The sequence below is a fragment of the Lissotriton vulgaris genome, chromosome 3_1 (assembly GCF_964263255.1).
Source record: "Lissotriton vulgaris chromosome 3_1, aLisVul1.2, whole genome shotgun sequence".
Classification (NCBI taxonomy): domain Eukaryota; kingdom Metazoa; phylum Chordata; class Amphibia; order Caudata; family Salamandridae; genus Lissotriton; species Lissotriton vulgaris.
The window spans coordinates 1,241,312,949-1,241,770,743 of NC_141689.1; the positions used below are offsets into that span (position 1 = coordinate 1,241,312,949).

A 457,795-nucleotide genomic window follows, 5' to 3' on the forward strand; every position below is an offset into this window, starting at 1 on the left:
CTTCCCACGTATTAGGCTTAGGTCAGGTACACCAGGGTAGGCGTATCGAGGAAGCACAAGTTGAGTTTGTTAGTCAATGTTTTTATGTATGTAACTATTTTATCCGTTTTAAAGTATCATATGGCTAAGAAACCATATCAATGCTTTTACAGTATTATTTCATAATACTCCTTTTACTGTACGCACTTTACTTCATGATCAGTATTACAATTGTGGCAATTTATTTCTCTTGCATGAGAAAGAAGACTGCTCAATAAAATAACACCTTTTATTGAAAACGCCCGTCTTTCTATTTCTCTGCACCCTGGTGAAATTATGCATGCACGATTGACTGAGTGAAATAGCTGACGATTGTTTTCACACGACTCTGGAGATACACTCCTTATTCTGGGGGAGCAAAGTTGTCATGTTATATGGTTGTCAGAAGCTAATCCCTTCTTGTCTAAATCAGGGAAGTTAACCCCTCCCTATTCATTCGAGAAAGTTTCTAGTGACCTCTGAGCTAGCTGGCAAAAACTTATTAAGTCTAACATAGTCAGTAGAGACCTAGATGACCTCAGTCCTACGTCTACACTGCTGTTTATGTTATTCCAATGCACAGAGCCTATTGGGAATATAGGAACTACACTACAATTTCTAGAATATGGGGTTCACACCATAAGTCTACAGGTCTGTGACGGGGCGGCGGGTCACCCCAGTAAGAGTCAGGATGAGGAGCCCGTTTTCTGTGACTGGTGGTCAGCTGTTCCTCTTTCGCCCTTTTCCCTCCAGCAGCCTTCGTCTCTTCCTGTGGAGGAGTGGACAAACCCTGACTCTGTGTACACCTGGGGATGCGAGCTAGAAACGGGACAGTGCGCCTTTAAGCCTGACTACCTCGAGAACGAGACTCCGCCCATCTAGAACGTCGACACGTCAAAAGAAGGAAGACGGCGGAAGACTTTCCCCCGGAGGATGAGAGCGGCGTGGAGTGGAGACTGAGTGCGGAGCAGACTACGACCAGACCAGCCGAAGACAACAAGCCAGGAGGCCAACGTTTCCGCGAAGCGCCCCGCCACGCTCCCACGGGAGGAGCGTGGCTTTCCAAGGTACGGGGCAAAGTTGCGGGGTGGGCGGGTTGGAGTGGTTAGACCACTGTGTACATACCGCCTAGTCGATCCCCTGATCCCTTCCCTCACGAGCACCACTGCCGTTCGTTTGTATAATACTGGACACAAGGTTTCCCTCACTCCCGGTCCCTGAACTGAGCGTGCTGAACGTCTCCCTGATACCGTTGTTTTTGTTCCTTTCCTTTTGGTTGGCGCTCTCCCGGACTTCGCCTGGAGGTCGACCGTGACGTCATCACTCTGGCTGCAACACCCCCTGGGCAACGCCGTAACACCCTGGAACTACCGAGTTTCCCTAGAGGCGTCAAAACGGAGCCTGGCGAGATTGCACGCATAAGACTGTCCAATTGTAGAAAAAAGGCTTACTTAAAAATAAAACCCTCTCTAAAAGCACTTTTCCAGCCTACTGACTCCATTACTTCCCCCGTGATCCCCACCCCAGTACAAGTGGTGTCAGAAGTGGGATCTCCATCCAAGTCCATCTGTGATCCCGAGATGGACGCCCTTATCCAGCATCTAATCAAGCAGCAGGAAAAAATGGAGTGGGCCTTAGAGAGGCAATTGACAGCGGCTCAGGCTGACCGAGACCTGTTTAAAAACACCGTCACAGCCCAACTGGAGTGTATGCAAAAGACAGTGACGACCCCCACAGGTGTAGTGCATGTAGAGAGCAGGAGCCATGCGCCTAATCCCTCAGGGATCGCCCTCCAGAAATATGTACATGGCGAAGACCCGGATGCGTTCCTTATGAATTTTGAAAGAGCTGCGAGAGCCCTGGGTTGGCCGGAAGAGAAATGGCCCTTTTTCCTGGCACCTTTGTTAACCCCTTCGATGCTCATGACGAGCTCAGCTCGTCATGAGGCACAGTGGAGCTGTGCTGATGACGAGCTGAGCTCGTCATGAACAATGGCAATGATGAAATATCAGCAGAGGAGGAAAATATCAATAGCAGCGAAGGTGTTAACAGGAGAGGCTCAGTTTGAGTACCAGGTAGTCAATCCTGCAGGAAACGCTCCCTATACCCTCATCGAAAACGTGATCTTGGACCATTTGGGGCTGGACCCCAAAGCGTACCAAGTACGGTTCCGAAAGGAGAAGGGTTCTGCAGGTGAGAACCCCAAGACTCTGTTTTTCAGGCTTAAGATGATGGCCGACAAGTGGCTAAAGCCGGAGACTAGCTCCAAATAAGAAATACTGGCCAAAATCTATTTGGAGCAGTTTATGGAGGCCCTCCCATATGGAGATGGTTGAGGCAACATTCTGGACTGACAGTGGAACAAGCCATTGAAATGGCTGCCAATTATGCCAGAGCACAACCCCGTGGGTCGGGGTGGGAAACAGAGAGACTCCCCAAGCATGTGATACCATCAAAACTCGAGAAGAAAACAAAGATGGCAACGGACCCGGTCAGACCCAGACCAATGAGAATGGAATCCCCAATGACTCGTGGACCACAATGCTTTGAATGTGGCGAATGGGGCCACATTGCCCGGATGTGTCCTCGGAAACATCAGACGGAGGAACCTATGGAAGTGGGCTACCTTCCAAAAACTGTCCTGTACTCCGCCGAGATGGGGACATCTTTCTACGTGAGTATAACCATTAATGACAATGAGGTGAGAGCTCTGTTAGATTCTGGCTGTAGACAGTCTGTGGTTCAAGAACGCCTGGTTCTTCCCAAACAGTACGTCCCCAACACCCTAGTTCACATTCGTTGTGTCCATGGAGACGTCAAGCCGTATCCCTTAGCACAGGTCATCATACGACCAAAAGACAAACCTGCCTGTCTAGTGAAAGTAGGGGTAGTGGACTCCTTCCCCGAGGATGTAATTTTAGGGGTAGACAACCCCGAGTTTCTCGCCCTGTTTAGGAAGAAGCTGAATATCCAGTATCCAGCGCTGGTGGGCCCTCAACCAGCCCTCATAATGCCTGATCCTTGGATCATGGACCGTAATTTCAAGTTTGCACAAACTGAGGATAGAACACTGTACAATGCATGGGAAGCCGCCCATGCTACACAAGATAAACCAGATACTCCGTTTCCCCGGTTTATTATATGAAATGACCTCCTATATCGGGAAGCAGAAGCAGGAAGTACTCCACAACTCCTGGTACCGGTCTCCTTCAGAGAACAAGTGTTATTTTTTGCCCATGCACATTTGACAGCAGGACACGCCAGTAAGGAAAAGACTACCGAAAGTATAATTCGGCATTTTTTTTGGCCAGGTATCTACAAGGATGTCCAGGAATACTGTAAGAAGTGTGACATTTGCCAAAGAAGGAACACTCACAGACCTCCGGCTGCACCATTACAGCCCATGCCCATTGTCGGGGTGCCCTTTGAAAGAGTAGGGATGGACTTAATCGGGCCCCTGCCTAAGTCGTCCAGGGGTCATCAGTACGCCCTAGTGCTGGTCGACTACGCCACCAGGTTCATAGAAGCGTTTCCCTTACGAGCACCTACCACCGCCAATGTCTCAGAAAAATTGGTGGAACTCTTTGCCCGAGTAGGATTTCCAAGAGAGGTCCTTACGGATCAAGGAACTCCTTTTACATCGCGCCTGATGCGGGAAGTGTGTAAGACCTTTAGTATACGGCATATAAAGACATTGGCTTATCATCCCCAGACCGATGGCCTGGTGGAACGATATAACCAAACCTTGAAGTCCACATTGAAGAAAATGTTGTCCACAGAAGGACCCTCGTGGGATCGCTTGCTTCCCTTGGCGCTATATGTGCTTAGAGAGCAAAAGCAGAGTAGTCTAGGTTGTTCCGCTTTCGAACTACTATATGGGCGCCTCCCCAGATCTTTGTTGGAAATCACGAAAGAGACCTGGGAAACCCAGGAGGCCGAAGAACAGAAGACGCTCCTGGAATACACGTCACAGCTAAGAGCTAAGTTGGGGAAACTTAGAGGTCTTGCCGAGACAAATCTGGAACAACAAAGACAGAAACAAAAATGATATTATGATCGAGGAACCAAGTTAAGAACTCTCAAGATCGGAGACTGGGCGCTAGTGCTCCTTCCCACTCTTGCCAACAAAAAGGAGTGGATGGGACCCTATGAAGTGGTGGAAACCATAGGAAACACCACTTACAGATTACGTCTCACGCCTGCAAAAGCACAAAGCTATCACATTAACTTGTTGAAAAAGTGGATAGGACCCATTCCACGGGGCAACAACACGGCGCACCCCCTGAGGTCCGAAGATACATCTACCCTAGGGCTCCTCGTGGTCAACCCCGATCTATCTGAAAAGATGAGAGAGAGCCTCTTGGATGTCCTACGACCCTTATCACCTATCTTTTTGGACCTCCCGGGCAAAACCACGTTGGTGGAGCATTGTATTGAGACGGTTCCGGGTAAAACGGTGAAACAGCGGCCATACCGGATCCCAGCAGCCAGGCGTGCGGATGTGAGGAAAGAGGTCTTGGACATGTTGAACCTGGGTGTGATCCGACCATCGAAAAGTGAGTGGGCCTCTCCAATCGTGATGGTTCCGAAACCCGATGGGTCCAAGAGATTTTGCATGGATTTTAGGGCCCTTAATGCAATATCAACATTTGACGCCTATCCCATACCCAGGGTCGACGAACTGGTAGAAAAGCTGGGCGATGCTGTATTCATCACCACCCTTGACCTCACCAAAGGTTATTGGCAGGTGCCCCTCCGTGAACAAGACCGAAAGAAGACTGCCTTCTGCACAGATGAAGGACTCTATGAGTTTACGGTCCTTCCTTTTGAACTCCACGGCGCCCCTGCCACTTTTCAGAGACTCATGAATTGTGTGTTGAAACCCTATTCGTCATTTAACTCAGCCTATCTAGATGACATTGTTATCTACAGTAAAACCTGGGAGGAGCATCTATAACACATCAGCATCATCTTGGCAGCATTACAGCAAGCCGGCTTACATGTCAACGCAAAAAAGTCCCGGGCGGCTTTTACTCGAGTCAACTACTTGGGATACGTACTGGGATAGGGTACCATCGCGCCGCAAGCAGAGAAGATCAAAGCCATCAAAAACACAGGTTTTCCGAGTAACAAAAGAGAAGTAAGGGCATTCCTCGGTTTGATCGGATATTATAGATGTTTTATACCTAACTTTGCAGAAATCGCGGCCCCCCTCACAGACCTTCTACGTAAGGATGTCAGGCCTAAGGAAATTCAACAATCTTCCCAGGAGGCTCAGGATGCCTTTGAACGGTTAAAACACATCATAACCAGCGCCCCTGTATTGGAATCACCCAACTTCGAGAAGACCTTGATCCTTGCTACAGATGCATCCAATGTGGGCTTAGGGACCGTGCTATCACAACGAGGAGATGACGGTGTGGAACATCCCATACTGTATGCCAGTCGAAAGCTGTTTCCTAGAGAATGTAAATATTCCACAGTGGAACGAGAGTGTCTGGCCATTAAATGGGCCATCGAGAAATTACAGTACTATCTGGAAGGGAAACCCTTCATCCTCCTAACAGACCATGCACCCTTAAAATGGATGTACCAGAACCGGACAGTAAACGCCAGAGTGCTTAGATGGTTCCTCTCCCTCCAGCCCTATTCCTTTGAGGTTCAACATAAACGGGGCAAGGACAATGGCAATGCTGATTATCTCTCACGAGCCTTTCCTCTCCCCGATCGGGAGAATCCAGGGGGCGAGGTGTGTGACGGGGCGGCGGGTCACTCCAGTAAGAGTCAGGATGAGGAGCCTGTTTTCCGTGACTGGTGGTCAGCTGTTCCTCTTTCGCCCTTTTCCCTCCAGCAGCCTTCGTCTCTTCCTGTGGAGGAGTGGACAAACCCGGACTCTGTGGACACCTGGGGATGCGAGGTAGAAACTGGACAGTGCGCCTTTAAGCCTGACTACCTCGAGAACGAGACTCCGCCCATCTCGAACGTCGACACGTCAAAAGAAGGAAGACGGCGGCAGACTTTCCCCCGGAGGACGAGAGCGGCGTGGAGTGGAGACCGAGTGCGGAGCAGACTACGACCAGACCAGCCGATGACAGCAAGCCAGGAGGCCAACGTTTCCGCGAAGCGCCCCGCCACGCTCCCGCGGGACGAGCGTGGCTTTCCAAGGTACGGGGCAAAGTAGCGGGGTGGGCGGGTTGGAGTGGTTAGACCACTGTGTACATACCGCCTAGTCGATCCCCTGATCCCTTCCCTCACGAGCACTACTGCCGTTCGTTTGTATAATACTGGACACAAGGTTTCCCTCACTCCCGGTCCCTGAACTGAGCGTGCTGAACGTCTCCCTGATACCGTTGTTTTTGTTCCTTTCCTTTTTGGTGGCGCTCTCCCGGACTTCGCCTGGAGGTCGACCGTGACGTCATCACTCTGGCTGCAACACCCCCTGGGCAACGCCGTAACACCCTGGAACTACCGAGTTTCCCTAGAGGCGTCAGAACGGAGCCTGACGAGATTGCACGCATAAGACTGTCCAATCGTAGAAAAAAGGCTTACTTAAAAATAAAACCCTCGGGGGGAGGAGCCTGGCTCGCAAACATGATGGCCGCCTGACTCCTTGGCTCCGCTGACCCTCTCGCCATTCTCCCGATTTCCGCTTCATCCTGATCTTTGTTCTTGCACTGCTTGCCGGCAGCGGAATCGGGAGGCGGTCCTGGTCATGCCGATGTGCTTCTTGGGCTGATCCCGGCAGAGGAAGCGCCGAAACGCCCTCACCCTCCTCTCCTGCTTCCCGGATGGGATCGGGTCTTTGTCCTTTGTGAGCGTCCGACCCTGCACGGAATGACGGCGGCCATTACCGGCACTGCAGAGTCGGCTGGCATGGCGTGGCAGCTGTTTTACACCCTCCGCTTCCCACTCCGCCTGATTCCTAGGCTTTGGGCACTCTAGCTGGAAGGGCAACATTGTTTCTCTTTGGCTCGGGAGCGGCTCTGCTGTTACATTGTTTCCCCGAGTGTCGAGGCGGGCGCCATCTTCCCGATTGCTTTCAGCTCCTGCAATCGTCGATCCTGGGCTGCTGCAGCGGACGTCACCTACTGCCCACGCCGCTTCGACACTGAGAAGAATGGATGGGGCTGCCTTAGTACCCTTTGACTTGTTTCGCCATGCAGAACATTGGCGGGGTGCTCGGACGCCTGCAGGGGGTGACGGTAGCCGATCACCGGGGCAGCTCCACATCGAGTTGCCTTGGGTGCAGGATCAAGGTGCGTCCTCTCTCCCTGAGGAGCCACTGCAGCTTAGCGATATTCTGGGCGCCCTAAACACCTTGAAAGCTGCCATGTCTACAGCTGCCTGTGAATTGGGGGATCGGTTGGACGCGATGCTGACTGTAACTTTCCTGCCCTACCACGGATGTCCTCGAAAGCCGGACACTACGCCACACCCTGTCTCTGGCCTTTGTAGTGCCTCCGCCCTGGTTGCTACTGGTAAACTGGGGTTGCCGGACCCCAACATGGCTGCGGTGCCGGCGGGAGCACCTTCACGGAGGTCCAGCGCTTCTGGAGTCACGATATGGCTGGAGGACCATCACTGTGCAGTATTTCCTACGGCTTCTTTGCAGAGTATTGGCGTGACTCATTCCCTTTTCCGAGAACGGCTGCCACTTGCTTGTTTATTAGATTTTGGGGGGACTTGGCCGTGTGTGGCTTTTTCTCCTACCACTGCAGACCACCTGACTATGCGCTGGATGAACCTTAATGGCCGCTCCTTCATCTTGTTGTGGTCCCTCTGCTCCTTCACCTTCTCCAGAACGTCTGTTGTTCAGTTGGACTGTGTCGCTACACCGTATCGTAGGGGACAGGGTTGAGGGCGCCCCTTATCGAGTCAGGACTGTCCTACTAGTACTGCTGGGATGCTGTTGGACTGCTGGGAATGCTTCATGTTGGTATTGTATTGGTGAAGGGGTCGGGGTACGGACGGGCGGCCGGAGTAATACGTGCCGGTAGTTTTTAGGTATAACCGTGTAGCTGTTTTCTATCCAGTGGGACTGAGTCGCTGCATTATACCGTAAGGGGCAAGGTTGAGGGTGTCCTTTCTCAATTCGGAACTGTCTTCCTTGTATTGCTGGGGCGCTGACGGATTGCCGGGGATTTTGCACATTGGCACTGTACTGGTAGTGGGGTTGGGGTAAGGGCGGCCGGAATAATGTATGCTGGTGGTTTTGGATATGTTTGTATGGCCCTCCCCCGGTCTTATGTGATTTATATTTCTTTTCTTCCTTTCTCTATGGAACTCTTTCTCTTTTCTCTCTTTACTTGTTTCTACATTTTGGGTTCTCTTTTTGGGGCGACAGACACACTGCTAGGGGGGGGTAGGCCATAGCCTCTGCATGCGTGTTGGGTGGGGGGTCTTCTTTGGTTCGTTTTTGTTTCTATGGGCCTTATTTTTCTCCTTTTGTTTCTCCTTTTCTTTTTTGCTTCTTCCTGGGTCAGTGGGTTGGTTTGGTGTTAGGAGGGTAGTGGCTGGCGTGCACCACTCTTTGTGTTTCATCATCCTGTTGTGCTAGCTCTGTGCCGCCATTTTGGCTATGTTTATTGCTCGTTGGATTTCACTGAAAGACGTCGCCCGCTTATTATTTAGATGGATGTTCTGTACACTGATCCGTTCTTGCTTCTGTGTCTCCTTATATAAAAAATCATTTAAAAATTAACCTTAACTTCTCCTGACACTCGGTGCACGTGGAATTTAGTGTAACACATGTTGTATGCTTTTATGTACTGCCGTGCTATCGAGTTGACGTATATTTTGCTACAAAGCTTACGAAGTGTCGAGGCCGGCCGGTTGGTTGTAGGCCCGTATTTGTTTTCTGAAAGTGCAAAATAAAGGTTTTCAAAAAAAAAAACCCTCTCTAAAAGCACTTTTCCAGCCTACTGACTCCATTACTTCCCCCGTGATCCCCACCCCAGTACAAGGTCTTTGCTTCATGTAGAGAGAGAGAAACAGCATTAGTGTATTTACCATTGTATGTTTCTTTGTGTTTTTCAGATCTCCCTCCCCGCTGTCCCCTTCCTTTCCCTCCTCCATCCCCACTGTCCCTCGCTTGATCCTTCGAATGTCCTGTGCCCTCACGGCTATCCAGGCATTCGTTAGATCTGGAGGTGGACCATACTAAACTGCAAACTGATTCTGAGGACCGTCTACGTGACGGGGACCCCTATGTCTGCTGAAGGAAGGATGGGAGTTACCTCTCAAAAAGCCTAAACAAGACATAGTGGACTATGTACTTGATCTCCGCTCCAGGATGGCTGAGTATGAAGAAGGCTTCTAAAAACCTCGAGGCTAGCCAAGAACTCCAAAAAGCTTGGCATGACCAAAAGGCTATGCTGACTGTGTACCAGCCAGGACAGAAGGTGTGGGTGCTGGAGCCAGTGGCCCCAGCAGCACTCCAAGACAAATGGTCTGGACATAATTGTTGAGAAAAAGGGAGAGGTCACCTACCTGGTGGACCTTGGAACTCCCAGGAGCCCCCACAGGGTGCTCCATGTCAACAGACTCAAAGCAAATGTTGACAGGGCAGACATGGGCTTGCTCATGGCTACAGATGAGGGGCAGGAGGAAGAGAGTGACCCTCTCCCAGACCTGCTATCTCAGAACCCTGATGATGGTTCAGTTGATGGTGTGGCCTTAGCTGGCAGCCTCACTGGCCAGCAGCAACAGGACTGCAGACAAGTTCCTCAGTCCTTCAGACATATGTTTTCCTTGACACCTAGTCAGACAAACTGGTGCACCCATGAGGTGGACACTGGTGACAGTCTGCCTGTGAAGAGTAAAATCTACAGGCAACCTGACCATGCCAGAGACTGCATAAAGACTGAGGTACAGAAAATGTTGGAACTGGGAGTTATTGAGCCCCCAGAGAGCCCTTGGGCCAGTCCTGTAGTCCTTGTGCCAAAACCTCACACCCAAGATGGTAAGAGAGAGATGAGGTTTTGTGTGGACTATAGAGGTCTCAATGCTGTCACTAGGACAGATGCCCATCCAATTGCCAGGCCAGATGAGCTCATAGACAGACTGGCTTCTGCCAAGTTTTTGAGCACATTTGACCTGACAGCAGGCTACTGGCAGATCAGGCTAGCTGATGATGCAAAAGCCAAAACTGCTTTCTGAACCCCAGGAGGTCATTACCAATTTGTGGTGATGCCCTTTGGCTTGAAGAATGCACCTGCCACTTTCCAAAGGTTGGTGAACCAAGTTCTCTCTGGGTTGGATGACTTTTGTGCAGCTTATCTTGATGATATTGCTGTCTTCAGCTCCACCTGTGAGGATCACCTGATCCACCTGAAGAAAGTTTTGGAGGCAATGCAGAAGGCAGGCCTCACTACCAAGGCCACCAAGTGCCAGATAGGGCAGAGTAAGGTTGTGTACCTGGGCCACCTTGTAGGTGGGGGTCAGGTTAAACCACTGGAGAGTAAGATCCAGACCATCAAGGACTGGGCTCCTCCAACCACCCTGACACAGGTCAGAGCTTTCTTGGGCCTGTCTGGTTACTACAGAAAGTTTGTTAAGAATTATGGGTCTATTGTGACACCACTTAATGACTTGACTTCAAAGAAGATGCCAAAGAAAGTTCAGTGGACAGTAAGCTGTCAAAAGGCATTTGATGACCTGAAGAAGGCCATGTGCTCTGCACCTATCCAGAAGAGTCCTGACTACTCCAAAGAGTTTATTGTCCAGAAAGAGGCTTCTGAGTTGGGGTTGGGAGCTGTACTTTCACAACTGAATGTAGATGGCCAAGACCAGCCCATTGGTTTGATTAGCAGAAGGCTGACCCCTAGAGAGAAACGTTGGTCAGCCATTGAGAGGGAGGCCTTTGCTGTGGTTTGGGCTCTGAAGATGCTGAGGCCGAATTTGTTTGGCACTCACTTCAAGATTCAGACCGCCCATAGGCCCCTCTTGTGGCTAAATAGATGAAGGGTGAAAATCCCAAACTGCTCAGGTGGTCCATTTCCGTACAGGGGATGGACTTTACAGTGGAACATAGGCCTGGGACGGACCATGGTAATGAAGATGGTCTCTCCAGATATTTCCACTTAGAACATGAAGACACAACTGGTCAAGGTTAGTCTAATGTCCCTGCGTTTGGGGGGGAGGGGGTTGTGTAGGAGCGTAGGGTCTGCTTTCCTATGGTCACCCCACTTTTTGATTTTTGCTTTACTGGTTTTCGACTTAATGTGGCTGTGGGCCTGCTAATCAGACCCAAAGCCCAGCTGTGCTCTCTCTAAATTCAATACCATTTACTTTAGGTACATTACCAATTGGATATTGGGTCACCTTTTGAGCCCCTGCACAGTGTACTATAGGTACCCAGGGCATAGGTGCATCCAAGGCCTACCAGGGGCTGCAGCATGTATTATGCCACCCCTGGCTAGCCACTCACATTGACACAAGGGGCTGATCACTCAGCTGGGGCAAGGTCGTGTAATCACCCCTTGCTTAGGTGTAGTATCCCTATACCTACCTTTACATATAGACACATATATACCTATAAGTCACTCCTATGGCAGGCGTTAACAATCCTGGAGGCTTGGTTTTATGTGAGATGAGGCTCTACCATGAGCTGAGCCTGTCTGCAGCTTTCGGAACCATGTCCTTATAGCTGTTCTATGATATAGCCATATCATATACTCTTAAGTGCATTATCATCCTCGCGGTTGAATGCTAACTTTGGTTTGGATTTATCAAAACATGTTGTGTAAGGTGTCATACGCTTTGGAATACTACCCCCTCACCAGTTCTGGTGACGGGGGTAGCATTCCACCCTTCTAGAGGGAGAAGACATGTTGTTCCGACTAATCCTGGTTAAAGTTAACCAGAGCCTCCTGCTGCTGGGAGTCCTTCCAGCGAGGGAGGCTTGGACAATAGGTTTCCTGTCTTGGGAGGTGCTAGCACCACCCCAGACAGGCCATAGTGTATTGGGGCAGGGAGGGCTGAATAAAATGAGACACTGCCTGGGGCACACAAGGTGTCCCATGCATAGCCCGGTTCGAACCAGTTGCTGGGGCCCTCCAGCCCCAGCTCTGGCGCGAAACTGGACAAAGGGAAAGGGGTGTAACCACCCCCTTCCCTGGTCCCACCCATAGGAGGGACCTATCAGGTAATCCAGTCCCTTAGATTAGTATATAGGTAGGAGCTGAGTCTAGAGACTTTAGATTTATCCTGACTGAAACTTGAAACGAAACTCTGGACCTTCGATGTTCTACTTGAAGATAGAAGAATGAAGAATCTCCCTTGTGGTCAAGGAGTGTCCACCCTGTGCAAGCAGGCACCATCAAGCGATCAACGGTTTGCTTTGTCGTCGCTCCCGCCGGAGCCCAAACACAGAGCCTGACAAGACCCGGACTTCCAAACTTCCTTCAGCCCGATCCACAGCCACAGCAAAGCTGAGACCCGTGGAGGCAACGAGAGACATGGGACCAGCCATCTTGGAAAGCCAGCGAATTGCTTTCCGTGCAACTTCTGAGGCACCCTTGAAGGTGTGCATTGGGGACTGAGAAGCCCCAGCCCCGAGCATCATCTGCACCAAAGACCAGCCCTCCACACTCCACGAGTGTTGCGTGGGGCCCTTTTGCATCTTCTTGCTCGACGCGTCTGTCCGGTCACTTACCTGTTGGCTAGTGGCCTCTGTGATGACGAACCTTTGAATTTCCACCGCTGGCCTGGTTGCTCCAGGCTGGCCCTTGCTTCCCTGAGAAGGAGAAACCCATCAGACCTTGCTGGTCTGATCCAGAAGCCATGTTCGATTCATGCGTGGGTTGCCTTAGCCAAGGCTTGTTGACTCCAATCCGGAAGCCGACACCGCCGACAGCGAGATCCTTCGTGGGATAGTCCATATCCAGCTCCTGGTCGTCATCGATACCTCCTGGTCCACGTGGCTGCAGAGACAAGCTTCAGGACATCACCTGATTGCTTCAGGACATCGTCTGGTTCCTTCCTGGTTCCTCTGCTTTCAGGTACTCTTCATCCTCGATCCGCCCTTGGATCCAACCGCACACTTCTCTCCTGGTCGCCTGCAGCATCTTTCTTCAAGGCTCCATACGATTCAGCGACGAAACCCGACACACTTTGACACCTATGCACCCGCTTCCTGTGGGTGAGGTAATGCGAGTACTCCGGTGCTCCTGTGGGTATTAACTATCCTAGTGTCCTAGTTTTCAGTGGCTTTCTCCTAGTCCAACCGGAAGTGTCCTAAAAGAACTAGTTTCCATGTCTTTTGTTCCCATTCTAACTCTATGGTAACTCGCGTGTGTGTAAAGACACTGCACACGCCTCCCGTGGGCCTCCTACTTCCTATCCTATGGTAGTACAGTGTAGCCCCAGTGATTCCCTAGGCCCTAGGCCTATCCTTTGTTGTGACGTGGTTCTTATACCACTATTATAATAAATGGTTTGACGTGCCCCTAGGGTGCTACTGTATATTGTGCAACTTATTGTATGATAATTAAGTATCTTGTTATGTACTTGTGCCTCTGACCTCATAAAGAGTTCAGGGGGGTTGTGTTAGAAATAAATACATATATATTTTATATATAACCTGTGTGGTGTCTTTTCATTTGGTATTAAAGGGGTTACATATGGTAAAACAGCAGGATTCACATGCCTTCTTGAGTTTAGCCTAAGACTGCTTTGTCCATGCTACCACTAGGATAGCTGGTCTATAGGTTGACTTTACAACCATCACCATAAGGGTTGTTTGGACTGACACAGGTTGCCCACTAGAATAGTGGACATCACATATCAGGCCAACTTCTTTAGCTTTATTCTTTTTCACAAGTACCTCATGCTGAAAATATTGTAAAAACTGAACTATCACAGAATGAAGGTGATTATAATCCTTCTTGAAAGGCTTCAGTGGTATTTAGGCTTTTGCTTTCTAGTCCTAAGTGTGCCGGGTATGCCCAGACGTGGGCCCCGGGCTTACTTTGCCACTGGATTCAAGCTAGCCTGGCTTATGAGGGGTGATGCCCTTTAACTGGTCCCAGGATGCTTTATCAGAGTGCTTTACAATATATGTGGCAAGAGGATACATGAAAACAACCAAGAGTAACCAAAGAGAGGGAATCATATACATAAAATATCACAGCAGGAGAAAATAAACGAAGTGATAAAATACACAGTCATAGGTGTCCGAACATCCTCATGACCCTTAAATGTCCAACATGGTAAACACAGCTAAAATTTCACAGTCAAAAGTGATCAAACATTCTCTTGAGCCATAAAATGTCAAGGCTGTAATATACAAAGCGAAAATTCACAGACATGACAAGACCGAGCATTCAAATGGTCCAGGGCGTCGGGCCACGGATCGACGGTTAGGCCAAGGCATCAAATGGCGAGGCCAGACTGAGGTAAGAATTTCTTCATTAGGAGCCTGTTGGCTTCTTTCTTGAAGAGGAACGTGGAAGGATTTGTCTTTAGTTCAAGGGGGGAGGGAGTTCCAGATCCATGGGGCCATACTAGAGAAGGCACGATTGTAGGTCTTTTTTTTCTTGAATTTATGGGGTTTGAGTAATAGGGTGCTGGCACCTCTGGAGGCTCTCGAACCACATGAGGGGACCAATTTCTGCACGAGGTATTGCAGAATCTGGTACTGGATGGCTTTGTGTGCCATGCATGCGATTTTTAAGTGTATCCGGGCTTCATAAGGAAGCCAATTAAGGGCTAACAGGTCCGGATAGATATGGTTGACTTCTTTTGTGCCAGTTATGAGCCTAGCAGCAGAATTGAGGGTAACCCTAAGAGGAGCCGTCTTCACTCTGAGCAAGCCACACAGTCTAGCACTTCCATAGTCCAGCTTTGAAAATACTAGGGCTTGCACTTCAACCTTCAGGTCAGGAGCAGGAAGGTAGGGTTTGAGTTTTCCGAGGATGTTGAGTTGGAAGTTCGCTCCTTTGGTGAGGGAACTGATGTGCTTCTGCATGTTTAGGCTTTTGTCTAAAATGATCCCCAGAGAGGATGCCAAAACCAAGAGGTGAGGTCTACATTTCAAGGCATTAATCTGAGACAGCCATTGGTCCATGTCCAGGGATTTTTTCTGGGGAGAGATTAGGAGGAACTCAGTTTTTTTTTTTTGTTAAAGATATTTTTATTGAGAAGACAGGAAGACAGAAATAACAGAAGAGAGAAGGGATGGAATCACATGGAATGCAATAAAAAAGTGCCCTCGCAGGGGCCAACTCAATAAGGCCAAGTAGCAATAATAGTGATGAAGGGTCATACAGCGTCATCGCTCAGGGCAAGGAAAGGCTCAAAAATCCGCCCGGATCAGCATCAAACCCCCCGAGAAGTCCCGGAGGGGCAAAGGCCCTTACTGGCACCGGGCAAAGCTGTCCAAGTCTGAGGCTTATTCGACCAAGTCCATTTGCGCCTCCAAGCGTCCTGGCCATGAAGAAGACAGTGCGGCAAGGCCGGACATGGAAAAACAAAAATCCCCATCCCCCTCTAGAAAAGAAAAACAACCCCCCCCCCAGAGGCTCCAATCACACAGCTACTTCCCTCCCCCCAGTGGTGGCAGCCTAGCAACAGACATTCGCGCAAGCAGACTTCACACCTGGAACAGATGTAGGGCGCGTATGGTGGGTGGGCAGACCGCTGACGGCAACCCTCGAGAGAGAAAGCGGACCAATGGGCCCCATCTGAAAGTAAAGTTCTTAAAGTTATTTCTGAAAATGTCCGCCATACGCTCCACACTCAGCAACTTCCACAACCTAGCGAACCAAAGGGAAAGGGCAGGGGCACATCAGTTCTTCTTCCATTCTGCAGCCAGGGTCAACTTGGCCGCACCTACGCAGAGCCAAAGGATGTGTTTGTCTACCCTGGTCTGGTGCTCCAAAAGCGAGTCCCGAAGGCCCAGGAGCACGAAGCCTATGGAATCTGGAATCGGGTAGCCCAGGATCTCCCTGATATGAGACAGTATCTCCTCCTAATAGGGGAGTATGATGGGGCAGTCCCACCAGATATGGCGAAAGTCCCCAAGGAGACCACAGCCCCGCCAACACCTATCTGATGCAGAAGGAAACATCTTTTTCAACCGGGTCGGGTACAGATACCAATCTAGCATGGTCTTCATATGGGCCTCCCGAAGATCAATAGAATGGTTAAATCTGTGTAGATCACGCCAGAGGTGAGACCACACCTCGTCGGAGATATCCCGCCCCAGGTGTTCCTCCCACAAACCCATGTATCTAGGGCGAGGTGAGATAGCAGTGGTCAGTAGCAAATCATAGAGGAATGAAATCACCCCCTTCATAGATGATGTGCGAGTGATATAGGATTCGAAATCCGTGGGAGGCCTTGTCGCGGCATCCCGTACCTCAGGTGACATTGCCCAATGCAGCAGCTGGGCGTGCCGGTAGCGCTCAGTAGGTGGCACCCCATAGTCACGCATGCAATTCTGGAAGGTGAGCGGCTCATAACCATGGAACAAATGTGTGAGTGCGTGGCAACCCCCGGCCCTCCACCCATCAAAGGGCCCCTCAACAAGAGCCGGCGGAAACGCTGGGTTAAAGTGAATAGGTGTGAAGGGGGAGGGAAAGGAGGTCCACCGTTCATCACTAGAGACTGAATCCCAGACCTTCAGAGTAGTACTCGTAGGGGTGCTAATGTAGGCGTTGCGTGGCCGATCCCCCTTCGCCTTCCAAACCAGGTCCCATATGGAACGACCCGCCACACTCCTGTCCATATGCAACCAGTGATTTTCCGACTACATTTGGGTCCATTCGGCCAGCACCTGGAGTTGCGTCGCTTTGTAGTAAAGAAGCATGTCCGGAAGGCCAGCCCCGCCCTTCCTCAATGGCCGGCGTAGTGTAAGAAAGGAGAGTCTAGCACGGCCTCCCTGCCAGACGTAACGCAGAATCATAGATTTAAGACGTCGAAAAAAAACCCTTCCAAGGTAATAGGGAGGGCTTGGAACAGATAAAGGAGCTTGGGGAGCATCGTCATCTTGACGGCATGCACGCGTCCCAACCAGGAGATAAACATGGGCTTCCAGCGATTAAGCTCGGCCTGTATCTGGGTCAGCAGAGGAGGGAAGTTGGCCGCATATAGGGCAGCGACGGATGAGGTCAGCCGGACCCCGAGATATTGTATGGAGGAGCTAGACCAGGACAGGGGCGTGAGCGGACGGATGCGAGCTACCTCAGTGGGTGGCAGCGTGAGATTGAGAATGTAGGATTTGCCAGGATTGACCCGAAAACCCGCCACCGTTTCGAACTGGGAAAGCACGTCCTGCACACACGGGAGGGAAGTCCCCGGGTCAGCTAGCGACAGTAGGACATCGTCAGCAAAAAGAGATATTTTGTGCTGTTCCCCCGAAAAGGGGAGACCAACAATATCCGGGTCTTCCCGTACCCAAAGGGCAAGAGGCTCGATGCTGAGCGCAAAAAGTAGAGGAGATAGGGGGCAGCCCTGCCTCGTACCCCGGGAGTGTGCAAAAAAGGGTGAGACATGACCATTCACCATAACCCTCGAGCGTGGACCATGATAATTGGCCCGAAGCATATCTATAAACTTGGGAGAAAAACCGAAGGCCCGCAAGGTACTAAAGAGGAAGTCCCAATCCACCCCATCGAACGCCTTTTCAGCATCAAGGCCTACCAGAACCGCTGGGATCTTAAAGCGATTAGCTTTCTCGATCAGATGGATTAGCCGTCTAGTGTTGTCATGGGTCTGGCGCCCCTTTATGAAGCCCGATTGATCGGGGTGGATGAGGGCCGGCATGAGGTCCTGGAGCCGGGCAGCTAAGATAGAGGAGTACAGTTTAGCGTCTACGTTTAACAGGGCTATGGGCCGGTACGATTCGCATTTAGAGAGGTCCTTCCCCGCTTTGGGAATGATCGAGATCATAGCTTCCGCCATTGTGCCCGTAGTGTGGCCCGCCTCCCTCATGCTGTTGAAAAGAGTCACCAAGTGGTCCCCCAACTCAGACGCAAACGTCTGATAGAAGGAAGCCGTGAAGCCGTCTGGGCCCGGAGCCTTCTGCGGTTTAAGAGACCGAATGGCGGTCAACACCTCCTCCCTAGTAAAGGGGGCCTCCAAAAGTTCGTTCCATTCCTTAGAAACCTGTGGAAGCGACAGGGCTTCTAAGTATTCCCACTGGGCGGCCGGCGCCAGGCGGTCTGCCGAGTACAAGGCGGCATAAAAGTCGCCGAAAAGCTCTGCTTTAACCGCATCCCTGTGTTCCACGACGCCGGAAGGCGTCCGAATGCCACCCACATATTCCCTCTCACGTTTATCACGGAGCTGCCGTGCCAGATGTTTCCCCACTTTGTTGCCCTGAGCGTAAGAAAGGCGCCGTAAGCACAAGAGGGTATATTCAGCCCGATTATTATAGTGCGCCCTAAGCTTCCCCCGCACCGCGGCCAGAGGGCGAAGGGTCTTTCGAGAAGGATTCAGCTTATGCGCAGTTTCCAGTGTCGCCAGTTCCGCTTCCAACGCCTCCCTCTCCTCGCGCCTAAGCTTGTTCAGGGCGGAGTTCAACGCAATGCACGTGCCCCGCGTCGTCGCCTTAAAGGCGTCCAATTGGGTGAAGACGAGGTGTCACCAGCCTTGTTAAGCTAAAAAAACTCACCAATGGCTACCCTAAGCTTCTTGCAGGATTCCTCATCTCGCGTAAAGGATGCAGGGAAATACAATTTGCGGTGAGGGGACGACTCCGGGGCCCAGATCAAGCATGTCGCCAAAAGGCTATGATCGGAGACCGAGAGTGGAAATATTTTGCTGTCCCGCAGGTCACCCTGCAGAGATTGATGCAAAAAAATTTGATCAAGGCGGGAATAAGTGTGGTGGACATGGGAGAAGAATGTGTAGTCACTAGTGCGGGGGTGGAGGGAACGCCAGCTATCAATAAGGCCCAGACTGATCAAAGTGTCCCGCAGTTCCGGGGAGAAGAGACTCGCCTCCGTCCTCTGCTGATGTGAACAATCAAGACATTTGTCCCAAACCAAATTGAAATCCCCCATCACTATCAACGCTCCCTCCCCAAAGTCCCCCACCACCCTCAGAAAGGCCTCAAGGAACCCATTTTGGCCCACATTCGGCGCATAGACAACCACCCACGTGCAAAGCTTACCCATGAGCATCCCCTTTACCATCAACCACCGCCCCTCCTTGTCTCCCCGCACCCCCACAGGTTGAAATTGAAGTGTAGAGCGGAACAAAAGCGCCACTCCTCGGTGCTTAGTAGTGGCAGAGGATTTGTAAATCAGGGGATATTGCCTGTGCTTAAGTCTAGATTCATCCCTACGGGCCAAATGAGTCTCCTGCAGGCCCACCACATCTAACTGATGGTCAAGAATATACTTCCACACTTTCTGGCGCTTTTGAGGAGAATTAAGGCCTTTAACATTCCAGGAGCCTATTGTAACAGGCAACATTGAGTCAAACACCTCCCCCACCGCTCCAATCAGTACACCCCATATCGCCAGAACCAAACCAAACACACTACAGTCATACCAAGTCCCCAACCACCACCACCGGGTCCCTTCCCAAACAACCCTCCCACAATCACAAGGAGCCTCAAAAACAAAACACAAAAAGGAAAGAGTCAGAACTAAAAAGAGAACAATGAAAGTCGGACATGACCTTAAGGGTCGGGGGTAGAAGACCCAGGTAATGCCCCCCTCGAGTTCAGGGTCGGGGTAACCCTCCAGTGGAGTACTGTCCCATAGAGTACCTGAGATGGTAGAGCCCCCCCGGCTCCCAAGGGCCGCCGTCGAGGGAGCCTAGGCCGCTGAGGAGCTGTCCACTCGGCTCGACTCAGTCACCAGGGCCAGTGAGACCAAAACCTCTCCCCTTTCACTCTGGCTCGCCGATGGAGTCGGACCCTCTGCCACACCGTTGCGGCCCACTCTCTGCCATGCTGGGGAGCGGGAACGGCGACGTCTTCTTGGGGAGGCGCTGGCGCCCGCCGACGCGGCTGTTTCCTCCATGCCCAGCAGCTCCCTGGCGGCCGCTAGGGATCTCACTTGCACCAGTCTGTTTTGCCACCTGAAAATGAGCCGAAAGGGGTGACCCCAGGAGTAGGACACCCCGTGCTCCCTCAGGAAGGCCGTGATCGGGCGGAAGTCCCGTCGTTTTTGCAAGGTGGAAGCCGCCAGATCCTGAAAAAGCTGAGGGCTGTGCCCAGGAAAAAGCAAATTATCGGTGTCCCTCGCCTTCCGCAGGATTGTCTCCTTCAATTGAAAATCGTGGACACAAACCAAGATGTCGGGAGGTGACGAGCGCGCGCCACGTGGCAGGCCTACCCGATGTACTCTGTCCATCCGGACCTCTGTGCGATCATCCTCGGCCAGAATTTGCAGAAAGAGAGCTTCCACGTACTCCCGCAGGTTCCCACCGTCTCCGTCCCAGGGCACCGCTCGGATCCGAATGTTATTACGGCGGGACCGGTTTTCCAAATCCTCGCAGTGGGTCTGAAGATCCAGATTTTGCTCGCGTAGCTGGAGCAGGTCCTGCTGTAGCTGATGGACATCCCCGATGAGGCCCAAATCGTGGTCCTCTAGGGTCGCTACCCGTTCGCCGATGCCGTCCACATCTCGGCGGACCTCACGGAGGTCAGAAGCTAGTTGCGATTTCAGTTCCGTGATATCGTCCTTGATGGAGGAAAAAAGCTCTATCAGGAAGGCCTTCGTGACCGGGCCCTCAGTGTCGTCCTTGGCCGGCGACTTGCTAGGGCCGGGGGGCGATCCAGACGCCCCCTTACCAGGACCATCCTTCCCCGGCTTATTCAAGCGATTCCTAGTCGTCATGGTGCGACGCCTCAGCTTAGGTCCAGGCTCCTCACAACCTCCCAGAGCGTCCCGGATAGCCAGCTACGCTCCTCTACACCTTCAGCTATTTCCGCTCCGTAGACACCGGGGGACCGATGCGATCAGAAGGCAGCACTCGCCACGTCGCTCAAAGTCCGTTGGGTCATCCGTTGGGTCGCCCCCAGGGCATAGAGGGTGAGAGGCAAGATGGCACCACCTCTCCTTCCTTTAGCCTACTGCGCTGTCCAGCAGCCGCCAGACAAGTCGGCGCCTCTTCGTCACCTCCGCTCCGGCGTTAACAACCAGTTGATCGCCGGGATCACAGGCAGGTTCGCTACAATGCCAGTGGGGGGGACCTGCAGAGCAAGCGCTTCAGTCGGCAACTTGCTAGAGTTCAGGGTCCCCTCGTGCTAAGAGCCGATGCAACCCAGGCGAAGCTCCGTAGGCCGCTCCGGTACTCGTGCGTCACCACTCCAACACCTCGGCTAAGTCCGCCGTTCTAGGTCGTGGCTCGACGGGAGAAGGATCAAACTGATTCAGGACACCTCAGCGACCCCAGGAGAGTCAAAGCCGGGGCCGAAATCGCCCCAGTGCAGCTAAACAAAGCTATGAAAGGCTCGGGGTGCCGGAGGAGCTCGCAGGAACGTCTTACTCCGTCGCCATCTTGGCCACGCCCCCCGGAACTCAGTTTTTAAAGCATTAGGCTTCACTTGAGTGTCAGCTAGCATTGTGTTTCCAACAGGATTAAGTTGAGGAATTGAATGTCCTCGGCGGAAGCGATCTTCAGGTAAAGTTGAGTATCGTCCGCATACGTGTGATAATGAATGTTGGATGATTTCAAGATTTCTGTCAGAGGCTCAATGAACAAGTTAAAGAGCCTGGGAGATAGTGCTGACCCTTGTGGAACTCCAAGAGTAACCGGGGCAGGTGAGACAGGGATTGGTTCACCTTGAAGCATTGTGCTCTATTGTGAAGGAAAGAGGAGAACCAGTTAAGTGCAGGCCCAGACAACCCCATCCTGTGTTCCAGGAGGTCAGTTAGGTTATCGTGTTTGACCGTATCAATTGCTGACGACCGGTCACGTATGATCAAAAGGCAGGCCTCATTATTGACCAACATTCTAAGTGCATCATCTATGATGTGCGTCAACGCGGACTCTGTACTATGGCCTGCGCGGAAACCAGATTGACAATGTTCCATGAGGTGGAAATGTTAGATGTGGATACAGTATTGGGCGAGCACACATTTCTCAAGGTGCTTTGCCAAGGTGGAGATGTTCGAAATTGGCCGAAAGTTATGAAGATCCGTGGGGTCCGAGGATGATTTCTTTAGAATCGGGGTAACTTGGCCCGCTTTAAGGCAATCAGGACTATCACCTTGACTGAGAGAAGCATTTACGATCCTAGTCCAGAGTGTTTGTAGGGAGGATCTGACTTCCGGGAACAGTTTCGCAGGTAGAGGGTCGTTGTAATGATTAGTAGGTTTCAAAGACAACAGCATTTTGCATATAGTGAGTTCATCAACCTTTTGGAATGAGCTCCATGAAGCATTGTTTTTCGGGATCAATCGGGTGACGGAGGGAGGTCTGTGGACTGTTCGACAGTAAAGGTCTGAAAGTAGATCAACGGGTTTAGAATTAACTTAGACCAGTACACCATGAATTATGATGCCCTTACCCCGTCCTCTATTGTGTGGATCACTTGCAGAAAGGTTGCTGTCATATTCACCATGTATAAAAAGGCGGTGTCTGTGTACGTCAATATTATTATTGTTTTTTAACTCTTTTATCACAGTCATAGCTGAGCAAGTATACTAACAGTACAATTGCAATGCAGAGTGAGTACTACTACTCAGTTCAACCTGTTACGGCAGAAATATAGAGAAAAAAGGTCATAATAATAGTGCCTTAACCTCTGTCTCATTTGGGACACGAAGTGAAAAGAATGGACTGTGAGCAGTTGAGCCGTGACTCATACAGAGTCGGACACTGGCCATGAGTTGGGAAATGCGTGCACGTCTGTGAGTAAAAAACTGGAGCTAAGGGGGAGCTAAACAGTGGTGCAGGTGCATGTATTCGGTGTGTAGGCGGGACCGGGCAGGATGCAGGCACCTGAGCAGGCTGGTGGGTTTGTAGGGGGGCTGCAAGCGGTTGGGTCCATCCCTCGATAATGCAGAGGTGGCATTGTGTCTTAGTGCTCTAATAGGTGGCAGTGACGCATTTAATGTCGCATGCTATGGCAGGTTGGTTTGGTTGTGGGGAGGCATATAGTTTTAGGCTTGATCATCGCAGGGGTGCAGCCACCCACAGTAGTTCCCAGAATTGTGAGAGCATTTAGTCCTGAGCTGTGATTATGAGCTTCTTGCATAGGTGATGTGCCTCTCCTAACGGAGATTAGAACTTTTGCTATCTCCCCAATGCAGCATTGTTGTGTACTATTGGGAGAGTGAAGGTAGCTGGGGGGCTCTCCATCATAGCGTAAGCGTACGTTTCACCAGTAAAAGGGCCAGATTCACAAATCGAGCTCATACCACCTGCGCCTTCCTTTGCTTATATATCCCTAGGGCAGTGGCTGCCCAGTCATTCAAGTGTGGGAGTTCAAAGACTGTTGTGAGGGCTTCAAGGACTGTGCACCAGTGATGCATGAGGGGGTGGGGGAGGGGGGGGTCTTCATCTATTGTGTGCCACTGATGTCGGAGGAGGGGCAACAATTGGCCATAAACTAGGAACTGACCCAGAGGGATACCAGGCTCCTGTTGCAATTGATCGAAGGTTAGTAAGTAATGTTCAAGGAATAGATCTCCTACTGTGTCAAATGACCTGTCGTGCCAGGCAGCTAGGTCCTTGGCCGTGAAAAAACCCAGAAATTGCAGCAGACCTCGAAGGGGAATATTTGGTGCATAGGGTAAAACCTGGTGTGTCATTTGAAGGATTGGACTAAGGCATTTGCGGGCCACCCCGACGTGCGAGGAAATGGCAGAGCGTATCAGGCAATAGTGACACGTCTCCCATACTGGTCTCATGCAAGTCAATTCCAGCTGGGCTGCAAGGTAGTACTACTCAAAGGATGGGGCTCCAAGTCAGCCTTTCCCTACTTGTGGTTGGAGTTCGCCAAGAGTGATGGGGCATCATTTGCCATTCCACTAAAATTCTCCCAGCAATGAGTCCAGCTCACGGAAAAAGACTTGTGGGGGGTTTACAGGTACGTTGGCAAAATAATATAGTAATTTCTGGAAAGATTACCATTTTAGAGGGCGATTTTGCCCATTAGTGCTGAGGGTAAACGCTTTCAGAATTTGGTTTGAGAATTAATGGCTGTGAGCACACGTTGTAAATCCTCTTCAAATAAATTGTTTTGGAAGTAATGTAGGTGAATTCCTAGGTAGGGGGCTGTTTCTTCATCCCAAGCCAGTTAGGTGGTGCCCAGCCTCAGTGCCCCTGGTGGTGCATCATGGCAAAGTGGGAAAATGCATGATTTAATCCAGTTCACTCTCAGGCCAGCAAGCACCTCAAATGCCCATGGAGTGGCAGCTATTGCTTCAGTGCCGACATACAAAAACTCATTCTAGACATCACACAAAAAGGAAATTTAGACAGTTTCCCGATTCAGAAAGAATTCATATTTCTGAACAAACAATTCCCTAGAACAACAGTAATTTACACTCTCCCCAAAATACACAAAGATGTGACTGTACCTCCTGGACGCCCCATTGTGTCGGGTTGCGGCTCAATACTGGAACCCCTTGGCCAATATGTTGACTTCTTAATGAAGAACTTTGTACCTAAGACACTCTATTATATCAAAGACACTATGGGCATGATTCACAAGGTGGAAAAGTCTCCCTTTGATCCCTAACCAAGTATCTTATGTGCATTGGACGTTGAGTGCTGATACACCAATATGCCATAAGATGAGGGCTTAAAGATCATCGAGACAGTCCTTGAGTCAAGGACCCGCCACCATGCAGTTCCAACTTGTTTCATTCTAACACTGCTAGAACTTTGCTTACCCGCAACCTTTTCCAATTCGATGGGGACTTTTTTTCCAACAGATTAAAGGGAATTCTATGGGAGCAGTTTTTGCTCCTAACTTTGCAATACTCTTGCTGGACCATCTAGCAACAGAAGTGATCATGTCCCATTCAAATCCTATCATCCACAAATTAGCCACTGGGGCCGTTACATTAACAACCTCTTCATGACTTGGCTTGGCTATAAGAACACCCTCATTGAATTTGTCGATTGGCTCAATAAGCACTGCTGTGGATTGAAATGTTCACTGTCCCATAGTTGGTGGCACATTGCTTTCCTCGACTTATTGATCTGATCTTCCCCATAGGGGCCTCTACACAAACCTGTTCGGCAAACCAACTGAGAAAAACACCCTCCTTGCTTACACAAGTCATCACCTCCATGCCCTGAGAGATTCATTACTTTTTTCACAATTTCTTCGTCTCCAACAGAACTGTTCCCTCAAACAAGACAAGGACAAGAACTACAAGCAAGGGGTTATCCACATAGGCTGGTGAGACAATCAATCAAGAGGGCTTGGTATTGTCTAGGGAAGCACTCTTAAGACCGAACCCCCAAAAAAACAATGCCTGCATGGTCTGTGTAACTATGTTCTCCCCCGCTGCTAATCAGGTTAAGAACTGCATACTAAAATACTGACCAGTATCAAATGCAGGCAAATTAAACCTGGATAGGCCATTGTCTGCATTCCGTAAAAGCATTAGTATCAAAGATCACTTAATGATGGGCAAGTCTCCCAACAACCAAATCTACACTTACGTGACTAGAAATGTGGGGTTTGGCCCCCGGTTTGGATCATTTCAAATGTGGACATAGTAACGTCTGCCCATTTACAATTGATACAGAACATTTATTGTACAATAACATTAACATTGTAATGAATCAATTTTCTAACTGCAATACCATGAACGTTATATATGCCTTCATTTGCCCTTGTGAGTTGATCTATATAGAGCAAACCACGCAAAAAGTACGTATTCGAATCTGCCAACACAGGACCCCCATATGCTGCGAAGTGAGCAATGCACCACTGGTGGAGCACTTCAAATTCAAAGGCAATACAGAAAATGATTGGGTGGAGGTTTGATGCACAAGTTACTACTTGTGTAACAATATATCTGTAAGAGACATTAGTTAGTGATAGATTCCTTACCTTTGAATATGCCCAGGCGTCAGACTGGATCCGGAAAGTTTTGCTTAGCAGTACCCCTGCACTTCAGTAGGTGGCGTTGTGTGGCTCCGTGTTCATCGCTGGTGTCGTATGCGCTGAGATGATGTCACGGAGACTATTTAGGCGCCACCCATCCGTGCGGATGCCAGTTCTGTACACGACTTTCCGCGCCAAGTCCAGACCACATCTGATGGCATCCTTGCCTTCCGCAATCGCTTGGGAAAGGACAGCCTAGACCTCCTCAGAGCACTGAGGCAGGACCTCTGCTACTGAATCCCGCACTGCGTGGGAGTAACGGCCCAATAAGTAGGCGGTATTAACCAACCGCAACCCCTAGCCGGCTGAGGAGAACAACCTCTTGCCATATTGGTCCAGCTTCTTAGTGTCCTTATCTGGCAGAGCCGCGGTAAAGGCACTCTGCGACGTCGAGGCCTGAATGACCAGGCTCTCCTGCGTGGGCTGAGTGGTTAAGAAGGCAGGATCGCCAGGCGCCGGGCGATGACACCTAGCGACGTTCTTATCCACTGGTGCCCCCGAGGCTGGCCGCAACCAAGTGTCCAAGAGGACTTCGTTAAGGGCCTCATTAAAAGGGAGCAGCGGCTCAGACGACGTAGAGCACCTCCGTAAGGAGGTTAGTCTTAAGGGCCACCGTAGGGAGGTCGAGATGGAGAGCCTCCACGCCCGACGCAGCACCATAGTGTAGGACGAGCCCTCCTCCATAGTAGGCAGAGGGGAGGCAAACCCTGGGTCAGAAGGCACATCAAGCTCACATTATCCTGCTCGGAGTCACACTGCCGCGCAAGGGGGTCCTCGGAGCCGTCCCAGTCCTCGTCCGGCTCCGGAGTAGAAAGAGCTGGCCGCGGTGGCAGGGCCGGAGCCAGAGAGGGGGCGGCACCGGGAACGGTGCCGGCAGGGGCCGAGCCAGAGCCACATGCCAATGCAGATCCCAGGCCGGAACGAAATGGTCCGAGAACTGGGTCTGTGGTGGGATAAACGGCACCCAGTGCAGCGCCTGTGGCGGCGCTGGGGCCGGAGTCAAGGGCAGTTCCGGGGCCAGCAGAGGTTGCTGAGGTACGTGCTCAATCCGGATCCACCCTCTCGGTGTGGAAAAAGAAAGCACGGACGTCAGCTCGCATGGTATTTTCGGTGATGTCATCCCGGCGCATACAACGCCAGCGACGGACGCGGAGCCGCACGACGCCACCTACTGACGCGCAGGGGTACTGTTAAGCAAAACATTCCGGATCCAGTCTGACGCCTGGGGATATTCTAAGGTAAGGAATCTATCACTAACGTGTCTCTTTCAGATCAATGTGATCACTTGCTAACGCAAGAGGCGCTGACCTCACTACTGAATAAAGAAGAACTAAAGTGGACACTGCGAATCAACAGCATACACACCAGTCCAAACTGAGCAAAAGATTTGGCCACCCTGGCTCAAATGTACCTAATATACTACCTCACCTCTGTATACCTGTAATAGACTTTCCTGTGTTCCTTTACATTTCCATTGGTCGGTTGATAATTTCATTAGAGTCATCTCACAATTGCCCCCAATGTTTGACCTATCTTTATATGAACACAGTATTCCTTTTAGCCCTATTTGATATATGCCCAGCATGAGGTCCTTTATGCTTGTGTTGTTTTACTCTCAAAATTGACACCCATGTAATTGTATTTTGTATATATAATGTTCATTAAACTAACAGCTCACTTTGTCCCCCCCTCTTTTTTATCCATAAGCTTTTTATTCATGGTTTTTCTCAAATTCTTTTTTTAATCTTTTCATTTTCAGTTACACATCATTCAATAATGTATTGCAATTATATAGATCTACTTCTTCTTGCCTTCTTATTCTGTCTTCTTTACCATATTGCTTCACCTCACTCAATAATGCAGTGTAGTTGCAGGAAATCATCCCTCTTTATTCTGTCTTTGTCACCTTATTGTGGCATTTCCAATCCAATTTGACAACTCTAAGATGGCCGACCTATTCTTCTTAGTCCCTGCATGTCTGTGCCGACTTGCTGCTCCAATTTAAATCAATTTCACGTCACCTCCAACAGTTAGACTTCATTATAAACATGTGTACTGAGATTACTGGCCAAACCGCAGACGGACCTCTGACGCACTCACTTCGCCCGCATACAAGGCAGCTGTGAAGACCTTCTTGTATTCAATTCTGACCTTAGGTAGGTGCATCAGTTCTTTTTTCGCGCCCTTGTTCCAGCACAAATATGGTTCAAAATTCCTCATGGCTATTTTTTGTTTTATATAGAGCAAACTAGACCCGAAGATATCGGGTATCAGAGCGCTTTACATAGCACCAGTTTCATTACAAGTACACATTCATTTTTGTTAGGCATGGGGAGATTAAGGGATTTGACCAGAATCACAGGATGTTGAGCTTCATACCTGAGATTTGAACCTGGTTCCCCAGCTTTGACGTCAACCAATCTAGCCGTAAGGCTACATCCTCTCCCTCATTTCAGTTCCGTGGCTCTCCCTACCGGGAGACATATATATTCCCCCCCGGGGGCATCGACCATGCCACCGGAATGATAGAAAATGTCTACTCCTTGATTTGGGAACAGCCGGATTCATACGGCCCACTGTATAGAAAAGCAGGGTTTGACGCACCCTTACCAATAATCACCATTTATACTATGCACAATCATGTTTCCTTCACTTCTCCTTTTTCAGATGTATACAATTATCCTTACCTTCTGACCAGTGATCTCACCGTGAAGTATCCTTACCTCACCAATAAGCAGTAAGTTTTCAAAAGGGTATTCCACTATTACTTCTTATTAGGTCCACCCAGATGCTCATTCTTACCCTGGTATTTAATCACTCTAGATTGCCAGGTACAATTCTTGTGCCGCCAGAACTCGGATGATCCCACACAGTTTACACTAGGTCAGTTCAACCCCAATCACCCTTGTCTGGATGTTTTATTATTAGATTATTCTTACTCCTTCTGTTCCACTTAGCGATCACTTCACTTACCTTTACACTGTTATTGCGGCATGTTTTTTTCAACTTTTTTTCATCAGTTTGATGCACAACACTACAACAAGTGTGTGCATTGTATGAGACCTTCTGATCCCAATTTTGGGAGTATTATTAAAAAACCCTTATTTTCTATCCCTTTTTCCTCCACCCACCCCCTCCCCCGTCTTTTTTCCTACCCTACAGGCATTTTTAGTCTAGGGCCCCATTTTGATGAATCCGGTATTTGGAAGAGGGATCATAACATCGTCGACACTAATTATCATAACTATCGAAAATGCTTTGCTTTTATCAATTTAATAGGATTGGTACTCAAATCAATTGTGACTAAAACTTCTCATTGTATTTAGGATCACTACATTAATGTATGAGCTCTTCAGTTGTTCTTTGTTTTCCCCACTCACCCCCTTATCCTTGTTGTTCTTTTGTGTTATATAATTGAATAAATACTTCCAATTTTTCATTCTTTGAATGTGTTGACATACAATGCATTGTTCCTCTATGCTTGCTAATTAGTCCTTAAATTGTACGAAGGGACCACTTGTTCCTTGATAGATAACTGCACCCATGGTCCCTTGCATAACTCTGGGTTCCCTTGTTCACGATAACTCAGTGCCGACAATAGCATCCCAGACGTAAAGTAGCGCATCGTCAGCATATAGTGACACTGCATATGTTGTCTCATCTAGCGGGATCCCCCATTGCCCTCCCTTCTTCCGAAGTCGAATGGCCAGAGGATCAATACGAATTGCAAACAGAATCGGGAAAAGGGGGCACCCTGGCCTATGGGGAAGATAAGGCAGCCAGTTCACATCCTGGAGGATGGATCTGTGTAGAACTATTTCATTTATGCTAGAGGGAGCCTGCCAATGCCAAATCTGCACAGCACTTAAAATAAATACTCCCATGAGAATTAATCAAACGCATTCTCCAAATCAAGGATCAGGCTCTCAGCACGTGGGTGGTATAACGATGCCTGGTCCATCACATGAAAGAATCACCTAAGATAATAGGACATGTTAGGGCCGGGGACGAACCAGTTCTGGTCTGGATGTATGATATTGGGCAGATCTTGGAGGTAGTGTTCTACCAGTATTTTACCTAGTATTTTATAATTGGTACCCAGTATGGTGATGAGCCGGTAGGGAGACAGGCATCTGGGATTCCTATGGGGCTTGAGGAGGGAAAGAAGGGGGGGATTAATGAAGGGTGGAGGGGAGTGTCCCGGTTTCTAGTGCCTCATTGTAGAAGTCAGCCAATTTGGGGGCCAAATAGTGAATCGGTCATAATACTCTACCAACTCAATGTAATATTCCTTGCAAAGTCCTTTATTGCTTTTTTCGTCTCGGCCACTGCGATGGTCTTCAAGTTCCTCACTCTCGAGAGCGGAAATGCTGGGAAGGTGGGTGTCCGCTAACATCTGAATGTGGGGCAGGGTTGGCCTGGTAGAGGTCGGAGTAGTAATCCTAAGATGTGCAGAGGATAGCCTGCTGGGAGCAAGGGTGACTGTGGTCTATGTTTATCTCTGTAATGGGAGGAGCACGTGCATCTTAACATGTCAGCCACACCAAGAGATGGCAGGCTTATTTCCTGTGGAGTGTACGCGCGCCGTATAGGCTGGGAGGTTGTAACAAATGGCGTGCTCTAATAGAGAGGCATGTTGGGTTGTGGTTGTCAAATAACAAAATAGAGAGAAAAAAAGGAGGAAGCTCGTCCATCTCCCATGGTCATAGATACATATAAACAAAGAGAACGAGCTTAGAGCTGCGCTCTAGGAAACCCAATCAGCAGGGTTATTTAAATTAAGCCTCCTTGACAGGGAAACCAGTTGGTTGTTTTAGCAGAACCCTCACCCACCAACCTAGTTGGTGGCATGCTTCATTATCAGGTTTCCACCCAGGAAGCGAGTGCCTCCTAGGAATGCTTTGACGCCTGATTACAGCGGAGCTGTTTTTTTTGGTTGCATTTTGTGAATAGTGGATACCCGGAGAATAGAAGGTTAAAACTACCTCCAGGGTACCCAATACTTTATTATATGGTCCCTGGATTAGGGTAAAAAAAATATAGTTAATTGGACGTGAGACAATGGTTTCGCACATCTCAAAATATGTGAAGAGCGAATTTATGTGAGGTGGTCAACATGTTTTAGCCAAAAGTATAAAATGTAATGGCTTTCTTCAGGACCCGTGGCTCAGAGTGAACCCTGAGCTCAAGTACACCATGCACACATGCTAAGGTGTGCATAGGTTTGTAAGGTGCGTTACTTATGGTTTTCACAGTCAGAATTTCTGTACCTGTAAAGAAAAAAGACAAGGAGGCACAGCGTAATTATAAATTTACAGTAGGTCCCCCATGATCGTGACCCCACATCCATGCATGTGTTTGCACGAGGCATAATATGGACTACTGATAACTCTGTCCATGCATCTAGTGGGCAGTTTGTCAGACATGCAAAGCTTAGGAGTGTGAAAACACTAGTAGATAGAAAGCCCATGCAGTGGCTATCTGAGGATGATCCAAAACTGTGATTGTTAACCATGCGCTGTTAGATTACAGAGATATGTTTGTTATGCGAGCATGATATAAATCAAGAAATATTTACTCCCAACATATATGGGTCAGACTGCAAGGTGTGCATTGACAAATTTGCATGTCACCTACTTCGATCACAAGTACTCCATGTGACATAGATCCCGGCAGAAGGCGACACCTATTGTCACACTCTGTATGTGGCAAAGTAAGTAGACAGAACGAGAAAATTATCAGCATAAGGAAACCTTTTGCGCATGGCGGCTCGAAAGTGTGGTTAGCTGGAGCTCTTACTCACTGCACGTGCAAACTGGTTAGTTCCTCTTTCAGGATCTTGCCGCAGCCGTGTCCTGGCTTCTCAGCGTCTTAAAGGAAGATCCAGGGGGCGTGTCCAAGATGGCGGCGTGATCGGACGCAGGTTTCTGAGTCTCCCTGCCCGATCCCGCCGATCGCCGCACTAAACACTCGAATCTCTCCCTAAACGACGCCAAAAGCACTGGGAGGGGTGTCCGACAACAGAGAAGATCCCCGCGGCGCGCCATTGCTCTGCTCGCTTTGGCGGCATCGAAAGGAGTCGCGGCACTGTCACCCGTAATGGCGGTCGCGCTGCCGAGCTAACACCCTCCAACAGTGCCGGCGAGAGCGATCCATCTGGAGGACAGCTCGGAGGTCGGAGCTGGAGGGCGAGTCGGAGCGGCAGTTCCTACACCGCAAACCCCACTGCAGCGGCGCACAGCCCATGTGGTCCGACCGGGGGTCGAGAGGAGCCAGGCGGGAGACTGCTAATTGAGGCCCCGGCTTCGGGCCTACATCCCGGACATCCGCGGCGCTTGGCGCAGCCGCCTTGATCACCCCGACATACCTGCAAAAGACCCTGCCCGGAGAATGGGAAGCGGCACAACCCCATCACTGCTGAGGTCTGCGCCTGGTGGAGCAAGGACGCCGCAGAGCTTCGAAACGGCCCTGTGGCCTAGCGGCGCCGAACCGCGACCGGCGGTGCGGCCATCGATGAGCAGACGGCCGGACCGGCTCCCTGTGCTCAGAAGACGAAGATGAGGGGAGCCAGGGTTGAGGAGGAGGCGTTGGGCAGCTCAGGGGACATAATCGAGCCCCCGGTGGGGGGCCGCGGGGGGGCCCCCGAGTGAGGACGATCTCTGAGCCCAAAATTGCTTGCCGGGGGGCACTGGGGTTCGAAGCCTGCCGCCCCGCCATACATTACCTAGCTAGGACCTGTGGATCTGCAACAGTTGAACTGACCTCGCCACGCCTCTCGCAGGCCTGCGGGCATTTAATGGCGATCACAATCTTTACATAAAGAGCGAAGGGGGTGAGGTACCTTACGACTGCACGGCGGCCACCCCGGGGACGCGCTAGAGAACTGCAACATCCCCCGGGACACCAGCGACGTGCCATCCGCATTATACAGAGACTAACCATGACATGGGGGCGCAGAGGGGGAAGAGGGGATCCCAAACGCTTCCTGAAATGCTGGCCAAGTCACAATCCAAAGCCAACAAAGACCCCCCCTCCCCGGTGACCACGAAATCGCCGCCAGCCTCAACAGAAGACCAAGTACCTATCACCAAGTCTTTCCTATAAACTTTATTCAACTCACTCAGGGAAGACTTCCGATCCCTGATGCAAGAGGTGGCCGGGGAGGTCCGAGAGCTTCGGCGCGATGTGGAGGGCCTTGGGGAACGCGTGGTTGCCATCGAAGAGGCGGATCACACCAGGAGTAGCGAAATTGAGCAGCTCCAGCAGGAAGTCCTGCGCCTCACTGACCAGCAGCTGGACCTACAGGCCCACGCGGAGGACCTTGAGAACCGTTCCCGCCGCAATAACATACGGGTACGGGGGTCCCTCAAAAATAAGAGGGGGCTGATATCACTAGCTACCTGCAGTCCCTATTCCGGAGCGTACTGGGGGAGCCTACGGAGTTTCTATTCGAATCGACAGGGCCCATAGGGTGGGATTACCTCGCCGGGCTCCGACCCCCCCTCCAGACATTTTGGCATTTCTTCCGGATTTCCCCCTTAAAGAGAGGATTCTCCGAGAGGCTCGGAGAGCCCAGCCCCTTCAATTTCAAGGTCACCCCACCCCCTCTCCCTTCGAAAACTGCCGGGGTGGCGATTTTGATATCTAGAAGCTTCCAGGGGAAGGAGGGGAATAGGGTGGGGGAGGTTAAGGGTCGCCTTTGGTACATACATTTCAGTTAGGTGACACTCACTTTAGGATTGGCTCCCTTTATGCCCCAAACGCGGGACAGGAAGCCTTCATAAAAGGCGCGATCTCGGAGGCGCTCCAGACCCCACACGCACCCCTACTCCTGGGCGGGGATTTCAACATCGTCATGGACGCGCAGGCTGACAGATCGGGACACCGTTACGGAGGGACCGGGGCTCTCTCGCCCAGTGGTCATGAATGGCTGAAGGATAGGGATTTAGTGGACCTCTGGAGGGCCAAACACATCACAGTTCACGTTTTACTCGCATGTGCACCACACATATGCCAGACTTGATCACTTCGTCGGCTCTTCTGAATTAATTAAAAATCTTGAGGAGGTCACCATAGTGCCAGCGGCCGTCACTGATCATGATGCAGTGGAACTGTCACTCACACTTCACGCGGCGCACTGGCCCAGGGGCCCGTGGCGCTTACGCGAAACTCTATTGCAGCGTCCAGACGTCACTAAACGAATCAGCGAACACATCACTGAATATTTTGCCACCAACGACACGCCCGGAATATCCATGACGGCTCTCTGGGGCGCCCTGAAGTCGGTCACTCGAGGTGAACTCATCGCCATAGCTGCGGCTGAGGCCAAAGACCGCAAGAGTAAAAGGGACGACCTCACGGCACACGTGGCAGAGTTGGAACGGGTTCATAGCCGCACTTGCGCTCCACGCGTCTGGAGGCAACTAAAAGCAGCACGGGCCCAGCTTTCCAGCCTTGATACGGACAGGGCGGAATTCGCGGCTCTCCTATTATGTCAGAGGCAATAGAACGGGCCGCTTACTAGTCAGTGCTCTGAAGGCCAAGACCCAACGAGCAAAGATCAATGGTCTCGTGGACGCCAACGGGACAGTACTTGCTGACGATACTCAGATAGCAGAGGCATTCCGTTCCTACTATGCTTCGCTGTACAGTGAAGAGGAGACCTCCTCTGAGGACATCGGGGCCTACTTGGCCACGACAACCCTCACCGAAATCTCCAAAGATAACGCGGAAGCCCTGGATGCCCCTATCCGTCAGGATGAAGTTCTGGCGGCTATAGCCCGTCTGCGTCGACTCAAATCTCCGGGACCTGACGGCTTCTCTGCGGGATTTTATAAAATCTTCAGCCGACAGTTGGCCCAAGTGCTCACCCGCCTTTTTAATTCTTTCGAGGGACAAGGCGCCATCCCTCCGGACATGTTGGCTGCAGAGGTGGTGGTGCTGCCAAAACCCGGTAAGAAACCTACACATTGCTCCGCCTTCCGCCCTATCTTATTATTGAATCTCGACTTAAAGCTTTTCACGGGCATTCTTGCCGCGCGCCTTGGCCCTTGCCTTCCTGGACTTCTAGAACCCGACCAATCTGGCTTTGTGCCCAACCGGCAGTGTAGCGACAACACCAAAAGGGTACTCCATCTCATCGACAAGTCGCATTTCCAAGCCTCGGACTCCGCATTACTCGCTGTAGACGCGGAGAAGGTGTTCGATCGCGTGAATTGGACTTACTTACAACAAGTCCTGCGTCACTTTGGTCTAGGCGACCGCTTCTGCGCTCGAATAGCTAGCTGTTATCCCCACCCGCAAGCTAGGGTCCGCCTGGGAGGTCTGCGCTCGAGTCTATTCGAAATTCAACGTGGCACCAGACAGGGATGTCCCCTTTCCCCCCTTCTTTTTGCCATGTATATTGAGCCGCTGGCCAAGAGAGTCCGGGAAAATCCAAGAATTAAAGGTGTTAACTTCGGGCACGAACCCCATACCATCAGTTTATATGCAGATGACGTCATAGTTGCCCTGGACCAGCCTAATAGCTCTATACCTGTTTTCATGGAGGAACTTGCTTCATTTGGCTCCGTTTCAGGGTTCCGAATCAACGTAGCTAAATCCTTGATACTGCAGTTGGGTAAAAACGCATTCCCACGAGCTCAGGCCATTGGTCAAGGGAGCAGTCTCCAGCTAGCTACCCAGGTACCGTACTTGGGAATTAATCTAACCTCTTCAACGGACCTAACAGTATCGACCAACTATACGACTCTCATCACCCAGATCCGTGCGGATCTGGCGTGATGGTCTAAACAGCCCCTTTCACTGCTGGGGAGGGTAGCAGCAGTGAAAATGTCTATACTGCCTCGTATCCTCTATCTCTTTCAGACCATCCCAGTTATGCCCCCCACTGGCACTTTGAAGGATCTACAAGACACCCTGCTTAACTTTGTCTGGGAGGAGAAACGAGCACGAGTCCACAAACAGCTGGCTTACAAGAGCATGGATGAAGGCGGCCTTGGCGTCCCCAACCTGGTACGCTATTTCCAGGCCTCCCAACTCCGCTACCTAGTAGAATGGTACAGACCTGAGTCGGAGAAGAGATGGCTTTTCCAGGATAGGGCTATGGCACAGATGCCGCTTTGGAGGATCCCATTCCTCGCCCGGCAACACAGACCACGCTACATGTTGAGGTCTCCTATCACACGCACAACCATACAGATATGGGACAGGGTGGCGCTCAAACACGGTTTAACGACCTTTCCCTCCCCCTTCACTCCTATATTAGATAATCCGGATTTTCCTCCAGGCAATAGCGCAGGCTCATTCCTCCAATGGCGAGGCACGACATGTCGTGCCGCGGGCGACCTTTTTGATCCACGGGGATTTCTTCCTTTCACAGATCTCAAACAAGGGTACGACATACAGAACCCTCATCTCTTCCAATATCTTCGACTAAGACATTGGCTCACTGCCCCGGACACCGCAGCACTAGTAGGTCGCCCCATGTCAACCTTTGAAAAATGGTTACTGACTAAGGACTCGGACAAACACCTTATATCAGAACTCTACAAAATGCTCACACCACCACACACTTTGGAAAAAACACCAAGTCAGAAGCGCTGGGAAGCTGAACTGGGAAGAGCCTTGTCATCCAAAGAATGGGGTTACGTCTACTACAGGGCTACACACACCACACGCAACACGAAAGCGAGAGAGACTGCAGTGAAATTGGCTTTGTACTGGCACCTCACCCCAGTTCGCCTGCATAAGGGGAACCCGGCACGTAGCGAGCTTTGCTGGAGGGGGTGTGGGGAAAAGGGTACTCTAACCCACCTCCTATGGGACTGTCCGACACTCGGAGACTACTGGAAGGCGGTCCTGGACGATATTGACTCCACCTTTAAAACTGAAATCCCGAGGTTCCCTGCATACGCCTTATTAGGCCTCCCCAATGCACTAACCTTTCCCATGAAATCATTAAGGGGTCGACAAATGGGCATTGCTATGCAAGCAGCCACGCAACATATACTTTCACTGTGGGGTTCCACAACTAGCCCTACACACACGGGGTGGCTCCACAAACTTTGGTTTACGCTTGGGATGGAGCGCATTCAGGCTACACTCACTGGGTCCGCTGACGCATTTCGGAAAACATGGCTTCCACTATTGACCCTCTTGTCTAAGGAATTTAATGAAGTCACGTGTCCCAAATACCTTAAGGTTTTGCGTCTCACTGCTGCCAACTATGACTCTCAGTGACTTCCCAAACAAGGACTCTAGACCTTTCTGGCCCGTCGACTGACTTTTTTGCACTACAAAGCACACTGGTCGGGTGGGGGAGGGGGGTTTGAGGGGGGTGGGATGGGAGTTATTGGTTGTTATTGTGTTCCTTCTCATGTTATTTTACTGCACCGCAGGTCATTTGCTTCTACGACGTCACACCGTCTCTTTGGCATATTTGTCTAAATTTACTACTTAAGTTTAGGAAGATATGCTGGTCTGTCCCGTCCGCTGTATATGCCTTTTGCCTTTACAATATGCTGAGATGTCTCCGTTTATGCCTGCTGGAAATCCCAATAAAATACATTTGAAACTAAAAGAAGATCCAGTAACAGGTTGTGTTGACGTGCATGCACGTCGCTTGGGCAATGGTGCCTCTGATTGGTTCAGGCAGGCGAGCCCTTTGGCAGAATTTCACTCCTGCCTTGCTGCAAGCATTTGGATCTTGTAGTGGCTTAATTCAGCCCTACTAGATGGTCACGGAATGACGAACGAGGGGCAAGGGCCTGGGCGACGGGGTCCGTGATTGGTTCAGGCTGGCGCGCCCTGAAAAAGATTCTAACCCTTTCCTTACTAATAATCTTGGCATGATTAAGCCCTACGTGAAGGTTAAGAAAAGTTGAACATGGGGCAGCAAAACTAAAGAATGCGATCAGCATTCGGGTGCTGCCATGCAGCAGCTTAAGATATTAGGTGTACATTATGAATATAGTGCAGGAGTAGTTCCTGACTTTTAAATGTTATTCATTATTTTGGAAAATATAAGAGGTCAGTTTGGGAAAAGTTTTAGAAGAGTGGACTTGCATTAGGAACTGGAAGGTCCAAGGATGTTTAATATTTACATTTTTATATGCAATAGAGGGAGTATGGTCTTTGCATCTACTACGTGTTTTTCTTTAGCTGTTAACATGGCATCTAGATCAATCCCTTTCAGTAATTAGACATTCTGGTCAGTTCCTCTGATCTCCTGGGCAGTAAAGTATTCCAGGGTATGCCGCCGTTCAGGCCCTGTCGGTGTGTAGAAAGACGGTAGATCCATCTTGGTTCCTTTTCTAAGAGTGCCCTCTGAGGGTAGTCTAGGTGTCTGTCCAGTTGTTCTATGATCACCCATTTTAAGACATCAACTGTATGGCTGGCTTTCATGAAATAGGAATTCATTTTAGTTGTGTTCTGTTTACATCTGATATTGCTTCGGTGTTCAATAATTCTTGTTTTTATCTTCCTGCTCGTCATTCCTATGTAGCGTAGCCCGCAAGGGCATGTTATCATATATATAACGTTGATGGAATTATAATTGGTATATTTTTTAGGAGCCATGTTTGATTAGGTTCCAGGTCTAGAATTTTAGTCCTGTACGTGGAGTTGCATGCGCTGCAATCGCCACAAGGGTGGTGGCCTGTCACGTCTGGTAAGTCCCAAGCATTACGTCCTGTGTTCTCACATGGTGGTTTTCTCTGGTGTGTGGAGACCAAGTGGTTTTTCAGACTTCTTCCTCTTCTAAAAGAGAAGAGGGTTTTTTTTCCAATTAAGGTTCCCTGTTTGGAGGATCCTCCAATGTCTGTTAATAATGTTTTTCATCTGGTTGGAGATCGTGTTGCAAGTAGTTTTGCATGCCAGAGGTGGATGTGTGATGCTCATTTCAGTGTCTTCTAATAATGCGTCCCTATTTTGATTTCTGGCTCTTTTAAAGTATTGTTGACGATTCTTTCTGGCCAATCTCTGGTCCTCAGTTTTTACGTGAGATCCTTCGCTTGGATTTTTAAGTTCTTTAATCTGCTGCAATTCCTTCTTATTCTTAAAAACTGGTTGTAGGATGTTTTTCCTCAGAGCCCCAGGGAGAACACTGTCAAACTTCAGCAAGGTGTTCTTCGCTGTGAGTTTGTAATGGGTTTTGGTCTGTAAGCTAGGGTCCTCAAGAAAAATGGTTATATCCGAGGAGGTAATGTTGTTTGTTTCAATTGTGTAAGTGAAATTCAAGTTGGTGTTGCAGTTGTTCAGCCAGCCATGGAGCTCCAGGAAAGTGTTTTTTGAACCTTCCAATATCAACAGATGTTAATCGATATACCGCTTCCAGAATCTTATATTTGGCTTGAAGGTATTGTTGATGTTCAAGATGTATCCCCTTTTCAAAATCATGGACGTAATGTCTTACCACACTTGGGACGAAGGTGCTGCCCATCAATGTTCAGTATACTTGAAGGAATGATGTCCCTTCAAACTCAAAGAAAGCCTCTTTGAGAGCCAGCTTGGCACATTCAATTCTGAACTCTTTTGGGGTGTTAAAATCCCAAGTTAAATCATCCAGGGTATTTCTGATCACCAGGATGGTCTTGTCCAGCTGTAGGCTTGTGTAGAGGCTCTTGATGTCTAGGGTAACGAGTAGGTCGATTCCAGGCCTGAAATCCATTTCCCTTAGTAGTTGTAACAGATCCTTCATATCTTTTAGGTAGGTAGATGTTTTTTTAACCAGCAGTTCTGAGAAGAAATCGCAGTAGCTTGATAAAGGTTCCAATAGGGATTTAATCCCGTATATGATTGGACGTCCTGGGGGTGGTATCTTTTTTTTATGAATTTATGTCAGAGTGTAGAAGTTGGGAATCTTAGCTAGTTTTTTGCATGAAAAATGTGCCTCTTTGTTGGCAATGTAGCCGTTCCACTTTGCTTCTTCCACCAGGTGTCCATTCTTATTTTTCAGCGATGGAGAGGGATCCTTGTTGAGTGGTTTATAGTTCTTCTTGTCGTCCAATAATCTTCTGCATTCAGTTGTATAGTCTGTTTTGTTCATCATGACCACTCCTCCTCCTTTGTCTGCTTCTTTGATCACAATAGTATCGTCTTGCCGTAGTTGTTTTAATGCTTGTGATTCAGCTTTGGTCACGTTGTGAAAAGTGTTGGGCGGCTATAACTCTTCAATCTCCCTCATCACTGCCTGTTCAAATCTAAGTAGTTCCCCCGGTTGAGGAAGTTGTAGAGGAAAAGAATGTGATTTATTTCTAAAATTTGTGTTTCCCATAATGTCCGGGGTTTCCCACGGTGTGCAGCCAAAGATAAGATTCTGGAAGCGGAATATCAATGACATTCGGTTGATATGGGAAGGTTCAAAAACCCCTTTTCTGGACTTATGGTAAGTTTTCCCTCAGAGCCCAGGGCTGAAAACTGTCAAACTTCAGCAAGATGTTCTTTGCTGTGGGTTTCGGTCTGTAAGCTAGCATCCTCATAAAAATGGTTATAGCCAAGAAGGTTCTGTTGTTTGTTTCAATTGTGTAAGTGAATTTCAAGTTGGTGTCCCAGTTTTTCAGCCAGCCATTGAACTCCAGGAAAGTGGTTTTTGAACCTTCCCATATCAACAGAATGTCATCGCTATACCACTTCCAGAATCTTATCTTTGGCTTGAAGGGATTGTTGGTGTTCAAGATGTTTCCATTTCCCGAATCATGGAAGTAAAGCCTTGCCACACTTTTGGAACAGAGCTTGAACATCTACATCAAGGAGTGTGAGGTGGTTTTGGCTGAGGGTGTGGCACTGGGGTAGTATGATGGGGTGGTGTGGAATTCTCAACAGTAGCCCTGTTAATCTACTGCTATAATCCATTGATCTGAGGTGATTTCCACTCAGTAAGGATGGAAATCTTATTGTATTGGTCCGATGGGTGTAAAGTTACTGGCAATGAGGGGAGTGCGGAAGGCGGGATTCTTCCCTCCTCCATCTCACCTAATACTCATCTCAAACCTCATCTTACCACTATGCCTCCCAATAAACACTTTCTAGACTCTTCCCTCTTCTTTCCCCCATTATCCTTTTCAATCCAACTTACAGACTCACATATCCACAGCTCGAATTAACTCAAATTTCACTATACTATCGTTTTTGGGTTCCGGAGTAGCGTGCTACTCATCAAAAAGCGTTTCAACGCCTTGTCAGGGGTAGTAAGCGCTCTATCAATGTAATTACAATACATTACAATAACCCTTAAAGAGCTTTAGGGACAATGGTGTTCCCTGCTTTACTTCACACTCAAACCTGTTATATTCTAACAAGCAAGGGCTAGTTTTACTAATTTAGAGCATTTAAGGTGAAAAGAGTGAAACCAGCTATTGGTCTCAGATGAGGTTTTTTACACAGTGGTTAAACTTTGCATCAAGATACAGTGTTCCACACCCAAAGATCAACAGATGTCCAATCTAGACATCTGCTGATTATTGGCATATGTCCTGCTACCTCACCTGTAACTTAAGCCATCTGACTCCAGAAAGCTAAAAAAAGAGGAAGATTTTCCACTCTAATGCAAATATGTGGTTTCACTATACAAATAAGCGAATGCTTGCTTGGCAATATGGTGCAATGGCTGAGTGTACCAGCATTCCCAGACGAAGAATCTTACTCCAATCAACAATGCACTGATGTCCCTGCAAAAAGTGCAAGTTTGATCAACAAGAGTCTTCAGGTCCTGGGCACAGAATGCCCCCTTCCTGAGTTGTCAGACTGGATCCATCCAGAACAAGCATGTGTTACCAGGGGATTCCACCCACTCAGGAGTTTCTATTAATTGTTATTTTTGGTCTTTGAGGGTGACTTCCATGTGGAAACATTTTCAGAAATTCTGTCTTGATTCACTCCTGGCTTGACTCTTCCTCCTTAAAATCAGATCCAATGTCACATACTACCTGGGGCCAACCTTGTTCTGCATATCTGACACATGTTTGTCCGACACCCTGTCATAATGACAGCACTGTTAGATTAGATTAGCCATTTATAGAGCACCTTGTTACTCCAACGGAGTGTCCCCGCACTAAGAATTATTCCTTCACTTAGAGAGAAGCCGACCCCAGTCCATTGCTTTAACACCAATCTGCCTGTGATGACCTGAAGAACCACATTTTCAATTTCCTATGGAACACCACTTCTGATGCATGAATTCTACCTTCCAGCTGCAGTTGGTTCCAATTTTTTGCTGCTAAGAAACCAAACGATCTGCCTCCCAGCCATGCTCTTTTGGAACAATCAGCTTAGCAGCGCCCGCGGACCTAAGATTCCTAGTAAGTCTTTAAATTATAAGTAGAGGAAATAGATAACTTGGGCCCTTCTCATTTACAATTCTGTGACAAAAGCATAAGGCTTTGAAAGTCATTCTGTCCTGCACCAGCAGTCAATGTAGTTCTGCAAGAGCGGCTCCCACCGAGGCTGGTCTAGGAATGTTCAGTAATAAACAAGCTGCAGTATTCTGTACTCTCTGCGGCATTCTCATTCTGCCTTTGGTGACGCATTGGTATAGGACATTGAAGTAGTCCAGGCGAGAGATAATCATCGCCCGGATGATTATTTTTTTGCTGCCAAAGGGTAAATCTAAGATTTTTCCCAACATCCTCAATAAACCAAAACACATGTCGGCCAAGCCTGCTATATGTTCCTCAAAAGATAGTCTGTTATCAAACCACATTCATAATTGTGTGATCTTGGATTTTGGAACCGGGGACGGACCTAGTTCAGATGGCCACCATATATGGGACCAAATAGAGGGTTGGTTGCCAACTATCATATCAGATTTACCTGCATTTATTTGAAGAATGCTAAAATTAATCCAGTGGACCAGATCAATTAGACAAGCTCCAAGTTTAGTTGCTTCATTCTGTTCTAGTTTAATGATCAGTTGAGTGTCATCAGCATAAGACACTAACTTCACTCCCTGTTTTGAGACTAAATCCGCTAGAGGACGCATATAGACTTTGAATAATGTTGGGCTCAGAGCTGAGCCCTGTGGAACCCATTGTGGCAAAGATCGGCTCTCAGATTTGAAAGGCCACTGTAAGACCTGAAAGGACCTATCTTGAAGAAACTTACGGATCCACTTCAGTGTGCCTCCTCTGACCCCACTATCCCACAATTGTTTCAAAAGAAGGCCGTGGAATACAGTGTCAAAAGCAGCACTCGGGACCTGCAGGATCAAAGCTGCCGTCTTACCTTCGTCCGCAGACATTTTCAACAATTCAGAAGCTAAGAGTAGCGTGGATTTGGTGCTATATAAGGATCTGAAACCAGATTGATCCTCATGAAGCACATGGTTTTCTTCACTGAATTTGGCAAATTGGAGATTGAGAAATTGTTCCGCCGTTTTTTAAAAGAATGCAAGCAGGGAAACAGGTCTCAAGTTTTCCCGAAGCGCAGGATCCAGGGAGGGTTTCTTCACCAACAGCACTATCATCGCATGTTCCAGTGACTTGGGCTTTGCACTGAGCAGAAGGAAGACATCATCAGGTTTGTGGGAACTGGTGCGATAGCTCCCTCCCCTCGTAATAGCATATTAGGGGGAACAGTGTCTGTGTGAGAGCCAGATTTAACCACTGAGAGAAGTTGGAGAGTGTCACTCACAATTGGTGCTTGAAAATGAAAGAGCCCTGCGTGGGATGATTCATTTATTGGGGGGACAAATTTTTAATTTCTACTGGCCTTTGGAAAGGTGGCCTAAATGTTCTCGATTTTTCTGGTGAAATAACTAGCCACTTAAGTACAGTACTCTGTGGAGGAAGGCATCAGAGCTGTAAAACACTCAAGGGAGGTGAGCTTTTTTACGATACGAAAGATGTCTTTATGAGCATGCATGGCTGATTCAATTTTATGCACATATAAATCCCTATGTGCTTTCCTAATCTGCTTATGATAATGTTTTAAAGCTTCTAGGTAACTCATCTTGTCCTTGGCTTGATAATTCCTCCTCAAGAGACATTCAAGACGTTTACATTCTTTTTTTAAATTATTAATTCCTCCGTAAATCATTTTGATGATGCAGTATGGTGGGGATTGTTACAAGATTTCAATGGCGCTAAGGAATCTGATGCTTCCATTATCCAGAAAGTAATTTGTTTACTAGATGTCTGTGGACCGGCCTCAAGCCTCCGAGTATTCGATATCAGTTTAGCCATCAGGGCATCTGGAGCTAATTTCCACCACTTCCGGGTCATTTTTGGCACAGTAAGCTGCTTCATCGGACTGGAGCCCCGTCTGCGATTTCATGATCCTAAAAGGAAGAATAGAGTGGTCAGACCATGCCACAGGAACCGGAGGCAACGCTTCTATCCTGGCACTATTCATGAAGATATTATCCAGGGTGTGACTCCTAATGTGCGTGGGGGCGTGCACTAGTTGAGCCAATCCCAAAGCCTCTAATTTAGTTGAAAGCTCTGTGACTTCATGGCTCAGCTTATCCTCAAGATTTAAGTTCAATTCTCCTTTGTACAACCTAAGTCAGATAACGAATAGTATGAGGGGGTAACACCTCTGCCACAGACTTCACAAATGCCATAGCAGGGCCAGGCAGTCTATAGATTGGCAAGCCTGCCACCGACCAATCACTATCAGAAGATAAACTGAAAAAAGCCACTTCACAGCCAGAAATCGGCAATTCAGTTATTTTAACTTGAAACTTCTTCTTGAAGTTTGCTAATGCTCCCCCTCTCTGAAAAGGTCTGTCTATTCTCAAATTGGCGTAATCCTCAGGTAACACCTCCAGTACATCCAGAGCTGACGGCCCGTGGAGCCAGGTTTCTACCAAGAACAGCCCCACTGGCTCTTGGTTAGTAAGTATCACTAAAACGACATACTTACGCTTACTTAGAGACCTACAATTTAATGACTGTTACAGTACAGACAAACAAAGCTGAAAAAGAGAAAAATGGGTAAATAATGAAATGGCAGGAGACCTGAGGTTCAGAATCACCAAACATGAGAGAAGCAGGTTTTAGCCCATACCAAAGGAACGGTAACAGTTAAATTTCAAGAGTGCACAGGGCAAGGATTCATGTTTTCAGTACGCTGCACGTGGCTTTGGTTTTAACAGCTTTGTTAAACTGCTGTTGGCCACAACACTGCATGTCAGTCCCCTGTAGGATCCGAAAAGAAGAAAAAGTGAACTGAGGATAATTTTAATTATTTATAGGCAGAATGGCATTGTAATTTGACCTATAGGCCTGCAAACAAAGTTGTTATTCAAACTTCTTAGTGAAATGTTGCAGTTAGTAGTAATGCAAAAGGAACAAATGATGGATGGAATGCTGAACAATGCAACCATTCACCCCTAGTCACAAAGATCTGGGTTCAATCCATCGTTCTTTTGCTCGCCACACCACCCCGGCTTGGACCTAGCCATATGCAAATCAGTCTTGACCCTGTTCTTTATGGGAACCGTCCAACCCAAACTGCCAGGTCAGGTACTCCCTGGGCTGGAAACAAACATCCTGGGATCAGTTTCGAGCCATCACCCCTCATCAGCAAAGCTAGCTTGAATCCAGTGGTGCAGTGAATACGGTACCCACGTCTGGGGATACCCTTCCTCCTTAGGGCGACAAATGCAAAAGGAACAATGGATAGACGGAATGCTGAACAACGCAAACATTCACCTCCTGCTGAACAATACAAACATTCACACCCTACTGAACAATACAGACATTCATACCCTGCTGAACAATGCAAACATTCACCCCCAAGTGGGGTGGAGTGGTGAGCAAAAGAACGATGGGTTAAACCCAGTTCTTTGTGAGATGGAGTGAATGTTTGCATTGTTCAGCTTTACGTCCATCATTTGTCCCTTTTGCATTTGCAAAATTAAGTGGGAAGGGTATGCCCAGATGTGGGCCCCATGCTCTCTGCGCCACTGGATTCAAGTTAGTCTGGCTGATACTCCAAAACCGGTCCCAGGATGCTCGTTTCCGGTTCAGGGAGAACCTGGCTTGGCAGTTCGGGCTGGACTGTTCCCATGAGGAACAGGTTCAATACTGATTTGCATATGACTGGGTCCAAAATGGGGTGACGTAGTGAGCAAAAAAACAATTGATTAAACCCAGATCTTTGTGACTGGGGGTGAATGTTTGCATTGTTCAGGATTCCGTTCATCATTTGTTCATTTTCCAGTTAGTAGTGATGATTAGGGGAACAGAGACTGCCATTCTGCATTGAATTGCTGCTAGGAGCCTGCGTCCCTACCGGTTTCATCACTCGGGAAGCGCTTGCTGCCGTTCACACCCAGGAGTGAGCCACTGCTGGATTGCAGCCGCTGGGAACTATGCGCCCCACAACCCCTGCAGGCCTCTAAATCATTGACACCTGCAGCATAAAGCACAGCCCGCGCCACGCTCCATGGGACATGTCCGGGCAAGCCTGGGCCAAGGCCAGACCCGTCAAAGCCAGGAAGTGGCTGGGCCCCATCTCTTGGCCCCTCAACCCTTACCTTCTAAGGTACAGTCCTAACGCATACGAATAGTCCTCATTAGAGTGTACAACAAAATTCAAAAGACAAATTGTTTAGCCGCATTTGAACACTTATGTTCCATTGCATATATTTAAATATTAAAGATGGATAATGTTGTAAAGGGCTTTTTTAATGTTTGAGCTACATCATGCTTACGTGCAGCTGTACAAGACTGTCTGATTTATTATTGGCTGAACTTTAATCCATAGAACTTTCTCTTCCTATCTTTTTACGCTATTGCAAAGTTGTTAGACAATACGTGTTTATATGTATAACAATATTTATTTTCTTTCACAATACCTGCGTCGTAGGTAATCATATATTTTGTCTGTTTTGATCAATCAGGAAATTCTGCATCAAAAAAGAGGATGCTAACCTGGAGAACAACATAAGTTAAGGTTTTCATACATTTGGCTGTTGCAATGTTTTAATAAGTCTTTTTTGCACAGCTTTAACCATAAAGGTATGACATCTCTGTCTGGGGTGTATATACATTTCCTTGGATTGCCTTAAACATTTATATATGCAGCTGATAGGCCACTATGCGTCCAGAGTTGTTAAACTAGTTGATTGTACTAAAGGGATTCAACATAGATTTGTGGTTTTGTAGGCGACTGTTAATATGTTTGGGATACTCTTAGAACTGCTTGTGTTTCGCTTAATGGTTATTTTAATATCTCATGTCTTTGAAATCTGGACAAAAACTTATGATTGCTAAAACAGCAGTAAAGGTGCACTTCTTGATTTGGGAAACCATTAGTTTGTTCGTTGCGTTTAGGCCGCTTCACTTTCTTTTTTAAAAACCTTTATTGTACAGTTCAATAAAATTACACGCACGGGCCAACAACCGCAGGGGCCGGCCGCAACACAAGAATAAGATCCACTATATTATCAAATGACACAGCTCTTCAGTCGACAACCCTGAGGTCCGGCAGCGAATCAGGATACACATTGTATTGAACCCGAAAGACGTTACAGGATAAGACGAAGGTTTCATTTTATGTTTAATCCCCCCCCCCCAATCTAAAAAGCAAGGAAAAAGAAACAGACATATCTGATGCCATACATTTAAACACTATAATATAGTGAGCAGGTACAAAAATAGAATAATCACAGATCAATTTAAAGGGAACGACCGAGACGCCTGCGCTAGAACTACAAAAAGTAAAAGAAGAAGAATGGAGGAGGAGAATGTCATACAGATTCCCGGACACCTTTCCCCCCCGCCTGAAACTAACAACCCCTGTCCGAAGACCACCAAGTACTCAATAATATTATAGACAGAGACAGACAGGGGAGACGTTGAACACCGCCCAACCTCCCGCAAGCATTACGTTAGCGAATCCCTAGTCCTCTAAAGCCCCGAAATCAGACCCAGACCAACAGTCTCATCCTTGACCCCTCCGATCTTTCATGCGGACTCTGTCCGGTAACACCATCACCGCCCCAGGAGAGTCAAAGTTCGTAGGAAGTTCAATTAAGATTAATATGAGACCAATCAAACACATTGAGTCTCAGCAAGCATCCGCCACCGGTAAGATCTCCCTCACCGACATGCAGTCCAGATATCCTTTCCTCCGTAGATGTAAAAAGAACCACAAGGGCGGGAAGGGACAGTGGTAACTTTCGGTTTTTGCTAGTCTCAAGGAGTGAAGAACCAGGTAGCTCCACAATAATCGGCTGCGAAGGTGAATCCTACTTCACTTTCTGATTAATTTTTGTCCCTTGGGGTATTTTTTCAAGTCTCAATTCTCCTGCCTATTGCTTCTTAATGTGGTGTGTATTCTGTAGTTCCAAGATTTCTTCTGTATATATCCTCTGGTGTGTAAAGTTGGTCCATCTACAAAAAAAGGTTTTACATTCAAAACAATGAGCAGGCCTTACAAAGAGGCAAACTGAGAGAAATTCTCTGCATACACCTGATGGAGAGTAAACCTTATTCTTGACTAAAGTCATATTAGGATGTTTGGAATTTTAAGATGTAGAACACTAGGTAATTTACCCATGTAATGGTCCACTTTAGAGTGTTCTGTTCAGCTAGCATGCAAGTCATGACTTGTGAACCTTCTTGAAGTGCCTAATAAGCTGTTTCTTCTCTCGGAATCTGGTATCACATTGAGTACAGTGATATGGCCGCTCTCCGGAATGTATTCTCTGATGTATAGTAAGAGTTCCCTTCTGGGTAAAGCTTTTTTCACACTCATCACACTGATACGGCTTATCTCCAGTATGCTTTGTTTGATGCCTAATGAGATTATTTTTCCAGCTGAAGCTTTGATCACAGACATTGCACTGATAAGGTCTGTGTCGTGTATGTATCTTTTGGTTTCTAATGAGATGGCTTGTTCCACTGAGGCTTTTCTGGCTTTCCATACTTTGATAAGGATAGTTTTTTGCACGTGCTTTCAGGTGTCGTATAGAATCGCTTTTGTGATAGAAGTTCAGCTTGCATTGAGCAAATGTATACGTATTCCAGTGTGGTTGTGGCCTTGGTTCACATGCAATCATTTCTGCATTGTCCAGCTCCTTCTGATGCTGCTTGTACATGTCTGAATGTTGTCTCTGTAGGGTCTCTTGATGGAGATTTGTGCTAGGCAAATTACCTAAACCGCTCTCACCTTGAATGTTTATCGTTCCTTCAAGTTCTTGACTCCTTTCGGTTTGCAGGCAGCTTCTAGATTTCTTTACAGTATCTGAATTTTGTGAAAACATTGCTTTTTGTGATGTAGCTTTGCATGGTGTAGTTTCAGTACAATTCATATAACCTTGAATATTCATGTTCCTGTTTATGAGTCTATCCCCTTTTGGAAAAAAAGGAGATTACTTGTGTTAGTGCTCTATATGAAAAGCATCTTTATCACATTTGTTCAAAAGTTATTATAACAAACAAATGGCTTTGAAAAATAAACGGAAAGCACAAACTTTTGTATGACTAGTTACTCAAGTTGATAAAACACTTTTTATACTTATACATTTATATGTAGCAGAGCAAAACACTGGAAATCTCAAGTAGGTTATATAGAGTTATCGCAAAATAAAATGTGATCTTTTCAACTTCGTCAATCAAGGGTATGCTTCTCACAAATTATTTATGGACACAGTACTGCCTTATCTAGATTGTTAAAATAATTGACAATGAGGATGATTAACAGTAGCATCCTCAGCATTTAACAAAACATAGCAGTGTTCTAAACTAGCAGAAACTCTGGAACACAACACTTTAAAGTCTGGGCTAAGCCTTAAAGATGTTAACACGTTAACAAATAGTTTTAGAAATCAGTGAGGCTTCTTCATTCACTATGGCACACTAAGAGATTAGTAATATGCTCCAAAACCATATGCACGTGTCATCTATTGATTTGGGTATGTTAGGCAAGTGGGCAACATTTTTATTCTGAAATGGCAGGAAAATTATATGATAATTTTAGATAGAGCAGCTAAGGAAAGAAGATGGTGTGGCAAAAGAAATGTTGCCCGTTTAGTAACCTCTGTAGTGTCAGTTGCTGTAATCTGTACACTTGCAGCGTGTAAAAACACTACCGACGGATCCTTGCCCTCCTATAACCTTGACTGAAAAATAACACCTGTATTTCAGTCTCATCTGCATTCTCACAAGCTGGGCAAACCAGACTGAGAAAACCTGCCCACTTATTATTAAATGTACGCAGGGTGAGCACCCTGTGTCTGAACTGGAGATATAGCTTCTTGGCAAGGAGCAGCTGGAGGTCATCCAGAACAGATTCTAACCTGAATTGGTCTTTTACTTCGAGTAACCTAAGGGTCAAACGACCAGACATAGACCTCCTTTGTAGTCAGGCAAGTTTATGTTCTCTATAACTCTCATACAGGACCTTTCTAGAGGTCGTGAAGCAGGTTTCTTCTGCATTATTCCACATGTTATCCCTTCCTATGGCCTCACAGATATTCATAATATATGGAAACCATGGGTGTTTTCCTGCACCTTGAAGCCCCTCAACTTCGCTCAGCTCATCCCTATATGGAACGAGTTCAGGAGTGCTCCACAGATGTCGCCAAAATAAAAGAGGTATGAGAGCTACTTCTACTGCAAAAGGTCTAATCTCGAGTTCCATTCTAAGAGGTGTTAATGGGGAGCTAGAAGGAAGACGCATGAGTTGCCTAGCGAAGGAATTCTCAGCATGCAAGACAGCCTGGTGAACAGTGACCCCAAATTTGAGCTTCATACAACACAGCGCCCCTAGCCTGTACTTTGTAAATTTCCACCGCCGGGCCAACCAGATTGTGGGTAAAGCTCCTATATATCTTTGAGATGCCCCCGCTGTCTGGGCCAACTTGCTTTCTTTATTTGTGTGCCCCAGTCAATTTTCTCAGTAAGCGTGATCCCCAGGTACTAAAAAATGGATACCCTCTCTAATGGAATTCCATCTAAACGGGAGATTAGGGCTGGTTCTGTTATTCACATTAAATACCATATACTTTGTTTTTTGGCGATGGATCTCCAAACCCCGATTTCTACAGAAAACAGTAAAGAGTTCAAAGGCCCTCTGAATGCCCATAGGGCATTTCGAAAGCAAGAGGGTGTCATCTGCGAACATCATGGGTGGTATTTAACAGTTCGCTAACCTGAGGGCATCAATGTCCTTCCCAGCAATCAGTGACTCAATTAGGCCGTTGATAAAAGTGATCTCCTTAAGGGAGAACAAAGGGGTGACTAAATGACTTGTCTCTTGGGGATAGGAGTGTTAGCCAATGGCTCATCGTCATCCTCTGCCCTTGTGTATAAGGATTCAAAATGTGCCCTTCATACATCCTCCCCAACATTGGGTTTAATAGCCAATTTACCTTCTAGGGATCCCGAGTTAAGTAGGAACTTGGGGTTCAGACATTGTAGCGAGGTCTTTAGGCTTTTTAAATAGGATACTGATAACGCCCATTGTGTTATCTACCTCGTGCTTTCAATTCTCCATGCGGTGTACTCGCAGAGCTATTCTAAAGAAGAACTTATAGGTCTGCCCAGCTTATTATCATCCATCATGTAAATTGGGCCCTGTACTCGCTCTTTAAAATGAATGAAATCAACTGATTGTCATGTTTATCACTATTTTAACTAACAAGTGCTCAATCAATCGTTGTTTTTATATTGTTTCATTTTAAACTAGCTGTCTGTGTTGAGAATGCTGGCAGGTGTGGGTTCCTTCACAGTTTTAAAATATATTGGCTCTCTTCATAATTGCATTGACCTCTGCACCACCTGAGTTTTGTATACGCATTTTAGAAAGTGAAAAACCTTCATGCTGGTGAAGCTTTGCACGTTCACTTTCTTCTCTCTAGGAACTGTAAGTCAAGTTCGTGGTTCCATTAAGTTATATAGGATTTTCGTAATGGTTATCTCTCTGCCTAGATGAGACCTATGCATTTTATTGACATTTTCTTTTTAAATATTGCAACCGCCACCACGCTGTTCCACGGTTTGCAAATGCACTTTTCAATGAGATCATATTCGAGCAAAGACAACTTCTTGCTAAAGCAACCACACTGTCTATGCACATGCACTTTACCAATTTCTATTGTTTGGTTAATGTAAAGGCTACATGTTGTGTGTATATTGTACAAGCATTTTACGTTTTCTATAATTGTGGTAAGGTTAGTGAGAAGGCAAGTCGATCTCGCCAACCAAAAACCAGACTGGAATTTTATTTTTGTAGTATCTGGTCTTACGTAGCCCAATTGATATCTTCTACAAGCTATACGTAATAAATTGTATTTTTATTTGTACTATTATGGCCCTATAGGCCGAAATAAAGTTTTTTGATGATGATGAAAACACTACCACGTTGTGGGTGTAAGAAAATGTGCTAGACAGAGCTAAGCCAAACAGGGTTGTGTGCCCCATGCCATGCAATTATGGTGACACTGTATTTCTCCTTTGTGTCACATCCATCAGCAGGTGAAAATGTATGTCAAGTGCGCATGGTTTCTTTGTACATTAATAAAAGCCTTATGTGGTGGGTCTCGGAGTGACCCTGAACAAAGCTTGTGATGTGTTTGTTAATGACTGTATCCATTTCACGATCATAGTAACTACTAAGTACCTCCTACCCCTATCTACAGAAGGCATACAGTGCAAGTCTTTAAATTTAATTAATAAGAAAGCAACATATCTGTTGCATACCTCGGTTGCAGTGGCGGACCGTCCATTGGGGGCGTTGGGGCGTTGCCCCCCCGCCCGCACCCGCAGCTCCGTTCCTTGGCGTCTTTGAACTGAAGTAAACTTAAGTTCAAAGACGCCGAGGGACAATGCCTGTCAGTAAGCATGATGCAGGACCGCCCACCCTCTTCAGAGTCTGAAGGGGGTGGGCGGTCCTGTGTCATGTTGACTGACAGGCCAGGCAGGCAGCAGCACACAGGTACGCATGAGTAGGGACGGAGGCACATTTTTCAGCCTTGCCCACGCATGCGCACTTGTGCCTGCGCATGCCCATTAGAAGAGCGATACCTCGCTCTCCTAATGGGCAGTCGGGCAGAAAGCAACCATGCCCTGTGTCCATCCTGGTGTTGCAACGCCAGGATTGGCTGAGGACGGAGGGCGGGGTTTCCGCTCCAGTGAAGGCGCCAAGGACAGGTACGGGAGATGCGGCGCTGACCGGCGATCAGGTAAGTTTTCCTAAATTCTTCTCTTCCTTCTTTATTTTAATTCCCCGGCGGTACAGTGTGTATTGTAGGGTGGGGGGGTGGGAGGGGGGAGGGGGGAGGGGGTCTCACGCTTCGTATCACTGGCCTGGTTCGTAGAGATGCTAACACAAGTTGAAGGCGAAGCCGGTTCTCGAGGGAGTTGACGAGGGAGTTGAACAGAAGCAGAGGGGTGGTGGTCTCAAGAGTGTTTCTCGGGGAGTCTCCGGCTGGTTATCACTCGCCACCTATGTGATCCTCGGCTCCTCTTGGCGCAGCGGCATCGTGAGGCGTGGAGGAGGGTTAACTCAGTCCAGCTACTGGTGACAAAGAATAGGCCGCTGCCGTCTAGATGTGAAGATGGGAAGAGGTGATAGCGCTGGGATATGTCTGTGGTCACAAGGCTGGCAGAGAGCACAGCAGCGCTGGGATCCACTGTCAGCGGTCGGAATTTGCAAATGGTGCCGTCGGGATAATAAAGTGGTTTATTGCTACAACTGAGCATCCCACTGGAACAGGCTACAGAAGCCTGAGGGTCTTTAGGAGAGATACAAATAAGGTTAAGGGTCTTTAAATTGAACCAGAATCCGATAGCGCTACATTTTCTTTTACTTCGCGTTTCTTATAGTTAAGCAGCTGAGTACCTAATTAATATACTTAACTAATTGTCTCATAAGTGACAATTTGAAGTTGTGCATTGACGATAGTCGATGGTTTGAGCGCGTTCTGCACGTGAGAAACTCCACTCCCTTCACAATAAAATGCAGAGCTGTCAGTCGTGCCCTGCTTTGAACACACATCCACAACCTATTGTCACGCAGACACCTAGAGGCCACTTCTGCGCAATTAATACCGACTGTTGCGTGAAAAACAGTGCTATGGAAATGCACTCTGGGAAAAGGAAATAAGCAAAATGCTCATCGCTTGGTAAAATTTGTTTTAGATATTGCACTGTTGCCATCTCCCGAGTGTATGAGGGCTTTGTCTCCTCAGTGCGCCTAGGGCTGTCACAGTGGCCCCTTTTGTTAGTGTGCATGGGGGCAGTGACTGTCCTTACAGTATATGTTGCTCAGCTGTAGGCGGACGATTAAGGCTGGAGGGTACGGACTGAGAGGTATGTGAATGTGTGTTTATGAATAGGTGTGAGTTAGCTTGGTCGGTTGTGTGCATGTGACTTTTGTTAATTGGTTGTGTGTAGGCATGTGCATGATTGTTTTATGAGTCAGAGGGTATGTGGAACTGGCAGGAGATTATCAGCAAGACAGTGAAACCTTTTTAAAGCTATCTGTGGGAGAATACACATATGTGCAAGTTGTCTAATTAGGTTCGAGGGTGTTTACAGGTGCTTTGTGACAAGTGAAGGGACCATGGTATCAGTGGAAACAAAGCCAGCAAGTAGAGAATTCGGTGATGTTTACTCATGTTATGGATGAGGCAGGCCCTAAATGTGATAAATGCTAATGGAGGCCTGGGTAACTCAAATGTGTTGTAAAATGCACCAACTGGCACCTATTTTAAAGTTAGCGTTTCCTCAAAAGCGAAAACACTCCTGGATCCTCTGAAAGTAAGGTGACTTGCACTTTTGCTCGGTCTAATTTGAGGAAGAAAATTACGCCCCACCTCTTTCAAAGTTCAGCAGCCGCCACTGCTCGGTTGTACAGGAACAATACATTATTTTACTGTGGCTATGGACCATTGTGCCTTGTTGGGAGTTTAAATTACCCTTCTTTGAAACACCCACTTGGGGCTCGTCCTGATGTAGCTAAACAAAGCACAGCTGTCTTTCATATATCCAGATCAGTATTGGTAAACATTATTTTTCCTTCACACATTATCGGTGCTCAAAAGACAAACAATGTAACAGACAGATGTAGGGAAAGTAAACAGGGTAAAATTGTTAGCTTAATACTTTTAAGCTAATGCAATCATGGCAACATGTTTTGTTCCTTTTACCATACTGTGTAACCAAGTTGTCACTACATGAACCTACTAATATTGCAGTTGTGGTCTGACAGTGGGAAGCTGCACCGAAAACTGTTTACAGTAGTGCTCTGATAAATATGGCTGAACAGCATAAAAAGTGATCTATGGAATGCTTGAATTAATCTCATGCACTGGTAATTACTCAGGGCCACACTGCAGCCGACCTTATTGTGGCGGACACCCTAAGTGCAATGGGGATGGCCCCATGTTCCCACTGTGCCATAGGACTCAAGCTAGCTGATGAGAAATGTAGGTTGAAACCAGTCTGGGGTGAGGGGTCGGGGAAAACATGGCGGCCGCCGGTTAGGGCAGGTCGCGTCTCTGTGGAGGAGTTCCTGTAAGCCAGAGGAAACGCGGTGATTTTCGGCATGCTACTTGGCTTTTAACCAGCGTGACCGGCTTTACACCCTGAAAAGGTCCCCGCTGAAGCTAATGGCTTTTCTTTCGGCATTTCGGCAATTTTCCAGCTACTGACACTGACATCTGACATCTACATTTTGCACCCGAGGCACCTTTGTGATAGGCGCCGAGGCAGGAGCCGCCGGAGCCGTTCAGAGGGGAGAAGTGCAGCGGAGTAGCGGAGGAGCGGAGCTGGGGAGCTCCGTGTGAGGTAAGGGTGGTTTCCCACTCTACCCGCCGATATCTGCACAGTCATCGGCTGCCGGGAGGTTACTGGGGGTTACTGGAGAGATACTTGTAGGACTCCTAACGTGTTGTGGTTTCGTCCTTTTCGTCCCCCTTTCTCGTGTAAATCACTTGCTGGCAGTGTTCCGCGTCCGACGCCCAAAGCAGCCTGAGACAGGAGCCAAGGCAGGCTCCGCCCTGAGCAAAGCCAGCAAGCAAGCAGCACAAGTGTTTTTTTGAGATAGGCACAAGTGGTCTACTGTAATCGTTTAGCTCCCTGGCTCCCTGACTCCCTGACTCTTTTTTCCCCACAGGAAAAGAAAAGGAAATGAGAATGAATAACTAAAAAAAATAAAAAAAGGGTTCAGAACAGAAAGTAGATAGTGGTAGTACTGGTTTTGCTTTACCCTAATCAGTAACATCCAGCTTGTCGGTGTGTGGATGTGTGGTGGCAAGACCCCGCCTTTTGCCACACTCTCCCGGTGGGCAGAGGCAGCCGTGGAGCTGCGAAGGAGCCGCAGAGCGGCTGCTAGAGGCGATCTTAGCAGCCTTACCACTTTATTAAAGTGCCCCACTCTAATAAAAGGAGCTCAACCGGACACCTTCAGCCTGGACAAAACACAGAGAATCCGCCGCATTAAACTGAAGACCAAGACAAAGACAAAGGCAAGGTCAGGGGCGGAATCAGAGGAAGAAGTTGTTGGGAAAATATTCGTCCAGGCACTGCCATCAAGTAAGGAGCTCGGGAAGAGATGTGTGGTTACTAAAGGGGATAAGGTTGATTATTCCCTCACTGATACCTTTTCTAAGTTGGATCTCAGTCCTGGTGACGCTAAGAAGGGAGTTAAGGAGAGAACAAAGGACGTGGCTATAGATCTAGAATTCGGACCTAAAGGGAGCACTCCGGAACCTTCTGTTTTTGTGTTTTCTGGTACCCACATCACAAAACCCGCAATAACAGTAACTGCGGCCGCTAATCCGCGGCGGCTGGGCTAAAAGGTACTAAAGATTCAACAATTGGAACTAAAATAAGATCTAAAAAAACTAAAGGTAGTGCAGCGAAGCTTACCCCCTCGCTTAGATCTTACTTTAAAGTGTTACCTCAAGTTCTAGAAATCCCCAGTGGACCACTAGAGGATAAGAAGAAGATGGGCGATACAGATGCCACCCAAGATTCCGTCCCGGTGGAGGTGGTAGAAGAGGAGGAGGAAGTAGACTCTGTTGCTGTTCATAACACCCCGGAAGAAGCTGGGCTTCTCACCGTTCAGGACAAGGACAAGGATAAGGCAGGAGAGACCTCGGAGATGAAGGAGAAGATTTCACTGGAGGATTTACTGCACGAAATTAAAGTTGGGTTCGCTGAATCCAAGCGTAACCAGCTTGAGATTAAAGCAGCTTTTGACGCCTTGGATAAGAGAGTGGATCTTCTCTCTGAGAGGACAGATACTCTTGAGAGCACAGTAGATGAACTAAAAGCAAAATTAGAGTCTGCCAATGAAAAGATCTACTATCTAAGGCGAGACGGGAACGCAACGAAAGAGAGAGTGGAGTCTTTGGAGAACTACTCAAGGAGAAACAACATTAGAATTCTAAAAGTTCCAGAGGGGAAAGAGGGGAGTGACATGAAAAAATACGTAGCTTCTCTGCTTAAAGAGTCCCTAAATTTGGAGGAATCCATTGAAGAGCTAGAAAAAGATATTCAGCGAGCTCATAGAGATCCCTTTCGTCTAAAACAGGGACGGTCTAAACCTAGGAAAATTCTAGTTAATTTTCTGACCTATTCGGTAAAAGAGAAGATCCTAAATCTAGCTCTAAAGTCCACTGCTTTAAAAGCTCCAGACTTCTCATATGTTGTCAGATCTGATTTATCCAAGTCTACTCTAGACAGACAATGGGAGTTAGGCCAGAAAATGGAGAAGTTTAGGGCTCTGGGAGTAACTGTCCAAATGAGGTTCCCCGCTTTTTTGCGGGTTATGTACAACAACAAAATGCATAACATTCATTCTCCATTGGAGGCTGACGAACTTCTGACTTCCATCCATGATCATCAACAGGGTAACATCTAGTGTTAGTTCTTAGGGTAATACAGTCATTGCAAACTGAGTCATCGAGTTAAAATAACATGATAAGAATGGAGGTGAAGGGGACATAAGGTCGAGAATAGGGAAGGTAGAGAGGACAAAAAAAAAAAGATATATATATATATATATATATATGTAGGGATGAAAAATGGGGAAAAGAACAGGGAAATAAATAGGGAAAAAGGGGATAAAAAGTTAAAAAAAAAGGGGGAAAACAGGAAGGAAGGAAGGAAAGGGAAAAAAAATAATAGGGGGACGGGTGTAAAAAAAAAAAAAAAAAAAGGAAGATAAAAATTAAAAAAAAAAAAAAAAAAAGAGGAAGAAAAAAAAGTATAATACAAAGGGAAATAAATATATATATGTTTTGAAATTAAAAATATATATAACATTTTTAAAAAGGAGTGAAAAAAAAATATATAAAGGGAAAGCGTATTAGAACAACACTCCAGTTATATGTGATGGTGTGCGTATAACATCTAAATTTACTTAAATTTCCAAACTTAAGAGTTTCCTTTACTTTCAGTTTACATAATTATGATGGAATCAATGCATGCCGGGCCATACTCAATCATGTAAATGACCTGGGCATACGGAACTCCATAGAGGAGGCAAATCTGGCAGCAAGAGCCAGATTAATTAAGGGGGGGTTTTCCAGGGTGGGGTGGGATGGGGGAAGGGGTAAAACCATAAAACATCCTCACTGTTCAGGCACAGTCTCAAACTTACTAGCTCAATCGAGTCTATTTTTATTTATATTTTACTTAAGTCTCACTGGAAGACACAATCCTTTATTGAGTTGGAGTAGGGGGAGGGGTCCGGACACTGGCTGATGGTAATAAAATTTCTGTCCTGGAATGTCAATGGCCTGCGTGTTAAGAATAGGAGACATAGAATACTGCAATACCTGAGGGACTCACCGGCGCAGGTCATAGTCATCCAGGAAACACATCTTCTCCAACACGAAGTGAAGGAAATCATGAGTAAAAACAGATGGGTTGACAGTTATATTAGCACTAATCATAATGCGAATATTCGTGGTATATTAATCATTTTCAAAAAGCAAATCAAAGCCCAGATTCTCGCATATGAGGAAGATTTAAGTGGCAGATGGCTTTACGCTAGAGTCAGTCTAGTTAATAATATATACAATTTGGTAGGCTATTATGGTCCTAACCAGGACGACCCTTCATATCTGTTTAAAATTCAGAACCAGTTATTATCAACACAAGAACCGATAATCTGGATGGGAGATTTTAATCTGGTACTCAACCCAAGGCTGGACAAATCCCCTAATTCAAGGGCAGTAACTTTTAAAAAATCCAGGCAGGTGTTGGGGGATGTTATGTCGACACTCGGATTGGCGGATCCATGGAGGGAGAGAGCGGGTAGGGCACTCGGTGTATCATACCACAATTATAAATATAACCACAAATCAAGGATTGACTATGCCCTTTTTAGTTACTCACTCAGAGACCACCTTAAGGACGTAACGTATTTACCTTCACACTTATCGGACCATTCCGCTATATTTTTTTGTATGCAATCGGGCCAACAACCCTCTCAGGCATTGTGGTCATTTGACAGCACTATTCTTCTAGATGAAGAAGAAACAGACCTTCTCATCCACGAAACAAAACTTTTCATGGACACGAATATTAATTCCACACAGTTAAACACTGTATGGGAAGCCTTTAAAGCTTCTATGAGAGGCTACATAACTAACAGGGCCTCTTACCGAGGGAAAATCTACAGAGCTAAGATCAATAGTATTGAAAGGGACATTGCATTATTGGATCAACATATTGGCACCGGAATCGGAACCAATATGGAGCGAGAGCAACGTAAGGGGTTAAAAGAAAAGCTAGAAAACATCCTTCAAGAAAGAGTCGCCCTAAAATGGGAAGTAAGTAAAATCTCTAATTTTGAATATGGCGAGTCTGCAGGTAAGGTCCTGGCGTGGAAAATTAAATCAGACCAGGCAAAAAAACACATAAAACATATCATGGTAGATGGAGAGGCAAGTGAAAGAACATCTGTTAAAGATATCGGGGAAGCATTTTTGGAGTTTTTTCAAAAAATATACAAGGAAGAAATCTTGGAGGACCCTATTTCAAATCTTAGATGGTTGGAGAAGATTACTCTTCCCACTCTTAGCTCTGAACAAAGAGAGCGTCTTGATAGGCCTATCTCAGAAGAGGAAGTGAAGGAAAGCATTAATAAGGTGAAGAGGGGCAAAGCAACAGGCCCTGATGGCCTCCCTGGCGAGTTATTACGGGTCATAGCCCCGGAAATAATTTCGGTGTTGACAAGACTCTTTAACGATATCCTAATAAATGGTGTGGCTCCCCCGAAGTCCTGGGGAGAGGCGATTATTGTCTTGATTCCAAAACCAGGGAAGGACCCAGCCAAATGCGGCTCATATAGGCCAATCTCACCTTTAAACAGTGATTAAAAGATCTTTGCGGCTGTGCTGGCAAGCAGACTTGGACGGGAGGTCGGGTCAATAATTCATACTGATCAAAAAGGCTTTATAAAGGGTAGACAACTTTCGGACCTAACATACGATTTGATCGGGGCAGTGGACATTGCTTCTACTTTTTCCCTTCCCTTGGCGATTATGACCCTTGACGCAACTAAAGCATTTGACCGGGTAAATTGGACATACCTAGCAGAAACCATGAAGAAATTTGCACTTGGTCCAAATTTCCGAAGATCAATTGGACTCTTATATCAAAATCCCAGTGCAAGTATCATGGTGAATGGTGTGAGTACTCAGCCCTTTCAGATCACTAGGGGGACAAGACAGGGCTGCCCCCTGTCCCCTTTACTTTTTAATATATACATTGAGCCACTAGCACAATCCTTTAGGGACGACTCAAGAATTCCCTCATTTAAATTTGGAGGGTGGGAAAGGAAAGTTGGGCTATATGCCGACGACATCGTAATATACACCAGTGACCCTGCAAATGCTTTCCCCGTAGTGGCCGAAAAAGCCAAAGAATTTGGAGGTATCTCAGGCTACGATATTAACGCTGAAAAGACCGAGTTGATGACATGGAATATTGCCAATCCGGGTGTGGGGGTGACGCCCTCAACACACGCAATACGTTATCTTGGAGTTAAAATCACACAAGAAATAGATGACTTAGCAAAATCAAACCTAGACTTGGTTGCCAAAGAGTGTAGGGCCTTTTTAAGATCCTGGGTAGGTCTTAGATTATCAATTTATGGGAGGGTTAACATTGTAAAAATGTCTATCCTCCCGAAATTCACCTTTATCTTTAATACAATTCCCATTGCATTTGATTCCAAACAACTTCTTAAATGTCAACAAGAAATACATTCTTTCATATGGGGGTACAAAGCAACAAGGTTGGCTTGGAAAAAATTGAGGAGGAGGAGGGAAAAAGGTGGTTTGACCCTCCCAGATATTCAGTACTATTCCTGGGCGTTCCAGCTCTCCCACTCAAGAATGCTTCTGAAGACACCAGATGTCACCTCAAATGGGAAACTATTTAAAGCAATGTTGGTAGGGGCAAACCTCCCATTGGATGGGTTTCTCTTCAAGTTCGGAGAACAAAAGTTCTTCAAGAAGGTGAGGTTAAAGATATTATTAACGCAACTAAAGACGTGGGTACAAATTAAGCGCAGAGTGGGGTTGGCGTATTACTCGAATTATGCACCAATTTGGGACTCTCCCGGGCTTCCACCATGCTTACAGGACTCTCTGGCCACACCTCTAATATCAGCTGGGCTCGCTAGATGGGGGGACCTACTTGATGGTGGCAGCCTGACACCGTGGGAAGCCCACAGGGAAAGAGTAGGGGTGACATTGTCTAAATTTAAATACATACAAATTAGCAGTTGGGCCAGAGAATTGATAAGGAAAGTTCCTAATATCGGGAGAACTAGTCCTCTAGAACAACAGCTAGTTGAAAAACAGATAGGAGGTAAAGAGGTTGCTTGTTGGTATTGGTCGATACATGAGGAGATAGATGGGGAGTTTCATCTGCCAAAACAGTTATGGGGGAGAGAAATTGTGGCAATAGAGGAGGACAGTTGGATAGAATCTTTCACCCTTTTATATAAATTGGTAAAACCCGCTTGGCTTAGACGAAACCATCTGTTCACTTTACATCGGGCTTATCTCACTCCTCTACGCCTGTCTAAATTTCAAGAGGGGAAATGCTGTAACAAATGTAAACTCCCCTCAGCATCTGACACTCATATGTTTTGGGAATGCCCCCAACTAGCTACTTTCTGGACAGAGATTAAAGCAACCCTGGACTCAATTATCCAAACCGATATTTCATTATCTTTATCACTAGTCATCCTTGGTGTACACCAGAACATAACTGGCGCTGCACGATCCTTTTTGTTTTACGCCATATTACTGGCAAGACGGCAGATATGTATGCAATGGGTGGATACCACACCTCCCACCCACTCAGGATGGCTAAACTCATTGTATGAAACCTCAAAGGTTGATCTGAGGAGATCATGTAGAGCTCAGAATCTCTCATTTTGGAAACTTCTGATTGAGTGGAAGTGAAGTCCTATTGGGGTTTTTTTTTCCCCCCAATATCCGATGATTAAGCCCATCCACTCAACAGTTCAGTATCATGGTCAGCCCAGACTCCAACATATATATACTGAAAACTTCGGCACGAAGTTGCTTTGAGACATCATCATAAGATGCACGGTTGTTCCTATCAATTCATATAACTCTTTGCCAAGTAGAGAAGCGGCCCAATCTCCAGGGTCTTGCTTCTAGAGGCAGTGAGATGATTGGATGGTTTCTCCCGCATCTAAGGGACGTGTGTCGGGCAGATGAGGATATAAAAAAAAAAAAAAAAAAGAAAGAAACCAGTCTGGGGTTGCTTATGGCCTTATGTGGAGGGGACCTGGCTTGGCTGTTCGGGATGGACGGTTCCTATTGGCGCAGAAGGAGTAGTTTCTGTTCTGTAACTCCAGTTCTGTAGTAGGGGTATCTCTGTTATAGTCATAAACCAGTGAATAGTCCCGCTCATGAGCGTGGACCCCGGAGCAATCAAAAATAATCTCTTAAGCGGTCTAACAATGCAGTCCTGCACAGACACTTGAGAGAATTTAAAGACATATAATGCAGCCTATATCCACAGGTGTTAGAAATGGGATCCCTGGCTGGCCAGGGCTTTCGCCAAAGTCAGTCAGAGATCACCACTCCTACGTCAGGGCAAGGGAGTTACACGCCAAGATAACCCCTACTCACCCTCTAGGTAACGTGGCGCGAGCAGCAAGGCTAAACTTGGAGGCGATATGAGTTAAGTATTTGCGCACGCACCCCAGCAACAACACCCAAGGCCCACCACAAAGGAAACTCCACACAAGGTTATATATAAAAATAGCCTTTGTATTACACCAAAACACATTAGATAAAACACACACTTTACAATGTGCCAGGGGCACGGGCAGAATTTACAAGGGATATTTACAAGACAGGGCCACCTAGACCACTGTCAGGAATCAGCACTTTTAGAAGTTAGCACTTTTAGCACATAGAATTAAAACTGTAGTACAAAAATAACATATAACCAGTCACTACTGGTACCAGGTGAGCACCACCTATGCAACCCTCACTACCTTAGGAGATTACACTAGGGAACCTGGGCCTCGCTAGTACCACCTGTACTAGCAAGAAGGAAACCACCTAAGTATCGCTATACCTGTAGGGGTCTAAGGAAGGAAACACATGATGCATCACAATACATTCAGCGGTGTAAAAGGACAAAGCACATGACGCATAAAAACACATTCAGAGGTGCAAGGAACAGCAAACACAATAGCGCAAAATCCACATTAGCCACCACCTGTGGCAGTCCCTGTGTCCCAATGTCAGGGCCTAAATGTGGCAGTTGCCCACAAAGTGCTGGGCAACTGGTGCAAAAATGGTTGAGCCTTCCAGGGCTCAAGAACAACAATGGGGCCAATGTGGGAGCCTCGCTGGGCTCTAAACAATGGTGGGGCGAACACGATGTGGGAGCCTCACAGGCTCTGCAGAAACAAAATGTCCCCCTGAGCCTCTCTGGGCTCTTAAAGATACTGGTGGCGCCTGAGCCCCTCGTGGGCTCTCAGTAATCAAAATGCCCCCTTGAGCCTATCTATGTTCCAATACCACTGCTAGGGCGGTGGAGTACCTCTCGGGGGACTCGATAAAGGAATATGGCCCCGGAGCCCTTCTAAGGGCTTCAAATAATCACAAGCGCGAGGTCGCGCTACGGGGGAGGGGCGGACACCGACAATGTGTCCCGACGCCCCTCTCCCTTGTTTGCCACTCACCGGGTGTCTCGCGGCGGCTCGGCTCCTCTGCTGGGGCCGCTCTCGAGGGGCTCCTAGGCTTCCCCAGACCGGGGGAGGCAGAAGGGAGACTCGCCGGTCCTGCCCTCGTCTGGGCGTCTTGTGCCTGTCTTCCGGGTCGCGGCTGCAGCCAATAGCAGCGCGGCCCTGGGAGACTGGAGGCGGGACTTCCGGGTCGCCGTAGGCAGAGCGGCGGCCCGAGGTAAGCTCCTTTTTGAAGTGGCAATCCGGGGGCAATGCCGGGTGGGCACCGGCCTCCAATTAAATTAAGAAGCGAGGTGGGCACTCGCAAATTCAAATAAAGGAGCACAGCCCAAAAAGGGCAACAACAACAGCCACAGGTGCGGCGTGGGAAGCCGCGAACCGGCAGCAACACGCAGGGCGGCCCCTGCTTTCCCCATGCAAAATGCGGGGCGGGGAAGCGCGATCGGCAAATGAACAGGCAAATGCCGGGTGGGCACCGGCCTCCAGCAGACCACGCGCTCCCAAGCGCCAAGGGCATCAATAAAGCGCTCTCAGCGCTAGGAACAGGGTCACAGCGCTCCCAAGTGCTACAAGGAGAAAGTAAAGCGCTCCCAGCGCTATAAGCAAGGAAAAGCGCTCTCAAGCGCTAGAAGGCACTCAGTTCAGCAACAAAGTCCCTGTAGGCAGGCAGGGGGGCAAGGCTGGGCCCAGAGCCAGCACACTGGGTCTCCAGGCAGGGAGACTCTCCAAGTGGCGGTCCTCTGGCCCAGCGACAGCAGCAACAGCCCCCTCAGGATCCTGGCAGAGAACAATTTCAGTGGGGACACAGCCCCATTTTTATACACCAAATCCTTTGTTCTGGCACAGGGTGGGGGCAGACCCAGTCGCAGCTGGTCCTTGAGTACCCTTGATGGCCCAACCACCCCTTCCTTTCACTGGCAGGGCTAGGGTCATCAGTCACACCACAGGGGGGCGGAGCCAGCATTGTCTGGGGAAAACCCAGCCTCATTCAGGCCACAGGTACACTCCTCCCCAGCCATCAGCATGCTAATCTCCCACTCACCACCGGGCAGACCCATCCAGCCTCCTGGAGCCAGGCTCACCAGCCAGCTCCAGCCAATCACACGCCAGGCATATTTTATATTAATATGCCAACTCCTAGAAGTGGCACTTCTACATATGACACACTCATGCAACACACACCATTGCGAAGCATTCACTCTCACGAGTGCGCACATATCAAATTCGAACCTGTACACCCCACGCATCAGGAACTACCAGGGACACATACATTCCCCATGCATTCCTATGGGAGGGCAGGCCTATCTCATCACATGCACTCAGAGTGTGCCCGCACTTTCCACTGGGACACAGTGAAAGTGCACAGAACCCAAAAATCACCATCACCAGGTCACCATTACAAGCAAAAAGTCTAGGGGTGAACCTGCCATAAGGGCCAAGTCCAAAAACAGGCTACACTGTCCAGTACTTCAACTAGACATTCCACCAAAACCACACACAGCACAGCCTGCCAAGTTTTCTTCATATAGAAAAACTTCCCCTTTAACCAACAAAGCCTCTGGAATGATAGAGGAAGGGGAGGACAGACAAGCCCCATAGGCTGCCATTATGTGGCTCAAACAGGGATACCATGCCTTTAGGAAAACTTTCTAGAACTTTCTCAGTATCCCAGAATGCCCAGCAGGTCCCATTTACTTTCAGTTCTATTTGAAGGCATATAACGCTAGACCTGTAGCATTCCGAACATAAACATCTGTCCCCACCGGGGAGGAGGGCGGGCGCTTATGACTATAACATAGATACCCCTACTACAGAACTGGAGTTACAGGACAGAAACTACTCCTTCTGTAGTAGGGGATCTCTGTGTATAGTCATAATCTAGTGAATAGAATGGCAAGTCCATCCCCACACCCAAGCGGCGGTGGAGAGAAAATAAGTACAACACCACTACTGTGCGAACAGATTTCGCAGCGAAGCCTGCCCAACCTGAGCGTCTGCCCTGGAATCAGGGTCCAGACAGTAATGCTTAGCAAAGGTATGGACCGACTTACAAGTGGCCGCCCTGCAGATTTCTGCAATGGGAACATTACGTAACAAAGCAGTCGTGGCAGCTTTGCCCCTAGTGGAATGAGCCTTAGGTTTACCCCCTAAGTTCTTATTAGCCTTTTGATAACATAACTGTATACAGGACACAATCCACCTCGAAATGGACTGTTTTGAGGTAGCAAGACCTGTCCTGACCGATCCATAGTTGATAAACAATTGGTCTGACCTACGAATATCCTTGGTTTCATCCAGATAAAATGTCAACACCCTCCTGACATCCAGGCAATGTAGAGACCAGGATTCTGAAAAAAACGTAGGAAAAGTTATGGTCTGGTTAACATGGAAATCAGAAATAACCTTAGATAGAAATTTAGGGTGAGTATGCATAACAATCGTAGCAGCATGAAATACAGTATACGGTTCTTGGCAACATAACGCCTGAATTTCACTCACCCTGCGGGCCGCTGTAATGGCCACGAGGAACGCCGCCTTTTAGAACAGATGCTGCAACGAAGCCTTATGAATAGGTTCAAAAGGTTCTCTCATCAATCTGGACAGCACCACATTCAATTCCCATGAAGGCGAAGGAAGCAGGACAGGAGGAAACACATTCTTTAAGCCTTCCCAAAAATCCTTGATAACAGGGATCTGGAAGAAGGAGGTCTGTGAAGGGCATTTTCTGTAGGCAGTCAGCGCAGCGAGATGAACCTTAATAGAATGAAAATTAAGGCCAGACTGCGCCAAATGTAAAAGGTACGGAAGGATGACATCTTCCTTACATGTCGTTGGATCATAGTGCTTGGACTTGCACCAGATGCAAAATCTCTTCCACTTGTACACATAAGAAGTCCTAGTGGAAGGTCTCTTGGCTTCCTTCAGTATGTCCATACAATCTGCAGGGAGATTCAAATGGCCATATTGCTCTATTTCAGGAGCCATGCTGCCAAACTCAAAGACGAGAGATTGGGGTGCACCATCTGCCCCCGAACTTCGTGAGAAGGTCCTGCCGGCACGGCAGCCGAATGTGAGGAAGGAGAGACCGGTGAAGCAGGTCCGTGAACCACCACTGCCTGGGCCATTCCGGGGCAATTAGGATCATCTGCGCCCTGGACTGGGCCAGCTTGATGAGCACCGCCGGAATCAGGGGAATGGGTGGAAAAGTGTACCGAAAGCTGCACGACCAGTTGATCCATAACGCAATCCCCAGCGTTCCCTGCTGGTAGTACCTGGATGCGAAGTTTCGGCATTTTCTGTTTTCAGCGGTGGCGAACAGATCCACGTCTGGAGTGCCCCACCTGTCCAAGATGTCTTCGAGCACTTCATCGTTAATGACCAATTCGTGGTTTTCCTGAATCAGTCTGCTCAGTGCGTCTGCCTGAACATTCTGCACACCTGGTAGATGAGTAGCCGTTATCGTCAGTCCCCTGGCAAGAAGCCAGTGCCAGATCGCCTACGCCTCCTGCGAGAGTGCGCGATCGAGCCCCGCTGCTTGTTGAGGTAATACATCGTGGTCGTATTGTCCGTCTGTACAAGCAGAGAGTTGGTCTGGAAGGACGGATGAAAAGCCTTCAGTGCCAAGTGAACAGCTCTGAGTTCCAGAAAATTGATGTGATACGTGGACTCCGTCTAAGACCACGTTCCCTGGATCTGTAACTCCCCGGAATGCGCTTCCCAGCCGTGGAGAGAAGCATCCGTCATGATAGTCTGAGTGGGAATGTCCTTGTAGAAGGGAACCCCCTTGAGGAGATTCTCCCCTGAACACCACCATTTCAGAGACTGTAGATCATGCTGAGACAGTTGTATCTTGTCGTCCCAGTTGCCTCTCCTCTGATCCCACTGTTCTTCCAGACACTCCTACAGCGGTCTCATGTGAAGCCATGCGTGTGGTGTGAGGAAGATACAGGAGGTCATCGACCCCAGTAGAGAAGACACCGTCCTCACTGTCGTAGATGGAGTGGTCATAAGAGCCTGAGTCTTCCGAAGGAGTGATAAACGTCTTTCCTCCGAAGGAGACACGCTTGCAGACAGCGTATTGATGGTGGCTCCCAAGTACTGTAGGCATCGGACCGAGTTGGGACAGACTTAGACATGTTGATGTGCAACCCCAGCTTGTTCAAGAGAGCGGACGTCTTCTGGAAGTGCGCTTGAGCTTCCTAGAAGGAGGATGCCTTGATCAACCAATCGTCCAGGTACGGGACAAACACTTTGTTCTTTCTCAGATGTGCCGCCACCACTGACATGCATTTGGAAAACGTCCGGGGCGCTGACTTCAGCCCGAACGGTAACACTGTGTATTGATAGTGATTGGCGCCGACTTGGAATCGCAGGAACTTCCAGTGTTTCCGTGCAATGGGCACTTGGAAGTACGCATCATGTAGGTCTATCGCGCACAGCCAGTCTCCCCTTTGCAGCTGAGGGTAAATCTGGTGCAAAGACAGCAGGCAAAACTTTTCCCTGCGAATCCACTTGTTTGCTTGTCGCAAATCCAGAATAGGCCTGAACTCATTCTTGTCCTTTTTTCGGACTAGAAAGAACCAAGAGTATAGACCTCTTCCCCTTTGAGACAGAGGGACGTCTTCTATCGCCCGTTTTCTTAACAGGGTATCGGCCTCCGCCTGGAGCTCGCGCAGCTGAAACTGCGAACAAGTGGAAATGCTGGAGGCGGGCTAGTGAACCGAAGACTGTATCCATTGCAAACAATATTCAGCACCCACTTGTCCGGAGTAATTTTTCTCCACTCTGCCAGAAAATATTGAACGCTTCCCCCCCACCGGAGCGGGTAACGGATGACGGGGAAGTAATCGCTCAGGGCCTAGACCCGGCCAGGCCTTTGGTCGCGGTGGCAGACTGCTGACCACCCCTGCCCCTCTGACGTTTCTGGAAGGGCTTCCTCTGGAACTGATGCTGCTGCTGTCCAGACTGTTGACCTCGCCCTCTGCCCTGCGCCCCGTTCCGTCTCTGGAACAGGCGGTAGCTCTTCTTCTGGTCCTTGGGCTTCTCCAAGCCCACCTCCGTCAGAGCCTCCGCCTTCATGCGGGCCATCTCATCATCGGCGTATTTCCCGGATAGGGTCTCACCCGAGAAGGGCAGGTTGGCCACCCTCTGCTGAGCTTCCGGCTTCAGTGATATCAATCTGAGCCAAGCGCGGCGCCTCTGATTCACTCCATGGCAGTACCCGTGGGCTGCCAGGAGCGACGAGTCTGCAGCAGCGCTGATCAGCTGGTTCGACACTGTAGGAGAGTAGGGTCTGCAATCCTATGATCACCCAGATTTTTTGCTTTTGTTTCACTGGTTTACGACTTTCTCTGGCTGTGGGCCTGCCAATCAGACCCACAGCCTGGCTGTTCTCTTTCTAAATTACGATATGTACCTTAGGTGCATATACCAATTGATACTGGGCCACCTTGTCAGACCCCGTAACACAGGGCATAGGTGTACCCAGGGCCGCCAGGGGCTGCAGCATGTATTATGCCACCCCTGGCTGGCCTCCTAAATTTGACACAACTGGCTGCATGACAGCTGGGGCGAAGTCGTGTAATCACCCTTTGCTTTAGATATAGTAGCTCTATATCTAACCATACAATGGACACCCGAGTTCCTATCAGTCACTCCTATGGCAGGCCTTGACAATCCTGAAGGCAGAGTGCATGGGCTCGTGTGAACTGTGTTCTGGCCCGAGCCGAGCCGGTTGCAGCTTGCGGAGAAAAGACCCAATGGCTGTTTCAGGATAACGCGTACCACATCGGTAACTTCGGTGTCGCGTTATCAAGACATGTCGAGTAAGGTGTCATACGAATCGGGGTGCTGCCCTCTCACCAACCCTGGCGACGAGGTTAGCATTCCGCCCTTCTAGAGGGACACGACATGTACGTAACTGTGAACCCCGGTTAAAGTTAACGAAAGCCTCAGCTCCACAAAATGGATGCTGCCACCACAGACACGAGTCTGACCTCCTGCTGCTGGGAGTCCTTCCAGCGAGGAGCACTTGGACAAAGGGTTTCCTGTCGAGGGCGGTGTTCGCACCGTCCCAGACAGGGTTTGTGTATTCTGGGTAGGTAGGGCTTTTGCGAGAAGGTGACTGCGGAGTGGCACCCCGGTGCTCACTACGCATCTGCCGGTTAGAACCAGTTCCAGGGGCGACAGCCCTGGCCTGGGGAAAGTCCGGCAGGGGAGAGGGGTGTAACTACCCCCCTTCCTGGTCCCACCCTTAGGGCAGGACCTAGTCATGTACCCACCCCTTTCTTTAGAATAAAGACCGGAGCGGGGACCCTTCCAGATTGGATCATCTTTGAATCAAGAATACTTTCTACGAAAGGACTTCAAGACTCTTCTCAAGATTTCTCCCTTGTGGCTAAGGAGTAGTCACCCTGCATCAGCGGGCACCATCTAAGAACTCTGCGGGTTGCTGTAAGTCCTTCCTAAAGGAATCCGACGGCCCAGCTCGACGAGAACCGGCTTCCCTGGCACCTCTGACCTCTACCCCCGTCATCAGCTCAGCTGTGATCTGTGGGTGCGACGAGACCTCGAGGGACCGGCCATCATCAGAACCTGCACGCTCTTAAAACCAGCACGACCATCGAGGTAACTCTCTGGTGAGTGCTCTGGGGTCCGAGAAGCCCCGACCCTGAGCCGCTCCAGCTCCGAAGTACAGTCTCCCAGCATCTCCACGATCTGCGTGGGGCCCTTCTGCTCGCTGCTCAGCACGTTGTCTGGTCACTAGCCGCTGGCTTGTGTCCTTCTGTGACGACATCCGAGAATCATCACCGCCGGTCTGGTTGCTCCAGACTGGCCCTTGCTTCCATCTTTTCGAGAAGCACCCCGGACCCTCCTGGTCCACTCAAGACGCCATCTTAGGCCCACCACGTGGCCCTGAGATTTGCCGAGGCTTGTTGCCCCATCCTGGGCCCAGCGACGCCGACAGCATCATCCTTCGTGGGACAGCTCGCACCTCCACCGTGGTCGCCGACAACGCCTCCTGGTCCGTGAGACTGCAGAGCCTAGCGTCGCCCACTCACCTGGTCGAGGTGACGGCCAACCGGTGCCTTCCTGGTACCCTCTGACTACTGGCTAGTAGTACGAACTTGGTCCCCTCTGCTTTCAGGTTTCTTCAATCTCCGATCCAGGCTTGGATCTCTACGAACTATTCAGCACTGGTCGCCGGCCAGCAACTCCTTTTCTTCCGGCTCCTGGCTCGTCAGCGAAGACCCCGACGCCTGTAAGACTTGTGCAGCCGCAGCCCTCGTGGCTAGGTAACTCGGCATTTCGGTGCCTGCATAGCCTCCTTACTCTAGGGTCCCGAGTCCCTCGCTTCCGACTTGCCTTAACCCTTCCGTGTCCTCGGACACTTGTTTAAACGTGCACTTGAAGTATTTGCTAAAGAGATTTGGTTTGTGCTTAGTACCCTGTCCTCATAAAGAGTACAGGGCTGTTGTGATTCTTAATAAATATACTGTTTATTTTCATAACACTTGTGTGGTGTCCTTTCACTGGGTGTTCAAGGGGTACATGTGTGGTAAACAGCTGGCTTAACGCGCCCTCTCGAGTCTTTAGCCTTAGACTGCTCGTATCCACGCTACTAGGATAGCTGGTCTATAGGTTGACTTACAACCAAACACCATAAGGGTCGTTGGAACGATACATAGCGGTCGCTAGAATAGCGAACGTTGCATATCGGGCCAACTTCTCACAGACACCAGCAATCCCTAATTCAGGATCTCCATAAAATCCTCCTCCTTGTCCCGTGGGAGGAGGTCGGCAAACTGTTGGAGAGAATCCCAAAGCGCCCGGTCATAGCGCCCCAACAGCGCAGATGCACTGGCAGCCTTCAAAGAGGTAGCGGCCGTCCCGCACATCTTCCAGCCCGCTGAATCCAACCAGCGACTCTCCTTGTCCGGAGGCACATTGGAGGACGGGGTGGTGGCATGTTTGCTTCCATGCAGCCGTCACAATTACGGAATCCGGAGTTGGATCCAATCGGAGGAAAGCCGGGTCCGCACCAGGAGCCTTGTACTTCTTTTGCAGCCTGGAGGGCGCTGCTTTAGTCACCGCCGGAGTGAGGAAGAGCTCCATGGCGGGCTCCACCAATCCAGGTACTAGAGGCAACAGAGGCCTCGATAGGTGTTTCTTGTGGAGAGGCTTAAATATTACGGAGGTCGTAGGCATGGGTACAGTCAGTTGGATGCCTAGCTTGCTCGCACCCCTCAACAAGACTTCCTGAAAGAGCCCACGTCGTCCACAGGGGATACCCTTGTCCGAGGGGATCCTGATAGAGTTGGCGAATAATCCCTTGCGCTGGATGACTCCGTGCTGTACCTAGATCGACCCCATCTACGGTGTCGTCTTGATCTCGTCGATGAGCGACGGAGACTCCTGGATCTCCCTCTCCGTCCGGAGCAAGATCTAGGTCTCCTAGGCTTTGGACATTCCGCGGGTGCTTGCGGAGGAGCCTGCGGTTTTGCGGGTGCCTGCGGCGGAGCCTGAGGTGGCAGCCTGACCGGGGACCTCAGCCGAGGTGCCCCCTTAGGCGGCGTAGGGAGGAGCGGCAGTGAAACCAATCTCGGAGGCCATGGCGGTGCATGTGGAGGAACAGGAGGAGGTGGTGGCGAAGGAGTGCACGGTGGCGGCTCCTTAGGCAGTGGAGGAGGAGGAGTAGGTGACTTTGGCTTGGGAGGAGAGTATGCCACAGAGTACACCGAACCCGGTGACTCCCTCAACTTATTCCTTGGCGTAGGCGACCGAGAGGCAAGGCCCCCTGTCGGTGACCGATGTCGCCGTCATGCCCCTGAGGATCTGGAAGGGCTCCTGGCTCCAGAACGCCTCCTTGAGGATGATCCCTTCCTCTTCGGCATCGAGCGCCTCTTCGGCGTCGAAGAACGCCTCCTCGACGTCGACGAGCGTCGACCTATGCCTCGACGACGGGCTTCGCCTCCTCGACGCTGAAGGTCTGTGCCATGACGTCGAACGGGTCTTCTCGACGCCGATCGCCGAGTTGACGTCGAGGGCGAATGGCGGCGTCGCCTCAATGGCGAGCGCCGAGCCGACGCCGACTGCGAACGGCGGTGTCGCCTCGACGGCGAGCGCCGACTGGAATCCTTACGACGTCGAAGATGATGACGCCAACGATGATGACGTCTTCGGCGGCAACCTCCACGGCGGTATCGACAGCCCCCTCGACGCCCAACGTCGACGTCGCCTCGACCCAGAGCCCTGGGGAGACGGGGAGCAGACCGCCGTCATGCCTCTCGACGCCGTCGTCGATGGAATCGACGTCGACTGAGAACAGCGACTTTTTCTGGCCTTCTTGACGCTGGGGAGCCCCCCAGAGGCCTCAGCATGGGCAGAGGAAGTAGATCCAGCATGCCCAGACCCACCTTGACTTTGCAGCCTTCTTTCTTCCAGTCCTTGGAGCCTGATCTTCTTTCTGTCTCTCAGGGTCCTGGAGGTGAAGGTCTGGTAAATCTCACTTCTCAGGCAGATGAGTAGAAGGGAGGCACAGGATACACACAGGGTGGGGGTCCGACCTGGCCTTCTTCCTTGAGCACTTCGGCATTTATCAAACAATGCTGGCATTTTAGACAAAAACGGACGGACGGGATCTATTCCAGATCGGCTGCAATCAGAACCAAAATCATGCTGCGCCTCTCAGCAGCACGCTCTAGAAGCTTAGCTGTTTTCATTAAAAGATTCTAAGCAAACACACCTAATAATTTAGCAATTTATATGCAGTGTCACGTAATTTGAAAATAAAACACGGACCCCTCTCAAATAAGTGAAACAATCACAAATGCATGTATTCCAGTTTGTTTTATCATTGTGATATAGATGAGATTTCCTATTGCTTTAACTTTTTTTCCCTCACTAATTCATCTCCAGTCTAATGGTGCATAATTAATAATATATACTGTATACTTTTTAGAAAATAAACAATATAAAAAACAATGTCATTTGCAATGCTAATAGCTGTAAACATGTCACTGCGAGACCTATTGCATTGTAAATGCTTGTTTTTCTGTTAAGTCTGGAATAAACTCAGGTGCCAATGTCCACACTTTAGAGGCCTGTGAATGTTTGCACATGTTCAGACAGCACCAGTAACACTCATACCTGCATAGGAGGTGTATTTCTGATGGCTATTAAATGGTCTTGACAGACAGAGATCACAGCGCAAGCACTCTATAAGGACCACAGAGTGTATTATTGAGATAAAACACGTACTCTACTGGCCAACATCAATGCCATTGCTACTTGGCAGCCAGTGACCGCAGACTGAGCAACACAATCCCTTCCATAAATTAACCATTTTTAGGAGGCTCAAGTATCCAGGATCCTGGGTGTGCTAAATCCCCTACACCCCAATGAAACCTGCAATGTCACACCAATTTAGCAATTATAGTTTTGAACAAGCGGATACCCCCCTAGCCTCCCAAGCATGAACAGATAAACCAACAGCTGAATAATTCAGTCTCCAGGGTGAAGTCCACTAGGAACAGAACGCCCTGGTTAGCAACATAAAGTCTTGGTTCCTATCTTAGGTGAGAGACAGACACCCTCATAACGAATTCAAGGAAGACCTGCTCACCAGAGATGGTGCAATGATTCTATCTAACATCTCAGCAGTGTTCAATACTCCTGAAAATAAATTACTCCTAAGATTCACTATCCACAGACAGTGGAACCATTCAGTGCATCTCTCATGTCCAATATAGTGCGCCTCTCCAACACCTTTGATAGTTCTATCATGAACTACTTTAGGAACATCACCCTCATTTTGATTCACCTTATGGTATCCAACAAACCCTGACCAAAATGGGTGTCAAACTGCTCAGCATACACCCAAAACTTGCAATTATTCATCCTGAACTACAGCAGTGGCATCTTATGATCATGAGACATCCTCTAAACCAGTATAGAGTTCATCACTCCTTCGATTTTGGGCCACAAGACGATTCCATCATTGCATCTAGTCAAATTTGGTGACATAATTTGGGAGCATGCCTTTTGAACCTTGACCAGTCGTTGTTCTTTTTTTAAAGCATGTTAATGAACCATAACGACAAGCAAATTAAACCTAGTGTGTAACTGAAGATATACGTGAATATATAGTGAAACTACAGTAACATGAACAATACATCTATTATACATAACTAATGATATAACACTTACTACACAATAAAATGACCAATAAAAATAAACAATAAGAAAGTTATAAAAGACGTTTAGGATTGGTAAATCAGATGGAATGATGAAATCTTGGTTAAGTGACAAATGTAGCATTAGCTTTTTCCCAGATTTATATTGAACAAGTTCCATATATGATTACTATAGAGTGGAGATTTAGTTAAAATACTCTTTTCCACGTTTCAAATGCTGTAACAATTCACATTCTGTTTCATTTCAGAGTTATACATGCAATCCGATGGAGAAAGGGTTTTATGTGAAGTAAACCTGAAGATAACCGTTTATAGTTTAAGTGGTTAATCAGGGGTAGCAGATTTCTAATAATTTTTCCAACCTTGCCCAAAAATGTGAAATAAACAGATGAGGATAGTTTCAATGGTAAGGATTTTGGAGTTTCTCCACGATGATTAAACCTAATGCAGCCTCATTCACAGCTGGTGAGTACGGATGATGGTTTATCATGATGGCAGGATCTTCATGTCTCAGGATGAGAAGAGGCTAAAAGAACACATATATTATTTGAGACCTTTACTATCCAGGGTCTGCTGTAAACTAAGAATTCTACGCTATTTCACCTCTCAAGATAAGTGAGGTTTTTAAGTTTTAAGTTCTGTATTTAAGAGCCATTTTCATAAATGTAATTATATTATTCATTCAGTTTGCATTTTATGTGCAATACTTTATGCGTAGAATGACATCACTTACTTAAATGCGTACTGTAGACATGCTCATTTTCTCGTGTGCAACCATTTCAAGTGCATTTCATGTATTTTGGGGTGGGATTGTAAACACTAGCTTTAGTTATGTTCAGTGCTTATACGTTTAGCTTTATTGAACTTAAGATCGTGGAGTGGGTGTTGTAAATGAAGCTAGGACCCTAGTGTAAATTTTCCCGATTCATGCCCTTATATAGGTATACATTATCCAATCCTTATATAGGCATAGAAATCAGTACCATATTTGGCCTGAGCCTTGCAGCCCAAATACGGCATGGCTACTTCCACTAAGTTCCGAGAATCAACAACAATTTCTTGGAAAAACCCGCCTTCAGCAGCTAGGGACTTGCCCCTGCTTGACTATTGACTTATCCAAGAACTCCTGAAGTTTTCAAAGAATTGAGTCTTTGAGTGACGTTATTAAGTCCAATCATACGTCAAACTTGGCACCTTCAAAGTATAAATATGCCTATATTTGCCCAGACAAACACACAGTGGTTTGGAGCAGATCGACTAACTACTTGCCCGACGCCCTGCAGTAGCAAGTGCCGAAGGAAGCCGACCCTCCAGCTGATGCACTAAGAGACTCTGTCTTTTCTCCTGCTGAGAAATCCAGCTCCAGTGTTTCCGGCTTACCCTTGCGGGTATCTGGCAAATTGAGTCCTCAGAGAGAGATACAAGACCTCCTTCATTCTAAAACCAAGGTACGGAGCTGATTAGACCCGTAGAGAATTCTTGGAATAGATTCCTGGCAGAGAAGTACTAAACTTAAGCTACTCCTTACTTACTTCTTCCCTTGTACTAGACTTAGGTTAGGTACACCAGCGTAGGTGTAATTTAGAAGCATCAGTTGAGTACTTTTAGTCATTATTTTATCACTGTATGTATTTTATACATTTTAGGCAACTTATGGCTTGGAAACCATATCATGCTTTTACAGTACTACTTTATAATACTGTTTGTATTATATGCCTTGTACTTTATAACCAGTATTACTATTGTAGCAGTACATTTCATATGCTTGAGAAAGAGAACTGTTCAATAAATACTTTTTATTGAAAACGCCCATCTCTCTATTTTCTGAGCACCTCTGGTGAAACGAAGCATGCACGATTGACTGAGTAAAATAGCTATCTATTGTTTCCGCGACTCTAGAGATTGATTTCTTATTCTTGGGAAACAAATTTGTCATGTTTATGCGGTTGTCAGAAACTAATCCCTTCTTGTTTATTCGAGAAAGTTTCTAGTGACCTCTGAGCTAGCTGGCACTCACAATTAAGTTTAATATAGATGATAGAGACCTAGTCGACTTCAGTCCTACGTCTAAACTATAGTATATGTTATTCCAATGCGCAGAGCCTATTGGGAATATAGGAACTACACTACAAGATGTCAAAAACAAATTGACAAAGCCAATAGCTTTACCATAGGCAAGAACTATTAGATATTCCAGTGCCTGCTGTGAATTGGTGTAAATCAATTCAGCCATTTGAGGACTTTAAATTTAAAGGATGTGCTCAGGGTGGTTATGGGGAGGTTAAACAGTTATGCATACCTGGATTGTTGGTCCAAAACCAAACATTAGCTAACAGAGCTTTTTCTTCCAACAGCCATTTAGGTTCCATGGGACTGAGCGATCCGATGGGGTCATCGCAACTGAGACCAAGTTTTTCCCAAATTTTCCTATAGTTTACCAGAGGGAGACCTCCGGCTACATGTGTAAAGTTACTCGTACTAACTTTACACTTGTAAATAGACTCCAGCCCCTGTTTCAGGAGAAGAGACATGCACCTCTAAACGTGTAGTAAATTTATACTTCAAAATGGTGAATAGCCAAAAGTAGTACATCTTCTACAAAGCGTAAGAAACTTTTACTTCTACTACTAAAGAGAGAGTCGAGGGAAGACCAGGCAACCTACTGTACCCAAATATAATACAACAAACACAAAAGAGATAGGTTACCTGTACCAATAAACTGAGCAAAACGATTGTGGTAGGATCTGAAGATTATAGTACTGTAGTTCAAGTATGGTCTAAGGGAAGGCCATCCTTAATGGAAGAGGATGCCTAACACACAGTATTGTGTCATGCTTCTTATTAGGCACCCTCTCCCCACCCAGGTAAGATGGTGCTACCAGGGCGGACTCAACCTCTGAAGTTTTGGCCAAAGGAGGTTCCTTGGCTATCACCTTTATTAGTGAGACCTCAGGTATGGTAAAAACAAATACGTTGATGAAGACTGAAAAACATAATTTCTCCTAGTTCATCTTCTAATAAGCCAACGTTTTTCTGGCCACACTTACAGCCTGGTAGGCGTTCGTCAGGGCTGTCGGATCCCTATGAAATCGCAATCCGGTGTTACCTACATCTAATGCATGCTAAAGTGGGGGGAGTACACCTAAGGTATGCCAAAGTGAATCCTACCTGGGATATTCTTATACTCAAATCATCAAATACCTGCAGAAAGGAAGACAGGTCATAAAATGTATTGGTGGGCACCACACTGTTATTTACACGCACACACTACTGTGAACTACAAGACTATACCCGTTAAGTATCCTTACATGCTGAATACCCCACCTAACAGGTGTGGGCAATCAATATATCTCGTGAGAGTGAATGGGTATAAAACAAGGCAACCCTTCCATGGCATACCAGAGGGGGATGGTGACATTATATGTTATCAAATATGTGTAAGAAAAACACCACAAGTCCATATTGTGACTATTTAACTATAGGGCACCATATGGACTTGTGGTGTTTTTCTTCAAAACAGTTGATAACACTATAATGTGCCCCCCTCAACCCTCTAGCAGTTGTATGAGTGAGTGCTTCTGTAAGTGGCTGTATGAGTGAAAGGGTGTGTGAGTGACAATGGTTGAGGGAGTGGCAGTGGTTGTATCAGTGTGTGAATTGGTGTAGGAGTGGTTGAGTTGGTGTGTGAGCGGTTCTGTGGATGATGGCATCAGTGATGTCATTTGAGATGTCATCAGTGATACTGGCCATGTCATGAGTGATGTAATATGTGAGGTCATAAGCAGTGCATTCACCTCCATGAAGAATTTCAGATTTTTTTTAATATGGAATTGCTAAGAAAACACACTTTTTTTGTTTTTTTAATATGGAATTGCTAAGAAAACACACTTTTTTTGCCTTTACCAAGCCCAGGAGTTAGGATCATATGTCCTTTTCAAAAGTGGAGCTTCAACAGGGGCACCTCCTATGTTTATATTTGTAAGTGCTTACTGCTGAGGTTTAAATTCTGTAAAATGAGAATAGGACTGGGGACCATATCTGCCTGCCACAACTTAAAGGGGGAGGGGGGCCATGTGGCATCCCACTCCAGACCAATTTCAGCCCCAGGGACTTAACCCCCTGAGGCCAGGCCTTCATTGAATAGGGGGAGTGTCCGAATGTGTCTGCGAGTGGGGCTGTGTGTGTGTGTGTATGTGTGTGTCAGTAGCTATGTGAGTGACTAGGCCACAAAGGATCCGCACCTGCCCTTCTATCTAGCAAGAGTGCACAGTTTTTCACAAAATATCTACCCAAGTGGAGTTCTTTTTAGCTCCTTGGGTAAATGTCCAAGCAAATTCTACACTACAGCTGCGTAATGGGGCACAAAGAAATATCACCAGTGACCTTGTGTGCGTTTTGGCAATATGATTGTTCATGGTGCGTCTTCATCCAGAAATATGTGATAACATGAGTCCTTCTATAGAGGAGACAACTAGGCTACCTTAACTATTGAAGTAAGTGCTTCTTTCTTGGGAGGGCATGTCCTCATATTACTCAGCCTCAAGAACTCCTCACCAAAATTGGCAGGTAATGCACTGGGAAGGCTGCTTTTTAAGCTGTCCATCATCTTGGCAAAAGGCAGGAAGCCCTCTGGATACTACAGAGGTAGACAGTGCAACACAAGGAAGCATCCAAGGGATTTGCGTACTCCTTGCAATTTAAAGGGGGAACCATGGACTTTGCTCTCACCAAGACAACACAGAACCCACTGGTCACAGTCACATACAGATTGTGCTACAATAGATCAACAATGCAGTCACCTCCACAAAGAATTTCAGATCGTTTTTCAATATGGAACTGCTGAGAAAGCACACTTGCTTTGCCTTTGCCAAGCCCAGGAGTTGGGATCATTCGTCCTTTACTGAAGTGGAGCTTCAACGGGGGCGCCTGCTAAGTTTGCAAGGGGGAGCGTGGCTTTCCGTGCTGCGGAATGGCCGCTCTGAGAGCGAGCTCCACCGACCAGGACGTAATCCTTGAAAAATCCTGCAAACTGAGGGCTGCTGCGGTGTCTATTGCTGCTTGTAGGGCTGCGGAAAGGCTCAGGACCTTGATGCTGGTTTACCCGAGGATGGGGAGCGCTGTTTGACTGATCGGTGCAGCAGTCTGCTGGGCTGCGGTTGATCTGCCGGTCCTCTGCATTCGCTGCGGCTAGGCCGCCCTCAAAATTTAGCCCTCGCTTGCGGAGCGGCCTTGAGCCCTGTGCTGGCCACGCTGCAGTGGTGCTCCAGCCTGCAATTCATCAGCGGATCTGAGGCTGACTAAAAACCAGTGCTGGTGCAGTGTGCTGCTGTGTACCAGAGAACGGTGAGTCCGTGTTCATGGAGAGCAGTGACACAGTTTTCCGAAAGCCGCAGCCGCCATCTTGAGGGAGTGATATTGGCGCCTGGAGGCGAGAGGGGGCTGATCGGCATGTGTGACTGAGCTGCTCTGTTCCCGCTACTATCATAGGAGAAGCTGTGGAACGGCTGGTGAGAATAACGCTGCAGGCAGCAGATCGGAGGGAGGAGTGCCCTGCACGGTGTGATTCCTGTTGGTGTGGGGGTTCTGGAACCTTATTGCCCACTACCTTGGGCCTATCTCGCCATCTTTGTGTCGCAGCACTGGGGATTAAAGCCTGTGAGCGCCTGACTCTGCTGTGGCCTGCGGGGTGCGCTTCCTAGCAGTATATGAAACGTGGTTGATAACACGTTAACGCCTGGGAGGACACAAATGCGCGGAGCTAGTGTGGCGAACGGTGGCTTGTCGAGACGACATTTTGAGACGCCCCTGATGATCTGTGCGCCCAGGTAACCCATATCCTTGCCCTAAGCGCTGCATAAATAACATTGTGTTTTGCTTGCTACGGAGAGAACGGAGCGGTTGCATATGTGAGGCCTCTGTTGCCCTACCCTTGGTGGATTTGGATGAACATTGGCCGTTGTGGTGCTGGAGTGGTGATTGGTGGTGCCGGGTGCCCGAGTTTCATATCGCCACATTGCATCTGGTTGAGGGCCGTTGAGTGGACTTCGTTTGCTCCGAGTAATTCGCTGGCTGCTGCCGAGATGGGCAAACCAGATGCAAAGCAGCACAAATTGACATTCGAAGATAAGCGTTCCACGAGGCAGACAGACCCTGACAGGGGGGTGGTCACCATGAGCCGTTGGCGGACGACCACCGGGAAGACCTGCGGCCCTTATGTTGGAGATGGCTCCAGCCTGCGCAACATAGACACTAAATTGGACACTCTAACTGTGCAATTGGATTCCGTCAAGGCGCAAGTGGCTACACATGCAACTCTACTAGATGACCTTGAGAATCGGCATACAGAGTTCCATGAATTTCAGGTGGACATTAAAGAGCAACTGCTGCACATGGCTAAACTGTTGAGCATCATCAGGCCCAAGAATGATAATTTAGAGGTGAGGTCTAGAAGGAATAACCTCAGAATTACTGGCATCCCGGAGACCACCGCCATTTCCAAAATGGAGACCTTTGTGACGGATCTCCTTCATGAGCTTTTTGACCCTCATTTGTCGTCAGTATTTGTGGTGGAGAGGGCTCATAGGTCTCTGGGGCTGAGACCTCCCGTGGGTGTGACACCTAGACCAATCCTGACAAATTGTTGAACTATCAGGACAGAGATCTTATTTTGCGCTTGGCTAGGGAAAAGGTCAAATCTCTCATAAAGGTAACCCCATTTCCTTTTATCCTGAGTTCACTCCGGCTGTACTTGCGGCGAGACAGGAATTTCTTACCGCCAAGCGTATTCTCATGCAGGCGCAGATCCCTTACTCCATACTTTATCCAGCCAAGTTGAAGGTTTCGCATGATGGTACTCCTCACTATTTCACTGGTGCGAAGTCTGCTTTGAAGTTCACCAAACATGTAGGTGGTAAAAAAGCAAAAACCACAAGTACTGCTGAGGCAAATTTGACAGGCCATCTAACTGAAAAAAGACTAATCCACTCCCACTCGTTTGCTCAGTATGAAATTATGCAGTGATGGGCTGAGTCGGAGATGATCAGAAATACTTGTTTAACATACTCCTCCTCTTTATTGTTCCTTTGCTTCAAACTGTGGTGTCTTGGGGCCCCGCAGCCTGGGAGTATCTATGCTATTTATTTTTTCTTGCTACTATTAGCTGCCTGCATCTTTGCAGTACTCCCAGCCACCCAGTGCAAACGGGGAAGCTCGCCGGTACTACTTCACCCTCATGGGCAATCTCCCACGACTATTTTGTGTGTTTTCGTATGTAAGTTTTGGGGTGGGAATGCTGCAATCTGATTAGGGGTTGGAGTGGGTAGAGGTTGTTTTACTGTTTGTAGCCAGTATGTTGGTGCATTACAGGTCAGGACAGAGGACTGCTATTGGGTGTCGCCACGCTATCTCAGCCTGCAGTTTTCATGTGAGAACTTTATGCCAGACTACACACTAATACACAAAACTTTCTTACATGGAACATTAGGGGGTTGAATGATAATAGGAAGGCCAGATTGGAGGCATGCTTATCTAGCCAGGCATAAAATTGATATATCTTTTGCAGCAAACCCATTTACAAGTCAAACCATCGCATAGATTGCGACACACTAGGTGGGGAAATGTGTACTCATCTATTTATTCCAACTATGCTCGTGGTGTGGCGGAGCTGATAAAGAGGGGGGTGGACTGGCGGGAGGACCACACATTTGTTGATCCAGACAGGAGTTTTCTCCTCATACATGGCAAACTGGGAGGCGTATCTTTGGTCTTAGTAGCAGTATATGTCCTAATGTGGATTCACCAGTTCTTTCGGGGCATTTGGTCTAAGATCAGATCAACTGGTTGTAGCACGATATTGTGCGGGGGGGATTTCAATGCTGTATTGGATGATGTACTTGACAGACTGGGTGTGGCTCGCTCCTTGCACCCAAATGCTAGTGCCGCTCTAAACGCTATTATGGCTGATGGGGAGCAACTTGATATCTGGCGGAGACGCCACCCATTACTCAGGGAGGGAACGTGCATTTCTAGTCACCACAGTGCATGGTCTAGGCTGGACTTCTGGTTGGTCTCACGAAACACAGCAACCTGGACTTCGGAGGTCCGGCATTTGGCACGCTCTCTATCAGACCATGCCCCCTGTATGCTCAGGTTAAAACTCCCTGACGCACCTTCCCGTGCCTTCTCCTGGCGTTTGCCTCCACACGCCCTTGTGGGCGAGGCTTTTAAGGAAGAAATCCGCTCTGACATCACAGATTATTTTGCTCTCAATGCTGGCTTTGTTGACACTGAGGCCTCACTGTGGTAGGCGTTTAAAGTTGTTATTAGAGGACAGTGCATTGCTAGGCAAGCTGGAGTACTGAAAGCTATCAGGGGTACAATCGCTTCATTAGAAGCCCAAATAAAAGACCTTGACAATCAGTTCAACTCCACGAATGAGCCGGGTACTGCTGCCCTTTTGAAAACTAAACTGCTGGAATTGCCGAGGAGTCCCAACGAGAGGTCAGATTCCTGGGTAAATACGCCGAAGCACGAAGGGATGGCGAGGGTGACAGACCGGGACGCACATTGACTGGTATGATTCGTCCATCTCGATCCACCATGTTTGTACACAAACTCTGTACTGCAGGTGGAGGCTTCATTATGGGACAGACAGAAATATTAGATGCCTTTTCGACATTTTATGCCAATCTTTAGACGGCTAACCAACAGTCATGCCCTGAGGGGACGCAGGAATTTCTGGATTCCATTGCCCTAGTTTTGTTTAATAATGTTCATTGGGAATATATGGATCTCCCCATCATGGTGGAGGACATAGCCCAGGTGATCAAAAGCTTACCACTTGAAAAGGCCCCGGGACCGGATGGCCCGACTACCTAGTTTTTTAAGACATACGCGGAAGAGCTGGCGCCCAGGCTATTGCCAGTTTACGAGGAGGCTCTAGAGGTGGGTGTCTTACCCCAGTCCATGAGAGAAGCAATAATTATAACCCTGTTAAAACCCGGGAAGTCGGAAACAGAGATGGATTCCTACAGGCCACTGTTTTTGATAAACGTGTATGTTAAAATACACGCTAAGCTAATTGCTAATAGACTACAGACTTTGCTTCCCATGATTGCGATCCCGGATCAATCGGGGTTCATTCCCGGGAGGTCGACTGCCCACAATTTGCGGACTTTTTTTCGGTGCTGCACTATCTCCACCTGAAGGTACACACCGCCGCTATATTTTTGGAGGCCACAAAAGCGTTTGATACGCTTGAATGGCCTTATTTATTTACCATAATAACATGAATGAGATTTAGCCCGCTTCTCATAAATCGTATCAGGTTACTATATACTTCGCCGATGGCCCGGATTAGGGTGAACGGCTTGATTTCTGATCCATATCGCGTGGCACTAGACAGGGGTGTCCTCTTTCGACCCTGCTCTTTGCCATTGCCATGGAACCTCTGGCCGCCCGAATCCGACAGCATCACACGGCCCTGGGTATTGGCTTTAGCACTCGGAGCCTACTTATTTCTCTATATGCGGATGATGTGACTCTGTACATTATCAACCCCGAGGAGAATCTGGACCCTGTACTTCAAGAATGTATTCATTTTGGGGGCCTTGCGGGCGTTTCAGTCAACTGGTCCAAATTGGTGGTGTTTCCATTAATGGATGGCACGCCCAAGATGACATCTGAGTTTCCTTTGTGATGGGAAGCGGAGGCCGTTAAATATTTGGGTGTGTTGCTCAGTCGGGACATGCAAGAGATATGGAACCTAAATTTTGGGAGGGCGGTCACTTAGTTGGAGGAGAAGGTCAGGCTCTAGTCCAAACTACCTCTATCCGTGGCTGGGAAAATAGCCCTTGCTAAAATGGTTATCTTACCAAAGTTTCTTTATCTTTTTGTAAACATGCCAATCCCGCTCACGAAACACTTTTTTACCACCCTTAGGGCATAGCTGATTTCCTTGGTTTGGGCTGGAGGGCAGTCCAGAGTTTCCTGGGATCTATTGACTCTCCCGTTGTGGCAGGGGGGCCTGGGAGCATTTATATGCTCTATGTGCTCAGGCCCAATTTTGCACTTCTGGGTCCATCCGACGCCATATCAGCCCCATGTGGCAGTCGAGATAGATGCGGTAGCCCCTGTCTCACTCAAGGTGGTGCTTTATCAGACTTCACAGCTTCCCCGAGGAGACGTGGACACGGCAGGAACTCTGGGTGGGCGTGGGGCGAGCTGCGAAAAAGGGCTGACATCCCGTTGCTTTATGCTCCATCCATTCCACTGCAAAAACAACAAGTGATGGACCGAATGTGGATCAATGTCACACATTCCCCCAGTCAAAACATCTGGGCCCAAATCCATCGTTTTTTTGCACTCCACACCACCCTGGGTTAGACAATGGCGATATGCAAATCAGCTCTGACCCTGTTGCCCCATGGGAACAGTCCAGTCCGAACTACAAAAGCCATGTCCTTCCCAGAACGGAATCAAGCATCCGAGGACCGGACCGGTTTCGAGGTAACACCTCTCATCAGCCCGGCTAGCTTGACTCCAAGTGGTGTGGAGTGCCTGGGACCCACGTCTGGGCATCCCCAGCGCACTTAGGGCGGCAATTGCAAAAACAACAAGTGATGGACCGAATGTGGATCAATGTCACACATTCCCCCAGTCAAAAGATCTGGGCCCAAATCCATCGTTTTTTTGCACTCCACACCACCCTGGGTTAGACAATGGCGATATGCAAATCAGCTCTGACCCTGTTGCCCCATGGGAACAGTCCAGTCCGAACTACAAAAGCCATGTCCTTCCCAGAACGGAATCAAGCATCCGAGGACCGGACCGGTTTCGAGGTAACACCTCTCATCAGCCCGGCTAGCTTGACTCCAAGTGGTGTGGAGTGCCTGGGACCCACGTCTGGGCATCCCCATCGCACTTAGGGCGGCAATTGCAAAAACAACAAGTGATGGACCGAATGTGGATCAATGTCACACATTCCCCCAGTCAAAAGATCTGGGCCCAAATCCATCGTTTTTTTTGCACTCCACACCACCCTGGGTTAGACAATGGCGATATGCAAATCAGCTCTGACCCTGTTGCCCCATGGGAACAGTCCAGTCCGAACTACAAAAGCCATGTCCTTCCCAGAACGGAATCAAGCATCCGAGGACCGGACCGGTTTCGAGGTAACACCTCTCATCAGCCCGGCTAGCTTGACTCCAAATGGTGTGGAGTGCCTGGGACCCACGTCTGGGCATCCCCAGCGCACTTAGGGCGGCAATTGCAAAAAGAACAAGTGATGGACCGAATGTGGATCAATGTCACACATTCCCCCAGTCAAAAGATCTGGGCCCAAATCCATCGTTTTTTTGCACTCCACACCACCCTGGGTTAGACAATGGCGATATGCAAATCAGCTCTGACCCTGTTGCCCCATGGGAACAGTCCAGTCCGAACTACAAAAGCCATGTCCTTCCCAGAACGGAATCAAGCATCCGAGGACCGGACCGGTTTCGAGGTAACACCTCTCATCAGCCCGGCTAGCTTGACTCCAAGTGGTGTGGAGTGCCTGGGACCCACGTCTGGGCATCCCCAGCGCACTTAGGGCGGCAATTGCAAAAACAACAAGTGATGGACCGAATGTGGATCAATGTCACACATTCCCCCAGTCAAAAGATCTGGGCCCAAATCCATCGTTTTTTTGCACTCATCCATTCCACTGGCGCGAAATCTCATGCTTCCCTGTATTCGGGATGGGGCCAGTAGGAATCTAACTCAAAGCATCACCCTGCACACGTTTGAAGATTTGTATCCTGATGACACGTTTAGACCCCCCCCCCCCCCTCCCCCCCGAGGCAGGTGCAGATCAGGTGACGCCATTTGCTGAGCTATAACTTGTATCACAAGTTGCGTACGGCAAGCCGTGCCCTATGGGGCGGTTTTCCTGTGGCTCTCCTTTCACTGCCTGCCTTGGAGAACATATTGAAGTCTTCTTCCTTCCGCAAACATGTCACACGTTTATATACCCAAATGCAAAAGACAAATCAGGTGGTGAAGCCCAAGTCCCTTTAAGGTTGGAACAGCGAGCTCCCCACTCCACTCACAGAGGCCCAATGGGATTTCTGCTGTAGACAGCTCACTGAACTTTCTCCAAACTATAGGCTACGTTTGATTCATTTCAAATGTTTTCACAGATATTATCGGACGCCTGTAGGCCAGCACCGTATGGGGCTTAGGGAGGACGAGGGCTGTTCACGCTGCGGATGCACTCAGGCTTCTTTTCTGCACGTTGCCTGGGAATGCCCACGAATAGCTGAATTCTGGCTGGAGATCTTCGCAGCAGTGAACCAAATTTTTGGTAGGACAGATGCTCCTTTACCGGCCCTGGGACTTCTAGGGTATGCAAAGGACACACCACCCAAGCATCTTAAGCTACACGCACTCCTGTTTATGCAAAAAGGCAGGTTGCGCTTCGCATGGGTAGGAAGAAGGTACCCTCGATTAAAGATTGGTTGAGTGATGTCACGCATGGCCACACACAACTGTGCACTTTTTGGGAACTCATGCCACCGTCTTCGAGGCCCCGTAACATATGGGAGCCATTTCTGGACTAGGCTCGGAACCAATCTGAGCCTCAACTTGCACATACCGAGGATGCTTAGTAGTGATATCTCCTCCTATGTTGTTTGTGCCTGCTTAAGCTATTATATACTTTCTTGGACTCATGATGTCAATATGATAGGGCTGTTTAGACCTCTACTCTATACACACTCTAAGGCTTATACAGCAATAATGTATAATATGTTACAGATTGATGCCTGTAGTTCTGGAATCTTTACACTGTCTGCGGTGATGAATGCGTAGGTCGCTCAATACCATCCACTAATTTTGATGTACTCTATTGCCTTGGACTGATACTTGCTTTGAGCTGATGTACTATTATGCTGGCTATCTGTGCTGTAATTGTCAGTTACTGTTTTCTTACTCGAAAATATAAATAAAGCAATATAAAAAAAGTTTATATTTGCAAGTGCTTACTGTTGAGGTTTGATTTCTGTGAAATGAGCATCATGGCAAGAATGGCCCCGGGTACCCCATCCCCGGGCACATCGTTAAGGGGGAGGGGTGTCATGTGGCCTGCTGGAACCAGAGTGTTTGCTTATGCCTGGCCGAAGCGGTCAAAACTCCTGCCAAGCAAAAGTAAACAGCTATCTCCTGAGGGGCACCCCAGAACACAGCAGGAGCCGGCCCTTTAGTGGTCTACAGGGCTAATAATGGCTACAGGAAGAGGGGCCGAGTGCCCCCCTTTCTTCTCTGTGATCGGGTCAGCCCTAGGGATGTGGTGGTCTTCGGGCAGTAAATGGCCCGGGAGGGGGGCCACGCGGCCCCCCTCTTTAAAGTAGCCCAGGGGAGGGGTAGTCACCGGGGCGGTGCGTGCAGCTCCCCATATAATTTTTAGTATGTAGCCCTGGGGAAGGTGGTGGTCCCAGAGGCCCATGCCGCCCCCACCCCCATTTATTAATAAAATTAGCCCTGGGGAGGTGGCGGTATCCGGGGCATTTTTAAGCCCTTGGAGGGGGGTCCTGTCCACCCTCTTCCATGTTTCATGACAGACCTCATGCCCGCGGGACCTGGTCCACCCAGGGGCTATAATGAAAACAAGCGGGGAGACCGCACTTTTTTTTCACTGCAACATTCCTGAATATTTTGCGGATATCACGGTGAATTACAAAAAAAATACTTTTTTGCCCAGCTGGGGTCAAGGCCAATGTTTGGGGGTCAGGGTATTTGTTCCATGCCCCCTTTTCTTTTTTTACACTTTGTTTTGGGGACTCCCAAGATGGCTGCCAACACTTCTTGGTTGAAGTGTTGTCAGCCAATCAGAGCTCTGCAGACCTCTGCACAAGCTTATTATTAGTAAGGCTTTGTGATAATAGATATACAAACTTGGAGTTCCTTTCATATCTTGCAAACTACAGAAAGGATTTACACCAAATAACTAAAAGCGTGATCTGCGGCACAAATCTACCTTTCTGCTAAATTCAGTGTAATTCTGTCCAGCAATTCGGGCTGTAGTCGTGTTTAAAGCCCCTATGGGAATTAACAGGGGAAAAACACTTTCTTTAACCACCCTTTTTCTCTGCCCCCATTTGATGGATCGCCGCAAAACTTTCCAAGCACAACTAGACCTAAATTGACACTTTTCTTTGGAATATTTCGTAAAAATTCGTCAAACAGCGCCAAAGATATAGGTAGGCAAGTCAAAAAAAGATTTTCCTGTGGAAACATGGTCCTAACTATAAGTACCTACTAAGTCCCCCTAATTCGAAATATAGCACAGTTGATGAAAATAAAATAAGAAGCACTGTTTATTTTAGACGAATGAAAAGAAACACTTCTGTGGTAACTAAGAACTTCGATTGTATTCCAGTCCGTGTTTTATGTGGCAAATTTGGTGTGCTGGCTGAATATGTACAAACGACTTGCGATCATGAATACCCCTCAGTGGTACAAACTATGGTAATTATTTAAAGTTGTTCACGCATGAGTTTACAATAAGTATATTTTAAACTGATCAGTCTTTGCTGAAAAGGGACACATTCATGTTTGATTGATTATGCTTCATCACGTTTTTTCATTGCTACCACAAAAGTGAAGTGCATTATCTATGTCTATAGTTGTATGTGTAAATTGAGCACCAAAATGGCACTGTGTAGATTGACAAAGGCAGTTGTGCTGCTGAAACGTGTCTCTTTTTTTATGTTGCCTGTACAGAGAGACTGGATTGTTTAAAACAGTCATTTTTGGATTGTTTAAAACAGTCATTTTATTCCTACCTACAAGTGCTAATTCTCTAATTACTGAGCTGGAGGAGTTCTGTGGATATATATATATATGCCAAAACCTAAGCTGCAAAATGGTTAAATAAACGCCTGCTGTGACACTCTGCAATTCGTGTGGTGGTCCGTACTTTCTGTGGGTTCAACCTGGAAACAGAATTCGATCCATATATATATATATATATATATATATATATATATATATATATATATATATATATATATATATATATATATATATATAGAGAGAGAGAGAGAGATAGATAGATAGATAGATAGATAGATAGATAGATAGATAGATAGATAGATAGATAGATATCCAGCAAACTCCTCCAGGATGAAGAAGCAGAGGCCACACAGGGATTTCCACGGAAGCTCTTTATTGGTGATCACACGGTATAAGGCCTGGCTGGCCTTCATCAGATGCCCCAATACTCGGAAATGCTCCCACATCCGTGTTTAAATTGTCCTGCATCATTTCCATTGGTAGGAAAGACACTCCGCCCCCGGTCATGTGTTCGTCCACCTCTTGCCGATCATAGGAACTGCAAGTCCCAGAGTTCCATTGTCCAGGTAGGTGTTACGTGGGGGAATGGTATGTTTAAAGTGCTCAATGCATTTTCGGAGGGCAGGGCAGTATACGCTGTAGTTAAAAAAAAACAATGCTCGATTCCTTTCACATTCCGGCGCTTCCTCGGGCCCCCCAACGTTCAAACCTCCAAGAATGCAGTTCACGTAGCTGAGCAGGGGCAGGCATGACAGTGCATCCTTTCCTTCGTGAAGTCACGAACTGCGTGGCAGCTACCCTTTCTGTGTCTGCCTCCGGAGGTGGACCTGGGTCAATCCAATACCTTGGCAGATAAACAACTTGCCGAAGCAAACACCAGTGAAGCCCAGGCCGACTTGCTGAACGGGACCTCTGTATTGTGTCTCTGGCTGACACGAAAATTATATCCAGCAAACTCCTCCAGGATGAAGAAGCAGAGGCCACACAGGGATTTCCACGGAAGCTCTTTATTGGTGATCACACGGCATAATGCATTTTGGCCTGGCTGGCCTTCATCAGATGCCCCAATACTCGGAAATGCTCCCACATCCGTATGTATGTATGTATGTATGTATGTGTATATATATATATATATATATATATATATATATATATATATATATATATATATGTACACACACACAGATATTATATATGAATATATACATACACACACAAAAGTTCCTATAACTTGTGAATTTCAATTTTTTTTTAGGTTTGGTTTTATCTCAATTCAACACTTATCTAAAACGGCATGTTAACCTTTTTTTCAGTGAATTTTTGTGTTTTTTTTATTAACGTAAGTGAAGATCTTATTACCATACCTCATTATAGAGTCACTTTAAACTTAGTTTTTTCAGTGATGAAATATATACTCATATGTAAAGATAGATAGATAGATAGACAGACAGATAGACAGATAGACAGATAGATATAGACTACAAAAGAGCCCAGGAGCTCACAGGAACTGCATAACAAGTTATTTACCTTCTGTAACACTCCTTCTGATAGAGACTATATCCACCTACAAATTCCTCACCATCTGACTACTCCCCAGGCAATAGACTGGATACAAAATCTTTTCAGCAGAGCCTCTGCGCGCTAGAAAGTGGTGCATTGTAGCACTGACCCTGTTCTGCTCCGGAAATGATATGCCCTTAGATGAGTTAAGCCCAGTATAAGACACCAGCAGGGTTCAAAACATTCTGCAGGAAGGATGCCCGTGCCCACAAAACCAGTTGATTTGGGAAGAAAATAGTGTATGGTGGATTGACACAAAGAGTTTGAAGCTCAATCGCTGTGCCGAGGTGATGGCGATAAGGAGCACAGTCTTAATAGCAGGGAGCCATACGGGGCAGCTGCGCAGTGGCTCAAATGGAATTCACAGCAGATAAGCCAGGACCAGATTAAGGTGCTATTGGGAATGACACCGGGAGAAGGTGTAAACATATGTTGTAGCCCTTTTAAAAATCGTATCACAACTGGAGACTTGACCAGTGAGGGCTGATCTGGCAACCGTCAGAAGGCCGAGTGGGCCGAAAGATGATCCTGAACTGTGCCCAAAGCAAGGACAGAACAAACAATAGAAACAGCAGAAAACTTAGTCTGGAGTGGGGTCAAGCTAGAATGTGCCACACAAAGTCACAACTGAGTCCCAATGACAGGGATATACAGTTTTCATCAATAGTCACCTGGCTGCAAAGTTTACATCAGCCACCTCCGGAAGAAGGTTGAAGCATGAAGTTGGAGAGTGCGAAGGCCTGAGTGACAGAAACCTGCCATGTTGCTCCGACAGCAGGTCATCCCAGAGGGGTAGCCTGATCAGAGAAGATATTCTCAGGCCCAGGAGATTTGGATGCCATACTCACTGTGCCCAATCTGGTGCCACTAGGATGCCTTGGGCCCGGTATTTCCTGATATTATTGAGAACTCGGGTAGGAGTAGTATCCGTGGAAAGGTTTAAGATAGTCCGAGTACCACTTGAGGTGGAACATGTCTCTGAGCAAGAGACGCATTGGAAACTCTAACGTTCAAAAGTACTGACATTGCTGTTTTTTGGCAAACTGATCAGATTAAGGTTCCCCCCAATCGCAGAAGAGATCTTGTGTCTCATCCGCAAATGGGGAGCTGGCATAGGTGTTGAGGAACCCAGGACAGTCTTGGGGCTGGAAGGGGAGGGGTTCAACTGTGGAGCCAGAGACAAGACTGGCTTGGAGAGTCAAACTGGCATTGAGGGTGAACCAGTAGGTGGTGCTCTTGATGGGGTGCCTCTCAGCTCCTTTGGGCCTGAAAGCGTGCCTGATAGAGTTGGCAAGGATCTGAGAACGTCTGTGCAGAACTTTTTAACGAAAGCGCTGTGGCTTTTGGCCCTAGAGAGTCGGGTTGTGCCGACTTTGAGAGCGGTATCGGAGTAAGTGTGATGCCGTCAAGTGCCTGCTCAGGCAACAGCGAGTGGTACAAGAGAGCAGAATCCCAATTTGATTTCTTTTGGTTCCTCTTAGATTTACCTGACAACTTGGGGGGCAAAGAAGACCAGGTTCTGGAGCAGCTCCGATGACTCATGTGAACAAGACCAGGAACGACCCTTGGATGTGAACCGCAACTTGGAGGAGGACCGACGTGGAGTCGTCTTATGCTTGGGGATGTACAGTTTAGCCTCGTATTCCCTGATGCACTTCGGGTTCATTGACGCAAAATCACTGCAGGCCTTGGAGCTGTGGCACAACCTCAGGCATCACAAGCACACCAAGTAGGAATCTGTCACAGACATTTGCTTGCGACAGTCCATACAAAACTTGAAACCGGTTTTTTTTTGTTTTGGTGGAATCCCATGCACTCCAAAAATGTGAGGTAAAATGTCTCTGAGAGGCAAGAAGGGAGCTCTGGATCCTAGCCTGGTGGCATGTAAAGAAAGGAGCTGACAATGCGCAGGAGTGACACCTATGCAGGCCCTGCACACCATTTTTAGAGCGTAATGGAATCAGTGCAGAGCCGCAAGGCGCCACTTTCTGGCACACAGAGGTTAAGCTGAAAAGTGTGCAAATCCAGTCTGAACTCTGTGGAGCATGCAAAAGGTGAGGAATCTGCAACTGTAAGAATTTATGAGTAAACAAATAAACTAAATCTTCTATATACATAATTTAATTACAGCAATAATTTTCATGCATCTCTGGGAAAATCTATATCTTGGCAACAGATGTTCTATATATAACTCACAATGGCATTATGTGTCTTTGAGACTTGATTACTTCCTGGTGACTACAGTATATATTAACTAAGTAGAAGCTGGAGAATTTCTCTGGAGCACTTATGTCATACTACACAGGAGTAGCTTACAAGGCGGCAGCCATCTCTGTTTCATTTAACATCTGCAGGTGCCTGTTGATCTGCATGTTTTAAAAAACAAACTGCTACTTGCAGTGATCTCCATCTCAGCAACCTTTTCTTTCGATCAAGTGTGTTTTGGAAATATTTTTACAAATGCAAATATCCATGCACACCCCTCTATAAAGAATTATTTGTAACTGAGTGTCACCAATGCGGGAGCAAGAAAATAAGCCCACTTAGTCGCTAAATCCCCATCTCTTTCTCCCTGCTTACCTCTAGGCCTTATGATGACCATGACAGGATTCCTTCCCCGTAGGCAAAACTGAACTTATGAGCCAGCTTAAATTGCCTTTTCTTCATGGAGTTTGAGAGGATGACTTCTTTTAAGGAGGGTTAAGAGTCACAGCATAGACAGCAAAAGTGAGAGTAAGATTCTAGCCTGATGAACACTTTTCTGACTCAAGGCAAAAAGGGGACCTGATCAGACATCAAGTCAGCAGCCCTAAAGGAGAAAGAAAATGTCCTAAAAGGAGTCCTATCCAAGAAACCGGTCCCAATCAGCGCAAGTAGAATCTATTCTCCAGAAGTGATTGAAGAAGTAAAGAAATCAAGGGCTCAGGGCTCTTCGTCCCCATTTTCTCATCCGAAGGAACAAGACCAATGCAACATTCCACCTGCTGATGAGTAATCATTTAAAGTCTATAAGGGGGAACCATCTGAGATGGGCCCTCTTCAGGTTTCGTTACTAAGGAACGGTAAACATATTTACTTTGCAATACCAAGACTATTTCCATCTGGCATGCTACTTAATTTATGCATATGATCATTTGAATAGACAGCCAAGCAAATTTAATGTGCCCTCGCTTTTCCCTCAATGGCAAAATATGTACAACTCTGGAGATTGAGGCTGGTCTTCATGTGTTCTGGAAGGGACCCACAGAGACACAGCCCACTTCTCATAAAGATGCTGCTGGACTTTATAGGTCATCTTATGAAAATGATGAGCACCTGAGAGGGAGGTGTTTTGGGTGTGTCTTCTTTCAACATACTCGCCTTGGGCAGACAAAGTTGCCAATTACTGAGGAAGCTTATGCTGCCCTTCACTTACAGCATGTTTGCACTATCCTGGTAAGAATTAATGACAAGACTGCAGAGAAGATAACTACAGATCTTAAAAGTGACGCCAAATGGCTCAACTTTCGGACATCTTAAATAATGGGATAGCCAAATACGTGAATGCATTTTTCACCACAGATCACGCTCAATGAACCATAAACAGGGTTTTTTTCAGGTTTCTGTGTACATCATATAGTAAGACTGCGATAAAAGGTGTCAGATATGGTCTCTTATTAATGATAATTAAAAAGGAATGAGATTATTGTGTGAAAAATAAAGTTGTTCTACAAATATATTGTTGCCCTTATAACGTGCACCACAAGACTAAAATGAGAACATATACAGTAAACAAAAGTGAACAAAAATGGGACATGCAATTTGGTTATACTGATTGAAATAACAGATCATGTAAAAACGCATATCTTGTCTTAATAATTAAATATGAATTTATTTACAATTAAAATTGGAGGGAGAAAGGTCAACTTTCTTTACAGTGGACAAGGTATTGTAGCACCATTAAAACAATGCAAATACCAACTTCTGTGAAGAAACTACTAGGTTTATATGTTTTGTTGTCAGATCCATTGTGTTGACAAGCAGAGGTCCGTCTCAGAAATGAACTATCTAATATAGTTCCTGGAATTTTTGAAACTCAGTAGTAAATTTTATGACTGTCACTGCAGCCAAATTTACAGACAATATCCTAATCAATATCGGTACCAAAGAAAGGACATTGGATGTGACTGAGTTAGATGGCCGGCAAGACGGTCCTCACGTATTTTTTTACAAATCAAGTTCCAACCGGATTGGGCTTACACTGATGCTGATGTTTTATCCAGAAAGAACACATCCATCATAATCTGCATTGAAATAGGCTTAAATCTCAGAATAAGGAATCTAAAATATCTGCAATATGTTAACAAATCAACAAGGGACTTGTTGGACTTGGGCCTTTTTCGCAGGTTCACCCCTAAACTTTTTGCCTTTAGCCTTTGGCATAGTAGTAGTGATTTTAGGCCTCTACGGACTTTAGCACTGTGGCCCAGTGTAAAGTGCATGCACACTCGGAGTGCATGTGGTGAGATGGCCTACCCTCCCATAGGAATGCATGGGGGATATGTGTGTCCATGGTAATTCCTGATATGAGAGGAGTGCAGGGGCGAGTTTGGTATGTGCAAACTCGTGAGAATAAATCCTGCACAATGGTGTGCGCAGATTTATTGTGTCTAGTGGGGAAGTGCCACTTTTAGAAGTTGGCATTTCTGTGTTCTGGGAGATGTGAATTGCCTGTCTGGCTTGTGAGTGACAGGGACTGGCTGGTGTGGTTGGCTCCAGGAGCCAGGATGAGTCTGCCCGGTGGTGAATAGGGAGATTTGCATGTAGATGGGAGGGAGGAGTTGCACCTGGGACCTGAATAGGGCTGTGCCTTCCCTCCACAATGCAGGCTCCACCTCCTGTGGTGCGTCTGATGTCCCTGGCCTGTTTTGTGAAAGGGAGCGAGGAGCTGGGCAAAACAAAGTGCTCCTGAACCAGTTGTATCGGGTTCTCCCTTGCCTACATTGTTAGAACAAAGGATTTAGTAGTATAAAAGGAGGGGCTGTGACCCCATGAAAATGTTATTGTTTGTGGACTTGAATCTACCAGGGGCGCGCTGCTGCTGGGGCTCGGGGAAAGCTTGCCTCCCTGGGCTCTACCCTGCCCCTGGATGCCTGGAGGACTTATTTTCCTTGGGCCCTTCTGTCTTGCCTGAGGATGACTGGGGGACTTTTCTTTATAGGGAGCTGTCTGCTCCATTTCCTTGCCCCAGGACTTCTTGTGCTCCCTAGCGCCCTGTGGGCACTCTGCTTTGGTTCCCTAGTTGGCCCTGTAAGAAGGAATCCCCAGCATAGGGATTCCCCAGTGGCCCCTTCATTGCAGGTGCCCACCCTGCTTAATCTTGTTTTTTTCTCGCAGGTGCCCACCCTGCATGATGGCCGCTTGTTTGCGTTTCGTGTGCAGGTGCCCACCCTGTGTCTACGTTTTAACTTTATAATTACTGCGAGTGCCCACCCAGCTTATTAGAGTCTAACGCGGGTGTCCACCCCGCTTCTACAATAATTTTTACTCTTGAAGGAGCCTACCCCTCGTTTTGCAACCAGAAAGATCACCGCTGCGGCACCGAGGTCGAGTTTGAGCCGGAGAAGTGGAGCCGCTGACGTCATCCTAGTGCCGCACTGGGATTGGCCCCAGCCGGCAGAGACTCCCGCAGCATCACTGGTGTGGAACTCAGGGATTGGCTCCGCCTGGAGGGCTTCCCCACGCTCTAAACAGGAAAGCCCCGCGCCGAGGAGGAAGTGCTTTGTATCAGAGAGGCTACCCTGGCGATGGGAGAGCCCCGCAGCCCAAGAAGATTACAAGCACATTGTCGGTGCCTGCCCACCGCCGCACTAGAGGAAGAGGAGCATACCTGAATCAGCCCGGTGAGTGAAGCAGGGCTGGGGGGAGTGCAGTGTAGTCAGCTGATTGTGCCTGATCGAGGCACAGGGCTATTTTCACTTCTGAGAGGCCCGTCTTGCAGCAGACCGCTCCAACAGTGGGCATGCTTTGTTTCTGAGTGCCAGTCCGCTCCAACGCTTTGGCCATTATTTTCAGAGCCTAAATGATTCTACCATGGGCACATTTGTCTAAAGCGCCAGCGCGCTCCACAGTGCTTGGGGGCCAGTTCTTTCACTAGTTGACGCATAGTTATTTTAGGAGCCAGAGTGCTCCAAGGGACATCTTTTATTTCCAGAGCCCGTGGCTCCAATATTTTAAACATTTGTTCTGAGGGCCAGTGAGAGCCCATGCTGCACTTTTACTTCCCACCTGCCCAGCAAGTAGTGGGCACCTGCACCGTTAGGTTTTTCCTTCCTTAGGGGACAGGTGTTGAATCCAGGGATGAGACGGACTCCTTTGCCCCATCTTTGCCTGCACAGCTGCGCAGCACTTGATGCCAGCTGCTATGTTTAGGCCCTGCATTTAAGATTCCCAGCTGCCCAGCAAGTAGTGGGCAGCTGCAACGTTTAGGTTTGCGCCCAGTGCGCACCCTTGACTGTCGCTGCATTAGGCAGCGTGCCCTGACTTTGGACAGAGGGCATTTGAGCCCCTTAGAGAGATTGCCAGTTGGCCCTGGGGACTATTAGATTTATGGGGCGCCACGTTCTAGTGTGTTTTTTATAGGTGCTAGGAAATGTAATGTTTATAGTATGTTTTATGCACCTTGATTTATGCTTATAGATGTGTTTTTATGATTATTAGGTTTTACCTACTGTCTTATGTTCTATTTTGATTCTCTACTGTGGTCTAGGTTTGATTTATTCCCTACTGCAGGTTATGTTATTAAGTTTATTTCCTCATGCAAGTTATGTTTAGGAGATTATGGTCTACTATATATTTAGACTTATGAGGTTGGCGCAGAATAGAGTTCTTGCCTTATGTGATACTGTACATGTTATGATTTATGTTACAGGTTGACGCTGAGTATAGTGTCTGCCAATGATTACTGGCCGTGTTCTAAGTTCATGATATATTCTTACTTTTACTTTTTTACCAAGTAACAATTCTGACAGTGGCCCACGTGGCCCTGTCATGTGTAAATAATCCCCCATAAATATTGCCCGTGCCAGTTGGCACAGTGTATATTGTGCGATTACCATCTAATGTGTTTTATGATAATACAAAGGCTATTTTTAGGTCTCGCCTGTTGTCGATGCGCATGCGCATCGAGCAAGCGAGACTATTGCGAGTTATCCACTCTTTATCCACACTGCAAGGAATCGTGGCGATTCCTTGCAGTGCACGATAAATTTAAGGTCAATGCGCATGCGCATTGAGCTTATGCGCATGCGCATTGCCCTTAAAAGCGCGTGCGCGTGCACGTCCGTCTTTGTTAACCCCTCCGCCCCCTCCCGCCGTGTCGCATTTCTCCTCCCCCTCCCCTCTCTTCCTTCCGTCTTCCTGCCGTGTCGCACCTCTCCCCTCTCCGCCCCCTCCCCTGCCCGCCCCCTCCCCTGCCCTCCGTCTTTGTTAACCCGCTCCGCCCCCTCCCGCCGTGTCGCATTTCTCCTCCCCCTCCCCTCTCTTCCTTCCGTGAATCAAGCGGTATGGTGGAAGTCTGGCTGCGGCCAGACGCAGAGAACTGAAGCCTCTCTTGTCGCCTGCGTCCTGGAAATATTTTATTTCACGGCTACGGTTGGACCCCCATCAAAACTTGGACGAGGTATGAATTCCTTGGCGTTAAACGAGGTGGAAATATGCACAGCCATTTTGTTTGTGTTGGCCATCATAAAGATGGCCCAAACCTCCCAATGCTCTACCGGGAACACTGTCCAATGCAAGGCGCGTGCTACTGACCAGCCAGAAGCAAGCACGCTTAGGTGTCGCATCCACAGACCAGCCGTCATCCGCACTAAATCACTGGAGGGAAATATATTACCCTGACTGACCCTGCTCTGAATCTAGATCCAGGCAAGTGTATCACCTTGCCATTAAAAGGCAAACATTGCATAAACTTATGAGAACTATAGAGCGGGGTAGAGCTAAAACCTGGAAAGCACAGTTCTCAGAGGGAGTCCAGAAGTTTACTCCACAAAAGAGGTCTGTGAATTCTACTGTGAGAAAGAAAACTCACTACTCGCTTAATTCAAACCAAGCCAAACAGTAATGGTCGCAAATTAAATTCTGCAACCGTTTTCCGGGTACAAAGGACTTTGCACCATGGCGAACTTGCTTTTTTAACCTAAAAACCCATAAAACATACATAAAGTGAGGACAATGGTGGGTATTGAATTTCCGTGCAACATTAAAAGCGAAAACAATTCCATAAGTAGTGAGACATTTTTTATAACTGCCCTTCTTGATGGCTTTGCCTCCTTGCTCTGACCTCCCGCCGTGTCGCATTTCTCCTCCCCCTCCCCTCTCTTCCTTCCGTCTTCCTGCCGTGTCGCACCTCTCCCCTCTCCGCCCCCTCCCCTGCCAGCCGTGTTACGGTGAAAGGCTTGTTTAGTTTGCTGCCCCAGAAGTCGAACAGAGTTTGAGATTGCTCTGGTTGGTAAGCCTCCTTGTTTTCCAATTGCATGCTACCTTCATCATAGGGAGTCGCAAGTTTTTCTTTGGTTGTTCGATTGCTATATTTTTGCAGTCGGTGTTGGTAACTATATTTTGAATGTTTTAGAAATTGTGTAAATATCTACTAATACCGTTTCGCGCAGACGGTTGTCTCTAAAGGAAAGCGCTTGTCATTCTCACGCTCTCTTTTGGTAAAAGTTAACAAAAGAGTGAAAGTGTGCTCACCTTCGTAGAAGTGGTTGCAGTGCCAAAGTTTGAATGGGTTACTTGCATTGCTTTTTCCCCAAACCATTTTGTTGTGGTTTTGCACATTCAGGTGATGCTTTAGCTAGTAAATGTTCGTCTTCTATATATCTCTATGGTATATAACAGCATGGGAATTGACAACGACATATACTTTGTAGAACTAAGAACCCTAAACCATTATCCCGCACCGCCCCCCTCCACGGAATGTCCATGACTCGCTAGTACTTTCAATCACTTTTTGACGTAAATGATGCCTTTTTTATGTCTCCTCTTAAATGTTGGTTTTATGAAACCTTAAAAAGAATTAGGAAGACGTTTTACAGTGAACTTGGTTGTATAGTTAAGTGGTGATATTCCCTTGTCGCCTCCTCGTCGAAAAGGTTAAGAACGGATGTATAAAGTTGGGTTAATTCCTATATTCCCCGCGCATTGGATATGTTATTCACTGTATGCCGCCTATATACCGAAACAGTGTTTCCCTCCCCTCCTCACGTCTTTAGATTTAATAAGTAACGTTTTTTATATCAAGGAATAGGGGTAAAATAAAGCAAACTGTGTTTTTTATCTCGCTCTTGGGGCGAGGGGCCCTGACCCCTCTCTCACGGTCTTGTATGTTTTCCTTTGTTTTTCTTCACATATGGCGCTCAAAGGCCTGTTTACATTTCCAAAGTAGATAGTCTAGGTCCCCTGCAAGGCAGAGACATGCAAATCAGTTTCTCGATCTGCTGCAATAATTACTGGCAATTAAGGGCCTGGTTCTCCCTTCTTTGAGGGCAACTCTGCGACACTACGCCGCCCTCAACCCCTCACTCACCCTCACTCACTCACCCTCACTCACTCACCCTCAACCCCTCACCCTCACTCACCCTCACTCACTCACCCTCAACACCTCACCCTCACTCACCCTCAACCCCTCACCCTCACTCACCCTCAACCCCTCACCCTCACTCACCCTCAATCCCTCACCCTCACTCACCCTCAATCCCTCACCCTCAATCCCTCACCCACCCTCAATCCCTCACCCTCACTCACCCTCAATCCCTCACCCTCAATCCCTCACCCACCCTCAACCCCTCACCCTCACTCACCCTCAACCCCTCACCCACACTCACCCCCACTCACCCCCACCCACACTCACCCACACTCACCCACACTCACCCTCACTCACCCTCCCTCACCCTCCCTCACCCTCCCTCACCCTCCCTCACCCTCACTCACCCTCACTCACCCTCACTCACCCTCACTCACTCACCCTCACTCACCCTCACTCACCCTCACTCACTCACCCTCAACACCTCACCCTCACTCACCCTCACTCACCCTCACTCACCCTCAACCCCTCACCCTCACTCACCCTCAACCCCTCACCCTCACTCACCCTCAACCCCTCACCCTCACTCACCCTCAATCCCTCACTCACCCTCAACCCCTCACCCTCACTCACCCTCAATCCCTCACCCTCACTCACCCTCAACCCCTCACCCTCACTCACCCTCAACCCCTCACCCTCACTCACCCTCAACCCCTCACCCACACTCACCCCCACTCACCCCCACTCACACTCACTCACACTCACTCACACTCACCCACACTCACCCACCCTCACCCTCCCTCACCCTCCCTCACCCTCACTCACCCTCACTCACCCTCACTCACCCTCACTCACCCTCACTCACCCTCACTCACCCTCACTCACCCTCACTCACCCTCACTCACTCACCCTCACTCACCCTCACTCACTCACCCTCACTCACCCTCAACCCCTCACCCTCACTCACCCTCAACCCCTCACCCTCACTCACCCTCAATCCCTCACCCTCACTCACCCTCAATCCCTCACTCACCCTCAACCCCTCACCCTCACTCACCCTCAATCCCTCACCCTCACTCACCCTCAACCCCTCACCCTCACTCACCCTCAACCCCTCACCCTCACTCACCCTCAACCCCTCACCCTCACTCACCCTCAACCCCTCACCCTCACTCACCCTCAACCCCTCACCCACACTCACCCCCACTCACCCCCACTCACACTCACCCACACTCACCCACACTCACCCACACTCACCCTCCCTCACCCTCCCTCACCCTCCCTCACCCTCACTCACCCTCACTCACCCTCACTCACCCTCACTCACCCTCACTCACCCTCACTCACCCACCTCACCCTCACTCACCCTCAACCCCTCACCCTCACTCACCCTCAACCCCTCACCCTCACTCACCCTCAATCCCTCACCCTCACTCACCCTCAATCCCTCACCCTCACTCACCCTCAACCCCTCACCCTCACTCACCCTCAATCCCTCACCCTCACTCACCCTCAATCCCTCACTCACTCACCCTCACTCACCCTCACTCACCCTCACTCACCCTCACTCACCCTCACTCACCCTCAACCCCTCACTCACCCTCACTCACCCTCAACCCCTCACTCACCCTCAACCCCTCACTCACCCTCAACCCCTCACTCACCCTCAACCCCTCACCCTCACTCACCCTCAACCCCTCACCCTCACTCACCCTCAACCCCTCACCCTCACTCACCCTCAACCCCTCACCCTCACTCACCCTCACCCTCAACCCCTCAGCCTCACCCTCACCCTCACTCACCCTCAACCCCTCACCCTCAACCTCATGCTAAAGATTTACAAAAAAAACCATTAACAATTCTAAAAGCACTAACTCTAATGCTGCGAGACCTATTGCATTTCTAATGCTTGTTATATTTACCCTTGTGTGGAGTTCCTTTTGTGGTGTGCCTAGTATGTTGTTACTATCAGCCAGATTCATCAATGTCAAATTCTGCGATTTGTAAATTGCGAGAAAAAGCGAATCGCAATTTAGAAATCGCAGAACGGCATTCATGAATATTTGCGAGAAAAAAATGCAATTTGCAATCGGCCGCAATCGGCCATTGTGAGTCCCCAGAAATCGGTAAATATTCGCAGAATCGGCCGATACCCGTGTTGAAATTGCGATCTCGCAATTACCAAAATCGCAAATTGCGATCTCGCTAACTGCAAGATCGCAAAAACGGGAAGTCGCATCCTGAGCACAGTGATGACATCACAACCAGGAAGTAGGCAGTGTCCACCCTCATTCAGCAGTGAGAGGCTGAAGTAGAAGCAGCAATGTCAGAGCTCCCCTCCAGTGTGCCTACAGGAGTAAAGCAGAAGACACCCCAGTGGCAAGCATGTCACAGGATGCAGCAGGTGGATCTACCAGTGGGAGAAAGAGGAAAATAAAATTTTCAGAGCAAGAGCTCGAATACTTAATTGAAGGAGTCTCTAAGGACCACAATCGGCTTTTTGGCAAAGACTCCAGAAGGCTGCCTGAGGCCGATAAAAGGCGCATATGGTTGCACATCCGCGCAAAAGTGAACTCCGTGGGGGTGACCCAGCGCTCCGTGGACGAGCTCAAAAAGCGATGGTATGACCTCAGAGGGCGGGCAAAGGAGAAGATTGCGGAGAGGCTGGGGGTGCGTGTGGCGACAGGTGGAGGGGAGCCCACTGTCCAACCGAACACACCACTGGAGGACCGAGTGGAGGACACCATCAATCCGCAGGCATGCGTGGGTGTGATCCAGTTTGACTCCTCCCGACCCACCCAAGACACACCAGGTAAGTGCTATGCGACTGCGACCCCCTGTCCCCTAACAATGTCCATGACTCCAGTGCATCCCATATCAAACCCCAGTCATGCAGCCAAAGCACACCAATAAAGCGCTATTGCATTGTGGGACATGTAGTCTGACCACAATTACCATCGTGCACCATTAAGCCAGACATGTTCAGAGAGAGTCAATCCTGCAGCGAGTCGGGGAATGGTAGTCTGCATGCATGTAGCAAGCCTAAATGTGTAAGAAACATGTCGCTAATCAACGTCCACTTTACATCACAGGTGGCACTGATGTCCCCAGCACAGACAGCGATGCCCTGGTAATTGAGGACATCACGGAGGACACAGAGGGAGGCACACATCAAACCCCACAGCCCGGACCATCAGGGCAAGCTGCCGCATCAGCGGTCATCCCACCACCTGCCCCTGTGGCCAGTGCCACCCCTGTGCCAACAGGCGCTGCAGTACCACCACGCGTCACACAACCACCAGTGGGGCCTGCAACACCAGCAGCAGTTCGCCAACCAACCCGCCGCCCTGCGGCTGTGAGGAGCCAGACAAGCGGACTGGTGAGCGAGCAGCGCAACAACAATTCCCGCGCTGGCAGCGGCAGAAACGTGCGTCCAGGTGGGCTCTCTATTGAGCGCAGAATGCTACATGTGCATCAAACCCCAGCTGCTCTGGAGGCCAACACACAGGCCATGTTCAGCCAGCGGGATCTCAATCGCTGCAGACACCGCCAGCTGCTGACCCGCCTGTCAGCGTACGCGTGGTCTAACTACATAATTGGGAACGCGACCTCCCAGCTCTTGCGATGCTCCTTGGCCATGCAGGTCCAAATGGTCCAGTGCTGCCAGGACGTCGCGAGAGCTCTGGAGCAGGTGTCAACAGCCGTGCAGGGCATGCAGGCTACCGGCCATGGCCAGGCGTGGGGGGCTAACGACACCAGTGAGGCTACATCCAGCCATAGCAGCCAGTCCGTTCCACCGGTGGTAGCACCCCGCCGCAGCAGCAGGTCCTCTGCTGCCTCACGGCCAAATCAGGAGGAGGACGTTGAAAGGAGGTTGGGGGCAACTACCCGGAGGCGGCACTGAACAGTTGAACATTAGCATGAGAGTACATGCTGCCGCTACAAGCATGCCCTCCAGACGAACAGACATATGACGCAATATGTCATTCATGTACCAGTTAGCAGAATGCCCAGTTTATTGTGCAGTAACAATTACAAAAATTTTGACTAACTTAATCTGACTCATGTCATTATTATTGTTGTCATGGATGAGTTGAGTAATGGGTGTGGGGAGTGGGTGCACTAGAAATAGTTCATGCAGATTTGGTTGCGGCGCCTGTGTCCTTCTGCAGGATTCTCACCGCGTGCGTGACGCACATGTGCAGGTGGTCGGTTGTCCCCTTCCGACTCACTGCCAGAGATGTCTACAGGTATCCTGCGCTTGGTAGCAATGTTGTGGAGGATTGCACACACGGCCACGATGCGGCAGCAGACCTCTGGCTCGTATTTGATGGCCCCATCAGTCTTGTGCAGTATGCAGAATCTGCTCTTCAAAAGGCCAAATGTCCTCTCAATGCAATTTCTTGTGCGTATGTGTGCTGCATTGTAACGCCGTTGCTGTGGTGTTGCAGGGTTGAGGTATGGTGTGAGGAGGTACTCACGGAGAGCATAGCCGCTGTCACCTGAATGATAGGAGCAGAGGGGGAGTGCCTGCGCTGCGCAGCTACATTATCACAGTGTAATATTGTGGGGCATGTGTACTTACCCAGTAGGTGTCCTTCACCAAAGTCTCCCCTGGCCAGTCGTGTGTGAATGCCACTGTGCCGGAATATGAAGGAGTCATGTGTTTTCCCCGGGTACTGTGCCACTATGTCCGTGATGATTGTATTTGCATTGCACACCATCTGGATATTGAGGGAGTGGTAGGACTTGCGGTTGCGATACATGTATTCCGTTTGTGCTGGTGGGCAGATGTGGATGTGGGTACAGTCAATGCATCCTATTATATGTGGGAATTGAGCTACATTGTAAAATTGCAGCTTGGTGTCATTCAAGTCCTGTTGGCTGGTGGGGAATGAGATGTAGTGGTTTAGGTGGGTCAGCATGGCCTCCAGGAAACTCCTTAGGCAGCGGGACATGGTGGGCTGGGATATCCCCCCTGCAACAGCGACTATCCCCTGGAAGCTTCCGGAGGCCAGTAGGTGCAGGCTGCACAATACCTGCACATGGGTGGGTACGGCATTGGTCCTCCTTGTTGGGTGCTGCAGGAGGGGGTCTAGGTGCCGGATCAACTTGATAATCATTGCCCCATTTAGGCGGTACTTGGCATAAATTTGCTCCCTGGTTTGGCCCAGAAGGGTGACCCGCTGATGGAATATCCGCTCCTGTATACGACGTCTGTTCCGTGCTGCTCGCTGTAGTCTTCGCCGCCTGACCACCATGTAGAGTCCTGGCATTGTGAGAGTCCTCAGGCTCCAGCTGCATGTCCGTAAGTGTGTTTGGTCAGGCCTGCACCTGTTGGTAGTTTGCTAAAGTTTTTTTCAAATATTTTTTTTTATCCTTACTGGTTACCACCTGGTTTGGGTTCTCCTTAAATTGCACGTCGCAAAAAGCGATTTTCGGGTTTTTCGCAATCGGCGATTTTTCATGAATGGCGATTGCGATTATTTTGCGAGTTCGTAAATGATTTTGCAGAATCCATGGTTTCTCGCTATTTCAAAATCGCAAATGGGCTTGTTCCAGGATTCTGCAATTTTATTTGCGAACTCGCAAACTTTATTTTGCGATTTCGCAATTTTGCTTTTTTCCCTATCATGAATTGCTTTCATTGAATTTGGGATCGCAATTGCTAATTCGCAGCTATTGCGATCGCAATTTGGCTTCATGAATCTAGCTGTATGTGTGTTGTGCAAATGCTTACACATCGCCACCGGGATAAGCTTAATTGCTCCTGCCAAGCTACCAAGGGGGTGATCAGTGGTTATCTTTGGCGTGTAACTCCATTTCCCTGACTAGAGTGGTGGTCTCTGCCTGGCTTTGGTACAAGCCTTAGCCAACCAGAGATCCCCATTTCTAACAGGACTGAAGTTCAAAACATCTGAAGACCCATTGATTGACACCTCTGGGCATTATATCAAAAGTTTTAACAGATGTCTTATGTATTATTTTAGGTCAATATGTATGGAGCAGCTTATCACCTGTAAGGGTAACTAGATGCTGGAGCAGGAATGTAGGCCGGGCGGTGCTCCTAGTTAAACAACCAGGACTTCAGATTCTTGCAGAAACAGAAAAGTGAAGTATCCTGATGTGATAAGGAAGTTCATTCTAGTTCTTGGCAGTGATGAAGGAGAAGGTGCTTTCTCCTGACTTGCTTCTGCGGATGCAGGGAACCTGTGAGGGAGAGAGAGATAGAGCGGAGCTGTCTGGAGGGTTGGTGGAGCTGAAGCCAGATGCTGTTCTGTTGCTGTTGAGTGTTTTGTAGGTGTGGATGATCAATTTGAATTGGCAGTGTTTCTGGATGGGTAGCAAGTCTAGTTCATTGAGCTAGGGAGTGATGCTTCTGGGGGATGTCTAGGTTGAGGGTAGCGGCAGTGTTTTGGATGGTCTGGAGTCTTTGCGGGAGCTGGGTGGAGATGCCTATGAAGGGTGTTGCCATAGTCGAGTCTCTTGGTTATGAAGGCCTGGGTGACCGTGTGTCTTGTGTGAGTGGGGAGCCATTTGAATATCTTGCAAAGCATTCTGAGGATAAGGCAGCTAGATGTGATAACAGCTTTGACCTGTTTATTCATCAGGAGTTTGTTGTAAAGTATAATGCTGAGGTTTCTGGAGTGGGCAGTGGGAGAGGGACTTAATTGAGGTGTCTACCAGGAGGAGTCCCAAAGGGAGCTCTAGTTTCTGAAAATCAGGATCTCTGTTTTGTCCTTGTTCAATTTTAGGCAGTTCTCTCGCAACCAGTTGGCCACAATGGACATTCAGGAGGTAAAATTGGTCATGGGGGAGTGGTTTGTGCTGGCGAGGAAGAGGATGAGGTTGGTGTCGTTATCATAGGAGACAATGTTGATGCTGTTGGCTCTTATGATGCGGGTGAAGGGTGTCATGAACAGGGTTGGACTGAAGGCGGAGCCCCGGTGGACTCTGCAGACGAACGTCTTGTGTTGGGAGGTGTAAGAGAAAAGTCTGACTCATTGAGTTGTTTTAGAGAGGAAGGAGGCAATACAACTCAGGGTGGGCCCTTGAATTTCTGAGTCTTGGAGTCTGGAAATGAGGATGCCATGGGGGGAAATGAAGTCAAAAGCAGCGCCGAGAGGTCGAGCAGGAAAGCAGTAGTTTCTCTTCTATCCATGATGGACCAGATGTCATCTGTTGCTACCAGGTTGGGGGGGGGGGGGCTCAGCGCTGTGGTTGCTGCGAAACACTTGACTGGTTGGGGTCCAGGAGGTGGTGCTGTCCTAGATGGGTGAAGAAGTGCTTGTTGATCTCTTTTTCCCAGGACATTGGTCTGGAAAAGAAGGAGCGAGATGGGTCTCTAGTTGCTGAATTCTTTCGGGTTAGCACAGGATTTCTTCAGGAGAGCTGTGCCTGCTGCGTGTTTCCAGCTATCTGGGAAGGTTCCATTGGGGAAGGAGGAGTTGACAATGGTGGATAGTTTTTCCCAGGTTGTATAAGTGGTGAGAGCAGGGGTCTGTGATGAACCCTGAATGGATGGTCCGCATAATTCTGGCGAAGTCTTCTGTGGTGAGACGGCTCCAGTTAGTTAGAAGGTGGGCGTTCCTGGTGGTGGTGGGAGGTTGCATAAATGTCTTCTATGGCAGATTAGGCGAGAAGCTGGTGTAGATCTCAAGTTTTTTATTGTGGAAAAAGTCAGAATGGTTGTCACAGAGGTCCAGTGAGGGGATGGTATTGGTGGCTGCTGGTGGATTGGTGAATTCTTTGACGATGTTGAAGAGTTCTTTGCCGGAATTGGAGCAGGATTCTAGTCTGAGCATGAGTGCAGCTTTCCTGGCCTTTTCTGGGCATGGTACTTCCCGAGCACTGATTTATAGGCATCTCTAGAGGTGTTGCTTCAACTGGTTCTCTATCTTCCTTCTAGTGGTTTGCAATAGCACCTGGACTCTTCTTTGTACCAGCATGCTTGTGCAGGAGTTCTTGTATGCCTGATCTTTTTTTATGGGAACTAAGGTGTTGGCACAGTCTGAGATCCAGTACTTGAAGGTGGATAGGTCATTCAGAAGGTTGCCTGTGAGGATAGGCTAGTTGGATGTAAAGGTGTGGTTTCGGTCAACTTCTGTTATGTTGTTCCAGTTGCTGCTGCTGATAGCTGGCTTTGGTTAGTTGGAGTGGGTTGTGTTGATGTAGAAGTGTTCCAAAGGAGTGGTCAGTCCATGTGAGCGGGGTGAAGTGGCTGAAGGTAATCTTGATGCTGGCTGTGAAGACTGGGTCAAGTGGGTGTCCACTGAAGTGGGTTGGGCCCGGTATGAGCTGTGCGATTCTGATGTTGTCAAGGCTGACTAGGAGGGTGATAGCGTTCCGGGCTGTAGGGTCATCGAGATCACTGTTAAGGGCGCCAAACAATAAGAAGACATTGGATCTAAAGGAGATGGAAGTGTGAAGTCGGTGACAATGTTACTGAAAGTGGTGAGGGGTCCTGGTGGTCAATAAGCGAGGGTGCCTAAGATGGTTGTGTGCATAAGTTGACTGTGCATCATGTCATACATGACCGTCGGGCTCTAAAATATTTCCAACGTCACATGGACGTTAAAAGCAGGTTGAAATGTTAGGTCAATCCTAAAGGATGTTAAAGAGTTTTGCCACCTTGTTGAGATCTTCATTTTCCGCACTATCCTTGATAATTTTCCTAGTTATTGGCATCCTGTTGAAAATATTCCAAAGAACGATTTTCACCACTACTTTGTGTCGTAGGTAGAAAACTACACCCTTCCCTTGGTCTTTGCCTTGTTGAGGTGCCTTTGCTGATGAGGCAGTCTTCTAAAAGGGGGAGTGAATCGGTTAAGGACTCTGGAGGCTGGAATCAAAATAACGTCTCTGTGGAAAGGTGACACCCAGGCCATTAATTAGTATGATTCAGAGATAAAGGATTCAACGTATTGTCATTTAAGGTTTTCTTTCTTTAAACTTGTTTTAGTGTCATACTTTTTTAAACAAAATCATATTTTTCAAAAGACCCCAATTTTTACCTTGTTACTTTGCAGTACCACACAGATAATAAAAAAATTTACTCCAGAATTCGTTACCAGGTTTTTTCTTTACCAATTTTTTTGTATTAAACAATTAGTTCTCCGTTGTTGTGTGACAAAGACAAACATTTCTATGTACAAATCACATCATTATGTGAACATTTGGTCTTGACGACTTAAGTGACACAGATTACTTAAGAAAACATATACAACATTAATCATAATTTACTGTGAACAAGTGCATGAACTTGAATAACATATTCTCTACTGACATACAACATAATGATGACAACACTTCGTTGCAAATACACATGAAATGTAAAATCATTGGCCTTTATGTTGACACATGATGCAACACATATCTTTACAACAGATTCCTGCGTCCAGTTTGTTAAATACTGGGACAAACCACCGTTATGTCCTCTAGTGTTTTTATATATAGGTCTTATTCAGCGGTCCTTGTTGTAGGAGAGAAGGGTCTGCTTCCTATGGTTACCCCCTCTTTTTGCTGTGCTTCACTGGTTTTTCGACTTTAGTATGGCTGTGGCCCGGCTAATCAGGCCCACAGCCTAGCTGTTCTCTCTCTAAATTGATACCATGTACTTTAGGTACATACCAGATTGGTTACTGAGGCAACCTTGTGAGCCCCTGTATATGGTACATTAGGTACCCAGGGCATAGAGACCCCAGAGGCCTACCAGGGGCTGCAGCATTTATAGTGCCACCCCTGCTTAACCTTCCAAACTGACACCACATGTCTGCTCCTGCAGCCTGGGTAAGGTGGTGTAAGCACCCCTTACTTATATATAGTATACCTATATCTACATTTACATATAGACACATATTGGCCTTGACAATCCTGGAGACAGAGTGCTTGGTTTTGTGTGAGAGGGTGCCCTAGCATGAGCTGAGCCCCTCTGCAGCTTTCTGAACCATCTCCTTTTTTTTTTTTTGTAAATATATTTTTATTGCAGAATATTACAGTGTATATCTAGTACGATCTACAGTCCTGCGTCCGGCATGTGCAACGCACATGTCTCTGAAGTTGCAGCACACGGCCATTCAGCCCACAACCCGGAGGTCGGGCGGCATGAGTCAGGAAAGTAATGGTAGCTTTAATGCAATATAAATACAATTGTGATCAATCCACAAGATTCCTTGCATCCACTTTTCTTTTTCTCCATTCACCTCAACCTACAAACGCCAACTAATCCTGTGTTAACAAAATTAAGCTATCTCTACAACTACTACTCGTCACATCTGCACTGCTCACTATTGCGTAACTCTACTTACTGCTAAGCTTACGTTATTAATTCAATGCAACATCATACCATCAGAAGAAACCGTTATCATAGCATACCAGATATCCACCCATTCCAAAACTCAACCCTCCCCTCCCTCAACACCCTCCCCCTTTTAGCAAAATCGGTGGTGTGGGCACTGTCAGAATCTCACAGCTTATCACGACGGTGCTCCAAAGGGCTAGCAAAGCTATGTACCATACATACCCATCACATGGATGCTGGGGGCTCATTCCTCCTCTTCTGTTGTTTGATAATCCCTCAACGTCTGAACCAGGGCCACCCACGATCTAGCCACCTCTAGCGCTTTTTCATTGCCTGTGCGGGTAGCCTGTCTGAGCCTCACTACACTTTCGCAGCCCGCCCACTTGCAGAATTCTCTGCGCCATCTCCCACTCGAGGGCCCCTCCTTCGCCTTCCAATGCCAGGTGATTTCACGTTTAGCCAATAAGAGCCCCAGATCAATACATTTGCTGGTTACCTTGTTCCTAGCTGTGTGTGGGAACCAGTGTAACAAACAGGTGCTATATCGTAGTCGAGTTGTCTATCTGTTATTGCATTCATAAGGACCCATATTTCCTCCCAATAACCCTCCATTTGTGGGCATAACCATAGCATGTGTTCTAGTTCGACATCCTCCTCTCGACATCTGGGACATGCCGCGTTTTGGAACCGGAAATATTTACGGATCTTGCCTGGGGTTAGGTAGGCCCTGTGTAGGATGAAATATTGAAATTGTTGGAGCCTAGCTTGCCTATTGCCTTTCCATGCCCTCTTGAGAATGTGGTCCCACGAGGCATCTGGGATCGGGCGGCCTATGCCCTCCTCCCATTTCGCCTTAAGAGCCGTCAAGGGTCTCAAGCCCTCCTGGAGCAGTCGGGAGTGGAAGCACGTCACCGCTCTAACGGTTCCTGCTGCCATCATGGTATACTGGCAAGCAAGTGTCAGCTCAGGTTCCGCTCTCCCTTTTCTCCAGTGCTTTTGAATTGCGGTCGTGAATGCTGCATGGATCAGGAAATCCCCCTCCGGAAGCCCATACATGTCTTGCAATTCAGGAAAGGGCATTAGTTCCCTGTTCTGGTATAAATCTCCCACCATCTGTACACCCAGCTGTTCCCATTCTGCCAACGGAGTCCAGTCCCCCCCATGTGGCAGTGCCGTCAACATGCCCAGCGGGATCTTTGGTGTGTATGGGTGGGTGACCCCTGATATACGTTGGGTTCTATTCCAGCAAAGACGCAAGGTTCACTCCTCCCCAGTCAAATCTTTCAGATCAATCTTTTGTTGCAGAACTATGTAGGCCAGGACGTGGCACTGTATCTCCTGCCCCCGTCTATCTTCCGGTCCCCTGTATTCTCGTGCTATATTTTGCGTTAGGATCTGCAGTTGTGCAGCCAGATAGTAGAGCTCGAAATCGGGCACCGCCAGTCCGCCCTCGAGTCTAGGTCTTAAGCCCAGAGTCAGCGATCTCAGGTCTTTAAATATTTGCGGCGGGATCCAGATCGGTAAAGTACGAAAATAGTACAGTAGTCTGGGAAGTGCTACCATCTTGAGCAATGCTATTCGGCCCATTACCGAGAGGTGGAGCGTCAACCAAAACTCCATACAGCCTTTCAAGGCCCTAATACAGTGCCCTACATTTCCGTCCAACACGTCCCTCTCGTTGTGATAAATCCGCACCCCCAAGTAGGTGAGGCATGTTGGTTCCAGAGCGATCGCTCCCAGGGACGTGGGAGGAGGCAGACCCCGGCGAGTCGGGAAGAGGCATGTCTTATTCCAGTTTACCTGGAGCCCGGAAACCATCCCAAACCGGGAAAGCAGGGACGTAGCCCAACGTAGATCGGTCTCAGCATCTTGGAGGAAGAGAAGTAAATCGTCGGCATACAGCGAAATATAGTGTGGGCTATCCCGGTGCAACAGCCCCCCATACCACAGTCCCGATCGCGCCTGGACCGCAAGAGGTTCAACCTCCAGTGCGAACAGCAGTGGCCACAACGAACAGCCCTGCCTCGTCCCTCTCATGACTGGATATTGTTCAGAGATCACCTCTCCCAGTTTCACCCTGGCCATGGCCGAGGAGTACAGCACCTTTGTCCACTTCTCAAACCGGTCGCCCAGTCCGAAGCGGCTCAGGACTTTATGGAGGAAAGCCCATTCCAGGCTGTCAAACGCTTTTTCTATGTCCACAGAGAGAACCGCTGCGGAGCACAGCTCCCCCTGGTTCTCTGCAATAACTCGTAGGAAGCGACGAATATTCAAGGCTGTGCACCGTGTGGGGATAAACCCCGCTTGGTCCGTGTGAACCAGTGACGTCATGTGCGGTAGGAGTCGGGTCGCCAGTATCCGGCTCAAGATTTTGTAGTCCACTGTTAGCATGGATAGTGGCCTATATGAGGCCACGTCCACATCTGGACACCCTGGTTTCAAGAGGGGGACTATCAGTGCCTCACGCATCGAGCATGGTAGTCGACCCTCCTTCAGCGCCTCCCAATATATCCCTCTAGCAAGCGGGTTGCCAGAGCGTCAACGTATTGGTCGTAAAATTCGATAGGTAACCCATCTGGACCCGGTGTTTTGTTCCGGGCCATGTGCTTAATTGCACCGCGTATTTCAGCTAGTGTCATGTCCTGCCCCAATAATTTAGCGTGTTCCCTATCCAGCTGTGGTAACGGGATTCTCTCTAAGTATTCCTCTATGTCCGCTTCTGTACTCACCTGTCTACTGCTATACAGGGACTTATAATAAGTGGCGAATCGTGACATCACCAGCGGTTGCGAGTGAACCAGCAAGCCAGTGTCCAGTTCTATCCGCATAATCGGGTCACTCCTCGGCACTGGATCAGGCAATCTGGCTAACAGCGTGCCAACTTTATCCCCCTCCACATGAACTTTTGCTAGATACTCTTTTTGGTCAAAACCACGGAGCCTCTCAGTCTCCGCTACTAGTAGCTCCCTAGCTTCCAATAGCTGCCTCTGTAACGTAGGCCGTTCTGGCCTCTGTTGTTCCAGGTCCCTTAGAGCCCTCTCCGCATTCGCGACATCAGTCAGCACCGTCTTCCTGATCCCTGAGTATCTAGTGATGCAGATCCCTCTAATGACCACTTTAAAGGCATCCCACTCTACCGCTCTCGTGGTCGCCGTTCCCTGGTTCTCCCGAAAATAGCTATCGATACCGTCTCTCACCTCCGCTCGAAACACCTGGTCTTCCAAAGTATCAGGTCGCAAGCGCCATGTCGGAACTGCCGATCTCGCTCTTTTCCAGTTTATCGACATCAACAGTGGATTGTGATCGGAAATAGTTCTAGCGAGGTATTCAGTGTACGCCGCCACATGAGCAACCGAGCGGGAACACAGGATGGCATCAATTCGGACATGAAGCTCATGTATGGAGGAAAATAATGAGTAATCCCTATCATAGGGATGCTGTGTTCGCCGTACATCAATCAGCCCCCACTTGTCTTGCCAGTCAGTTCTAGTTTTAGCCAGATTCCGAACCGGGGCAGCCGCCAGAGGAGGATGCGATCTATCCATGTCCACGTCTGCAATGGCGTTGAAATCTCCCCCTATTACAGCTGGTCCAGCCAGGAAGGCCGCCAGCCCGCTCGACAGGGTAGCTAAGAAACGAGCTTGGTCTACATTAGGGGCATATATACTACATAGCACAATGTCCCTGTCATAAAGCCTACCCTCTACCGCTGCATATCTGCCCTCCTGATCCAGTATCTGCCTTGTAACCTGAAAAGGGACTCCTGCCCGTACCATATGCTCACCCCCCTAGCGAACGCAGAATATGCTGTGCTGAAGACCTGGCCCCTCCATCTACGCTGCAGCGCCAGGCCCTCCACCTTAGCAAGATGTGTCTCCTGCAATAGTGCTATATGGATCCCCCTTCTCAGCAAATAGGCGTGTACCTTATGGCGCCTAGTCATTGTATGCAAGCCTCTCACATTCCATGTGATACATTTCAAATCATGTAATGGCCCCATCACAATAACTTCGCATTTTCGCCCATTGCACATCAATTTTGCCCACACCATCGTCTCTTCCCCAACTAACAACTCCCCATGAACCCCCTGCAACCCTCCCCCCCAGAACAGGACCCAATAGTGAGCTATCAGCCCCCATCCAAACTTCACAACAACACACACAACACTATACTGTGGTAGTCACCACAGTTGGCCTTAAGGGCAGTGGAAGTGCGACTTGGTCCAACAGGGAGCAGCGCCCGCCCAAACTGCCCCGCCACAGACCCCAAAGAATACCAGTTGAAGAATATGAATGTTGGGGAGGAGCTTAGCGCGCATCCAAGATGGTCGCGTGAGCTGTGAGCTCCCGGGACCCTCGCTGCCTCCACCGACTATCCTGGCACTAATCCTGTTTTAGACGACGGGTTCTTTTAGCCGCAACTCTCCTGATCTGGAAGACCCTTTTCAGAATTTGATTTGGACGATGGATGCCTGACTAGCTCCTTCCTGGAGCCTAGGGGCCTACATCGTGGCTCATCCCGGACCTTGGGCATTGGGAGCACCCCGAAAGTAGTTGAACAACAACGGCCTGTGGCATGAGACGGTTGCCCGGGGTCTACTTTCGGTTTCGTTTCTCCTTGGTCGCGAGGATTGGAGATAACTGATTTCAAGCCTGCTGGCGACTGTAGCTCCCTGCTTGATCCCCACTGCGCCCTGTGTTTCAACACCTTGTGGAGTTTTCCTTCGAGGGAGCCATTTACACCAGATCTCGAAAGCCCCGGCGGGGCGGGCAATTCACCATGGCGGCTAGGTCTGAGGGTGACAAACGGTCTCTCAAGACTGCAGCTCGTGGTGGCGGAGCCCAAGCTTCCATCATGGACAGATTCGCGCGTACCAAGGGCTCGCCGAGTGGGACAGGTAAAACCTCGGAAGGCATGCGTAGTGGCCCCCCGGAGTCGGAAGAACCAACTCTTCGAGACGTCATGGGTGCCATCGCCAGCATACAATCGTCGATGGGCCAACAATACGAGACCTTGGCGGCTAAGATCGACACAGTGGCGGTGGATGTGGGCCTGATCAGGGCAGATCTGGCTAAAACCAACGAGAGGGTGAAGTCATTGGACGTTAAAACTGCCAGTCTTACCACAGATGTATCCGAGCTGCAGACCGAGGTTCGTACCCTTCGATCCTCTAGCGAACGGTTTGCTCGCCGACTGGAGGATTTCTAAGGTCGTGCTAGGTGTAACAACATACGCATAGTTGGAGTTCCGGAGACATCGGCTGATCAATCAACGGACCTTCTTGTTGAGGACCTGATCGTTAATCATCTTGCCCCTAAAGGCTTGAGCAAGCTATTTGCTGTGGAACGCGCCCATAGGATTCCGGGTGGCAGACGAGCACAGGGGACGGCCCCGCGGCCCATCATTGCAAGGCTCTTCAATTACAGAGACAGAGACGCCATTTTGCAGGCTTCGAGGACCAACGGCACCACCAGGTTTGAGAATACCTCCGTCAACTTCTACCCTGGCTTTACTCCCCTGGTGCAGAAGCAGAGACTGGCGTTCTCCAGAGTGAAACGTAGACTACGAGATTTGGGCATGAAGTATGCCATGCTTTTCCCCGCTCGACTGCGCATTGAACACAATGAGCGGGTGCTCTTCTTCGACATGCCTGAGATGGCCAGTGACTGGTTGGACACTTTATCTACGCGTAGAGACAATGCGGATTGCACTGATGGTGCTGAAGGCAGCCGACGGGACCAGGAGGGGTAGAGGCACCGGCGTATGCTTCTATTGTACTGTGTTACGATGGTTTGTTCTCCTTTTCTGGGTCGATGACTTTTATACTTTGGACCCTGGGGTGGCGGGGTGTTCGGGACTTCTCCTCCTCGGGGGTGTTTTTCCCTTTTCATCTGTAGTTTAGTTTTCGGGGTAGGGCGACAAGCACACTGCTTAATGGGGTGGTTTCTTGGTTCCTCGCAGGGGTGCAGGGTGGGGGGTTGTTGTTCTGGGGTTGGGGGGGGGGCTGGGTTTTCCTTTTTTTGTTTGTACTGCACTTGGGGCTACGTATTGTTGCATTTTCTGTGTTTCCTTCGTGGGGTTTGGTGGACCTGATTACTCACTTCCGGGATGGGGGGTAGGGGGTTACGGGTCTTGAGCTGGAATGTCAATGGCTTGGGGGACAAGATAAAGCGGGGAATTGTACTCCAGTATGTGAAACGTCATTCTCCCGACATTGTACTCCTGCAGGAAACGCACCTGGTTGGGAATACGTTCCATGCTATGAATCGTAGGGGCTACAGGTTGGTGGCACACTCAGGGTTTACTTCGGGCTCCAGAGGAGCTGGTATTATGCTTCGTAGTTTCCTTCCCTTGGAGATTGACGACATGATATTGGATGACAGGGGTCGATACGCTGCAATTGTTGGGAGGTGGGAGGGAAGAACTGTAATTGTCCTCTCGGTCTATGTCCCCCCTGGCCTGCAGGCTACCACATTTGCTGACTTGGGTAAATTGTTGCTGGGGCTTCCTGAGGGGCTTCTAGTGATGGGAGGGGACTTTAACTCGGTGATAGGTGGTTCGCTGGATCGACATCCTCCCAGGGTGCTCACACCATCCCAATCCGGTCTTAGTGGGTTACTGGATAAGTTTGGTATGGTAGATTGTTGGCGAGTGCTTCATCCGGGACAGGCCCAATATAATTTTCACTCTGGGGCACATGGGAGCCTGGCTAGGCTTGATTATCTTCTTGTGCCCGCTGCCCAGGCCACGACGGTGCGAGAGGCCCGACACTTGCCTAGAGGCATTTCGGACCACTCCCGCTGTGGGTTCATATTGATCTTCATTTGAATGCTGGGGGCCGAATCGCCCCTGTTAATCCCTGGCATCTCCAGGCTCCGGAGACTAGAGCAGGGTTGGTTAAAGCTGTGGACCTTTATTTTGCGGAGAATGTGGGATCTGTTTCATCCTCGGTGTCCCTCTGGGAAGCTTTTAAATCTGTGATACGGGGCCAATCGCTATCGCTTATCGCTAGCTCCAAGAGGCGACACAATGAGGAGGTTGAGCGGCTGGAGGACAAGGTGGTAACTCTGGAGAGAGGTCTTGAAACTGGAGTCACGCGGGAGAAGTTGCATGTTCTGCAGTTAAAACAGTCGGACTATAAGGCCTTGGTCACGAATGCTGCGAAAGCAATGAGTCGGGAGAAAATGGGCCGTCTGTATGATGTGGGCGATAAAGCCGGGAAGTTGATAGCGTGGTTGGACAAACGAGAGAGATTGAGTCGTGTGGTGCCTGTGATTGAGCGAGTGGATGGGGTACGTGTGACGGATCCACTGGAGATAGTGGAGGAGTTTGCCTCCCACTTTCGAGCGGTGTATGCTCCGGTCTCGGACCGGCCGGAGGAGGACTCCCATCTTTTGCTTCGGGATATCGCCTTGCCTTGTCTGTCTGAATCTGATAGAGAGCTAATGGAGGCGGATTTTTCCACCGATGAAGTAGCGCTCGCTATTCGCTCCATTCGCTCGGGTAAAGCCACGGGACCAAACGGCCTGCCCATTGAGCTGTACAAGTTGTGCCCAGACAAAATGGCGTTGTATCTTCGCGTGATGTTTTTGGAATCTAGAGAGAGAGGCCAGCTTCCCCGTGATCAACGACTTGCCTCCATTGTGGTGATTCCCAAGGAGGGTAAACCACGTGAGTTCTGTTCTTCGTATAGACCTATTTCTCTCCTAAATGTCGAACCCAAGGTTTTGGCAAAAGTGATGGCCAACCGATTGATAACCGTTATAAGTGATCTGGTGCACCCGGACCAATCCGGTTTTATTCCTGCCCGTAATACTGCGCTGAATCTACGTCGCCTTCATGGCGTGCTGGCGAGGGCGGATACATTGCGTGAGCCGGCCATTTTGGTCTCGTTAGATGCCACCCTGGCGTTTGACACTGTGGAATGGCCATACTTATGGGCGGCTTTGGCTAAGTTTGGCTTTGGACCAGTGTTTATTTGTTGGGTCCGTTTGTTATACGAGGAACCCTTGGCCCAGGTGGTCGTTAACGGTAGAGTGTCGGCTCCCTTCGCTTTGGTCGGGGTACGCAGCAGGGATGCCCCCTTTCCCCGTTGCTTTTTGCGCTGGCTCTGGAGCCTTTGGCGGCCTGGTTGAGATGGGAGCCATCCCCTAAGGGCATCAGGTGGGCCCCCGGATTTGAGGATCGCATCTCGCTCTATGCGGATGATATTCTTCTTTACCTTACCTCCCCTCGGAAGTCCTTGGGAGTACTATTTGATGTCCTTAGCTCCTTTGGCAGGAACTCGGGACTGGTCATTAATTGGGCCAAGTCCTGTGTGTACTCGCTTACGGATGATGTCCCACTAGTACCACGTAATTGTCCGATACAGATTTCGTCCACCGGATTTAAGTATTTAGGCATCCACATCTCACGTGACCCGACGACTAGATATCGACTCAATTTGCTTCCCCCGCTCGCTCGGTTACGAGCAGACGTGAAGGCGTGGAGCAGGCTGCCTCTGTCCCTGGTGGGTAGGGCAGCCTTATTCAAGATGATGTCTCTCCCCAGATTTCTGTATGCTCTGCAGAATACTTTAGATCTAGTGCCCTCCAGCTACTTTCATGAGATAGAAAGCCTGCAAAGGAAACTTGTGTGGGCTGGTCGTCCCTGGATTGCCTTGGCCAAGCTTACGCTACCATGGTACGACGGCGGAATTACGTTACCGGATATCCGACGGTATTATTGGGCCTCTCAATTGAGCCCAGTTAACCATGCGATGTACGGTCCGGCTGCTAATTCGGCCTTCGCTATGGATAAATGGTTGCTTCCGGGAGGAGACTATAATAGGGCACTTTATTCGAAACGGTCTGACGTGGACCGGACTGGTCCTACAAAGGTCGCGGTACGAGTATGGTACAACGCCACCGCTGCCACTGGTTGGTCGGATACCCTTACTCGGGCCACTCCACTCTATGCGTCTGAGAAGTTGGGTAAGCTGTGGACAACTAAGGGGTTCGACAAATGGGACCTTATTGGAATTAGTGTGGTTGGTGATCTCTTGCGGAAGGACGAGATCAAATCTTTTGAGGAGCTGCAACAGGAATTTCAACTCGGCCCTCGCGAACACTTTCGTTATCTGCAAGTTCGACACGCCCTTTCTTCTGTGATGGTGCCTGGGACGCCCGTCCCAGACTCCTCGCCCCTGGAGGATAGAGTACTAGATGGGCATATCCCGGACAGTACGATTTCACTGATATATAAGAAATTAATAAACCATCGGTTGGACCTTCTTTTACAGCTACGCATGTCCTGGACCGGCGATGGAGTGGAGCTTGACGATGAAGACTGGCAGGCGGCGATATCCTCTCCAAAGGAGGTGGCGATCTCGGCTCGTCTGAGATTGGTGCAATTAAAAATCTTACACCGAGTGTACATGACGGGCCCTCGATTGTTGCGGATGGGGTTTGTTTCGGATGCTTTATGTTAACGTGGCTGTGGCACGGTGGGTACATTCCTCCATATCATATGGGAATGTCCTGCGGTTGCATCATTCTGGACTCGTGTGCATGGTGTTATGTCTGAGGTTACGGGTGTTGCACTTCTGCCTGAGGCCCGGAGATGTCTGTTAAATATATGGGAACCCAACGACTATAATGTAGCCCAAACGCAGTGGTCAGTGACAGCTGTGCAGGGGTTTTTTAAGGAGGATTTCAGATACTAGGGGCACTCTGCCTCAATTTCTACGTTAAAGAGTATTGTGTAAATAGGTAAGTAGGTAGTGCGTAAAGAGCGAACGGAAAAAAGCCCTTAACCGTCCAAGAGAAAGTCAAATGACTTTAACAACACATAAAACAGCAATGCTCTCGCGCATACAGCAAGGTCTAAATAGAAATTATCATGTGTAACACAAGCAGGTAAAATAAACACATGCAGATTCTTGGGTATTTTTTCTTTTTAGAGATGATGGTTTAATGAGTCCACACTCGAAGAATAGTCCACAGTCAGCCGACACGTGTTTTGTCGTGTTATGGTGAGTCAACACGACTCTTCAGGGCTTGTGGCTCAACCTCGTTATAGTGGGTTGAGATTAGTTATAGTCTTGTTGGAATGTTCAGTGTGTGGATGTTATTGATATTCAAAAAAGATTTACTGTTATTGGTTCGATTTAACTCCTAGGAACGTGGATATGTTCCTCTCTCAGTGTTCCACCCGCCAAGTAATGCGGGATTTCAAAAGTTCATACTTAATACGTATACGTATTAAGCCGTACCGGGAGGGGATCCAACTCTTGGCACTGCAAAACGGTTGCGTTTCACGTCCGAAAGATTCAGGAGTATGGTATCCCTCCTCTTCTATTTCCCGGTTGCCGTGTTTCGAAAGACGGACCGGGAAATAGAAGAGGAGGGATACCATACCTTCTTTCTCCTTTACCTGTACGTCTGGTTGGACATGGTTTTCTACTTGCCGCCGGGCCCTATGGGTTGTCGGCTGAAGGGCTGTGTATTTTTTATCCTACATTGCATTGAAACGGTTACCAGCCGACCCACAGTGGCTGTATGATTGTTATTGTATCTTCATGTCTTTTTCAATAAAGGTTTTTAAATACAAAAACATTTAAAAAAAAAAAAAGAAGAATATGAATGCACAAGTGCCGCCAGGTTCAGCCGTGCTAGTAAACGGGTCATAGGGACCCACAGTTCACAGGAATCCCGCTCACACCTCACTCGTCCAGCATTCCTTCCGCCGTCCGCGGCGTGACCACCGGCCCTGTAGTGCTGTCTGATTCCGAATGCTCTGCCTCCGATCTCTTTCCGTCATCATCAGAGTCTGTCCCTATTACTGATCCTGTTTTCTGCGATCCCGTGATTTCCACTATTGCAGCCAAAGCACCCTGCTTATCCAACGCCATTTGGGCCATCTGTTGTGTCTGCAGACTCTTTGTTCATTTCCGTATCCGTTGAGACTTGCGCATCCGATAAAGCTTCGGTGGTGCAGCTTGTCCTTGGAGCCGGCGGTCCGTGCCTGCTTTATACGTTTCAAACCACGTCCACGCCTCTTTGGGCGTTTGGAAGAAATGAGTCGTGCCATCCAGGATCACACTCAGCTTCGCTGGGAATATCAGGGAATATTGGATCCCCTCGTCTCGCAGTTCTTTCTTGATCGCCAGATATGATGCCCTGCGTCTCTGAACATCTTGGGTGTAATCCGGGAATATAGTAACTGTGGTGTTGTCAACCTTAAAGGGTCTCGCCGTGCGTGCCTTTTGGTTCAGGATGTCCCTGTTTTTGTAACGTAGCAGCCTAGCCACCACTGGACGTGGAGGTCGGCCCTGCAACGGCGGCCGCGCTGGCACCCTGTGTGCCCTCTCAAGCGTAAAGAAAAAATCAGTCCCTCCGGAGCTACCACCGTTTTAAGCCAGTTCTCCAAATATGCGATCAAATCAGTCCCTTCTGTTTTGTTCCGGCAGACCCACCACGCGTATATTATTGCGCCGGTTTCTACTTTCTGAGTCTTCCGCCCTTTGTTCCAGCACTGTGATGCGCGCAAGAGCATCCCCCAACCTGGCGTCTGTTGTAGTTTGAGCTGGTTTCAGTTCTTGGATGGCCAGTTCGTGTTCCTTTACCCTGTCTGCTAGTTTCGAATGATCTGCGCACAGGAGCCCGAGCCCAGTCGCCACCTACGCAATGTCTTGGTGAAGGGAGTCCTTTGTCGCAGTTATCGCCTCCAATATCATATCCAGGTGCTGGCGCAGCTCTTTCCCCGTTAGCTCTTCCTCAAGTTAATTTCTGGCACCCTGGGAGTCATCTTGTCCCGCAGCTTCCTCTTTCTTGCCTTTTGGTTTCATGGATTACGGTGGTAGTGACACTGTCCTGTATGGGTTATGCTGTCCAGCAATCCCCCCCCCCCCCCGGGGAGCCTCCTGCGAGCCGCAGGTCAGGTATGGACAGTCCCGTGGGATCCCGGGCCTATTGCAGCTTCTCCTGTGTGCAATCAGCTCCGTGGATAGTTACTACTCCCTGGGCCGCATTGAAGATTAGGTCCGGTCTTCCTCACCGCCTGGTGTGTGCTGGGGTCCCCCCAGCAGCGTGAAGCCCAGCAGCGCCCTAGATCGCCTTCCCTCGCTAATGTTGAGCTCCTCAAGCAACCACCAGTCTGGCTGCAAATGCACTACAATGCAGCGCAGGCTTAGTCTCGGTGCTACCGCTTGCCTGCTGTATCCACAGGCCCCTGGGGGTATATCCATTGTGTCCAGAGGGCACCGATGGTAATTCCTGGCTGCTCTGGGTCCTGCATTCTCCGAATTCGGGCTCGCTGCGGCAATCTGGCTCCACTGGGCGCGCGCCCCTATCCCCAGCTCATGCTAGGCCCAAACCTGCTACCCGCCCCACCTCCGTAGTGCCAGATGCAGGTCCGGACCGTCACACTTACCGGGGATCCCAGTAGGGCTTCTCTCGGAGCCGCACACCTCTTCCGCCGGCCAGCGGGGCCCCGAACGCACGATTGCGCCACAGGCGGCGTGCAGAACCTCCAGGAGTCACAGGCGGGGTCGCGCAGCTTCGGGATGTCGCTCCGCTGATCAGCTGACCTCAGTATCTCGTTACCTCAGCGACGGCCAGACCCTCAGTTCGCTGTTCCCAGCTGATCACCCCGTCACACAATGGGATCCCTTTTAGGCTCGGGCTATATGCTATCGTCTTGCCGGATCATGGCCGCCATCTTAATCCCAGGTCTGACGGAGCGCCTCCTGGGGATGCAGCCACCAGCACTCCCCGCCGATCACCCGCTCCAGGGAGTCCGCCCCCAATATGGAACCCACCGCCCCAGGAATGCTCTGTCTGCCCTTGCGACCGCTATGAAGCCGGTGCAGGGCCATCTCCGCTCCGATCCTCGGCCGCCATCTTGCCGTCCTCCACCAGTTGCCGACAGCGATAAACTCCACGCCCAGGACGCCGCTGGGCCACAGGGACCACAGTTTTGGTCTGATTCTTACGAGCTAACCCTCCGACACTGTTCCTGCTAAACTCATCCGGATTCAGGAGATTTTATCAGGATAAATTAGGGGTCGAGCGCGGAGCCGTCAGCTCACGCCGCTTCACCCATCGGTGCTCAAGCCACGCCCCCCTGAACCATCTCCCTATAGCTGTTCTATGATATAGACATACCATATACTCTTAAGTGCATTATAATCCTTACGGTTATTGCTAACTTTGGTTTGGCTTTATCAAAACATGTCGTGTTTGGTGTCAAACACTTTGGAATACCCTCCCCCCCCCCCACCAGTTCTGGTGGTGGAGGTAGCATTCCACCCTTCTAGAGGGAGAAGACATGTACACACTGGTATACCTGATTAAAGTTAAACAGAGCCCCAGCATCACAAAATGGATGCTGCTGCCACAGACTCGAGTCTGCCCTCCTGCTCCTGGACGAAACTCCGGCAGGGGAGGCCTGGACAATAGGTTTCCTATCCAGAGAGGTGCAAGCACCTCCCCAGGCAGGCCTTAGTGTATTGGGGAAGGGTGGGTTGCATTCAGTGAATGCTTTTCAGACACTGCCTGGGGCACACACGGTGCTCCATGCATTTCCCAGTTCAAACCGTTTGTTGGGGCACTCAGCCCCAGCTCTGGCGCAAAACTGGACAAAGGGGAAGAGATGTAACCACCCCCACCCCAGGCCCACCCATAGGAGGGACCTTAGAGTTAGTCCAACCCGTAAATTTACTATAAGTATAGAACCCCACTCCCTAGGACTTTAGTTTACCCTGGACGAAACTCTGCAACATATCTTGGACCTTCGACATTCCATATCCACTGGAAGATGGAAGAAATCTCCCTTGTGGTCAAGGAGTGACCACCCTGTTCAAACAGGCACCAACTGCATCTTTGCCGGTTTGCATTTTCGAGGCTCCCGCCGGACCCCGAAGAATCTGCGACACAGGACATGACTTCCAGACATCTGACGCTGACCTGCGCTCCCAGCACAGCTGAGACCTGTAGTGGACACAAGAGACGTGGGAAAGGAACTACTGGACATCCTGCATCTTTGCAACTGCACCTACTTCCCGAGGTATCCCGAAGTTGTGCATTGGGGTATTTGAAGCCACTGCCCGAGCACCATTTGCAAAGAAGTACAGAGGCCAGCACTCCACCAGTGACCCGTGAGTCCCCTTTCTTCAGCGAAGCTCGAGGCGGTTCCTAGTCCCTTGGCTAGTGAGCCCCCACGAAGGCCAATCCTTTGTTTCTTGAGCTTTCCTATTTGCCCCAGACGTGCTCCCACTCCTCTCCAAAGAAGGAGTCCCTCAGACCTTGCTAGTCTGCACAGAAGCCAATCTTGTCATCTTGCATGGATTCCTGTTGCCAAGGCTTGTTGGGTCCAATCCGGATTCTGACACCGCAGTCAGCTAGATCCTTCGTGGGCAGCTCGAATCCAGCTCCTGGTTGCCGTCGACGCCTCCTGGTCCTCGTGGCTGAAGAGTCAAGCTTCACCTCTTTCACCTAAAATCACATGACATCGGTAGGCATCGACTCCTCGCCATCCTGGTCACTGGCTAGTGACCCAGACTCTGTCTCCTCTGCTTTCAGGTTCTTCACATCTCCGATCCACCCTTGGATCCACCCGGACACTTTCCTCTGGTCGCCTGCAGCATTTCTTCGCAGCTCTCTATAGGAATCGACGACGAAACCAGACACCAAAAGACACCTATGCACCCGGCTTCCCTGGTTGAAGTAACACGAGTACTCCGGTGCTCCTGTGGGTCTTGACTCTCGAAGTGTCCTAGTCTAAAAGGGTACCATCGTAGTTCACCTTGAAGTGCCCTTGATCTTTAAAATTGTAACTTGTTTGTTCTCCATAGAAAGTCAATGGTGATCCGCGGCTGTGTTTAGACACTGCATGCGTCCCCCGTGGGCCTCCTGCATCCTAACTTTTAATGATTCTAGATAGCCCCAGCGGTTCTACAGGCTCTAGGACTGCTTTCTAACTCTAACGTGGTTCTTATACCACTATTTTAGTATATGGTTTGTTAGGCCTCTAGGGCATGACGTATACTGTGAAACTTATCGTATGCTAATTAAGTTCCTTGTATTGTACTTTTACCTCTGACCTAATAAAGAGTCCAGAGGGGTTGTGTTTAGAATAAATACATATATATTTGATATATACCTTGTGTGGTGCGCTTTCATTTTATCATTCAAGAGATTATAATTAGTAAAACAACTAGCTTAACTCGCTTCTAAGGCTTAGCCTGAAGGCTGCTCTCCACAGCTACCTCTAGGATAGCTTTCTATAAGGTTGACTTTACAACCTATCATCAATAAGGGTTGTTTGGACTGGTGCAAGGTGCCCACTAGAATAGTGGACATCATATACCAGGCCAACTTCTCACACTTGTAAGGTCAGAGATACTAGTACATGATTTTTGGGGGTAACACCTTTCCTTGCGCTTACTGCTTAGTGCTTACTGTGCACTTTTTAATCGTTCTACCTACTGGGCTCTTGACCTTTAAAAATAGTATGCCACTCCCGCTGGACCCAGGACTCTTCCTTTTATACAGCACAGACGACATTGGGGGAAATAAGTACAAGCAATTATGGTGTACTTTGAAAATTTTTACTATGAACACCTGTTGTGCCTTACTAAACTGCAACCTTTTCCTAGTGATGTATATTCCTGGACTCGTCTGTTTCGGCTGGTACACTGATTGCGGCCGGCCCTATCAGTGGGTTGTAGGCACACCGCTGTGTATATGTATAATGTGCAATAAAGGTCTACCAAAAAAAAAAAAAAATAAGTACAAGCAACACTTACTGTGTTTAACTGTTTAACTCTCACAATCGCCAAGTGAGATATCGCACAGCTGTGGAAAGGGACATCTCCCCCGACACTAGGCAAACGGAAGATCGAACTGGACAGATGTATGGGGGCCGAAATGGCAATATTTCGAGCTTGTGGCTGCCCCGTTAAACATAGGAAAATTTTGACCCGATGGGCGACGTATGGTGGAATAGAGCTGCTCCCCTGCCACCCACGGACCCCTTATAAGCATATTCCCAATGCTCATAGACCGGACTATACCGCACTGTAGGATAATGGCTCACTCTGTATTTCATATAATCTTGTCTTGGGATCTAGTACTATCTGCATTTTGTTTAAGCTGTACCACCTGCATGTTTGGCAGGTGTTGGAAAATGACCAAATTGTCAGAACTTCAGCGATGTCAATCACACTTTTTCCCCCTACAGGTCATTGTAGGGCTGTTGCCCAACTTTCGAATGAATAACCAAATAAAATCTGTAAAAAAAAAAAATAGTACGCCAACGTGTTTCAACTTTCAAGTTTGGACCTCAAGAAATATTTGTGGAAGGTCTTTTTCAGGACCAGGTGTTCTTTAAAGAGACATGTGTTGTCTTGTAAGCTCACTTTAGGTTTAGGAGCTGCATCATATGTTGTCACATGGGAGAGCGGCGGACATCCTACCAAACCGCTACAAGCAATTGAAAAAGAAAGAAGAGGCGTAAGCCCCTTCAAGATACAACATGGAGGTTTCCCTGCAACAAAAGATACAGCTCCTAAACCTATAGTGAGCTTACAAGACAACACATGTCCCTTTAAAGAACACCTGGCCCTGAAGAAGACCTTCCACAAATATTTCTTGAGGTCCAGACTTGAAGGTCGAAAAGCATCAGCGTACTATTTTTAAAGGTCACAAGCTCAGCAGTACGATTGAAAAGTGCACACTAGACACTATGCAGTAAGCACAAGGAAAGGCGTTGCCCCCAAAAATCACGTACTAGTATCTCTGACCTTTCAAGGACTGCTGAATAAGACCAATATATAAAAACACTAGAGGACATTACGGTGGTTTGTCCCTGTATTTAACAAACTGGCACAGGAATCTGTTGTAAAAATATATTGTGCCAGCATAAAGGCGAATGGTTTACGTTTTATATGTATTTGCAACTAAGTGTTGTCGTCATTATGTTGTAAGTCAGTAGAGAATATGTTATTTAAGTTCATGCACTTGTTCACAGGTAATTGTGATTAATGTTTTATGTTTTCTCAAGTAAAATGTGTCACTTGTCAAGTCGTTCATACTAATTAATGGTCTGGGAGGCACCATTCCACAGAGACTTTTGGTGATGTGGCAGCAGATGAAGTTTTAGTTGCGGATGCACTAAAGGCCACATTAACCTCTGTGGCTTCTGATACAGTTGCAATTTTTTTTTCTTTTTTTAACTCATTGTTTTTTTTAACAGCAACACAACTGATGATGGAAGACCATCAACAACTGACATCATATCTGATAGCTTCAGGTACACCATATTGCCACACGGACAGGGAACAGCCAGCAACCTCATATTGCCATTGCATTCAATCTCTTACCGGGTTCCTCCCAACTGTGTAGACTTTGTTAGTCGATACTATCATTTTCTTCACATAACCAGGCCCCTTTTAATCCCTGCCTCTTCCTTTCCTCAGAGTACCAGATCATCATCTTATATGTCCCTCCATTTGGAATATATCTTATCAAACTTCTTGGGACGCCGTCTAGCCTTGTATACTGTGGATTCCGCCTGCATGCACCATTTCCAACATGGTATTAACGCAATTGGCTGAGCTATGTGCCGTTTTAGCTCCCCCATAGCTGTACAACATCCCTTTTGGCCAAAGCCAAGGCTGTGTTGCAAAACAGTAGATCGTATTTGGATAGTGTGACATCTCCCCACTATTCCAGCAGTTTCAAAGGTGTTGGGAGTGTTATATTATCCTCTACCACCTCTGACATGTAGGATTCCACCCATTTCCAGAATATTCATAATTCAGGGTAGCTCCACAGTGTGTGAACCAAAGTCCCTGGCTCGCTGCCCCCCTGAGATACCAGTCATCAATGGCTCTACCTATTCGGAATAGCATTGTTTTATTTTAATAGGCTCTGTTTAAAGTCTTGAGTTGTACCAGGCGGAACCTACTATTATCGCCATCTCCAGTCATAATGTGAGCCATGGTTTCCAGTGCTCAGCACCAACACTTAATTGTCAACACATGCACTTATGACAGTTTGCAACATGGTGGCACTGTCTGTCTAGTTTAGAGATGAGCACAAGAGTTGTCAATTATTTTTAATGAGACTAATGCCTGTCTCCCAAGTCTTTCTTATAGCTTTGAGGGCCTGGATAGTCTGAATTGCCACAGTATAGTGGTGTTGGTACGGTCATCGTCAACGCTGGAAGGGGCAATGGATGGTGCAAGCTGCAGTGGTCTAACACAGCACTGGTACTTTTTTTTTTTTATACAAATTAGGCACCAACAAACTCCTTTGGGGGGGCGGGGGTAGCGAGACACACCCGCCTAGTCTGCCTTCTCCAAAGCTCCCACATTTAATTCCCACTTGGTTTTCAATTGGCCTAGGGGTGTTGACAATACGTCATGTGTTCAGTAGATGTGAGAGATTGCATGTTTGTGTAAGCGAGCCACAAAGATCCGAAACTCCAATGGAGTCTCTTCTGCTACATAAACCAGTAAGTCTGTGTTGTTTTTTAAAGTCTGCTGTGGTATCTCAGAAATTGGCCATAGGCTAGATCATATCTCAACTGCAGGTCCGCAAATGATACCATCTTGCCCTCTACCTATATGTCCCCTGCTTTGGTCAGGCCTATCCGGTCCAACTGGTGGCACCCTTTCAGGTCCTGGATCTTGCTATTATGTCGGCCTCCCATAGTGGAGCTTCTAGTAGCCTTCATCCACATCCCATTGCTGTTGAGGCTGGTCTCCATACCCTAGGGATCTTGGCTATTGGAGTTGGGAGTTCTTGGGTATCACCCCTTCATAGAGCAGACGGAATTAGCTCACTTTGCCCATTGCCTCTCTGTTGGCCATCAACACCAGCTCTGCCTGATAAGCAAAGGCCTATTTGTTTGCCACCAGCAGCTGATTCACCCAGCAGTAGCAATTCCCCCCACACAGGAACATCGAAGGAAATCCACTTTACACCGGTAAACAAAACGAAAGATTGTGAAACAATATTGTCACAGCGCTGCTCTCTGCCTATCAACTTGATGAAATTAAAAAAACATATTGTTGTTCGCACAAATTTCTTTTATTTACATTCCTTTAGGTGGCAGGTCCTTGTGAACATACTGTATGCTTGAAACTAAAGCTTAAAAAAATACAGTTACCATTAATTCGATTAGCTTCCAAAGTAACGCAGTTATAGTTTTATATATGTTTACCTACAGCTAAATATTTTTTAGTGGAGCTTGGTTAGAAAGGAAATGGTTTCCTTCTTGTGGACATGTAACTCCAACGTTTTCATTCTTTATTCTATCCTCTAACGTATGGATTTTGCTCACCTGCATTTTTCGTTCCATCTCCGTGTTTCTGGAAGCGCATCCTGTCCTTTCGTTTGTTATTCAGAGAATATACAGCAGTGATAACTGGACCAGCTTTTACTAGGAAACAAACAAGACGGTGAAATTATGATTAAGTTCTGTCTGTAAACTATTAGCAAAAATTAGTTAGAAAGAAAACTTGTAATCACGAACGTTTTCGATCCAAAATTTTTGTCTCATTGTGTCATTTAAAAGAGAAAAGCCAGTTTGGGGACTTTATATCAGGACTGGAAGCGAGGGTTATGCTCTACTATCTTCCTCTATTTTACTCCAGCAGATTTCAACATGTCAACTAAACTACCTTTGCCAATGGGAAAGGAAATACAAAAACTTTGAACAAATCAATAGCCTGCCCAGCCCTTCATAAAGATCGTCCTCCACTCTGACTTCCTCTTTCTTTCCTGCTCTAGCAGGCAGATCAGTATTTCTTTAGATTTGGCACATTGTTTCCTCCTCAGAGTGCTATCAGTGCTATTCGCAGCAGGTTTTGGACTACAGGGACCAGCAAGTGAGGTGAGGCGAGCTGCCCACTAGGGGGTGTGCGTTTGTGAAGAAGAGACGCGCATTCCGCGTCTTGTTGCTCCGCAGAGAGAGCGCTCGTTATTACAGTCATCTGACTAGCCCAGCGCCTCCACGGAGCCTGTTCCTCAGATGCAAAAGCCTGGAAGCTCCACAGATGTCCAAAACTAATAAAAACAAAGCAGCAAGACCTCCGAGTGCATCAGGTCTGTATTACTGTGAAAAACTGATCACAGTGCAAGGCCTGTGTTTGCTGCTTTGGGCAGGGCCCAGGTGGTGTACTAACCCTTCCTAGTTAATAGGGTGTGTAGGACCCAGGGCTTCACCCACTTGCGCTGTTTGCCTTTGAGAGACTGAAAAAGGTGTTTCTCTCTCGATCTTTCCCCAGTGATCTTGACGGGAACCTGGCAGAAGCTTAAGGCTCCCTTCCTGATGACTTGGCCTTTGCCCCCTCCTTTCCAGACAGGGACGCCGATTCCCACGGGGGAACGAATGATTAGGCGGGCCCCTCATCTCATCTGAACCCCCTCCGCGCTCACACAATGCCCAGGGGCCGGAAGATCCGTCAAATATTCTGGATCCCGACAAAGTGGTCCAGCCCGCTCTGCGCAATGCTTACCTCTCAACAAAAGTGCCCAAGGATGTCGCAAATCGCCTCAGGAAGACTCCAGAGAAAGAGGTGAGGGGGCATCTCAGAGGTTAGTGCCCACACCTATGTTTGGCGAGGAAAGTAGCCCTAATGTCTGACAGACACTAGAATTGCCACATTTCTGGCACAATATATCTGTGACCCTAAGAAGGGCATAGACCGGTCATGGAGATCATGCCAGGATAAGCTCCTGGAAGTCATTGCCTCCATAACAAAAATCCTAGATTTGGAAGAAGAAGCCAAGACCTCTGGCAATCCAGTCTCCCTTGAGGCCATATCCTGGAGGGCACAACACGCAATGTTATTTCTAAGAAACGCCAACTGTGCGCTGTCTAATGAGAGGCGCTGCTCTCTGTTGATTAAAGTGGACCCCAAGTTGGGGGATTTGGCTTCCACTGAAGTGAGGGCAGTGATCCAAGGGGGGCTGTTCAAGAACCTGTTATAAAGGAGCTGGGAAAAATTATTCCATGTTTACGTCACTCGACAATGCACAGGCTTCCATGAAGAAGATATTTCACCCCTGAATTTTTGTCGGGCCAGCTGTGGCAGAGGGCGCTCGGCCGGCGGATTCTCTGTCCAAGGCTCTCCTCTAGGTCAAGGATACTGTAAAGGGCAGGGCAGGAGAGGCAAGAGAGGTCGAGGCACACAAGGTTCCTCCAGAGGGCAATTCCAACGGTCCCAGTCAGGTGATTGTTTGCCCTTCTTCCTAACAAAGGGTGGGAGGTTGTCTGGCGGTGTTTCTACACAACTGGGAGGTGCTAACTCGGACTAGTAGAAATTCAATTTTTTTAAATCGAGTTTTACAGCTCCCTAGCACAATGCTTTCGTCTATGTTCGTTGATGTTTTTTCAGGGGAGCAAGCTACCTTAATTGAATTAAAATCAAATACATAAAAATATCGGTTTGGGTGTTCTCTATATAGGGTTGGGTGACCAGAGAAAATGAAATATAAAAATTTGATTCACCTAAATATGACATATTGGGTATAGGATGAGATAATTTAGTGGTCCCATTCTTGAATTAATATTGTGCTAGTTGAATCCAAGGCATCATTTTGCTTTATAATAGTTTTGTACAATCCAAGGACTGTTTTACTGGAGGAATATGGTATGCAGCAGAACAATGACTCCACATAATTGTGATAAATTGTAAGTTGATGGCGGGATCCTTTGCCGCCAACGTCTGACCAAAGAGAGAATGAGCTGTTGCGTCCTCCTAAAAATAGACAACATAATCAGCAGTTTGGTATATCAACCACCTTGGGTGGACCAGGTCAAACGTTTTGGTGGACCTAGCCAAGGAATTCTGAATGTTCTGCCTGTTAAGCAATATCTCGGTCACAGCGTACCTCTTGGGAGTCTCCAACGAGGTAGTGAATTGGTGCTCAAGGGAATGGTCGGATATAAACCTGTGGCAACTGGTTCCACAGATTTTCAAGAGGATCAATAATCAGTGGGGACCTTTCACGGTGGATCTTTTCACCTCATGACTGGTTCACCAAGTAGAAAGATACTTCAGCTGGAAGCCAGAACCCCTAGCGGTGCCAACAAATGCCTTTCTAAAGGATTGAGCTAGGAAGTAAGTATACGCGTTTCCCCATTAGCGATGATCATGAGCAACTCAGATAAGGCGACAACGGGTGAGGTTAGTCCTGATCATGTAATTCTGAAGGTAACAAATATGGTTTCCAGTTCTTCTGGAACTTTTTGGGATTCTCTAATCCTTCTACCCCATGCTCCAGATCTTCATGGCGTGTAGGATTACAGTGAAAGAGGTAGAGTCCTGGAACTTTCAAAGGAGGCTGAGGGGGTGTTGGCCACAGTATGGGCTAACAGGACCAACAAGCGATACAGGTCGGCCTAGTTGAGAAGGGTTTATTGGTGTGTACAAAAAGGAGAGAATCCCTTGGGGTCTTATGCTTTCCGATGTAATGAATTCCTTGGCTTTGCTGGCATTGCAGGGTTTGGCCTACATGACAGTGAATACCTATATGTTGGTTATTGCCGCTGGACATGTTGTGATACAGGGTTACCAGGTAGGGGAGCACCGGCTGGTAAGTAAGCGGATGAGAGGAATCCATTGGCCCTGCCCCTGGAGCCTAGATTTTACCCCCTATGGGACATTAATAAGGTCTTACACCTTTCAGATATTGGCAAAGAAACACATTTTTGTCTCGTAAAGAACTCTCAGTGAAACTTAAAATGCTACTCTGTTGAGTTTCCTGTTGCAGGGTTTCAGATGATCAGGCCCTTGATGTCACAGGCAGGGCTTTTACTCCAGAGGGAGTCATTTTCTACATTTCACAAAGAACAGATAGTATCTTACTTGACTTTTGATACATTCCCGAAAGTGTGTGTGATACGGTGCCTGAAGGCATGTGAGAATATGATGTAGTAGTTCCGTCCTCTGGGAGAGAGGAAATTACTAATGTACGTCAAAAACCTTTTAAAGCAGTCTCTACTCTCACCAGATCTTGATGGGTCTGCTGGGTCATGCAAGAAACTAGCATGGATGTGTCGCAATTCGTAGCTACTCAGTGAGAGGGAATATAGCATTTAAGACGTTTCTCTGGCGTAAGGCTCGAAGATATACTTCATGCGGCCGATTGGTCTCGGACTACATGCTTAAAATGTTTTATTTTAGACTGGTTTTGGATATGGTGTCATTGGTGGTGGGCAAGCCATGAACAAGCATTATGCTCGCCTCGGGTTCCAGACATAGAATTAAATATTTCCTAGCGTACGCAATGAAACGTTTCAATTCCATAAGGACATAGAGGCGAGGATTATTCCCATCCAAGGTTTCAGGGAACTCTTTACAGCCCTTACATGAAATAGGAGGGATGAAATCTAACTCAGGGATAATCTTGCTCTGTAAGGTAGATGCACTACTGTCCTTTAATTTGCTGGGACTGTTGGGTTTGGTCTTATGATGTGTTGTAGAATGCACATTTTACCGTTTTTTTATGGATTTTAACATTCTGAGATTGAAGATTTGGGTTCTGGATACCGGCTTCATTGTTCGGTTTGTATTTTGGGTTCTGATACTGCCAAAGGAGAATAAAGAAATCATCTTGGGGCACTCCGGTCGCATAAAAGAAAGAGAAAGTCAGAAAGGAGAACAATCATTATGAAGGACTGGGCACACTATTGATTGGATGAAAGTTTTTTCGACATGTTGAATGAAGTCTGCAGGAATAAAGAAAGAAAGTAGAGCATAATCCTCGCCTAGTTTTCCATAATAGAATTGAAACTTTCCACTATGTATGCTAGGAAATGTTTCATTTGCCTCATCAAAATCCAAGGCCGATTGAAGAAACAGTGTTATGCAAAACAAGGACGGCGTGCATTAGGAGAGACCGGTAAGAGGTTCAATCAGCAGCATGCAGGACCTGCTTATTTACCTCTGGGGCTATTGATATCTCCCCTAGCCACAACATCCTGGTGGTCCTCGCAGTTGGCTTCTTCCTCTTTTTTTATAATGAATGAAATAACATCTTGCCCTGTTGTAAAAAAACAATCCTGATCTAGTAAATCATAACACATACAAATAACGTATGTACAAGTGTGTTTCTATTTCACATAAGGTAGTGTGAAACTTGTACTGGTTGTATTCACATATCTGTTAATAACGTGTTAGGCGTCGGAAAGAACTGGTAAAAGACTTGATTACAAGGTAACCAGATGATCAGAGCTGTATTAGCATCTGAAGGGTCCCGAGGAGCAAGTGGAATGCATAAATAAAGTACATTTATGCAATGATTGAGTTGAGAATGTGACTGTTCGAAATAAGCCCTGAAATGATAAAACTCAATATTTTAACAAATATTTCATCTTTTCAACTTGCCTCGGCTGGGATGGCGGATGTTTTGTGCTGCCTGTGTACTAGACATCGAAAAAGTATTTGACTCTTGCTCCTTTCTCCAACAAACACCATCATTGAGAAGTGGAAACCCTGTTACAAAAAATGAAATTGTATGTAGTTGAATAAAGAGGTGCCTGACAATGGACACTCAACAAGCTCATAAATTGCCACAAAACTACTTCAAGAAACAACGATGCACACCAGCACTTTGACTTACGGCCTGCCTGCTTTTTTTTAACATACTTTATTGAAACACCTCAGCCGTGTAAAAGTAGGGACATTCACAATACATACAGTATTTTGTTTTTGTTGTTCTCATCTTACATATTATACATATTTGCTTAGGGAATAACTACTGGTTTACAAATGTGATTACTGCCTGCCTGCTTGTGTATCCAGGATAGGTTATATAATGGAGAAAGCCTGGCTGCAGAGCCCAGTTTTCACTATTCCACAGACATGTCTTCTTAACATTTTATGTAGCTTTACACCCAAACACATTGCGTTTGTGTAATCCTTTCCATCGTCAAAAACCTTGCCAGAGAAAGTAATCCACAGGTGTCCTGTTCTCTCATTTTTACCCTATCAAATGTAGTGATACCTTCACTGTACCTCCATGGCTCGTTTACTCCAGCTTGGGGATGTCTAAGTGAGTGGGTAAAGAAATAAATGGCTTCCCTAAGGTGTATGTATTTGTAAGGAGGATAAGATACATTTAGACATATAGAGTTCTGGTAAATAAGATAGGAACACATTTCTGCAGAAAGTATGAGTCTGAATCTGAATTTCTAAAAATATCAACCAGTAATTTGTGTGCTCGTTTTTGTATGTGTGAAACCTAATAAATACAGAATGCTTGACACTTTAATTGTATTTAGTTAAAAAAAACCTGTTGCCAAAATTAAAAATCTAAAGTGTGGTAAATTGAATCAGAGAAAAACAGGGACTGTGATAGCACACAGACAACGTAGCACAAACCTTTAAAAAGGTGTGTGCCTTCAGCAATAAAAGTGAGCAATTTGCTTATCCAAATAGAGTGCATTATATTGCCGTCCTGGAATAACGTACGTAAGCAACACTAACCAAATATGATTCTGCCCTGTAAACACTGACTGTCTCAGAAACTAAAGAAAACAAGCACTGGCGTTGCCAATAGGTCTCGCAGTAGGAAAGTTGGATCTATTAAAATTGCAAATAACAATGCCTTTTATTTTTGTTTTCATTTTAAAAACATAAAGGGCTTTGTCATTTACAAAACCAATAGCTCCAACTTTCCTACTGCGAGACCTATTGTGCACTGCACAGTGTGTGTGAAAGTGGCACTGCGTGGGTGTGAGTGGCTTTGAGTGAGTGTCGTTGCGTGAGTGAGTGGCGTTGCATGTGTGAGTGGCGTTGCGTGTGTGAGTGGCGTTGCGTGTGTGATTTGCGTTGCGTGTGTGATTGGCATTGCATGGGTGAGTGTGGCGTTGCGTGTGTGAGAGTGGGCTTGCGTGGGTGTGAGTGGCGTTGTGTGTCTGAAAGTGGTGCTGTGTGGGTAAAAGTGGCACTGCGTGGGTGTGAGTGGCGTTGCGTGTGTGAGTGGTGTTGCGTGTGTGAGTGGCGTTGCGTGTGTGAGAGTGGGCTTGCGTGGGTGTGAGTGGCGTTGTGTGTCTGAAAGTGGCACTGCGTGGGTGTGAGTGGCGTTGCGTGTGTGAGTGGCGTTGCGTGTGTGAGTGGCGTTGCGTGTGTGAGTGGCGTTGCGTGAGTGGTGTGGCGTGCGTGAGTGGCGTTGCGTGCGTGAGTGGCGTTGCGTGCGTGAGTGGCGTTGCGTGCGTGAGTGGCGTTGCATGTGTGAGTGGCGTTGCATGTGTGAGTGGCGTTGCATGTGTGAGTGGCGTTGCATGTGTGAGTGGCGTTGCATGTGTGAGTGGCGTTGCATGTGTGAGTGGCGTTGCATGTGTGAGTGGCGTTGCATGGTTGAGTGGCGTTGCATGGTTGAGTGGCGTTGCGTGGTTGAGTGGCGTTGCGTGGTTGAGTGGCGTTGCGTGGTTCAGTGGCGTTGCGTGGTTGAGTGGCGTTGCGTGGTTGAGTGGCGTTGCGTGGTTGAGTGGCGTTGCATGTGTGAGTGGCGTTGCATGTGTGAGTGGCGTTGCATGTGTGAGTGGCGTTGCATGTGTGAGTGGCGTTGCATGTGTGAGTGGCTAAATGTAGCACAGGGAGACCTCCAGCGGTAAGACAATCAAAAACAACTTGGAAAACATTTCACAGTATGAAAAGATCAAACTCATGAACGAGCGTGATACACCTCAGCTAAACATCATGATAAATAACAACACACATTAGAAGTGAAACTGCAAGTACAGAAGGACCAGCTTTGCTTGTTTAAAACTCAGAGGCAAAAGAAGAGGACATATGTACTTATGACATATGCTCTCCCACTTCAGGCAGATGAGTGTAATGTGTAAAGCGTCTTGTGGAGCAACCATGTCACATGAGCAGATCGTGGAGTCTGAGAATGGCAGCCAAAGCAAATACAAACAAGCAGCAATTGGCCAGGCCTGCCTGCGAGGCTCAAAGTGTTAGAAGGCAGGTCTTGGGCAGAGGCAGAGTACGGACTTAGGAATGACTGTGAGGCGCATTGGTGTGAAGCACATCAAAGGGCTTCTCCTCCCCTAAGCCGTTTCGGGAAACTGAAAGTACGGCCGGCCATGAATAATTAGGGGAGGAGAAGCCCTTTGATGTGCTGGGCTCTGAAAAGATCCATGCCTTCAGAGCAGGATAAGTTGCGGCCAGGCCTCATCGGAGAGCTGTTTGGCAGCAAAGGGCCATCTCCCAGCACTCGTGCTGACGTTGCATACTTGGCGAGGCACAGATTTGCTGGCTCTGTTTTGGGTGGGGAAGGACCCAACCCGGCTGATGACGCATCAAGCTGCAAGAGCCAGAAGATTCCAGCACACAAGAATGAAGTTGGCAAAAATCAATTATCAAAGGAAAAGAGTCTTTCAGTCTTTAAAGCGGTAAATCACACAAATGCGTGGAATAAGTCCAATTACGCACTCCGTAAAAAAAATGAAATAAAATAAAATAACACTCCCTTTTCTGAATGCAGCTCCGCTCAGAAAGACAGCTAGTTCCGCCCTTCACGGGAAACATATTGTTTTCAGGCTTAAAGAGCAATCCAGGAAAAGCATGTGAATTAAAGGTTTACAAGCTCCATGCTCGGTAAACAGTACTTACATCAGGAAGCGCACCCTGATGCTGATGAAGTGAGGGGCTCCGGCAAAAAGTAACGGAAGGGCCGAAACACAGCACCATTTGCACTACTAAGTTACAGAGTGAAAAGACTTGGCAGACTGCTGCATCCTTTCAAACTGTCTTTGAAGCCTCCGTGTACCTAAGCAGTCAACGCTAGTTCTGTAATAGGAAGAACACCATGGCAGGCACACTCATTGCAATCTACGCCGACTTTTTAGAAATATTCAATGACCAGAGAGAAGAACAATAATTACAGACCTATTTACAGGGGAAGCCTGGAATGAGTGCTGCAGGGATAAGAGGAGCAGTAGTGACTGGATGTCTTTAAGCTGCCACGACAAAGATGAGAAAGAAAGGAATAAAACAAGGCTGTGATTGCGTGGAGAGAGAGGGGAGGTGCTGGTGTGGGAGGGGGAGGCTGTGATTGCGTGGAGAGAGAGGGGAGGTGCTGGTGTGGGAGGGGGGAGGTGCTGGTGTGGGAGGGGGAGGCTGTGATTGCGTGGAGAGAGAGGGGAGGTGCTGGTGTGAGAGGGGGGAGGTGCTGGTGTGGGAGGGGTAGGCTGTGATTGCGTGGAGAGAGAGGGGAGGTGCTGGTGTGGGAGGGGTGAGTTGCTGGTGTGGGAGGAGTGCTGCTAGGGGAGGAGAAGCCTGATGCCGGATGGGGGCGGGAGAGGCTGGGCTTGCATGCGATGCGCGTGCATGTTCACGTGAACTTCATGAAAACCGCGGGGCTGAAAGCCCTTTGGTTTGAAGAGAAAATAGCCGACTTGAATTCTCCCCATTTCCCATTCCTGCGGAATGGTAAAGGCGAGACCTAAAAAGCCTCACATTGATGGTCAAGCAGTGGGATGACTAAAACACAGAATGTACAAGATCATAGACACCTATTACGATGATGTAGAAATTATGGGATGAGCCTGAAAGAGGGTCCTGGATGTAGGAGGACAGAAAAAAGATAAGACAGCTTTAAAAATTTTACTCAAATAATGATCCATTGCTGTCTGTCAATCTGGCCTCACACCCCAGTTAGGCTGGATCTGTTGAGCCAAAAACGAATGTAAGAGCAGAGACCTCAGAGTATGGGGTTACTATCAAGTACCGCCAGAATGGATGTTTAGCAGTACATGTTCACCAGTGCAGGCTCCACAGTTGCTTCCCCACTTTTGCTTCAAACCTATACCAACTATGTCCACGGAGGCCCTTAGATTTAGTGGATCCTCTTCTACTGATCACAAGTTTATAAGAAGGCAAAGGATGACAAATGGGTAGAGGAGCAGCAGACTAGGGCAAAGAAAGAGGAATAGAATCCAGTTTAGTTTATGTTCGTAAAAAGCTAAGTTAAAGTATGGTTGGTTACTCTACCCACTATGCAACCCCTCTACAGTTTGAAACCAGCCTTCCCCTTTTCAATGTACCAGAGGAAATTGTAACCTTCTACACCACTGGTGTGAACGAGTTCTCCTGAATGGAAACATTTGAGCTGATGTGTGCTACGAAGCTGCGCTATACTGAGCGGGAGGCTCCTCTACGATCTGTCCTTTCTCTCAGTTGGAATGAAGCCACCCTGGAGGTGAGTGAAATAGAGCATCTAAAGCTTAAGAGCAAGTGTAAAGCGCTGATCTGGTGACAGGCTGACTCCAGCTCAATTCCAAAGCAGCTGTCAAGGTAAGAAAGTTAGAGCCTATTCTGCGAGCTGGCTGAATGTAACAAACTGGTATTACTTGGTGAAAGGCATGAAGGTAACAGAATTCCCTGACCAATATTTTATTGGCTGAGCTACTTAGAGATGATCAGTGTTCTCTTAAGTATTTAGCAGAGTTGAAAAAGACAGATCCCCAGTAGTTCGCTACAGCTGCTGAGAATTGGACTGCCAATAGGGTTGAATATAAGGGGTAGGATACACCTATGCCAGTCCAAGGAGATAAGTATGGCTAGCTGCCTTAGAGGAATGGCAACAGCAGTTCCAAGGTCTTCCAGAAGACCACAGGAAGGAGCCTATTACAAAGGGCTACACATGAAATAGAACACAAACCCCCACCTTTAAGGAAGGTGGTTGGTTAGATGTGGCAAGAAGGGTCACAATACCTGTTTCGACACAGATGCTCTGGTGAGGATAACTAACCTAGTTTCCCATACCAAGGTTCATACCTGTGGCCCAGAAAAGGTGTCAGTGGTTTCTCTGGACTGGTGAGAGTTAGATTCTAAAGTAGTTATATCCCTCCCAACACAGATTTCCCTCCAAACACCCATGGGGATGGGCACAAAGTCACTGCTCTCAGATACTGTAGTGAGCATTGCCACAGTGGAAGAACAGTTTATAGTACCAAGAAAAGTACCAATGTTGTCTGAGCATTGTCAGGAGAGATCTAGCTTATCCACTAGTGCATGTACTACTACAGGCGAAGGACAAGATTGAGAGAGTCCTTACAGTAGTTTGGGAACTACATAAGCATGAACTTACAGCACAAAATTGTACCTGTTTATCAAAAATTACAACTGTTTTCTTAACACCGTTGAATTGATATTGAGACCTCGATGGCTCATAGCTCTCAAACCTAGGAAGTGATTTAGTTTGGCAGATAATTACTCCTTCACAAACACAATAGATATTCCATCAACCTAATTACAAATAGCATAAGATATAATGCACTTTTAATAAAACGGAAAGGATATCCGTCATGGTTGGGATGGCATAATCCATCCCTCAAACTCTTAAACCTGTCCCTTAATTCGTAATTTATTTAACTGATATTCCAGGATATTAGCAGTTTGTTTGAATTAAAAACTGAATGCAGTTCATTCAGGATTGTGCATATGCTGGAATACCATGTTTCCCTTCCCTTCATTAGTGTACACAATCCACAAAAATATACAACACCACAATCTAACATCTACCCCTTCCAGAGTATGGTATGTTGCATTTTGAAAGACATATTACTATAGCTTAGCATTTGCATTTAAAAGCTGGTACCTTCTTGCCATGAATTCATAGGATTGTGACGATGGCCGAAGCCTGGTTGGGTTTATGAGCTGTAACAATGGTAGTATATTTGTGGTTCTACTGTTGTTATAACAGGTGTGTGCTTTTATAAAGAATATTTCTATTTAGTTATATTCAAATAATACTTCAAGACTACCAGCTGTACATAGCAGCTATTGTCAGGCTATTTGATAAGTGTATTAACAAGAGTTAGTAGTGGTGAGGAGGGGCACGATATCTATTTACTGCCCTATCCAGACTTGGGTGCCGATTAGGATTGCGATGAATCCGCGTCCTCCGGGCCGGCGGAAGCCACTGCGGGCCCGGAGGATGTGTATTCACCGCACCAGTGCCTTCAAAGACCCCCCGCCAGATTAGGATGGCTGGGGGGTCATCGGCGGACAGGAAGACCGCCCGCCGCTTTTCCGCTGCGGTTCCCTTCCGACCGTGGCGGAAAAGCTCTAATATGGTTGCGGTGTCTATCAGACACCGCCAGCAATATTAGGATGGGGCAGAAAACATGCTTTTCCGCGGCGGCTTTTCCGCCGTGGAAAAGCATGTGGTCCTTTGTGTTTGGGGGCCCGTTGCGGGCCCCCAGGGGTGTTAGGGTGCACATGGGGGGTACCTATGGTACCCCCCTGCTTTGGCATGCACAGGGTGGCAGGCACCACGGGGTGCCTGCCAAGTTGTGCATGCCAAGGCTACACATGCATATTTTACATTGCGGCGGGTGCTGCTTAAAGCAGCACCCGCCGCAATGTAAAATATACAGGATGTGACCGCCAGGGTGGCGGTCACATCCTAATTCGCACGGAGGGACTGCCGCTTGCCCTGCGTCGGTCCCTCCAACTCGGGGGTGGCGGATGGATGAAAGTGTAGCAGGTTTTCTGTTAAGTACAATGTACTGAATATTTTTATGTGTAGCTTCCAAGTGGTACATGCTGTTGGTATGTTATTCACATTTGTAAAGTGCCAATCATCAATATTATAGCTTAGTAGTGTATTTTCTAACTAGGTGCTCCTTTCTGTGTATCTGGGAAAGTCATTAATTGAAGTGGAATAGCCATAATTTGATAGTGTTGTGACCTAACATATTCCAAGCTTTTGGGCCATACTACAAGTGTACCAGCTTTAATGGGTCTCACTTTCGTCCCAATTACATACAGATACTGCAGAGTGTAACAATACCTGTAGCAAAATACCAATAGGAATCCTAGTTAAGGAGATGAGAATGAAATACAAACTGTAGTATTGTAAATTGTGAAAACTTCTGTTTCTTCCCAAATCACTACTTCACTCTTGCAGTGAGGCTTTGCTATATTGGATTTTTAATATATTCTACCTTGTGTTGCTAGTGTAATATTTTTGTGTAAAGGGATGTTGTGAACATGTTGGAATCCAAGTGTATGGCATATCCGCTTAGTGTTGTATGCCTCTGCAGTATTTTTGCAGCCAAATCAAAATATTTTAAATTGCTAGAACCCATCTTTCCATACTTTGCTAAAATAATTTAAATGACCAGAACCTATCTCTCCATATGTTTCTTCAATTATATTATTCTAGACACAACCAAGGGCGCTGAGGTGTGAAAGGAGATTTTTCTAGGGGATGTTAACAGCAAGTCATGAAATTCAAGACTAAATTCAACTGCATACAGGTTCACAGTTTAAAAGTCTCAGGCTGTTATTATGCTTCAAAGAAGACTACAAAAAAAAGGCATGGCTTGATTCATATTTACCACGGACTACCTTACATTTCAATAACCTTTGGCTCACCTTTGCTGCGATTATGATTAATTCCTGATCCTTCTGAGCTAGACCTATTTCGCCCGTGCAACTCTTCTTGTTGAATTTGAAGGAAAACATCTGAGCGCATGGCAGGATAACAGTCTGTGAAGGGAACATAACAGGATTATGCAATATATTGAGCTTTTCATTCTTAAGAGTAAAAGACTCACAATTGATTGACGGAATCAAATCAAAACATTCACCCCAGTCAAGAAATCTGTGTTAAATCCATCATTCTTTTGCTCACCATGCCACCCCAGTTTAGACCAGGCCACGTGCAAATCAGTCTTGACCCTGTGCCTCATGGGAACAGTCGAGCCCGAACCGCCAAGCCAGGTCCTCCCTGGACCGGAAAGAAGCATCCTAGGACAGTTTTCAGGGTTTCTGGCTGATGGGTCCAAACAAGAATGTCATGGGGAGCAAAGAAAATGATGGATTTGAAGTAGTTTCTCTCCTGTAACTCCAGTTCTGTAGTAGGGGTGTCTCTGTTATAGTCATAATCTAGTGAATAGTCCCGCCCATGTGCGTGGACCCCGGCAATCAAAAATAATCTCTTAAATTGTCAAAAAATGCAGAACTGCAAAGACACTTAAGAGAGAATTTAAAGACAAATAATGCAGCCTATATCCACCGGCTACACTGTCCAGTACTTCAACTAGAAATTCAACCAAAAAAACCACACACACAGCAAAGCCTGCCCAGTTTCCTCCATAGAGAAACTTGCCTCTACCAGTAAAAGCCTCTGGAATGATAGAGAGGAAGGACTGGACAGACAAGCCCCATAGGCTGCCATTATGTGGCTTACATAGGATACTGTGCCTTTAAGAGAACTTTCCAGAACGTCTCCCAGTATCCCAGAATGCACAGCAGGTCCCTTTTACTTTCAGTTCTTTTTGAAGGCGTAACACGCCAGACCTGTAGCATTCCTTACATGAATATCTTTCTCCACCGGGGAGGAGGGCAGGCGCTTATGACTATAACAGAGATACCCCTACTACAGAACTGGAGTTACAGGACAGAAACTACTCCTTCTGTAGAAGGGGATCTCTCTGTATAGTCATAATCTAGTGAATAGAATGGCAAGCCCATCCCCACACCAAAGCGGTGGTGGAGAGAAGAAAATTAACACCACTACTGTATGAACAAATTTCGCAGCGAAGCCTGCCCAACCTGAGCGTCTGCCCCGGCGTCAGTGTCCAGGCAGTAATGCTTAGCAAAGGTATGGACCGACTTCCAAGTGGCCGCCTTGCAGATTTCTGCAATTGGAACGTTACGGAGCAAAGCAGTCGTGGCCGCTTTGCCCCTGGTGGAATGAGCCTTAGGTTTACTCCCTAAGGTCTTATTAGCTTTTTGGTAACACAACTGTATGCAGGACACAATCCACCTAGAGATGGACTGCTTAGAGGTAGCAATACCCGTCCTGACCGATCCATAATTTATAAACAATTGGTCTGACCTACGAATATCTTTGGTTTTATCCAGATAAAATTTCAACACCCTCCTAACATCCAGGGAATGTACAGACCTTTCCGCTGGAGATGAAGGATTCTGAAAAAACTTAGGCAAAGTTATGGTCTGGTTGACATGAAAATCAGAAATAACCTTGGGAAGAAATTTAGGGTGAGTACGCATAATAACCTTAGCAGCATGAAATACAGTGTAAGGTTCTTGGCTACACAACGCCTGAATTTCACTCACCCTGCAGGCCGATGTAATGGCCACGAGGAACGCCGTCTTCCAGGACAGGTGCTGCAACGAAGCCTTATGAATAGGTTCAAAAGGCTCCTTCATCAACCTGGACAGCACCACATTCAATTCCCATGAAGGCGAAGGGAGCCTGACAGGAGGGAATACTTTCTTCAAGCCTTCCAGAAAATCTTTGATCACAGGGATCTGGAAGAAGGAAGTCTGTGAAGGGCATTTCCTTTAGGCAGTCAATGCAGCGAGATGAACCTTAATGAAATGAACATTAAGTCCTGACTGCGCCAAATGTAGAAGGTAAGGACGAGAGGTTGGGGTACAACATCTGCCCCCCCGAACTTCGTGAGAAGGTCCGGCCTGCACGGCAGCCGTATGTGAGGAAGGAGAGACCGGTGAAGCAGGTTCGTGAACCACCACTGCCTGGGCCATTCCGGAGCAATGAGTATCATACGCGCCCTGGACCGGGCCAGCTTGATGAGTACCGCTGGAATCAGGGGAATGGGTGGAAAAGCGTACAGAAAGCTGTTCGACCAGTTGATCCATAGCGCATTCCCCAGTGTCCCCTGCTGGTAGTACCTGGAGGCGAAGTCTCGGCATTTGCTGTTTTCGGCGGTGGCGAACAGATCTACGTCTGGAGTCCCCCACCTTGCGAAGACTTCTCCTAGTACTTCGTCGTTTATGACCCATTCGTGGTTTTCCTGAATCAGTCTGCTCAGTGTGTCTGCCTGAACATTCTGCACACCTGGCAGATGGGTAGCCGTTATAGTCAGTCCTCTGGCCAGAAGCCAGTGCCAGATCGCCTGCGCCTCCTGTGACAGTGCGTGATCTCGAGCCCCCCTGCTTGTTGAGGTAATACATCTTGGTCGTATTGTCTGTCTGTACAAGCAGAGAGTTGGTCTGAAAGGACGGATGAAAAGCCTTCAGTGCCAAGTGAACAGCTCTGAGTTCCAGGAAATTGATGTGATATGTGGCCTTTATCGGGGACCACGTTCCTCGAATCTGTAAGTCTCCGGAGTGCGCCCCCAACCTTGGAGAGAAGCATCCGTCACGACAGTCTGCGTGGGAATGTCCTTGTGGATTGGAACCCCTCTGAGGAGATTCTCCGCTGAACACCACCACTTCAGAGACTGAAGAGCATGTAGAGACAGTCGTATCTTGTCGTCCCAAGATCCTTTCCTCTGATCCCACTGGTCCTCCAAGCACTCTTGCAACGGTGTCATGTGCAGTCGTGCGTGTGGCGTTAGGAAGATACAAGAGGCCATCGATCCCAGTAGAGAAGACAACGTCCTCACTGTTGTAGATGGAGTGGTCATAAGAGCCTGAGCCGTCCAAAGGAGTGATAATCGTCGCTCCTCCGAAGGAGACACGCTTGCTGACAGCGTATTGATGGAGGCTCCCAAGTACTGTATGCATTGGACCGGAGTCGGGACAGACTTGGACATGTTGATGTGCAACCCCAGCTTGTTCAAGAGAACGCACGTCTTCTGGAAGTGTGCTCGAGCTTCCGAGAAGGAGGAAGCCTTGATCAACCAATCGTCCAGGTACGGGTAGACAAACACCTTGTTCTTCCTCAGGTGTGCTGCTACCACCGCCATGCGCTTCGAGAATGTTCTCGGCGCAGACTTTAGTCCGAATGGGAGTACTGTGTACTGATAATGATTGGCGCCGACTTGGAATCGCAGGAACTTCTTGTGTTTGTGTGCAATGGGCACATGGAAGTACGCATCCTGTAGGTCTATAGCACATAACCAGTCTCCCTGTTGCAACTGAGGCTAAATCTGATGCAACGACAGCATGTGAAACTTCTCTCTGCGAATCCACTTGTTTGCCTGTCGCAAGTCCAGAATGGGCCTGAACTCGTTCTTGTCCTTCTTGCGAACCAGGAAGAACCGGGAGTACAGACCTCTTCCTCTCTGAGACAGAGGTACGTCTACTATCGCCCTTTTCCTTAACAGGATATCGTCCTCCGCCTGGAGCTCGCGCAGCTGAAACTGCGAGCTGACCGGTGGAATTGCTGGAGGCGGGCTGGTGAACCGAAGACTGTATCCATTGCAAACAATATTCGACACCCACTTGTCCTGAGTAATTTTTCTCCACTCTGCCAGAAAAAATTGAAAGCTTCCCCCACCGGAGTGGGTAACGGATGCAGGGGAAGTAAGCGCTCAGGGCCTAGACCCGGCCGGGCCTTTGGTCGCTGGTGCCGACTGTTGGCCGCCTCTGCCTTTCTGGCGCTTCTGGAACGGCCTTCGGAACTGCTGCTGTTGTTGCTGCTGCTGTCCCGAAGCTTGGCCACGCCCTCTGCCCTGTCCACCGAACCGTCTCTGGAACGGGCGGTACGATTTCTTTGTCTCTTTGGGCTTTTCCAGACCCACAGCCGTGAGTGTTTCGGCCTCCGCCTTCATGCGGGCCATTTCGTCATCCGCATGTTTCCCAAATAGGGTTTTGCAAGAGAATGGTAGATTGGCAACCCTTTGTTGTGCGTCAGGTTTTAGTGACCTGAGGCGGAGCCAGGCGTGTCGTCGCTGGTTAATCCCATGGCAGAAGCCATGTGCCGCCAAGAGGGAAGAATCGGCTGCAGTGCTGATGACCTGATTCGCCACCAACATCCCCTCATTTAACACCTCCTGGAAATCTTCTCTCTTCTCACGAGGCAGGTGTTCCGCAAACTGCTGGAGGGATTCTCAGAGGGCACGGTCATAGCGTCCCAACAAGGCCGTGGGACTCGCAGCCTTCATGGAGGTCGCCGACGTCCCACACACCTTCCTCCCAGCCGAATCCAGCCATCTAGACTCTTTATCTGGAGGGACTGTGGATGACGGAGTGGTGGCATGCTGTTTACGAGCCGCCGTCACTATCACAGAGCCTGGAGGGGGTTCCACTCTTAGAGAAGCCGGATCAGAATCGGGAGCCCGGTATTTTTTCAGTATTCTCGAGGGGGCCGCCTTAGTCACCGCCGGGGTGAGAAAAAGGTCCATGGCCGGATCCTCCAGGTCCGGTACCAGTGGCAATAAAGGACGAGACAGATGTTTCTGGTGCAGTGTCTCGAAGATTACCGATGTCTTGGGCGTGGGCACCGTCAACGAGATGCCCAATTTTGCTGCACCTCTTAACAGGACATCGTGAAAAGCCACCAGATCGTCAACTGGTGACACCCTTGTCTCCGGTGACCCCGACAAAGTCGGAGAGAAGTCCCTGGTCCCTGAGGCCCTCGTAAGGGAACGAGACCTGCGCCTCCTGTGGCGTCGTCTCAACCGCGTGGATGCCCTGTTGCGTGATCGTTCCCTCCTCCTGGAACGAGAACGCGACCTCCCAGTTCGTGGGCGTTCCGCAGGTTTCCGTGGAGGCGTCTTCCGTGGCCTATCCTGGGGTTTCGGTCTAGGCGTCCCCTTAGGCGGTGTAGGAAGTGGGGGCAGTGACACCGACCTTGGCGGAGGAACAGGAGGTATCTCCGACCGAGGGACGGGCCCATGCGCGGAAGCGGTGGTGGTGGTTGTCCTGAGGGTGGAAGTGGTGGAAGCGGAGGGTTGATGGGAGGATCCTCCTTAGGTACAGGAGGAGGGGGCGACTTCGGCCGAGGTGGTGTATATACCACCGAGTACACCGAGCCCGGTGACTTCTTCGGGGGAGGGGACTGCGAACCAGCCCCTCCAGTAGGTGATCGCCGTCTCCGGCGCCCTCCACCAGACTCAGCGTGACTTCTGGCGCCAGAACTCCTTCTGCGCCGCTTAGGAGAGTTGGAACAACTCCGAGACGCCGACCTCTTCCTTCTCGACGCTGAGGGTCGCTTTTCCGGCGTCGAACGCCGCCTCCTCGACGCCGAACGCCGCCTCCACGATGTCGAACGTTCAGTCTTTGACGATGAGCGTCGACTCCTCCTTGACGCCGACCGCTTTCTTGAGGTCCTCGACGTCGAGGATCCCCTCGACGCCGAATCCTCGACGCCGACTGTCTTCTCGACGGTGACCAGTGGTGTCGCCTCGACGGCGAGCGCTGAGGCCTGTCGCTCCTTCTGGACGCCGATAGCTCGACGCTGACGTCGACGACGAAGACGCCGTCGACGGTGGTCTCGACGGCGGCCTACTCAGGCCCTTCGACGTCGATCCTTCACGCCGTCTCGACCCGGAGCCCCGGGGAGATGGGGAACACACCGTCGTCATCCCTCTCGACGTCATCGTCGATGTAATCGACGGAGACCGGGACCGTTTGCTGGTCTTCCTGCCTCTGGGGAGCCCCCCAGAGGCCTCAGCAGAGGCAGAGGGAACCTTCCCAGCCTGCCCAGACCCACCTGCAGCCTGCAGTCGTCTCTCCTCCAGGCCTTGAAGCCTAATCTTCAGCCTTTCCCTCAGGGTCCTTGCTGAAAGGTTCTGGCAGATGTCACAGTCTTCAGGGACATGTGCTTCAGGGAGACAGATAATGCAGACGTCGTGTGGATCAGTCTTGGACTTCTTCCTTCCACATGCTGGGCACTTGTCGAAAAGAGCAGGCATTTTAGAGCCATAAAAAGCCTGAACAAACACACAGGAGTGAAGGGAAACACCAAGATATAACTGAAAACACTTTTATCCAAAAAGTGCACAAAAGATCCAATAAACCCTTGAAAAAGGGAGAGCTCAATGCCAGGGTCCTGTTAGCAGGAGCCGGAAAAAAGAACTAAAAGTAAAAGGGACCTGCTGTGCATTCTGGGATACTGGGAGAAGTTCTGGAAAGTTCTCTTAAAGGCACAGTATCCTATTTAAGCCACATAATGGCAGCCTATGGGGCTTGTCTGTCCAGTCCTTCCTCTCTATCATTCCAGAGGCTTTTACTGGTAGAGGCAAGTTTCTCTATGGAGGAAACTGGGCAGGCTGTGCTGTGTGTGTGGTTTTTTTGGTGGAATTTCTAGTTGAAGTACTAGACAGTGTAGCCTGTGGATATAGGCTGCATTATTTGTCTTTAAATTCTCTCTTAAGTGTCTTTGCAGTTCTGCATTTTTGACAATTTAAGAGATTATTTTTGATTGCCAGGGTCCACGCACATGGGCGGGACTATTCACTAGATTATGACTATACACAGATATCCCCTACTACAGAAAGGCCCAGATCTCTGTACTGGGGTGAATGTATGACATTGTTCTGCATTCGGTATGTTGGAAAACGAGGCAGCATCTGTGAGGCTTGCACAAATAACATAACTACATTTGTTCTTCACTGGGAACCACGCACCCAATTTTAGGGCCTGACTTTCAGAGGGTAGCGGCTCCTCATGGGAGTGCTGTGGGTGGTGAGGCGGGACGGGGGAGGGGGGAAGAAACTCTGGCTTGTGGACGAATGGAAATAAATAAATAAAATGAATTATATTGCGCGCATTGCCATCGACGATGCAGCATGCGCAATGAAATTTGTTTTCTTTATTCATTTATTTACTTAACTCCATTCGGCCGTAAGCCTGAGTTCACTAGCCCCCCCCCCCCCTCCCCCCGCCACTTCCCTGACTCACAGCGCTCGCACGAGGAGCTGCTACTGCGGGCTGGACTGTTGCCATTGGGCGCAGGGTCAAGACCGATTAGCATATGGCTGGGTCAATACAGGAATGGCATGGGGAGCAAAAAAAATATGGATTTAGACCCAGATCTTTGTACTGGGGCGAATGTATGACATTGTTCTGCATTCTGTCCATCAATTGTTCTTTTTGCTTACTTCTTAAGAGTAACACATATGAATATGGAATTTGATAATAGGCTCTGCAAAGTAATACAATACCTAGGATCTTTTAGAACATGGTATCTTAAGCCGTTATTCAAAGCAGTCCCAATGATCCTTCAGTAAACAGAATTGGATGTTACTGTGATCCTCCTACCCCCATATTCAACATTACACCATAGTCATGATATAAATAATTTATTTAGCATGGGTAAGGTCTACACCAAAGCTTCTAGGCAACAGCACATACCTGAGGGGTGTTCACTGAGATCTGTTCTTCGGTTTGTTTCTTGTTGATCCCATACGTTGACCTCTTCCCTGTTATTAATCCAGCTGGAAGGGCCAGGATCGACAACATGACAACCTATCAGTGTAATGACATAATTGCACAATAGATTAGTGTTATAGGTAATGTGTGTTTAATTTGCTCTCTTTCACATTGGTTTGCTTAATTCAAAGCCTAAAAAATAAGTTTTAAATCAGTATTGAGGAAAAACTGCTCTCACTGCAACAATGGGGATTAGCTGCTCGTGTGTAAGACAACTCAAATTGCAACAAATTGGGATGCTAAATATGAAGTTTAAATTGAAATACATTCAATGGTATGTCTGTGACACAAAATACAAAGTATGAACCAATAGGTGCCTTCCATCTGTTGATTATATTTAAAAAATGGAGCCATATTCAAAATTAAGCAAACTGGTTCTCAGTCAAAAATGTGAAGGATGTCTGGTTGCCAATCACTAAAATGAAATTGTAATACGGAGGGCTTGACACCTGCCATGTTTGTGACAGAGTACCAAGTTTGCCAAACTCTAACTAATGCTCCTTCTCTTACTCAGGAAATCCATAAAGTAGCACTGGCTGAGGTGGCTGATGTATTTACCATACTGTTACATCGTCTGCGATTGTGATTGATACAGTTTCAATGTTTGTTTCACTTGTATTTTATTAGTGGGATGGTTTACTGTGTGCTAAATCCTCTCTGGAAGTACTCCAAATAAAAAGTAACTTGGAAAAAAAAGTGGGCAAGACCATGGGCACCCAGGGGGAAGAGGTCATGAGCTGGTGTCCCCTGGGATTTTTGGAGCTGTGGAACAATCCACGCGGCACGAGAGGTACAGGTAGGTTTGGAGGCGGGCTTTACGGGTAAGTCATAAATAGGTGCGCTTTTGGAGGGAGGGCACGCTTGGAGGCTAGTTAGTGGTTTGTTTCTGTAAGGCTAAGTTTGTTCTAGTCAGCAATATTTTGTCAACTTTTGAGGGGAATTTGTTAAATTGGGAAAATATGGCGGAGGGTGAAGAGGTGCGCGACGCGCTGCGAAATTAGTGCGCGGCGGGACGGGAAGACCTGTTGAGGCACGGGGTGTCTACCGCTGTGGTGGCGGGCGTGGTGCGTCCAAAGAGGAAGGCGGCAAGAGGAGTGGTCGCGGCGGTGGCGGCATGTTTACCGTCGCACGGCCGAGCTCCGCTGCCGCCTGTCAATGTGGGAAGTAAAGCAGCATTCAAACGGAGCCGTGGGCGCTCTCACCGGAGGAGCGGTGGTGATAGGCTTCCAGTGCCGCAGTGTTCCTCAGCTACGGTGCCGGTGGGAGTGTCAGGTCAGTTGGGGGCAATCCTGGCCCCTCGTGTGGGCTGGGCTGGGAGAAGAGCCTCACTGTGGGGTGGGGCTGCCTCCCGCCCACGCTCTGCAGGGAGGGAGCGAGGACGGGGTTTTGCTGGGAGAGAGAGTGTTGCACTGGTTTTACCTGCAAATTACTCCAATACAGTACGGGCAAAAGAGAAAAAGAAGATGCCCATGAAGCGCCCAGGTTTTAATATGGGAAGCGGCTCAAGTAAATTTAGGCAAGCGCTCTGCATTATTGGTAGACTACTCCAGTGATAGGGGGGAAGAGTTTTTAGAGGAACACACAGTTTCCCCTGTACCTTAACAAGCGAGGAATAAGCCGTCTAGGATTTCCAATGTTTCTGGGACAGTGTTGTTGGGTGATAATTCTGTGGTTGTGCAGTCTCCTTTGCCCAGGGATCCCCCTGGTGGAAAATCACAGTTGTCAAGCAGGGTTTCGTTTGCAGCAGGTCAGTTGGAGCACAGAGTCAGCAGTGCATGGTTATGCACTTGAGGAGCCTGAGGTGGTGGAATCGTTTCCTCTCAGTGAGCGTGTTGATACAACGCCTGAACAGTTAAGGGGTTCATATGCGTGTGAATTTATTTTTCCTACACCTAGATCTCCGGTTCAGCCTCATTTTAATTTTGATTCATCATTTGGGCCTTAAGCTGGGCACTGGGTGTGGGTGGGGCATTCTAACACCCAGTTAGTTACGAGTGGCAGCTCGGGACAGGGGTCTGGGGGGAACGTTCTGGAGTTTCCAGCGCCTTCAGGCAGGAGCCGCTTAAAGGTGTCATCATCAGCAGGAGAACAGACAGTGACTGGAGTTCTCAGTCTTTCGAGCACTGAGCAGTTTGCGGCTATTGGTCAGAAATCTGGCACTCAGGGCGGATCAAGTATGGTTTTTCAGTGTACGGCCGGGCATTGGGAGCAGATACCTTTGACCAATTGGAGGTCGTATGATGGGGGGGTGGGGGATGGGGAACTGCCCAGCCACAGCCCATATAGGGGGTGCCACCGGGGGGTGACATGGGGCAGGGGAGGGGCAGGGTGGGGGTTTGTAAAATGCGGGAAACGGACGATTTCAGGTAAGTAATGAAAAAAAAATGAAATTTCCGTTACTTACCTGAAATCGTCTGTTTCCCGCATTTTATACCCCCCACCCTTCCCCTATCCCCGCCCCACGTCACCGCCCGGTGGCACGCCCTATACGGGCCGTGGCTGGAATTGCCTGGTAGTAGTAACCTTGATTTGGATATACATGAGGAACAATTGGATTATGGGGATGATTATGATGATATTGAAGAAGGGGTTTTGGGTGAAGATATTGTGGATGGTAATGTACAATTGCTAATACAGGATAATGTGTTTTCAAAGGGTGGGTCAGGGGCAACCAATGTTATTAGCGTGTTGAAGAAGTCAGGAGCGGACAGTGCAATGGACTAGGAACAGCGACGCGGTCATCGTCAGCGTGATGATCCACAAGAATTTCAGGAACGCTCAGCTCAGTTATCGACAGGTAAGCCACATCCGTGGGCTTCTTGCTCACAACCCTTGGGTGGCAAACAGAATACACGTTCTGTGGGTGAAGTTTCATTGTCGGATGTTGTGGGAGTGTCTCCTGGGGAGGTGGTTGGGGAATGTGACTGCACAGTCTTCAACTGTTGATAGTGCTGATGTGGTAAATAAGGTTTCAAGTCTAGATAAAAAAGTGGATAGAGGAAGTAATTTTTGCGATGTGCAGGTGGGGGAACTTTCTAATATTCATAAGAAGCTTCCTTATATGGGAATAGCTATGCCATTGGGGACGCATCTTTCAGATAAGACAAAAAACAGGATCTGGCAACAAGAGTTTGTTGATGTGTTTAAACTACTCCATAGGGACATTCAAGCTAAAGAACGGTCCAAAGAAAAGGAATGGGAACTTGCTAAACGTCCCAGGGTCCCCAAAACAGAGAATTAGATGTGAGCATTTTTGATCTATGCGAGTGTGTATTGCGAAAGACATCAAGAAAGGGCAGTAGCGATGTTCAAATACATGGACATCACTAGAAAAGCCCAAATGCATTTTGGTTGTTTTGCGTGGATCAGCTACGACGAGGAATTTAGAGCCAGGGTTAGTTTGTTCCACGATAAGCCGGGGGATGTCGATTCCGAGCTTTGGCTCCAGTGGATTTCCTCTGCCTAACCGCCTGCCACAACGCATACAAGTGGCTTACCAATCACATACTGGCCCTTTCAGCCGCACCCTGCCCAAATCGAGGCGGGCTGGTTTGGTAGGGGTCAGTTTCCAGTATCTGGAGCCTGTTGGAATTTTAACTGAGGTGTCTGCAACAGACAGTTTTGTAGATTCAAACATGAATGTTCCCAATGTGGAGGAAAACATGCAATCACACAATGTTTTACCAATCAAAGGTTTGGGGAACAAGGGAGATTTCAAAGGGGACGGGGGATCAGTTTTCCAACCTATCCCGAAGGGCTCATACCCCATTTTGGCTGTTGATTATGGAATCATGGCTGACTGACTACCTAGATTCTGAGGCTGCTTTCAAACTTTATAGGGGTTTCCGGGAGGGATTCAGGATTGGTTAACAGGGGCCAAGGTATAATCGTTGAGCTGATAACTTCAAATCTGCTAAGGAGTCACCACAGGTTGTGCGACAGAAATTGGATGTGGAATTGAGAGCAGGCAGGATAGCTGGTCCATTCTGGCAGTGCCCCCTGGTAAACTTGATTGGATCGCCTTTGGGATCAGTACCCAAGAAAGTGTCTGGGGAATTTCATTTAATTCACCATCTCTTGTGGCCGGATGGCCAATCCATTAATGATTTCATTTCCCCTGCTGATTCCAATGTGTCTTATGCTTCGGTAGATGATGCATTAAAATTGGTAAGGGTGGTGGGGACTGCGGCTGAATTAGCGAAGAGCGATATTCAGTCAGCTTTCCGCTTGCTACCAATACACTCATCAGATTTGGAACTTTTGAGCATTTTTTTTGACAGTGCATTTTACGTAGACAGAGTTCTTCCGATGGGGTGTTCAGTATCCTGTGCTCTTTCTTAAATGTTTAGTACCTTTTTGCAATGGTGCTTTATTAAAGGACGTGGTCATCAATATGTTTGCCACTATTTGGATGACTTTATGTTCATTGGAGCCGCACATTCAGATCAGTGTAGCAAGGTGCTAGGTTTTTTCCAGGATATGGCTAACGAGTTGGGGTCCCACTGGCTTCAGAAAAGACTGAAGGCCCCGGCACCAAACTCACCTTTTTGGGTATAGAAATTGACACACAGGATATGATGGCTCGTTTGCCGAAAGAAAAGGTACAGAAAATCAAGTCCTTTTTGCTGGGTGTAATCGTCAAAGACAAGATTGAGCTCTGACAGGTTCAGCGCTTACTGGGCTATCTAAACTTTGCCTGTCGGGAGGTTAGGGCAGGCAGGACTTTTTGCAGACGTTTGGGGATGGCAATATCAGGGGCGTACCTTCCTCACCACAGGATTAGAATTTCTAAGGCTATCAAGGAAGATCTTTTCATTTGGCTTACGTTTCTGGAAGATTTTAATGGAGTTTCCCTCTTTTTTGTAGAGGACAATATCATCTGGCAGATTCAGCTCTTTTCGGATGCTTCTGGGGCTCATGGATTCGGTCTGTTTTGGGAGGGTCGCTAGTGTGCAGAAAGGTGGCCCCCTCATTGGCTTCAACGGGGTCGCAGTATTGCCTTCCTGGAATTATTCCCTCCGATTGTTGCTTTGCTGGTTTGGGGGAGGGGGGGGGGGGTGAAATTTGGGGATAGATGTGTACTTTTTCACACCAACAATATGTCTGTGGTAGATCTTATTAATAATCAAAAAGCTAAAGATCTACGTGTGTTACGCCTGTTATGGGTTTTTATGTTACAAAGCCTAAGATTTAATATAGTGTTTAAAGCACAACACATTCCAGGCTTCAACAATTCTATAGCAGACGCTTTGTCTCGCTTTATTTGACAGAAATTCCACAACTTGGCGTCAGGGGCAGACACCTTCAAAACTCCAATTCCACAGAGCACCTGGGTGCTGGGGGACTGAGGATCGTCGATTTAGTTGAAAAATCTATATCTCCTTCCACTTGATGAACCTATCAGCAGGCCTGGAACGAATTTTTAAGTTATGTAAACTCAAAAGATTTTGTTGAGAAAGCAGATGGTAACACACGTTCCATTGTACAGTTTGTGTTACATTTGATTAACAAGGGCTTGTCACACACAACCATTTCTGGGAAATTGGCTGGTAGTTCTTTTTATGGCCAATTAAGGTGGGGTCAGGACCCGGTGGAAGATGGTTTTTTTTAAAAATGTTAACCTTTATTCACAGTCAAAATTCTATTACAGAGTTAGTCGCCAGCAGCCCCAGGCGGGTGCCAGCCAATTCCCAGAAAAACATATCACGTACATAGTATATATTTGACACAGCCTGAGAGCCGACATCCCGGAGGTTCGGCGGCGTACAACGTGAGAGTAGAGCATTACAAATCTAGAAGTGGCCAGACAGCATTACCGTGCATACCTTTCAGCGCTCGTGTCAACACTCCACTGGCTGTGTGTAGGACGGGGACATTACCAACCCTGAGGCAAGCAGGCAAGACACAACCCAGCATCGTAACAAGAAAACTAAAAGGGAAGGGCTAACTAACTCCTACCCCAACTACCCCCCCACCCACATATCGCCATCAGTGCTCTTGCCCAGGTTGCAGCACAGCTAATACTTGATTGAACACGGTGTTACTCGAATAAGAAAGGAGGAACTTGAGGACCGCCTAACGGCCTGCTGTCCTTACGAGGCAGGCCGAGCCCTCCAGTGTGGCCCATGGGCAACGCACCGCACATATCCCCTGCATGCGGACTGCACCCCAGTGTCCCTCTACTCGCCATGACCCTACCGCACCTCCCTGTGGACCCCAGTTATGCACCAACCTCGAACCCCCACAAAGGCCCCTACCCGGGTTCCTCATGTATGCTACGCTTGTCAACTTCCCCACCCTGCTCCGTGTCCTCCTCCTCCCCAGTTCCGCTGATGTATGTCTTGTACAATGTCCAGAAGTTTTTGGGCCGGCTCATGGGAGGGAGCAATTCGCTATATACCTCAGACTGTGTGCAGCAGTACAACATATCCTGTGCCCATCTTTTCTTTGTTGGTAACGGGCCTCTCATCCAGCAAGCAGCCACTACTCTTCTGGCTATTAACAAGGCCAAATCTACCAGCCGTCTCAATGCAACCGGCAGGGGCTTCGAGTAACCCAACAGTGCCAGCGCCGGATCAGCCACGATCTCCGCCTCTAGAATTAAGCACAGTTCCGCGAACACTTCCCCCCAGAATTTACTGACGCCCGGACAGGCCCAGGCCATGTGGAGGAAATCAGCTGACGCTGCATGGCAGCGTTCACATTCCGGGGATTGCCGCAAACCGTATCTGTGCAGCCTCTCCGGGGTATAGTAGACGCGCTGTAGGAATTTGAAATGAACCAGCCGATGTCGTCCATTCAAAGATAGCCTCTTTGTGCTGAGGCAACAGTACCTCCACATGTCATCCTCTATCTGCAGTTGAAGATCGCGCTGCCACTCTATTCTAGCTTTGGATGGCTGGGGTGGTTTGTGGCGGGATCCCAATTTGTTTAGGTTAGTCACCAGTTTACGAGAGGAGACTGTTTTAATCACGTAAGTAAGTTCCGGTACCTCAGTTGGTTCCTGCAGGTCCGGTCCCAGGAGTTCCCGCAATGCCCCCCGAACCCTGTGATATTGAAATTGTGATAGGAGCGAGACGTCTGCCTGCTGAGGGGACAATTGCTCCCATGTCTTCAGCACTCCATCCACGAACAGGTCCTCAAGTTTGGACACTCCCGACCTCTGAAATGTTCTTGTGACTCCCTTCTCCCTCAGGAAGGGGATCCACACCGCCCACTCTACCCTTAGGAGCGGGGAATACAGAAGGTCGCAGCCCTGCGCTCGTGCCAACTCATGCCATGCATGATTCGTGGTTTTAATGGAGTCCAGTCTGCCAATACTTCGATCTATCGGCAGGCATACTGTGGCCGGCAGTGGCAGTGGGTCAGCGAAGAGGCGCTCAAGAATGACGTGCGGGATCTGCGGTGATCCGTGAATCCAGGTGTGAAGGTGAGCCGCCTGCGCCACTCTGTAATACCTCTCCATGTCAGGGGCGCCCAGGCCTCCCATTTGATAAGGTAATGTCAAGGTCTGCCACTGTATTCTGGGGTGTTTTCCCCCCCACGCAAAGCGAGTGAGCGCCTTAGTCAACTGTTTGAAAAAGGCCTTAGAGAGTACGACTGGGATGTTGGTGAACAAGAACAGAAACCTAGGCAGCACCACCATTTTCATAATAGAGATCCTGCCCATCAGGGATAGGGGAAGTTTGCACCATTTCTCTATATCATCCAGCAGTCTAGAAAAGGTGGTTCCATAGCTTTCCCGAATCAAGGTTTCGGGATCCATATGCAACCGTATCCCCATGTACCGGACCGGGTCCGAGGACCACTGGAGGGGATAGTCCATCTCAAAAGGTGTGGTGACTGGGGTTAACGGGAACGCTACAGATTTGTTCCAATTGACTTTGAGACCTGATAGCGCCCCAAACCGCACAACCTCTCTGAGCACTGATTGAAGATTTGTCTCCGGTTCACGGACGTATAGGAGAGTGTCATCCGCGTATGTGGATATGCCAATCTTATATGTCGGAAAATTGATGCCCTCTGCGGGATGGTACTCCCTGAACGCGCAGGCTAGGGGTTCAGCTACTAAGGCATACAATAATGGAGATAGAGGGTGTGAGAAGTTGGCCCGATATGCAGCGTTCGCTATTCTAGCGACCACTATGTATCGTTCCAAACGACCCTTATGGTGATTGGTTGTAAGTCAACCTTAGACCAGCTATCCTAGTAGCGTGGATACGAGCAGTCTTCGGGCTAAACTCTAGAGGGCGTGTTAAGCCAGCTGTTATACCATCACATACCCCTTGAACACCAAGTGAAAGGACACCACACAAGTGTTATGAAAATAAACAGTATATTTATTAAGAATCACAACAGCCCTGTACTCTTTATGAGGACAGGGTACTAAGCACAGAACCAAAGCTCTTAGAAAATACTTCAAGTGCACAATTAAAACAAATTCCCGAGGGCACGGAAAGTTCTAATGGTCTCGGGCGGACCCGATAAGGCAAGTCGGAAGCGAGGGACTCAGGACCCTAGAGTAAGGAGGCTATGCAGGCACCGGAGTGCCGAAGTTACCTAGCCACGAGGGCTGCGGCTGCACAAGTCTTACAGGCGTCGGGGTCTTCGCTGACGAGCCAGGAGCCGGAAGAAAAGGAGTTGCTGGCCGGCGACCAGTGCTGAATAGTTCGTAGAGATCCAAGCCTGGATCAGAGATCGTTGATACCTGAAAGCAGAGGGGACCAAGTTCGTACTACTAGCCAGTAGTCAGAGGGTACCAGGAAGGCACCGGATGGCCGTCACCTCGACAAGGTGAGTGGGCGACGTTAGGCTCTGCAGTCTCACGGACCAGGAGGCGTTGTCGGCGACCAGGATGGAGGTGCGAGCTGTCCCACGAAGATTGATGCTGTCGGCGTCGCTGGGCCCAGGATTGGGGCAACAAGCCTTGGCAGATTTCAGGGCCACGAGGTGGGCCTAAAATGGCGTCTTGAGTGGGCCAGGAGGGTCCGGGGTGCTTCTCTCAAAGAAGGAAGCAAAGGCCAGTCTGGAGCAACCAGACCAGCAGCGTTGGTTGTCGGATGTCATCAAAGAAGGGCACAAGCCAGCGGCTAGTGACCAGACAACGTGCTGAGCGGCGAGCAGAAGGGCCCCACGCAGATCGTGGAGATGCTGGGAGGCTGCACTTCGGTGCTGGAGCGGCTCAGGGTCGGGGCTTCTCGGACCCCAGAGCACTCACCAGAGGATTCCTTCGGTGGTCGTGCTGGTTTAAGAAAGCGTGCAGGTTTTGATGATGGTCGGTCCCTCGAGGTCTCGTCGCACCCACAGATCTCAGCTGAGCTGAAGCCGTGGGTAGAGGTCAGAGGTGCCAGGGAAGCCGGTTCTCGTCGAGCTGGGTCGTCGGATTCCTGAGGAAGGACTTGCAGCAAACCGCAGAGTTCTTAGATGGTGCCTGCGGATGCAGAGTGACTACTCCTTAGCCACAAAGGAGAAATCTTGAGAAGAGTCTTGAATGTCCTTTCGTAGAAAGTAGTTCTTGATTCACAGATGATCTGATTTGAAAGGGTCCCCGCTCCGGCCTTTATCCTAAAGAAAGGGGTGGGTACATGACTAGGTCCTGCCCTAAGGGTGGGACCAGGAAGGGGGGGTAGTTACACCCCTCTCCCCCTGCTGGACTTTCCCCAGGTCAGAGGCTGCGCGCCCCTGGAACTGGTTCTAGCCGGCAGATGCGTAGTGAGCACCGGGGTGCCACTCCGCAGTCACCTTCTCGCAAAGCCCTACCTACCCAGAATACACAAACCCTGTCTAGGACGGTGCGAACACCGCCCTTGACAGGAAACCCTTTGTCCGAGCTCTCCTCGCTGGAAGGACTCCCAGCAGCAGGAGGTCAGACTTGTGTCTGTGGTGGCAGCGTCCATCTTGTGGAACTGAGGCTTCAGTTAACTTTAACCGGGGTTCACAGTTACGTACATGTCGTGTCCCTCTAGAAGGGCGGAATGCCAACCTCGTCGCCAGAATTGGTGAGGGGGCAGCATCCCGATTCGTATGACACCTTACTCGACATGTCTTGATAACGCAATACCGAAGTTACCGATATGATACGCGTTATCATGGAACAGCCATTGAGTCTTGGTTCCGCAAGCTGCAACCGGGCTCGGCTCGTGCCAGAGCCCAATTCACACGGGTCCATGCACTCTGCCTTCAGGATTGTCAAGGCCTGCCATAGGAGTGACTGATAGGAACCCGGGTGTCCATTGTGAGGTTAGATATAGGGATACTATACCTAAAGCAACGAACGAGTACGCTACGTTGCCCCAGCTGTCGTGCAGCCAGTTGTGTCAGTTTTAGATGGACATCCAGGGGTGGCATAATACATGCTTCAGCCCCTGGTAGGCCCTGGGTACACCGATGCCCTGAGTTACAGGGTCTGACAGGGTGGCCCAGTTCCAATTGGGTAATGCACCTAAGGTACACACATCAATTTAGTGAGAGAACAGCTAGGCTGTGGGTCTGATTGGCAGGCCCAAAGCCCGAGAAAGTCGTAAACCAGTGAAACAAAAGCAAAAAGTCCGGGTGATCATAGGATTGCAGACCCTACTCTCCTACAGAGGGCACCCCTGCCTCGTCCCCCTGCTAATTTCAAAAGGGTCAGTGACAGAGTTTCCCATGCGCAATCTAGCCGTTGGCTTATAGTACAGTGCTCCCAGCATTTGTAGGAAGGGTTCACCCAGCCCTAGTTTTTGCAGCACTCTTAGCATGAATGGCCATTCTACTGAATCGAATGCTTTTTCCATATCAAGAAATATGGCTATAGCCTTGTTCCCTTGCCGAACATGCTGCATCGTGCCCAGCACTGTCCTGATGTTATAGGTCAGATTACTTTCCGGGACAAAACCGGCTTGCTCCGGCGCCACGAGATCAGGCACAAGGAGCGCCAATCGCGTGGCAAGCACTTTGGCATACAGTTTGGTATCCACATTTAGTAGTGACAATGGCCGATACGAGCCACAAACTTCTGGGGGCTTGCCGGGCTTCAATATCGTTATCAGCAGGGCCTCGCTCATGGTGGGAGACATCGACCCGTCCGCGCAGATCTCATCGAAAAGGGTGATCAGATGAGGCATGAGTTTATCGAGAAAAGTCTTGTAGAAGCCCACAGTAAGACCATCAATTCCGCGGGCACTACCCGCTCTCATCCCCCCTAGAGCGTCCCTTATCTCATCCTCCTGAACCAGAGCCGCCGGTGGAAGATGTTTTATTAAGAAGAATGTTGAAAGGTTTTAGCAGGGAACATACTTATCCTTCGCCTTTACGTGAGCCAGTTACTTTTGATCTGTTGCAACTGTTGTTGTTACAATTACCAGTTTGCTGTTATGATGATTGGGAGGTTTCTCGTTTTAGATTATGCATAATCTGGTTGTTCTTTGGTGCTTTCAGGGTTTCCGAATTATTGGGTTTACAGGATCAGGTAGGTATTCAGAGTAGCGAGGTTCAATTACACGGTGACAAACTGAGGATCTGGTTAAGGAAGTTGAAAACTGACCAACTGGGGAAAGGCATGTGGGTTCATTTAAATGGTAGCAGGTTAATGGATTGCTGTCCTTTGAGGGAGTGGGAGTCTTTCTCTCAATCTGCTATTTCCCGGCCTGGTGTAATTTTTTCTCATAGATCTCGTAAGAGAGGCCATTTACGATATTGCCAGACCAACGAGCAAAAGAGAATATAAAGGATTTACTTTTTTTGCGCGCCCAGACTTTGCACACGCAACGGTGGAACGCCGCTGGAGGATGCAGCAACTCTTTACTCCATTTGAACAAATCGGAGCAACGGTACACCTGCAAAACCCAGCACGCTTAAGAGTCATCTACAAAGGAGTAACCGAAAATTTTACAAGTAAAATCCAAGCGGAAGCTTACTTACAAGAACTCTCAGAGTCAGGAAAACGTGGGAAAAATATGGGAAAACAGGAACAAGCATCAACAAGCATTTGCAATGCAATAGGTCTCGCATTAGGAAAGTTTGAGCCATTGGTATTGTAAATGACACATTTTTTATTTATGTTTTGTTTTTGAAAATAGCGAAATTATAGCTTTGTCATTTACAAAGCCAATAGTTTTAACTTTCGCAAATGTGACACCTATAGCATTTGTAATGCAATATGTGTTGTATGTACGTGACTTGCATGTATTGATATTACAAAGAACAATGGCTTTTAATTTTTTTAAATAATTAATACTTAAATAAAAGTCATAGTAATTTATAATGGCAATAGCTTAAACTTTAGTTAATAACTTTTGTGAAGATTATATTAAGTGTATTTTATTGTGACGAAAATCCAAGAACAGAAGTGAAATATTAACATCTTTTTTGTTATATTTGTAATAACGCTTGAAACAGCAGAGAGAACATATTTGACCCAGTTGTTGTTGAATGGTTGCACAGATTGATGCTGTGGTGGCGCTGAGTGGTGTTGTGATGGCGAACAAGTGATGCAGTGGCGTTCAGTGATGCTGTGGTAGCGCATAGTGATGTTGTGGTGCCCCTGAGTGATGCTGTGGTGGTACTGAGTGATGTTGTATGCTATGCTATGTTTTGTTCTGCTATCCTATGTTTTGTTTTGCTATGCTTTGCAATCCTATGCTTTGATTTGTTATGCTATGCTGTGTTTTGTTATGCTATGTTCTGCTATGCTATGCTATGTTTTGCTATGCTATGCTATGTTATGCTTTGCTATGTTTTGTTATGATATGCTATGTTTTGCTAGGATATGCTATGTTTTGTTATGTTTTGCTATGCTATGTTTTGTTATGCTATGCTATGTTTTGTTTTGTTTGGTATGCTATGCTATGTTTTGCTATGCTATTATATGTTTTGTTTTGCTATGCTATGTTTTGCTATGCTTTGTTATGCTTTGTGCTGTGTTTTGCGATGTTTTGTTATGTTATGCTATGTTTTGTTATGCTATGCTTTGTTGTGTTTTGCTATGTTTTGTTGTGTTTTGCTATGTTTTGTTATGCTTTGTTTTATGTTATGCTGTTTTGTTATCTTATGCTGTTTTTGTTCTGCTGTTTTGTTGTGTTTTTTATGCTTGCTATGTTTTGTTATACTATGCTATGTTTTGTTTTGCTATTCTTTGTTATGTTATGCTATGTTTTGTTATGCTATGTTGTGTTATGCTATGCTATGTTTTGTTATGCTATGCTATGTTATGCTTTGTTTTGTTATGCTATGCTATGTTTTGCTATCCTATGCTGGTGAGGGTGGGTGTGTGAGGGAGGGTGAGGGGATGTGAGAGTGAGGGTGAGTGAGGGGGTGTGAGGGTGATTGAGGGGGGGTGAGGGTGAAGGGGTGTGAGGGTGAGGGGGTGTGAGGGTGAGGGGGTGTGAGGGTGAGGGGGTGTGAGGGTGAGGGAGGGTGAGGGGGTGTGAGGGTGAGGGGGTGTGGGGTGTGAGGGGGTGTGAGGGTGAGGGGTGTGGGGTGTGAGGGGGTGTGAGGGTGAGGGGGTGTGAGGGTGAGGGGGTGAGGGGGTGTGAGGGGGTGTGTGTGATGGTGTGTGAGGGAGGGGGAGGTGATGTGAGGGTGTGTGAGGGTGAGGGTGGGTGAGGGGGTGTGAGGGTGAGGGTGTGTGAGGGTGAGGGGGTGTGGGGGGTGAGGATGTGTGAGGGTGAGGGGTTATGAGAGTTAGCAGGTGTGAGGGTGAGGGGGTGTGGGGGTGAGGGGGTGTGAGGGTGAGGGGATGTGGAGGTAGGGGGTGTGAGGGGTGAGGGGGTGTGAGGGTTTGTGGGGGTGAGGGGGTGTGTGGGTGAGGGGGTGTGAGGGTGAGGTGGGGTGAGTGGGTGTGAGGGTGTGTGAGGGTGTGTGTGTGAGGGGGTGTGAGGGTGGGTGAGGGTGGGTGAGGGTGGGTGAGGGTGTGTGTGAGGGTGTGTGAGGGTGAGGGCGTGTGTGAGGGTGAGGGGGTGTGAGGGTGAGGGGGTGTGAGGGTGAGGGTTGTTGTGAGGGGTTGTGGGGGTGAGGGCGTGTGAGGGGTGAGGGGGTGTAAGGGTGAGGGTGTGTAAGGGTGAGGGTGTGTGAGGGTGAGTGGGTGTGAGGGTGAGTGGGTGTGAGGGTGAAGGTGAGGCGCGTACTTGTGCTGGTTTTCTTCTGGGATTAAGCCTCTCTTCATTCAGATACTGCCTGTGAGCCTGCTTTCAGCCTTGCCTAACTGGAGGGGCCTTGCTGTGTCTGAAGGTGACAATGGTAGTTCTTGAACCCTCAGGAACCCTGTGGGTTTCGAGGTCAACATAATTCAGCACTCGGACCTTTCACCTCACAGACCCCACGCCACACGCATGCTTTTTAAAACGACTCCAGCTAGATGCCCGCCTAGTTCAGTGCCTTAATGCAGGACGAGTTTGCCTTATGTTCGAAATAGACCCTCTCTTGTGCAGAATAACCGCTCACGCTTCTTTAACAAGTGGAGGTTGGTGTGATTCCTTCCCGTAATCACGGGGCGGTCATTGAAAATTGGGTTACTCCCATACAGACAGACCTCGGCAAAGATAAAAATAGGTTTGTCTGGACCCCAAAAGGCGCTTATGTATGATTAAACCAGACTCTTAGAGGTAAAAAATGCGCCTCACACTGCTGTCAAAGTGACAGCAGTCCCCAGAGTGCACAAGCAAACAATAGAAGGACTAACCTGGAGAAGGGCTGCCTCAGAAAACCGGGTGCGAGTGGCCATTTTAGAATGATAAATGTTAAGCAACACTGATTAACTAGATGCTCTTACAAAGTAGAAGGAGGTTAATAGATACATGAATGGCAATTAGTGTTTTTCCCCACTTCCGAAAATAGTCTAAATTACTGCAGTTCATTATTTCTTCAAAGCAATGTTTGTAAGCATCTTAATGTGCGCAAGATCATTTTTTGCTTTGTGCACATATGTTTTCCTAGTTACCCTTCTTGTTGAAAGTGCAACGTTTCTGACAAACAAAATAGCTGTTTCAAGTGAGCTGCGCTGTGATGTCACACCACTGGCTGGCTGTGATCTTGCCAAAAGGGCATCCTTCTATTATGTCTACTTCAGAAACCTTTTTGGAATATGATAAACCGCCCGACTCGGAGTCACGTTTTTTTCTGCAAAGTGGCCTCCCTGCCCTTTTATAGCACCGCCTATGTATGAATATGTAGAAGCACCATAGAGAGCATGATCGGAACTGCGGGCAGCAATATATGTAAGCACCTTAATGTACATGACATTTCTTTGCTTTGCCCACATTATGATTTTCTACTTACCCTTTTTGTTCGAAATGCAACGTTTCTACTAGCATGCTTCTGATATGCTGCTCAGCTGTTTAAAGTGAGCTGTGCTGGTGACATCACACCACTAGCTAGCCCTGCAATCTTGTCAAAAGAGCGTTGTTTTTTTATGTCTACTTCAGCAGCACTACTCGGATTCACGTTTTTTGTTTTCTGCAGAGGCACCTACTTGTCCTTTTATAACCGCGCATATAGCGAAGAGCAAGCAAACATTATAAATAAAACAAGTATTAGTGGAGAGGCTTTGGCGCTGCTGACGCTAGAGTGGGAGATCCCGACTCGAGTCTCGGCTCCGCAACATCTTGTGATTCTGGGAAAATCACGTAATTTCTCCTGGTGATAAGTTGTCAATATACATGTGATGCAAGACAACAAAAGCACGGAATGAGCCGCTTTTATGGACGCTCTATTAAACAAGTGGAGGTAGCGGGAAATCAATGAGGGATTTACAGAATGGCTGCAAAAGAAGCAACAATGAGCGAGGGGACGACACTCAGGGGGAGAGAGGGGTGTCAGGGATGGGGACAGAGAGTGGGAGGAAACAGAGAGAGACAGGCAGAGATAGAAAATGGGAGGGATTGAGAGATGGAGAGAAAAGGAGAGCACAGGCAGAGAGAGACAGAGGAGGTAGGCCGAGGGAGTCTGCGAAAGAGAGAGGCAAAACGAAAAGGAATTAACAAGGGGGAGCGGCATGCATAATCCTGATCTAGGAAGAAGCCTAGGGAAGCTTTGAAGCTCTCGGAGAATGCGAGTCACGGCCTGGCGGCCGTGAAGTGTGAAACAGTGGGCGGGGAAGCACAGGAGCAAATGGAAAGGGGGGGAGAAATGCTGCTAGCAGGAGGAAGGCTCGGGCAAGCTTGTGCACGAGAGCACATGCACTCGTGAAAATCCTCTTTGAGAGAGCTTAGTTTAACTCTTGGTTTCACTGCTATAGACTCGTCCTATTCCATTCCTGCGGAATGGAAATAGGCCGAGACCTAAAAAGTAAAAGATATGCAATGATCTAAGGGGCCCAATCAGGAAAGGTGGTAGGGAAGGAGGATGGGGAAAAGTTAGTATTTTACACTGTTCAAATATAAGTGTACATAGAAAAGTTTAACAAGCTATGGGGAAATAACAAACGAGATTAGTTTCACATCTCACCCATCAGTCTTATCCTATCCACTTCACTTTCATATTCATTGCCAGGCCACTTAGCGAGCTGAGGCGTACAGATCACTCGGACGCCCACACCTGGGTGCCCTATGACCCAGGAAGCCTTAAGTAATGGTGGGGGGAGGGGGTGGGGGGGTTTTAGGGGCAGGGGTGAGGGGGTGGACATACAGGCAAGGAACCAGGGCAGAAGCTATGGGTTGGTTTATAATTAAGAGAGAAGTCCTAGAATACAAGGTAGATCTTATTTGTACTAATGGCTAAGTTGAAAATTTTGACCATCAACATCTGTGGGCTTAACGATGTAAAAAAAAAGACAAAGAATAGCAACAGGTTTCAAATCAATCGGGGCAGACATCGTTTGTCTCCAAGAAACTCATGTTGAGGGGTCCCAAACACATTTATTGAAAACACTTGGATATAGAGTAGTCACAGCCACAACCACAACCACAACCCAGACTAATAAAACAAGAGGGGTGGCTATCCTGGCAAGGGGTGGAGGGGTCCCATTTATGAAATCTGCAGCCGATAAACTTGGCCGATGGGCCATCTCAGAGTGCCAATATGGTAAGGGAAAAAAACGTACGATTTGCTCAGTATATGGGTGTGTTACTGATGATCCCGATCTCCTGAACTTTCTATCAAACGAACTTGTACACTGGCCAGTCCCTATGATTGTCTGTGGCGACATTAATCTAAATCTTCCATCCAATTGGTCATCCGTGCATAACTTTAGCTACCAGGGTATGAAACCAAAAAACATATAGAGCCCTTAAGGAGCTCTGCAATACTCATGGGATATCAGACTGTTGGGAGATGAAATTCCCAACTAACTCTGGCTATACCTTTTTTTCCCACCCTCATCTCAAATTTGCCAGATTGGATTGTATATTTGCATCACATACTATTATATCTAATTGTTCGATAGACCGATTACCGAGGGTTTTATCCGATCACAATCCCCTAATTGTAAGTATAGAAACAGGGAAACTCCAAATAGACCGTAGTTATTGGACGTTTGAAAGGGCTTTATTGATTAATGCACAATACTGTTATCTCATAGAAAACTGGATTCCAGATTTTTTAGAGCACAATTTGGGTAGTGCTCCGCTGGAAGTGGTCTGGGATACACTCAAGGCGGGAATAAGGGGAGAAACTCTTAGATTCTCAATAAAAAATAATCAAGAAGCAAAACAAAAATCAATTAACTTACAGAATAATCTTGCTAGAAAAGAAGAAGATTTGATGATAGCAATTCAGGGCGGTACTAACATAGAAGGGGCTGTAAGAGATGTCGCCATAGCAAGAAATTTAATAACAGAATCCCTTACCACAAAAGCAATATGTAAAGCCACATTGAATAGGGAGAAAGTTTATGAGCTCAGTGAACAGGTAGGACATCAACTGGCAGTACACACAAGACAGCAGAACAGTGACAACACAATTAAAAAGATTAGAGATCCTATCAATGGCCTTACTTGCGACCCCAAAGAGATCAGGGATGCGTTTCAGAAGTATTATGAGGACCTATATACTGAGACAGGTAAGAGTCAGTCTAAAATAGAAGAATATTTGGATCTCGTTGCGGGGGCTCAACTACCTCAAACTGATAAAGATACTCTTGCAGAAGCACCACAATGGGTCGAAATCCTCCTATCTATTAACAGCCTCCCCTCTGGCAAGGCAACCGGTCTAGATGGAATTCCTGTGGAATTTTATGCTAGATTTAATAAACAATTAAAAGAAATTTTAACCAATCTGGTGAATCATGTCTTCCAGGGTGGACGACCACCGGAATCCTGGGCTCGGGCTAAGATCATTGTCTTTCCAAAAAAGAATAAAGATCCAACTGAATTAGGGGCTTATCATCCAATTACATTATTAAATAATGATGCTAAAATATATTCTAAATTACTCGCTAGCAGACTTGCCCCAGTAATTCACAAAATTATTTCAATTAGGCAACATGGATTCGTCCCAGGCAGATCAACCACCGATCACATCCAGAGGGTGATCCCACTCTTTGACATATCAGACGTAACAGGAGACCCTATGGCACTAATACTTCTAGACGCCGAAAAAGCCTTCGATAGGGTCTCCTGGCAATATCTCTGGACTGCTATGTCAATGAGTGGGATCGGGGACTTATTTATCAACGCGGTCCGCATGATGTATGCCAATCCAGAACCAGTGGTCATGATAAATGGGGAAACTTCAGACACCATCAAAGTGACCAGAGGGACCAGGAAACTAATCCATTTATAACGCCAATAAAGACTTCCAATGGAGAAACCAAGTCCCTGGCATACACCAATGATATTGCAATAGTCGCAGCTAATCCAATGAAACAGTCAACGCAATGGAAGAAGAAGCAAAAACTTTTGGCAAAATTTCAGGATACAAATTAAATCAAAACAAAACTCATATTATAATTAACAGCAAATGCAATTATCATGATGAAAGGGTGGCGGATAACGCGATGTATCTAGGCGTTAACATTACCTCAAACCTAAACAATCTGGTCAAACTTAACTTGAACCCACTCTTGAAACAAACGGAAAAAAGCTTAAGAAAGTTGCATAATTTACACTTAACGATTATAGGAAGATGCAATATAATTAAAAATGTTATTCTTTCCTAAATTTTATATTTTTTTCGTACAATTTGCTTAAACTTTGACCCACTGATATTTAAAGAAATAGACAGTATTTTTTCCTGTTTTATTTGGGGGTATGAGAGAACACGCAGAGCTTATAGATTCATCACCCTACCAAAAGATAGAGGAGGTCTCGAGCTTCCTAACTTTAAAGCCTATTGGTGGGCGACAATCCTCAAATACAGCAGATTGCTGTTAACTCCAACTCAAGATGATATCTCAGAGAGGTCGGTTCCAACTCCACAGGAACTTATTCTTGGTAAAGAAGCGGGGGAACATCTGTGGCGATTGACCTAGGATTGTCATTTCAAGAAAGTGCGCTTCAAAACCCTTAAAGGTATCTATATTGCCTGGAATCATGTTCACAAACATTTGGGGATAGGTAGGTTTTCTTATTACACGACCTTTCATAGCAATATTAACCTCCCAGAGATTTTCTCTGACACTTGTATGACACGGTGGATCAGGTCGGGTATTTCCCAAATTGGCTCTCTATGACAACTGGCTTTAGTTAATTTGAATCCTCAAAAAATAAATTTGGTTTAGAATATCGAGACTTTTTTAAATATCTACAAGTTAGGATTTTATAATCACAAGCATTTACAATGCAATGGTCTTGGCAATATTATAGGTAGAGCTATTGGCATTGCTCATTATTATTTTTTTTTTGTATCCCTAAATAAATGGCATTGTCATTTATATTGGCAATAGCTTAATTGCTTGCATATGCGAGATCTATTGCATTAGCAGAGAGAGAGTGAGGTAGTGAGATAGAGAGAGAGTAAGGTAGTGAGAGAGAGAGAGTGAGGTAGATAGAGAGTGAGGTAGTGAGAGACCGAGAGAGTGAGGTAGTGAAACAGTGAGGTAGTGAGGGAGAGGGATGTTCTGAGGTAGTGAGATAGAAACAGAGTGAGGTTGTGATGTAGTGAGAAAGAGAGAGTTAGGTAGTGAAAGAGAGTGAAAGTGAGTCAGTGAGATAGAAAGAGAGAGAGTGAGGTAGTGAGTTAGAGAGAGAGAGTGAAGTTGTGAGGTAGTGAGATAGAGAGTGATTGTGTGTCTTAAAAGAAATCCACCATCATTCGCACGCAAAAGGAGCAGAAAAAGATTTTTTTGTTAATAAAAAAAATGGTAGTCACAAATAGAAATCCACAGACTGCTCAGCGAGTAGAATAGCTTTTTTGTGCAAAGCTTCTCTTTTTATAGCTTTTTTCCTTGCTGTGCTGTTGGTTTGCTTGGGCGTAGTCTGGCTGCTCCGCCTGACGGAATTGTCAGGTTATCTTTTATTCACGGAGGATGAAGGGGAGAAAACACACCGGTCTGTTTAAATCAAGCCAGGCAGGGGGCCTGCCTTTCTCACAGGCAGCGGAAATGCCAGGAATTAGAGACATCAAAAACATGCAACTGCTCGCATTTTTGTTTGGAGTCCTTCCTTCAAAGGCGGCGCGGCTGGATGAACCAGCGTCGTGTTCAACGGTGCTTCCTATGCGGCATCGTTAAGAGCACAAGGAATCCGCGATATGTTCATATTTGCAGACAAATAACCTTCACATAACAATGGGGTGTTATTTACATAGCGCTAAACACCGAGCGGTGCCTTTTCTAAGCGCTAAATAACAATTGGTACTATTTGCTCCAATTTAAAGGTACTGTATTTAACAACCTCCTAAGGGTGGCAGGTCGAGTTTACCAGGGGGAAGGGGGGGGGGGGGGGGGGGTCCGAACTCTTATAGCCGACCCCAGCGGCTCAGCTCAGCTCTAGTGATTCATTCTACACTCAGAAAAAGATTTGTTTTTACGAGGTTCTACGTCTTGCCACACGAAATCTTAACAGAAAAAATACATATTTTAAGCAGTTTCCTACTCTTTATAATGCTGGGCAGTCGCGGTTGGTTTATTGAGACATTTACACCAGCGTGCACTATTCTTCAAACAGCAATGTTCTAGAATGGATCGAACGCTCAGAAATGCAAACTTGGGAATTTAATCGAAGACCATACAAACTGCCTCCGAAAAGTAGGTGGCGAAGATACAACAATCCTGAATAGTTGGATTTCGGGTAGGAAGTAGGGGGAGGGGGTAATTTACCGCGTTTCACTCTTCTGTTCCATGAAAGTGACAAGAGGCCAAATAAAGCGCAGCATTTAACTGCGCAAGCAACTTAATCCGGTTCAAATAAAAAAAACAAGCCCTAGTGTGTCCAGGGGGAAATGAAAAAACACATTTATTTTATAACTAACATCAGCCATTTAAACGTTAAGCTACAAGTGGCACATTCTGCTAGTTATGGATTTTTTATTCACTACAGTTTGCAATTTGGGACTGTTGATCAGTACTTATAATGTTGGATGAAACTTCAAGTCCCAAAATGCAGCAAACCAGATATTCGTATTAGGGGATTTGCTTCCATCATTGTAGACGCGTATTAAAGAAATGCCACCCTCTTAAAAGCGAATAACAACTCTGAAAAAGATGCATTCTGGGGCTTGTAGTTTTGCGTTTAACTGTTAGTTTAGGCAAATAAAAAAACCAACATAAAATGCGTGATGATGCGCTACATTTTCAGAGTATGCTCATGGTCTGCCCTGATGCGGGAGCATTTGGCAACTGAGAGAAAGGACAGGGGCACTTAATTTGTTTGTATACTCGTACCCAGTTTGGACAACCAAAGCTGAAACGTAAGTGATGATCCTAGTTTCCAAAAATACGACGTTTCAAGAAGTGGCCACTTCCAAACAAAACCATGCCGATGTACTTCGCAGAGGAGAGGCAAGTTGCCTCTAACATGTATGTTGCCTCAGGCAACAATGCATGTTAGACGTGCAGGAGGATGGATACCTTTGCACCAGAAAAGCGGACACAAATGCAAACTTGCAGATTTTCGCCCCGTGTAATGGTGCGCGCGCCCCAGCACAGCCACCCAACAAGTTATTTAAATAAAACAGCTAGCACGACAACCGAAACTTCGCCCAATTTAACTCCACTCACAAACCACTTTACCAAAAACAGATGCTTTGCCCCCTCGTTGGAAAGCCAGCTCTTCCAGTGGACGGACATGCTGCTCTCGCCGGGACACCCCTCCTCAGCACGGCACGACCAGCACCAGAGGGTGCCCTTTTCATGGAAGTTCAAAGGTTTCCTCACAGGGAGGCTGGGGACGCCGCGCTGCCTCCGCGGACCCCTTTGATGGTCATGTTTGCATTTTGTCCGTAGTTTTGCAGCGTCCCCTTGAAGCCCGTGCGTGCTGGTGCCCCGCGAGCTCCTTTGTTTAAGAGTGAAGTTGTCCCTGCAGGCAGCGAGAGGCACAGCTGAGTCACAAGAAACGCGGGCATCAACATTATCTAGTTTTCGTTTTTTTAGGCTCTGTATAATACAGCACCTCGAAAAAAACGAAAACTAGATACATTAAAAGTTTCCACGGGTAACATTATGAGATATGAACATAGTAAAATGATTATGATGAGTGAATGAAAGTAAAGCACAAGAAGATGTGGGGAACGAGGACAGCGGGAGCCACGAACAGCGGGAGGGGGCGGGAACGAGGACAGCGGGAACAGCGAACAGCGGGAGGGGGCGGGAACGAGGACAGCGGGAGCAGCGAACAGCGGGAGGGGCGGGAACGAGGACAGCGGGAGCAGGCGGCCTACCTCATCTTTAACGAACAGCAAAATGGCGGCCACAAGCTTCCGACCATTTTCGGATTCGGGGCGTGTTTTGCTGTTTTGAGTGACAGACAACGTCACTGTCTAAAGAACAGCAAAACTTACGCCCCCAAATCCAAAAAAGACGGAGCTTCTTTGGAGGGATGGCTCTCTCCTCCAATGGCTGGCCTCCGTTTAGGAAGCCAGCCAATGAATGAGAGACGAGGACAGAGGCGGGTTTAAGCTGCCACACTAAACAACAATATTTCTCCGGACTTCCGGTCTTGGCCTACGGCCAAGCCCTACGGTCCCTCGACCTAAAAAAAAGGGGGTGGCAGTGTAGTATTCCAGAAAATTCAGTTAATCGAAACAGTGGTTCATAGTAGCAGAGTCAAAATTGGGGAAATTTATAACAATTTAATCACTAGCTATCACGATGACCTGGATAAACATACCCATAATTGGCAGAACAAACTGGGAACCTCTGTTATCACAATTCAGAAAGCATTTCAATTCTCTCAGTCGCTATTAATGTCCTCTAAATTGCAAGCCCAATTTTACAAAACTTTTTTTCAATTGTATTACACCCCCTGTAGGATAGCCAAATGGAGTACTGGTAAAGGGACTCTATGCCCCAGATGTGCGATGCCCGAAGTAGATCTAATACATATGTTCGCAACATGTCGGACACATAGCACCATCAGACGAGATATCTCTACTTTTCTATCAGAAATATTTGAGACACAAATAGGGATCTCAACAGCAGAAATAATATTGGGGGTAGACAGGGATACTCGATCAGACAAAATAAAGGGACTTCTGTTTGTCTCAATGGCAGTGCTCAGAATCTGTCTGGCATCGGTCTGGCTAGACCCAGACCCACCAACATTTCAGCAATGGCGGGCACGATTGCTAGCAACCCATAGCCTGGAAATAGCCATATACAGTAGGAAGGGTATGAACAAGAAAAAGAAGGGACTATAAATTTGGTACCCACTTACGCATTGGATAGAATGTCCAGATCAGTAATGTCTTTAATTACTCTGATGGAAATATCATTATTGTTTTCTTGTAATAGTACTTCATTACGTTTAGTATATCCAATGTATGTTTATATTATTATTATTTAAAATTTCCTGTATGGGGGTGGGTGGGGAGGGTGGGGTGGTCAGAACAAAATGTTAAAAAAAAATTCTTCAATAAAGAATGGTTAAAAAAAATCAATAAATAAATGAATGGGTCCAAGATTTCTAGTCCCCATCTGTTGGCTGTGCTAAGGAAGGCTTTGGTAAAACTTGGCACAGACACTTTCGGTTTTTGGGGCGGCCAAGTTGGGTTGGGATAGGGAGGATATCAAAAGGATTGGGAGGTGAAATCTGCCGGTTGTACTTGATATGTCAGAAAATTAACTTTGTTGCTTTGTTCATTGCTTTTTGCTAATTTTGTTTATCCGTCTAGGTGGCTTGAAAGGTTCAATGTCAACAAAGATGCACACCTGGATAGTGGGACAATCTTTAATTAAATGGGCCACCGTCTTTGCTGAACAGCAGATATATGGCAGAGCACTTGGACTACCAAGCAAAGGGCACGAAGATTTATGGAAAGGAAAAAAGGTGGCATGCGGTGGGCGGGTTTGTTTCCCACGTTAAAGGAGCATTCTTTTGCACGAGGCTTTCCTGACATGTCGATTATACATTTAGGTGAAAATGACCTAGTGCCTTTGTTAGGTCTATCCCTTATTAAGCAGATGAAGTTGGACCTTGCAGTTTTAAAAAACAATTGGTCAGGCACATGTTTGGTGTGGACATGGTTTATTTACCAACAACAGTGGAGGGGGGCACGTAATCACGCTGCAATTGAAAAGGCCAGAAGAAAGCTAAACCAGGCGATGAAAGTTTTTTGCCAGCCTATGGGGATTAAAGTTTTATCATATGGCAATATCGCAGGTGCTTAAGATCATCTTTTCAGAGAGGATGGTGTTCATTTGTCACAGCTGGGTCAAGCATATTACTTATTGGAGGTGAGGGATTAACTGGCAAATTTTTGGAACGAGGATCTATGGTGCAATAAAAGTGTTTGATAAGTCTCTCTTTCCCCAAGAAGTTTTTGTTGGGGCCAGAAAAACTCTGGTTTTCCTGGGTGGTGTTGATGGGGGGGGGGGGGGGGGGGTCAGGGGGGGGGGGGGCTGGATAGTCTCAAGCGGGCTTATCCATACCTCTGGGGTGGGGGGGTCAAGAAGCAAAGGAAGGGAAAGTAATGATGGCATTGTTTGCATTACATGGGGTTTTATGCAAGTTTTGTTGGAACTATTTGGGTTTATTATGATAAGATGTTATGGGTTTGGCTGAAGTATAATGCAAAATGGGTTTTTTAATATGACAAGGAATGTTTATAGTTTTGCATAAGGAAAATATTGTTTTACCTGTCTTAATAAGGTGACCTTTTCTGCTAAGACAATAACGGTGAGTGGATTATTGTTATTAAGCGATGGGGACCCAGGAGGAACAGGGCGTGAGCCAGTGTCCCCCTGGGATTTTTCACGCGGTGGAACAATCCACGCAGCGCGAGAGGACAGGTAGGTTTGGGGGCGGGGTATACGGGTAAGTCATAAATAGGTGCGCTTTTAGCGGGAGGGCACTCTTGGAGGCTAGTTAGCACTTTGTTTCTGTGGCCCACCAACTCACCCTTAAAAAAACGTTTTTCGTTCTATGTCACGATAGGACAGGTAACAGTTTTTCCTTGTTATAATTTTTTCTTTCCTTAGGCGTTTGGGGGGGGGGTCTGCTAAGACAATAACGGTGAATGGATTGTTGTTATTGCGTGATGGAATGGCAGGAGTACTGAACAGAGGAAAGGCAACTTTGGAAAAGGGTGCAGCCTAAGAGAAACGACTGCCAGGGTTTTTGGGTCTTGACACCAGATCACCAAAAGATCTAACTGCGCCGGTTGAAATGGGGGGTGTAGGGGTCTACTTCTGATGGCCTGGGAGGAAACAGGCTTGAACAGTGTGCCTTGCTACACAGCAGATCCAAAGGTCTATTACTTGGATTGCCATGTTCTTTGATCTGGCCTCTCCCAGATTGTTGATATGGCAACTTGATGCAGTTGATTTGGGGGTAGGTGAAGAAAATTCTCATTGCAATCAGTGTTATGGCGGTTTTATCAGCTGAACTCATATTTTTTAGCGGATTTAAAATGTACTAAATTCTCCATGGAAACAATGTAAATGAAACTAAACTACAGGTGTACAAAAGTTATTTTGCAGTTGTAAAGCTGCGAGTCACAAACTCACAGTGTTTGCAACCATTAAATATCTTTGAACAATGTACTAAACCCATTTCAACAGTCGGAACCGTTCTTTCTTACTTCAAAAACTGCTTTTGCCACCCTTTATGAATTCCAAAAGGCAGGGTGTGTGAAAGGGCCACCCAATATTATTTGGGAGTCGCAAAAGTAATGTTTTAATGGTCTGTGAGCTCAATTGCGGTTGCAAATTATTAATCAGTTACTGACACAGAGTAGGGGTGGGGACTGGTTTCAAAGAGGAGGCTATTCATTTTGACCTAGAAGAGCTTTACCTACGGGAATTGTGACGAGTAGCCTCCTGGGGAGTAGGCAGGGCTCCAGAGGATCACTGCCCACTCATCCCTGAAGTCTTTCCCCAAAACATTTTTTTAACCATATTATTTTTATTGATTTTCATAACTGTTAAGCATTGCAGATGCTCACTTTCTTTTCATTCTACCTAACCGATTCCCAACTTCCCTTCTAAAATTAACTGTATTTCAGCCTACAGTATATTCAATGTCTATAACGCTTTCAAATTTGCATCCAGGCAGGGACGAGCCCATTTCTGTAATAAACACAAATACAATACGCTATTTAGTTTCTTAGAAAGGTGTCCGATACTCCTCAGTTTTAATACATAAGAGATTCACAGCAAGTGATCTTGGGAGATAAGATAAGGGTGGTAGTTTTTTCTGATAGGTAAGTTATCAGTCGTGCCCAAACTCCTTCAAAATGTTTGTCATGGTCATGTAGGTCGCCATAACATTTTGATTGCCATGCAGTGCATAATGTAATATAGCAGCTTGTAATAGGAAGGACATCTTTCTTTTTCCAAAAGGAAGCTAACAAGGCTTTCACCACCTACAAGCAATCATTCTGTCCACCTTAGTTTGGTGCTCTAGCTAGTTAGTCCGCAAGCCTAGTATTACAAAATCGAACTTGCATAGTGGCGGGTACCCAAGTAGTGTTTTCATGGCTACAAAGACGTCTTCTCAATAGAGTTTGACATAAGGACAGTCACACAATATATGTTACAGGACTCTCCTTCCAGGTCACAGACCCTTCAGAATAATGCTCTAATTTGTGGGTGCATTTTATTACTTTTTAAGGGGTGGCAGTGACAATCGAAAATCTTAACATTGGCAGTTGAATATCTCTTTTTAGTGCTTCTCCCTGCCAGTTACATAGATATAGCCTCATTGGCCTTTTGTGAATTCTCTTACTACTATTCATTGCCGATAGGACTTTAGGATGTCTGGATTCTTAGATATCCTATATACCAATAAACTATTAAGTGTAGTTCCTATTCATCTAGTGCCCTTCAAATTTCTCTGAAGAAAATGTGGTAATCTGATTGGCTGTCATAGGTGTGTCTCACACTTATAAAGTGGTTCCGGTCGGTGTGCTCGGGTCAGCATTTAGTGGGTGGTCTGTTTTAGGTTTCCATACCAGGTTCCAAACTGTCCTGCCAGTGGTAGTGCTATCTCATGTCAACCATATCTGAAAGCAGGATTGGGAAGGCAAGCCCTACAGATTGTATTGAGGACTAGGCTCCTAACATTACCAATACAGGATTACAGGGCTCCCTGGAAAAATGCACCATCAAGAAGTAGTGGATGTCGACTGTGCCAATATCATATAGAATCTGCTGAGCACGTTATCTGCTGCTGTCCAGTTCCGTTAAGCCAGGGGCACCTATATTTAAGAACTATGTTCATTCAAAATGGCGTAAGATCATGCAAGGAGGCTCTAAAGTTCATCTACACCACTACAGTGCCGATGGAGCAAGCACAAGTTGGGAAGTTCTATGCGGTAGCTGGAATGACTCTGGGATCAACGCAAGAACTGATGACAGCAAAATAATACACGAGCCACAGATCACCAACTGTGGCAGCAACCTTGGCATCACAACTGTGTACTTCGCACTTTTATTCATCATTTAACACTGTATAGATCACTTTGGGAGGTGCACTGTGCCTCAACTTATCCCACATGCCTATTATATAAAAATCACATCCATGCTTCTATGACACTCTTCCGCATGCTCACGCACTCATGCCTCTCAGTCCTATTTGGTGACTTCGCTCCGTCTTCTTTTTACGTCCTTTCATTGTTCTCTCACAGCTCACATATGTTCCATTCCATCGGTCCGCCTGGGCACAAAATAATTACACTTAAGCCTTCATGACATCGTATTGCAGGTCTACGCTCCCATGCCTTTCAGTCTCGCTCCTTTTTTCGGCTGCATTTCTTTTTTAGATGTTCTTATAATTTTTTAGACCTTTTAACCAACCAAATGTACTTATTTATGATGTAACATGTATTGTATTTGTAAATAATTTTAGGTAATCATACAATAAAGAATTACTTACAGTGGTAGTGCGGTCCATATATGTTCAGATGTTATCAGTCTAAAAGACCATCCCATCAAGACTTTCAATTGTATAGCTTTGTAGTGTGATCTAAAGTCCGGAAGTGCCAGGCCACCCTCTATTTTAAGATTTACACAAAGTTCTATCCGCAATCCTGGCCATAATCCCTAGAATATATATTGCAGGGTTGAGGACTTAAGTAACAAACTCTTTATGGACCAAGATGGGTAGGGACCCACTAGAGGATTTGTGGTAGTAAATTTGAATTAATCATATCTATCCATGATGAAGTGGTGTCCACCTACAGAAATTGTCTCACAAGGATGTAAGCAGCACAGGGCAATTCGCTTTTTAGAGATTAGCTGGTTATGGTGAAATGTGCATCTCCAAATATTTGATTACATGTGATGCCCAACAGTATGGAAATTGGGCTTTTATTTCTTCAAGCTCATCTGGTGGCTAGTGCCAGGTTGGGCACTCGCTTAGTTGAGTTTATATACTACTTTTTCATGCTTTTACCCGGGGGTCTACCGGAACACTTCGCCATGTAGCAAGCAGGTGATAGAACAATTCCTGAGCCCACTAGGCATACCGTGCATCCCGGCAGCTGACAGGGAAACCATGAACAAAACGGCTGTGGCCGCAAGTATTTCCCAGGCAATCCGCGCCCTAGCGTGTAATAGCCCCGGGAATGGATGGCGTCCCACTAGAATACTCTGGCACATTCTCGAGCCAACTGATACCCCGGATGGTAGGCATGTACGCGGACGCACTGGAACGGGGCGAATTGCCGGGATCCCTTAGAGAATCCATCTTGGTGATTTTACAAAAACCGAATCGGGACCCGAAGCTCCCGGCCTAGTGCAGACCCATAACACTGCTAAATGCAGACTGTAAAATACTGGGGAAAATACTGGAAGACCGGTTCTCCCAAATCCTTCCGCCACTTATCCACCCGGATCAGTGTGGGCTCGAGCCGGAACGAAACATGTCCCAGAACCTACGCAGAATATTTCATATGCAAGACGGAGCGAGCTCCCAGTTCCCAAGAGCAGCATGTCTGATCCTTGACTTAGAAAAGGCTTACGACACCTTACTATGGCCGTACATGTTCGCAGTCTTCCAAAGGATTAAAGTGGGCCCGACCATACTAGCGTACACACGACTATTATACACAAAACTTACATCGAGTGTACGACTGGGCAAGTGCATCTCAGCCCCATTTCGGATAGAGAGGGGCATGCGACAGGGGTGTCCCCTCTCCCCACTACCACACACACGGATTCCTTCAACCAGAGGAGTTCAGCTCACCACAGGCATGGAGTAAATGCTTTAGCCACCCATTTTTGAACCAGTTCTAATTCAAACTTTCATACTTGTCCAAAGTGTGTGATTCTGGACAAATCACTTTATCCCCAGGGTCCCAAATCCCTTATCTGCAGACACAGTGAGCTGGAGATTGGCAGGACTGGAGACTGCCAAACCGACTGCATTAAGCACACCATAAAGTCGTCCGGACATTTCAAAATACATTTGGCAACAAAGTAGCACTTCAGCATCAGAGCAGCATCACCTCAGCACAGCACCACCTCAGCATCACTCTGCATTACCTGAGCATCACCTCAGCATCCCTGAGCATCACTCAGCACCTCCTGAGTATCATTCAGCATCACCTGAGTATCACCTCCGCACCAACACACCACCACCTCAGCACCACATCAGTCTGCCCTCGAATCTGGCATCAGCTGACTCTCTTATTGCCCGTACGCTGCATGTGTTGTAATTCAGGTACTATTTCCCAACCTTCACCTTCCCGTTGTTTATTTCCCCCTCCCCCATAACAAAAAAAAGCTATAACAAATAAGCATTACAACAGGCAGGAATAAGTTGCCAGCATTGCAAGGACAACAAAAACTAGAAGAAATGTTTTCATGTTCATTCTATTTTTAAGAGGGTCGTTCAATTGTACATAATGTCTTCTTGGTTATATATAAGGTAACAAAAGTCTTATGACACTTTATTAGAACTTTTCAACATGCTGCACAGCAGTAGCTTTACAACATAGCTTAATGATATTGGCAAAGCCAATAACTCTGGCTAAACACTTATAAAATCCTAAAGGAAAGACCTATTGGATATGCCCATGCTGGTTTAAGTACATTTTCATATGATTAAGCTAAAAACATTTTTTGGGTGAACTCTGCAAATTATGCTTCGTGTTGTGGATTAGGTGGCAAATGTATAATTTTGCAAAAAACACACACTGGAAATTGCATGATTCCAGCGACCCTGGCCATAGGTACTGTTCTGCATTGGTATAAAGGGTTTTTAAAAGAATGCCAAGGGAATAACATTTAGGTCAACCCCTGCTACTTTCCCTATCTCAAGATTAGGAATATGGTCAACCAGAGACGTTGGATTTACTCCATGACACCTAATTTACATTCAAGCCCCATAGTGATTCTTTTGGACTGGGATCATTGTGAACCATTGACATAAGGAAAGTCAAGGACAGCATCACACCAATAACTCAATTTTTCCTAATTAATGCATACAAGTACTGTGTCAGTTCAAACATATCAGTCAATGGTTCATCATGAGTGGGCGGGTGGGACAGGTAGCAAGCACTTATAAATGATAATAAGAGCTTCATATCAAACTTGTCCAATTTTTAAGTGAACTAAAATCAAAATGATCATGACTCCCCAGGATTAAATGTAGTGCCCTGCTATTAGAAGGATGGAATTCTGAGCTGGGCTTGCTGGAATTAGCCACAAAGACCTGAAGTCACAGTTTATGTCAGGAGTAAGTGATAAGTCGTAAGCACCATGATGAAATTGTAATCACTTGTAACTCACCTGGGGAATTACTGTCACTCTGCCGTCTCCCAGAATGCTGGCTGTTCACAGAATAAATATCCTCCTTTTCTTTAGCTCTTAATGAAAAGACGGATGTAGCAATAAGAGGGCCTATTTAGAAAAGGAAATAGAAAACACGGATTAATGAGTGGCTTCTATTTTTGCACGCTTATTGATTTGTATTGGTGTAACACGCAAAACCTGTATACGAAAAATTTAGGGAAAAAAGTGGTTTTGTAAGTTCACAACTCATTAGTTCCTGTTTCACCTCAGACACATAGTACGGCAAAACTGGTTATTTCTGTATAAACTGCAGCCTGGGTCATTTCCAACGCACGACTTCTTCTGACCGGTTGTATCGATACATATCGGAAATGTTAGCAGGTAATATTTAGATTTATCCAGACCAGTAATTAATCTTGGCAGGTGTTTGCCTACAGCCAGAACCCTAACTTAAATGCTTTCATCATAATTACACTCGTGTAATTGCCGGGATATTGCGTTTGTGTTAAAGAGCCACTCCTGCCGCGAAGCCTTACTAATTGTGACAGACGCACATTTTTTGGGGTCGAATGGCAGAGACCCAATGGCAATGAGGAAGGGGCCACAGTCGAGCACGAGGCCGCTTCCAGAGCCTGCCACCCTCTAAGCCTGATAGGCTCATCGTTGACTGGGCGGAGTCAGTGTGGGCCAGTGCTGTACTCTGAGCGCGCACTCAGCTGAACCATCAGCAATGTAGGACCAGCTGGCTGCTCTCTCATTGGCAAGATTTAGATTCAGAATCTATGCCTAAACAAACGGGAGCTCCCAAAGTGGCCATGTCAGGCAATTAGTCTTTCCAGTGAAGCTTCTTATTAAATTCTGGTACTTGTTGAACATTTTGCATCTAAAATGCTGGACTCCAAACACCAGAATGCAAAAGAAAAATAGCTCGGAACAATCAATCGCCACATAAATGTGCACTCCAGCTTACTATAAACGAATGGCAAAATTAAATGTGTGATTTTACTGGTATTTCTATAGGGCTGCTCACATTTAGTTGGGTGATAAACAGCGTTGTAGATAGGAGGAGGACTGATATGGGATCTATGTAACTCAAAGGGAAGAGTGTTGCTGAAGGCCCGGTTCTATCGGGTGGGCTGGTGAGCCAGGTGAGCCAGGCCCACCCAAACATGAGCCAGGCCCAGCCAAACTTGAACAGTGGCCCTGACGTCAGGGGGGCATCACCAGCAATGGCCACAACGTTCATCTGAATGTTACTTTTCTAGGAGTTGCGTGATTGGGCCTGGGCTTTTTCTCACAGGCACCCCCAATCACGCATCTCCTTTTAGGAAGGTGGGTTGTGTCCCCGCCCACTTGTGCAGGTGCAGGGGCATGGCGAAGGGGAGAAATCCTCTTTGGCACCGGGTAATGTGTGGGCACTGTCCTACGGCATGGATATTTCAGCCCTGGAGAAAATGAGTTTGTTGATCCAGATTCACCTTTCCTGACCCCTTCAGCGGTTTATGAGATCGGGCTGTGCCACAGTGTTTGAACGGAGCAGTTAAGAGAATGTGTGGCTATTGTTCCGATTTTTTTAATCTGCAAAGGCCCAGCTAGATGTATGCTTCGAGGATGTGTGTATATTATTATTTTTTTTAAACTATGAGGGCCCAGCATGACGCATACTTCGTGTATGCTGTGTATATTTTATATCGTTGTATCGTATGATGGATGCAAGACACAACTACTAAAATGTCCAGATAACTCTGGTGGTTAATGATCCTGCTGGAGAGCAATATTTTGTCTGTTCCTAATCTTTAAATGCAGATAAACTGTATTTATGTGGATAGCTCAGTGGGTTACTTGCAGTACAGAAGTTATAATCCTAAAATAGGACAGTGACCTATGAACTAACATCAAAGAGCTGCATACAAACCTGAATGGTCTAATTAGAACTTATTTTTTTTGGTGTGGCAATATAGATAGAATTTACCCTGTCTTTTATTACTCTAATGTTGGTATACAGAGTTTGTTTTTGCAGATATCCATTTTAATCAGTAAAGCCAACTCTGCAACCACTGGGGTATACTTTAAGTCCTGTGTTTGTGCTTCTCCAGACCAAACCCTCTTAAAACATGCTGCCCACAAGTATGGATGACGTGATACCTACACCTTGTAATCCTCATTGGCTTATGTGACATTCCCTATAGACCGATTTACATACTTGTGTGATTCATGGTCTCTGCATGATGTAAGTACTGTGACACCCTAAGCTATGAGTAGCGCTATACAACAAATGAAATCGAATAGGGGCTACAGAGAGATGAAGGACACTGTTGGAGGGTGACAATTAGGGAATCAGAGGAGGAGATCATGGGGGGCTACGGAAAGATGAAGTGTACTGTTGGAGTGTGGTAGTGAGGAAGTCTGAGTAGGAGGTGATGAGGGGGAGAGGCTATGGAGTTATGAGGGGCACTGGTGGAGGGTGGCAGTGAGGGAATCCAAGGAGTATGTCATGGGAGGCTACGGAGAGATGAAGTGCACTGTTGGAGGGTGGTAGTGAGGGAGTCTGAGGAGGAGAGGCTATGGAGCGATGAGGGGCACTGGTTGAGGGTGTTCCGAGGAGGAGGTCAAAAAGGGGAGAGGCTATGGAGCGATGGGGGGCACTGGTGGAGGGTGGCAATTAGGAAATCCGAGGAGGAGGTCATGGGGGGAGAGGCATTGGAGCAATGAGGGGCACTGGTGGAGGGTGGCAGTGAGGGAATCCAAGGAGTATGTCATGGGGGGGCTACAGAGAGATGAAGTGAACTGTTGGAGGGTGGTAGTGAGGGAGTCTGAGGAGGAGGTTACAAGGGGGAGAGGCTATGGAGCGATATGGGGCACTGGTGGAGGGTGGCAATGAGGGAATCTAAGGAGGAGGTCATAAGGAGGACGGCCTATGGAGAGAGGAGGGTGCAGTTGGAGGGTGGTACTGAGGGGATTCGAGGACGAAGTCATGAGGGGGAGTGGCTTTGGAGAGATGAAGAGCACTGTTGGAGGGTAGCAGTGAGGGAATCTGAGGAAGAGGCCATTGGGGTTGGTGGGAGATACGGAGAGATGAGGGGCACTGGTGGAGGGTGGTAGTGAGGGAGTCTGAGGAGGAGGTCATGAGGGGGAGGGGCTACAGAGAGATGCAGTGCACTGTTGGAGGATGGTAGTAAAGGTATCTACAGAGAAAGAGGTTAGTGGCGGGGCCCCAATAAATAACTCTCCACATGCTCTGTACACACACAGAAGCAATCCTTGTATCTTGGTGACTGTTTGCAAGTAGATATGATGTAATCTATGGCTTGTAGACTACCTCCAGAAGCGACAAATTGGGCCGGTAGTGGCCCACCCAAAAGCACCCTTGGCCCACCCAAATAAAAATTCCTGGAACCGGGCCTGGTTTGCAGTGACTTACACCAATGGCAGATATACATTTCCTTCCCACAAATTAAGCACTGGAACAATCACTTTCATCACTTTACGCTTCTATTCCGTTTGACAAACAAAGTTTCTACCAAAGACTTCGACGCAATATTCGAGGCCTGACTCTGAGTGATGTCCTGTGTGCATAATGTACGGATTGGAAGCATAAAAAGATGAAAGAAAGCTGATCCATGTTCAATACTTATGTCACCTTTGAATAATTGGTAATCTAGTTGCATTGGAACATCCCTCTTGGTAAACCAGCAACATTGAGAAACCCCGTTCTGAATATCACAACCATGTGGGTGTAGGGGTTGCTACAATATACTAGTTCTGATGATGACCCTGGTGCACTTTTTATAGAGGTCGAAATGTTGACAATCTACCCTTTGACTGTAATTAATTATGGAATAAACAAACAGAACTTTCATTAATGGTGTTTTGTTGTACCTAAATAATTCCCTCAAACAGTAAACAGCGTATATGTATATTATTTGTTGGATTTATATCACAAGGGCACTAATAACCACCTTTAGCCTTATTCATGTGCACTGTAGCATAGTTTGTAGCACCTACTTTCCTTGTTATTATCTTACCACTTTTATATCAAAACTGTAGGAATACATTTGTATGAATATAAGTAAACGTCTAGTTTGTTCTTTGGTATTGTGTTTTGCCAAGAAAGCATAGGCCAATAGCGATCTCCAAGGGAATCACACATTTTTCTAAGGGCCTGATTTTGATTTTGGCAGACGTGTGACTCCGTCACAACTGTGACGGATTTCCCATCCGCCGAAATAGAAATCCTATGGGATTTATTATTTCGGCGGATGGGATATCTGTCACCACTGTGACAGAGTAGCCCGTCTAGCAAAATCTAAGTCAGGTCCTATGTCTAGATTACATACTCAGGAACACACGGTTGCCTCTTTTAGGTGTAGTCAGGAGAAGACTGCCTAAAAAAATAATTTCCATCTACTTGTCAAATCAGCCGATAGACCTATCAAGTTTCCTAACCCCCTTTAACTACTGATTATTTCTGCTCAGGTTTACAACAAACTTTTACCTGGTTTGTTCACTTTGTAAATACATTTTGAGGCACAAGGTCACCAAATATTTTTTTATAACAGAATTACCTCATTTGCCTTCCGGGTTCTCTAGATGCTTCTTTTACAACCGTTTCACTTCCGAACCAGACCTCTTCAAAGCTATCACCTCAAATCCATTATGTATATAGATAACATATCTTAGGTCGAGCCTGGGCAGCGCATGCGCTGCTCTGCGGTGCATGCTGTACTTCAATATGGACTTGAAGTCCCGCCCACTCTCCACCCATATTTGTCATTGGTTTGTTTCACTATCCTTCGTAAATGCTGGCTTCAGATTCGTTAATCGGCATATCTGAAAGAAACAGTTAGTTATAGATTCCTTACCTTAGAATTATTCCCAGGCGTCAGACTGGACCCGGAAAGTTTTTCGTCAGCCGTACCCCTGCACATCGGAAGGTGGTGTCGGTCGACTCTGCGTTTGTCGTTGGTGTCAAGGTCGCCGGGATAACGTTGCGGTAGCTACATAGACGGCGCCCTCGCGCGCTGATGTTAGTTCTTTCTTTTTCCGCGCCAGCATGCTCGGATCCGGAATGAGGGGTACCCCCAGTCATTTTTTGACTGAGCTTTTTTCTAGACTTTTATTCGACTTTGTTGTTTTTTGAGTCCATACGACTCCTGGTGCACGAGGGATGCCCGGCTTTAAGGCTTGCGGTTCCTGTCACCGGATCCGAACCGTGTGTGCCTCTACTGTCTGGAGTGCGACCACGACCCCAAGTCGTGCTCCGACTGCGGGACCATGGCCCGAAGTCTTTGGGGGAGCGGTCCAGAAAGCTACTCGAGGCCCGCAGTCGTCTCCGTGCCATCCGAGGTCCCGGTTGCGGAGGATGTCGAGGGACCGGTCGCGGAGCCAACACCATTCTTCCTCAAAGTCTTCGCACTCTGGGTCAGGTAGGTCGAAGCACAAAAAGAAGTCAAAGAAGCATCGTCGATCTTTGACTTTGCCCCGTCCGTCGGGTGACGTGCCGAGGGATGTGGGTGGTGCCCCTCCCGGCGGCTCTGCGTGCGGAGCCCATAGGGTCGGCTCCGGGGTTCCTTCCCTTCCCGGGAGCCACCCCTTCCCAGCTTTGTCAGTTCTACAAGCGATGCACGCCATCTTTGGGAAGCCCGACTCCGCCGGTGCGCCTTTGGGCCCCGTGGACTTGGCTGGGGGCCCTGGGCCTTCGGCCTCAGCCACAGGGTCCCCTTAGAATTAATCGGTGCTGGTCGACCTAGTTACGCCTCCCCCGGCGCCGATTCCACCAGCACTACGTCCGCTACCAGCGTCGGCTGTGTCCCCAGCCAACGTTGATCCCGGCCTCCACCTCGAGGTAGACACGGAGCCGGACCGGGGTCAACTGATGCCAGATCCGTTGCTCGCAGGTACTTTTGTGCCCTGGATCTACCCAGGCTCTTTGAGACCAGATTGGCAGCCAGAGGACTGGGAGGGGTCTGGGGACCCTTTAACCGACCAGTTGGTGTACGAGCAGGACTGGCGCGAGGAACTGGGGGAAGCCAGTGGTCTGGATACCTCACCAGACCGTGGCATGTTGTCTCCTCCTACCGTGGCTACAGGGGAGGGAGCGTCATAAGCAGTGGTGTTGTGTAGGGCAGCTGAGGCTCTCCACCTCGAGTGATCTCTGGTGGCAGTCAGGACTAACCTCCTGACAGAGGACCTTCAACTAGCAGCGGGCCCTTCAGAACCCCAGCTGCCATTTAATGAAGCCCTCACGGACATTATTTTGGGCACGTGGTCCAGGCCCAATACAGGGGCTCCTGTGGACAGGATGATTGCCCGGCCCGAGCGACCTCACTTTCCTCTCCCAACACCCAACCCCTGAGAGCTTGGTGGTTCTAGCCTCCACTTCTAAGGGTGCCTTCCCTACTGCACAACCGGATAGGGAATCCAAAAATCTGGACCACCTTGGGAAGAAAAGGTTTTCTTCCACCAGCTTGGGACTGGGGTCGGTAAAAACTGCATGTCTGTTGGGCTGTTACACCCTGTGGGATATGGTGACGCAAGTGCTGCCTCAGTCCCCGGAGGAGGCCAGGGCCACATTCCCCCGTGCAGTTGCCAGGGGGAGAGGCGAAGCGAAGTTTATCATCCGCTGTGGGCTGCATACCGCTGATGCACTTGGCAGGACAATTTCCACGTCAGTAGCCCTTCGATGCTACGCCTGGTTGCGTTCGACTTGTTTTTCTGGGGATGTCCAATCCACCCTTATGGACATGCCCTTTGATAGCCTTTTTAGCGACAAGGCAGACAACTCGCTAGAGCGCTTTAAGGACTCTCGGGCTACGGCCAGATCCTTGGGCCTCTCCACCACCCGCCCTGAGCAGTCTGCCTATCGCCTCTTTCGTGGCTACGGGAGGAGTTCCCCGCTACATCCCGCCCAGAGCCACAGGCCGGCGCAAGCTGTTCAGCCCCAGCACGGCATTGGACATGGGATCCACCAACATGGTTCTGGGGCAGCGGGGGGGGGGGGGTGTGGCAGTCCACCACAGCCCTCTCTGCAGCAGCCTCCAAACCCCCCTAGTCTGACCTTTCAGGGCCACCGAACGCCAGTGGGCGGTAGAATCCGCCATCACCTACCCCACTGGTGCACCATCATGTTGGGCAGGTGGGTTTTGCAGATAGTCCGACTCCCTCCCCTTCGAGACTACCCCTCCCTCCATGCCACCTCAGTTCCAACTCATGTCGGAGGATCACCTGGCTCTTCTCCAACAGGAAGTTTTGGCACTCTTGGCCGAGGGTGCCATCGAGCACGTTCCTGCCTCAGAAGTAGGTATTGGTTGGTATTCCCACAACTTTCTGGTACCCAAGATGGACAAAGGCCTGGATCTTAGGAACGTCAACAGCTTCCTCTGGAAGAAGAAGTTCAAAATGGCTGTCGTCTCCCACCTCCAGACTATGGCCGACATCCTGTATTCGCTGGGGTTCTCCATTACCTTTCTAGTGGCCATCACCTCTGCACGCAGGGTGAGTGAGCTACAAGCTCTGTCTTCCAAGCCTCCCTTTCTGGCTCCGGACAAGGTCAACCTTAGAACTAGACCTTCTTTTCTTCCCAAGGTGGTTACTTCTTTCCACATCCCTTTGCCCACCTTCTTTCCGCCTCCGCATCCTTCGAAAGAGGAAGAGAGTCTGGATCCAAAATGTGCGCTTTCCTTTTAATTGGATCGCACCAAACAATTCCGGGCGGACGACCAGCTCTTTCTTGGTTCCGTGGGCGCTAAGAAAGGTCGAGCCGTGCACAAACGGACCATCTCCAGGTGGGTTGTTCTGTGCATCAAAGCCTGCTAATCTTTGGCTAAGAAGCAGCCTCCAGTGGGACTGCGTGCCCATTCCACCAGGGAGATGGCAGCTACTACAGCTTAGGGACAAGGAGTCGCCTAAATGACATCTGTCAGGCAGCTACGTGGGAATTGCTGCACAAGTTCACCTATCACTACTACCTGAGCAGCCAAGTCCGGAGAGACGGCTTCTTTGGCCATTCTGTTCTCCAGGACTTTCTGTTGTGAACTTAGTTCTCAGACCACCTCCGGGGTTGGTATTGCTGGGGTATCTATTCTAAGGTAAGGAAGCTATAGCCAACTGTTTCTTTCAGCTGAACAAGGTAACAAAATATCTGTAAGAAACATAGGTTAGTTATAGAATCCTTACCGCCCCAACCATCATCCCTGTTCTGTGAATTGATTTCTAGGGTTAAGGACATCCTTTCAGGGCCCTAATTTTGTTCACCTATGGTCAGTGTCTTGCATGTCTCTGCGTTTCTGGCGAGGAAAGTCGTGTGCAGAACTGACGACAGCGCACAAGGGCGGCGTCTCTGTAGCTACTGTGACGTCATCCCGGCAACCAAGACGCCAACGCTGAACGTGGAGTGGACCAACGCCACCTTCTGACGCGCAGGGGTACTGCTGACGAAAAACTCTGGATCCAGTCTGACGCCTGGGGGTAATTCTAAGGCAAGGAATCTATAACTAACCTACATTTCTTACAGTAGATTGTTACCGAAGGTAAGTAACTTGTTCATTAGTCCCTTCTTAGTATTGCCTTGTCTTCATTTGTAACCTCCCATGAAGACTGGCCCTTTTACATCCGTTACATGCTTTCCTGCAACATTCAGCGCGCCATGCATACTTTCACTTTCCAAGCAGCCCAGAAAAAAGGCGGTTGCTTCTTTGAAATTAAATAGGTCTCACATTTACAAGAGTTTGAGCTATTGGCATTGTAAACAACAATTACTTTTATTTATGTGTTAATTATCAAAACAGATAAATAAAAGGCATTGTCATTTACAATGCCAATAGCTTAAATATATTTTATATTCGATATGAATGTCAGCAGCCCTACATGCCAAGAACAGATGCATACTGGTAAGTAGCATATTCCGTTCGAGACATGTGGGCTGCTGATTTCATATCTGTGCATAGAATAAATAGCAGTTACCTCCTTAGCGGTGGTTGCCCGTGCCAGCTGCAGCAGTCTGAAAAAGAGTTTAGAGAACAGCCTGTCCTACAGCAGCTTGCTGTTTGGTGTGTACATCTACGCAGTAGTGTTTGGTAAATGTATGCATGGTGGACCATGTGGCTGCTCTACATATATCCTCTAGGGGAATGTTACCTAGGAAAGCCATGGATGCCCCTAACTTGCGTGTGGAATGCGCTCTTGGGGGAACTGTTAATGTGCGTTTAGCTTTTTGATAACAGATCTGTATGCACTTAACAATCCATCTGGCTATACCTGCTTTGGAAATGGGGTTGCCTTTGTGTTGTGGGGTGAAGGCAACAAACAGTTGCTTAGTTTTCCTGAAATCCTTTGTCCTGTCAACGTAATACAGGAAAGCTCTTTTAACATCTAAAGGGTGCAGTGCTCGTTCTGCCACTGAATCAGGATTTGGGAAGAAAACGGGTAGCTCTATGATTTGGTTAATGTGGAACTGTGACACCACCTTAGGCATGAAAGTGGGGTTGGTACGCAGCACTACCCTATTAGCATGAACCTGCATGAAAGGCTCTTGAATAGTTAGTGCCTGAAGCTCACTAACTCTTCTTAGCGATGTGATTGCCACTAGAAAGGCCACTTTCCATGTTAGAAACTGTATCTCACAAGAGTGAAGAGGTTCAATGGGTGGTCCCATTAATCTGGTGAGAACCACGTTGAGATTCCAGACAGGAGAAGGAGGGTGTCTGGGAGGAATCACTCTCTTGAGTCCCTCCATAAAAGCTTTAATGGCTGGCACCCTGAAAAGAGAAAGATGCTGTCTGTTTTGAAGATAAGCTGCCATTGCAGCCAAATGTATCCTGATGGAACTATATGCTAGATTGCATCTGTATAGGTGTAGCAAATAACAGATAATGTTTTGCGTGGACGCTTCCAGCGGATTTATGTCATTATTGGAACAGTAAATGACAAATTGCTTCCATTTGGCCGCATAGCATGCCCTGGTAGTAGGTCTCCTTGCCTCCTTGATGATGTTCATACAGTCAGGGGGTAAGTTGAGTTTGCCAAACTCTATGACCTCAGGAGCCATATTGCAAGGCTCAACTGTTGCGGATCTGGGTGCGGAATGTCTCCATGGCTCTGAGTGAGGAGACTGGGAGTGAGGCGCAATCGTTGTTGAGGCACCACTGAAAGTTCTAGGAACGTGGTGTACCACGCTTGCCTTGCCCACGTTGGAGCAACCAGGATGAGCGTCATGGAGTGTTGTCGCAGTCTGTGTGTCACTAGCGGGATGAGCGGTGCAGGAGGAAAAGCGTACGCAAATCTGCTGGACCGGTTCATCCATATCGCATTGCCCTGAGACTGCGGGTGTGGGAACCTGGCGGCGAAGGTTTGGCATTTTGCGTTTTCCTGTGTGGAGAATAGGTCTATCTCTGGATGACCCCACTGCTGGAAATATGGTTGGAGCATCGAGGGGTGTATCTCCCACTCGTGCATCTGATGGCTGTGCCTGCTGAGCAGGTCCACCATCTGGTTGTCCTTGCCCGGGAGATGTTCGGCCAGGAAGAACATGTTCCTCTGAATGGCCCACTTCCACATGCTCTGGGCTAGATGAGACAATTGTGGAGAGTGTGTGCCTCCCTGCTTCTGGATGTAATACATGGCAGTCATGTTGTCCGTCCGGATCAGTAAGACTTTGTTGCACAAATGCTACTTGAATGCCTTTAGTGCCATGAAGATTGCCATCAGCTCCAACAGGTTGATATGCATCTTTTGCTGCTGCGTCGTCCATAGTCTCTGCACGGTATAATGGAGGACCTGCGCTCCCCAGCCCTGGAGAGATGCGTCCGTTGTCAGCACTATTTGTGGGACAGGCTCTTGGAACGGTCGTCCCCTGCAAAGGTTTTGTGTGTTCCACCAATGCAGAGAGTTGTATGCACGACCGGTCACCAACACTAGATCTTTTAGATGTCCATGAGCCTGGTTCCACTGTCGTGCTAAGCACTCTTGAAGGGGACGCATGAGTAGCCTCGCGTGCGGGACTATGAAGATGCAGGAGGCCATCATACCTATCAGCTGCATAAATACCTGCGCTGGGAGTTAGTGCTGGGGCCTGAACTTTTGAATCAGCAATTGCATGCTGTTGACTCTGGCAGCGTTGGGCTGCGCTGTCGCTGTCAGAGTGTTTATTTTTGCACATGTGCGGGTTGAAGGTGTGATTTTGGGTAGTTTAGTGAAAATCCTAGACTGTGTAGGAGGTGAATTGTGCGGGACATGTGGCTGGCACACTGCTGGGCTGACTTCGCTTGGACAAGCCAGTCGTCCAGATAAGGATAGACATGGATGTGTTGTCTCCGAAGGTGCGCAACCACTGTCGCCAAGCACTTGGTGAACACCCTGGGGGCAGTAGTGACCACAAAAGGCAGAACCTTGAAATGGTAATGCTGGTTGTCGACGGTGAACCAGAGATATTTCCTGTGGCCTGGGGGAATGGGAATGTGGAAATATGCATCCTTCAGGTCTAGGGTTGCTAGGAAGTTCCCCTGACTGAGCAATGGCAGAACTTGTTGTAAAGTCAGCATGTGAAAATGTTCTGACAAGATGTACTGGTTCAGGGGTCTGAGGTCTAGAATGGGCCAGAGAGACCCGTCCTTCTTTGGGATTAAGAAGTACAGTGAGTACACCCCTGTACCTTGCTGTTCTAAAGGCACGAGTTCTATGGCCCCTTTTTGCAGCATGCAGAGTACTTCTTTCTGCAATAAGTGCATGTGCTCTGAGGACATAGTACGGTGCCTTGGGGGTATGTTGGGAGGAGTGGAGGTTAGTTCCAGACAATAGCCGTATTGGATAAGTTGTCTCACCCACCTGTCTGTGGTAATGCCTTCCCAGACTGGCAGGAACTGCTGGAGTCTTCCCCCGACCGGTGTTATATGGTCTGGGGGCAGTGACAAGGCGTCACTGTTTATTGGTGGCAGAGGATCTGGCATTATTATTTCCACGTCCTCTGCCTTTGGTGCTGTTCCCACGATATCCACCCCTGTTATTTTTGTTATAGGTGGTCTGCGTGCTCCCCTTGTTGTATTGGGCTTGCTGCGATGCTTGACCTCTAGAGGCTCCCCTGTTACCGGAGCGACAAAAGGAACCGCCCCTGAACTGTTGTGACTGCAGAGCCCCCATGTATTTTGCTGTCTCAGTGTCTTTTTTAATCTTTTCAAGGGTCGTGTCTACATCAGGACCAAAAAGAAAGTCAGGGTTAACTGGCTGATTGAGCAAAGTTGTTTGGATCTCTGGTTTAAAACCAGAGATGCGGAGCCGGGCATGCAGTCTCAGCATCACACTAGTGTTGATGGCCCTAGCTGCAGTGTCTGCCGCATCGAGTGCACACTTGATGGACGCATTTGAAATCAACTTTCCTTCCTGTATCAGCATTTCTGCTCCCTCCTTATAAGCATCAGGCAGGTGTTGTAGGAGCTGCTCTAACGTGTCGTAGTGGGCCCTATCATATCTAGCTAATAGGGCTTGTGTATTTGAGATCCTCCAAATATTAGCCGCTTGAGCCGCTACACGCTTGCCAGAAGCTTCCAAGATTTTGGATCCTTTGTCCGGAGGAGGAGCATCACCACTTGTCTGAGAGTTTGCTCTCTTGCGAGCATTAGCCACTACTAGGGAGTCGAATGGGAGCTGGCCTTTAATGTACGTAGGGTCCACAGGCGCAGGCCGGTATTTCCTTTCAATCCTTGGGTTTACCACCCTTGCCCTTGTGGTCTCCTTGAAAATGTCAGTAGCATGTTTAAGGACACCCTTCAGCATAGGCAATGTCTTTACGGATCTTTCTGAGGTTGAGAAGGTATCAAACAGAAAGTCTTCCTCCACTTGGTCAGCGTGCATTTCCACGTCATGGTTATTGGCTTCCCTTTCAATCAATGCATTAAACGCCGCTGTGTCTTGAGTAGGCGAGGTCTTGACAGTATATAACTGAGTATCAGGCGTGGTGTGTGGCTCATCAGGGTTAACAGGGTCAGTCCAGGGTTGAGGTTCCTCTTGATCTGCGTCAGCAGGATAAGTAAATTCATCCTGATTGTATCCCTCCCCCACATTCTCATTGGTGCGTGTGGGAGAATAGGCATAGTGTTGTGCATATGACTCCACAGGTTCAAAGAGAATAGGTGAGGTGGCAGAATCCCTTTTCCTTTTGAGAGGGATTTTGTAAGACTCCAAAGGATGTTCTGGAGCGATTTTCTTTTTGTGGATGGTGAGTCTGCCAGAATCTGAGTCGATGAAAAGTTTCGACTGATTGTCATATGAGGGAGCCTGGAACACCACCTCCTCCTGAATGGACTGAGACCTGGAAAGGACCGACACCTTGGACGTCTCGGTACTCTTCTGTGGCTGGAACGCTTTTGGTCGAGCGGTTGGGGGCAGTCCGTATTTGATTGGTGGAGGAAGCACCGGAGACGAACCGACCTGTTTCGAGGGGGGCGTTGTCTTCGATCCGACTGACTTCGATGGATCACCAGCTTGCTTGCGGCCTTGCGTCGACTCGAGCTCTTGGTGCGCAGCAGGCACAGTCTTTTGCTTCGACGCGATATGCTCTTTCGGGTCGGGGTTTGTTCTTCGACTCGAAGGCCTTGCTTAACATTGGCTTGAAGGCTGTAAGCTTTGGATCAACAGTCTTTTTAGCCTCGAGTCCCTTGTCAGTGTCGCCATGTTTGGACGTCGACGGCGTCAAAGTGACGTGCTTGACCATGGAGACAGGCTTAGGCGTCTTGCTCTTCGGGCGACGCCCCCTTGTGACCCCGATGGGTCGACGACACTTTTAGACTTGATCGGAGCCAACGAGTCAGAGGCCTTCGATCCGAGAACTGTCTTCAGCAGTTTCGGTTTCGATTTTGCATCTGTCGGTTTCGATTTTTGTGGATCGACCGATGGCTCCTTAGAAGTATTCTTAGCCGGGCCTTGACGCGGGGCTGTAGAATGTGGAGTAAGATCTTGGCTAAGGCCTTCCGGCGATGCCTCGACCTGAACCGTAGAGAGTACAGTGTCAGTTTTGGGGCCCGCGACTGCGGGTGGGCTTTGCTCATCGCTTGAGTCGTCATCGACGGCTCCGATGGCCTCTGCGTCGTCTCCTACCTCGACGACGTCTTCCTCATGGACGTAGTGGTCTTCTTCGTCCAACTCGAAGTTAGAGTCTTGCTCCGACGCAGGGTCAGACTGCTGGTCAGGAACCTCTTCATCGACGCCTTCATCGTCATCAGCCTCGAAGATGTTCTCCGGGTCAGGCGCCGTTTTCTGCGCCGACTGTTGTGCGACGCGTCAAAGTTGAAGCGTCTTCTTAGACCAGAACTTGGAACAGGCCATACAGCTGGCCTCGTCGTGGTCCGGAGATAAACATTTATTGCACAATGGGTGCACATCAATGTGAGGGTACTTGGAGTTGCAGACGGGGCATCTCTTGAACGGGCTCCTTTCCATCGTCGATCGTTGTTGGGGCCTTTGGTGTCGAAAAGGCAAACGGCCTTCGACGTCCTGTTCGAAGAACTGGATCAAGTACAGGCACCGAACGAGAGACAATACCGACGCCCCGAAGGCCTTTTGGCCTTGCCAATATTGTTTTATATCGATTTCGAACTTGAGTCAAGAAAGTACATCCGAACCCAATGGCGGAAAAAAACTATCTGAAGATGGAGAGGATGCCCATGCGCACTGTAGTCCAGGGGAGGAGCCACCTATCTTGTGATACTTCGAAGACTCTTCCAGGACAACAATGTGCAATCATCCGGACCCAACACTAGGCGGCGATCTATGCACAGATATGAATTCAGCAGCCCACATGCCTCGAACATGGATTTACAGAGAAAGGTGGCCGTAAAAAAACAGACATCTGAATACTGCATGTTAAAAATCATTTTCATTGCATCATTTACAGAACGAACTCCATATTTAATAAACATCGGTTTTAAATAAACAATGCGTAAGTTCATGTAAAGATTGCAGGTTAAAAGAAAGTGCATTGTGCTCTGCTTTGATGAACATGCACACGGACAAGGTCCGACTGAGTGTTTTTTAAGGCTGGGCAAAGCCTCCAGGTGATGTACCAGCCCGAATCTGAGCCTGATAAATAAAAATCTGTGTGAGGGGCGGGTCACCTGGGTTAAATATAGTTGGAAACCTTCGGAAACAGTATATTTATTATAGAAAACGGTTGAAGACAACAGTCCTATGATGGCCGCCCGCATCCTAACTCTATACAGTAGAAATGTTGACTTCAGCTCGCTTCTCGGTATATCAGCGGCAGCGTGCGGGTTGGTCAGAATATTTAAACCAAAAATTTCCTGAAAACTATAAATGGCATATTTTAACCAGGGGATCTTTTGATAGTTGTCCAGTGTAAGACAATCCTCTATAACAGATCTATTAAAGGATGTCTCCTCCTTTTGCCAGATGGATCGCCAAATCATTAGTGGCCTTAGGGACGTCAGATCTGACAGGTAGTTGATCCCCAATTCCCGATGTATTAACTCGGTTGGGGCAGAAGTGGGTAGACATAATAGCTTTCTAAGAAAACAATTTTCTTCAATCTGCAGACGACTATCGGGATAATGCCCCCACACCCCTGCCCCATAAGTGGCAATTGAAACACATCTTGCTTGATAGATCTGTGTCATATCCCTGGTTCGTCTATCGCCAACCTTGGCCGCAAATCTAAATACCCCATGGGCGCTTTTAGCCATCTTAGCACGGACATTTGTAAGTTTGTGGGTCCATGAGCTATCTTTATCAAAGGTAATTCCTAGATAGCAGAGTTTGTCTACATGTAGCATTTTCTGGCCATCTATGAAAAAGACGTGAGACTTCTTGCGGCTCAACCCACATGTCATAGTATGAGTTTTCTTTTTATTGATGAGCAGTTTCCTGTCCTTAATAAAAACAGAGAATCTATCCATGAATCGTTGGAGACCAATGGGGGTCCTGGACAGTAGCACAGCATTGTACGCGTACAGCAATACCGGCACTGCAGTCCCTTTAACCTGGGGGGGCATCAGAATTAACAGTTTTTAGGACCTCATCTATTTCATTAATAAATAAAGTGAAAAGAAGGGGGGGGAAGGACACAACCTTGTCTAATACCTCTCTTTACACTAAATCTAGGAGTGCACTCTCCACTTACACCAAATCGTACACTACTTTGCAATTTTTCAGAGGCGGGCTAAAAAAAAAGATTATACCCTCAGGGGCACCGAGCTCCAGCAAGGTCCTCCATAAAATGGCGTGATCAACCAAATCGAACGCACTGCTTAAATCTGCAAAGCAGAGATAGAGAGATCCCTGTTTTGCCTGGGTGTATTTCCCGATCAAAAGATCTAGATTTAAACATTGTTCGAGAGTACCACGACCTTTCCGGAAGCCATACTGGGTGTTTGTCAGAATTCCGTTTGTCTCCGCCCATTCTTCCAATCTAACCAGTAATACTCGACTCATGATTTTAATTGAGGAGTCAAGCAGAGATATAGGCCGGTAGTTTTTAACATCCGACCTATCACCCTTCTTGTGGATTGGAATGATAATCGATTCTGCCCACGTGGGAGGTGCCCCATTACTCACAGCAGCATTAAATACGATTGCCAGTATGGGGCTCCACAGAGACGGGGCGGCCTTATAGACGTCAATAGGGACCCCAACCGGCCCCTGGTCCTCCCCCCTTATTGTTACTAATTCCGTGTTCCACCTCCGCTACACTGCTATCCAGGGGCACGATCGGCAATGGGCCATGATTGGTACCAACTAAATTGTTGGATTTAAAGATTTCCGAGAAATGGGAAACCCAGCACTCACTAGTGACATTTGATGTAAGCTCAGGGATAGAGTCATCTTTAAGAAACGGGGAGTTGATCGTAGTCCAAAAAAAAGCACAATTAGACAATTCCACAGCCTGCGTCCAAGTTTCCCAAGCCTGCTGTTGCAACTCACCCTTTCTGCACTTGAGAGCAAGTTTATAATCTAGTCTCAACTGAATAATCGAATTCTGGTCCCTAGGTTTCGTCGATAAGGCCCGTTTTAACTCAGTCAAAAGTGCCGTACATGTATGGTCAAACCAAGCATTGGGTTTCACTTTGCCAGGCCTAGTAAATATAGCGTCTATAGATTTATTAATACCATTAAAATTATTCAGAACCCGTTCTGACTCAGAATCAAAACGTAGGATATAGTTAATTTTCCCTAGACACTTATTAACAATGGCACTAAGCAATTCCGCACATTTTTCACCTTTCCATCTCAGCCTCACACCATTCGGCCTGTGAGGTTCAAAGTTCCCCACAGTTCTCTCGCAATGAGCTATCCTTCTTGCACCAATAACAATTTCTAAAATAATATAATTATGGTCACTCAGGGAGGTCTCTTCAATCTTAGGGGCCTTACAGTAGAGAACAATGTTGGAGGATACAATAACATGGTCAATTATAGTGTTTGTATTCCTACCCGTGAAAGTGGGGACAATGTTACCATTCGAGTCATTTAAGTATTGCAAAATTCCCAGGTCTTGATCCGCCATAAATTTGTTAAGTGACTCCCCATATTTGTTGTGGCGGAAATGCAAATCGTCCACACCTGCATTGTTTTTAACCCCACAGACCTTCTGAGTAGACGGCACAAATAGGTAAATTAAAATCACCCACCCAGAGAAAATCAAAAACAAGATTAACCTCGGCAATCAGCTTCTCTACTGTGACGAATAGATCAGTCACAACTTGATGGCGTGTATTATCGAATATATTGTTATAAAAATTAAATAAGAGGACATTACGGTCATGCTTCTCATGCAACCATAAGATCTGAACATGCACCCCAACATTTATATACTTTACCACAGTCAAAGGTTAAATAATAGATACCAGTACCAGAAGTCCCCCTTTGGCTCTACCAGATATGGAGCCATGCGTTAATAAATTATAAGAGGCAAAACCATCGTAGCTTACTGGGTCAGTACACCATGTTTCTTGGAAACAGATTATATCATGAGAATTTATAAAATTCACCAGCCCAGTGTATCCACTTTAGATGCCAACCCGGCAACATTCCAGCTAACAATGGATATCCCTCTATTACCCCTGGTACACACATTTGCTTGAGGGGGGTCCCTCGTCAAAATATCCACAGCCATTTGACCATTATTTTGTCCTCCCCTTGCTTCAACAGCATTATCAACATTGCCATTAGGTAGTAATACTGGGTCATCTGATGTTACCCCTTCAGTTTCATTGCAACCTGGGTGGACCATCTCTACATTAATATTACAGTCCTGGGTGAGTCAATCGTTAACATCTAAAGTACTTAATGCTGCAAACCAATTTGAAACTGAGTTTAAGAATAAATCTTGGCATCTTCCTGGCAGAGGGGGACCTCTCGTGGCACTATCATTAAGTACATGAGTTACATGACTATAGAAAAAGCCAAGGGGGCGCAGGGTAATAGCCTGATCAGAATGTGGTAACAAAGAAGCCCTTATCAGGGAAGTTGCAGCATGGTGGGGATTTTTAAAATTAATAATAACACAGTCGCCCTTACTGCTTTTGTTAGAATTATCGATCCAATTAACACTTCTGGTGGTAAGGATCTGGTTAATAAGGGTCACAGGGAACCCACATTGTCTATTCAACCAAAATATCGTTTTATTTTTAAGGGAGTCATGGGATTCCCTCTGATTCTGATGTAAGCCATGTTCCAGTGGTGGCAGGTTTGTTAGAACAGCCACATACGGGGCGCAATCGGGGGGTAAATTAATGGCATGGCAACGCTTAGGTTCAGCAGCAGTCTGAGCACTCCTGAGATCAGGTGCAGCCTTATTCCTCTTGCCGCTAAACAATTGGGAGTTATTCTTGCTTAATGCTACCTTGTCCGCTTCTCCGCTACACTGAACTACAGGATCAGGTATATTAGGAGCATCATTACTTTCCCTGCGTTCTACCGTAGTAGCCGTCACCTTGTTGACTTGTTCTCTCTGGGCAGATAGTTGGCTCCCTAACCTAGTCACCTCGTTAGATAGGATGTCTAATTTGTCAAATAGGGGCTTAATAAGACATTCCACTTTAGCGACGATGAGATTGGTTATATGCTGGAGTTGATCCGCATTCAAAACCACATTATTCGGTTTGCCCAATTGCGCTTCTTTACTGGGTTCATTAGAGGACAAACTTTCTATTCCCTTTTTCTGATTATTAGCGCCCCTCTTAGTTTGGGCTGTTCTACCGCCCCTCCTCGTTTTGGGAACCAGTGTCTTTGGCGTAGAGGTTTTAGATGCATCATCAAGTATGGGTGGTGTTATTGGAGTTTGTATAGCATCCTTCGATAATACAGAACCTGGACCACTGCTCGCCAAGCTAAGTACAACAGAATCTGGTGAAAATGAGAGTGGAACTACTGGCACACTGCATACATCTAAAGAGAGTCTGCATTCAGTTCGGCTTATTTCGTCATGAATTACACGGACTGCTCCCACCAGGTAGTTATCAAGGGTTGCACTAGCATGTTCCGATGGGGTTTTATTTCCCCTCCGCTTTGACATGTTAAATGAATTAGTTACCAAAAATGCACACAGCTAATATGAATATAGTGGTAAAATATTTAAAAGTAAGAGGCTAAAAGAGCCTGTTAGTAATCTAAAAATACAAATATGCAACAAAAATGAATCTAAGCGAACAAAGAGGTGTCTTATTAAGGTCTTACTTCTCTATGCGAAAATGTCCCAAAGTCCAATGGGGGCAAACCAAGGGGTCTGGCCCAGCCCAGTCTCTTCCGTCTCGGATGGTCTCAGCCGGCCCGCCCTTTGCCCGGGCTTAGCCCGGCGAAGCCCGGGCGCGTCCTGTGACACGGGGGCTCTCCTACGATCTTAAGCACCTCCGGCGCGGAATGGGCGGGAGCGGCTTCCTGCCACTGAGACTCCTGGGACGTGTAGTTCCCCCCTAACTGCGGCCGCACCAAGATGTCAGGAGACGTGCGGCGGCAGGGGGAGACCGGCAGCAGTAGCAGGGATCGTTGTAAATGCAGGTAAGTTTTGCCCCAAAGCCTGAGAGACACCCGCTCCACCGGGGCTCTCTTACGATCTTAAGCGCCTCCGGGCGCGGAATGGGCGGGAGCGGCTTCCTGCCGCTGAGACTCCTGGGACGTGTAGTCCCCCCCCTAACTGCGGCCGTGCCAAGATGTCAGGAGACGTGCGGCGGCAGGGGGAGACCAGCAGAAGTGTCCGCGTAAGCTCTTCGTCGAGAGCAGCATCGTGGTTCATCTCACGGGTGGTTTCTAGTTCCTTTAGCTTACGCTCCAGAGTTGCCAACCTAGTACGTATCGACTTGAGGACTCCTGAGTGAGTCAAGATAGGAGCCCCCCTGATGTAGGCCTTAAATGCTTCCCAAACGATCTGGAAAGAGTCCACCGACCCCACATTAGCCTAAAAGAATGTCTCTATGGACACAGCCTGTTCCTCCTTAAATGCATTGTTGAGAAGAGAGTATGGTGGAAAGCGCCACGAGAACGGGGGCAAGCGCGTCTTGGGGGAAGCAAGTGATATTAGTACTGGGGAATGGTCAGCGTAGGTGCGTGGTAGTATCGAACATGCACGGATCTGCTGCAGTAAGTGTCAAGAGGCAAACCAATAATCTATTCTAGTATGGATATTGTATTGTGCAGAGTAGTGTGTGAAACCCCCCATCGTGGATGCCCGTGACACCAGACGTCGCCCATGTCATACCTCAAAAGTGTCGCCTCCACCACCCTTGCAGATACCGAGGGTCGTCTGTCCGGACCATCCGACCTGTCAATCGAGGGATGTCTGGTAAAATTGAAATCCCCACCCCCCCCCAGTACATGATCCTGAGCATATGGCTGCCCGATTGCCGCCAGGTTTCTGTAAAAATCTGCCTGGTCAAAATTAAGTCCGTACACATTTAGAATAATAAGGTCCAATCCCTTCCCTCGACATATGGAGAGAGCATATCTACCCTTCAGGTCCGTCTCTAGTGGCGTCAAGGCTACCGGCGACCTCGGAATCACCCATGTCATGACCCCTTTAGCGTGTGAAGTAAAGCCTGCAGTGTGAACGTTGCCCACAAGACCCCTGGAGCGTAACATTGGACTGTCCGGGTGTACATGTGTCTCTTGCAAGAGAGCAACGTCTACTTTGTGTCTGTAGAAGTAGCTTAAAATCTTGCGAACCTTACGGTGGTCGTTAAGACCGCGTAGGTTCCAGGTGATCAACACCAGAGAATCGGGAGCATTGTCAGAATCAGTCACAATCGTGTCAGTGGCGAGAGGGTATATCGTAGAGAATCAATCAGAAGCTGTGTAGGCTGTCCGTACCGTGTCTAAGCCTGTGCAGCAGAACCCAATATAACAAGCAATAACTTCAAAGGTCCCTCCACCCAGAACCCCCCGTTTATGCAGGAACAGAAGCACATTAGGTCAAGCAATGCAGCCAAGACCATGCAAGACAGTAACCTGCAAATGAGAGCAATAGCAATATGTAAATAACAACTCTTACAAATCGAGCCCCTCCCTGTACCCTCCCACGCCTGCCCATCCCCAACTAGGCTGCGATCCCATCCCTCCCTCCCTACCAGCAACCCCCTCACCCTATCCCAAATAATAAAACACATCCCAGGTGTGGTTCACTCCGAGGTGGATGTAGCTCGCAGTATAGAGAGATAATAACGACCCAGTAGGATCGTACTCCGCAATCCGCCAAACAGAGGTCTACACATCCGCAGAGGAATGCAATAGAGCTAGTGTGAGCCGGGCTCCCCATGACAAAGTCGTGTGCTGCATCCGAACATCACGTTTATCGGCCACATAGCGTACAGCTATAACGCAATGCCAAGTCAGAGTTCCATCATTATTGCTCATATCCCGGGGATGGCCCCTATGACAGACACTATGGTTAGAGACCCTAGATGGACCCATCTCTATATGACAGTGGGCCCTCATCCCACATATGGCGTTGGTAATAAAATCTGTCAGCTGCCCAGGGGGGCTAAGAGTTTAGTTACAGGTACACCAACATACAATCCCCAAGAACCAGACAGATTGGGGAGCAGCCCCCCCCCCCCCTGAACAACTAAGGATACTCAGCAGCCAAGATAAAGAAGCAGCATTCAGTCTTGCTCATCTAGCGGCCCTCCCGCCGCTTCATTCAGGCGGTGTCTTTCCGGGGAGGTGCACTGCTCCTTCACCCATTCCTTCATTGCTCTCTGCAGGGCCTTAGGGTCAGTAAAGATTAACGAATGCCCCTGTCGGTTAACCTTCAACTTAGCAGGGTACAGCATAGCATAGTCCGCTCCAAGGTCATGCAGCTGTCGTTGCATAGAAGCAAATAAATACCTTGCCTCTTGGACTCGTGCAGTGAAGTCCGGAAAGAGCAAAATTGTCGATCCCTCAAACCTCAGCGGCTGCTTCTCACGGGCCAGGCGTAGGGCCACATCCCGATCCCTGTAATTGAGTAATTTCGCAATTATGGGTCTGGGGGGAGCTCCAGGTTTCGGCCTCGGGCCGAGGGAGCGGTGAGCTCTTTCCACAACAAACATGCTAGAAAATGAAGTGTCGCCCAAAAGTGTTTTTAATAATTTCTCAGTGAAGGGCTCCATATTTCCAGTGGGAGTATTTTCGGCCAAGCCCGTGATGCGTAGATTACAGCGCCTGGAGCGAGCCTCCAGGTCCTCCGTCTTGTCCTGCAGTATCTGGAGCACTCTGCCCAACTATTTATGCTCCACGTCCAGGGTAGCTTGGGCCTCCTCCGCCTCGGTTAGCCTACGCTCTGACATGTCCAGTCTTTCAGCGTGCTTGTCTAAGCGTTCGGCCATGCGGTCCATTCTATAGGTAAGAGTGTCCATCTTGGTGCCCAGAGAGGTTATCCCACCCTGTAGATTCTTTTCCATATTTACCAAGAGGGCACGGATATCTTGGCCCGGGTCGTCTGTGGCCCTCTCCCATTCGCCCAGTCCATCCTCAGGGGTGGGTTCCCTAGTCCTAGACTTCCTAGTGTCAAAGGAAGTTTTGGCTGTGACTTGTCTACTCGTCCCATCCTCACGGGGAGTGGAGAGAGTCAAGTAGACAGGTAGGCGTCTGCCAAAATAGCGTCTCCTCACCACGCTTGCGGTATCTGTTCGGCAGACCAGGCCCGCGATGGGTGGGGTCCCAGCGTTCTCTCCCACACTGCGTCCGCCCTGTCTCAAGCTTCACAATCAACAAATTGACGTGCAGCGCCAGAAATCCCAATAGGGGGGGGGGGTCCACCAGCGTGCAGTCCACGTTCTTCAGACTAGGCCCCCCGCAGCTATCACTCGCATGTGGTGGGGGCAGCACAGGATGCTTCAGTGTGATCCCCCGTATAGGGCAATGGAAGCCTCCTGTGTCCACTAAAAATGGGAAGCCATCTGTGTCAGTGTTCCAATATGGGCTTCTGCCAAGTGCTGCCGCTCCTTACAACCAACTCTCCACTTCGCTCGTAGGGCCCACTACTCCAAGCCGCGTGCCAGCGATATCATCTAGGCCCCCGGCTAGGCCGCAGTCAGTCCGGGCCGCACAGACAGTTTCAAGGCCGCAGCCCACTCTAAGCAGCATCCAGCACTAACCTCCCACAAGCAGGGCCAGTTCACAGTGACCCACCTTCAATGTCGGCGGTGCTGCACTGGGCCCCACCACCGCCCGAGTTTGTGTCCCAGTCTGCCGTGTCTCCATGATGTAATCGGCCCCGGGGAGTAGGCCTCAGGATCCCCATCCCCCAATCCAGTCTGCAGGCCATGCATCAGGCGGCGCGTGCCCGTGCCGGAGCAGCCCTCAGCGTCCGGGCCGCCCTCTTCTGCACTCCGGGCCAGAGTTGGAAGCCCAGGGGGAAATCAGAGCGCCCTCCTCCACCGGGTCCTCCAGATGAGCGCGGCCACGGTTCTCTGCCAGGTCCCACCCGGCCAGGCTCTTCCTCTCCAGGCCTTCCGCTCACGCCGCACATCTCCTGTGCGGCGTCACTCCTGCTCCCACGGGGTGAGCAGCGCCCGATCCAGCACCCGCAACACACCAGCACCGAAGGACAGGGAAAGCGTGCCCGTCCTCACCACTTCAGCGGCAGCACCGTCACGAGCCGCTACCGCACCCTCAGACCGCAGGGGAAAGGGAGGCCTCCAAGTCCCTGCGCTTCATCCAGTAGCTCAGACGTCCCCCTTACCGATCGTCGATCTCGGCGTCCGGATCAGGTAGGAGGCTTGTTCGTTCCGACAGAGGCAGCAGAAGGGTACAGAAAGTCGCCCGCTCAGTGATTACAAAAAACAAATTGTGGCAGCTGTAGGATATTTGGCGGATAGTGTGGCAGACTGACAGAGCACTCGGCTGAAGCGGCCATCGTGGTCACCAGCTAGCTCCGTGTGTCTCCCCCCCCCCCCCCATAGCAGGCTATCTTTTTTTTTTTTAAATAAAGTTTTATTAGATGAGTGAAAGGGTTACACAGCTTCATGCCTACAACCAATCACATGGCCGGCAGCACTCAATAATTATACGTGTCCTCAGGATCAGAAAGAACAATCAATGCTTGGTAACACAGCAAGCCGCCTACAACCGCTCAGGGCCGGCCGCGTCTCAATGAAAACAACAGTTGACAATCACACGTGTGCATGATAAAACCCAAACAAAGACAATAAAAATTACATTGTACACAGAAGCTTCCTGTCAAACCCAAGGCTAGGAAGTTACAATCAGCAAGTGATGATCAATAAGTCTTCACACAGTGACCCCCATCAAACAATATGTTTAGGCATACATAGAAATGAACATGGAAAAAGAAGAAGAGGAGCGTCAGGGAGCCTCGACAATGCAAAATATCCCACCAGGGTGTAGCAGAACACTCAAATCAGCCAAGTGGTACTGTGCATGCAAGAAAGGCTCCCAATGTGTCCAATGACATGTGAAGGGTATGCAGCCATCTAGGCATTAGCACTCGGTTGGTCGTCTGCCTCAGCACGAGTCAGTAAATAAGCCGCGAATGGCGCCCATATATCTCTGGGCAGAGAATTGCTAGGTAGAAGCTCAGCATAAATCGCGGATTGTTCCTGGCAGTGAATCATGTCGGCGAGCCAATCCTTAAATTTCGGTGCTCTGCCCCTGCCCGACTTGCAGGCTATGCGGCGTTTGGCCATTAATAAAGCGAGTGCAATGAATCTGCGATGCGCTATCGGGACCTGTTTGACATAACTTAGCCGTGCGATTAGGGGTGTGGACTAAATATGTGTATTGGTTATTTGGTGAAGGGCCCGGAAAACATGGCCCCAATACTCGAATATGGGAGGACATTCCCAGGCTAAGTGCAAAAAATCAGCCTGCAGCGCGCGGCACCTGTTACAGTGATCTGAGTTTCGCAGCTGGTGTCTGTGCATACTAACCGGAGTGCAGTATAACCTATGCAAGTTTTTGTAATGTAATATCCTATATCGACTGCTAGCAGATACACGCTCAGTCTGTGAGCAACAATATTCCCACTGCTCTTCTGTAATGGTGGTACCAAGTTCAGCCTCCCATTTAGTCTGAGACGGCGAGTCTATTGTCATGGGTCTTGTGTGCGTGATTCGATAAATCAGTGAGACCAGTCGTCTAGGTGAGGATTGTTGTAACATAGCGTGCAATGGAGGGAGCACTGGGGGCTCGGCGGGAAAGTCAGCATGCAGCGCCCTCATGCCTTGTTTAAGTCTGATACACAGGAAACTGTCCAGTGGAGTATGGTGTGTGTCCCTAAACATCTCATCCGAATCCTTGAATGTACAATCAGTGTAGAGATGTCCCCAAGTTACAACAAACACGCGCCGCTGCATCTTATGGAAGACAGCCTCCTGTAAAAGTGGCATGTCTGGGTGGTAGACCAGAGGGAGCAACGGCGAATATAACAAGGGGAGATCAAACAGGATCGTTAGTCGTTTCCACACCGTGATAGTGGCGTTAACTGTATATCTGCGTACGCTCACGAGCATTCAGAAGGATATAGACCGCCCCCTCTATTGGAACCGGGTGTAATAGCCAGTGTTCAGCTGCAAGTTGTGGCATGTACTTGGGCTGTCGAATCCAAAAGTATCAATAGTGCGCCTGAGCGCTAAGGTAATAAAGTTCAAAATCAGGAATGCAGAACCACACCGCAGAATAAGGCCTAGTGAGTATTGACCATTTCAATCTAGCACGTTTGCCGCCCCATACTAGCCTGCTCAGTTATGATCAGAGGGATGTAAAGAAGTGTCTCCCAGGGAAATAAGGAATATTGAGGAGCAAGTAGAGTAATTGCGGTAACATTACCATCTTAATCAAGGAGGCTCTACCTGCCATAGAAAGCGGGAGGGTTATCCAGCGGTCAACCCTATCTGGGAGACGTGATATTCCCACTCCATAATTGAGTCTCATGAGCTCCTCCTTGTAGCTAGGGATTTTGATGCCCAGGTATCGCAATTCGCCATCACACCACTCCAATGGATAGTCCAAAGGGAAACGCGTCACTGCGTCGGTTAACGGAAAGAAACAGGACTTACTCCAATTAATCTGAACACCAGACAGACGCCCAAAGGTCACAAATTCTCTCAGCAGGGTGTTTAAGTTGCACTGAGGGTCCCGAACGTACAAAGTAATGTCGTCAGCATCGATGGATATTAATATCTGCCGCATGTTGCAACAAAGGGCCAAATCATTGTGGCGTTGTCGTAGGCGTGCCGCCAAAGGTTCTCTGGCGAGAGCAAACAAGAGCGGGGACAGTGGGCACCCCTGACACGTGCCACTGGTGATCAAACATTTTTGTGAGAGCTTTCCATTGATCAGTATCTTCGCACCAGGCTGATGATACAACAGACGTATCCATGATAAAAACAAAGGGGGGAAGCCCATGCGTTTTAGTATTCCAAAAAGGAACGGCCACTCGAATAAATCAAAAGCTTTCGTTGCGTCCAAAAAAAACGCTGCAAAGGGTAGCTCAGGACCCACATTATGAAGCAACGTGAAGAGGGTCCTCAGGTTATGGGAGGTGGATCTGCCAGGGACGAATCCAGATTGATCTGGTAATATCAGGTGGTCCAGCAACAGACTCATTCGATTGGCGATGAGTTTGGCCAAGATCTTGGTATCGCAATTTAGGAGAGAAAGGGGCCGATATGACCCACATAGATGAGCAGGCTTATCCGGTTTTAGCAATGAAATGATAAGTGCCTCCCTCATAGAGGCAGGGAGCGAACCCACGTCTAGCGATTCCTCATACACTTCACGTAGAATGGGGGCCATCAATTCTATAAAAGTTTAATAAAATTCAACGGGTATGCTATCCATCCCTGTGGCCTTACCCAACTGGAGGCCCATTATGGCCTCACGCATTTCATCTAATTCAAAGGGCGCGCATAGAAACTCCTGATGTACATCACTGAGCCATCCGAGCGCTGTGTCCCCTAGGTACGTATCTAGATCTAGATCTTTGGAACCAGAGGTCGTGTACAGAGTTTCATAGTGGTCAGTAAACTCACCAAGAATGCTCCCGGTGTCACAGTGACGCTCGCCATCTGGTCCCTCTATTTCCAACACAAAACTAGAGTGTCGGGGACACAGGATCACATCCGCCAGGGCCTTGCCAGGGCGCTCCCCCTTACCATAACGGCATGCCTGCCAGTGCTTTCCCCTGAAGCGCGTTTCTCTTTGTGTCTCTTCCATGTATTCATTAAGCGTGGATCGAAATTTTTCCTGCGTTTCACCATCTGGTGTGCGCCTCAAAGTAGCCTCCAATTCCTGTAGCTCCCGCTCTAGTCTAGACAGAGTATTAAGAATATCTTTGAGAATCCCTGCCCCCTTAGCAGGGCTCGACAAATCTGAAAAATTGTACTAGTCCTGCAGGTCTAGTAACTTGGAAAATCCCCTCGACCCAACTGCAACCTACTTGACCTCTGTCTCTGAAAACGGAGCAAAAGTGACAAGTTAACAAAATTTAAAGGCATCTTCATTGCTCAGTCTCTTTGTGAGCAATAAAAATGCCTTTAAATCTTGTTATCTTGTCACTTTTGCTCAGTTTTCAAAGACGGAGAACAAAAATTAGTTTGTCTTCCTACTCGCCAGAAAGGGCGAATAGGAACTAAAAATAGCTCGTCCTCATCCATTCTCCCTCGCAAATGTGAGCGGGCGAGTGGATTTGTGGAGCCCTCCTTAGAGATGCAGTAGCCTCCGATAGTGACCTTGAAAGCTTCCCAGATCGTGTCAACATCTTGAACTGACCCCTTGTTCCTCTCTAAGAAGTCCTGCACTTCTTCGCCCAGTTCCTCCTGGAAGACTATATTGGAAAGCATGCGCGTGTTCAGTCGCCATGAGCTGCGCGGAGGGCTGAAGTCTGCGTATGAAAATGCAAGCCTAACAGGGGGGTGGTCGGAATATGTCCTTGGCAAGTGATGAGCCTGACACAGAGCAGGGCCCAGACCCCTAAAAATAAGCCAAAGATCCAGTCGGGCCCAAGTGGCGGCATAGGCCGTGAAGTGCGTACCCCCCCTTGCCAAGGGATGCATGTGTCGCCAGGCATCTACCAACTGATTATCCGCTATAATGTCCTTAAGCAGCAAACTAGATTTAGTGCGATGGTGCGGGGCAGGATGTGACCTGTCCAGAGCTGGCGCATATGTGACGTTAAAGTCGCCCCCCCATATAATGTGTGTGGACCCTATGCGCCCTATTGCCTCACATAGGGATGAGAAAAAGTCAGGGTTGTCTACATTCGGCCCATAGCAACACACCAACGTAACAGACTCAAGTCCAATACGTCCCCAAAGTATGCAGTACTGACCCTGATCGTCCCTAGCCGAACCCATCAGGTGAAAGGGAAGTTGTTTCTTGATTAGGATCGCGGTGCCCCTAGCGTAAGAGGAGAAGATGCTATGCGCAGCCCATCGGGACGCAAAGGTGGTGGGCCTCAGAGGTGAGAAATGTGTTTCTTGCAGCATGGCTATATGAGTGTGGTGTCTGTCTAAGTATGCCAATATCTGCCTCTTTTTCCTAGGGTCCCAGAGCCCCCTGACATTCCACGTGAGTACATTTAGTTGTGTGCCTGTGTCGTTAGACATGTAACTTCAGGGTATGTGTAAGAGCTAATAGGGTGCATAGTGCAGCACCTGCTCTGCGGAGTTCGAAGTATACCACATGCTTCCGTGTGACAACCGTACTCTTGTATACCATAACAACAACTAGACACAAGCCCACCTTCCCCCATCCCACCCCCCTCCCACTGAAGCAACCCCAACTCGCCAGTATAGAAACCCCTCCCAACCCTCCCTACCCACCCAATCCAGCAAACACAATGAAAAAACCCAGCTCTTGTGGCCAGGCAATTAGGTGGGGAGGAATACCGTTTGGAGGCCATCTAGGCGGCCACACAAACCACCCCGTGCCCTCGGAGCTAGTGTAAAAAAAATAAAACACTTCCAACAAGCAACTGGGGTGCCCGGCGAGTCATCTGCCGGCATCCCCGAGTGGTCCCCACCTTCACTAGCACACAGTTGAATCAGCAGCTGTAACACTGTAAATGGACCATGCCTACAGGAGTCAATGTGCAAAGCAAGTTCAACACAGATCAGAGCACCTTACTGTTCATCCACGCCTGCTCCCTCCATCGGCGAGTGTCGTCCATCCCCATCGCCACCCACAGGATGAGTCGTGTGTCGAAGGTGTTTGAGAAAATCCTCCACCTGCTGCGGTTTTGTGAAAAAACGCTGTTGACCCTGGTGGGTCACTCGAAACCGCACCGGGTACAGGAGAGCATAGTCGATCTGGGCGCTGCGCAGTTTAGCTTTGACTTCCAGGAATTTCCGACGTTCTTCCTGAACCATGGGGGTGCAGTCGGGGAACATGGTAAAGGAGTTTCCCTCGTAGGATAAAGACTGCTTGCCGCAGGCTGTCCGCAAAGCAACGTCTCGGTCCCTGTAGTTCAGAAGCCTGGCTATGATGGGTCTCGGAGTCGCGCCAGGTTTGGGTCTAGGGCCTAGCGATCTGTGCGCTCGCTCAACGATTAACTAGGAGGAGAAGGCCTCAGAGCCCACTGCAGCCAACAGAAGCTTCTCTACATAGTCCTCCATGCGACCGGTGTTTGTGGATTCTGGAATGCCTATGATACGTATGTTGTTTCTTCGACTCCTCGCTTCCAAATCCTTGTTCTTGGAAGCAATAACGCGGACTAGATTGTCCATCCGCGATAGTTGAGAAGTATGCCTGGCCACAACGTCGTCAGAGTCCGATATCCGCCGCTCCGCTTCCGTGATGCGCTCCTCATGAGAATCCATTTTGTGGGCAATATCGTCCATGCGGGAGGACAGCCTGTCGACCTTGTCTGCTATTGTTGCAAACCCCTGGCGTACCTCCCGCAGAATGTCTTGTACCACCGGGGGCTGTACCGTCGCGGCATCCGCCGATTCAGCAGTGGCCAGGGTGGCAGGTGGATCTTGCCCCGTCCGGACATGTCTCTTGGGAGCGTCCAAGTTAATCTTGGGCTGCCTAGCATCCATTTTGCCCAGGACAGCGTGTAGGCAAGCCTGAGGATCAGTGCCTGGCAAGGGCAGGGGCAGAGGCAAGCACGGATTTCCGCCTCAATGGAGGGGAGCGTGGCCTAAGTTCACCAAATGACCAACGTATATCCTAATGTCCAGGATGTGCCTCCTCACCAATACCTCTTGTTAACGACCGATGCGTGGGCATGGGGCACACCACCGAAATCCAATACGTCCTCCAGCCTATTCAAAGCGAGCTAAAAGGTGGCAGCAGGGGACCAGGTGCACAGCACAGTAGCCTCCCCTCAATGTGAGGCCTCCTTCACAGTAGAGAAGGCCCGAGGGTCTCAGCGTGGCAGGTAGACACCCCAGGGGCGATCAGACGGGCAGCCAGGTGTGTGAAAAAACGGCATGCAGCAGGCCCGGCCACAGACGCTTCAGGCAGCCGGTCTGGACGACGGGAGGGGGCCCCACGAGACAACAGGTCAGAAGCTCCTTAATGTCCCTCATTAGCAGTCCCAAATGCCAGCAGCGGTGAGAGGGGGGGGAGGGACTAATGCCCCCGCGTCCAGCGCCCACGATGTTAAGAAGGGTTGGAGCAGTCGCGGGGACGATGGTGGAGATCCCCCCCCCTTACCGCCGGGCTCCGTAGGTCGTTCCGCTTCCCCCAGTGGCACTCCGGGTCCGGTGAGGTCTCCAGCGGGTGTCGCAGCAGCCGTGTGTCCCCGGGTCCCAACGGCTGCAGTCAGGATGATCAAGGCGCGGGGTCAGTCAGCGCGCGGCCTACCACCATGCCGTTCGCCGCGTTCTTGCGTAAGCTTCAGGGCCGACAGGGCCTCAGGGCGAGCTTCACGGCCAGCTGCCGCTCCGGATTGTCGGGCCGATAGTAGGAGTCAGACAGCTCCGATCCGGCTGAAACTCACTCTATAGGTTCCCCTGGTCTCATAAGGGAATCGCCTTTGGTAGGGGCCTTGGGGGTGCCGAATTTAAGGAGATTTAGCGGATAGTTATCGCCGGGCGGCGAGAGCCTCGCTCAATGGCGGCCATTGACCAGTGCGAAACCTAGCGCCCCCATAGCAGGCTATCCTTCCAACAATATACAATCGCTCATATTTATTTAGAAGTAAAACATTATTTTGATTATTTTACTTCTAACAGGCAACCAAAATACGCAGGTAGTAGACTATGCTATAACTCACAAAAACATTTCTTAAGTCCTCCGTCCTCCTGAATCACCTACATGAAAGCCGGAATGGGTTAATGTAATGGCTTGGAAACGTAGTTTGAGTACACTGCAAACATTGATTTAGGTCTTATACATAGTCATGTACTATGTCTTTTTAAAATAAACCTCCTGACTTAAATAAACATCTTCCTCTAGAGTATGGAGAGTACATGTTTTGAATGCATCAACAGGTGTCTGCCCTGGGCTCCCTTGCCACACGTTTCTTCCTGGAAAAAGGCTTTCTACTCTTGTTCTTCTTTACAAACTTTACCATCACTTTCAGACAGTCACACATATCGTCCTTTAAACTCGTGCCGGCATACCAGTGAAAGGCAATCTGAGCAAGGTCCAACTCTCAACTAGCACCAAGTTACTGCACGGTCCAGCTCTCATCTAGGATCAATAATGTTCTGGAAAGAAGTGCGTTTCACCCATGTACATCTGTGGTCTCAGAAACCTGTACTATCTTGCAGGATACACTGCAACTCAGTCTATGTAAGCCTCAGTAGAGAGGGTTTACCCCAGGGTCGGATTGGGTTCACATTTCGGCCCGGGCACACCTTACAGAAGTGACCCACATTCGCGTATTTCACCCTTTTATAAAACAGCATTTGGCTAGTCTCATTGGGCTCATTTTTAGGAAATGTTTGATAAATTACATATTTTAATGCTCATAGAGCCATACACATTGGTGAAAGCTAGAAGCACTAGCTTTTGGCTGGTAGAGTGAGGTGAAATAAAGTGGCCGAAACGCCACAACTCCTGATGCAAACTCTTAAAACTTGGCAAACAGAAGATTCTTTTTTATTGTAGTTTTAGATTAAACTCAGCCCAAGGGCAGTGATTATATGAGCAACAGTCACATTAAAAAAGAAGACCAAATTAAAGTTTGTTTTAGGCCGTCAGTAATTAAGGATCACAGTATGTTGCGCTGAGGCTCGGATTGGAACCTATTTCCAAATTCAGTAGCGCTGGTCCTAACATTACATCCTCTTAATTTTTCTCGCTGAAAGATGCCTCACAGCTAGGCCTATCCAAACATACACCTGTCTGTCTACCGAGACCTGAAAGACAACAGGCCCCCAGCGTTGCCCCTTCACTTACCCTTCAACCTCCCCAGCCAAGTATAGCCTCAGGGCGATGACACAGCAGGGGAGGGGTAAAGTAAAGTACAAAGGTGCTGCTACTCCAGGGAGCCGAGGTGATAATGGCCCATCGGCCGCATAACATGCTCCCAGCCAGGCTCCTCAGTTTAACAGCACAGCATGGAAGTGAGCATCTGTCCTGGCCCCACGGGACAAGCTAAAGTCTGCAGGGGCAAGAATACTGACCGAGCGACATTGCCGCAAGCTACCCCCTCTGATGCTTGCTCCACTTACAGTGGCTGGGCTAGGAAGAGGCAGTAAGGCACTGTGGGCTGGTTGATTGAGATAACAAAGACCGGCACACAGGTGGCCCCTAGGCACCGGCCCATCGGCCAATGCCCGACTGCCAGCCTTCCCAATCCGATGCTGGTTTACCCCCACAAAGGCGCAGTGACATTGGTGCAGGCAACGAAGGGGAGCTAGTGCCAGGTGCCAGTCGGCCCAAAGACTGTCTGGACGGGTGACCGGAGCTGACGGAAGCAGAGTGGGGCATAGATGGAGAGCTATCCTGTTGCGACTTCCCCATACGAAAAGTGGCAAAAACCCTGCGGTGTGGACAGTTGCCTAAGGCAGGCCGTAGCGAGAAGCTGGAGTGCGATGCTCCCATTCATACATGGCGGGCGGTGGAGAGGGGAAAGGACCTTCGGAGAAAGGGCTGGCCTGAGCGATGAGTGAGAGAGAAAGAAACACCAGTGTGAAGCGCCCCATAGCTGGGGGGGAAGCACAGGGCTCTATAGCGACACTGCCATCTTCAAGTAGAGTGGTGTGGCTCACTGGTTAGAGGCGGCAGACCCGGAAGCAGAGGTCGACCCAGGTCCAGGGTTCGATTCCCGACGCGGCAGGGTCTTGGGCCATGGTCAGCGAACTCGATAATTCTCGCCTCGGTGCCTACTCCAACCATGGGTCCCATTCAGCAACTCTCGGCAATAGCTTGCTTATCTCTACTAACGGCCCCATCAGTGCCGGGGATGCTTGTCTTCACCTTGGAGATGCCCAGGAGGGACCATCTCACAGGGAAAGCCAGGATGGGTTCCCCAGCGGTATACAGCGCCGGGACGCCCCTTTGCTGGGGCAGCTGTGCGCTTTACAAGTATACAACATTTAACATTTAAGTAGCATTGACCGCGGACACACAACACTCCTGGGAAACTAAGTGCCACTGCTGGACACTCGCCTATGTCGCATGGCCCGAGACGGTTGCCAGCACTCATTCTTTTACTGTGGGATCAGTGCTTTAAATGGGCTGGTACTCACAGGTACGGAGTACCAGCACTTTTCAGGTCGAGGACCGAAGGCTGCGCTTGCGCAGTCTCCGGTGGGAGATTTAATGATTTGGAGTAAGGGGGCTTGAACCCGCCTCTCTTTTCCATTGGCTGGCTCCCTAAACGGAGGCCAGCCATTGGATGAGAGGGGCATCACTCAGTTCAAGCCCCGTCTCTTTCGGATTCGGGGGCGTGTTTTTTTGAGTTCTTTTGACTGAGGTCATCCGTCACTCAGAACGCCAAAAACACCCCCCCGAATCCGATATTTTCGGAGTTGCGGCCGCATTTTGCGTTTTTCTTGTTTTTTCTCTCCTTGACACAGTGACCGCTCCTGTTCTTACCCTGCATTACACACATGCATACACTCTGAGACTAATTTGAGGCAACTGGATTTGCTCAGAATTACATGGGTTTTTGGTTAAATGCCAAGCTGGGATTAATGTCCTTAATGGAAACTTGAGTACGCAGGAACCGACGAGAGCATATCTCCTCCCAACCAGCAATGACGACATGGTTCCTTTTTGGCCCGTTGCAGACAGTGGGCTCCCCTGTGATATATTGACATTTGTCTGCGTCCACTGGATTCATTTCCGGTCTCCTCCCTCCCAGAGAGGCTGTGAGAGCTCGAGTTTAGGGAAGCTGGGGAGCCCGGAAGTGATTCACCTGAACACGATGCAGTAACTGAAAGGAGGCGTGCGGGGAAACTGGTTAAAATTAGTCAATAATAAACCAGAGCGTCGGGTCACCGCGAAAGCCGTGCGGCGACTTGAGCATTAAGTCACGGGTGAAGCGGGGGGCCGTGACGGAGGAGGGCTGACCTGTCCTAAAAGGACACGGACCCTCCGGGGGACGGTCAGACTGACGTCACATCCGGGGAATTCCCTTCTAAGTTGTCTCTAAAAGGTCCGATAGAAATTCAGACATCCGTGGACGACTAATACATTGGCGATACATTTACCTAAGCAGTTAGCAAGTTTATTGAAGTGTTTGTGACAAACGTCACATGCACAGCGCTCGAGCTGCCTTCAAAAAAAGAAAAGGGGGCAACCCCTCCAGGGGATATATTTTATTGCCACTGACTCTTGTGATTCAAATCGATTCTTGGTGCACAGTTATCGGGGCGCAACTGCATCCTGCACCCTCAAACCGTGCCACCGAGTTCTTGAAACTATTCAAGAGATGGCTCATAGTTATTGCCTCTACGCCCGGTGCAACCTGATGTCACAGGATTGAATGACAGTAGGGCTGGCTCAGACTTTCATCCTCTACCGGACAATAATATGAGAATCATTAAATTTCCGACGCTGCTGCAAAACTATTCGCCTCAAGCGGTATTTAAAACACGCATTATAATGATAAATATGCCCACGATTTGCCTTATCGAACTCTGCGTACCATTTCCACGGATGTGCCTAAAAAAATCAAAATAAATCATGTTGTACCCCAGTTTCTTGCCATACTGCTAAAGGGGCCCAATTCCTGCTGGAGGGGCCTCCTTGAGACTGAAAATCAGGGCGCAAGGCAGCCCCTGTGGGCGCACTCACCCAAGCAGCTGTTAGGGACTGAGAGAGTTTACATTAGATGAAATTCGTGCCTGTAACCCTCCCCGTGGACGTGTTGGTGCACGGAGAGGCCTTCGCTCTGCCTGATGCCACTGCCCGGCAGCTGGTGTACCGGAGGAGGCGAGCATGGCCCGCAGCCAGGCCGTCGGTACTCGGAGCTCTCTCGCTCATAAACAGGCAGGAATGTGTTCATTTACTGCCCTTCACCCCTCCCTACCCTGCAACATTCCTCTGGTGGCTGTGGGGCCTCGGGCGGCACAGACCGGGAGCGCAGGTGAGAGGCCCCTTTCTTTCTTCTTTTAACAACTTTGTTTGATTTGACCAGCTCCGCACCCTACTCTCCTCTCCCGGTCCTTTGCCCCCCACCCCACCCCCGCCCCCACTCCCTCCGTGGAGCTTCCGTCGCCCCCTCCGTAGCCGCCCCCATGTCTGCTCCCTTTATCGGCTGCAGGTCTCGTCTTCTTTCTGCCGTGTGGGCACTTCAGAGCACCAATATGCCTCCCGCAAGGTCACGAAGGTGCAGGCTCACTCTCCACTTGGAGCACTGAGTTGGGCACACAATAAATTCACATCAGAGTTATCCTCCCGCCGCCCTCAGTTCCCAGACATAGGAATCCCTTCGCCCTGCCCTCGGGAGAGGCTGCTGGGGACACTGCCTCCCTGCTGGACGTGGCCTGGCAGACCTGAACCAGCACAGCCCCGGCCAGGCGGGGGCAGGGGATCCCGGCGGACAGATGCGACCTCCCCGTGACCGGTGCAGGGCACCCAGAAGGACTCAACGCCAAGCATAGAAGGGACTGGAGCAACCCGGAGATGCCACAGAAGAAGCACAAGTGCCCCAACCCAGGCTGCGGCAAGGTGTACGGCAAGTCCTCACACCTGAAGGCTCATCTGAGGACGCACACAGGTCAGTCCGGGCACAGCCTCCTGGATGTGCTTCCTTCCCTGCCCCCTCGCTGCGCTTGCTTCCCTGACCCCTCGCTGCGCTTGCTTCCCTGACCCCTCGCTGTGCTTGCTCTCCTGTGTGTGTATGTGTCTCTGGGTGTGTGTGTGTATGTGTCTCTGGGTGTGTGTGTGTGTATGTGTCTCTGGGGGTGTGTGTATGTGTCTCTGGGGATGTGTGTGTGTGGCTCTGGTTGTGTGTGTGTGGCTCTGGGTGTGTGTGTGTGGCTCTGTGGAACAAGTTACTTACCTTCGGTAACGATATATCTGTAAGAAACATTAGTTAGTGTTAGATTCCTTACCTTAGAATATCCCCAGGCGTCAGTCTGGATCCGGAAACTTTTGCGTAGCAGTACCCCTGCGCGTCGGTAGGCGTCGTCTGCAGGCGTCCCCTGCGGCTCCGCGTCCGTCGTCGGCGTCGTGCGCCGTGATGACGTCGCTGGAGTACATAGACGCCGCCTCCGCGCGCTGACGTCAGTTCTTTGCACACAGCTTTTCCGCGCCAGGAGACGCAGAGCCATGAGAGAACCAACACTGGTGCCATGTAAAAACTAGGGCCCTGAAAGGGATGACCTTAACCCTAGGTATCAGTTCGCAGAACGGGGAGGATGGGTGGGTTCGGTAAGGAATCTAACACTAACTAATGTTTCTTACAGATATATCGTTACCGAAGGTAAGTAACTTGTTCATCTGAAAGAAACACGTTAGTGTTAGATTCCTTACCTTAGAATACATACCCCAGCAATACCAACCCCGGTGGTGGGTCTGCGAACCAATACAAAACTACACCAGAAAGTCCTGGAGGACAGAACGGCCAAAGAAGCCATCCCTCCGGACTTGACTGTCCAGGCAGTAGTGCCTCGCAAAGGTGTGCAGCGAGGCCCACGTAGCCGCCTGGCAAATGTCCTGCAAGGGGACTCCCCGGCCCAGTGCAGTAGTAGCCGCCGTGGCCCGAGTGGAATGGGCCCTCAGCCCAACAGGAGGCTCCTTCCGAGCCAAAGAGTAGCACGCTTTGATGCAGAGGACGACCCATCGAGAGATGGTTCGTTTACAAACCGCCCGTCCCTTCTTCGCACCCACGTAGCCAACAAACAGTTGGTCATCCACCCGGAACTGGCGTGTGCGATCCATGTAAAATGAAAGCGCACGTTTTGGGTCCAGACGATGGAGCCGCTCTTCATCCTTTGAAGGATGCGGAGGCGGGAAGAAGGAAGGGAGGGTGATGGACTGCCCGATGTGAAAGGCCGAAACAACCTTGGGCAGGAAAGAAGGTCTAGTCCTCAGAACCACCTTGTCAGGATGAATGGACAGGAAAGGAGGTTGCACAGAAAGAGCCTGGAGCTCACTCACCCTCCTGGCAGAGGTGATGGCAACCAGGAAAGCCGTCTTTAAAGTCAGGAGACGGAGAGGGCAAGAATGAAGGGGCTCAAAGGGAGCACACATCAGGAAAGTTAGAACCAGGTTCAAATCCCACTGAGGCATCACAAACGGAACAGGTGGAAACATGTGAGTGATGCCTTTCAAGAATCGAGTTACAATCGGGGATTTGAACAAAGAAGGCTGATCAGGAAGCCTCAAGAAGGCTGAAAGGGCAGAAAGGTAGCCCTTGATAGTGCCCAGAGCAGAGCCCTGCTGGGCAAGAGAAAGAAGAAACAGAAGAACCTCCGAAAGAGGGGCAGAAAGAGGATCCACAGCCTTTGCTGTGCACCATGCCACAAATCTGTTCCACCGACAGGCGTATACCGACTTAGTGGAGGGACGCCTGGCTGCCAGAATAACATCACAGACTTCAGGAGGCAAGTCAAATGGCCTCAACTGCCGCCGCTCAATCTCCAAGCATGGAGGTGGAGACTGGACAGGTTCGGGTGGAGGACCGTCCCCTGCTGCTGCGACAGAAGGTCCTCCTGAAGGGGCAGGCGGATCGGGGGACCGACTGACATGCTGAGTAGCTCGGGATACCAGTACCTTCGAGCCCAGTCCGGAGCCACAAGGATAACTTGGGCCCGGTCGCGCCTGATCTTCTTCAGCACTCTGGGCAGAAGTGGTATAGGCGGAAAGGCGTATAACAGACCGCAACTCCACTCGCGCCGAAAGGCGTCGCCGTGCGAGTGCCGTCTTGGAAACTCCAACGCGCAGAACTGATGACATTGCGCGTTCTCTTCTGTGGCGAATAGATCTAACCAAGGCTCTCCCCATTGCAGAAAGATGCCTTGCGCCACGTCAGAGTTCAGACGCCATTCGTGATCCATCGAGCACCGACGGCTGAGTTCGTCCGCCCTGGCGTTCAGAGAACCTGCCAGGTGTTGAACCGTCAGAGTCACGCCCTGACGTTCCAGCCATTGCCAGAGGCGCAGAGCCTCCTGGCAAAGGGTCCACGACCCCACTCCGCCCTGTTTGTTGCAGTACCACATGGCGGTGGTGTTGTCGGTGAACACCTGCACTACACTCCCGTTGACAAAGGGGAGGAATGCCTTCAGTGCCAGACGAATCGCCCGCAGCTCCAACAGATTGATATGGAGCCGGGACTCCGCCGGAGACCAGATGCCTCTGATCTCTGCCTCTCCCAAGTGGCCACCCCAGCCCTGGAGGGACGCGTCCGTCACGACAACGTGCTCCGGTTGGGGAAGGGAGAGGGACTTGCCCCTGACCCAATCGCGGTCCGTAAGCCACCACTGCAGTTGTCTCGCAGTGCCCTCCGAGATCAAGACGTGGTCGGACAAGTTGCCCTGATGCTGGGCCCACTGAAACTTCAGGTCCCACTGCAGAGCCCGCATCCGCCACCTGGCGTGATGCACCAGAAGGATGCAGGAAGCCATCAGTCCCAGCAGCCGCAGCGTCAACCTGACCGAGACTCGGGATAGCGGCTGAAAGATGGGAATCAAAGCCTGAATATCCCGAACCCGCCGTTCCGGAGGATAAACCCGAAACTGCGCCGAGTCCAGAACCGCTCCGATGAAAAGGAGCTTTTGAGAGGGACACAGGTGTGATTTCGGCACGTTGATGGAGAACCCCAGGTCGTGCAAGAGGTCTGCCGTCATCTGAAGGTGGTGGACGACTGTCTGGGGCGAGCCCGGCTTCAACAACCAGTCGTCTAGGTAGGGGAAGACTGAAACCCCTAACCTGCGCAGATGGGCTGCGACCACCGCCATCACCTTTGTGAACACCCGTGGGGCGCTGGTAAGGCCGAAGGGGAGCACGACAAACTGAAAGTGCTCCTGGCCTACCGTGAACCGCAGGTAACGCCGGTGGGCCGGCAGGACGGGGATGTGAAAATAGGCGTCCTGCAAGTCCAACGCTACCATCCAGTCTTGCGGGTCTAGAGCAGACAAGACCTGAGCTAACGTCAACATCTTGAACTTCTCCTTCCGGAGGAAGCCGTTGACGTTCCTTAGATCCAAGATAGGACGTAGGCCCCCCTTGTCCTTCTTGGGCACCAGAAAGTAGTGGGAATAACAACCACGCCCTACTTCTGGCCCAGGAACGCGCTCGATGGCCCCCTTGGCCAAGAGGGCCATAACTTCCTCCTGCAGAAGTGTCAAGTGGTCCCCCGACACACGGTGGTTCTGCGGTGGCATGGCTGGAGGAGAGGTCTCGAAGGGGAGGGAGTAGCCCCTTCGGACAATTTGCAGCACCCACCTGTCCGAAGTGATCGTGCGCCAGTGAGCGTGGTGATGGCGAACCCTGCCACCCACTGGCGTCACATGGGGCCGAAAGCACGGACTAGGAGGATTTTGGGGTAGATGCTGCGGGGGAAGGTGTGGTCTGACCCCGCCGTTGTCCCCGACCGCCACCACGGCGGTTTCCACGGCCGCCACCGCGTTGGAAGGATTGTTGCGGCGCGTGGCTGGCAGCACGTGTGGGGGCGCCCCTTCCTTGGCCACGAAAGGGACGAAACGAACCCGGTTGCTGACGCTGGGTCGAGAGACCCAAGGACTTGGCCGTGACCCTGGAGTCCTTGAAGCGTTCCAGCGCGTGGTCCGCTTTGTCACCGAACAGGTGACAGCCATCAAACGGCATGTCCATCAGGGTGTTTTGGACATCAGCCGAAAAATTGGCGGATCTCAGCCAGGCGTGACGACGAATCGCCACCGTCGTAGACATAGCTCTGCCCAGCGAGTCGGTCGTATCAAGACCACACCGAATGGAATATTTCGCTGCATCTCGGCCCTCAGCCACAGCCTGACCGAGCTTTGCCCGCACCTCCATGGGGCATTCTGGCAGCAGCTCCGCGACCGTATCCCACACAGAGTGGGTGTAGCGGCCCAAGAGGCAGGCGGTGTTGCAAGACCGCAGGCCCAAACTAATGGACGAGAAGACCTTTTTGCCAAACTGGTCATACCTCTTGGATTCCCGGTCGGGCGGGGCCGACGGGAATGCGGACTGGGAGGTCGAGGCCTGGATCACCAGACTCTCAGGAGTGGGGTGGGTAGACAGGTACTTGGGGTCGTCCGGACAAGGACGGTGGCGCCTGGCCACGTTCCGATCAACAGGCGCACCTGAAGCGGGCCTGGACCACGTGCCCAACAGAACGTCAGACAAGGCTTCATTAAACGGCAGCAGAGGCTCCAATGGGCATGACTGCGGTTTGAAGACCTCGGTGAGGATGTTAGGCCTCACGGCCGCGACGGGGAGCTCAAGGTTTAAGGCCTTGGCAGCCCTCATCAGCACCACAGAATAGGCAGCTCCCTCCACCGATGCCACGGTTGGGGGAGAGATCAAACCAGGGTTAGGGGAGTCGTCCAAACCACTGGCATCCCCCAAGTCACCTGTCCAGTCCGGGTCATACTGGCACTCGCGAGCCAGAGGGTCCTCGGACCCCTCCCAACCTTCACCGTACTCCTCATCCTCTCCGTATTCGGAGTCAATGATGAAGACCGGCTCCTCGGGGATCATGGGCCCCATCGGCGCCGGGACCGGCGTCGATCGACGCCCGTCCGGCGCCGCGTCCGGCGTCGGAGAAGGTAAGGGGACGGCGCCGCCCGGAGCCGGCGTCGGAACCCCACCGCCGGCCGGAACCGGCAGCGGAGAACCGGCGCCGCGCGGGGGCGGCGTCGGGGGTAACCCCGATGGCAACGGCGCCGGGGAGGCCGGAAGACCAGCCGGCGCCGATCCCGGAGGCCCCTGCGGCGCCGGGGTCGGAGCCGTCGGCGGCGCCGGGGCCGGAGCACCCGACGGCGCCGAGGCAGGGACACCCGAACCGCCAGGGCCCCCAGACGGTAGCACTGGGCCCGCAGGCACCGTAGGCCCCGTCGGAGAAGCGAGCGCCCTCATGGCCATGAGGAACGCCTCGATCTCCTCAGGCGTCGCACCATGCCCAGGGACCGGAGGGTATGAGGCAGGCCGCGCCGGCGACTCTCGCGGAGCCGCGGGGATGGGGTCACCCGAGCCCCCGGCCGCATCGCGCGAGCGTCGGGGGGAGTCGGGGGTACGATGACGACGCCCCGACTTCTTGTGCTTCTTACCTGACGAGGATGACGAGTGGCGTCGACTTCCGGAGCGCCCGGCGCGGCTCCGCGACCGCTCCCTCGAACGCTCTCTCGACCTCCGGCCGGACCGGGACCGCTCCCGGTCCCGACGTGGGGCCGACACCCGGAGCTCCAGTAGCTTGCGGGACCGCTCCCGTCTAGCCTTGTTGGTAAGGGCCCGGCAGTCGACGCAGGAGTCCACGTCGTGGTCGGGGCCCAGACACCGGAGGCAGAGGCGGTGATGGTCTGTGACCGACATCGTGCGCTCACAGCCATCGCAATTCTTAAATCCTGGCATCCTATCAGGCACAATAGAGGAAAAAAGACAATCGAAAAACTTGGTCAAAGACCGGAGTACTGCTCTTCAGATCTGCGTCCACTGGCGCGGAAAAAAGAAGAACTGACGTCAGCGCGCGGAGGCGGCGTCTATGTACTCCAGCGACGTCATCACGGCGCACGACGCCGACGACGGACGCGGAGCCGCAGGGGACGCCTGCAGACGACGCCTACCGACGCGCAGGGGTACTGCTACGCAAAAGTTTCCGGATCCAGACTGACGCCTGGGGATATTCTAAGGTAAGGAATCTAACACTAACGTGTTTCTTTCAGATTGTGTGTGTGGGTGTGGCTCTGGGTGTGTGTGGGTGTGGCTCTGGTGGGTGTGGCTTTGGGTGTGTGTGGGTGGCTCTGGGTGTGTGTGGGTGGCTCTGGGTGTGTGTGTGGGTGGCTCTGGGTGTGTGTGTGTGTGTGTGGGGCTCTGGGTGTGTGTGTGGGGCTCTGGGTGTGTGTGTGGGGCTCAGGGTGTGTGTGTGGGGCTCTGGGTGTGTGTGGGGGGCTCTGGGTGTGTGGGGGGGGGGGTTCTGTGTGTGTGGGGGGGGCTCTGTGTGTGTGTGGGGGGGGCTCTGTGTGTGGGGGGGCTCTGTGTGTGTGGGGGGGCTCTGTGTGTGTGGGGGGGGCTTTGTGTGTGTGTGGGGGGGCTCTGTGTGTGTGTGGGGGGTCTCTGTGTGTGGGGGGGGGCTCCGTGTGGGTGGCTCTGTATGTGTGTGTGGGTGGCTTTTTTGTGTGTGGCTCTGTGTGGGTGTAAATGCAATAGGTCCTGCATTTGCGAGTGATTACGCTATTGGCATTGTAAATGACAATGCCATTTATTTAACGATTAAGCTATTGGCGATGTAAATGACAATGCCATTTATTTATGATTTTAAAAAGTCATGAGCAATGCCAATAGCTCTACCTTTAATAATGCTGAGACCATTGCATTGTAAATGCTTGTTAATTTTTGCCCCTTGAGTACCGGAACTTCTCCTAGGTCAAGGAGAGTGCCGGTACTCATGGGGACCTTGCCTAGACACAGGTGGTGCGCCTCATTTTCTCGAGCCTCTGCAGCACTTTTCACATGAGCCACTCTGCTTATCCCATATTGAGCTGAGATCGCACAGGAGCAGCAGGACAGCAGCTCTTGTTACCAGGACACAGCAATCTTGTTGTGCTTCTCTGCAACTCTTCTAGCAGTGGTGGGGCAGCAGGGTCTTTTGTTTACCCGTTGATCCTGCACAGTAGGAGATGAGACCACTATAAAACGAGTGGGCACAATCTTCAGGGCAGTAAAGCTTTTTAGCATGCTTTTGTTTTAAATTACTGTAAATGAGTCTTCATCAGCAATTTAAATTAGGCATTTTACTTGAATGTAAATCCCTGCCCTTGCCCCCAATTTTATGATTACCCTCAAACAAAAAAACACGTTACAGGCAACACATTTTTTTGGGGGTTTGGTGCATTTAAACCGCTTGTTTCATATGGGAAACCATGCTTAACCAAAATGCGTCAGGCAGCTCCATGGAATGCTCTAGACTTTCAGACAGTTCTAGATTTTAGCTGGCAATGCTTTTGCATGCTGGGACTCGTAGTTCTCCTTTCTCATTATAAGTAAGGGTTTCTAAAAATTCGAGCATGCAAAGATTTGATAGCAAAATTCAGAGACGGTTTTAAACGTACCCTGATTAGTAAATGCTTTATAAAGGAGTATTAGGGTCATAACCATAGGACAGATACTTCCGATTTTGTTTACTTTGGACTTGGATTTCTTGCATAGAAAGTTTGGAAAGGTTGAAAACTAAGCACCGCCCCTAGTCCCGCCCCAGATTCCAACCCCCAGTCCACCGCTCCTTTTGGGGAGTACCTGCACTTATTTTTTTCCATTTAAAGCACTGTGTGGGATTACTCCCTTTACGTTCCGGCACACGCGAGGCCCCTAGTGACTGCTGCCCCCACCATTTCTGCTGCCTGTTCCCAGAGGGACAATTTAAGTCTGCATTTGAAGAGTGCTCCCTATCTGCTGGCGGAGCCCTTAAGTTTGTGCAGTTGGGAATCAGAGAGCGGCACGAGCGTGGAGCGAAAACAAACAGGCCGCGTGGAGTGCTGTGCCAGTGTACATCCACAGCCCAGGCAGGAGGCGGCTGTGCGTGGCCCCGGTGCCTCGCCTTCTCCCAACACCCATTCTGGCATTATGACAGGCGGCAGAGACATGTGGAGCTCCCACCAGATGAAATTAGATAAGTCACAGTTCCTAAGGTTCCAGAGGCTTTGGATGGGTCCCAGGAACAACCCGTCTGCAGTGCAGCCAAGCATTGAGGGGGAACCCTTGACACTACACAACATCATGGCGGCGATTCAAGGAGTACGGCTGTGCTAGAAGCACAAATAGATTCGACCACGATTGAGGTTTCACTGATGAGAGCAGATCTACGTAATATGAAAACGAGAGTCAAAGAGGTGGAGGAATCAACAGTCACTCTACACTATGACACGGAGGCCCTAGAGGTCCAGGTCAGTAAACTGCAGGCCACAAGTAAAACAAGCATTGGCATAGTCAATAAGTCTCGCCTTTAGGACCGCATAGGTATTTAGCCATACAGCACATTATATAGACAATAAACCTTGAATGATTTGATAATGAGAGAGTGTCCCGATTATGAATCTGCTGGCGAAAACAGCTGTTACTTCAACTCTTCCTACACCTCCACAGGGCCTGGATATTGTCTTAGGCTTGTACACGAAAACACCACTCGATGAATACTGCTTGACAGTTGAAGACATATTTCAACCAGATCCCCCACCATTGGCCTTAACTGGACTTTATTGAATCACAATGTAGTAGGGGCTTATGCACTTCTCCAATTAAAATGGAAACCGACAGCTTCCGCCGTCCGCCATGATTGGATAGATCTTGTTTATGAACTCCAGTACAAAGACGTAAACAAGACGGAATGGAGCAAACTGGACAATGTCGATGCCACCAGTGTCGAGGTTGACTTTTTAGGGTGGACCGCGAGTATGAATTCGAAGTGAGGTGCCGTGGAACTTACTCTGAAAACTTTGGGAAATTTAGCAAATCACGTTACATATCCCTGGCTCGTCCAATACTGAGTACCTGGCTAGGACCATATCGGATCATAACCCCTTATTGGTGTCAGTGCAGTGGCAACGGGCTAGGTCGGCGGTCCCATCTTGGAGGCTGAGGCCTGAGACACTGGAAGATCTGGTGTTCAGTGACATGGTTCAACAGGGCATTGACCGCTACTTTGAGGAAAAAGAGGGCTCGGCCACGTCACGTTCGGTGGAGTGGGATGCGATGAAAGTGGTGGTGAGAGGTGTGTGCATGGGTAGATTCTCGAATGCGCGGACGGCGGTCCTGAATGATTTGGCGAAAGCGGAAGAGGAGTTGCGTGGCCTGGAGCAACAGAGGCCTGGCCGGCCGGAGCTACAGGAGAGATTGGCGGAAGCGAGGGAGGTGGTGGGACTGAGACTGAAAGGCTGCGGTGCTATGACTATAAGTTGTACAACGTTAAGGTGCATGAGGAACATGATAAAGTGGGTGCACTCCTAGCCAAACTTGCAGACCCGGAGCCTAGGGGGTGCCCGGTCATGAGTATCAGAACAGAGGGAGGGGAGGTGGTCTACTCACAATCAGCTGTGCTGGCGCTCTTTCAGTCGTACTACACGGGATTGTATGAATGCCACCTGGAGGTGGAGAGGGATGAGATAGGCGACCACTTGGCCTTGCTCCCACTGCCAGTGCTGGATAGTGAGGATGCCAAGGAACTGGGAGGTCCGATAACACTAGCTGAGGTGAGAGTGGCTGTTGGAATTAGGTAGCCTGACCTAGGGCAAGACTAACATTCAGAGGCACAGTGTAAAGGTTGCAGACCACCCAAGAGTAATTTCACGCAATAGCACTCAAAAAGAAAACACTACACCAAAATTATATGAAAATACGTACTGCTTTATATAAAAATAATATGCTCTGTGTTGTCAAATATCAGTAACTCACATATAAATAGTTCAAAGCAGTTTAGATCACTTTCAGGGTCAACAATTACACTTTTTAAATTACTAGCAGTCACTGTATTTCCGAATTCTTATCACACTTTTACATTAGGATAAACTGTACTTCAGGATCAATCAGGCTAATTATTAACCCGCTAGAATCTTGGGAGAAAGCTACTACTCTCTATAAGCCCAAACAGATATCATCACAGTAGTAGCATTCTTTTTTTAAGCAGGATGACTGACCTTAAGTATTTACATCACATCACTAGATTTCCTAATAGTTAGCTATACATTTACTGTACTCTGCGCACCTTATACTAACTCTTAACACAGCATTACTTTAAAGGTTGGCAAGAGCAGCACTTAAATCAGTTCAGAGCAACACCCCTTTGCATGGATAACAGTACAGCTTTTCTTCTATTCCTCTTTCAAAAGCAACTGGTTAAGAACCACTTAGATCAATAGTTAATTAAGACCTGCCAGAGTTCCCTTAGGGACCCCAACCTCTTGGAGACAGAGCCTCAGCGTTCTCCCTGGTAGGGTAACTAGCCAGAACTCTAGTTCCTTAGGTAGAAGGCTCTTTCCCCTTATACTACCTCCTTACTTGCATTTCAGGGTCTTGAGCTGTCAGAGAGCGGGTGGGGCGGGCCACGTGCCAGGTTAGGGATGTTTAGCACCGGCCAGGCACCTCAGTCTCCAGGACACCAGCGTTCCCCTCTCCCACTCGAGCGAGCTCCTCTGGTGGCGCTCGAGCGGGGAAAGGATTTCAGCAGCTTCACTAGGAGTCAGCCGGCTCCTCCGTTTCTCGCCTCTCGCTCGCGCCGGCTCCTCCGTTTGGCGCTTGAGCGAGGGAGAGATGCCAGACACCTTCTCAGGCTGCAGCGGTAACCGGCGCTCCTCCGCACACGCTGATGTCGTCGCTCAACGCGCAGCCTCCAACGAAGGACGCTCTTCTCTCCCGGACCCGCCTGCCAATCTCTGCCTTCTCCTATCCGGCCCCGCCTCACGGAGCCCGGCAGCGCAATGGGCATGCGCGAAAGGCGAGTGTTTCACCGCCTGAGGTCGCGCTTTTCAATCGTCGCCGCCTTCCTCTTCCGCCCCCTTTGATACTGACGAGGGCTTGCGCAGTCCGCTCCTCACCTCAGAGCCTCCGATCACAGCTCCACAACAGCGCCGCTTCGCCCACACCGATGCAGGGACAGCACGGCCAGCTGAACAGCCGTTTCTGCTCCTTCAATATTCCCACGCCGACCCAGGTGTAGAACCGCTTGTTGTCCCGCTGTCTCCGCTTCTCCAGCCCTGGTGGTCTCAGGTAGGGGGACGGTCACAGAGGGGTTTTGGCACCAGGGGGGCGCAATTCCAACAGTTGGGCAGCACTGGGGTACAAGCAGAGCAAGGGGAGGGCACCAGGATAAGCCCCTCTCCGTGGGAGAGTCCTTCTTCACAGTCTCTCCAGAATCAAACTGCTGAGCAGAAGACTGCGCTCCGCAGCGCTGCAGTCTCCTTCTCCTATAGACTTCCCCTTTATATTTTAGAAAAGGGGCAAGCTAGGCGCCCAGGGTCTCCAGTAACTTCCCACAGCGGGGCCAGGACAAATAACCAACAGGGGAATAGTGGGTTGGACCAATAAGTTGGCTTCCCAGACTAGGAGGTCAATCTTAAGTCCAGCCTCTTCCCACCCTCAGCTACCACCTGTCCTCCAGCTGACTTCCACAGGTAGACATAAAAATTAACAAGGGTATGAGGGGCAAAAAGGGGACAAAATAAATAAAAATTAGGAGGGACTTCGCCAAAAAGCCAGACAGGTCTAACACGCGTCCCCCCCAGCTGAAAGTGGGGAGAACTACCCAACCCCTTGGGAGTCCTCCTCACTAAGGCGGAAATACCTGGAGAGACCGTCTGCATTGGCGTGGTCCACTCCAGGCCGATGTTCCACCCGGAAGTCCATTCCCTGTAGGGAGATGGACCACCTCAACAACTTGGGATTTTCCCCCTTCATTTGCATCAGCCAACGAAGGGGTCGGTGGTCAGTCTGAACCAGGAAGTGCGAGCCAAAGAGGTATGGCCGCAACTTCTTCAGAGCCCACACCACCGCAAAAGCTTCCCTCTCAATGGCACTCCACTTCTGTTCCCGGGGAAGCAGCCTCCTGGATAAGAAGACTACAGGTTGATCCAGGCCCTCTTCATTGAGTTGCGATAACACTGCCCCAATGCCATGTTCTGATGCATCCGTTTGGACAATGAACTCCTTGGAGAAGTCTGGGGCCCTCAGGACCGGTGCCGCACACATTGCCTGTTTCAACTTTTCAAAGGCTTGCTGACAAGCCTTTGTCCAAACTACCCGTCGAGGTTGTTTCTTGGAGGTGAGCTCTGTGAGGGGCGCTACAATAGTGCCATACCCCTTCACAAAGCGACGGTAGTAGCCTGTGAGGCCCAGGAAAGCTCGGACCTCAGTCTGTGTCTTGGGGGGTTCCCAGGCCATGATTGCCTCAATCTTAGCCTGCAGGGGCTGCACCGTCCCCCTACCCACCAAGTGTCCAAGGTACACAACCGACCCCTGCCCAATCTGGCATTTGCTGGCTTTGATGGTCAATCCAGCTTGTCTCAGGGCCTGGAGAACGGCCTGCAAATGCTGCAGATGGTCCTCCCAACTGCTACTGAAGACAGCAATGTCATCCAAGTAAGCAGCAGAGAAACTCTCCATTCCAGAGAGGACCTGGTTCACCAGCCGCTGAAATGTGGCAGGGGCGTTCTTGAGCCCAAAGGGCATCACACAGAACTGGTAGTGTCCCTCAGGCGTGGAGAAGGCTGACCTTTCCCTTGCTCCATCTGTCAAGGAGATCTGCCAGTACCCTGAAGTGAGGTCAAAGGTACTCAGATATTGGGCAGCTCCTAGCCGGTCAATCAATTCATCCGCCCTAGGGATCGGATGAGCATCAGTCCTTGTCACTGAATTCAGTCCTCGGTAATCCACACAGAACCTCAGTTCAGGTGTGGTGCCTGGTGGTGCGGCTTTTGGCACGAGCACCACCGGACTGGACCAAGGGCTGTTGGAAGGTTCAATTACTCCCAGCTCTAGCATCTTGGCAACTTCTCCATGTATGCTAGCCTTCACCTTGTCAGACAGCCGGTAGGTCTTGGACTTCACTGGTGGGCTGTCTCCTGTGTCCACATTTCATGGGTACACAGGTGGGTCCTTCCCGGGACAAGGGAGAACAACGAAGAGTACTGCTCCAGTATCTGGCGACAGTCTTCCCGTTGCTCAGGAGTGAGAGTGGGAGAGAGAATCACTCCCTCCACTGACCCATCCTTCTCTTGGGACGAAAAGAGATCTGGGAGAGGTTCGCTTTCCGCTTCCTCTCCCCCGTCAGTCACCATCATCAGCATGACTTCGGGCCTCTCATGGTGGGGCTTGAGTCGGTTGGCATGTAGCACCCGTAGGGGCTGTCGAGGGGTCTTAAGGTCCACCAGGTATGTGGCCTTACCCTTCTTTTCCAACACCTCAAAGGGGCCTGTCCAGCGATCCTGGAGGGCGCTAAGCTCTCCAGGCTCCATCACCCACACTTTCTGTCCAGGCTCCAGTTCCACCTGGTGAGCGTTGTGGTCGTACCACTCCTTCATGACTGCCTGGCTGGCCTCCAAGTTGTCAGAAGCTTGCTTCCACAACTTCGCCATTTGGCTCCTGAAGGCCAGCATGTAGCTCACCACATCCTGGGGGGGGTTTCCTGGGAGATTTCTCCCAACCATCCTTCACCAGGCTGAGAGGACCGCGTACAGGGTGCCCATACAGAAGCTCAAAGGGGCTGAAGCCCACTCCCTTCTGGGGCACTTCCCTGTAGGAAAAGAGTAAACAGGGTAGGAGGACATCCCATTTCCTCAGCAGGCTCTCGGGCAGACTTCTGATCATGCCCTTCAAGGTCTTATTGAACCTCTCAACCAGTCCATTCGACTGGGGGTGATAAGGAGTGGTGAACCGGTAGGTCACTCCACACTCCTTCCACATGGCCCGCATGTAAGCTGACAGGAAGTTGGTCCCCCTGTCGGACACAACTTCCTTGGGAAATCTCACTCGGGTAAAGATTCCCATTAGGGCTCTTGCCACTACAGGTGCAGTGACTGTCCTCAGAGGTATTGCCTCTGGGTACCGTGTGGCATGATCCACCAGTACCAGGATAAACCTGTGACCAGCTGCTGTTGGTGGATCCAAAGGCCCTACAATGTCGATGCCCACCCTCTCAAAGGGGGTGCTAACGACTGGAAGTGGTTCCAGGGGAGCTTTTAGCTTCACCCCTGTTTTCCCACTGGCCTGGCAGGTTACACATGTCCTACAGTATGTGTTGGACGCCGCTTTCATCTGAGGCCAGTAAAAGTGGAGAACAAGCCGTGCAAAGGTCTTGTCCTGGCCTAAGTGTCCTGCCAGGGGTATGGCATGAGCCAGTTCCAAAAGAAAGGCTCTGTACTGTTGCGGGACTACCAAGGCCCTCGATGAACCAGGCGAGGGTACCTTGGGTTCACTGTAGAGGAGTCCATCCTCCCAGTAAATATGGTAATGTCCCGTAACATCACCTGCTGCTTGGGCTTCAGCCTGTCGCCTCAGTCCCTCAAGGGTGGGGCACTTCCTCTGCCCCTTACAGAATTCCTCTCTGGTAGGACCTCCCTCCACATGCCACTCCGCAGGGATGGGCAAATCCTTCAGAGAGTCTACTTCCCCCTCCACGGACTCCTGGTCCACCACCGCAGGTGGCCGATCTGTCTCATGGGGTGTGGAAGCCGGAGCAGGCTTTCTCTGTCTCCGGGTCTGTCCCTTCTTAGCAGCGGGTTGGGCCATTGTTCCAGGCTCCAACCCAGGCGAACTCCCTCTCCGGGCAGTCGCAGACCGTGTGCTGACACAGGCCCAGTCAGGTGTACCCAGCATCGCAGAATGCGTCCGGTATTCCACCTCTCTCCAAATGTTGTGTTCCATGTCATTCCCCAACAGACAATCGACTGGCACGGCAGGGCTTACGGCAACTCGAAGTGAACCTGCAACCCCCTCCCACTCAAAGGGAACCTCAGCCACTGGATAGTGGCCCATTCTGCCGTCAGCCATCGCGGCGGGGTGGAGTACATTAGGAACAACCTGCTCTGGGGACACCAGCTGACTTCTCACCATAGTCATGCTGGCTCCTGTATCCCTCAGAGCCTCCCCTCTCTGGCCATTGATGGTAACCCATTGCCCATACTTTGTAGTATTTGGGGGCACCTGGATCTTTGGCACCATCTCCCGCTCTCCCAGGGACACTAAGGTGACACCCGCCCACTCACCCCCCTTATCTAAGGGCAACTCCTCCCCGAGCGCTACACTAGCTACTCCCGGTGACTTTCCTCCGGTGGGAGGGGGTGGTCTCTTTGGGCATCTGACATCTCCCTTATAATGTCCAACGCCACCGCATTCAAAACAGTGGAGAACCCTGGGCTGCTGGCTCTGGCCAGGATGAGGGTTCCGGGGCGGGTTTGCCCTAGGGGTGAAACCTGCTCCCTTCCCTTGGAAGTTATTTTGGGGACCTTTAGAGAACTCTTTCTTTTTCTCCCCCCCCTCCTTCTTCTGGGGGGCGCCCTGTCCGGCTTTTTGAGATTCCCCTCCAGTCCCCTTGGTGGACACCCGGGTACTTGTCCAGATGTCCGCCTCCTCTGCAAGCTTCCGGGGATTGGTCAGCTTGCTGTCTACCAGGTGTTGGCGCAGCTCGGGAAAACATTTCTCGAGGAGGTGTTCTCTCAAAAACAGATCGTACAGCCCCTCATAATCCTTTACCTCACTGCCCTTGACCCAACCCTCTAAGGCCTTTCTGGCGTAATCAAGGAAGTCCACCCAGTTCTGAGTACCCATCTTGTGGCTCCCCCTGAACTTCTGTCGGTACCTTTCTGGGGTGAGCCCGAACTTCCTCAATAACGCCAGCTTCATGGTGGGGTAGTTTGTCTGTTCCTCTGGATCCAGGGCCAGCAAGGTGTCCCGACCAGCAGGAGGCATGTACTTGTACAAACTACCCCCCCAGTGCTTCTCCTGCACTCCATGAACCTTCAAAGAAACCTCATAAGCGGCCAGCCACTTAGCAACATCATCCCCCTGACTGAAGCTCGCTATCAGGTCCTTTGGGATACAGGGTTTGGTCTCCCTGGCTGACTCTCTCGGCTCGCTGCCACCATTCCTAACAGGAGAGGACCCCCGTTGCAGACTTTGGAGCTCCAGTTCCTTCAGTCTAAACTCGTGGACCATCCTCCTCTCCTCTTTCTCCAATTCCATCTTAGCCAAGTCCCACTTCAGCTGTCTTTTCTCCCTCCTATCGGTGAGCTCGGCTTCCGTTAGGCTTCTCCCAGAAATACTACTGCCCTTTCTGGAATAGGACACTGGTCCGGTGAGCAAGTTTTCCCCCTCATGGCGGAATAACTCCTCCACCTCCCCCACCGTGTCCTGGTCGACCTCTTCATCCTCCTCCTTTGTCTCTTGGTGTGCCTCCACCCAGGCCCTGAGGCTAGTCTGGAGCTCCCCCTTCCTAGCACCATGTTTGAAAAAGACCCCCATTCGTTGGCAGAACATTCTCAATTGGGGCACGGAATAGACTTCCAGGTTTTCCACCGCAAACTCCATTGTGAGTCTGGCAAACCTGGATACACACCAGAAATTTCAAAGGGGCAAGGGCAACCTTAAGCCAACTCCACCCACCACCAGGAATAAATTTAGAAAAAACAAAAAGACTAATTGGGAGGGCCGCAAGGAGAAAACTCCTGGTGTAGGTTGGGTGTATTACGTCAAATTACTAGTAAGTAGCTGCAACCAAGTCCGCAATCCCACCGCTAGGCACCAATATGTTGGAATTAGGTAGCCTGACCTAGGGCAAGACTAACATTCAGAGGCACAGTGTAAAGGTTGCAGACCACCCAAGAGTAATTTCACGCAATAGCACTCAAAAAGAAAACACTACACCAAAATTATATGAAAATACGTACTGCTTTATATAAAAATAATATGCTCTGTGTTGTCAAATATCAGTAACTCACATATAAATAGTTCAAAGCAGTTTAGATCACTTTCAGGGTCAACAATTACACTTTTTAAATTACTAGCAGTCACTGTATTTCCGAATTCTTATCACACTTTTACATTAGGATAAACTGTACTTCAGGATCAATCAGGCTAATTATTAACCCGCTAGAATCTTGGGAGAAAGCTACTACTCTCTATAAGCCCAAACAGATATCATCACAGTAGTAGCATTCTTTTTTAAGCAGGATGACTGACCTTAAGTATTTACATCACATCACTAGATTTCCTAATAGTTAGCTATACATTTACTGTACTCTGCGCACCTTATACTAACTCTTAACACAGCATTACTTTAAAGGTTGGCAAGAGCAGCACTTAAATCAGTTCAGAGCAACACCCCTTTGCATGGATAACAGTACAGCTTTTCTTCTATTCCTCTTTCAAAAGCAACTGGTTAAGAACCACTTAGATCAATAGTTAATTAAGACCTGCCAGAGTTCCCTTAGGGACCCCAACCTCTTGGAGACAGAGCCTCAGCGTTCTCCCTGGTAGGGTATCTAGCCAGAACTCTAGTTCCTTAGGTAGAAGGCTCTTTCCCCTTATACTACCTCCTTACTTGCATTTCAGGGTCCTGAGTTGTCAGAGAGCGGGTGGGGCGGGCCACGTGCCAGGTTAGGGATGTTTAGCACCGGCCAGGCACCTCAGTCTCCAGGACACCAGCGTTCCCCTCTCCCACTTGAGCGAGCTCCTCTGGTGGCGCTCGAGCGGGGAAAGGATTTCAGCAGCTTCACTAGGAGTCAGCCGGCTCCTCCGTTTCTCGCCTCTCGCTCGCGCCGGCTCCTCCGTTTGGCGCTTGAGCGAGGGAGAGATGCCAGACACCTTCTCAGGCTGCAGCGGTAACCGGCGCTCCTCCGCACACGCTGATGTCGTCGCTCAACGCGCAGCCTCCAACGAAGGACGCTCTTCTCTCCCGGACCCGCCTGCCAATCTCTGCCTTCTCCTATCCGGCCCCGCCTCACGGAGCCCGGCAGCGCAATGGGCATGCGCGAAAGGCGAGTGTTTCACCGCCTGAGGTCGCGCTTTTCAATCGTCGCCGCCTTCCTCTTCCGCCCCCTTTGATACTGACGAGGGCTTGCGCAGTCCGCTCCTCACCTCAGAGCCTCCGATCACAGCTCCACAACAGCGCCGCTTCGCCCACACCGATGCAGGGACAGCACGGCCAGCTGAACAGCCGTTTCTGCTCCTTCAATATTCCCACGCCGACCCAGGTGTAGAACCGCTTGTGGTCCCGCTGTCTCCGCTTCTCCAGCCCTGGTGGTCTCAGGTAGGGGGACGGTCACAGAGGGGTTTTGGCACCAGGGGGGCGCAATTCCAACAGTTGGGCAGCACTGGGGTACAAGCAGAGCAAGGGGAGGGCACCAGGATAAGCCCCTCTCCGTGGGAGAGTCCTTCTTCACAGTCTCTCCAGAATCAAACTGCTGAGCAGAGGACTGCGCTCCGCAGCGCTGCAGTCTCCTTCTCCTATAGACTTCCCCTTTATATTTTAGAAAAGGGGCAAGCTAGGCGCCCAGGGTCTCCAGTAACTTCCCACAGCGGGGCCAGGACAAATAACCAACAGGGGAATAGTGGGTTGGACCAATAAGTTGGCTTCCCAGACTAGGAGGTCAATCTTAAGTCCAGCCTCTTCCCACCCTCAGCTACCACCTGTCCTCCAGCTGACTTCCACAGGTAGACATAAAAATTAACAAGGGTATGAGGGGCAAAAAGGGGACAAAATAAATAAAAATTAGGAGGGACTTCGCCAAAAAGCCAGACAGGTATCAGAACAGAGGGAGGGGAGGTGGTCTACTCACAATCAGCTGTGCTGGCGCGCTTTCAGTCGTACTACACGGGATTGTATGAATGCCACCTGGAGGTGGAGAGGGATGAGATAGGCGACCACTTGGCCTTGCTCCCACTGCCAGTGCTGGATAGTGAGGATGCCAAGGAACTGGGAGGTCCGATAACACTAGCTGAGGTGAGAGTGGCTATTAAACAGATGGCTCGAAATAAGACCTCAGGGGTGGATGGTTTGCCAATTGAATTCTATGCCAAATTTGTTGATACCCTAGCGCCAAAACTAATGGTGGTGTATTCGGAGGCCAAGCAGCGAGGTTGCCTGCCTGAGTCAATGAGGGAGGCACTAGTGGTGCCACTGTTGAAGCCAGGCAGGGATGCGTTGAGTGTGACGTCTTACAGGCCGTTATCAATGCTGACGGTGGACTACAAGATTCTGAGTCGCATACTGGCCACCAGGTTACTGCCGCACATGACAACACTGGTGCATAGGGACCAGGCGGGGTTTATCCCAACTAGGAATACCTCCATGAATATACGAAGGCTGGTCCGAATTTTGGATAGTGCCGGGTCTTCGGCTCTTGATTCCGTGGTATTGACAGTTGATATCGAGAAAGCTTTCGATAGCCTTGAATGGAGGTATTTAGACGAGGTACTGCTGAAGTTTGGAGTTGGGGAGGGTTTCCGGAGTTGGACGAGGGTTCTTTACAAGTCGGCTAGGGCAAGGGTGCGCCTGGGCCCGCTGATATCTTCGGCCTACCCTGTATGCAGAGGGACGAGACAGGGCTGCTCATTGTCACCCCTGCTGTTCGCATTGGCGATGGAGCCGCTAGCGGCGCAGGTGAGGACAGGCGCCATATATGGAGGGATCGCGCAAGGGCCGGAGTCGCATTATATATCATTATACGCTGATGACTTGCTTCTGTACTTGGCGGACGCTGAGCGGTCTTTGGAGAGAGCGGTGGATATGCTGGATGGATTCGGTCGGTTATCAGGCCTTAAGGTGAATTGGACTAAGACCTGTATATTCCCACTGCGGGCGGGTACACCCTGTCCCCTGTTAGCGAGAGAGGTGGTGTGGGAGCCCTCTGGCTTCACCTACCTCGGGGTGCGCATTTACCACGAGGCGGCTGACCTACTGGAGGGGAACGTAGGGCGATGCATACGTGCACTGAGGGGCAGCATGACATTCTGGGCCTCGCTCCCCCTGTCGGTATTGGGCCGAGTAGCGCTGCTAAAGATGGTGGCGCTTCCACGGCTGCTTTATTATTTTCGTACACTGCCGGTGTGGATCCCGCAGCGGGTCTTTAAGGAACTGAAGACGCTGGTGACTGGCTTCCTTTGGGGCAAAGGCCGGCGTAGGGTGGCACTGGACACTCTGATTAGGCCTAAGACTGAAGGGAGAATGGCAGTCCCCGATTTTGAACTGTATTACCTAGCAGCACAACTGCAGGTCCTAACACAGAATGTTGCTCGGGAATTCAGGGGTCCTGAGAGTGACCGTGGTGCTGGTATTCCAAGGTGCGTCCTTTCTTACATAGTTATGCAACAGAAACTGGATTTGAAGGAGCTTATGGTGGAGGAAAGGACGCTTAGGTCGTGCTGGCAAAGGAGCGTGAAAAGAGCGAGGAAAGTCCGGCCGTATGCACCGGAGATACCTCTGAAGATGTTAACAGCGCTGCCGCATGGGGGTGACTGGTCTAGGCTTCTGGAATGGGAGGAGTTGGGGCTACAGATGGTGGGGGACCTGTACGTTGATGGAGCATTGGTTCCCTATCAGGTGCTCCAGGAGCAGTTCGGGTTGCCGGACGGTACCTTTCTATTGCACGCGGCAGTGGTGGCGGCGCTGCAAAAGCATTGGGGGGTAGGGCTCGCTGAGCCGGAGGTGACCTTGGCGTGTCAGTATGTGGTAATGGCCGCGGGCACTGTTAAGGCAGTGATGTGTTTCCACATGAGAATGTTGAACGAGGGGTTGACACCGATGCTGGTTTTGAAATCGCGATGGGAGGATAGTATAGGCAAGCCCGTTCTGGACACGGTCTGGAGTCAGATCCTGAGGCGGACGTGGAAGGGCACGAGGAACGCACGGTTTCAGCAGGTGCATTTCTTTATCCTACACAGGGCGTACCTGACCCCGGAGAGGTTAAAGCGGTACTTCCAGGTGCTTGACGCAGTGTGCCCGAGGTGCTTGGCTCCCGAGGTTGCCTTGGATCACCTGTTATGGGGGTGTCCGAAACTGGGGACGTATTGGTCGGAGGTGGGGGTACTCTTGAATGCGGTGACAGATAGGGAGGTGGACTTTGATATGGCGGCATGTCTCCTGCTCTGGTTCCCGCATACTAAAAAAACGAAAATCACGAGTAAATTCATTGATTTAGGACTTATGTTGGCGCAGAGGGAGATAACCTGGTACTGGAAGTCTAGAGAAGGCCCTTCAGTGAGGAGGTGGATGAATGAGCTGTTGAAATGGGCGGGCAGTGAAAGCATTATTAGAATGCGGCAGGCTACTAGACTTGGCAAGGAGAGCTGTCTGGACATGGCGAGAGCCTGGGAATTGGTGGTGCAAGCGTTGCGTGATTACATGGTGGGAGAGGATGAGGAGGCATGATAGTCCATGCGGATTCCATGCACTCTTAGCGATTGTGAACGACTCCTGGTATGTGGCGAGCCCCTGAGATGGTACGGTTTTGGACGACCCGCATTTGCAGCAGCGGCAGTGGTAGTTGGGGGGGTGGGGGGGGGGGGGGGGAAAGGGGGTCTTGAGGGAGGTTGCTCGACACAGAGGCCTGGACTACTCTCGGCAGATAGTGAGTAGGTTCGACAAGGGTGACGGGGGCTCCTGGGATGGTAGGCAGGCATTCTGGCTGTCACACTGGGGGGGCCTGGGAAAAGGAATCTGGAACGGTATGGCTTGAGCTATGTTGGACCGGGTATGAGCTGATGGTGGTCTTTCCTGGAGCATTTTGAGTTCGCTTGTTGCTGCATGGGGGGGGGGGGGGAGTTTTAGGGGGGTAAAAGCAGATACTAAAAAGTGATGCTGGTCGGATCCTGGGAAAGGGGTACACAGAAATATCTTCCTGGGAAGGATAGTCCTGCAGCGCCGCCCAACCTCCGGGATGTGGGCTAAATGGCTGTGTATGGTGTCTCTGTCGTCTTTAAGGCTGTAATGCTGCAAGAGTGATGACTGGCCTCTGATGTGGTCTTGTTTCTAATTCTGCAATAAAAACACATTTAAAAAAAAAAAAAAAACATATCCCTGGCTCAATTTTCCTCAGGGTGTTTGCTCGACGAACAAGAGGAGCTAAACAAGTTTCGGCATCCCGCAAGTGCTGCATGGGGCAGCAGGCACCCTTTGTAAAAGTGAATGCGCACACGGCGCGCTGCTAATACAATCCTGCTTGTGGGGCTTTGTGTCACCAAACAAATCACAAAAAATAAACAAAGGCCAGACATGCAGACAGGTGGGGCTTGTTTTCATTGACAAATGCGTGTGTGGGCACCGGTTATGGCACTGTGGGAGGTATGCCGGAGCAGGAACATGATGAACACGGAGGGAAGGGGGGCGGAAGCATTGTGAACACGGTGAGAAGGGAGACAGGAGCAAAGTAGACAAGTGAGTATGTGTGAAAGATACCATCTGTTAAAGGGGGGCACTTAGGGGACTGGGGGTAACAACAAAAGTAATTTACATGCTGTTCATTTAACAACAATTCAAGAAGGGACTCAAGACCTCGCTTTTCGACTAGGACCAGCAGCTAGTGCCTGGATAACCTCTTGGGTGCACTATCCAGTTGCAAGGCAGAATTGGTGATTTCAACATTACTGATGTACAAGACAGGACAGAGGGCCACTACTTAATTTGAGCCGGTGCATGCAGGTAGGGAGCACAGACGCGCATTTTTGGGGACCAGGGTTTATATTTCATCATTAGATTTATTTATTTTTTCCTCATCTCACCTTTAAGCATTTGCAGAGTGTTACAGCCATTGTCTTGGACCTGGGCTCCCTCCGGCCAACTGCGGATGCTTAGGTCCCCAGACCAACTCCTTTTACTGGAGTTTAAGGTGTAATCATAGGACTGGGAGCCTTCGCACTTCAGTATCTACACAGTCTCAGCTCTCTGCCCATGGCGATAAGGGGTTGCCAGAGGCTGTTTAAGATGTTACCGATGCAAGTTAGATCAAGGCGAACCATAGCAAATGCAGAATTCAGCCATTCTTCCGTTCTTGGGGGGTTAGGGTCTTTCCATTTCAGGTAGATCTCCCTGCGCGCTAATAGGATCAGACAGAGTAATAGTCCTCTATCTCTTTCAGCCAAGTTTTTTGTTGATAGGCGTTCATCATTAGACTTTGACCTAAAAGCATGAGAGACAAATGTAAAATAGGGCGAGAGAAGGCGATTAAAAAGATGGACAAACAGTGATGAAAGAACCGGGATGAAAAAGAACATGCAGGAGGGACATAACGAGACATGAAGAGGAGGATAGTGGAAGAAAAAGGTACGAGTTGGACTCAAGACTAACAAACAGCCTTGGTGTTCAGCAAGCCCGGAATTCAGAAAAAAACTTTGCCCCCCTTAAAAATGTACAAATTAAGAGCGTTCCCGCTGAGCCCCAGCTTACCTCACACATTGGACACCCTGCCCCAGAGCAAGCTTCCGCAGGAGACAGCACCACCAGGAGGGGGCAGCAGGCGACGGACCCCGGGCAGGAGAGAGTGCACCAACTATCCGGCGGTAGAAGGCAGCCCAGGCTCCCACATGGAGACTGTCCTAAGGGCAGTGAAACACCCCCAGGGCAGGCGCATTGACACCTCTCAGGTAGGAGTGTCCGTCAGTTCCTCACCTCACACCCGTGAGGAGTCGCGGCGTGCCCTCCTGGGACAGGATTATAGTGGAAGCAGGTTCTTCAGAAACAGACAGCTCTCCCAGGGGCGTGCAACATGTCCTTCGGGGACACGCTAATCCCGGTGCGTGTCCTTAAGAGACGGGAGCGTGTCCTCCAGTGTACAGCGGTCTAGAGATGCATGTTCACCTGTGGTTGCATATGAAGCCTGTCCTAATAAAAATCCCAAGCAATTAAATCGTGCCCTACACAGACTTCACAGGAAACGTGTCCTCCGGGAGAGGCTGTAAGGTGGCGGGTCCTCTAGAAACAGACTTGATGCATGTAGCGTGTCCCCCGTGGAAAAGTGCCCTGTATCGTGCCCCCTGCTCGCGGTCCTCAGCGCCTCTGCTCGGTCTCAAGGAGCTACATGTGTCCAGGGCCTGCAGCCAAGCCTGAGCCGTCAGTAAGTCAGTGGGCCCGCACAAGTGAGCAGCGGCCGCCTGCGGCTCTTGGATTCCTGGGCTGGGATCCCTCCTCCCAAAGCACACACACCCTGCCTGCTCCCTGTGGACAAGAGTGAGGCAGGAGGGAGCGCTGCAGGCGAGCACTGAGGTCCGCCACAGAGGAATAAAAAAAAATACAACACAGAGCACCAGCACTGAACTTAGAAGCCACCAATGAAAGAACACCAAACAGCGAACAGAGCAGCAACCACTGAACTGAGCAACCTAAAATAAACAGAAGATGCAGCAATGTGCACCGTATTTAACTGTGAATATGGCGCATATAACTAAAGAGAGCAGCTAACTTTGGGCAGATTACCCAGCACCGAAGAGAGCACAGCGCAAACGCAGAGCATTCAGTTCCAGACAGAAACCAGCACCGAACAGAACACTCAGCCCTGAATACAGCACCCCCAGCAACCAACTAACAAGGGTCATGCAGCCGCAAAAGTGAAAGTGGAACCATGATGCACAACATATGGCACCCTGCGCGCCGCTGCTCGCTCCCACAAGCTGGAGGCTGTGGGAGTAAACATTTACTGAAAAGGGTGGGGCATGGATCCGCCTTTGGCCAATTGCGTGGTTTTGTTTTTGAAAGCAACACGCAAAGGCCAATACAATGTGTAGAAAATGTAAAGCCACACGCACACATTTTTCTGAGAGTTTGGAGTGATTCCAAGAGGGCCTCTCCTAATCAGCGAATGCGCGCTGCGCTAGTCTCGACCTAAAAAAATGGAGACCCGACTTACAGAGTACGAAGGCAGATCCAGGTGCGATAATGTGCACCTACTAGGAGTCCCGAAGCGGGCGGATGGACCGGCAGTAGACCTATTTGTTGAGGATCTTATTCTCAAGGAACTGCAACCTTGCGCCCTCTCTAAATATTTTTCAGTAGAGGGGCCCATCATGCCCCGGGTGGATGCCTCAAACCGGGGTTGCCCCCTTGTCTCATTATTACCCTTTATACTTCAGGCAGCTTGCAGAGCTCCTATAGTGACCTATGCAAAGACAAATATAATCTTCTTCCTCGACTTCAGGCTCAAAGTCCAGAGGTAACGTTGAAGTTTTCTAGACGTCAAAAGGGGCCGAGAGGCAATGCAGTAAAATATTCGATGATTTTTCCTGCAAAGCTGCAAGTAGAGTCCAAGGGAAAGACTTGGTTCTTCTGAACCCCGGAGGAGGCTTGAGAGTGGCTCGAGGGATGGAGGATGGTGGGGGGCGGAAACAGCTCCAAAGGACGACAGAGATGGCGAGGACAGCGCTCTGAAAAGTCAACTGGGCAAACAACAAGAAACTTGAACCCGGAAGGAAAGGAATCACTACAATGACTAGCTTTGTGAATACTCATACCACTAATATTGATGGAGCACACTAACATTGATCATTGCTCGTTGCATACTCCACTAGAGACCCTGGGACTCTCCTCATGATTAGTAATACTATATATCACTTTGAAGTAAACTGCTAGCTTTGTGAGCTGGTCCCCACAGACTGGGGCCACAACAGTTACAGGAGGCTACTGACGGTTGATATCCCCACGAAACCACCTTTGTATACTAGGGGTCATTGGTAACACTGTTTCTTGTATGGGGGGCTGAGGGTGGCATCCAGGGTGGACCACGCTCTCCTTAGTGTTATATGTTTGGTAGGGGCAACAGGCACTTTGCAGAGTTAAGGGGACAGGCAGTTCTAGGAAAGTCTTTCAGGGAGGCGGCCTTTAGTTCCAAACACAGGGATGGGAGGAGGGTGGGGGGAATTTTGACAGTTTTGTTTTTCTAGTTTACTTGACTGAATGGCACCAGTTTTCCTTTCTCTCCACACTGGTCGATCTTGAATTGCTGTGTGTCCGTGGTATACTCTTTGCCAGGCCTCCTGGGAAGGCAGTGGACACTGGAAGTGAAAGACACTGCAAGGTAGTAAGGCAGGATGGCCTTTTCTGAAATTCGGCTATTGTCCTGGAACGTAAACGGCTTGGGGGACAGAATCAAGCTTGGAGTAGTTCTTCAATATATTAAAGGGCATTGCCCAGATGTACTCCTTCTACAGGAAAGGCACCTCAAGGTAGTGCTTACAGGGCTCTGGATCGTTGGGGGTACAGGATGGTGGTCTATTCTGGGTTCAATTCAAGTTCCAGCGGCACAGGAATACTCCTTAGGAAGCAGCTTCCCGTTACTATTAACCAAACCTGGTCTGACCAGCTGGGTAAATATTAATCCCTTTCTGGAACGATGGAGCGCAAGACAGTCAACATTGTGTAAGTATATGTTCAACAGTCCATGCATGGTGTCATCTTCCCAGACTTCGGTTAGCTTCGGTTTAGATTATCTATGGGAGAGCTCCTTATTGAGGGGGGGGGGGGGGGGGGGTGGAATTTTAATAGGGCACTTTGTGATAATAGAGATCAACTGCCCCCGAGAAGGGTGGCGCCCTCTCGCTTCCACTTAGCGGACTTCCTCTCTGCCCTGGAAATAGTTGATGTTTGGCAGGCGCACAAACCCACTACACAATATTATACTTTACACTCAGGAGGACATGGTAGCCTTTCTCATATCGACTTTATTTTAACAGTGGCTTACCCTATTCCCCATTTTCATGATGTACGCCATCTATCGAGAGGTATACTCGATAATGCCACAGTGTGGGCAGTCTACAGTCTGGATAGGCCGCAAACCTGAAGGGTCATTACACTGAACCCTTGGTATATTAAGATTCCTGGCATGAGAGAGGTACTGGTGAAGCCATGGTGCAATATTTCAAAGAAAATGTGGCATCAGTAAAGTCTTCCCAAATACTTTGGGAGGCTTATAAAACCATCATTAAGGGACAGGCACTCTCCCCGACAATGGGACACAAACAAGTAAAAAAGGCAGCAATAGAGAAGCTTGAACGCAAATTTCTTGACCTTGAGGATAATCTGGTAGTAGATGAGACCAGGGACACCAGAAACAACTTGAGTCTTAAACAGCAGAAATACAGGGATCTAGTGACAGAGGCAGCTAAAACCAAACATTGATCGATGCAGCATCACATGTACAAAATAGGGGATAAAGCGGGGAAGCTGCTTTCATGGTTGGACAGACGTGAGAGGGGGAGCCACTGGGAATTTGATATTTGTTCTGAAGAAGGGAGCACCTGTGAAATCCATAAGTCGTCGCCAATGCTGTTGCGGCCTATTATACCCATCTTTACTCTCCCACAAGTATGGATACACATTAGAATCTCACGACCTCTTAGTTGATTTACAACTTCCGACTCTCTCCACAGAGGATAAAACACTTATGGAGAGTGATCCCACAGGAGAGTAAATAGCTCTGGCTATTCGGAACATTCAATCGGGCAAGGCGATGGGGCTCAATGGCCTTTAGATAGAGCTTATAAACTCCCTGCATTCACTATAGCGCCTTACTTGCTGGGGATGTATATGGAGAGTCCAGAAAAAGGCATTCTCCCAAAAGACCAGCGGTTGGTCTCAATAGTAATAATACACAAAAAGGGTAGGCCAGCAGATAAGTGCACCTCTTTCAGACTCCTTTCACTTCTCAATACAGAAGCTAAAATCCTCGCCAAGCTTCTGGCATCCCGACTTATTCCAATAATAACCAAATTGATGCATACAGAGCAATCTGGCTTTATGCCTGGTAAGGGCATGGCCCTTAATTTGCGGCAGCTCCATGGAGTGCTAGGTTGAGTTTGTATAATCCGAGAAGATGGTGTGTTTCTATTGCTGGATACTCTTATGGCCTTCGATACAGTGGGAAGGCCATACCCATTTGCTGTGTCGAAGCAAATGGGTTATAGCTCCAAGTTTCTGTCTTGGCTGAGACTTCTCTATTCTAAACGCCGGGCTCAGGTAGTCATGAACGGACGGACTTCTGGAGGTGTTTCCTCTTCAAATCGGGACTAGGCAGGGTTGCCCTCTCTTGCTGCTTATTTTTGCTTTGATCCTTGAACCTTTGGTAGCCTGAGTTCTAATGGACCTGTTGATTTGCAGCTTGCATTGGACAGAGGAATGGAGGATAGGAAACTATCTATGCTGACGATATCCTGTTGTCCATCACAGTTCCACAATCCTCCATTTACAGAATATTGGATATCTTCAACAATTTTGGTCATATTCTGGATTCACTATTAACTGGTCCAAATCCACCATGTATGTTCTCCATGGACAGATACCAAACCTACCGCCCGATTGTGAGGCATTTATAGTTACGGATGACTTCCGCTATCTTGGTATTTATGTTACCACTGATCCTGTGCTGTTCAACGCCAGTAACCTTCAAGGCCCTTTGCTGCGACTTAAAAGTGATGTCCAACATTGAAGGTCAATCCCACTCTCACTGCTCGGAAAAACGGCCTTGTTCAAAATGATGGCCCTACTGTGGTTTCTCGGCATGCTGCAGAATATGACATTCCCGTTACTGCAATCGATTATAAAACCATAGACGGCAAAGTTAGAACCTTGCTATGGGATCGAGAGACCCCTTGTATAGGCCTAGCTAAACTGACACAGGATTGGTTTGATCGGTAAATAGCCCTACCCTATACTCAAAAATACTATTGGGCAGCACAACTGGCAGTGATTAATCAATGGGTTCATCCACCTACAGATGAACCAGCATACTGTATGGACCGTCATATCTTACCGCGGGAGGTTATCTAAGAGCACTCTACACCAACCCAAAATGTTTGACCCTCATGGAACCAAGAGCACTCACAGTCCAAATCTGTCCCAACACTCAAAGCATTGGACTGGGGAGGTAGGATTACCCAAGCCACACCATTTTGGGACTCTGGGAGGTTGGGAAAAGACCCGGCTTTGATATATGGGACCTTATAGGGATCTCCAGAATCATGCACATTGTGAAAACAACTTGTTGCCAATTACCTTGATAACGATGAATAAGCAGCCGAAAGGGGAAAAAAGGAGGGGTGAGTGCACGCCGAGGTGACAAGAAGGACTGGGCGAGAAGGGAGGGGGGAATGCCAGCAGCAGATGAGCCTGATTAAAGCGGACGAAAAGGGAGGGGGAGAAGGGAGGAGGGAGTGCGGGCAGCAGCTGTAAAGCCAGAATATCACTCAAATTAAGTGACACCTGGCAGTGCGTATACAGCGTGACTAAATCATTTGTCCCGCTTAGCCAATGAACGGAACAAGGGGTGAGGAAGACAGGCATGCGGATAAATGTCTGTCAATAGTTGTTCTGTTCACCTTTTTACGTTCGTTCACTATGCAAGTACACAACGCGGGCCTTTTATTGCAAAGAGGCATGTGGTGTCAACGGACTCTTAAATATACAGTGTTAAAAAAATAAAATCTAAGTCTGGCTGGGTGGGAGTGGAGGCGCCACATGCTCACCGTTGTAGATGGAACTGGGACATTTTCAGAAAACCCTGTGGCTCCGAGAACTTTGGAGAGCGAAGGACTACTTCGTGGCACTGAGAAAATAGTACTACAGAGCAGTGCTGTATATTGCGCATCTGCAGGAACTGTTGGCAACTTGTTGGGCACAAAGTCGCATCCTGGTGGGGCCGACTCAAACTATCTCCTTCAGAGGTCAATAAAATGAGTACCATCGGGTCGGGTAATAGTAACGTCTGTTATTAACGTCCCCTGACTCGCCGAGGCTGAGAGGCCATTCATTAGTTAGCGTGGGCTGACTAACTAGTCTAATCAATGGTCAACAGGGGAGAGGCAAATACTGTACCTAATGGAAGTTTTCTCACATTCTGTGTGCAGGGAAAGAAGTCGAGGTCCTGCAGCGACATGTTCAAGACCACACAGTGTGCCTCCCTGATAGCAGCCAAAGCATTTCCAAAATGGCAGTGACAAAAGTGATGAAAACAGAGGGGGAGAAGGGAGGGGGGGGGGGGGAAGAGTGCGAGCAAACCAGCATGAGTCACAGCAATCTAAACAAGGAAATATAACTGCATTTAAAAACAAGTTTAAAACAAGCAGCAATATCGAGAGGCGGTGGGGGCAGGGTGAAGGGTTAAGGGGTAGGGAGAGACGGCACAGACTGGACAGGCTGTGATCGGGACGCTTTGATGAGGTGTGCGAGTGGTGCAGGCGGGGGGCGTGGAGCAAACCCTTTGAAGAGCGTTTGGCTGCCAGAAACACCAAGGGGGCGGAGAAGCAGATTGCCTTCAAGGCAGGAGGCAGGCAGAAGGCTCGGGCAAGCTCGTGCACGAGAGCACATGCACTCGTGGAAATCCTCTTTTTGGGACAGCTTAGTTTAACTCTTGGTTTCACCGCATTAGACTCGTCCCATTCCATTCCTGCGGAATGGGAATGGGCCGAGACCTAAAAAGGGTAGTGGTTATCCCACAAGGCAGTGTAAAATTGGACGATTTGAACTCAGAAAGAGCCAACACACGGTTCTTGATCAGACAAAAATGACCCAAGTAATGCCAAAGCTTTTCCTTTTATGCCTATCCCGTCAAGGCATTCCAGCAGTTTTTTGTGGTTGAAAGTATTGAATGCAGAAGAGAGGCCAAGCAGCAAGGGGCGGATAATATCCTGTGCTTAGCCAACCTGGGGGAAAAAGTTCAGCGGCGAGCCATCCCAGCAGGTCTTCTCTCTCTTGACGCTGAGAAAGCATTTGACAGGGTAGATTGAACCTTGCTAAGAGCGGTACTACAGAAGAACGGACTTGGACAGGTCATGGTCTCCTGGATTATGGCCTCCTACAGGTCTCCCTTGGTGCAGCTTAGAGTCGATGGACTTCTGGCTCCCCAGTACACATTTGCAGAAGCACCCTGCAAGGCTGTCTGCTATCTCTTCTACTTCTTGCCCTTGCGAAAGAGCCCTTGCAATAGCCATTCATCAGTATCCCACTATTTATGGCATCCCATTTAGAGGGGAAGACCACAAAGTAAGTCGCTTTATTTGCAGATGACCTGCTGCTCACTCTGACCAGTGCAAAAACCACAGTTGAATGCCAGAAACCGGTCCTCGGAAGCTTGTTTCCGGTCCAGGGAAGGCATGGCTTGGCAGTTCGGGCTGGACTGTTCTCATGATGCACAGGCTCAGACTGCTTTGCATATGGCCATGTCTGAACTGGGGTGGTGTGGAGTGCAAAAAAACGATGGATTTAGGCCCAGATCTCTGTACTGGGGTGAATGTATGACATTGTTCTGCATTCTGTCCATCAACTGTGGTTTTTGCATTTGTCACCCCGAGTGGGATGGGTATGCTCAGACGTGAGTCCCATGCACTCCACACCACTGGATTCAAGCAAGCCGGGCTGAAGACTGCTGGAATGCCAGAAACCGGTCCTCGGAAGCGTGTTTCCGGTCCAGGGCAGACATGGCTTGGCAGTACGGGCTGGACTGTTCCCATGAGGCACAGGGTCAGACTGATTTGCATATGGCCATGTCTTAACTGGGGTGTGGTGGAGTGCAAAAAAACGATGGATTTAGGCCCAGATCTCTGTACTGGGGTGAATGTATGACATTGTTCTGCATTCTGTCCATCAACTGTGGTTTTTGCATTGCTCACTCTGACCAGGTCCCGAGACTCCCTACCAGTGCCGATTTCTCTTCTGCGTGGGTTCGAAAATATATCAATTCTAAAAATCAACATGGCGAAGTCGCGGGTGTTAAATCTCACACTCCCTCCGCAAGAGGTCCTAGAATTATGCTCCCTTACCCAGTTCCAATGGGCGGCTCACTCCATAGGATATGTGGGCCTCAATGTAACTGCTTCACTATCCTCGTGGTCTCAGGCCAATTGACCGGACTGCCGATGCTCGGTCCGAGAAGACCTAACGCGTTGGAAAATACTACCAGTATCATGGCTAGGTCGACTCATCGCAGTGAAAATGTCTGTAATGCCTAAGGTACTCTACCTCTTTCAAACGCCCCCCACGCCAATTCCCCAAGCAGATATTGCTAACCTTCAGAGGGAAGTAAACTCTTTCATCTCGGGCAAGGGCAAACCATGATTCTCCAATAGAATTTTAACAATAGACAGGGGGGCTTGCCTATCCTAACATCGTATACTATTGAGCGGCTGCCTTGTGCTTCATTTCTGAGTGGGTGGTTCACGAGAGCAAGAAACACTGGTTCCACATGGATAGAGCGGTAGCATGCAGACCCCTATGGGATCTGGCCTGGTTGCAGAGCCGTTCACAGCCAAGTAGTACCTACATCACTACCCCCACGAGAACGGGTTTAGATATATGGGACAGATTGGCTAAAAGTTGGGGCCTCACCTCCTTCCCCAAACACTCCACTGGCCCGGAACCCCGGCTTCCGTCCGGCCCTACAGCCCAACTCCTTTTCAGCCTGGGCAGCAGGGGAATGGTGTACGATTAGCAACCTATTTGAGGGGGGACACTTTTAAATCCTTTGACCAATGCAGCCAGGACTACCACCTTCGTGCCACAGCATGAATGCAGTATTGCAAACTTCAGCATTGGTTACGTACGCCAAATGGCATACAGGGGGCCACACGCAAGCTTACCTCCTTTGAGATATTGGTACGAGCCTTTGACAACTCACTGGGCTAATTTCACATACATACAGATTCTTGCAACACTAACTCGCTACCCTACACCCATTCCAGCGGCAACGGATCTCTGATACCGCTGAAGATATCCCCGGAGCACTGGGAGCAGCTGTGGAGGGATATACCGAGAAGCTACAGAAGCAGTGCCCAGGTGGAAGCGGATTACAAGGTAATGACCTGCTGGGACTATACACCAGCATGAATCCACAAAATGTTCCCTACCTTCTCATCCATGTGCTGACGCTGTTGCACAGGCATCAGGCTCCTATATTCATTTCTGGTGGTCTTGCCCCACGTTGACGCTTTTCTGGAAAGAAGTGTTGAGCCACTTGAAAGATGCGGTTGGGTACCCCATCCTGAACACACCGCAAATAGTCATCCTGGGGATTCAACCCCAGACTCTCAAGGGCATGACACAGTCGGACTGGCACCTAATTTTACACATGCTCGGGTCGCCAAACAGGTTATCGCTCAGTACTGGAAAAAGCCTTCAACCCCTCCGTCGTTGGTGTGGTTCACCCGCCTATAGCACACTATGGCAATGGAACTCCTAATTAGTCATATCACACATACGGACACCTGCTTCACACGGGTATGGCAACGTCTAGAGCCACATTTATCTAAATTAGAGCATTGCAGCTCTCTCCCCCGCGCTTGCGAGCCCTGCAGCTCTTTGATGACGCTTTGTTGCTGCGAGGGAGGGCGGCCCTAGAGTAATGAGTCGCATGCGGCTTCTGGCGAGAGATCCTTTATTGACTACCCCCCTCATTATACAAGTCGCAACTATTTGTGCCTGCCTATGCATCCTTGGAACCCGCTGGTTACAGCCTTGCCTTGAATAATGCACCCTGGGACTCCCCATCCTCCCCGTCCAGTCCCCTCCTTCCCCTGTTCCTTTGGTTAACATGTTTCTATGGAAACTGTCGGGCATAGACCTTTATGGCGAATTGCTTTATGCTACCTGGATAATTTTCCCACAACAGGCACACTACCCTGTACTAGATCACAAATATGCAAATGTATGACACTGGCCGTCACCTCATGGACTTTCTTATCCTGCCGGAACTGTATTTCTTGGATCCGCCAGAGTATTACTAGTCCATAGGGTTGATGTTCGCACTGTTTTTTGGTGCACATTTCTATGAAACAATAAAACAGATTTAAACAAAGGAAAATGAAACAATAAATAGGCAAGGGGACTGATCCAACCTGTCGTATGCACTGTGGGCAGGAGAGTTCCTTTTCCATATCATTTGGGAGTGTCCAGCGGTCCACACCTTTTGGGAATCTGTTGTAGCATGCATCAATAGTGTATGTGGTAGGGATTTAACACCTTCAGCTAAGTGGTGTCTCCCTAATGTGTGGGATGCTACAGACTTGTCGCATGGAGCAAATCTTGGTAACCTTTGGTATGAGATTTGCTAAACTTAATATAGCCCGTCTATGGGGGGGGGGAAAGAGTCCGCCCTACGGCTCAAAGACTGGAAAAGAGACACGGACTGGAGTATGGTGGCGTAGAGGGTGGATTATGAAACCAGGGGCTGCCCCAAAAAGTGGGAAAGGATCTCGGGCAAATGGAACGTTCACAGGGGGAGTCCATGTGCCGCCCCATAGTAATGTCCTCGGAGGCCGAATTTACCAACTATACTACATTTGATTTAGATCGGGTGGGAGCATATTTTAAGTTCGGGAGTGAAGCTATATGGGGTTGGACTACATTGGGTGCGGTACACTTGCTATTTTTATGCATGACTACTCTGATGTACTTACTTACCTTTGTTTTGCAGTGTGCCTAATAAAAAGTTGTTATAAAAAATATTTCTGTACCTAGAATGGTCATCCTCATGTACCCTCAGGTATACAAGTAGAATTCAAGTTGCAACTGACTTATTCCAAGTTTGGGTCCACAAAATTACACATTGCTATACATTTTAGAGCAAGCGAGGATTGCAACTGATACAACTGGTGTAAGAAGGCTGTCTAGTGTACAAACAACTGCTCACTTTAAACAGCGAGACATTTAATATAGCAAAGAGAAGATCTAGATTCAAAGACAGTTTCCTTGGTGTATACTGTGAGAATTATATCAAACTGCGTGGAATTTCAAATCAAGGCAAAATTTATAAAAAGAATGCCACTGAAGCCCATTTGAAAGCATGAAGTCACAGACTGGTTTATATTAAAAAAACATGATGCTTGTTTGCGGATTCCTGTGCCAATGATTAAGCATTATTCCAGACACCAGGTTCGCCTATCTGGATTGAATAGTACAAAATGTATGCGCTTATTAACACCAAGCTAAGCAGCATAACTCATAATCAAACAATGTTCAGAAAATCATGGCGCTTTTGTAGATTGCAAAGACCTCATGGACCCAAAGTGCTACGTTACCTAGGGAAACTAAAGCCTGGTGAAGGTCTTTCATCACATTCTTGTAAAGCTCCTTCTGCCACTCGTGCAACAGCTTCCACTCTTCTTCGGAGAAGCAGGCAGCCACATCCTGGAACGTTACCTGTGGCTTGAAAAGCAAATATTTCAGAAGTGAATTGTATTCAAATGTGATGTTTCATGAAGATATATTACACCAGACTAACAAATCTTTCAACACCTTTGCAGTTTGCCCTACCTTTCCCCATATTTCATCTGCAACCAGATCATACAAGCTTTACTCTGTTGACTTATTTACACAATTACAATTGGGGCAAGAGAAAATACATTTGAAAGATATCTACATTTAAACAGATCTATAGTGATGATGCAGCCAGGGTGACTGGGACGGTAAGAAGACATGCACAACCCTCTTTACTATTTCCGGTGTTCCATCACAAACTTTTTTTCCCCTATCACTAGATCTGACTCTTGTAAGTTCAGGACTAAGACACACCCCAAAAATATATATATATATATTTGTCAATTCAAACTCAAAGTGACAAATATAACATACTGCAAAAGGAAGTTTCCAGTAATGCATCTCTTCAGTTTATTTTTAAATGGAAAGGCACAAAGAATCCAAGGTTTTTTCACTTTTTCCTTTTCGTAATCTTGAACTGCGCAATGGTCTACTCTACTTCATAGCACTTAATTGTTCCTGAATTTCTAAAATGTAACTTCGCAACAGAATTCACCAGAAATCACAGATTGTGCATTCTCAACATGAGCAGATAGGTCATGCATATGCCCTTCTACGACAAGCAGCAAATCTCCTTCCTAATTGTTCTACCCATTTGGGTTTCTTAAATTTCTGGCCTCTACCAACAGCAAGGAATTATTTTTTTCAAAGAATCGGTCTTATGCGCTTGAAGACAGCAGGTTAGTTTACCTGGACACTATTATCAACCGAATTATGTCTACCAATTCTTCTGTTTCCCCAAGTCATGATGACGTGAGCATTAACTTAGAAATAATGTATCCATTGGTGGGCTGTTACCTAGAATAATTGCTTCAATTGCATCTTTCAACACAGACTGAATATCTTTAACTTGGAAAGGTACCGTTGTAGTTCCGACTCTAATACTTATTATCTTTCAATGTGTAACCCCTATCATAGCTATTGGCTAAAATCTTACAATAGATTTAATGGTCTGAGTCAAGGCCAGGTAACTTGAATACAGAAGGTTGGTCTGGGAGATATAAAAAAAGCTGATAGGTCTGCAATTTACCGCAACTATTCCAATTGTGAAACCTTAGTGAGCAAAGATTAACAAATTGGGGGAGGTTAATCGAAGTCACTTTCAAGGTGTCAATGTGTGTCTGCCTTCACAATCACTTACAAACTTATTACATCCCTCGGAATAGCCAAACTTAATCAAGGGGTGATGGGCTGACAGGATCACATCAGCCACCTTTGCTGAAAGCTGAAAGGTCCACTCTGAGCGGGAGATGGAGGTGTGTACTAGGTCGGCATATCGCATCCTTCTCAGCCAGCCTTGGGCGATAAGAATTACTTTGTCTGGTCCTGCAGAATCTTCCTCAGAACCGGAGGAATCAAGGGTAAGGAGGATGGGGGGAGACACACAAAGTATAGACAAAACGTTTACTTCACTTCAAACAAGTCTCCCAAAGCTCCTTGCAAGAATATTCAAGGGCACAGAATGTTCGGTAATGGGTGTGCCCCACAGGGTGAAGTTGTTCTGAACCACATCTGAATGGAGATGCAACTTGTGGTTGGCAAGATGATGCAGACTGAGACTGTCAGCTCTGACATCGAGTGAACTCACCCAATGGTTGCCTATGAGCCAGAGCCTGTTTTGGTACATCTAAGTCCACAGAAGGGGAAACCTCACGCCTTCCTGTTTGTTCATGTACTACATCATGGTCTACAAACATGAACTGGATGGGTCAACCATCAAGGGACAGGAGGAAGCCTGTTAATGCAAGCCTGATTGCACGGAGTTCTATTAGACTGAAGCGTAAGTTTTGCTCTTCTGGTGACCAGAGACTTCCTATTTCCAGACATCAGAGGCATGCCTTACCCAAAGGTGGACGCATTTATCACCATTGTGGCATAGTCGGTGGGGGGGGACAGAAGCACTTCCCTCAAGACAGTTTCTCCTCCGATCTCCACCAGCATAAACACAATGTGACATCTTTGGAGATCACAATGGAATCAAATAGATCTTCCGGATGTTGGAAACGCACTGCTTGTGGAGGCACCAATGGAGGGCCCTCATGTGCTTTTGGGGGTCTGTGACCAGGAAAATGCAAGAAGCTGACAGATCGAGAAGACAGTCGGGACTGGAGCCCGATATCCCTGCCAAAATATCGGAAGCATATCCTGAATTACCTACATCTTTTGTGACGAGAAGCACAGAGCATTGCCATATCTAGTACTGCCGCTATGAACAGGAGATGGTAGGAGGGCTCCCGGTGAAATATAGATACACGGACTGAAAACCCCAAATTGAACAGGATGGATGCATTGAAGTAGTCAGTCCAAAGGGAAGACGGCAGATTGGCAATGAGTAGGATCCTCTACAAAAGAGCAGGTAGTTCCTGTGTGATCTTAGGAGGGGTATATGAAAATATGTGCCCTGAAGGTCGAGGGACACCATCCAAATCTCCATATCCACCGCTAGCAAAACCTGAATAAGAGACAGTATTCTAGACTTCTCCTTGCATAAGTGCTAGTTCAGGATTGGATAGAGAACCAGGAAGTACAGAGAGTACCACCCCGCCCAATTCCCTGCTGTGGCACTGCTACCTCCAGATGCAGTATCTGAAGATGGTCTCTTGGAGAAAAGGAGTAATTGGGATGATGGTGGGAGACAATCCGAGGGTCTCCTTGCTCCAAAGTAATTGCATTCCAGGCACACAGAAAAGAGGATACATGTTCTCCCACTTGGCATTGTGTGCTCCTTCACAGAACTACTGAGACTCCTCTGGTGGCATGAAGAGGAAGAGGTTGGAACTGTCAGCCACGTTCCTTGCCTTTACCTCTGTACTGACAGACCACAGGATTTTGAAGTTTGTGGCCGGACTGTGTATATTGGCCAGGTCTGTATTCAAATCCTCTGCCAAAGGTCTTGGGGCTTCAAAAGGGGCAAAAATCTTAAGAGGCTGACTGAAGTTCCAGGATTCTTGCTGTGGCTCTTCCTTCCTGAAAATTGTTAGGTGGTGGCACTGTAAATGGAGCCAAAGTCAGTGTTGGAGTCTGCACTGTCATTGGTGTCGGAGCGAGCCCCAGCAGATGGCTGATCTCTTCCTGGCTCGTTTGGTACTAGCTAAAACACATGTAATGTAGTGGGCAGGGCACCCGAAGGAATACCAAAAGGTCCAATGGAGCCAGCAGATGCACAAGAGGACTGCCGCTCTCCTGAATTTTTCAAAAATGGTTTAGAGTTTTTCCACACCATATGGCAATGTCCCAAAATTATGGAATACTGGGCAAAGGTAATGAGGACAATAGCTCAGACTGAGGAATTATCACGGACACCAGACCCCTGAAAATGTCTATCAAATGTGTGGGAGCCCAATGACTTGACCCACCAGGCACAGGACAGGGCCACACTAGGGATTATGGTCGCAACGCGTACCATTGCATAAAAATGGAGGGGGGGGGGGGGGGCGGCGGGTGTACCTACACTCGACTCGTGGTGCAGAGACATGGAGGCTGCCATGATAGCCGAAAGAACAGTATTCGTTAATCGTGGGTGTCCCCGGAAGGGGAGTAAAATTTGGGGGGCCTGGAACAAATTTAGGGGAGACATATGCGAGCCACCACAAGATAGAGAGGACGGGGGTTCGGAAGGAGAATTATAAAGAGGGGTGTATCAACAACACGAGAAATTATACAAAAAGATGGGGTGCGATGCATGCTATTGAACTACATGTACCAAAAATGTATGATTTTATACTGGAAATGTACTTTTCTATTGCATTTAATAAAAATAAAAAAATTCAAAAACAAAAATGGCTTAGAGGAAAAAAAAGGATAGAGTGCCATCTGTTGACAGTAACTCTGGGTATGCCGGTGTTAGTATCTACTTCGGTACTGGAGGAGGCAGAGGTGCCCGTGCAGAGGAAGGTGGCGCCGGGGAAGCCTGAGGAGACAACTTCACAAGCTGCAGTTCTGAAAAAGAGAGCACTGACAATGGTGTGTCCAAACTAGGGCCCTGAAAGGGATTATCCTGATCCTAGAAATCTTCCTGCAGAGCAGACAGGATGGGTGGGTTTGTAAGAAATCTGTGGCTAGATATTGTCTCTACCAGATAAGGCGCTACCAAAGGTAAGTAACTTGTTCATCTGATAGAGACTTCTAGCTGCAGATTCCTTACCTTTGAATAAATACCCAAGCAATACCATCTTCTGTGGTACGTCTGCGGGCAAGTTTAAACTAGGAAGTCCAGCAGGACCGAACGGGTGAAATGCCCATCCCTGTGGACCTGCCCATCCAAGCAGTAATGCTTGGTAAAGGTGTGCAAAGAAGCCCACGCTGCTGCCTGGCAGATGTCCAGGACTGGGACTCCAAGTGCCAATGCAGTGGTCAAAGTTTTAGCTCTGGTGGAATGCGCCTTAAAGCCTTCAGGAGACTGCTTCTTTGCCAATGCGTTGCCGATCCTAATGCAGAAAATGACCCATTGAGGATTATCCGTTTCTGCACCATTCGAACCTTCATCTCCCCAGCATATCCCACAAAAAGGTGGCTGTTCACCCGGAAATCTTGTGTGCTGTCCAGAAAGCCCAAAATTGCTCTTTTGGGGCCCAGGCAGTGGAGTCACTCCTCTTCCATAGAGGGAAGCAGAGGAGCATACAAGGTTGGCACGGTGACAGATTTGCCCACATGAAAAGGTGTTACCACTTTCCACAGGAAAGAGACCCTAGTACGAAGAACCAGTTTGTCCGGATAAACGGGTAAGATCGGAGGCTTGGAAGATAAAGCTTGAAGCACGCTCAATCTCCGGTCAGATGTAATTGCCACGAGGAAGGCTGTTTTATTCATGAGCAGCCAGAGGGGACAATTGTAAAGAGGCTCGGAAGGAGCACACAAAGAATGTGAGGTTCCAAATTATGGATCCACTGAGGCAGATGGGGAAAACCTATTTACAAGGCCCTTCAAAAATGTATTCACCATTGCGGACTTAAATAAAGCGGGCTGTCAGGCAGCCGCAAGAAAGCAGACAGAGCAGAAAGGTAACCCTTCAGGGTGCCCAAAGCAGAGCCCTGGAGGGCAAGTGTAAGAATAAAAAGCAGAATATCAGAAAGGGAGGCAGACAGTGGGTCAATGGGCTTTTCTGTACAAATCGCTTCCAAATGCAGGTATATACAGTCTTCGTGAAAGGACACCTGGCTGCCAGAATAACATTGCAGACTTTGGGAGCAAGGTCGAAAGCTATCAACTGCCGCCGCTCAATCTTGATGCAAGAAGATGGAGTTGACAGGTTTGGGTGGAGGACCCTCCCCATCTCCTGTGACAGAAGATCCTCCCGAAGGGACAGCCTGATCGGAGGATTGCCACTCATGTGCAGAAGCTCGGGATACCAGACTCTCTGTGCCAGTCCGGAGCCACAAGGATGACTTTGGCCCAGTTGTTCCTGATCTTCTTAAGAACTCTGGACAGGAGCGGTATGGGCAAAAAGGCATACAGGAGGCCTGAGCTCCACTCTAGGCGAAAAGAATCTCTGAGCAAGAGCCGCCTTGGAAACTTCAGCACGCAAAACTGTTGACATTGTACATTATCTGCAGAAGCGAACAGATGTAACCAAGGCTCTCTTCACAGCTGGAGAGAGCATTTGCCCCAGCCGGGAAGAGACTCCATTCATCATCCGCAAGGCATCCAAGGCTGAGTTTGTCTGCTCTAGCGTTCAGTGAACCTGAAAGGTGTTAAACCAACAGGGATATGCCCTGCTTTTCCAGCCAGGCCCAAAAATGCAGGGCCTTTTGACAGAGGGTGCCCGACCCCACCCCGCCCTGTTTCTTGCACTACTACATGGTAGTGGTGTTGTCCTTAAACACATGCAGCAGCCTTCCCTTGATGGAGGGTAGAAAGGCTTTCAATGCCAGTCGGATCGCACGGAGCTTTAGCATATTGATGTGGAGTCCGAATTTCTGCTTGAGACCAGAGTCCTTTGATCTACACCTCCCCATATGGCCACCCAATCACAGAAGTGACGCATCTTTCATTACCATGAGATCTGCTTGGTGAAGCGAGAAGGGTCTGCCTTTGACCCAATCGCAGTTCATTAGCCAACACTGCATGTCCTTTGCAGTTCCCTCAGAGATCTGGACCATGTCGGAGAGATTCCTCTAATGCTGCGCTCTTTGGAACTTCAGGTGCCACTGCAGAGACCGCATAGGTCTTCTGGCATGCGTCAACAGCAGGATGCAGGAGGCCATGAGGACCAGCAGCCTCAGTCAGTCTAACTAAAACCGGGGATAGAGGCTGACACATCAGTATAATAGCTTGAATATCCTGAACTTGCCGCATGGGAGGATAAGCCCAAAACTGCACTGTGTTAAGAACAGCTCAGATGAAAGGGAGCATCTGAGAGGGAGTCAGGTATGATTTTGACACATTGATAGTGAACCCCTACGAATGCAGGAGGTTCACCGTAGTGTGGAGGTGGGAGATGACAGCCTGGGGCGAGATCACCAGTCATCGAGATAAGGGAAGACTGTCATCAATGACCAGCGCAGATGAGCTCCGACCCATGCCCAAAACCTTGGTTAGCACCCAAGGGGTGTGGGTAAGGCCAAAAGGGAGCACAGCGAACTGAACTCTCATGGCCTACCGTAAACCATTGGCAGGCAGGACGGGGATGTGAAAATAAGTGCCCTGCAAGTCCGATGCCACCATCTACTCTTCTGGGTCCATGGCACACAAAACCTGAGCCAATTAATGCATTTTGAACATCTCCTTTTTGAGGAAGCAGTTGAGGGTTCAGAGATCTAGGATAGGATGAAGACCTTTGTCCGTCTTGCAGACCAGAAAGCAGCGGGAATAGCAACTACGGCCTACTTCTGGCACCGGAACCCTCTCTACGGCTCCCTTGACCAAGAGAGCCAGGACTTCCACGCAGGGCAGTGACAGATGCTCCTCCGTCAGCCGGTCCTAAGATGGAGGCATGGAGAAAGGGGTGATCTGAAAGGGGGTGATCTCCTAGGGGAAGGAGTAGCCGTTCGGACAATCTGCAGAACCCACCTGTCCTTTGTTATGGATTGCCAGTGGTGGAGGTGACAGTGAAGGTGATGGCGGATCCTGCCACCAACTGGGTACCCCTGATCTAAAAGGGCAAGATTAGGAAGGTTTGGATACTGCGGGTGTGGGGGAGGCTGGAGGTGGCTGGACCAGAGCACTGGCTACCGACCCATGAGGTCAGTAAGAACTTTGCTCTTGGCCAAGCAGAGGCTGGGAAGTTTGTGTGGGACGGTGGAGATAGGGTTGGCACAGTTGGAGTAGTTGAGAAGCCCAAGGGTTTGGCGATAGCCCGCGAGTCCTTAAAACATTCCAGCACCGAGACGGGTGTCATTGAAGGGCATGTCCATAAAGGAAGCCTGGACATCTCCCGAAAAGCCAGACGTTCTCAACAAGGAATGGGAACTGAATGCCACCGTTGACTAAACCGCTCTGCCCAGTGAGTCGGTCGTGTCCAAGCCACAGAGTATAGTGAACTTTGCTGCATCTCTCCCGTCTTCAATTGCTTGGGATGGAATGACCCGAGCCTCCGCTAGGACCGCTGGTAATACTTGCGCAACCATTTCCCACAGTGTGTGGGAATAGCACCCCAATAAGCAAGCAGTGTTCACTGACCATAATGCAAAAGGTGATAGAAGAAAACATTTTCTTTCCTAGGCTGTCCAGTCTCTTGGATACCTTGTTAGAGGGAGCAGCAGTGAATGTGCCATGGAAAATGAAGGCTTGGACCAAAAAGATATCCGGCGTTGGGTGAGGAAATGTGGGTCCCCTAGCGTGGGGAAGTGACGGTGGAGTAATTGTCCTATTCACAGGAGCCCCTGTGCTGGGTTTGGACCAGGCCCCCAGAAGGACGTCAGGGAGGGCTTTGTTGAACTGGAGTAGGGGTTTAGAGGAAGACAATCCCGGTTGCAGCACCTCCTTCAAGATGTTGGTCTTAACTGCCACGGAGGGAAGCTGAAGGTCAAGGACATCAGTCGCCCTTCGCACCACCATTGCGCATGTAGCTCCCTCCTCCACAGCCACGGTAGGGGGAGAAACCATTCCGTTATCTAGAGACGTATCCAGTCTGCTGGAATCACCCAGATCCTCACACCGGGCCATATTCTTATCATAATGCTGGTATTCTAAGGTGTGCAGCGTCCCCTTCGCATTACTCCATGAGGTCTAGCCCTTTGGAATAGGGCTGAGGCTCCGACCTAGGACACAGGAGTCCTGTCAGTGCCAGAATCAGCGTCCGGCGATGTGGCTCCATATCAGATTTGGGGATCACAATGGGGCTGCCGCTGCAAGTGGGCACCGGGACAAAGGAAGGTCAGGGTGGCACGACCGGCTCTGGTCCGGATCTATGGGGGCTCATCAGAGCCAGGGCCCGCGCTGCAGGCGCAAAACCAGATGGGAACCCCTCTGACCCCGCAGGGTCCTAAGGCGCGCAAGAGGAGTCAGGCCACTCAAAAATTAGGGGCATGGCCTCATTAAACTCTTTAATTTGAGTGGTGGGTCACTCCGGCTCCCGTAAAACTGGGGAGGCGCAGAGTTGGTCCGGGCGCAGGTTCCAAGGGATCAGACTTCAAATGCTGATGTTCCTTTGTCATGTTGGTCGTAGGACGAGAAGAAGTCTAAGCGTGCTGAGACTTCTTGTGTTTTATGTTCCGCTTAACTGAACGTCCTGACAATTTAGAGTAGGACAGAGAGGACTTTGGCCTCCTGGAACGGTGCTGAGACCTTCCTCTTGAGCAGGACTGTGAATTCAGAGGAGTCGCATGCTGGGCCGCTAGCAACTTCAGGAACCATTCTGTAAAAGCTTTCGGCTCTATGGCCCTGCAGTAGGTGCATGACTTGGAATCGTGGTTGGGCTCCAGACACCATAAACAAGGTTTCGGTCAATCACAGATGTGGCGTGGTGACAGGCACCACAGGGTTTAAAACCTCCTGAACACACCAGGAGGAAAAAACCTCAACAAAATGTTGCAAAAATTCTGTCAAAAACTGACAGAGGGGTAGTTCTTCTCTCAGATCAGCTCTGGCTGGTGCAGAAAGAAAAGACGTCTGCCTCCGAGGTGGCGCCTATATAGGTGACGCAGACGTCACCTCCGGAGCAGATGCCGCTGCGCGGAGTAGATTGACTCCACCTACCAGTGCACAGGGGTACTGCGGACAAAAAATCTTCCTGATCCAGTCTGACACCTGGGGAAATTCAAAGGTAAGGAATCTGTGGCTAGAACTTTCTATCAGGATACCATAAACAGTCTATGTGTGGATCAGTGATGGACATATCACTTAATCCATGACTTCTTAGATGGAGACATGTCCACTGCACCAAAACAATATGGACAGCAAAATGTATTAACCTCAGAGTTGAGGAGAGGAGCTCCGGATCTGCATCAAAAGGAGCAGAAAAAACAGAACCTTTGTAATGTTTACCACTATATGTTCACCACAACTCAGTTTCCGGTGTCAGATCAAAGCCAGTGCCCCCGATACACGCTGGAGAACTATGTCAGACGTTTACAGGTCCAGATTGGAACCTGGGAGATTCAAAAGTTGAGGAATCTGTAGGTGGATGTATTTATCAGAAACACATTTTTAAAGCAGTGCACATATATACTGGGGGACACTCAATGTGTTGCATTTGTATATGTACATCTGAGCTAAAGTTTGTTATTTTTGAACAAATATTTGAAAATACTAAGTTGAATGTAAATAGTCACTTGAGTGTGGCTAATGCACTGCATTCATTCACAACAGCTTTTGTGAGCTTTTAACATATACAAAAGGTTTCCTAACCTTTCTGTTCTGGTGCATGAATTGAGTTGATAAATTACCACTTTCTAGATCCTGGAGTCATGTTTAGTTTTCCAATAGTCATATCACAAATAAAATGTGGGAGCTTGGGTGGACAGCTATAATCTTAGATGTTGAGCCAGAGGCTATTTCCAAAGCAATGTGCATTTCTAACATACACAAAAACGTGTCTAATTTCACCAATGTTGAAAGAAACCTCTAGACAACTATGTCCTAGAAAACTTTCACCCAACAACCAGTCTCATTTTAATTGGGAGATTAATCAAGAAAGTGATCTCCTACCAACTACAATTCAACTCTGAAATCTTTAATCTTCTTAGAATTTATCAAACTGGTGTTCTTTCAAAACACTGTACAGTTGTTGTGCAGGTGGTGATGACATACTTCAGGGTAGCCTATGGAAGACATGTTTACTTGCTCCTGCTACTGGCTTTTATTGTGAGATTGGATTCTGTATCTCAAGGGGCTCTCCCATGAATACTATTAATGTGTATTGGCACTAGTGGGAAGCAGGGATGTGGAATTCCTATAGCCCGGGACATATTGATTGGGGTCAAGGGCAACAAGATTTCATGTGTATTTTGTCCTTAGGACAAGTAGGCCCAACCCCCTACATCATAAACAGTTTGACTGCCAGTTTACATTACCACATTATGGATCAGGGAAAGGCATTGCCTGCAATTAATGTAATATTTGTGTCCATGTGTTAATGCTGTTCAAACTTGTATCTATGGTTCATTAATAACAAACCTTTTTTTATTAGGGTGAGCGCTGTAAGTAAATGTTGTAAGCTCTGAATGCACTACTGACCGTGGTTCCAGTATAAAACTGTGTACACACATTTTCAATGTTTAGCAATGTGAGGCTATGTATACTGCTCCCAAAATGCTCTCGGATTAGATGCAAAAAGATCCAGAAGCTTGAAAGCAAGATTGATGATTCTTTGCTTTCAAAATAAAATGTTCACAAGAAATTGCAAAAACTTTTCGTTTAAACTACTGTAACATTTTAGGTACCTTTTTTTGCAGCATCTTTAATAAAATGTGTTGATGTATGCTAATATTTCCCAAAAATATTCATAATGATAAATCAGTGTACCCAGTTTTAATAAGATTATGGGAAACATAAAATAAACAAGCATTGGCAAAGTCAAAAGTTCTGAATTGTTGGTCAGCCTTTTGGTTTTATCAATGCGTGACTTGTTTTGGCATGGCTTTTGTAAAACCTTATTGGTGTGGGAGCTGCCGGGCCCTCATTATAACAAACCTTGGCAAAAGCAAAAATAGTTTTGGTCTCAAAAAGCACATATTGCCACAGCAGTTCCTAACACTGAATAAACACAAAAGGTCATTGTTAACGCCAGACCTAATTAGGGGCCCAATTATTAAATAAAGTCTCAAAAGTGCACTCATGTCCCTGCATTAAGTACAGATATACAATTTTCATGAATTCACAAGACTGTATAGAAGTAGGCCAAGAAATAGTACTCCTAGAAAATATTTGTTAACAGCATTTTAGCATGAGCAAATCTGCAGGTGTAGATTTGCTCATGAGAAAATCTGAGTGTTTGCAAGTTCACTTTCCCTCCAACCACTTTTGTCCCATTGTCAGGAGTAAATTTCCAACCTTTCTCAGTATTGGAAAAGATTAGAGAAGAGTTTGTGAAAACCCCTAAAACATGCAAGTTAGTAGGTGTGCACAGACTCAAAAGGGCACCCGACACTGGAACTGTTGCTTACCATCAACTTCAGCGCAAGTATTTAGATCTGCTGAAACGTGACAACATAAGGGAATTGTTAGTATTCAAACTCTACTATGGAAGGAGCCTTGGCATAATCAGAGAGGCTATTTCGGAACTCTTATATCATGAGATTGCTGCCATAATTTGTCACAGCATTACATGGCACGAAAGGGACAAGTGGATTTTGTTACAGGACAAGTAGATTTTTGAAGCAACCTGCCCCGGGGACAAGTAGATATTTTATTAAATTCCACACCCCTGGGGAAGTTCCTGGAGAGAGTTACATTGTGTCTCACACACTGTCCTTAATGCATCCTATTGGGCTCCTTTGTGTTTTATTAGAGTATCTTCTCAAGCCAATGTAATAAAATAGAGTTGCCTGTCGAAACCAGGGGCCTGGTGGGCACAAATCTTAATGAAATTCAAACCTATTAAGACAGAGTTACCTTTCTTCTCCTCACATCAAGTCACGATGCTAACGTAATCGTGGCTGTCTGTTCTGTCCAGAAAGAACACCTTCTGATTCTAGTAAAGTCCTGGGGTTTCTGTTTGATTCTTAGCTGTACGTGTGGACTCCAATTGAAATAGAAGCTTACATAGCTAAAGTTAAAATCTCTAATTTTTGTATGAACTCGTATCTTTGCCTTTCGTACAGCAATCTGATCACCAGTGCCATCCCATGAGAATGGTGGTAATACACTACTGACCAAACTCCACAAATAAGGCATCCTTCTGCTGAGAGCAGTAATGTACTTAGCCAAGAGGTCTATCAGTGGAATCAGACCACAAAATTATAATTACACCTGAATCATTAAATTGGCTGTCTATTGTGGGGCGCGTTACACTGAGGATGACTTGATGTACTCATTAGTAAGGGTGGGCGGTAAACTCAGCCCCTCTGGCGGAGTTTTGTCCTTTACACGCTACAATTGGCGTGTGGAGTTTGGTGAAAACTCTACCAACCACCATAGGGTAGTGTTTTCTCTCGTGCAGGGTTCACCAACGTTAAGTTGGCGAGCAAGAAAATCGAGCACTAGACAACATCCCAGGGAGATTTCTCATTTTGAGTGGTCAGGGCTGCTGCTCGTGTTGCGAAAGCTACTCGGGCAGCATAAAGAAGCAGCACCCACTGGCACGATGTGCTGTGCTGTTCGCACTGATTTTACAACGTGGAACAAGCTCCCAGTCCAAATTACAGCTTTGTTTATTGCGCTCTTTTCACTCAACTGAGATTACTCTAATCGTTGTTCAGTGCTTCGCCAGTGTGAACAGACAGGTTTCCTTTACTTCAAAATAAATTAATTTATGAATGAGCAAACCATCATATAAATCAATCCCCTTTACAAAGCACCACCCATCAATATATCACACAATACAAGCATTGGAAGGAAGCTTGTCAGGTCTCCAGAATAGCTAACTTGGTGAATGTATTCGAACAAACAAATATTTTGCTGAACATGATAAAATACTGCTAACATGACTTCCTAAAATTTTACAAGAAGAGGTAAAGACCAGGGCAAAGAATGGCCATACCAATTTCTTAACTTCCACCAAGTTAATTTGGATTGGAGGGAACTGGATGAAACATGTAGAAAGGACAATCAAAAAAATATTGACATGGTGGGTCTTTGGGCACTTTTCATCAACAACCCATTTCTAGTTTTACGTAGCCTGCCGGAAGAAAGGCATCTTTTTTTGACAGGGGACTCCCATTGAACTCGTTTTGATCAGTCCCTGTCATGGGCACTAGGCCAAACCAGATTAAGTGGTGCAATGCTTTTAGAGGCAAAAGTAGGGCATTGCTAGGAATTTTGTGGAATTCAGAAGTTTCCATCACAGAAATGTAAGGAAAATGTGTGATTTCAAGCAATGTTTGAGGTTTGCAGGGTATTGAGGGTTGGAAAGCCTTGTGGCATTGTCACAAGGCACACCACTCTGGAATCCCCTTGTTGTCTAGTTTTCAAAAATGACTGGGGTTGGAAGGAGTCCATCACTCTGGACGGTCTAGTATTATGAATTGTCTGGGTCTGTTAAGTTTTTCTAGGTAGAAGCCTATCCAAACCTTAAAAAGAGAAACGGTCCACCATTGCAAGTGGGAACATATTGAAAGTTAGCCACACTCTATTCGTCCATATGTAAAAACAACACCAAAAAAGAATCAAATGTTCTCTTTCTTGCCATTGCGATGGGATGCTTTAGTCTGCAGGGGAGCAGAAAGATTACTGAGGTTTTAGGGGCAAGAGTGGGGCCTGATGTTTGGATGGGCAACACCCACCCCATTATTTTATGAAAATATATATATTTCAAGCCTTTCAGTGGGTTTCTGCCCACCCAGGGGCCAATTGGAGTTTTACTTCCTGTCTGCGCCTATGGGAGGGTGCAAGGGGGGATACCGGGCAGCCCCCACCCCTCTATTAAATAATAACAAATAAATAAAACGAACAACAACAACATTCCCTGCCTTCCAGTGGACTTTTTGACCCCCCCCCCCCGAGTGGGGCGATTGGGGGGGGTGATAATTTGGATCAGGAGTAATTACGCCTATCTCTTATCCAAGGGGTGCAGAAAGGCGCTGTTGCTGCCCCCCCATACTGTCATAGGAACCATGGTATCTAATGGGCTTTCTGTCCCATCTGCCAAAAAGACTAAAATAATGACTTGACCCCTGGAGGAGCATAAGTCCCTACTTGCCCAAGGGGCCGCTCCCCTGTCCCTGGTGTCTAGTGGGTGTATACCTGCTTGGGGGATCGCTCTCCCGTGGCGATTCGCAAGAAGATCCACTGGGCAGAGGTACCATTTGAAAGGGGGAGATTCTTCCCTTTCCAGCAATACACATCACTTGAGAATCAGTGCTTGGGGGCTTAAATATGCCTACGAGCACTGATTCAATTAAAGTAAAACTAAAGCATTGGCTCATTTTACTTTCACTTTTACCGCAATGACGTCTGTGCACCGTGCATTCCAATCATCATTAACCCGTTCCGCGCTGATGACGGAACCGCTCCGTCATCAGCCTCGGTAGTGCTGTGCTGATGACGGAGCGGTTCCATCATGGCCCGCTTGCCGCGCCTGCGCGGCGATGATTTCGCGCCTGCGCGGCGCGTTCTTTTGAGCGGGCGGGGCCATGACGGAACCGCTCAGTCATACGCACAGCGCTACCGAGGCTGATGACGGAGCGGTTCCGTCACCAGCAGGAGAGCGCCGTGTGGCACCCCTACTCCCTAGTGCTGCGGCGGAATTGCCGCCGCAGCGAAGGGGTTAAAGTAAAAAAAATAATGTTTTTTTAAAAACACAAAAACAATCAGCTCTCTCTCCAGAAAATTCACAAGACTTGATACATTTGTGTTTAGAGTTTCCTTCTTACCTCTGATCTTCACGCGGAGCTACTGAAACTTGTTATAGGCTCTTTCACATAATCTCTGCTAGAAACGTCTGAAGCCAATCAGATTTCCACAATCTGGGACCGGTGCGTTGCTGCACAATATTTTGCGCAATACCAAGATACGAATACTTTGCATAGTCCATATGATGGGGACAAAGCATGACGCTTGTGTCACACTTTAACCAAGAAATTTGACATACTAGGTATTTAACCATAGTTGATTTGGAGCACCACTGGGCACTTTCATCAAAAAAGCTTTGACTTTGTGCACCAGTATCATTTTGTGAAAAATTGTAGATAATGGTGTAAATGTTCAACTTTGTTCAGATAATGTATAATTATATATAAAAAAAAAAAATAAGTGCATTGCCTTTTTAAATTTTATAAATAACTACATTATTTATTTTACAAAATTAATGTATTATATACATAATGTCTAGTGACTTATAATACATAAAAAATATATAGATGTTACCTTAGATGGGCTACATTAAACAAGAAATATTTTTTTAAATAATTGAATATATTTAAATTTTGAATGTTTAATTTAAGATTTAGCTAATAATGCAGTAACATTAAAAATAATCCACATAATAAATATACAAAATTATTTAATTTCACTCCACTATACTACAGGAGATCTCTGCCTCAACTGCAGAGGTCTCCACCAAGTGCGGAACATAAAATATGGTTGTAGATTCATTACTAATAGTAACTTTATAGTCATATTTGACTTTTTCTTTTACTGACTCCACCCTCAATTTCAGGAGATGAGGACATGTAAGTCTACGCTTTAGAATAATTTTACAGTCGTAAATTGTAAACAGAAAAAAGTAGTAAAATTACTGAAAAGTCTAACAGTAACTTTACACAGGTAAAGTTACCGAACTGTAAAGTTATATTTGTGAATAGCCCCTTTATTACTAAAGGAAACAAATGCACAGTTAAACAGCAGAGTCTGAAGCTGAGCGAACAGTTCAAGTGACTGTATTCAAATTTGAGGGAAAAGGCAAATATGTGACTTGCCAAAGCATACACTTCTCTGCCTCTAGAATGAATGTCGATCAACAAATCTGAAACAACATTTGGTTTGCTAGTCGTCACAGTATGGCCCCCTTGTCAAACTTCGATGGTATTTTTGTTGCAAAAGGTATGGTTAGACAGGGTTTTTGTGCCAACAAGTTTAGATGAGAAACAATGATAGAATGGTTCTCTGGCTTGAGGGCCCTGGAAGTTGAATTTTGAAGGAAACTTTTGGAAGTTCTGCTGGCAATTATTGGCTTCACCCAGTTTGAGTAGTTGTGAATCCTGTGCCAACTGACTCACCCTGGGCACAATCAATAAAACAGACAGCTACTTCCAGTCCAGGGTGTGGAAATTAGCCAAATGCCATCACAGCTTCACAAGAAAAGTATCCTAAAAGGTCTTCATGAACTACAGGGCATAATAGTCCTTTTGAGGTAGTTCCTTCCATCTACTTTGCTCAGCTCTTCGGAGTTCTGTGAACCGCATGGCTCTAAATTTCTAAAGATGCATAGGTGAAATGTTTGGTCTTCTGAAGTTTTTCAAATATGGAACTTGAGGTCAGCCCAAAATTACTCACTATTGCATCCTTCATGTATCACTGAGTTCCTTTACATTCTTGTTCCAAATGCAATACTGCATACTGTGTGCAAGAATTTCCCCTCCTCCCGGTCAAAAAAACATGAAAGGAGAGTTTCCAATGGTAAAGGGGAATAAATCCCAAATCTACAGGAAAAGCCCAAAGAACAGCTAAATCATATCAAATATTTATTTTTGTTAACATAGAAAAATATATCAGTTCTAGAAAATTAATGTACAATACATTTCTTTATCATAATTTTGTTTGAAGTTATCATAAAAACACATACAAGAAATATTATATCAACAGCCTTAGAACAAAAAGAACATTAAAAGATTGGCACACAAATCACTCACTCTCCCAGTCAGACCAAATGCATACCCATACCAATACACACAATCACATTCGAGCAAGAACATCCAAGAAAAGCAGGTATTTAAACTGAATCAGGCGTTATAGTATTGAAACCGCTGCACCCCAGTGGCTAGCGATAGCTTCAGCCCAGTTGTCGTCTGTCAAGCCTGGAATGTCAGCCTGCCACGCCAGCTGCGTCTTGTCAAGTGTTGTCAGTGTGTGGGTTGTCAGGGTCTGGTATATTTGCCTGATCTTGTGGAGGCCAAGGTTGCCCATTAGTAGACGGCCTTCTAATGGGTGGAATTCTGGAAGGGTCTCAAGCGTGTGAATCAGGGGAGTGAGTGCATGACGAAGTTGGAGGAAGTTGTAGAATTGTGTTTTATGCAAGTCAAACTCTGCCTGTAATTGCTGGAAGGATTTCCCTGTAGTACCCCATATCACATCGCAGAGGGTCAACAGCCCCACAAGATCCCATTCCCAGAACCCCCTCAAGGCAGAGGTATGTACCCTGCCATAGTTGGGGTTTCTGGGTAAACTTCCCGTTCCAACCCATCTGTCGGACTTTAGCCCGCCAAAGCTGTATCACGACTTTACCGCCAAACGGCATGAAATACAGGTGTGTGGCACTATATAGAAGGTGAAGGAGGGGAGCCCGTTCCATCACCGCATGCTTGATCGTGTATGCTGGGTCTGTGGGGGAGGTATACCACTGTTGCGATCCCCCTACAGTATGTGGATTGCACACATGTGCGGAGAGCGACCCTGACCGCGCCACTGTTCCAGAGGAATTTGTTTTGAATGGCGTCAACCTGTGCGAACCAAGAGCGCGGAATAGGATAAGGGAAATTTTGGAGACGATACAAATTCCGGGGTAGCAACACCATCTTAAAGATGGCCGAGCGCCCATATGAGGACAGGGGAAGGGAAGACCATATTTCCGTTTCACCATTAAGACTCCCTAGCAATGGAGTAATATTATGTGCCCAGGAGACTTTGGGTCATGGGGACACAAAGCAGAGATAGAGATATTTGAAAAACCATCCGTCGCCCGGGATAGCTGCGAAGCCCAAGTATCGCGACCTTGATGACTGCACACTGGAAACAGCACAGGTTTTGAGGGGTTCATGTGTAAGCCTGTAGTTTTTCCGAACACCCTGAAAATGTCCAGTATACGGGGCCCAGAGTACCAGGGTCCGTCCGGGAGCTCCGCACTTCAGGAGAGCGACACCAATCCCTTTCGCGGCGATACCGCGACACACTGCAGCGGTTAATCGCGGACATTACGGCTAAAACCATGGGGCACCTTCCGGTGTCTTGATCGGGAAGTACTGACCCTTATTTGTGACGGAAAGCTGGTTTTTTCACCCCGCCACGCACCGACAGCAATGTGGGCTAAAATGGCGCCTTGATGTCCAGACGGCGTCGCCTGACGGAAGGTAGTGTCCTCGCGCCCTACCATCGCAGACCAGGACCGAAGCACCTGAGGGGACATGAGCCGTTCCAATGACACACAGATCTCCTTTGCTAAGGTGCTTTTGCTAAGTTGAGGATTGCCGCCTACCCGCCCGCATCACCTATTTGATCAGCGCGCCTTGCCTGACCCTAAAATGGCGGCTCTTCAGTAACGCGAGCGCCTTAAACAAGTGATTAAGAGGCAAACACCCGCAGGACAATGTATGGTGTGAGCTCACCAGCGCTACCAACCACGCTTCTGCACAGCTAATTACAGGGAAGAGAGAACACCTCACTGGCCCTGATGTCCCTTACAAGTCAGTAACGTCGTCCAACATAGCCTCCAGACCAACAAAGTACTTTCATCAAGGCGACATGAGGAATGACCGATGAGGAGTGGCTATTAATACCAAGTGGAGGCGGATTGCTGGGGAATGTGCGCTGGAGTGTCGCTATTGTTATTGCTTCCACACGGAGGTGATCCTCTTTAAGTGAGTCCGATTAGCTCTTTCTTATTTGATACCGCCCTTGGAGCCGTGTGGCTTTAGGCTCCTGCCCACCATCTCTTGCCCACGCATTGGACACTGCCCACAAGACCAGCGAGGTTTAATAGTGCCAACCGTCCCTTGCACAATGGCACTCAGAGAAGACAGGAACATCATAAAAAAGTGAAACCAGAACCTTTGATTTCCGACTCAACCAAATCAACCAAAGCCAACACAGACTCAATGCAACTCGAAATGACCGCAATTAGGGCCGACATGAGCGCTTTAACCTCAGGCCTGGGAGCCGCAGAACAACGGATTAGCGATGTGGAGGATCTGTCGCGGCAATCAGCGTCCAGGATCCAACGCCTGGAAGACACCACCGACGCCCTCAGACGCCGCATTGCGGAGTTGGAGGACCGCAACAGTCGGGGGAACGTTAGAATTTTCGGCATACCAGAAAACGCAGAAAATGATGCTGACTCTTGCGTGGCCTTTCTAGAATCATGGATCCCCATGATTACCAAGACTGAGTTCCCACATGGTCTCGAACTGGACAGGGCGCATAGGATCCCTACCTTCACGAGCAGGAACGCTAAAGGGCCCAGGCCAATGATTTGCAAACCGCTCAGATATCAACACGCTGACCTGATTCTCCAATATGCGAGGAAAAATCACTCCATCACATGGGAAGGCCACAGGATCATCTTCACGCAGGACTTCTCCAAAGACACAGTGGATGTACGCAAGGGCTTCCTGGACCTCCGACCTAAACTTAGATCCAAGAACACCCCCTTCTCTTTCGCAGGGCCAGCCAAGTTCAGAATTATGATAAATGGCCGTCCAAGATTCTTCACGGACCCGAAAGACCTGGTGCATCTTCTCGAAGAATGCCCAACGCAAGAAATGGACCAATCAACCGGCCTTTCCAACAAAAGGAAGACCACGTGTCCGAATCAACAAGACGGGGCCAGTTAGTTCCATGTCACTCGTCCCTCCTCCAGTGGTCCAGCAACGGTTGCCTCGATAGGATCCTCCACCGTAGAACTTTACTCGGCTTTTGACACGGGTTCCTAAGCTCTGCCTGCCAGGCTCTTCGATTCCACAGTACCGTGAGTTTGTAAGCGTGGCCTCCTCTGGCCAGCACAGTGACTTCATGTAGCATGTGACTATTTACGATATTTGAAGGCTTATGCCTCACGCAAGTTGTTACATTTAGACCAATGGGCACTTTCGTACATTTTGCTCATCTCAAGGTAGCGCCTCCACACTGGGTCTTAACATTTCACAAACTTAACACTTGATGGGGGTAGCGCATCCCAACTGGTATACCATGGTCGTATCTATTAGGTACTCTCGTAATCTTAAAACAGCTCTTTACCTATTTGCTTCATATTAGGTCAATTTTTTTTTATGGCCTGTTGTTCGTATTTTGCTAAAAATCTGTTCTATGTCACTTTCTTGTTGGTTATACTAACCGTCTACATTCATCTGGGATTGATAATATGCACTCATTGTTATTGTTATTCCTGTTTTGCGTAGCATGGTACTGTCGTCGTACTCCCTACGTACGTATTTGGGGGGGTGGGAGGGTGGGGGGAGAGGGAGGGGTCATTTAGAGGAAGGGGAAAAGAGAGAGGATGTAGGAGCAGTCACTTGGCAGCGTCTCAGTAGGTTCCTCCTCATTTTGTGTCACATCCTGTTTTTTATACTAATGTTTATGTTTCGCAGAGATACCACACACAACTCACCACACCAAGTCCACTTTACCTCTTATTGTTTCCACACCCCAGGCTGCAGGCACGGATCCCAATACTCGTACTTATACGTCTTGTCAATAAAGGTTGCATCGAAATTTATCCGATTTTGTCAGAATAAGGCGCCCAAACTTGTCACAGCACCTCGTTTGTCGCACATCACACCGCCAGCTTTCCACCGAGCGATAAAACATTTCACCGATGGCTAACTCCAACTCAATCAAAGACGATCTTAAAGTAATATCACTAAATGTCAAAGGACTTAACCACCCGGTGAAAAGGCGGAAAGTGTTCGACTATCTAGCAAAAACAAAAGGAGACATCGTTCTTCTGCAGGAAACCAAGCTTTCTGAGGAGGACTTGCGATTCCTTAACATACATTGGTCGTCCCACGTCCTGTCCTCTCCTGCGCCAAAAAAGAAAGGTGGTGTAATCACATTGTTGTCTAAAAATGCCAACCTGACACTGCTATCACACACTCACGATACAGATGGTAGGTTACTAGTGACTCACTTACGCAGAGAGGATGATCCCATTCACGTAGTGAATATATATGGCCCTAACTTCGATGATCCCACATTCTGGGACTCAGTCTCTCGGTCCATCGAACATATCTCCCAAGATGAACTACTAATAGTGGGGGGAGATTTTAACCTACCCCTAGACCCCTTACTAGACAGACAATCCAAGTGCTCATTCCACCCCTCACGGTCACATGGGGCCCTTCTTCGTCTCTGTGAGCGCTACTGTCTCAAAGATTCTTGGCGACTACAGAACTCCGATGGGAGAGACTACACCTTCTACTCTGCCCCACATAACTCCTATTCACGTATTGATTTCATCCTATTATCCACCTCATTCGCACACCTGATTGAAGAAACTGGTATTGCCCCCAAACTGGTGTCCGATCATGCATGTATCCACACCAAACTTGCAGGCTCCCGCTCGATTCGCCCACCTAGAAGATGGTGTTTTAATGACAAAATTCTTACCAACCCAGAGGACAAACTCAAGATAGCGGACGCCATCGAGGAATACTTACTACTAAACAATACCGCTAATACCAAACCTAACACTCTATGGGACGCTCTTAAGGCCACAATCCGTGGAGTCATTATAAATATTAGAGCTAAAACCAATACAAAATTAAACAAAGACCTGGAACAATTGGAACGAGATATCAGAATCCTAGAAGACCAACACAAGGCCAATCCTCAAGACCACAAACCCCTCGACCTTCTCACTAAAAAGAAGTATGAATACAATGCCATAGCTGATAAAAGAGCGGGCGTTTGGATTAACCTTTTCAAAGCCCAAAAACTTTGCGAAGGAAATAAAGCAGGTAAACTGCTGGCCTCGTATCTCAAACATAAGCAAAAGCTGTCAACCATTTCATCAATAAAAGACGCCACAAATACTACCCACACCAACCAAACTAAAATCCTGGATACATTTAAATCCTTCTATGAAGAGCTTTATAAGAATGACAAATCGCTGGACATAGCAGCTTGCACCGACTATCTTGATTCTCTCGATCTTCCTAAACTATCAGAAGCTGACAAAACACAATTAGGTTCCGCCATCAGTAAAACAGAGATCACAGAGGCCATCAAATCTTTAAAAAATAACAAAGCCCCCGGCCCGGATGGCTTCACTGCATCTTTTTATAAAACCTTTGAAAACCAACTTACCCCTACGCTCCACACTGTTCTCAACTCTACGGCATCCAGTGGATGTATCTCACCCTCTATGAGTGAAGCTAACATAGTCGTGATCCCTAAAGAGGGAAAAGACCCGCTCCACACCAAAAACTACCGCCCCATCTCTTTAATAAATCTTGATTGCAAGATATATGCCAAAATCCTAGCAAACCGACTAAACGCTGTTCTTCCCAAATTAATAAGCCCGTCGCAAGTTGGTTTTCTGAAACACAGGATGTCAAATGACAACATCAGACTTCTGTGCCATATATTAGAGAAAGCTAACAACTCCCAATCCCCGATGGTTGCGATCACCCTGGACGCTGAAAAGGCCTTCGATAAGGTATCATGGTCTTTTCTTCAATACTGTATGCGTTCATTCAACCTCGGACAATCGTTCATCACAATGGTGATGGCCCTGTACGCCTCCCCTTCGGCTCGGATAGCAATTAATGGCACCCTCTCTGACCCATTTCGCCTCTACCAAGGCACTAGACATGGCTGCCCACTTTCACCGGCACTCTTCCTTTTGGCCCTTGTACCCCTTCTAACTGACATCAAAAATAATGAAGATATTCAGGGAGTCTCCTTTGGAGATACTCAGATAAAATTAGCAGCATATGCTGACGATATATTGATTGCGACAGAAAACCCGGCCAAATCGATCGAGGGTCTCATGACCTCAATCAGCAAGTACTCGTACCTATCGGGATACAAGCTAAACAAAGACAAGTCCGAGGTTAAACCTCTAAACATCTTCACCACCAAAGAAGTTCTTGGTGACTCAGGTCTAGCTTGGCAAACAGGAGTTATAAAATACTTAGGAATAGAGTTTACCGACAAATTACGGAGCACCATCTTACACAACGAAAGGCTGACATTGACAAAAGTTAAAAGAATCCTTGACGGTTGGTCCCCACGATTTATTACTTGGTGGGGAAGGATTGAAGCTATAAAAATGATGATATCACCGCTAATCAACTACCTGAGCACTATGCTACCCCTCACCTTCTCCAAAGAATTCCTCTCCAAACTTGATAAATTAATTTCCTCTTTCCTTTGGCAAGGGAAAAAAGCCAGAATTAGCATGAAAAAACTAAGGCTTGATAAATCCCTAGGAGGCGTCAATCTAGCTGACTTTAAGCTCTATCAAACCGCATTCTTAGCCAGACAAGGGGCTTTTTGGCTCACTTCACACTCAGACTACACCCCGGTGTGGCTGTCGGTGGAAAAATCCATTCTGTGTGGCCTTCCCCCTTCCACCCTCCTCACTACCAAGCCACAACCCACTGTATCCTCAGGTACCATCCTCAGAAACACGAAGGCTGCCCTCCTTCATGTAAGCAAATTTTTACCGCACCAATTTTGTAAATCACGGTGGGAGTCGCTGTGGAACAATACCAGACTGCTATACAAAGGGAAACCAATGAATAATCCTACTTGGATAGAGAAGGGTATACACTTCCCTCATCAGCTGTTTGATGGTCCGTTGCCACTCACTTTCAACGAACTACAAAACAAGTTTCAACTCCAGAACATAGAATTCTATTACTTCTTACACCTCAAAGTGGCCCTCTCCAAAACAGATTTATCCAACATCACCCCCTCCCTTCCTGGCTACCTTCACACGCTTAATAGACAGGGTCATCAGGTGTCCAGAATGTACAAACTGATCTGCCCACAGAGCACCAAGCTGACAACATCCACACAGTCCTTCTGGGACTCATACTCTTCCACGCCAACTTCGGAACCGGAGTGGGCCAGAATATGGGAGTCTACCTCACGACACAAAATCAGCCCTACACTATCCCAAACTAAATTCTGGCTTCTCCACAAAGCTTTTTGGACTCCTAGGAGACTCTTCCTGCACAACATCAAAGAAGATGACTCCTGCTGGAACTGCATGGCAGAGGGTGGGGACCTTGAACATCTAATATTCAAATGCCCCTGTGTATCAGACTACTGGGATAGAATCTTCGAATTCATTTCCAAAGTGCTACATGTTTCGCTCCCGAGGGAATTTGCAACCTTAGTCATGGGTTTTACCAAAGCTGTTACCCTCAATGACAATGACAAAGCCCTACTTGACCTACTCTTGACAGCAGCGGTCAAAATCATACTGAATAACTGGAAGGACACTGGCAAAGCTTCTTTCCCCCACTGGCTCAACTGGGTTTCGAACCTCAGAGGAGCCGACAATATTGCGCTGGCCGCTACACCTTGGCGCCCCCCCTATAGGAACCTATGGTCGTCGCTTGACGCTCACTTCGACCTATTCAAACCACCATGATCACCTGATGCACATATGCACCCTGCCCATAGTTCGGATTGCCTACTTGGCCAAGCATCTGACCTCATTGACTTATATGGTTATCTTGCTCCACCTATGACTGTAACCTTGAAAATGTACTGATGCAATGCCTGTGTTTTCTTTTTTTCCTTACTATTTGTTTATTGATTTATCTTATCTTAACTTAATTTACCCCTCCTCTGTTCCCGTTATACTTACATACTTGCTCTTGTTGATACCGGAACCATGCATGATATATGCTCATGTCTGTAATGCTTGCTCATCTCTCTCAAATTTTTTGGGTGAAATGTAAAAAAAAAACACAAATAGAGGACATTGTCCGCGTATAACGCGATATGGTCCGATCAGGACTGAGACCAGTCAAAACCACGGAGCACCGGGTTACTTCTATCCCACGCGGCTAAGGGCTCAACCGCAAGAGATAACAATAGCGGGGGCAGCCCTGTCTAGTGCCTCTTTGGATAGGGAAGGGGTGGGAGCGGTGCCCAGCCATGCGCATGGATGCCGTTAGGTCGGTGTAGAGCAGGCAAACCAATGCAATGAAGCGCAGCCCAAAATTGATCGCTTCGAGCAATTAGAAGAGGTACATCCAACTCAGTGTGTCATAAGCTTTGTCAATATCGGCCAATAGCATGGTGGCCGGCCGACCCAGAGCCGGGGCAGCTGCCATAGGGTTATGTACCCTCCGGATATTATGGCGGGTGGCTCTTTGGGGCATGAATCCCGACTGGACGGGATGGATCAAAACCGAGACACATGCCCGTAGTCAATCAGCAAGAACTTTCCCCAGCAGTTTAGGCTCAAAGTTAATAAAGGAAATGGGGCAGTAAGAGGAGGGGTCGTCTGGGCTTGAGGAATAACATTAATTCCCCATGTTGCCAATCCTGGGGCAACACTGTTAGGTCCTCGGCCTCCTGGATTGCCGCCTTAAATGGGGGCCTAAGAGGTGTATGTTCGGCCGCATCAATTTCATAGGGAATCCATTAGGACCAGGGGCACGCCCCGGGTGAATCACAGTGAGGGCACCAGTCAGTTTGTCTACTGTAATTGGGGCCACCAATTGCTCGAGCAGATGAGCAGGAAGCTTCCGCGGCGGAATAGCTCAAATCACCAATAACAATCAAAGAGGCTTTATTCGAGTATTTCTCATAAGAGCACATTACATAGAAAAATGTTAAAACAGTATTAAATGGTTGCCTCGATCAAATAAAAACAAGCACTTTACATAAAAAGCATAAATATACATATACTATAAAATACAAACTACATCAAGTAAAATCAATAAAAGCATCCCAATGTAAACAGTTACTCGGCTAACAATTTATGCCTAATGGACCAAGCCCACCCCATAAATCTCGCTACTGCTATGGCCAGTGGCAAATAAGAACTAGTGCAAATGATTCTCAGGGCTACGATGCTACTGTTGGTACCTACGTTTTTACATACACGTTTTAACCAAATTTGCCTAGGGGCGGCATAGGCTTGACAGGAGAATAGAAAGTGCCCAATGGTCTCCTTTGCTGCTCCACACACGGGGCAGGAAGTATTAGATGAACCCCTCCACCTGTCAGTTAGGGACCTGAGAGGGAGAGCACCTATCCTCAATTGACATAGAAGCTTCCTGTCCCATGGCTTTGTTATGTTGTCCCAATAAAGTTCATGGTCAGGAGAGATTTTAGATTCCAGATAGCATCCTGTCATGGATCTAGAGTCAGTGTTTCTCCAATCCCGCTCAGCCACATAGTCCCAATACAACTCCTTTACAGTATTTTTACTAGGAAAAAGTGCACCTGGCGGGTTGTCCCAAAGGGTTTGGAGACCCAACAAACATAACAAGGATCTAAGATCTTTTAGCCATTTGATCCTATGGAATACATCCACTTTGATCAAGGCTAAGAAGCCTTCAGCATAGTGCTTGATTTCTGGAGTGGTCCAGAGTCGTCTCCAATACAAAATCGGGCGAAGCTTTGCCAAATCAACCACCGCCTTTCTGCCCAGCTCGTATCTAAGGAGGAGAAGAGGAGTACTTTTGGGAAGACCAGTAATGGTCCTAAAGAACTTGTTTTCGGACATCTGTAATGAATCGAGCTTCCCAAAACCCCACAACTCAGCCCCATATAGTGCTGAGCCAAGGGCGTTTGCCTCATAAACCTGTAGGGCTGGCATGATTAGTTTAGATTTTGATTTTCTGTGTTCAGCCCCGAGGGCTCCAGCTAATTGTCTATGCCTTAATGTCGCAAGATCAATATGCTGGGACCATTTGAGATCTTTGGTTACATACATACCAAGGTAGGTAAAAGCTTTGACTACCTCTAAGGGGCGCTGGTTCATAGACAGCCTGGGTCGAAAACTACAGTGGGGTTAAAAATCATTAACTTGTTTTTGGCCACGTTGACTTCAAGACCATGCTCCCCACAAAATTCCTCAAAGATGTTGAGGGCACACTGCAGGCCACTCTGGGTCTTTGATAGAATAAGAGTATTGTCTGCGAACATTAATATTGGGACCTTAATGTCCGCCAACGAGGGTGCGTCTAGATTAACAGACAGCATTCTAGCTACTACTCCATTGATAAACAAGGAAAAAAGCAGGGGGGCCATTGAACACCCCTGCCAAACTCCCTGCTCGACTGGGAAGTCCGCAGTGGCCTCACCTTGACTGCCCCACTGTATCCTGGCAAAATTCGCCTCATGCAACCTCATAACTAGGGTCAGTAAATCCTCCAGTAGGCCCATGTTCCACAACACTGACCACAGCTTAGTCCTGGGAACCAGGTCGAAGGCAGCCCGCAAATCCACAAAAGCGGCATACAGGATGCCCCCGCCCAGCACCACAGTTCGCCACCGTAGCAAGGTAAAGCGGAACACCTGGTCCACCGTACTACTGGCCTTCCGGAACCCAGCCTAGTAAGGGGATAATGAATTGTTCTCGTCAACCCAAGCCATAAGCCTGTTCATCACCATCCTCCCCACCACCTTTTGAATGGTAGCTATCAAGCTTATGGGTCTGTAATTACCCGGCAAACCCCGATCACCTTTCTTATAAACGGGGATAATGATTGCGCCCTTCCAGGATGACGGAACCTTTGCTCCTGGGCAATAGCGTTAATCAAAAGAAGGATATATTTACCCCATCGTTCCCTATCATTAATATCAAGATCCGCCGGGATCCCATCCAAACCGGGAGCTCTTCCTCTTGATCCTGCACTTGAGGCCAACAACACCTCACCCGGACTAAAAAAGTTATCTTTGGGATATACAGCCATGAAACCATCCATCTCTGAGCCAGGGTGGCTATCGGCACATTGTGGCTTAAAATAATTGACCCAGTCCTCCTCACCAACATTATTATCGGGGCAATTGGGTAGACCACCACTACCCCATTTGACAATGCTCCAGAAGAGCCTAGAATCTTTAGTCCTACTTGCCTCCCTTAGTTCATTCCAATGCCTCTCATCCTATGTTTTTTTTTGCAGAGGCTATACTGTCCTTGTAGATCCTTCTTGCACTGCGGATAGCCACTTGATCTCTACTCTTAATAGCTATTCCCAGAGCTAGCCTGGCTTTCCTGCACTGAACATTATACCACCTCGCAGAACTGGGAGGAGCCTTACTGGTTTTCCTACCCGGTTTCTGGAAATGGGATCACCAATAACACTTATGCCAATAGCATTTCCTCCATCTCATATCTTATCCCAGTACTCACGACCATAAGGTAAGCCTCCAACCCCAAGAAACACCACTGGTCTTATCCCCCCCCCCAAAAAAAGTTTATCTGCTATGAAGATATCTTGTTTTGCAGCCAAAGCATGAACCTGTACAGTAAATGATCCGCCTTAAAGCTTCCAAGACGTATGCCATCACTGGGATGTGAAGGGGGCTATAGAAGGATGGAAACGGCATACCCACAAACACATGTAGGTCCATCATGTTATAAGCCATGGGGATGCATGATTTTCTAGTTTTTTACCTTTTGGACACAGGCCTGGAAGTAGAAGCTAGATAGGTACAGAAAAGCCAATAAAACTACTGTTACAATGAAGACAAAAATGTGTTCGGTCTAACTTTGTATTCTGCAGCAGGTGCAGTAGCGGTATTTGGTAAGGAAGAGAGCCCCATGTCAGAAATCCCAGTAATAAGATCAGAGGAAACTGTTTATAGGAAGGGACGTGACACTGATGAGAAGAGACCTAGCTCAGAGAATACGGAACAGAGAGTGAGGGGATGTAGGAGAATTCAGAGTTTGGGCACCTATCTTATTCAAACAACCCAGGTGGCGGTGGGACAATCACTCCCCATGAGCGACTATAAGGGGAGAGTAGCAGTCAGGCAATGGGATGAGATGGGTGTGATAGAATCTCCATTGATGCCTACCTTTTTCTCTACCTTCCACGCAAGTAAGGGATACAACGAAAAAGGTTGGGTAGAATCATGGCAAAACCAATCTTGGATTGCTTGTGTTCCACTTCAGAGAGGGCCTGGCTTGACAGTTCGGGATGGGCTGTTCCTATTGGACCAGGGTCAAGACTGATTTGCATATAGCTGGGTGTAATCTGGGGTAGTATGGTGGGCAAAGGAACAATGGGTTGGAATTCCACGGGAACAATTGCCAGTGGTTAGACGGACTACAAGCAACCTACCATAACTTTTTGTGTTTTTGATAGATAGAACCACCGCCATTAGGAGAGAATGGGAGAGCAAGGATCAGATGGGAGTAAGTTTATCTCCATTGATTTTTGGGGGGGGGTTTAAACCTTTTTATTTGTTTTTCAACGTACATACACAGTATACATTTTACAACGTCATTGATAGCCATGTAACATTTGTTCAGTTATATTGCCAATAGGACAGAAAAACATTAAAGTCCTTATTTGTTCTTGTAGGCATCTTGTGTCTGATCGTGTATGGGTGCCGGGTGAAACTGGGTCTCCTCCCTGCTTGCTCGTTACCGGGGTCTATTCAGTGCATCTTACTACTCTTAAGGTTGGCTAAAAAGAGTTCACCTGTTTGAACCAACTGGGGTGAATAACTCAGGAATGGAAAGAAGGGGGGCTGGGAATGTGGGAAATAGTTGGTGCTGGTCTATAGGCACTGGAAACCACTTTCACACCAGGACTCATATGGAAGGGGTGCGTTCAAGGGGTTCCTGTGTTTCTCTGGGTGCTACGGGGTCGAGCTCCGCACACGTGGCCATTGGGGAATTCATGGGGGTGTTGTGTCGGTTTGAAGCTATGGATGGAGCACTGACCACTCCCTAGAGATGGGATGTCTACGTGTGTCCCATGCCTGCTCCCGTCTGATTGCGTCCTCAGCGGTTGCTCCCCATTTTTGGACTGCCCCCCTCCATGCTGCTATTGGAGGGGCGGGGTTGTTTGAAATACGCCAGTGTAGTGTATTACTGCGCTTAGCAAGTAGGGACAATATCGCGAAGCGTGAATCCACCTTCCTCTGTTTTTCATTTTAGAAGTCCCCCGTGAACGTCAGTATGTCGGAGTGTACATCTGCCCAGTAAGCTGCAAGGTGTGGCAGGACCATAGCATATGAACAAATGGAGCCTCTGGCATATGGCAGCGTCGGCATTCAAAGTGTGTCACAGGGAAGATGCGCTTGAGCAGCTCCAGGATGAAGTATGTGCAATGTAGTATGTTAAGCGTTGATCATGCTGCACTTTTTTATGATGCTCTAGTGCGGTTAACCAATCCTTATGCAGTGCCCAGCCAAATTCCTCTTACCACTTTAGCCATAACTGTGTTAGTGGTACACATGTGAGGTTTATGATTGATTTGTATATCAAAGTGATGAGGTGTCTCCCTGCTCCCATATTGAATATTGCGTGTAGTGTGGGGTGTGTTTTGGGTTCTCCCTCCGTCAGGTTCCATGTTCTCCCACAGTCTGCTACGAGTTGTCTGTGAAGCAGAAATTGTCCTGCAGGAAGCCCACTTCCCTCTGCTAGACCTTCAAAGGAAGTTAACTGGCCATCTGTGAACAGGGCATCCACCTCTGTGAGTGCATATTCTGTAAAGGTTTGTAAATCCCTAGATGTGTATTGGCTATGTCCCCTAGGAAGACCGGCTAGTGGCAGTAATGGGGAGTACATTGGTGTCGTTCGAGAAAGAAGGTGGATCCGCATTATACAGGTTCTAGCTACCTTCACTAAAACAGAGTGGGAGGGATTGGGTCTGGTCCCTGGGAGGAGCATTCGGGTGATCACTGGAGTTGACAGTGACCCGCTGACATTCCTGTTTCCTCCAGATGATGCCCATTGCGAGATCCACTGCAGTTGTGCGGCAAGGAAGTAGGCCTCAATGGAAGGGGCGCCCAACCCGCCAACGTACCGCAAAGCTAAAGTGTCGTCTTAGCTACTCTGTAGTGACCTCCGCCCCAGACCAGGGTCAGCAGTAAGGAGTTTAGGTCCTGAAAAAAAGACCTGTGGAGGGATCACTGGGACATTTACAAAAAAAAAAATAAAGACGGAGTACTATTATCATTTTTTATAAATCCACCATCCCTATGGGGGCCATGGGAAGTGTTCGCAAGAAGGCAAACTGGGTCTCGATCCCCCAAAGGGCTTGAAAGTATTGCCCTCAAGGAGATCCCTCGGAGTATGTTACAGCCTTATTCCCAGATACCTAGGAGCAGTCCCTTTCCATGTTAACCTGATTTCGCCAGCCATTTTCTCCCAATGGGGGGGGGGCGGTCTGGACAAAGGGGATATATAGTGGATTTGACCTAATTCACCCTCAAGCCCGTGGCTCTCCCAAAGTGTAAGTGTGCCAGCGAATTGTTCAGCCCTTTGTGATGGGGTGGGTACAAGATCAGGTAGGGCGAGGGGTTAAACTAGAACTCTTTGGGACTGAAGACCCAATACAAGGGATCTGCTGCAACAGACAGCACATCCAAACCGGTACAATTATGTACCCACTAACATTTTGTATGTATCTAGTGGGGTGTCACTCCTATGTTAGTTGGGAGCAAGCACTAAGATGACACTCAGTGTGGTATGTGGAATTAAGAGGCAGGGCCGCTCTCACGACCGAGGGCAATGTGTCAGAATTGGCGATTAAACTTCTTATAAGCGTGTCGGCCGCCTACAGTTTGACGGAGGGCAGGACCCCAGAGTTCTCATTAGAGTCACTTTAGTCATTGGGATCTTCTTCATCGGGTGTGAAAATATGTGGCGTGTCTTCATGATCTCAGGTTGAGAGATTGGCCCCCATTTCTGCCGCTGCATGTATGGCCTGTCTGCGCTCCGCTACGATCTGCTACAGGTCCAGCAATGCTAATGTTTTAGGAAGAGGTTCCTTTCAAGATTGCTCCGGGTGCTCCTCGTCTTGGGAGCTTAGCTGTCTAGAGTTTAGGTGCTGCAGCGTTTGTCTGCTGTGAGCCCCCATTTAGGTTCAGGTCCATCCAGTCTGCTGCTTCCTGCGGGTCCGTGAAGAACACAATAGTATCGTTGTGGATTATTTTGAGCTTTGCCGGAAACAACAAACAATATTGCATGCCTTTATCTCGTAGTAGTCGTTTTAGCTCCGGATATGATGCTCGTTTCTGTTGTACCACTCTGGAGTACTCTGAGAAGAGCATGACGTTTTTCTACTCGACCATGATGTGAGCATTCAGTCTGGCCGCCCGTAATGTGGAAACCCGGTCCCGAAAGTGGAGTAACTTTACAAGTATGGGGCGAGGACGCGAGCCCGGATGCAGTCGTTGTGCCGGAACCCTGTGTGCCCTTTCTATTGAGAAATATGAGGGGAGCTCTTCTTGTGGTGTAAAGGACCGAAACTAGGCCTCTGCATATTCAACAGGATCTTTTCCCTCCACTCCCTCCGGTAAGTTCAGGATACGCAGGTTGCTTCACCTGGAGTACCCTACCAGGCCGTCTGTTCTGTCCTCTGGAGTCGCGCCATGGGCCTCCAAGTCTTTGATGGAGTCCTGTTGTGCTTTAGTTTGAGGTATCATTGCGGAGAGCGTTCCCCCCCCCCCCCCCCATCTCCCACCTGGTCTGCCAGCTTTCTGTGGTCATCCCAAAGCAGATTGAGGTCTGTGGCCAGGGTAACGAAGCGCTACTCCATTGTAACTCGTGAATGCTCTATGGCCGCAAGTACCTTGTCCAGTTTATCTGACATGATGGCATTGGGGTTTGCGCTTGCCTTCTGACCTGCTGGTGCCGGCGATCCCAGTCTCGTATGGTTGAGAGGCTGGGGTCCTCTGGTTGTCTTTAAGCATCCCATGGTCGTGGTCCGCGATGCAAGCACCCAGCCACTCCGTTAATTTGGCCCGCTGTGGGGGGTTGAGGTTTCCACGATTCTCTGGTTCTGGGTCAGTTCCAGCCAAGTCCCCTGCCCAGCCTCGTTGCGTTCCCAGCACCCTCCTTGAGGGGTGGCGGGCCTATGGGTATTGCGCCATGGTGATGCTTGGCAGGGTCGGCCTCCCCTCCTCCTCCTCCGCGCCCCCGTGATCGCTCCAGTCCAGTCCCTGTAAATGGGTTGACTCTGGGCAGTTTGCCAGGGCCCCCTCTTCAATGGTCCGGTTGGGGCTATGGCTCTGCTTGCGCTTGCAGCGTGGGCAAGGCACCTGAGGCCTGCTGCTGGTGGGCCCACTGAGGTGCGGTATCACAGTGCTGCTGCAGTTTGTGGGTGGAATGGGTAGGAGAGGGGGTCCCTTTGGCTGTTTCAGCACCGTTCCCAGAGTCGGTTGTTTGGGTTTGTCGCCCAGCTCAGTGTCTTACGTCTCCGCCGCTTCTCCTCTTTTAGGCCTTCTTTGTGGGAGCACATCTAATGGCCCTTTCCGTGTGCAACAGCAAAGGAAGAGTGTACTCTGCCTCTCTGATGGTCGCTCCCCAACCTCAGGAGTTAGGCGCCTTGGAGCCTCTCGTGCCCGCCTCCCTGTACCCAGGTTCGTACGATTCCTCAGTGCTGCCTCCTGGAACCAATGTCAACGTGGCTCTCGGTTTCCTCTAGGCCCCAAGAGCCTCCTGGGATAGAGACGATGGGAGCCCAGCTGCCCGGCAGAGTCCGTCCTTTAGGAGTGGCAGCTGGGAAGAGGGGTATTTTCCTCCCCGGTGGCATCTTGTGCGAGATGGCGCACTATTCAGTGTGTTCCTGGTGATCCACTTATCAGGTTCTCGCTTCGACTTGTGGCAGCTCTGCGCGACTTGCTGTGCGGTCGCTTTATAGTGGTGTATGACGTTATGTGGCTGGTTTTATGTTCTATGTCTTTTGCGTGCTCTCCGCTGACAGTGCCAGTTGGGGGCCCCCTCATAATCACTCATCCGTTTCTTGACCCTCCAGTTCCGGGTGTATGATAGCTATTTCTGTGCACAGAGCGGAGGGTGTTCCCTTAGTTAACTCTGTAGAGAGATCTTTAGGGTTTAGGTCACGGCCTCTGGCTCCCTGCTCACTTGGTTGCCGGTACGACTCACCCTATTTGCGCTCCCACGCAGACTGCGCAGTCCTTGTTGCCCTCCGGTGGGTGGAACCCCCACTCTCTACAGTATCCGGGGCTCGAGATGACCTCGTCTGTGGGCCACGGAAGCTGCCAAGTGGACCTCAGGGTCGTTGTGGGAGCACAGCAGTCACCAGCTTCAAGGGCACACCCCGCAGGGTCCCTCCCAGTCCACAGTGCGGTGAGGCCTCAGCGGTGCTGCCCGGTGGCACCGCTTGCCATCACCTAGTGATACTCCCTCCACAACCATCTTGTGCGCCTCAGTACTCCCTCGGTCACCTCCCTGGGACCGATCCGCCCCTCACCATAGCTGGGTTCCCGATCAGTCTGGGATTCTCTCTCTGCTCTGGGAGGCCGTGGGAGGCCATCATCTTGGGGTCAGGCGGCTCCCGCCACGCGGCTCGCCAGCGATGCGCTGTGTTCTCCTTTTTATCCCCGGGATCATTACCTCTGCTGCCGCCCCTTCAGATCACAAGTGCGGCACATGCCCTCCGGTGCAGTTTGGGGCCCCCACTGCAGTCAATGGATACCGCTTGTCGGGCTCCCGGCACAGAGGTCTAGCGAGTCACGTCAGCCATCGTGGCCAGCAAAGCCACGCCCCCAAGTTTGTCTCCATTGATACTGGCCTTTTTCTCTACCTTCCAGGAAGCTTATCCTTACCATGATGATTTCTCAAAGTGATGAGAAAAGGAGACGGAGGGTGATAAACGTTTCATAAACCCTGATTGAAGGGAAAATATTTGGGAATCTCACCCCCTCCAAAGAATGATTGAACTGTGCTGATGGATGTTCATTATTCTTGCCCAAAATATCGTAATATCCATGGGGAATATTTGAATACAGTATCTTGCCTGCAAACCAGTGTCTCCTCAGGCTCAGTGTCCAAATTGGTGTCAGAAGTAGATCTGGAGAACACCAGTGAACATGGAATCAATCTTTTAAAAACTGACTGAAGGCAGTATCAGCTAAGACCAGTTCACCAGCGCCACCAATAGCAGGTACAAAGCAATCACATGAATTTATAACAAACCATCCAATTGCAGAAGGCATATAACGGGTGTGTAATGAAAAACATCAGTGCCATCACATAGCTAGCTGAAGAAATAACAACCATTGGGGTCCTTCCTAATGGACTGTTGTCTGTATTACAAAAATAAACTGCTTGGGAGAAGCCAGAATTTTTTTTATGACCTTTGAAATTGTACCTCACAACATCACCTGGACCTAGGAACATTAAAGCCAATTATAAAGCCCCCTTTTTGGCCATGCCCCTGTACCGCCAAATGAACTGCCATGCCTTTAGGTCTGGCCCTTCTACCAGCCCAGTGTCCAGTGAACCCCTTGTGCAAAGCTATTGGACATGTGAAATGAAGGTATAGACACAGAGCAAGGCAAGCTTTCAGCACACTTCACGAACTAAAAGCATCCTTACTCACAGCTTTTGTGCACAGCTTGTAGCCAAGCAAAGTGGCACTAACTGCTTATTTTATTTTTAGGCCTGGTATTAGTCAAGATCTTTCGCTTTTACAAAAGTAATGTAGAATATACTTAAAATGGCTTTCAGCTACCCCTCTTCATCCATTGGCAATGGGTCAGACGACTTCTGCCACTGGTTAATTTCCTTTTGAGTAACTGAATTTTGCTCTTTTACAATGAGCACATCCGCTTAAAAGGTAGTTCTCTTCAGTGCGTATTTTGACATTGTAATTACTTTAGTGTAGCCTTTGTGATTAGAGCCGGAGATGAAAGCCAGACCTTTCTAAACGATGTAAGCACCGGACACATTCCACACTTCATTAATTCCTGTCTCCTGTTAATGCGGTTTTAAATTCCTTTTGAAGTGTCCCATATTTAATCGGACTGCTGCTATTTCGGGCGGGACTGTTCCCATGAGGCACAGGGTCAAGGCTGATTTGCATATAGCCATTGTCTGACCTAGGGTGGTGTGGAGTGCAAAAAAACGATGGATTTAGGCCCAGATATTTGTACTGGGGTGAATGTAAGACATTGTTCTGCATTCTGTCCATCAACTGTGTTTTTTGCAATTTTCACCCCGAGTGGGCTGGGTATGCTCAGACGAGAGTCCCAGGCTCTCCACATCACTGGAGTCAAGCTATCCAGGCTGAAGAAGGCTGATAGCCAGAAACCGGTCCTTGGTTGCTTGATTCCGGTCTAGGAAAGACATGGCTTGGTAGTTCGGGCTGGACTGTTTCCATGAGGCACAGTGTCAAGGCTGATTTGCATATAGCCATTGTCTGACCTAGGGTGGTGTAGAGTGCAAAAAACGATGGATTTAGGCCCAGATCGTTGTACTGGGGTGAATGTAAGACATTGTTCTGCATTCTGTCCATCAACTGTGTTTTTTGCAATTTCACAGCATAACAGATGGAGTCCATTTGAAACTGTTGTGTATTTTTATCTTCTTTTTACTATGCAAGCATTACACAAACCGACATGTGAATTCATAAGCGGACAATTCTTCAGTACACATTTATTCTGGACTCAATTTCACCAGTGGTTCTTGAATAAACTTTTCCCAGGAAAAAAAAATCAGCCTTAAACAGGTTTACTTTGCAGCACTTGAAATACTTTTTGTTTTCTTTCATTCTTTCCTTTCATTGTTGACGCCTTTCCATCTTTACTTTCCTTTTGATCTCATTTGTTCTTTCCTTTTTTGCTGTCTTTCCTTTCTTTTCGCTTTTGTTCATTCTTTCTTTTGGCTTTCCTTCATTCTTGGTTTGTTTCCTTTTTAGGTTTCGCCTACAGCATGCAGCAAAGCTTAAAAGATGCTTATAGCCAACCTATTACTTACTTTTTCTTACCACTGATTGGCTCCCAGGTCACTGTCTTTTCCTTGCTTCGTACTGGTCGATGTCTCCGGCTTAATCCTGGGCTTCAGTCTTCATCTCTGCCATAGAGCACTATTCAAGTGCTGTTTCTTATGGCCAGTGTTCTTTCACTGGCCTAGGGCTCCTTCAGGATACTCTTTTTTTTATTTTTCTACTCTTCCTCGTCCTGTAGGTCTCAAGCTGGCTTTTCTACCTTTGCTAGGGCCAGGTTTTGGCTTAGTTTGTGATCTTTTTTAATGAGAATGCACTGGCAGGGGAAGCAGTCAACTAGGTGGGCTGTGACGTTAATCTAATTTAAATACATCAATTTACTATCAGCACCGCTGACATTTCATCCTGAGCCTGGTACCTTGGTGACTGAAGACGACAAGAACAAGAAACAATACAAGCATTGGTAAGGTCTTAAAGTAAAAAGAAAGCGATATTACGGGGTCAAAACTGGCTGCGTCAGTAAAGTTGAGTAAAGTTGCACAGAAGCTCGTGCTGTTGTACAACATCTTAAGAAAACATTAACAGAGCCAAATCGCTCCCCAAGAAAACAATCAAAGCTCTATGATGTGGCCAACACTGGCCGCACCATAGCGCTTTGTTTCTATTTGCTTTCAGCCATGTCACACAGCAGCCAGTGCTGCTGTGTAACATCTTTAAAAAAAACAGTGGCAATGCAAATAGGTCTTGGAGAGGCGAAACCTATTGGCTTTACCAATGCTGGTTGCTTTTTTTCTTTCCTTTTTAGGTCGAACCTGCGACAGTGTATGCTCTGCATGCACTCTCGCTCGCAAGACACAACTTTTTACATTAAAGGGATTGGAGCCTACCCATTGCTTACCATTTGTTGGCTTCTGTTTCACTCTTCTTTTCAACCTCCTTATTGGCCAGTGCAAGCCAAACATCACTTCCATTCCTCTCTGTGGAACAAGTATGAAGCGCAGATTGATTAAACTTAACTAAGGTTCCGTCACCCCCCACCCCCTGCCACTGTATTCTGCTCCCCAAACCTCCCTCATTTTGCTTTCTAACCTCTGTTCTGTTGTCGCTCCTTTTCAGTTTTCAGGCTTCAAATCCACACTTGCAGTGGGGTGGGGTGGGCAGGTTCAGTGCTTGGCTTTCGGGTCCATGTCAGTGAGCATGTGAAGAGTACTGGCTACAGCATTGGAGCATGGCGTGCCAGTATTTGGTGTTAATATGGCTTGCCCAGATCATATGGTAGAAAGTCCCTTCTGGATGATGGCAATGCATACATGCTGCGGTACGGGTCCTGCCCATTCTTTTTATAATCGCTCATGGCTACAGTAAATTCTGTGGAAGTAACGAATTTCGATCAGTCCTAAATTAGAGGGTGAAGGATAACATCTGAGCAGCCATCTTGGCCTCCTGCCACTCGTCATCATCTATCGCCTACATGCTCCGTTTCCAGGCAGCTTGCATGGTGTGAAATAGATCAGAACTATTGAGGAAGAGCAAACTTGTAAAGTCTTGGAATGCCGCCAGGCCCATGTGACCCAATATAAGTTTAGCCTTGAAGGTGATAGTCTGGTACTTCCGTCAATTCCCTTCAGTATGTATTCAGCGCATGTCAGATTCAGAGGTACAGACACTGTATAGACCACTCGGGCCACTGTTCTGCCAGGCCTTGACTTATTTTCGATTCGGTGCAGTTGCTATGGTTGAAGGATGGGCACTGCAGGTTCCCTGATGATCCGCTCACAAGAGGAAGTTGTAAAGGTAATAAGTGCAATGTCTGGAGAAAAGGCCCCTAGCTTAGATGGTCTTACAGCTGCCATTTATAAAGAATAAATCCCCTGCTGGCTCTGCACCTTCTTGTAAGGTATGAAGAGTCCCTTGAGAGGGGTGTGCTACCCTACTCTCTGCAAGTGGCGCTGACTGAAACTACTTTTTTTTTTGTAATACTTTTATTATTATTAACATTTGCAGGGCACAAGTCAGATAAGAGGTACATACATTGGGATAGCAGTGCAGTATATATGACAATGTCAGTACAGTTTACAGGATATAACAATAGAATAAATCCAACTCCATTGGTACAACTCTTGAGTCCCCATTTCTTTTCCGCCTCCTAATCAGAATCACTCTCTCCATCAGTCATTGGAGGATCGCAAAGATACCCTCTATATTCATTCCAGGCACCCCAAATTTTGTCCCATTTCCAAGAGCACCCCTGGTGCAGGTTCACCACTCTATCTGCCAACATTGCTGGATCAAGATCTCTGCACCCGTCTACAATGCGGGTACCTCCCCTGATCCCCAGTATTTGGCTATATTCCGTTTGGCGTACATTATACCCAATGTCACCCAATCATGGACAGGGTGGGCAAGATGGTTTGGCTCCCAGATGTTCAGTAGACAGCTCCTTGGCTTCGGGATTACAGAGTCCTTCACCACCTGTGACATTGTTCTCATGACCTTAGCCCAGTATGCTGCCACCTGGGGGCACTGCCATATGGTGTGGAAAAATGTTCCCTCCTCCCCGCAACCTCTCAGACAAAGGCGGTGTGTGGCCCTCCCTATAGTGTGCAAGGTGACCCTAGTGTAATATACTCGATGGAGTATCTTCAACTGTACTAGACGGAGTCTGGAGGGTATGGCCACTTCCCACAGGGAAGATAGTGCTGTTTGCCAATCCGCCTCATCGAACTCCCCCAAATCAGAAGACCAGCTGCTCTTAAGTTTCAGTGTTGGGTCCGGTAAGTTATTAACTACTTTGGGATATGTGAAGGAGGTCGCTTTTTGGGCATTTGCTTAGTAAGTAGTCTGTCTTCCAGCAGGGTGGATTCAGGCACATCCGTACCTGGTGGGATGACCGACCCTAGGGCATGAGTAATCTGCAAATACCTGAATTTCTCGGTGGGCGCATAATCATACTGGATTTGAAGCTGGTCGAATGATATTACAGCACCTCCTTTCCATAGGTCTCCCACCGTGGAGATACCTATCAGGTCCATTGCTCTGAAACCCTTGCTATTGCGAAGTCTGCCCAGTCGTCGTAAGGACCAAAGCTGAGTCATTTGAGTAATAGTGTCCTTGCATTTAAGACGGGCTTGCGCTTCATACCAAAGGCCCACTGTGTGTGCCGTCAGGCCAAGGAGGGATGAGGTGCCCTTTTTATCATACAGTGCGGAAAAAACTCCTGCCTCTCCCAACTAATACCTGTCTGCTTGGAATGCTGGTTCTGTTTGGGGAGCGTGTAACCATTGATTTATTACTTTTAATTGGGAAGCCCAATAAAATAACTGGATGTCCGGAAGGGCGACACCTCCGTCATACCAGCCCCTAATTAACTTGCTAAGCGATATGTGCGCTGGCTTATTACCCCAGAGCAGGCCTGAAACTAACGCATCTATCATTTTGAAGTACTTTACAAGGACAGGAAGCGGAGTGTTCTCCAATATGTACAACAATCGACGCAGTGTCATCATTTTATAGAGGGCCGCCTTGCCCAAAAGGGTCAGGGGCAGATTATGTCAGTGTTTCACATCATTCCGGAATCGCGCAAGGGGAGGCTCCAGATTTCAAAGGAGGAAAGCGCTCGGATCAGGCGTTACCCACACACCCAGGTATTTAAAGGACTCTTCCGTTACCCTTAGGGGGAAATCTGCCGGGAGCAGCGGGGGGGGGGCATCTAAGAATGAATAAGACAGATTTGGACCAATTGATGTTATAGCCGGATGCCCGTCCAAAAATTTCACAAATGTTCAAGAGCACTATGAGAGACCGCCTGGGGAAAGACAAGTATAAAAGTATATCATATGCATATAGAGAAATGTGGTCTTCCCATGTTTCTGTCCAGTTTAGCCCCTTAATCATGGGGTCCCAGCGAATCCAGGCCGCCAGTGGCTCCAGTGCCAACGCAAAGAGCAAAGGAGACAGCGGGCATCCCTGGAGTGCACCACAACCCGCTGACTGGCACTACTTTAAAGTCAGACAAAGACCTGCACCATTGTGACTCATACAGATTACTATCCATGATTAACATGGATAACAAGATGCTCGCTAAACAGATTGCTTCCAGGTTACTTCTACTGTTGCCTCTTATAGCCGGACCAGTCAGCGTTTGTGCCTGGGCGGTCCAGGTCCCACAATCTCTGCACCTTCTTTGTACTACTGCACACCATTGAACCCATTCTCAGCACTTTTCTTGGATGCCACCAAGGCATTTGATTTGCACAAATGGTCGTAACTCTTGGGACTATTGTTTTGACTCGGTATAAGCCCCAAGTTCATTAGACTAATTGGCCTGCTTTTGCACAACCCATGACTCGCCTCTGAGTCAATCGGCTGATCACGCCTGCTTTTCCTGTATTGTGTGGCACTCATCAGGATGTCTTCTCTCACTTATCCTTTTCACCACTGCGATGGAGCCTTCTGCGGCTCAACTCAAACAACTTCACTCTCATCAAGGCCTCGCATTCGCACCCTGAGTTATATTGATATCTATGTAGGAGACGATATTACTCTGTACATCAAAAACACCTGTTACAATTGAAATCCCTTAATCAGGGAATTTACTAGAATTGGTGGGCTCTCTGGAATTGCGATAAATTGATCTAAGCCAGTGAATTTCCCACTTACAGCGAAAAGTCAAGAGGTTGCTTCAGAGCTTCCTCTGCAATGGTCAACTGAGCAAGTAAAGTACCTGGTGGTCTGGTGGAGTTGTGACCTGGATGTCCTTTGGAGGTCCAACTATGGTCGCCAGATGGATTGGCGGGTGGATGGATGGATGGATGAAACGCCCGCTCTCTATGGCTGGCAGACTGGCCCCAGCAAAGATTAAAGTATTACCCAAATTTCTCTACCTGCTCATTAACCTTCCAATCCCACTTTGTTCTGAGTAACGTCTCCGGTCACATTTGGTGGGGCTTGTGAAGGTGAAACAACCTAGGATTGCACTGGAGGTGCTTACGCTCACCTTTGAGCAGGACGGGATGGATGCACCAGATATGGACCTTCATTATTACAGTGCGCAGGTGTAATTCGCACACTACTGGCTTAACTTTGCGCAATATTTAGCTCACATGGCACTCGAACATGACTATGCTGCCCCATGCCCCCTCCTGTTGGCACTGTACCAGACCCCCGAGGTGCCCTAGAGCAATGCTTGACGCAGAGGGTTGCACGATCTGAGCTTGGAATGAACTACGGAAGAGAGCTCAGGTGCATGACCTCTTTATCCTCGATCGGGTAGATTGGCCATCCCACCATGCCCAGTACACGAGATACAGGCACATGCAATAGATTGCGCAAGCTGCAACTCACTATCTTGGGTGCCATCTATCCCAATGTATCCTTCATTACACCACAGCAAGTCTTGCAGGGCCCTGACATCACCATGATGGACAATTTTACTTATTACCAACTACAAGTGGTGATAAGAGTGCTTCATATTTTGTTCCCTGCGCACCCCCCCACATTCTGGGTCCTTGAGGCTATCCTGGTAGACCGTCCCCACAAGGCTCATCATCTGGCTGCATGCAGGCAACGGTGCCAGTGCGTGTCCCCTCACTAGGTAGGTGTGGGCTGATGTTCTTGCAGCCATTATTTTCAGAGGACCAGTGGCATTCCTGTTGTTGCCAAGCTCGAGTGCTATTGTCCATCTTCTGACTGCACTTAGTGCATTTTCAGAATCTACACAGGCTTTATCGCACTCTGGAGTGTCTGCATAGGTTAGGCCTCACTGAAGATGCACACTGCACCCGATGCTTAGCGCCGTGGCTTGAACTTGGCCTGGGGCTGCCTGAGGGCGGGCCGATCGTGGCATAACGTTTTTGACACCATTGATGAAGTCACTGGCCTACAACTGGGGGAAACCCCCAGGTTATGCTGCTAGGCTATGTCAAGTGAAGGAGGATTGGCTCAAGGATGCTCAATATTGTCAGGACAGCCTAACTGCCTATTAGGAATTAAAAGCCAGTGAGGACACGCCCTAAAGATATCTGGTCACTGCTTTGAGATGTACTTTGTTGCTATACCTGCTACCCTAGGTGCCTCATGGGCGAGCACTTGGGGCAGCTGTGTGTTGCCCACTGATTGCATTCCCTTACAAGTGTGGCTGGAAAGACTAATGTAGGAATCAGATCCGCTCAAATCCTGCTGTGTAGCTACTTTCTACCCCCTTTTCCTCCCTCCCGCTTTCCCCTAGGTTCTCCCCTATAAATGTTTGGGAGAGGTTCTTATATTGTACTGTGATTTATGAAGACCGAATTCCGTCGCAAGCAGAGCAAAGGATGAAGGCCAGCCGCCTGAAACTGAACACTGACAAGACGGAGGTCCTCATTCTTGGTTCCTCCCCCTCCGCATGGGACGACTCCTGGTGGCCGACCACGCTGGTAGCTGCCCCTACCCCCACTAACCACACACGCAACCTGGGGTTAATCCTAGACTCAACTCTCACCATGACGCAGCATGCCAACGCCGTCTCCTCCTCCTGCTTCAATACCCTCCGAATGCTCCGGAAAATCTACAAATGGATCCCCACCGAAACCAAGAGAACAGTCACCCAGGCGCTCGTCAGCAGCAGGCTGGACTTCGGCAACGCACTCAATGCAGGAACATCGGCTACACTCCTGAAGAGACTCCAGCGCATACAGAATGCTTCTGCACGCCTCATCCTCGGACTCCCCCGCCACAGCCAAATCACCACCCACCACGAGACCTGCACTGGCTCCCGGTCAACAAGAGGATCACTTTCAAACTCCTAACCCACGCACACAGAGCACTCCACAACGCCCGACCAGCATACCTCAACGAACTACTGTCCTTCTACACCCCAAACCACCAACTGCGCTCCACCAACATCACCCTCGCTACCGTCCCACGCATCCGCCGAACGACCACCGGCGGCAGATCCTTCTCTCACATCACTGCCAAGACATGGAACACCCTCATCTACGTATGACCCAGGACCTGCTGACCTTCAGGAGACGCCTCAAGACCTGCCTGTTCGACCAGAAGCTGTCTACCCCTCCCCCAGAATATGGTAGTGGTCCTATTTTCACAAAAAAACAATATTTGTACTGACTTCAAGCCTGTTGGACAGCAATCCATGTATTCTGCCAGTCGTAAATTGATTTACCTCTAAATTGCACCTCACCGATTAAGTTCAACAGGCTGAAACTGGTCTGATGTTATTGATTTTCCCATTAAGAAAGAAGCTGCATGCAAGTCTCGGCTAGACCGTTTCAAAGACTGTTTTTTAAACTTGCTTCCTGTCGTGTGGTGCAATGGCAAAAAAAAAAAAATTATAAGCGAGTTAGAACAGAGCAAGAAGCACAAGGGACACAGTGCAGACAGAGCCTTTGGAGATGCCAATTCATATAGTGGTGAGAGGCACGATCGATAAGAACTAGGGGGCAAGAGTTTGTGGGAGAACCAGTCAATGTTTTTGACCGTAATACCATGGAAGGCAAGAGATCGAAAGTGTGGCAGAGCGGTCAGCGGTGGTTAATGCTACGGAGGTACTTCAGCGTCGCTAGTTTGACTTCCAAAGTTTTTTTTCTCTTTGGGAACGTTTAGCCCTGCAGTTCGTAGCGGGCAGCGTCACAATCGCTAAATTAAATCTTTGCTCGTTTAGGTGTTTTTAGTTCTAGTTTGCGTAAACGTCTTTTGAGGGTCCTTATCACTCCCGTCCTCGCTTTCTCTTCTTACATTTCGATGTTACAAGCCTGCACCTATGTTCCAAGGTCACCGAAGACGTAGTCCTTTATTGCAAATGTCCTAAATGCCTAAACAGACGTATAAATACAGTGTCTAACTACAGATTGTATATCTTAAGTGTTCAATGCGCTTCGCTTACCTTATCTGGACCCTGCAGGGACATTTCTCTTCTGATTTATTCCTGTATTTCCCGGGCGTAAGCGTTGTCTCTAACGCCCTCACTAAGCAATGAGTGAGATTTAGGAGACAGATTCCGGACGTTACACTCCCCTTCCTGGGACGGTTCTAAAACAAGCGAGTCAAGAAAACCCCATCCCCATTCAATTCTATTGCGCATCTGCTTTAAATGGGATACTAATCACGCGCTCCATCCCTGTGACGCAGTCGCACAAAGGAAGTGCCAAAAAAGAGCATTCCTGCATGCTCTGTTGGGAAAACATTTGCCTGCAAAAGTCAGGATTGAAAGGTTTCTAGGTTGCAGCGTAGTGATTGCTTTCCCCCAAAAGAGTGGTAATCTCAGAATATTTCTTCGTGCTACTTTGAATACACAGAGCGGAACACATAAAGTTCAGTCTACTATTACTGTCATTTCCAACCTACTTGCAAGAACATACGATAGATTATTCTTATTACACAGTTATTCCTCCGTCTGTGAAATTTACAGACAATGAGCTAGTACTAAAAGGCCGTACCACTCATTGAACTGCGACTCCCTGCGCCGAAGAGCCGCGTTCTTCTGTGAGAAAGCTGCTGTCATTCGTCGACAGATTTCCGGTTCCTGTCCGACACAGCGTTAACTCTGCTAGAAGCTTCAGGGACCTGTTTTCCCAATAGAACTGATAGATGTGGTACGCATCTTACGAATATACAATACTTCAGAACATAATTTTGTAAAAACACATAATTTTGTAAGATTGAAAGAGCACCTCCGAACAAACAGCAATTTGCTTAGCCCTCCTAAAGATTAACCCTCCTTTTCATTTATTTAATGCTTTTTTATAAAGCGTGGACTTTACCCGATAGAACGAGTTACGTTACATGCGAGCAATGTTACAAAATAGAACGTACAAAATAGCAGGTCACAGTATCAAACACAGCAGGCAAGAGGTAGGAAAAAACATAAGGCAAGAACACTATCAAACACAGTAAGCAAGGTATGTCCAAAAAATTAAATAAATATTACAAATTTACACTGACTAACGAACTTCCTGGCGGGGTCTGAGAATGAAGGAATTAATTCTGAAAATATCTTTGGAATAGAAGAGATTTGATGTCAGCTTTGATGATCCGGATGGAGGTGGTGGCACGGAGCAATTGAGGAAGCGAGTTCCAGATTTTCGCCTCTCCGCATTACCTGAGAACGATAGAGCCATTGATATTTCCTTTTTGAAGGAGGGGGGCTCAAGCAGAAACTTTTCCGCATTCCGAGAAGGTCTCAAGCCTCCAGACAATTTCAGTTTATTCCCCATATAGCGAGGGGAGGAAGTGTGCAAGGCTATGTGGGTGATGCAGGCCGTTTTGTAAATAGCTTTTGCCTTGATGGGAAGCCATCGAAGAGAAGACAGGATAGGAGTGATGTGGTCACTTCGTTTGGACCCTGAAATGAAGCGAGCTGCTGAATGGAGGATGGATTTGAGGGGGGAGAGGTGAGATTTGGGTAGGCCAGTCAGAAGAGAATTACAATAATCCAGTCTAGAGAGAACTAGTGATTGGACCAAGTTTTTTAGGTCTTTCTCCGGGAAGAACCGACAAATCCCCACAGAAGGCGCAGCTGATAACGTGCGTTCTTGGCAATGGAGTTGATGTGTGAGTTTAGGTTGAGTCTTTTGTCAAGTATGACACCTAGGGATTTAGCGCAGTCGACAATGATGGGTTTACTGTTGAATAAATTCAGCTGATCCATCCAGGATTGAACAGGAGACGGGGAGAGAGAGGAAGATAGGAGGAATTCAGTTTTGGAAGGATTGAGAATGAGTTGGTGAACTAACATCCAGTTGAGAGTAGAGTTGAGTGGTGAGAAATCTTGTGAGGAAGACACCTTGAGGTAGATTTGGGTGTCATCCGCATAGAGATGGCAACGGATTCCAGATTTGCTGAGGAGGTTCGCTAATGTTTCCAGTGGGTGCAAGGATTAAACCTTGAGGGACACCTTGACCAGTGGAGAGGAGAGACTGTTCGCAATCTTGATCATTTGGGATCTGTCCGAGAGGAATGAGGCAAGCCATTTAAGCACTATGCCTTCCACGCCCATTTTCTGTTGAAGAGTGTTAAGGAGGGTGTTGTGATTAACAGTGTCAAAGGCTGCAAAGAGGTCAAGAAGAATCAGAAGGCATGTGTCCCCAGAATCGAATATATGCAGCGCATCATCGATCACTTGCAACAGGGCTGTTTCAGTGCTGCAATTTTGAATAAAGCCAGACTGGAACACGTCAAGGAGATTATTGTCCATAATGTGTTGGGAAAGTTGTTTTGCAATAGGACCAATGGTTTTGACCATGCACAGCCTCTTTTCAAACCGAATTCTGAGAGTGTCTCGTGCTCCAAGGAATACCTCCCCGCTCAAGAGAGAATATATAACAAAAGTAGCAACAACACTAGTGTATTGGTGTCTCCCTGGGCACAGATGTGGGTGCTGTGAATTACAGCTGGACTTTATATGAAACAACCAAAGTTATTTTTTCTTTTTTCTTTTTTTCAGCCGTAAGTGATTTTATTCATCATTTACTGCATCCAAGTAAGTAAGTAATTGTACATGTTCATTACTCATAAGTATCCATATTACATATTATTTTTTATCCCAATGCATTTCGGCTACTGCTTTCATCAGGGGAATATCTAGTAAAGAAACAATATAGTGTACATCACTAGAAATGAATACGTCACGGAATATTATCAAAACATAAGATGTGTATTACCAAGCAAGTGCTGATGTCAAACACAAACGTGTGCATGGTTGGAGGTGTATCAAAACATACATGAAAAGATAAGTGTAAACAAGACGTTTAGACAATGTGACTTAAGTTCCTGGAAAATAAACGGGTGAAAAGGGTAATCTATAGGTGTCAGGAAACGCATTATTGCTACCATTTGGAACAAGCCTTTGTCTTGTACCTTTAAAAGAAGAACCAGAGTGGTAATCAAACCGCAAAGGATCAATACTTGGTACGACTTATAATGACACTGACCGTTACAAGATGGCCGCCGAATTGGTAATGAATGCGACGCCATTTTGTATAACTTTCACAGTCTAGTCTTTATAGATGACGCGCGCAGATTCCACTGCGCACTTCAATTTGATTCCGTTTGAGACAACACGCTCCAAACCGTTTCTCCGCATAGGCTTAGTGCGTGAGAGCGAGGTTATCTAGTTTTCAGTTCTCATTTCGCTTCTCCGTTTTCGAGAGGCAGAGTTTGTTCCACTCCGCTCTCGGAAATTCTATTCCAGTCACAGTGAGAGTCTAAACCAGAGGAAGCTGTCTACAGAGTTCCTGTGAGTTTCGAGCGCTGAGAAGTATCAGCGCAGTAGTTGAAGCAAGTATCGAGCTGTAAGGACTGAGTGGCTTGGAACTGTCCTAGTATCGTCACTTTCCAAGTAAGAACTTTCCAGTGGTTACCGCTCAGAACTTGTTGACAATTCAATGTCCTTATCCTTGGACCCTGTCCTTCCTTTGCTCTTTTCCTTATTTCTTTCCTTCCCCTTTCTTTCCTTCCTTGTTCCCTTTGCGCACCAGCTTAAGAACAGTGTACATACCTGTTAGACCTGACATCTTTGGCGTGAGTTCTTCCCCTATAGTTTGCCTCTGCTACCTGGATTTGTGATGCTATGCTGAATTTCGTTTTGCTGGTTTAGATGTATTGGACACTCTGCCACTGCTAATCAGTGTCAGAGTGTAAGTGCTCCTAAGGTAAAATATCATATTTGATTGGATATACCTGATTGGCATATCTGTATCACCAGGAAGTCCCTAGTAATGTGCACTGTGTGTGCCAGGGTTGGTGATGTCAGATGCTACTAGTGGTTCTGCAGCGCTGATTGCGCCACCCACATGTGTAGCTTTAAAATGGTGTCTCAGGCCTGCCTTTGCAGGCCTGCCTGCAGTCTCTAGGACTGCCATGTCACCCGGGTCAGTGTCCACACTGACTGGGCCTAACCCTTCCCTTTTTTGTGCACATCAGTCATCCCTATGGAAGGCCCAAGGTACCCCCCTGGGCAGGATGCGGTGTATGTAGAAGGTAGGGCATGTACTAGTGCAGGTACCATGCCCTGGTAGTGAACAACAGCCATTTTATGTGCTCACTGCTGCAAGGTTATCTTGCTCCATAGGATAACATGGGAGAGGCTGGGGCCAATGGCTGTCAGCCTAACTCCTCAAAGGAACAAGATAAGACATGAGTGTTTCATATCCCTGCGCTCAGCATTTAATAACCCATCTTTTGTGAGGGGTGGTTTTTAAATCCTGAGTGGGAGAATAGTACTTTTAGAGAAGTCGCTATTCTCCTGTCTGACCCTCCTGTGTGCCTGGGTATGGTTGGGGATTGACTGTCTGGTTTGGAAGTGACAGGAGCAGGAAGCCCCCAGGGGGTTAGATAAGTCAGCCCTTTGATGGGGTGCTGGTATTAGCATCTGGAAGTGAAGGGGGGAGGTAGCACCTGGAAATAGCTAGGGATGTGCCTGCCTGCCACAACACTGGCTCCAACCTCCTGCTGGGTGGCTGACGACCTTGCCCCTCTCCTTGAAAGGAACCAGGAAGATCAGATAACGAAGTGCTCCACTCCACCCAGATCTGGGATCAGACAAGGATTCAGGGTCCAATGCACAAGGAACTTCTAAGAACTTCTAGGGACTTCAAAGGACTTCAAAGCCTTTTTGGGGTATAAGTATAGGACCCCTGTCCCCAGAAAATCAGATTCTACAACAATCAAGAAGGAACCTCTGCTGGAAGAAGGACTGAAGCTCTGAAGGAAGATTGCCTTGCTGTGTGCCCTAAGGGCTGACCTGTTCTACTAACCAACTGAGCTGAGGAGAAGAGGGACTTTGCTGTGTGCTGTGACCCTGCTTGAAACCTACAAAGACTTTTGCTGTGTGCTGTGTCTTGCTGTGAATCTCCAAGGGCTTGAGAAGAGCTGGCCTCCTGTCTGCAACCCAGGACTACAAAGGTTGCCCCAGAAGAAACTGCCGTGTTCGCTAAGATCTGCTGTGCCCTCCTGCTTGCCTTGCTGTGTGTTCCTGGAAGCGTGGGTTCGATCTGAAGAATCGGAAGAGATCGAGTGTGGGGCGCGCTGGCTGCTCTGAGTGTCTAGGAGTGCTGCGTTGAAGATTCCCTACAAGTTGCACCACTGTTCGACGTGCTCATCGGCACGTGTGGGGCTGAAGAAGAGTTGTCGGTGTTCCCAAGAGGTTAAATCGCACTCCGTGCGGAGTCGCGTGACCTGTGACCCCGGGAGCCGTAAATTCTTGCCATCGGACTTTACCGCCGCGGCCTAGGGCCGGCGAAACCAACTTGCAAACTGATCGGCACCTTGGCTGATGCACGAAGGGGCCGCGACCTGATTGGTTGTTGCCTGGAGGCTCGTCGGAGAAGGCGCGCTGTGATTGGCCGCTGCTGTAAGCTGTTCTCGTGAGCTGCGCCTCGATTGGAGGAAGTGCCGCCGCGTCATCGGAAGCTGTCCCTGGAGCCGCGCTGTGAGTGGCTGACTCCGGAGAACTCCTCGACGTCAGCGAGAAGCCTGCAAACGCCGCGACCGGATGGGAGAAGCCGCGTTCAGCACCTAAAGCCTGCAACAACGATCGTACCTGCGAGGGTGAGTCTGAAACCCTAAAGAGAGAGAGATCGCCTGCCCCCAGCACCCGGTATTGATACCGGCTTCAGAGGAAGCGCTGGGGCTGTGCAAGTGACTACGTTCGCCTCGGAAGTATTCTTGGGCGTGCGCATCGTCCCCCGAAGGTCCCGCATTGAGCGTGAGACACGGGGACCAACAACAAGTGCCCGATCTCCCCATTGAGAAGGGGGGAACCTGAGTAGAAGGAGCGGTGCTCCTGCTAGGGCCAAGTACAGTTTAGGAAGCACGTTTTTGAGTGCTGAATTCCTACACCTGAGTCATTCTATCACGATCTATTTTTGAGAGACTAGAGACTATTTTGAAACATTCCTAAAACAAGTGCCTACCTGAAACAAGAAGAAGAGTGATAAGAGAAATACGTGCAATGCTTATGTGATTTTATTTACAGTGCCAAAACTAGATAAAAGTTATTTATGTATAACTCACCTGTGTGGTCTCAGTTTGTAGTGTACATTGGGGGGTCGTTGTAACCGAATGCAAATACTTACACATTGCCTTGGGGATAAGCCTGACTGCTCGAGCCAAGCTACCTAGAGGGAGCAGGGTTTATCTACAGTGTGTGTCCCTGTGCCCTGACTAGATGCAAGGGTCCCTATTTGGTCTAAGGTGCCTACCTCAGCCAACTAGAGACCCCCAGATCTAACATTGTTGGTCAGCGGTGCGGATTAGAGCCAGTATTTGCATTTGACCTACAGTGATTCCTTGTACATCACTAGTCTAGTAGCAGCAATAGATTGCACACATTTTTTTTTCTTCTTTGAAGTCGTTTTCTGGTGAAACCTATTTTTGGAGGACCTAGGAAGTATCATGTCTCTGATAGAAGGAAGCGAGGAGATAGCGGAGCTGCAGTTTGAGGTAGAAGAGTTACTCATTTACAAAAAGGAGCAACTTAAGCAATTCTGCAAGCAGCTCAAGTGCCCAGTGAAGGGCAGCGCTAACAAGGAAGAGCTACAGAAAGCTCTAAGGGCCTGGTGGGAAGCCAAGAATGTTGTAACAGAGGATACTACTGGAGAAGATGGAGCACAGGAGCATGGGTTTGAACCCAATGAGTTACCAGTGAGAGTGCCAGCTTTTAGGGCTGGCAGCGTCCATTCTAGTAGGGGTTTTTCTCCAGAGGAGCTGGAGGAAAATGAGAAGATTAGGGCCCATGAGATTGAACTTTTTAAACTCAGAGCTCAAGCAGAAGAAAGGAAACTACGCCTTGACAGTGAAAAGAAGGCGGAGGAAAGGAGGAATGTTCTTGCTTTGGAAGAGAAGAAACTTCATTTGGCCCATGAGTTGAGCATGAGGGAATTGGAGCTTAAAGCCAAGCAAGTGGATTCCAGTTTAAATGGTGGCAGCGCACAACCAGTACAAGCGGGTAAAGTTTACATACCAAAAGATCTGGTGCAGAATTATCAGAAGGGTGAGGATATCTATGCATGGTTTAGATCCTATGAGCTTGCCTTGAAGATGAATGAAGTGCCTGAAAAGAGTTGGGGGGCAGGTTTGTGGAAGCATTTTGAGGCCTCTGGGAGGGATGTGTTAGCACCCTTAGAAGCAGCAGGAACCTTAGCCTACCCCACTATGAAGGAGGCCTTATGCCTCAGGTATGGGCTCACACCAGAACAGTACCGCCAGAAGTTTAGAAACTTTAAGAAGCTTGATTCAAGTACATGGGTGGAGTGTGTGAGTATGTACATGCGTGCACTGGAGGGTTGGATAAAAGGCAGCAAAGTAACTGATTATGTGGGGTTGTGTCACTTGATTAGTTGGGAGCACTTAAGTAGTTTGTGTGTTCCAGAGCTGCGCCAGCATCTGTTAGACAGCAAGTTAACTGAGCCCAGTGAGCTTGCTAAAGAGGCAGACCGTTGGACTAGTACCAGGGTTCACAAAGGGGTGGTAAGTACCACAGCCAAAGGTGGACAGGGTCCCCAGCAGAAAGGGGGGGAGGACAAGGGTAACCGTAAGGAGGTCACTAAAGGGCCCCAAGACAGTTCCAAGGAAAAGGAGTCCCAACCCCTCAGCCTAAGAAGCCGGGGCCCCCTAAGGGCAACAGACCTCCCCCAACTTGCTATGCTTGTAAGGAGGTGGGGCACATTGCTCCCAAATGTCCCAAGAAACCCCCAGCAGCACCTGCTGTTGCGCCAGTCCCAGGGTTGAGTAGTGCAGCTTTGGGAGGGGATTTGATTTCTAGTAGGGATGTGGGTGTAGCTATGATGACCCTAGTCTCATTAGGAGACCAAGAGATGGTCCAGGATCCTATCGTGCCCGATAACACTAAAAAATACGGGCAGAAGGTGATCATCAATGGAAAGGAGATTGAGGCTTTGAGAGACACAGGGGCCAGTGTGACATCTGTTAGGTGTCAGTGGGTGTCTGAAGAGCAGGTAATTCCCAATCTCCTCCGTCCTGTAATTGCCTCTGATAGCTCAGTGCGCCTTTGTAAGATAGCGCGTGTTCCTTTTGAATGGGGAGGAGTCTCTGGTTCTTTGGAAGTCTGTGTTAGTGATGCCCTACCTGTAGATTGTCTGTTGGGTAACGACCTAGAGAATTCTCCATGGAAGGAAGTAGAGCATTTAGGGATGTTAGGACTGCCGGATTGGATCTGTGTGACCACTCGTGCAGTGACAGCTAGTCAGGGTGAAGCAGTGGAACTGGAGCCTGGAATAATGGCCCAGGTACCTGTCAAGAGAGGAAAGGGCAGAGGGCGCGGGAAACCGGCCCCCACTGTTCCCACGGTCCAGGAGGAGGCAGAACCTGAGGGGGATGCCCTGGAACCTACAGGGGAACAGGTGGCTGAACTAGGGGAATTGCCTGAGCTGACCCAGTGGCAGCAAGAGGGTGGTCCCTCCAGGGAGGACTTTTGCCAAGCACAGAAGGAGTGCCCTTCTCTCGCTGGTGTGCGGCATCAGGCTGCAGACCAGGCAGCAGGCCTTAGCTCCAAAGAGCACTGGATTTACTGGGAGGATGACTTACTTTATAGTGAGCCTAAGTTTGCTAAGCCCGGTGCAGCCCGTGTGTTGGTAGTACCCGAGCGCTTCAGAAACTTCCTACTGGGTCTGGCTCATGACGTGCCTCTTGCAGGACATCTGGGGCAAGACAAGACCTATCACAGGCTTGTCACCCATTTGTACTGGCCCCAGATGAAGAAGCATGTCAGTACCTTTTGTAAGTCATGTCAAACTTGCCAAGCCAGTGGTAAAAGCGGGAAAAAGTGTGTGGCACCTCTCCAGCCTTTTCCAGTGGTGAGCACCCCTTTTGAGCGGGTGGGCATTGATATAGTGGGACCCTTGGACCCCAAGACAGCCTTAGGCAACAGGTTTATCCTGGTCTTGGTGGACCATGCCACTAGATACCCAGAAGCAGTCCCTCTCAGAACAATCACAGCCCCCGTGGTGGGTCGTGCATTGATGGGGAACTTTTCCCGTGTGGGATTCCCCAGAGAGGTGGTCTCAGACCGAGGGACTAACTTCATTTCTAGATACATGAAGTCTCTGTGGGAGGAGTGCGGAGTAACTTATAAGTTTACCGCTCCTTACCACCCTCAAGGAAATGGGTTGGTTGAAAGGTTCAACCGCACCCTCAAGGGCATGATTATGGGCCTTGAAGAACCCATGAGGCGGAAGTGGGACGTCTTGTTACCATGCCTGTTGTTTGCCTACACGGAGGTGACTCAGAAGTCCTTAGGGTTCAGTCCCTTTGAACTGCTGTATGGTCACCCTGTCAGAGGACCTCTCACACTGGTGAAAGAGGGTTGGGAGAAATCCCGTGGGAAAAACCCCCAGGATGTGTTCAGCTATGTGCTGGCCATCCGCAACCAGACCCTGCGCTTCAGGAAGCTCGCTCAAGAGAACCTAGAAGCCAGCCAGGAAGAAATGAAAAGGTGGTATGATCAGAATGCCACTCTGATTGAATTTCAACCTGGGCAGAAAGTGTGGGTAATGGCGCCAGTGGAGCCTTGTGCACTCCGTGACAAGTGGACTGGACCATATGAGGCGGTAGAGTGCAAGAGTGAGGTGACTTACCTGATCAACATGAAGACTCCTAGGATGCCCCTGAGAGTCTTGCATGTTAACCGCCTCAAGCCACACTTTGAGAGGGCTGAAGTAGCTATGCTCATGGCTACAGATGATGGAGGAGAGGAGGAGAGTGACCCTCTTCCTGACCTCCTGGCAAGCAAAGAGAAAGATGGGTCAGTAGATGGCGTGATTCTCTCACCTACTCTGACCCCAGTACAACAGCAAGACTGTCGCCAAGTGTTGGGACAGTTTGCCTCCCTGTTTTCCCTGATCCCAGGTATCACCAACTTGTGCGTCCATGATGTGGACACTGGGGACAGCCCACCTGTGAAACAGAAGTTTTACAGAGTGGCTGACAAGGTCAGGGCTAGCATCAAGGAAGAGGTTTCCAAGATGTTGGCGCTAGGGGTAATTGAGCCCTCCAGCAGTCCCTGGGCTAGCCCAGTGGTCTTAGTTCCTAAGAAATCTGCTACACCCGGTGGCACACCAGAACTTCGGTTTTGCGTGGACTACCGTGGGCTCAATGCGGTCACTAAGGCTGACGCGCACCCCATCCCCAGAGCTGATGAGCTTGTGGATCGGTTGGGAGCTGCCAGGTATCTCAGCACCTTTGATTTGACTTCGGGGTACTGGCAGATTGCTTTGACTGAGGGAGCAAAGGAGAGGTCAGCATTTTCCACTCCAGAGGGGCATTTCCAATTTTGTGTTATGCCCTTTGGATTAAAAAATGCCCCTGCCACCTTCCAGAGATTGGTCCACCAGGTACTGACCGGGCTGGAGCAATTCAGCGCCGCCTACCTGGATGACATTGCTGTGTTCAGTTCCCTTTGGAGGAACACCTGCAACACCTCTGTGAAGTGTTGAAGGCTCTGCAGAAGGCAGGCCTCACTATCAAGGCCAGTAAGTGTCAGATAGGGCAGGGATCTGTTGTGTATTTAGGACACCAGGTAGGGAGCGGCCCGGTGGCGCCCCTCCAGGCGAAGATTAATACCATTCTGGCTTGGGAATCTCCCAAGACTCAGACAGAAGTGAGAGCCTTTTTAGGTCTCACTGGGTATTACAGATGGTTTATCAAGGGATATGGCACCATTGTCGCCCCCTTGACAGAACTAACTTCTAGAAACCAGCCTAAGAGAGTAAATTGGACTGAGGCCTGTCAAACTGCTTTTGCTGCCCTGAAAACTGCAATGTGCACAGCACCAGTGCTGAAGGCACCTGACTTCTCTAGTGAGTTCATTGTGCAAACAGACGCTTCAGAGCAAGGTGTGGGAGCGGTGCTCTCACAGATGGATGACGAGGGCGGAGACCAACCTGTAGCTTTTATTAGCAAGAGATTACTCCCCAGGGAACAGAAATTGAGTGCCATTGAGAGGGAAGCATTTGCTGTGGTCTGGGCTCTGAAGAAGTTGAGGCCCTATCTGTTTGGGACTCACTTCCGTGTTCATACCGACCACAGGCCCCTCAGATGGTTGATGCAGATGAGGGGTGAGAATCCAAAACTGTTGAGGTGGTCCATTTCCCTACAGGGGATGGATTTCACGGTGGAACACCATCCCGGTACAGAACACGCCAATGCTGACGGTCTGTCCAGGTTTTTCCGCCTTAGTGATGAGATCTCCCAAGAGGGTGGGTAGTTCTCCCCACTTTCAGCTGGAGGGGACACATGTTAGACCTGACATCTTTGGTGTGAGTTCTTCCCCTATAGTTTGCCTCTGCTACCTGGATTTGTGATGCTATGCTGAATTTCGTTTTGCTGGTTTAGATGTATTGGACACTCTGCCACTGCTAATCAGTGTCAGAGTGTAAGTGCTCCTAAGGTAAAATATCATATTTCATTGGATATACCTGATTGGCATATCTGTATCACCAGGAAGTCCCTAGTAATGTGCACTGTGTGTGCCAGGGTTGGTGATGTCAGATGCTACTAGTGGTTCTGCAGCGCTGATTGCGCCACCCACATGTGTAGCTTTAAAATGGTGTCTCAGGCCTGCCTTTGCAGGCCTGCTTGCAGTCTCTAGGACTGCCATGTCACCCGGGTCAGTGTCCACACTGACTGGGCCTAACCCTTCCCTTTTTTGTGCACATCAGTCATCCCTATGGAAGGCCCAAGGTACCCCCCCGGGCAGGATGCGGTGTATGTAAAAGGTAGGGCATGTACTAGTGCAGGTACCATGCCCTGGTAGTGAACAACAGCCATTTTATGTGCTCACTGCTGCAAGGTTATCTTGCTCCATAGGATAACATGGGAGAGGCTGGGGCCAATGGCTGTCAGCCTAACTCCTCATAGGAACAAGATAAGACATGAGTGTTTCATATCCCTGCGCTCAGCATTTAATAACCCATCTTTTGTGAGGGGTGGTTTTTAAATCCTGAGTGGGAGAATAGTACTTTTAGAGAAGTCGCTATTCTCCTGTCTGACCCTCCTGTGTGCCTGGGTATGGTTGGGGATTGACTGTCTGGTTTGGAAGTGACAGGAGCAGGAAGCCCCCAGGGGGTTAGATAAGTCAGCCCTTTGATGGGGTGCTGGTATTAGCATCTGGAAGTGAAGGGGGGAGGTAGCACCTGGAAATAGCTAGGGATGTGCCTGCCTGCCACAACACTGGCTCCAACCTCCTGCCGGGTGGCTGACGACCTTGCCCCTCTCCTTGAAAGGAACCAGGAAGATCAGATAACGAAGTGCTCCACTCCACCCAGATCTGGGATCAGACAAGGATTCAGGGTCCAATGCACAAGGAACTTCTAAGAACTTCTAGGGACTTCAAAGGACTTCAAAGCCTTTTTGGGGTATAAGTATAGGACCCCTGTCCCCAGAAAATCAGATTCTACAACAATCAAGAAGGAACCTCTGCTGGAAGAAGGACTGAAGAACTGAAGGAAGATTGCCTTGCTGTGTGCCCTAAGGGCTGACCTGTTCTACTAACCAACTGAGCTGAGGAGAAGAGGGACTTTGCTGTGTGCTGTGACCCTGCTTGAAACCTACAAAGACTTTTGCTGTGTGCTGTGTCTTGCTGTGAATCTCCAAGGGCCTGAGAAGAGCTGGCCTCCTGTCTGCAACCCAGGACTACAAAGGTTGCCCCAGAAGAAACTGCCGTGTTCGCTAAGATCTGCTGTGCCCTCCTGCTTGCCTTGCTGTGTGTTCCTGGAAGCGTGGGTTCGATCTGAAGAATCGGAAGAGATCGAGTGTGGGGCGCGCTGGCTGCTCTGAGTGTCTAGGAGCGCCGTGCTGAAGATTCCCTACAAGTTGCACCACTGTTCGACGTGCTCATCGGCACGTGTGGGGCTGAAGAAGAGTTGTCGGTGTTCCCAAGGGGTTAAATCGCACTCCGTGGGGAGTCGCGTGACCCATGACCCCGGGAGCCGTAAATTCTTGCCATCGGACTTTACCGCCGCGGCCTAGGGCCCGCGAAACCAACTTGCAAACTGATCGGCACCTTGGCTGATGCACGAAGGGGCCGCGACCTGATTGGTTGTTGCCTGGAGGCTCGTCGGAGAAGGCGCGCTGTGATTGGCCGCTGCTGTAAGCTGTTCTCGTGAGCTGCGCCTCGATTGGAGGAAGTGCCGCCGCGTCATCGGAAGCTGTCCCTGGAGCCGCGCTGTGAGTGGCTGACTCCGGAGAAATCCTCGACGTCAGCGAGAAGCCTGCAAACGCCGCGACCGGATGGGAGAAGCCGCGTTCAGCACCTGAAGCCTGCAACAACGATCGTACCTGCGAGGGTGAGTCTGAAACCCTAAAGAGAGAGAGATCGCCTGCCCCCAGCACCCGGTATTGACACCGGCTTCAGAGGAAGCGCTGGGGCTGTGCAAGTGACTACGTTCGCCTCGGAAGTATTCTTGGCCGTGCGCATCGTCCCCCGAAGGTCCCGCATTGAGCGTGGGACACGGGGACCAACGACAAGTGCCCGATCTCCCCATTGAGAAGGGGGGAACCTGAGTAGAAGGAGCGGTGCTCCTGCTAGGGCCAAGTACAGTTTAGGAAGCACGTTTTTGAGTGCTGAATTCCTACACCTTCTATCACGATCTATTTTTGAGAGACTAGAGACTATTTTGAAACTTTCCTAAAACAAGTGCCTACCTGAAACAAGAAGAAGAGTGATAAGAGAAATACGTGCAATGCTTATGTGATTTTATTTACAGTGCCAAAACTAGATAAAAGTAATTTATGTATAACTCACCTGTGTGGTCTCAGTTTGTGGTGTACATTGGGGGGTCATTGTAACCGAATGCAAATACTTACACATTGCCTTGGGGATAAGCCTGACTGCTCGAGCCAAGCTACCTAGAGGGAGCAGGGTTTATCTGCAGTGTGTGTCCCTGTGCCCTGACTAGATGCAAGGGTCCCTATTTGGTCTAATGTGCCTACTTCAGCCAACTAGACACCCCCAGATCTAACAATACCCATTTTCAAGTCAGTCCAGGATATTAATGAAAAGAGTCAGAACTTCTACTCTTTAGTGAAAAGATATCTGACTACACAATCCTGTTCTGAACTAGAAGGTAAAGTCCCAGCCTGATACTTGGAGCTGAAATCGGGGCAAGTGTTACATGGCGTAGTCTACATGTTGAAATGTCCTTGTGGAATGGGATACAATGGTCAAACAGAGCGGAAACTTAAAGTAAGACTTAACGAACACAAAAGTAATATCAGAACTAAATCCGCAAAATTTGTCGTTGCGGCACATTTCATTGAAGCCAATCATCAACTGAGCCAAATGAAAGCATGCATTCTAGAAACCATTGAAAGATCAGAGGAGAAAGACAATAAGAAATCTCTTCTTAAATGCGAGAATAACTAGATTTACTTTCTCCAAACTTTGAAATCAAATGGCATGAATGAAAGGATCGAGTTTTCATGTTCTCTATAATAATTGTTTCTATATTCATTTTCATACATGAGAAATGCTGGTTTTGTTCACATGCAGTTTTTTCTAAATGGTATTTTTGCCACATATAATTCTCTTCCCATAGTAATTTCTGTTGCTCGTCTTCCCAACACCCGGTTCCTCATTCCGAGTCACTTGGCTTAAATTTACCGCATTTCTAGGCCACCTTATGTTTTAACTAACAATTGAAACTTTATTAGTTCAGTTTTGTACATATCTTCACCGCACATGTACGCCTTTCATTCTTAGGCAGTAGCACCCGTAAAACTCCCACCCACGTAACATAACACACGCCCCGATTTCAGCTCCAAGAAGGAACGCCGCACGAAAGTACTGCGTCTGAGTTTGAACTCCATTGAAGCTGACAGCTTTCGTAAACGGTAAGTGCACTTCTGCGCAGCTTTGTTACTTTGTAACACTCGTTGAACTTTGGGTTATAAGGCATAATAGATAGTTTTTATCCTGTTCTTACACAGAAGCTTCCACGTTGAACCCAGTTTGCCTTCAATTCTTCACCCCTACACCTCCAGTTTCACTCATTAGCATGCACTTAATGAACGCGCCCACGAACTTGCTATCCGTTCCTATATGGAAACCGTCACGCCAAACTCGGTTGTTAGTTAGTTCTTACTTTAATGTCTCCATTTTTACATCCTAACCCACATGCCCTATAGATCACCCTTTTCACCCGTTTATTTTCCAGAAACTTAAGTCACATTGTTTAAACGTCTCGTTTACACTTATCTTTTCAAGTATGTTTTGATACACCTCTAACCATGCACATGTTTGTGTTTGAACATCAGCACTTGCTTGGTAATACACATCTTGTGTTTTGATAATATTCAGTGACGTATTCATTTATAGTGATGTACACTATATTGTTTCTTTACTAGATATTCCCCTGATGAAGGCAGTAGCCGAAATGCATTGGGATAAAAAACTTTATATGGAATATGGATACTTATGAGTAATGAACATGTACAATTACTTACTTACTTGGATGCAGTAAATGATGAATAAAATTACTTACGGCTGAAAAAAAAGAAAAAAGCAAAAAGAACTTTGGTTGTTTCATTTAAAGTCCAGCTGTAATTCACAGCACCCACATCTGTGCCCAGGGAGACACCAATACACTAGTGTTGTTGCTACTTTTGTTATATATTCCCTCTTGAGTGGGGAGGTATTCCTTGGAGCACGAGACACTCTCAGAATTCGGTTGAAAAGAGGCTGTGCATGGTCAAAACCATTGGTCTTATTCAAGTTTTTCCTGCTCCTTTGACTGTAGCCCGCCATCAAAATGGAATATGAAGAAATCACTAATCTCACTGAATCCAGGGCAGAAACTTTTGCATTTGGCAGTGAAGAAAGCTCACGTATATATTCACTAATCAATGAAGAAATCACTGAATATTCTACCACCCGGTCAAATGAACAAAATATCAAACAAGTACTCTACTTATCTCGAAAAACCATCAACCAGCGTCTCCATGCTAGCACAATGATCCGTTATCAAAAAACACAAAGGATTCCTCGAGGCTTGAGAATTTCCCTTAATCCTTCCCTTTGCAAAAACTCAAAGAAATTCACCGACAAGTGGTTCGCGATTTTAAACAAATGATCTCTCTATTTGATATTGTTAATCATTGAAGAACTCTCACATATCCTTGAGGGCTTGGAAAAAGAAATATCCATTGTGAAGACCGAATTAGAAAAACCTATGTCCACAGAGGAACTCAACAAAATCTTGGAAGTCGTTACATTACAACTGGAAAAACATACCCAGGAGGTTAACAAATGTAAAATTAGAAAGTATCGTAGAGATACTATTGATTACAAACTTGGCGAAGTATACACGTGGGCTGATGTATACGCTAAAAAACAACAGAATCGCCCATATGCTCAACAACCAACACTTCATCCACTGATACAGACACACCAGAAACCAGCAAAGAACGTAGACAACATACTCAACAAGCTCCATCCAATATTGCAACACAGTCTTTTTTAGAGGTTGGCCGAAACGAAAGAGAAGACCCAGGAGATCAAAGAGGAGAGGCAAGCAAAGAGAAAGAAAAAGATCTGCCACAGACGCGGAATGTTACAGCAGCCAAAAAAGACAAGAAGAAGACTCAGCATTAAACAATTTAGTAATCAATATATCCGACGTTAACTTTTCTGACATCGAGTTACGTACTCTCCAAAAAGGTACATCATATGTCCCTACGGCACGCACTAACTATTTAGAGCTTGACATTAGCTTTTATAAACTCATGAGAAAACTTAGACTGAGACACTTTTTTGAAAACCTTATTGAAGAAAGAGAAATAGCCACACAAGATCCTTTGAAATGCCTAATCAAGACCAGAACATTCATGGCACCACAAAGACATAAAACTCTTGACTTATACGAACAACTTGTCAAACAGGACTTATCTAAAATCAACTGTTGGAAGCAGACCAGAACCACAAATCTTACGAATAAAGAATTTGGAATTTTAAAATCCATAGCAAACAACCACACCATCGTTTGCCAAAAAGCAGATAAGGGAGGGGCACTGGTGATTTTAAATTCTACATATTACCATGAGCAAATATGTTCCCATCTGTGGGATGAAAACACCTACATGTTACTAGACTTTAATCCCACGACTGAAATTCAAGACACACTCGACAAAATTATCCAAAAAGCTATAGAAAATGGGACAATTAACGCAAAAGTGAAAAATTATCTGACCACCAACAACCCTAAAGCTCCCAGATTCTATACGACTCCCAAAATCCATAAAGATCCCATTAGACCACCATGTCGTCCTATTGTATCTACTTGTGGTAGTCTCCATGAGCCAGTTGGAAAACTGTTAGACACATACCTTCAAACATTTGTACAAAATATGGGCTCATTCATCAAAGATACCACAGACTTTTTGAACAAACTCAGTCAAGTAAATACAGAAATTGAAACAAACTTGTTAATGTGTTGTATTGATGTTCAATCGGTATACACATCCATACCGCACCAACTGGGTATAGAAGCGGTTGAAAAGGCTCTACTCCATATGGATTATGATGAACCCATGAAAATTTTCTTACTGGAGCTTTTGGAGTTTACATTAATGCATAGTTACTTTAAACATGATGAACGGTGGTATCTTCAAAAGAGTGGAACTTCTATGGGCAATTGCGCTGCTCCTTGCTATGCCAACATCTTTATGCACGAGTATGAAAGGCAATACATTCTACAGTCCATGAAATGGAAGCAACACTTATGTTTGTATCTTCGATACATAGACAATATTTTTATCTTGTGGAAAGGTACTGAAGAACATTTGAAGGAAAATATTCTTGAGCTTAATGACGTGGATGAACGCATTCAATTCACTTTTGAAATCCATCACAATTCCATTAATTTCCTAGATGTAACCATCCAAAAATCAACCACAGGATTTACCACCACCTTGTTTACCAAAAAAACAGACCATAACAACATGTTGGCTTACCAAAGCTTTCATCCCCAGGCATTAAAACACCATTTACCATACTCACAACTTTATTACGAGTTAAAAGAATTGTCTCAAACCCCGAGGAGTACACAAACCAATCCAACAAAATGATACAACGTTTCCGAGATAGAGGTTATCCAGAAACCGTGCTAAGTAAAGCAGTTGAACGTGCCAACACCAAAGATCGCAAACTGCTTCTAACCGTCACAAACACCCAGAGGAAACCTAGAATCACATGTGTCAGTAAATATTCCACGGCTAGTTTTCAATTCAAGAAAATTATTAAAACACATTGGCCGTTACTGCAAACTGAACCAGATTTTCATGACATTTTCAATGACATCCCATTGTGCGCTTTTAGTAGAGCTAAAAATATTGGTGAAATGATTAAACAATCCACACCCAAGGCTTGTGTTAAAAAATATAGAGTTCCGTGCTGGAACTGTAACAATTGCAATAACATTCTGCAAGGCAACAGCATCACACATCCAATAAAAGGACATAAGATACCTCTAAATGTGAATGCTACTTGTGACCCCAGCAACATAGTCTACATGTTGAAATGTCCTTGTGGAATGGGATACATTGGTCAAGCAGAGCGGAAACTTAAAGTAAGACTTAACTAACACAAAAGTAATATCAGAACTAAATCTGCAAAATCTGTCGTTGCGGCACACTTCATTGAAGCCAATCATCAAGGGAGCCAAATGAAGGCATGCATTCTAGAAACCATTGAAAGATCAGAGGAGAAAGACAATAAGAAATCTCTTCTTAAATGCGAGAATAACTAGATTTACTTTCTCCAAACTTTGAAATCAAATGGCATGAATGAAAGGATCGAGTTTTCATGTTATCTATAATAATTGTTTCTATATTCATTTTCATACATGAGAAATGCTGGTTTTGTTCACATGCAGTTTTTTCTAAATGTTATTTTTGCCACATATAATTCTCTTCCCATAGTAATTTCTGTTGCTCTTTTTCCCAACACCCGCTTCATCATTCCGAGTCACTTGGCTTAAATTTATCTTATTTCTAGGCCACCTTATGTTTTAACTAACAATTGAAACTTTATTAGTTCCGTTTTGTACATATCTTCACCTCACATGTATGGCTTTAATTCTTAGTCAGTAGCACCTGTAACCACTCCCCCCCACGTCACGTAACACACACCCCGATTTCAGCTCCAAGAAGGAACGCCGCACGAAAGTACGGCGTCTGAGTTTGAACTCCATTGAAGCTGACATCTTTCGTAAACGGTAAGCGCACTTCTGCGCAGCTTTGTTACTTTGTAACACCTGTTGAACTTTGGGTTATAAGGCATAATAGATCGTTTTTATCCTGTTCTTACACAGAAACTACCACGTTGAACCCAGTTTGCCTTTAATTCTTCACCCCTACGCCTCCAGTTTCACTCATTAGCATGCACTTAATGAACGCGCCCACGAACTTGCTATCCATTCCTATATGGAAACCGTCACTCCAAACTCGGTTGGTAGTTAGTTCTTACTTTAATGTCTCCATTTTTACATCCTAAACCACACGCCCTATAGATCACCCTTTTCACCCGTTTATTTTCCAGAAACGTAAGTCACATTGTTTAAACGTCTCGTTTACACTTATCTTTTCATGTATGTTTTGATACACCTCTAACCATGCACACGTTTGTGTTTGAACATCAGCACTTGCTTGGTAATACACATCTTGGGCCAGATGTAGGTGGCCGTTTGAGGCCATTTACCGAGCGGAAACGGCCGATTTTGGCCGTTACCGATCGGTAAATGGGTGACAGGTATGTAGGGGGCATTATTTTACCGAATTGGTAAAATTACCGATTCGGTAATATTACTGATTCGCTAAAATAAAAATTCGGTAAATTTACCGATTCTGAGGCACCCAGATGTAGGTGGGACTCTTCAGAGTCCCAGAGGCCTTACCGAATCGGTATTTTACCATCAAATCCAATTTGATGGTAAAATACCGATTCCGGTGTGCATGCACATGTGTGCATGCACACCTATGCCATGTGACAGGCAGACCTGCCCTTAGGGCATGTATGCCTGCCACATGGCACCGAGTCTGTTTTGGGGGTGCCAGAGGGTGTCAAAGTGACACCCCCTGCACCCTTGTGAAAATCGGTATTTACCGATTCGGTAAATACCGAATCGGTAATGCCCATTCATTCCTATGGGCTTCAAAGCCCATAGGAATGAATGGGCAATACCGATTTGGTACTTACCGAATCGGTAAATACCGAATTCTTCCGAATCGGTATTCCAGCACATCTGGAATACCTACATATCCACCCCTTAGATTTACCAATTTTTAATTACTGAATCAGTAAAATTCGGTAATTAAAAATCGGTAAATCTATTTTACCTACATCTGGCCCTTAGTGTTTTGATAATATTCAGTGACGTATTCATTTATAGTGATGTACACTATGTTGTTTCTTTACTAGATATTCCCCTGATGAAGGCAGTAGATCAAATGCATTGGAATGAAAAATAATATGGAATATGGATACTTATGAGTAATGAACATGTACAATTACTTACTTACTTGGATGCAGTAAATGATGAATAAAATCATTTACGGCTGAAAAAAAAGAAAAAAGAAAAAAGAACTTTGGTTGTTTCATTTAAAGTCCAGCTGTAATTCACAGCACCCACATCTGTGCCCAGGGAGACACCAATACACTAGTGTTGTTGCTACTTTTGTTATATATTCCCTCTTGAGCGGGGAGGTATTCCTTGGAGCAAAAGACACTCTCAGAATTCGGTTTGAAAAGAGGCTGTGCATGGTCAAAACCATTGGTCTTATTCAAGTTTTTCCTGCTCCGTTGACTGTAGTATGCTATCAAAATGGAATATGAAGAAATCACTAATCTCACTGAATCCAGGGCAGAAACGTTTGCATTTGGCAGTGAAGAAAGCTCACGTATATATTCACTAATCAATGAAGAAATCACTGAATATTCTACCACCCGGTCAAATGAACAAAATATCAAACAACTACTCTACTTATCTCGAAAAACCATCAACCAGCGTCTCCATGCTAGCACAATGATCCGTTATCACAAAGCACAAAGGATTCCTCGAGGCTTGAGAATTTCCCTTAAACCTTCCCTTTGCAAAAACTCAAAGAAATTCACTGACAAGTGGTTCGCGATTTTAAACAAATGATCTCTCTATTTGATATTGTTAATCATTGAAGAACTCTCACATATCCTTGAGGACTTGGAAAAAGGAATATCCATTGTGAAGACTGAATAAGAAAAATCTATGTCCACAGAGGAACTCAACAAAATCTTGGAAGACGTTACATTACAACTGGAAAAACATACCCAGGAGGTTAACGAACGTAAAATTAGAAAGTATCGTAGAGATACTATTGATTACAAACTTGGCGAAGTATACACGTGGGCTGATGTATACGCTAAAAGACGACAGAATCGCCCATATACTCAACAACCAACACTTCATCCACTGATACAGACACATCAGAAACCAGCAAAGAACGTAGACAACATACTCAACAAGCTCCATCCAATATTGCAACACAGTCTTTTTTAGAGGTTGGCCGAAACGAAAGAGAAGACCCAGGAGATCAAAGAGAAGAGGCAAGCAAAGAGAAGGAAAAAGATCTGCCACAGACGCGAAATGTTACAGCAGCTAAAAAAGACAAGCAGAAGACTCAGCATTAAACAATTTAGTAATCAATATATCCGACGTTAACTTTTCTGACATCGAGTTACGTACTCTCCAAAAAGGTACATCATATGTCCCTACGGCACGCACTAACCATTTAGAGCTTGACATTAGCTTTTATAAACTCATGAGAAAATTTAGACTGAGACACTTTTTTGAAAACCTTATTGAAGAAAGAGAAATAGCCACACAAGATCCTTTGAAAGGTTTAACCAAGACCAGCACATTCATGCCACCACGAAGACATAAAACTCTTGACTTATGCGAACAGCTTGTCAAACAGGACTTTCAACTGTTGGAAGCAGACCAGAACCAGAAATCTTACGAATAAAGAATTTGGAATTTTAAAATCCATAGCCAACAACCACACCATCGTTTGCCAAAAAGCAGATAAGGGAGGGGCACTGGTGGTTTTAAATTCTACATATTACCATGAGCAAATATGTTCCCATCTTTGGGATGAAAACACCTACATGTTACTAGACTTTAATCCCACGACTGAAATTCAAGACACACTCAACAAAATTATCCAAAAAGCTATAGATAATGGGACCATTAACGCAAAAGTGAAAAATTATCTGACCACCAACAACCCTAAAGCTCCCAGATTCTATATGACTCCCAAAATCCATAAAGATCCCATTAGACTACCATGTCGTCCTATTGTATCTACTTGTGGAAGTCTCCATGAGCCAGTTGGAAAACTGTTAGACAGCATACCTTCAAACATTTGTACAAAATATGGGCTCATTCATCAAAGATACCACAGACTTTTTGAACAAACTCAGTCAAGTAAATACAGAAATTGAAACAAACTTGTTAATGTGTTGTATTGATGTTCAATCGTTATACACATCCATACCGCACCAACTGGGTATAGAAGCGGTTGAAAAGGCTCTACTCCATATGGATTATGATGAACCCAGAAAAATTTCTTACTGGAGCTTTTGGAGTTTACATTAATGCATAGTTACTTTAAACATGATGAACGGTGGTATCTTCAAAAGAGTGGAACTTCTATGGGGAATTGCGCTGCTCCTTGCTATGCCAATATCTTTATGCACGAGTATGAAAGGCAATACATTCTACAGTCCATGAAATGGAAGCAAAACCTATGTTTGTATCTTCGATACATAGACAATATTTTTATCTTGTGGAGAGGTACTGAAGAACATTTGAAGGAAAATATTATTGAGCTTAATGACGTGGATGAACGCATTCAATTCACTTTTGAAATCCAACACAATTCCATTAATTTCCTAGATGCAACCATCCAAACATCAACCACAGGATTTACCACCACCTTGTTTACCAAAAAAACAGACCATAACAACATGTTGGCTTACCAACGCTTTCATCCCCAGGCATTGAAACACCATTTACCGTACTCACAACTTTTTTACGAGTTAAAAGAATTGTCTCAAACCCAGAGGAGTACACAAACCAATCCAACAAAATGATGCAACGTTTCCGAGATAGAGGTTATCCAGAAACCGCGTTAAGTAAAGCAGTTGAACGTGCCAACACCAAAGATCGCCAACTGCCTCTAACCACCACAAACACCCAGAGGAAACGTAGAATCACATGTGTCAGTAAATATTCTACGGCTAGTTTTCAATTCAAGAAAATTATTAAAAAACATTGGCCGTTACTGCAAACTGAACAAGATTTGCATGACATTTTCAATGACATTCCATTGTGCGCTTTTAGTAGAGCTAAAAATATTGGTTTAATGATTAAACAATCCACACCCAAGGCTTGTGTTAAAAAATATAGAGTTCCGTGCTGGAACTGTAACAATTGCAATAACATACTGCAAGGCAAGAGCATTACACATCCAATGAAAGGACATAAGATACCTCTAAATGTGAATGCTACTTGTGACCCCAGCAACATAGTCTACATGTTGAAATGTCCTTGTGGAATGGGATACATTGGTCAAACAGAGCGGAAACTTAAAGTAAGACTTAACGAACACAAAAGTAATATCAGAACTAAATCCGCAAAATCTGAAGTTGCGGCACACTTCATTGAAGCCAATCATCAAGTGAGCCAGATGAAAGCATGCATTCTAGAAACCATTGAAAGATCAGAGGAGAAAGACAATAAGAAATCTCTTCTGAAACGTGAGAATTACTGGATTTACTTTCTCCAAACTTTGAAATCAAATGGCATGAATGAAAGGATCGAGTTTTCATGTTATCTATAATAATTGTTTCTATATTCATTTTCATACATGAGAAATGCTGGTTTTGTTCACATGCAGTTTTTTCTAAATGTTATTTTTGCCACATATAATTCTCTTCCCATAGTAATTTCTGTTGCTCTTCTTCCCAACACCCGGTTCATCATTCCGAGTCACTTGGCTTAAATTTATCACATTTCTAGGCCACCTTATGTTTTAACTAACAATTGAAACTTTATTAGTTCCATTTTGTACATATCTTCACCTCACATGTATGCCTTTAATTCTTAGTCAGTAGCACCCGTAACCACTCCCCCCCACGTCACATAACACACACCCTGATTTCAGCTCCAAGAAGGAACGCCGCACGAAAGTACGGCGTCTGAGTTTGAACTCCATTGAAGCTGACATCTTTCGTAAACGGTAAGTGCACTTCTGCGCAGCTTTGTTACTTTGTAACACCTGTTGAACTTTGGGTTATAAGGCATAATAGATCGTTTTTATCCCGTTCTTACACAGAAACTACCATGTTGAACCCAGTTTGCCTTTAATTCTTCACCCCTACGCCTCCAGTTTCACTCATTAGCATGCACTTAATGAACGCGCCCACGAACTTGCTATCCGTTCCTATATAGAAACCGTCACGCCGAACTCGGTTGGTAGTTAGTTCTTACTTTAATGTCTCCATTTTTACATCCTAACCCACAGGGTTAGGATGACACCAATAGACACCATAGACACCAATAGACTAGTGTTGTTGCTAAAGTTGTTTTGCAACACATTTTTCTGTGATTTCTGAAAGAAAAGGGAGATTGGTGATGGGGGGGAAGTTACTGAGGTTGTTTGCATCTGTGGAGTTTTTTTTTAGAAGGGCGGTAACCTGTCCTGGTTTGAGGACAGCTGGGAGGGATCCTTGACTGAGGAAGAGATTAAGTAGCCTGGTCCAATAAGAGAGAGTATTGGTATAAAATCAATGGCAATGACACTAGGTATGAGGTCAGAAGAATGGTTGGAGGGTTTGGTTTCGAGGATGCATTTGAGGAGGTCATCTTCTGAGATGGTGGCAAAATTCTGCCAAGTGACTAAGGATTTTCGCTCCTCAATGGGGGTGTGGTGGGTGACCTGATCCACCAGTGATTTGATCTTTTCATCAAAGAATATAGCAAATTCAGTTGCTTTCTTTGAAGCATCCTCAGGTTTGATGGTTTGGGGAGAGCAGTTTGCGTTTTTGATGAGGTCGAAAACTTTTTTGGGTCTGTTTTTAGCTGAATCGAGGAGGGATCTGAAATGTGATGCTTTTTCATGGGTGATGTGCTTGTGGTATTTGGATCTTGCCAATAATAAAAGAGAGAGATTGGAGCTGGATGGAGATTGTCTCCAATGTTTCTCCAAGATTCTAAGGTTTTTCCTTTCGTCATAGAGAGCTTTATTGAACCAAGGTGCTGAGGGGTGGGTCTTTTCCTTTTGCTTTGGAGTGGAGCAACATTGATGATTTTGACTGCTAGGATGAAGAGGCAATGAGGGGTGAGATCGTTGAAATCCGCGTTAGGTTCTAGACTAGGATGTGAATGCGTAGCAGAATCACACAGAGTCTCAAGATCAATGTTTTTAGTGTTGCAGAACCAGGTAGAAGCCCTTTTAGGTTGGCCGAGAGTTATCACGTGCGAAAGGTGAAAACGGAAGGGAATGAGGAAATGGTCTGACCAGCCTACATGGATCGGCGGAGCAATGGTAAGCAGGTCAGATTTAGAAATAACAAGGTTCAGAATTGAGCCCTTGGCGTGTGTAATTTCCGAGCAGTGTTGGACAAGATTGTTAGCTGAGAGAAAGGTGGCAAGCTTGTTGGCAGCCAAGTCTTCCACGGAGCCCCAGTGGAGATTGAAGTCACCTAGAAGATCTGCCTGTCGCTTTGAGAATATTGGTCACTAATGAAGTCGGTGAGTTCCTCCATGAAGGAAGAGCATTACCGGGCGGGTGGTAGATGGCATGGAACCTGAAGGGTGAGCCGGGATGAACTTGAAGTTCTAGGGATAGGCATTTGAATGTGCGGAAGAAGATGGTAGGAAAAGCTTTAATTTGAATGGAGTTTCTGAAGATAATAGCAACACCTCCCCCGATCTTGTCTACTCTGTCGTTTCTGAGGATAGAGTAGTTGGTAGGTATCAGAAGATCAAACAAAGTGTGAGAGGAGTCATTAAACCAGGTCTCAGTGAGGAAGAGCGCGTCAAGATTGTTGTGGGAGATAGTGTCAGAGATTTCCAGTTTGTGTTTGGTTGCAGATCTGCAGTTGTGGAGCAATGTAGCTCTGACGCAACTCTTTTGGTGATGTAAGTGTTTGAGCTGTTAAGGGGGATAGGGATTAGATTCTTGAATGAGGGTGCCCGTGAGAGGGAGGCTGGTAAGTTCTGACAGAAGAGATGGTCTGAATGGTAAATTGAGTAGAATTGTTAGGAGAGGAGAGTTTAGGGGAATTGGCGTTGGTAGTCTTGTAGCTAGCCAGTCAGTTGGCGATGTCTGTGGAGGACAGACTGTGGTTGGCTTTATTGGGGCGCGGGAGCAAGGAACTCCTCGGGGGTTAGGGAAGGGGGATATCTTAGCACTTAAAAGTGAAATGGACGCTTCAAGCTGGGAAATGGAAGAGATGAGAGAATCAAGTTTATTTTCCAGGAAGAGGTGCGCTGAGCACAGATTGTTGGGTGGCTTGATAGTTAAGGGAGGGAGTGAAGTAGGCGAAGGAGGACAGGGGGATGATGGAGACCTGGGAGAGTGTTGGGGTGCAAGGGTCGAAGGTGCGGAAAGATGGTGGTAAAAAAGAAGTGGATGGAGTTACAGTGATATTTTTACTGGTGTTGAGCAGAGGTGAAGAATAGAGATCATAAGTAGGAGGAGAAAATTGAGAAGTAGAGAGGGAGGGTGAGAGGTGGAGGGGGGGGGAAGAGGGGGGTTAAGGGAAGACCAGGGATACAGTAAGATGAGAGGAGAAGGGGCTGTACAGGGAGGGGAAACAGGAGGGTCAATGGGTGGACAGAGGAATGGGGAGATGAGAGGAAAAGGGGCTGTACACGGAGGGGAGTCATTGGAGGGCCAGAGGAATGGGGAGAAGAGAGAAGGTGCAGACCAGGCACCATGGGCTATGAAAGGTGAATGTAGGGGGACAGGCACCAGGCAGAATGGGGGGATTGGGCTAAATGGTAGGTAAGAACAGAATTGAAGGTATGAGTGAAAGGGGAAGATCGGAAAGGGATGAGGAGAAGGGGGAGGAAAGGGGGAGGGTAAGGCGAGTTGATCGGTAGATCAGGTTGTAAGAAAGGTAGATTAAGTAGGCGGGAGATGGGTAGGAATAGGGGATTAGGGGGCGGGAGATGGCATTGGAATATTGGGAAGATGCAGGGTGGGGAGGAGAAGCCGGAGGTAAAGCAGACGAGGTAAGGGGGAGATCAAATTAGGAAGGGGAAGAATGGGAGGGGAGGGAGCAAGAGAAGGGGGGATAAAGGGTAGACCTGTGACTCCCGGGAGAGCAGTCTGAAGGAATAGAGAGGGGTCATGGGGGGAGAAAGGGAGAAAGTAGACGAGCTAGAAGAAGAAGAATCGAGATAGATCGTAGTCGCAGGGGTGGGTGTCAGGGAGTGGAACAGGTGGTCAAAGAGAGAGAGACATGAGTCTGTAGCTTGGATCATGACAGTGCCATTGTTATAAAGTGTAATGGTGAGATAGCCGTTAAAGCAAGCAGAGGGAGACATTTTAGCCGCTTCCCATGCAGGAAAGAAGAGGAGGAGGAGACGTTGAAGGAATTGAAGAAGCTGGAGGACATGGAAGGGATGTCATGAGTGAAGAAAATGAAGTCATTTTTGATCTTCCCTAGACGCCCATTATGGAATTGGTCAACAAAAAGGGAATATGAAAATTGTTCAATGGTGTTATGCTTGAACCGTTTTGCTGCTGCTTTGGACAGATTAGGGGGATCAATGACTTTGAAGCAGTTAATTCCAGACTTAATTTGAATGGAAGCCATGATAAGGAGATAAGGGGATGGCGTGGTGTGGGGGGCACTAGGGTAGCGATAGGGCAAAGAAGTATAATAAGAGTATAATAAGAGGGGGGCCTTATTCCGGAAATCAAGTGAAAATAATCTAGAAGGAGTGAGGTCAGGTCAGGACCAAAAGGAGGTACCTAACGAGTACCTCCTTTTGTACGAGTACCCAAGGTACCTCCTTTGGGCAAGGAACCTAAAAAGTGGGTGGAGTAAAAGCACAATGTGGAGGAAGATGCTGGAGCATCCGGCTTTGGCAGCCCCTACAAGGTCTGACCTAAGGTCTGACTTAAGCTTATGATTCAAGACAGGCTTTAAGTGGAATGAAAAAACTGTGGGGTCTCTAAAAGGGGCGTGGAAGACATAATTATGGGCGTGGCTTAAAACATGTAAGCTAAAAATCTGTGCTTGGCATAGTGTGCCGCCTGAATTGTATTTTGCCGTTTCTGTCATTGCATCCAGATATATGATACAACAAGTAATATTATACCTACAACATGTCAGGACTATTGGGTTTGTCAATGGTTGTTAGTTGCATAAGAGAAATAAGTAGCAACTGTGGCTTGTAAATGATATTGAAAAAGCTTCCAAGCCCTGGTGACACCATGACAATGTTGCTGCTTCTGAATTTCAAAAAGTGAAGGGAAATCCAGAGATGAAATGACTCTCTTTAAAGGATTTCCCTTATCGCTACAACGCTCACCTGGCATGAAGTCATGCCGTAACGTCTCCATTAGTGAGAAGTGAGCATTGTGAGCAGGGCACATCAATGTGCCTACTGTCACTGCAGTCTGGAAAAAAGGGACCGCCTGTGCCAGGGCACGAAATAGAGCCCGATAGAGACCCGTTTTGTGGCCTGTGAGAAAGTGCATCTTTCTTGCATTGGTATGCCCCCATTTTTTTCTGAACTGCTGATGTGCTTTGAGTGAGTGTGCCCTGGGTTCCTGCCAACCAGGTACCCAGGGCCTGTGTTCCTTCCCTAAAACTGTTTTGAAACTAAAAACACAATTGGCATATCTGGCCACCTATCAGCACCTAGTAAATGCCGCCTCTGTGAGCTTCTCCAGGCCATTTGCTGTACCCAGCAACTGGCCCCCACCAGTCCTGACCCCCACTCTGGCGGGAAGACTGGCGGGAAAAACTACGTGTTGATGGGGAGCCCTGCCCAATCACAGCTAGGCTCCTGCCCCCTCCCAGAAGAGAGGAGCAGGCTAGGGGGTGTACCCACCCCAGGAGAGGGACCTATTGGTCCCTGTCCTTGCCCTACCTGTAACACCCCTACATGCAGTATCTAGGGGGCTCCCTGAACCTTCCTTCCTGAGATTGCGAAAGAAAAAAGAAGAAAGAAGATCAAGAGGAAGAAGAACCGCCGTGCAGCCGCTAACAACAGGACGGCGACAACTGACTTGGCCCCAGCCCTACCGGCCTGTCGATCCTGGAACTTGCTCCTGCCTAAATTCCCGGTGACTTCTGCGGACAGCAACCTTGGGACACCCAGAGGACCTGCTTGCCTTGAAACTCCCAAAGACTGGGACTCCCATCAGCAGAGGCTCTGCTGCAACAACCCTCCTGGTGCCAGCCAGGAAGCTCCGGACCAGCCCACTCTGCACCCATTGAGCCCGGGCCGTGCCCAACCAAACCAAGACCACGTGGACATCCCCCGGCAACTGGGACCCGAAGTCCAGTGCCCAAAGACCCTTCAGGACAAACCAGACAACACCTGCAGACTTAGAACCAGGGGCCACCCCAACCACGACCAGCTGAGGGTAAGCTTTTCTGACACCCAAAAACACCCCTGCACCCGGCGCGCTACAGCCCCCTGTGCCTCCCTTTGGGGTACCTACCTGTGCTCCAAGATCCCGACTTACCTCTCGAAGTGCTGGTCGCCCCTGGAGAGTCTCCGTCCTCGAGCCTGCAGCCTTTCTTCCTTTTTGACCTTTCCCATTGGATAACATTGAGCGCTCGGCGGCTCAAAAGCACCCTGCACCCAGCCAACCGAGTGGCGCTGGCTGTGCCACGTTTGTCTTATCCAACTTCCCCCCTTGCCCTGCGCTAGTGACCAGGAGCCCAGCTCCCACAGCCGCGTGGCCTGCTAGCCAGCAGCCACCAACCGGAGGCCCCCTTTCCCTCATTGGATATCATTGGGCCTAACTACCTCTGCACCCGGCCACCCTTGTGCCGCTGGGGGTGAACTAACTGTACTTACCTGACCCTGGGGGACCCCTGAGTCTATGCCCAGAACCTTAACTTCACCAGCCAAGTACTCACCTGGAAACCGGTAACTCAATTACCTGCCATTGGATAACATTGACTGGTTTTGACTCGAGAACTTTGACTGGTTTTGACTCGAGAATTTTCTAAGTTTGAAGTTTTGGAAACTGAAAATATTCATATAAAATCAGCCGCATTCCGAATTCCGAAGTACTCACCTGTGATCAGGGGAGAAGCCAGTACTGTACCTTGTAGCCCAGTACTGAACCGCAAAAGTAATTCTTACCGGGTTTACTAATAATCTGTATTTTCTCCATAGGAACCCAATGTCTGCTTTTCTATGAAATTTCTTCTAAGTGTCTTCTTTTGAAAACTTGAAATATTCTTTAAAAATCATACGAAATACTGAAACGCAATTACCTACCTGTTTTTAGTTTAGACCCCAGTGCTGGCCCTAGGAGCCCGGTATTGGATTACAAAAGTAACACGATCGTACTTTACCTGCAACCTGAATGTTCTCCCATTGGATAACATTGCCAGATTTCCATTGAAAAGTTTCTAAGTGTGAACTTTTAAAACAGCTTTATCTTCATGAAGATTCACTACAATAACTAAAACGTTTTTGTTAATCTGGTTTCAACTTAGACCCCAGGACTGAATCTAGGATCTAGACCTGGAACTACTCAAGTAATCTGTATTGTAATCAACTGTACTTATATGATGACAATCCATTGAGCTCAATGCTGAAGTGTGTTTAGAATTGTGTTGCTCTCTGCAACACCTGTATCTATTGTGTTCACCAACTTCATTGCTTCCTTGCAAAGTAATTACATGAGAGTACTCATAATGAGAAAAGTATATTTCCAACCTGTTGGTTCTAAAAATAAAACAACTATATCTCTGGATATAAAAACATTTGGCATGGAGTTCAGTCCTTGAGTGTGTGAAACCTTTTTCCTGACTGAGTGAGTACAACTAATGCTTTACACTGTCCTCTGGTACTGCCTTACTGCTCGACTAAGCTACCACTTTTGAGAGTAAGGTCAATCCTGACTTTAACCTCTGTTATACCTCTGGGGGTTTGTGGACTCTATACACACTGTACCTCATTCTGGTCCAGTATATATATAGAGCCACTATCTCACATTGGTGGATCAGCGGTGGGATACAAACTTGCATTTCTTGGACTACTTGGTTACTATCTGATAACACGACAGAACTCATAAATTGCCTTTAGAATTCTGAAATTGGTCTTTTCCAAAAATACTAAAAGTATTGCTTAAGTCCCATTAGAATTATTGGAAAATAAAAGTCACTATAAATTAGGGTAGAGGGTTAGAACTGTCAGGTTAGAATGTCTCAAAACAACCCAGCTATTAGTGAAGATAATGTGGACCTGGTGGAGGAACTCAACCTCACACCTTACTTGCACTTGGATTTCAAGGAATTGAGGTCCCTATGCAAAGTTAAAAAAATAGACGAAGGCCTGCATCCAACCAAACAAGGGCTCCATGAGCTCCTGCCTGAGTATGCAAAAGTCCCCCCCTCTGAGCAGGGTGACACCCAGCCAGAGGAAGAAAGGGTGGAAGATGAGGAGGATAATGGTCCTTCCACCATCCCCAGGGAAGCAAGGGTCCCTGTACCTTTAACACCAAGAGTCAGTCTTTGGGAGCCTGGGAACCACACAGGTGGACTGTGGAGTTCTGGACTTTTTGGTTCCGTCCAGAGGTGTCAGGGATAACACCCGAAGACCCCGGAGTTCTACCTGTCTCGGTGCACAAATAAACAGAAACACGGGCTTCTCGATGGTGGCGTCAAAGACCAAAGGTTTATTACTGCAGGGACACAGAAGTCACAGAAACTACACACAGGCAGTGTCTAGGAGCCTGTTCGATTTGTACAAAAAGGGTTGCTCCTTATATACTAAAATTTGAGCTTGAGGCAAATTCTTTACATGTAATACATTCCCAAACCTTTGTGTCCTGAACAATAAATGGTGTGTTACTGCTACAACGCATCTTTTACAACGTAATGCTGTTACAACGCAGCTATTACATCGCAAATACCATTACAATGCATGCCATTACAACGCATGGCATTACATAGCAGATGCTATTACAACGCATACCATTACATCGTAAGTATTGGTAAGTATTTAATTTTTTTTTATTTTATTTAATATTTTATAATTGATTTAATTATTATTAATTATAAAAAAATATTTATTTCGTTTTTAAATATTATAAATTAAATATATTAATTTAAGTATTTTTTAAAATAAGTATGAGTATAGGAGTATATGTTTTGGGGTACTGATGTATATGTTTTGGGGTGTTTGGGTATTTTTAGGTTTTAGGGCAGTGTTTGGGTTTTGGGGTACAGGGGTGTTTTTAGGTTTTAGGGCAGTGTTTGGGTTTTGGGGTACAGGGGTGTTTTTAGGTTTTAGGGCAGTGTTTGGGTTTTGGGGTACAGGGGTGTTTTTAGGTTTTAGGGCAGTGTTTGGGTTTTGGGGTACAGGGGTGTTTTTAGGTTTTAGGGCAGGGTTTGGGTTTTGGGGTACAGGGGTGTGTTTAGGTTTTAGGGCAGGGTTTGGGTTTTGGGGTACAGGGGTGTTTTTAGGTTTTAGGGCAGGGTTTGGGTTTTGGGGTACAGGGGTGTTTTTAGGTTTTAGGGCAGGGTTTGGGTTTTGGGGTACAGGGGTGTTTTTAGGTTTTAGGGCAGGGTTTGGGTTTTGGGGTACAGGGGTGTTTTTAGGTTTTAGGGCAGGGTTTGGGTTTTGGGGTACAGGGGTGTTTTTAGGTTTTAGGGCAGGGTTTGGGTTTTGGGGTACAGGGGTGTTTTTAGGTTTTAGGGCAGGGTTTGGGTTTTGGGGTACAGGGGTGTTTTTAGGTTTTAGGGCAGGGTTTGGGTTTTGGGGTACAGGGGTGTTTTTAGGTTTTAGGGCTGGGTTTGTTTTTTGGGGTACAGGGGTATTACGACTTTATATAAATTAAATTAATTAAATTAATTTTATTTAATCTAATTACATTAATAACTATAATTACAATTATTAATTTAATTGTATTAATAAACGGTTATATTTAAATTATATTATTTAAAAATGTTTAATTAATTAAATTCTTTTAATTATATTAAATATAATTATATTATGTATTATTTATAATTTACATAAATTATAATTATATTAATTGTAATTAATTACATTATATTATTTACTATTTATACATTTTTTATATTTCATTAATTATATTATTTTAAATATATTAAATTAATATCAATTTTAATATTAATTAAATTACTATAATTAAATTAATTACTGTTTTAAAAATGTTATATTATTTTTATTATTTTAAATTAATTTAATTAACTTTATTACATTTTTTTAAAAAAAGATATACTTACCTATACTTACGATGTAATGCCATGCGTTGTAAAAGTATCTGCTATGTAATGCCATGCGTTGTAATGGCATGCATTGTAATGGTTTTTGCGTTGTAAAAATCGCGTTGTAACGGAACGCGTTGTAATACATCGCGTTGTACTGACACCAATCCACAATAAATATTTGGCGTTGCACAGGAATCGTCGACAATGTCTGATGTCAAAACATTACGAACGAGGGGTTCCCACTTTTCCATCATAATCTCATGTCAACTTTTCATTCAAGACCCGGACCGCCTCATCGTAAATTTCGTTACCTCCCCCTAATAAAGGCCCAGAAGGAAAGGAGCAGAGCCAGGTGCAGAAGATAGAAAAGTAGGATAAGAGATGTTTGTGGGTCGTAAATGGGCAAGGCTACCAGCTTCGGCCGCCTAATCATGATCAGGCCAACGAACAAGAGAACCAGTATAGCAGGACTGGCCTCGGGCAGAGGAGGCAGCTTCTGCCGAGTCATGCAGCCATGGCGTGTTCTGTTCTAAGGTGCACGTGTCACTGGAGAGGTGAATCTCCGGCTAAAGCCTACGTGTCCTTAATCGAAATGAAGTAATCAGAGGTCATTGCGTGTCCATTGTCTATGTGAGGGCAAGAAACACAAAATGGCTGCCATACTCTAAGATGGATGCCATGGGTAGATCAGAAATGTGTTTGTAACAGGAGTACTCTTACTCGTAGCATAGCGAAAACACTAGGATATGCTAAATGGATCATTTGCGGTTCACTGATACCAAAATTATGTATTTACGACAATGCTGAAAACACGGGTTCAAATCGTCACGGAACCTCAGACCCTCCTTTTGCCCTTACATAGGCAATTACTCAGTCTATGTCAGAGTCTAATTCTATGCTCATCAGGTCAGTGACATGCTGTTGTATCATCATCCTCTCTCGCGCCTTTTCTCCAAACGCAGGTGGTTTTCTGAAACAGGTTGCAGCACAGAGACTACACAAAGCTGGACCACACTGGATAATCAGGCAGCATGAGAATAGGAATACTAAGATGACACCAATGACCATCAGAACCTTCCATCCCCACGCTGATATCAGAGTCCAAAACCACTCCATGAAGGACCAGTTTCCCTTGTCTACGTGTATAGAGTCGGAAATCTTGTGTAGTTTAGAGATCGCCTCATAGACTGTTGGAGCGTTATTGGGAATAAAGACACAGCAGCTCGATTGGATCATTCTGCATACCCCACCTCGATCTGCAAGTATTACTTCTAGAACCATACGGTTCTGCAACGTCATGAGTCGATCCGCCTGAAGCTCAGCTGTCAAGTTGCTAAGGGCACCAGCAGTTTCGGTAATAGTAGATTCAACTACCCGTGTTAGCTGACGTAGATTTCTACTATTGGCCATAGGCCCCCAGAACGGAAGGAAACCTTTGAAGAAGTCTCCAGCTTCCTGACCAGCGGTATCTTCCTTACTGAAGACACCTCTTGCTACTCTGGTCTTGTGATAGTCTGAAGAAGTAGTGTACGTTGGAGGCAATAGTCGAGCAATATAACATGAACCTGAAAAGTCAGCAGGCAACCATGTATACGCTCTGTCTTGACAAATGAAGTAGGTACCCCTAGCAGTAAGAAAGGCAGGGGAAGAGTTAGACGGAAACACGTAAGTCTCAACACACTCACTCCTCCCCAGCTGAGCTCTCGGATTTCTCCCATTTCCTTGCAAACAGACCTGACCTCGGTGAGGCACGACCCAGACTGGAGTGGAGCTTTTACGCTTGCTTTCTCCCAAACTAAGGCGATACTCTGTAGAATTCCAACTCAAATATACCCGTAATTCATCTCTAGGGTAGGATGGAGTATTATTGACGTCTTTTATCATGTCAATAATTCCCTGGACTAAAGCTTTGTTGGCAGAGTTGTATTTAGTGGAACGTGGTGGACGCGGAGGATAGGTCTCAAGGGCATAGGCAAAAATGGTCTGAAAGGCCTGAAATGATCCATTATAGCTAAAAGGCAAAACCAGATAGGGAATGCCTTTATCCATAGTGTGGGGTATCAAGCCACACACCAGCAGTCTGTAGTGTTGACTACCAGTTGGTGTTGGTGCAAGAGTTGTACAAATGTGTTATTGATAAACTCTGAGCGTCGAGCTTGTTCGTGTTCAGGAAATGAGTGAAAAGAATGCATAGAAGAAACAGTAGAAGTAGCAGGATCAAGGGGAGGTACTGTAGTTACCGGCATAAAAATTAAATTCACACCAAAAACGATTCCACCCACCAACGTTATCAAAACAATTAAAAATGTAATAGCACATTGCATCAGAAAACATTTGCTATGAAGGATTCTGTAAAGTCTATTTCTGCGAACATAAATTACATTTTCTCGTTGCAGCTCAGGAAGCTCCATCTTCTACAATCCGCTCGCGACCACTGATGATGTGTACGTAGATGAAAATGCCTCTATCAGCCCTGGGAGTTCCCAGAACTAACAGAAAGATCGACCTTGTGTCTGACCCCCGCAGATTCAACTAGGCACACAGACACGACCCTACGGCTACCCAGACGGCAAGGCAATTTTAAAACAATAAAACAATAGCAAACTTCCTGGCTGGAGGCAAAGTGTCAGAATTTCAAATGTGTAAAATAGGCAGTTTCCTGCTTTATTTGTCCATATTGCGAGACCGTAAATTGTATCTCAGTTTTGCAGGAGCTGTTTGATCTGGAAACAGTGTATTTTCAGCAGGTGTTGCAATGTTTAAGTTCGCAGATGGCAAAGTTTCTTCTGATGTAGAGGACGAATGTTCAGAATTCAAAGGAGTAATTTCAGGAGGAGAGCCAGAGTTTGATGTGTCAGTTATTAGTTCGGCATCGCTGAAAGGGATGAACCTGGGAATCTGTTCAAACTCAGAGGCACCAATTCCCTTCTTCACCCAGTTATCATAAGGAAGTGGCAGGGGCACACGTTTGACGTGCGTCGTGTGAATCCAGTTCTTCCGACCGGCCACACGAATAGCAGTTCTCGTCGTTAGCAGCACCTGGAAGGGGCCGACGAATCTGGGTTGAAGATTTTTCGTTCTTGCAAAATTCCGTACAACAACGTGGTCCCCTGGTTTCAGCTGATGACCTGGACTCTCCGGTGGCTTTGGCAATGCATCGAAAACCTGTTGGTGAATAAGACTCAATTTAGCAGTCAAGTCGTAAAGGTAATCAATCAACATTGGATATTCCAGAGAACAGAATTCTTTTGGCCTTGGCACTCCCCAAACATTAGCCGGACGACCAAAAACTATTTCATAAGGACTAAGCCCTACTCTAGAATGTACAGTCGCTCTCGTAGATAACAAAGCCAAGGGTAGTGCATCTGGCCAGGACAAACCCGTGGATGCCTGTATTTTAGCAAGTTTTAGTTTGAGGGTGTCATTGTAACCCTCAACTAAACCAGCAGACTGGGGATGGTTCGCACTGTGAAATTTCTGCTTGATCCCTAAACCGGCACACACACTCTGCATAACTTTCCCTACGAACTCACTTCCGTTATCTGACCATACAATCCGTGGCATTCCATACCTAGGGAAGTACTCTTTGAGAAGAATTTTGGCAGTTGACAAGGCAGTGTTGTCCTTCAGTGGATATGCTTCGATCCATCTGGAGAAAGCACAAACTACCACTAGGACGTATTTTAGGTTGTTGCAACGATCCATGTGAATGAAGTCTAACTGGATCACTTCAAAGGGGCAAGAAGGGGGAGCGAAGTGACCAGCAGGTGTAGGGATTCCCTTGCCAGGATTATGCATCAGGCATACCATGCAATTTTTCACCACTCTCTCTGCACACTTACTAATCCCATCATTCTTCCAGACTGGAGCCAACATCTTACAAATCCCTTCAGAACTAATGTGCGCTGCTCCATGCGCCATTGTAACCACTGCAAGCACATACGCATCAGGCAACATCCAACGCTGTTGTTCCGACAAATCAATCCAACACCCACTTGAGTCCAATTTACCCGTACTTTCTTTCCATGCACGCTTTTCCTCCTCAGTCGCTTCCTTCTGAATTTCTTTCACACTTTCTACTGTGTCCTCACACATTCCAGACTCCGAAATCCATCTTGCAGACGTTGCAACATACATCCTACTCATCATATTCCTAGCTGTCTGTTTAGCGGTCTCATCAGCAAAAGCATTCCCACGACCAACATCATCCGTGATTGCTTTATGAGCGCTGCATTTCACAATCGCAACTTCAGTCGGCAAGGTTAGAGATTCCAACAAGTCGTTAACTAGTTGACCATGTTGAATCTTAGTCCCATGGGACGTAATGAAACCTCTCTCTTTCCACAAACGGCCAAAACTATGGGCCACGCCGAACGCGTACTGACTATCTGTGAACACATTCACTCTCTTTCCCTTTGCTAAAACACACGCTCTTGTTAGAGCGATCAAATCTGCAGCTTGGGCAGAAATCTGACTCACTCTTGCAGTCTCCACAATCATGCTCAAAGTCGTTACTGCATAGGCAGCAGTCACATCACCATTCTCCAATTTAAAGCATGACCCATCAACATACAACGTGCCATCTGGATCTGACAACGGAGTGTCTTTTAAATCAATTCGTCCTTTTGTCTCTTCCTCAGTTCTGAAACAACAATCATGGGGTTCAGAATCACTCGACTCCTGATTAGTCGGCAACAATGTTGCTGGATTCAATACATTGCATCTTTTGATCTGTATATGACTCGCTAGCAGTGTCAGCTCGTAGCCAGATAATCTTTCGATTCATGAGTGTGTCCACAGCATGAGGAACCATGACCACTAGCATGTTATTCATCACCAAACCAGCAGATTGTCGAATGGAAGCCGCAGCTGCCACTGTAGCTCTCAAACAACTAGGCAACGCTCTAGCTACCGGATCTAGTGTTGATGAAAAATACGCACAATGGCGTTGTTTATCACCAAATCTCTGTGTCAGAACACTCAACGCGCAACCTTCTCTCTCGTGAACATAGAGCGTGAATGGTTTGCTGTAATCGGGTGTACCCAATACAGGAGCTGAACACAGTGCATTTCGTAACTCAGAAAAACTCTCCTGACATTCGGCAGACCATGGCACCGGACTCGGAACATGTTTCCCAGTCAAGGCTACCAATGGTTTTGCTAAAAGAGAAAAATTTGGGATCCATTGCCTACAGTATGAGGTAATACCTAAAAAGGCACGTACTTCTCTCTGTGTGCGAGGAACATTCATCTGCGTAATTGCTTTTATTCTCTCTGGGGTCAACTTCCTTCCCTCCTTTGACAAGAGATGACCTAGGTAGGTTACTTCTTGGCAACAATATTGCATTTTCGAAGGTGACACCTTGTGATTCAAACTAGACAAATGATGCAATAAAGAAATTGTAGCTGCTTTGCAAGTTTCCTTGTCATCAGCAGCCACTAAAAGATCATCTACATACTGCACTAAAGCAGAACCAGGAGGAAGTACAAAGGAATCTAACTGACTTTTTAATGCCTGGCTGTAAATGGATGGACTCTCACAATAGCCTTGTGGAGTACGTTTAAATCTGAAGCTTCGACCTCCTAGAGAGAAGCCGAAAATATCTCTGCTTTCCTCAGCTATCGGAATGCTGAAAAAGGCATTCTTCAAGTCGATGACTGAAAACCATGTGGCTGTTGCAGGAATCAACGTTAACAATGCAGTGATGTCTGGAACCACAGGAAACTGTGGAATCACAATTTTATTAACCTCTCTGAGATCGATAACAAATCTATATACTGGAGGCTTTGAAGGATCAGTACGTTTCAGAATTGGCAATACAGGACTGTTACAGACATTTCCTCTAGTTTCTTCAACCACGCCTTTCTTAATCAAATCTTGCACAATCAATAAAAGTGCACGTTCAGCTTCACTAGAGATTTTGTATTGTGGGATTCGTGGAAATTTTACATTTGTTTTCAAAGTGACTACATATGGTGGAATTTCTAAAAGACCTACATCGTTAGGACCAGTCGCCCAAAGAGTATCAGGGAGAGAACGCAGCTCTGGTGGGAGCGCATCCATCGACAAGTACATTGGAGAGGTGATTCTTCTACCCAATGTAAGCTGTACTCCTTCCGGAGAACAGTACAATGTCGCATATAGTCTTTTTAACAAGTCTAAACCAAGCAGATTTTCATTACAACCTGTCGTCAAAATCAAAGGTGCTTTCAATTGACGGGGTCCAACAGAAATAGACAAAGGACCAGATACGGGGTTATAAACAGGGGCGCCTGAAAAACCTACAGAAACATTTGTTAAGCCAGCAAAGGTGCGCCAGGGAGTTTATCATGTATGATAGAACTTTTTGCTGCACCAGTATCCAACAGAAACGGTTCGACTACACCTGATGTTGCTACTGCGACATAAGGCCCACTCTGATCCACTGGAACTGATACTACTTTCTCTCTTTGTCCATGGCTGTCCTAGTACTCATTTTGCTGAAATCCCTCATCATTTTCACAATAGTCTTCAACATGATATTGCTGAGATCTATTTTGTTGAGCAGACTGTCCATTTCGCTGATCAAAATGATTAGAAGGGCGATCATTTGTCTGGGGAGGCATAGCACCTCGTCCACGACCCCTAGAATTTTGAACAAAACCACCACGACCTCTCTGAGCTGCTGCAGCGTTATTCTGTGCTAAGACTGGACACTCATTCTTATAATGACCTTCTTTCTTACAATACGCACATTGATTCCACTGGTATTGTGGTCTATGAGAACCATAATCTGTCCTTTGATATGACCCTTGCTGTGTATTAGTCTGATTTGTGCGAGGCGGATATGCTTGCTGCAAAAGAACTTTAGTTTTTAAATCTTTCGTTTTCTTCTCTGACTTTTCCTTCTCCTCTTTATCCCTGTTTTCATAGTACTGGGCAGTCGCAAGAATTTGCGCAGTCGTAGAGACAGCCCACGCACTTTCGGAATCTTTCAATTTATTACTAAGTTCTGGCAACAAATTGTGTACAAATTTATCAACGAATAGTCTCTGTCCTCCTTCTGTGCTCATATCCTGACCACTGTGATCTACAAAAGTCTCTTCGAACCTTGTGAAAAAGTCAGAGACACTTTCGTCTTTCTTTTGCCTGCATGCGGACAACTTGTCCCAGTTAACGCGCAATGCTGGCATCAGAGTTTTCATTAAGTCAATTATTCTACCTGGTAGGTTAGCAATTAGAGGTTCGGGTTTGGAACCACCTATTTGCTGACCATCCGCTGCAATTATAGCTGCCCAATCACCACCTAGAGCAACTGGATGATTTTCTTTACGAATTTTAGCCCAAATTGGTTGCGGAACTACATTCCCAAATAACATGTCAATGTCCGCTAAATTCATCACACAAGCTTCAACTGTCTGCACTAACTCCTTATAATATCCAGCTGGATTCTTACGTGGATCTGGCAAGGCCTGTTTCACTGCTAACACTTCGGCTCACTTCCACGGAATGTGTATCCACACTCTTTGGAATTGGGCCGGAGCGGCAGCAATACCAAGGACTTCATCAGCTTGTACAGCTTCGCGCCAAATTGGAGGAACCTCCCTCATTGGATATTGGCGATTCTTCTTAGTACTACTCTTCTCTAACTCCCTTGGTGAACGAAGTGATGGATCATTCCTATAACTTAAAATCAGTTCCATCGCTTCTTTTATATCCTGACCAACTATCATACCAGCAGCAAACTCTTTCTGAACGCTAATTAATTCTTCTAAATTTGATTCAGAGTCATCTTCTTCTAATTCCTCACGTAAAAGGGAGCACATTTCGTCGAACACATATCGTTGTGTTGGTTCTTTCCATTGCATAAATGTATCTAATACATCTCTAGTACTATATCTCCTACTCTTCGAAATCCATCTAAGAGCTGTGGAATCTAATATTCCCCGTTCTTCAGTACTGGGAAGCTGACTGCGTCTCTGTACAGAGTCAGAAGTAGGAGTCTTAATCAGAGTTTTATAGAAGGGAGATAGAATATTCGAGACAGAATCAGTGATTCTCCGACGAACAGAAAGTGGAGTCATAATACTGGCAGAAGGAGAAAACACGGTAGCAGTTGGAACAGATAGAACAGAAACAGTAGGAGTATCAGGCAAAGTAGCTTGTGAATTAGCAGGTGTAAGTGATACAGGTATAGGCAAAGAAGTCGGCAACCCTGGAAGAGGGGGTGCCGAAGGAACATTAACATTGACAACAGGAGGTACAGGAGCTAGATTCTGGGGAGCAGGAGCAGGAATACCAGGTTGTCCAGCAACCGGTAATGGTGGAGCCGTAGCACCCTGTGCATACGGTGGAGGTGACCGTAACAAGTAAGACAACAGAGGATCATTTTCGGGGTCCTCTACTATCTTAGCTGTACTCGATGGCAAGGCAGGATAGCACTTGTCTATCGCTAAATTACGCTCTCTATTGGCCACCTCCATTGCTTTGTCGGATTCGTTGACTTGCAGCTGCTTAACAGACTGCTCTAAAGTCAACTCTTGCTCTTTCTGTTCTTTCTTCAACTTTTTAATTTCTCTCTGTTTAGATTCTTTTCGCCAATAACGAAGAGAATCAAACATTGCCGGCCGGGCTTTCTTCTTGAACAATTTCGTTTCTAAATTATCAATAACTTGGGGTTCAAAACTACCATGCAGTGGCCAACTAAGGACACCGTCTTTTTCTGTATATCGGACCCATACCTCATTATAAGATATAGGACCCACTCCAAACTTACAATATAGATCATATAGAGGAGTTCCGATCGGAGGAACCAGACATGAGTCTTCCAACCGGGAATCACTGTTGCAACCAAAACACGACAACATACAATTTTTCCGACTTACCATTTTAGAACCCGGAACACAGAACAAACAAAAACACGAACAGAAATGTGCACTCGAACCAAGAACTTAGGCCTACCAAAAGCGAACAAATGTATCGATACCCAAAACTAAACCAATAGATTATCGTAACTAGAACAACCAGTGATAATCTTACGAAACCAAACCAAACCAAGAACTAAAAGGATCTTATCCAAACAGGAACAACCCTTACGAAGTAACCAACTAGCAACCACTTAATACTTAACTGAGGCACTGAAGACGTCACCAAGGAGAAACCCGTCACGTCTCGCCGTACTAAGGACTGCACCTCGGGTCCAAGACAGGGCGACGGTCAAGGCAACGGACCACTGCAGCCGTCCTGAACAGGAACCCTCGTGGAAGAGAACGTCGGGCCACTTTTGCGATATGCCGGGATCGATGAAGTGGGGCGCCTCCCTCAGGAATCTTCACACGAAGCTTCTCGAACTCTTCAGGCTTTTGGACCGGTACCGAATGACGTCGCCCGACTGTGGGCGCCAATTGGAGTTCTGGACTTTCTGGTTCCGTACAGAGGTGTCAGGGATAACACCCGAAGACCCCGGAGTTCTACCTGTCTCGGTGCACAAATAAACAGAAACACGGGCTTCTCGATGGTGGCGTCAAAGACCAAAGGTTTATTACTGCAGGGACACAGAAGTCACAGAAACTACACACGGGCAGTGTCTAGAAGCCTGTTCGATTTGTACAAAAAGGGTTGCTCCTTATATACTAAAATTTGAGCTTGAGGCAAATTCTTTACATGTAATACATTCCCAAACCTTTGTGTCCTGAACAATAAATATTTGGCGTTGCACAGGAATCGTCGACAATGTCTGATGTCAAAACATTACGAACGAGGGGTTCCCACTTTTCCATCATAATCTCATGTCAACTTTTCATTCAAGACCCGGACCGCCTCATCGTAAATTTCGTTACCTCCCCCTAATAAAGGCCCAGAAGGAAAGGAGCAGAGCCAGGTGCAGAAGATAGAAAAGTAGGATAAGAGATGTTTGTGGGTCGTAAATGGGCAAGGCTACCAGCTTCGGCCGCCTAATCATGATCAGGCCAACGAACACGAGAACCAGTATAGCAGGACTGGCCTCGGGCAGAGGAGGCAGCTTCTGCCGAGTCATGCAGCCATGGCGTGTTCTGTTCTAAGGTGCACGTGTCACTGGAGAGGTGAATCTCCGGCTAAAGCCTACGTGTCCTTAATCGAAATGAAGTAATCAGAGGTCATTGCGTGTCCATTGTCTATGTGAGGGCAAGAAACACAAAATGGCTGCCATACTCTAAGATGGATGCCATGGGTAGATCAGAAATGTGTTTGTAACAGGAGTACTCTTACTCGTAGCATAGCGAAAACACTAGGATATGCTAAATGGATCATTTGCGGTTCACTGATACCAAAATTATGTATTTACGACAATGCTGAAAACACGGGTTCAAATCGTCACGGAACCTCAACTGGGCCCCAGGGAACACATTGGGGAGAGCCCCAATGAAGAGGACAACTTCTTAGCAAAGTTGCCAAGAGAATAGACCTAGAGACGAGACTCCTGGCTCTAGAAAAAGAAAGAAAAGAGATGGGCTTAGCCCCCATCTCTGGTGGCAGCAATACCAATAATAAGGATAAAGAGCAATCTTATGATCCTAAAATCCCCAAAGGGATTGTCCCTAAATTTGAGGAAGGTGATGATATCACCAAGTGGTTCACAGCCTTTGAGAGGGCTTGTGATATCAGAAGATTAAAGAAACATCTCTGGGGGGCACTCCTGTGGGAACTGTTCTCTGGTAACTGCAGAGACAGGCTTCCGACCCTCTCTGGGCCAGATGCAGGGTCTTATGACCTCATGAAGAAAACTCTGATTGAGGGATTGGACTCACTACTGAAGAGTACAGAATTAGGTTCAGGGGGCTCACAAAACCCAGACCCAATCCTGGATAGATTTTGTGGACTACTCAGTAAAGACACTGGATGGTTGGTTAACTGGACACAATGTGCATGATTTTACTGGACTTTGTTTATGAAGGAACACATTTTGAGTAATTGCACAAATGAAAAGTTGCATCATCATTTGGTAGACCTAGGTCTAATTTCTCCCCAAGAATTGGGAAAAAAGGCAGACCACTGGGTCAAGACTAGTGTGACAAGGACAGCTACTGGGGGTGACCAAAAGAAGGTGGTCACAAAACCTCCCCAGGGGAAAGGTGGTGAGAATCCCCAAGATAAAAAGTCTGAGTCTTCCAAAGGGCCCCAAAAACCTGTACAGGTGGGTGGGCCCCAAACTACTCCCTGTGTGCCTCAGCTCTATAGGGAAAGAAACGTTGACCCTAACTAGGCCTATTGTAACAACTGTAAGAAGTTGGGACATTTAACTGTAGACAAGAACTGCCCCTACAACAAAGCCCCTGAGGCACCCAGTACAGCTACTCCAGGGACAGGGAATCTTCAGATGGGATCAGAGGAGTGCCCAGAGCAAATCTGGGAATACACTCAAGCGAGTCTAGTCTCCTTGGGGGAAATGGAGTTTGCCACTGTAGCTGGTTGGCCACCCAACTGTAAAAAGTATTTGCAATACCCCTCCATTAAGTGAACTAGAGTAGAAGCCCTGAGGGATAAAGGTGCCAGTATCACTATGGTGAAGGAAATGCTGGTTTCCCCAGAGCATACTTGATTGGGAAAACTTACCCAGTCAGCAATGCTGACAGCATTACCACCCAACGCCCTATGGCTATGGTGACATTAGGTTGGGGGGAGGTTACTGGCCTGAAATTGGTAGTGGTCTCTCCACAATTGCCAGCTGACTGTCTGCTTGGAAATGATCTGGAAACCTCAGCCTGGGCTGAGGTTGAGCAAGTAAAACATTCAGCCACGCTGGGTATCCCTAGACTGGTGTGTGTGCAAACCAGAGCACAGAGAAAAAAGAAGGCTGGATAAGTAGGTTTGGAGCCTAAAAGTATGGCCCAGCCATCCAAGAGAAAATGCAAGAAGACTGGGGGACCAGCTTCTACACAGCGAGACTCTCAGGATCCCTCTCCTCATGGAGAGGACTTGGAAACCCTAGAGGGAACTGAGCCCATGGAGCTTGAGCCTTACCAGGTTGGACTCCTGGGCCCAGGGGGACCCACTAGGGAAGAGCTGTGCCAGGGTCAGCGAGACTGCCCCACTCTTGAAAGCCTGAGGCAGCAAGCTGTTTCAGAAGCCCATGGAGATGTCAGTGGTACCCACAGAGCTTATTGGGAAGAGGGACTACTGTATGCTGAGGCAAGAAACCCCAATCCTGGAGCTACCAGGAGGGTGGTAGTGCCACAGAAGTACAGGGAGTTCCTCCTACCTTTAGCTCATGACAACCCCTAGCTGGCTATCTGGGGCAGACCAATACTTGGGAAAGGCTAGTTAGCCACTTCTACTGGCCGTGGATGAACCAAAAAGTGAAGGAGTTTGTGAGCTCCTGTGTTACCTGTCAGGCCAGTGGCAAGACAGGTGGCAAACCAAAGGCCCCCTGATACCACTGCCAGTGGTGGGGGTGCCATTTGAAAGGGTAAGTGTGGACATGGTGGGTCCACTTGAACCTCCCACAGCCTCAGGGAACAAATTCATTCTAGTAGTAATGGATCATGCTACTAGGTACCCTGAAGCAATCCCTCTTAGGGTTACTATAGCTCCTGCAGTTGCCAAGGCCCTCCTGGGTGTCTTCACCAGGGTAGGGTTTCCTAAGGAGGTGGTTTCAGACAGAGGTTCCAACTTCATGTCTGCTTACCTGAAACACATGTGGAAGGAGTATGGGGTGCAGTACAAGTTTACTACCCCATACCACCCACAAACCAATGTTCTTGTTAAGCGGTTCAATAAGACATTGAAAGGTATGATCATGGGACTCCCTGAAAAACTCAAAAGAAGATGGGATGTCCTGTTGCCAGCTTTTCGCTTATAGGGAAGTGCCTCAGAAGGGAGTATGGTTTTCACCCTTGGAGCTTCTGTTTGGCCACCCTGTGAGGGGACCACTTTGCCTTGTGAAAGAGGGTTGGGAGAGGCCTCTCCAAGAACCCAAACAAGACATTGTGGACTATGTGCTTGGCCTAAGGTCAAGAATGGCTGAGTATATGGACAAGGCATCCAAGAATCTTGAGGCCAGCCAGGAGCTGCAGAAGCACTGGTATGACCAAAAAGCTGCCATGGTTGAATTTCAACCTGGACAACAGGTGTGGGTTTTGGAGCCAGTGGCACCAATGGCTCTCCAAGACAGATGGAGTGGTCCTTACCCTATCCTGGAGAACAAGAGTGAGGTCACTTACTTAGTGGACCTGGGCACCAGCAGGACACCCAAAAGGGTTATCCATGTGAACCTCCTTAAACTCTACAATGACGTGGCTTACCTCACCATGCTGATGGTGACTGATGAGGAACAGGAAGCAGAGAGTGAACCTCTCCCTGGTCTCCTCTCTTCCAGCCCAAAAGATGGGTCAGTAGATGGAGTGATCTTTTCAGACACCCTCTCTCCCCAACAGCAGGCTAACTGCAGGCAAGTCTTGCAACAGTTTGCTAGCCTCTTTTTCTTGGCCCCAGGTCTGACCAGCTAGTGTACCCATGAGGTGGACACTGGTGACAGTAACCCTGTTAAAAACAAAATCTATCGACAATCAGACCAAGTCAAGGAAAGCATCCAAGCTGAAGTCAGCAAGATGCTGAAGCTAGGGGTGATTGAACCCTCTGAGAGCCCCAGGGCTAGCCCAGTGGTTCTGGTCCCCAAACCTCATCAACAGGGTGGAAAGAGAGAGATGAGGGTCTGTGTGGACTATAGAGAGCTCAACTCTGTCACCAAGACAGATGATCATCCCATTCCAAGAGCAGATGAGTTGATAGACAAGCTAGGGGCAGCCAAATTCCTACGTACCTTTGACTAAACTGCAGGGTACTGGCAAATTGGCAGGGCCCCAGGAGAAAACAGCATTCTTCACCCCTGATGGGCACTATCAGTTCACTGTAATGCCCTTTGGGTTAAAGAATGCCGCTGCCACCTTCCAGAGGTTGGTAAACCAGGTCCTGACTGGGTTGGAGTCCTTTAGTGCAGCCAATCTTGATGATATTGCTGCCTTTAGCTCCACCTGGCAGGATCACCTGATCCACCTTGGGAAGGTTCTACAAGCCCTGCAATCTGCAGGACTGACTATCAAGGCATCCAAATGCCAGATAGGGCAGGGCACTGTGGTGTACTTGGGCCATCGTGTTGGTGGAGGCCAGGTCCAACCCTTACAGCCCAAGATCCAGGGCATTCCTGGACTGGGCAGCTCCAACCACCCAGACCCAGGTCAGGGCATTCCTTGGCTTGACTGGGTACTACAGAAGGTTTGTGAAGGGATATGGGTTCATTGTGACCCCCCTCACAGAACTCACATCCAATAAAATGCCCAAGAAAGTGAACTGGACTGCTAGCTGCCAAAAGGCTTTTGACACCCTGAAAGAAGCAATGTGCTCAGCACCCATTCTAAAAGCACCAGACTACTCCAAGCAATTCATAGTGCAGACTGATGCATCAAAGCTGGGGATAGGAGTGGTCCTCTCCCAGATCAATGAGTAAGGCCAAGACCAACCTGTTGTTTTTATAAGCAGGAGGCTACTCCCCAGAGTGCAGCGTTGGAGTGCCATTGAGAGGGAGGCCTTTGCTGTGGTTTGGTCCCTGAAGAAGTTGAGGCCCTACTTGTTTGGAACTCACTTCCTAGTTCAAACTGACCACAGACCTCTCAGATGGCTAATGCAGATGAAAGGGGAAAATCCAAAACTACTGAGATGGTCCATCTCCCTTCAGGGTCTAGACTTTGAAGTGGAACACGGACAAGGGACTGCCCATGCCAATGCTGATGGACTTTCCGGCTTCTTCCACTTAGACAATGAAGACGCCATAGGGCAAGGTACGTCTCATCACCTTTCGTTTGGGGAGGGGGGTCGTGTGAGAAAGTGCCATCTTTCTTGCATTGGTATGCCCCCACTTTTTTCTGAACTGCTGATGTGCTTTGACTGAGTGTGCCCTGGGTTCCTGCCAACCAGGTACCCAGGGCCTGTGTTGCTTCCCTAAACTGTGTTGAAACTAAAAACCCAATTGGCATCTCTGGCCACCTATCAGCCCCTAGTAAATGGTACCCTAGGTACCCAGGGCATGGTGACCAGAGAAGACCCCTGAGGGCTGCAGCACTTATTGTGCCACCCTCAGGGGCCCTGTACCCTGGCACCCACACACTGCCTTTGCAGGCTGAGTGCCTAAGTACAGGACTAAACAAAGAGTCGACATGGCACACATTCCTGTGTGCCATGCCCACCGTTCCCACTGCCCTGGCATACTTCAGTCACCCCTCAAGATGGGTGCCCTATGCCAGAGGTGAGGGCACAGGGGCATGAGCCCTGTGCCCCTACAGTACCCAGGGCCATTCCTGGGCACTGTAAGTGCAGTGATGCCATTAAGAGTATATGGTGCTGGGAGGTTGTCATTACGAACTCCACAGCACCATAATGGCTACACTGAAGACTGACAAGTTTGGTACCAAAATTCTCAGCACATTAACCCCGCACTGATGCCAGTGTGAGATTTAATGGAAAGTGCATCAGAGGGCATCTCAGAGATGCCCCCTGAAACCCTACCCTACAATCATCGTCTGGGCTGAGTGGCTGCAGAGGCTGCCACACAGCAGACATGTTGCTGGACCCCTGGGTGGAGAGCCCCCGCTCGCCTGGGCCTGCAACAATGCACATCCTGGGCGAGGTGCTAGGTCTCCTCCCCCAGGATGGGCAGGGGGAAGCTTCAAAGGCATGCCACCTCTGTGAGCTTCTCCAGACCATTTGCTGTACCCAGCAACTGGCCCCCACCAGGACTGACACCCACTCTGGTAGGAAGACTGGCGGGAAAAACTACGCCAGGAAGGGGGGTGTACCAGCCTTTTCCAACCCCACCTCTCACGTGGGGGAGACGAGGTGAAGCACGACCCCGGGCTCCGGCCATCTTGTAGATGGGGAGCCCTGCTCAATCACAGCTAGGTTCCTGCCCCCCACCCACAGGAGAGGAGCAGGCTAGGGGGTGTACCCACCCCAGGACAGGGACCTATTGGTCTCTGTCCTTGCCCTAACTGTAACGCCCCTAAATTCAGTATTAAGGGGGCTCCCTGAACCTTCCTTCCTGAGATCCCAAAAGAAAAAAGAAGGAATAAGATCAAGAGGAAGAAGAACCGCCGTGCAGCTGCTAACAAGAGGACGACGACAACTGACTTGGCCCATGCCCTACCGGCCTGTGGATCCTGGAACCTGCTCCTGCCTAAATTCCCGACAACTCCTGCGGACAGCAACCTTGGGACACCCAGGGGACCTGCTTGCCTTGAAACTCCTAAAGACTGGGACTCCCATCAGCAGAGGCTCTGCTGCAACAACCCCCCTGGTGCCAGCCAGGAAGCTCCGGACCAGCCCACTCTGCACCCGCTGAGCCCGAGCCGTGCCCAACCGAATCAAGATCACAAGGACGTCCCCCCGGCAACTGGGACCCGAAGTCCAGTGCCCAAAGACCCTTCTCGACAAACCAGACGACACCTGCAGACTCAGAACCAGGGGCCACCCCAACCGCGACCTGCTGAGGGTAAGCTTTTCCGACACCCAAAGACACCCCTGCACCCGGCGCCCTACAGCACCCTGTGCCTCCCTTTGGGGTACCTACCTGTGCTCTAAGATCCCAACTTACCTCTCGAAGTGCTGGTCACCCCTGGAGAGTCTCCGTCCCGAGCCTGCAGCCTTTCTTCCTTTTTGACCTTTCCCGTTGGATAACATTGAGCACCCGACGGCTCAAAAGCACCCTGCACCCAGCCAACCGAGTGCGGCTGGCTGTGCCACGTTTGTCCTCTCCTACTTCCCCCTTGCCCTGCGCATGTGACCAGGAGCCCAGCTCCCACAGCCGCGTGGCCTGCTAGCCAGCAGCCACCAACCGGAGGCCCCCTTTCCCTCATTGGATATCATTGGGCCTAACTACCTCTGCACCCGGCCACCCTGGTGCCGCTGAGGGTGAACTAACTTACTTACCTGACCCTGGGGGACCCTGAGTCTATGCCAAGAACCTTAACTTCACCAGCCAAGTACTCACCTGGAAACCGGTAACTCACTTACTTGCCATTGGATAACATTGACTGGTTTTGACTCGAGAATTTTGACTGGTTTTGACTCAAGAATTTTCTAAGTGTGAAGTTTTGGAAACTGAAAATATTCATATAAAATCAGCCGCATTCAGAATTCGGAAGTACTCACCTGTGATCAGGGGAGAAGCCAGTACTGTACCTTGTAGCCTAGTACTGACCCGCAAAAGTAATTCTTACCGGGTTTACTAATAATCTGTATTTTCTCTATAGGAACCCATTGTCTGCTTTTCTATGAAATTTCATCCAAGTGTCTACTTTTGAAAACTTGAAATATTCTTTAAAATCATGCGAAATACTGAAACGCAATTACCTACCTGTTTTTCGTTTAGACCCCAGTGCTGGCCCTAGGAGCCCAGTACTGGATTACAAAAGTAACGCAATCGTGCTTTACCTGCAACCTGAATTTTCTCCCATTGGATAACATTGCCAGATTTCCATTGAAAAGTTTCTAAGTGTGAACTTTTAAAACAGCTTTACCTTCATGAAGATTCACTACAATAACTAAAACGTTTTTGCCAATCTGGTTTCAGCTTAGACTCCAGGACGGAATCTAGGATCTAGACCTGGAACTACTCAAGTAATCTGTATTGTAATCAACTGTACTTATATGATGACAATCCATTGAGCTCAATGCTAATGTGTGTTTAGAATTGTGTTGCCTACTGCAACCCCTGTATCTATTGTGTTCACCAACTTCATTGCTTCCTTGCAAAGTAATTACACGAGAGCACTCATAATGAGAAAAGTATATTTCCAACCTGTTGGTTCTGAACATAAAACAACTATATCTCTGGATATAAAAACAATTGGCCTGGAGTTCAGTCCTTGAGTGTGTGAAACCTTTTTGATGACTGAATACAACAAATGCTTTACACTGTCCTCTGGTACTGCCTTACTGCTCGACCAAGCTACCACTTTTGAGAGTAAGGTCAGTCCTGACTTTAACCTCTGTTATACCTCTGGGGGTTTGTGGACTCTATACACACTGTACCTCATTCTGGTCCAGTATATATAGAGCCACTTTCTCACAAGGCCCCCTTTTAAAATCTGCAGGTGCTCAGCACTGGTGAGACCCGGCCCAATTAAAGCCCTGATTCAGGAGCAGGAGCAGGGCCAGACCTAGGATATCTGGGGCCCTGGGCAGAATAGGAAAATCCTAACTTAAGACAAAATCTAATTTAGGACAAAGTCCTAATTTAAGACAAAATCCTAACATAGACAAAATCCTAATTTAGGACAAAATCCTAATTTAAGACAAAATCCTAATTTAGGACAAAATCCTAATTTAAGACAACGTCCTAATTTAAGACTTCTAAATGCCTTCTGTGAATACCAAAAGTAATACGTTTAGGATTTTGTTGTAAGCTAGTTCTGTGAATCGGCCCCAAAGACTCTAGAACTGAGTGAACCAGAAGAGAAGAGCTGGTACGTAGAAACCTATCACCGTTCCAGTTGGTAAGTTGGGCTGCCCACTGCTCGTGGTTTCTCCTGTCTGTTTTGCTCACCACTGGCCAGGTTTTTGCTTCCACACTAAAGCCTTGGCATGCTGCGCAGGTGGCCACACATTTCTTAGCCTACGATCACACTGTGTGAAAAATCTTTGAGCCGGGAATCACATTCGATCACACAGTGTCACATTCCTGAGAAGACTTTCACAGCATGTTAGCTTTTTTAGTGTACATAACAGTCTGATTGCACATGAAAATAAAGATGAATTCTCTAAGCAGTAACCATGATTGCACATTGAGTTAATTTTAAAAGCTAGGACAATGGATCAGTGTGGTGTGTTGGCACTTTTCTCCCATGTACCTCCTGTGCTGCAGTATTTCATATTTGAGAGTTTCAACATAAACTTATTTTTTGCGCGAAACAGTGAGAGCCATTGGTGTAAATCAGACATATATTATTTTGATTGAACTATTTTAGAATGGTAATGTTTACCCTTGCGTAGGAACACATTTCAAGGGGTAGGAATGCATCAATTGCAAGGAAAAGTAAATGGAACAATGACTCTTTTTATATAGCGCCTAATATCACACATTTACCAGTACTAAGCTCTGTAAATATGTTTTATTGATAGCCAACTAAAACTTGTGACCTGCTGACCATTGCAATGTAAATATGTTTCATTCCCTACACAAACCTGCATTCTGAAGTAAGTTGAAATGTCGATTTCCTGGATTGTTCCAGTGTCTAACGTATACATACTTTGAGCCCAGACGGAGATAACTTTTTGCATCTTCTTTGACCAGGTTAATTCTGACCCAGGTATGGCAGAGATAGTTGCAAAAAGAATATGTACCCGATTTAGCAGTAATGTTTACATTAGGACCCACATGCAAATAGCTCTAGGAAAATAGGAGACAATTCAGGAAGGGTACACATGGAGTTATAATGGTGTACCAAAGAGACAGGAGCTTAGAGAGCAGAATGTTGGGTACTAGAGAACAGTACACAATGAGGAGAGGTGACTACTGGTGGAGAATGTTGCAGACAGGAAAGTGTATTGATTGAAAGGGTAAAATGGAGCACATGGGAAAGAGAGGGTTACAGAAGGAAGAAGGGAAAAGGCAGGAATGCAATTCAGACTGGTTAGAATAGATCACACATGTGGCGTCATGACCACTTTTTATGGAAACTGAGCCACAAATACTGTCGTCTGCCACGTTTCAAAGTATTCCTGGGGAGGGTGAATCTCCAAAACCACTAGGAAGGGTAAAGGTTGCCTGGCACAACATAAATTATAGTATGTTTTATTAGGGACCTCTGCATTTCAAAGTTCACCAATCTGCCTACCTCTTACCTTTTTTGCTTGGATTCCCATCCTCTTACATTGTTATCATTTGCATGCAATGCCCTTCACCTCATCTCTCTACCACCTTGTTTGCATTGATTCTGTACATTACATCTATCTCTCCTCTTCCGCCGTCTCCCTTTCCACAAGCCCAGGGCTTTAAGTGGGCTGAAAAAAATGGGTGGGTCTCTAAAAAGGGTGAGCTTAAATACAATATACATTTCTGTGATTCCCATAGGGTTCCATCTCAGTGGTACTTTGGTTCCTCTCTGTGTTTTCTGTGAACAACTGACATACACCTAAAAACAGCCAGGAGTATTGGTTTTGTCAGGGGTGGCTCCTCCATGTGGGCGGAGGAGCGGTGGCTCCTCCATGTGGGCGGAGGAGCGTAGCCCCACAACTTTCCCGCAGTGCGAGAACCAGTATCATAAAATGGTATAAATACCATTTTATGTCACTGCTTCTCACACGGCGAGAAAGCAGAAGGGTTTGGTTGGGTGCGGGTGGGTGGGCGGTCCTGCAACAGGGCAGGGGACGACTGGCTAGCTCAATGTTGCAGGTCCTGACTGTTTGGTCGGACCTCTGGGGCCGATCAACCTAGTCATGACACTCTGATATGTTCTCCATGTAGGCTGCATGCAGCCTACATGGAAAAATGGCCTCCCCAAAGGTGCCTGGCTGGGCGCCGTCCCCATTGCAGCGTTGTGATTGGGGAGGGAGGCTGCCTGCTTCCTGCGAGGAGCAGAGAAGTTGAGACGATGCCGGACCAGATCGGGCCGGCTAAGGAAAGTTATTTTCGTTCATAATTAAAATTAAAATTAAAGCTTCCTCCGTGCGACTCCTCCGCCTCCACACCCCGAGTCATGCCGGCCACCACTGGGTTTTGTCAATGGTTGTTAGCCGTTAGCCGTTTAAGCTAAATGAGTACCAACAATACATTATTTGACTTTCACCTTGTTGTTTTGACCAATAAGTAGCTCCTTCACACACATTTGCATAGAATCGCAACTGGAATGCAGGACCATTGCTCTCTGCAGAGAGGCCATATTGTTTGAATGATCATGTAATCTGAACACCTTTTTGACCCACAGACAGGCACAGTGTGAAAGTTGTACTGCCTGCAGCGTCAACTCCAAAGTGCTCAACTGTAGCCTGTTCTAAACATCTGGAGGCGACTCAGTACAAAGGGTGCATCATCCAAGAGTAATATGCTGTGAAATGAAATACAGAAACACACATGCTGGAAATAGCTACCACTCTTGGGGAATGCAAGACTAAGTAAAGAAGGGAATTATAAACAGGGACAGAATCACTTTAATGGATTACCCTAACATCAGGACTACTGGAATTATGTGGCAGGAGAAGGCTAAATTATATGGCAGGGTGAGTAAATTATGTGGCAGGAAAAGGCAAATCATGTGGCATAATCCAGCACATTTTGAAATAGTATTACTTCATTTTTTGCCATTTTTAAACTTGGTAACACTGTTTGGGCATTGGTTGCACCCCACTAGTACCAATTTGACACCCAAATTTAGCAGTGGGAAATAGAAAGTTGACTATTCCAGCTTTTCAAAGGGCCTTCCCACATGCTGCAAGGTGTGTCGCTGCATTTTTGGTAACTTTGGAACTGTTTGAGATAGAAAGCAATTTTGTTGTTAAAATCTGTAGATGATGCAGCAGCAGATGAATTATGTGGCACATGCGGCAAATGCAGAATTATGCAGAAATTGCCGCCGCCGCACAATCGCATAATTCCAGTGGCCCTGCCTAACATGCAGCATCAGACTGGGAAGACAATAGGCCCCTGTACCAAAATAATAGAGGCCCCTATTAGTGAGATAGTTAGATTAAGAAGAGTCCCATGTTTGCAAACAAGGGCAGTTTTAAACTTGTACAGGCATGCTTTATAGGTTTTTTGTAAGGTATGGAAGACTGCACTGATTTTAGCTTGCTACAGGCAATGTTTGCTTTAATATCATAAAAATCAACAGTAAAAACCGGCTCACCTGACCATAAAGCAGGTCAACAACTAGCCAAAAAACAGCCGACATACTGACCTGACAGCAGGGCTTTAAGTGGGATGAATAAACTGGGGGGTCTTTCAAAGGAGCATGGCTAATGTAATTAAGACAGTGGCTTAAAAACATGTAAGCTATATAAATCTGTGCTTAGCATAGTGTGCCGCCCAACTGGTATTTTGCTGCTTCTGTCATTGCCTCCAGATAAATATTACAACAAGTAAAATTACACCTACAAGAAGCCAGTACTATTGGCTTTGTCAGTGGTTATTAGTTGCATAAGATAAATAAGCAACATCTATGGCTTCCTTGTATATAATATTGAAAATGCTCCAATTCTGACATGATGAGGCTGTGAAAGAACTAAAATGAGTCTCGTTTGAGTTACATTAAAGGCAGCAAAGGGTCGCACTGCTGCAGAGTAAAGATTTGTTTTTTCACTCTGAGGGTGAGGGCAAAAATGGAGAGCGGGCCCCTCTCATCACCTGCTTTTCAGAACTTTCATTCATTGTGCAGACACTGGATCAATGTTTTTGCAGGCAAAGTTGAGGACATGAATATAGGGCCCCTTTTCAATGTCCATTTTAATTTAATACCGGGTCTAAGACTTGAGTGACCTAGCACACTTTAAACCCTGCTCCATCCACTTTTACATGCTGATTCTGCTCCTCTGCGTGCACCTCTTGTCTCACTGCCGTACTCACACCTATCTGCTCCCCCTCCACTTTCTTCAGTTTGTCATACCCATTTTATTTGTCTCTCTGCTCCCTTTCCACTTGTTCTAGGTGAGCAGTTTCCATTATGATGCGCCGCCAATCTATCTTTTGCTTTGCGCCCTGCAGGATATTCTGCTATTCATTGACACATGGGCAGGGCACCCTCCACAGGCAAGGGCACTGTGATTAACTGTCTAATTGCTGTCATCAACATGCAGATGCAGCCATTAGTCTCACAGAGACAGGCCTGCAGGGGAGATAGATCAAAAAAAGAAAAAATATTAACTCTTAGGGGCCCTCATGGACCTCGAAACTCTGGAGTCTTTAAAGGTGTGAGGCCCCACATCTGCGAGCAGGCGTGGGGCCCTGGGCAGCTGCTCACACTGCCCATGCCTATCACCGCCCTGTTCAGGAGGCAATGGCAGCAGCTTTTAATTGTTTTGTATTGAAAATGCATTTATATAGCGCTTAATACCCCTGATGAGGTGCTGAAGCACTTTTTCGGCGAGCAGCACGCTACTCTGGAACCCATAAAGGTGGTGAATTAGTATAGTGAAAATATGAAAGTAATTTGACTGGTGGATATGTTAGTCAGTTATTTGGATTGACAAGGATAGTAGAGGGATAGAAGAGGAAAAAAGGTTTGCATTTATATAGCGCTTGCTACTCTTGATGGGGTGTTGAAGTGCTTTCTAGGCGAGTAGCACGCTTCTTCGAAACCCCTTAAAGGATTAGTGGTGAATTAGTATAGTGAAAATATGAAAGTAATTTGAGTGGTGGATATGTTAGTCAGTTATTTAGATTGAGAAGGATAGTGGAGGGATAAAGAAGGGGAAAAGGTTTGCATTTATATGGCGCTTGCTACCACTGATGGGGTGTTGAAGGTGAGAGTCTCCCCCTAAAAACCCCGGATGGATTCTCAGGATCTTGATGATGGCGAAGTCAAGTGAAGGTTTATTCAGTGGATTGTACTTGAAGTTCTAAATTGTATAAGACTAAATATGGCCTTTCCTGAGCTCCCTGGATTAGATGAGTCAGAGTACTTTTTTACCAGTATCATAAAAAGGACCGAGAGTCCTCTCCTTAATTCAGTACAAAAAGGTGATGGAGATTGAATGGAAAGAGGCGAATAGACATAATTTCCTTCGCTTTCTCTCCAAGAGATATCCGTTATAAGGATTTGTGGAAAAATATCCTACTGTAGTCCGAGTGGATTCCCTGATGGCAGGGCTCTCTTTTCAGGGAGCTGCAATCTCAGAGGATGCTTTGCCCTCAGACACCGCAGACAAGCGGATTGACTTGGCTCTGAAGAGGTCCTATGCAGCCTCTAATTTTCCCATTTGAACAACAGCTTATACCATATACACAGTGCAGACTCTGATTAAGGACTTTCAGGTTTGGCTGAGCCATTGAAACGAGGAGGCAATATGGCTGCAGTTTTGGTATTAATGGAACCACAGGTCAGATTCCTCTTCCATATATCTTATGATTCTCTTTCTGCAGCTGTGTCAGCTGCAGGCTCTTTAATAGAGGGACAACTGCAGTTGTGGATTAGGTCATGGAAAACCGATAATTCGCGAAATAATTTATTAATGAAAATCCCTTTTTCAGGGCTGAGACTGTTTGGTGATCAGTTGGTGATCCGGTTGAAGATATTCACAGAGGATACAAAATTGCTGGTGCCAGTTAAACAAGCTGCAAGGGGGAAGTATGCAGGAGGCTGTAGGGTATTCGGACCAGCATTTCAGGCCAAGTTAATTAACCAGCCCTTTCAGGGTGGTGGACATAGCCAGAGTGATCCTTATCTCTGACAAATCCCAGGAGCAACAACTTGGTGGTTCAAGTTAGAGACAACTTCCATCTAAGTCCTGACTATTGCATGACATATGTGGTGTTACCAGTTGGACAGAGGCCTAAACATTTCTTGCAGATGTGAGAGAACACAATTCAGAACATATGGGTACTTCAAGTGATCCAAGAATTGTATTGGATAGAATTCCTTGCAGTAACTCCAGAATCCTTCTGCGTAATCCCGCTTCCAGTAAACCACATAAAAAGAGAGGCTTTGTTAAATGGTGTTCAAAAGCTCTTGGAAAAGAAGGCAGTGGTTCCAATGCAGGCCAGCTAAAAAGGCAAAGAGACCTATTGAATTCTACTTTTTGTGAAGAAGCCTTCAGGAGATTTCAGTCTGGTTCTGGATCTGATGTTTGTAAATCTATTTCTGCCCTACATTAAATTCAAGATGAACAATCTCCAACTGGTTCTGCCATTCATGGACAAGGTTAACCTTTTGGGATATCTGGATATTCAAATGCCTATGTCCATCTTCCAGCGCATGTATCATCCCAGAAATTCCTATGGGTTTGTATCGACCACAAACACTATCAGTTTCAGGTACTACGTTTTGGTTTATCTTTCTCACTAAGGGTATTTATAAAGGTGGTAGCAGCATTGGTGGGGTCTATGCCTTGTAAAGGTATCCAGGTTTTTAAATAGAACTGGGCAAAGTTTTCCTTCCTCGAAAAAGGAGACAGACTTTGATGAAGGAAGTGGCATATCTTCTAATATCTCAGACAGCTCCAGCCAGAGTTTGGTTAAGGATTCAGCATCTAATGTCATCTACAGTAATGATTGTTCCATGGAACGTATTGCATTTGTATCCCTTGGTCACTCCTCTCCATACTCACTAGAGCCGCCCAGTATCAGTGAATTACGAGCAGGAGTCTCTAGTGAATCCCACAGTGTTTCAGGAGTTACAGTGGTGCTTGAAGGAAGAGAATCGGTTACAAGGTGTCTCTTTCTGGAGTCTGCCCACAAAAGCAATGATGACGGATACCAATCTCATGGGATGGGGTGGATTGCTAGATCAATCCCTGGTTAAGGGTCATTATTCAACTCCAGAGACAAAGGCCTCATGCAGTTGGAAGGAGCCAAAAGCTGTTCAGTTGCTCCTCAGTTGTGGCCAGAGAGTTGCAGGTAAAGATGTTCAGATCAGAACAGACAAAAAGATTGTTGTAGATTAAGTCAATCATCAGGGGAGTTGCAAAGTGAGATCCTTAAATCTGCTAATTTGACAAATTTGTGTGCAGAACAAAATCTACTCTCTTTGAGGGCGGTTTATCTTCCCGGGAGGGAAAGTGTGGCCACAGATTTAATCTGCACTAATGTGAGGTCACTATCATCCCTATCAGTGAGAAAGAATATATTCCAGCATTTGGTGAAGACATTTGGCCCCCCTGGAGTGGATCACTTTGTCTTGAAGGAGAGCAGTCTTCTTTTCCTCAATTTTTGCTCAATCATACCTTCCCAGAAGGCTTGGTAGAGGGGTGCAATGTCCTTTCTCTGGCTGGAGAGACTATTAGAGGCATTTCCTTCGATACTCCTCTTACCAAGGGCGTTGCAAAAAGTGAGGGAGGGCAAAGCAGATCTTCTTCTAATTGACCCTTCTTGGAATTAACACCCATGGTTCCCTCTGCTACTCAAGCTTGCACTCATCCCGTTTTCGCAGATACCATTGATTCCTTATCGACAGGGACCTCCAAGCCCTCCCATTTCAGTATTATAGAAACTTCAACTTGGAGTATGGCTCTTGAGAGGTTGGCGTAGAGCAGGGGTTGCTCTTTTGAGGTAGCATCCTTTTTTTTAATAAACATAGTTACAATTGATGGAATGCAACAATTAAAATAAGAGAAACTGGACCATCATCAAACAAAACAGTCCGATGAAGTAATCAATAAATAGCATAAAAAAAAGAAGTCCCATTAAAGTGTTGGTAAGATAAGGTGCTAAGATTCCAACAGAGAATTCAATATAAATACATCAGTAAAGAGGACAAAAAAATCATCATAAGATACAGCAAAAGCAGCATCTTAAACATAGATCATGCTTAGGTTAACTAGAATTACAAATCATAATCCTTCAAAAATAGGTTCCCATCTTAAAAAAGAAGAAATATGCATTGTACAAAAGATTAGAGACATTGGCAGCGAAAGTGCAACAAGAAGATCCTAATGTACAACCCTAAAAAACCCTGACTAAATCGCTTTAAATCTGTGTAAGGCCCCTATACGTATAGCATATGCTTCTTCCCAAATATTTTTCCTAGCCATTTTCTCATACCAATGATTTTTTTTTAAAAACATATTTTATTGGGTAAATAGCACAAGGGTCAACGTCGGACACATTATACATTCAGTCATCCCACATGTCTTCATTAAAACCCCCAACTAACCCCACAAATAACCCTCCCTACCATTGCTGTTGGTGTGGGAAGAGTTCAAGCATATAGTACAATGGTCAGAAGAAACCTAATGGATCAATACTCATTTTCAGCTGCATCCCATGGAACTCAATTCAATTCTCTCCCTCCCTAGTCTTCAACTTCCACTCGAGAGTTCCTTAGCGCTTGCACTAACGCCTCCCATGCCCGTGCCATCTCTAAGCTCTTCTCATTTGCTGTACGGGTGGCCTGCCAATGTCTGGCAGTACTCTCACTGCGGGCCCATTTATATATGTATATATATATTTTTTTTTGTTCCAAGACCTTTATTGTCAGTATGCACACAAGTTACACAGCTGAGCGCCAACAACCTTACAAAAAAAGGCCGTCGGCGTGTTGTTGAAGCAGAGAGACATAAGTAAATTGCATGCATAACATACGTGAAAGTACACAGCAAGTCGCCTACAACCACTGTGGGCCGGCCGCGTTTACAAACTCAGTTGGTCTCAGTTTTTTGTTTAATTTTATGTAAATAAACAAAGGATACAACATAACGTAATCAGACCGCTACCGCATTCCAACTTCAGCACCACATTGCAATGCCACGATATACATGAAACCACCATTCAGTAAGACACATGTAAGCCATCAGTAAACACCAGTGATGATGTGTAACCCTTAGTCCTCAGGTTGTGCATTCAAATATGTTGTGAAGTATGACCAGTAGTCTCTGGGCCTAGATCTGAGTGGGAGGGACTCCTCATACGTTCGTAGTGTATCATGGCAATACGCCATATCCTGCATCCAGTGTTTGACTTGGGGTGTGTGCGAGCTATCCCAACACAGTGAGAGTCTGCGTTTGGCTAATAACAATGCTATGACGCAGAATTTACGTCACGTTGATTTCACGTTATGTATCAGGCCCAGCAGACAACCTGTTACTGTGCATGCAATCGGTACTTCCACCATTTCCGTCAGTTTTTCGGTCACCTCTGCCCAGTAAGCCTGTATCTTTACACAATTCCAAGCCAAATGTATAAAGTCGGCTTGGTCATGACCACATCTTTTACATCGTGCTTCCTCGCGTAGACCGTATCTATATAATTGGGCAGGAGTGTAATATACTTGGTGAAGGTATTTGAAGTGGATTATGCGCAAGTTGCCATTTGGAGTTAGTATTTTCGTGAGTGTGCATGTGGTTTCCCAGTCTTTGTCTGTGAGAGGGGTGTCCAAAAGTGTATTCCATTTTTCCAGTTCCCTGGTAGCCCTGCGGTCTAGTTCTGTCTGTACCTGACCATATAGACGCGAGACCAAGTGTGCAGTGTTTTTGGAGGTGATCAGTAGTTGTAGGGTGTCCATCGTCTGAGGTTCGTTCGGGAATGTTGGAATGTGTTGCCTTATCGCTTTTTTAAGCCTGTAAAAAGTAAAGCGGAAGAGTGTCGTTTGATTTTGATTAAAAGCTAAGTCTTGATCAGTTAGGAAGACCCCCTCTTTATAGACGTCACCCATTGTACAGAGACCCACTTGTTCCAATAGGCCCATTCCTACTTTTTCACTAGTGACGGACAGATTTGGGTGATGATGCAGTGGCAGCGCTGGAGCGTAGAGTGGGAGTTTATGCATCATGTGGCCCAAAGTTCTCCAGGCAGCGTTCGTGGTGTCTATTGTATTAATATCTTTATTATGGAGTGGAGGTCTGGTATGCGTTATGATAGCGTCCAGTGGGACCGGGGCTGCATCACCCTCCTCCACTGCCACATGAGTCAGATATGGTGTAGCGTGGTACCAATGTGTGGCAAATTGGGCCTGTGCGCATAGGTAGTACAGCCAAAAATCTGGCACACCCCAACCTCCCTTATGAATTGGTAGTGCTAACGTGTCTAGCTTTATCCGTGCTTTTTTACCTGCCCAAATAAGCTTCAAAACCATGGACGTGATGCGTTTGAACACCTCCCTAGGTGGTTGTATCGGAATGTTATTGAAAAGGTAAAGTAATTTAGGGAGGACTACCATTTTCACAATCGCCATCCTATCGGCCAGCGACAGTGGAAGTTGGATCCATCTTGTGATTTTGTCTTCAAGTGTGTCAATCGCCCTGCCATAATTTGTTCTAATGACCACCTCTGGGTCTCAGTGGAACCAAATACCTAAATATCGGATAGGGTCTGTCTGCCACTCCAGTGGGTATTCCGTCGTATGCTGTTGGGTGGAGTCGGTCAACGGAAATATGGAGGATTTATCCCAATTGATGTGCAACCCCGAGTACCCACCAAATCGGATGTATACTCTTAGGAGTGGGTCTAGATTGATAGCTGGGTCTCTGACATATAATAACATGTCGTCTGCGTATAGGGATATATGCAAAGGCCTATTCGGGAATTGAAGTGCAAGGTGGTGGTGTTTTTGTCTGACTATGCAGGCCAGGGGTTCTAGCGCGAGTGCAAACAGGAGGGGGACAGGGGACATCCCTTTCGCGTCCCTCTCTCTATGACAATGGTCTCCGATACATAACCATTTATTTTGACTCTGGCGACTGGTTTGGTGTAAAGTAATTGTACCCACTGGACGAAGACCCGAGGAAAACCCATTCTATGCAGTATCGTTATGAGGTATGACCATTCAATAGAGTCGAATGCTTTAGCAGCGTCAAGCATGATCCCTGCTGCCTTGGTGGATGGTGTGAGATAATGTGAGGTGGCAAATAAAGTTCTGTGTGTGGTGTTTCTAGAGGGGATGAATCCCGATTGGTCTGGGAGAACTAGTGTGGGCATTAGTGGTTGCAATCGGGTGGCAAGGACTTTAGCCAGTATTTTTGAGTCGACATTTAAGAGCGACAGAGGGCGATAGGAAACGCAGGTCTCAGGGTCCTTACCTGGTTTCAATAATGCTATAATCACCGCCTCGCGCCGCGTGGCCGGAATAATTTGGGCCTCTAGTGCCTCACCGAACGTATCTACTAGATATGGGGACAGTAAGTCGCTGAACGTCTTATAAAATTCACAAGTGAATCCGTCGGGTCCAGGTGCTTTCCCGTTCGGTAAAGTTGTGATTACTTCAGCAATTTCCTCTTTTGTCAGTGGTTGGGCCAAATATTGTCTCTGGTTATCCGACAACCAGCCAATGGCAATATCATCGAGATATTGTAGTGTATCGCGTTGTGAGGCAATGGGACGCAATGTATAGAGGTCCTGATAGGTGTGTACAAAGCTCTGGAGTATACCTGCTTGGTCGGTGTGGATTTGCCCATCCTCTCCAACAGTCTTTGTAATGACGTTTTGTAGGTGCCCAGTGCATATTTTGGTAGTTAGTGCTCTGCCCGGTCTGCCTCCTTCCCCGTATGCTCTAGCCACATGTCGTTTGTTTAGATATTTGATTTCGCCCGCGGCAAATTGTTGGTGCTCAGTGAGTGTGTTTCTGATGTCGCTTAGTATATTTTGTGTCGGAGTTATTTCGTATTGTCGTTCTAGAGCACGGAGTGTAGATTCACAGCGGGCGATCTGTACTCTGATGTCTTTTAGTATACCAGCGGTTGTACCTATACAGACCCCTCGTATGGTCGCATTAAAGGCCTCCCATAGAAGACCTGCGTCTTCCGTGGTGTCAGCATTGAGACTGAAGTACTCTTTGATAGCCTTACCAATGGTATCGACGTACAGTGGATCTGTAAGTGCGGCGGAATTGAAACGCCAGCTGTAAGGTGGCGGTATGTAATTTGGGGTGATTAACGACAGTTTTACAGGGTTGTGGTCAAATAGTGTCCTGGGCATGTGAGTTACTGTGTGTGTCCATAGCGAAATGTCAGCTGTCCCCAACCAATAATCTATCCTAGACCAGCTAGCATGATGTATCGATGTGTGCGTAGCTTCAGAAATTCCAGGATGCCGTACCCTCCAGATATCTTGTAGGGATAGATCTCTCATAATGTCTAGCAGTTCAGTCCTAGCACGTGTGTGGTGTTCCATTGTGCCGTCTGATCTGTCGAGGGTATCATTTAGAGCAATGTTGAAATCTCCGCCCCATAGTATTGTCTGGTCAGTATCAGTGTGCAGATGGTGCCAAATTTCACGGAAGAATTCCGGTGCGTCCGTGTTTGGACCATATGTGTTTACCAGTGTGATTTGTCTACCCCGAATGTCACCCTGAACTATGACATATCTCCCACCGTCGTCCAGTTTCGTGGCGTTCACTTTAAAGTTCGTGCCTTTTTTAACCATTATAGAAACACCCCTAGCATAGGACGAATATCTTGAACAGTGTATGGATTCCGCCCACCTAAGCCCCACTTGGGCGTGTGTGTGTGGAGATTCATGTGTTTCCTGAAACATGACTATGTCAGTATTCCATCTGTCTAAACAGGCAAATATGCGACAAATTTTCTTTGGGTTTGTGTAACCTCTAATATTCCATGAGAGGACGTTCAGGGATCCGGATTGAGACATGGGGACATGGGATTAGCCATGATAGCGGTCGTGTCTAAATGCATGTGTCCTCCGCGTCCCTCCCGGGGGGAACATTGATGATTTGTAAGTGTAATGTGAGTGGTTTCTGTGTTTGCAGTGATGAGAGTGGCACAACTGGTGATAGGCAATGCATCTCAAGCGGTCCGAACTATAGAGAACAAGAACACCCCTCCTGCCCTCCCCCCGCCCCACAACAGCAGCCCAAACCTGCTGAGGCCATACCCGTATTGAACATCCCATGAACATGAGAACTGTATTGGGGGTCAGCAATGTGGGGGCCTGCCTGGACTGCACATCACCATCCGAAATCACGGACGTGGACGGTTAACTAAACTCATAAGGTCAGGAAGTACCTGTCATGACAGCTGCAGCGATGCATAATGACCACATTTCTAGGAGGAGCCAACAAGAGAGCAGCAACATTTCCCCGCAGCCCCCCGAAATGTGAATACGCGTATAAACAGAACTATTACACAACTTGCATGAATCTCTGCATATATCTAGTGTAATTACGTGCAGCATGCAGCATATATTTTACCACAGATACGTGAAGCTATGCAGTTTGTGAAGGCTGTATAATTACAATAATGGAAGGAGTGGCACAATGCGGACTACATGAGGCAGTTACATTTAACCCTGTTTTACCTGGGCTATGCGACCGAGAAGCGGTGCAGCACAAAGTTTGCTTTATTCCACCATTGTAGAGGTTGTTAACCTTTAGTTTTTGGCACAACTGCATGACAACAGCGGACGTCAACTATGACATCGTAACTGACCATAAAGGAAAAGTTTGTAGGTCCAAAGGCTACACTGCTATGTAGATGAGTGCCCTAGGTCAGCGTATGTCCGAGTGCAACAACAAATGCATCAGTTTCAAATGGTGCAGAAGAGTAATATAGTTCAGTTTTTAGAAAGAGTCGTCGGTCTGACCGTGACGTGCTCTGTGTTCCAAACCTGTAATGTCGCATACACCAAACAGTTTACATAGTCCAACATACCTGGTGAATGGAGTAGACCGCATAGTGACAGGCCATATCGCAGCGCAGTTGAGCCCCATCCACTGGTGCCATGTTTGAAAGCTTTTATCAGGCACACGTCAGGAGCTTGCGCCATCACCAATCTGCGGATGTGTCCTAACCAGCGGATCGGTCTGACGGCGTGCCATATCCTCTCTCCGTTATCAGTCCCCTTCATGATCTTGCTGTCGACGCTGATTATTTTTCCTGTGATTCGTGATTTTTTTTATGAAATCATTTGCTGCTTTGGGCGAGGTGAGCAGAGTGGACTTGCCTTCCCAGTTGACTTTCAGCCTGGCGTATTCCACCTGGAGTTCACGTAGTTTTGATTTCGCTCCATTGAATTCCCTTCTGGCCTGTTGGACCGCTTGCATGTAGTCGGGGTAGAATGCCAGTTTGTTAGATTGATATTGAAGATCTTTGTGTTCGCGTGCCATACGTAGGATCGCATCCCTATCGCGGTAGTTTAGTATGCAGGCAACTATTGGTCTCGGAGGTGTGCCCGGGGGTGTGCGCGGGGCCAGTGTCCTATGCGCCCTTCCACGATGAACACTTGGGACAGTTTATCCTTACCGAACAGGGAGATGCACATTTCCTCCACATATGCTTCCATATTACCAATGTCTGTTGATTCAGGCACGCCCGCTACGCGTATGTTATTCCGGCGTGATCTCGCTTCCAAATCCTCGGACTTGGATTTAATGACGTCTAGAATGTTCTCAAATCCTGAAATTTTAGAGGTGCTTTCACGCGATTCATCTTCTACAGCGGAAAATCTTGTCTCCGCTTCGTCCAGCCGCTCTCCATGTCGGTCTACTTTGGCCGCCATGTTGTCCAGCCGTGTTGTTAGATGGTCCATTTTACCGTGCATATCCTGCAGGCTGTCTTGTATTGCTTTCAACATCACCTCCATGTTTTTGGGTGGTGTGCACTCTGATTCAGTCTCTGTGTCTGAGTGGGGATGGGATCCTCTCACCGTTCGGCGTTGTTCAAAGTTGAGTTTGGGTTGTTGCTTGTCCGGTTTCCCCATCTTGCAAGGTATCTGCACCGTACTATGCTGCTATGACAGTATATTTTGCCACTCCGGGCTCGCAGCGCAGGCACGATTAGCTGTGGCGTCTTGTTGGCGTGCAAGGTCGTGAGCTATATGGTGAAGCTCAGTACCAGATGTGGCGCTAATCGGTAGGGTTGGACATTGCAGAGCCAGAGGACGCAATAGTGAACACCCGGCAGTTATTGTCTCAAGAGTGCGGCATGCACGATCACGGAGGATGACGCACTGGCTAACTTTGGTGCATATCACGGTGAAAAAACAAATGGTGTGGCGCAAACAGGTGGTGCTAGGCGTTGTGCATCGACCGGTGCTTAGTTTCCCAAGGACGCTCCTCTGCTATTACAGTGAAAATCTCCAGCTACTAGCCTTGTGAAGGACGATGCACTCCGTCGCCACGTGGCACAGCAGCGTCTTCTGGCAATGTTGAGAGGATATTGGTTGACTCCACGCAGAGGTTTAGCAGTCACAGCATTGGAGTTGCTTGTGTTTGATTTGGGTCCATGTAGTCGGAATTAAGGTATGAATGTGGCTGACCACGCTGTGCATAGATCTGTGGTATGACGCAAAGGATTACCTAGAATGCACTGTGGGGCCGGTCGCGGAGACTGTACTCACATCAGACCGGCAGGGAAAGGTCGTGCCACGTGGCGAGATGGGAGACTCGGGCACATCGATCTGAACAGTTATAATTGCCGCGCAAGGGTAGACAGAATGGTCGTTAGTACACATGCCGTGTAGAGCGCATTCCAGGATATGCCAGTGGGGCACATGGGCTTGTGCAACTCCCTGCGTGATCGTACTTTCTGCAGCCACAAGTCTACACTTCGGGGAGGGAGCAGGCGCCAAGAGCGTAGTAGTTCAGGACGGGCGCCGCCATGTTGGTTGATATGTTTCGCGCCTGCAGCGTCCTGCAGCAGTGGTGCTCCGATTCAGGGTATATCGCGGTGCTGCTGAGCGGAGGTAGTTATGGCAGCGTTCTCCCCCACCACGACATGTTATAAGGAGCCCAGTGACATTGCATAGGGGACGGGTCGTGATATAGACCCAGAAAGCGGCTTGGGTACAGTGACGAGCTTCCGTGATTAACGCTATCAGTGCTCTCACCGCGGTTGAGCCCACTAATCCGTTGATGGCCGGCTATAATGCATTTGATTGGTGCAGTTACTCACTGGTCCTTGGTCGGGGTGTTACGAGGCTCCGTGGTGTGTGCTCCATGCGCCTCCGCTGTTCATTGCTCCGGCCAGACACAGGTAGCCGCCATCTTGCCCGCAAAGATTACAAACCTCGGCTATCCTTGCCAGATGGATATCATCGTCATAGCAGCTCGTACAGCTGAGAAAAGTATATCACTGTGTGCCGATCATCCTTCGCTGTCTGGTTCTGTCGTTTGTCAGCAGGTTCCGTGACCTTACATACGTTGTTTTTGCAGTTGAACGGAACCGTCCGGCAGAGCTGTCAGACTAGCCAGCCATTCCGCAGTGCGCCCTCTAGCGCCTCTGCGGGCCCATTTATATAATTCAGCCGTCCACCTCCTACTGGATGGACCTTCTCTCGACTTCCAGTGCCATGTTATTTCCCTCTGGGCTAGGATTAAGCCTAAGCCAATAAACTTGCTGGTCATTTTTGTTTTAGCCGTGTGAGGAAACCAGAGCAACAGGTACGTCGCCATGTCATACTCCACCTGCCTGTCAGTAACTTCATTAAGGAGCGTCCCCACCTCAGACCAGTACTGCCCCAGCTTCGGCCAATCCCACATCATATGGTCTAGTTCCACATCAGGCGTCAAGCATCTAGGGCACGCCGCATCTAGTGCGTGGAAATATTTCCGGATCTTCCCAGGGGTGAGGTATGCTCTATGTACTATGAAAAAGTGTACCTGCTGGAACCTAGCATTCCTACTCCTTTTCCATGTCCTCCTCAAAATATGGCCCCATATTGTGTCCGGTATGGGCCGCCCAACACCCTCCTCCCATTTTAGTTTCAGTGCTGTCAGTGGTTCTAAGCCCTCGTTTAGCATTCGAGAGTGTAGGCAAGTGACCGCTTTGAATGTTCCTGCTGCCATTACTACATACTGGCAAGCCATGGTGGTCAGTGGTTCCGTCTGCCCAGTCTTCCAGTGTTTCCGTATCGCCGTTGTTATAGCCGCATGTAATAGGAAACTCCCATCAGGAAGGCCAAATTGGTCGTGCAACGCCCTGAATGGTAATAACTCGCCATCAGTATAGAGGTCTCCTATCATCTGAAGTCCCAACTCTTCCCAGTTCATGAGCGAGGACCAGTCCCCTCCGTGTGTCAACGCTGGTAACATCCCCAGAGGAATTTCTGGTGCGTATGGGTGTGCTACCCCTGCTCTCCTTTAGCTTCTATTCCAGCATAACCGCAGGGTCCTCTCCTCTAATGTTAAATCCCGTAAGTCAAGCTTTTGCTGCATGATTATATACGAGAGGACATGCCTCTGTATCCCCGCCCCTCGGGCCAGGTCAGGACCCCTAAACTCTACCGTGACATTTTGCGTAAGGATCTGCAGTTGCGCTGCTAAATAGTAAAGTTCAAAATTAGGTACTGCAATTCCTCCCACCGTTTTAGGCCTCATTAGCGTTGTTAGTGCTACCCGTCGCCTTCCGTGCCCCCACAAAAAGTCCGTGGTTAGTGTTCTTAGTTCCCGAAATACCCACTGAGGGATCCATATCGGTAGCGTGCGGAAATAGTAGAGCAGTCGAGGCAAAGCCACCATTTTGAGCAGTGCCACTCTCCCCACTACTGAAAGGGGAAGAGTTGCCCAGAATGCCATACAGCCCCTCAGGGCTCTTATACAGCGTCCTATGTTCCCCTCCAACATGTCACCAATTCCCTGGTAGATAGGGACTCCCAGATAGGTGAAACATGACCGTTCCCAGATAATGTCTCCAGCGAGCTGTGGTTGGGGCATATCTGCTCGTATCGGGAAAAGGCACGTTTTACTCCAATTGACCCTAAGGCCCGATAATTTTTCAAATCTCGACAACACACCCATCGCCTCCTGCAACGCTACTCCCGTGTTCTCTAAGAACAACAACAGGTCGTCCGCATATAGTGATATGTATTGCGGAGTCCCACAGCACTCAAGACCTCTATATTCCATCCCTGTCCTAGCCTGGGCCGCCAGACGTTCAATCGCCAAAGCGAAAAACAGGGGGGAAAGTGAACACCCCGGCCTTGTCCCTCTCCGTACAGGATAATCGGAAGATATCACTGACCCCATTCGCACCTTGGCAGTCGCTGATGAGTATAATACTTTTGTCCAGCGCCCAAATTGAGCGCCTAAGCCAAACTTCTCCAACACCTTATGGAGGTACCCCCATTCCAGGCTATCGAAAGCCTTTTCTATATCTATTGATAACACGGCTGGCATCTGTGCCACCTCTAGGTCGCTCCCCATCACCCGTAGCAGTCAACGGATATTAGTAGAGGTATTCCTGGTCGGGATAAACCCAGCTTGATCTTCATGGACCAATGTGGTCATGTGCGGCAGCAGTCTGGTAGCCAACATACGGCTCAGGATTTTATAGTCCACTGTCAACATGGATAGCGGTCTATAGGAGGTCACATCACTCTTCTCTTTCCCAGGCTTTTAAAGGGGAACAACCAATTCTTCTCGCATCGACACAGGCAGGTGACCCTGCTCCGCGGGCTCCGTATAGATCTCCAGTAAGTGGGGTGCCAAAATGTCTACTTATTTCGCATAAAATTCTATGGCAGACCATCCACCCCCGGCGTCTTGTTCCGGGCCATCTGTTTGATCGCAGTCCTAATCTCCGTAAATGTTATGTTTTGACCCAGTGTCTTAGCGTTCTCCTCATCTAATTGTGGGAGCTGAATCCCCGCTAAATAGCCCTCTATGTCTGACTCTTAAGCCTCCAGACTACTTTGGTATAAGGTTGTGTAGTAATCCAAGAAGCGCGAGAGAACTGCAGTTTGGGAATAGACCATCTCCCCTGTGGCTGTGCTCACGCTCATAATTGGACAACCTCTTGGAACCGGGCTCGCCAGTCTCGCTAGGAGTGTGCCCACCTTATCCCCTTCAGCATGAACCTTCGCTGCATATTGTCTATAATCATAGCTCCGTAATCTTTCTGTTTCCGCAGCCACTAGTTCCTGAGCCTCCAGTAGCTGTGTTTGCATCGCCGATTGTTCCGGTCTCTGCTTCTCTATTTCCCTCAGTGCCTCCTCTGCCTTTTTAATATCTGCAAGCACCACTGTCCTCTCACCTGAGTATTTACTGATGCACAGCCCTCTCACCACTGCCTTAAATGCATCCCATTCTACCGCTCTGGTAGATGTTGTTCCTCGATTCCCAGCAAAGTAGTGTTCAATGCCCTCCTAAATTTCTGCGCAAAAAACCTGATCTTCAAGGGTTTCCAGGCGCAATCGCCAAGTGGGGACATTCATGGCATTATACGTTGCCATTTAATGGACAACAGTTGGGGATTGTGATCAGAAATGGTCCTAGCTAAGTACTCCGAGTGTGTTGCCAAGGAAGCTATCGAGTGGCTGCACAAGATGGTGTCAATCCTAACATGTAGTTCATGGAGTGCTGAAAAGAAGGAATAGTCCCTGTCATCTGGGTGGTGCCCTCGCCATATGTCAGTTAATTCCCACCTTTTTTGCCAATCCGATCTCTGTACAGCAAGCCTACGGACCGGGGAATCAACCAGTGGTGGATGCGACCTATCTAATGTTACATCTGTGATTGAATTCGAAATTCACCCCCAGTATCACTTGACCAGCCAGATAGTGTGCTAGTGTCCCTGATATTTTATCTAGGAAGCGGGCCTGATCAGTATTTGGGGTATAAACACTACAGAGCACTATGTCTCGTCCATCCAATTTCCCCTCTACCGCTACATACCTGCCTTCTGGGTCAACAACATGATTTGTGGCCTGGAAAGGGACCCCCGCTCTCATCCATACTAAGCCTCCTCTGGCAAACGCAGAGTAGGTCGTACCAAACACCTGGGCTCGCCATCGCCGCTGTAAGGCAGTACACTCCGCTTTGGTAAGATGGCTCTCCTGAAGCAGCGCTATCTGGATCCCGCGTCTCACCAAATACGCATGCACCTTATGGCGTCTGGACATGGTATGTAGTCCACGTACGTTCCATGTAATACACTTTAATTCAGGTAACGTCCCCATTGTGATTGTCCCTCAATTTCTCCTTCTTCATGTCGCGCCTGCCCACACCAAAACTGCTGAAACCCCAATTCTCAACTTCCCATGTAACGCCCGCAACCCTCCCCCCCAGAACAGGACCCAATATCAGGCTATCGGTCCCCATCCAAATTTTACAACAATACACACAATACTATCCCACAGTAGTCACTGCAGGTTGCCGTAAGGGCAGTGAGGGGTTGCTCTGGCGACGACAAGCGGCAGCCCGCGCCTCAGCCCCGCCACCCTGGATCCCATATAGTGGCATTTTGTCAGCATTTATAGCGCATTAGAGCCAGGCACAAGTGCAATACTAGGCAGTTCCTTGTGGACCATCAATCTGTATAGTGCAACAAAACAGGTTATTCGTCTAGCATTCCATCTGCCGTTCTCGGTGTGACCACAGGTCCTCTGCCACTGTCCGTTTCTGAAATCTCTGTATCTGATTTCCCTTTATCTTCCTCAGAGTCTGCTCCCCCTTCCGAGGTCGGTCCCTATGAACCCCTCTCCGCCGTAGCCGCCAATGCCCCTTGTCTGTCTTTCGCCATTTGAACCAGCTGTTGCTTCAGCAGGTTTTTATTTCTTTTCCGAAGCCGTTGGGATTTGCGCACCTGGGAGGATTTGGGTGGATCGGAGTGTCTTTGAGTTTGACAATCTGTGCCCTTTCTATATGACTCGAGCCACGTCCACGCCTCATCCGGTGTCATGAAGAACTGGGTCGTGCCATCTACCACTACTCTCAACTTTGCTGGGAAGATTAAGGAATACTGGATCCCCTCCTCCCGGAGTTCCTTTTGACTACTAGATAGGAGGCCCTGCGTCTCTGTATATTCTGGGTGTAATCTGGGAATATGGTAACTGTGCTATTGTCGACCTTTAAGGGTCCCGCAGACCGCTCTCTTTGGATCAGTACATCCCTGTCTTTGTAATGGAGGAGCTTGGCCACCACTGGCCTTGGTGGGCGGCCAGGTCGCGGCTGTTGAGCAGGTACTCTGTGTGCTCTTTCGAGTGTGAAGAAATTAGAGAGGCCTTCCGGGGCTACCTCTGATTTGAGCCAGTTCTCTAAGTACGTAATCATGTCAGTCCCCTCTATTTTTTCCGGCAGGCCCACCACGCGTATATTATTTCGGCGGTTTCTACTTTCTGAGTCCTCTGCCCTCTTCTCTAGCATTACGAGGTGTCCCAATGCATCCTTTAACTGTTTTTCCATGACATTCTGCGCTGGTTTCAGTTCTTGGATGGCTGATTCATTGTCTTTTACTCTGTCCACTAATTTTGTGTGGTCCGCACGGAGGAGTCCCAATCCCGTCGCAATAGACGCTATGTCTTGATGTATAGTCTCTTTCATCCTCGCTATGGCTTCCAGAATCATGTCAAGGCATTGACGCAGCCCACCTTCAGACAGTATTTCTTCCGTTCCACCGGTAGCGCCTTGGTTATCGTCCTGCCTTGTGGCTTCCCCTGACTTGGGTTTTGGTTTCATTTTAATCGTTCAGGCAGGCCACTATCCAGTATGCGCTCCCCTCTCGGCGTCTGGACCCCTATCCAGAAGGTTCAAGTGGCTCAGAACCGGTAGGCCCCAGCTGCCGTGGCTGCTTCTTCTCAATAGTGCGGTGGTGCCCTTATGTGGGTGTACTGATGGGCTGCCGTTATCTATTTCCCGGTCACAGCACTAACACCACTTGGTCAGTCCTGGGAGAATATTAGGCGCTCTGATTCTAGCCTGTCCCATGTATCTAGGGCTGCAGAGCTCACGCAGTGCACCTCAGTGTATCCCCCCTTCTACAGTGCGCGTTGGGTGCCGCCGTTCCAGCGTTCGGGTGCCGCATTCCCCTTAGCCTCCTGTGGGTCTTCCCTCTTATTCCCAGCTTCTAGTTGTTTATTCACTGTCTGTGGTGCGTTCGGGGCTTGCACCGTGATTCTTGAGCCCTCAATGCTTGTTCCGTCGCTACATGCACGCAATGCTCAACCCCCTCAGGTGGTTATCCCTTCCCTGGTCCGTGCGGCTTCACCGACCTGCCCCCTGCCCCCACCTCCGCAGCGCTGGGTGCAGGCCCGATCCATCCCACTTACCGGGACTCGTGTGTCTCCGTTGGTCGGCCACCTCGTTACGCCGCCTGCGGGACCTCGATCTCCACACTGGCCAGTTGGTATCGGTCAGAGCTCCTTCGCGCTCCTGCCGGACTGTCGAGCTGGTCTGGGTCTTTGCAGTTGCCGGTGGGCACCCCACACAAATCTGCTCCCGGTCTCAGAGGCACTATGCAGGTACTGGAGCACCGCACTGCCTTAGAGCCACCTCCAGTTCGCCCACGCCACTCGTTTTCTCCCAATAGCCGGCTCCGGTTCCCAGGTCAGACGGCCGCTAAGCTGCCATCCGCCATTTTGGAGAGTTCAGCCTTCAGGGTCATCCGTTTCCTGGCAGTGGCCGACGTGCTCTATTCACCGGTGGCTCCGCAAATGCGCCCGAACCACTGCTCCGCACCTCCGGTGAGTCAGCGCCCCTGGCTGGGGCCGGTCGCGGTCGTGATTACAGCGTCGCTGGGCTAGCTTGTCTTCACCGGCTCCTCTCCATCGCCATCTTGTCGTCCCAGGCCCTCAGGGTATGCAGGCTGTTCAGGCTGCTCCTGGACTACACTGGGGTCTCCTGGCGTCAAGGTATCGTCCGGGTGTTACGACCCTTGGGTTCCGACGTCTGCTGCTCGAATCCCGCCACGTTTCAGGAGCATTAACAGGATTTATTTTGGGATCGATATGGAGCCTTTAGCTCACGCCGCTTCACCCATCGGCGCCCAAGCCACGCCCCCTCTCATACCAATGATGAATGAAAATTTGCCTAAATGTAGTAAAGGTAAGTTTCAATTCTGTTACGGACACAGAGGCAAGGGTTATGCCTTCTTCCTTTGCTTTATTTTTCACAGCAGCTATTTTGAACACAACAAACAAAACTACATTTCCCATGAACAGCAGGGAAATAAAGAGTTTTAACATAAGTCCTTTCACGCTGTTTGCCCTCCAGACCCCAGTTGGTCCTTCCACTCCATTTACTCCTCCTCTTCCTCCACGTGAACCATTCCCTGTCAGGCTTCCTGCCTCTTGTTTGGATCTATTGTTTCCTGAAAAAATAGGCAGTGTCAGAGAACCGTAGCAGAACGAGCTAAGTGTCAGAACAACACCAGATAACATTACATACATAACCAACGCCCTTAAATAAGCATGCACAATATTTCAAGTGGCCTCATGGATCAATTACTTATACCAGAACGGGGAGGGTCATGTCTTCAGTTTTCATTGGGAGGGATAATCCTCGCCTCCATGTCCTTAATAGAATTGAAACTTATCTTTATTACAGCTAGGCAGATTTTCAATCTATGTCAGGACCGGAGGCTCAGATTATGCCAGTTCAAAGCTTGTCAACCACCAACTGAGCCACAGGCTTCAAATAAAACCTCTTAAAGGTAGAGTCTGAGGACCAATCAGCAGCACACACCAGGTCCTCCCCGCCTCCTGCATCAACCAACTTACCCACCTGGCTATGGTCGGGATGAGACTGCTCTGTATGGTTTCCAGAGGGCAATGAGCAGTTGCTTCTTGTCCAGAGGGCGAGTCTTCTCAGTCAATTCTCCTTAAGCTCGGAGGCACTGCACCACACACATTTTGTGGTAGTCTCGGAAGGCCAGGTACGAGATGACCCTGGTACTACATTTGGTCCTTCTACTCACTGTAAATGATACCCCCTCTGGGTAGAACACTCTAGCCGAAATGTCTAAGGCTCATGCCTGCATGACACCAAGCATAAGAGCATCGCCAATTTGGTCGAAACCTCTTTGTGTGACAGAAACCTGTTCGGTTGCCAGGAAAGAAAAAGATTCAACACTATGTTCACATCCCTGCAAACAAATGGGTGTTCCCCCACTGGAGATCCGTGAATGGGTGTATGGCCTGCTGAGACCACTGAGCGGAAGGTATTGATCGTCCGGTAAGCCAAACCGTCTTCCGCTAAACCTGACAGGAAATTAAGGATGTGGACTACATCCCCTCCCACGGGATCAACACTCAGTTGCATATACCAACAACGTCATCTGTTCCATGCGGACCGGTATCTCTTGGCTGTGCTTTCCGCCCATGCTCTGGCAAGTAAAGTCTCAGCCTGTCCCAGAAGGCCCGGGAGCAACCAGCGACACCAGAGATCCTCGAGGCCATCATCCTCAATGTTCCTTCCACTATCAGCCGATGAGGATCGAGATCTGGATTGAGGAGGATGTGATGAAAGTGGGGGATTCTGATTGGAGAATCCCGAGAAATTTCCAGAAGAACCAGAAACCACACTTGAAATCTCCACAGGGGTGTGATCAGCACAATCTCCGCCTATTGGTGACGAAGGAGAGCCGACACCCTTATGATCATCGAAAAATGGGGAAAGGCTATGCTCCCACTACCAGTCCTGGAGAAACGTGTCTGTCGCCTCTGCCTGAGGATCTGGCCTCCAACTGAAATACCTTGGCAACTGATGATCCAGACGTGAAGCAAATAGGTCGACTGAGAAGGGGCCCCATCTCTTCAAAAACCGAGAGAACACCTGCGGGTCCAACTTCTACACACTGGAATCCAAGAGGTGGCACAAGTTCCAGTCAGCCACTTTGTTCGCTCGACCCGGGAGGTCTTCTGCTGTGATTGACACCTGGTTCTCTAGACAGAAGTTCCAAAGCTCCCTGGCTAGGTTCGCTAGTGCCCTGGATATGATGCCACCTAGGTGGTTGATGTACCGGAGGGCTGGGATATTGTCCATTTTGAGAAGGACACACAATTGCACCCTGTCCTTCGTCCAGCACTGCAACGTAAACAACACCACCAGAAGTTCCAGGCAGTTAATGTGCAATGACTGTTCATGTGTTGACCAGGCTCCACCTGAGGAGAACTCTCCTCACCTGGCACCCCAGCAGGAGCAGCTGGCATCAGACTCAATCAGGATGTCCGGGGCAGAGCCGAAGATTGCTCTCCCATTCCAAGCCTCCATGTGTGTGAGCACCAGGCCATCTCGTCCTTCACCTTTGCTGTAAGCGAGACAGATTGCGAATAGGTCAGCCCCCTCCTGAGGTGGGGTGCTTTGAGGCGCTGCATTGCACGGTAGTGCAAGGGAACGGAAAAAATGGCCTGAATCGAGGAGGTGAGGAGGCCCACCAGATGGGCCTGCTGACGCAATGACATTTGTGACTTCGCCAAGGTTTGGAGTAACTCGTGCCTGATCTTTGCCATTTTCCAGGCCGGAAGACTCAGGGTTGAGTAAACAGAATCTATTGTGAATCCAAAAAACGTCGGGCGCTGGACCGGGGCCAAGAGGGATTTCTTCTAGTTTATGACAATTCCCAACCCCTGCAGTAGATTGATTGCCGTCAGCAAGTGATTGGCCAGTCTTCTGGGACACTGGTCCAGGAACAGCATGTCTTCTAAGTAGACGATCATCCGAATGCCTCGAGCCGGAAGAAACTCCACTGCCGGACTGAGAACTTTTGTGAAGCACCCTGGAGCGAGGATTGTCATGATCCAGTTTGGGCTCTAAAGAAGAAGTTATAACCAGCATACCCAAGAGACTACATCTCCCATAACTCTCTGTGCCTTGTGGTGGATCATGTGATGGGTATTTAAACATGTGACTGCTCAGGAAGTACGTCGAATATTTGCTGACTGAAGTCTTGTTGCTTGTGGATTCTATCGCCTTCAGGTTAGCCTTTCTTGGATCCTTTTCGTTTTCCTTTGCTTTCGCTCGATTCACTGAGTTGCGGCTGCACTCAGTCTGAAACGATCGGCTTAAGTATATTGTTTGCCCTCTGTTGGAGAGCCGCTGGTTGTGGTCGTGCAGAGGACGAATTCCGGTGGGTTTTGAGGAAAGCTCTTTGTTCTTGTATGCCTCCCGTTGGTGAGCGCTACTTTATGGCTCTTGCGGGGGACATTTGAATCGCTGAATCGGGTGGTGTTTTCGGCCGCCGGGGGAAAAGCTTATTCTTCTCCAGTTTCCAGAAGGGCTCTATTCGGACGGCATTGTCGGCCGCCTTTGATCCCTGGGTCCTCCGTTGGCAAACTCGTTTTCCAGCAGTTCATGCGGAGGACGATTTCTTTGATGCCTTGCTAGATACCGGATGGCTATCTACTGAAACAGGAATCGTTTCTTGTTTTTTCTGAGAACAGTGCCTTTGGGGAAACACCGCTTTCAATAGCAGTACCTTGGAGTATATGCACAACGGCTGTGCCTTACCTACCGAACAGCTGTGGATCATAACCTTTTGTTTAAATTTACATTCTTCATTTTCTAACTGTGGAGGGAATACTTGAGCACCATATTTCTAGACAAAATACGACAAGAAAGGAAGGTAAGAAAGTATAAGTTTCCTAGTTCACTGGTAGAGTTTTGTGGTATAACGAATAGCTTAACTAAGTCGTCTGTCACCATACAGGGTCATCCCATCTGGTTCAGTCCACACAAGAGAAGACTTGATTCTTTTGTTCTTCAGGGAGTGCACCTAACTCTGCTCAGGTATTATTGCGAGGAACAGAGAGTGTGTTCTGATTATATCTATAGCATGATAGCGGAGAAGTGATTGTTTGTTTTGTCATTTCAGATCTCCCTCCACGCAGACCCCTTCCCTTCCTTCCCTCACTTGATCCTTCCCTCATCCTGTGCCATAACGGTATTACAGGCGTGGATAGGTCAAGAGGTGGACCCCATATATATAACAAACGATCCTGAGGATTGGAACCTAACAAGGATAGCCCTAAAGGCAGAGTGGTAAACTCGAAAATCTGGCCTTCCCATCTGAATTGAAGAAAACACCCATGAGTAGGGAAGATCAGGACCATCAAGTACGCTTCCTTGAGGTCAAGGCAGACCATCCAATCAAGCAGACTCAGCACATCCCTGAGGAGGTGGATACCCTCCATTTTGAAGTGGCGATACACCACCCACTCATTAAAATCTCTCAGGTTGATCACTGGTCTTCGATCCGGTCGGCTCTGTCAACCAGGAAAATGTTGCTGAGAAACCCAGCGGGGTGCTCCTCTGCGCAACACATTTCCCTTTTTTGGATGAGGGCAGAGACGTCCTCGCGTATCAGCTCCATTTCTCATTGGGAATATGAAGTGGGGTGGGCCGGGTCACCTGATGCGGACGGCCATGGAACTCCAGCTGGAAGCCGTGCACCGTCGGTAGCACCCAAGCGTCACTTTTGAGTGAGACCCAGGCCGGGAAGAAGAGTGCTAAGCGACCCCCCAGACGCAGGCACGCTGAAGGTAGTACACTCACCTTTTCCAGAATTGTTAGATTGCCCTCTGTAACCTCCACGACCGCTGAACTTCTGTCCTCTGGTGGGGTAGAAAGTGTTGTTGCGTGCTCTGTCCTGATACTGCCCATGCCCAGAGCCTTGTCCCCTGTCAGATTTGGAGTAGGAGAACCGGCCGGTCGAGCGGCCCGTGCCACGACCAGCCCCCTGGAAAACCTGAGGGGTAAAGACTCTCCGGATGTTGGAATGGGCCTTGTCCAGTGAGGTGAACATCGCCAAGAACTTATATCAAAGATGAGTTGCCTCTGACACCATACATTTCACACATAATTTTGTCCAATGTCCTATTTATTGACATTGTCTGCATTTGTAATTAAGCATTTTCTTCAAAACTGTTCAATGGTACACACTTGGGGCTAGCACATTGTTTATAATCATCTCCTTTGGTGAAAAAAACATTCAACATATACCCAAAATGACTTCCTTACATAAACATTTGTCTACACAACATTTAACAATACTATACATAAGTACAAAACGATAAAAAGACCTATTTTGCTAGTGTTTTTGCTCCTAAACAAACAATCTATTTCAAATTTGCTACTCGTTCAAGTTAGCTAAAAAGAGAGGGGTCCAACTTGAAATCAATAGATTGAATATCTTTGGGGTGTAAATACTTTGCCCCACATAGAATCAATAATTAGAGTCCTGTATGAGGTCGGAGAGTTCCTTTTTTGTGTTTTTTTGCCGTAGCGTGAGATACTTCTCTCACTATATGTCCTATTAATTCACTGGGTCATGAGGCATATACTTCTCCTGGCCTGAATAATAAGCCAAGTTCTTTGATGAATGGGTCCCCGAATAAACCACCCTGGGCCACCACTCCAGGTTCTGAGGAAGCCAGATCTCCCAATTTTGGGTCCACCTTTATAAGGAGAGAACGTATCTCTCAGTCAAGAGCGTGCAATTTGCGTTCCCCAAGAAAACAATGGCCCACTGTGCCCAGCCTGAGAGCACCTCTGGGGAAATCAGTAATCCTGAGGCCTTAGCCTCCTTGGCTAAATCTAGGATTTGGTCACAGGACCCACCACATCAAAGAGCTTGTCCTGGCAGGCGCGCCAGGACCTATCAATACCCTTCTTTGGGTTCTTCACAAATTTGGCCAGGACCGTTGCCATTTTTGGGGCTATCTCAGGAGTAAGGGCAATTTTCCCCTGTAAACTGGGGCGAGGGCACTCTGCCCTGAGGCGGTTGCGAGCGTTCTTTTCTGTGGGCTTGCGTAGACGGCTCGCGACATGCTTGGCCACTTTATCACCTGGGATCCAGTCCGTTGATCTGGGTGACAATGTAATCTGGGTCTAGCATGTCCGAGACACCCCCTGGGGCAGGAGGGGTGGTGGCCGGGAGCCATAATCAAGAGGGACCTGCGTCCTCATCCGTGTCCCCAGAGGAGTCGCCAGTGTCTACGGGGTCAGGTGAGGCAGTACATGGGGGGTCGGCGAACTGTTAGCGGGGGCCGTGGGCACTGGCTGCGTGGGGAACCTGCACTAGAAAAGCCATTTTTAAATGCACAAAAGTGTTTGCGTCCACCCCCAGATTACACTGCTTCTTTGAGGGGGGGGTGTCATCCTGAGGTACCTGGGGGGACTTAGGGGGAGCTGGCGCAGGGGTAGCCCATTTGGCACATTCCTTCCAAATCTGCACCGAGAGGCTCTGCTCCAAGGGCTCCATGGCTTGATTTACAGCCCTATAAATGGAGTTGTCCACTGCCTGGTAAATGTCATCGTCCCAAGGTTGGTAGGACAAGGGGTCCTCCTCCTGCTCTGATTGCTTGACAGGTAGGTACTGAGACCTCAAGAAAATCACTGTACATAATAGGCAGTGAGTGCTGGGGGTACCAATTTAAAACACACAGAGTGTCACAGGATTTGGCTAGAAACACATTTTTATCAATTTTTTCAAGGGCTGTCAAAGTGAGGCGTAATTCCAAAGTGGCAAGGGTTTCAACGTGACAGTGAGTGCTCTGTGCTGGTAGTACAGTGCATATATACAAGAGTGAAGCTATGTACAAGTATGTACAAGATGAAGAATGGTCAGAACAACAATGAAAACAATATCTCTGGTTGTGGCAGGACCGCTCAATAATATACACCAAGAGATTTGTTGAGACTGAGCCATGTATTAACGTCGACGTCTCAACCATGTTATTGCGTTAATAAGGTGTCATAGCGGGTCTTCTTCAGGACAAAATGGCAGCCCAACAAGTGGGAGGTATTTCTTGGCGTCCCTCGCTCAGTGGAGGCTGCCAGAAAAATCTGCACTTTTCAGGTAGTCTCAGGTAAGTGGAATCTCTGAGATGAGGTAAAGGGAGTAAATACGCTTTAAAACAACACAACGGTGTTGAACCAACCCTGACCGAATCCTAAGTCGAGTTGGAAGTGCAAAACGTCCGTGGATGACAGCGCATCTCAGAATGATGCGCTGTCATCCATGGACTTTTGCCTGGATTTACATTGAAATCATCTCCCGTTGCACTTCCAACTCGACTAAAGTAATATTCTGAAGAAAGTGGAACCATCTAGTGAAGTCTTTTTGGCGTAAAGTAGGTCAGCCATCTTATTTATTTATTTATTTTACTCATTTGTAAGGCGCACAAATCATCCCCAAGGGGATCTCTTGGTGCCCAGAGAAGAAGACAGATGGAGGAGAGGTGACTGTTCCCTCTTTAGAATAGCCGAATCTTGAGGAGCTTTTTAAATTGTATAAAGTTAGGGCAGGCACGGAGAAATTCGGGGAGCTCATTCCAATGTTTAGGGGCTAGATAAGAAAATGCCCGGCCTCCCATTTTTACTTTCCTAATTCTCCTACCACAGAGGAGGCTGCGATTGCTGGATCTAAGTTGTCGCGCAGGTTGGTAGCGTGCGATTTTGTTCGTCAGATAGACCGGGCCTAGCCCGTGTAGAGACTTATAGACCATGCAGAGTAGTCTGAAGGTGGTGCGCTTCCTAACAGGAAGCCAGTGTAAAAGGCACAGGAGAGGGAAAGAAGGGGTTCGCGCTGGTTTGTTAAGGGCCAGATGGGCTGCGGTATTCTGCACCACCTGCAGCTTATATAGCAGGACTTCCCTGATTTCTACCAACAAGGAATTTTCGTAGTCGAGGAGGCTCATAAGGAGCGACTGGATAAGGATATTTCTAGCGTTCAGTGGTATCCAGGGAAAGATCTTTCTGAGTAACCGCATGGTCCCAAAACAGGTACCTGCGAGGGTTTTAACCTGCTCTTCCATAGAAAGTTTATTATCGATTTTGACCCCTAAGTTCTTGGCCCAGCCCCTGGGGGCAGGGGCTTCTCCTAGTTCTGTCAGCCACCAATCAGCACTCCACAATTCCTCTGCCTTACCGAACAACAAAATCTCCGTTTTAGAGGAGTTAAGTTGCAGAAAGTTCTTCCTCATCCAGCTAGCTATATTCCTCATACATGCAATAAACTTAGCCCTTGTGTCTACGTTTTTTTTTTCAATGTGTACTATCAACTACGTATCATCAGCGTAGGAGATGACTTCAAACCCATCATTTCTGATTATAGAGGCCAGGGGAGCCACGTAAAGATTGAACAGCGTGGGGCTCAGTATAGAGCCCTGTGGGACCCCCTTGTCCACTGCAGTTGAAGAAGACACAAATGAGTCCAACGGCACACGTTGAGTTCTATCTGACAGGTAACTCTGAAACCTGTCAAATGCCGGGCCTCTGACACCAATCTACTTAAGCCTGTTCAACAGGATATGGTGAGAGATGGGCTAGCTTGTCTTCGCCGGCTCCTCTCCATCGCCATCTTGTCGTCCCAGGCCCTCAGGGTATGCAGGCTGTTCAGGCTGCTCCTGGACTACACTGGGGTCTTCTGGCGTCAAGGTATCGTCCGGGTGTTACGACCCTTGGGTTCCGACGTCTGCTGCTCGAATCCCGCCACGTTTCAGGAGCATTAACAGGATTTATTTTGGGATCGATATGGAGCCTTTAGCTCACGCCGCTTCACCCATCGGCGCCCAAGCCACGCCCCCTCTCATACCAATGATGAATGAAAATTTGCCTAAATGTAGTAAAGGTAAGTTTCAATTCTGTTACGGACACAGAGGCAAGGGTTATGCCTTCTTCCTTTGCTTTATTTTTCACAGCAGCTATTTTGAACACAACAAACAAAACTACATTTCCCATGAACAGCAGGGAAATAAAGAGTTTTAACATAAGTCCTTTCACGCTGTTTGCCCTTCAGACCCCAGTTGGTCCTTCCACTCCATTTACTCCTCCTCTTCCTCCACGTGAACCATTCCCTGTCAGGCTTCCTGCCTCTTGTTTGGATCTATTGTTTCCTGAAAAAATAGGCAGTGTCAGAGAACCGTAGCAGAACGAGCTAAGTGTCAGAACAACACCAGATAACATTACATACATAACCAACGCCCTTAAATAAGCATGCACAACATTTCAAGTGGCCTCATGGATCAATTACTTATACCAGAACGGGGAGGGTCATGTCTTCAGTTTTCATTGGGAGGGATAATCCTCGCCTCCATGTCCTTAATAGAATTGAAACTTATCTTTATTACAGCTAGGCAGATTTTCAATCTATGTCAGGACCGGAGGCTCAGATTATGCCAGTTCAAAGCTTGTCAACCACCAACTGAGCCACAGGCTTCAAATAAAACCTCTTAAAGGTAGAGTCTGAGGACCAATCGGCAGCACACACCAGGTCCTCCCCGCCTCCTGCATCAACCAACTTACCCACCTGGCTATGGTCGGGATGAGACTGCTCTGTATGGTTTCCAGAGGGCAATGAGCAGTTGCTTCTTGTCCAGAGGGCGAGTCTTCTCAGTCAATTCTCCATAAGCTCGGAGGCACTGCACCACACACAGTTTGTGGTAGTCTCGGAAGGCCAGGTATGAGATGACCCTGGTACTACATTTGGTCCTTCTACTCACTGTAAATGATACCCCCTCTGGGTAGAACACTCTAGCCGAAATGTCTAAGGCTCATGCCTGCATGACACCAAGCATAAGAGCATCGCCAATTTGGTCGAAACCTCTTTGTGTGACAGAAACCTGTTCGGTTGCCAGGAAAGAAAAAGATTCAACACTATGTTCACATCCCTGCAAACAAATGGGTGTTCCCCCACTGGAGATCCGTGAATGGGTGTATGGCCTGCTGAGACCACTGAGCGGAAGGTATTGATCGTCCGGTAAGCCAAACCGTCTTCCGCTAAACCTGACAGGAAATTAAGGATGTGGACTACATCCCCTCCCACGGGATCAACACTCAGTTGCATATACCAACAACGTCATCTGTTCCATGCGGACCGGTATCTCTTGGCTGTGCTTTCCGCCCATGCTCTGGCAAGTAAAGTCTCAGCCTGTCCCAGAAGGCCCGGGAGCAACCAGCGACACCAGAGATCCTCGAGGCCATCATCCTCAATGTTCCTTCCACTATCAGCCGATGAGGATCGAGATCTGGATTGAGGAGGATGTGATGAAAGTGGGGGATTCTGATTGGAGAATCCCGAGAAATTTCCAGAAGAACCAGAAACCACACTTGAAATCTCCACAGGGGTGTGATCAGCACAATCTCCGCCTATTGGTGACGAAGGAGAGCCGACACCCTTATGATCATCGAAAAATGGGGAAAGGCTATGCTCCCACTACCAGTCCTGGAGAAACGTGTCTGTCGCCTCTGCCTGAGGATCTGGCCTCCAACTGAAATACCTTGGCAACTGATGATCCAGACGTGAAGCAAATAGGCCGACTGAGAAGGGGCCCCATCTCTTCAAAAACCGAGAGAACACCTGCGGGTCCAACTTCTACACACTGGAATCCAAGAGGTGGCACAAGTTCCAGTCAGCCACTTTGTTCACTCGACCCGGGAGGTCTTCTGCTGTGATTGACACCTGGTTCTCTAGACAGAAGTTCCAAAGCTCCCTGGCTAAGTTCGCTAGTGCCCTGGATATGATGCCACCTAGGTGGTTGATGTACCGGAGGGCTGGGATATTGTCCATTTTGAGAAGGACACACAATTGCACCCTGTCCTTCGTCCAGCACTGCAACGTAAACAACACCGCCAGAAGTTCCAGGCAGTTAATGTGCAATGACTGTTCATGTGTTGACCAGGCTCCACCTGAGGAGAACTCTCCGCACCTGGCACCCCAGCAGGAGCAGCTGGCATCAGACTCAATCAGGATGTCCGGGGCAGAGCCGAAGATTGCTCTCCCATTCCAAGCCTCCATGTGTGTGAGCACCAGGCCATCTCGTCCTTCACCTTTGCTGTAAGCGAGACAGATTGCGAATAGGTCAGCCCCCTCCTGAGGTGGGGTGCTTTGAGGCGCTGCATTGCACGGTAGTGCAAGGGAACGGAAAAAATGGCCTGAATCGAGGAGGTGAGGAGGCCCACCAGATGGGCCTGCTGACGCAATGACATTTGTGACTTCGCCAAGGTTTGGAGTAACTCGTGCCTGATCTTTGCCATTTTCCAGGCCGGAAGACTCAGGGTTGAGTAAACAGAATCTATTGTGAATCCAAAAAACGTCGGGCACTGGACCGGGGCCAAGAGGGATTTCTTCTAGTTTATGACAATTCCCAACCCCTGCAGTAGATTGATTGCCGTCAGCAAGTGATTGGCCAGTCTTCTGGGACACTGGTCCAGGAACAGCATGTCTTCTAAGTAGACGATCATCCGAATGCCTCGAGCCGGAAGAAACTCCACTGCCGGGCTGAGAACTTTTGTGAAGCACCCTGGAGCGAGGATTGTCATGATCCAGTTTGGGCGCTAAAGAAGGAGTTATAACCAGCATACCCAAGAGACTACATCTCCCATAAATCTCTGTGCCTTGTGGTGGATCATGTGATGGGTATTTAAACATGTGACTGCTCAGGAAGTACGTCGAATATTTGCTGACTGAAGTCTTGTTGCTTGTGGATTCTATCGCCTTCAGGTTAGCCTTTCTTGGATCCTTTTCGTTTTCCTTTGCTTTCGCTCGATTCACTGAGTTGCGGCTGCACTCAGTCTGAAACGATCGGCTTAAGTATATTGTTTGCCCTCTGTTGGAGAGCCGCTGGTTGTGCTCGTGCAGAGGACGAATTCCGGTGGGTTTTGAGGAAAGCTCTTTGTTCTTGTATGCCTCCCGTTGGTGAGCGCTACTTTATGGCTCTTGCGGGGGACATTTGAATCGCTGAATCGGGTGGTGTTTTCGGCCTCCGGGGGAAAAGCTTATTCTTCTCCAGTTTCAAGTAGGGCTCTATTCGGACGGCATTGTCGGCCACCTTTGATCCCTGGGTCCTCCGTTGGCAAACTCGTTTTCCAGCAGTTCATGCGGAGGACGATTTCTTTGATGCCTTGCTAGATACCGGATGGCTATCTACTGAAACAGGAATCGTTTCTTGTTTTTTCTGAGAACAGTGCCTTTGGGGAAACACCGCTTTCAATAGCAGTACCTTGGAGTATATGCACAACGGCTGTGCCTTACCTACCGAACAGCTGTGGATCATAACCTTTTGTTTAAATTTACATTCTTCATTTTCTAACTGTGGAGGGAATACTTGAGCACCATATTTTTAGACAAAATACGACAAGAAAGGAAGGTAAGAAAGTATAAGTTTCCTAGTTCACTGGTAGAGTTTTGTGGTATAACGAATAGCTTAACTAAGTCGTGTGTCACCATACAGGGTCATCCCATCTGGTTCAGTCCACACAAGAGAAGACTTGATTCTTTTGTTCTTCAGGGAGTGCACCTAACTCTGCTCAGGTATTATTGAGAGGAACAGAGAGTGTGTTCTGATTATATCTATAGCATGATAGCGGAGAAGTGATTGTTTGTTTTGTCATTTCAGATCTCCCTCCACGCAGACCCCTTCCCTTCCTTCCCTCACTTGATCCTTCCCTCATCCTGTGCCATAACGGTATTACAGGCGTGGATAGGTCAAGAGGTGGACCCCATATATATAACAAACGATCCTGAGGATTGGAACCTAACAAGGATAGCCCTAAAGGCAGAGTGGTAAACTCGAAAATCTGGCCTTCCCATCTGAATTGAAGAAAACACCGATGAGTAGGGAAGATCAGGACCATCAAGTACGCTTCCTTGAGGTCAAGGCAGACCATCCAATCAAGCAGACTCAGCACATCCCTGAGGAGGTGGATACCCTCCATTTTGAAGTGGCGATACACCACCCACTCATTAAAATCTCTCAGGTTGATCACTGGTCTTCGATCCGGTCGGCTCTGTCAACCAGGAAAATGTTGCTGAGAAACCCAGCGGGGTGCTCCTCTGCGCAACACATTTCCCTTTTTTGGATGAGGGCAGAGACGTCCTCGCGTATCAGCTCCATTTCTCATTGGGAATATGAAGTGGGGTGGGCCGGGTCACCTGATGCGGACGGCCATGGAACTCCAGCTGGAAGCCGTGCACCGTCGGTAGCACCCAAGCGTCACTTTTGAGTGAGACCCAGGCCGGGAAGAAGAGTGCTAAGCGACCCCCCAGACGCAGGCACGCTGAAGGTAGCACACTCACCTTTTCCAGAATTGTTAGATTGCCCTCTGTAACCTCCACGACTGCTGAACTTCTGTCCTCTGGTGGGGTAGAAAGTGTTGTTGCGTGCTCTGTCCTGATACTGCCCATGCCCAGAGCCTTGTCCCCTGTCAGATTTGGAGTAGGAGAACCGGCCGGTCGAGCGGCCCGTGCCACGACCGGCCCCCTGGAAAACCTGAGGGGTAAAGACTCTCCGGATGTTGGAATGGGCCTTGTCCAGTGAGGTGAACATCGCCAAGAACTTATATCAAAGATGAGTTGCCTCTGACACCATACATTTCACACATAATTTTGTCCAATGTCCTATTTATTGACATTGTCTGCATTTGTAATTAAGCATTTTCTTCAAAACTGTTCAATGGTACACACTTGGGGCTAGCACATTGTTTATAATCATCTCCTTTGGTGAAAAAAACATTCAACATATACCCAAAATGACTTCCTTACATAAACATTTGTCTACACAACATTTAACAATACTATACATAAGTACAAAACGATAAAAATACCTATTTTGCTAGTGTTTTTGCTCCTAAACAAACAATCTATTTCAAATTTGCTACTCTTTCAAGTTAGCTAAAAAGAGAGGGGTCCTACTTGAAATCAATAGATTGAATATCTTTGGGGTGTAAATACTTTGCCCCACATAGAATCAATAATTACAGTCCTGTATGAGGTCGGAGAGTTCCTTTTTTGTGTTTTTTTGCCGTAGTGTGAGATACTTCTCTCACTATATGTCCTATTAATTCACTGGGTCATGAGGCATATACTTCTCCTGGCCTGAATAATAAGCCAAGTTCTTTGATGAATGGGTCCCCGAATAAACCACCCTGGGCCACCACTCCAGGTTCTGAGGAAGCCAGATCTCCCAATTTTGGGTCCACCTTTATAAGGAGAGAACGTATCTCTCAGTCAAGAGCGTGCAATTTGCGTTCCCCAAGAAAACAATGGCCCACTGTGCCCAGCCTGAGAGCACCTCTGGGGAAATCAGTAATCCTGAGGCCTTAGCCTCCTTGGCTAAATCTAGGATTTTGGTCACAGGACCCACCACATCAAAGAGCTTGTCCTGGCAGGCGCACCAGGACCTATCAATACCCTTCTTTGGGTTCTTCACAAATTTGGCCAGGACCGTTGCCATTTTTGGGTCTATCTCAGGAGTAAGGGCAATTTTCCCCTGTAAACTGGGGCGAGGGCACTCTGCCCTGAGGCGGTTGCGAGCGTTCTTTTCTGTGGGCTTGCGTAGACTGCTCGCGACATGCTTGGTCACTTTATCACCTGGGATCCAGTCCGTTGATCTGGGGTGACAATGTAATCTGGGTCTAGCATGTCCGAGACACCCCCTGGGGCAGGAGGGGTGGTGGCCGGGAGCCATGATCAAGAGGGACCTGCGTCCTCATCCGTGTCCCCAGAGGAGTCGCCAGTGTCTACGGGGTCAGGTGAGGCAGTACATGGGGGGTCGGCGAACTGTTAGCGGGGGCCGTGGGCACTGGCTGCGTGTGGAACCTGCACTAGAAAAGCCATTTTTAAATGCACAAAAGTGTTTGCGTACACCCCCAGATTACACTGCTTCTTTGAGGGGGCGGTGTCATCCTGAGGTACCTGGGGGGACTTAGGGGGAGCTCGCGCAGGGGTAGCCATTTGGCACATTCCTTCCAAATCTGCACCAAGAGGCTCTGCTCCAAGGGCTCCATGGCTTGATTTACAGCCCTATAAATGGAGTTGTCCACTGCCTGGTAAATGTCATCGTCCCAAGGTTGGTAGGACAAGGGGTCCTCCTCCTGCTCTGATTGCTTGACAGGTAGGTACTGAGACCTCAAGAAAATCACTGTACATAATAGGCAGTGAGTGCTGGGGGTACCAATTTAAAACACACAGAGTGTCACAGGATTTGGCTAGAAACACATTTTTATCAATTTTTTCAAGGGCTGTCAAAGTGAGGCGTAATTCCAAAGTGGCAAGGGTTTCAAAGTGACAGTGAGTGCTCTGTGCTGGTAGTACAGTGCATATATACAAGAGTGAAGCTATGTACAAGTATGTACAAGATGATGAATGGTCAGAACAACAATGAAAACAATATCTCTGGTTGTGGCAGGACCGCTCAATAATATACACCAAGAGATTTGTTGAGACTGAGCCATGTATTAACGTCGACGTCTCAACCATGTTATTGCGTTAATAAGGTGGCTCAGGGGTTAGAGGCGGCAGACCCGGAAGCTGAGATCGGCCCTGGACCAGGGTTCAATTCCCCGCCTCGGCGGGTCGTGGGCTCAAAAATTCCATGGACTCGATAATTCTCGCTCCGGTGCCTTCTCAACTCACGGGTTCACACTCTGCGACTCTGGGCAATAGCTTGCTTAATCTCCACAACGGCCCCTCGCGGCGGGATGCCTGGCTTTCACCTTGTGGATACCCTGCTGGGGTTATCTCACAGGGGAATACCAGGACGGGTTCCCTAAGCAAGCGCCGGGAAACCCTTTGTGGGTAGCTGTGCGCTATATAAGCTCAAATACATACATACAAGGTGTCATAGCGGGTCTTCTTCAGGACAAAATGGCAGCCCAACAAGTGGGAGGTATTTCTTGGCGTCCCTCGCTCAGTGGAGGCTGCCAGAAAAATCTGCACTTTTCAGGTAGTCTCAGGTAAGTGGAATCTCTGAGATGAGGTAAAGGGAGTAAATACGCTTTAAAACAACACAACGGTGTTGAACCAACCCTGACCGAATCCTAAGTCGAGTTGGAAGTGCAAAACGTCCGTGGATGACAGCGCATCTCAGAATGATGCGCTGTCATCCATGGACTTTTTGCCTGGATTTACATTGAAATCATCTCCCGTTGCACTTCCAACTCGACTAAAGTAATATTCTGAAGAAAGTGGAACCATCTAGTGAAGTCTTTTTGGCGTAAAGTAGGTCAGCCATCTTATTTATTTATTTATTTTACTCATTTGTAAGGCGCACAAATCATCCCCAAGGGGATCTCTTGGTGCCCAGAGAAGAAGACAGATGGAGGAGAGGTGACTGTTCCCTCTTTAGAATAGCCGAGTCTTGAGGAGCTTTTTAAATTGTATAAAGTTAGGGCAGGCACAGAGAGATTCGGGGAGCTCATTCCAATGTTTAGGGGCTAGATAAGAAAATGCCCGGCCTCCCATTTTTACTTTCCTAATTCTCCTGCCACAGAGGAGGCTGCGATTGCTGGATCTAAGTTGTCGCGCAGGTTGGTAGCGTGCGATTTTGTTCGTCAGATAGACCGGGCCTAGCCCGTGTAGAGACTTATAGACCATGCAGAGTAGTCTGAAGGTGGTGCGCTTCCTAACAGGAAGCCAGTGTAAAAGGCACAGGAGAGGGAAAGAAGGGGTTCGCACTGGTTTGTTAAGGGCCAGATGGGCTGCGGTATTCTGCACCACCTGCAGCTTATATAGCAGGACTTCCCTGATTTCTACCAACAAGGAATTTTCTTAGTCGAGGAGGCTCATAAGGAGCGACTGGATAAGGATATTTCTAGCGTTCAGTGGTATCCAGGGAAAGATCTTTCTGAGTAACCGCATGGTCCCAAAGCAGGTACCTGTGAGGGTTTTAACCTGCTCTTCCATAGAAAGTTTATTATCGATTTTGACCCCTAAGTTCTTGGCCCAGCCCCTGGGGGCAGGGGCTTCTCCTAGTTCTGTCAGCCACCAATCAGCACTCCACAATTCCTCTGCCTTACCGAACAACAAAATCTCCGTTTTAGAGGAGTTAAGTTGCAGAAAGTTCTTCCTCATCCAGCTAGCTATATTCCTCATACATGCAATAAACTTAGCCCTTGTGTCTACGTTTTTTTTTCCAATGTGTACTATCAACTACGTATCATCAGCGTAGGAGATGACTTCAAACCCATCATTTCTGATTATAGAGGCCAGGGGAGGCACGTAAAGATTGAACAGCGTGGGGCTCAGTATAGAGCCCTGTGGGACCCCCTTGTCCACTGCAGTTGAAGAAGACACAAATGAGTCCAACGGCACACGTTGAGTTCTATCTGACAGGTAACTCTGAAACCTGTCAAATGCCGGGCCTCTGACACCAATCTCCTTAAGCCTGTTCAACAGGATATGGGGAACCGAACCAAACGCAAACCTACCTGATTGCCGCCACCGCCACGAGAGTCAGTAAGCAGCCAGCAGCAGCCAGTGGGCGCGAGGGAACGCCGCCATCTCCGCCGCCACCGCCAAGAGTCCCAGGACACCGGACTCCGCGCCGCCGCTCCGGGAGACCACAAATCCCGGCAGGCCTCGCGGCGGCGCGTTTGCAGTGACGCGGGTCGCGCTGCTGAGGGCGCCAGAGCCCTTCAAAGGGAGGAGAGCCCCGGCAGAGCGGGGGGAACCGAACCAAACACAAACCTACCTGATTGCCGCCACCGCCACGAGAGTCAGTAAGCAGCCAGCAGCAGCCAGTGGGCGCAAGGGAACGCCGCCATCTCCGCCGCCACCGCCAAGAGTCCCAGGACACCGGACTCCGCGCCGCCGCTCCGGGAGACCACAAATCCCGGCAGGCCTCGGGCGGCGCGTTTGCAGTGACGCGGGTCGCGCTGCTGAGGGCGCCAGAGCCCTTCAAAGGGAGGAGAGCCCCGGCAGAGCGGGGGGAACCGAACCAAACGCAAACCTACCTGATTGCCGCCACCGCCACGAGAGTCAGTAAGCAGCCAGCAGCAGCCAGTGGGCGCGAGGGAACGCCGCCATCTCCGCCGCCACCGCCAAGAGTCCCAGGACACCGGACTCCGCGCCGCCGCTCCGGGAGACCACAAATCCCGGCAGGCCTCGCGGCGGCGCGTTTGCAGTGACGCGGGTCGCGCTGCTGAGGGCGCCAGAGCCCTTCAAAGGGAGGAGAGCCCCCGCGTCGCGGGACGCGAGCGGGACGCCCGGGGCGAAGCCCGGGCAAAGGGTGGGCCCTCTGAGGCCCTCAGAGGTCAACAGTGGTCGGCCGGGCCACCCCACCAACATTTCTCTATAAGGTCAGTCCCCTAACAGGTTTTCTACAATGGCTGATTGTACCATCACAAGTAATAATGCTGATATCCTTACCCAGGACGCAGAGTCCCCTGTATCGTTGCTAACGTCGTTTGAGGCATTGATAGATACCGCATTCAATGAGATTGTTGAGACTGAAAGGAGATTCTCTATGGATCCCATGAGCATTAACCAACCACATGCCATGAGCAGTCTCAATGGCAATACCCATATAAACCCTGAAGTAACTGTGGTAAAACCCTCACATCCTGCTGTTGATGTACCAATTGTCTTAGACGATGATGACACTGTTACGTACATAGCACCAGATGTGGCTCTTGGCCATGCCCCAGTAACAACATCCACAGAGGCTACCAATAAGGTATCTGATAAAGTTGCAGCAAAGAGAAAGAGGGGCCCTGCTAAATTAACCCATAACAAACGGAAGCAGCCATTACGGACTGTAAACCAACCAACCCCACAAAGCATGTGGAATAAGGGGAAGAGACAGAAGCTGGTTCAACATATAGTACCTACACAGGAACAACCGCATCTGGGTGATGTCGTAGTTATAAATAACGACGGGTCAAATTATATATCTATCTCCACCCAGACTGAATCCCCCTGCGGAACTGATAAATCCAGTCATTATTCCAAGTCTGAGGGGAACCTTATTGAGACTATTGCAGATACTATTTTTAATAACTTGGAAGGTCAAATGATCAAACAATTTAATAATATTTTTAAAAGACTTGACAAATTGGAGAACTTAATTAAAAACGAGGATGCAAAGAGAAAAGGTATAGCGAATTTGGACAAAATGAGAGTAGAACGTCTGCTAAAAGACCTTGAATCCACTACCCGTGTCTCCACTAGTGGTGACTATGGCATTATCAGGGCTGTGGAACAACAAGCTACTACTACTAATCCAACGCAGCCCGTTACACCCAAGGTGACTAAAAGTAAGGGTACAACAGGCAGTAATCCGCCTGACCCTCTAACCGACACCCCCTTACTCCCACGCAATTATACACGTGGACCTGTTACTTCGTCCAAACCCTCTGTTTCTGCTAACGCTGCAAGCGGACCATTAATTAATTCTAATAAAAAGAGTAACACAGCGATGCAGACCACCTTAGCACAGAAGGGCCCTGTTAATCCCAGCCAGCGCGATAAAAAGATCACGCATGAGGACAATAGGCCTATAAAACATCAAGGCCCTGCCTTCCACCTTCCACCTGAGGCCTGTCCGTATGTTCTAGTTCTGGCTGGTATCCCACCGCTTAGGGAAGGTCAAGGAGAATCATGGGTTCAATTGCACAATAAGTGTATAGATTGGTTAACAAAACATAAGGGGGTGGGTTATGATATTTCAAAAGAGATTATAACCACACGGCGAGTAACTTGGGTCGGTCCTCTTTACAAAAATATCAATGGGGACTGTATTGTAATCAACTTCAGAAACCCGGGCACTGCAAAATTCTTGTTGAACAGCAACTCTGGTCGACACGGTCCATCTACTGTGGTGACCCCTTTACCGTTAAAATATTTCTACCGTCCTCCCCACAAGATGATGCAACCCCCACCAGTTTTTCCATTACAGAATAGGTTTGGAATATTTCAGGACCTCTGAAAGCACCGAACTGCTTTCCGTGTGCTTTGAGGCAGTTCAGCTAGTGGAAACACCTCCAGAGGCGGCCCCGTTAATATTGGAGATCTCCCCATCTAGTATATTATGCGATCAACAGGGGCATGTTACAACTAAATCCGCCTCAAGAATTAACCAGGGTCCCTGTCTGAGGAATAATAATAATAATCTAAAAATTCTCAGTTGGAATATTGCGGGTCTGAAGACCAAGATGGGAATTCCTTCATGGAGGGACTGTGTCAATTGTTACGATATATTAATGTTTCAAGAAACCTGGTGCGTTGAGGACTTGTTGTTCGAGGGGTACAGTTGCCACAACAAGACTGTTTCGGCCCCTCTGTCTGGCCGTCCTAGTAGAGGATTGTCCATCTGGATAAAAATTTCTGCAGAAGTAAAAATTGACAAACTACAAACTAATTGTCCTAGCTTTATGGCACTCTCATATACCCAGAGGATAAAACTGTGTTTAATCAACTTCTATAATAATGATTTTTTGTCCCAACCTAATCCAAATTTTATTCTTTTATTTGATTTTATTAATGAAATTATGGATGGACAGGTACATGGGAAATTTGATGGCATTTGTTTAGGGGGGGATTTTAACGCACATGTACATTCAAGAAATCCCCCATGTAAAAGAGGTATAGAACTGTTAAATTTTCTTGCTACTAGTGAACTTGTTATTTGCATGGAGCATGTAGGTATGGAAAACCGCGCATCCCCATTTCCCACTTTTATTGGACACGGGGGAGGCACAACAATTGACTATGTTTTCGTCTCACCCGCTGTTGCCAAGGCATTAATAAGGGCAGAAGTAGTATGTAAAATTTACAGCGATCATTATCCAATTGCCATCCAGTTATCGTTGCCAAGAGGTAAGTGTCCAAGACATGAAATAGGCGCAAGGGGTTTGGAAGTCTCGACAGACAAATTGAGGGTAATCTGGAAGGGAGCAGACAATAAGGGAATCCTGGCAGGAATTTGTAAAAAATACCCAATTTTGATCAAAGATTGCCTTACTGCCGAGGACCATGGGGCAAACGTGATTAAATCATTCTCTGAACTCTGTAACGTAATTAAAGGTGAGATTTCCAGACCAGCCTCTAGTAAGGCTGAGGAAACGCCTAGATGGTTTGATGCCCCATGTTCCAAAGCAAATAGGATGCTTAGAGCTGCCTTAAAAGCTGAACCGAGGGATATACCACGAGTAAGGTTGCTCAGAGCAGAGTATAAGCGTGCCTTACGCACCAGATCAAATGAATTACTTAAAACCCACTGGGATTCCCTGGTACGATCTGCTGACCTGAAAGATACCACTGGGTTCTGGAAGGAGGTAAAGGTGATAAGATCTATTGGTTCCAACTTGACCGAAATTAATTGTAATATTACTGGTCCTACCTGGGTTGCACATTTTGGAAAAATCTATGCAACACCAGATAATCCTCCTTTGTTGTTACCCCCTCTATACCCATTGTCTATTTCTGTATCGGAGGTATATGATGCTATTTTAGAAAGCGCCGGGAATAAAGCACCCGGTTCCGATGGGCTCTCTATAGACCAGTTAAAATGTGAGCCCGATTTTTGGGCCCCGTTGCTATGCAATGTTTTTAGCAACTTAACAGACGGGCAAATTCCGGAAACATGGTCACGTAGCATTATTGTTCCCATTTTCAAAAAGGGCGATAGGCTGGATCCTGGGTGTTACCGTCCAATTTCCCTAATAGATAACACCTTGAAAGTCTTGGGACGGATCATATTTAAAAGGATTAGAACTTGGACCGATGAGAACAGCATCCTACACCCTAGCCAGCTTGGGTTCCGCAGCAGTGTCGGAACGGTGGAACAATGCTTGAACTTGAACCTGATCATGGCAAAATATAACATTGCTAAGAAATCCCCTTTATATTTTGGTTTCATGGACTTGAGCTCGGCTTTTGATTTTGTTAACCGCTCCCGCCTCTGGTCTACCCTCCTTGAATATGGCTTAGATGACCATCTGGTACACTTTTTAGCTTTTTTACACCGTGACCTCAAAGCATGTGTAAGTGTGAATCAAATGGGTGAAGTCTCTGATTATATTAGCATTGGTAGGGGGGTCAGACAAGGGTGTGTGCTGGCCCCCCTCCTGTTTATTTTGTATATCAACAAGCTAAGTTGCTCTCTGAGCACCCTAACTAGTGATGTGCCTCACATCAATGGAGTCCCTATACCCACCCTTCTTTATGCAGACGATGCGGTCCTGATGGGCCGCACTCCCAAGGCACTCCGTATTTTAATCTCAGGTTTTGTCCTTTTTATGGCCGACTTAGGCCTAACAACTAATTTTAAAAAATCACTGATCATGAGCTGTGGTCCTAAAAATCACAAAATCCCCCAGATCAATTCAGGGTCAAATGTCTTAAAAAGCACCAGCACTTTCCCCTACCTAGGGCTGCTATTTTCAAACAGTGGTACGTGGCATGCACATGTATCTTACGCCAGGAATAAGTTGGGTAAGGCCATTAACTGTGTAACCTCCTTGAGACAACCCAACCAAGCTGATGTAATAACTCCCCTGGTTAAGATATATCAAACCCAATGTATGCCAACCGGCACTTACGGCGCCGAAGTTTGGGGTTATACCAACTGCTCCCATATTCAAAGAGAAGAAAATAGATTTTGTCGTAAGGTATTGGGGGGGGTTATTTGTTCTCCTAACTATGTATGTCACAACGAATTAAATATCTCTTACATAGAGGATTTCGTGAGATCCAGACCAGCATTATTCTGGATAAAGATATGGAACAACACGGCTGCTACCTTGACCCGTGAAATTATTTTGGATTGCCTAAAGTGTGACAGGGGACACCATATACCATGGTTGAAAGCAGTAAAAGAGTGCCTTGTAAGTGTGGGGTTGGGCTCTCTGTTTACATCACCAAACCTAATAAATCGGTCCCATAAGACCATCACTTTAAGGGCATTGTATGACTTATACAGCGAAGAGCGTGATAGAAAGAACTTGACCAAATGCACTGTTGTAAAATATTTGGCCTATTCTGAACCACACACTAAAAAACCTGGCCCACCGTACAGATATTTACGCTTGCATCTCGGGAGATGGGTTAGGGGTTTACTGTTTCGTTTCCGAGATGGGAGTATAGTTAATCTACTGAACTTCCCGTTGGGATCTAACAAACACCTCGAAACTTTAAATTGCCCTTGTAACCCCGACTCGAAGCAAAATCTTATGCATTTCTTGTTCTTTTGTGGTTTCTACAAAAAGCTCACTGGACATTATCTTATGCCCTATTGCAGGAAAAATGGATTGACCAATTTTAAATCAGCATTTCGGTCCTTCCAAACATTGGGATCAGATGAAGTCATTTTTAGGATGAGTTGTTTTCTTAAAGCTGCTGTTAGATTGAGAATCACTCTTAACACTGAGGCATAACCACTGCACACTGCACTTTCTATTATGCATTTTATAGAATCTTTTTTGCTTGTTTTATCTCTTTGTAATAAAAAAATTTTCATGTGTATGCAGATAAAATTATGATAATGTGCTAGCCATCCCTTTTTAACAATGGTTTTTAAAATTGCGTTCTTAACAGTGTTTTTAAACAGCGTCTTTTAAATAGTGCTGTAAAATATTCTCTCCTTTTTAAAATCTATCTCTATGAAGGGACAAATTTTGTATAGTTGCGGAATTGCAAATGAAATTTGATTATGCTCGTTTGTCCTCGGATTTATTCTCCAACTGTCATTACTGAATTGAATGTTTTAAAATGTATTTTGTCTGTACTTTTATGGATGTTTTTATTCCGAATAAAGATCTTTTGACTTGACTTGACTTGACTTGATATGGTGAGAGATGGTGTCAAAGCCCGCCGACAGGTCAAGCAGCACCAGCATGACTCGGGAGTCCCTGTCCAATGACATCCTCAGCGTATCCGTAACCTCTAAATGAGCAGCCTCAGTGCTATAAGAGGCACGGAAGCCAGACTGGGATGGGTTTATTATTTTGTTCTGTTCTAAATAGCTGGAGGGATGTTGATTAATTAATGTCTCCAAGATCTTAGAACAGCACGGAAGAGAGATATTGGCCTATAATTCTGGAGGTCCATAGGGTCTGCTGTGACCTTTTTTAGCAAAGGCTTAAGGCGTGCGTTCTTCCATTTACGTGGGAAAGTCGCAGTCGCTACTGAGAAGTTACATATCTCTGGAAGTAAGTCTGCTACAACCGAGGAAAGTTCCGACATGATCGCAGCTGGTACCTGGTCCAGAACAGACCCCGATTTCACATGGTCTAAGAGAGCGCCTATCTGTTCACTAGTGATGATGTGAAAGCATTCTAAAGTCGGGGGCATGGGTGTGAAAAATAAATACAAACTTGGTGAACATTATCGGCGCCATCTTGCCCCTTTCCAAGCCCATTCGTGCGCGTAAGCGGCAGCCATTTTGAGCACCATGGCCTCCCTGCCCCTCGCTAATAGCCAGCGCGTCTCTCTCTCTCTCTTAACCTCGCAAGCATTCCCCCGCACGCTGACAACCCCCGCTCTCTCATGCCTTGGGTCATAAACCCCTCTTCAGCGCAGCTTCACCACGGAATCCCATCCTGTTCCCAGCGCGACACCTCCCTTCATTCCTTTCATGGCCTCAAACCCTTTTGATGCAAACCCCCTTTTCCTGTGTCCCCGTTTGTCTTCCCTGTTCCCAGGCCGCCACCTGGCTCTGCGGATACTGTTTATTACCCCGTACAGTAGGAAGCTTCCCCTCCCCATCAAAAGACCCCCGAACCAATCAAAGCCCCCACCCCATGAGATCCGATCAACCCCATGCATTCCGTGAGTCAGCGGAATACCCTGCTGTGCGACCACCATCACCTGTTGTGACCGGGGTGGGGAATCCAACTGTAAATGTATGTGGGAACGGGTCTGGAGGGGAGATTCCGAGGATGTTCTTTCAAGTATTAAAATATTACGAGAATGTGTTATGTGCAATAAAGGTTGTAAACTCTAGTATAAGAGGCCCGGCCTCAGAGATGTGGTTAGAGCACCTCGTGACGATACTTGCTGTCTGAATTGATGTGTTCTCCTCCGGAGAGAATAAAATCCTCGTTTCCCGCCTTCCAGTCTCCAGCGCCTGCTTCTTCATTGATTAATATTGGTGGGTCATAGAGGCGATACCGCCGGGCAACATAAAAGGGTCTTTGGTTACCGGTTGTCTTTGGAACCCTTTTTAACAATTGGCGTCCCAAACGTGGGGCCCATCAGCGACTCGTGGATCCAGTGGGAGAGGTCCTGACGACAGAGTGAACGACTGCAACGATCGGAAGGTACCCTGTCCAATAGACCCTCGTCTGACAGCCGATCATCCGAACTTCACTGGTTCCGAACAGACCTCTCTCGAGTGATCTGCGGTCCTGACTGGGAACCATCAGGAGTGCCACGAGAAGTACGAAGAGAAGAGGACGATCGGGCGCTGGATTCGGAAGACGAGAAACTGTCCATGCGGTCCGGGTAAGGTCGTGTAAACACGACGAATTGCGAAAGTGATAGATAATTGAAAGAAATTGATAATTGTTGTGAAAATACTAGTATTACTCTTTGTTAATTTATTGGAGATTCACTGTCTACAAACGGAGAAACAACAGGCTCTCCCTTTATAAACAGCGAAGGATAGGTACGCACCCGTCGGACCTATTTTTCTCCCCCACTGAACAATTGCCCCTTCGCCCCATTGATTAACTGTTATAGATTGTTTTCTGGAGATTCTCTGTCTGAAAACAGGGAAGATTAGGTCCCCTCTTTACAGATAGTGAAAGGGTAGGTGACGCGAACCTTTGCGAGCCTACTTATTCTCCCCATTGACCATATTGATTTTTTATTTTTGACCTAACGTTGATTGATTGCTCAGAATTGGTTCATGAGGTATTCACTACGTGCAAACAACGTAGAATAGAAATATTCTGTCTAGTCTTTGCGCGCAGTGATAAGATAGGTAGTGCTGATTATTATCCCATTGTGATCCGTCATGCCTGTCTTCTCCCCACTGGTCAATAGCCTGTTTTACCCGGACCGCTTATTAGAGATGAACCATCCGGCTCCGCTGGAAGGCACCCCTAATAAGGACATGTTCATGAAGCATGGATTAATTGCTATAGCCTATAGTGAGCTGTGGCATAAATATACGAAAAAGGATCGAGAAAGACAGTGGCCACTGAGAGGATCCTTTGATCTCGACAAAATAGAAACAGTAGAAATAGCCCTTCGTAGGAATGAAACAACACCTATTATGCTCGATAGTCTCGGTATGTGGCGCAAAGAAGCCACGCAACGAAGGGAAAGCGACGAATTTAGAGAAGGTGAAGGGACACGACGGACAAACCTCCAAACGTCTAGTAGGCAAAGGGAAGGGCCAGCGATGGCACAGCCCCGAGGAGTAGACATGAAAAGCGAATGGTGTAAGGGGATGTGCCGACAAGCCAACCCCGGAACACAACGACCTGAAGGTAATCCCCCGACATTACGCACAGGACGGACAGATTTAAAACAAAACCAATGTGCTTTCTGTAAATGTCTTGGACACTGGAAAGCCCAATGCCCGACTCTGCAAAGCATAGGTAAGAATGAAGGGGTGACAGAAAGGACGGACCGACAGAAAGGAAAAAGACGTGAGATAAAAACCAATCAGACTAGTGCAGACAGAACAGACAGGACCACCCCGTTCGATTATGCTCGGTGGCACAGATTTCGTCAGACAAATTTTAACGACATGTTAGAGTTCTGGGACTGATTGCTCTCTGTTGCTCCCCCACTCTGAAAAACAAACACAACTACAGGTCAGTGTAAACAACCCCCCCGTTAGAGAAAAGATTCAAGAAAGCCAAGCGTCTATTATATAACTTAGGATTTAATTACGGTAAAACACACAACCAACAGTAAATAGAATAACTAGTAGAACTCTCTAAAAAGCAAACTTGACTAATAGGAAAAATACAAAACATGTTATGCTCACTCCGGAAGTCCTCGAAACGTAATGGCCCTTTCGATGGTCCCGCCCATCCGAAACACATAGCACGTGTGGGGCGGGGCCTGCCAGCAACCATGGGCCAAAAAGAGATCGCTGGCGAGAAGGTACTGGAGACTCCACCAAGCAGGCAATGAAATGGTCTTCCCATACTGCCCTTCCAGGGATGGCGTCCCCTGGGCCACGAGTAGGGAGGGGGCGGATGAAAATGACCCCCTCCCTCATATCTCCTGGTCCGGCCATCACGAATTCCTCCATCGAACGGATGCAGGGTGGGCAGGGAGGAAGAGGCGACGCGGACGAGCCTCTTCCACCTCCACAGGTAGGAGGCTTCCCTGCCCTGGCCCGACGCCGATGTCCTCCAGCCGGGCGACGGCCATATACCTACGCTGCACAGGAAATATAATGTCCGGCTGGTATATTTCCGCAACACAGGACATACAAGACCCGGCTGGTATACTTGCGTAGTACAGGACATACAATGTCCGACGGGCATATTTACGGAGCACCGGATGTACAGTGGTCCCCCAAGAGTCGGAATCAGGGGTGTAGGGTGGTCATCATGTGCGCCCCTGATTCCAAGAGACGGCGTAGGATGCACCGGGAGAGGAAGACGGCACGGTGAGCCTCCCTCACCTCCCCAGATGAAGGCTCCACTGCTGCACCCTGGCGCCCCGAACCAAAATGTCCTGCTCCAACCGCATGATGCTCTGTTTTTCGCCATCACAAGAAGTTTTCCTCCGCTCCTGATGGATACGGCAAAGGTTGCTGCAGGGCCTCAAAATGGCGTCTGGACCCTTGAAAGGCGGGTCTAGGCCGCTGGAGTAACTTTGTCCGAAATTGCAACTCGGGCGCTTGCCCACCTGGGCGCAAGCCCCCACCATCGACAAAACATCCCCTCGACTTTGAAGATTCTACCAGAGTCCCAAGAGCCCTCGGCCCCTTCAGGCTTCCGGTGAGGAACAGCTACATTGATCTCAAAATGAAATAACCACGGCACAGCAACAAGATGGCGGTGCTCTCGTGTCTGCATCAGCTTCCGTCTGAACCACCCAGGAACATTATGGGCTAACGAACTCGAGCAAGTTCCAGCTGAACATCAACATGACCCGGTAAGAGAGACTTTACCCCCTCCCTCTCTTGATTGACGGTCCACACCACCAGCCCCTTTGTTAGCACAGTTTTCTTTTGGACTACCGAAAGGGACTCTGGTCCAACCGCCAATTGTCGGGGATATTTTGCCCCTGATGCTACTTCCGGACTAAACCGGCCTCGCCCAAAATGGCGCTGGTATCAATGGAACTTATGGGTGCCTCATGGTGTTCCTTAGCTAATGAAACTTGATGTACTAAGATATATATGTATATATATGAACCATTGCGCACTCGATGTTAAAGGGAGGAGGGTGCACTTGGCAAACATTTAAGAAGAGGTTCTGTAAAAATGTTGATTTCAATGAACAATTTATTTTTGATATTTGTTGTAACTGATACATAACGTCGCTCATGATGCACGCCCGCGGTTTGCATTTAGAAAATGTGATTACGATGAGCTTGACTGTGTTTCCATCTATGAACTGAAATGCCCCTGATTCCTTCGTCACGCAATGAAATGTTTTTGGTTACTTACAAATAATTAATTAGACCTTTTTACATGTTCTTGTACTACAAAATAACCCCCTACTGTATGTGCTTCCATCGACGACATGTCAGGCCAAAATATGAATTGCGCTCTCACCTTTTGCGTACTGAATAACTCTACAAATAAAAGTCTTAGAAGCTATGGATAGGCTCCGCGTACTTTTGTAAATACGGGTATCGGTGGGAGGGTTTTTCTGTGCGCAACTGTTCTGCTCTCTTTTTAAGGTTATCCGAGAAATGGTTGTTCGGCCCTGGGTTGATGGTCAAAACGAAGGTATGATACGCTGCTTATGAAGAAGGACCTCGACTTCAGAGAGTGGGTAAAGTAAAATGGTGTGATTGATAAATTGCTATAAGGATATGGTGGTCGAAGGTACTAAGGTACAGGGTTGAATGAAGAACTGGTATGCCTTAAGAACATCACAGCTTTGGGAATGATTTTGGGACCCCGATGACCGGATACATCTACGAAACCGGGTACCTCGCGCTAGGCACCTCTGATTCCTCTTTTTAGCGTTTTTCACTACACACGACCCTTAACGCCATCCTCGAACCTCCCCATGAACCACCTATCACATTGCCTGCCCCCCATGACTTTAAGAAACCAGAACCCTAAGGGATTATATCCCGAAGAGACAAGTACGAGTATGTGGTAAGTAAAGGATTTTCGTGCCCTTACATTTTGACGTGTTCGAATGTTGTCCCCCTACCCCCCCCTTTTTCTCCCCCTTTTTTTTCCTCTGCAGGTTACATTAGAATCCCGATTAGAGTATCATAAGGGATCTGGAACCACGTCACGCCCGATGCATGAAGACGGACTAGCGCTACAAAATGGCACAACAAGGACGCTCTCACGACCTTTTTACCAAATCTAACGCTTTTCTGTCCCAAAACTGCATGCTTCCCACCTCCTAACACAGACCCGAAACGTCTAACGTTGGGTAACGCACTGAATAGCCCAAACAATACACGGTCATTCTCTATGTCACACGTGTACTGTTCGGCCTATTGTCTCTCTCTCTCTCTCTCTCTCTCTCTCTCTCTCTCTCACTCTCTCTTTCTCTCACTCACTCTTCCACCCCTCCACACTTTCCCTCTTCCTAGCAACTGGCACCTAATTGGCGAACCTGGTGCACCTCCTGATTGGCCCCAAATACCACAAGTATTTGCGCAAATCTGTCCTAAATAAAATTGTATTGGTACCACGTTACTACCTCTCCTTTTCTACTAAAATATGGATGAAATTTAAATTGGCCGATAGGAAAGGGACAGGTAAGACGACTAAGGTTCCCTAAATTTGACCCACTCTCAGGGAACTATTTGTCAGTGGCTCCTATGATAAAAATGTGTCTGTGGTAATGCGACCATCCCCATTGAAAATTGTCTCCGTACCCCAAGCTGTAAGAAATGATCGAGACACCCCCATCTACCCAAAATGCCCCCAGTTTGGTATCCATCAGATCCCTCCTTCCCCGAGGATAAGTTTAATAATTATTGCAAACCACCCCTCCCGAGTTTTTGTAGTAACCAGGTTGCGAGGATTTATATAGAAAGTTAGAAGGATGTGTGCAAAGTTGAAAATTAGATTGAAAAACGAAAGAACTTGTTGCAGTAAGCATGGTTGAAAATAAGATGTTTTTATGTAATGCAGACTCGTTTAGCCTATGTTCATCCCTCAGAAGGATGCTTATCAGACTATGGTGAATAGCACGTTGCACTTTTTGTAAAATACAAGACCCTGAAGACTAGCCTAGCCTTGCAAGACTCGTACTAGGGAAATGGGTCTCTGCCAGAAGAACTGACATCTACTATAATAGACATATGACAAATGAACGTAATAATCATCAAAGCGTCAAAGAATTAGCCAACAAAAGGAAGTTGCAAGGAATCCAGCAAACCCATCATCAATTGTTTATACGTAAGCCGCAAAAATCTCAAATGTAGCAAGTGCTTACGCTAGTCGCTTGGTGTTGGGAAAGAAAATAGATTCATGTAATTATCTTTTTCTGCAAAATCTCTAAAGACTGTCTTTTCAACACTCATTTAAGGATATCACTGTCGGAGGAGAAAGAGACCGGATGTGGGAGCACGCGGCCTGACTGCGGATTGTGGAACGTCAGCAACGGAGGCCAAGGCGAGACCACGGCAGTAAGGAGTCGCAGGACGGGGCACTGTTTCAAACAAAGTTAAGGAAAGGGCTGACCTGAAGCCCCTGCTCTATGATCAACGTGTGCAAAAAAAAAAAAAGCCCCCGCTCTCTGAACATGGTCTCGGACTCGCCTGACGCAAAACTCTCCGCCCCCCCCCCCCGATCTGTTCCCGACTTGGCCTTGCTCCATCCCCTCTTCCTCCGACCTACCATAAGGACTGTTCACACCCGCACCTTTCCACCCGAACTCCCAAGTTCCTCCAAATCCTACTGAGCTACCCAGAGAAGAGTACTCCCTACGTCAGAAGGGAGGGAGCTCCGACTAAGTAGACCACGAACTGTGTTAAATCCCAGAACGGTGACCTAGAACTCCACCAAGGGTCGCCCCCGAAGAAAAGATAAACAAAGTCTGTGGTTCTGCCCGCTACCAAGCACCCTGAAGATGATGGAAGCAACAGGAAATGCCCACCACAGAGACTCAAGAAACGAACAGATCTCACAATTCTGGAACAATTGCACTTTCCATTGCAAAATCTATGCTCTGCATTGCGGAAGAAGGTGCACCTGCTCCAAAACCGTAACGCATTCCTCCTACGAGGTCTGACGAAAACCAAACAGAATGCACCCCTATCCGCAGACCCCCAACGACTCAATCCACATGAACATTTCTGTTGATAGGTAATGCAGGTGCTCAACAGTGCCGACAGAAGACGACAAAGGACAACGAGAACTCTGATATATATTTTTACTGTATCTCATTTCTCTCCCAACTACCATTGGACTGACTATGCACCCGCCGTATACAAAAAGGACTTACTTATATGATAACTTACCAGTTCTTATTCTATGATCTGTACCCAACGCCCTCGCTACATAATTCTAGTCTGATATTGCATTACAATGACTTTTTCTGCAACCAACTTAACGATGAACCTGCCTACTAAATGATGAGATTTTTCAATATGATGTTTATAATGTGATGTTTATGTACAGTTCTTTCGCCTAAGTCCCCTCTCCCTTACTTATGATCGCTGCATATAGGTGTAGATAGGAAATAGGCCAGCAAGATGTCTTGGAAATGTTAAAGGGAGGACTGTGAAAAATAAATACAAACTTGGTGAACATTATCGGCGCCATCTTGCCCCTTTCCAAGCCCATTCGTGCGCGTAAGCGGCAGCCATTTTGAGCACCATGGCCTCCCTGCCCCTCGCTAATAGCCAGCGCGTCTCTCTCTCTCTCTTAACCTCGCAAGCATTCCCCCGCACGCTGACAACCCCCGCTCTCTCATGCCTTGGGTCATAAACCCCTCTTCAGCGCAGCTTCACCACGGAATCCCATCCTGTTCCCAGCGCGACACCTCCCTTCATTCCTTTCATGGCCTCAAACCCTTTTGATGCAAACCCCCTTTTCCTGTGTCCCCGTTTGTCTTCCCTGTTCCCAGGCCGCCACCTGGCTCTGCGGATACTGTTTATTACCCCGTACAGTAGGAAGCTTCCCCTCCCCATCAAAAGACCCCCGAACCAATCAAAGCCCCCACCCCATGAGATCCGATCAACCCCATGCATTCCGTGAGTCAGCGGAATACCCTGCTGTGCGACCACCATCACCTGTTGTGACCGGGGTGGGGAATCCAACTGTAAATGTATGTGGGAACGGGTCTGGAGGGGAGATTCCGAGGATGTTCTTTCAAGTATTAAAATATTACGAGAATGTGTTATGTGCAATAAAGGTTGTAAACTCTAGTATAAGAGGCCCGGCCTCAGAGATGTGGTTAGAGCACCTCGTGACGATACTTGCTGTCTGAATTGATGTGTTCTCCTCCGGAGAGAATAAAATCCTCGTTTCCCGCCTTCCAGTCTCCAGCGCCTGCTTCTTCATTGATTAATATTGGTGGGTCATAGAGGCGATACCGCCGGGCAACATAAAAGGGTCTTTGGTTACCGGTTGTCTTTGGAACCCTTTTTAACATGGGTTTTCCTGGAGGGGAATTCCCTCATTCTCTTTCGGCCCAAAAGAGTGGCCAATTATATCAATTTTATTGATAACATGAGTTGCTAAGTTATTGCAAAGTTCCTGCGTCGGTGGCGGGAGTGGGTTGTTTGCCCTAGGATTAGTAAATTCCTTCAATATGGCAAAGAGCTCGCGTGAGGAATCCCTAGCTTCTGTAATGCAAGAGCCTAAATAGGATCTCCTAGCTACATTACTGTTTAGATAGGTCCTATGGGCCTCTCGAAAGCTCCTTTCGTCCTGTTCAGATTTAAACTTTCCCCATTTCCTTTCTTTTGCCCTACACAGGGCCTTCTCCCTTCTAAGTGTGTCAGGGTACCATGGTGCCGGGGCTGCCCTAGTCTGTATTTTAACCAGCTTCAGTGGTGCCACAGAGTAAAGAGCCTCTGTAATGGCGGCCTCAAATGTTTCTAAGGCCATGTCACTGTTGGTACAATTCCTGAGAATGGGGGGGGGGGGGGTAAAAGCGCTACTAAAAGCCGAGGCTGTCACCTTTTTCCAGCCTCTGTGAAGCTCTTTGCAAGGTTGCAAAGTTCTGTTAGAGTTTGAATGGGCCCAAAAGAAACTCAAGAATGCATGGTCCGTCCAGCCAACCCTCTGAGGGGGTTCAACTGAAAGTTCTAAGATGTTCCAAAAAATAGTGTCCAATACATGGCCTGTCACATGCGTTGGACTATCTATTCTTGAGGAGAGATCCAAAGATTGCATGGCTGCAAGCAGACATGCAGTGTCCGCACTATCAAGTGCCTCCAGGTGATGATTAAAATCACCCACAAGTACAAACTTGTCAGATTGCAACGTGAAAGGAGCCAGCCTCTCTATTAGTGCTACACAGAAATCTCTCCTATTTCCTCCTGGAGGGTGATATACCAGGCTCCCGTCCATTCGGTCTTAAGTCCTCGCTGTAGTTTAAAAATCAGCAGCTCTAGGTTGGAATTAGATACAGAATCAAGAGTCTTAATATGAAACGGGGGATCGCCAGCCCTCCACCCCTCTTTCCAGATCTGTCTATACGCACAACCGAATAATCCGCTGGAAATGCTATTGCCAGTGCCTGGGTAGCATCATTATTCAGTCATGTTTTGCTGAGGAGGCAAATATCCGGCTTTTTATCCTCTAACAGATCCCAAACTTCAGCCACATGTCTGGGAAGGGACCGGACATTAAAATAGAGCCCTTGGAACGATGCTGCCGCTGAATCACCCTCAGACTGAGTCATTGCCCCAAAGGACTCTCTACCCTCTGGATGATTCCCCTTGGGGGTGGTCTGTGCAGTTGTAGACCAACTGCAATAAGGGCAGCTCCAGTCTGTGAGGCTCTCCATTAATTGGGGGACAAATCTCCCCCAGTACAGGGTGCAGCAGATCCCCATTGCAACAAACACTCTCTTGGATAACATATTCTAGGTGTGGGGCAAACCTGCTGATGAACGGGCAGCATTTTCTGGCAGCCGGCAGCGTCCAGGCGCGGACGGGTGCAGACGGGCTTGCCTTTGGTGCGCCAGTGGCGTGCCGGCTGCACGGCTGCAGGCGCGATGGAATTCATGCCCCCAAGTGCGCAGAAAAGACTAGCGCGCTGCCCATTACCAATGGTGGCCAGCGCTTCCAGCCAGTGCGAAATGCCGATTCTCTCCCCACAAACAATCAGCTGTCTGATTGCGGAGGACCGGAGAGCAGCAGGGAAACTGCAGCAATGCTTGGTAGGAGTTTCACAAAGCCCCGAGGTCCCCACATTGCAAGACAGAAAAAGATAACAATCGGGTAAAATGCTCAGATTTAGTTTAAGTTTAAAAAGCGTCCAGTTTCAGGCTACAACATTCTAAAAGTAAATATTTGCTTTTTCTCTAGCGCGCGGCCGCAGGCGCGATGGTATTTATGCCCCCAAGTGCACAGAAAGACTAGAGCGCTGCCCGTTACCAATGGCGGCCAGCGCTTCCAGCCAGTGCGAGATGCTGACTCTCTCCCCACAAACAATCAGCTGTAGGATTGCTTAGGACCGGCGAGCAGCAGGGAAACTGCAGCAATGCTTGGTAGGAGTTTCACAAAGCCCCGCCGTCCCCACAGTGCAAGACAGAAAAAGATAACAATCAGGTAAAATGCTCAGATTTAGTTTAAGTTTAAAAAGCAGTCCGTTTCTGGCTACAACATTCTAAAAGTAAATACTTGCTTGACAAAAAAACCATTCTTTTCTAATTAGCAGCACGCAGTTCTCCATTCTCAACTTCACATAGCGTTTGCCACTCTTCATTGCTGAGATTACATCCATTTTCCTTAACTAGTTTGGACGGAAATTCCCTAAACTCTTTCTGCTCATCCAGCTGGGATAAACAAGAATACCAATTACCGACTCCAGTTAAGCCATGATCGTACAATTGACTTAAACTCCTTGATTCTGAAATGTTAGCCATACCATAATTTGATCTTAAAAAACTAGTTATTTGATAAAAGCTAAAAGAAAGGGCTGAAATCCTAGGGCCCAACTGCTGAGTCAATGACTCACAATTAATCAAGTTTGATACATTATAAAAATCCCCTAGTTGTTCAAACCCCTCCTCCTTCCATAATTCTAGGACCCCCTGGGAGAACTGTAAGCCGACACCCCAGCAATCAGCTATCTTTTATATATGGATGATAGCTAAGAATTTTGCATGATGTAAAAAATAAATGCATATGATAAGCTAAATCTAAAATTGTCTTATATCTAGATTTTTTCACAATTTCGGAAAGCGAAGAAAAACAGGTAATTTAATTGCACTCTCCGCTAACATTATATTTAGCATAAAATTTCCAAATTTAGAAGAGGTCATTGGGAGTTGCACCAACACATTGAGCAATTCCTCATTATAATAAAGTTCCAAATTTGGGAGGGCTAGCGCCCACCGAGTTGAGTCTAATTGTAATATTGCTAATGAAGTTCGGAGCTGTTTATTTTCCCAAATGAAATTCCTATTTATCTTATCTAAATCCCAAAAATCGGATTTAGGTATTTTAATAGGAAGATAAATAAACAAGAATAATAATAATGGTAGATTGAATCTTTTAACCATAGATATGCGACCAATTAGAGTTAAAGGAAGAAGAGACCAGGTGTCCAATACCCTCTTGGCTTTTTAAATGTACTTCCATAATTTAGCATAAATAATTGATCATACTGGTTGGTCACGAATAACCCTAGATGTCTAATCGGTTTGGTAGCTGTCTGTTGGAGGGGAAATGGAGCATTAAACAACAGAACCTCAGTCTTGGCTTGGTTTAACCTATACCCACCTATTGTGTAAAAGATAATATTTCATCAAATGCATTTTGAATATTTAGTGAATCTGCTAATAAATAAACAATAATATTGTCTGCAAATAATTGGATTTTGGGCATTGCATCTAAAGGTGGCACTATCCGAGAATTGTTATGGATTTTTATTGCCACAGGCTCTATAAAAAACAAAAATAGAAGAAGGGGCAGTGGGCACCCCTGCCCAGTTCTATGTCTGATCTTTACCCGCCCCACCTCTTCTTTATTTATCACAATTTTAGCGTCTGAACCTGCATAAATCCATCTTAACATTTTAACCAGCTGAATGCGGAGACCACATTTTTGTAATATAAAAAACAAAGCCTGCCAGTCAACAAGGACAAATAGTTTTTCTGCATCAAACATCAAGTTCGCTGCCTTGGCGTTGTTGACTGACAGGAAATCAATTGCTTGTGTTAATAAGTAGGTGTTTGAGACCACAGATCTATGAGGTACAAAACCTGGCTGCTCCGGATGGACCACCTGTTAGGCATAAGGGACCAATCTTACAGCCCAGATCTTCATAAACATTTTATAGTCAGCATTTTATAGACTGATGGGGCGCTATGCACTAGGATCCCTTGGGTCTTTCTTGTGAAAGCATACCATCACCGCTTCTTTAAAGTTTTTCGATATGGGCTCACCATTTTTTATCAGAATGAAAAGTTTAGTAAGAAAAGGCAGAAGTAGAGGCTCAAAGGTCTTGAAAATTTCAACGGTGATACCGTCATTGCCTGCAGCTTTCGCATTAGCCATGGTTTTTAGTATATTGCTGACTTCAATTTGTGAAATCGGCTTATCGAGGCAATCACACAAACTCTTTGAAATACAGGGTCATTATAGAGGTTTGAAATAATGTATGAGTGATTCAAAGCCTATAGCCTGTGCTTCCTCATAAATGGTTTTAAAATGCTGCAGAAAAACCTTGGCATTTTCATCCTTTAAATCTTGTACTATACCCATTTCTAGATCTCTAGTCTGAATGACTACATTTTCACTGCTATGAACTTTAGTATCCCAAGCCAGATAACATCCTATGTGTTGGCTTTCCTCATAGAAATTTTGTTTATAAGCCTTACTCCCCTTGATATCCTCTAGGTAAAACAGTGCCTCAGAATGTCTTTGGTTGCCGCTAAGTCTAGCAAAGAGGCAGGTTTTGGGGATTTCGACGTGGCCTTATTTAACTTATCTCTGGCTCTTCCAACCGCTATCTTCAGGGACAACACAACTTAAACTTGTTGCATACTCACCGCTGCCCCATAGGCCATTACCTGGCCTCTAAACGCTGCTTTAAAAGCCTCCCAAATAAAAAATACAGGGGCAGAGTTCTCATTAATTTAAAGAAGTTTTATTTTTATATCAAGCTGTATTTCTTTAATCCACTTCAGAACTTCAAAAGAGATTTGTCAAAATACCAACGCTTAGTACTTCGCAGCCCTGGTATATTTAATATAACTATCGTTGAGATAGCTGAATGATCAGAAAAGGAGTAGAAAATAATCTCTGACTCCCCTCTAGACAGCAAGTTATTTATTAAGAAAAAATCTATTTGAGAGGCTGACTTATACCCAGAAGAATAACAAGTATAATGGTACTGACCTGGATGGCCATGGCGCCATGGATTAAGAAGGGCGAATTCCTGTTTCATCCTATTAATCAATTTAGTTGTCTAGGGCTTCAATTGCTTCTTAGCTGAATTAGAGGTGTCAAGCCTAATGTCCTGAAAATAGTTAAAATCCCCGCCCCCAAATCATAGAACCCTCTGAAGTAATGAATAAAGCATACATTTAAATGAAAAGCCTCTGTATCATAGAATATGGGCCATAATAATTCAAAAGATTAAGTAATACACCACAAAGCCTAATTTTTAGCAAGATCCATCGCCCTTTGAATCACGACTAACTTGTTGTACTTCACAATTACAATTGTTACAAAAAATAATGGCGCCATAATTGCAGAAGCAAAATAAGCTTGACTGTACCCTTTGAGAAGGGTCTTTTTAGATAAATTTGAGTTAAAATTTCCTAAATAAACACGATCTGGGGGGGGGGAACGACAACCAGCTCAACATCGAGCCTGCTTTTCTATGATTCAATAACCCATTCGCATTACAAATAATTATTTTAATACTCTACATTTGTATTGAAATTGTGTTCTTTCTTAGCACCAACAAACCAAAAAATAAAACATTGAAAACAAAAAAATCAATATGGTAAAAAACAGCAAAAAGTGATTTTGATCCACTCGTTTTTCTCTGCAACACCGGCCCATTTGCATCCTGCAGTGCGGAACTCCCAACTGAAATGATGCCATGAAATTGCATCCTAAACTTGTGAAGCCCACCTACTCTCCACCCACCCTCGCTGCCTCCTAATGTGCATGACCTCAAAATTCTTCAAATCGTACATATATCTTTAGTTTTTGATTAACTTTAAGAAAGTCTGTGCTTCCAAAAGAATAGTAAAAAGCTTGAATTGAACTTTCTAAGCAACTTTTAGCTTAATAGATTGGACTACGGAGGCCAGGGCCCTCATTGACCTAAATTAATAGGATAGTTCTTGGAAGGCCTTTCTACACCTTGCTGATGCCACTGAGAGATCAGAAGAAACATCAAGGTAGCATTTTAGAGCCAAGTAAATGTTTTCTGATGAATGGCTTTGGAGAGTACTTGTTCCTTAATCCGGAAATCAGAGAAGTGGAGGCGAACCAGGAGCGTTGTCGGCCTGACTGCGGTGCGAACCCCGGCTTTCTGTAGGGGCCTCTGTGGCAGGCGTTGAGCGGGGCCACGGGGAGCGAGGTGGACGGTCCTGATCTTCTGCGCCCACGTACAGTGCGGCGAGCGAGTCGCACCTTCAGAGCGAGGATGCCAGTTAGTTCCCAGCAGGCCGGAACAAGGTGGCCGGTACGATACGAGCGTACGGGCCATACTCAGCCTTGTGGTGCGCTTGGACTCAAAGGCCAGCGGCAGGGGGGCAGCGAGCAATGCGGCTTGAAGGGGGAGGGTGAAGCGGTCTGCGGGTTGCCCTTCTTCTTACGGTGCGAGCTACGGCTCGTAGGGAGAGCGGAGTCGCACGGTGCGGGCGGCCTCTGAGTACCGGTTTGATGGCGGTCAGGTATTTGAGGCATACTTCGATCGCGACTCCAGCGGCACAGGGAATTTGGCAATTTCCAGCAGCTCTTGTAAAGGCGTTGGGAGTCCAATAGTCCTGGGACTCAGTTCAGGGCGCAAGCTCACCCACAAGCCCTTGGAGATCTTTTTAAAAGCACAAGTTGAACAAAGTCTTTTCCAGCCTTTTCCTCTCCTCTCGCAGCAAGGCAACCACTGCAGGCCAATCCCCCAGGTCAGGGACAGTACTCCTCCTTGCAGCTTTCCCAGTGTCTTCTCGTCGGGCAGAGGTTTTTCTTGCTTTAGCAGGATCTAATTTCTTGGGAGCAGGGCCCCAGTATTTCTACCACAATTCCTTTGTTCTTTCAGGCCGAGGGGCCTTTGCCTAGTTCAGTCCAGTTCTTGAGCACTTTGTTGATATGACTCTGGCTTGTCTTTTCAGTGTGCAGGGCAGAGACTTCAGAAGCTCCACAGGAGGTGGATCCAGCATTGTGGTGGCAGAGCACCGCCCTATTCAGAGTCCAGGTACACTCCTCCCACCCATCTGGATGTAATCTTCCTATTCACCACCTGGCAGCCCCAGCCTGTCTCCTGGAATTCCCCAGCCCTGTCACTCACAGAAACCAGACAGCAGATACACATTCTAGCAGAGGCGGGCTGAAAAGGTTAGGCAAGCAAATACCAACTTTATAAAAGTGGTATTTGCAAACACAGAATATTAAAATAAACTTTACTTAAATATGTTTTTTATTATTCTGAGTTCAGGCATACTGTACTCTAATTTCTACCATGTTCCCTGAGTCTGTTAGGATCATAGGATATAACAATTCCAACAGCCCATTCTGGCCTATGAGAACAGGTAGCCTTGCCATAGTGAAAAACGAAAATGGCTGTAATTCACTATGAGGACATGCCACATACATCAGGGCTTGCCCTACCTTATGCTTACAATGCACCCTGCCTTTGGGCCTACCATAGGGGTGACTAATATAAAGTTAAGGGAAGGTTTGAAGGACTGGCAAGTAGGTGCACTTGCCCAGTCAGCATGACAGTACCAGACTGCACGCAGGTTCTGAAATGGCAGACCTTAGACATATTTTACAAGGCTGCTTCTGTGGGTGGCACAACCAGTGCTGCAAGCCCACTAGCAGCATTTGGATTTACAAGCCCTGGACACTCCTGGTGCCCTTTACTGGGGTCTGACAGTAAACCAAATAAGCCAATCATGGAATCCAATCAATATATACATTTTACACAGGGAGCATTTGCACTGTGGCACTGGTTGGCAGTGGTACAGTGCTCTGAGTAGCTAACACCGGCAAAAACACATGAGGCAATAGCAACAAAATGGAAGGGAGATCCTCGCCAATGGTGCCAGGTCTAACATGTGTCCCCTCCAGCTGAAATGTGGGGAGAATTACCCTACCCCAGGGAGTTCTCATCACTGAGGCGTAAAAATTTGGACAGACCATCAGCATTGGCGTGGTCTGAACCAGGGCGATGTTCCAGCGTGAAATCCATACCCTGTAGGGAAATGGACCCCCTCAACAGTTTTGGATTCTCACCCCTCATTTGCATTAACCATCTGAGGGGCCTGTGGTCTGTCTGAACCCGGAAGTAAGTCCCAAACAGGTAGGGTCTCAGCTTCCTCAGTGCCCAGACCACAGCAAAAGCCTCACGCTCAATTGCACTCCACCTCTGTTCCTGTGGAAGTAACCTCCTACTGATGAAGGCTACAGGTTGGTCAAAGCCTTCCTCAGTCATCTGTGAGAGAACAGTCCCTACACCATGCTCTGAAGAGTCTGTCTGCACAAGGAACTCTTTGGAGATGTTGGGTGCCAGGAGCAAGGGCGCCGTGCACATGGCAGTTTTCTGGGTCTCAAAAGCTTTCTGACAGGTGTCAGTCCAAATCATTTCCTTTGGCTGCTTCTTGGAAGCCAGCTCTGTCAAGGGTGCAACAATGTTGCCATACCTCTTGACAAACCTCCTGTAGTACCTGGTGAGTCCCAAGAAGGCCCTCACCTCTGTCTGGGTTTTGGGGGGGTACCCAAGCCAGGATGGTTTCAATCTTGGGCTGAAGGGGCGCCACCTGGCCGCTCCCAACTTGGTGTCCCAAGTACACCACAGAACCCTGCCCGATCTGCCACTTGCTCGCCTTGATCGTGAGGCCTGCCTTCCACAGTGCCAGCAACACTTCCCAGAGGTGTCGCAGATGTTCTTCCCATGTGACACTAAACACTTTAATGTCATCCAAGTAGGCGGCACTGAACTCATCCATTCCAACCAGTACCTGGTTGACCAACCTGGGAAAGGTGGCAGGGGCATTCTTCATCCTAAATGGCTGGAAATGCCCATCTGGTGTGGAGCATGCTGACCTCTCTTTTGCCCCATCAGTCAAGGTGATCTGTCAATACCCAGATGTTAAGTCAAACGTGCTGTACTGTACTGTGCAGCCCCTAACCTATCAATGAGCTCATCAGCTCTGGGGATGGGGTGCGCGTCAGTCTTCGTGACTGAATTGAGTCTCTGTAGTCCACACAGAACCGGAGTTCGGGTGTGGCACCTGGCGCTGCAGCCTTCGGGACCAAGACGACTGGGCTGGCCCAAGGACTGCTGGAGGACTCAATCACCCCAAGGGCAAGCATCTTTGAGGCCTCCTCTTTGATGCAAGCCCTGACCCTGTCAGTTACCCGGTAAGCCTTGTGTTTCATAGGTAAGCTTTCTCCTCTATCTACATTATGGATGCACCAATCTGTGATACTAGGAACCAGGGAGAACAGATCAGAGAACTGCCCCAGCAACTGGCGGCAGTCATTCTGTTGCTCAGGGGTCAGGGGGGGAGAGAGGTTAACTCCATCCACTGACTCGTCTTGCTCTCTGGCGGCCAGGCGGTCAGGAAGAGGCTCAGTCTCCTCCTCCATTCCAGCATCTGTTGCCAAGAGCATGCCCACTTCAGACCTCTCCAAGTGGGGCCTAAGGCGGTTGACATGCAGGACCCTCAAGTGGTTCCTGGGAGACTGCAAGTCCACCATATAGGTAACAGGACTCTTGCGCTCCACAACCTCAAAGGGGCCGTTCCACTTATCCTGGAGCGCACAAGGCTCCATGGGGGCCAAGACACACACCTTCTGTCGAGGCTGAAGCTCTACCAGGGTGGCATTCTGGTCGTACCACAGCATCATCTCCTCCTGGCTGGCTTCCAGATTTGCCTCAGCAAGTTGCCTGAAACGCCTAGTCTGGTTCATGAAGGCCAGCATGTAGCTATATACATTCTGGGGAGGTTTCCAGGGAGATTGCTCCCAGCCTTCCTTGACCAGACTTAGAGGTCCTCTCATTGGGTGGCCGTACAGAAGCTCAAGGGGCTGAACCCTAGAGACTTCTGTGGCACCTCACAGTAAGCAAAGAGAAGGCACAGTAAGAGGACGTCCCACTTACGCCTCATGGGTTCTTCCAGACCCATTATCATGCCTTTGAGGGTACGGTTGAATCTCTCAACCAACCCATTTCCTTGGGGGTGGTAAGGTGTGGTAAACTTGTAGGTTACATCACACTCTTGCCAAAGGGATTTCATATACTTGGATATGAAATTGGTATCCCGGTCAGATACCACCTCTAGAGGGAATCCCACTCTGGAGAAAATACCCATCAGTGCACGTCCCACCACGGGGGCCATCACTGTCCTGAGAGGGATGGCTTCCGGGTACCGGGTGGCATGGTCCACCAGGACCAGGATCAACCTGTTGCCCATGGCTGTCCTGGGGTCCAGTGGCCCCACAATGTCAATTCCTACTCGCTGGAATGGGGTACTGACTACAGGGAATGGCTACAGAGGAGCCTTCTGCTGCCTCCCACTCTTTCCACTTGCCTAGCAAGTCTGACAGGTCCTGCAATAAACATCTGAGCTCTTGCGCATTCGGGCCAATAAAAGTGGGTGACAGCCATTTAAAGGTCTTGTCCTGCCCCAAATGTCCTACCAATGGCACATCATGAGCCAGCCCCAGTAGGAAGGCTCTGGGGTACCACCAGCACACGGGCTGTCCCAGGCTCAGCAACCTTAGGCTCTGCATACAGGAGGTCATTCTCCCAATAAATGAAATGTGTTCCAGACTGATCACCATTGGCCTGGGCTGCAGCCTGCCACCTCAGACCCTCAAAAGAAGGACATTCTTTCTGCGCCCTGCAGAATTCCTCCCTGGAGGGGCCTCCTTCCTGCTGCCAATGGGTCAGCTCAGGCAGGTCTCCCAGTTCGGCTATCTGTTCCCCTATAGCTTCCATGGCATCCCCCTCAAGGTCTGCTTCCTCCTGGACCGTGGGAACAACAGGGGCCGGTTTTCCGCACCTCCTGCGCCTTCTCTCTAAGGCCGGTTCCTGGGCCTCTCCCTCAGGCTCCAGGACCTCTTGAGCACCCCTACTGGCTGCCATTGACCGAGTGGTCACGCACGCCCAGTCAGGCAGACCCACCATCCTCAGGTGAGTACTCTTCTCCACCTTCTCCCAAGGTGAACTCTCCAAGTCATTCCCCAACAAACAGTCTACAGGCATGGCAGTTCTCACAGCTACTTGAAGAGTACCAGAGACCCCCCCCACCCAAAGGGAACCTGAGCCATTGGACACTGACTCAGTGTTGTCGGCGTTCACGACTCGGCAGAATGCATGTGGGATAACCTGCTCTTGAGACACCAGGTGATGCTTGACAGCTGTCACACTGGCTCCTGTATCTCTAAGAGCCCCCACCTTCTTGCCATTGATGGCCACCCACTGCCCATATTTCTTAGTGTTGTTGGGCAGTTGGTTTTCTTGGACCATATCACAGTCTCCTAATGAGACAAGGGACATCTCTGCGGGACCTCCCCCTTCTTGGACAACCCATTCCTCACCCACGGCTACACTAGCCATCTGCTGGAGGGCTGCACCAGGGGGTGCAGATCTGACAAACTGGCGACACTTGGGATCATTGGCAAAATTACCCAGTTCACCACACTTGTAACATTTTGGGGCCCTCTTTGAACAGGTGTACCTGTCGGGGCGCCGGTCGGTCTTGGGGGTGGGGGAGGCTGAGAACTTTTCCCTTGGCTCCATTGGGGATTACTTTGGGGCCTCTTTTGAAACTCCCTCTGTTTGCTCTTGCCCCCCCCCCCCACTCTTCTGCTGGGGACCCTGCCCACCCTTGGCGGAGTCTCCCTCTTGACCCTTGTGGACCCTGGTACTGACCCAGCGGTCCGCCTCCTGAGTAAGCTCCCTAGGGTTAGTCAGCTTGCTATCAATCAGGTGCTGGCGTAGCTCAGGAAAACAATTACTAGACAAGTGCTCCCATGCAATTAAATCAAAGAGACCTTGAAAATCATTAACTTTATTACCCCTCACCCAACCATCCAGTGCTCTGCAGAAAAAAGTTACATACGTACTGTTAGGAATCTTTCCACACCCCCTGAACCTCTGTCTATACAATTCAGGAGTTAACCCATACCTGGTCATCAAAGCATCCTTCATGTGTGGGTAAGAATTATGAACCTCTGAGGGCAAATCTAGCAGTGTGTTCCGCCCCTCACTCAGGAACCGTGCCCACAACCCCGCTCCCCAATCTCGCTCAGGGACCCGGTGGGAAGACATGGCTACCTCAAAGGTCTTGAACCACTGCCCTATGTCATCATTCTTTAAAAAACTCTTTCACCACTTCTTTTGGTATGTATATCCTTGATTCTACCTGCACTGGAGATGTGCTTCCACCAGAGGGAGTATGCTCCAAACTTTTAGCTTTCAGATCCATCTCCCTCACCTTCATTTCATGCTCCATTTGGATTCTTCTTTCTTCCAGAGCCAGCCTTTTGCTTTCCAGCTCCAGTTGCCCATTCAATTTAAGTTTTGCCAACTCCATTTCATGTGCTTGGGTTTCCTTCCTGTCTGCCAACTCCTCTGGCGACAGGACGCTGCCAAAATCATTGACGCTTCCTGCTGGTTCAACTTCCACCACATTCTCAGATGCCCTTGACTCAATCCAGGCATTCAGTACCCTGTGGTAGTCTGGCTTGATTCTACATCCAGCCAGGGGAACTTTGAACTTTAGGCAGAAGCCCCTCAGCTGGGCCTTGGTGTAGTTGTCTAGTCTCTCCTCTTCCCAATCTACTTCTTCAATACCATCAGAGACTATAGATGCTGCCTTTTCTATGCTGTTTGGGCCAGGCATGATTTTTCAAAAAACTGGAGATTTCTTGGCAAACAAAAATCTAAAAGTATGTGGCTGCGTTATGGTCTGAACTCACTAAGTAGTGTTCACCAATCACAGTACATGAATCACAAATGCAAATTCAAAATCTTCACCGCTGACCACCAATCAGGGCCGGACTGGGAGCTGAAAGCAGCCCTGGCAAATTTTGCCAGAGCAGCCTCCGTCCGGCGCGTAGTGAAAGAGCGCAGCGAGCGAGCTCGACCGCTAATAGGGTGGTTTGGGGGGATTCTCCCCCAAGAAAATTTGGGAAAACAACAGACCAAAACGGTGAATTTTACAGCACATTTTTCATTGCATATTTAATTATATCAAATTTTAAAGCACAGTAAATAAGAGATGATGACCTTAAAGAGCACCAGGTTACCAAGTGGGGGAAAAAAAGTGGGGGGAAAAAGTAGAGGAACTGTGGGCGGAGAATCTTAGAAAGGGAATAGCCCAAGGATTGGATCAGTGGGCAGAGCCAGAAGTGTGGCCAAAATCCGCAAAACATCCCAATTTTTAATATTTTCTGGAAATTTCACTGCCCAGTTTAATCAACCAATGGATACACATGATTATTTAAGGTTATAATGAGGTATTGACAATAAAATACATTCACAAAGTGGGATATGCTTTTAATCACAGAATGTCCCAAATACGATAAAATGTGGAAGCACAAGCCATTTGTCGCCGAGCCATTGAGTTTCTGTCATCAGCACTTCCCCCTTTTTCCACAACATCAGTTCAAACAAGAATGGCAAAATATCCTAGTTTGCAAATGTTTTCTATATAATTATGGCTCTGCCTATTTGCCTCATAATGCAAGATCTGCTGCATGATCTATCCATTTAAACTAATAAATTGTTTAAAGCTCAAACGTATCAAAAGTTAATTAAAAAATGTGACTTGTGTTGCTGCGGAGTGAATGGCTTATTGCATAGGTTGACTAGTCACCTTTCTCACTGCTGCATTTGTGTGTTCCACTGGTACTAATGAGGCCAAATCTTTCCAGGGGCAATTAGCATGTGTACAAATGTCAAAAATAATAAAATATCAGAAAACATACTGCATTACGTTGCAGCCAAATCTTGCATTGCCGATCCCTGATGAGTTGCAGTAACTACTTCTGAAACAAGCCCAATGGAGGTACCTATGGGTGAGGCAGACAGCCTTCAAGGGCAGGGCCGGCCTTAGCACTAGTGGTGCCCTGTGCATTGATGTTTGTTATTGCCCGCGAATAACCACCTCTGCCATGGATTCTCCCACTACCACCCTTTAACAGTGCCCCTCAAGTCATCATAACCACACTCTCTCTCAGAAGCATTTAGGATAATCAAAGACTGGGGGAAAACATAATGCTCTAATTTATACCTTGCAGTTTATATGCAGCTCTTACGTGATAGTTAATAGCTCACTGTTCTATGTTAGAATTTTAACTTATTAACTGCAAGTAGCAATAGGGTCTCTCTGACAAAAGCAGTAGCCCACTGACCAATTTACATTATGTGCACTTTGTGATCTACATGGTACATGTTCTTTGCAGCAGGCGCATTAACCCTCTGAGCTACCTTTCCATGAGTCAAAACTTCCACTAGAAAAAATTCCGATCTCTCTTGAGGAAGAACATTAAACACCAGAGTCATCATGATATTTTTATTGATGCCGCAAATTGCTGGAGGCCAGGAAGGAGGCATAATGCCTCCACCCAAGTCAGCACCCGGTGCGGTCACACCAGCTGCACTGCCCCCCCTTCTTAAGGGTCCTGTGACCTTAGTGACTGAGTCACTGTTGTTCTAGGGTGTGCAGCTTCATAGACCTGCCCGCAAGACTGAGGTGAACTTTAGTATGGATTGTGGTGGACAAGCCCTAAAGATTAAACCACACTTGCCACTGCTAGGGTCCACCTGCTGGTGCTAACACACCAGGGCTTCTAAAGTCTTGCGAAGCCTTCTAAGGTCTAGCATAGGATTGTGCTCCCTCAGGAGAGTGGTCTGATGGACAGTTCCAAATTCAGCTTCTCTGGCCATAGTGCCACATCCTCTCCCCCACTGAACACCATACTGACCCACTAAGAAAAACTCACACTGCCTTCAATTACAACCAAATTGTTGCGGGCTATAAACACCTAGATGCAGCTCAATTTAAATGACGCACTAGACAACAAGAGAAATATATGGCCTATAAAAACAAGCATTTGCAATGCAATAGGTCTCGTATTAGGAAAGTTTGAGGTATTAGTATTGTAAATGACAAATTTTTTATTTATGTGTTGGTTTTGAAAATAGCGAAATTATTAGCTTTGTCATTTACAATGCCAATAGTTTTAACTTTTGCAAACGTGACACCTATAGCATTTGTAATGCAATATGTGTTGTATTTACATGATTAGATTTATTAATATTACAAATAACAGTATATTTTATTTTTTTAATAATTAATACTTAAATAAAAGTTGTTGTACTTTATAATGGCAATAGCTTAAACTTTTGTAAATAACTTTTGGGAATATTATGTTCAGTGTATTTTATTGTGATGAAAATCCAAGAACAGAAGTGAAATATTAACATCTTTTTGTGACATTTGTAATAAAGTTTGAAACATTGAGAGAACATATTAGAACCAGTTGTTGTTGAATAGTTGCACAGAGTGATGCTGTGGCGTTCAGTGGTGCTGAGTGATACTGTGGCCTTCAGTGGTGCTGAGTGATACTGTGGCCTTTAGTGGTGCTGAGTGATGCTGTGGCATTCAGTGGTGCTGAGTGATGCTGTGGCATTCAGTGGTGCTGAGTGATGCTGTGGCATTCAGTGGTTCTGAGTAATGCTGTTGCGTTGAGTGCTGCTGTGGCTTCGGTTCAAAATCTTTATTCGATTCATACAACGAATCATAAAAGTACAAAGTTAAAAACATAGTACACAATTAAAATGAACCACTATAATTATACATTTAGAAAAGGGGATAAAAAATTATTTTTAAATAACCATTTGTCATTTGTCAGAACATAGAAAACAATTGATAGTGGGACCCACATTTGTCCCCCAATATGTTAGCAAGTAATTATACACACAATGATAATTGTAAATTGGGAGGCCATCATACAGCATATATACAAATTTTCATGGCAGAATACAGGTCTATGGCTAAGTTATCCATAGCGTTTCCTAATCTGAAATGATACTCTTATGAAGTTTAACATGGCACAACAAACCTCAACAGAAGATAGCGATAACAGGTAGTCATAACCTTCTTTATAAGTACATGGTTGCCGCCCCTTCAGGATGGGTTTAATGAATCTAATCCTTGGCTCCTGATAAAGAGAACAGAAGAGGACAAGATGTATGGTACTTTGGTTAACTCTGTTATTGCAAGGACAAGGGGGCAGCCTCTCACACCATCCTCCTTGTTTGGGAAAGGCATACAAAAAATGAAGGATATCTAGCCTAAACCTTGTGAGATAGAACCGCCATTGCGTATTAGTTGTAAAAGTTAAATAAAACTGATGCTGAGGCTTGACATAAACAGTTACTTCACCCAGACATGGTGTGTTTAAAGATTTCCAATAACTTGCTTTTATTTGGGCTTTTATGTTCCCCTGAATTTTTTTAGGGTTATCATAAAGGTGACCCAAACCTATCTTGTGAAACATATTGCTGACATATGACAACCAAGGGATCTGCTTTGCATTATCTAGGGTCATACAGTCTTGAAGGATTTCTTTTGTGAGCTGCAGCTCTTCGGATAACCATATTTTGCCCCACAATATTAGGGGCGACAGACAAACAATATCAGTCACATTGGTCATTCCCATTTCACTGTGGCAGAAACTATTTGACGAGCTGGATGGGATCGATAAAACCCGCTTTAGGAATTTATTTTCCATCACCTGTATTACAGCGGGGTTTTCAGTCCCCCATACCCCCGCTCATAAGTGGCCACAGATAAACATTTTGACATAAAGAGGGTTTTGAGGTGCGCAACTGGTTTTTGGCCCAGCTTACTACAAAAACGGAAAAGGCCCTCTATGGACCGACTTGCACTCTGAACTCGTGCCTTCATTAATGGGGCCCAACTTAGTTTATTATTGAACAGATTTCCGAGGTAATTAAAATTATCCACCTTTTCAATGGTAAGGTTATTCACTACAAATTTCCTGGTTTTCGACCCTTTTGGACCACAACCCATTACAAAGGATTTTGTAAAATTAACCTTCAGGTCAAGGTCCAACATAAATGTATTAAAAGCGTCTAAACACACCTGCATACTATTTCCTGTGAGCGTCATTAATACAGTGTCATCTGCATAAGAAAGCATAGGAATGCTTTTACCATTTACCTTCGGGAAATCGCAACAGTGGTCCAGCAAATACTTTTCTAATCCGTTTGTGTATACTAAAAACAAGAAAGGTGCCAAAATACATCCTTTGCGCACCCCCTCAGTTGATGGAATGGAATTTGTCATTTCACCTCCAGGTCCAAACCTTATGGACACTGTTGTGGCTGCGTGCTGTCTACGAAGTAGAGTGACCAGGGGTTCCTCAAAACCCATGTCATTCATCATCTGCCATAGCTTGCTTCTGCAGACAGTATCAAAGGCGCTTGACAAGTCCATGAAGGCAAGGTGTATTGTAGACTTCCTTGCCTTCATGTACTTGCCAATGATTAATGCCAAGTTCAGACACTGCTCAACCGTGCCCTTTCCCCTCCTGAAACTGTATTGGGAGTTCACAATTAGGCCAACAGAATCTGCCCATGTCTCTAGTCTGGCCAAAACGACCCTTCCCAATATTTTACACGATGCATCTATTAGAGATATAGGGCGATAGCATCGAGGATCACACCTATCGCCCTTCTTAAAGATTGGCACCACCACTGCCTCCCTCCAAGACACAGGGATGCGACCAACAACAGCAGCCTTAAACACATTTAGCAACAGAGGAGCCCATACCTCAATGTTGTGTTTAAAAAAGTCCAAAGGGACAGCATCAGGGCCTGGGGCTTTTAATAATATGCCTTTCCTTAAAGCCTCCTCAACCTCTTCCAATGTGAGCGAAGAGCTAAGGGCCAAAGCTGTGGATGAAATCACCAATTCCCCTGTATTATCCAATATTTCCGCAGTTAGTAGAGCCTTTGGATTAAAAATTTTACCAAAATGGGATTCCCATGATTCACTAGTGACCTGCATCACTATGGTTTCCTTGGCATCACTCTTAAACAAGGGACGGTTTAATACCTCCCAGAAGAGCCTACTATCCTTCAACTCAGAGGCCTTCTCTAGATCATCCCAGGCACGGTTTTTTAAATCCTGCTTCCTCTTTACAATAGCCTCTTTATAGGCCCTTCTACTTGTTCTTATCAGTTCTCTGTTCCTTGGTTTTTGTTGTAGGGCCATTCTTAGGGATTTATGTGTGGCGGAGCACATGGAATCGAACCATCTAAAACCTTTTAGAGTTTCTCTCCCCGCTGGTTTTTTAAGGTGCTCAGCCACATGCCCACATAGTTTTTCAAAACTCTCAATAACCTTTTCAGGATCAGATGCTGGGAGTAGACACGATTCAATTTCAGTTTTACAGGTATTAAAGATCTCTGCCTCTAGGCCAACCGCATCTATTTTCCCCCACTTCAAAGTGACGCCCTGATTTCTTGTTATATTTTATGGGGTGTTCCCAAGCCGGCAATTTTCTACTTGCAGGGATGCACAAAGACAGCATTAAAGGATTATGGTCACTTGCAGCGTTTGCTACTACCTCAAGCCTATTAACATATTGGAGAAAACCGCTAGACACAAATACAAAATCAATAGTGCTCATCACTCCTCTTGTTCTCTGGAAGGTTGGTATTGGTAATGAAGTTGGGGCAGCCCAGGGTTCGACCATACATAAGTCATTTAAAACGATGATGTTATTTAAGGCGTCCCCCTGGGGCGTGTGCTTAAAATGCATTAAAGGCTGTTTGTTTAGATCCTCCAAACCACACACATTTGAACCACCAAATCTACACATTGAACAATTAAAATCACCAACCCAGATAACAAACAGTAGTGGTCGTTCACTACGCGCCTTACAAATTGCTTCCTCCAAACTCTGAATTATCGATATATCATTCCCATCAAAAACATTGTGGTACCAATTGATCAACAACAAAGGCTCAGGGAACAGGTTTTCCAACAAGAGCAACTGGTACCAGGGAGTATCTACTATCTTGGAGGTTGTCAAATTCTGCAATTTAATAGATAGTGCTGTCATTATTCCACCCCTAGCTCTCCCAGCTGCTGATGGAACCGCCAAAACATTGAATGATTGAAAACCCTCAATATCCCGATCCATCCGGCTCCATGTCTCCTGTAGGCACAGAATATCCTGGCCACCCACAAAATCCAGCCAGGCTTCGTCCTCCAGTCTACTCGCAAGACCTGCGATATTCCACGAGATTAAGCATAGTCTGGGTTCCCCTAGATTATGCTGCTGTGGCATTGAGTGATGCTGTGGCGTTGAGTAATGCTGTGACGTTGATTGATGCTGTGGCATTGAGGGATGCTGTGCACTGAGTGGTGCTGTGGCATTGAGTGGTGCTGTGGCATTGTGGGGTGCTGTGGCATTCAGTGGTGCTGAGTGATTCTGTGGTGCTGAGTGATGCTGTGGCGTTGAGTGGTGCTGTGGCGTTGAGTGGTGCTGTGGTGTTAAGTGGTGCTGTGGTGTTGAGTAGTGCTGTGGTGTTGAGTGGTTCTGTGGTGTTGAGTGGTGCTGAGGCGTTGAGTGGGTCTGAGTGATGCTGTGGTGTTGAGTGATGCTGTGGCGTTGAGTGATGCTGTGGCTTTGAGTGATACTGTGGTGTTGAGTGATGCTGTGGCGTTAAGTGATGCTGTGGCGTTGAGTGATGCTGTGGAGTTGAGTGATTCTGTGGCGTTGAGGGGTGCTGAGTGATTCTGGGGCGCTGAGTGTTCTGTGGCGTTGAGTGATGCTGTGGCATTGTGTGATGCTGTGGCTTTGAGTAATGCTGTGGCGTTGAGGGATGCTGTGCGCTGAGTGGTGCTGTGTCGTTGAGTGGTGCTGTGGCATTGAGTGGTGCTGTGGCGTTGAGGGGTGCTGAGTGATTCTGGGGCGCTGAGTGTTCTGTGGCGCTGAGTGATGCTGTGGCTTTGAGTGGTGCTGTGGCGTTGAGTGGTGTTGAGTGGTGCTGTGGTATTGAGTGGTTCTGTGGCATTGAGTGGCGCTGTGTTATTGAGTGGTGCTGTGGTGTTGAGTGGTGCTGTGGCGTTGAGTGGTGTTGAGTGGTGCTGTGGTGTTGAGTGGTTCTGTGGCGTTGAGTGGTGCTGTGGCGTTGAGTGGTGCTGTGGTGTTGAGTGGTGCTGTGGTGTTGAGTGGTGCTGTGTTGCGAGTGGTTCTGTGGCGTTGAGTGGTGCTGAGTGACGCTGTGACATTGAGTGATGCTGTGGCGTTGAATGATGCTGTGGTGTTGAGTGGTGCTGTGGTGTTGAGTGGTTCTGTGGCATTGAGTGGTGCTGAGTGATGCTGTGGCATTGAGTGATGCTGTGGCGTTGAGTGATGCTGTGCGCTGAGTGGTGCTGTGGCATTGAGTGGTGCTGTGGCGTTGAGTGGTGCTCTTGCATTCAGTGGTGCTGTGGAGTTGTGGGGTGCTGTGGCATTCAGTGGTGCTGAGTGATTCTGTTGCGCTGAGTGGTGCTGTGGCGTTGAGTGGTGCTGTGGCGTTGAGTGGTAACTTAAGAAGGTTACAGTACAAAAAATACTCAATTTGATCTAAGCATATAAAGATTTTGGCAAACACATTTGCATTCAAGAACGTACTTGAAGCAACTCCCAAGAAAAACACCTTGAACTGTATTGCTATTCCATTTTAAAATGTTATATGCCAGTATAGAGTTACTGCACTACTGAGACTAGCAGAGCTGACAAAACAGAAAATTCTAGAATGAAAATATGTTATCCGTTCCCATAAAGCTAGAAAGGTGTTTTCCAATGTAAGTAGCAAACAACAACGTTACGTGTCCAAAGGAGAACCAGGTGTTATTGATTACATTTAAATTCCTGTGATTAGTGCATGTGTGTGAATGAGTTAATACATTTAAACTGGGAGACAGTTCTACGGGGCGAAGGAATGCGTTTGAGCACATTTGATTCAAAATACAGATAATAAACTATAATGCTAACACAAAGGTGTTTTTTTGTTTTTTACAAAAGCGGCATGGGATGTCTTCTGTGAAAATACCAGGGGCAGGACTCGCCTGTATTTTACAGCACCAAAAAAAGTGCTCTATCCAAGGAATCAACTTCTAGGCAGCGGGTGCATTCTATTTCAGACACGATTTTAAATCCTGGCACATGCTTGTAAATCTGAAGTCGTTCTTACATAGAAAATTTCAGAGGAAGTCAAAAAGAACCAAACAGCTTGTGTTTCGAAGCTACTAAAAAGCATTTCAGGAAACAGTGTCCAACAGCAGGCAGAGCAAAGCGGTTTAAGAAAATATTGGTGACAGACTATAATTAAAACAAGGCCAGGGAAACAAGAAAAAGCAGAGTGGAAATAAACGGGTACTTAATATAAATATATTTCTGGCTATGAACATACAGCAGGGGTGTGATGGGCCTTTACATTTGAGTTTCTTGCTAAGTGGATTTTACATTGCGTTTCATACGCTGTAAATTTCAGCCTTCAAGTGTTGATTACAGAGTCACCCGAATCTCCCACGGGACGAGTTGTTTTTCTGGTCTTAATTGCGCGACGAGTAAAGGTGTCCCCTTGGGGCGCTCTGAGCTGGGGCGACAAGCCTTAGAAAGGTTATTGCGTGCAACGGCTCCAAAAGTTTGTTTCACTGTCAAATTAGAAATTAGATGGCAGAAGAGCGTATTAGGTAGGTCCGTTGAAATTGGCTAAAATGTTTGACGAAAAGTTAAACAAATGCAAAATTCCAAAATAATCTAGAGGGTGTTTTTTTACAGCAACATTATTGGACCCTGGAGAGCTGTGTTATTCGAGCTTCATCGTGCGGGTCGTTAATTCAGAGATGATAAAAAAAGCAGGAATGTTAATGCCAAATCGTAGCATAAATCGCACGAGGCACATATTTGGGGGGCCCGGGTGGTTGGATTGATCGGCGCTGTTAAAGACTCTTTGATATAAATATTGTATTCTCCTCTTATGTAGCGCAAACCACAAACGGCATCACATAGAATTATTTGAATGGTAAACAATATTATCTAATACATTATTATATGGTACGATATCATGGAAATCAATATGAAGGGAGACGACGTAGTGGCATGATGATAATAAAGCGGATAATAAAGTATCATCAAATTAAGTAACGCCTACATGCAATACAACCTGGCGGCCGTAAAAAGTGTGAAGCGGGGGAGGAGAAATGGGAGACACGACCTGGCGGGTGTGAAGTGTGAAGCAGTGGGCGGAGGAGCGGAGCCCTTTGAAGTGAAGCTCTCGGAGGCAGGCGGCTCGGGAGCGAGGGAAAAGCGCGTGCCTGTGTTCACATGAACTGTTTAAAATCCGCCTGATGGTTTGAGAACTTTTTTGCCCACTAGAATTTTCCCCTATCCATTCCTTGCGGAATGGGATAGGCGAGACCTAAAAAAGTAACAACATCCTAAAAAAGCAAACACTCATAGGGAATGCAAAATTAGCAAACCATGTGAAATGTAAGCAGGAACAACATGGTTAGCTTAGCGCTTTTACACTCACTATTCAGAAATCAGTGAGTGCTATTGCCTAAAAAGTTAAGGACATGACTACATGGCCCTGAATGGACCCATTTTAATGTCCATGCTTCTATCCTTACAAAATGTAAGCAGTATGGTAAAAAAAGACAACAAAAACCAGTGGTGGATTTGCTTAGCACGATCAACACATCATAGAAAAATATCTCCCTTGTTATGAATTTATACAGTGTTAGTTGAATCACTCTATGGGAGTGCAAGTCTGATGTAGTGCTCATCCACCTTTTAGCACCAATCTACGATCCCCTACCCACTGACGGTGAGGCTGAGTGTCATATACAATTTATAGATAAACACCAGTGCACATCCTTTTTAGTCACTCTTATCCAATAGGCATCCGGCCATCCGGCCACGTCAATCCAATATCTCAAATGTTCTTTCCCTTTTGGTTTTAAAATTTCTGGCCAGCCTCAGCCCATTCAAGAGTCGCGCCCCAGGCCCAAGGCAGGCCCACTGCCCAGACACTACAGTGCCAGCATGCCCCCCATAAATCAATAGATTCCCAGTACCCAGCCCGGCCCTGAACTTAGCCATATGTCCCACCCAGCGAATATTGTCTTTTGAATGATTTTTATAAAAACAAATAACAACGAGCACTAGTCAATAAGAAAAATAGAAAAGAAATAAAGGCCTGCAACCTACAAATATCCTATTAATGGATTATATAATAGCAGCTATATAACAAAATTGTACATAGCAGGGGGTGGGAGGGCAAAGATATAGACCGTGAAATAGAATAAAGAAAGATTCGGGAACTCAGACATGAGGGGCCTGCTTGCTCCAATCACAAATTCCTTTGAATGGATCTTTGCTCGAACGTCTAGTGACTACTAAATATTATCTAAAAAATACTTATTTTCACTTTTCTGGAAGAGTGTTCCAATACGAAAACAAGGAACTAAGTGGGCAAACCACAACAATTTTCACTTTCTAAATAGAAATTGATTCTGCACTTTGGAATTGAAATGTCTGAAAAATAGGACATTTCTAGCAAAAGTGTCTTTCATTTTTTGGATCCATTTCACAGGGAAGCAAATCAAAGAAAGAAGCAGCCCTGCCCCTGCCCTGCCACCCCAATCACAGCCCTAACCAGGCCTTTTGCTTTTAATTTCTAATTCGAATCCAGCCCAGCACCCAAGCCTGGACAGTGCCCTGCCCCATGATGAATCCAGATTACAACAGCATGCAGGCCTGACACTCACAGCGTGCATTGCAACTTAAACGACTGGACCGGACGGTCCTGACTAGACTCACCTGCCGACAGGGGGCCAGGGGGCTAGATATACAGGGGGCTGGAAATAATTAAATGTCGTGCCTCGCACTTTTTCTCTGTTGACTCGTCTCTGCCTCTGTGATCACAAGCTCGAGCCTGGCCTCAATGCACATGATCTTAAAATCCAGACCCCACCCTAAGGGGTGAACTACACCTCGTCTTTCCGTCCGCGCGCGCGCAGACGCGGGGGCGGGCAGAGGAGACATCTGTGGCTGTGCACACCATGGATCTGCCTAAGCAGCAGCAGGTGCATTTATTTATTAAATTATACATGGAATACTGCCAGCGTTAAGCACATTTTATTCATTATGCAGCAGATTTAGCTGCTACTAAACTAACTTGGGTCGGTCACGGTCCGTCGCCAGGGCCAGGGTCCAATTCAAAACCGGCCCCCTGGCACAAAACGGCCCCCCACCCCATCCAGCCGACCGGGGGATTGCCCGGTGCCTGGACTTACCAGTCCGGCCCTGCCACCAATGTTAGTTCTGGGGGTCTCTGGTTGGCACAGGTAATTACTTGTGACATGCAGGGACCCTCTCCTCTAGTCAGGACAAGGGGATTACCCTCTAAAATAACCCCTGCTCACCCTCTAGGTTGCGTGGCGCGAGCAGACAAGGCTGATCTCAGAGCGTTACAGGTTAAGCATTTGTGAACACATACAGTAACTCAGTGACAACACCACACATGGACACCACACCAGGGTTTGTATAAAAATAAGTATCTTTCATATAACGGCTTAGCACAAGACCAAAATCCATAAAACTAGGCCACAATACTGTTAGGAATGTAGTTCTTGTTTAAAAATGCATAGTGTTCAGTTCTGTGCGCTTCGCGCTGTCTGTGCGACTCTCCCGCGGACGAAACGTACTTAGGCAGAGTCAAATAGGCGCTGTGGACTCTCGGGTCTGGTGCGCCCACAACCGCAGTGCGAGGCGTACAGTTACCTTGGATCGATGCGGACGATGCGCTGCAGAAATGGAAGCGAACCAGGAGCGTTGTCGGCCCGGCTGCGGTGCGAACCCCGGCTCTCTGTAGGCGCCTCTGTGGCAGGCGTTGAGCGGGGCCACGGGAAGCGAGGTGGACAGTCCTGATCTTCTGGCATCCACGTACAGTGTGGCGTGCGAGTCGCACCTTCAGAGCGAGGATGCCAGTTAGTTCCCAGCAGCGTGGTACAAGGCGGCCGGTACGCTGAGAGCGTACGGGCCGTACTCAGCCTTGCGGTGCTCTTGGACTCAAAGGCCAGCGGCAGGGGGGCAGCAAGCAATGCGGCTCGAAGAGGGAGGGTGAAGAGGTGTGCGTGCGGCCCTTCTTCTTACGGTGCGAACTACTGCTCGCAAGCAGAGTGGATATTTACAACAAGGGGTGGTGAGGGACAGAGTCTCTGAATTAAGCAGAAAGCTCTCACCCAGTCAAGAGATCAGGGCTAGATCCAACACCGTTTTTTAGCTCACTGCACCATCCCAGTTTCAGAACCTGGCTGTATGCAAATTAGTCTGTTCCTGTCCCAGTGCATGATGGGAACAGGGCAAACCAAACTACAAAAGCCAATTCTTACACTGGGAAGGAAACAAGCTCCCGGGGACCGGTTTCTGGCATTACAGCCGTCTTCGGCCCGGTTTGCTTGAATCCTGATGGTGCAATGAGCAAGGGTCTCACATCTGAGAATACCCTTCCACGCTTAGGGTGGACAAAAATATTTACAACAAGGGGTGGTGAGGGACAGAGTCTCTGAATTAAGCAGAAAGCTCTCACCCAGTCAAGAGATCAGGGCTAGATCCAACACCGTTTTTTAGCTCACTGCACCATCCCAGTTTCAGAACCTGGCTGTATGCAAATTAGTCTGTTCCTGTCCCAGTGCATGATGGGAACAGGGCAAACCAAACTACAAAAGCCAATTCTTACACTGGGAAGGAAACAAGCTCCCGGGGACCGGTTTCTGGCATTACAGCCGTCTTCGGCCCGGTTTGCTTGAATCCTGATGGTGCAATGAGCAAGGGTCTCACATCTGAGAATACCCTTCCACGCTTAGGGTGGACAAAAATATTTACAACAAGGGGTGGTGAGGGACAGAGTCTCTGAATTAAGCAGAAAGCTCTCACCCAGTCAAGAGATCAGGGCTAGATCCAACACCGTTTTTAGCTCACTGCACCATCCCAGTTTCAGAACCTGGCTGTATGCAAATTAGTCTGTTCCTGTCCCAGTGCATGATGGGAACAGGGCAAACCAAACTACAAAAGCCAATTCTTACACTGGGAAGGAAACAAGCTCCCGGGGACCGGTTTCTGGCATTACAGCCGTCTTCGGCCCGGTTTGCTTGAATCCTGATGGTGCAATGAGCAAGGGTCTCACATCTGAGAATACCCTTCCACGCTTAGGGTGGACAAAAATATTTACAACAAGGGGTGGTGAGGGACAGAGTCTCTGAATTAAGCAGAAAGCTCTCACCCAGTCAAGAGATCAGGGCTAGATCCAACACCGTTTTTTAGCTCACTGCACCATCCCAGTTTCAGAACCTGGCTGTATGCAAATTAGTCTGTTCCTGTCCCAGTGCATGATGGGAACAGGGCAAACCAAACTACAAAAGCCAATTCTTACACTGGGAAGGAAACAAGCTCCCGGGGACCGGTTTCTGGCATTACAGCCGTCTTCGGCCCGGTTTGCTTGAATCCTGATGGTGCAATGAGCAAGGGTCTCACATCTGAGAATACCCTTCCACGCTTAGGGTGGACAAAAATATTTACAACAAGGGGTGGTGAGGGACAGAGTCTCTGAATTAAGCAGAAAGCTCTCACCCAGTCAAGAGATCAGGGCTGGATCCAACACCGTTTTTTAGCTCACTGCACCATCCCAGTTTCAGAACCTGGCTGTATGCAAATTAGTCTGTTCCTGTCCCAGTGCATGATGGGAACAGGGCAAACCAAACTACAAAAGCCAATTCTTACACTGGGAAGGAAACAAGCTCCCGGGGACCGGTTTCTGGCATTACAGCCGTCTTCGGCCCGGTTTGCTTGAATCCTGATGGTGCAATGAGCAAGGGTCTCACATCTGAGAATACCCTTCCACGCTTAGGGTGGACAAAAATATTTACAACAAGGGGTGGTGAGGGACAGAGTCTCTGAATTAAGCAGAAAGCTCTCACCCAGTCAAGAGATCAGGGCTAGATCCAACACCGTTTTTTAGCTCACTGCACCATCCCAGTTTCAGAACCTGGCTGTATGCAAATTAGTCTGTTCCTGTCCCAGTGCATGATGGGAACAGGGCAAACCAAACTACAAAAGCCAATTCTTACACTGGGAAGGAAACAAGCTCCCGGGGACCGGTTTCTGGCATTACAGCCGTCTTCGGCCCGGTTTGCTTGAATCCTGATGGTGCAATGAGCAAGGGTCTCACATCTGAGAATACCCTTCCACGCTTAGGGTGGACAAAATATTTACAACAAGGGGTGGTGAGGGACAGAGTCTCTGAATTAAGCAGAAAGCTCTCACCCAGTCAAGAGATCAGGGCTAGATCCAACACCGTTTTTTAGCTCACTGCACCATCCCAGTTTCAGAACCTGGCTGTATGCAAATTTGTCTGTTCCTGTCCCAGTGCATGATGGGAACAGGGCAAACCAAACTACAAAAGCCAATTCTTACACTGGGAAGGAAACAAGCTCCCGGGGACCGGTTTCTGGCATTACAGCCGTCTTCGGCCCGGTTTGCTTGAATCCTGATGGTGCAATGAGCAATGAGCAATGAGCAGAGTGGAGTCACACAGTGCGGGGCGGCCACGAGCACGGGTTTCACGGCGGTCAGGTCTTCGAGGCGTACTTCCATCGCGGCTCCAGCGGCACGGGGAATTTTGCAATTTGTAAATGTAAATGTGGGTGTACTTGTAAAGCGCACTGCGACTCCATGGAGTATCCTGGCGCTGAAGACCGCTGGGGAACCCGTCCTCGTTTTCCCTGTGGGATGGTCCCTTTATGGGTATCTCCAAGGTGAAACCAGGCATCCCCGGCGTCTGTGGGGGGCCGTTGTAGAGATGAGGCAAGCTTAATGCCAAGAGTTGCCGAGTGTGTTCCCTGGTTAGAGTAGGCACCGAGGCGAGAATTATCGAGTCCGTTTTCAGCAGCTCTTGTGAAGGCGTTGGGAGTCCAATAGTCCTGGGATTCCGTTCAGGGGGCAAGCTCACCCACAAGCCCTTGGAGATCTTTTTAAAAGCACAAGTTGAACAAAGTCCTTTCCAGTCTTTTCCTCTCCTCTCGCAGCAAGGCAACCACTGCAGGCCAATCCCCCAGGTCAGGGACAGTACTCCTCCTTGCAGCTTTCCCAGTTCCTTCTCATCGGGCAGAGGTTCTTCTTGCTTTAGCAGGATCTAATTTCTTGGGAGCAGCGCCCCAATATTTATACCACAATTATTTTGTTCTTTCAGGCTAGGGGGCCTTTGCCTAGTTCAGTCCAGTTCTTGAGCACTTTGTTGATATGACTCTGGCTTGTCTTTTCAGTGTGCAGGGCAGAGACATCAGATGCTCCACAGGAGGTGGAGCCAGCATTGTGGTGGCAGAGCACAGCCCTATTCAAAGTCCAGGTGCACTCCTCCCACCCATCTGGATGTAATCTTCCTATTCACTACCTGGCAGCCCCAGCGTGTCTCCTGGAATTCCCCAGCCCTGTCACTCACAGAAACCAGACAGCAGATACACATCCTAGCAGAGGCGGGCTGAAAAGGTTAGGCAAGCAAATACCAACTTTCTAAAAGTGGTATTTGCAAACACAGAATATTAAAATAAACTTTACTAAAAGATGAGTTTTATTCTGAGTTCAGGCATACTAAACTCGAATTTCGACCATGTTCCCTGAGTCTGTTAGGATCATGGGATATAACAATTCCAACAGCCCTTTCTGGCCTGTGAGAACAGGTAGCCTTGCAATAGTGAAAAACGAAAATGGCTGTAATTCACTATTAGGACATTCCACATACATCAGGGCTTGTCCTACCTTATGCTTGCAATGCACCCTGCCCTTGGGCCTACCATAGGGGTAACTAGTATGAAGTTATGGGAAGGTTTGAGGGACTGGCAAGTAGGTGCACTTGCCCAGTCAGCATGGCAGTACACGACTGCACGCAGGTTCTGCAATGGCAGACCTTTGACATATTTTACAAGGCAGCTTCTGTGGGTGGCACAACCAGTGCTGCAAGCCCACTAGCAGCATTTGGATTTACAAGCCCTTGGCACTCCTGGTGCACTTTACTGGCGGACTGTATGCATTGTGTGCGCAAGCACAATTTTTACATTACTGGGTGCATCCGACCACCTTCCAACCGCACATAGCGGTCAAGACCGATGTTATAGCCCTCATCCCGCTCTAGGTCGCACTGTATCAAAAGCCACGCCGACCTCGAGGCGCCAGACTCTGCTGGGACCCTATGCTGGTCATGGGATGAGCTGGGTATGAGGGCGGGAATTCCGCTGCTATATGCCCCCTCTATTCCCCTCCCACAGAACCCAATGATGCCCTGCATACGAGTCAGTATTAGTAAGTCGCTTGCTCAGAAAATTAATCTCCAAATGTTTGAGGATTTGTACCCTGGAGATGAATTCAGACCCCCCTGATGCGCCCGAGGGACAGGTTGTGACATTCACTGAACTTTTTTTTATATCATAGAATACGCACGGCGTGCCGTTCGCTCTGGGAGGAGTTCCCGAAAGCGTCGCCAACATTGCATGCACTAGACAAAGTGCTGAAATTTCCGTCCTCACGCAAGCTTGTCACGTGCCTATACACTCGCATGCAAGATTCTGCCCCGATAGTAACGCCACGCTCTCTCACACATTGGAATGACAAGCTAGATTCACCACTGACAGAGGCCAATGGGAATTCTGCTGTGGGCAGCTGTCGGAGCTCTCTCCGAAATATACGTTACGGCTGATTCACTTTAAGTATTTACATAGATACTACAGAACACCGGTGAGCCTTCATCGGATGGGTCTTCGGGTTGAGAACGAGTGCTGAAGATGTGGCCACGCCCTAGCCACTTTCCTGCATTGGGCGTGGCGCTGCCCCAGGATCGCTGACTTTTGGGTGAAGGTCTTTGAGTCGATAAACAGCATGCTAGGAATGTCGTTGGCTCCGTACCCCACACTTGGTCTTTTGGGATATGTAAAAGACACTCTGTCCAAACTACGTAAGCTACATGCGCTTCTTCCTCTGTTTGCGAGACTCCAGGTCGCAGTCCACTGGGGCAGAAGGCGAGTGCCATCCTTTAAAGAGTGGGTTAGAGATATTACTTATGGGCATGCACAACTCAATACCTTCTGGGAATTGTTGCCACCTTCCTCTAGACCACGTAATATATGGGAGCTGTTCCTGACTTGGAGTGCCAGGTGTCAAACAACAGTTGAAGGGCTGGAAGGGGGGAGTTCACAGAATTCATTGAGTGTGATGTATGCACACTTCCCACCCACTCTCCATCATAATGAGCCAGGAACGTTGCATTTGGAATGCCGATTGGATGTGCAAATGTACTACTGGTCCTCTTAGGGACACATGTGTGTAGCATTATTGCCCTTTGTAACAGCATTGGTAAAATGTGTGTACATGATAATGTCAATTTAACATCCTGTTAGAAATTTGGGGAGGGGGGTTACGGAGAAATTTGTCAAGATAAGTGTGTACTGAAGTGTAACTACATCTAAGTACTCCTTCACTGCTTTGTATCAGACTGGCTGGTTGGAATGTAACAACATTGTTTGTTTAAAATGTCAATAAAGAAAAGTTCCAAAAAAAGGATGACTTATGCTTCCAAAGGTATTTACCTTCTCTTTTTTTCTTCTTTACTTATATTCATTTAATCACACATTACAATCATGTTCATAAGAAAAAATATGTCAGGGTTTGGTTTGTGGTACCCCACAAGTTCTGCATGTAAGGCACAATAAGTTATACCTTTAAATATTTCTTAAAATATTGTAAACTGGATAGGGAAATGGAGGAAGGGGACAGGAGAGGAGGGGAAGATTATGTAGTATTTTATATTTCAGATTAACATTATTGCACTTCACAAAGAACTTGGAAATATCAAAATATTAGAAAATGGTGTACTGTAATGATTATGAATAAAAAAGGACCCAGTATAACCTAAGATATATAAGATTACTGTTGGAAATGGCCCCTTCTGCAGGGCCACCTCCAAGCTTTTTGCCTTCCTCCTCCCATTTGTACTCAATTTGTTTTGTTGGCTTTAAGACTCTGGGCACTTTACCACTGCTAACCAGTGCTAAAGTAGTGTGTTTTATGCTTAACTCATGGTAAGATTGGTTTATCCACAATTGTCATGTTTAATTTACTTAAAAGTCCCTAGTAAAGTGCATTTCATGTGGCCAAGGCCTGTAAACAAAATGCTACTAGTGGGCCTGGAGCCATTTAAACATATCTCAGGCCTGCCATTGAAGAGCTTGTGGGTATAGTGTTAAACTGGCATGTCCAGCAATTAAATTCTGCATGTCCTAGTAGTAAAATCTTAAATTTGGTTTTTGCTACTGCAAGGCCTATCGCTCCCATAGGATAAAATTGGGATAACATGATCACATCTTACAATTGAAATTTATCATTGGGAAGAAACTAAGTTTGGTGTCCCTGGAATCACAATTTAAAATCACAATGTATGGTGACGTCGAATTATAAATTGTAATTCTGAAAAGGCCACTTTTAGAAAGTTGGCATTTTTTTACGTTAGCAATTTGGTGCCCCCTGCCTGTTTCTAAATACACGTCTGGGGTGGGTGACTGCTGGGCTTTGTGCTTTCCCTCTAGACAGCCACGCACAAAGGGAGCTTAGGTGTAACGGTTGGGCCACCCACATAATGATGGGCCATCCTGGGCAGGATAGGAGGGAGGAGTTGACACTTACACCCAAATAGGCAGTGTTCTGTCCCCAAACAGAGGGCTGAATACCCCCTGTAGTGAGTCTGGAGCCAGATCAGGAAAGGCAGGGAGTTTGTGCATATTAAAGGCATCTCTTTGAAGTACCCCCCACTTCAAAGGTACAACTGGGTATAAGTACTGTACCTCAAACATTGGAAACTCAGTACACTTCTAGACCTGTGAATACTCTGCCAGGAAGAAGGACTGCTGAAAGGACTGCCAGTCTTCTGGAGTGCTACTCTGCTGGGCTCCTGCTCTGCTGTGCTGCCTCGGACCCACTCCCACACCAACAGAAAACGTCCGCAACCTCTGCATCATCATGGACAGCAAACTCACCATGAAACAACAGATAATCGCAGTCTCCTCTGCCTGCTTCCACACTCTTCGCATGTTCCGAAGAATCTTCAACTGGCTCCCTATTGGCAAGAGGAAAACCGTCACTCAAGTTCTATTCACCAGCCAGTTGGGTGACAGCAATACACTGTACTAAGGAATCACCACCGAGCACATGAGGAGACTGCAGACGATACAGAACTCAGCGGCCAGACTCATCCTCAACCTGTCGAAACGGACCCACAACACCCCTCACCTTAGGAACTTCCATTGGCTCCACGTCCAGAAAAGATGCCATTTCAAGATAGTGACACATGCCTACAAAGCCCTCCACAACCTATGCCCATCATACATCAACCACCACCTGAACTTCCAACAATCATCCAGACACCTTCGCTCTGCCTCCCTCGCACAGATACCGCACATCCACCAAAACTACAGTGGAAGCTGTTCCTTCTCCTACCTCGCCACCAAGTCCTGAACCGGCTTTCCCCTCCACCTCCAGCCATCACCTTCACTGGCATAATTCAGGAAGAGACTCCAGACCTAGCTTTTTGACTAAGCCCAGCAACTTAGTGCCTGGATACCCTCAGGGGTGATTAGTAGCGCTACCATTTGATTTAATTGACCTACTGCCCTCCTTACCTGAGAGTGAGAAGGACAGGACCTGCCTTTCTCCAACCCAGAACCAAAGGAACTCCAAGGGCTTGCTAGCTTTCCTCCGTCTTTAGGTCTCAGGGACATCAAAGAATTCCAAATAACCCTGCTACGGCACCTGGACTCTGACATATGAAAGGCTTGCCCTGCCAAGTGGTGCCAAACCAGTCCTGGACCCTTGGAAGTAGGTATAAAGTTCTGCTCCATCAGAAATCCACGCATTGACTCAGTTGCATGGTTTGGAAGAAAACAAGTTAACTGTAACTGTAGTTCTCCATTATTGTAAACTTTCATAGATTAACATGCTTGAATCTTTCCCCGTTGTCGAGATGGGAGTCGCCGGTATATCAAAATACCAATGCTTAAATCAGTACAAAGATGAAAAAAGGCCTAGGCCCATTTCAGTTTTGTAACTCATAACTCTTGTTTTGTAAAAGAGAACAAAAATAATCCTGGAACCAATCAGGACCCTTCACCCTCTAGAACCCTCCTGAGAGAACCTTTAGACCTTCAGATTTTCGAGCATTTGTGCCCAAGATAACCCTGTGCAAAAATCCAAAGGTGAGCCTCTCAGGGGAGGAGGGCGGGTTGCATTAGAATCTATGAGAGTTTCCAATCCTGGAGAACTACAGTTACAGGTAAGTAACTTGTTTTCTTACTCCAGTTTGGAACTTTTATAGATTCACATGCTTGAATCAGAGTAGCTAGCAGTACATAGCACATTTATATTAAATTGTCCATTTGTAGGGAGAAACAGCTTTACCTGAGAAAAAACATCGAACTCCCAATCGTTAAATATTCCATGCTTAACCTCTATAATTGTAAACGAATATATCTCGAAATTCCGCATACAATCATCTCGCATACCATCATCCTGCATTTTTCATTCCGCATACACTATAAGGCCGCAAACTAAAAGAACTAAAACTTTTAGAACGAATATGCCTTTAGCACACATGCCTTTACAACGTAAAAGCATGCATGTTAAAGGTATACTCATTGTAAAAGTTTTAAAGGTAAGTGAAAGTACACTACCCTACCATACACTACCCTACACTACCCTACACTACCCTACACTACCCTACACTACAGTCCTTTTACTACATTTACACTACCCAGCACGACCCCCCAACACTACCATTAAGCACTTTACTTCCCTACACAAACACTACAACAGTACCTTAATACACTACCCCCAGCATGACCCTACACAACACTACAATACTACACTAAACCACTACACCCCAGCATTACCCTACACTACACAAACACTACACCACTACCCTAAACCCTAAAACACTACCCCCCAGCATGACCCTACACTACGCAAACACTACAACACAACACTAAACCCTAAAACACTACCCCCAGCATGACCCTACAGTACGCAAACACTACAACACTACCCTAAAACACTACCCCCAGCATGACCCTACATTACACGAACACTACAACACAACCCTAAACCCTAAAACACTACCCCCAGCATGACCCTACACTACGCAAACACTACAACACTGCCCTAAACCCTAAAACACTACCCCCAGCATGACCCTACACTACGCAAACACTACAACACTACCCTAAACCCTAAAACACTACCCCCAGCATGACCCTACATTACGCAAACACTACAACACTACCCTAAACCCTAAAACACTACCCCCAGCATGACCCTACACTACGCAAACACCACAACACTACCCTAAACCAAAAAACACTACCCCAGCATGACCCTACACTACGCAAACACTACAACACTACCCTAAACCCTAAAACACTACCCCCAGCATGACCCTACATTACGCAAACACTACAACACTACCCTAAACCCTAAAACACTACCCCCACCATGACCCTACACTACTCAAACACTACAACACTACCCTAAACCCTAAAACCGTACCCCCAGCATGACCTTAGATTACGCAAACACTACAACACTACCCTAAACCCTAAAACACTACCCCCAGCATGACCCTACACTACGCAAACACTACAACACTATCCTACCCCCCAAAACACTACCCCCAACCCCTATTACACTTTCCCCAGCACAACCCTACACTAAACAACCACCACAACTCAACACTACACTAACACAACACTACACTACACAATCACTACCCCAGCACGACCTCCACCCTTAAAAATTAACCCAAACCCACTTAACACTCTCATCGTCGCGGTTTACAACGTAAATACATTTAACATATATCCTTTTCAACGTCATTCGTTGTAAAGGCATGCGTGATAAAAGCACATGCGTTATAAAAAAATGCGGTATAATGGTATGCGGGCTGAAAGCAATTGCGGGATTATAGTATGCGGGCTAATGGTATGCGGGATAAAAAATGCGGGATAAGGGTTGATTACCATTGTAAACATCACAGATAATAAACAGTTCTTTCGGAAACCACTACCTTATAAATCTCTACAGAAAGACAAATGCATTTGTTATAAAATGTGCATATTTTAACAGTAAAAAAGGAAGGAGGGATGAAAGAGAGATCTCACTGTCACTGGAAAATGTTTTTCAGCACCGCCTGTCCCACCGCCACATCATTGTCAGCAGCTGCATCTAGGCAGTAATGCCTAGTGAAGGTGTGTGTTCTCTTCCAGGTAGCAGCCCGGCATATATCCTGGATAGGTACTCCAGCAAACAACGCAGTAGATGTAGATACTGTTCTCGTCAAATGAGCATGAACCCGTGCTCCCAAAGGGTTCCCTGCTGCTTGATGGAAATTTCGGATAACACTTGAGATCCACAGAGCAATTCCTCTTTTTGAAAGAGGATAGACCTTTCTGGGTGCACTGAAGGATACAAAGAGCTGAGACAATTTTCAAAAACTTTTAGTTCTTTGTATATAAAATTTCAGACAACTTTGGATATCCAGCAAATGGAAAGTCTTCTTCACTGCAATAGTCGGTTGAGGAAAGAACCTTAAGGAGAAGAGGCTCATTCAAGTGAAAGTCTGATGGTACTTTGGGTATAAACTTTGGATTCGTTCGAAGGACTATTGGATCCTCTTTGAACTGTAGAAAGTGTTCCTGTATGGTCAGGGCTTGAATCTCCCCAACTCTCCTGGCCGATATGGGCACCAGGAGAAAAGCAACCTTCCAAGACAAGAATTTAAGGTCCGCCCTGTGAATGGGTTCAAAGTAATGCTTCATGAGTTGCAATAGCACTATATTCAGCTGCCAGAGAGGTGGTGGAGGTTTGACTGGGGGAAAAGTACAAAATAATCCTTTCATGAACTGCTTTATGATTCTTTCAGACCATAAAGATGGTCCTGATGAGGTCCTTCGATAACAGGATATAGCAGCTAGATGAACTTTTATTGACGCATGTGCTAATCCAGATTTCACCAAAAGTAGAATGTAAGGAAGAAATTCATGAGAAGCAGATCTTAGAGGATGAATATTAGACTCCAGGCACCATAAACAAAATCTTCTCTATTTCATCCTGCACGTCTTATTCATACTCTGTGCTCTGGCATTTGAGAGAATCTTTCTGCATGCAGATGGTAGTTTTAGATGTTGAAATTCACAGTGTTCAGGAGCCATGCTGCTAAACATAGTGATTTGGGGTCTGGATGAAGCACTTGTGCCTGCGACATCGTCAAGAGAGATGGAATGGGCTGAAGGCGAATCGGTTGAGTTTCCGATAGAAGGAGAAACTCCATGAACGAGTGTGGTCTGGGCCACCATGGGGCTATCAGGATCATTCTGCACAGCTCTCTCTTGATCTTTGTGAGAAGACGTGGTGGTAGGGGAATTGATGGAAAGGCAGAGGCAAAGACTCCTGACCATTTCATCAAACACGCATTCCCCCAGGATCCCTGTTGGTGACGCCAACTTGCAAAAAAGCAGCATTTCTTGTTCTGAGCTGTCGCAAAGAGGTCCACTGTTGGCTTGCCCCACTTTAGAAAGTTACTGTCTAGGGTTTCCTGATTGATCTCCCACTCGTGGCAGGTTGACTTGAGTATGCTTAATGTGTCTGCCTTGACATTTTGATCACCTGGAAGGTGTTCTGCTTTTATCGAGATTCCATTCTGAACTGCTCATTTCCAGATTCTCTGGGCCTCCTGAGATAGGGGGAGAGGTCTTCTGCCGCCTTGCTTGTTGAGATAATGCATTGCTGTTGTCTGTCCTGATCAGTACAGCCGAGTTCTTTATCCTCGGAAGAAAAGCCATTAATGCTAATCTCACTTCTCTGAGTTCCAATAGATTGATGTGAAGTTGTTGGTCTTGACTCTGCCAATGCCCACTGACCTGGAGGTCTTAAAGGAAGGCCACCGAACCTTCCAGGGAAGCATCGGTGGTGATGACATGTGGAGCGGCATGGTAAGAAAGGAAAGGCTGACTGAGATATTTTGACGTTGGCTCCATCGAGACACAGCCTGTATCATGCCTGGTGTGATTTTGATGACATCCTCGAAGGACCCTACAGCTTGACACCATTGCCATTCCTTAGCCTGCAGAAAGGGATGAGAGGGATGCATGAAGACATTGTCCACAGCAGTGACTTGTAGCGGCATACTGAAAGTGATGTTCTTCTTGCGAATGCTTGGGACTTAGTGAAGCTTCTGCTGTCTCTTGAGAGAAGGAAAGACCCTGTTTATTGAGGTGTTCAGAGTTGCTGCTAAGAACGTAATGCTCTTGGAAGGACGAAGAGATGATTTCTCCCCATTCAGAGTCAAACCTAATTCGGCAAAAAGTCTTGTGCATGCCACCGTTGACAACTGAGCAGCTGCATGTGAAGGTGCTTTGATCAACCAGTCGTCTAGGTACGGAAATACCTGATGCCTTTGTTTCCTCAGAACAACTGCCACTAGAGCCAGAGATTTTGTGAACATCCTTGCGGCTACAACACATTAAAGATACTGCCTGTGGGACGGATAGATGGTTATGTGAAAATATAAATATTGTACGTCTAAGGTGGTCATAAGATCTCTTGGGTTTAGGAGTAGCAGAATGTCCTGAAGGGAAACCATCCGGAAGGACTGCTTTTTGAGATAAGTTTTTAGAGCTCTCAGATCCAGGATAGGACACCATTGATGAAAGTTCTTGTAAACCAGAAAGAAACAGGAGTAAAATCCCTTCCCCCTCGGGGAGATTCGCACTGGTTCTATTGCTCCTTTTCGGAGCATTACAAGAATCTCCAAGCGCATGAGATATAGATGTATGGCCAAATTGTATTAAATTAAGGACCCATCGGTCCATGGTTATTTTCTGCCACTGGGAAAGATGAAAAGAAATTGGTCCTCCCAGGGAAACTTCTGGAGAGGAGGGAATAAACATAGCCGGAGCCTGAAGCTCATCATTGACGTCTTGAGGTGTCTTTTCCCTGACAACCTGTTTTTCTTCTGGGGCTAGATCTAGAGTACGCGCCTGACTGTTGTTGTCGTTGAACATACTGCTGACGGTATGGTTGGGAAGATATAGTGTAAAAGGGGTATCTGTATTGATGGTACCCTCCACTGTAGGATGGAAGGCCTCTTACTCGGGCTCCTCTAAAGTGCACTTTCTGATATTGTAGTGTCCCTAGAGCCTTCGCTGTATCTATATCTTTCTTGATATCCTGCAGCGCATCGTCTATATGCTTTCCAAATAAAGCCTCCCCATTGAAAGGAAGGTCCAGGATCTTATTTTGGACCTCCGGTCTAAAAGATGTTGCTCATAGCCATTCTTGACGGCGCAAAACCACTGCACCCCCCAGCGATCTGAAAGCTGTAGTTGCAATATCCATTGTACAATCTATTTCTTCTGCAGAAGCTCTTTCCCGCTCCTCGAGGATTTTCTTTACCTCTATTCTACTTTCTTCTGGAATCTGATCCATATACGCATCCAGATCAAACCACATCTGTCTGTCATATCTGCCCAATATGGCAAGGGCATTAGCCACCCTGACCAACAGAGCTGACATTGAGGAGAAACGCTTACCAGTGTTATCTAGTCATCTGCCTTCTCTATCCGGCGGTGTTGTAATGAGTGCCAATGGAGTTTTGGATTTCTGTTGAGCTGCTTGGTAAATAACGAAATCTGGTTTGGGATGGCCCACCAAACAGGCTGGAGCATTCTCTGGGACCTTGTACTTCTTTTCCAACCTGGAGAGTACTGGTGTTACTGTCGCTCGTGTCTTCATGACCTTAAGGCCTTCCTCCCATACCTGACTTATTATCGGGATGGCCCTTACCGACTTCCTGTACGTCGCTGAAATAGGTAGGTCACATTTTTTTCCAGCTCTTTCCAGCAAGTTATGAAATCCACCAATATCCTCTGGTGGGGAGTCAACCGGTACAGGAGAGGGAGAAGAGGGCGTGGGAATGAGGTAGTCATCCCATTCTCTATTATGATCTGTCATTTCTCCCTCATCTTGGTCGTCATCTGTAGTAACTGGATCCTGTTAAGGGATTGGTGGAGGCAATCTCTGTAAGGGTCCGCCAGCATAGCTTGGCTCCTCATCAGAGTAGATGGTATGGATTGTGGGCGAGGAACTGCTGATGGCATTTCTTGAGATACAGAAGCTGGTGGACATCTCTTCCTGTAGTCAGTCAACATGAATTGTAGGTCCGTCAACAAAGAGGACGGCATGCAAACCACTTCCTCCTCTCTGGCGGTATTGTTCCTGAGGAGTTAATTGATATTCGCCATATTCCTCATCAAAGTCATCCTCCTGACACTTTACATGCAACTGGGATAGGCTACTTGCATAGTCATAGGGTCCTTCGTCTTCTTCCTCAGAATTCTGCTCTTCTAGCAGGTCAGATGGCAAAAGAGGCATAACTTTGCTAGGAGATGTGATTTCAGGTGTAATTCTCCTTTTCCTAGTGCTTTCTGACCTGTCCCGTGTCTTTTTCCTCGTCGACGACACCGTCGTCGAAGTTGCAACTGTCGGCTGTAACCTGGAAACCATCAGCGATGGTCTAGCCTCCGTTGAAGACGTGGTTACTGTTGTCGTCGTAGTCGTCGACTAATCCATCTTTGGTGCTGTCGTCGACACCATAATTGTCACTGATGCCATCGTTGATGACACTGGCGCTGAAATCGTCGTCAACAGTGATACAATCTTCGGCAACGGTGACTTCTTCAACAGAGCTGCCGACTCCGCCGTGAACGCTGAGACCTTCTTTGGTAGCAGTTTTATCTCCTGAAGCATTTCCCATCCTCTCCTTTTCATGTCTCTGAGGAGATTTTGAGGGACTGCGCCTGTGAGACCCTTGAGTGGTCTTTTTAAGGGCTTTTCCTGGACGCTCCTCAGAAGATGGAGTATGTGGTGATCTTCTTTTATGGGACATTCTGGATGATGAAGAGAATGCCTCATCATGGTCCCTAGAACTCACCTCCTTTCTGGCTTTTAGCTTTTCAAGCCATACCAAAAGGCATCCCTCACGGCCCTTTAAAGTCTTATTAGAAAACGTACAACATACCTTCTAGGCCTTTGCTGGATGGTCTGGATAAAGGCAATAACTACAGTCCTCATGAGGGTCTTCAGTATAAAGCCTTTTCTTGGAGCAGTTAGCACAGGCTCTAAACAGACCCTTTTTCTACTTTCCTGACATAATAAGTGCAGAATGATCACCAACTAGTACTAAAGAAGAATCCTGCAGATGAAATCTGAGATGAAAGCTAATAATACTGTCCAAAATCACTAATTAGCAAGAGAAAACTGAGCAGAGCTCAGAGGAGACTCCCTAGCACAAGGTGCAGTAGAACATCTGAAGGTCTAAAGGTTCTCTCAGGAGGGTATAGAGGGTGAAGGGTCCTGATTGGTTCAAGGATTATTTTTGGTCTCTTTAACAAAACGAGAGTTATGGGTTACAAAACTGAAATGGGCCTAAGCCTTTTTTCTGCTTTGTATTGATTTAAGCATTGCTTTTTTTATATACCGAGGACTCCCATCTCGACGATGGGGAATGATTCCAGAATGTGAATCTATGAAAGTTCCAATACTGGAGTAATGGTGCATCTTCATTGACAATGATGTATCACCATAGCTGCAACGATAGACCGCGATGCATGGTCGCTGCTGCGAGGTTCGACTGTTTGGTCTTCTGATTTTTTTCTGTATATCCTGGGTGTAAGATCTGTCTCCTCTAAAGCCCTCACTAAGCAACACATGAGACTTGGGAGTCTGATTCTGAATGTATCACTCCCCTTTCTGGAGCAGCACTGAACAGGCAGATCAAGAAGGACCCATCCTCCTTCAATTTTATGTGCCTCAACTTAAACTAGGATACTTCTCACTTGGCTCTCGGAAACACTTTCCTACACAAGTCATGTTGAAAGGTTTTATGTTGCAGTTGCGTGATTGTTTTTCCCAAAAAGAAAGGCAATCTCAGATTGTTTGTTCGTGACATAAAAATAGTAAATAAACACATCATACAAATGGAACTCAAGCACAGTAAGTACATTGTATATTGGCAAATAATGAAATGTATATTATTGGTAAGTAAAATAATGATTATTTATCAAATCTCGGTTGGTTTCTGCAGAAACCCTGGACAGGAGGTGGTGTTCATAGTTTGTTAGGTCGGGGATGTCTGCGGTATCATAAATCTTTATTAAGTGCCGTGGAGGACGTATGGGTAGATTTAAGAGCCTGTTAAGAGTGGCCTCTATTTCGTCAACAATATAAATAGTGCAGTAAACCCATCGTCTGTAGCATCTCAAAGGTCCAATACGAATCATGAATTGATTTCAAGACACTGAATTTCATCCAAGATTCCCTTAACCCTTCAACCCCTTAATCAAAATTCGTGAGGATCCTTTTCCAATCCTCTTCATTGTGAACTATTTGTAGCTTTTCTTACCGCCTATCATGTAGCCTGGCTATTTGGTGTTGAGAGTGATGGAGCTGCATTAATATATTATATATGCCTGACATTACTCCCTTTTGCTGTCCCCAACGTTAAAGGTATGACACTATTGGCGATGGTTGTAATTCTCATTGTGGCGCACCTAGCTTTCAGCGTAGGCAGTGGCAAAGATGGATATATTTCCAGGGCTGGTGGGTGGATGAATGATATTGCTTTTTAAATATTTCAAATGTCTTAAGATTTCACTGCGTAAGTAGCTGGTCAATAGTCAGGATAACCGCCTATTGGCACAGCTTCCAGTGGACTGTTTGTTTCCCAATACTAATGTATGCATTATGCTATGGGGGAGACCCTTCATCTATGTGGGTGTCAATTTTAAACTGTCTGTGAGCTTGGGTCCAAACCTTCACCATTGCTTGAATAACAGGATTTCGGGTCAAAGTGTCCGGCGCTAAATGTTTATATATTAGTTGCAGACCGGGTATATTTACAGCAATATGTAGTTCAATGAAAACCCATAATGGAAGGACCTATAAATGCAGTCTCATATACGATTATTTTTTTGGGGGGAATCTTTTTATGGAGTTCAAAACTAAACAAGCAGCATTGCTGCCATACAAGGCAGTACAAACAAGCGAGAAAAAGAAACATCTTAACAGTTGTGATTGACCATCAAGCAATCTTCCTGCACATTAATCTCGATTTTACATACTGATAGGGATCTTCAGGATATAACACATTATACATAGGGGTATCACTTAGCGATCATTTATGGATTCACTCTGAGCCTGGGGAAGTTCTTCAGTGTAGAGTGCGAGCTTTTCTTTGCAATACACCATGTCTTTAATCCAGAGATCAACACAGGGGGCCAGAGTGCTCTAACATGTTAGTACTAGTCATCGTTTTGCCAACAATAGAGCAATTCTTACAAATGTCCCTGACATTCCTTTTATCTGTGTTACATAACATAGTAAACAACAGATTTTGTTGGACTGCATTACCGCAGCGGGTATCAGGGGACTGGCCCTGGATTGGTTCAGATCCTTTTTAGAGGGCTGCAAAAAATCAGTGTGGCTCACACCTTATAAATCTAACACTGTAGAAATGAGCTGTGGTGTCCCACAGGGCTCCTCTCTTTTGCCAATACTTTTTAATGTATACATACGTCCTTTGATCTCCAGCCTCCGGCAGATGGGGATAAAAATCTTTAATTATGCTGATGACATGCAGCTAATTTTTACTCTGGAGAACTCAACTGAATCCAAAGAATTTGTTAGGAAGTCCATGATGTACATTAAACATTGGACGAACAACAACGGATTAAAATTAGACTAAAAAAAGAATGAGATAATCATACCCGGCAAACTCACCCACTGGACTCCCTCCCATTGGCCCCCCGAGCTATGTGTGACCCCACTTCCTAAACCAGTGATAAAGAGTTTGGGCGTTCACATTGACTCGGGTCTCTCAATGAGTGCCCAAATTGGGTCAGTTACATCTGCTTGTGTCGTTCAACTCCGCAAGCTGCATAAGATTATACGCTTCTTCAGCAAAGAGGCCAGTATCCGAATTGTGATTGCTCTAATTTTTATCAAAAATTGATTATCGAAACGCACTATATCTTGACCTCCCACAAAAGCAGTGACATCGCCTACAGATGATCCAAAACCAAGCAGCGAGAATCATCTACCTTCAGGATTGACGTTGTCATATTAGTTCGCTGCTTAACGATCTCCACTGGCTCCCAGTGGAACAGAGAGCTATGTTCAAAACAGGCTGCATTCTTTTCAGAGCTATTCAGGGAACCGGTCCTAATTTCATTTCTTCATTAATTAGTAAATACCAGTGTACCATGAGATCTATGCATCTAAATCTTACGCCAGTGCCTAGATTCAGACGCAAACGCATTGGAGGGACTCGGTTCTCTTTTCTGGGTTCGAAGCTCTGGAATTCACTTCCCACCTCGCTTAGGCTTGAGGTAGATTATATGAAGTTCAGGAAACAGCTTAAGATGTGGTTGTTCACTTTGGCTTATAACTAGATGTTTTCTAATTAAACTCCCTCTGCTTCGATCCTCAGCGCCAAGAGAACGGTTGGTGAATGTGCGCTTTTATAAATACCCATGTAACATAACATAACGTAACATAACATAACATAACATAACATAACATAACATAACATAACATAACATAACATAACATAACATAACATAAACAAATCAGAGGTGTACATTGAAGCTGAATGTCTGACATAGCATGCATACGTTCCACCACTTCTTCCCAGTACTTATAGACGACCCTAAAGCTCCATGCCAGGTGCCAAAAGTCTGCATCAGATTGGTCACACCTTTTACAATTGCTCGAGTCTCAAAGACCAAACTTATATAGCTTGAGAGGTGTGTCGTAGATTTGGTGGATGCCAGTACTTCAAATGAATGATTCTCAGATTACCATTGGGTGTAAATTTGCTGGTCAGCGTGTAAATATGTTCCCACTCCTGTGACGTCAATTTATGTCAACGTCCCTCACTTTTTCGTCCCTCACCGACTTGCATAATATGATAACCAGTTGGTGTCCCAAGGGCGACACCAGTAAGAGCTGTAGAGAACGTAGGGAGGGTGGTTCTGCAGGAAACGTTGTGCAGTGTGTTTTGACTGCGAGTTTCAGGCGATGCACAGTAAATTGAAATAGTGATGATTGGTTGGTGATATATTGGAGCTCTTCGGCGGTGATAAAAGTCCCTTCAGGATAGAGATCCTGCATACGGTCAATACCGGCTGCGTTAAGCGAGCGCATCGGGCCCTCCTCTTGTGTCACTGAGAGTGAAACATGATGTGCTATTGGTAGGGCCAGGGCATATATTGGAAGTTTATACGCGAGTCTACCGATGGCATGCCAACCACCAGTTGTAGCGTCTATGGTGTTGATTTCCGTCTTTGGTGTGCCTCTGTGCGTGTGAGTTAGTATACCAGCTAAGGGTATTGGGTGTGCCTCACCGTCTTCCACAGCGACAGGTGGTGTAAAGGCGTGAGGTCGATACCAATAGTATGCGTACTGTGCCTGAGCACAGAGATAGTAGATATAGAGGTCTGGCGCGCAAAACCCTCCCTTTGCATAGTCCAATGTAAGTTATGTTCCAAACCACTCTGGCTTGCTTGCCCTCCCATATCAATCGGAGCAATAGTGTTCTCACAGCATTAAAAAAATGTTGTGATCATTTTATAGTAATGTTGCTGAAAAGATATAGAAACCGCTGCAGGACGATCATCTTGATAACAGCGATGCAATCCGCCAAGGACAGCGGCAGTGACACCCACCTGTCTACTTGATGCTCTAATGCCACACAGGCATTCTCTTTTATACCAACCTCTGTGTCTCGATGCACCCATACCCTTAGGTACTTAACCGGTTCTGTTGACCATACTAGTGGGTATTCCATAGTCGGGGTCAGTTATCGTTGTCAATGGTATTATCACTGATCTGTCAGACTAGAGAACAAACCAAAACGGATATATTCTCGCAGATGGAGGACAAATATCTCTGTGGCTCACACACAAAAAACACCATGTCATCAGCGTAGAGGGATATACCAATGGGGCGGTGCATACAATTTAGTGCTATCTCTCTATGCCGCTGCCGAATCACACACGCCAATGGTTCAAGGGTAAGGGAAAACAAGAGTGGCAAAAGAGGACAGCCCTGTCTGGTACCTCTCTCAATCCGGAATGGCTCGGAGGTGAGACCCCCCATGCGCACCCGAGCAAATGGGTTGGAGTACAGAAGATGCACCAGCCTAGGAATTCGCCCGGAAAACCCATGCGTTGAAGGATGTGAAACCTATACCTCCACTTAATCGAGTCTAATTCTTTGGCTGCATCCAACATAACAGCAGCCGCGGGAAGATTGGGCTCCAACACGTGAAACCTGTCAAAAATGGTTCTTACGTTATGGGACGTAGATTGTTCGGGTATAAAGCCTGATTGGTCTGGCAACACGAGACAGGGCATTAAAGGTGGAAGCTTGGTAGCAAAATATTTTAGCAAGTATTTTCGCTTCTAGATTAATCAGTGACAGAGGGTGGTATGAGTCACAATAATAGGGTGACTTATTTTTTTTAAGTAGTGTGATAATCAAGGACTGCCGGAGGAAGGTGGTAATATACCGGTCTCATGGGCCACAGCATATATCTCTAGCAAATAGGGTGTTAACAGATCCACATACGCTTTATAGAATTCGGCTGTGAGGCCATCTGGCCCCGGAGCCTTTTTTTTGGGCAGGGAGAGTATTGCCGCCTTGATATAGGAAGCGTCAATTAGTTGGCTAAGATATTCTCGGTGACCATCTGCGAGCCAGGCACAAGCAATGTCAGAGAGATACTCGTCAAGAGCAGTACTGTCCACGCTCCCACATGATTTATACATGGCGACATACAGTCCCTGAATTGGTCCACTATACCTTGAGGTGTGAAGTGTCCTCCCGTGCATCCATGATTTTGGTAATATGGTGATGTTTAGCGTAGAATTTGAGTCTGTTAGCCAGCTGCCGGCCCAGTCGACCTCCTTCGCCAAAGGCCCTGGCGACATGTCAAAGTGATAAATATCATGTTTCAGTGTCAGCCAGTGTATCATCTCATATAGGAAAGTTGCACGAGATGTAAGGTTTTGTGATATTTCTCCACAGATGGTACACTAGACTACCACTCTTCCTATGCGCTATTAATTTTTGGCGATCACAAGTTTCTCCTTAATGTTATCCCATATAAAAGATTTAATATCTTGATCAGTTTTTCTCAGGAATAAAATTGGTGTTCTTGGAGGGAATATGCAAGACATGATTTCTGGAGAGGACCAGTATTTTAACCATTTGAATTCTGCCTCATGGAGAGAGATATGGCTGGGATCATTTGGCATATTCTGCATTAGTGCGAGCCATCAATGGCCCAGTGTTATCAAGTACCATGTGATCTAGTCCTCTGTTTGTACGAATGTCATGTTTTTTCATCTGTGGAGGGGTCCATTTGAATTGATACCCTGAGATAGCTGCTTTGGTCTTGAACCTTCACGTAGGTAAAGCTTCACTTTTCCCCCACTTAACTATGTATCCTGAAATTACTGCAACGTTGGCAATAATGGTCATGAGTGCAGGGAGGGAGTTCTTGAGATCAGTAAGCGTCAGTAGGATGTCATCATCATCATACAGTAGGATGGAGGAATATCCTCCTGGTATGGGAATCCCCACACCTTTTCCAATTGGAGTATGGCTGCTGTCAATGCCTAAACCATTAAGATGAACTCCAAGGTTCATAATGGACAACCCTGGTATGTCCCTCTGCACACCAGAAAGACAGCCAGTAGGAAACCTCCACAGTTGACTTGAGCTGTAAGGGAAATCCTATAACCATTTTACTTTGGAAATTAAATATTCTCCAAGCCCGAATTTATGTAATGTATGGAAGAGTTAAGTTTATTCAATATGATCAAACACTTGCTCGGTGTCAAGAGGCACAGCCAAGGCAATCTTCTGCTATGTTTCTGGTTATCCACAATGGGTGGGATAGAGTACCAAGGTGGTCCTGGGACAACGGACCGGGCACAAAGCCCACCTGAGTGTGATAAATACGAGTGGGAATGACCAGTTTAAGGTGGGTAGCTGGTATGCTGGCCAATAGTTTAATGTCTCAATTAAGAAGAGTTGGCAGTAACTGCTACACAACAAGGGTGGCTTACCCTCCTTCGGAAGAACTGTTGTCAAACCCTTATTGGAAAAGGCTGCCAGACTTACCAACTGTTCCACTTCATTTTAGGCTCCATGGTTGGTTGTACGTTTATAACTACTTTCTAAATAGGAATTAAATTATGGACTTATTCTCTTAATGTGAGTTTGTGTTTTATCAGGCCCTGGTGAGATGGAGTAGTTATAGTTTCTATATAACACAAAAATGGCATGGTAACGTTACATCAGAAGCCTCTGGAGAAAATACCAGAAGCCCAGACATGTGGGTCAAATATTTTTCTTATGTACAGAACAGTATAATGTTTGTTTGTCTCCTACTGAGAATGGCAATTCCAAGAATTGGACGAGGTGGGCACACTCACGTAATATGACATGCTTCATCAAAGGTTACCTCGCCCGACCCTGGTAGGATGATGCCATAGGGCAGACTCAACCTTGGATTGAGCTGTCCCGAGGGAGTTCTTAGATATTCGTATCATTTCTGGATAAAAAGGGTTCAGTTACTAACTAAAAATACCTCAGGGGTATTCTACTAAGTATCGTTTTATTAGTGAGGTACCCTGGGTATAAATAAAACAGATTACCGTAAGGTAATAAAGGGGTATTGCCACGGATATTATGATCCTTGCCTCCCCATAATTTTAACCAATATTTTTCTGCCCTTCCTAACAGCCTAACAGGACTTGGACTTTCATCTGGGTTGTAAACTCTACCCCTACCCTATCAACAAGTGAAGGGAAAGGGGCGTTAATAAAAAACTGAGAGGACCTACTTGTCTGAGGTTAAGACATCTGACTGAGATACCTTCAAATCAGGTGACAAAAACAGGCAATTAATATGACCATATAGACAATATAAGGCATATATAAGTTGGGTATATACTGATAACCCCACCCACATACCCTATATATGGTTGGGTAAAATCATTTTAGCGACTATTTATACAAACATAAAAAGACATTTATTTTCACCAACATATAACCACAGTGGCACACATGGAAGAGGAAAGGCAGACTCACACAAGTGACAAAGTCACAAGCGAAACAAAAAAACACATGCTTAAAGAAGGGAACTTTGTGCAAATCCACCTCTAATTTTGTAGCTAATAGCATCATGGTCTGTGGGCGGGGCTACCACCTGTAGTCACACACTGAAAGAGTATATATACACGGGTTGGTAAAATATCCCTATGAATGTCTTGCTGCATCCTTTCACTTTATAATAAGAAAAGTTGTCGAAACGCCGTTTGCACCAGAGACAAGCGTTTCCTAACAGTGAGGGGTTATAAAAAAGCACCGAAAAGTCATAACTTACTTCGTCAAGGAGTGGTGCCCTCTTAGATCCTACCTCCATGTGTTTTTTGTTTCACTTGTGTCTTTGTCACAAGCTAACAAAAAGCTAACTTCCAATAAAAACAAATGGAAACGTATGCTGAGCTGCAATCTTTCTCTTTATAATTGCATTAAGGATGCAGTATCTTAAGTGGCTCATAGAGGTCCCATTGCAACTCGACAGGGACAAATAGTAACAGACTGTGGTACTGAACCCTTTCCTTGCTTGGTGGAATATCTTTTAGTGCTTATGCTACTGCTGGTATAGTTTTTAACTAAAACAATAAAATAACAAACATTAACATTTGCAATGCCAATAGCTCAAAGTTTCATTAATGCGAGACCTATTACATTGCAAATGCTTGATGTGTTATATAGTTACTTTGGAGGCAGGTCTGGTTATTCCTCAGCCTTTTCTTTTCTCCTGTAGTGTTATAACTAATTAGTTGTAGTATCTCCCAGCGTTAGAACACCTTTTATGGTATTTGTGTGCTTATAAACGTTTAACATCGAGAATCAATTATTTCGGCTTTGGATCGTTTATAGAATTCTGCTGGAAATCTGCATTCCTCTGTAGCTTTATTATAAGGTAGGTTGCCTACTGCTTGTGCAGTCTCCTCTTTTATTATCTTTCCGTCAAGCAGTGCTGTGCCTTTTTCATCAGGGTATGGTAATTGTATGCCATCAAAAAAGCTGTTCATTTGACCAGGATCCTCCTCAACCTCATGGGTATACCAGTCTTTGTAATAAGTGGCAAATGTGGATGCTATCCCCTATGGCACCCTGACTATATGTCCCTCTTTGGCCTGTATGGCAGGGGTACCCATACATTTTTTAACAGCATTTTTATTTCCTTTTTCATAGTACTGCTAATTTACATTACAGATCAACACATCGGTATGTCCGTTTCGCATTGAGATGTCAACTGCGGGATTCCAATGCACATGCAATTATACTGTCAATTACATTCCCACTCTTTCCTGTGATGGTTTCCTCCACTAGTAGAATGCAGTCAACCACAGTGTGCAGCATATAGTCATGTTGTATACAAATACTTAGATAAAACCCATGAAACAACAGTTTACCCACAGTTTAAACAGTGTGTTCTGAGTGGGCTATCATTTAGCATTATTGTCAAGGGTTCAGTCAGGGGACAGGGGCAGGGGTCCCCCTTCCAAAGGTGCAGTTTCATAAAGCAGTGCTTGTGTACGCTCATCTTATCCAGTGACTGCACATGCGAAGCTCACTCCTTCGTATCTGCAAGCAACCAACCACGGATACATCTCCATGTTGAGGCTTCAACCTTACTTCCATACTTGTCCTCAGTCAGCCACTCCGTTCTCACTCCCAGATCTTGAGCTCTCCAATGGTGAGTGACTACGGCTCATGGGGTTTTCAAAAGCATTCAGCACCTCTGCTCATAGTACTCCTGTGTACTTTCCATGCCTCCTCCCTACTGAGTGCCTAGTCTTCTGCCCGTGCCCATTCCCTAAGAGTGGCCTCCCACCAGGCTATTGCTGGGCCAACCGCCGACTTCCAAGTCATGGAGATCTGTCTCTTGGACAATAATAAGGCCAGATCATGGAATCGGTTCCCCACTTTCTTGGATTTCGAGTGTGGAAAGGAGCCCAACAGGCAAACCTCCACCGCACACGGCACAGCTCAGTCGAGCGTCTCGCTCAGCCTCTGCACCCCTACACCCTCAAAGGAGCACAGGACCAGGTCATATGACAAAAATCTGTCTCTACCAATGTGCAACGAAGACAGCATTTAGCTCACACACCCCACTCATATATCACAGTCAACCTCTTCGAAGTAAAATTAGTCTGATGGAGGTAATTGAATTGGATGACCTTAAAATGGGTATGCCATCAAGTTTTCTGTGAGTAAGCCAAACTCATTTACCTATCCTGATCCGAAACCTCCCTGCCCAGTATGCCACTCCATTTTTGACCGAGGCAATTAAAGGCTTCCGCACCATCCTGTCAAGGGCACTATGCAGCCATTTAAAAAGGTGTCTACTCTTTACCAGTCACAGTATTAAATGTAAGACGTTATGTGTCCGGGGTTCATCCTCCCCCGCATCCCAGAGTGTTGTAAAGGTCCAGAAGGTATGTAAGGAACTGGCCAGAGGGCAAGCCATGTGTCTCAAAAAGGAACTCCAAGTATATCACCATGGCGGTCTCATAGCAGTCGCCAACTGTCACCAGCCCTACTTCCGTACAAGCCGTCAGGCATGCCTCTGCACTTATACAGTATTATAAAAGGAGGTTCAGAGGCGTAGAAGCTGTCAAGTAGTGCACTGATTGTAAGTCACAAAGAGGTGGTGCACTGTCTGTGCACCTCTTGGCAGATGGAAAAAGGTTCCTATGGATCCCCAATATATCTTCTTGCAGTCACTGACTGCACTCTCCTGCAGAGGGATCTGTGCCCCCCTCTTCAAATGCTGGACGATTGCCACTTGCACAGTGAAAGGAGTACTGGTAGCCTTAACCAGCTGGCCTGCCTATCACCAATGTGCGGTACCCTGGACAGATGTGTAATTGCGACTGTGGTGGGAACGGGATATTCATAATGATAGAGCACACTGACCCTTTCTGTGCTCT

The 457,795-nt window shown here is 47.6% G+C and overlaps 1 protein-coding gene across 2 annotated transcripts; it reads right to left on the reverse strand.

Moving 5' to 3' along the window:
- Window positions 1-47,338: 47,338 nt before the first annotated feature.
- On the reverse strand, window positions 47,339-299,611 carry LOC147727725 (uncharacterized). Of its 2 annotated transcripts, none has more exons than XM_086961721.1 (9): window positions 299,412-299,611; window positions 254,483-254,609; window positions 183,008-183,118; window positions 151,690-151,803; window positions 144,049-144,162; window positions 136,042-136,149; window positions 135,599-135,697; window positions 130,989-131,087; window positions 47,339-49,351 (listed from the first exon to the last, which is right to left on the reverse strand). In XM_086961721.1, the coding sequence occupies exons 1-9, from the start codon at window positions 299,433-299,435 to the stop codon at window positions 48,600-48,602; spliced, it is 1,548 nt and encodes a 515-aa protein (XP_086817847.1). In that variant the 5' UTR covers window positions 299,436-299,611; the 3' UTR covers window positions 47,339-48,599. The 2 variants fall into 2 exon arrangements, with proteins under 2 accessions (XP_086817847.1, XP_086817848.1); XM_086961722.1 differs by having other exon boundaries at window positions 254,483-254,603; window positions 299,412-299,559.
- Between the last annotated feature and the right edge of the window lie 158,184 nt (window positions 299,612-457,795).

Bases quoted from the DNA above. Each gene is read 5' to 3' on its own strand.
- LOC147727725 (XM_086961721.1), bottom strand. From the start codon at position 299,435: ATGTCCCTGCAGGGTCCAGATAAG. The intron at 136,150-144,048 runs GTGAGCCAAAGG...TTTTTGTAACAG, and splicing joins TAATCATAATCGCAGCAAAG to GGTTTCCACTTCTCAATGAT. The intron at 135,698-136,041 runs GCAAGTTGAAAA...TTTTTACAACAG, and splicing joins CATCCGCCATCCCAGCCGAG to GGCAAGATGTTATTTCATTC.